The sequence below is a fragment of the Macrosteles quadrilineatus genome, unplaced genomic scaffold (assembly GCF_028750875.1).
Source record: "Macrosteles quadrilineatus isolate MER2022 unplaced genomic scaffold, UCM_ALF_1.0 Scaffold_2__2_contigs__length_208266976, whole genome shotgun sequence".
In the NCBI taxonomy this organism is placed as follows: domain Eukaryota; kingdom Metazoa; phylum Arthropoda; class Insecta; order Hemiptera; family Cicadellidae; genus Macrosteles; species Macrosteles quadrilineatus.
This window is the reverse complement of record NW_026542595.1, coordinates 65,372,393-65,938,033: the sequence shown is the minus strand read 5'-3', so window position 1 is coordinate 65,938,033 and position 565,641 is coordinate 65,372,393. Positions and strand designations below refer to the sequence as shown.

Here is a 565,641-nt window from a genome sequence, read left to right as displayed (position 1 = left end):
CCGAATTGTCTGGACATATTTTGTGGACTTGTTCTCTGGGCTAAGACAAACATAAAACACCATATAAGTATGGGTCTAAAGTGCCTAGATTTCTGTCTTTTGGTCTGTTTGTGATTTTTATAAATTATTTTATATCTTGGGCATTTTTCAAGATAGAGTTTTAAAACTTTGTATTAATGTGTAGTTTTGTAAGTAAAAAGAACTGTGAAAATTTCGTTCTAATATCTCAAGACGTTTCAATATGGTGGCTATTTAAAATCTGTAATGCAAAATTTCATGAAAACCGTAAATATTAAGAAAATTTGTTACTTTACCAAAAGGATAGAGAATTTTAATACGAATCAAATGAGACCTTGTCTGTTAAAATTGGATAAAAATAACCGAGTTACCAGTTTTTTTCTGCATTCGGTTACGCAATTTAGTAGGACCACCATACTTGAGAACATGGTAGTCCTATTAAATTGCGTGACCAAATGTAGAAAAAACTCATAACTCAGTTATTTTTCATGAAACGGCTTGAGATATTGGAACAAAATTTTCACAGTTCTTTTTAATTTTAGAACTACACATTCATACCAAATTTTTAATCTCTATCTTGAAAGATGCCCAAGATATAAAATAATTTCTAAAAATCACAAACAGACCGACAGACTATAGGCACTTTGACCCATACTTATATGGTATTTTATGTTTGTCTTAGCCCAGGGAACAAGTCCACAAAATATGTCCAGACAATTCGGAAACACCCTGTATAAAGCACAATGATCAAGGTCAGCTGGGTCCAGTTTTGAACCATCACAAAGCTACAAACTTTTCTCAGGATTGAAATAGAGACCTATGTCAGTACAGCTATGGCCACATGGGCGTTTTTTCACACGGTGAATACTAGCTTATTTTCATGCTGCTTGAATTCCAGCTGTTGTAGGCCACACGTGCGTTTTTTTCACACGGTAAAATGTAGCTTATTTTCAAACCAGGTGAAGTCTAGGAGCGGCAACCCGCACTGGATTGCTGAATTCACGTGATAATGTTGTATATCTTCCTTATCGCCGGAATACTAACCTTGTTTTTGAGTATCAAGTGGTCCTGGCAATTTTAAATCAAGATAAATATGATTTTTTTCAGAATCGCGTAAAATATTTTTGGGTCTAGCCAATTACACAGTACACGTTTTATCCTAAACATACGTCGACCTTACTGGACCACTTAATAATTTGTTACTAAAAGGAAAGAAATGTTGTTGGACAAAAGAATGTGAAGAAACATTTATGTTGAGCAATTTTTTAGTCATATTCAATGATTTGTTGAAAATCTTGTTAGAAATTTGTTTTAAATAGGTATATCATAGATAAATTTATTTTATATTTAATTTTTCTATACTAAATGTAAATAATTAAATGAAAGGTTAACGAAATACAATAATTTTTGTTCATCATTCATGTTTCTTGTTCACTAGTCAAAAACAAGGTTAGTATTCCGGCGATAAGGAAGATATACAACATTATCACGTGAATTCAGCAATCCAGTGCGGGTTGCCGCTCCTAGACTTCACCTGGTTTGAAAATAAGATACATTTTACCGTGTGAAAAAAACGCACGTGTGAACAAGAAACATGAATGATGAACAAAAATTATTGTATTTCGTTAACCTTTCATTTAATTATTTACATTTAGTATAGAAAAATTAAATATAAAATAGATTTATCTATGATATACCTATTTAAAACAAATTTCTAACAAGATTTTCAACAAATCATTGAATATGACTAAAAAATTGCTCAACATAAATGTTTCTTCACATTCTTTGGTCCAACAAAATTTCTTTCCTTTTAGTAACAAATTATTAAGTGGTCCAGTAAGGTCGACGTATGTTTAGGATAAAACGTGTACTGTGTAATTGGCTGGACCCAAAAATATTTTACGCGATTCTGGAAAAAATCATATTTATCTTGATTTAAAATTGCCAGGACCACTTGAGCAACGCTGCGTATTGCTTCCACTCGTGTGGCCAGGGACAGAGCGTGAAAACGTTCTTCAAAAATGTTCCCCAGTCCATTCTTCTGCGTACCCGCGGCGGGCGATTTTGAAGACGCATCTGCGTGAAAACACACTCCGTGTGGCATACCTCATTACATTTAATCCTGCTCATATTTTTTACATTTTTTCACGCTGCATTCTTGCGTGAAAAAACGCCCGTGTGGCCGTAGCCTAACAAAGCCACAATGAAAAAAAACTTCAACCATCCAAATTTTCATTATTTTTCCAAACAGCCATGGGTTGATTTTGATTGTGGTAGCACAAAGGAGAATTTATCAGAAAATTTAATCCTTCCTTTGGCTTCTCTGTCTATATTTTGCATTGTCATAAAATTTATAAATTTAGTTTTTTGTAAATTCATCATCAAGTTGTCAAGGTTGTTAAGATAATTCCCTAAACTTTCCAATTCTATATAAACGAACATTTCTGTTTGCTCAATTGAGTTGGATGATATGACCAAATTCGAGTCATCAGCATACAGACATAGTGTTGAATTTTGATTATATATTAAAGAATATGTGCTTAATATATTTTTTCACTTCCAAAGTAAAATGCATAGCAGAACTGGCAAATATTATTCATCTCACCAAGTGAATGTGTATCTAGATGGGTATCTGTTAGATCAGACCTCTCTTTTTCTTCTCTCCTCATACACATAAGATATCTTATTATTAATAATTGTCTCCTCCCGTTTTCAATATTTCTTCTTTGAACTTGAGGCATTTTCCGTTCTTCCAACAAAACTGATTAACTGTTTAATTTGGTCTTAACCTACTGAATATTAAAACATCAATATTTACTCCCAAAAAGCTAAAAGGTTTCTTTTTATAAACAGCTGGTTTTTGTTTTTAAATTTGTTCTATGTATTTCTTATGGGGAAAACCCGACCTTTGAGAGGGTCTCGCGCCCTTAAGAGTAGACATTTTAAAGTTCTAAAACCTTATTGCAAAACTACATATTGAGACGAATCTTTTGACACCTTAAACGTTAAAATTGGTCCACAAATAAGGGAGGAGTTGCGTTAACAAAATACGGCTTCACGTATTATATATATAGATATAGATTTCATTCCACATAGATAGCACAAAAAAAGTAGGAGCCCTAATATTGAGCCTTGCGGAACTCCAAAATCTATTGGCTTATATCTTAGATAAAACATACTCCCTTAGTATATTTCCTTATGGAACATCTGAAGCCAATTTTACTGATAGTTCTGTCCGGTGTACTGTAGAGTCGTGTTTTGTTTTCAATTCGTGGCTGCACTTTACTTTAGGTCCTACACTCATTTGAATGAAAATATTGATTATTCGATTGTTTCTTTCTAGTAGTAAAGTAAAGTGCAGCCCATTCGTTTCTTGCTATTTCAGTAATCTAAAACCTCATTTAGCAAAATAAAACTATCTAATCATAAACAATAACTTGTCCACTAGCTATATAACTAAACAGTGAGGCACGATCATGAGAAACTAACTCTAAAATAATAGAAACAAATTGTAAACAAAACAGGACTCTATTGCTTTATTATTTTTTCCACCTCCCTTTCATCAGGACCAAATCAGTTAAAATTTTGGCTCTATACGCGTACTATTTGTATCACAAAAACCAGCATTAAAATTTACATCAACAGGGCTGTCCCTACTTCTTAAATCTCTAACAGTGTTCACTAAATGGTGATTAAATATTTCAGCAATTTTGTTAGGATCTGAAACAATTCCAAAATCAACTTTTAGAGTGTTATTGAGAGTCTTCCTCTTGTTTTCCCCAACTTCAGAGTTTATAATATTCCAAACTGTTGTTTAAATATAAGTAGCTTTAGACAATTTTTCTTAGAAATATTTATTATTATTTTGACGAAGCTCACGTTTATGTTTGTTCTTTTCCTGTTCCAAAAGTAATTTTAAACTTTTGTTTTTTCCCTACTGTATTCTTTTGATAAATATATGATGTAACTACGTTTATCTTCCAATTCTGAAATTACCCAAGTACATTTTCTTTTTTCTTTTTTGTGATTAACAATTAATCTAGGGAAAGCTAGATTAAAATAATAATTAATAATATAGTATGTTGTAAAATGCATCGTATTTTGATTCAACATTAGCATCGTTAACATCCGTCCATGTTTCCTTTGAAAGTAAGTTTGAGAAAGGAGAAAATTTGCGCATTTCTTGTTTGATGGATTGATTAATGTTTTTATAGAGTGATTGAACTTTAGTTTTAACATTTGCCTATCATGATCAGACAGAAAAGTTATCAGACCTTCTACCGGAGGTTTTTATATTTTTTACTAAAAAGTGATCAATACATGTTTTTGAACTTTCCGTTACTCTGGTTGGGAAATCAACGAGGTACCTGATAATATTATAACTTTTTGGTGTTTCTTTTAATAATCTCTACGTTTACTTTCATTTTTCAAAACGTCAATATTTAAATCACCAGCAACCATTAATTTATCACATTAATTGCTGAAGTAATCAAGTAAAACGCCTAATCTATCTGTTAAAATAGCTGCATCAGAGTTACGTGATCTATAGACCTATGATGATAATTTTTTGTTTATTAACCTTCCAAGTGCAAGCACAAAATTCAAACTGCATTTGTTCTAGAAATGAATTAGATAAGGAATCTGGCACGGTCACCTTCCGCAACTCAAACCCTTCTTTTGCTAGAATAATGACCCCTCTCTTGGATTTTCCCCCCCTTGAAAAAAATTAGATTATAAACAGATCACTGAATCAAATAAAGTTTTATGCCTTGTAACTTTTTACTAAGTATTGTAGCTCTATCTACATTAGTTTTAGCGAATTTCCATATAGGGAATAAGCTATTACCGTAGTACTCATGGTAAGACCTGGACCCGGGACCGATTTACTTTTTCGTTTTGAGGTCCCTAGAGGCCAAAAACACCATCCGTTCAAATTCATATATATTTATATATATACTAGCTGGCCCGACAGACGTCGTCCTGTCCTAAACTTAATGTGGTTTTATGTGAAATAATTGTTCATTTTCAAGATCCTGGTTGAAGTTCGTTCGCTACGCTCACTCACCTTTAGGTTGGAGCTCGTTAACTCGAGCACAAATCATCAGATTTTTTATGAAATTTAGTACAAACGTGTAAACCTATGTTTATTCTAACGAGTTCGCGAACCAGCATGATCGAACTATGGGAAGAGGGGTTTATGGGGGGTTTTATGGGGTAAAAATTGGGTTTTCCCATTTTTGACCGTAAAGACATAAAATTTAGCAACTTCTTTCCAAACCAGTTTGTAGAGGTTAAAAAAACAAATGATTTAGTATATTGAAGCGTTATTATGCACCTAATGGATACGGAGAAAATTAAAAAAATTGTAAATTTAAAATTCCCATGTTATTCTTATGAAGAAAATTGTAAACTGTTGTAGTTTGCTTGTATATGAGCATATTTTGATCAAATTTGGAAAATGTATTCATTTCATACTAAACTATTAAAATTTTACAAAAAAACATTTGTTTGCCACCCTCCCTGTTGCAGCAAACCTAAGAACTCGTTAAACTAATGCTATTTAAATAGGGAAGGAATAAATGCAATATTTTTAAGGAGACATTTTAGTGTAAATCCAATCAGGCAAATGGAAATTCGCTTAGTCTGCAGGTTTGCTGCTGCTGGGGTATTATTTTAAATATTTATTTTGACTTTATTACCACCCTGTATATATTAATAGGCAAGCATGTTTCCTTAAAACCTTTTTTCTCAGCTTGTGTGCATTGCACAGAAAATCTACGCATACTGTTAGAAAGATATTGTCCTGCAGATGTGCAGAATCCCTTTATAAATTTAAATACTCTAAAAAATAAGCACAAAAATTAATTTAAAATTTAAAAAAAACTAGCTGTTACCCACGGGCTCCACCCCGTTTTACTACATTAGTATTAATAAAACTATTGATTGGTTAAGTTAAGATGAAATAAACAAAACAGAATACGGTAATGGTAATGCAAACAAATAATAACAGCTGAGGTATTTTTAACATTAGGTAAATGGAAAGTTCCCTTTGGAAAGCAATTACAACCTTATAGGGCAGTTTATAAAATAATGAATAATTTTGCGCAAGGTTTCTCGTATAAACAAGTATATAGTTTATGGGGTGTGACTTGTAGTTTTCTCAAAAGTTCATGGGTACTTTTGACTTTATATATAGACTAGCTGTACCCGGGGGCTTTGCCCCGTTTTACTTCATAAGTGAGCTCGTTCGCATGGCTCAATCATGTCCTGGTTGAAGTTCGTTCGCTACGCTCACTCAGCTGTACCCGCGGGCTTTGCCACGTTTTACTTCATAAGTGAGCTCGTTCGCATGGCTCAATCACGTCATGGTTGAAGTTCGTTCGCTACGCTCACTCACCTTTAGGTTGGAGCTCGTTCGCTGCGCTCACTTGCCTTCAGGTTAGCTCGTTCGCTACGCTAACTCGCTTCCAGGATGAAGTTCGTTCGCTACGCTCACTCACCTTTTGGTTGCAAATTAGCTGTTGTCATAGGTTTAAAAAAAATAATAGTGCTGCACCCTGTTGGTAATCCTTGTAAGTTTTTAATGCTTTTGCATATCATAGAATCAACTTTTTAGTTGAAACAGCTGACTAAATTATTTAATTTCCTTTTAATATGAATACTCATAAGGTTAACATGGGGAACTATAGAGCCACTGGGGCGGAGCCCGAAAGGATTTTTGAGATAAGAATATGCCTATATGTTAATCGGGAATGTGAGCTATCATCATGCCAAATTTCAGCAAAATCCGTCCAGTGGTTAATGCGTTCACTTGTCACAAACATACATCCAAACTTTCTCATTTATAATATTAGTAGGATTAGTAGGATTAACATGGGCCTTATGGGTCATGCGGGTTGTGAAATGAACAGAAAATCAAAACAAATGCAAGACATTCCAATCACATGTTTTATTTATAGCGTGGGTTCAAAATAAAGAAGTCTGTACACTAAATATTTTTGGTCAAGTTTTCGACCACTGGACGACCAGTTCGTAATAAAATGTAAAATAATGTCAGGGGAAATTACTGAAGCCTAGGCCTATTTTTAATAGTAGCCTATTTCTTTTTCATAAACTTATTAAGTTCCAAAATGGTTCCGTTTTTTATTACAAATGTATATCGCTTGTGCTTAATATTCAGGGATAGAATTAAACGGTGAATATATGTTTATATAAACATGTATTAATTAGTAACAGTGGCACATGAACAGTAGGTTGGGCCCTTCCAGGGGGTTTGTGGGGTATGGAATACCCCCCAGCGCCAAGGGGGGTCTGGGGGTCCTCCCCCGGAGATTTGTAAACTTTAGTAGGCCTACATAAATTAGATGTGTTTTTTATCATTTGAGGCACCTGATTAGAAGTTGGGTTGGTTAAATAATTGTACGTTATTTTCTACTATTAATTATCTTTTACTATTTAAATCATGTCAAGAACTGTATTTTTATTAATAACTCACAATTCTGAAGATGCAGTAGGCCTACCGTTGAAATAGGCCTAACACCATTTGAACCACGAACACAAACACACTTCACAATAACATCATAATTACACCTTTAAATTTATGATCACTAAAACCGTAATATGGCTACTCTAATAAATCTGTACGATTAATATTACAAAACTAACCATGAGTGTTAACTTATTATTTCATAAAATATTGCAACTACAACCTGTTTGCCGGTTGGTGTACAATATACACTGCGGGATGTAAACAAAGCTACTCTAGCGCTCAGCACTCCCAGCAAAATATTGAGAATCAACGTCCAGTGGGCCAGTGCAAATACCAATGCATTGTTCCCTGATAGTCAAGCGCCGCCGGCTGGCATTGCGTTGTCCATTACGTTCTTATGGTGGCTAGAAGGGCCCGAAATCCGTGGCCCTCCAATGTGTTACGAGATGATTGCATTGTATTTCAACAAAAGTTATGGCCCGTTAAGTTCAAGATTAATTTATGTCACAGTTTATTCAATAATATCAACCAAATAACCTATTAAGTATTTTAAAATATACTTTACTGTTTATTTTGGGTAGGCCCTGCCCACTTGGCCCTTATGGAAGCGCCGCCACTGATTAGTAATACAATCTAAAACTTTGTAAGCGGCATTTCGTGCTTAAAATGAATTTATTGAACTGGTTCCATTTTCATTGCTTTTTGGCGAAATGTTGCACGTTTTGCTGCTAGCAGCAATACCCGCAGTTGGACCAGGGTGGGGATGAGTTGCGGCGTTGCCACATTGAAGACCACGGGGCTTTACACTAGAGACGGCTATGCCTCGAGTCAAAAAGAGTCACTTTAGGCCCTAGTATTAATAATTTTTCACTACTTTTTAATGATACCGTTGTTAATATTTAAATTGTATTTTAAACAACACACATTAATAGGGAGTTACTAAATTAGTAAAAAAGAAGTGTTTGCAATGATATTTTCTTTTTTTTCTTTTCTGCATCATTTCATGTTTTGCAATATAATGTTCCATTACGAAATAAGTGGAAAATCTTAATATCACAGTACATCTATTTTATCATATTATTCAAGATATGATAGGTTATCATCATAGGTTCATGAGAATATTGTCATACATGTTTTCAATCATTGGACAAATTTTCTATAGTGTAATACAATACCAGTGCAGAAGGGCACGTTTCCCATATGAGCCGTGTCCATATTTTGTTAAAATAATAGTGGTTACCTACAGCAACTGGATCAAAATTTTAATATTTTTTATGCAGAAATAATATGTGCATGATTTAGAAAGTCAAAAGGATGAAAAATTGCAATTTACTGCAGAGTTTTCAGAGAGGTTCCTTCGATGTTTTCATTCAGCTTAGTGAAAACAAAATATATATATATACCGGTATGCAAATAAAAGAGCTTGAACTCAAGAGAGCCTTTGAATGTTATTAGACTAACAATACCCCCGCCGCAGCAAACCTGCAGACTAAGCGAATTTCCATTTCCCTGAATGGATTTACACTAAAATGTCTCCTTAAAAATATCACATTTATTCCCTATTTAAATAGAATCAGTTTAAAACATACTTAGGTTTGCTGCAACAGGGAGGGTAAAAGTGTTTTTTATGTAAAATGTTAATAGTTAGTAAGAAATAAAAACATTTTCCAAATTTGGGCAAAATATGTTAATAAACAAGCAAACTACAACAGTTTACTTATTCTCCATAAGAATAACATGGGAATTTTAAATTTACAATTTTTTTGAATTTTCTCCGTAACCATTAGGCGCATTATAACGCTTCAGTATACTAAATTATTTGTTTTTTTAAGCTCTACAAAATAGTTTAGAAAGAAATTGCAAAATTTTATGTTTTTTGGGTCGAAAATGGGAAAAACCCATTTTTACCCCATAAAAGGCCCCATTAACCCCCGTTCCCATGGTCCGATCATGCTGGTTCGCGAACTCGTTCGTATAAATGTAGGTTTACACGTTTGTACCAAATTTCATCAAAATCGGATGGTTTTTGCTCGAGTTATCGCGCTAACGGACACATATATAAATATATATATATATGAATTTGAACGGATGGTGTTTTTGGCCTCTAGGGACCTCAAAACGAAAAAAAAATCGGTCCCGGGTCCAGGTCTTACCATGAGTACTACGGTAATAGCTTATTCCCTATATGGGAAATTCGCTAAAAAGGGCTGTGCATGTTTAATAGCGCTACTCTGCAACAAAACCCATTTAATTTATCTCAAAAAAATATTCTCAAAGTGCACCGATCAGCAACCTAAATAAATCAAATCAAACCTAAATAAATAACCTAAATAAATATGGTACTATGTAACTTACCCAGACAGTTCTTCTTGTACAATCACCGCTGCTCTTTTGTTATTCGTCAGATTGAAATATTTGAATGCAAATTGCGTTCGCTGTTACGGTGCCGCGCCTGTTAGAATGTCTGCCGCACTGAACATGTTAACAACAATGCATGTAAACGTCACTATTTTTGAAACATCAAATTTACAGTGTTTGCTTTTTAGAAATGCAGCATTGCTTTTTCATTTCCATTATTTGTTGCCAATGAAGCCGCACGACCATATGAACAAGGCCTCTAACAGTTCAAGAATAAAAGCCAGTTTCACTACAAGTATATTTCAATACACCAAACATTCAGAAGAGACATTATATTGACAAAATTATGTAATCGATAAGGCTTAGACAACTGACATATAGAAGGAATTCCAGCTTTCCAGCTTTAACAGTTACCCCACGACCAATTTCTCAAAACTATGTTAGAGGGGTATTCATTGGCACAGAAGTACGGTATGATGACCGAGACGTGATGAAGGAATAGAAACCCCATTTAGTGAGTCGGTGGCTCAGTTGGTAGCGTCGCGGACTTCGGGCCCAAGGCACACAAGGCAGCGATGTTGTGGGTTCGGATCCTGGTCAATGCCACTAAAATTTATCAGCAGTTCACTTTTGTACTGTACCGGCTCACTCCTTGCTTTGCTGTAAACGATCGACGCACGGGCGCTTAGTCTATGTGGACGGGCAAATGCAAGGTTAAAAGAGGAAAAAAAAGAAAACTTACACAGCTTAAGGGTAGACCTCCCTTTGAAGTAAGAACTTGCCTTTTAAAAAAACAGACACTTTTCCTCAAATAAAAACATAGATTTAATCTGCATAACACTGATGAAATCGCGGAAGTGTTTACTACAAAAGATCCACCAATACAATTTTAATAATTCTATACTAAGGTTCTTCCAAAAGAAGAGAAACCAGTTAACAAAGTAATAATAACTCCGATGACTACCGAATGGGAAAAATTTTATTCATTGGATGATCAAACATATTTTGAAACTAACACAATAGTGCCAATCATTTTTGTTTTTATACAATGCCCATTAAACATTGCAAAATTTGTATAATTTCCCTCTATTTATTGCAGTTATATAAATTAGCGTAAGCCTTGAAAGTAACCGTCGATTTCGACGGTTTCACGTAGTAATTTTAGAATCCATATAATAATTGATGGTTTGTAGGCCTACATACATGCAACAAAAATTTTTAAAGTGTACATATATAAAAGTGATGGAAAAGATATTTTTTTAAAGCAAAAATTGTAAAATGCTAATCAAAAGTTATTCCACCTGAAAGCACCACATTCATACCTAAACAAACTTCTATGTTCCAAGCTGCTTTTTACGGGAATAACTCAAGTTCAAGGCAGTGATTTTAAGACAAAATCTGTATACAAAAGATTTTAGTTACAAAATTCTTATTTACAAATACTATAATACATGGTAGGTTTACATTTTGTCAATGATTTCACACATAAGTCTGTCCAATGGGTTGCAACCGTCACTGGAAGTCTCGTCTTGACTGCTTGTGTCCATAGTCTCCATCGCCTCAACTGGAACTGTCAGCTTAGAGTCTAGCTCAGACGTGTCAGGTAGACTCATCAGGGCCTGCTGCAGAATGTCTTTCACCTACAAATCAAATCAGTCAGCAGTTATTATATCAGTTGTTTGTTCTAATCTACCCTCACTTTGTTATGGGGGTAGCTGTGCAATCTTTAGGTTGAAAAAGGTATTCAACTGCAGATAAAGGCAGTATGGATGTTTGTCAAATTTTGGCAGGCTCATATACAGGGTGTCACAAAAAAGTGTGATGGGCTATACAGGACCTAATTCTACATGCAAAAATAAGTCAAAAATGAAGAATAGAATTTTTTGGATTTCGGCTTAGTTTAGCCGTAATCCGCCATTTTGTTTTTTGGGGAAAATATTTATTATTTCAAAATCCCTTTGAGATATTTTTACGAAACTTAGCAAAATTGTTTACACTATAGTAAGTAACATTTATAAAAAAAAATATTATTATAACTTTCCAAATTTAAAAATGGCGGCCGTTTGAATTTTTTAATGCCAAATTTCATGAAAACCGGTACCTAAATCAAAATTTTGTAAGACACAAAAGTTTTAGTATTTTTTATGACAAATCCAACAAAACAAAAATGAATAAAATCGGTTCATAAATAAAGAAGCTGTATTTATTTTAGTAATTTAGACTGAAATTACTTAATACGTTACATAAACTATTACATTACATTTAATACATTTTAATATTAATAATTTCAGTCTAAATTACTAAAATAAACACAGCTTCTTTATTTATGAACCGATTTTATTCATTTTTGTTTTGTTGGATTTGTCATAAAAAATACTAAAACTTTTGTGTCTTACAAAATTTTGATTTAGGTACCGGTTTTCATGAAATTTGTCATTAAAAAATTCAAACGGCCGCCATTTTGAAATTTGGAAAGTTAAAATAATAATTTTTTTTATAAATGTTACTTACTATAGTGTAAACAATTTTGCTAAGTTTCGTAAAAATATCTGAAAGGGATTTTGAAATAATAAATATTTTCCCCAAAAAACAAAATGGCGGATTACGGCTAAACTAAGCCGAAATCCAAAAAATTTTATTCTTCATTTTTGACTTATTTTTGCATGTATAATTAGGTCCTGTATAGCCCATCACACTTTTTTGTGACACCCTGTAGAAATGCTTACAGGGATGGGTTTGCTCACTGTAACCTGCCTAGATACATTTAGGATGTAGAACTGTATGGCAGAGACAATTAAAAAACTCAACAAATATAGAAGTGTGAAGTTTGAGCTTATGCCGGTACAGATAGTTATCGCAATTCTCAAAAAACTACCTGATAACATTACACAAGCTGAAACGGAAAATAAATCCAAATCTCAACATAAACCACTTAACTCTGATAGTAACTCACTAAGGTTTGGTCTACACTATCCTTTTCATCGCATCCGTCAAAAACGGACGTGTTTCAACGGGAACGTTATTGAGCGTGCACATCATCCTCCACCAGTGATCCCATACATCAATCTTGGTCGTGATGTAACAGAGAGTAGACGTGGCAAGCTGTTTAGTTAATTTTTTTCATAAACAACTTTTGTTATACTTTAAAGTTTGTTTTTGAAGTTTGCAGCCATGCTGTCTAAGATAAAACTTGTGTGTGTAATGGAAGCAAGTTGTTTACTTTTTACTAAGAACAAACCACAGAATATTGAGTGAATCACATAATATTTGTCCTGTGTACTTCTATCGGAATATTCTTCGGCTTGCTTATCCCACAATGATAGCTGGCCGTGAACATTTTCAATGAATTTGTCCACATCAAACATTTTAAGTGGCACAGTAAGATGTGGGCCCGAGACAAATTTATTTTTTCATTTTGATGTCTCCAGAGGCCAAAACCACTACCGTATTTGTTCTAATTGTTATATTATGTATGTACAGTATAACTTTACACAATTATTAAGTGGGTTTTAAAAATATTCTGGGAAAATTTCAGCTCCCTAACCCTTGTAGAAACAAAATGGTGGCATATTGAAAAAGAATAGACTAGGCCTACTTCTAATGAAACATTAAAAATGTTTTGTTTGTAAAATATTGTTATATCGTCACATTCTGGGGAAATAAAGCTTTTTAATCAGGAAACTAGAATGTGGTGAAAACCCTAAAAGTAGAGCCCACAATTAATTATTCAAACTGTAATTCATCCACAGCGACACACTGATAACAGAGCACAAATGAATCGTAAGCTCTTACAAAGAAATTCTGCGGGATTCAAAGGAGTTCCTCTTCAATTGATTGTTTCAGTTCCAAATCATTATTGAAACTATGAGTAGGCTATAAACTTGTTCCTTCAAGTAACCCCATAAAAAAGTAACACACAGTTAAGGCTGCAACAAATCAGACAATAGGCAGCATTTCCAGCATTTATAATAACAATTATACATATACAACAATTGGTGTTTTTGGCCTCTGGGGACATAAAAATGAAAAAGCAAATTGGTCCCGGGCCTAAATCTTACTGTGTCACCTACGGTAATAGCTACTTAAAAAACTCTATAGGGAAATTCGGATGGAATCTAACAGCCGACTTAAATTCAATATTTTTAATGTGATTGAAAACAAACCTTTAATTGAGCATAACCCTTAGGACAGGGTTTATCAAAAAACTGATATTTTCTGGAGAAGTTTCACATCAAGACCTAGACTATGCTATTAATATTTTACAATACCCTCCCCCCGCAGCAAACCTGCCGACTAAGCGAATTTCCATTTGCCTGAATTGATTTCATTTTCAATTAAATTTATTTAATTAACATTAGGTTTTATGAGTACCTAGGCTTGCTGCTACAGGGAGGGTAAAAAAGTGTGTTTTTTAGTAAAATATTAAATAACTTGGTATAAAATAAATAAATTTACCAAGTTTGATCAAAATATATCCATAATCAAGCAAACTACAACATTTTACAATATTCTCCATAAGAATAACATGGGAATTTTAAAATAACAATTTTTTGAATTTTCTCCGTAACCAATAATTGTACAAAAACACTTTAAAATACTAAATTATTTGTTTTTTTTAAGCTCTTTGAAAAGGTCTGGAGGTAAATTGGGAAATTTTGTGTTTAAAGGATCAAAAATTAGAAAACCCGATTTTTACCCCATAAAACCCCTCGTAAAACCCCTTCCCATGGTCCGATCATGCTGGTTCGCGAACTCATTCAAGTTTATCCCGACTTACACTTACCTTAAAACCAAATCAAACTCGGACAAAAATTACTCTAAAGTTATCGTGTTCACGGACACACACACATATATATATATATAAACACTAGTGGCTTGTAGGGACATAAGTCCCTAAAAAGCTCAATAATATAAAACAAATTATTCTAGTATTTAAACAAACTAAGAAATACATCTATGTGTCAGAATAGATGTCCCTGTACACCATATCTTTTGTGTAAAAAACAGTTTGTTGTTTGTCTTTGTTTGCCTTTGTTGATGTTATTTTCAACAAATCATTCAAATCACTTAAAAGGTTTAACTCTGCTAAAGGCAGCAAACATATAATTGTTTGTGAATAAAGTCTGGTTTAGCTTTGGTCTTGTGGTTAATGGTGATAAAAAGACTTCCCTGATTGGAATTTTGTAAATTGTCTTAGTCAAATATGAAAAGGCAAATACAGGTGTGTTGAGGTAAGCTTAATAGTTCTGAACCAAACCTGCTAAATTAACATCCCTACCCAGTTAATATTTCTAAGTTTATACTCCTTTTGTTGAGGTTTAACAACATTAGTGTAAAGTAAAGGCATCCTATTGACTAAACTTAACCCTCTATTTTTCTGATCAACATTAAAAAAAAAACTACAATTAGTGTAAGTTTATGTGGTGGTATTCCTCTTAAAGGTGCGATTGACGTTACATATTCTATCAAATTAGGCCTTATCATCGGCTGATTCTTAACTTTTTTGTGAGCAACTGACAGTACCTGTTTAAAATCTCCAAACAATATTGTTTTTCCTCCCATTGGAACTTTTCATAGTACGGTACTTACTTAATTAACAAATATATTTTTCCTGTATGAACCTATACCACCTTTATTCCCAGGTTATCTTCTAAGAGTAGCCATTGAGGCTATTCCACATTGATTAAACACTACAATAAATCTCAAATTTAAAATAAAGAAAGTGTAGAATAAATCTAGAACATCTGTTTTAAAATAAAAACAAAGCATAAGTTAATTTAATCATAGACTAACCAACACAAGTAGACTTCTCATCCCATTGTAATTTTTGAAGCACGTTTTTCGTGTCTAGTTCATGTACGTGACACAAAGGCGCTAGTGTCAACGAAACTTTGTTTCCATTATTTTTGGGTTAATTTCTTGATTTGTGCTTTACTGTTTGGTTATATAACTAGGGGACAAGTTATTGTTTATGATTAGATCGTATTATTTGGTTAAACGAGGTTTTAAATGGCTGTAATAACGGGAAACAAATTGTAAACAAAACACGACCTCTACATAAACCGTACAGACAACTAACAATAAAATTGTCTTCAGCTGTTCCATTAGGATGAGAAATCTACTAAGGGAGTATGTTTTATCTATGATTTAATCTTGAATCGTTAATAATTATTTAGTCAATGTGGTTATTTCATGTTAGTACATTGCAGAATTGACTGGCAAATAAGTAATCAAAATGTTAATATTGCATACTATACTGGCTTAATGATAAATCACGGATCAGCTGTATTGAAGTAAACAACAATCTGCAGTAAATGGCTTCTAATGCTATTCTTATGGAGAACATTTTACGTTATATCTCGTTTTCTGGTAACTTTACGGGAATTCTGCTATTTTTCCCGAGTCCCTGGGGTCAAGACCTTTAATTTAAGACCCCTCCCACTTTTCTGCGACTTACCAGACGTCCACTATTTTCTGGTAAAAACTTGGTCTTACAGAATTATATATAAGGATATATAAAAATTTGAACGAATTGTGTTTTTGTCCTCTGGGGACATCAAAATGAAAAAGTAAATCGGTCCCGGGCCTAGGTCTTACCATGCCACCTACGGTAATAGCTACTTCCCTATAGGGAAATTAGCTAAAAAACACACTTTGTTATCTTCCCTGTAGCAGCAAGCCTAGCTACATTAAACTTAATTTTACTTAAATATAGATTTAAGTGAAAATCAAATCAGGCAAATCCGGAAATTCGCTTAGGTAGCTATAGGTTTGCTGTGTCAGGATATTTACTCAATATGGATGTTTTTGTTGCAAAATGGATAAAAAGTTATTATATTTTGGAATTGACTATAACCGGTACAAAATTTACCTTGTTCAGATGTTTTTCAAAACGTAAAGCAGTTTCAATCCTTTGCCTCTTTTGCAATTCCAGCATAACCCTCAATGTTTCCCTCGCCTGGTGTGGTCTGAACTCATTTAATAGATGATGAATATGGATGAACAAAAGTGTCAGATCTTCCACTTTGGCAGTTCGATGTGGAGAGTCAGGGCAACGTACTAGAAGATCTAGCAGATCAAGGAAGTTGACAAACAATGAATGGTTCAGCTTACGAAGTTCCCTTTTTCTGTCATAATGTTGAGGGTAGAGACGTTTGAATCCCTAAAATGTATAATTAAATATATAGAAGATGGTTGAATACAGCTTAAATACTGTTGTCCTAGTTAAAAGTTTACCAAATTTAAAAAAAGTTGTAACACCTTAACTCTCTCTCCCCTTTGACTTCTAACAGCCTTGAAATCCCCACAACAAATTGTCTGGGTAGCTGAGTGGTTATATGTAGTACTACTTGTCTTCAAATCTGAAGGTCTGTTACCATATCCAGATGCAATTTGTAATTTAGCAATCAATTAATCTACCTGGCTAAAGATTGACGTTAGATAGTAGGCCTAATAAGACCCTAATTAAATGTGGAAGCACCTGGATCAAGAGCAAATCACTAAGTTGCATTAACATGTACCCTACCTAATTTGGTATGGAATATGGATCAGCATCGATAGTCGATGTTTTCGAAACATCTATATTTTTCTATACCGTACGGTAAGTTAATCGTTGTTTTTATATCGATGTTCGATTTTTTTTTACATCAATGGTAAGTAGGTAGGTAGATAACAGGAATATGTTTTTTGTTAAACTTCAATTTTTGCCCAGGTAGGCTAGGCTATTGAAATTTCAATGTTTTCCATGACTGAATTGTATTAGGCCTAACATAACTTAACTTAGTTTTAGGTCAATTAGCCTAGCTGTTGCAGTACAGAGAGCAGACGGAAAACTTAAAAAAACCATTGATGTAAGTTAAGTTATTTAGCCCCGGAAACATGAATGTTTTAGGACGATGTTATCAGTACCGTACATCGATGGTTGCCATATGTTACCTTCGATGGTTGACCTATCGATGCTTATCCCTAGAGTTTACTGTAACTTACACCTTAAAGTAAGTTAATATGAAGACAAACATTACTAGAGCTAGGCTAGGAACCAGTTAATTGTGGCCCCAGTTTAGGCTCACCTGTGATTCCAGTGGTCTGATAATGGCATCGTCAGCATTGTATGTGTTACCAAACATTTTATACGTATCGTGAATAGGGAGAGGAGGCTTTGGTGCCCTTCCTCTTTTGATATTTTCATCTGTATATAAATTGATATATTGCATTGGAGGAAGAGGCAGAGAGCTAACTGTGTTTTGCGCCCCTTCGGGTGGTGTTGGTAAGGGATTGCTCATGTTGAAATCAAAAAGGCTGGTTTCAGTTTAGCACCTAAATTAATTAGGGATGTTTCAAATTCACTAAGTCAGATCAGAGGTAGGTAGGCCTAGACATGAAATCAATACATAACCTAAAGAGAACTCCGAACCGCAACCGAACAGTCAGTTAGCCTGTAGTACATTAAAAAAATCACCTAATCACCATCACACCACATCCACAACACAAGATACAAGAACATACAATAACAATAACACAGAAGACACAAGAAGAGGAGACACAAGCACACAGCACAAGTCACAACAAACTCAACATTCAACAAAGATAAAGTAAAAAAACCTCTTCTCTTCTAATTATTCTTCTTCTTTTTCTTCTTCTTCTATTCTTGTTTACTTAAAAAAGCTGGCTTGGTCAAGTGGCCATGTAGCCACATTATTTTGCCTTAAAATACGACTGTTCTATCATTCACGGTTCTATACATTCTTCCCGGGCTTTCTTGACATGCTGGTTAAGTAAATGCTTTTTCTTTTTAAAACGTTTTTATTAGCTCGCTTTCTTGTCCGGTACAAATTTTGCGATCGATTTTATACTAAGTTCCCGATGAGCTAGGGACTTGAAACTTGAAACATTAGCTCACAAATGGATGACAATGCAATGTTATTTAATTTAATTTTCATATTTGCCTTGGGCTACGCCCCATGGGCTTGTTTTTATTAACTCGCTTTCTTGCAAATTTTGATACTTCCCGATGAGCTAGAGACTTGAAACTTGAAACATAGCTCACAAATGGACGACAATGCAATATTATATCATTTAATTTTCATATTTCCTTTGGGCTACGCCCCATGGGCTTCCACATTTTCCATGTTTACATTTTGAAAGAATGTAAACATATCAATTAATTTAAGTCAGCTGTAAATACTTAAATTTGACAGTTCGAAGAGCAGAGCAGGTTCTGCTCCAGATATATTCTAAAAATAAAAATATAAAACAAGCATTTTAAAGTAAAGATAAAACATCTGCTTAGAGATAATAAGGTTTTGGTTATTAATTAACAGGCCATATAAAATATATTTAACATATTTACACATTAAAGACTAAAAAGTTGAAAATAATTTATAAATAAAAAACTTTTTTAAAACAAAACGTTTTTAAACGCACTAAAAAGTAGAAAATAATTTATAAATACGTTGAGAGTATAAATACTTGTAAGATTTAAAACGAAAAACGATGGGTGCATGCAATTAATTGATAATATTACATTAGTTCAATAGGTAAAGGTAATTGTAAATTATCTAATGCATGCACCCCACGTTTTTCGTTTTAAATCTTACAAGTATTTATACTCTCAACATATTTATAAATTATTTTCAACTTTTTAGTGCATTTAAAAACGTTTTGTTTTAAAAAGTTTTTTATTTATAAATTATTTCTTATAGGCTGAGTTTACCGATGTTTTTGATAAGTTGATTTAAATAAAGTTTTGTTAGTAAATATTATAGTAGTTTTGTTGTAAATATTTGAAAGTATTAACTGAGAATAATAAGTATTATTGTTAGGTTGTCGGTTACTCATCACTAAAATAAATTAATCACAATTTACTAAAAATTGTCGAGGTATATTTCAAGTTTACATCAAAACTCATCTTCAGCCTCTAGTAACAACATATCAAGTAAATAAACTATGATTTATAATGTTTGTTTATAAATTAATTAACATATGTTTGAATTATTTTAAAATTAAGTTAGTAGGAAAAAAAAATATATTTATAATATAACTAGCTGAACCCGCGGGCTTCGCCCCGTTTAACTTCATAAGTATTCGCATGGCTCATTTACGTCCTGGTTGAAGTTCGTTCGCTACGCTCACTCACCTTTAGGTTGGAGCTCGTTCGCTGCGCTCACTTGCCTTCAGGTTAGCTCGTTCGCTACGCTAACTCGCCTCCAGGTTGAAGTTCGTTCGCTACGCTCACTCACCTTTTGGTTAGAAATTAGCTGTTGTCATAAATTAAAAAAATAATAGTGCTGCACCCTGTTGGTAATCCTTGTAACTTTTATGCTATTGAACATCATAGAACAGAACCACTGTACCCGCGGGCTTCGCCCCGTTTAACTTCATAAGTATTCGCATGGCTCATTCACGTCCTGGTTGAAGTTCGTTCGCTACGCTCACTCACCTTTAGGTTGGTTAGTAGGAAAAATTAAGTTAGTAGGAAAAAAAAATATATTTATAATATAATATATATAATTTTTTTTCCTACTAACTTAATTTTAAAATAATTCAAACATATGTTAATTAATTTATAAACAAACATTATAAATCATAGTTTATTTACTTGATATGTTGTTAATAATAAGTATTTCAGTTCTTCATTATTCCATTATTAACATTATTAACTCCTGTGTAGTTGGTTTGTTTCTTGTCATCATTATGTTCAATTTCTTCTTGTGTGTGTTTGTGTTTGTATATATATATATATAAAGTGTATTGGGGTTAAGGAGTCGATTATATAGCATTGATGGATCATTTAATATTGATTGGGCCTTAACAACCGAGGTTAATTACTTAAAGTTGGTTGCGGTCAGACGGTGTCCAGTTTTAATCACTTGTTTGATTATTTTAAGTTTACATTTCATCTCCTTAGATTTTAATTAAAAAAAGTAATGTTAACCATAGCTTGCTATTTTTTCCATTAGGAGCATTTGGTTTAGACAGTTGGTGGTGATTTCCAATTTTCTTTCTTTATTTTTGCATAAAGGCATTGTCTCATCCAACAAAAACCTCATACGCCAAGTAAAGAACGATAAGAAACAAGAATAACCCCGCTGCAGAAAACCTAAGCGAATTTCCATTTAACCTAGATTCATAAAAAAATATTCCCCTAAAGTTGTAAGATTTATTTCCTTTTACAATAACATTAATTTTAATTAACAATTCGGTTTGCTGCTACATGGAAGGCAATGAGGCGTATGCGCATGTAAGACGCAGCAAACTACTTGTCTTATGGAGTTTCGTATAAGAGGTTTCCAAAGCTTGCTTCAATTGCGCGCACATTAAATACGCACGCAAAAAAAACTGCGTATTTGACTGACTGCTTTCAGAGCAAAGTCGAATCTGAGCTCAACTGCGTAACAGAAATTTCTTGTGCAATGGAGTCGGAAGTAAATGTGGTCCAGAAGGCGAAATTCTCCAACAACAACGAAAAATATTGATTGAATTTGTCTCTTCTAATGGCATTATGGAAGTACGTTGTTCATACAATTAAAACTTTTATTGTTCATTCGTTGAGTAGTGTTAATTTCCCCATTAATGTGTAATTTTAATATTTAATTCCCTTGTTACATGTTCCCTACAATTAATTTGTCCACACAATATATTTTCTTATTGTTGTAATTTGTAAATAAACCTAATTTTGACAAATGTTCACTTCAAGTCAGCACAACACCAACTCCCTAATATAAGAACACCAATTTTAAAGTAATAAGCCTATATTAATTATTGTCAACTCATCAGTAGCCTAGGCTAGAAGCACATTCCCCATTTTATTGTAATGCCATTGTAAATCCCCTTTTGATTATAACAGAAGTTTACATATTTGTCCTTCAAATACATATATTGTTATATTGTAAAAGGTATTTTCATCTACTCGGTAATAAGAGAGAGTAAATTAAGATTTATTGTTTACATTTCAAACTAACATGTTGGCTTTAATACTACAGTTAAAACATCCGTTTAGGGCCAAATACAGTTCCTAATCATAGGACCTGGATAAAAGCCGCAGCGCATCTAGGCTATACGCGTCTAGGAAACCATAACCTAGGCGCCTAGACGCGTAATAGATGTGCTGCGGTTTAGATGCGCTGCTGCTTTTTGGGGCCTGTTTCATAAAGGTTACAGGCCCTTAATACAGGTAACATACCTGTATTACAAGTAAAAGTTACAAAATTGAGTTTCATGAAGAGTTTTCCCTCAAAAATAATTTACAAACGACTCTCCTGTATTACAAATAAATAATAGAGGACATCTTCGGTGTAGTACCTCATAAAGAGAAACTCCTGTAATACAGGACCTGTAAATTGGGGAATATTTTAGCAATCTCTAAACCATCATAAAAGTTTTACAAGTGGGCCTCTAGCAAGTAGTGATACATTGAAAAGTGAAATTCGTAGTAAGATAACACAAAATGGATTAATCTAGTAGTTCTAGTGAAGAGGACGATACTGTTACTATTCGGAGGCCAAGACTAAGGGAAGAATTATATTAAAACTTAAAAAATTACCTAGCCTACAACACTAAATTATTTTTGGTCAGATTTTTATGTACCCCAATTTGGAATGAATTTTAAAAGAGGAATAAACGTGATTAAGTCCGTGAATCAGCAAGATTGGGTAATGGAAACGGGGTTATAAAGTTTAAAGCTTTTTTTTAAAAAAATGGGGGTTTTCAAATTTGTACTTAAAATACATGGAAATTCCCAATTTTTATTGCACCCATCATGTAAAGCTTAAAAAGACAAACAATTTTGTTGCTAAACATTGTTTTACAATTATTGAAAACCGGTATATTTAAAATCCCAGCGCTTGTTTACACTATATTTTGATCAAATTTGGCAAGTGTATTTATTTCATCCTATACTATTAGCTTATTATTATATTATCTCTAGCTCTGTACACATCCAGACACACACACACACACACACACGCACACACACGCACACACACACCCACACACACACAGATATCACTTCGAAAGCCACTTTTTTGGGTCCAGGGGACCCAAAACGACTATATCCACTCAAAACTCAAACTCGAAAATTTTGACGAAAACAATACTTTCTCCATATACTATGGTATAGGGGGAGAAAGTAATACCAGTAACAGCTGTGAGTTTAAATACAGCAACTTTTATGAAACAGTGGTCTCAGGGGCCTGTTATTCAAAAACCATGTAATACAGTGCCTGTATTACAGGACTTTTAAATTTAAATTTACAATCCTGTATAATTATGTTTCATGAAAATAATTTTCGTCTCGTAAATAACCTGTACTATTTACCTGTATTATAAATTCCTGTATTTTAACACACAGCTGTTACTGGTATATTTTTATGGTTTTGGTGCTATGTATGGTTGTCAATAGGAATTTAATGTTACTGCCTTTGATTGTATGTGAGTTGTTCTAAAATTCAGTTATAGCTAAATGTAGAGAAAAATACCACCGGCACAGCAAACCAGTAGATCATAGGAATATCGATTAGTGTGATTGGACTTTTACGGAAATATAAGCCATACCCTCTGTAAAGGTCGTAAAAGTCCAATCACACTAGTCAATTACGGTTTATGGAAGTATTTCAAGTATTTCAATAAACAAGTCATATTTAATACCTATTCAAGTAACATTAGAGTACAATGAGGAATTATGTTTTGCTGCTGCATGAAAAGGAAAAGTGTTTTCTTAATATAATAGAATTGGTGAAATAAAAAAAAATACATTTGCCAGATTTTATCAAAATATAGGATAAACAAGCACTGGGATTTTTAATACACCGTTTTCAGTAATTGTAAAACAATATTAATTATACAAAATGGTTTGTCTTTTTAAGCTTTACATGATGGTAGCAATAAAGATTTAAAATTTCTATGTAATTTGGGTATAACTTTTAAAACCAACATTTTTCGAAAAAGTTTTAAACTTTATAACCCCGTTTCCATGACCCATCTTTTTGGTTCGCAAACTCAATCACGATTATTCCTTTTTTAAACTCATTCTAAATTGGGATACATCAAAATTTGACAAAAAATAATTTAATGTTATAAGGCTATGTCATTTTTTATACCTAATTATAATTCTTTCCACAATGCCTTTTCCTACAAATAATAACAATATCGTCCTCTTCACTAGTTTGCATTTCACTTTCACACACACATGTATGTCACCATGTACCCTGCTATCGCATATGTCGCATAGCCGTGAGATCTTCCCTGGATGTTCCCTGTCATTTACAATTAGTGGCCCATGTGGTTTATCTGGCGAACACTAATTGTCACTAATGATATGTTGCAGCCAATAATTATTGGCACGGATCAGTTCCGGATACTGCACGACACTGTATCTACATCCTGTTGTGGCCAACTTCCGGTTGGTGACACTCAATTCTTTCCCCTTTCGAGTGTCGTAATTTGGAACCAACTATTATTATTAAAGAGGGGTTCATTTTATTTTGTGAGATAATCGTTATGCAAGGTATTTAGAACACCGCGTCGCGATCGAACATAAAATTGTATTGAAAAACTGTACTTCAGGATTTACAATGGTATGATTAGTCTACTTCAAGTATTCAAAGTCATTGGCTAAACCGTAAAAATTAATTACTTACTGCTGAGTTTAATAAATAATGTTTATATTGATCATCTTCAATGTGAAGGTTGCTCATTCGATTCCGAAGAGGATATATTCTGGACCTAGATGCCATTAGTATTTGGGCCACTACTTAATAATTCTATCTGACGAAAGTTCAACATACAGTTGAAAAATTACCAATTAGTTTAAGATTTTGTGGAGGAGAACCAGACAACTATTTTTTCCGGGCAGAAGCTGCTAAATGCGTGCGGCAGTTGTTAGAATGATACTGTTCTGTTACTGTTAGATACTGTTCAATGAAATGGCGACCATACATAGTAGGCATTTTAAGCCTAGTATGAATGGATATGAGTGTAGGATGAGTGGCGTGATCTTTTAGTCTTGTTAGTGTCTAAGGCCGACATTCCTTAGAATAAACAGCTGTTAATTAATAGCCCATACAGCTAATGGCAACTAAGGGACCTACAGTTTATAGTGGAATCTGAACCAAATCTTTCCTTGGTATATACGAATTGGTCTGATTATCAGGATAGATAGTACTGCGGATAGTCGTAGTACTCGCTTGTAAACTCACCTTAAAATATTCATTTTAGGCTAGGCCTACTCTACAAATGTAAAGTTAATAAGTTAACAAAGATAAGATATGGATTACAAAATGTGTTTTATTTAAACAAATGAACAATTAACATGCAATGAGAAAAGGCTTGACGTTACAATGAAAGGATTGACAATGGTGTATGGGGTTGAAATTAAATTGAAATAAAAAATAAATTTGAATAATAACTTAAAGGTTCAAATAATTTAGATGTGACATCTCTCAGGGTAGGGTGTCGTGCTGGCTTGAATGTTGATAATTAATAGTGTCCAAATAGGCCTAATTAAAGTGTTAAATTTACACAATCTCAACAATGGAAAATCTAATTTTTGGTGTTGTCCAAAAGGTAAGTCCAATTAGTACAAAATTTAAAAGAGTTTAAAGAAAAGGTTATACTTAATTTTGAAGATAATGATTGAGTTGAGTCCTCTTGAGGTTTAGGCTAAAAAAAACTGTGATATAACTTGAAACTGGTCTTCTTGATGAATGAATTTGATTTAGGTAAAATTTTGAGTCCTTCTTCTAACAATTTCAACTTCTCAATGGCTTCCTTCTCTCAATTTCAATGTTCACATCACTGATTGTTGAACACATGGGATCACTTTCACTGCTTCTTAAATTTTGATTCCTTAAGGACTAATTTTGAAATGATATTATAAGAAATTTTGATGTATTGCAATTCTCTTACATATTTAATAAATAATTAGGTTGTGGGCGTTGTAAAAAAAAAAAAAAATATAGGCTATGAAATGAATATTATTAATGATTAATTGAACATATTAATGAAATTATATAAATTAGGAAAATGAATATTAGGACAGTCTTTCTGAGGAGTGATTATTAGGTGTATGAATAGAAGTTAACATTAAAAAAAAATTAATACTAAATAATGAATGAAATGAAATGAAATATTACACGCTCGTGCGGACGTTAATCCACACCAGGGAGTATCGCATCCACAGTGCATGCCTATAAATATCCACAATTCGTGACCTCCTAGTAGTTGGATTACAGGACGACGCCACCCGTCCCGTTGATGCAGTGTAGTTTACATTCGTGTTGTTTAAGAGTTAGAGAGGGTCTATTGTAACATTTCAAGTCCAAATGGCAATGGCGCGGAAGATCACAAATAACAATTGAAAAAGTAACTAACTAAGTGACAATGGAAAGGGTAGTCTTACGACATTAGGCTATGGGCGTTTTCTTTCAACCATTACTTCAACTTGCCCACTATAAAATAAAACATAGTTCTTCGAGACCAAGCTTTGCTCGTGGAAAATCATTAGTGGATTCTGAGAGCAACCTTTGGTCAATATCATTTATAAAAAAAACTTCTTTTGCTGTCTATTTCCAATCCTTCGAGTATATAATACGTGAAGGCGATTTCAACGAAACACTACTCCTCTGTTAATAATGGACGGATTTTTACAAACGATGTGTCAAAATTAAGTATTTTTGTGTAGACCCCCTTTCACCAATTTCTGCAATAAAAGTCCTCGGGCTTTGCCCCACAGGCCATCAAAATCCCAATGTATTTCTTATGAAGAAAAGATTACGTTTACTTAAACTTGTAATAATTACAGCTGTTGGTAGTAAATACATGATACAAACAAGAGCGTTCGTTTTTAGTTTGGACTAGCTGTGTGCCCGTTCTACGCACGGGGATCTTATAATATTCAGTCGAAACCTTCTTATATTAAGAACAGCAGTTGGTTTGCATATTTTCAGATATGTTGGCAAAACTATTATATATAAAAATTCACAAATACAGTATCTGACAGTTTCAAGCCAAAACAAACGCAATTAAATGTCACCCGGATCGTGTTGGTCCATATGTTAAATACAATGATTAAACTAAAATGTGCTTTTTATATATCTATGAGGCATATCCCTGAGGTAGGCCTGTAATTGAAAGTTACTTTCCACAATGGTAAAAGTATTTAAAGTACTACCTGAACCTCGCCATTTAACACTTTATTCCGGTTGAAATTTTTATCATCAAAAAAATTATGCTCAAGGATGCTCTTGTCCTTTCCGTGAAACACTGAGAAATAAGGACATTAATGCGTCACTAACAGACATATACACAAAAATACAGAATTTAATTAGGGAATTTGCTATGCTTTAAGCATACCTAACAAAGTACATACCTACCTATACTTAAAATAAGTATTTATGAAATCTTGCTACGCACCATAAAGCTTTCTATAGACTTTCATAAACTTAGGCCTACAAAATTCCTTTGGCTATTAAGTTAGCCCACATTGAACTTGAAGTCATTTCTTTCTTAATAAAGATAATTCCTAATTTGTGTTTTATTTCTGTTTAATAAGGTAAGTTTTTATCTTAATCTTATAATATGAATTATTTTAAGAATAAATAGATTTGATAGGTTACAATGTAAAATTTATTAATGAAATACAAATATAAGTTATTGGTTGAATTAGCTACAGGGTAAGTTAACAATGATGGTAAATTTTCAAAATGGTGGGGTTCCAAAGTGGATGAAAAGATTCTCTAGGCTTAGGCCTATATTGGGTTGGTTTCTTCTTAAGTACTGATTAATATTCAAATAGATGACCTCTTAATCTCAGGGAGGGGTGGTCGTGCCGGTTCGAATGATATATTAGGCTTCTTTAAAATGTAGATAATTTAATTTAGTTATTGTTCTGAAATAAGTTAAGCTAGGTTCATGATGCTATTAATATAATAATGTTAATGTCCAAAGAAAGATTCCAAATGGTTTCACTGAATTTAATGTAATAAAATAGAATTTGAAGATTAAATTTTGAATAAAAGTTCAATTTGAAATATGTATATATCTTGATGAGTTGAGTTAATTTGGCCTAGTAGGCTATGCTGATTAAATGTCCAATGAAGATTAAATTTGTCCTTAGTTAAATAAGATGGATGATGGTTACCAAATTTGGAGTGTCTGTCTTCTTATAAATTGGTACTCTTCAATGCACTTGTCCAATACTTTTGGATGATAAGAAATTTAAATTTTAGGTTTTACTTTGGGATTATGAATTTTAGTTTAAATTAAATACAATTTCCAATAGAATGATGTTCACACTGTGAAGAGTTGGCAGGATCTGGGGAGAGGCAATGGTAGAAGCTCAGGAAGTCCATGTCCATTGTTGAAGTGATGTACAGCTGGTTAATTTACATGAATGACACTTGCCCCAGTAATTTTGATTTTCTTTGGATAATTTTGAAAAATGATACTATATTTAAGATGTTATTACTATATTGCAATTTTCTTACAATTATATATTATTCTAAATAAATGATTATTGTTGGTTTTTGATGAGTACAGGATAGGTATGGAGAGAATTTGCATAAATATTATATTGTAACATAAAATAGGATGATGTTTCTGTGGGGTGATGGGATATTATATAACATTGAACAAAATTGGATAAAATAACACATTAACAAGGAGGAACATATTAAATAACTGATAACACATTATCGGGGGCATTAACAGACATTATGGGAGAAAATATACAAAATAAAAGAGAAATTAATGTTAATGATGAATGAATGACATGTAATATTACAAATTATCCCCACAGAAATCTGTATGCTATGAAATGAAATACAGATTTCGACAAAATATGAAATGGAATTATGAATCATTAATATGAATGATACTTAAAGATAGGTATGAATAACATTAAATGATTGATTTTCTGGATGATAGAACATTGGGTGATAATACAACAAAATTATAATCTAAGTTATGTGTAGGACAATAACATTAAAATGGGAAAATAGAATAGAGTGTTCATGGCCTGGCATGGGAAGAAAGGGATATTATAGCTGTTGTTCCATACTGTTCAATATCAAATAACTTTATTGTTTCTTTGTTATTAAGGAGATCACAGTTTATTAGTAAGTGAGTATTGTCTATAAACTTTATCACCTGGGTATTAGTTTATGGAAAACACAATTTAAGGGGTCACGCACTCGCGATTAAGGTCCATGGCACAATTTGGTTAGAGATGATGATGCACAAAAGTCTATTGATAGTTGAAACACATGATGAATTTTATTGATATAGAATGTCTTCAAAGGTAGGGTCATCATTATCTATCTCGTCGATCACAGCTTCTATTGCTCGGGTTGGTTCCAAATATTTCTTGAGGGTTGATATATGGTAGGGGCCGTATAAAACATCTTCATCTTCTTTAGTCACGTGGAATGTGGATTTTCCTAAGATTTTCTTTATAATAAAAGGTCCTTCGTATATTTCGAATAATTTTGCTGTCTCGCCATATATAGCTCTTGAGAGGTGGTGAGATCGGATTAAAACTTTATCATTAATCTTGAGGGTTTGAGGTTTTCGATTTTCATTTAATTTGGATGATCGTTTCAAGCGTTTTTCTTCAAGTCTTTGTCTTGCTAGGAGTAACTTTTGTTCAATGGGAGTATCACTATTGAAGGTGTTTTTAGCTAAATAGTTGTCCCAAAATCGTTGATCTTTGATTCCTAACTGAAGTTCATTAGGTGTATATCCTGTGGATTCATGATAGAGCTCGTTTAAGCAAGCATTTATATCTGGAATGAATTTTGCCCATTTTGTATGTTGGCAAGAACAATAGTTTCGCAAACACCTTTTAATTTCCCTTATTGGTCTTTCAGCGAGATTGTAGCATGGGTGATAAACAGGGCTGAAAATTAGCTCAATATTATGTTCTTCCATTCGTCTGATCCATTCTTCACTTTTGAATTGAGTTCCATTGTCTGATTGTATCCTTTTTGGGTATCCATATGTAGGAAAATGCAAAGTGAAAAGTTTATTTAAAATTATCTTTGTTGTCGCTCGTTGAATGGGGTACAGCTTTATAAATTTTGTGAAAATATCTATGACAATTAGGATATATTTTACATTTGATACACTGGTTGGTAGAGGTCCAATAATGTCTACGGCAACTTGATCATTCTTGCCAGTACAACGCACACCTTTTGCTGTGGCCATCAGCGGACAGTTGCTAATCTTACACCTTTGACATGTATCGCATGTAGAAATAAGTTTCCTAATTATTCTGTTCATGTTTCGGAAAATAAAGGTTTCTTGAAGTAGTTGAAAACATTTCTTGGCTCCACAATGTAAGTAGAATAGGTGACATCCCCACACAAGTTTTTCAATCATACAATTTGGTAATGCGATGAGCCATTTATTCTTCAGTCGTTGGTAGAGGGTATCTTGATGTAATCGAAAATTGGCTGATAGTTTTATTCCAATTTCGGATTCTGGTTGAAGTTCTAAAGTGTTAATAATGTGTTGGAGTTTAGGATCTCTTCTTTGGAGTAGGGGAAGGTCTCGTAAAGCGTCTTTTAGATTTTGATCTGGTATTTTGTCTATATAATGAATGGTTAATTCAATGGGGTGGTTGTATGAGATTGCTGGTTTATCGATGGAAATTCGACTAAGAGTATTAGCAGTTATGTTGTCAGTGCCTTTGCAATGTATGATTTTGAAGTTATATTCTTGGAGAATTAATATCCAGCGAGCTAGTCGATTATTTAGTAAGCGACAACTCTTAAGGAAAGTTAGGGCATGGTTATCGGTGATTATTGTTAGATTTGTTCCAAGGACGATATATCTAGCTTTTTGGAGACAGTAGATTATAGCAAGCAATTCTTTCTCAGTGGTGGTGTATCTTTGTTCTGCCGGTTGTAGTGTTCGCGACATGAACATAATTGCAGCCTTATCGCCATTTTCTCTTAACTGATATAGGTGACCACCGATTGCGTAGTCAGATGCATCTGTTTGGAGGTAGAATTCTTTAGTGGGGTCTGGATGGATTAAAGTGTTGGTTTGTAGGAAAAGTTGTTTGATTTTTGAAAATGTTTTATCATCATCTTCTGTCCAAATGAATTTATTTTTCTTAGAGGTTAATCTCATTAAAGGTTGTGTTGTAGCAGAAAATTTGTCAATGAATTTGTTGTATGTACTGCCGGGATTCTTCGGTTAAGGGAATCTGCCAGTATGAAGCTGTTAAGTCAATGCTACTTATAAATTTAGCACTTTTACACTTGCCCAAAATTTCGTTTACGCTTCGATTGCATTCGAAATCGGGAGTTATTATTTCATTTGCCCTGCGTGCATCGAGGCACAATCTAATCTCACCAGTCTTTTTGACGACAGGTATTATTGGATTAATAAAGGTACTTTTGCTTCTCTCTATCACATTTAATGCTTCCATCCGATCAATTTCCTTTTGAACTTGGTCTTGATATTGCTGCGGGACAGGGTACGAAGTAGTTTTAAAAATCTTAGGGTTTTCTACACGTAACTCATGTGTATACTTGTTGCATACTCCTGGCTGATCAGAAAAGATATGCTGATATTTATTTAATAAACTGCTTAATGTTTCACGTTCTTCTGCGGTTATGTACGTATTTGTTGCTAGGGAATTCTCTATTTCTTCTTGGGTTAATGTTTCATCTTCGATTGGATCTGTTTTTCTATTTTTGAAGTTATTTATTGTGCTATTAAATTTATTATATATTGGATCATCGTGATATACATCAAACGTTTCATCATTAAAATATTCATTATTTGGCCTATGGCTATCATTAATTATTAAGTGACATATTTGTCCCTCTTGGTTGCACATACAAAACTTCAAAGTAACATTGTGATTATTTATCTGCATATCTATTTCATTTGTGTTGAAATTCAGATCCATTTTAAGATTAGACAAAACATCTACTCCTAGTATTATAGGTTTTATTAGATTTGGTACAATAAGATATTCCAATGGCAAGGTGTGTTCTGCAATTGTGGTGGGAACGTAAATAATTCGAGAGACTCTTTTGGATCGCTCATTTGTAGCAGTTTTGATTACTGTGTTATTAACTGGAAATTCTTCAAATGGTGAAATTTTGGATTTGTTTTCACTGAACCAGGATTCTGATATACAAGTTATTGATGAACCAGTGTCGACTAATGCGTTTACTCTAATATTATTAAGTTTGATGCTAATTTCTGGGCAACTTATTTGAGTGAAATTTAGAGATTGATTATTTTCTGAATCATTTTCTAATAAGAAGTTCTTATCACACATTATACTTTGGGATTGAAGATGATTTATTTCATTACCGAGACTTTCATAAATAGGCGCTGTAATTTTAGAGTTAACTAATGATAATTGACCCTCTCGGTTGTCGCTTACAGCGCCGAACCGTTTTCCTGTATATTTGGTGCAGGATGAGTCTGTGGCTCGTAACTGTGTGATGATTGGTTATTTGGAGGAGCACTTGGCACGTAGTTATTTTGTCTCATTACTGCGCAAAGCTGAGCTTGTTCTTGGGTTGGGTGGTTTCTGTAGGTCCGTTGGTTGTTGTCACCGTTACGAGGAGGATATTTGTCTCGTTGATATGGTTTGTTTTCATGGTTTCGGTCGTAAGTAGGATGATTGTGGTTAGGACGGTAATTTTGATGGTTTGGATAACTTCTGTGTTGGTGATTGTTGTTGTATGAATTGTTGTGATATGAAGGTATCTTGGGTTGGTACGCTCTCTGATTTTCGTAGCGGCCATTTTGAGGATAATTAATTAATTAATTAATTAATTAATTAATTAATTATTAATTATTTTAAGATGGGGACGCCACTATGTGCGTATTTTAACCCAAATATGAGTGAAGGATGAGTGTAGGATGAGTGGCGCGATCTTGTAGTCTTGTTAGTGACTAAGGCCGACATGTTCCTTAGACACAGCTGTTAATTAATAGCCCATACAGCTAATGGCAACTAAGGGACCTACAGTTTATAGTGGAATCCGAACCACATTTTTCCTTGTAATTTACGAATTGGTCTAATTATCAGGATAGTACTGCGGATAGTCGTAGTACTCACTAGTGCGGACGTTAATCCACACCAGTGAGCATCGCATCCACAGTGCATCCCTATAAATATCCACAATTCGTGACCTCCTAGTAGCTGGATTACAGGACGACGCCACCCGTCCCAGTCTTGGGTTGTGTGCAAATGTTGCCACTGAACTGTCCAGTAAACAAAGTCTAAATGTTTCCCACTTATAGGTGTGTGGTTGTTGATTTGGAGTTGTCGGTCGGTTGTTGGATGAGCTGTTGTGATTCTGGTTGTTGGTGCGTGTCTTCTTTGGTCCGTCTTTGAGGTCTTCACGTTGTAGAAGTCTTTCTAATGCACGTACGGTGGTGATGTTTTGTACATTGATGCAGTCTTGTACGATGGAGTCAAATATCTCTGCCATCAGTGTCACGATTTCTTCTTCGGTTAGGCAAGGGCTCATAGATTGGAGTGAAATTACACGTTCTGTAAGGTATTCGCTGCGGCTGAGGGTACCATTTGACCGATATTTTTCTGATTCAATTTTGGCTCTTAAGCTGCGTTGTACTTCTCTTGACCAGTATTTAGCTTCGAATTCGTTGGAAAATTGTTCCCAGGAACTTAAGTCGGTCTTAACAAGTTGTAGCCATCTTGAGGCGGGACCTTCGAATGAAGTTTCTAGCAGGTCTTTGAGATATTCAATCGGGTCATAATTGCTGTTTCGCTCAAGTCCTCTGTCGTAATATCTTTTCAATTTATTAAGATATTCTTTTGGGTTGCCACTTCGGCCGTTGAATTTTGGTATTTGTCGGTCTTTCTCTTCATTTCCATTGCATATAATTTTGATTGGGCCTTGGAATTTTTCAAATGTTTTGCTCTGTTTGAGGGTTTCCACTTCTTGTTCACATTTAGTCAGATTTTGATTTAAACTTTGGATTTCAGCTTGCTGAGATTCTAAAGTTTTGTTTTGGATGGTGAGTTTTGGGAGAATTTCGTTTTGTATGATGGTCAAATTAGCTTTAGAATTCTGTTCGGATTCTTGCCTGGTTCGTTGAGAAAGTTCTTCAATTTTTTGGTCAAAATTCTGTTCATGCATTACCAATTGTGTTTTGACAGCAGATAGGATGTCATTTTGTCTCTGTTGATTTTTATTATCAGATATTAATTGTTGTTGTGTAAGATTATCAATGACGAATTGTCTCATTTGATCTTGTGATTCATCAATTTTTTGTGTGAGTTTTTCATTAAGTTTAATGATTTCCTCAGCTTGTGTTGTCTGAGTGATCTTAATTGAGTTTATTTCGATCTGGAATTTATTTTGACTTTCACGATTTTCTGAAATTTGAGTTTCTAGCGCGTTTCTGCAAGCTTGAATTTCTAGGCTATTAGCATCAATTTTATCATTGAAGCTTTGAGTGAGTTCAACTTTTAATTCATTGAGTTTGCTGTTGATTTTACTGTTAATTTCGGCATGGGATTCGTTAATTTTGCTGTCAATTTTAGCATGGGATTCGTTAATTTTACTGTCAATTTTAGCATGAGATTCGTCAATTTTGTTGCTCAATTTAGTGTCTAGTTTAGTCATGAGGGCAATTAAAGTATTAATATCTGATGGTGCAATTAGTGTTGATGTGACAGTTGCTGTTGCACCGACAGTTGCACTAGGGTTGTTCTGTTGCCGTGTTGATAGGTCTGGGTGACGTTCGTCGGCGTCGGCTATATTCGGTAACGATCGGCTGTGTTCGGGTGCGGGTGTCTGAGTTATTGATCCGCTAATGTGACCTTGGCTATCACCTGGCAGTTGGGAAACATTTAGACTTTGTTTACTGGACAGTTCAGTGGCAACATTTGCAAACAGACTTGTAGGAATGGGAATACTAGTGTCTGATTGGTCCATGGACTCGTTGCTTTCATCCTCTGTGTGTTGTGATGTTTGCTGTGGATGTGTTTTTTGTTCTGTGTGTTTTGTTGTGTGCGTGTGATGTCATCACGATGGCGACCTTCTTCTTCAATCTCGCTCTCGCTGTCAGTGTTGTTGTAGTCGTAGTCGTAATTTGGGTTTAGGTTAGAATTTTTACGGTTGGGTCTTAAATTATAACCTTTCTCGGCCATGATTAATTATTGTGCGAATTGTGCGTGATTAATTAGTGTTTTGTATAACGGTTTTGTATTGTTATTGGGGTTGGGAATATTAATTACGGGACGTACAATAGGCTGAGTTCTTACAATCTAGTACAACTTAAGGTTAACTTAGCCTAAATCGAAAATTGCAATATTTTATGACTACCGTAATATATCATTCGAAAGCCGACACGTTGGGTCGCCAAATTTGCTACGCACCATAAAGCTTTCTATAGACTTTCATAAACTTAGGCCTACAAAATTCCTTTGGCTATTAAGTTAGCCCACATTGAACTTGAAGTCATTTCTTTCTTAATAAAGATAATTCCTAATTTGTGTTTTATTTCTGTTTAATAAGGTAAGTTTTTATCTTAATCTTATAATATGAATTATTTTAAGAATAAATAGATTTGATAAGTTACAATATAAAATTTATTAATGAAATACAAATATAAGTTATTGGTTGAATTAGCTACAGGGTAAGTTAACAATGATGGTAAATTTTCAAAATGGTGGGGTTCCAAAGTGGATGAAAAGATTCTCTAGGCTTAGGCCTATATTGGGTTGGTTTCTTCTTAAGTACTGATTAATATTCAAATAGATGACCTCTTAATCTCAGGGAGGGGTGGTCGTGCCGGTTCGAATGATATATTAGGCTTCTTTAAAATGTAGATAATTTAATTTAGTTATTGTTCTGAAATAAGTTAAGCTAGGTTCATCGGTTCATGATGCTATTAATATAATAATGTTAATGTCCAAAGAAAGATTCCAAATGGTTTCACTGAATTTAATGAAATAAAATAGAATTTGAAGATTAAATTTTGAATAAAAGTTCAATTTGAAATATGTATATATCTTGATGAGTTGAGTTAATTTGGCCTAGTAGGCTATGCTGATTAAATGTCCAATGAAGATTAAATTTGTCCTTAGTTAAATAAGATGGATGATGGTTACCAAATTTGGAGTGTCTGTCTTCTTATAAATTGGTACTCTTCAATGCACTTGTCCAATACTTTTGGATGATGAGAAATTTAAATTTTAGGTTTTACTTTGGGATTATGAATTTTAGTTTAAATTAAACACAATTTCCAATAGAATGCAGGCCCACTTTTATAAACGGGCAGACTGGGCATATGCCCAGGGGCGCCGGTGGTTGGGGGGCGCCCGAGGGGTGCCCTGAACCCCCGCCCGCACTAGGAAAAATAGGGTTTTATCAGCCGGGATTTTAAAAATAAAATGGGCGATTTCAACTTCTAGTTAAGTGATTTTCCCTTATTTGCAAAAGTAAATAAATACAACAAAATTGAAAATACTCGACCTTTAGGTTATACCTCGTGTAGTCAGGGAAAAGCAGGCAGCAGTGTGAACCGGGTGCACTCACTACACTATCAGAGGCAGGGAGGCCTGCATGGTGGAAGGAAAATACATAGGTGTGCTATTCCCATCATATGCTGACGTCACTCAGATTGCAAACACTATTTTACCATTTAGAAAAATTGTAAAACAATAACAATCAAATCAAAACAAATACTCATATGGCAATACATCAGCTGATTTTTTGTTTTTGGATGACGTCTGCAAATTACGGGAATAGCATGTAGGCCAGCTGTAGTCTTCAGGCCTACAGTTGACGTGCCCCTCCTCTCCCTCACAGTCCCACCCCCATCCCCACAAGTCACAACTACCAACTACCGCGCGGCGCCAGTCCAGTACAGTAACTCCTCTCTCACTCTCAGTTGTCCGTGTGTTCGTGTTGTGCCTGCTGCACAGTCGTCAAATCAGTCACAACACAACCTAAACTGTGACAGTCACTATAGTCAGTGTTGACACTCACACTGCAGTTAGTGAACCAGTAATAAATAAATAGAGAAGTGTTGATACAATTAAGTAGGCCTATAAACAGTGAAAAATGCATAAAAAACCTAGTGCAGCCGAGAGCCGCAAGCGGTTGGCTCAAAGATAACAATCTCAAGAAGCAGTTTTAAAGGAAGTGAAATGTATTAACCAGTATTTCCATTGATACGGATTTGAAAAGTCCCTCCCGAAACAAAACTGGTAAAAAAACACGCTAATGTATAAATATATATATGCATAGGCCTATAGTAGAACCATGGAAAAAACATACACTCCTTAGTGGAATCTCGTTCAGTACGTGTGTAATACAATGAACTGCACACTGTACTGTACTGAACAGTAATCAAATCACTGCGTAGTGCATTAAGCTATTGGCGCAGGGCAAGAGGCATTCGCATAGCAACTACTGTCAAGTTCTTTGCACTCGCCCCAATTCAATCGATTACCACTTACCATCTTTTTTGTATATTTACCGTCTTGTGAGGAACAGTATAAGCGTAAATATATATATCTTTTAAGTGTTATAAGACGTTTCTCTTATTTACTTTCCGTAACCCCCAACCCACCTGCAGTTAATTTTGGCGAACTGATCAGTCAACCCCCCTTCCCTCTTCACCTCCCTACACTGCTGTGGTAAAAAACCTTTATAGTTATATATATATATATATATATAAGAGGGGCGCTACTTTTGGGTTTGCCCAGGGCGCCACTGACCCTTAACGCGGCCCTGATAGAATGATGTTCACACTGTGAAGAGTTGGCAGGATCTGGGGAGAGGCAATGGTAGAAGCTCAGGAAGTCCATGTCCATTGTTGAAGTGATGTACAGCTGGTTAATTTACATGAATGACACTTGCCACAGTAATTTTGATTTTCTTTGGATAATTTTGAAAAATGATACTATTGTTACAAGTCAGGAGCCCCGCGCAACAATAGCCAGGCGCCGTCTCTAAAGGGTTGTTTGTTTACACGGTTCTCCGAACGCGCCAGTGATAGACATTAGACCCATGTCAACGGACTACGTCAATAGGGGGTTTGACATCTCCAGAAGCTTCCACGGCGATCTGTAAACACCTTTGTCTAGCCTACGAGTAGTCTCTAGAATGTTCTACGGAAAGCTTATATAAGGGACCGTCTTCCGGCACACGGCAGTTGAGTTGAGTTGAGCCTTCCGAGAATCGTCGCGGCAAGCGCCCGTCGGTGTTAGTGACCAGTGCTAGTGCTAGTGGCAGTGACAGTGTAGTGACAGTGTAGTGACAGTGTTGTAACAGAAGTAGTGATAAATCCTGTAGAGGCTAGCTGTAAGTAGAAACGTTGTAAATTAGAATAGGCATTAGCTAGGTTTAGATAGGGTTAGTTAGGTGTTAGGTAATTGTAATATCTGTAAATATAGAATAGTTAGTGTAAATAAATAGTTATTATAAAATCGCCAAGTTTTATTATGAAGAACCTGCTAAGCCCGCAACAATTGGTGTCAGAAAGCGGCATTATTTTGGCGATTTTATTTGTAAAAAAGAATTAAGGATTTTGTTAGATATTAGTAAGATTCAAGGTCTTTGTTACATATTAGTAATTTGTGTCGTAAATTTGTTTACAAAGGATAAAATCATTTATTGTAAAATTGTTGTAATTGTTTTGCATAAAAAATGGCTTTCAAAGGTGTAAAACTTGATGAATTAAAAGTAGCTGATCTTAGGAGAGAATTAGAAGAACGAGATCTAGATACTAGTGGAACTAAATCAGCCCTTCAGGCACGCCTTAAACAAGCTTTAATTGATGCAGGTGAAGACCTAGATAACATTTTATTTGAAACATCTGATTTCAATAAAATGCTTAAAAACTTAGAGTCAAAAATGTCTGAAAATACTAAAACACTAGAATCAAAAATGTCAGAAAATAGCAAAACATTAGAATCAAAAATGTCAGAAAATAACAAAAACTTAGAAGCTAGCATTGAGTCAAAGATGTCAGAAAATAACAAAAACTTAGAAACTAGCATTGAGACAAAAATGTCAAATGTAGAATCAAAAATGCTGAACAAATTAGGTGAATATTCTAGCAAAGTTGATAGTTTAGAAAGTAGGATAAATGAAATCGATGAGAAAGTTAACTGTATAGAAAAGAGTCTAGAAGATAGGTTAGTTGATAAGCTTAGGCAGGAGATGGCTGCATCGGGGAGCTTCACACCTTCGTCATTGGCTAGCACTGACGAACTTCGGCAGGATAACGCCCCAGATACGATCTCCAAGCCAGCGTCCACCATTGCTGCCGTTGCCCCTCAGAACATCGTTCCTCACTTCGACGGCAAAACTCCCTGGGAGGACTACATGCTTCTCTTCGATACAGCGGCTATGGTCCATGGGTGGACCGAGGAAACAAAGGCTTCGACGCTGTGTCTTGCACTACGGGGCGATGCGTTAGCTGTTCTGCATGCTATGCCAATGGCGGAGCGGAAGAATTTCGCTGAACTAGTGAAGAAGATTGGACATGCGCTTCGGGCATCGACACATGGACCAGCTTTACCGATCTCAATTGCGGAACCGGATCCAGAAACCCAGCGAGTCACTTCAGGAGTTTGAAGCCGACATTGCTCGCCTGGTGAGAAACGCCTATCCATCGGTCACGGATGATGTCTACGAGAGTTTGGCGGTGGATAAATTCCTAGACGGTCTACGTGAACCTGAGACTCAACAGGCAGTGAAGCTCGCCAGACCAAAGACCCTGAGTGACGCACTGACACAGGCACTGGAGTTCGAGGCTGTACGGCAGTCGGTGAGAGGTCAGGCCCGAGTCCGTGTGGCAGACGCAGAACCTACATCTCCACTCGACATCGAGGAGCTGGTGAAACGAGTTCTGGAGGCGCTAAAAACACGTCGCCGGCAGATACGCTGTTGGAGCTGTGGACAGATGGGACATCCCCGGAGTAAATGTCCTTCGACTACATCAGAACCGAAGCAGGAAAACTAAGGAGGGTTGATGGAAAGGGGCAACCGTCAGCCCGCAATTTGACAGCCCCGAGGAATAGTGTAAAAGTTGCTTCACTGGGAAGTCAGTCAAGCAGTTTCTACATCGACGGAAAGGTGAACGGTCGTCTCCAAAGCTGTCTTCTGGATACCGGGGCGACTATGACAATTCTGAATCCGAACACTGTGTCAACAGAAGATATTTCACCAACATCATGGTCTTTGCGTACAGCTACAGGTCAGCTGGCTCAGGTCTACGGGCAAACGGTTGCTACCTTCCACATCGGCGGCTGCGTATTTAAACATTGCGCACTAGTTGCCGACATAGACGAGGACGTGATTTTGGGAACTGATATAATGGTGAAGTACGGATTGAAATTAGACATGTCAAGAGGATTAGTGACTCTCGGAGACGAAGATGTCATACTTCGGCGTGGAAAAGATATCTCTGCACGCGTACTTCTACTAGAGGACACAACGCTACCAGCGCGCAGCCAGGTCATCGTTCAAGCTATTGTCGAGGGAGATTGGACTAGTGGGCAAAGTGTTCTGCTGGAGCCAGCAAGTGACAGTGAATTCCAGCTTGGTCGTGGTGTCTTTGTCGCCAGATCCTTATTTAATTTAGGACACGTAAATCCGGTGCGACTGATGAACTTGAATGGTTTTCCTGTGACGATAAAAAGAGGAGTGGTGATCGGAACGTGTGCGGCTGTTAACTCAGTGGTACGACAACTAAAATCATGTCCGCCATCCCCAAATGGATTACCGAAGGAGCTAGAAGATTTCGTGGAGAGCACCTGTCAGGAGCTGACGCATCAACAAAGTGCAAAAATAAAGGACTTTATTACTAGATGGCAAGATGTATTTGAGTACGGAAGTGGCCCTAGAGGAAGGACGAATATAGTACAACACAAGATAGACACCGGAGATGCAAAACCCATACGTCAGGCCCCTAGACGACTCCCACTGGCAAAACGTGACGAAGCCGAGAGAATCATAAAGGAGATGGAAGCGGATGGTGTCATCGAGCCTTCTAGCAGCCCTTGGGTGTCACCTGTGGTACTAGTGAAAAAGAAAGACGGCTCAACAAGATTTTGCGTAGACTACCGTCTTCTCAACAATGTCACCAAGAAAGACAGCTACCCTCTACCCAGGATTGATGACACACTCGACACTCTGGGAGGATGTCAGATATTCTCAACCTTAGACCTCAGAAGTGGCTACTGGCAGGTCGGGCTCGCTCCTGAGGACAAGGAGAAGACAGCGTTCTCTATTGGGACAGGACTTTGGCAATTCACTGTGCTTCCTTTTGGACTTTGCAATGCCCCTGCTACTTTTGAAAGGCTCATGGAGAACGTCCTCAGGGGATTGTCATGGGAAACATGCCTGGTATACTTGGATGACATTATCGTCCTAGGCAAATCCTTCGAAGACCACCTGAAGAACCTGGAGAATGTCTTTATGCGACTGCGGATGGCTAATCTCAAGTTAAACCCCAAGAAGTGCAACTTGTTCCGCAAACAGGTTAATTACCTCGGCCATGTTGTATCAGACAAAGGAGTATCTGTGGATCCGGAGAAGATCAGAGCTATCACTGATTGGCCAATACCTCAGGATAAACACCAAGTTAGGAGCTTCCTTGGGCTGTGCGCTTACTACAGAAGATTTGTAAAAGGATTTGCTAATATTGCCAAACCACTAACTAAATTGACCGAAGACAAGAGAACCTTTGTTTGGGACAACGACTGTGAGAAATCTTTTGAAGAGCTGAAGGCCAAATTATGCAGCGCACCCATATTGAGCTATCCACGACCAGACGCAAAATTCGTACTAGACACGGATGCCAGCAATACCGCCATTGGAGGAGTCCTTTCTCAACTTCAGGATGGAGAAGAACATGTGATCGGATACTTCAGTAAGGTACTGTCAGCACCTGAGCGAAATTACTGTGTCACCAGGAGGGAGCTTCTGGCAGTGGTGAAGTCCATAGAACACTTTCACAAGTATTTGTATGGAAGAAGGTTTCTCTTGAGAACGGACCATGCCGCACTGATATGGCTTCTAAGATTCAAGTCTCCAGAAGGGCAGGTTGCTAGATGGTTGGAAAGGTTACAGGAGTATGACTTCGAATCAGTCCATCGTGCGGGACCGAGCCACAGGAATGCGGATGCACTTTCAAGAAGACCATGTGGAGACACCTGCATGCACTGCACACGCAAGGAAGACAAAAGTGCATCGGTTCATCGCGTGACCACCATTGACGATGAATGGGACAAGAAGAAGCTGTCAGAGGACCAGAAGGAAGACCCAGACCTAAGACACGTTATGCAGTGGAAGATGGATAATAAAGGACGACCATCGTGGCAGGATGTTGCTCCATTGTCTAAGAACGTCAAGACCTACTGGGCGCAGTGGAACTCGATTTTAATGGAAGAAGGAGTTTTGAAGCGAGTCGTCGAATCGGAGGAAGGGGGGCACCGAAAACTCCAAATAATAATTCCAAGGAAGAGGGTTCCTGAAGTGCTAAGGGAAGTGCACGATGGAATTTCTGGAGGCCATCTAGGGGTACATCGTACACTGGTTAAAGTAAGGGAGCGCTTCTACTGGGCTAATCAGAAAGATGACGTCATAGACTGGTGCAGAAGATGTGTGACCTGCGCAGCATCAAATGGCCCTGTCAACAAACGGAAAGCCCCAATGAGGAAATATAACGTAGGTGCCCCATTCGAGCGCATTGCCATTGACGTTGCAGGACCGTTCCCCATGTCCGATGCTGGAAAAAGATTTATTTTGGTTGCAATGGATTACTTCAGCAAATGGGTAGAGGCCTATGCATTGCCTAACCAGGAAGCGGTAACAGTTGCAGATATATTAATCAAAGAACTGGTTAGCCGATTTGGCGTCCCGCTCGAACTTCATTCTGACCAAGGAAGAAATTTTGAGTCAGTGGTATTCTCTAGAATGTGTGAAGTTCTTGGTATCCGGAAGACTCGAACAACACCTCTTCATCCACAGTCAGATGGCATGGTAGAACGCATGAACAGGACGATGGGAAGATATCTGTCAAAGGTTGTCTCCGAACATCAGCGGGACTGGGACCAATACCTGCACCTGTTCCTACTTGCTTATAGGAGTTCTGTCAACGAAACCACCGGCCAAACTCCAGCCAACGTAGTTTTCGGGCGAGAGCTACGTCTTCCATGCGATCTGCAGTATGGATTGAAGCCGGATGAATGTGTGGTTGGCGAGGACTACGTATCGGATCTGCGGAAGAGGATGGACGAGATACATGAGAAAGTTCGTCGCAACATATCTGGAGCAAGTGACAGGATGAAGGAGAGGTACGACGTGAAGGCCGAGAAAGGAGGGTTCACACCTGGTGATCTCGTGTGGCTACATAATCCCCGAAGGCGTCGTGGTTATTCACCTAAACTCCAGAACTCATGGGAAGGACCGTATGAAGTTATTTCCCGTTTAAATGACGTCATCTACAGGATTAAGAAACAACCAAATGGCAAACCAAAAATAGTTCATTTTAACAGGCTTGCACCCTACAAAGGAGATCACGGCCAACAAGTTCGGAACCTCTCAACCGAGCCAAGAGACGTCGTGCCTGAGAGACATGGAAATGAGGGACTGAGGTTGTTATACAAGGACCTCTTCACCTTGCCAGTGAAATATGCCTTGGCACACTGCGTAGCAGAAGACCTGAGAGCGTCGCGAGGTATAGCCACAGTCTTCAGGAAAAAGTTTGGAGGGACCGAAGATCTTGAGCGGCAGAGCCCCACCATTGGCACGACTCTTCACCTGAAGCGCAACGGCCAGCATTTGTTCTACCTCGTTACGAAGGAAACGTCAAGTAAGAAGCCCTCCTACGAATCGTTGAAGAAAAGCCTGCAAGACCTGCGAGACAAGCTTCTTCGGATTGGAATCAAAAAGCTTGCTATTCCCAGGCTGGGATGTGGTTATGACGGACTGGAATGGAGGATTGTGAGAAATATGGTGCAGGAACTTTTTAAGGACACTGGCATCGAAATTGTGGTCTGCGTATACAACCCATGGGGAACCTCCGGTGGACCAGAAGATCGCAAGCTTCAGGGGAAATCTGTTCTGGGACAGAACAGTCTTAAGGAGGGGGTAGTGTTACAAGTCAGGAGCCCCGCGCAACAATAGCCAGGCGCCGTCTCTAAAGGGTTGTTTGTTTACACGGTTCTCCGAACGCGCCAGTGATAGACATTAGACCCATGTCAACGGACTACGTCAATAGGGGGTTTGACATCTCCAGAAGCTTCCACGGCGATCTGTAAACACCTTTGTCTAGCCTACGAGTAGTCTCTAGAATGTTCTACGGAAAGCTTATATAAGGGACCGTCTTCCGGCACACGGCAGTTGAGTTGAGTTGAGCCTTCCGAGAATCGTCGCGGCAAGCGCCCGTCGGTGTTAGTGACCAGTGCTAGTGCTAGTGGCAGTGACAGTGTAGTGACAGTGTAGTGACACTAGTGACAGTGTAGTGACAGTGTTGTAACAGAAGTAGTGATAAATCCTGTAGAGGCTAGCTGTAAGTAGAAACGTTGTAAATTAGAATAGGCATTAGCTAGGTTTAGATAGGGTTAGTTAGGTGTTAGGTAATTGTAATATCTGTAAATATAGAATAGTTAGTGTAAATAAATAGTTATTATAAAATCGCCAAGTTTTATTATGAAGAACCTGCTAAGCCCGCAACACTATATTTAAGATGTTATTACTATATTGCAATTTTCTTACAATTATATATTATTCTAAATAAATGATTATTGTTGGTTTTTGATGAGTACAGGATAGGTATGGAGAGAATTTGCATAAATATTATATTGTAACATAAAATAGGATGATGTTTCTGTGGGGTGATGGGATATTATATAACATTGAACAAAATTGGATAAAATAACACATTAACAAGGAGGAACATATTAAATAACTGATAACACATTATCAGGGGCATTAACAGACATTATGGGAGAAAATATACAAAATAAAAGAGAAATTAATGTTAATGATGAATGAATGACATGTAAAATTACAATCTTTATTAATGTAATCAAATTTCATCATAACAATTTATGTTTAGTTACTTATGTTTATGTTTATGCTTAGTTCAAAGATGACCCGAAAAGCTGTCGAAACGACGGCTTACTATATGAAATGAAGTCCTATAGACGATTTAGATTGGTAATTTATAATACGTACCCAAGATATGGGCTATGAGCCTTTTGGCTGTAAGGTCCAGCTATTGCATCACAAACGGTGAGTAGGAACAGAAAGTGACACAGTCATTGGAAAAGCGAGTTTATCATCATCCGTAAACCTATATTACAATCACCCACTGCAGTTGTGATTTTTTACTTTACACAACCACCATCGAAGCACCATTAATGAGTGGAAACCTTGTTTGTAAGCTATTGGCGACGATCATTAAGTGTCACAGCCCTATACAACACTGATTCAAGGCCTTCTTTCTGGTTATCAAAACTCAAGAACAATTTTATACACAAAGAATCTCTGGTTCCTGACCTGGTTTTTGATGCCTAGTTATTTAATTTCATTTACGGTTACACTTTATTATTCCACTTACGTTAATTAAATCCGTTATGTAAGAAAAACGTTTTTTAATCTCACTTGGATGGGATTTGCCTTCAAAACGTGATCGGAAATGGTTGCGGTATTTGTAAACAAAATTTGTAAACATATCAGTGACAGCTAGAAAAAATAATCTTGATCCGAACAGCTGTTCGTTATTTCATAGATCATTATGTGATAAAAATTGGACGAAAACTTGACAAAAATCGCACAAAACGGCATTTTTGAACGTCCATAGTTTTATTTACTAAGTAGTGTATTTTAGTATATTTTAATGGCTAAAGACACTCTCGCCAATCCAGTGAATACATTAAAATTACTTGGATCATGATAGGTACTCTCGTTTTCCTGGAGAAGATTGCGTAAAATGCCATCTTGAGTGTTACAGAAAGACAGACAGACAGAAATTTAGATGAGACTTGTTTCGGCTTCTTTAATGTATAAAACGTAAAAATAACCTAAAAATTTCTGATTCTGAGCAATGTGCAGACAAAACTCTAATTTTATTTATATAGATTACTCTGAGAGTATTCTTAGATCAATGTCATTATGTAACCAAATATTCTTTGAAGTTATTTAAAATCTGTTAAAAAAGCAATATATTGCCAATATATTGCAATACATTGTTGACTATGTTTGTGTAAGAAACATTTATAATTCTCTATACGTTTAGTTATTACAGTAGAACCTTGATAACAAGACTTTCATTGGGATTATTAAACAAGACTTGTTATCGAGGTTGACATCTTATCGAGGTTTGCTAAAACGTATTGTGATTAGGGGTAAAATAAATTCTAGGGGATTTAAAAATTACACTTGTTATTAAGGGTGAGTTGTTATCGAGGGTCTTGTTATCGAGGAACACCCCTAATAATCAGCCATATAAATATCTCACTAATATTATAAATGTGAAGGTTTGTGTGTTTGTTTGTTTGTGTGTTTGACGTTCAATCACGCATAAACCACTGGACGGATTGTGCTGAAATTTGGCATGATGATATTATTATTTTATTATTATATTATAATTTGGCCCCAGTTTTTTAGAAATTAAGTGTTAACTAGTACGGACGTTAATCCACACCAGGGAGCATCGCATCCACAGTGCATCCCTATAAATATCCACAATTCGTGACCTCCCAGTAGCTGGATTACAGGACGACGCCACCCGTCCCAGTCATAGGCCTATACGATATGCATTTTAAATCCGATAATTTAACAATAAAACAGCAATTCTGCAATTTTTACGATGTGAAAAGCGTTGAAGTGAGATTTGCAGCCGATTATTTACACAGACGCACACTGATTATAAGTAGCCTACAGTAGAGAGAGTAATAGTCAATTGAGAAGTGTATAGACCTAGTCAACGATACCACCTTCCATAGCATACCTGCCTCTTCCATAATTATTATCACCACAATACAACTACTATACACAATTTCCAGTAGGTCTGAATATAAACGACCTAAAATAAAACGATAATATCCAATAAAATTCACAGTACACATAAATCGTCACACCTATCCTTTATATCAATTTCACTGCATTAATTGCTAAATAAATAAGTGTAAACAAAGAAAATTAAAAACAATAACAGTTTGTTTTGAAACAGCTGTTTGGTTCAAATACGATTCATTTGAAGAAAAAAAGAACTCACGATTACTAAAAGAACTGGTCACATGTAGCAGGAATATAAAAAGTAAACACGCTAGTAAAGCTAATGACGTAATTGTCAATGTTTAAAATCCATGCCGTTATCAGTTCTATCCTTAATAATTACCCACCCTCATTGAATAAGTGTACATCGTAATTTCCCATATTAGTTAATTTAAACTACAATATATTCATAGTTGAAATAAAAGTGATATTTTCACGTTTGGGGGCGCTGATATGGTCCCCAAACGTAACCACACTGAACACGATTTCATAAAAGGATGGTTTGGCTAATTGCAGTATCCTAGGTCAATGTTGACGTTGTGTTCAATCTTTGTATAAAACTCGGCTGAGGTTGTGGTGGTAATTTAAAATCGTGATTCCTGATTATTCTTGATCTTCTTTTTATGACATCAATATTTCCGGGCCTAATCCAAACAAAGTTAAAGCAGACAAACATTAATTGTAAACAAAAAGCTACCATGAAGAATTAAAACATGTAAACATTGTAATTTTTCTATTCTTTCCTCGAAAAGTGGAATAGTAAAATAATTTGTATTTATCCTTTTTTATTAAGACTCGTGTACAGAGCCTCGATTTGTACTGTGGTTTAATTAATTTTGGTCTAAACTATTTTAAACTGTGGTCTAATTATCTCTACTAATCTTACTTATTTCCTATAATCAATGACAAAATAAGAGTAAATAAAATAACCTCATAGTTCCATAGTTTATATTTAACCAGCTGTTAGTTAAAACAAATAATATTGCTCTAAATCAAATCGAAGATTACAAAGATTGCTTTAAAAAAATAATTTGAACATCCTAGTATTTTACTATGTATAATTAAATTAATCTGTCATCCTCTTACAGAAGAATTGAACATATCAATGATTTGCATTACACATAGTATAAATAAGTCAACCCTAAGTATGTCTTTACATTTTTATCCAAATGCTGAATTTGTGACACAAAAGCTGAATGTTTACAGCTGTTATGTTAAGTAAATTATTTTATGCCAAAAGCTAGTTTAGAATCTTAGCGTCGGCTGCTAGACTTTAAAAAAATTAAAACTTAATTTCTAAAAAACTGGGACCCTAAACTAAAATTATGGCTTCGACATTCCCTAGTTCTCAAAATTATCTTTCTTTCAACACAAAAATCATGAAAATCCGTCGAGTGGTTGATTCAGAATCGTGAAATAAAAAAACACTGTTTCGTTTTAATATTATAGATTTTGAAAAAGTCTAGCAGCCGACGCTAACATTCTACTCTAGCTTTTGGTATAATACCATTTGCATAACGTAACAGCTGTAAAAATTCAGCGTTTTCGACACAAATTCAGCATTTGGATGAAAATGAAATAACATACGTAGAATTTACTTAAGTATACTATGTGTAATAATATAATCATTGATACGTTAATTTATTCGGTAAGAGGATGAGAGTTTATTTAAATATACATATTAAAATACTAGATGTTCTAATTTATTTTTTGAGCAGTCTTTAAAATATTTAGTTTGTTTTAGTGCAATATAGTTTGTTATAACTAACAGCTGGTTGAATAAAAAATATTCTATAGAACTATGAGGTTAGTTTATTTACTCTGTGATTTTACTATGCTTGAATTAGTAATAGGCACAATATATACAGTTTTAATGGACTACTCGATTCCCGTACGTAGGATGGGCCAACAGCTCGTTCATATTTAAAGGGAATTAAAGAATTTAGTCAGCTGTTTCAACTAAAAAAGTTGGTTCTATGATATGGAAAAGCATTAAAAAGTTATCAGATTTACCAACAGGGTGCAGCACTATATTTATTTTGCATTTATGAAAACAGCTAATTTGAACCAAGCAGCAATAAAAAACTGTGACTCGCAATGAGAACTGTCAAAGTAGGATTGTTTACAGTTATGTTTATGTTTTTCATTTCATGAATAATTTGTGATATTCTGCGAATTGTTGATAATTTATTTTTCTCTATTGTTTAGGTGAAGTGGTAGAACATTATGGCTATGGTAGATGTGTAATACTATAGAATACTGTAAATTTAAAGAAGCAAATTTTATCAAACTGTGTCCTCCCTTATTGCAAACGCAAAGCTTGAGTATAACTGCAATACGCATTTTATACTTATATTCCAACCCCGGGACGGGTACTCTGCTAGTCTAATAATATACTACACTTGATAAGTAAAACAATATTTAAAAGGTCATTAGACCCTTTTAAATCTATTCTTAATGCAAAGGTAAAGCCTTTTCTAGTTTTAAAAGTTAAAGTTTGTAAAGTTCTAATTTTGAATACCAGGGCCACTTTAATAAATGAGCATGCAAGAGATTTTATTTAAATTTATTGGGAGCGCAAAAATAGGTGGTCCAGATACCAAGTCTAACGTTTTATTTCCACTTCAGATTGGCTCATCTTAATCAATTAATTAAATTATTTCGGGACGGAAGCGCGCGCCTGCCTGCTCTATAATCTAAACACATGGGTGTAACACAGATTGCCTCGTTCGTATTGAAGGCGCCCAAAAATGTCTAAAAGGACCCTAGCTAGCTGTTGTGTTGAACCAAATCAATTGAAGCGATAGGCACTAGGTGTCGCCGGAATTTTGTCCCACTGGGCAAAGCTGACGTCACTATGACGTAGTAGCCTAAGCACTCTAATGTTTGTCCGCGGGTGGAATTTTAGCCCCACGGATTTAGAAGTGTAATAAAAATAGACAGAGCGTGATAAATTAGATTAGCAATAATAACCAGAATTTTACCCCCTATCCAAATAAGTAGTGTTTAGGCAACTGTAGATGTACGGCCCGGAATTTTACCCCCAGATTTTTACCCCCCGGAATTTTGCCCCCTGGCCAGATATAGAAACTATTAAGAATAATTAAGTAGCCTATCTTAATTTATTGAGCGGAGCGAGCGAAGCGAGCGAAGCTCTTATACGTCGACTTTTATGCATTTCGTAATACGCAAACTCCTCCTAGACGGCTGAATCAATCGTTTTCAAATTTTGCATGGTGATAAAGACCATATCGGTGAGTGCCAACATCTATATAGCGTTAAAAAAGTCTCTCAGGAATCCGTAGAAAAATGAAACTGAAAATCACATTTTTTTAACATTAGTCTTATGGGTTGCTAGGTAACCATGTTGGCTGAATTAAATAACAAGTAAAAAGTAAACAAAAGATTTGAAGTTTTAGCATGTGCTCATAATAAGCCAACTACCCACAGTATACTAGGAAATTACAAATACAGTACAAAAGGAAAAACATCACTTGTTAATATTGAGCAAAGATTATACTTAAGATTACTCGATACATTGTAGTCAAGGGTAGCAGTGCGAAGTCTAGGATCTGTTTATGACGAATACATTAAGGTATCTGCAATCCTAAAATGCTATGGGAAGGGAAGGAAACAGGTCCGTGACGTAGGAAGTAGTGTAGGCAATCATAAAATGCTATGGGAATAGAGGGAAACAGGTCCGTGACGTAGGAAGTGATGAAGGAAGTAGTAAATGCGAGCAGTCCGGAGTGTGGGGACTGTTTATGACGATAAGATTAGGGTATCTGCAATCCTAAAATGCTATGGGAAGGGAGGAAAACAGGTCCGCGACGTAGGAAGTGGGGAAGGAAGTAGTCAAGGCGAGTAGTCCGGAGTGCGGGAACTGTTTATGACGATTAGAATAAGGTATCTGCAATCTTTAAGTGCAATAGGAAGGGAGGGAAAAAGGTCCGCGACGTAGGAAGTGGTGAAGGAAGTAGTCAAGGCGAGCTGTCAGGAGTGAGGGAACTGTTTATGGCGATTAGATAAGGGTATGGGCAATCCTAAAATGCTATGGGAAGGGAGGGAAACAGGTCCGTGACGTAAGAAGTGGTGAAGGAAGTAGTCAAGGCGAGCTGTCTGGAGCGTGGGAACTGTTTATGATGATTAGATTAAGGTATTTGCAATCCTAAAATGCTATGGAAAGGGAGGAAAATAGGTCCGCGACGTAGGAAGTGGTGAAGGAAGTAGTCTAGGCGAGTTGTGCGGAGTGTTGGAAATGTTTATGACAATTAGATTAAGGTATCAGCAAACCTAAAATGCTACGGGAAGGGAGGAAAACAGGTCCGCGACGTAGGAAGTGATGAAGGGAGTAGTCAAGGTGAGCTGTTCGGAGTGTGGGGACTGTTTATGACGATTAGATTAAGGTATTTGCAATTCTAAAATGCTATGGAAAGGGAGGAAAATAGGTCCGCGACGTAGGAAGTGGTGAAGGAAGTAGTCTAGGCGAGTTGTCCGGAGTGTTTGAAATGTTTATGACAATTAGATTATGGTATCAGCAAACCTAAAATGCTACGGGAAGGGAGGAAAACAGGTCCGCAACGTAGGAAGTGATGAAGGAAGTAGTCAAGGTGAGCTGTCCGGAGTGTGGGAACTGTTTATGACGATTAGATTAAGGTATTTGCAATCCTAATGCTATGGGAAGGGAGGAAAACAGGTCCGCGACGCAGGAAGTGGTGAAGGAAGTAGTCAAGGCGAGTAGTCCGGAGTGCGGGAACTGTTTATGACGATTAGAATAAGGTATCTGCAATCTTTAAGTGCAATAGGAAGGGAGGGAAACAGGTCCGCGACGTAGGAAGTGATGAAGGAAGTAGTAAATGCGAGCAGTCCGGAGTGTGGGGACTGTTTATGACGATAAGATTAGGGTATCTGCAATCCTAAAATGCTATGGGAAGGGAGGAAAACAGGTCCGCGACGTAGGAAGTGGTGAAGGAAGTAGTATAGGCAATCATAAAATGCTATGGGAATAGAGGGAAACAGGTCCGTGACGTAGGAAGTGATGAAGGAAGTAGTAAATGCGAGCAGTCCGGAGTGTGGGGACTGTTTATGACGATAAGATTAGGGTATCTGCAATCCTAAAATGCTATGGGAAGGGAGGAAAACAGGTCCGCGACGTAGGAAGTGGTGAAGGAAGTAGTCAAGGCGAGTAGTCCGGAGTGCGGGAACTGTTTATGACGATTAGAATAAGGTATCTGCAATTTTTAAGTGCAATAGGAAGGGAGGGAAACAGGTCCGCGACGTAGGAAGTGGTGAAGGAAGTAGTCAAGGCGAGCTGTCAGGAGTGAGGGAACTGTTTATGGCGATTAGATAAGGGTATGGGCAATCCTAAAATGCTATGGGAAGGGAGGGAAACAGGTCCGTGACGTAAGAAGTGGTGAAGGAAGTAGTCTAGGCGAGTTGTGCGGAGTGTTGGAAATGTTTATGACAATTAGATTAAGGTATCAGCAAACCTAAAATGCTACGGGAAGGGAGGAAAACAGGTCCGCGACGTAGGAAGTGATGAAGGGAGTAGTCAAGGTGAGCTGTCCGGAGTGTGGGGACTGTTTATGACGATTAGATTAAGGTATTTGCAATTCTAAAATGCTATGGAAAGGGAGGAAAATAGGTCCGCGACGTAGGAAGTGGTGAAGGAAGTAGTCTAGGCGAGTTGTCCGGAGTGTTTGAAATGTTTATGACAATTAGATTATGGTATCAGCAAACCTAAAATGCTACGGGAAGGGAGGAAAACAGGTCCGCAACGTAGGAAGTGATGAAGGAAGTAGTCAAGGTGAGCTGTCCGGAGTGTGGGAACTGTTTATGACGATTAGATTAAGGTATTTGCAATCCTAATGCTATGGGAAGGGAGGAAAACAGGTCCGCGACGTAGGAAGTGGTGAAGGAAGTGGTGAAGGAAGTAGTCAAGGCGAGTAGTCCGGAGTGCGGGAACTGTTTATGACGATTAGAATAAGGTATCTGCAATCTTTAAGTGCAATAGGAAGGGAGGGAAACAGGTCCGCGACGTAGGAAGTGATGAAGGAAGTAGTAAATGCGAGCAGTCCGGAGTGTGGGGACTGTTTATGACGATAAGATTAGGGTATCTGCAATCCTAAAATGCTATGGGAAGGGAGGAAAACAGGTCCGCGACGTAGGAAGTGGTGAAGGAAGTAGTATAGGCAATCATAAAATGCTATGGGAATAGAGGGAAACAGGTCCGTGACGTAGGAAGTGATGAAGGAAGTAGTAAATGCGAGCAGTCCGGAGTGTGGGGACTGTTTATGACGATAAGATTAGGGTATCTGCAATCCTAAAATGCTATGGGAAGGGAGGAAAACAGGTCCGCGACGTAGGAAGTGGTGAAGGAAGTAGTCAAGGCGAGTAGTCCGGAGTGCGGGAACTGTTTATGACGATTAGAATAAGGTATCTGCAATTTTTAAGTGCAATAGGAAGGGAGGGAAACAGGTCCGCGACGTAGGAAGTGGTGAAGGAAGTAGTCAAGGCGAGCTGTCAGGAGTGAGGGAACTGTTTATGGCGATTAGATAAGGGTATGGGCAATCCTAAAATGCTATGGGAAGGGAGGGAAACAGGTCCGTGACGTAAGAAGTGGTGAAGGAAGTAGTCAAGGCGAGCTGTCTGGAGCGTGGGAACTGTTTATGATGATTAGATTAAGGTATTTGCAATCCTAAAATGCTATGGAAAGGGAGGAAAATAGGTCCGCGACGTAGGAAGTGGTGAAGGAAGTAGTCTAGGCGAGTTGTGCGGAGTGTTGTAAATGTTTATGACAATTAGATTAAGGTATCAGCAAACCTAAAATGCTACGGGAAGGGATGAAAACAGGTCCGCGACGTAGGAAGTGGTGAAGGAAGTAGTCAAGGCGAGCTGTCAGGAGTGAGGGAACTGTTTATGGCGATTAGATAAGGGTATGGGCAATCCTAAAATGCTATGGGAAGGGAGGGAAACAGGTCCGTGACGTAAGAAGTGGTGAAGGAAGTAGTCAAGGCGAGCTGTCTGGAGCGTGGGAACTGTTTATGACGATTAGATTAAGGTATTTGCAATTCTAAAATGCTATGGAAAGGGAGGAAAATAGGTCTGCGACGTAGGAAGTGGTGAAGGAAGTAGTCTAGGCGAGTTGTCCGGAGTGTTTGAAATGTTTATGACAATTAGATTATGGTATCAGCAAACCTAAAATGCTACGGGAAGGGAGGAAAACAGGTCCGCAACGTAGGAAGTGATGAAGGAAGTAGTCAAGGTGAGCTGTCCGGAGTGTGGGAACTGTTTATGACGATTAGATTAAGGTATTTGCAATCCTAATGCTATGGGAAGGGAGGAAAACAGGTCCGCGACGTAGGAAGTGGTGAAGGAAGTAGTCAAGGCGAGTAGTCCGGAGTGTGGGAACTGTTTATGGCGATTAGATTAAGGTATCTGCAATCTTTAAATGCAATGGAATGGAGGAAAACAGATCCATGACGTAGGAAATTGTGTAGGATGTAGATGTGTGGATTTATGCATCTCCAATACTACGGTGCTTTCAGAGTGAACTAATGATTTTCCCCGAGCAAAGCTCGGTCCCCAGGTACTATAATCAAATGACGACACTAGCTTGAGGTTCGTGACGTATGAAGAGGTTAAGGAAGTAGTAAAGGTGAACAGTCTGGAGTATGGAAACTGTTTATGACGATTAGATTAAGGTCACAACGTTCCTAAAATGCTACGGAAAGGGAGGGAAACAGGTCCGCGATGTGGGAAGTGGCGAAGGAAGTAGTAAAGGCGAGCTGTTCGGAGTGTGGGATCTGTTTATGACGATTAGATTCAGGTATCTGCAATCTTAAAATGCTATGGGAAGAGAGGGAAACAGATCCGCGACGTAGAAACAGGTGAAAGAAGTAGTAAGGTGAGCAGTGTGGAGTGTGGGAACTGGAAACCGTTTGTAGCAGTTTTAATGTATCTGCAATGCTGAAATGCTATGAGAAGGGATGGAAGCATGCCCAAGACATAGGAAATTGTGAAAGAAGTAGTAAAGTCTAGCAGTACGGACAGTGGGGATGTTTGTTGCAATTAGATTAACGTATCTAAAATACTAAAATGCTATGGAAAGCGATGAATACAGGTCCACGACGTAAGTGGTGAAGGAAGTAGTAAAAGCTGGCAGTGCAGAGTGGGGGAACCGTTTGAGCAGATGGATAAATGAATTTGTAATACTTAAATGCTATGAGAAAGGAAGGAAATAGGCCAATGACGTAGTAAATGGTGAAGGAAGTAGTAAGGCTAACAGCGCAGAGTGTGGGAACTGTCTTTGGCAATTAAATTAATGTATCTGCAATCCTAAAATGCTATGGGAAGAGAGGGAAACAGGTCCACGACGTAGGGTGTGGTGAAGGAAGTAGTAAAGGTGAGCAGTGTTGAGTTTGGGAATGGATTAATGTATCTGCAATGCTAAAATGCTACGGGAAGAGACTGTAGACTGTGAATGATTACGAAGCACAAATCGATACATATTTTCGATACATGCAATCGTTTACAATCGAAATTTACAACTGAGTTGACAACAGCTGATTTTTACTCCATAGAGGCTAAAAACGATTTTTACTCCCTAAATATTAAAAATGCTACTTTAGACCCGCAGCGCATGCATGAAAAAATACTGTTTTTACTGCAGTAAGACAAAAACAATATAATATGAACCCTTGATGACTCCGCTCAATTTTGTGGATGCCTCTGCGAACGCCACCTAGTATGTAATCTCAACTAAGTAAACAGGTTTCGCTGTTTATAATTTTGATATTCGGGATTTGGGTTTTGGGCCATTTATTAGTTAATATGTATAATAAACTAAGTTTCTCATTTAAATGATAATTGGGTTAACAATTCTTAAAAGATTTATCATACCACGGTGCAAAACATTTTATTTAGTTTCTGTTGTACAATAACACAATATACCTTTTTGTTTCTTAAGACACAAACGATTAGCTATTTATGGATTGTACTGAGGAAGGTAATGACACCCTCCTTGGGTGCAAGGACACCCAAATGTTTGTATACAAACCAACAGTTGGCCTCAAAAATCGAATCCCGAAACTCGAATATCAAAATTAAAATTCAAACCCTGTTTGATTAGTTAAGGTTACAAATAAATTAAATAAAATGTTTTCTATTAATTTAAAACTGAAAGAAGAAAATTAGTCACTCTCACTTATTTCCATATCTGGCCACAAGGGTAAAATTCCGGGGGTAAAAATCCGGGGGGTAAAATTCCGGCCCGTACACTCTAGGTTTTAGCGAATTTCCCATATAGGGAATAAGCTATTACCGTAGTACTCATGGTAAGACCTGGACGCGGGACCGATTTTTTTTTAGTTTTGAGGTCCCTAGAGGCCAAAAACACCATCCGTTCAAATTCATATATATATATATTTATTTATATATTTATATATATTTTGTTATTGTATACATCAATGAGGGCTACTTTAAATGTTACTAAGCAAATCAAAATACCACAGTACCCTAAAAACATTTTATTTTATATTACTTACATGTTTCGGACATTAATGCCATGATCACAGTATAGTTTATAACCTATTAGTTTCTTTTATTTTAAAATTGTAGTTATTATAATTATAATTATAATTATAATTATAATTATTTAGTTATATACTATACTGTGATCATGGCATTAATGTCCGAAACATGTAAGTAATATAAAATAAAATGTTTTTAGGGTACTGTAGTATTTTGATTTGCTTAGTAATTTATATATATATATATGTGTGTGTGTGTCCGTCAGCACGATAACTCGAGCAAAAATGATCCGATTTGGATGAAATTTGGTACAAACGTGTAAACGTACGTTTATTCGAACGAGTTCGCGATCCAGCATGATCGGACCATGGGAACGGGGGTTTTCGGGGGGTTTTATGGGGTAAAAATAGGTTTTTCCTATTTTTGACCCAAAAAACAAAAAAATTAGCAATTTCTTTCCAAACCATTTTGTAGAGCTTAAAAAAACAAATAATTTAGTATATTGAAGCGTTATTATGCGCCTAATAGTTACGGAGAAAATTCCAAAAAATTGTAAATTTAAAATTCCCATGTTATTCTTATGGAGAATAAGTAAACTGTTGTAGTTTGCTTGTTTGTGAACATATTTTGATCAAATTTGGAAAATGTTTTTATTTCTCACTACCTATTCACATTTTACAAAAAAAAAGTTTTACCCTCCCTGATGCAGCAAACCTAAGTACTTGTTAAACTAATTCTATTTAAATCAAGAATAAATGTTATATTTTTAAGTAGACATTTCAGTGTAAATCCAATCAGTCAAATGGAAATTCGCTTAGTCTGCAGGTTTGCTGCGGCGGGGGTATTTATAATTTGATGTGTTCTGATTAAATTCACAACCATGAAAATATAGCTTTAAATCCACCTTAAATCCAACGAACTGATGTTGTGCAACTCAAAAGTTCGCGGCCGGAATTTTACCCCTTGGTTTTTGACGTCAGTTTTGCCAGGAGGTAAAATTCAGGGGGATAAAAATCCGCTACCCCGGCGCTAGTGCCTGCTTATTCCGGCCTAGAGTACAATGATCAAATCTGAAGCTAAATCTCTCAAAGATCCCAACCAGCGAGCACAGAATAAAAATAGAGAGGACATCCGTGCGCGGCGGTGAAGCCAAATTTCCGCGGGTTTGACCGAATCCGGAGTGGGGGGAGCGATGAGTCACCCTAGTACCGAGCGTCTTGAGCGCTGTCACGAGGCTCCGCTAGACAACATTTAGTCGGTTGTTGACATTGCATTCAGCAGAGCTGTAGTGTTTAATCAGTTGAAAATGGTAAATATCACTGAAGTAATCATTTCAAAGGTTTTAAGCCGTTGCATCGGCCTACCCATATTCATATCAGATCATTACAACGATCAAGAATTTGAACAAAACCATCTGATCTTACTGCTGAAATCAATTTGCAGGAAGTATGTGAACATCAGACTTCATCATTACAGTAAAATATTCAATGATAAAGTTCATTCCTCCCGAGTCAGGCACCACCTAACCAAAGTTGTGACATTTCTAGGCCAATAAGGGTAGAATTGTAAAACCACCGACACTCAATATATGAACTTATAATATTGAACTATATTTACTTGTGAAATACAAGCTTAGAACTAAAGCCTGTTTATTTCTCCACACAATAAATCATCTACAATCATTACCTGAAGAGAAAAAGTGCCAGTAAGTACAAAAATATTTATGTAGGTTAATTAGATAAGTGTTTCATTACTCGAATCTTAGGGCAGCAGTGAGTGACGAGACACGGTCGCAGTGACAGCGTGCAGTGCCCGAGTCGCGCCGCCGCGCGCCGTAGGACGGATTTTACTGCCTCTTCAACCTAATTTATTTCCTTTACCAGCCATCACAGAATTCTCAGAAAAATATATGTTAAGGTTCAACTAATGCTCTCAAACTTTGCCGCAGACGAAACTTTCCTGACCAAAAAATAAAAAACTTACTCGATTACTAATAATTTCATGTTTTCACAAAATAATTAATAATTTCTTTCAGTTTTATCAATTAATAAAAACAAAATAGGATATATATAATATTTTAAAGCTTACTATCATTGAGCAGTACTAATAAATTTTCCCTGTTCCAAGTTTGGTAATTTTAGGACTACTGTAAGTGCGTCTAATCATCGAGTATCATAAAAAGGGTTTTTGACGCTGTTTTACTCGGTCACGGCGAGTTGACCGAATCCGGAGCGGGGGAACTTGGCGTCACTGCCTATAATGTTATTTAAATACGCATGGCCCCTCTATTTTTATTCTGTGCTCGCTGATCCCAACGACGTGACACGACGTTTGAAATTAGCTGTGTCCATTTTGCTGCAAAAAACCCCCTGCTCTATTTGAAGATTTATTACTGAGGAAGTTTGAAGTAAGAAATATATTATTGACCACTTAAAGGATTTTGTTTTACTTTAGTCCAGTCGATATAATGAAAAATAGTAGGGGTAACTGGAAAGTATTTCGAAGTTGGTGGAATTTGGACATGTTGTCTGGGGTTACTGGTACTCTGGGATGTATATCCTGAGTTTCCAACCTCTAGTACCTTGTGCTAACATTAGGAAGGGCCACAGACTAAAAATTTTCGGCATTTTTTATGTTTTTTATTATATGTTGCAAATTAAGTACATTTTGTGTACCATTGTGCATTACAAAGTTGTAGAGCATAAAATTTGCTAAATTTCGGTTGGGAAAACAATTTTCTAGACTCAATTCAACTGGGATACGGCCTAGCAAAGTTTGGCTTTTATATGTAATCAAATTGTTGGCCTACAACTACCGCCATAACCATTTAGTTACTATATTTGCCATTTTAATAACTCATTAATAACAACATCTTGGAATACCTATTACACCACCCCCCCCCCATCCTAATGCACTTACCAAACAATTTCGGTGGAAATTTGATCAAAATTGGTCCAGAAGTTTTCATTAAATCTCTGCAATTATATAGACACATATTATGTAAAAACTATTTGGGCGAAAGAAATTCCAAAATTTAAATTTAAAAAGTAATCTTGAACTTCTGAACTTCTATAAACGGAGATCAACGTAGTTTAAAATGAAGAATTGCTAACCATTAACCAATAATTACCCCCGCCACAGCAAACCTGCAGACTAAGCGAATTTATATTTATTGTACCGAGTTTAGGAAAGATGGGGACAAGGAAAGTTAGGGACAAATAGGGGTTCCTGGACCTGGCTAGATTTTCACTAAAATATTGCCTTGAAATTGTTACATTTATTTCCTATTTATATAACATAATGAGTACTTTTACCCCATAAAACCCTTCATAAACCCGATCTCATAGCCCGATCATGCTAGTTCGCGAACTCGTTCGAATAAATATGTTTACACGTTTATACCAAATTTCATCAAAATCGGATATTTTTTGCTTTAGTTATCGAGGTAACGGATGGAGTTATATATTAACGGATGGTGTTTGGCCTCTGGGGACCACAAAACGAGAAGTAAATCTGTCCTGGGTCCAGGTTTACCACGAGACCTACGGTAATTGCTTATTTCCTATTTGCGAAATTCTCTAAAACCATAAAATGGTAAATAAAAAATCAATAAAAACTCTTTCTTCTACTGAGTCTAGATTGCGCACGTTTCCGTGACCCAGGTTATCTTTTCCACTGCTATTATATAAAGTATATTGATTGAATAAATATTATTTTAAATTTACATTTTGGGATTTCTTCTGTCCAAAACGGTTTTTACATAATATGTGTATGTATATTTGCAGAGATTAAATGAAAACTTCTAGACCAATTTTGATCAAATTTCCACAGAAGTTTTTTGGTGAGTGCATGAAGAGGGATGGGGGTGGTAATAGGTATTCCAAGATGTTCATATTGATGAGTTATTAAAATAACTACATGGCAAAGATAGTAATAATTTGTAATAATAAATAGTTATAGGGCCGAAACCTTCAGTTTTCAACCATCCCGTATGGAAATTAAAAATCGCTAAGTCAATATTTTGTTTACATTTTTGGTAAAATGTCCACAAAACATACAGGGTGAGTTTTAATTGTCCCCCCCCCACCTTTTTTCTACATTTTTTCAAATATCAATCCCAGACCACTTCCAAACATTTGGGTGGTAAGTACTTCATTTTGACAAGGTGGTCATTTCCGGCCGCCATATTGGATGCAAAATATTTTTTTCAAATGTAAAGGTGGGGTTGTGACCCATTATTTCGAACTAGATTTTTACACTGATTACAATGCTGCAAACCGTTTTTAGAAATCTTGATTCATTCTAAAGTTATGAGGCCTTTTTAAAACTTTATTTTTGCCCATTTTAACATTGTGCATTTACAAACTAAGACCATAATCTCAAAATAGTGCTAGATAAAGATTAGTTTACACTACCAGTTATTGAAAACCTATTTTCACTTATTTATGACTGATGTATTTTTTTCGGCCGCCATCTTGGATCCGCCATTTTGAAATGGGATAAATTATTTTTAATATGAAGGGTGTGTTGTGACCTATCATTTTGAACTACTTTTTTAAGCTAAACTCAATGCCGCAATCCATTTTTTGTTATCAAGTTTTATTTATGAAACATTGCAATATTTTTGTTAAAAATGTTAATATTTCAAAATCAAAATATGAAAATGAAAAATGGACCATGGAATTGAGTTCAGCTTAAAAAAGTATTCCGAAATGATGGGTCACAACACCCCTTTTATATTTAAAATAATTTATCACATTTCAAAATGGCGGATCCAAGATGGCGGTCGAAAAAAAACATCATTTATAACCAAGTGGAAATAGGTTGGCAATGACTGGTAGTGTACCATACTTATCTTTATCTAGCACTATTTTGAGATTATGGTCTTAGTTTGTACAAGCACAATGTTAAAATGGGCTAAAAATAAAATTTTAAAAAGGCCTCATAACTTTAGAATGAATCAAGATTTCTAAAAACGGTTTGCGGCATTGTAATCAGGGTAAAGATCTACTTCGAAATAATGGGTCACAACCCCACCTTTACATTTGAAAAAAATATTTTGCAAAGTAAATATTTAAAGTAAAATATTAAAAGTCCGTAATATAGGTTCAAATAATTTGTCAAGATGGGTACCATTTTAGGCAAGGTTTCTATGTTTAGATTTTATTAGACACGATAAGAGGAGATATTTCTACATAAATATTTGATATGTTTGGAATAATATAATAAAATGTAGCCAAAAGTGGTAAAAAAGGCAGACACCGGACAATAGATATGAGATAGTTCAATAAGAAAAAATTTAAGAATTGCTGTGATAAAAGGATTTTCCACTGATTTTGTTGTGGAATGTTATATTGCAAAACATTACATGATAAAGAAGAAAAACAATTTTAAAATCAGAAAATGACATTGCAAATACTTATTTGTAGCCCAGTCAAATTAATGTAATCAAAAAACAAAAAATGGTATAGTTTTGCAAATTGGCTTAAAATGTCACTTAAGGCTTCTACTTTATCATACTAAAAGTCCCCTAACGTGAGAGTTAAGCTTTCGCCGCCATCTTGGATTTTAGGTACAATTTTCTGGTTTTTCTAAATTTTCTTATAAAGTATTAATATTTTATATACCACATGCAATTACAAACTTAAAGTATACAAAATTTACTTCAAAAATTGTATTTACAGTTTTCTTGTAACTCCAATCGTTTCAGAGAAATATGAACTTAAATATGTAATTTTATTAATTTTTAGGTACAATTTTTTTGTTTCTCTTAATTATCTCAAAAACTATTAATATTTTACATAGCATATATAATTGCAAAGTTGAAGTTCACACATTTTTCTACAAAATTGTGTTTATTACTGTTTTGTAACTCTATCCGTTTTAGAGATATATGCACATTAATATGATAATTTAATTTGTTTGTCATTTCACCCTGTACGTGGGCTATTAAATAGTATATGGAAACTTTCTGTTATAATAGAATTCACCCTCTGATTAAAGTTTTGAGAATATTAGTTATAAACATTATTGTATATAAATAGTTTTAGGGTTGGTTGAACATAATCATTATTATTACTATTTATAGTACTTTATAGTACTTTATTACTATCGTTATAAAGTACTATTTAATTTTAGCTGTTGGAAGTTAACAAACTTGTTGAAAACCATTAATTATGGTTTTTTTTTAAATAATTTAATCATTTGTTAGTTATCATCTGTCATTTAGTCTCTTGTCTTGTTTAAGATGTATATTTACACTGAAATTATATGCAAACAAGAGGTTCTACCCGTGAATTCCATGGGTGTACAATTCAGAAGCCTCCATTTAATTGATTTTACCCTTATATTTCATTTAAAGGGTCCAAGTTCGAGAAATTCTCATCAGAATGTTAAAAGCAGCGGGACCGTCATACCTTACGTCCTGAGGTTGCTGAGGTGGGTACGGTTGTACCGGTCTCTTTTACAAAGACCTGTTTTAAATCCACGACAACCTCTTGGAAGACTCTTTATTTGATTAATGGTGTTAACCATTAAAAAAAAAAATATATTGTATCACTTTAATAATCTTGGAAATCGGCCTGTGGGGCAGAGCCCAAAGAGAGTTCGTTTATACCATTATTTTTTTGGCAAATCAACACACTCTGAGCTTCATTTTGATATGCCATATTTAATGCCTATATTTTTAATGCCTATATTTTTAATGCCTATATTTTTATTTGATGTAAGGCCTTAACCATTTACATAGAATTGGATTGTATAACTTTAATAATATAATAGATTACCTATTTTCGAAAAATTTGAAATAAGTAAATCATTGAAATGTGATATTTGTGATCAATGTACAGTGGACGGCGAGAGTTATATTAAAGTTGGTGCGAAAGGTTTGGCAGGTTTGGTAAAAGCAAGCGAAGAAAGGAAAGATTATATGTCTATACATACTGCCTTAAAACATTTATCAGACCAGCGTCTATTTCAGCAGCCAAAACCGTGGATAGTACACTTGACTTCCTCATAAAGATACCTCGAGCACAACCCTGCAAAAAAGTGCTTATATTGTTGTAGTTTAATTAGTTGGTTCATTAGTAGTGATACTTAGAGGATGAAAAAGGAGCCTTTAAAGAAGAGACGCAAAGTTAATATAGTAGAGGCAATATAGGGGTTTAACATCACTTTAGGCACGTTTTCCCCATAAGAATAACATGGTGAGCTTTTTTTGACCACTTTTTTTAAAAATCCAGCTCTCGGCCTATACAAGCCTATATAAATGTTCAATACCATTGTATAACACTATTAAAATTTCAAATCCACATCCATTCTCAAAATCGAGCGAGGTTTGCACGCGAACTCGGGCATGCTCCCAGCTCATGGCGCGCTCCCTTGGACATCCTTAGTGGAAATCCATGAATTCTGGCTACTTGGGAACCCAAGCCATTTGACATATAATAAATCACCTTTTCTCCTAATAACATTTTCTATCAAATACATGTCTTTATATTTGGTCTTTAACAATTCCTCTGTATAGAAGCCTCCCCTGATTATATTACCATTTTCATCTTTCAAGATATAAGTCACAGGCTTTGTATTCTTTACCTCTGCTATTGTAAATAGCTCCCCTGTCCAATTCGGGGTATATCCTTTACTAAAAACATGTTTATACTTGGAAATTCTCACACTATCACCTACCTTATATCTTGGCTTTTTAACTTGCACTACTTTAGAAGACAACCTCTCATGCACATATTTACTGTTCTTAATATTCACTTGGTTAGGCTTCATTCCTATAGATCTATGCACCTTATTATTATATTTTCGAATTAACTTTGGAAGTAAATCCAACCATTTATAACTCCCCTGAGCACTAAATTCCCTATATAACCAATTCTTTAAAGTTCTCTGAAACCTCTCCACAATTGCAGCCTTAGTTGTAGAAAATGTGTGATAGTGATTAATATTTAATCGTTTCATTAGTTTGCTAAAATATTGATTAAAAAATTCTTTTCCATTGTCAGATTGAATGTTTTTAACCCCCTTTGGTAGAATGGTTTTAATGGCTTCTGTAACCACTAACCCTGTCTTATTCTTTAGTGGAGCAGCAAAAGCTTTTTTAGAAAATGTATCTATTAAAGTTAAAATATATTTATTACCAGAATTCTCTCTAGCATAGTTTTGCATATCAATTAAATCTATTTGTACAGTTTCGTTTATACCCAATACTTTAAAAGACCTTCTAATGAAATTCTTTCTTGCAGGCTTATGAAGTTCGTATGCAATTTCATTCATTTTTTATAACATCACTCTTTCCTTGTACTGTAAATATATTACCATTAGCCCCAATCAATAGATTTTCTTCCATTCTTTTAAATACATAGTTTTCTGGTATATATGGTCTATTATCTATATACTTAAATCCACTCAAAGATGTGGGGTCAGCAACTAATAAATCAGGATTGTATTCCATCAAATTAAATTTTCTTCCTGCATATACAAATTTTGATCCATCATAATACATAGCTTGTGACATTAAACAAATATCATCTAAATATTCCCCCATTGGCAGATTTCTTATATATTGTTTTTTGGCATCCCAACATTTTTCTTTTTTATCAAAAGTTATAGTCTGTTCTTTTGTAACACAGTCAGTGTCATCAACGGCAGGTTTAAAACGTACTAACCTTTTATTATCAAAATCCCAATAGCCTGCTTCCATTTTTGGAACTTGTGAAACATTCACAGCATCCTTACTATCTGTACCTTCTATCAAATTGCTAAGTTTCTGTTTCTTAGCATTCCAAACACCATTCTCTGATTCTAAAAATTCATAATTATTATCGTCTTGTACAAATTTACCATCTTCTTTTCGTATTAAAGTCTGTTGTAAAGTGGGCACATCATCTAAACTTTCACCCTTTTCCACATTAGTAATTTTCCGTTTCTTAGCATTCCAAACACCATTTTCTGATTCTAAAAATTCAAAATTATTATTGTCTTGTACAAATGTACCACCATCTTTACGTATTAAAGTCTGTTGTAAAGTGGTCACATCATCTAAACTTTCACCCTTTTCCACATTAGTAATTTTCTGTTTTTTAGCATTCCAATTTTTATTCTTAGATTCTAAAAACTCATATTTAGTTTTACCTTGTAAAAATACATCACCTTTTCTAGTTAATGTCTGACCCAAAGTTGATACATCATCTACAAACTCCCCATCTTTAACATTACCAATTTTACGGTTTAAACAATTCCAACTATCGTCTTGTAAATTTAAAGTAGGTTCATTACTAGCCCTGGGTTCTGCAGGCTTATTATATGGATTATATAAACGATAAAATTTATCTATAAACATATTTTTATTTAATAAATAATTCCACTTTCTCTCAATTCCTCAATAATGGAATCTATTTCATTATCCACTCCTGAGTTACCGGCTTGGCGACTTAGCCAAAGAAGTCTTAACCTATCTACAAGCTCATTAGGATCATCCCAATAAATATAGTCTATTTTATTACCAGTCACTTGTCTCAAACCTTCACCAACAGATTTAAAAAGAGGTTTAATTATATTAAGATATTTAGTATGTCTATTACTTGAAATTGGTGCACCATCTTTGTAACTCTTTAAATGTCCATTTGTAGCTTCCAAAATGTCTTTATAATTTTGCAAATCAGCCTGAGTATAATCCTCAGGTTCTTTTAAAGTTAACAACTGCCACAAGCCTTTTGTCCCCTTGTAGGTTTTATTTGCAACTGTAACATCATCATTGGCAATATCAACTTCCTTATTTCCAATAAAAAATTTATTTGCTTCTCGTCTAATACCATATGTAGTGTCTGTCATACTACTTTTACTGAGGTAATTTCCTAAATAGTCTGATGCTAAAAGACCAAAATCTAATTTCTGTGGAGTGGATGTAATATGTGGTTGTAATCTTGGTATCATTGATATTCTAGATGGAGTCATTGGGAGTATCTCCATTTGAGGCCTCTCTGTTTTACCAATAGATGTGATTTTCTTTAATTCTTGTAATGGCTCCATTAAAGGTTGGAATGTTTGGAACCTCTCTTCAGCCTCTAGAAACTTGCCACGTTTTAAAGCTCTATATTTCTCTCGTATTTGATTTGCAGAGTCAACTAATTCTTGTTGAATGTTTTTCATCTTTTATTTACATTTTATTTATCTCATTTGACAAAGGATTGTACTAAAACACTTTATCATGTATTATCAAACAATATGCAGATGTATTTGCTGGCACATTTTCTGCAGTTTCAATCTCTAATTTAATATCAACAATTCCTTCCTTCACTGTTTCGTTCTGTCTAGAACAATCTATTACAATTAGTGGATATTTCTTCATAAACTCAGCCCTACTAATCATAGGATCTGGGATAGTATTATAGTAAGTCTCTCTAAACCTCATAAACATCTCATAAGCTTTAGAGACATCTCCATTTTCAAAGTCGAGATTCAAATCACTATAAGGATAATATTCAGAGTTTAGAAATACTTTGAGATTTTTTAATTTACAGTGATCAAATTCATCAGTTCTTTTTCGTGCACTATTATCCCTAGCTGTTTGGAAACCAAATATAATATACCTAGGCTTCTCCAAACTTGAAGACGTCTTTACTGACCATGTATGTCTTGTGGTATTGGGATATGATGGAAGTTCATGCAACTCTAAACTTCTAAATGCAATTTGCAAATTTTTATTTTGCAATAACATCTTTTGTAATTGTAACTTCTCTCCATCTGATGGTATCACATGTGGCATGACCCATTGAATTGAGTTAAGTGTAATTTTGGAAATCGTATCAGCAGTGCCACTGGCTGGAGCACTAGTGGTTGTTAATATACAATTCAAATCATTTTTGGATCTTTTCAACACCAATTCTTGTTTGACATTTACTAATACCTTATTAAAATCCTCGAATACACCCATTAACAGTTCTAATGGTAAACAAGTACTAAACTTACCACCTTTATGGAACTCTTTTAAATTTGTGTCAGAATCAAATGCCACATTTGACAATTTAGTTGTTTTATTGTAAGAGCTCAATATTTTCATAAGACTAGAAATTCCAGGTTTCTTACAATGTCTATTTCTTTACCTGCGACTTCGTATCTAATTTCATCAAATAAGAACGCAAATGCATTATTTATAAAATGACCTTTATCATGATTCTCAATTTCTCCCTTAATATACAGATAACTTCTACATGGGAGAGTTAGCAAGTCTTGATTATTAATACATATTCGAATTTCATCAGAATTATTTATTGCCAAAGTGTTGTGGGGAACATAGGAGTGATTTGTAATTTTAACCACACTATCGTCGAATTGGGATTTCCCTGTAACGTCTAGAAAATCTTCCATTTTTATTAATAGAAAATTTTAACTTTAGTCCTATTGATTTTAGGAACCTAGCATTTTGTACACTTACAGATAAATTCTTATAAATTCTCATATCTTTTTTATATGACAAGTAATTGTAGTTTCTTCTCCGTTAAAGTCAATTGCCTTGTCGTGTTGATCGGCAAATGTAATACTGACAACATCTAAACTTCTCTTATTTACAGGAAAATATATAATATTTCTTGGAACTTCAATAATTTTGTAGCCAGGAGGAGCTTCTGGATAAAAGCTATGTATGGTGTGTGATTTGTTGCCGTTTAAATAGGACCCATTTGCAATATTACATTTTACTCTAATCACATTTACATTATTAATGTTTATTTTATTTGTAGATTCAAACTGAACACCAGGAGTAGATACACCTTTAAATCCCAACTAAACAGACCCTAAACATGGTTTTGTAAAATCAAACACATGGCTAGAAAGTAATGTCGCTTTCATAGTTTTATTATTAGCTGTAAGGAAAAAGTCTGGGATTTGCTTTTGAATTTCCTTTGCAAGCTCAACCACCTCATATGTTCCTTCAGAAATTTCTATTGTAACTGGAGCATTGTGATCATAATAGAAAACATCATCACCTTCTCCAATGGTTAATTTGTTGCCTTTAAGTTGATTTAATTTTGGAATAAGCCCTTTGAATAAAAGTTTGGATTTAGTATTAATTAATGCGTCTCCATTTTTATCTATTATAACTTTAAGTTTACCATTTAATAACTGGTTTAAATCATCAACTGAGATCTCTCCCTTTGGCAATGTTTTTTTCTCTACTTTGTAATATGTTAAAGTATTTAAAGGTTTTTTAACATTAAATATAGAATTATAACTTTGAAAATCTACTAATCCAATTACATAATCATCATTTAATTCTATGGGAGGAAAGAACACTGACTTAAGCTCTGGCTCTGTACCCGAAAATGTTATAGTAAATGAATCCATTTTTATAAACAAAAATTTTTTATGAATGATAAGCATAAAATTCCACAAATAGAACTATTTAAATCTTGTATTTGATCAGTTGTATAGAATATTTTATATCCCTCAAAATATTTAATTACTTCTTTTGGAGGTTGGATTCCAAATGGGTCAAAATAAATTACAATATCTTTATTTTTACGATATGCTGTCCAATGTGTGCCAGATGAACTGTCTAAATTAACTATTCCGCACTCTTTTACTCTTGGTTTTAGATTTTTTAACTCGTTTTTTAGGTACACCCCTCTGAAGTGAGGCACGTCTTTTGTGGCCTCTAACAGCTGGTAGTTGTCCATCTTTTTTATTAAATTTTAATCCCATTCCCATTTTTGCTTTTGCCTTCATCAAATTTGTTACGGCATAAGCAGCAGCTTTTTCAGCGAGATTTGCATCCTTGGCCGTAACTCTAGTCCAAGCTAAGTCTGCTAATCTCATGTCTGCTTTGTTCCGAGAAGCGGTATCAGGATTATTCATGTAGAATATGTCATGCTCTTTACAATAAGAGTCTAGTTTATTTTTTGGAGGTACATTTTTGGCTAGATTCTCACGAATATTTGTTCCAGGTCCACAGTACCGATATGATGGTATGTGAAGTGGGAATGGAAGGTTATTTATAAGAGTATTCAATAACCCTCGACCCCTGTAAGGCTTTAGGAATAAACCTTTGCCCTTTTTACATGTTTTCTTAATGACATTTTTTACCATTTTTATTATATAAAAAATGTCTTTTATTCAACAAAAACACAAATTTAAAATAGTACATACTAAGGAAAATAGACCAAAGAAGTTGGGTCTATATCCTACCAATATTCGATGTGTTATTTGTGGTCCAAGTGGAAGTGGGAAGACGGTTGTAATTTATAATTTAATTGTAAGAAAGGAAGGATTAAAATTTGCAAACTTATATTTAATATCTAAATCTTTAGAACAAGAAAAATATAAAAAAATAATTGACATATTTAATTTGTGTGATGAAGTGAAATTACACACGTTTACTGACTGTGAAATCACACCAAATGATGTAAAATCACAGTCAGTTGTTGTATTTGATGACATAAATAGTCCAAATATTACACAATTTTTTTCAATGGGTCGACATAAAAATATTAACTGTTTTTACTTGTGTCAATCTTACAGCAAAGTACACAAACATTTACGTGATAATGTAAACTTCCTAATATTATTCAAACAAGATGATTTAAATTTAAAACATGTATATCACAATCATGTTGGTAATGACTTTTCATTTGACCAATTTAAAAATCTCTGTCATCAATGTTGGGATAAAACTAAATATGGCTTTTTTGTAATAGACAAAGAAAGGTCAAAGAATAATGGTAAATATAGATTTATGTTTGACCAATTCTATCAAGAGGATGGTAAGGGTAAATAAATAAAAGACTTTTATCTATGAAAGTTTTTTAACATTTGCATTTATTTTATATCTACACATACAATTTATGTTTGATCAATTTTATAATGACCAAGAGCAAGAGTATTGATGCCATCTTCCAGAATAAACCTCTTGTCATCGTCAAATGATAGTACTTTCTTGTTCATGGTCAAGGTTTGAAGATGACGATTTGTAGATTTAATTCTCGTCACATTCTCGTAGTAATCTTGCCCAGTTGCAAGACAGTTCAAATAATGTTGATGTCTGAGGAGATGTTTTACTGTAGCACCATCAGCTCCCTTAGCTTTCTTCACCTCTAAAGCTTGTTTGTCTTCTTCATATAACCATTTTAGAGGAATGTAAGAATATAACTTTGGTCTTAAACCACAATATTCATACATAATATGACCATCTAATTCGTCATTAAACTTGCCAGTAACTTTTTTATTTTTATCAGAGTATAAGAAATGGTCTTTACTATACCCAGAGGTATCAAAATAGTGCAAGTCACATTCTATTTCCTTGTAAAAGTCCTCTGTAACTATAGAATACATTAAAGAATCTGTATCTGTCATAAGAAATTTTTTGTTCTTAAATTTTGACATATAATTATAGTGGAAATCGTACATCATTACTTTACTAATATCCAAAATTGTCATTCCTAAATATATTGGTTTATTAAACTTTACAACTAATTTATTTAAATGTATAGCATGTAAATTGTTATCGAACTTTTTGCTACAGTCAAACCTTGGATTAGTGACATATTTTGTTAATAGTGACTCATCCTTGAGATATATATCACGAAACTTGCGTTGATTCATAATTGTTCGACCAAAGAGACTATTATTTAACAATTTGTAAAAGTCTTTTTCAAAATCATTTTTAGCACTTTTTCGTTTTTCAATATTAAAATTAATATAGGGTGCAAGCCATTTAGATTGTCTAAATTTTAAAATTCTATGGTAATTTGTAACAGTCAAACCCAATTCCTCATATTTTTGTAATGCTTTATAATGTAAAATATATTTAGTTTTGTCATTTAAATTAGGTATTAATTTGCCATTCATTTTCTCTGGTGCTAATGGATAGTCATTATGTAAATCATGTAAGCTTTTATCATATTTTAAATCAACTTCTAAAATGTATCCAAACTCATCATTTTGATTATATTTGTAGTCTATCTCATTAGTCCAACGGAATTCATCCACAGGCAGTGGCTCACACACAGCTGTGGAGTATAGCGAGTTACAATCTAAATATATTAAATACACACTCTCTTGATTGGGATCATAATGTTCGCCCATATATCTATTATTGGCTTTAGCGTAACGTGTAGAAATCATACTGACTCCTCCTCTGATTGCACTTTCTATGAACAAATGCATGTCAATATCTTGAAATAATTGTAATTTTATACCAGTCATTCTAAGACAGGCCTCCCATGTTAGTCCTGGAAGTGAATACATGTGTACGAGGTCAAGTTTATAATCCTTTAAACACAGGTCTCTAAATGTCTCAAACACATCAGCCAACATCAATACATCTGTTTTAAGATATAAATCATGATATTCTTGTAAATTGTTTATATTAAAATGGGTCCAGACATGTTTTGCATGTTCATATTCGATGGGGGAGATATGTTCTTTAGTTAGAGTACTATAGAATGCTTCAATGGGGGGTAGAGATTCTGCAAACTTATCTGGTCCCGTCATATATTCATAGGGAAATACGCCTTTACGTTGTAATAGTGGATTGTCTATGAATCTAAATGTATTTAAATTGGAAGCTAATTTGTATAATGGAAGGGACAGAAAGTTATAGGAATCCAAAAATACTAAATCATCAACTGAAAATGAAATGTACTTTTCCATATCCTTGGCTATGCAATTTAATGTACGATTATATTTTCCCAAGTGTTGCATTATTAAATGACCATCATAATTTTTTAAGTTATGGAAGAATACTGGGATTTTCTTTGTTACTTTATAGTTTAAATTACAATCATTGTGCGCAGCTCCACGATATTGGCCATTGGAATGACAATGATCTCTCACCCTATCAAAATATAGGGGCTTTTCACAAATGTGACAATGCATTGAGTTTTGGAAAGATACCTCTTGCTCAGGAGTCATTACAAGAGGAATATATATCGCCATTTGACTTTTAATAAAATCATAGGTCTCAAACAACCTTTTGAAAAACACATCCATAACATTTGCACCACTATATAACTCTTCAGAAATAATCTTAGAATCTCTCACTACAACAAATGCAAATCCAGATGGAGTATGGTTGTTTGAGTTTATAAAGCACTCAAAATCTGCATAAATTACAAAAGGGGCTTTAAGTTGATATTTATAATTTTTAAATTGTAAAGTATCTTGTTTAGACATTTCCACTCGTTGGGCATCAAAGTTTTTACAATATGTTATATGACGCTCCAATTTATCACTAGTGTAAAAATGTTGCAAACACAACTTGCAAAAATGCTTCTTACAATTGTATTTTGTAGAGTGGAACATTAACTTATTAAAATCACGAATTAAACAGTAATGTGATTTACGACCTTCTTGTAATAATAATAAATCTACGTGAGTATTACTATTCAGTTTAGTTGTTCTTAATGGATATATACATTTATCATCTTCAACCCCAAATACATTAACACTTATATTATTTTGTCTTTCAAATTTATCAATATCAGATATTTTCATAGGATACTTTATGTTTGTGATATTCAGCTGACCTATGTAGGGTGCATAGCTGGAGACTCTATTAGCATTTTCATTAGAGTTCCTTGGATATAAAGCTGCTAATACCGACCAAAGAAAGCATCTATTGTCAGAATTCTTTATATTTAAAACAGCATGTTTCGATTTAATACTCTCTGGTGTGGGAATATATGACTTTGGAGTTAAGGGCTTATACTTGTAAACGTGCAACTGCCAATACTTAGTATGGTCATATATCCATCCACTACCTTGGGCTTGGTATTTGTGCATAGATGCATCAATCTTTAAAAGTGCATTTTCAATTTGAGGCTTTAAATCTCTCCTCTCAATAGTTAAGGTGGTAAGGCTTCTAAAATCTGCAATACATTCTTTTTCATTAACTAATTGCCCATTTTGATCCATTGAATATTTTATAAATTTAATTCTCCTTACTAAAGTCCATTTTATTGGCAGAGGACAAGACTGAAGAGTATTTTTAAGTTCAGTTCTAATCGATTCACCAACAAATTCAATCATTGTATATGGACAATTATTGCAAGAATTGACATGTCTTTTAAAATGACCAACCACATTTTTCTTACAAAAATTACAATGCTTATGACTTTGTAATATATGCGATTTTAGAACCACATTATCATCACAGATTAAATCACATACCTTGCACAGTTTCACCTTCATTTGATGTACTAGCTTGTAGTGGCGGACCAAATTGCTCTTCTTGGACAGCGAGGCGGAGCAGTGTTGACAGGTCAGCATCACGCTCGAGAATGAAATATCACCCGGATAACACTTCTATATATAGGCTCGTCCCCGGTGACGTCACCACCTGAGGATTCCCCAGTCTCGTGACCGCTTCACTTGGCCCTTGTGACATTGCCCGTAAAACTGTCTAAAAACGCTTATATCTCGAAAACGGCTTGAGATACGGCAAAACGGTTGAAATTCTGGCAAACGTAGTGGGTGTCAACTTTTGATTATAAACAATATTACAACATAAAAAAATCAAAAAATAAGAAAAAAATTTAACATTATTTTATATGGGTACAAATAAAATTTACCATGGAAAATCGTCTAAGTCCGTAAAACTATCTAAAAACGCTTATATCTCGAAAACGGCTTGAGATACGGCAAAACGGTTGAAATTCTGGTAAACGTAGTGGGTGTCAACTTTTGATTATAAACAATATTACAACATAAAAAAATCAAAAAGTAAGAAAAAAATTTAACATTATTTTATATGGGTACAAATAAAATTTACCATGAAAAATCGTCTAAGTCCGTAAAACTATCTAAAAACGCTTATATCTCGAAAACGGCTTGAGATACGGCAAAACGGTTGAAATTCTGGCAAACGTAGTGGGTGTCAACTTTTGATTATAAACAATATTACAACATAAAAAAATCAAAAAGTAAGAAAAAAATTTAACATTATTTTATATGGGTACAAATAAAATTTACCATGAAAAATCGTCTAAGTCCGTAAAACTATCTAAAAACGCTTATATCTCGAAAACGGCTTGAGATACGGCAAAACGGTTGAAATTCTGGCAAACGTAGTGGGTGTCAACTTTTGATTATAAACAATATTACAACATAAAAAAATCAAAAAGTAAGAAAAAAATTTAACATTATTTTATATGGGTAGCATGCATTTTATATGGAGGAGCGCGCACGAGTTCGCGTGCAAACCTCGCACGATTTTGTGAATGGATGTGGATTTGAAATAGTAGTAGTGTTATACAATGGTATTGAACATTTATACAAGGCTTGTATAGGCCGAGAGCTGGATTTTTAAAAAAGTGGTCAAAAAAAGCTCACCATGTTATTCTTATGGGGAAAACGTGCCTAAAGTGATGTTAAACCCCTATATTGCCTCTACTTAATATGGTACGGAACTTGGATATGAAAGATTAAAGTGCAAGAAACAGCTTAGAATATGAATAAAAATGGGGGGACGAAGTACATCTACGTATCAAATGTGTCAGACTTAATAATCGGGATTGCTATTCGACCTTTTTTGATGCTCGAATTTTAAAATCGCAAAAAAGAGAACGACCTGAGGGAGACGACATTAATGGTGCTGTTGAAGAAATAAGTAAATTGATTGTGTTTAAATGGACGATGATTGTCAGTTTGCTATGGAAGAGTTGATAAAGGAAATCACTGGATCCACTGTTGATAAGCGTACGATAAAAAGTAAAGTGAAAATACCCCCGCTGCAGCAAACCTGCAGACTAAGCGAATTTCCATTTGCCTGATTGGATTTACACTAAAATGTCTCTTTAAAAATATCACATTTATTCCCTATTTAAATCAAATCAGTTTAACACAGGCTTAGGTTTGCTGCAACAGGGAGGGTTAAAGTGTTTTTTTATGTAAAACGTTAATAGTTAGTAAGAAATAAAAACATTTTCCAAATTTGGGCAAAATATGTTAATAAATAAGCAAACTACAACAGTTTACTTATCCTCCATAAGAATAACATAGGAATTTTAAATTTACAATTTTTTTGAATTTTCTCCGTAACCATTAGGCGCATTATAACGCTTCAATATACTAATTTATTTGTTTTTTTAAGCTCTACAAAATAGTTTGGAAAGAAATTGCAAAAATTTAAGTTTTTTGGGTCAAAATGGGAAAAACCCATTTTTACCCCATAAAAGCCCCCATAAACCCCCGTTTCCATGGTCCGATCATGCTGGTTCGCGAACTCGTTCGAATAAACGTAGGTTTACACGTTTGTACCAAATTTCATCAAAATCGGATCATTTTTGCTCGAGTTATCACGCTAACGGACACATATATATATATAAATATATATATATATATATATATATATATATATGAATTTGAACGGATGCTATTTTTGGCCTCTAGGGACCTCAAAACGAAAAAAAAATCGGTCCCGGGTCCAGGTCTTACCATGAGTACCTACTACGGTAATAGCTTATTCCCTATATGGGAAATTCGCTAAAATATGGTGAATCGACTTAAGAGCGGAATTCATGAACGTTCCTTAACCTATTCCTTGTTCCTTACCTTAACAAAGGAACAAGGAATAAGGAGTAAGGAATAAGGTGCGAAACGAAATTCACAAACACCCCTTCTTTTCACCCTTTGTCGAGGAATAGGTTTAAGGATCCCTTACACGACTAATCAGTGGTGGTACTTTTACAGAGTAAAATTACACAATATCATACATAAAGCTAATGATCAAAATTTAAAAATTACTAAAAAATCATTATATTTTAATGTTTATTGCTTGATAAGTACAATCACCTTTATTATTCTTTTGATTAATTGTTATAAATCGGCGAAACTAAGAAATATGTAATGTTATAAAAGGGAGTGAGAATCCTCAACAGTTGGTATTACATTTCGCGGTTTTCGTTAATGAATTTAGCCGTTGGTTCATTGTTGGATTGAGTTCAAACGCTTGAAAAGTTAAGAAGTGATAATGGAAGGTTTCACTATTTCTAATGATAGAAAGAGATTTTCGGATAAAGAAAAGTTGTTTTTGGTTCATCAAATAAATAAGTACAGCAGGGTGATTGAGTCGAAAGAAAGTAATGGGCCAAAAATTCAAGAGAAGCGGAAGATTTGGCAGGTTATCCAACAGGAGTTCAACGCAGAGCCAGACCACACTGAGGTAGGTTCTAACTAAGTATAGGCCTATTATTTAAGTTTTTAATCAATATAATTATCAATGCAAACGGTACTAATGTAATTATAGTTCTTACAATTAATGCAGGCTACAGTATTGAAAAGTAGGCCTATAGAAATACTCATTTAATTGGTGAACATAATAAACTTACGCTACATCAAACCAAACAGAAAGAATTTAATATGTACTAGCCTAGGCTAGGATACTAAATATATAAAATGCAGCAGGCCTACGCTAATGTTTGGCCTTATACAATAGACCTATAATAAAATGTTACTCAACTAAGTTAAAAATGTGGTAAGTTTACAGCATATTGTGTAACAGCAGTCATAATACAAATGGCTTAGTTAGGCCTATCTCTTATGTTCCAGATCTGATTTTGGAACATAAAAACCAGATCAAGCTAGATCTGGGTTAAGTTAAACTTATAACTCAAAGAAAACTATTTTAATAAAACAAAAAAGAATATAAGATGTTTTAACATTGAAACCTAATGAACTATGCATTTAAAAAGTAAAAAAAATTAAAAAGTGGAAAAATCCGCATCAAAAAATAAACTGCCCGAACGGGATTTGAACCCGGGGCTCCAGCACTGAAGGCGGATAACTTGGCCACTAGACCGCGGCCGCTCGCTACAAGCGCTCGTAACAAAAGCCATTAAGAATTAGAGAAGCTGTTGGTCTTTAATGTAAAACCTCATTGCCCAAAAGTTTTTTTGCTCGGTCGAACTTTTACCAAATAATAATGAAATTCGACTGACTGCAACAGTTCCAACAGATTCAAACCCATTTAAATCATTTATTAATCTCATAGGCCTATCTATCAATTAAGTGGGAAATTGGAATATTTAAGAAAGTGTGAAGAGAGGTTCACCAGTTAATTAAGTTTAACAATTAAAAAAGTAAGCTATAGGCTAGTTAGGCCTACACCCAAAAACGTTATCGTAGGCTAAGTACTTAAATACTTTTCACTGAAATGGTCTTTTATTTTACATTATGCTTAACAAATACCGTAGATGGCAACCATACAACACAAAAACAACATTGATTGTAAAAGGCCTACCATAACAACACCCTACAAACTATACAAATTGAAACCAATTTTTTTTTTAAATAATGTGTTAAGTTAGCTAACATATTTTGCATTTTCTGTACCAATGGTTGCTACCTTTTTAGGCTTAGATTTTATAAGAATAAAGTGTCCCTTTATGACAAAAACACGGTTAAATAATTCTTCAATATCCAATTATTTGTGACAGAAGGTGAGATGATTATGATTAGGCTACATTTGATGTTTTAGGTCATTTGGCTGAAATCTAAACATCAGGGTTAATATAAGAATAAGTGCAAAATCTCAATCACCAGTTCAGTTCAATAATTGGAAATTTATTTAATTCATGTAAATAACTTAAGCTAACAACATACATATTATGTTGAATACCATTTAACAGTGTGGATATCAGACTTAACAGTGTGAATATCATAAAACAGTGTGGATAAATAGTCTAATGTTTGAAGATTATGTTCTAGTGTAAATCTTATATGATGATTATGTAGAAATAAACTAATTGCTTTGGGCCAATAAGCTGTGTGCTTTAGTTAGCTTTACATTTAAAAAATACTGTAATTTAGAGTTCTATTCTATAGAGATTTTAATTACATTATTGGGTTTCACAGAAGACTATACAGCAGTTGCAGAAATGTTGGGACAATATAAAGACCAGTAGGAAGAAGAAGTTGGCAAAGGAAAGGCAGGCCAAAATGGGAACAGGTGGGGGTCCTCCTACAAAATTTGAAGATGACCCAGAAATCGATGCCATCCTTCAAAATTCAACTGCCATTGACATCCCAAATGTGTATGACAGTGACACCTCCATGTTGGAGTCAACCAAAGAACAAGGTATGATTTAATAGCGCTTCAGTGTTTAATGCCCCTTTCTTATTGATATAGGCCTACTTAAACAAAACTTCTCATACTATTATAAAATAATGCTACAAATTTTAAATTGAAGGTAAGTTTTAATACATTCTTGGGGACTTTGTTTATACTCTAGCCATTTTTACTCCATAATGCTGAGTAACTTTTCAAAAGTCAGAGAACATGCATTGGTGATAATATCCATATGCCTAATGCCTTATTAATATTTTCTACAAATAACTATGGACATGGGACATAAAAAATATTTCTTTATGTAAATTGTATTAAACAAGGAAACACTAACTGAAGGTAACATTTGCGAACAAAAGGAAGGGTAATATCCAGGAATGAAAAGTGAGTACTGTACATAGCAAAGATCTCATTCTGAAGTTTTTAGCAAATGTTTGTCTTGTTGTTCAGTACCTAGGGAATGACTGCATCCTACCAAAACTATGATTGCAAGCTGGTAAATCAGTGTGTTGGTGCATGGCCTATTCTGAGAACTTTATCAACCACTTAAAACATTTTCAATAATACTATGAGACTAAAAGCCATACCATATATATATGGTATTTTTTTTACATAAAGCCTCCTTACAAAAGCTACTATGAGACTATTTGTTAATTATTTGTTGCAGAATTTTTCAATATGACCTTCATCGGAGTGAGCCAAGATGGGGAAAGTTCTGCTGTACCAGAAATTTCAATTAGGTCTACACCCCCACAGTTGACAATGACACCTGCTTGTTCAACCCATGATCAAAGAACACTAACTAAAGAAAATGAAAGAAGTAGGCAAACATTATTTGTTTAATTTTTCAGTAGCACCAAATATCAATGTATAAATATTATTAGTTATGAAAGATCTATGAAATTTGTTGGTGAATAAGTAAATAGAGATATCTTTGAAGCTCAGAAACATTTACACAACTACAGTGATGAAAATTTTAAGTCTAAGATGAAATTGGTACTAATATTTTTCTTAAGTCAGGCAGCAAGAGTTTTTAGAGTTCCGGAAATATTAACATTGTGATCTCTCTTATTCCTATCAAACAATTAACAATCCTAAAGTCTGTTAAAATCATTAGGTCATCAAGAACAGCATTTCTTTTCAGAAATTGACTACATATCCAAATAATACTTCCTTACATTTATTGAAAGAAAATATGTGAAAGTAATAATCATAATTTTTGTCTCATTAATATTTTTAGGGAATGATGGAGTATGTGGGAAAAAACGGAAGCTGCTCGGAACTGCCAGGCAGGCTGCAATCAACATCGAGCTGGAGGAGAGGGTAAAGAAGTTGAGTAAGATGGCAGAGCATGAAGAGGAGTTGCACCAAATAAGATTAGAGGAGGCCAGAACAAAATTAAAGATACAGCAACAGATATTGGAAACAGCAAAAATTGAAACTGAGGCTGCAAGAATGAAAAAACAATATGAAGAGGAAATTTTAAAAATTAAATTAAAATGTGCATGTGAACATTGAACTTGTAATCCCCAGTTATTTGATATACTATTAGTATTTTTAAATGCCTTTTTCCTCATGGTACAGTAGTTGTCTCATGTTTGTAATAGCTTGGCTACTTATCCGTTTCTCTTAACTTTTTGGCCCATTAGTTTCTTTCGACTCAATCACCCTGCTGTACTTATTTATTTGATGTACCAAAAACAACTTTTCTTTATCTGAAAAAGATCTGAATTTAGTACTTTAATATTTGTAAATACAATACTATTTTTTTTTATAAAATAATAAACTGTTATTTTTTGGATGTTTGTTAAACCTCATTAAAAACTGCATGTAGTTTCCTAACTTAATTGGTTCAATGAAACCATATATTTCAATGGTGGTTGTTAAGACATAACACATGAACAGATCCATAATACAATTGTATTCTATATTATAATATTATTATAATTCAAGGATATGGTAAACTTTGAACCATTATGGACAACTTTAAACCTGGAAGAATCAAACGTAAGAGATTACTATACAAAAGACATTTTTTTATAAAATGACCACTTTTACAGCTTTACAACTTTTCCTTTAAGGGTTTAGTTTGATCATTTACTTACAATAACTGATATGGCAATCATATATGGTGATTGATCACCAGATAATTGATAATTTCAATTAAATTGTTTACCGAGGAAATACAGATAAACATATAAGGTAATAAATAGTATATTAATTAAAGGATGATAACAAAATCATGTATTTTACAAAATGTTGACAAAAAGGACTGTTCTGGAGTCAATGTCTATTACTCCTCATTGCGCCTATTTGAGAAATGGCGGTGGATGAACAGCTCTTTAATTAAACGGCCTCTCTCATTATCCCGAACTCTTTCTTCGACATCAACAACAAAATTTTGCCAGTTGTTGGGAATCAGTTGTACATCTTCGTTCCCAAAATCTCTTGGGTCCCACTGCCTCCCAATGTTGTGGAGCACAATGCAGGCAGCTATGATTCTTGTTGTTGTCTCAAGCTTGTTCCTCAACTCGTATAACATACATGGAAAGCGCCTCTTAAGTACCCCAATGGTTCTTTCTACTGTATTTCTAGTAGAAATTTGAGCCCTGAAATCAAATCAATTTATTCTTTAGATAATTACAATGTAGGATTAACAAAAAAAGATAACTTAAAGCTAGCATTATATACAACAATCTTGGTACTTGCCAGTTTAGCAAAAGCCAAACATTTTATCTACTAGTTTAATCCAACATAACTACTTTCACATCAGTAGATTTGGTAGTAAAAAGTATAATATTTCATCATGTTTAGTAGTTTGGTTTATTATAGTAAAAGTTTTTAATATAGTGGCCTCCAGACAACAAGTATGTTCTAAGTGGCATATTTTTACTTTACAATCATCAATAATGAGTGTAAAAACTACTTGACATTAAAAAGTAAAATTGTGGATCTATTGACCTGTTGTATCTTTGTTCAGCAGCAGTTTGAGGGTCCAAAACAGGAGTGTACATGTATTTTGTTTGGGCATAACCACTGTCCCCTAGAAGAAAGGAGTTCTTCAGGTCGCCCCGGGGATTTTCAAAACGCCACCTAAATGAAGAAGCAGGATATTAATTTTCTAGATTAGTGTGTAAATTTCAGTACAATACAAATATAATTAAACAAAACTGACAGTCTGTGATTTCTTCTGTTTTATTAGCTTAATTGAATCAAAAGGGCACGAAGAAACCTGCAGATTAATACAAAATAATCGTTTCCAGATTACTAACAAATATTCATAAATATCCTCCATATTATTATTTTTGTATAGCGGTTAAGGGGGTATTATGCCTACGACCACTAATTGATCTATTGTTAAAACAGGGAGGAAAAGGATTCACAAAATTATAGGAGAGGTAGGAGTTGTATGATATGTCGGAATCTCTTACTTTTGAGATAGGTACTCTTACTGAGATACTACAAAACTTTCTACTTAAGCTTTGATTTAGAAGCGGGTTACTTATTTTAAATACTTACTTATGACTTACATAACGCATAAAAAGTAAAAACTATTAATCTTATCTGACAGTTTGTTGGTAACTGTAAAAAAAAATGCTATTAATATTGTGAATACCGGTAATTAAAATTCTATACCTAAGGCTGCTGTTGCTGAATATCCTCGAGTCATGTGTTGACCCAGGCCAGCGAATCACTGCATCAAAGATCTGCAGCTGCGGGCCAGCGACGAGTTGCACATTGATGGACATGAATCCTTTTCTATTTCTATATACCTCTGCATTCTGGCCACCTGGACTTATAATTGGAATCTGAGTTCCATCAACACAACCCAGTACATTTGGAAATCCAGCTATTCCTAAAAAATCAGCTTTGACCAGATTTTTCTGAGCCTCATTTCTTGGGAAATGCACCAGTCTGGGGATATTTCTAGCCAAAAGTTCTGACACCTCTTGAACTATTCTACTAACAGTTGGCTGGCTTATGTTAACAAGATCTCCGCAAACAGTCTGGAAAAATGTTAACATATGACAATCTTTAAAGGTGTGAAATATTTTATCATATTAATAACTTATGTTACTACCTAAGTTACATTACTTTGATATATTTATTTTTACGCTTAAGAAGGCTATATGCTAGTAAATGTCCTTTTTCACGCTATGAAAAAATGGCAAAAATTCCAGGTTGTGGCTGGCTGTTGGTTACATAAAATATAGGCATGAGTTAAAGAAAGCATTGATATATACACGCCTATCTGCTATAATAGAATTCAAGTAACATGTATGCTAGCCTACATAATACTTGTAGCATGTTACACAATGAGAATGGTATTCTTCAACATGAATTCCTACCTATGCATGGACTATTTTGTTTTTGCCATTTAAAAAAAGATATTTTATCATTTTTAACGTCAATATTGACGTGACTTAGCATACTGAATGTATTGAATAGTCTAACATAGATTTAGTATCATTAGTTAATTTGTGTAGCTCACATTTTATTGTCATGCATTTAAATGACACGATTAGCTTAATATAGGCTATAATAATATTAAAATGCATAAATGTAGACCTAATAGACCTTTGAGAGCATTACATATATGGTACCGGTAAATAGGTAGGGCTAGGATGCTTTAAGTTAGTCTAAGTAACTAGAGAAATTTCTTTAGATAACTATATAATTCCAAAACTATTAGGCCTATTAAAAACCAGTGAATTAAAACTTAAATTAGTAAACCTAGCATAAACTCATTTACCTCAAATTTAACATTCAAGCCTAGTTATGATAAAATTGTTAAAATGTAGGCTAATAAACTTATAATGGCTTACCTGATAGCTACCAGTGGCATAAAATCTTAATGCAGTGGCGACTTTTATTTCTGGAGAAATAGGCAATCCCCTGTTTGTAGCGTTCTGCCTATTTCCATAAATTAGGGGAATAATTTTCTCCCTAACGACCTGTTTTGTAAATCTAAACCTATTTATAAATTCATTGTCATCATACACTTCAAAAGGATTCGTAGGGATGTGATCGTTTGGCCTATGTGCCCGATTTTCAAAAAGGTCATCGTCAATGTGGTCCATGAATTCAATAAAATCATCTTCTAAAATATTTTCATCCATTGTAGAATCGACGTGTGTATAAAGAATATAAATAATTTGTATAATAAATAAATAAATAAAATAACACAAGTATCAACAAATAATTTAACTATCCGATCTACTCAAAATACGCCGGGTCAACGGGAAAAAGTGTCAATGCTGTTTAATCAAAATAAACAAACATAACCTACAAATCACAGCTTTGTAAGGTTATAGGGACGTTCATACCTTCCTTATTATTCTAAGGAGTAAGGAATCATCAATTAAGGAAAATTTATTCGTTAAAGGAGTTAGGAGCGTTTGTGAATTTGAACAAGCAACAATACTTAAGGAATTCCTTCAATCAAGGAGGCCTTGAATAAGGAACGGAAGTAGGAACGTTCCTGAATACCAGTAAGGAGAAAGGTAAGGAATAAGGAACAAGGAATAGGTTAAGGAACGTTCATGAATTCCGCCCTAATAGGCCTAAACACCCACATGCCCCCATCCGTTCCATGAATGACTAAAATGCAAGATATTTCCTTGAAACTTGTTTCTATCTTACAAACTTCTATACACATAATTTATTTGAAAAGTATTGAATTACAATTGAAATTATGCTGACTAGTTCTATCAGACTAATTTTTATTTGAACTGCTCCAATATTAGTTATAATTGGTTTACTAAACGTTAACACTAAATATATCTATATCTATAAAAGAGGAAGGATGTATGTATATACAATATGGACTCCAAAACCGCTTGGCAGATTGTAATGAAACATATTAAGCATTATACAAGGAAGGTTTGTGTGTAGTTTGGTGCAGATCCGTCCAAACGGCTTCGCAACTAGTGGCTCTGCAGTTTCCCATGTTGACCTTATTATGAGTACTCATATTTAAATATAATTAAACAATATTAACAGCTTTTTAAACTTAACAATTTGATTCTGTGATACTGAATAACATTACAAAGTTAGAAGGTTTGCCAACAGGGTGCAACACTATTAATTGTTTAAATTTATGACAACAGCTCATTTGAACTAAGCAACGTACAACAAAAGCTGTGATGAGAAGGTAGGATATCAAAGTAGGATTCTTTTACAGTTATATACCTATATATTTTTTCAAATTTAATAATATTGTTTGGATTTGTGCGAATAAGGCGTTTAATTTGTTAAGTGCATAATTCATTAACTTATTGACTTTCCAAATCTATTGTGTTTGTATGGTTTATTTACACAAAAATAATGTTTGGGAAACGGATTAGCCGGTCAATACTTTTAGTGGATTACTAAACTTTTAAAAACTACATAAAACAGATTTTTAGAACGTTATAATTATTCTCTTAGTGTTCTCTTCCCGTTGCGAAGCGCCGTTATGACGGCTAGTAAAATTATAAAAAGAAAGGTTTGACAAACGTTATATAAATTGTTAAATTAAAGTAAATTGTTTAGAACCACAAATTGCATCATAATTGTGATTTATTAAAGGGACACGGTAAAAGTATCAAAGTATGCAATGATTATAATTTGTAACTTATAACAGAAAGTTTCTATATAATATTTAATAGCCCATATAGAGGGTACAATAATAAACAAATTAAATTATTATATTCATGTACATATATCTCTAAAACGGATAGAGTTACAAAACAGTAATAAACACAATTTTGTAGAAAAATGTGTGAACTTCAACTTTGCAATTATATATGCTATGTAAAATATTAATAATTTTTGAGATAATTAAGAGAAACAAAAAAATTGTACCTAAAAATTAATAAAATTACATATTTAAGTTCATATTTCTCTGAAACGATTGGAGTTACAAGAAAACTGTAAATACAATTTTTGAAGTAAATTTTGTGTACTTTAAGTTTGTAATTGCATGTGGTATATAAAATATTAATACTTTATAAGAAAATTTAGAAAAACCAGAAAATTGTACCTAAAATCCAAGATAGCGGCGAAAGCTCAACTCTCACGTTAGGGGACTTTTAGTACGATAAAGTAGAAGCCTTAACTAACATTTTAAGCCAATTTGCAAAACTATACCATTTTTTGTTTTTCTTTACGAATTTTAAAGCTAATTTGACTGGGCTATTTGGTAGAATTCAGTAACTTCCAATAAATATGTGTTGTTTGAAATACAATTTAAAAATTAACAGCTGTTTCATTAAAAAGTATTATTCACATGGCCAAAATGTAAACAACTTTGTGGAGGGATCTTTAAAGGCTTCTGGGGAAGAGTCCTAAGGGATTTTGCTTAATTTTTATTTTGATAACTCATCTACAGACCAAGACCTTTCTTTGGACACCTCTACCAAGTTTCTACGCCCAGCCGTTCTCTCAAATTAGTGGGGACAAAGTTTCCAATTAAATATTTAAATTCCCCCATGTTAATCTTATGGGAGAAACTTCAACTTTGATGGCCTGTGGGGCAAAGCCTGAGGATTTTTATTACAGGAATTGGTGAAAGGGGGCGTCTACACAAAAAATACTTTACTTTGACACGTCGTTTGTAAAAATCTGTCCATTATTAACGGAGGAGTAGTGTTTTGTAGAAATCGCCTTCACGTATTATATATAAGGACTAGGGGAAACCCGTCGAAATCGACGGTTACTTTCAAGGCTTACGTTAATTCATCTAACTGCGATAAATTGGGTGAAATATACATATTTTGAGCATTTAGCATTGTTTAAAGGGTAGTAAGTGTGAAAACAATTATGATTTTAATTGCGTTAGTTGCCAAATTTGGTTGATCATTCAATGATTAAAATATTTCCCATACCGTACGTCATTTGACTCATCGGAGTTATTATTAGTATGTTATATGATATCCCTTCCTTTGGAAGAACCTTTAAATAGTATTAAAATCGTATTGGTGGGTCTTTTGTAGTTAAACACTTCTGTGATTTCATCAGTGTAATATGATTTTATTTGAAGTAAAATATTTTTTGGGAAGAAATGTTCTAACTTCAAAGGGAGGTATATCCGTTACAGTGTAAGTTTGATTTTTCCTTCGTCACGTCGCGTCAGTTCATATCGTACTTCTGTGCCAATGAATGAACCCTCTAGCATAGTTATGAGAAATTTATTGTGGGGTTACTGTTAAAGCTGGAATTCCTTGACATGGGGGATGTCAGTTAGTTGTCTCAGCCTTATCAATAACATAAAGTTGTCAATATAATCTCTCTACGGAATGATAGGTGTAGTGGAATACTTGAAGTGAAGTTGGCTTTTATTCTTAAACTGTTAGGGACCTCCTAGTTTATATGGTCTTGCGGCTTCATTGGCAACAAATAATGCAAATGACATAGCAATGGGACATTTCCAAAAAGAAAAAATACTGTAAATTGGCTGTTGCGTATATATTGACGTTTACATATTGTAAATCAGCGTATCTTATAAAGGATTATGAGGTCTAGTTTAAAAGGAATATGACCTTTCTGTCATGACAGTAACTGCTAAAATAGTATTTTCTCTTTGTACCATATTTTACAGCCAAAATGTCGTGTTATTTTCAACAATGTTACCAACCCAGTGCGCCAAAGTCCGTAATATAGGCAGGTGCAAATAATTTGTCAAGATGGGTCCAATTTAACTGTAGGCAATGTTTCTATGTTTGGATTTTATTAGACACGATAAGAGCAGATATTTCTACATGAATATTTGATATGTGTAGAATAATATGATAAAATTTAGGCAAAAGTGGTGAAAAAGGCAGACACCAACCCGTACAATAGATATAAGATAGTTCAATAAGAAATAATTTAAGAATTTCTGTTATCAAAGGATTTTCCACTGATTTCGTAATAGAACGTTATATTGCAAAACATGACATGATAAAGAGGAAAATTAATTTTAAAATCAGAAAATAACATTGCAAATACTTATTTGGTACAATTCAGTAACCCAATAAATATGTGTGGTTTGAAATACAATTTAAAAATGAACAGCTGTTTTATTAAAAAGTATTATTCACATGGCCAAAATGTAAACAACTCTGTGGAGGGATCTTTAAAGGCTTCTGGGGCAGAGCCCTAAGGGATTTTGCTTAGTTTTTCTTTTGATATCTCATCTACAGACCAAGACCTTTCTTTGGACACCTCTACCAAGTTTCTACGCCCAGCCGTTCTCTCAAATTAGTGGGGACAAAGTTTCCAATTAAATATTTAAATTCCCCCATGTTAATCTTATGGGAGAAACTTCAACTTTGATGGCCTGTGGGGCAAAGCCTGAGGATTTTTATTACAGGAATTGGTGAAAGGGGGCGTCTACACAAAAAATACTTTACTTTGACACGTCGTTTGTAAAAATCTGTCCATTATTAACGGAGGAGTAGTGTTTTGTAGAAATCGCCTTCACGTATTATATATAAGGACTAGGGGAAACCCGTCGAAATCGACGGTTACTTTCAAGGCTTACGTTAATTCATCTAACTGCGATAAATTGGGTGAAATATACATATTTTGAGCATTTAGCATTGTTTAAAGGGTAGTAAGTGTGAAAACAATTATGATTTTAATTGCGTTAGTTGCCAAATTTGGTTGATCATTCAATGATTAAAATATTTCCCATACCGTACGTCATTTGACTCATCGGAGTTATTATTAGTATGTTATATGATATCCCTTCCTTTGGAAGAACCTTTAAATAGTATTAAAATCGTATTGGTGGGTCTTTTGTAGTTAAACACTTCTGTGATTTCATCAGTGTAATATGATTTTATTTGAAGTAAAATATTTTTTGGGAAGAAATGTTCTAACTTCAAAGGGAGGTATATCCGTTACAGTGTAAGTTTGATTTTTCCTTCGTCACGTCGCGTCAGTTCATATCGTACTTCTGTGCCAATGAATGAACCCTCTAGCATAGTTATGAGAAATTTATTGTGGGGTTACTGTTAAAGCTGGAATTCCTTGACATGGGGGATGTCAGTTAGTTGTCTCAGCCTTATCAATAACATAAAGTTGTCAATATAATCTCTCTACGGAATGATAGGTGTAGTGGAATACTTGAAGTGAAGTTGGCTTTTATTCTTAAACTGTTAGGGACCTCCTAGTTTATATGGTCTTGCGGCTTCATTGGCAACAAATAATGCAAATGACATAGCAATGGGACATTTCCAAAAAGAAAAAATACTGTAAATTGGCTGTTGCGTATATATTGACGTTTACATATTGTAAATCAGCGTATCTTATAAAGGATTATGAGGTCTAGTTTAAAAGGAATATGACCTTTCTGTCATGACAGTAACTGCTAAAATAGTATTTTCTCTTTGTACCATATTTTACAGCCAAAATGTCGTGTTATTTTCAATAATGTTACCAACCCAGTGCGCCAAAGTCCGTAATATAGGCAGGTGCCAATAATTTGTCAAGATGGGTCCAATTTAACTGTAGGCAATGTTTCTATGTTTGGATTTTATTAGACACGATAAGAGCAGATATTTCTACATGAATATTTGATATGTGTAGAATAATATGATAAAATTTAGGCAAAAGTGGTGAAAAAGGCAGACACCAACCCGTACAATAGATATAAGATAGTTCAATAAGAAATAATTTAAGAATTTCTGTTATCAAAGGATTTTCCACTGATTTCGTAATAGAACGTTATATTGCAAAACATGACATGATAAAGAGGAAAATTAATTTTAAAATCAGAAAATAACATTGCAAATACTTATTTGGTACAATTCAGTAACCCAATAAATATGTGTGGTTTGAAATACAATTTAAAAATGAACAGCTGTTTTATTAAAAAGTATTATTCACATGGCCAAAATGTAAACAACTCTGTGGAGGGATCTTTAAAGGCTTCTGGGGCAGAGCCCTAAGGGATTTTGCTTAGTTTTTCTTTTGATATCTCATCTACAGACCAAGACCTTTCTTTGGACACCTCTACCAAGTTTCTACGCCCAGCCGTTCTCTCAAATTAGTGGGGACAAAGTTTCCAATTAAATATTTAAATTCCCCCATGTTAATCTTATGGGAGAAACTTCAACTTTGATGGCCTGTGGGGCAAAGCCTGAGGATTTTTATTACAGGAATTGGTGAAAGGGGGCGTCTACACAAAAAATACTTTACTTTGACACGTCGTTTGTAAAAATCTGTCCATTATTAACGGAGGAGTAGTGTTTTGTAGAAATCGCCTTCACGTATTATATATAAGGATTCTCATTACCAAACGAAACGTACAACATCTTCCCCTGCTTGTACAAACTGGCGTTTTTCAACCCCGGCTAATTCCTCCACCCCCTCTTCTTAAGAAACTTCCGTCGTCGTGGACATTGTGTTGGGGAATGGAGGGGAAGTACAATACAATGTCCGGGGCGTAACTCACCCCGTAGTCGGCGAGGGCAGTTCTGTATTTTGATTCAATGTAGCGGGGTAGGGCCCAGGTGGCAGGGGGGGCAGGTGGCCCCGTCAATGTGAAGGGGGGGGGGTATAAAGATTATGCTGATAACAGTAATGTCAGACTTATGGAATTGCTTTGGTTGGTGATGGCTATGATTTCAACTGTTATGGAAAGTGATACATAACAAATTAAATTCAGTTGACAATATTGCAAATAATTGTCAAAGGTACAGTTTGTATATTAATCTATGATTGACTGGTTGTGTCGTGAAATATATTTACTATGTCAACATCTTTTATTCATTCGCAAAATTAGCTGTTCTTGCACCAACTTTTAGAGCTATGTCACTGATAGTGTTTAAAACACGTCTACGGAAGGCAACCGAAGTAAATTAACAGTTTAGAACTTATTTTACCTCCACACACTTTATATAGTACAAACTGCTGTACCCGTTGTACTTCCAACGACTTCCAACGGGAAGAATTCTCAGTGTCATAATCATTGCCATTTATGATGATTTTTTATTTATAGAATAAAATAATCTATTATAAACTTTTACATAATCCTACCACATAGTTCTGTAAAATATATTTAATTTCTTTGGATCAGCCGTCTCAAATTGTGAAATTGTGAATAATGTTCCTTAAACAAGTGAATAGGTAACGTTCCTAGGTATTTGGACCATCTTTGTGATTAATTTTGGCTATATTGGTTTAGTATTTAATCGTGACAGCCACCCAGACAGACACCACCTCAATTTAAAATAGTATAGATAAGTTCATTAGTCTTTGTTGTAAAGTTAAATAACAACATTTAAAAAGTGAAAATATATAATAGTTTGAGAATCCAAACAACTTCCTTAGTTGTTTAATGATTATAACTATTTTTCATAGACTACTGTGTTATTGTAGTGGATTTTACACGAATAACCAAGGGCATAGACAAAAGCAAAACAATATTTTGGGTTTTCTGATTTATTTAATTAAACCAAGTAAAGTATCTAGAACTAGTATAAACGATTTACATAGGTACAACTATATACATCACCTATGCACATTGGCAATTAATGGATTTGAAAAGGAAATATTTAGATTGTAAAATTCACTTAATTGATCTCGACTAGACAATCTACTGAGTAAAACTAAAACGCTAAATAAACAAAAACACTGTATATAAATGAGGTATAAATGCTGGTATCACAAAACCGCTACCAGATCGCTAAGTTCTACTGATCTTAAGCACTATCACTACTAAATGGCAGTTGCGATACACCAACTTAAGTCTTCATTGAGATCAACTAGTATTTTCCGTAAGTAATCTAAAAGTTAAAATAACAAAATTAAAAGATTGTCTGTGGAAGTTAAAATAATTGCAGCGATGTATTAATAAGTATTTATCTAAACTATTTGACAAGTTTAAACTATTACAAAACTGATAACGTTTTTAGTATAGTTTGTTCAAATTAAAAAGAATTCGGGCATTAAAAATCGAGTATAATAATTCAATTGTGCAAAAATGCAACTGCATAGCGTAAAACTAAAACACATAAACAAGAGAAAGCATAATAACTCTTAAAATACAATACTTCATTGAGATCATAACAATAACAAAATTACATTCTTAATAAATAAAACTTAAATATAAAAACTAACCAAATTATTTGGTTTTTTCATTTGGTTTGAATAAATGTAACAAACATGTGTAACTAAAACGAAAACTAATAATATATGTTACAACCATTGAAAGTATACAAAGGAGGGCCAGATTATCAAAACCTGATTACAAAAAATGGTAATTTCTAAATCCATTGCGGTTATCAAAACCGATTAAAAATGTCATAGTAGTGATTGATTGAATTCATGGGTAATGTCAATATCTTGTATAGCATAAATATAAAGACAATTCTTTAAAAACATCAGATAATATCTATGTTGATAACAGTATGTTGATAATAATCTATGTTGATATATCATATCCACAGGTCTAACATCTCAACTAGAACAGTTAGCCGATGCAATATCAAAAAACGCGGAGAAAGGCACCTGTTAAAAGTTATAGGCACATAATGGCAAACAAGTTAACTTAAAAACATTCACTGTATAAAATGTATAAAATCTAAATAAAGTATGGACAGTTTATATCACTCTGTACCAAAATGTCATAAAACTACAAGTCACTTAAAACTTGTATTTGATTGATTGTTTTTAAGCAATATTGTATAATATGGAGAGGCGAATCATGGCATTGAATTGAATATAAAGCAGTCATTGTATAAAAGTCAGCTCCATTATTGCAATTGTTAAATTACCCTGTACATAAAGGTCAAACATAGCTATAACAAGTCAATTTTAATATTCATGTTTGCGTTAAAAACATTATTCTGTAATTTGCATATACGTCTATTTCATAGACTACCGCTTTCTTCCTACATTACACATACAAAGACAACATTTAATTTAGATTATCTAAAAAAATAACTGATATAGTTCATATGATTGTGGTATAACATGTTTTATGTTATAAATCATGTTTCAAAGATGTCGTGTTTGATACTCAATATTGAAAGACTACTAATTATGATTTTTAACTTTTATGATTATTTAAATTATTTAATGTTTATCATTATTTCAATAAATTACGCGATCCTTTGCCAAGAATGGCTGCAGACGTTACAAAGACAAATAATTTATTTATTTTAAAATGTGTTTTTTAGATCCCACAACATTGAAACTCTAATCAGATTGTGAACCCTCCGGAGCGTGTCTTCAGAAGAATATATAGTCGACGTCTGTTGGGGTGGTGACGTCGGTGTCGTGGTCGTGGGGGTGGGCAGATTTGGGGGCGGCGAGAGCGGGGCTTGGCGGAGACCTGGGGGTGGCAAACGCGACCTCGTGCATCAGCGTCTCTATGTGGGAAGCGGTGCGGGTGACGTCTTCGGGGCAGCAGCGGGTGAGAGCACAGATGGAGGCGACGGAGGCTTCAGGCACCTTGAGACCACGAGCAGCAGCCAACAGACATCCAGAGGCGATCAGAGAGGGTGGCGTGCGGAACAGGTACGGCTCTGGAACAGGGACAAAACAGTTACAACTACAACTGTGGAGATGGAACAGGTACAAGTAGAACTACAGAGAATATACCATATTGTCTGTGTAGTAGTTAACAAGAGAACATAAGTCAGACGTGGAACAGGTACGGATCTGGGACAGCGATACAAACTGTTACAACTACAACATGTGGAACAATAACGGGGACTCTGTGGAACAAGACAAAGGGTTACAGCATAAGCTCTTTACATGGAACAGTTACAGCTTTGGACACGACAACTAAGGACTGCAACTGAAACGCTTGAGATGGAAAAGGTAAAGGTATGGAACAGAACAACAAAAAGTTCTAACTAAAACTCTGAAAATGGAACTTCAACAAGAGGAAACTTCAACAATAGGAAATAAAAGTCTCAACTAACTATGACTTTGAACATACTAACTGGTACGCTATGAAACAGAGCGAGAAGTCTCTTCATATTTACAGATAGGTCGAGTATTATTCACTTCTTCTCTGTACCTGATATTTTATGATTCCGGCAGCGGAACGACGAGCAAGCACAGATTACGGTATGCTCTCATACCAACTTGGCATTATCTCTATGTTAATATCAGTGGAATGCAACAAGTATTTTTGCTTAAAACCAATTTAAAAAAAGCAAATACAGATTACGGTAAACTATCAGATGAACTATTCATTACCTCTAAGTTAGTGTCAATGCAACGCAAAAAGTAATTTAGCGGTTCAAAATATACGAGTAATATCAATTCCTATATTGCCAAACTCAAAATTAATACCGTACTTTGCTGAGCTACAGTTTATTATGGTCATTTATAAACCACAACTTAATAAGTAAGAGGAAGCATGCGCCGCAGAATAAAGGAATTAATGAAGAAATGTACTGAAATAGTATTAATTTTTGTCCATGTGTGGTCTACATAGCAACGTAGGGATGAAGGGACAGATGAAGAGGGGTGAGTCAGTCAGTTCAAGATTGTATGTCAAAGTTAACAGCTGTCTTTAACATTACTTACATATCCATAACCTTATTGTTCTTTTGTAAAATTAGGATTAAACATGACAAATTAGGCCACGGTAGTTTTGTAAAGTAGTTTGAGTATCGTACAATACTTTACTGATCCTAAAGGCGGCATTAGAAGGACACTGTCATTGAAGTGAATTTGGCCAAATTGCTAAATTGAGCCAATTTGAACGTATGGTGGGCTACATCAATTAATTTTTAGCTCGAGATTCCGACATTTGAGTCATGGCCATTACATCCACATGAATGACACAGACTAAGACAATGTTAATTATTATGAGATCTGCGCGCCTGGCTTTTGTAACGCAATATGACTACCAGCATGTGCTGCGGTTTTAGCATATGTTAGATTTGAAGGCTCCACGATGAATAATTGAACAAATTGGTTTTTGTAAAGTACTGTACGTGCACGTCACACACTTAAAAATGTGCTGCCGTGTTAGGTATAACGGCAAAAACCGTGCGATAATTAACTTTTTAACAAATATAAATAGTTTATTTATTCGATGCAGACTCGATACCCTGAATAGCTTCGTATTAAATTATAAGGAACCTTGTACTGATCAACTGATGTTATAATTAATTGTACTGTCCACCTAGTTATGGTTCTACGAGTCTAAACGACCAAACCTTTGCCAGCGACGCCCACACGTTATTTTGAATCTCATGTGAATACAGCAAGACGATCTGTGACTTTGTTACTGACTAGAGATCAGCTGTTTCCAGCGGTTATTAGGAGCAAAGGACAGCCAGGTCCTTTTATAAACCACTCAAAAAGCTACTGACCTTTCAACAGGATTCGACCAGCGTCCAACAACCCTGTGGTTACTACATGAGCACAATAACAAATTATTTTAATTACCCAGCTCCAAGTACTGTAAAAAAAGTATATTCCCTGAAGGATAAATTTCTTTTCAACCAGTAAATATACTGTAGCAAATAAGGTGTTATAATCTCAACAGGGACCTGCACTTACGTGAGATAGGTCTTTAACCCTTTAATCCCACTTCAACAAAAATACGACACTTCCTGGAGAATTTGATATCCATTTCCGTCCCCAACAGTTGGGCTCCGACACCCTTTCGGCGGAGATTTCAGTTCCAAAAACTGGTCTCGGACCTGGGCAGGTAGAAACTCCGGCTACCTGTCCCTTTAAACTTTAAATGCCATTGTGGGTGTGGACGGAGCTTTGTTCGCGGGAAACGCTTTACGTAAACCCGCCCGACGAGGAGAAAAAAATCGTATTTTGTGACATCATCAATCTTATCTCTGTGGATGACTCTTAGGTCTTCGGCTTCGGGCTTTCAGATTTAAATGGACCGTAGAATGAAGTATCGCGGATAAAGGTACAAATGCGAAACGTCCTGCATTGTACAGTTTGACAATCTTTTGCTATCTACAAGACAATTGTTATTTAATGTTAATTTGATATTTTCTATGACATGATTTTACGATTTACGATGTGATTATTTTATGCTCCTTTTGATATGGGATTGATAAATGTACACTGTTTTCAAGAAAAGTGAGTGTATTTGTATTTTAGTAGTTTATACTGTCTTTAGAAAGTTGAATTGGTATTGTAACTGAATTGCGTAGCAAAATATATTAACAACATGACTATAACATATTTTACAACATTATCACACAACAAACAACATTATCAAATCACAATTGCATATCACAGAATAAAAGTAACAAATATAAAAAATAATATGAATCGTGTGGTTGTTAAATTTGAGATTATAAATCATTGGGCAATTGACCTATGGCAAAAAGATAAATTACTATCAAATGTTTGGTATAAATTAATCAAGTATTAATTTACAAACACATTTCCACATTTTAACTGTTTATAATCCATCAGTTGTCTCCAACTCCCTGCAAGCTGGGTCACATTAGGTTAGGTTGGTTATTCCTTAAAATGTACATCTCCAATTTATACATATATAAAAATAACCAATTCAACCTAACTCTATTAACTTGCAATCAAAGGGGTTGGTGAGATCACGAATTTTGAGCAATAACTGCACATATTTGTACTTAACAAAAAAAGCGTCCATATTTAGAAAATTGCGCAAACAAGCCTCATACTGAAAAGGCTAAATAAAACCTTCCCTTTAGGTTTTGGGATTTTGGAGAACATTAAAATCCTCCCTGAGAGAACTGGGGCAAAAAGCGGAGCTCAGAAAAAGCCGTTCGATTGTGTCTCGAGGAGTCGGTCCATTCAGCTCTCAACCTTGAGTAACGGAGCACCTGCGCGCGGTCTGGGCATTTAAAAATGGCCGCCACTACTACTACTCATATACTCCTACGAGCGTCTTATCAGCTGGTCCCCTTATCAGATAACAGTTCTCACGGACTGGTCGTGATGGCTCTGAGTTTATCTGACAAGTTCTCGTGGTCGAAGCGAGCTAATAGTACATAACTGTAACTGTGAGACCGATAAATTAAAACACAGGACTTCTTTCACACGGTGTTTTTACTCTCGGTAGAATTATATTGTGGACGAATAATTATGTAGTTATTTATGGTGGTGCGAGAATCATACGGCTCATTTTTATGTCAGTAGTTCAACAATAATTATAAGTTTCGAATCAGCAGTTCTGCGAACACTCAATTACTTTATGAAAATGCATGTTTGATTATTTCGCAATCAAAAGAAACATTACACAGTTCTGTGGGTTTAAGTAGATAATTCGTGAGTACTGTTTTCAGCTGTGTTTTAACAGCCACAATAAAGATGTGATTTTTCAGTTCTCAAAATCTGAAGTAATAACGATGCATTAGCCTCGAGTTTCAAGGATTTCGTGTGGGTAGCAAATTGTACCATCGTATTCTTAAGAAATTTGATTGTAAAACTTTAGAGAATATGGCCCATTGTTTGGCTTTATCACTGATTCGTAAAAAAATTGTTTAATTGTAATTATATGCAATACAATGCAAGTTACAAAAGGGCATAACAAAATGTTACTAATGTAACATATAATTTATTCCGAATTGTATTTTAATCCAAATGAAGCACCGGCTCTCAACTTTAGGCAAACTTGGAAAATAAAGAAATACCTGTTCGACCAACATGCGGGCAGCAACCAGCACGCGACACGTAAAAGACTATAGCAGTTTCAAGGTTATAAACTGCAGATGTCTATAATAGTGGCTCTATTATAGAGAGTGACTGTAGTACGCTGTCCCCTCCACCAACACTAGCAGCTGACGCTTAACACCTGGCTGACGTCACAGGCGTAGCCACTGCCATCACCATACTGGTTATCAATATTTTATTGATGAAACTTTCTTCAATTGTGCATTTTATAAAAAAATATAATCATACGAGTATTTTTCATGTATTTTTTTACATTTGTCATAATTAATCATCTGAGAGGTATTTTATATTACGTTCATTTACGGTTTACGTAGAGTGCGATTAGGTGTTAACTATTACTACGTATTTCACAATCGTAGCTATTTTTATAATAAAATTCTATAATTATTGCATGTTTTTACTGTTAAAACCAAAAAAGTATAGTGGCCTTGTATTTACCATGAAGTAAAGGAAACCCTTATTTAGTAAACTACATCGTATTAAAACGTAAACGGACGTGTGTTTCAAACAAACACAAGAGTTCTCTTGAAATATCCTAAGTGTGATATTTTATTTAAACAAATAACAAGGGATTTTCGTCAAATTTGTGTAACAATACAGTATTTAAAGTTTAGTGCATTCAAATGTATTGCACACACAATGATTGTCATTAGTAGACTATTCCAACTTTTGAAAATTCAGATGACTAATTGTGTATAATAAAACATATAATAATACTTCCAGCGATTACATAGAAATCCACAACGGCCACACAAACGTAATCTCGAAAAACTTACAAATAATTTTAAAATGTGTAACAAAACTGTCCCCTTGGATAAAGTTATAATCCCCATGCGTCAGGATAAAATATATTTTTTTGTTTCCAGGCAAGGTAAAAAGTGGGACATTGACGTGATAGCGGCCCCTATACTACATTGTGCTAGAGGGGGGGGGGGGCAGGTGGCCGCGCAGCTTGCCATGATTTCATCCAACACCTGGCCAGATTTAAAGGGCTGTGCCCCCCCCCCCCCGTCCGAGCAGTCAATATTGTCTCTCCACTCTACTATATATATCACATCCCGGATATCTGAGCACAAGGCAATGGCGATATCACAGCGACAGCCGGACCCAGAAATGCACGAGTAGATTAGGGACCCATAGTACTACTGCGCCAAGTTTTAAAATAATAACAAATCATTTAAAGAAGATTTTAAGAGTTTTGTTTCTGTATCTGTTGAATATTAACGCGATGTTCGTATTATTGTCGTCAATGAAAATGGTATTGTAGTAACAATGCGTTAAGTTAAAGTCAGAGAAACACACCGTTAATAGCATGGTAGTGTTATAGTCGGAATAATATGCTAACAAACAGTCTATCTTTATGTTCTACGGTAATAAATAGGTAAAAATATAAAATTATATTTTTTATGGCACGAGTGAAAGTTTTGCATGGGAAGTTTCATCCTTTTGGGGGCGATGAACAGGAACGTTCTGTGTAATTGCAGGGCAAACAAGGGACAGGCTGCATGGGAAACAAAACACAACAAGTAGGCATCATACAACAAGGCGGATAGCGTCCACAGGACGAGAATACTTTTTTCAATAAGGCGATTTTCACAAGTGTGCAAAGCTATTAAAGGATTGTTTGAATTTACAAAAGTGAAACAGATTGTATGGAAATATATAAAAAATAAAATAAAAGATCAAACAAAACGGTCAAGATTACGCCGACGCTAGGCGCATTATTTCAATGACAAATCGAAGTTGTAGCTTAGGCTTGGGTTTGTTGAACTTCTATACTACTCAGTGCATACGACAAAATTATAATAGCACATTGGTTCAAAGGCGATTCCAACCACAATACTCATAGAACCATGTTGCCGGTGTATATTAAATGTACAAGTAAAACACAAAGTGCATACTTTTGGTTAATTTTAATTTAATGTATAAGAAAATAGTAAAAACATTGACTGTTCCTATTTCTGTATTTATGGATCAACGGAATAAATACACTTGCACTTGACTCTTGCATTCAAGTACGTTTTACTGCTATGTTGCCAACTATACGTGTTTCTCTTATTTTAGGATTAATTTTACAGATTTCTCAATTTGTTGGTTGTAATACCAGGATTCAGGCAATATTTATTTACATATAAATAGATATTTTTTGTAGGTAAAATAGCTTCAGTTGGTCAGAACTCAGAACAGCAACAAAAAAGTTGTAAACATTAAACAGGTCTTCTCGTGTACTGGTTTATACGTACTTTTTAGTTGTCTTCAGCTGATCCTGAAGGAGATGTTCAACCTATGGTGACATGTTGTTTATAGTATGCCAAATATAAGAAGATCTTGTCTAGTAATGTCACTTGTCCCCGCGTTACACATGTCCTCCTCCTCCAAGCTGCCGATGGCGATGCTGATTATGCAGCCCGCCAGGAGTCTGGGGCTCGGATAATTCGGCAGTCACGGTTTCCGAAACTCGTAAACAACGGTGTTTACAACCCCTTCCGAGTTTTGAATCTCCTAATTAAATTACACCGACTATATCGGCCACCTTCGGCTGACAACTATTGGCCTATTGACGCTTGATTGGCCTATAAGGGTTAATAAGACGGCCTAACTACAAGGTGTTCCTAAATGACAAGTCGGTCCGAGTTTATGAAGATTTATTCGTTTTTCATTCTATGAGGGAATGATTGTAAAATATAAATTGCTTGATTAATTTGGAATGAATTGGTCAATCTTCTCTGATAAAAACTCGACAAGATGTTGTGTGTTTCGGCTTATTTAGTTTGGATTCTTAATAGGTCCTAAATTGTTAACAGGTTTGTCGTACTGGCTAAGTCCAACATACTAAAAGATAATTCTTATATTACGATTGTAAAGAGATAGAAAACAAATTTCAGTAAAGCGTGATTTATTGTATTTTTTATACTAAGTCAGCTGTAAGACAATAATAATAATTATTATTTTTTTTAATTGATATTCCATTCATTACTTAAAAAGATAAAAGGTAATATAATCCTGTAAGAAAAGGAGTATAATTTGTATTCTTCCTAAAATTATCATATGATAGACGATAAAACAGGAATGTTCCGCTGCAGACCCACAACGTAGAGAGAGAGAGGTGGATAGAATGTAGAGTGTATGCACTTGTATGTGCAGGTGCGGCCGATGTAAGTACATGTGTACCCAGGGTCTGCTTGTTATCAGTCTCAAGTGGCCTAATGACAACGTTATCAATCAGTCAAGGCCACACACATTTACGTTCCCACACTCAAACGTCGGGATATCTGTGAGTGTATGAACTATTTGTGTGTAAAACATAATTTATACCCTCGAAATAGAAAAAGAATTACAACAAGAAGGCTTTGGTCTGATGGTACGAGGGTGATTATCAAAATGCATTTACCGAAGCATTAGCTCGATAAGCCAGATTGCTAGCTGGGGACCTCTCGTCCGCACTACGACACCACTGGTGGCCATCGTGACCACTCATTTGCTTCGGTTACCACTCATAAGTGCCGCAACAGAACCTCACTGTAATAAGACTGTCGCCCTCGATTGTGTATTTTGGAAGAAAATATATCACAAGATGAAAAATGTTTCATGAGATTGTACAACATAACATGCATTAATCCTTACAAGCAGCGTAGGTTTTAGTTGCAATTTTCAATGATGATAGTATTAGGATAATCAACTGTCATAATGTTTATAGATCAAAAAGTAAGTTTTATATATAATGACATTTAAAAAGGGGGGGTTTTAATTCGTGTAATTATTGCAAAACAAATTTGTATTCCTTCTGAGAAAAGTATAACTAAAGGGCAAAATGATTACCATTTTTCTACCCTCATAAGAGTAAACTATCCTTGTTAGGGATACCATCAAAATAAAAAGTTTTTTTTATATCTCTCAGCACATTTTGCTCTGATGTTGGTACTTGGTTTGCGTTTGCCAGATGTCGAGAAAGGGAGTCCTAAGAAGAAAAATTATCCTTGTACTAAAAACCCAGTTTTATTTTAGTTTTTCACATATTTTACTTAAAAAATACTACGGGGTTGCCAAGGATAACAATGGACCGCCAACCCCAGTTGAACGTTACCGTTGGTACATGTAAATCGGCCACACCCTAGCCTAGGCCGTTACGTGATACCATCAGGTGCACGACCGTGAACTTGGCGGAGCTACAACCTACCTCCTACTGTACAGCGACTACGGCCACCTGCCGTGGCATGGACTTCAATTAGTCATAATAGAAGCGACATACGGTGGCCAAGACGCTCATCTATATACATAGCATGTGCTTGATGCGTATACCAGTAGTCCTCTCCCACTCGATAAAGACTACTCATCACAAATACACTTTCCACAGAACTTGAATCTAACCAGAAAATATGTGTTTGTTTTTAAAGGTGTTAAGGAATTCATTAAAGATCCCCTATTCGATTGGAAAGACTAAGTCTCAAAATTTAGGAAGAGGAATCGACAGGGGAGTAAAACTGGATCGTTCGAATTTCCACACTCGCTAACTTTGTAAATGGCTCTCGTAAATGTGATGTGCCGGTAAAAAAAATTGGCCTATAATAAGATATGTAGCTCAAATACACAAAATATTTCGTATACTTTTGTTGCAAAAGTCATTGTTCACTTTTATTGTTATGATTTTGGTAAGCCGGATTCATCATTGCAATTAATCAATTTTTCGACTGTGTCCTCTTGGTAACAGTTATTGCTTCATATCAGCGCAAACAATGCTAAAGCGCGTTTCTCCTTTAAACAAAAGATATTTTGTGACAAAGCACATTTAACGATAATTTAATGGATCTAATTATCCTTAAGTAATAAATAACTCATCCATTTTGTTCTGAATGGTGTTCATTCAATCTATTGTTTGACGCCAAAGCTTAATGAGCCCTCCTCCTAAGAAGAAGATTTTGTCAAATCAAATGTAATTTATTCCATGAAACAAAAATTACAAAACAATAATTCTAAAAAATAATGGATCTTACCCACATAGGCAAAGCCTGTGCGTGAGGAACGAGTTAAAATCAGTCCATATTCTACAATCTACAACACCGTTATAATAATTATTACTCTACATACTAATTACATATTTACAAAAGGAGAAAAACTATTTTACTAGGAGTAGGCCTATATAAAATGACGTTTAGTGCTGGTTCTCTTCTTGAAATACATACTTATTAGCTTTTCGTGTTAACTGTTGCTGGATAAAAAATACAGGAAGGAGCGCTCCTATAAATATCTAGTTTTACCCTTAGTTACAGAAGAAAGTGATAGGAGTGAAAGCGGCGTATGTCGAAGGTGGTGGGGTGGGGGGTTGCCCTTGAATAAACATGTAAGTGACAGGTGGGGGTGGCATGTGGTCGGTACCCCCTCCTAATTATTTCCCTTATCCTCGGATCTTAAGGTCAGGCACCTTAAGGCGCGTGCCGCTGCCGCTGCTAGTGCCTTGACCCTCACCAACTGTTGCGGAAGATCCTCCCCCGCACCCCCCCCCCTCACCACCTTGATACATAACTACACGTAACTACGAGTAGCGTGAGGATGTGGTAAGTCAACGGTTAAACCCAACTGTAAGACAATGTCAATGTCAGTTCATCAGTAAGTAACGGATTAATCTTTTTCTCAAAAGTCGTTAAAAAACTATTCTAACATTGTCAATGCCATCTCGGATTAATAAAACAAACTCCAAGTTTTGCTAAGCAGTAACAATAAAGATATTTAAAATCTTTACGTAACTGACTGTTACGTTTAAGTGGGGTTATCAACGGAAGAAAATGTCTATGTCAGTTCGGCTTCAAGTATTTCAAATCTTGCTAAATATTTACTGTACAAGTAAAAGTTGTTTAGGATACTTACTACAGTATTTGGAAGTGGTTAAGTTGTTAAGCGTTCTAAAGCAAGACATTGTAAATGTCGATTTTGATATAAGGTATAACAAAGTAAAAGTTGTTTAGGCTACTTATACTACAGTATTTGGAAGTGGTTAAGTTGTTAAGCGTTCTAATGCAAGACATTGTCAATGTCGATTTTGATATAAGGTATAACAAAAATACAAAGTTTTCTCAAAAGCTGCTCAACAACATTCAAATGTGTTAAGATAGTGACTAAGCCTAAACAAACTATCATTAGATCCTAAACTTTTTTGACAGTAGACTCCATTGCAACGGTTATCATGTATATGACTTTGCAATTACTCAAGATATTTTTCACCTGTTTAAAGATACTTTCAAATACCCTAGGATATTAAGAAGTTAAATCAATTACCATAATTTCATAAAAATGGTATTCAATTATTAATGTTCCAGCTGTTCTCCAACGTATCAAAGACATCTAGAAGAATTTAACAAAAAAATAGCCATTAGACAAACCTTTTACATAAAGAAATAGCTGATTAACTTGTCCCAAGGAAGGACATAAAAGATAAGAAAGAAGTATCGAAAAAGGGTCACCCGATACGTCCCAATAAATTCCACTAACGGAGCCAAAGTGATAAAAACGAGGCGGAACGACGTTGCAAATTGGATACAGTATCGAGAATCGCGGGCGAAATTCAAATGTGAAATTAATTACGAGTCCATTAAAAAGACACAAATATCGGTGGCAACATTTGTTACGGAGTCGGCTAATATATTGGCGGAGTTATCGCCAATTAGAGGCAGGTCTGCACCCTGAGGATATCTGATAGGAACTGGAGGATACCGGGAACTGCACCTGGAGCTTGGCGCGAGAGAAACAGAGGATACCAACACTCAGGGAGTGCGAGAAACAGAGGATAACAACACTCAGGGGGTTGAAGAAGAGTGCACCGGCATACGGTAAAAAAAAAACATAACATGATATGTAAAGAGCAAAAAACCGTGGATACGGAAAATGCTACAATATCTAGGGAGCGGGAGAAACATGGGATGCAGTAGTATATGTCTCTTTTGCAGAAAGCGTCAGTCGCTAGAAAGCTTTAACACTACCATACCAACAAAGGGCTCAAACTTTTGGTAGTTACCTTAGTCATTACTAAGTAACTAACTACAGAGCTAGTACCTCATAACTGTTCATAACTCCATGGGCGAGTATTAAATAGTAACAAAGACCATGATCAACTCTGCTTTCGTGCTACGTTTTTGAAGTTTTGAAAAAAATGCTCACAAAATAGTTCTTTACAAGAGTAAGAAAGTTGCGAGAATATGAAATTATGCAAGACCATGACCAATCCACGAATACTGAAATTAATCAGCCATTCGTTATCTGAGGCGAGCGAAACCCGCTATAATGCTCCACATCCTCTCGCATATAAAACAGGCTCATCCCATAAACTGCGGACGTCCTAATCCGCGGCGTATACTTCCGGAGGTCAGGATTACAAATGGCGATCAGCTGATCTACTGGACCACGGGAAGAGGTTCGCGGGTTGGCGGCAGCAGGAGGTCCGTCGTAAAGTACACAAGTTACTTTCTTTGGAGAAACACATTAGTAACCTGGTCAACACTTGATGTCCTTTACCACGAATTACATACACCTTATAGATTCATCATTCTTATGGATCAGCTTGAGATCATGTTTTTCTTCCGGTTCATGTCGACGGCTTGTATTTTTTACGGTTTGCTTGTTCGAAGAATTTCAAAACTATTTAACCCAAATATCGTATTCATAAACCATTGCTTGTTTCATGACATTATTACAAAAGAGTAAAACGTTTTAAGTCTGCGCTTTTCTTTAACTGGAGGTTAGTTTATAAATTAACCCTTCTATTTAGTCAATGCAATTTCAAACCTAATGCAACTAGGAATGACATCAAGATTTACTAATACAGTACCTCGGGATTTCTTTTCAAGTATGCACTGTACTTGTCAATCTTTACCTCTAGCCGTAGTTTAACTCATGGGCACGCAAGACAAACATTATAGTGTAGCATACATTATACTTGTTTATTTTATTACATTTTGGTTAAAAAAATGTAAGAAAAAGTTAAAAGTTAGTTAAGTAAGGTAAAAGTTATATTAAACTTAGCCTACTAATAAAAAAAGTATTATGAAAATTTATCATCGAAGAAATAAAAGAATGCTAAAATATTCACATTTTAGTTTCAAAATTATTCACGCAAAGAAAAATGTAGGCTGTAATCGTTATTTAATACATGTCAAAATTAAAGTGAGGACCCCGACCCCAATGTGAACGACGCGACGTTGATGTCGGCCACGCCCGCTGCGGTGTTGATCTCCGTAACCTCCCGTGTTCGCTAAATGTCACTTTTCTCCCATAGTATTAAATAAGTCGTTGATGTAAAATATCGGCCATCAAAGTCATTTGGCACTCCGCCTATCTCGTGCCTTTTGATAACAACGTCGTCGCTAGCAGGTGCCTGAGGAACCCCACCGTCTTTGACAGATTCTCCAGCTGCCAGCTACAGAACCTCTCCCTCCGATAGTCTAATCTCCAATCATAATTCAGAGTATCCCTTCTTATTAATTATATTGCCAATTCTATCGCATCCGGCGCTGACAAAACTCCCTAATTAAAATGTTGATTTTATACGTATTCCCCGAATCGAGACGGCGTATAATTATTGCATCCAGAATCCCATGTGAATTCGCGCCCCTCATTATCATATTAATTCAGAGTTAAATTAAAGTTGTCACGCGGTAATTCTGGACAAACTTCATCACCGAAATGAGATCGGATGTGATAGACCCGACCCCAAATTTGGGCGGGCATCTGCACTCGTGGACGCGAATTTCCTCTTTTCTGGTTGATTTGACGAAGGAGACCCCCCGTGGACCTGTTTTTATAGCTTATTAATTGTATAACATAAACATTTCAGAGGGACAACCTGAATATACAGCCTGCATGTCGGACAATTTACCTGTAATGAATATTCTTGGGGAACGTTAATTTATATGCAACATGCAGTGCAAACGAAACTTCAAGTACCTATCGGGATGCAATTTCATGATTAAGTGTAGGCAAATAAGCAGAGAAAGTTACACACACGTAATATAAACACCCTGGTGTTTCCTAACCACCAGGGTGTTAGGTGCAACGCCAAACAGTGGAATATACTAGTTTTATTCACACTGTAGTCACATTGGTTTTATTTTACAAGCAATCCTCTATGAAAATTGAACATCACTATCATTGCGTTCGATATCACATTATTTTACTTGGCAGCTTCATAAGTACAAACGCTGAGAATCACGGATCATATCAGTAGCTCTAGTCAATATTGAACTTCAGAAACAAGATCTATCTAGCAACAGCTGGCGCGTGGAGGAGATTTAAATGGCTGAGGGATCAGAGATGAGAATGGTTTCCTGGATTGTGTAATCAACAAACAGTAGCTGTAGATGTGAGATCTCGTAATCCCAAATGTGTTTGCCCGGTTGGGCAAGTTGGGCATCAGCCGTGGATTTTTAGCGCGGCTTATCTGCCCATAAATCTGTCTTGGGGAACAAACAGTGCAGCAGCAGCAATGGTGCAACCTTCCTTCTCCCGATGCACTTGCTCTCCTATGAAGTATCCTTGACTATCTCTCTAACTGAGAGGGCCTATCGGTTACATTTCTGTTTATTGAGGTGTGTATTAACTTAAACCAAAAGGTTATGATTATTACAGAAGTAGTTTTATGTTAAAATAAACACGCCTGATCTTGAAAACCCGGATAGTTCCTGTCCAAGCCAAATGTCAAATGCTTTACCTTTATATAGGCCCCTACCTATTTATTTAGAACTTTAATTTCTATTCTTTATCTAGTGCTCTTTACTTCCTTCTTTATGTAATACGCATACTTTCAATTTTTATCTAATGCTTATACGTTCCTCATTTATCTAATGCTCTTGCTTACCTTACTCACCTAACGCTTTAGTTCTGTATCTAATTCTCCTGTTTTTATTCTTTATTATAAGCCCATAATTCCCTTTTCATGTTCCTGATTTCTTCCTTGATCGAATGCTCTTGCTTGCCTTATGTTCTTGCTTCAGTTCTAAAATTGCGTTTCTCCTTACCAAAACCTATATTGGTTTACAGGTTCCAACAGAGAAGCCGATTTCACTAAGATTTACTAAGAATATTATTGAAAGTTTGAATAAAGTGATGTGATTTCAATCTTTTGATAACATTTGCATCTTGAAATGCTTTGTGTCTTTAGCTCATTATTAGAGACTTGAACATTAATGTAGAGTTTAAGTTAAATAATACACATGAGTTTGATCTCAAAACCTCAGTACCAATGTTGCTTTATACAATATTTGTTTTGCTACCTCAAACTAGTTATACAAAGCCATATTCCCAGACATCAGAGCTGGCTGTGCACTGTGCAGACTCGTTTATCCATTTCACAATCCAGTAGCTGCACCGGTCACAGCAGACGTGTGAACCTGGCTGGTGTCTGCGATATCGGGGGCAAGTTTTATGATCGGAAGGGGAGAAGACGCGATTCCGTTGTGTCTGTAGTCTAGACGTCGGGGTCGGAGGCTGTACAAAAGAATAATTTGGCGAGCGAGCTGTACTTCCTAGCCGCTGGCTCCCCAGGCAAGGGTCTTGATTGCAACACCAGTCTGGCTGGCTGCAGAAAAACACTGCAAGTGCAGATCTAGAAACGGACTTTTCCAAACAGCCGTTCGTGATGAATCAGTTTGACAATTTTTTTTTCTTGTTTGACTTTTCTTTAAAGAATTAAAAAAAAACGCAAGGATGAGTCTGAACTTTTGAGCTAAAAGTTTAGATACGTTTGATTAAAAGAAAACGTCAAAGTTAAACTAAACTAAACTTAAATCTTACAGTTTATAAGTGGTTCAAATTTTAACCCAAACATGAAGGAACGATTTGGTGAAAATATTTTTTCTGGGAAGAATAGTGATTATACATCTCGCATTTAAAATGTAATCTTGCTGGTACCATCCAAAGTGGAAAGTTCCCTCACAAAATCCGGAAAATGCCAATGGTGTTCCAACACACGCAAAATAAAAATAAAGTTTCCTAAAGTAATAATTCTTCTTCTGGCGGTTTTTAGAGCAGAATATTAAATGAAATATTGCTGATGCAGTATGTACGTTGTAGATCTGATTAAAAACAAACCTCCTGATTTAGATCCACCATTTTTCATATTACCAACATTTTCGCTTTTAATGTAAATCCTCTGATCCAAATCTGTCATAAAGTCGTGGCTTGCAGCCCCAAGGGGTGAAAGAATTCGTTAAAGCGCCCTTTTATTTATCTTGGCCAGACAAACGATCGCCTCAGAATTTCGTTACGGACTCCGCGTGAACCAGAATAATTTCCACCCCGCTGGCGAGCCCAAGATCAACGAACCCAGGGTGATTTCCTCCAAAATGAGGGGCTCGGGCCCAGGTGGAGCGGCCCCTCTTATATTTGACGCCATCTTGGCTGGCGTAGTCAGCTCGAGAAGGGGCGAAGAAATAAAGGCCTAGGATTCAATCATACCTATTGTAGTGAATCCATTGTAGTTCAGACGCACAAACACTATGCTAATAATTTCGGGCTCCTTTCCCTTTCTCGATGTGGTGAGAAGCTCGGAGTGTCAAAAGTTAGGTAACTCAGACTCAGGCAGGTGTTTCATATTTATGCGGTTTTGGAAAAAATAGGTCGGAACTGTTGTTGCAGCTGACTTTCGGGAGGTGAACAAGACTTGAAGAGGTAACAGACTTTTGCATCACGTTATGTATAGGACGGTAATGCACCTAGTGTCACTGGTTGTATTGAGGGAATGCAAATCGATTTTGAAACGCTCTCTCTATTACTGTAATCCCGAGCACACAGCATCCGACAAGATTACCTTTTTTGCTAGGAAGCTCACATCATTCTTGAGAATCGAAAAGCAGTGTGCTTCACTTATTTATATCCGTGACTTTAACTCAACAAACCTATTTAGTTCTCATAGGGTCGGGCGGTCTCTGTTACAAAAGCAAAGCACATAGTTATTAAAATCAGCGCTTGTAGCTCATTATTAATCAAAAACAACAATTTGTGAAACATCTTACGGGTGTCCCTGAAGGGAGGCAAGGTTGGAGCATTGGCCACCGTTGCGGAGCAGAGCTGTCCGTTATCAGGTGACAACAGCCGTCACATCGTAACGTGGATGAAGAGGTGACATATCATTAAACCGATTGTTTTTTGTAGAAGAGATGGGTAAAACATATTTTAAATACATTGCGTTATCAACAACTAATTGCGTATAAAATTATGAGTACAAATTCAAATTGTCAACACATGTCAATCTAGTGGCGCATTGCATTTTTCTTTTGACGAAGAACAATAATTGAGAAGTATAAACATATAAGAAGACTTGTATAAAGTTAATGATATTATCTACAGTTAATTGTGAATATAGAATTTGTGTGGAGTAAATTGGGATAACTTAAGTAGATAGGTCAAAAACAATCTGTTTCTTTAACCAAATCAGAACCATCCGAGTTCCAATAATCGACATCTGTTTCAAATCACCAAATAGTATAAAGATAAATATTCTATTGTCTATCAAAAGACTGTTTTGTATACGAATATTTAACATGGGTCATTGATATTGTGTTCATATGTTCAATAACAGTTGACTATATAAACCGAGTGTAACAGATCGATTATAAGACCTGAGGTAAGCACTGTAACCACTCAGATACCCCCACTCAGAGCTGTGTAATCTACTACATAGTCTTCAATATGTAACAAGTAAACAAATTCAAAAATTTCCTAAAACAAATTTAGTTACAGTATATGAAATTTCGCTCTCAACTGACGTTTGCAAATATAACAGCTCAACATTGAGTCTGTCGCTCATCAACAGATTACGTAGTCAAAAGTCGCTTTGTTATAAGAAAAGCCCCTCGCGATCACTAGACGATATAAGGGCGATCGCCACGTGCTGAATGCCTTAACTCCAACAACAGTAGTCTTGTCCGTTGGCTTTGCCGTAAAAACGGTATTTAATTCGTTGTCTGGGGTACTTCCTCGGCATATGGCGTTCTCCGCCACGCGCCGGCGTACTACCTGCGCCAGATGGTTGCGTATTGTAATGCGCAGACGTCTTCAGACTTTAACATCGCCTCCTTTGTGTCCGCGAGATCTATGCCTGCCGCAGATTCTGCGCCATTTAAGAAGTTCCCTTCCACATCTGCCTAGATTGTAAGATATATAGCTTGTGACCTTTTGTCAAGGTTTGATTCGCCCGGAGGTGACGATAGGGCCAGCTGGAGTTTGTTCTCCGGATTTGCTCTGGGGTATATAAAGAAGGATGGGATCAGGAAAAGTAGAAGGGTTAGGAGATTGACAATAGAAAGTGGTCTTCGATGTGTATTTCATACATATCTCATTATGCATACTACGAGCTAGAAATCATATTTTGAATTATCCACTTTTCAAACACTCTCTTGGAAATTTTTACTGTTTTAAGTAGTTTTGTCTGACATTCAACCTAAAAGGAAGGCATCTTCTATGCCTTCCCCAAAGTAATTTTCCAGGGTTATTGAGGATCAGCAAAGGCCGTGTGCTTGCAATTTTGCAATATTGGAATTTTATAAGTGTTTATATTTTTTCAGGGAGCTCTCAAAAATCATAGTTTGGTTACTAATCACCGACACCAATATAATAATAATTATATTATAGGCTACGTCTACTGTTATTATTCGTAAATCGAAATGTGAAATTATAAGTAAGTATCGTTCATTTCTTCTTGTTCTTTCTCTTTTCTACCAGTTGTTCATTTTTAGGAATTCTGCTTTTCTTCCTTCACCTTTGGTTCCGACCCTCCAACAAACTAGCTGTGTCTCTAATTTATTTTCCATGTTTGCTATAAAAGGGTTGTCTCAAAAATCTATCCAACCAGTCGGGTCCCTGGGACGTGAACGAGATTTTCTATCCCTAAATTACTCAACACCTCGACCGCTAATGCCTGCTTCCAAGGGTGCGCATTACTCATAGACGCTGCACCTTTTCTGGACCTCCGCGGGTCATCCCCCCAAAACGGCCCTTTGAGGTCATTAACGGCCCATTCCCGCGCGGGACGATCCTTAGTCATTTGCATCAAGTGCCATTTGAATGACACAGGGCCACCTCGTTCATCAGTGAGTGTCCCAGGACGGGACGTTCCCATGGAGATTTGTCTATGACACTCACCCTCCGTCGATGAAAAGATCGGGAACGTTGCAACGTCAAAAAAACTCGTTGTTGATTTAATGTGGTTTTCATATTTCGTGATTCTTGATTAAGTTAAATTCACCGCGAAGTAGTATCACAAAATTGAAGTGTATTTCACAAAGTTACTGCTGGATTTTCGATCTTTATTCAATTTTATCAACTACGAGAGTTATTAAATTTAACCATGTATAGCCATTTATTTAATAAATATAAACACATACTCACACACGGATCACCTTTCTATTAAAAATAGTTCCATCCAATATAGTTTACAAATAACGTTAATTGTGCTGAATTAAAAGAAAGAACCAACATACTCCATTTTATGGTTCAGCTGGAGTCAATTTTAGGAATAATCCGTCCGGTAACGTTTGAGTTCATCTTTTAAACTTTAAAGAGAGAAACATTTAGTCGATAAGGCTCATTGAAGTAATACACACGCCAAAACCAGCTTTAAATGATCCAATACAAGATGGTAGACTACCTTCGGTATCCACAGTCAGTGTTGTAAACCGTCCGATTAAAAGAAACCAAACGGCAAAGCCTACACCGAAACGTCCGATCCATGAGTTGGTGTGTATGTTGGAAGGTGTTCTCGTGAATCGTCCATAAAGAGTTGTTAATTTATTCAGCAATGATAAATTGCCATTTAAATATCGCGAAATGATTAATCACCGAGTTAAGAGTCGACTGACCGTAGCCAATGTAAAGCCTGGAGTTCACAGTTACTAATGGTCATCTGAAGGATTCGTCTCGCCAGAGACCTCAGTGACTGCAAGATTGCTAAACGATATCTCCAAAAAAACTTGTCAATACATCTAAAAAGGGGACGTCCGTTAATTTTTGCCCAAGGGCGTGTGATTAATATAAGATGACATGAGGCTTAAGGGTTGTGGGGCGGGGGTGTACCGTTAGCTGTCACGGGCCTGTGTGTTATAGGGGTTGTACTCTGAGGGTCCGGCGGCGCCTTGGGGTCATCTAGGTGTCTTGTTCTATTACTCGTGTTTCGGTTTGTAACACCCCTCGAAGGGTCTAGTTTGGCCAACGGTCCCGTGTAAAATATTCATTTTTTAACGCCTCGGTGTCAGATGTCGCCGTTTCGCAACGGGACGGATGCGTGTGGGAGGCGTTGTTTTGTCAAACAACAAGACACGAGTTCGTTACATGAAGGGGTGGTAGGCCAGGGGGCGTTGGTAATCTCAATAAATACAGCAAACAGGTGATACAGTTTGGTTTTTTGTTGTTAATTCCTCTCTCTCGCACTACACGCAGTGAGTAAATCCAACATAACGATATATGGAAGTATTTTTGCCAATGTGTAATGTATTGTTATTTAGGTCTTTAATAGTGAAATCAGAGTACTGGATACTACAACTTTAAATAACATAACTAAATACATATACAGTATATGATAATATTTTTAAGTATTTGTCGTTTTGAGCATCTTAGAACTATCATATATCCAACTGATTCTAAGATGTCATCCATTAATTGCAACAAACTTTCATGAAATAGCTTAGTATCAGACCACTGCAGTATCTAGTTTCAAACTCCTTTCTCCAACCCTCTCTTATCATGTGTAAATGCATGTTTATGTCGAGCATATTATTCCATTAGTCCATTAAAAATAGTGACCTGATTGCTGAAAATTGCTGATTGCTAGCAATTTGATATATTTTCAAATATAAAAAAACTCAATACTGTACTTGATCGATTATTTTTATGTCTTTTTAAAGACGAAAATGACTTGCTGACGATCATGTCTAATATAGGGATTAATGATTCAGATGATAATTACGATCCGTTGGTTTCATAGCAGTTGAGGCGGGTGAGGAGGTCTAGTGATGGACCAACGTCAGTTCTGGAGGTCCGGGTTATCACCAATCGCTGTCACAATGCCACGAAGCACAAAGCTCTCTTCCTTTGTAACTACCTCCACTTACATACGATAGTTAAATTGCATATTTTTCTCAATAAAACCTCTATCTTTAAGTAATTTTTTGTATAAAGAAATCTTGTTTCCCTCTCGAGATAGCATCTCACCCCATATCCATAACCCCTACAAGATCCTGCATGTTATACCGGTAATGTTGCTAACATCTCGAGCCGTTTACAAAGCATATCAATGCCTGCAAAGCGGCTTATATCGGAGGCGAAATTATGAAAAGGGTGGGAGTTATGGGGCAAGGGTTGTCCAGCTGGACAAGGGTCAACTCTTGTTTCTGAGGATTACCATCGCATTTCCGATCACACAACCCGATGTGAGTTGAGCGGGCGGGAGAGATTATCTTGTCCTACTCGATTTAAGGGTCCGGATTATACTAAAAAATGTGTCACGCACTTTCAAAGGACCCGACCAGTTTTTGACAAACTGGCACAAAAGGTACACTAAAGTCTGTGTAATGGATATAACCGGTGAGGCTTTTTTAGAAAGAGCAATTTAGTGCGGCGGAAATTTAAGGGAGAGTTTAAGGTAGATTTTTTTATCCTGGCCGTTTTTAAATTGCAGCATGAATTACCAAACCTTGGTAGGAACGACTTTTTTGATTGCCGTAAAGAAATTCTTTATTGTAACCATACAGGTAAAGATTGCATTGATTTGAATAAGTTAATAATATAGCACTGATGATGGTTTCAATCCTGGTTTTTTATTGCAGCATGACATAAAAAGATACTGTAGAGCTTGAAAAGAAAGATTTTTTCTAATAGCCATGTTAAAAAGTATTCGTATAACCCAACAGATATCATTTAAATAAATTAGTAATAACTTAGTTAGAATATAGCAAGGAAACGTTGCAACAATAGCAACGCAGTAACAGTTGTTTTTTACTCCGCTCGAGCATAAAAAGTAAAAGGTAGCATCAAAAACAGCCAAGAGAATTAGACAAGAAAAGCATATCAGCATGTAAAACTAAAAACATTAAAAATGAAAAAGCAACCGGTAGCAAGTGGTAATTTAGTTTATGACTTCCTTGTCAAAAATGATTCGAGTCATGCAACAATTAGGGTACAATGAGACCGTAAAACAAGGGCACAGGGGCAGCTGGTTCCGTTGTCATTCTGTCGCGGGGTGGAAGTAGGGCTCGGGTTCTAATGTGGCAATTGTACATAATACAATATCTGTTTAAAATATATATTCTTTATTATAAGGATACTGCGGTTTATGTGTGCCTGCGCATTTGTTTCAGGTGAACGAATAAACTTCTATCAACTCTTGGACTACTTGGGGAAGAGACGCGTCGTTGAACTGGCGAAAATATAGCAAGTAACTGGAGTTGGAATTGTACACAGAGGTTAATGACTTAATTATATACCAGAAATTATATAATACTATTTCTTTGGTGAAGACCAACCTCTAAATCAGTAAAAAACAGAAAATCGCTCTGTTGATCACTAATGGAATCAATCAATTACCGAATTAGGCGTGATTACATCGTCCAAGACAAATTTCCAATTAGAGGCTCCATCATGCGACTTGATACATAATTTTCGGATGAATATCTTAAGTAATGACACTCGCGTATCTAGGATCATCCCTCAGCTGCCGCGATACGCAGAGGGTTGGTTCCTATCCTATCTCTCAACTAATTGGTCGAATCATCGGAGGGAGGAAGTCGAACATCTCTTGGGGGTTCATCTTTCCTGTTAGTTTTCCGCCTTAATTGGTCAATTCTTTCTACTTAGAAGCCGGAAGCTGGGGTCTGCACCCAGACTCAGTATCTAAATGGAGATCAGAATTATGGCTTTTCTTATTTGTAAACAAACTTCCATTTTTACTCAAACCCGCCGACTTAATTGGAAAGGTTAAGGAGGTGATAATGTTTAGTTTCGACCATCCTGACTAGTTTGACAGAGCGGTAGATAATGATACAGGTTTCATGAATATCTGTAGCTTCTATTGGCTGATCTGTAATCTTGAATGATCATTTAATTTGTAATACTCTCTTCCAAGCCGACACACCGGGCTGCTAAGTGGAAGGCACGAATGTGAGGCGAAAAGTGGCATAGGTAAAGGTAAAGAAGAGTTAGATTGCTGCCACTGAGTGGAATCAGCTGATTCGTTAAGATAATTTAATTACCAAATACTTAATAACGAGATATTCTCGAATATTCATCTTTGGTTTGGATGGTACAACGACTAACAATTTACAATCTTTAATATGTTAATTTCTTTCTAGGATGTTCCATAGAGCTTTAGGGTCTTTGTCTAAAAATAGTGAATACCTCACAGACTTGCAACTGTTGACTAAGACATACACTAACTAAAAAACATTAAATTGTATTCAAGAACAACACTTAGTACGCAAAATAGAATGTTTGACATTTTATCATCGATCATACGAAATAGTGTTGTAGAACTTGTGAAACACGTAAACCCAGCTATTTGTGAAAACTAAAACATATATTATGACAGTGTGAATTTTTCCAAGATATTGGTTACACGATTGCAGAATCAGAAGCAGTTTTGAGGCTCAAGCCAATCACAATATTGTGACTTTTCACCAATCTAGTCCAACAAGTATTTCTCGCCGCTCACGCTTTGTACACTTTGCCGGAGTTTTTGAGTTTTTACCTGGGGGGTAGAGATCATGTTTATTCAGCTTAGCGTCTAGGGGGATACAATGTTTTTTGGGGTGTTTTAGAAGGGAAGATTTTTCATTCCGTATACAATAGCAATGCGAGGGGAGGTTGCTGGTTTCGCCATAGTATAACAATGTTTTCTAGGGGCCGGGCACCGCCAACCCCCCCCCCCCCCACAATTGTTTACTGAAGGACTAACCTTCGAGAGCTAAGCTCGCCTGGCTGCTGCTATTCTGTAATTACTTGACGATTGCGACCGAGAAGTCTTTGGTACTTGTGCACGACAGCATAAAACCGCAACCCCTTTCGCACTCAATGAAGTAAGCAAGGGTATTAATCAACTTTTCAATGCCAGTTCTACAAAGTTTTGAAAAACTATAGTAATCTTGGGAATGACTGTATCATCGATTTGACTTTTATTCCAGATCGTATTTGTTAATTATCTACTGATTCTTTCTCCCGTATTTCAAGTATACTTTTTTATTTACAAGGACAGATTACTGGAATCTGTTGTATAAAAACAAACTAAATGTTTATGTTAGGTTGGTATACAAACATTTGTTATCCAGGGCAAATTCACTTTGTAGGAATAGTGTTGAAAAATAGTAAAATCTATAAATACATAAAATTAAAACCATTATTAGCTCATTCAGCTTCAGGACAAAAGTCTATATATACAACTAGCCTAGCACTCAATTTCAATTTTCGCGAGCCAGGCGCCTGCGCAATAACCGCGCATGATCAGCTGATGTGCGTTATGGCGCGTGAAATGACTACACTCCCCCGTAATAGACAGATTTGACAGCACGCGTCACCCTTGATAATTAGAATAACTGAGCATGTGCGCGCACCCCCTCATATCGCAATGTGGACAGATGTTGTAACTCAATAGCTTTGTGGCAATTGTGACTAAAAATTACTTTGGTAGAATATGTAATGGTTTCCACACATACGTGCATTTGATATGATTTAAGAATTTGGACTTTGTAGAATGACAACGGCTCGCACAGAAAAGACCATCAATGTCCCACTACGTCCAAAACGTTACTAAGAAAATCGTTGTAAAGGCTAAAGTAAGGAATCTATTAACGCTCAAGTCTCGTAATGTCCACACTATAGAACGTAACAAACACTCAGATTGAATCATTCGCAAACTAATAAAAGTCAGAATAGTATCTAAATTCTTGATTTTAGGAGATTTTCTCTAAGTACCTACAAGAGTACAGTGTCTCATCATGGACCACGTATGTGGGCTGCGGGGCTATTACAAATTCGTATCAATAAAACAATATTGATTTCGTACTTATAACATAAAATACTTGTATTTTGTTTGGTACATTACATACTTTCTTATCAATGAGAATATTGAGAATCCCGCTACTTGTGCGCGCGGCAGCTGGGCCTAGGCAGCTGTACTCTAGTTGGGGCGAACACAACAGAACATCGGACCGTGACTCTGACCTTGGACAGGGATCTTAATTGAACCCATTATTGGCATCGAAAAAAAGTCAATATGACATTACGTCAGCCAAGTTCATCCAAAAGATCGAAAAATCAATAACTGATGTAGTTTGTGTAATAAATATTGACAACAAATAAGTGTTTTCCATTTGATTTAAAATATTAATAACAAAGATTTTATGCCATCGTATCAGCCAATTCATCACTCAGTCCCCAAAATTGAGAAACTGATGTGATTTGATGTAGTAGAGATTGTTGTAAAAATATGAGTCCAAGCTTGGCGTACAGGTAAACTCCTGTAGTGTAGGGAGGTATCCCCATTTAAGCCCTTTGCCACGTCAGGGAAACCAACAATCTTCATTGAGGGAACGAAGGATAAAATTCAGCGAGGTACAAAGTGAGCGAGAGAACTGTTTGTAAACGCATCGTAAATTTAGAATTTTGCTAGCCAGAATATGCCAAAATCAAAATTGACAGAATTTGGCAAATCGACAGGATTATATTGTTAAAACTGTTCAATATTTCATTTAACAAATTCAATCTCAACGTATAATCCACATCGTCAAACCTTTTTGGCGATAAGTATACATTAATTTGAAGCTTTAACTATTCCCTTAGGAAAAATTACATATTTGCACAACAGATTTTATCCTACGCAAATTGCGAGCAGATTATAAACAAACAAAGTGGTTTTGCCCTAATAAATAATTCACGACCCGTATGAGTCGATGACTTCGCAGAGTCAAAAGAAGTTTTCCTTTACGCGTACAGGTTGTCCAGAGGCTTTGACCGCAGCCCTCATACTTCAGCAGCAGATGTCAAAGTAGAAGGAAGTTCCCGCATGTCCAGGGACGTTCACCCGCAGAAGGACCCAAGGTCAAGACAGGTGGAGAGTATGGTGTATGGACTTTAATGTGGTACAAGGTACAAGGTACAAGTGCTCTAACCCTTCAGGCACTAGCGAAGAAAGCGTATGTCTAATTGTTATGCGATAGGAAGGAATAGATAATGGTTTTACTTGGGGAAGTAGCGGAAGGATAGTTAATGGGTTTTATATGGTGCAAAAGAAAAGGTAAAGGTCGTTTGTTATTACTGTAACTATCCAACTGATAAAGGTTATTTTATTTTGCAAGTTCACAAAATTAGCTTGGGGTAATTAACAAGCATTTCATTATTGACCAAATAAAATAAGTCCGAGTCGTTTTCTCGTCCTCAGTTACATAACTATAGTGCGATAAAAATACTTGATGGTTTTACTTTATCTTTGCATTAAATCTAATCGTGTTAATCTTAAGCTTTTCATTATGTAAAAAAATACTTATTACTTAGTTTGCACAGCTAAAGAGGGCTCCTCTACTAGATTTCTCGAAACTTCTCTTTAGCCTATTTAAAAAAAATATTTCCCACGAAACTACATGGGTACTTGGGCGTGTTGTAAATGTGTATATAAATACATACATGGTGTGTTTGCAGTTTCTTTACGTAGAAACATTTAAGCAAACTTTGAGTAAGAACCGGCGACTGTCGATCATTGCTGAGGAAACCCTTCTCAGATGTCGCATGCTCGACCCCTCACCGGATTGTCGGAAACTGCCCAGACCAAAAGGAACGTTTTAAAGTTTTAACCTATTTCTTTACTCACCTAGATAGCAGAGGTCCACCAGAGTCTTGGCGTGACGTCGCACCAACGGGTATTGGTCTCTGGACCACGTGATCCTCTCCATGACGTGGTCCACGAGGTCGTACCCAGTGACTGCCGAGAGGTCCCAACGGAGATGGGCGAGGAGCACCACCTCGAATTGCTGCAAGACAAGAGAACCCACGGTTAGTGTTGTGACGTGTGCAATGTCAGATGTTGAGAATTTGGGATTAGTGAGAATATGGACTCTTGGAATTACAGGAATGAAACGAGGATTATAGAAGGTAAAGAATTTGAGACAATTTTCTACAAATTTGAACAATTTAACATTGGCTTGGAAACTGGTGTCTTAATGTTCTATTTAAAATATGAATTTCGAAACACAAGAGGTAATAGACCTACATGGTGGATTCAGCAACTCAAATAGTCTGACCCTGAACTTCCCACCAAGGGGTTTGTACGAGTAATCAAAATCACATTAACCTAATGTTATAGCCATGTGAACTACATTGCTTCACTCGAGCTATCAAAAGAACTAGAATAGAAAGGGAACATTTTAAAAGTTCCTCCCCCATAAGCTGGCCCCGCGGCCTAGACTCGGCCACTCGTGGTAATTGTCAGATAAAGAACTTGCGGCCCTCTTGACTCGCTCTCACTACCCCAAACTATTTGCCTAAGGCGCTAATGACGAATTTCGAAACCCTTTCAGCATCTCCTAGATCCGAGATATGATGCAATCGGGGTGCAAAAACTAATGTTAGTTCGAAGGGTTCGTGTTGTCGAACAGGAAATGAATAGGTAAGTCATTTCAAAAGAGACGGACGGGGTTGCGCCAAAGTGGGTGGGGGTGGAACTAATAGTCCAATAGCCGCTTCCCACCCGGCTCGGCATCAATCTATCCTAGACAACCGTGCATTAGCTGCAAACTAGCCTCCGACAAAACATCCACAATGTTAATTACCACTTTCACACATACATTACCACCCTCACTCTTCCTCACTTATCGTTCTGCTCGGATCTGCATGTCCGTGGCAGCGAGATGATGTCAGCAGTGATACAACAGGACCAGTCAATCAAGACTAACATCATACGAGAATGAGCCAATCAGTCGTAATCTACGGGATATATAACTAAACGTCATATTTATCTTGTCCGTTGATTAACTCTTTGATAAAGTCATCTGATCTTGAGGATTCCAAAACCAAATGCACTTTTGTACTTAAAAACTACTCTATACTGGTATAGCCTGATCGTTTCAACCTAAAAACTAAGGACTTTCTGTATTTCTGAAGCAGCTAATACTACATAACAAGTGGTTTACTGTCGACTTGGTGGTCCGTGGCCTAGCAAAGTATGTTTGACATTATCTATTGATTGCCACGGCGAGTGTTGGAGTGACTGGGAACCGTGGATCCATCATATCATGATCTCGGGTTAAGGCCACATCTGTCTCAATCAGACGAGGTTTGGAGGAAATGCCACATTCGACAATTGCGGATGACTCACCACAGCCGACGTTCGCACGGTCATCTCTCAAGGCCGTCTGCTGCTCTACTGCTCTTCCCATTCATTCTCGTCTGGGCTACTCACTCTGCTATATTTAGACCGAACCCTGGTCAGAATCCGTTAGCAGTTCCAATACAAATCAAGTTGGGTTAGAGTTAGGTTAGGTTTTCACCATCATTTTAAGTTAATCTTTTCCAAAACTATCCATATTAATTTCCCATTCCAAAAATATATACGTATAAAATGAAATAATTGTAACCTGACTCAATTTACATTTAGAGGAGTCAGGAGTTACCAACGGATTTCAACCCCGTGGGTTTCCTGACGAATTTGCAACTCAAAAATAAATAAAAGCGAAAGCAAAATAAAACGTGTTGCAATGTGAGTAAACAGTTTGTACGTTTCATTAAAAATTTTAATCAGCTTAGAAAGTTTGTATCAACAAATACATAGTATATTGGGATATAAATTTACTTATATATTGAAATACTTGTTTACGATCCTTGAAGTAGACCTAACTTACAGTAAACTACACAGCTTATTAAATTGTACAGTACCTTTAAATATAGGCATACGTTTTTAAATATCGTCTTTCTTTAAATGCCTTGTTTAATTTATATACCAACCGTGTAAAATAGTTGAATTTAACGATTAAAAAAGGAAAAGGATTTGCATTTTCTCAAAAACTCGTGTCAGCAACCGCACTGCAAAAAAAAATAATTCTGTTATAACAGAATTCAAAAATTATGATTTAGGTAAATGAAGCAAGTTTTATAAGTGTTCATACAACCACCAAGGTCATTTTTTATTTCGTATAATCAAATAATTTAAGCGTCTTAAATCAAAATGTTATGCTTTGTTCAAGAGAATAATGCAAACCTTATAAACATTCAAGAAATATTTGAAGTTTTATATACGCAATGACAATACGCTACAAAAACTAAAGAACAAGGAATGATTCCAAAACCAAACAAAAAACACCCCAAAACCTTTTTCAACGTGACCGTTCATTACTTATCATATTCAAATCAGCTGAGCAGTTATTTAGTTTTTGCGATTGTAGCGCCTGGAATAATTACCCTCCTGCATAATGTGGTGCCGACCCTTTGTCAACGTTTGTTTCACAACCTAGGGTTCCATTTGTCACAATTCGTTTGTTTCATTTCAACTTTATGTGTTTCATACGCATGTTTTACGACATGGTCAAAGTGAATTGATTATACAGGTTTAGTATCGTAAAGTGAACTGGGTAAATAGATATTAAGTATTTAAGAAAACAAATTAAATAGATATCACACGTATTTGTGTAAGAGTTATCTCATTTCCGAGATTTTTCAAAGGGAATCTAATGGGATATCCGAAATAACAACTGGAAAAACAATTAAACAGGGTTCACTTCATCCATCAATAAAGACAGTATCGGTTTCTACATATGTCTAAATTGAGCCCGAAATATTAATTACCTAAAAATGTCAATGAAGTGGTCGTAGTCGTAGGTTACCGTCTCACAATTCGTCAAACTGTGAATTTCCAACGCTCGCGCTGGCGCCAAGTACTTAGTGGACACAAACAACAAACGGAACTTTAGCCTTAACCATTCATTCTGTTTGGATGAAAGATTTCAAAGAATATAATCATTGTTTGGTAGTAAACAAAGAAAATCCATCATTGCAACAATATTGTCTACTTTAAATTTGCATCGGTGCCGTTGCATTACAAACAATAATGATTTTGATCGCTTAGAAATGTAGGATCGAGTTATAAGCAGCAGACCACAATAATACCACTCAATATTTTTGTAATTGATCATAAATAACACGGGTTTCCTTTTCCAAAATTTAGTAATTGATCATTTTTTATGTTTCGGTAAAAGATTACTACGATTAATTTGGTAGAGATTAACAAGTCGCCGATTAACAATGGCAAAGAGAGAACGATTTGTCTTCGACACTATTGAGGTAAGTAATGAAAATGAGTGTAAGCTACACAGACACAAGCCAAGGGACCTCGAAGTTCTCCAAAGTAGCAAAGGAGTGAGTAGGTAATATAGATTGAAGGGCTGTCAAGAATACTCTCCGTGAAATTTGCCATATGAGGAGTCCAGAATTCGCATGGAAGATGAAGGTAGCGAGGGCCTATCTGAAGAACTGCCAAAGACACTAGAGTTTGTCTCCAAGGCAGCTGAAGTGGAAGGTGACAGGAAGGATTATGGGATGATAGCAGTAAGGAGGCCAGGGGTCCCAGCGCCACGCTCTACTGAGGTGGGAGGAAGTCAACCGTGGACTTAACACAAGGAACAACTGCGTTTCCCTGTTACGCTCACTGGCTGGGAAACGGAGTCATCTGCGGCGTTTGCGTAGAGACCGAAGAGTCGATGCGTAGTTCTATGACACCATAAGAACAATTTACAGTAGGTACTGTTTTCGCATTTGTTAAAATTTTCATTAAGATTGTGTTTAGATCCTTAGAATAAGAGTTCCCTATTTGCGAATAGACAAAAATCATATATTACACGATCAAAATTCAAAAACCTGAATGATTTTACCAAACGCAAGAGCCATAGTTTTATGGGTTACGAGAACAAACTACCAAGACAGAATAAAATAATCTCTAATGGAAAGCAACAAAATGTAAACAAGGGGTGAGCGACAAAGCTCAATTGGATACAGGCTGCCTTCCATTGATACGGATCGGACGCACGACCCACATATGGGTAAACAATTACTACCCTGATCACTCGCTGAAGCTTCTGAGTCACAAAACTAGTGTAACAGAGACCAATCACTGAAGCAGAGTCTGGTAGAAGGCGCAGTTTTACGGTAGTCTCACACGGACGAAATAACTGTCGATCGGACTAGCATATTGGTAATTTAATCGATTATACATTCTCAAGATAGGCTCGGAATAACACTCTGGTTCATTGAAGGTGTTGTTTTGGGTCTAGAAGGGCTAGTAACACTAGAGTAACACCTTTAGTAGTTCACACTGGTCACTGACCAAATAATTTTCAATCCGGGTCTTACAAACTGTCATTTAACAGACTGCAAAGTCTCAAAAATTTATAGTGCTCAAGTTCACTCAATAAGGCTCTAGTTATTTGCGGGGGGGGGGGGGGGGGGGGGGTAGCAATAACCGGCAAGAACTCGAGTAGTTCATGAATCAAATAATAATTGTCAGTCTGGGCCTAACAAAGTAGACACTTTAGACTACACAGTAGGCTATGCAATGGCAAAAAAGGTTAACACTCCAGTTGCACAAGGTCTAGGCCAGGTCCAGACTTAGGGGTAGCAGCTGTAGTGGTCCACATTGGCCAAATAAGTGTCAGTCTGGGTCCAACCATTGACACAGTAAGTGGCAATTAAATAACCTGTAGTCTCAAAAAGGTGGAGCACTCGAGCTTGCTCAAGGTCAACAATACAAGGGTTGAGTTGTTCACGCCTTTGGAACGATTTACTTTCAAAGGGTTGCCAATGAGACACATTAGCACTATAGTTCAATTTGCCTTTCAATTCAGATTGTCTCAAGAGTTGTAATATACACTACATGGAGATTTATTCTATTATTTTATGAAACGTTTCAAACAAGAACCAACTTTTAGAGAAAAGCACTGTTAATAAAGTTTAGGTGCATGTCATGTGATATTTCAACGGCCGATGTGGCAATTTTAAATATGCCGTGAGCAGTGGAATGTGTCGTTGAAGCAGAACTGGCTGAACCCGAGTGCTGACTGACACTTGGATCAGCTGATCATCTGTTTAGCAGTCAGCTGATCGACGTCAGACATCACTCATTGTTCTAGTTGAGACATTAAAATAGCAAACGATACGTCTTGTCTTCCGTTCATACTGCGCAGTTGTTAACTAGCTGATTGTTGAGAGTTGAGGGCAATGGTTTAGTTTTGGGCAAACTCTATCCTAACAACATTTATAAAAACACACAGACAGGCAGTACATATTTTTGTTTGTCCTACATTTTAAATATATTGTTATAATGAATAAGGTTAGCGATTACATTAATTTAACTACTGAACATTTATTCAAACCAAGAGTTTTTATGAAAGCTTCAAAAGGTTTAGTGAGTTTAAAATAAAGGTGACAGGAAGGATGATGGGATGATAGCAGTAAGGAGGCCAGGGGTCCCAGCGCCTAACATTGTAAAAGATTGTAAACATTCATGAGATAGTCCAGAATTACAAATTCTGTAAATCATAAGTTTGTATTAAAATCTAAATTCAACATAAACCCCTTTTAGCGAATTTCCATATAATGAAGTAGCTACTTCAAATTGCGGTTATTTTTAATTTGAGTGGCAACAAAACCTAACTATTTTGTCACAATGACACCACAGGAAGTAATACAATATTTTACGTTAACGACGAATATTATGTAATGAGACTTGTGAATTATATTTCTTTATCTGGGAATAGTAAAGCATGTCTGGCGGTTGTCAGGTTTAAGACCATGCCAACGTTATTAAGTGACTTAAGTGATTATTTTAGGGTCATCTTTCCTTCACTTAGCTTGATATACGATTTCTTCATCAAGGGGCTAGTTAAAAGCAATCAGTCCCCTCGGATTACTTAATTTTTGTTTGCCCTTAATCGCACCACACGGAGCTACCCTTCCAATTACATTTTATTTGAGTTACAGTACTTGACCATAACCTATTTTGTTGAATGTTAATTGATCGATATAATCTAAATATTTATTTTAAAAATCATAAGAGAAGCATTAATGTACTACAGAACATAGTAGGTTAAAATCAATCTCAATTAATTGGTTTGATTTACATTTGATCAGCTGAGTTCTGAGTGGCAATAATAACAGTTCTTCAATTATTGCTAACTTTTACATTTAACTGTATCTAAAAGTAAACTAGTCAAAAATGTTAACCGTGAAAAGTAAAGTGAACATGGGTTTTCTTTTAGTTTCCATAGAGACTAACCAATATATTCTTCTAGGGAAGCTTCTACATTACGTTGGGAACACAACTTGACTTATTTGTTTATATTATTGAAGGGTGGTTTTAGAATTGAGACAAATGCCTCGTGTAGCTTTGTTACCAGTACAGGCGGTTTCTTTTGTCATACAATGTAAGCAACTAACCAAAAAGCTACGCCTTTTTCAAGATTTAACCGGTGACATCATAACTACGAACGAAAGTTAATTATACAGTACCTCAGAGTAATAAAACAAAATTTTTGTTTTATAAATAAAACAAAAATAAAAAAATAATTAATAAAACAAAAATTTTGTTTTATTACTCTGAGACAGTACTGACTGTAAAGAGTGGTGCGTCTAAACCTGCAGACTTTGCAGACTACTTTTATAACTCAAAAGAGACTATGGACTTGATGCACGTTGGTTCATTATAGATAATAGATTGATATTCCGTTCAGCTACTCTTGGATAAACTTGTCAATTTATACATAACTCCTGCAGATGGTCGAACGTATTGCTTAATCCTATAAAAGCTGTTGGCTACCAAAAAAAGAACAATACAAGAAAAAGACGTCGCGAGGCGCTGCAGCTGTTTCCCTACAATCGCGAGTAACCCCTCAAATCAGGGGACGGGCGACAGTCCCTAACTTCCCGTCGCATGCTAATCAGAAACTCAGGGGCTCGTGGTTAACGTTCGAGATACGCGGGTCGAGGTCGAAGAGGTCGGGGTCAAAACGCGCGGGAATCTACCTCGGGAAGGTAAAAAAACGCAGATAAGATAAGAAAAAACCCGGGAGATTGGCCCTCGACTCAACGTCGTTCAAAACGAGATCAGAGCTTGAAGGGTTGACAGCGATTCGGACCAATTTGGCACCTGCCATGAGCGAATGAGTGACAACCGTGCAGATGGCAATAAAAGGGTTTACGGGATGTAAACAAAGGGGCGAATCTTGGATAAACAAGTTTTGGATTGAGATGACCAAAACTGGCTACAGTATTCATTGTGGCCCAAAAACCTCTCTTTAGGCATTATTGTATCCATTATTCCAATATATAGAAACAGAAGTCTTTCCCAGGACGTTCCCTAGAAGCAGAAACACTCTACGCATATCGGAGATGTGTTACCAATTTAAAAATACAAACACATCGAATTTTTACGTCATTACTAACCGTAATTTCGTTTTACATTTTCAAGTGGGTTAACCTAGGCCTAATTTATACTGTAAATTTCATATTTTGAATTATACAATTAATATTAATGTTATTACTGTTGGCATTTGATTGACGAAATTTAACAGTTTTGGTTTGATCGGGTGGCGCGACCCGCGACCCGCGTTGGTTCTTACAGCACCTGTATTCTAGGAATTGGCATATTCATTGATGGTCGAGGTTGTGGCTTTCCAGGATATACATTTGTCAGACTCACGCAAAATAAACCGTCGACTATACTTCATACAGTGTACGGTGCGAAATGTCAGAACCCACGATGAATTTTGGTGCTAATTCCACAGTTTTTTTCCGATGCCGACTTTTTGATTAATTGTGTGAGGTCTAGCTATAACTATATATAGCTAGTTATAGACATGTTAATTTGGAATCCTAGTCATTAAGAATACAAGAACAGGAACAAGATAAAGGAATGTATTAAAAAATATAGCAAAAAATAAACATAAAAGCTATTAAAAATAACATACTGTCATTACTCCTAGAGCACAATACTGACTGAACTCTTTGATTCCCCCTACCCACCACATGAGTAGCCTACTCTTTAATTCCCCCTACCCACCACATGAGTACTCTTTAATTCCCCCTACCCACCACATGAGTACTCTTTAATTCCCCTACCCACCACATGAGTAGCCTACTCTTTAATTCCCCCTACCCACCACATGAGTACTCTTTAATTCCCCTACCCACCACATGAGTACTCTTTAATTTCCCTACCCACCACATGAGTACTCTTTAATTCCCCCTACCCACCACATGAGTACTCTTTAATTCCCCCTACCCACCACATGAGTACTCTTTAATTCCCCTACCCACCACATGAGTAGCCTACTCTTTAATTCCCCCTACCCACCACATGAGTACTCTTTAATTCCCCCTACCCACCACATGAGTACTCTTTAATTCCCCTACCCACCACATGAGTAGCCTACTCTTTAATTCCCCCTACCCACCACATGAGTACTCTTTAATTCCCCCTACCCACCACATAAGTACTCTTTAATTTCCCTACCTACCACATGAGTTCTCTTTAATTAAAGGCGGAACAGTAGGTGAAATAAAACACTAATCTTGAGCACAGCAAATTGAGTTAGAAAAATCTGCTACTGTATGTCGCAAATCGGAGAGGGTACAAGTTTGATGCACTTTGCTTACTGAATACTTAAAAGCTGATTCAATCAGTTATCAGCTGATGCGCTTCCTGCCTGTGTAATCTGATAAGGGCCAATGCCCATCAAATCATTTCACTAGTACCAATAAATATCTTTGTGATGCATTATATGCAATCGATATGGATTTCGATCCAAGATTACTAACTACACACACTTTAACTTATCAGTGCGATTAAAGTGTATTATAGCGTTAATATACATAATTATTAGCTTTACCTGGAATACTGTACTACTAAATCTACTACTGTAATACTATATTTGTAATACAATTGACTCCCTCTTATCCGGACACCTTTTAACCGGTCATCTCGGCGTAAATGACATCTCTTTACAGACAATTCTTATCAGCACATAGGTTTAACCGGAGTGGATCGGCAGGAAGTGAGCGGTACTAAAACGACTGTTCTCGTGGGAAAGATTAGAGACCAGGGATCACGTGCCTCTAAATACAATCTTCAGTATCCAATAGTCAATGATACAATGCTCTCCTATATTTAAGTCAAATACTGTATACAATATGCATTTAAACGGTCCGTTTTAACGAGTTTTTGGGGACGTCTGTTTAACCGGAAAACCCGTATATCCGGACGAGTCCGGATAAGAGTGAGTCTATTGTAGAGGATTGTAAAAAACTTCATTCCAATGATTACACTAGACTTATGTTACGTATTAGCTAGATTTCAATGACTCCACTATGGAGTAGATAATTTATTCGTTCACCTTTTGACAATATAGTATTATTTCAAATTTACTGTGTGGCAGCACAAAATAGGTAGTTAAAAAATAGTCTCCTCTGCTCCTATAAGTAATAGAGAGAGACTTTGTGGATATTTAAGGTCACGAATTGTGGAAATTTATAGACATGCGCTATGGATGCGATACTCCCTGGTGTGGATTAACGTCCGCACTAGTGAGTACTACGACTATTTACACATCCTCATCCTGATAATTTGACCAATTCTTTAATTACAAGGCAAAAAAGTGGTTCGTATTCCACTTATACTGTAGGTCCCTTAGTTCTGTGTTTAAGGATCATGTCGGCTTTAGTCACTAACAAGACTACAAGATCGCTCATCATACACTCATCCTTCACTCATGCTTGGCTTAAAATACCACATTCATATGGTCGCCATTTCGGAATAAAGTATTAAAGGACCTCAAACCTTAAAGGCCAGGATCTGGATCTAAGGCAAAATCCCAAATATTCTATAAATATATAATGCAATCCTGAGTAAAGTTAACTTTCTGCGCAATACAAACTTAATTGGTGCAGTGGTGGTAGAAAGATAGGCTACAGAATAAATGGCGAGACACTAAACTCAATATTAGTTTCTCACCATTTACTCGGTGGATAGACATAATTCAATCCAACAATATTATTCTTTGTCAACAAAAAACGAACTGCCAATGGTAACTGAAAGTTTTCAAACTTAAACTTACACTAGTTTTCAATCCATTTATCCATGCATTCCGGTGTTACTACAGTAGTCTATGGACAATGTGGAGGGACGTTATAACCAGCCTATTAGTGCTTAGGGCACTCATTGTGTGCTAACATACAAGACGGACGAGTCAGGATTTGAACTTGGCCTTCATTTCCGGGTCAACTTAGGTATAGCCTGATTCTACTCGGTCGCGAAGCCAAACGGAAAATGTCAAACGAGTTAGAACTGAAGTTCTGCTATTTCCAAAACAACCCACTTTATGTGAGCACATCACGGCGTTGTCTTCACCGAATTTGTAGCGTGCCACTGTGTGATGTCCTACAAAATAACCAGGAGTTTCGTAGATATCTATAGTACTGCTTCAACTCGTACTACATGGATTTTGTGGTGTAACTTTCATCTTAGGTCCTCTTCTTACGGATGAAATGTTTTCTGTTCGTTGTTTTGAATGCATTGTACCAGATTTTTAACTGATTGCCAGTAACACGTGTCCACATGGAACTATATAATACACACTGCACAGCGATGATCGAAAAGTATAAGTGGGAATCAGCAAAAACACTGATGTAGAACTCAGGTTTTAAAATGTTGACATTTCTCTAGGTTCTTGTCCTGAATTGTTTTCCAACTTCAAGCTAGGTCTATATTATAGAAGGAATCGCGGTATTGTTACATGGATAAAATCCATTAGTGATTGGCGGGATTTGAACCCGCGACCTCGAGGAACGATGTCCCACGCTCTACCACTAGGCCAGCTCGCTCACCTGTCTACTACACTACTGTTACGGATAAATACAAACTTCCTACTACAGTAACAGTTATCATTAAACCACGGCCAATCTCTCACCGACCCTTCTCCTTGGCCAACAGAACCACCGAAGCTTGAAATATGTGCTCCACCTTGTATTACAATGTTAGACCCCTAGATGAACGAAGAGACTAATTCTACTTACATATAGATTATGAACCCCGTCTGACTTTTTATTATTCTCTCTATGGTGACTATAAGTGGGTCTATAATCAATGCTAAAAAAATGTTTAGTTGGGTGGTTTTGGGTTTTGGTCGAGGCTCAAACTCGGTAAAAGACTGAAAATAACTCTTTCTTAGCCACAGTGGGGCGACAAAAGACACGGAAGGATACATCAGTTCCGCCAGACCCCGTATCATCTTAGCATCGGATAATCAAAAGACACACGCCAAGACACCAACCTTAGTTCCGACCACCGACCACATTGTGGTCCACTTCCGCCGCTCCGACACACCAAATCACTTCCGGTAGATTAACAGCAAACATACACAAGTGAACTTGATGACGTAATAACACTGACCCTAGAGGATGTGTACGATATGTACAGCCTTGGTGTTCACCCGATTGTATAGTCAAATCAAGTATTTATTGTACTTGTACTGCAATTGATGATAAAAGTAATCAGGACCTAAGTAACCCATTTCAAACTTAAGAAGCACAAATTTGATTTGAGAAAAGAATGGTACTGACGCGAAGTCAGTGTGAAATAGTGTATGACATTCCAAAACTTCTGGAGGTGACATGATATATAAAGCATAACATTTTAATATAAATAGTTGACAAATTTTAAATTTCGCTCCGAAATCATAAGCCTTTTCATAAACGTACAATACAGTATCTACAGTATCCACTAATGGGGTTTGTAATACCTTTTAAAAATGTAATCCCGAAACTAAGTTATTCAACCGAACGCCAAAACATTATGAGACATTAAATAACCACTTTTGTGTCTGTGAGATATTGGTAGGAAGTTGTAAATCAAAGTTATCAACGCCACTATCAGCTCCGGAATAGCACAGAACCCCGAAACATAGCGGGAAAAAGAGGTGTGTGCGTCAATTGCGAAGGATGTAATGTTTTAATGTTTAAAATATATCTGATTTTTTACGTTTACGCAGTTATTCCATAACAAAAATTCATTTTGATTTGCCCCACAATAGGATAGATTATTGAACGCGATTCAAAAATTGTACATTTCATATAACATCGGATATGAGATGCGGAAACAGTTGGTATATCAAATACATGCATATGTATATTCATACATTGCTCATCATTTAAGAAAATCCAACGTATCAGACTAGTCTATCCTTTCTATAATCGTGGCTGTAAAGGGATCAGGCTTTGATGTAAGGGAGGTAATCACTTGTGGCCAGAGGAGACTAAAGTTGAATAATGCACAGTAACAGAATTCAGGTAACACATTCATATTGGAATCCGCTTTTTTAATTTAAGATCATAAATCAGAGATATTTCTAAAAAAGAAACACTAAAAGTGCAAGAATTACTCATAACTGTATAAAATATTTAAAAATTAGCAATCAATAAAAAAAAATCAACTTGTACCTATTAAACAGTGTGATTACGTTTGCATGGTTGCTGAAACACTAAAACCTTAAGCATACAAAGGTAAATATGCAGACTGACCCTGATTTGGTCGGAAGAGACGCTGTAGTCGGTGTAGTGTTCCAACTTGTGTACAGAGAGCGCATGACATTGGCGAACCTTGGAGGCAACCAGGAGACATACACAGGCGACCATCTGTAGCTGAGTCTTGTCCACCCGAACCTCACACAGGAAGCGGTCCAGGAGGTTGACAGCGATGCTAAACACCTGAGACTCACATCTCTCCTCCTCACACACCTGTAGACACAAGTACATGAGGTAACTCCCAGTCACACAGTACAAGACTACAGTGATCGTCTGTAGATGTACCTCACACAGGAAGCGGTCCAGGAGGTTGACAGCGATGCTAAACACCTGAGACTCACATCTCTCCTCCTCACACACCTGTAGACACAAGTAAATGAGGTAACTCCCAGTCACACAGGGCATGACTACTGCACAGAGAAGTACAGCAATATAAATTAGAAAAGTAATGTAAATATTATAGATGAACCACACGCAGGAAGCGGTCTTGGATGTGTAGCTTTCCACCTTGTTACACGGGAGTATAAGGGATACATCGATGGTATAAGGTAGGTTGATTGGGACTATTGGGAGTCCAATAGGTCTCAGTTGACGTAGAACATGAACATGGGCAATCTCCAGTGTCTAGGCTACTACGTAGCAGGTTATCAAAACATAGTCAAGCAGTCTGGCGAATTGTCACCTAGTTCGTGTGTTACTGAATATTTTGGCGTAAAAATTGGGTTTCTAAATAGTACTTCCTGTGATTAAATTTGTTAAAAAACTGCACCAATACTTTTTCGATCTTCAGCAGAATATGACTTCAATAGAACGTCCATGAACGATGAAAATGGTATCAATCCGTTTCCGAATCTTGTTGCTTAACACAATTATATAGATTATCAACCATGAGTAGGTATTTACAGCATTTTAAATACTATTTATCGGTACTAATTCGAAGCCCCTAACGAAAAAGTGCATATTTTGTATAATTTTTGGTACAGTGGAACCTCGGTGACAAGACTCTCGATAAAGTATCAAATTACAACCCCTTTGAATTTGTTTTACCTCTAATCACATGTTATTGCAAACATCGATCAGAAGTAAACCTTGATGGGTGGTGATATTAATCGCCATAAGAGTCTTGTTATCGAGGTTCTACTGGTTATAACACAGTAACCTCTTTTGATCGATAAACTACATGTTACTTTGATGTAAGGAATAACAATCATTACTTACTTACTCAGTCGTGTAACCACATCCCATAATTTACATTTCATAAATATTATTTGTACTTAAGCATTGAAAGACGTATTAAGTTGTTTTTACGTTGTATTTGAGGCTATTATACGCATGGGGCGGATTTTACTGCGCGAGGAGTGTGGAACCATTTCTTTATCAATACATCAATCTACGTGTTATCTAATCACCACCCTACACAACTCCTTCCCCTCGACCTATTCACCCCATTACGTTTATAACCTCTAAACATATTTAAGACATTGGAGATCTCTGCGATTAATAATAAATATTAGTAAACGAAACTAATACGACAAACTAAATTATTTTTCGATAAAAGCGATGGCCCACTTTCAAAATCCTATCAAATACTGGCAAATTATGATACTAGCAAATTAAAAAAATACAGTACAAAGGGGAAAACGTCAGTTGTAACTATTGAGCAAAGATTCCACTGAAGATTACTCGATATTATACTCCCATATAATAGGGGAAAATAGTTCCAAACAAATACTGATTATTTTACTTCGCCCTTTCCCACCAAAACCTCAATCCGCGAAGTACTAAGGCAATTTATTCTTTGCAAACTTTAGGTTTAAAGCGAAATAAACATTGAAATCTAATATATAAAATTCTCGTGTCACAGTGTTTGTCTGCAAACTCCTCCGGAACGACTTCACCGATCGTTATGCAATTTGGTGTGTAAATTCTGTAGGTATGCGAATCGGACGTAAACTATTTCCCGTTTCGAAATTCTTAAAAGGGCTCCGCCCCAGTGGCTCTGGAGTTTCCCATGTTAACCTTATGAGAAATGGAATTAATGAATCTTAACAGCTGTTTCAATTAAACAAGTTGGTTCTGTTCTATGATGTTCAATAGCATTAAAGTTACAAGGATTACCAACAGGGTGCAGCACTATTATTTCTTTTACATTTATGACAACGGCTAATTTGCAACCAAAAGGTGAGTGAGCGTAGCGAACGAACTTCAACCTGGAGGCGAGTGAGCGTAGCGAACGAGCTAACCTGAAGGCAAGTGAGCGCAGCGAACGAGCTCCAACCTAAAGGTGAGTGAGCGTAGCGAACGAGCTCCAACCCAAAGGTGAGTGAGCGTAGCGAACGAACTTCAACCAGGACGTGATTGAGCGATGCGAACGAGATCATCTTGAAAATTAAACGTAACGGTACTTTCTTTCCATCGGTCTGTCTTAGGGGAAACCTATAACTTAGGCGATACGAAGTTCGCCGGGTCAGCTAGTATATTATATATTTTATTTTATGTATATTTGAATTAAAACAAACATTTTCAATCAGATGTTTTAATTAAAAAACTGTCACTACATTTATCTAATGACAGACTTTTCTAAATGAGCAAATTTTTGCATTTACTTTATGTAGTGTTAATAAAGATGTTATTTTGTTATAAAATATGTTAATGAGTGTTTCGTGTTGGTTACGTTTGAGTGCACTGGCGTTAACTCAATGAGTCACTTTTATTAAAGGTTAGGCTACATTTTACAATGTTTACGCAGTCTTTTTTGTATTGTAGGCTATATAATATGGTGAGCTGAATTACATTTTTTTTTTACATTAGCAAATTATGAATTACATTAGCAACATTAGTCTTAATAATCTTAATAATAGAAATATACGCTTGAATAGGACATATTTTTCTTCAGTAATCCATCATACGATAGTATTTTTAAAAGTCTGCTCATGCTGAAGTTTTACTTTTTTTTAAGAAAGATTAAGTTTAGTAGGAAGAAATAAATCACACTCCTTACATACATAAAATAATTGTATTTTTATGATCAAATGTAAATAACACTTTTAAAAGAAAGATCATATATGTGTATCCTATTTTTTTATTGCCAACGTTTATATTACATGCGGTAATTGATGACCGCTGAATAATAAAATTAACCAATAACATGTCCTAAAACATAACAAAACAACGTTCACTATATTAACTAAAAAATATTGAGGGTTGAAGTCATAATGGTTTAGGCACTATTTAAATAAATAAGTGTACTGACATCGGCCGATGAATTATTTTACGCAGCGTCAGATTACCGAGAGTGACGGACTATCAAGTGCCGAATTATCGAGCGCTAATTGATAATTGTATTGGTGAGGTTCATACATGAAACAATTTACGCAAATCGCAACAAATAAAGATTTTGGATTGCAAGATAATACCGGATAGTACTGAGGAGGTGAGTCATCTTTTGATAGTTCTTACTCTCAGTAAGGATTCATTTTTATTAATATGACTCAGGAACGCACATACGCAACAAGTAACTATAACTTATTTCCTCAAATGTGACATACTAAGGAGAACCATCTACTAGACAACAATTGGGGGGGGGGGGATCTTAAAATAATTATTACATCCACACACAACACACTTCTGTCATTGATTGACACAACCTTGGTAACACTATAAAATCCTATCCTAACAATAAAAACATACATATTGTATAAGTTTAAGGTGATATTGTTTTTAAACTGTATTATCTGTCTAATATAATGTTTCTTAGTATTTAATCAAAATCGGAAATGATTTTACTATTCAGAATGTTAAAATTCATTATCCTAACTAATATTAACATATTTTATTATTATTATTCATTCAAATTAAACTTTTTGTTAAAATAAACGTAATACATTAACTGTTTGATTGAAGGAAACAAATATGCAAGTTGGCACAGTGTGAGTACAATAATGAGAATGAACAAAGTTGATAAACTGATAAACACAGAGACATGAACGAATAATGACAACAATTTCTGTAAGAAGAATAACAAAACAAAATAACAAACTAAACAGGGGACAAACAAACAAATTAACAACAATATATTCATGCTAAGGTAAAAGTACAGTGTTAACAATAATAAACTGTGCAAAAGAGGAAAAAAGGAGACATGAAAGTAAAAATAGTTTATGAGAACAGAAATTATAATTTGAAGATACTGTATAACAATTTGTGATGGTGGAGATTTTGGCTAGGTGATATTACATTAAAAGCAATTTAGGGTGATAATGCAAGAGTGCAAGACATTAATATTAATTAGTTATAAAAACATATCAGACATGTTTATGTATTGGATTAACTTTAAGATAGTTTGGGGTTGTGCATGCATTACTTATGTATATCCAGCATGACGATCTGTTGATGTAATTTTCGGCTAATGTTTAACTCTCACCTCCATCATCCATGTAGCGACCACCTTCCTCATGAACGGTAGAAGCCCAGTCTGTACCGTGGCGAAGTAGTTGCACCTCGGGATGTACCGCGACTCCTCCGTTAGGAGATTGTCCAGAACACGACGATCAGAGAATATCGTAGGGTCCAAGTCAGCCACAGACTCACTTACTGATCCTATCCTCTCTGCACACAATAGATCGGCCATCTCAACACGTACACGAACACGCACACACGTGTAGTCCGACACGTTGGAGAGACTGGTACAAGTTCACTGCAGTAACAGCTCAGCTGGTATGACGGACGAGGAACGACGAGGGAGACCCGTGCGCGATGCCGGGAACGGGGACACGCAGCGATCCTGGCGGTGGACCTAGCAACCACGTGTCGTCTGCAATCCTTTACATCACCTGGTTAGGCAGGCAGCTGCTATCGCCATGGGGGAATGTACTATACATTTGACAATGTGTGTAAGCACTGTCAATATATTTCTTCCTGCACATACAGCTGAAATGAATTTTACACTAGCAACTAAATAACTATAAAAGGGGATAATACATTGTAAAATAAATTTAGTTTTTGCCATTCTATGACAATGAAAGCTCTCACAATAATATAATTCAATTGTTCAGTTTAAATAAATGAATGTTTGGAAAATGAAATTTTAATTGAAAAGATATTTTTAAGTATTGTTTAATTAAGGGGCGTAATCAATTGTGTGGTTTCAATAATAATACATTGAAAATAAAACTTGTATTCAAAAAAAGATATAGAAGCGAAAGTAACTTGATTCTATTTTATAGCAAATCAAACTCTCAATGAAAAATGTATGTAAAGAAGAAGTGTGAAATAAAATCAAAAACTAATTTAACTCATTCAATTACAGAACAAAACATAACACTATTTGTTTACATAACAAAATAAACATAAAACAATGTGATCAGCTGTTTCCAATATATTACATCTTTCCCTCCCCATCGTATACCGCACCTACTCCTTCGCAGTTGATTAAAATGTTTTCTTTTTAGCACACAACCGCACATGACTTCATAAGAGTAGAAGCCATCGCGTTTGACTATTGTTCCTGCTATCCAACCAGAGTTATTCTCATTTTTAACCCATACTTCTTCCCCTTCACTGAATACTAATGTTCTTAAAGTTTTCTTTTGAGTTGAATTTTGTTGTTCTCTCAAAGTTTTCAGATCTAACTGTTGTCTTAGGTTTTGTTTCATGTTGTCCAACAATGTTGGCATTCTTCGGCCAAGAAACAACTATGGACTCGTCCTGTGGTTTTTGTGGGGCATGTCTGTAACTGAACAACACATTTTGCATTGCCAATGAAGAATCACGAATTTATTGTTTTGTTGTTCTGTATTTCCTTTCCAATGTGCCTATTTTATTTTAAATTTGGAATTAAATTTGTGTTTTCATTATGGTCTATCCTCAGTGAAAATTAATAGCATCTAAAACTATAACGTATAACAACCTAGTGCGCTTTAAAAAAATTAAATTTTGCTGTAAAATATCTATTCGAACAATATTGCGAAAGGAAACTTATACTTTAGGCTACTGTAGATATTGGAGTCTCTTGGCACAGACAAGAGAAGTGTTTAATACCCAAACATTTACTTTACTTTTTCCCGCAATTATGGTTTGGCAATCCATACGGAACGGGTTTTACATTAAGAAAACAAAAATAGATTTTTGTGAGATTTTGAAAAAATAACGAAGATATAGCTTATAACAGAATGGGGGAGATCCCTGTATTATATATTTTATTTATTCGAGCTAGTATTAATGTATTACTTTGAACATTCTGTTGTACCACTATAGTACCAATGAAATACAAAAATATACAAGATAGAGGCAATTTTTTGCGGGAATTAAAAAAAATCGACTTGACTATGGCAAAAGACGACAGGGAAGTCGAAGGAAAACTAGAACAATAGAGAGATTTGTTCACCAATACAATAAAAAGCAATGTACCTGGCACTGCCAGCCACTAGGTAGATTAGGGCTACTGACCGGACGGACATCCAACCCCGTCAAACCTTTGTTGAGTTCACAGTAACAAGAGGTCAGATTCCTCTGTGGAATTTAGGCCAAATCGTAAGCATATAGCGTAGAGAATAGAAAGCGTCGCAGAAGCTTAATGAGCTTCTAACTGGCCGAATATGGGGATGAAAAATATCATAATGTAAACAAATTAAATGCATACCCTGTGTGCTTAACCAACCCGCCCTTCTGGTCGCCATAGAATCTTTGGGAATCGATCTATATCTATATTGTGACTGTAAACGTTTTCATTCACACATACCTAAGGGGTTTTGTTGGAATCGACTTTAATGCAAACTTTCTTCCATCATCACGCAATAACAACTGATATTTATACAAATAGTGGGAAGGTTTGCGAAGAAAGAAAATTGAGTAAATCCCATCCTTATATATAATTCTGTAAGACAACATTTTTACCAGAAAATTGTGGACGTCTGGTAAGTCACAGAAAAGTGGGAGGGGTCTTAAAGGTCTTTTTTTTTGGGGGGGGGGGGGGGGTATTAGTCTTGACCCCAGGGACTCAGGAAAAATAACAGAATTCCCATAAAGTTACCAGAAAACGAGATATAACGTAAAATGTTCTCCATAAGTATACCATTAGAAGCCATTTTGCTGCTGATTTTTAATTACTTCAATACAGCTGATCGTGATTTATCATCATCGATCTCTATTATTACTAGAGATCGATGTTTATCATCAAGCCAGTACGCAATGTTAACATATTGGTTTACTTATTTGCCAGTCAATTCTGCAATGTACCATATAAAACCAAGGACAAAGTTATCTATAATAATTAAGACTTTTTAATTACGTTATAGAATGTGGAAATACATTATTTTACTGTGAACCTTTTCAAATTTGTGTATTTTTAACGTTTATTATGAAATAACCACCTTGACTAAATAATTAACGATTCAATATTAAATGAAAAGCTTCTGCTTTGTTTTTTATTTCAAAACATACCGGTATGTTCTAGATTCTTTAATTTTAATTATTGTAGTGTTTAATCAATATCTATATATTAATTTGAAACTGTTTTTCTTTGTGACAGCTAATTTGAGAGAACGGCTGAGCGTAGAAACTCGGTAGAGGTGTCTAAAGAGAGGTCCTGGTCTGTAGATGAGCCATCAAAAGAGAAACATGGAGAATTCCCTTGGGGCTCTGCCCCAGTGGCCTTTAAATTCCCATCCCATGTTATTCTTATGGAGGAAAAACGGGGTTTTGTCACAGCTAATTACAGAGAACGGCAGGGCGTAGAAACTTGGTAGTGGTCTCTAAAGAAAGGTCTTAGTTTGTAGGTGAGCCATCAAAAGAGAAACAAGGTAAATTCCCTTGGGGCTATGCCCCAGAGGCCTTTAAAGTCCCCTCTTCAGATTTGTTTACACTACGACCATATGCATACATTTACACTACTTTTGAATGAAACAGCTGTTAATATTTAAATTTGGATTTACTAAATTTGTTAAAATGAAGTATTTGCAATGGTTTTTTCTGATTTTAAAATCGATTTTCTTCTGAATCGTGCCATGTTTTGCAATATAATGTTCTATTACCAAATCAGTGGAAAATCCTAATATCACAGTAACTCTTAAAATTATTTCTTATGGAGTTATCTATTGTATGGGTTGGTTTCTGACTTTCTTCTTGGAGATTGCACGTAGACGATATTCTTTGGCGTATTGCATCTATAGTAGACGATACTTGGTGTAATTTTAGCGAATTTCCCTATAGGGAAGTAGCTATTACCGTAGGTGGCACGGTAAGACCTAGACCCGGGACCGATTTACTTTTTCATTTTGATGTCCCCAGAGGCCAAAAACACCATTCGTTCAAATTTTTATATATGTATATATATATATATATATATATAGACTTATATATATATATATATACGTCCGTGAACGCGATAACTTGAGTAATTTTTGTCCGATTTTGATGAAATTTGGTTTAAAGGTGTAAAGCGGGATAAACTTGAATGAGTTCGCGAACCAGCACGATCGGACCATGGGAACGGGGCTTTACGGGGGGTTTTATGGGGTAAAAATTGGTTTTTCTCACTTTTGACCCTCAAAACACAAAATTTTCCGATTTCTCTTTAGACCTTTTTAAAGAGCTTAAAAAAACAAATAATTTAGTATATAAAAGTATTTTTGTTCAATTATTAGTAACGGAGAAAATTTAAAAAATTGTAAATTTAAAATTCCCATGTTATTCTTATTTAGAATATTGTCAAATGGTGTAGTTTGCTTGTTTATGGATATATTTTGATCAAACTTGGCAAATTTATTTATTTTGTACTAAGCTATCAATATTTTACTCAAAAACACACTTTATTAGTTTCCTTGTAGCAGCAAACCTAGGTACTCGTTAAACCTAATGTTATTAAAATATATTTAACTGAAAATCAATTCAGACATATTGAAATTCGCTTAGTCGGCAGGTTTGCTGCGGCGGGGGTATTTAAAATTACAATGGAAAAGAGTGAGAAAACTGGACAATTTGATATACTAAAAATAAAACTAAATAAACACTGTGCTACATTTCTTGAGCAATAATTAAAAGAGCCGATTCGCAAACAATGGAAACAGGAAAGTTTTAACACAACCAAGTACAGTAGAAGAAATAGAAATAATGTTCTTTTTTTTTCATTTATAATCGTTATTATAGACAACCTAATGCGGCTATGAGTGGGGAAAATTTGTTGAAAACACTAAAAAACAAGGTCAGCTTTTGAAAAAAGATAAGATATTTACAAAAAATGTTGATTATATCTAACTGCTGTGTACATCTTGAGCATTTCCATAATCTTTGAGTAGACTCTTATAAAGTCATGGAAAATTATGACTGTTATTCGTTTTAAAATAACGCCTGTAATGCTTCGCAATTGCTCGAATTCGAGCAACAGGTACACTAGTTTTGTATGAAGTGGAATAACCTCAACGGCTACTGTTGGAAAATAACCTGCGAATACGATGGAATAGGTTCGTTCGTACAGGATATATATATATATTTGTTAATTAAATAAGTACTATGGGGGTAGTGGATTTTTATCCCCCTGGAATTTTATCCCCTGGGCAAACGTGACGTCACATACCAGGGGTTAAAATTCCGGCCGCGAACTTTTGAGTTTCGCGACATCAGCTCAATGGATTAAACGCGGAATTAAACATATATTTTCACAGTTGTGAATTTAATCAGAACACATCAAATTATAAAAACCTAAAGTGTACGGCCCGGACTTTTACCCCCGGAATTTTACCCCCTGGCCAGATATTTTAATTAGTGAGAATGATCAATTATCTTCATTCTGTTTTAATTTAATAGTAAACATTTTATTATTAAGTAGCCTATCTTAATTTATTTGTAACATCAAATAATCGAACAGGTTTTTGATTTTAATTTTGAGATTCGAGTATCAGGGTTCGATCTTTGAAGCCAACTGTTGATTAATATGACGTATAAACAAACATCAAAATGTTAATTGATTCGAAGATTTCTTTAACGATTTATTATACAACCGTGGTAAAACAATGTTTTTCGTTTGTATTGTAACAATAACAAAATATGCCTTATTGTTTCTTTACGAAGAAATGTTCACCCAATTACCATTTAAATGAGCTAATCAGTTTATTTTACATACTTATTAACCAACAGTTGGCCCCAAACGCAAATCCCGAACATCAAAATTAAACAGCGAATTCTGTTTACTTAGTTGAGATTACAAAATGAATAAATAAAGATAGGCGACTAAATAATGAAATGTTTACAAATGATTAAAAACATAAATAAGAAAATCAATCATTCAATTTCTAAAATTGGCCAGGGGGTAAAATTCCGGTTTTTATCGCTAATCTAATTAATCACGCTCTGGCTATTTTCATTAGACTTCCAAATCCGCGGGGGTAAAATTCCGGCCGCGAACAAACTTTTGGCCGCTCAGCTTACTACGTCATAGTGACGTCAGCTTTGCCCAGGGGGCAAAATTCCAGGGGGATAAAATTCCGGCGACCCGTACTATGACAAGTTCCAATGGGAGGAAAAACAATATTGTTTGAGATTTTAAACAGGTACTGTCTGTTGCTCGCTAAAGATTTAAGAATCAGCCGACGGTTAGGCCTAATTTGATAGAATATATAAAGTCAATCGCACCTTTAAGAGGAATACAACCACATAAACTTGCACTACTTGTAGTTTTTTTTTTATGCTGATCAGAAAAATCTAGGGTTAAGTTTAGTCAATGGGATGTCGTTACTTTACACTAACGTTGTTAAACCTTAACAAAAGGAGTATAAACTTAAAAATAATAACTGTCAAGGGATGCCAATTTGGCCAAGAACTAAGCTTAGCTTACCTCAACACACCTTTATTTGCCTTTTGATATTTGACGAAGACAGTTTCCAAAATCCCAATAAGGGAAGTCTTTTTTTATCACCATTTTAACCAAAAGACCAAGTGGTTAATGGTTTATAAACTACCTTTATAAACCAGTATTTATTCACAAACAATTATATGTTTGCTGCCTTTAGCAGAGTTAAACCTTTGTTTCCCTTGTCTGTGGTTAAACCTACGTAGTGATTCGAATGATTTATTGAAAGTAATATCAACAAAGACAAACAACAAACGGTTTTTACACAAAAGATATGGCGTACAGGGATATCTATTCTGACACATAGATAATATATTTCTTATTTTGTTTAAATATTAGAATAATTTGTTTTAAATTATTTAGCTTTTTAGGGACTTATGTCTCTATAAGCCACTAGTACGGTTTAAAACTATCTACACCGAAACTATCCCACCAAAGACGTTAACTTTTTGTCAAAGATTTCGGTTTCTGAGAATTTATAATTTTATGATCAGTAGCCAACTATTTTTCGATTAGTAAACCTTTATTCGATTTTTTTCATTATGAGCAAGTTTGGTTGGTTTGGTTAGGCTAAGATAGTTTAATTTTATAATTAAAAAAAAAATTAAAAAATTGAATTTTAGGCATTTGTAATTTTATTTTATGAACAGAACTATTTTTTTCTATTTTTTTTTATAAGTAAACCTTTATTTGATTTTTCATTATCAGCAAGTTTGGTTAGTTTGGTTAGGTTATGACAGTTAAATTGAATTTAAATTTAACATACAATCGATACGTTTTGACAGCGACGGTGGTAGAGCTAACAATTTGGGAGGGCTGGAACTGCACTCACGGTCAGTCCCTGGTCCTAATCCAACTACGGAACTGCACTCACGGTCACTTTGAGCCTTTCTGGGGGTACCGGAACTGCACTCACGGTCAGTTTTTAATTAGCCTATATCACATTGTGCAACAACATGATTGAATTGATTAAAACTTATTAAATTAGTTAAAATATATTGAAAAGTTTTGATTTAATTAATCTAAACGTCAAAAAAATAAACTTACTACTGACATTGTAAAAAATACGATAACATGATAGGCTATATTCTTATTATAACGAAGCTTCTTTTGTAAAGGTTAGGTTAGGTTAGGTTAGGTTAGTTATTGTTGTATTTATTGTTGTATTTATTGTTGTATTTATTGGGACAGACACTAAAACGTGTATTAAATAAAGTATTGGATAAAGTAAGACAGAGGACGGAATAAACAGATGACTAAGGGGCTAGCGAAGCGTTCAGCCGTGAAAGACCGATTTTTGACCGTGAGTGCAGTTCCATATGGCTTAGGCCGTGTCGTGCCATCTCGGACAAGTGCTATCTCGGCCAAGTGCTATCTCGGCCAAATTCTCGGAACTAAGGGTGGTGAGTTAATCCCCTACCGCCGACTAGTGCTATCTTATCCAAAAACTGTTCATTGATAGTCTTATATATTTTATTAAGTCAGTTCAACAATGTAATGTACAACAATAATGTAAATTAACGCTGTTGGCAAATAGGACTAAACAATAAAAACTACACAATGTGTAAAACTGAAACAACCATAAAATTCAGCATGAAATCTATAAACACAAACGAAGTCTGGAAATGCAAAATGCGGCATTTCGGCCTTGTCAATTTATTTACATATTTTAAACGATTACATAATATTTACATATTTACAAAATGATATTAACTATGTACAATATAGCCACATATGCTTTGTCATCATGTTTTCCGTGTCTTGTTTAATCCATTTTGATAAAGTAAGATACATTCCTCAAAAACTTTTTAACGTCCCCAGAAACCTCAAACTGCTATGTAGCAGCTCTTTCCTATGCGCGTGTCTATCAAAAATATACTTATTTCTCTTTACTCCTTCTAAATTCAAGCCCACTCTTGTCTTATGGTGTAATATTTGTATCACTCACTTTACGCACCTGTTTCTATAGTTACTAAGTATTTAGTCCGCTGTTTTCTGAAATTTTAAAATTTAGTTACTTTTTCATTTAAGTTCAATTCAATTCAATTCAATATCATCTTTATTCTGTTTCTTGTAACATTTACAAAGAATAGAGTCACACATAAGGTAAATATAACATAAGGTCATATAACATAAGGTAAAATAATATAAAATAGTTTCATACTACGTCACATGTAACTGAGTTTCCCACATCATACAGTATTTACAATATATACATAGAAGAAACCTTTAAATAAAAATTATGTTTAAGATACAAAATAAACATTAGTTACAAAAACTACAAGAGGATAGAGACAGAGAGAGAGAGAGTTAAAAAATCATATATTTACAAGAAAAATAAAGTTGCTATGAGATAAAGTCTTGGAGAGAGTAAAAAGCAGATTTAATTAGATATTCTTTAAGTAATTTTAACAACCTTTTATGGTTTTTCTCTGATTTAATATTTTGAGGGAGGTTATGAAAACATAAATTGCCCATGTAAGTGGTTTTCTTTTTAAAAAATTCCAATTTGTGTTGTTCAACTAAACGATGAGCTCTTGTGTTATACGAATGGGTTGTGTTGCCAATTGAAATTTTATTGTTGAGTAGTGTAAATTTTATTGTTTCATAAATGTATAAGCCGATAACTGTAAATATTTTTAAATCCTTGAAAATATGTTTCACTGAAACTTTTCGTTTCAGATGAAACATTATTCTCAATGCACGTTTTTGTTGAATGAGAATTTTGTCCATGTTCTTTATTGTTGTCGATCCATATATACTAATACCGTAGGCAATATGAGAATGAATTAGGGCGAAGTAAATAGATTTCATGGTTTTTAGATTACACCAGTGGACCATTTTCCTTAAAGCATGTATGCCACTAGATGTTTTATTTATAACATGTTCAATATGGTTGTCCCATGATAAATGTTCGTCTATAATTAGACCCAAGAATTTAGTTTCATTTACATGGTTCAAGATTTCATTTTCAATGAAAATTGTTGGACTTGTCCCATTTCTCGCTCTCTTAGTTGAAAATGACACAAAATTTGATTTAGTAGAATTTAAAAGAAGATTTTTACTATTTAAAAAGTCTTTTATTAAAGATAAGCCAATCAAAGATGACATTTCAACATTTTCTACTGTGTTAGCAGAAACAATTACATTAGTGTCGTCCGCATAAAGACACACTTTACTATTTCTGTCCCATGTCAATTCAGGTAAACCCTTCAGGTAACATAGAAACAGTAAAGGGCCCAAAATAGATCCCTGGGGGACACCGTACCGCACTGGTAATGGACGAGAGGCAAATTTTTCCTTATACAAATATCTTGAATGATCTTTAAAATATTCTATTTCTACAAATTGTTTTCTCTGTAAGAGGTATGAGCGAAACCATGCCAGTTCGGTAGATTTTACACCAAGATAGCTAAGGACTTCAATTAATTTGCAGTGCTCAACACTGTCAAACGCCCGGGACAAGTCCAAGAAAATACCTACAACTTTTTCACCCCTATCAATAGATTCGATGATGGATTCAACAAATTCAATACCGGCTGTTATTGTTGATTTGTTTGGCCTGAAACCATGTTGTTGGTTATCCAATAACATGTTTGATTCAAGATAATTTGACAGTTGATCAAAGACAACTTTCTCAAGAATTTTAGAAAAAACTGAAAGGAGTGATACAGGCCTATAGCATTTGACATCTTCTGGATCGCCTTTTTTGAAGATTGGGATCACCCTGGCAGTTTTGAATTGTTCAGGGAATACACCTGTTGATATAGATTGATTGACTATGTGTGTTAAAGGTGTACAGATGAATGGCAATGCTGCCTTGATGATTGATATCGGAATTTCATCATTACCTGATGAAGGTTTATTTACAAATGATAATACAGTTTTTTTTATATCTCTCTCCGAAACTGTAACAAATTTAAATGTTGTATTAAACTGAGTCATAAAATGATTTTTTGCAGGAGACACTGTGGTAATTCTAGGAACTATAAGACTTTCTACAGCATTGACAAAAAATTCATTAAAAGTTTCACAAACATTTACAGGATCTGTCAAAAATTTACCTTCATAAAACAATTTTATGTTTACATTTGACTTTGATAATTTACCTACTTCAGTGTTAATTAAGTTCCAGGTAGTTTTCACCTTATTTCTAGAGTTCATAATTTTTTCCTCAAAGTATGTTTTTTTATTGTTGATAATCTCTCTCTGTAGTTCTTTTTTCTTTTCCTTAATCTGTATCTTAATGTTATTGTCTTTAAGCATTCTGAATTGAGATTCCAAATCAACTATTTCAGATTGTTTTAATTTTATCACATCATTAATCCACTTCTTTGGTTTACAAAAATTTTCTGTTACATAAAGTTTAGGATAATTTACCTCAAAATGATACTTAAATATGTTACAAAATACATTATACTTCATCTCAACAATAGACTGGAAAATCTGAGACCAGGACTCAGAACTTATACCTCTAAGAAAAAGTTCTGTATTTTTTTCATTAAATTTTCTCACTTGTTTTCTTATTGGCTTTGGCTTTTTGTGGTCAGTGATTCTCAGTTTCATCAATTGACCATCATGGTCTGAGATGTGCGTAATTAACCCGGTTACTTGTAAATTGTGAAGATCTATATTTGTAATAAAATTGTCAATTGCAGTTTTTGAATGTTCTGTTACTCGGGTCGGAAAGTCAACTGTATGTCTCATTCCATATATTGTTAAAATATTAATAAATTTATTGTATTTATCATCTTTCTTCAAAACATCTATGTTAAAGTCACCAGCAATTATAATTTTTTTAAATTTTTTACACAGTATGTTTAAGAGAGTTTCCAGATTATCAAAAAATTGGTCCAAGTTCAAGTAGTTAGGAGACCTATAAATACATCCAAACAAAAAAGTAAAGTTGTGAGTACTGATCTCAGACAAACAATATTCAAACTCTTTTTCCATTAAAAGTGATTGAGTAGAAGGTAAATCAATACATTTGTGATTTATATTTTTGTGGGTTAGGATTATTACACCACCACCTCGCCCCAATCTTCTAGAGAAGTAGGATGCTGTTGTGTAATTACATATGTTAAGTAATTCTATTTCCTCTTTTGTCATCTTATGCTCACTGAGTGCAATAATATCTGGATTTATTTCGTTAAGAACAATTTCCAGAAGATCAAGGCGAGATGGTAAGTGTTGTACATTATGGTGCAGAATAGAAAGAGGTGCAATTATCTTGGTGGAGGTGACAAAGGAATCTGTGAGTTTAAAGGTCGGGTTGATTTGGGCTCTCTCTGTGATGCGGGATTTGGGATATTTAAAATGGATGTTGGGTTGGAGGCTGCTAGAAACTGGGGCACATTCACACTGCTCTGCTTTTCCACTGAACACTTCACCACCTCACTAAACTGCAGATGACCAGGAACCAGCACAGGTGTTGGGGAGTCAGCAGCAGCAGGCGTCAGTGGCAGGGTAGAGGTAGTGGTGCTGGATGAGACATCAGTGTTCGGTGTAGCATTCGAGGGCTGCTGTGGATTTCTTGTCATCTCAGGTATTACAGGCTGTTCACAGGTGTCAGGTTGAACTGCTGGAGAAGCCACTTCATGGCTGCTTCTATCAATAGTTTTTTTTCAGCTCCTCTAAAAATTCAGATTGTGAGAGTCCACGCCATAATTTCCGCTGAGCAGCTGGTTGGTCATACGACACCACACATATTGTAGCATTTGTAATTTTGTGCAGTTTTGTAATGTTTTTTACAAAGTGATTAATAGGTATTAAGTCTCGAACACAACCCATGGCAGAACATATTAGAGTATTCAGTTTTTTTGTTTTGAAATTTTCAATTAGCTGTTCAAAAGCCTCATCATAAGTTGATTCAGTTGGCTTTCCTTTGTATTCTTCTTTTGTAACTAGACCGTACACTGTAGCACCACTTGGTTCAGTCTGGCATATTAATCTTGTGTTGATGTAGTCTGTCTGTTTTGGCCGACCAAATATCTTTCGAAATACGACTGCTACCCCAGCAGACATATGTTTGTGGTGTTGGAGGTCACTCGAAATGGTGTGAGCAAATGCTGTAGTAGGGCTCTTTTTGTTTGCATTAATTACATCCCACATGCTAGCTTCAATGACATTAATCTTGTTTTTTAAAATTTTTGTTTGTAGTTTGCCTTGTCTTGAAATTACACTCCTCATATGTACATCACTGACTTGAATTTGGTTGCCAACACCATGAAATGATTCATTACTCTGTGATCCAAAAATGGTATTGAGGATATTGATGGTAGTGTATGCCAGTTCAGACTTTCCTCTCCGATTAATATGTAGCCCACTAAAATGGAATTTTTGAAGATGTGAGAGATCGACCACGTAAACATTATTGATCCGGGCAGCCAACTCTCTGATGTAGTTATTCACTCTTAACAGCTTTAGATATCTTGTCTCATTCATAGTACGGGGGTCAAACCATTCAGGAATTGTTGTCACTAGCAGAGGTTTTTCTTTACTCAGAGCCTTAATTTCTTCCTCCCAAGACTGATAGATGTACTTCAGATCATCATTTAATAAATCGTTTGTACCAGCCATAATTAAGACAACATCTGCACTGCTGCTCTTAGATGCTGTCGTTACATAGCTGAGAGGAGCGTTTGCCATAACACGACCTTCACAGTTCACTTTGTTGTTACTAGCAGCAGTAATATTGTGGACAACTTCCCTTCCTTGGCTATCAGAAAACAGTGCTAGCTTTATTTCTTTGCCAGTGTACCCCAAGTATCTCGACTTAAACGACTTCGACAAGCGTACTACTTTCCGCTGACCTATAGTGCTCCCCGACAACTTAGTACTCCTGCAAGTGCTAGACGATTGATAACCTCCATTTCTCTCGCCGCTGTTGTTCTTCTCTTGATCTAAAACTTCAAAGCGGTTTTGTGTCGGAAACTGGAACCCATCTGGAGACTTTGGTAGCTGATTTTCTTTCATTAACTTTGTTTTCCTACGGTCTTGGACACTTGACCAAGAGTTTTGATCTTGTCTCTTGAATCTTCTTTGCTGGTTCTTGGTTTTGTGTTGTGGTCTCATACTATCTGCAGCTGAATTATTCATACATATTTCTTTGTTCCTCAACTTTTTAGCTTCTTTTTCACCTTCATCTTTGTATGCCAAAAACAACTTCTTGATGGTCTCCACTCCAATAGCCTTGTATTGGTCATTATATGTCAGGTAAGCTAGTGTAGCTCGTTTCATGATACAGTCATATTCTGTTATTTTTCCCATATTTAGAAAGGATTTTTCATCAAATACCTTGTTTTTATCATTCAAAATATTATTTATTAACCTCTCAGCATATAGAATTACATAAGTACCACAGTCAAAATTATTTCTCTGTTGTGGACAGGATATTGTTCTGAAAATAGCGTCTTTAGTTGGGCTTAGAATATCTTTCAATTTCGAGTAGATCAGTTTAGCATGGCAGAGATTGTAGTTCTCTATTGGGTCCAAACAGAAAAAGGTTGCCTCAGTGTTGCTGTAGATGAGTAAACTCCAGTGGGATCCATTGTTATTGGTTTCATCTGCATTATTAACAGGAATTATAATGAAAGATTTGTTAATGAGATCCAATGATTTCACCAAAGACTCTGTGTACTCCAGATCCTTTGAGTATTTGATTGTTTGACATACTGCTGGTGTAATAAAACTGACATTTTTGATAAATTTATTTTCCATCAATATATCAAAGTAAAGTTTTATACTGTCATCTAGAATCCAACCATTTCCAAGAAGCGACATACATGGTTCTAACTTTGCATCAGTAGGATTGTCCTTTCCTTTGATTTCATTTTTTTTGGGCACAATAATCCTTTTCTAAGAGTTTTTCTGTGGCTTGATTAGGATGATCATCTGCAGGTGAGGCTGTCATGAGTTCACATTGTACCGAGCAATCTATCCTTTGAAGAGCATAGTTTGGAATAGGGAATATCTCTTTTGTAAACTCCATCAGCCGGGTGTCAGACTCGATAGAGTGGTCAAGTACACGTTGGAGACGGTTTTCAAGAGTCAAATTATGTTCCTTTAGCCGTTTATTTTCTTCTTCAAGATATAAGTATGAGGGAAGTATCATTTCTTCTGAGTTAAAAGATAAATTTGAAGACGATTCCAAAGAGGAGGGGGAAGGGTGGTCAGGGGTTTGTGGTGTGGAAACCTCAGAAATACTATGTGTATCCTCTGAGTCCTCTGATGACTGGGAGGAAGACTGTTTATTTGTTACCTTTGGAGATAGCATTGATCTCATAGTAACAGGGTGAGGTCCAGTATGTTTTTCATTAGTTGTTGTTATGATAGATCTGGTCGAATCTGTCTTTATTACTGCTTTACAATTTCTACCAAGACAGCGCCATGTTACTTCTCCACTCTTAGCTACATAATTCTCTCTATACTTATAATTATTGTAGATAATATTGGGTTTTCCATTTTTAGTTTGCTCAATTTTAAATTCCATATTTATTTTATGTAAATCTTTACTTATTCAAAGTAAAATATTCAAACATGGGTTGCCAATTTTAGCTAATAGTAACAGCTCCTTCAAAATACGAAAGGCAATCTCAATGCAATTATGAGTATTAATGAGAGTATAAATTAAATCAATGGTTATTTTAGAGAACAGAACAGCTTCATAGCAACTAAAAATGACAGGCACTCTGTTTGTTTGCAGACCAATTTGAAACTGTCAGTGCTTGCAGACGACTTTATGTCAGAAACAGGATCTAACATAACACTATTCTTGGACCCAAAAACCTTTTCAGTTTGTAGCTATTAGTTGGTAATTTAAATAATAATTGAGATAAAAGATGAGAAATTTCTAACAGTGTATTAATAAAAGTGTTCCATGCAACATTAAAACTTGATGATTGACCAATTAAGTGCAGACAAAAAATCCAGCATGCATAACCTAGTTATTGCATATTCGGGAGTATTTACTGTTTATACTGAATAAAAAATCAAATGAATTAGTAGAATAGGTTCTTAAACTCACACTTTGATAATTGATTTATATTGGTAGCTTTGATAACAGGAATAAACTCATTTAAAACCATAAAACTTGAACTCACTAATCAAACAGTCCACACCACTTGTAAGCCAGCAGACAAAAAAAGTTCTTATTTCTTTTTAACTATCAAAGCTATATGAATGATATTTTTACAACAGATTGTTTATACTAAAGCAGATATTTGTGCATGGATATCGTAATAGGTTTAATAGCAGTTCATGAAAAAAACAAAAAAAAAATTATATAGTAGTTTAAAAAAGGATTTAAATACGATGAAGCCATAATTTAGAACATTACTAGCTGTAACCCGCGGGCTTTGCCCCGTTTAACTTCTTAATTTTCAAGATTATCTCGTTCGCATGGCTCAATCACGTCCTGGTTGAAGTTTGTTCGCTACGCTCACTCACCTTTAGGTTGGAGCTCGTTCGCTACGCTCACTCACCTTTAGGTTGGAGCTCGTTCGCTACGCTCACCCACCTTTAGGTTGGAGCTCGTTCGCTGCGCTCACTTGCCTTCAGGTTAGCTCGTTCGCTACGCTAACTCGCCTCCAGGTTGAAGTTCGTTCGCTACGCTCACTCACCTTTTGGTTGCAAATTAGCTGTTGTCATAAATGTAAAAGAAATAATAGTGCTGCACCCTGTTGGTAATCCTTGTAACTTTAATGCTATTGAACATCATAGAACAGAACCAACTTGTTTAATTGAAACAGCTGTTAAGATTCAATAATTCCATTTCTCATAAGGTTAACATGGGAAACTCCAGAGCCACTGGGGCGGAGCCCGAAAGGATTTTTGAAATAAGAATATGCCTATATGTTAATCGGGAATGTGAGCTATCATCATGCCAAATTTCAGCCCAATCCGACCAGTATTTTTCGAGTTTACTTTTCCCATACATACACACATACAGCAACCACCTCTTTTTTATAATAGTATAGATAGATGAGTATGCAGAAAAAGTTAGTACTTTACTTGCTCTTTTAAACGAGATATCAAACAAAAAAATTGGTTCAGCAGTTAAAAAGTAATACTGTAAAATATTTTTAAACCCATATTTTTCCCAAAAAAAGCTCAAAAGACTTCAAAGAGTATGTAAAAATATTTTTTCGCTTACACAGCGGTTAATCTCTTCTAAGACTAAATAAACTCAAAAAAAGTATATGTGATAATTTTTAAAAGGATTTTGTTTTAATCACTAGTTTCAGTAGCATTATATACCCTCCTTTAAAAAATCTGAACTAATAGTTTCAGCAAGAAACAAAATTCAAAATAATACTTGAAAATTCTAAGAGCAAATTAGTAGATACTACAAAATCTATCATTTGTGAGATACTGTGTAACCGTTGTGAGATAAAGGAAGTTGGACAAACACAAAGAAATGTAAAATTAGATCCAAAGAAGACATCTCGCTTGAGTGGGGTATTAAAAGTTAGTGCAATTTAAATTTTTGTTTTCAATTAAATCATAAATGCTAGTCACATTATTTTTAACCACAAATCAGCACCTTTTCTAAACCGATCCAGGATGATCATAACAATTCAAATCCCCATCAGAAATTAAAATTAGAAAATTTAACAAATTGAGTGGTCAAATTATTGAACTGGGGCAGTTTATTTAATATGCCAGTGATTGGCTGGACATGTCTCATCAATTTCGCTGAAGAAGAACATGACTATGTAAAATGAGCTAACGTAATTGTTATATTTGGTCATTTTAATTATAACACTGTATATTCTCCCCTGTCCTATTAAAAAACGTTCAGGAAACAGCCTAATCAGGCTATTATGTTGTATAAGAGACTCTTCGACCTGATAACTCTGTAACTGGAAATCGTAGATCGCTCACTCAAAACTGTTTTTATTCCTCTTTCTCAGACGAACAAAATGAGCCTTCGCATAATGCTCAAAGTCTTATGGTTCAATTTATGCAAATTGTAATAGGACGCGGAATTTCTAGGAACAACCTAGAAAGATTCAAAATTGAAGACATATCGTCTTCAAAATTGGCCAAGATAGCACCAATTAGTGTGTTTGATCAACTGTAAATATGCACTGGCCGAGATAGCACTCATTTCTTAGGAAATTAGGCTTTGGCCGAGATAGCACTTGGCCGAGATGGCACTTCATCGGCTTAGGCGGACTACCCTTCCAACCCTTGTAAATTCCTTTGACCGTGAGTGCAGTTCGTTGTCAGCCAACAATTTGCCTCGAACACTTCGGCTATGCACGGTATGATGCGGAAGCGTTCGACACCAACCTATTAAGAGGATTACAGCCTCGGTCATGTGCCTACACCCCAAATGTTTATGGTGTCAGTTAGCACGGTTAACTAGAGCAAAAATGGTTCGATTTCGATGAAATTTGGTGTAAACGCGTAACCCTACATCTATTCGAACGAGTTCGCGAATCAGATGGATCAGGCTATGGGAACAGGGCTTTATGGGGCGTTTTATGAGATAATAATGGAATTTTGTTGTGAGTCTAAAGTAGCATTTTACTCCCTAGGGATCAAAAATCCTTTTTAGTCCACAGGTAGTACAAGTCAGCACGGTTGTAAGCAAACGCATACGTATAGAAATTATGTATCAATTGATTTTATTGGTTGTAGCTTATTGATGTATTCCTGTCAATATACGAAGTATTTGAGTCACTTAATAACTACTGCTTGTTTGCATTAGTAAAATTAAAATAAATTAGCATCCATTAAATGTAATGTTATTTAAATATCTTTAAGTGAAAATCAAATCAGGCAAATGGAAATACACTTTAAATGAAGATTTGCTGCTGCGTGGGTATTTTGATAAAAATGTTAAGCATTAGCTGGTCCATATTGTTGGGATGTATATTTCAGTATCCAATGGTCAATACCAATATCCATTAGAATAACAACAACGCATAAATAGCAAACATTAAGATGCACAATGCCTATTCTGGTCAGAAACAGTCAAGTAGTTGATAAAATTGAAAAAATGGCTGCTTCTGTCAATGGAATTAATTTACTTGTTAACTAAAATAGAAACTCAATTTCAAACTTTTTTTAAGACAAAGATTCTCAAAGGTTGCTTAAATAATACATGTATAAAAATACGCATCATCTATATTCGTAAGTTGAAACAAGAGCAATAACGTCTAATGAAGTCATATTTAGAGGTACTAACCGCCCATCAAGTGAGGGTCTACTGTAGCCCTTCTAATTGATTTATATCGCCGCTTGTTTTTATCTTGGGTAGACATCCTCATTACTCAAAACCATGTAAACAATGGAGACCGTGAACGCGATATCTCGATCTATTGTGGCATTTATGAGCATGGTTGGATTAACCTTAAACAAGTTCGCAAACCAGCACAATCGGATAATAAAACGGATCTTATGTTTTTTTTTCATTTTTCTAAAAGTAGGCCTAACCATGTTAAACAATGTAGTATACCTGATTGTTGTTCTGCGGCGTTCCGTGTCTGATTTAATACAGAAAATTGTATACCATGTTAACTTTTCGAAAATAAGTAAGTTGTAGTATGTTTTTTTTATGGAAACTAGAGGTCGTCCAGTGGTCGATAACTTGACCAAAAATATGTAATGTACAGAAATCTCTATTTTCGCCCCACTCTAGAAACAAAACATGTGATTGAAATTCCTCCAATTTGTTTTGATTTTCTGTTTATATTTCGTTGTTATTTCGTCAACAGCATGGCAACCCATAAGGTCTATGTTAATATTTTTTAAATTTTAAATTATTTTTTTTGTTGTTATTTTCAGCCTATTAATTTATAAACGGATTCTGCACATCCACAGTAAAACTTCTTTCAAGAAACATGTTTGCCTATTAATAGATAAATATGTTCATAATATTTCACAAATATATTGATTTCATACACAGTAAGCTATTGAGTGTGTTTAAGCTAAAACACACTTTATTACCTTATCTATAGCAGCAAACCTAATTATTCGTAAACGTAATGCTACTTTTAACATGGAATGAAAATATCTGAAAATAAGTTTATGGGAATTGTTGAATAAAAATCATGAAAACAAAGACACATGAAAAGAAAGATTCACTTAAATTCTGCAGGTTTTCTACCGCGGGGGTACATTTGTATAAACATCAAAATTTACTTTAAACAAAAGCTAAATGTTTACGCCCGAGTCATAACATAACATAGAAAGGTTTACTTCTCAATTAGTAGTTTATTTATATTCTACTGTCAACATCTGTTTTATAGTTAGGCCTAACTAGCTGTTGTACCCGTGCTTCGCAACGGAGAGGACACTGAAGCATAAAAAATCTTGATTTCTGTTCGATAAAATAGTTACACATTCCTCTTCGGTTTCAGGAACATAACTCAACTGAAACTCTTACTTTGAAAAATATCTTTCTTTAAGGCTAACTTATAAGGCTACCTAGTAAGAATTATATGAGGCGCTGATGCATATCCATGGTATCTCCAGGCGTTTTTTCATTTTTTTGAAATTTTGATTCTTAATTGGGATTTTCCCATAAAAACCCATAAAAAACCGGAAAAATCGGATTTTCTCAAAAATGGCCCGAACGGTTTTGATAAAAATTTAGTATGTTGTAGCCCTTTAAATTCTGAACAAAATGGTACAAATCCCATTTCTGTAAAAATTCGGGTTCAAAAGTTATTGTAAATTATGTTTTTCCCATAAAAACCCCATAAAACAAAAAAAATAGGATTTTAGAAAAAAATCCGGTTTTGATGTAACATAGTATGTTTTGATCCTTATAATTTTGATTTTTAATGGGGATTTTCCCATAAAACCCCATAAGATAACGGAAAAATAGGATTTTCCCAAAAATGGCCCACGACGATTTTGATAAAAATTTAGTATGTTATAGTCTGTCAACTTTATATTCTGAACAAAATTGTACAAATCCCATTTCTGTAAATATTACGGTTCAAAAGTTATTGTAAATGATGTTATTTTCCCATAAAATAACGGAAAAATCGGATTTTTCCAAAAATGGCTCGAACGGTTTTGATAAAAATTTAGTATGTTACAGTCCTTTAAATTCTGAAGAAAATTTTACAAATCCCATTTCCGTATATATTCACCGCTTACACATGATAAAGGTTGTTGACAAACTTATGGGAGAAAGTATGTGTCAGAATGCTGATACCGTTTATTATTGTTATGTTTTGAAGAATTTACCTAACCTAGCTTTTGTTTGTATATGAACGTTACTGTTAGAAGATGAGTGAAATGGATAATGAAAAATATTGTTCTTAACCTCCTTTATGTTGACGGGTCAGGCAACATCTTGTACGTTACACGTTACGCAAGAGCGTGTTTACATAATTTAGGTAAAAACGCTCTAACTACACTTGTAAGTTAAATAGCTATAACTGAAATGGCAACCCCACAAAGTAGGTATTAGGATGAGTGGCACTGAGTGTAGGAATTCTGCATGCTAAATCTGCTAAGCAAGTAGAATTGGAAGGAAAACGTCAGGCAAAGTTACATTTAAATCCTAAGACCATCGCAGTAATCAAGGTGTTCCATAAGAAAATTCCTGCCATAATGAGAATTGATGTCTTTCAGGACAATATCGAGCTCATTCATAAAATAATGGAATATTTTTATGAAAATAAGTAAAGCTATAATTTAAAGCTTAGATATAAATCCTGTAATTAGACCCTGTACACATGGGAGCGTTGCAACGCGCATCAGTAGGGGTTTTTTGCCGCCCCTGCGACAGTGAGCGTGAGGAGCGTGTGAGCGTGTGACGTCACACGACGCCACCCCCGCCCCCGGCACCGCCCCACCCCCACCCCGACGCCACCCCCGACGCCGCCCCACCCCCGGCGCCACCCCCCACCCCCGTCGCTAACCCCTACCACCCTCGGGCAGGTTCAAGGTCATCCTTTGTTGTCTGGAACCACCCTACGCATCGTGGGAGGTCTCCAAGCCAACCCTCCCTACACCATCACTCACTGTCAGCCGCAGCTGCTCCCCAACACCTGCGCTCCAAGCGGCCCCCCGCTCCTCCCTTGTATTCTTTGTTCTCAATATAGCGCACACTTATTTACCACCAATAGGGTGTTAGCTTATTTTGACCAATCAGAGAGCAGTATTTCACATATTTCAAATATTTTAACCGTTTTACCTGCCAGACTGTTTGAACGACTAACATCGTGGGAGGTCTCCAAGCCTACCCTCCCTACACCATCACTCACTGTCAGCCGCAGCTGCTCCCCAACACCTGCGCTCCAAGCGGCCCCCCGCTCCTCCCTTGTATTCTTTGTTCTCAATATAGCGCACACTTATTTACCACCAATAGGATGTTAGCTTATTTTGACCAATCAGAGAGCAGTATTTCACATATTTCAAATATTTTAACCGTTTTACTTTCCAGACTGTTTGAACGACTAACATCGTGGGAGGTCTCCAAGCCAACCCTCCCTACACCATCACTCACTGTCAGCCGCAGCTGCTCCCCAACACCTGCTCTCCAAGCGGCCCCCGCTCATCCCTTGTATTCTTTGTTCTCCGCATAGCGCACACTTATTTACCACCAATAGGATGTTAGCTTATTTTGACCAATCAGAGAGCAGTATTTCACATATTTCAAATATTTTAACCGTTTTACCTACCAGACTGTTTGAACGACCAACCCAACTGAAAAAGTGGTAGGAATAGTGATGTAATAGACTAACTATGAAAACTATGAAACTATGAAACTATGAAAATAGCGTACATATGACACAAAATTGTAAGAAAAGTGTATGTTTTTCAAGTCCAATAGTTACTGTATTTTATTTTGCGGACTATGAAGACAGAAGATGCTACTCACTTTTAGATAGTATTCGTTTTAAACTGAGAATAGAACAGACTGAAACATTATTACGTAAACCTATTCTGCTAAGGTTACAACATATAATAGAGTGTCAAAATGTAAACCACGAGTTATGTTTTGAAAAATTATTAAAATATTTTGTTGGCACACCTGCAGTGGCTTGCTCACCTCAACCCTAACTCATTGCACATCACGTCAGTCACAGTGGAGCAGCCGAACAGTGTGAATATGAATCCCTCTTGCAGCATTGACGAATACATTCAATCATTTATGCAAGAGATAGACGGTATGACGGACAACGCAGTTCAACAGACTCCAATCACAAACAGTACTAGTGGTAGTAGTAGTAGTAGTAGTATGAAGAAAAGGAAGAGTTCCCCGGCTAAGACCAAGGTGGAAAAGTCAGGATGGGTACCGAAGCCGCCAGCGGATTGTCCCATAGTATCATGGATGGATAAAGGTAATATGTATGCAGTGCAAAATCCAGCAAACAAAGGAAGTGTTTTATTGAAAATGGAAGTGTATGAAGGTGTCGACATGAAGTTCATGTGCGGTTTATATTTGGACAAAGACAAAGCAGTGCAAGAAAGTGTTAATGAAGCAATTGAAAAGATCGAAAACATGTGGGTTGATAAAACAACTGGTGCTCCGAAACTCACGGGATTAACTCAAACTGTTACACCATGCAAAAGTGGCGAGCTAGATGTAAAACCGAAGAAACGTGTGGTACGTAAAAAGCAATAGACATGTTTATATGAATTAATGAACACATGTGCCCATAAACTATCCACATGTGACAACCGACTCTTTTTCTAGATATTTGTAAACACGTGTGTTAAAACAGCTGCGCTCATTATTAATCCCCCCCACTCTCCCACCAACTAAAATGGCCGCTGATCAGAATAAAAAGCCCCAGTCTGTCTGAGACAAACATCAGTCTGCTCCAGTGCATCAACGACTCGCCACTAGCACCAGCACTATTAGCTTCTACACTATGAGCAACATTGTTGAGACATACAACGTGATGACCACTGAACAGGCTACACCGATGGACCTGAAGACCTCACTCAACACCTGCAAGAACAACTCCCCGACGTACACCAGAATTACCGACTTGATTGCTGAGATTCCATACGTAATAACGATGATGGAGAGAGTAGTTACACCATTTGGCGAGACGGTCATTGTCATCCTGGAGGGTCAAGCGGGAGATGACTACTACCTGCGAGTTTATCTGCCGAGACGCTTCAATGACGTGGTGAGCAATTCGGACATCGATCGCTACAACAACGGCTTTGGAGACCGCCTTCGCTTGGTAAAACACGCAGCCAGGCCCGGCACCTCCTTCACACCGTTGGAATTTTTGTAAATATTGTAAAGCAAGAAACATCAAGACGTAAAAAAATGTATATATTCTTAAAATAACCAATGTAGATTTTGATAGTTTTCGTAAGTAATAAATATTTCATTTATTTGCAAACATAAATACTTGACTAAAATGATTGACTTATACCCGAAGGTAATACTATAGTTAATGTAATGAGTGATTGGTATCAGTAGTTAGTATGACTTTGAAGTGGTTACACCCATTCTCCGCCATTGTGGCGGGGCCTTCAGGTAGTGGTAAATCAGTGTTTGTCTCAAGGTTTATTGGTAATATTTCAGAAATGTGTGACACATCATTCTCTAGCATATACTGGCATTATGGTAGTGGTGGAGGAGGAGTTGGTAATTCATCAAACTCAAAAATAAAATACATTGAAGGTTTACCAAACATGGAAGACTTTGACGGTAATCAACCGATACTTGTGGTAATAGATGATATGATGCGAGAAACAAACAACATAGTGGTTGATCTATTTACAAAAGGTTGTCATCATAGGAATATAAGTGTGTTTTTTATAACTCAAAATATTTTCCACCAAGGACGTGGCCAGAGAGACATATCACTAAATGCGCATTACTTAGTTTGTTTTAAGAATCCTAGAGATAGGGTGCAGATAAAGTGTTTAGCTAGACAAATCCATCCAGAAAATTCAAAGTTTATCGAGGAGGCGTATGCCGATGCAACAAGTAGACCACATGGCTACCTATTGATAGATCTGAAGCAATCAACACCTGACGATATGCGAATACAGAGTAATATATTTCCAGATGATGATAACCATTTTGTGTACGTACCGAAACAAAATGGGAAAACAAAATAATTTAGTCGTCATCATGTCGTGCTTGAGGAAGGACAGAGCGCTACTCAAAGTGTTAATACATGCTACTCCAAAAGAGCGCAAAGGGCTATTAAAAGTGTGTGACTTGAGTACTATTCGTACAGTTTGTGAATGTATTTACAATGTGTTACGAGGTAACGTTCCTCTATCAGAGAAGACAAAACAAAAATTGCGAAGACATAAGACTACTCTTCGTCGAATTGTAAAACGAGGTGAATGTTGGAATAAAAAACGCAAATATTTAGTACAAAAAGGAGGTGGAATTATTATTCCATTATTATTAAGTACTGTGTTACAAGCAGTTGTACAATCAGCTTTGAATAACTAAAATTGTATTAACCAAGTGACTTCTACGTTTACACACATATAGAGATTTGTCATTCTATTCTGAGACACCGTGCGTGAAGTTACACAGAGCACACGACAATGGAGCATGCACGAAGAATGGTCATTGTTCCACAAGAGTTAATTGAACGGTTAAAATCGTCTGCTAATCAACCGCAACTTTCAACTGAACGTTCATACAAAAGTTTGGATGATGAAATGGAAGAGATAATGAATAATAAAAAACTCAATGATAGTGATAAATGGAAGTTGTACAGTCAAGTTTTACAACGTTTTTTAAACGTAGCGTCAAGTAATCGTGAACCAGTTAGTATCCCCATCGTGAACACTAGACTAGACGATCAGATTAACGAGGTGGGTGAAAGAGACAGGCAGCATGGGCAACAAGAACCTAACCAGCGACGTATTTACCCCGGTCAAATAGAGGAAATTGTTGAAACTTTTTCAAAGACTTATAAGGATAGCGCACGAAACTTATTGCGCTTCATAACACGCGACGACAGTTTGATTAGCTGGAATGATAATTTTGAAGTGATTATACAGGGTAACAAAATACCAGGATCCAATTTAGTGGACGTGACACATGCAATAGTACGAGTTCGAGCAGCACATTCATTACCACCAGGATGGAACGAAATGTTGAGAGCATTGAAACTGATGAATGTCCCTAAAGAATATATACATAACAAACAAGCGTTGGACTATTTAATGTTTGATGAGGCAACAGACGAATCAGTATATGACTCGGTAGAAGAAACAATGGATGAACCTGATGATGGGGCAAGAGGAGGAGGAGGAGGAGTAGGAGGAGCCACGGTATCAGTTACAGGACGAAGAAGATATTTATTACCAGATCGTTTACAGTCGGCATATGTGAGGCGAGTGGGTCACGCTCCGTATCCACAGAGGCAAGTGGCTGATCACCGTGCAGTGAGAAGAGAGGTGCTTGAAGATTCGATTGTGCAGTCACTCAACAATTGGGAACCGTACGAACCGTAAACAATGGAACAGTTGTATTATAATCCAAACGATCCTGCCTCATATGGCGGCGTAGCTCCGTTAGTACGAGGCGCGAGAGAGAAAAATATTTCCAAACGTAAAATAGTTGATTGGTTACAAACACAAGACACTTATACTTTGCATAAACCAGTCCGTAAACGATTTAAACGCAATCCGTATATGGTGTTTCGACCATATGAACTATGGCAAGCGGATTTAAACGATATGCGAGGATTGAGCAAATACAATGATGGTTTTAACTACTTGCTGTCAGTGATTGATGTGTTTAGTAAGCGTCTTTATGTTAGGCCGTTAAAGAAGAAGGAAGGTGCTGATGTGGCTACCGCTTTTGAGGATATTTTCAAGGAATCTATAAAAACACCAACGTGCTTACAAACCGACAAAGGGAGTGAATTCACAGGTAGAAAGACCGTACGATTGTTTCAAAAATATAAAATAAAATATGTCACCACACAAAATCCAGACATCAAAGGCAGCGTGATCGAAAGAGTAAATCGGACTTTGAAGACTCGTATGTGGCGATACTTGACTCATAAAAACACTTATCGTTATATCAATGTGTTGGAAAAACTGGTGAATGCGTACAACAACAGTGTGCACAGGAGTTTGGGCAATAGATTACGTCCTGTAGATGTGGACGGTGGGGACAAACATGTCATCTACAATGTATTAAAACATATGTTTAAAAAGATACCACGACGAGTGAAACCAAAACTAAAAGTAGGCGATACAGTTCGAATAGCCAGGGAGAAAGGGAGATTTAGCAAAGGTTATGAGACAAACTGGAGTAAAGAAGTGTTTTCGATACATCGAGTGAATTTGTTTATGCCGCTACCTTTGTACACACTTACCGATCTCAATGGTGAAGAATTGAATGGACAGTTTTATGAAGAGGAAATACAAAAAGTCACATTACCCGGCAATCACTTGTTTAAGATTGATAAAATAATAGAGACCAAAGGTCGAGGACACAGTAAGCGATACCTAGTGAAGTGGGAAGGTTACGGAGACGAGTTTAACTCTTGGGTAGCTGCGCACGATATACAACATGTCTAACATCAGTCAATTTTTCATGACATTGCCCAGCAATAGTTCTATGAAATATTTCCCACAAAATACAGTGACCAGTTATACCACACACTTGTCCAAACACATCCAATTAGACGGCAAGTGGGAATTGGCTTTGGTGGACATTCACTATCCTTGTTCATTTGTGGTGAATGGAAACAATGTTGATGATGAAACAATACGATTTCAGTATGATAGTTTATTAGCAAGATCAACGATCCGTGATACAGAACATTTCGCTATTAAAATAACAGGCGGATACTATAGGAATCTTGATGATCTATTGAATACAATCAACAAACATGAAGACATCCACGATTATATGGAATTTTCATATGACACGGGAATCAACAGAGTTAAACTCAGGATCATGAACGAAAACGTGTCGAATGTGAGTCTGAGTGAAAAACTATCACAGCAGTTGGGTTTTGATTATGATGAGAAAAATATATTGAAACCAAATATTACCGAACTGATTGGTTCTAAAGCACCAAACCTCGCACTGGGTATTCCAGCACACATTTATGTGTATTGCGACTTAATAGAGCCACAATTTATCGGCGATACTACAGCGCCATTATTGAATATTGTCAACGTCAATATAGACACGTACAAGTACGGATCGTACAATTCAGTGTCATTCACAAGTCCGCACTATGTACCCGTTATGAAATCCACATTTGAAACAGTGGAAATCGACCTGAGGGATCACACAGGGAAAAAACTGCCATTCATGTTTGGAACGTCGTACGTGAAACTTCATTTTAGGAGAGTGCAGCAGCAACAGCAGCAATAATGATAATCAATCTGAATGATCCCTATTTGGCATACTACCGACGGCAACAATTACAACAGACTGGCGGTGCTATTGATCGAGTATTTCACGGTGCACCATATCAGCGAGGACATGGAATCGGTAGTTTTCTGGGCGGTATGATTCGCACCATCGCTCCGCTGATCAAGTCCGGAGCAAAATCGGTAGGACAAGAAGCGTTAAGATCCGGTGTTGGATTCCTAACCGATCTGGCAGGTGGTAAAATTACAGATCCAAAAACAGCCGCCAACTTACGACTTAGAGAGTTTACTGGATCGTTGAAACGTAAAGCTGACGAACAGATGGAACGTATGATGCTTGGTGGCGGCGGTGGCATTAGCGCGAAAAGACAACGCGTAACGCGTAAGAGTAACGCGAAACGCGCAACGCGAAAGGCTTCCGCGAAACGCGCAATGCACGGCCGTGGCAGAAAGCCTGTTACACCACAGTCGTTGGCTAAACTTCTTAGAGTGCGGACGTCTGCATCAAGAAGAGGAGGAGTGAAACACAAGAGACTAGTAGGGAGACGACAACAACGACAACGACGAGGAGGAGTAGAGTCAAGGAAGAAGGTGACTTCGCCGAAGAAGCGTACTTATCGCAGTGAAAATTTAAAGTCTATTGATATTTTTAGTTAGTTAAAGAAGAAGGAGTAAAATGTCGTTTCTACATCAAAAATCATGTGAGTGTGTCAAGACCGAGCTGGATTTATTCTCCTTACCACCTACGCAGACGAGTATTGAAAGCGGCAAATGGGTCCAGTACAAACCAATATCCACATTGACCGATGATGCGCCAATAGAGTTTGTAGTTCCGGGCAATGGTGATGAATATACTGACCTTTCACAAACAATGATACAATTGACCGCGTCTATTGTTAAATCTAATGGAACTGCGGTCACTACTGACGAAGAGGCGAAAACAGTTGGGCCGGTCAACAACTGGTTACACTCACTATTTAGTCAAGTGGATATGTTTATGAATCAAAAACTTGTTACGCCCCAAAACAACACATATGCATATCGAGCTTACGTTGAAACGCTAATGAACTATGGATACGATGCTAGAAAATCACATCTAACATGCAGTCTTTGGTACACGGACGATGGTATTGACATGAACGATTGCGCGGAAGAAAATGAAGGACTCAAAGCGAGACGGGAGCTAACAAATAAAAGCCGTGAGATTGATATGCTCGGACATTTGCATGTGGATATTTGCAATCAGAATAAGTTCATGCTAAATGGCGTAGAGTTGAGATTTAAATTTATTCGATCAAAAGATGCGTTCTCCATTATGGCCAGCGCTGGTGAATTCAAGGTACATATTGTCGATATTAGTCTCTGGATTCGAAGATGCAAAATAAGTCCCACCGCACTGTTGGCGCACAGTAAAACACTCCAGACTGGTACGGCAAAATATCCAATCACACGAGTGGAGCTGAAAACATTCACACTACCCTCTGGAATACGTAACAAGACTTTGGACAATATGTTTCTCGGCCAAGTGCCGAAACGCATCATAGTGGGAATGGTTACGAATGCCGCATACAATGGAGATTTTAAAAAGAATCCCTACAACTTCGAACATTTTAAAACAAACTTCTTTTGTCTATATGTTGACGGAGAACAAGTTCCATCAAAACCATTACAGCCCCACTTTGAAAAATCAAAGGATAAATATGTTATGGCATATCATTCGATGTTCTCCGGTTCTGGTGTACATTTTAGCGATGCCGGCACCGTTATCAGTAGGGAAGACTTTGGACAAGGATACTGTCTGATGGCATTCGACCTAACTCCAGACTTATCTGCAAGTGACACAACACATTGGAATCTGGTGCGTAACGGTAGTGTTCGAATGGAACTCGGATTCGACGACGCGCTTCCCGAAACTGTCAACTGTTTGGTTTATGCCGAGTTTGACAATGTCATCGAGATTGATCGACAACGCAATGTAATTGTGGACTTTGGCGGTTAATCGATCAGTCTTCTATAAACATTCGTTTGAGATGGACCGTTTACGCAGAGCATTCAAGAAATTGAATATATCATCACCCATCATTGTGGACATTCAATGTTTCAAGGACAACCAAAATGAATACACACTGAAGGAAGTTTGCGTCTTGGAAGCTGACACCGGCGTTCTACTTATGCATCATATTGCTAAACCACCTTACGATCGATCAGAGTTGTCAGATGAAAAATTGCGGGAAAGCTACTGGCTCACAAAACACTGCCACGGACTACGATGGGAGTTCGGTGATATTCCGTACTATGAACTTTTTAACAAATTGACTGATTGTATATCAAGAAGACCGACGGTTTACGTCAAGGGATTTGAGAAGAAAGAATATTTAAAGCGTCATCATGTGATGGACTTTGTTACTACCAACGTAATCGATATTGGTGCAATTGGTTGCGAATCAATCACTTCAATCAATAATTTAATGTCAACAAACGTTTTGCGATGTCGCAATCACAAGTCTATAAACAGTCGATGTGCGCTCACCAACTGTGTCGCAATACGTGGGTGGTTACATCTGACAACAAAGTTGGATGAATGTGTAAATACCAGTGGAGATGCGAGATCCTACTACTGCTCTTGTTTTAGCACATCTACTAGTACAACTACTACTGCTGCTGCCGCTGCCTCTGCCGCTACTATTGGTTATGATACTGTAGAATGAACACAGTGCAGATAGAAAGGCATCTATCCAAACTACCTGTGAGCAATGTGGGAGTTTACGCTGCTGACCGAATCCCACAACACATCTCTCCATCCACCGCCATGATTGTCAACACTGATCCGCACAACGAAGGGGGTACACATTGGGTTTCATTCTATTTGAATAGAAATGGAATAATTGAATACTTTGACAGCTATGGCCAGCCACCATACTTACCGACCTACCAGGGATTCCTGAAACGTAACGCCAAGTGTCGCTACATCTACAATGATCACCGCCTCCAAAGTGACGACTCTTCTGTCTGCGCTCACTACTGTCTGGTGTACCTGTATCTTCGTACCACTCACCACAATATGAAGATGGTGGACTTTGTTCACCTTTTTGACAACACATCGACTGCTCAAAATGATGCAATCATAAAAAAAGTCTTTACTCAATTGTACTTAAACAAAAAATGATTTGCAAAAGTAACAATATTCTTTTATAATGAAGAATATATCCCTCTGTACTGAGAGTGTATGATTTATTTCAAATAAAAAGCTTTCAATTATAAAATCAGGCTTTCATAATTTATACTTACCTATACCTATATTTTTAAGTTACCTTATTATTTTTACAAGTGAAAAATTACAAATTTAGTTTTATTCAAAAGAGGTTGATGGGATAAAATATAACGCACAAGTCATACAAAATGTGTCTGGTTTATTAACAGAAACAAACAAAAGAAAACAAACAAAGACTAGAATCATAACTAAAATATTCAATCAATTAATCAATCAAATTTATTCAGAAATATAAACATTATATACATTACTTACGGCAAATATTCTGAGATTATGTTTCTGCAAAGAATAGTTTGAGTTCAGGGACCAAGTCGTAAACTTTAAATGAAAATATTATACAACAAAAATTTAAATGATATCACTTTTACATTGAGTTGTAACATAAATCTGAATGCTATTAACTATATTATTATAATATGATAATCTTTAGAGTGTCTATTCACTGTTTATTGTTTTATCACACACATAAACGCCCTATAACCATCACACTCATGCGACTCGTTACCTATACAATTTAATTTTCGTCCAACTCCATCGGAGCTGGTAAAAATGGTGCTGCGGGTAATGGTGGTGCTCTGGGGGGTATAGCATAATGCCCCCATGGTAGTGTAGAAATTCCATCCTCTGGCATGACGTATCGCTTATCATCAAACGGTGCCAGAGATCGTTTCCTCACCACGACTGTGTACATAATATGATGCCTACTTTGGAAGCGCTGATTGTCTGTGCTCTTACAAGTTTTGTTATAGAGACAGTCCAAGTAGTCATCAACAGTCAATTTATTTTTAACAACATCGCGATTAACACCCTTTGCCCTCTTGACAGGTGGTTGCGCACCAATATCGTCAATATCATCTCCGTTACCTACAGAGCAAGAACTCTTACCGAAAACAAAACAATATAGTTTAGCCATCAACCCTATGAACATATTGATAGTGACTCCTCCTGCTTCGTCCTTAAACTTTCCCAGGACTCTTGCGTTGCTTCCGTCATAGCAGATGTGATTGTTGGGGTAGTTGCTAGTGTCAAAGTCATCGAGGTGTTCTATCATGTTGCGGTAGACGTTTCTGGTACGGATAGCATAAATAATCCCATCAGTGTCAATATACGTCATTCGTATTCTATTCAATCCGTATCGTTCTACCATGTCGTAGTGAAAACCGTACATCCATCTTTTACTATGGTCCAGAATAGACATTCCTGCATATACTGGCTTATTTAGTACAATTCGCACTTTTCCCATTTGAAGCAGGGCTAGGCTCTCGTTATACCAAACTCTGTCATTGAAATTTGCCTTGGCCACATACTTTGTGTAAATTTTGTGGGAGGCTACCAGTTTGAGATTTTGATGTTTCCTCACATTCTGGAGACTCATGCCGTAGACAGCGTTTACCATCAGCTTAAACATCTCAACTTCAAATTTATTGCTGGCACGCTGTCTGAGTTCAGTATTCAGTGTCACGTACGGTTTTAACCACGGCGACTGTTTGAATCGGAGTGCTCTGTGGATATGACAAAGACGTAGTCCATTTTCCATAGCTTGTTGGAGGTAACGATAATGGATCACATATTCTTCCTTATCCGTTAGTGTGGCCATAAGTTTATTGGATCTTCCCGCACCGCTGTTGGTGATGTCATCCGATGAATATGGTAATTGATAAATTGGTGCCTTTCGCACCTCGGGACAGAATGGTAAGTCACGGTGCTTATCATGAATGGCATGATCCCTCGGGTACTCCAGATCCACTTCCAGCACATAACCATACTCACCATCCGATGGAATTTCTGCAATGTTCAAGTCATCGCATTCCGCACGTGATAGCCACTCAAACTGGGCGTAAGGTAATGGCTGAGACATTGCCCATCCATACAAGTTATTGGCGTCATAGTACATTAAAAATGTATCATCATCATTCTCTTCATTATCTGCTTCACTTGTTGATGCACACTGACCGTTTCGATCACCTATTTTATTTTCCATTCTGGTAAACTTGTTGTTTGCGGTGACGTGTCTAGTGACGCATTGGGTTAGTCCACCTCGAATACCCTTTTCAAAAAATAAATACTGATCTACATCTTGAAGAGTATCAAGTATCACGCCGGTCTTGAATAACATGACGTCCCACGCATATGAAGGTAATGTTAAATAATGTGCTGGGTCCAAGCCGTAGTGTGTTAGACACATCTCCCTGAACCCCTCAAACACATCTGCCAACAGTAGTACGTCTGTTTGTAAGTAGATGTCAGCATATTGTCCGAGGGTTGTGCAGTTGAACTTGGTCCAGACACGCTGAGCGTGCACATAATCATCATCTGTCACATTATTCCCAAAAACCTGTTTTGGCGGTAAGACTTCTTCGTTCAGCACCTCCTGGGATGTAATGTGCTCATAAGGGAAAATGCCTTTCCTACGTAGCATGTCAAACTCTTCTTGATCCGGGTAGCGAGCTCTTGTTATGCTCATTTTATCAGCTGGAAGAATTGATGCCAATATTGCTAGTGATTTTGACATCAGTCGGTATGAATCGACAAACTGTAGTTTGATGCTTTTCCTCCGACCTGCTCCCGGATGTTTGAATCGCTTAGAAAAGGTAATGTATTTTTCCTCGGTGTTGGCGAGCACATCAATATCACCTTTATCCACTGCGAGCTCTCTGACAATAAAGTGTGCATCATAGTTAGATAGGTTATGCAGGTACATGTTCACTTTTTCTTGCTCCTTATATCGGAGGTTACAAAACCGATGTGCCGCTCCTCGGAACCTGTACGGTGGTGAATGTTGATGATCCCTCACCTTATTGTCTTCATCAGCAGGGCCAAACTCTTTTTTGCAGATATGACATACTGTGGACTGTTGATATATTACCTGCTCTTGTGGTGTTAACTGTGGGGGATCATTTGGTATCCTATGCCCATAGAGGATGTCACCAATCTTCCGCACGTCATCCCGTACAGAGTTGATGAAGTGATTAGCGGCATCTTCACCTCGGTACAGTCGCAGCTTGGAGAACGTAGTGCAGGCTGGGTCGTCATCATCTGCGTCACCATCGTTGACATCCCTCTGATCGTCATGAATGTAATAAGCATATGCGTACGGTGTATGGATATTCCTGACATTATTAGGCGCATTTGCATTTCGCTGACCCCCTCCTACTATTCTATTACCTGCTGGGTCCCAAGCAGGCGGTGCTATAGTCGGTGTAGGTTCGATAGGTTGGTCAGCTTCGTGTGGTACAAGTGCGCACTCAAAGTCTGCGTATATCGTAAAACGACTACGCTGAGTTCGCTCATAATTTTTAAATTTAATTTCCTTTTCTTCTGCAATGTCAGTTCTCAGTGGTGTGTGTTTTGAGCAGTAGCGTTTATGTTCTTCTAATCGCTCCGCCCCTCTGAGCCCTAATTTAGTCGGTTGGTTGTCAAAATATGCAAAACAGCGTTTACATATAAAAATCCTATGTTCACGACGAGTCAACTGACTAGTTACCAACCGCTCAAAATCCTTAATAAATGCAAAATGCGTTGTGCTTTGATTTGTCAGGAATAGCAAGTCAAAGTGATTAACCAATTCTTGGTCGACGACACGGAGTGGATATACAAATGTTGTGTCTTCAATCCTACCATTGGTCTTATTCTTCTTCTTCTTACTGTCCAAACCGTACACATTTACGCTAACGCCGGGGTTGTTGCGCTCAAATGTGCGGATCTGATCTAATTTTGTTGGAAATTCAATATTATTAAAATTTAAATTTGCTGTTGCACGAACCTCCGCAGTGAACATATTTGGACGAAGTTGTTTGCGGGAATGATTGTCTATAAATTTGGATAAAATGGCATATTCAAAACACCTTTCGTCCGCATCGTTCAACACATTAAGTACTGCTTTTTTGGCGGCTATTTCCTGTGGCAGAGGGATGTAGGAGCTGCCTCTGAGAGGATTATAAACATTAACTCTCACTTCCATAGTCATAACCCTAACAAAGCTCCATCCCGAGCCTCGTAGCTCGCATGTCTCCTTTTCCAACAGAAGTTTTAGAATAAACTCCCTACATATTTCATCAACATCTGATGTTTGGAGCAGGACTACGTTGCAAGTTTTAAATACTCGCCTACACGTTTCACCGTGAATATTAACAAATTCACATTCAATCCAGAGATTTACCTTAAGGGCATGAATGATGGCTAACAAATTGCGCATGAGTGTGATTACCTGATCACGCACATTGTTGAGGAACTCTTGAAGTGTGATGGCTTCATCCACAGGTTCGATCAGACGGTATGTCTTTAACCGCCCGCGGAATGCAGTCTCGACTTCTGCGAAGCCCTCTGGTGCCAGGTCGGATGAAATGATTGGCGCTTCATCGTCATCTCCTTCTCCGGATGACGACGTTGACGTGGCTGGGGAAGGTGGAGGTTGTAGTCCACTGAAGCCTGGTAGTGCTGAGGTGAGCTTGACTGGATGACAGCGGCGATATCGGGTATGACATTGTAGATTATCTTTCCTCGAGAACGTCTTCCCACATGTCTCGCACATGAATAGTCCTGAAAAAACATTAGTACACATATTACACAGACGGATAAATATAAATAATTATTTTACAAGTTTGTTTTTACCTAATTTCTGTTACGGTTTCAGAATCATATTTAGCTGTATTATATTAATGATATATATTAATAATCTTTATTTCACTTGGTTTTTAGGTAAAAAAAAAAAATTAGTAGAGTTTAGGATTTTTAAATATTTTTAATGGATATAATTTAGTTTGTTTTAAGAAACAAAATATATAAGTGCAACAACTGCTAAAAGTAGTTTGTTGGTTTATTTTTGAATAATGTAATTACCTGTTAGTAAATATCAAAGACAAGGATAGTAAACAAAAGAAGAACAATACATACCTGCTGGACGGATCTCCTCACGTTGAACTGTTGGTTGTAGTGGTGATGTATATGGGGCTGATGATGGTCCTGGTATGGGTTCAGGCAATGGCTCTACTCTAGGCGCAGGTAGAGGGCATGCTACTGCCGGCGTTGGAGCGTGAACAGTGCGTTGGTGACGTAGGAGGTTGCTCCGTCGATTGAATGCACGATCACAGTCGGGACAATTATGCAAATCGTTGACGTTTCTATGAACTGTCCTGACGTGCTCAACAGCATGCTGTTTCAGCCTGAAGCTGCTGCCGCAAATGGCGCACACGTATGGTCGTTCTAGGACATTCTCCATAATCTGAATCATCGAAATGTGATTAGTGTACTGACTAAATAATCTATTTCCCACTACTATTGCACACAAATATTTTTCTGTTAGTACAACAGATAATTTTAATATGTGATGGAATATCTGTTTGTACACTACTAATACACCGAATGTAAATAAAAATCATTTAAATATAACAACCACTTTAAAAACTAAATTTGATACATAGTACGTAATATATACTAATGCACAAAAATTTAAATATAATAATTACATTAAATACTTTATTTGTTAATTATAATATGTGATGAAGTGTCTGTTTCCGCACTACTAACTTACAAAATTGAAACGTAGTAATCACTTTGAATACTATCGTTGATAATTATAATGCGTGATAAAATGTCTGTTTCCACACTACTAATGTACACAATGTAAATGTACAATCACTTTCAATAATATATTTTTAATATTTAATGTGACGGGTGGGAATGTCCCATTTCATCACTACTAATGCATGAAATTTAAATGTAGTAATCACTTTAAATACTATCTTTGATAATTAGTTGTATGAAATACTATTGTTTCCCACTACTACTTCACAAAACTAAAATGATTATTTTTATAAATATAATAATAAAATGCTTACTTTTATCAATACTATTAAACGTAGATTGAAATATGATATTTAATAATCTTAGTTCACTTCTAATAATGGTTTACACTTATAATGAAAAGAAAAATTGTTATTTAATAATAAAATACTTACAATTATTATTGTGGTGATCCAATGATGACACAAAGCGCAAACTCGTGATGGATAAATTACTCAATTTAATAGAGTCACGAATACGTCTAATCACTGTGGTAGCTGGGAGCAGACTGGTTAGAGATCGACGGGGGAGCGTGAGACGAGCGACTTGTTGCTATGCGGAGAACAAAACTGCTCTCTGATTGGTCAAAATAAGCTAACATCCTATTGGTGGTAAATAAGTGTGCGCTATGGGGAGAACAAAGAATACAAGGGAGGAGCGGGGGCCGCTTGGAGTGCAGGTGTTGGGGAGCAGCTGCGGCTGACAGTGAGTGATGGTGTAGGGAGGGTTGGCTTGGAGACCTCCCACAATGCGTAGGGTGGTTCCAGACAACAAAGGATGACCTTGAACCTGCCCGAGGGTGGTAGGGGTTAGCGACGGGGGTGGGGGGTGGCGCCGGGGGTGGGGCGGCGTCGGGGGTGGCGTCGGGGTGGGGGTGGGGCGGTGTCGGGGGCGGGGGTGGCGTCGTGTGACGTCACACGCTCACACGCTCCTCACGCTCACTGTCGCAGGGGCGGCAAAAAACCCCTACTCGCATCCTAGAAACACAGCATAACAATGCTCTAACAAGGTGCTGAACAGACTTAAACTTTCGTTAAATGAAGCAATGAGCATGCTTTAGTAATTAAAATGCTTACGTTCATATCCTCGATTAGGTTACAAAGCAAAACAAACATACAAGCTAAACGTTCTTGTAAAATTGGATGTCCCAAGTGTTCTTAGGGAATTTCACCCGTCACGGTTACCCGGGACCGCTTTACTTTTTCATATTGATGTCCACAAAGGCCAAAAATTCATTTAATATGTTATAATTCAAAATTATATTATTAAAGTGATACAACTAAATTTTATGTAAACGGTTAAGGCCATTTACCAAATAAAAATACAGGCATATGGCACATCAAAGTGAAGCTTGGAGTGTGTAGATTTGCCGAAAAGTATTGATATGGACGAATTTCCTAAGGGCTCTGCCCCACAGGCTGATTTACACAGGGCTGCACCTGGCATGCTTCTAATGTTTACATGATTTAATTTAATTTAGTTAATGAAACAGCTGGTCAGTACAATGAATTAGTGTTTGTTTATTTACTCGAATTAGATGTTTGTGACTCTTTATGTCACTGAGCTATAATTCTAATTTTAAGCTATAATTTTAGCTCAGTGCTTTATGTAGATTGAGGAGGGTTATGTTTGGTTTTAAAGTGAGGTTGTATACATTTTGTAAAGTATTGCTCAAAGTTTTATTTTTTTAATGTATATAGTAATCTACATTTGAAGAAGCTTGAATAAAATTATTAAAGAAAATGGTAAAACATGTCATTCATAAAGCATCAATATGAAGCAATAATTGGTGCTATTGCTACACTAAGGTATGTTGTCATATTCTTAGGGATCTATAACAACAAAAGTAGGGGTTTGAAAGTAAGTAGGTTTACGCTTTTAAATCAGCTTATATTTTTTTAAATCATAGAGTTGCTGAATGTATTTTAAAACACACATCAGCACCACTTTAATAGTTCTCTAGGTCACATGTTCTTCCCGTTGCAAAGCACGGGTATAGCAGCTTGTATTAAATTAAACTGCAACGGGGTATGACTAATTATTGACCAGTTGGGTCGAGTTTCTACAGCGCCTTCAGTTCACCTCATTACAGTTCGGCGATACAAAGGCATCACTACACCTGCAGGCGCTACCTCAAATCTGTTTGTCCTTTATGGACTCCGAAACCGCTCGACAGATTGTAATGAAACTTTCAGGCATTGGCATTATTAAGCATTATTCAATGATGGTTTGTGTGAAGCTTGGTGCAGATCCGTCAAAAGGGCTCCGCCCCAGTGGCTCTGGAGTTTCCCCTGTTAACTTTATGAGTAGCCTACTCATATTTAAATGGAATTAAAGAATCTTAACAGCTGGTTCAACTAAACAATTTGATTCTGTGATGTTCAATAGCATTAAAAAGTCAATTGGTTTACCAACAGGGTGCAGCCCTATTTTTAAATATATGACAACAGCTAATTTGCAACCAAAAGGTGAGTGAGCGTAGCGAACGAACTACAACCTGAAGGCGAATTAGCGTAGCGAACGAGCTAACCCTGAAGGCAAGTGAGCGCAGTGAACAAGCTCCTGAGACGAACTTCAACCAGGACGTGATTGAGCTATGCGAGGTATTTTTAACATTAGGTACCTTAAAACGGGGTAACTTGAGACAATTTGCAGATGTTTTTTTTTTACATTTTTTTGCATACCTGGGGCCCATTTCATAATAAAGTACAAACTAATATTATTAGTAAATCAGCTGATCGCCCAATGGAAATCTAATGGAAATTACAAGTTACAAGTTGTAACTTGTAACTTGTAGTTTATTATGAAATGGGCCCCAGATGAGTTATTGGGAGTTTCCTTAGTGTGAACACGTCATGAAAGTTGATCCCTTAACTACTGCATATTAAGACATATTGTTATATTCAAGGTAAGATACTTTATTTATTTATTTATTTTGAGTTACAGATGTTCAAAAATTATAGGCTGTTTTAACTTACCTTGTAGACCAATTCTCTATCTCGTATATACGTCAGACATACCTGAAAATCAAAATTTATTTTTATCTACATTTGCAGACGACACAGCACTCCTAACATCCCATGAAGACCGACCCATTTTTAGCTTCTCAAACACTACAAATTGGCCTAAACAGTCTTTCCACGTGGCTACAAAAATGGAGAATCAAAGTGAACGAAAGCAAGTCTGCACACATAACATTCACCACCAGAACAGCTAACTGTCCCCCAGTCCACTTAAACAACGTACTTCTGCCTCACCACAATGAAGTAAAATATTTGGGCATCCACCTCGACAGAAAACTTACCTGGCGAAGCCATATTTGGAACAAACGGCAACATCTAAATTCAAAGTTTCGACAAATGGTCTGGCTCATGAATAAAAATTCAAAACTGTCAAATGGAAAATAAATTATTGCTTTACAAGGTTGTCCTCAAACCAATTTGGACATATGGAATTTCTTTGTGGGGAACAGCTTCAAAATCAAACTTGGATATATTACAAAGATTTCAGTCAAAATTACTAAGAACCATCCTGAAAGCCCCTTGGTATGTATCCAACGTCACCATTCACAATGATTGCAAAATTCCATTTGATACTGAAGAAGTTACGAGCTGCAGTAAAAAATATATCTCAAAGCTTGAGTATCATCCGAAGCATTTGGCCCTCAACCTCCTAGACAACAGTCAACATGTCTACAGACTAAAAAGAGAAAATGTTTTAGACCTTCCGACTCGATTTGTACAGCAGCTCTGAAATTTTTTTTTTTTTTTTTTTTTTTTTTTTTTTTTTTTTTTTTTTGTTAGTGCTAAAGCTGTTAATAATGCCATCATATTTACTTATTGTTTAATGGAAACCAGATTGTAAATAAAACTATGTTATTTTTTTGTATGTTGTATGTTTTTTTTTAAACTATGTAAAAAAAGTCTATTATTAGGAATTCAATGATTGTTATTATAGTTGGCACAGAACGTAGAGAGACACCTCCTCAGGTAGAACGGGCCGTCCTAATCAGTCCTAATCCTCTGTTTACATACCCCTAGGGTTACGTGGCGCGAGCACCGAGTGGCCCGAGCGCCGGGTGGCGCGAGCGCCGCGCGGACTACCTGCTACGTTGTGACAGATTTGACAGCGCTAATCAAGTATAGTGTACACTTATAATCATCAAATTATCCATGTTGTAGATAAATTGTATCCGTATATGCGAGCTTTTTAAAACCTTTTTTAAAACTTTGTGTTTTTAGAGCGTTCTTATACCTAATTATAATAGCATAATCGTTTGCTATTAACCTAACCTAACCTAACCTAACCAAACCTAACATAACAGCTAGCTCTCCGAACTAGGACATGTGCCGCGGGGAACCCGAAGTGACCACCACGCGGAGTTAGGATAAGCCCTACCACAGAGGCTCGTGTTAACCTCGTCACTTCTGCTTCATTGAGCGGCCCCTTACAAGATTTATGGCTTCGGCGCTCGCACCACTAATTTAGCCGCGGCGCTCGCGCCACCCGGCGCTCGAAGCACGACACCACCCCTAGCCTTCGTTCGTGGCGTTCACCCCTGACTGCCGGAATTCCAAGAAAATCTGTGTCTCACTATAATTTGCAATCAATTGATACATTAGACCTGCATAAACGAATGACAGCTCATTTTTTCGTCTTACTTAGACAAATAACTTACTTACCTACTTACCTAACCTCAAAAGCTGAGTTGTCAATAATAATCTTCTCACTAAGCTATTGCCAACCTAAAATTTATAAAAAATAAAATACCCTGTTCTGTCCTTGGTGGGGTAACTTGAGACGTCATACTATAAAAAGTGTATATTACAATATAATAGCTTAGTTTGATTATTTTCAGGTCAAGTTATGGTGCGTAAGCGTAACCAGAAGAGGGCTGTAGGCTGACGCAAATATAAAGATTTTACACCAGATCAACTTGAGAAGGCTTTGAAGGATGTAAATGGAGGCCTATCTTAGCGAAAAGCTGAAGAAGTATGGCATACCACGATGCTCTATTAATAGGGCCATAACAGGTAAAAACTCAAGTAAAGTTGGCAGACAGTTTGTACTGAATGAAAACGATCAAGCCACTTTAGTTGAATGCTTAAGTAAAGCAGGTGATTGGGGCTTTCCACTCATATTGTATGATGTCAGGCTGATTGTGAAATCTTTCCTTGATCGTTCTGGAAAAAGGGAAGTCCGTTTCAAAGACAACCTGCCGGGCCGTGAATTTGCCATTTCGTTTTTGAAGAGGCATCGTGACAAATTGAGCCAAAAATGTGCCAAAACATAAAAAGGACACGAGCCAAATTTGATCACGACATCATAAATAACTATTTTGATGAGCTAAACCAGTCAATGGAGGGTGTAACTCCCGAATTAGTCATAAATTATGATGAAACAAATATGACTGATGATCCTGACCTGAAAAAGGTGGTTGTTAGAAGAGGATGTCGTCACCCTGAACGCATCATTGACTCAACAAAATCAAGCACGTCCGTCATGTTTGCTGCGACCGGAGATGGCAAACTTTTACCTCCGTACATAACCTATAAGGCGGAAAATCTGTACAACACCTGAACAGAGCATGGCCCAAAAGGGGCTATATACAATAGAAGTAAGAGTGGATGGTTTACATCTGAAATTTTTGAAGACTGGTTTGCCAGAGTTGCTCTACCTTACTTTTTTAAGTTTGACAAAAACAAACCAAAACTCATGATTGGAGATAATCTTTCTAGCCATATTTCTCCAGAAATTGTAAAATCATGCAATGATCATAACATAAGATTTGTCCTTCTTCCTCCGAACAATACTGGCAAAACTCAGCCATTAGATGTTGCCTTCTTCCACCCGTTGAAAATAAAGTAGCGTCAAACTTTGGAAGACTGGAAAACCATACATCGAGAAGTTGTACCTAAAGACACATTTCCTAGATTATTAAACGAATGTCTCGTTGAAATGGGTGACGACAAAATTTCTAAAAACGTCACTAGTGGTTTTAAAGGATCTGGCTTGATTCCTTTAGATCGAGAACAAGTGTTAAAGAGACTTCCACAAAGGACTCCAGTCTCTGAAAGCCAAGCCGCCAACCAAGACAATTCCATGATTTGGATTGCTACATTTCAAGAATATTTAGAAGGAAGCAGAAAACAAGAAACTGCTGGCCTAAGGAAAGCAAAGAAGAAACTGAGTGTTCCAGCTGGTAAAGGAATCTGTGAGTGAAGATGTCCCTGAATTTACAGATGCTGGTGCCATCTCAAAACAGAAGGGAAAGAAGAGGAAACTGAATGAAAATCCTTCTGAAGCTGTAAATAGACCTTCTACTTCGAAGAGGAAGCAACATAGAAATGTTGTTAGTGAAGAGAGTGAAGAAGAAATTTGGAGTGATGCAGATTTATGTGAGGACAGTTCAAATGATGACTTCGCGATGACTTTAGAAGAAAAATTCTCAACGCCAGCTGTTCTGATGTCGAGGAAGAAGAAAATAATATAAAGAAGAAAGAAGAGATAAACATTGAAACACTTCAGCCCAAACTTCAGGAAATAAACAAGCAAGTTGTGTCTTTTATAATTATAAGCTACGAAGGCAAGTTTTACCCTGGGGTGATTGAACGATTTGACGAAGAAGGTGCTACAGTCAGTGCTATGAAGCGGACTCTCAAGGATAACTGGAAATGGCCGGGAAAAAAGGACGAACTTGACCATCGTTGGGAAGATATTTTTGGTGGTATTTACCCCCCTAAAATGCTCAATAAGAGGGGGTTTTTTCTGTGCCAGAATTGAACAAAATTTACTAAGTTATGTCTGATATTGTGAAAGAAAATTGTTTCCTCTTTTCTAAATACTTTTTTTTTAAGTTTGTAAGTTCATATGTGTATTCCTTTGTTTTCCTAGATATTTTATTATGTCTCAAGTTATCATTGCATTATCTAATTTGAGACAACTGTTGTTTTAACATCCGTGTCTCAAGTTACTCCATTTAAGTAGTGGCAATATATGGGTCCTATGACACTTTGAGCGTTTTTTCCCATAAGAATAACATGGGGATCATTTTTTGGCCACCAATTCCAAAAATCCTGATCTTTGCCTACACATCCCTATATAATTGTCAAACTGTATTCCTCACTTATTTTCTATATGTAATAATGCTATTTATTGAACCAGGAGAACGAGCAACCCATCAACTGTCCCATAGTATAGTAGTGTAAAAACGCTATTCACTGGAGCAGCAGCAGGAGCAACCCCAAATTGTACCATAGCACCCCACCATGTGTACACGATATTTTACGTTTCATCTGTTTTGGTTGTAATGTATATTTTATGTACACACGCTATTCATTGAACCAGGAGCAGGTGCAACCCACCAACTGTCCTATAGTATAGTAGTGTAATAACGCTATTCACTGCATGAGGACGAGCAACCCCCAATTGTACCATAGCACCCCACCATGTGTACAGGATATTTTACTCGATTGTTTTGGTTTTAATATATATTTGATGGAGCAGGAGCAACACCGTATACTGTTTATAGTTTAGGATATATATTGAATTTCAATAATCAGTTTGTCGCCGCCGTTTTTTGAGGTGCGGGGTTTTTGGGCCAACTCCCCCCCCCTCCCCCCTCACCACTCCCCTCTGCCCCATGCCTAATTGCTAGTACATCTACCATTCCCCTTTCCAGTTGATATATTATATTTCTATTTCAAATCGATACCCATTCACATGTATGTGCGTGGTTTGCACACGAACTCGGCTCATGGCGCGGGCGCGCTCCCTTGGACATCCTTTGCGGAAACCCATGAATTCTGGCTACATGGGAACCCAAGCCATTTGACATACAATAAATTACCCTTTCTCCTAATTACCTTTTCTACTAAATACATGTCTTTATACTTGGTCTTTAACAACTCCTCTGTATAGAATCCTCCTCTGATTATATTACCATTTTCATCTTTCAAGATATAAGTCACAGGCTTTGTATTCTTTACTTCTGCTATTGTAAATAGTTCCCCTGTCCAATTCGGAGTATAACCTTTACTAAAAACATGTTTATAGTTGGAAATCCTTACGCTATCACCTACCTTATATCTTGGCTTTTTAACTTGCACTACTTTAGAAGTCAACCTCTCATGCACATATTTACTATTCTTAATATTCACTTGGTTAGGCTTCATACCTATAGATCTATGTACCTTATTATTATATTTTCGAATTAACTTTGGAAGTAAATCCAACCATTTATAACTCCCCTGAACACTAAATTCCCTAAATAACCAATTCTTTAAAGTTCTCTGAAACCTCTCCACAATTGCAGCCTTAGTTGTAGAAAAAGTGTGATAGTGATTAATATTTAATGTTTTCATAAGTTTGCTAAAATATTGATAAAAAAATTCTTTTCCATTGTCAGATTGAATGTTTTTAACCCCCTTTGGTAGAATGGTTTTAATGGCTTCTGTAACCACCAACCCTGTCTTATTCTTTAGCGGAGCAGCATAAGCTTTTTTAGAAAATGTATCTATTAAAGTTAAAATATATTTATTGCCAGAATTCTCTCTAGCATAGTTTTGCATATCAATTAAATATATTTGTATGGTTTCATTTATACCTAATACTTTAAAAGACCTTCTAATGAAATTCTTTCTTGCAGGCTTATGAAGTTCGTATGCAATTTCATTCATTTTTTATAACATCACTCTTTCCTTGTACTATAAATATATTACCATTAGCCCCAATCAATAGATTATCTTCCATTCTTTTAAATACATAGTTTTCTGGTATATATGGTCTATTATCTATATACTTAAATCCGCTCAAAGATGTAGGGTCGGCAACTAATAAATCAGGATTGTATTCCATCAAATGAAATTTTCTTCCTGCATATACAAATTTTGATCCATCATAATACATAGCTTGTGACTTTAAACAAATATCATCTAAATATTCCCCCATTGGTAGATTTCTTATATATTGTTTTTTGGCATCCCAACATTTTTCTTTTTTATCAAAAGTTATAGTCTGTTCTTTTGTAACACAGTCAGTGTCATCAATGGCAGGTTTAACACGTACTAACCTTTTATTATTAAAATCCCAATAGGCTGCTTCCATTTTTGGAACTTGTGAAACATTCACAGCATCTTTACTATCTGTACCTTCCATCAAATCGCTAAGTTTCTATTTCTTAGCATTCCAAACACCATTCTCAGATTCTAAAAATTCATAATTATTATCATCTTGTACAAATTTACCATCTTCTTTTCGTATTAAAGTCTGTTGTCAAGTGGGCACATCATTTAAACTTTCACCCTTTTCCACATTAGTAATTTTCCGTTTCTTAGCATTCCAAACACCATTTTCTGATTCTAAAAATTCATAATTATTATTGTCTTGTACAAATGTACCACCCTCTTTACGTATTAAAGTCTGTTGTAAAGTGGGCACATCATCTAAACTTTCACCCTTTTCCACATTAGTAATTTTCTGTTTTTTAGCATTCCAATTTTTATTCTTAGATTCTAAAAAATCATATTTAGTTTTACCTTGTAAAAAGACATCACCTTTTCTAGTTAATGTCTGTCCCAAAGTGGATACATCATCTACAAACTCCCCATCTTTAACATTACCAATTTTACGGTTTAAACAATTCCAACTATCGTCTTTTAAATTTAAAGTAGGTTCACTACTAGCCCTGGGTTCTGCAGGCTTATTATATGGATTATATAAACGATAAAATTTATCTATAAACATATTTTTATTTAATAAATAATACCACTTTCTCTCAATTCCTCAATAATGGAATCTATTTCATTATCCACTCCTGAGTTACCGGCTTGGCGACTTAGCCAAAGAAGTCTTAACCTATCTACAAGCTCATTAGGATCATCCCTATAAATATAGTCTATTTTATTACCAGTCAATTGTCTCAAACCTTCACCAACAGATTTAAAAAGAGGTTTAATTATATTAAGATATTTAGTATGTCTATTACTTGAAATTGGTGCACCATCTTTGTAACTCTTTAAATGTCCATTTGTAGCTTCCAAAATGTCTTTATAATTTTGCAAATCAGCCGGAGTATAGTTCTCAGGTTCTTTTAACGTTAACAATTCCCATAAACCTTTTGTTCCCTTGTAAGTTTTATTTGCAACTGTAACATCATCATTGGCAATATCAACTTCCTTATTTCCAATAAAAAATTTATTTGCTTCTCGTCTAATACCATATGTAGTGTCTGTCATACTACTTTTACTGAGGTAATTTCCTAAATTAGTCTAGTAAAATTATGATTTGACCTGGGCAAAATTGCTTTATAAGCCATTGAAGTGGTATTCGACTCAACAAATGTTACTTTACAACATATCCAAAATCCGACAAAATCCGACCATGGGAAAGTGTCTAAAAGTAAACTTTAAAATGGCGGCTATTTTTCTTAAGAGCCATTTATTTTAAAACAACAATAGTCAGATAAATATGGGATATGGCCTTAAAACAATGCAAGAAAACATTGTACGGTTTTATTTGGTATAGTGTTAGGTGCGCAGAGTGACGTACTAAAAGTTGCCAAAAATCGGTCTACAGGAAACCCCCTCTAATGACGATTAAAAATGGCAGTTATCCCCAACATTGGACACATTAAAAAATATATCACATGCATTTTCATGCATATTTTTTAGATATTCACTCATTTGTTATTTTGTTATTTATTATTTGAGATTACCACCGATATTTATTGTGTGGCTAGTCCTTTAATATGATAGGGAACACATTTTGGCCGCCATCTTGGATCTGCCATATTGGTTCCGCCATATTGGATATAAATATATATTTTTAAACGTAATGATAGTGTTGTGACACATCATTATAAATTAGATTTTCACGCTGATTTCAATGCTAAAATCAGTTTTAAAATATATTTTTTCGTTTTGAAGATATATTCAAACGAAAATTCTCCCTTATCCATTTCTTATGGACGTTACGTAGTTTGAACATTTTTTAAGATAATTTTTCTTATATCTCAAGTTTTTACTAACGCTTCTTAAAATATTCGGTGGTAATAGTGTTTTCATTTGATCTATTGATCATTAAAATCGGACGTGTTATAGACGAGCTACAAACCCTAATACAATATTAAATTTAACTTTAAAAAAAATATTTTTTATTAAAAGATGTATATCTTGGGTTGCTAATATGTCACCAAGTTCTTTCTTGTCTCAAATTACTCAGTGGATGTTTAGCCTTAATTTTATGTATCACTTAATAAAATCCGACAAATTTAAAATGAGTCATGAATCTTTATTTAACAGTAAATTATTTATTTTAAGAAAATTGTCTTTAGTTTATGGCATTCATCCCCAATTCTAATAACTCCCAATAAGTAATCCATAGCTAAAACAAAAGTCAATAATGTTACTATGTATTTAAGACCGTAAAGATTTTTGGAAGTTATTTAGAATTGGGGATATATGTCTGAAACTAAAGACAAATTTTGAAAAACAAATAATCTACTGTTAAATAAAGATTCGTGACTCAATTAAAATTCATCAGATTTTAATAAAATTTTAATAAAATTAAAGCCAAAGATTCACTGAGTAATTTGAGACCAGAATGAACTTGGTGACATATTAACAACCCGAGATATACAACTTTAAATAAAAATGTATATCTAAAAAGTTAAATTTAATATTTTTTATAGGGTTCGTAGCTCGTTTCTGAATCATCCGATTTTAATGATCAATAGCTCAAATGTAAACCCTTTCATCATAGAATATTTTAAGGCTAGAACAAACTGCAAGCGTTAGTAAAATCTGGAGATATAAGAAAAATTATCTAAAAAAATGTTCAAATTACGAAACGTCCATAAGAAATGTATGGGGGTACGACTTTTTGTTTTGTAGTCTTTTTGCATTGCCTATTTTGATATGTTTGATGTTTCATACTATAGTATTCATGTTTACTGTTTCATATATTAGTTATTTTTCACATATTTGTTCAAACGTCTGCGAATAATGTCCTTCTTGGTGCAAAAACTCGTACTGCTGTACAGTATCTGAAATACCGCCAACCCTAGAGTTATTATTGAAACTGGTCCATTCTTCTTTTATAACCCATTACGCAACTGTGGATGTAAACATAATGGCCTGTTTTGTTCTGCTTTATGAGGGGAGTACCAGATCAATGAATGTAAGAACATTGAAACGAAATGATAACAGTTATTTAAATGAATAGTTTTTCCAAGAAAACCTATTAAATTTAGTTCTTTTTAAGTAACTATGGAAACTAAAATGTACATACAAATATGCCCTTGTCATTTTAATAAAGTCTATTCTTGTAAATATTTGATATTTCAACATCCAATCTGATATTTCATTTATGTATATGTGCTTTCCGTCATCCCATACCGCCAAAAGTCCTAAAACAAATATCACAAAAATATGAAATTTTGCCGCCATTTTGAATTTGATTTTTTAGTAATTTCCCATGGTTTGGATTTTGTCGGATTTTGGATATGTTATAAAGCATTATTTTCTGTGTTGAATACCACTTCAATCACTTGTAAAGCAATTTTGCCCAGGTTTAAGGGTAATTTGTCGTATTTTTCCTGGACTAAATAGTCTGATGCTAAAAGACCAAAATCTAATTTCTGTGGAGTGGATGTAATATGTGGTTGTAATCTTGGTATCATTGATATTCTAGATGGAGTCATTGGGAGTATCTCCATTTGAGGCCTCTCTGTTTTACCAATAGATGTGATTTTCTTTAATTCTTGTAATGGCTCTATTAAAGGTTGGAATGTTTGGAACCTCTCTTCAGCCTCTAGAAACTTGCCACGTTTTAAAGCTCTATATTTCTCTCGTATTTGATTTGCAGAGTCAACCAATTCTTGTTGAATGTTTTTCATCTTTTATTTGCCTTTTATTTGCATTTTATTTATCTCATTTGACAAAGGATTGTACTCAAACACTTTATCATGTATTATCAAACAATATGCAGATGTATTTGCTGGTAGATTTTCTGCAGTTTCAATCTCTAATTTAATATCAACAATTCCTTCCTTCACTGTTTCGTTCTGTCTAGAACAGTCTATTACAATTAGTGGATATTTCTTCATAAACTCAGCCCTACTAATCATAGGATCTGGGATAGTATTATAGTAAGTCTCTCTAACTCATAAACATCTCATAAGCTTTAGAGACATCTCCATTTTCAAAGTCGAGATTTAAATCACTATAAGGATAATATTCAGAGTTTAAAAATACTTTGAGATTTTTAATTTACAGTGATCAAATTCATCAGTTCTTTTTCGTGCACTATTATCCCTAGCTGTTTGGAAACCAAATATAATATACCTAGGCTTCTCCAAACTTGAAGACGTCTTTACTGACCATGTATGTCTTGTGGTATTGGGATATGATGGAAGTTCATGCAGCTCTAAGCTTCTAAATGCAATTTGCAAATTTTTATTTTGCAATAACATCTTTTGTAATTGTAACTTCTCTCCATCTGATGGTATCACATGTGGCATCACCCATTGAATTGAGTTAAGTGTAATTTTAGGAATCAAATCAGCAGTGCCACTGGCTGGAGCACTAGCGGTTGTTAATATACAATTCAAATCATTTTTGGATCTTTTCAACACCAATTCTTGTTTGACATTTACTAATACCTTATTAAAATCCTCGAATACACCCATTAACAGCTCTAATGGCAAACATGTACAAAACTTGCCACCTTTATGGAACTCTTTTAAATTCGTGTCAGAATCAAATGCTACATTTGTCAATTTAGTTGTTTTATTGTAAGAGCTCAATATTTTCATAAGACTAGAAATTCCTGGGTTTCTTACAATGTCTATTTCTTTACCTGCAACTTCGTATCTAATTTCATCAAATAAGAACGCAAATGCATTATTTATAAAATGACCTTTATCATGATTTTCAATTTCTCCCTTAATATATAGATAACTCCTACATGGTAGAGTTAGCAAATCTTGATTATTAATACATATTCGAATTTCATCAGAATTATTTATTGCTAAAGTGTTGTGGGGAACATAAGAGTGATTTGTATTTTTAACCACACTATCGTCGAATTGGGATTTCCCTGTAACGTCTAGAAAATCTTCCATTTTTATAATAGAAAATTTTAACTTTAGTCCTATTGACTTTAGGAACCTAGCATTTTGCACACTTATAGATAAATTCTTATAAATTCTCATATCTTTTTTATATGACAAGTAATTGTAGTTTCTTCTCCGTTAAAGTCAATTGCCTTGTCGTGCTGATCGGCAAATGTAATACTGACAACATCTAAACTTCTCTTATTTACAGGAAAATATATAATATTTCTTGGAACTTCAATAATTTTGTAGCCAGGAGGAGCTTCTGGATAAAAGCTATGTATGGTGTGTGATTTGTTGCCATTTAAATAGGACCCGTTTGCAATATTACATTTTACTCTAATCACATTTACATTATTAATGTTTATTTTATTTGTAGATTCAAACTGAACACCAGGAGTAGAAACACCTTTAAATCCCAATAAAACAGACCCTAAACATGGTTTTGTAAAATCAAACACGTGGCTAGAAAGTAGTGTCGCTTTCATAGTTTTATTATTAGCTGTAAGGAAAAAGTCTGGGATTTGCTTTTGAATTTCCTTTGCAAGCTCAACCACCTCATATGTTACTTCAGAAATTTCTATTGTAACTGGAGCATTGTGGTCATAATAGAAAACATCATCACCTTCTCTAATGGTTAATTTGTTGCCTTTAAGTTGATTTAATTTTGGAATAAGCCCTTTGAATAAAAGTTTCGATTTAGTATTAATTAATGCTTCTCCATTTTTATCTATTATAACTTTAAGTTTACCATTTAATAACTGGTTTAAATCATCAACTGAAATCTCTCCTTTTGGTAATGTTATTTTATCTACTTTGTAATATGTTAAAGTATTTAGAGGTTTTTTTAACATTAAATATAGAGTTATAACTTTGAAAATCTACTAATCCAATTACATAATCATCATTTAATTCTATGGGAGGAAAGAACACTGACTTTAGCTCTGGCTCTGTCCCCGAAAATGTTATAGTAAATGAATCCATTTTTATAAAGAAATATTTTTTATGAATGATAAACGTTAAATTCCACAAATAGAACTATTTAAATCTTGTATTTGATCGGTTGTATAGTAGATTTTATATCCCTCAAAATATTTAATTACTTCTTTTGGAGGTTGGATTCCAAATGGGTCAAAATAAATTACAATATCTTTATTTCTACGATATGCTGTCCAATGTGTGCCAGATAAACTGTCTAAATTAACTATTCCGCACTCTTTTACTCTTGGTGTTAGATTTTTTAGCTCGCTTTTTAGGTACACTCCCCTGAAGTGAGGCACGTCTTTTGCGGCCTCTAGCAGCTGGTAGTTGTCCATCTTTTTTATTAAATTTTAATCCCATTCCCATTTTTGCTTTTGCCTTCATCAAATTTGTCACTGCATAAGCAGCAGCTTTTCAGCAAGACTTGCATCATTGGCTGTAACTCTAGTCCAAGCTAAGTCTGCTAATCTCATGTCTGCTTTGTTCCGAGCAGCAGTATCGGGATTATTCATGTAGAATATGTCATGCTCTTTACAATAAGAGTCTAGTTTATTTTTTGGAGGTACATTTTTAGCTAGATTCTCACGTATATTCGTTCCAGGTCCACAGTACCGATATGATGGTATGTGAAGTGGGAATGGAAGGTTATTTATAAGAGTATTCAATAACCCTCGACCCCTGTAAGGCTTTAGGAATAAACCTTTGCCCTTTTTACATGTTTTCTTATTAACATTTTTACCATTTTTATTATATAAAAAATGTCTTTTATTCAACAAAAACACAAATTTAAAATAGTACATACTAAGGAAAATATACCAAAGAAGTTGGGTCTATTTCCTACCAATATTCGATGTGTTATTTGCGGTCCAAGTGGAAGTGGGAAGACGGTTGTAATTTATAACTTAATTGTAAGAAAGTAAGGATTAAAATTTGCAAACTTATATTTAATATCTAAATCTTTAGAACAAGAAAAATATAAAAAAATAATTGAAATATTTAGTTTGTGTGATGAAGTGAAATTACACACATTTACTGACTGTGAAATCACACCAAATGATGTAAAATCACAGTCAGTTATTGTATTTGATGACATAAATAGTCCAAATATTACACAATTTTTCTCAATGGGTCGACATAAAAATATTAACTGTTTTTACTTGTGTCAATCTTACAGCAAAGTACACAAACATTTACGTGATAATGTAAATTTCCTAATATTATTTAAACAAGATGATTTAAATTTAAAACACGTATATCACAATCATGTTGGTAATGACTTTTCATTTGACCAATTTAAAAATCTCTGTCATCAATGTTGGGATAAAACTAAATACGGCTTTTTTGTAATAGACAAAGAAAGGTCAAAGAATAATGGCAAATATAGATTTATGTTTGACCAATTCTATCAAGAGGATGGTAAGGGTAAATAAATGAAAGACTGGAGTTTTTTAACATTTGCATTTATTATATATCTACACATACAATTTATGTTTAAATCAATTTTATAATGACCAAGAGCAAGAGTGTTGATCCCATCTTCCAGAATAAACCTCTTGTCATCGTCAAAGGATAGTACTTTCTTGTGCATGGTTAAGGTTTGAAGATGATGGTTTGTAGATTTAATTCTCGTCACATTCTCATAGTAATCTTGCCCAGTTGCAAGACAGTTCAAATAATGATGATGTCTAAGGAGATGTTTAACTGTCGCACCATCAGCTCCTTTAGCTTTCTTCACCTCTAAAGCTTGCTTGTCTTCTTCACCATTTTAGAGGAATATAAGAATATAATTTTGGTCTTAAACCACAATATTCATACATAATATGACCATCTAATTCGTCTTTAAACTTGCCAGTGACTTTTTTATTTTTATCAGAATATAAGAAATAGTCTTTACTATATCCAGACGTATCAAAATAGTGCAAGTCACATTCTATTTCCTTGTAAAAGTCCTCTGTAACTATAGCATACATTAAAGAATCAGTGTCTGTCATTAGAAATCTTTTGTTCTTAAATTTTGACATATAATTATAGTGGAAATCATACATTATTACTTTACTTATATCCAAAATTATCATGCCTAAATATATTGGTTTATTAAACTTTACAACTAATTTATTTAAATGTATAGCATGTAAATTGTTATCGAACTTTTTGCTACAGTCAAACCTTGGATTAGTGACATATTTTGTTAATAGTGACTCATCCTTGAGATATATATCACGAAAATTTCGTTGATTCATAATTGTTCGACCAAAGAGACTATTATTTAACAATTTGTAAAAGTCTTTTTCGAAATCATTTTTAGCCCATTTTCGTTTTTCAATATTAAAATTAATATAGGGCGCAAGCCATTTTGATTGTCTAAATTTTAAAATTCTGTGGTATTTTGTAACAATCAAACCCAATTCCTCATATTTTTGTAATGCTTTATAATGTAAAATATATTTAGTTTTGTCATTTAAATTTGGTATTAATTTGCCATTCATTTTCTCAGGTGCTAATGGATAGTCATTATGTAAATCATGTAAGCTTTTATCATATTTTAAATCAACTTCTAAAATGTATCCAAACTCATCATTTTGATTATATTTGTAGTCTATCTCATTCGTCCAACAAAATCCATCCATGGGGGGCTCGCACATCGCTGTGGAGTATAGCGAGTTACAATCTAAATATATTAAATAGACACTCTCTTGATTGGGGTCATAGTGTTCGCCCATATATTTATTATTGGCTTTAGCGTAACGTGTGGAAATCATACTGACTCCTCCTCTAATCGCACTTTCTATAAACAAATGCATGTCAATATCTTTAAACAATTGTAATTTTATACCAGTCATTCTAAGACAGGCCTCCCATGTTAATCCAGGAAGTGAATACATATGTACGGGGTCAAGTTTGTAATCCTTCAAACACAGGTCTCTAAATGTCTCAAAAACATCAGCCAGTAGCAATACATCTGTTTTAAGATATAAATCATGATATTCTTGTAAATTATTTATATTAAAATGGGTCCAGACATTTTTAGCATGTTCATATTCAATGGGAGAGATATGTTCTTTAGTTAGAGTGCTGTAAAATGCTTCAATTGGCGGTAGAGACTCTGCAAACTTATCTGGTCCAGTCATATATTCATAGGGATATACACCTTTACGTTGTAGTAGTGGATTGTCTATGAATCTAAATGTGTTTAAATTGGAAGCCAATTTATATAATGGAAGGGACAGAAAGTTGTATGAATCTAAAAATACTAAATCATCAACAGAGAATGATATATATTTTTCCATATCTTTAGCTATGCAATTTAATTTATGATCATTAAACTTTCCCAAGTGTTGCATTATTAAATGTCCATCGTAATTTTTCAAGTTATGGAAGAATACTGGGATTTTCTTTGTTACTTTATAGTTTAAATTACAATCATTGTGTGCAGCTCCACGGTATTGGCCAGATGAATGACAGTGATCACGTACCCTATCAAAATATAGGGGCTTTTCACAAATATGACAATGTTTTGAGTTTTGGAAAGATGTCTCTTGCTCAGGAGTCATTACAAGGGGAATATATATCGCCATTTGACTTTTAATAAAATCATAAGTCTCAAATAATCTTTCGAAAAATACATCCATAACATTTGCACCACTATATAACTCTTCAGAAATAATCTTAGAATCTTTTACTACAACAAATGCAAATCCAGATGGAGTATGGTTGTTAGAGTTTATAAAGCACTCAAAATCAGCATAAATTACAAATGGGGCTTTAAGTTGATATTTATAATTTTTAAATTGTAATGTATCCAGTTTAGACATTTCCACTCGTTGGGCATCACAGTTTTTACAATATATTGTGTGACGTTCCAATTTATCATTAGTGTAAAAATGTTGCAAACACAACTTGCAAAAATGTTTCTTATTGTTATCTTTTGTAGAGTGGAACATTAACTTATCAAAATCACGAATTAAACAGTAATGTGATTTACGACCTTCTTGTAGTAATAATAAATCGATGTGAGTATTACTACTATTTAGTTTGGTTGTTCTTAATGGATATATACATTTATTATCTTCAACCCCAAATACATTAACACTTATATTATTTTGTATTTCGAATTTATCTATATCAGATATTTTCACGGGATACATTATATTTGTCATATTCAACTGACCTATGTAGGGTGCATAGCTAGAGACTCTTTTAACATTTTGATTTGTATTATTCATTGGATGTAATGCTGCTAATATTGACCAAAGGAAGCATTTATTGTCAACATTTATTTATGTTTAAAACTGCTTTTGCAAATTTAATACTTTCTGGTGTGGGGATGTATGACTTTGGAGTTAGGGGCTTATACTTGTAAACATGCAACTGCAAATATTTAGTATGGTCATATATCCATCCACTACCTTGGGCTTGATATTTATGCATGGATGCATCAATCTTTAAAAGAGCATTGTCAATTTGAGGCTTTAAATCTCTCTTCTCAATAGTTAAGTTAGTAAGGCTTCTAAAATCCGCAATACATTCTTTCTCATTTACTAATTTTCCATTTTGATCCATTGAATATTTTATAAATTTGATTCTCCTTACCAAAGTCCATTTTATCGGCAGAGGACAAGACTTGAAAGTATTTTCAAGGTCAGCTCTAATCGATTCACCATCAAACTTAATCATTGTATAAGGACAATTATTGTTGCAAGAATTAATATGTCTTTTAAAATGACCAACAACATTTTTCTTACAAAAATTACAACTCTTGTGTCTTTGTAATATATGGGATTTTAGAGCAATGTGACTATCACATATAAAATTACAAACTTTGCACAGTTTCACCTTCATTTGATGTATTACCTTGTAGTGACGAATCAGATTGCTCTTGTTGGAGAGCAACACGGAACAGTGTTGACATGACGGCTTCATGTTTGTTTAGGAATGAGGTCTGGGGTCGATGCCACCTCTATATATAGACTTTTTGGAAAATTTCAAAATTTTTAAAATTTATAAACTTTTAGAAATTTAAAAAATATTTACATACATTTTAAACAATTTAACTATAAATTACTTCAACAAGAGGTTATCCATCCAGGACATAATCAAGAGCTGCCACTAGACATGAGAAGAGTGACCATGAGTCAGGAGTATGCTCACACCATGAGCCGAGTTCACATGATTTTGAGAATGGGTGTGGATTTGTAATAGAAATATAATATATCAACTGGAAAGGGGAATGGTAGATGTACTGGGAATTAGACGTGTGGCGGGGGAGTTGGCCCAAAAACCTCGATGCCCAAAAAACGGCAGCGACAACCTGATTATTGAAATTCAATAAATATCTTAAACGGTGTTGCTCCTGCTCCATCAAATATATATTAAAACCAAAACAATCGAGTAAAATATCCTGTACACATGGTGGGGTGCTATGGTACAATTTGGGGTTGCTCGTCCTCATGCAGTGAATAGCGTTTTTACACTACTATACTATAGGACAGTTGATGGGTTGCACCTGCTCCTGGTTCAATGAATAGCGTGTGTACATAAAATATACATTACAACCAAAACAGATGAAACGTAAAATATCGTGTACACATGGTGGGGTGCTATGGTACAATTTGGGGTTGCTCCTGCTGCTGCTCCAGTGAATAGCGTTTTTACACTACTATACTATGGGACAGTTGATGGGTTGCTCGTTCTCCTGGTTCAATAAATAGCATTATTACATATAGAAAATAAGTGAAGGAATACAGTTTGACAATTATATAGGGATGTGTAGGCAAAGATCAGGATTTTTGGAATTGGTGGCCAAAAAATGATCCCCATGTTATTCTTATGGGAAAAAACGCTCAAAGTGTCATAGGACCCGTATATTGCCACTACTCATTTATATGGGTAACTTGAGACACTAATAAAAATAAATAAATAAATAAAATTTCTATATTTACACGAATTATTAAATGTAGAAACCATAGTAACCAGGGTATCTAATATTTTTTTCTAGTTTTTGCAGATTTCCCTATAAAATTATTTGGTAGGGGTTTCTTTTAAGTTGAAAAATGTCTCAAGTTACCCCGTTTTACTCGGTATATGGAAAGTTCCCTATAGAAAGGAATTACGGCCTTAAAGGGCAATTTATGAAATACCGGTAATGGATAGTTTTGCACAAGGTTTCTTGTCATGACGAACATTTGAAGTATATGGTTTATGGGGGTGTGACTTTTAGTTTTCTCGAAAGTTCATAGGTACTATTGGATTTATACAGGGTGATCAACTCAAGGAGGCCACCATTGGGATATCGGAAACGGTAAGAATTAGAGAAAACTTTAAATGGGGGACATTCCTTTATTTTTTGAGGCAGTTAAATATATGATTTTATTTTTTCGAAATTCAGCCACCATTTTCCAAAATGGCAGCCAACTTTAAAATTTCTTATGGAACGCCCTATATTATCATGTTTTCGGATAGAACAGGCAATTTAAAAACTTTTTTATTCTTGACATTTTTTCGATAAACCCACTCGTTTAGGAGTTACAGCCTATGGAAAAATGACTTCCGGTGTACATTTTACATCATGTAGGTAGCTCCTAAACAAGTAGGTTTATAGCGAAAATGCAAAAAGTAAATAAGTCAAATAAGTCTTAAAATTGCATCCACATTCCAAAAAGACCATAAAATTCGTTAAAACTATTAATTCTATTATTTACAAAATGGCGGCCATTTTCCAAAATGGTGGCAAACTTGAAAAGTGGAAAACTGGGTATTTTATGGTATTTATGGAATGTGGATGCAATATTAAGAATTCGACTTATTTGCTCTTCGCATTTTCGCTACAAACCTACTTGTTTAGGAGCTACATGATGTAAAATGTACACCGGAAGTCATTTTTCCATAGGCTGTAACTCCTAAACGAGTGGGTTTATCGAAAAAATGTCAAGAATAAAAAAGTTTTTAAATTGCCTGTTCTATCCGAAAACATGATAATATAGGGTGTTCCATAGAAATTTCAAAGTTGGCCGCCATTTTGGAAAATGGTGGCTGAATTTCGAAAAAATAAAATCATATATTTAACTGCCTCAAAAAATAAAGGAATGTCCCCCATTTAAAGTTTTCTCTAATTCTTACTGTTTCCGATATCCCAATGGTGGCCTCCTTGAGTTGATCACCCTGTATATGGATTTGTCATTAAAACAAAGAAAAATGAAAGAGTACTCTTAAACTTAACTACAAAATAATAATATGTTCTGTATAAAGTGTACATACCACTCCTATGTTTCAGCTAAAGAAAAAATTGTAAAATTATAACAAACCCCAAACAGCCCACAAAACACTTGGAGATCCTATCCTATACTCTTATATGAGCGATGCTTGTATGTATGCTTGCACAAAGATCTCAAAAACAATTTCGACGATTTCCTTCATATGTTGTGAATAATTTACAGTCTGGTCTAAAAATAAGTTTACTGCAGTTAAAACTGCCAACAAAAATCGAATTACTTAAATAATTAAATTGAAAGTATTTAAAATTGGCCTTGTGGGTTGCCAATGCCAAGTAACCATGTTGGTAGTACAAAATAACCAGGAAAAAGTAAACAAAAAGACTTGTTGTAACCATCGATCTCTATTATTACTATAATAGAGATCGATGGTTGTAACATGTGTTTATAACAAGCCGTGCTCAGTATACTATTGATTTTAATACAGTATTGAAATTATGGTTATCACTAGCTGGAACTGTTTGAAAAAAGTTATGATGACCAACCCAGATGGTTTAAACTTAAAAATGTAAAAGCAGGTCTCCGAAAAGGCTTAAAATGACATCTCCAGGAATATTTTTTTGGGTAGGCCTGACAAGGATCAAGAAAGAGTTTGATCAGGGGACGAGAGGTTTGAAGGGCTTTTCCTGCTAAAGGGGGGAATTTTCACATCTAAATGAAATGCAAAATGATTAGATTGAATGCTTTCCCTTTATTTACATAGAATTATGTCTATCATACTAATATTATAAATGTGAAAGTTTGTGTGTTTGTATGTTTGTTTGAAGTTCAAACACACTTTAACTACTGGACGGATTGGGCTGAAATTTGACATGATGATAGCTCACATTCCCGATTATCATATAGGCCTATTCTTATCTCAAAAATCCTTTCAGACTCCACCCCGGTGGCTCTGTTGTTCCCCATGCTAACCTTATGATTATTCTAATTTAAAAGGAATTAAAGAATTTAGTCAGCTGTTTCAACTATTTATGTTAGTTCTATGGTATGGAATAGCATTAAAAAGCTATAAGGTTTACCAACAGGGTGTAGCACTATTGTTTTTTACATTTATGACACCAGATAATTTGAACTAAGCAGCAACAAAAAATGTGATATGCATTGAGAACTGTCAAAGTAGGATTATTTACAATTATGTTTATGTGTTTAATTAATTTTTTTTTACAAGTATTTATTTACAATCTATTCTATACTAGAACAATAAGTAAATTTAATAACAATTTTAACATGGGTTAGTTACACTCCATTAAGTGCACTAACATACAAAAACTTTTAAAAAGTTTAACTAAAAACGATTTGGAACGTCTATTGGATTAGGTAACTCTTTTGAGCCTAATGTAGCTTCACTATTGTCGAGGAGGTTAACTGCCAGGAAATTTGGATGGATTTCTAATTTTCTTTGGTATTTTTCACTTAGTTTTTTTATTTGTTCTTTAACATAGGGTAATTTTGTATCTTGATGAATTACTTTATTTGTGACAAACCAAGGTGCTTGTAAAATTTTTCTCAGTGTTTTCGATTGAAACCTTTGAACTATTTCTATGTTTGAGTTGGAAGTGGTTCCCCAGAGTTGGATACCGTAGGTCCAAATAGGTTTCAATATAATTTTGTATAAAAGTAATTTATTTTCAACAGATAATTTTGAATTTCGACCAATGAGCCAATTTTGTTTGTTTGTTTTTAAATTTAAATGAAGTCGTTTGTTCCAAATGTGTGAATGCCATGTAAGCCGTCTGTCGAGATGCATACCAAGGTACTTAACTTCGTTGGATTGTGGAAGCATGACATTATTCAATGTTACTGGGGGACAAGTTCTTGTAGACATAGTAAATGTAACTTGAACGGATTTTGTTTCATTTACTTTAATTTTCCAATTCTGTAGCCACTGAGACAAATCGTATAATGCAGCCTGAAGGTTTGATGATGCCAGAATAGGATCCTGATTTGATGATAAAAAAGCAGTGTCGTCTGCAAATGTTGCAACCATAATACCCTGAGTACTTGGAAGGTCATAAGTGAACAAAATATACAAAATAGGTCCAAGAACATTGCCTTGTGGTACACCTGATTCAATTTCATGCACATCTGTAAACACTATATCTTGATATTTAATTTGAAAAAAGCTTTTGGACAAATACGATTTCAACACTCCATAGTATGTATGGGGCAGCAAAGTTTTAATTTTGAACAATAATCCTGTGTGCCAGACTTTATCAAACGCTACGTCCAAAAAAGCAGATGAACAAAAACGTTTATTTTCAAGATCTTCCTTGATTACATTCACTATTCTATGCACTTGCTCAATGACTTCGGCGGAATCCAAACTGATGGGAAGGCAACAATTCTTTTTCATCAATTATAATTTGGAGTCTTTTTAAAAAAGTTTTTCAAAAACTTTAGAAACCACAGGAAGAAGAGATATAGGCCGATACGAGGATGCTTGATTTAAAGGTTTACCAGGTTTCGGAATAACAACAATTTGTGAATCCTTCCACTGTATTGGGAAGTATTCAAGGCGTAAAACTGCATTGAAAAGTACAGTAAGGAAAACTATTCCTTTTCTAGGAAGCTCTTTCAACACTTTACCTGTTATCAGACTGGTTTTGCCCGCACATAAATCAGTAGTTTTGACTGTCTATGCCTATCAGTGGTTGATTTTGTTGTACTCTTGTTAATAGGCAATTTGGTTGTTCTTGGTACTGTATTGAGGTTGAAATTTATATAGAGCTTATTAGTTTGGTCAAGCTTTAAGATGTTTTCAGATGTTGTAAACTAGCTGTTCTGAATCATATTCCGTTTTAATTGACCACTCGATTACCGTACGTAGGACAGGCCAACAGCTCGTTCTAATATAAAAGGAACTAGCTGTTTGCCCGTTCTACGTACGGGAATCTAGTAGTAAGTTAAAACCTTATATTCAGAACAGGAGTTGGTTTGCATATTTAGTGTGCATTTTTCCAGATATGATGGCAAAACTATAACTGTTTAGGAATACATATAAACCTTCTCAAATACAATATCTGACAGTTTCAAAGCCAAAACGAATGCTTCGCAATTAAATGTCACCCGATCGTGTTAGTCCATATTTTATATCAAACGATGAAAGGAATTGCTTTACAGTATAGATCTATGAGGCATAGCCCTAAGGTAGGCCTGTAATTTAAAGTTACTTTCCACACTGGTTAAAAGTAGTTAAAACACTACCTCAACCTCACTACTGCACACTTTATTCGGGTTGAAATTTTTATTAACAATGGTGCTCTTGTCTTTTCCACGAAAAATAAGGACATTAATGCATTACCAATAGACATACACACACAAATACAGAATTGAGTCCACACAACATTTTTGAGTCCAGACAGAAAACGCTAAAAATTATACAGTAAGACATCAATTAAATTTAATAAGCAATAAGGTGCAGTGTTTATAAATAAATAGTGAAAATAGTGATGTGTTTGTATGTAAAAATTATTCTTACTGCTACCACCGGTTCTAAGGTAGCAGTACCAAAAACCAACGTTTACATTTGAGAAAAGAACTGTAGTACTTACGACTAATTCAAACTGTCCTTCTAATCAAACTGTATTATAGGTGTTAATTAATCTGTTGGCAAATATACAAATAAATAAATACTCAGGCCACAAAACATGTAACATGTAACGTTAACAACGTAAAGCTTTGAAAACTTACTATGGTTTGCTTAAAAAAAACTTTCACTTGATGTGGTGCAGTACAGAAGTTATTAATCTTCTTTGGTTTTAAATTTTTTTTAAGTTTTCGAAAATCAAAGTTATTTCCCATTAGTAGCATTATTTGTAAGCAGCTTTTAATGTTAACATATTAATGGCAGTTTGAAGAAACCACCTTTATCCAAACAAAGGTTTCTTATTTAAAAGATTACGTAATCTCTAAACGATAATCGGTACATATATCTAGCAAACATTCGGAGGAAATGTGACAAAAAACGCACAAATATGGGGTTTTGTACGTTTGTAGTTTTACTTCCTAAGTAGGAAAAGTACCGATATCGTTGTCGAAATGTAAGTAAGTAGAAAGCAAAAGTGACACATTGGAAAAACGAGTTTAGCTACATCTGTTAAGTTAAACCTCCGTTACGGTACGATCACAGCGAAATCAGAAAGATCTTCCAAGATCGCAGCAACATCCACGATCACCCACTGCAGTTGTGATTTTTTACTTTGCACTTTACACAACTGTCCTTCAAGCACCGTCAATGAGTGGAAACCTTTGTAAGCTATGGTATTGGTGACGATGATTAAAAAAATGTAAGTTTCCTTGCACTGATACAACACTGATTTACGGTATTTTCCCCGGTTATCAAAACTCAAGAACAATCATTGCACTTGCGATTAATTAAACCGGTTAAGTAAGGCACAACGTTTTTAATCTCACTTGGTTTGGATGTGCTGACTAAACTTGATCGGAAATGGTTGCAGTATTTGTAAACAACTTTTAATGTAAACATATCAGTGACAGCTAGAAGTGAGAACTAATCCAAACAGCTGATCGTTGTTTCATAAAATGTAATAGTAAACATTGGGAGAAAATGTGACAAAAATCGAACAAAATTGGGTTTTTGGTGGTTCGTTATTTCGTTTTCAAAGAAGCGAGGCCATGTTTTTATAGCCAAAGACACTCTCACCAATCCAGTTAATACAGAAAAATTATTAGAACCTTGATTGGTTCTCTAGTTTTCTAGGAGTAAGCCGCGTAAAATGACATTTTGGCGTTACAGACGCAACCACAGAATGGACAAACAGACAGACAAACAGACAGAAATTGAGATAAGACTCGTTTCGGCTTTCTTAGGCTATGAAACGTAAAAATAACCAAAAACTGCATGATTCTAAGCAATGTACAGACAAAACTGTAATTTTATTTATATAGATTAAAGAATTTAGTCAGCTGTTTCAACTATATATGTTGGTTCTATCTATGGTATGGAATAGCATTAAAAAGCTGTAAGGTTTACCAACAGGGTGTAGCACTATTATTTTTTACATTTATGACAATAGATAATTTGAACTAAGCAGCAACAAAAAAAAGTGATATGCAATGATAGTCAAAGTAGGATTATTTACAGTTATGTTTATGTGTTTAATTAAATGAATGATTTGTTTGTTTGATAGTTTATTTTTTCAATGGTTTAGGCGCAGTGTTAGAACATTATGGCTATGGTACATGTGTTATACTATAGCATACCGTAAATTTAAAGAACCAATTTTTACCAAACTGTGTCCTCCCCCTGGAGCCACCCCTGGACATCTCTGTGTTTTTTACTCCCCATCACTACGAAACAACATGTAGCCATTCTAATTACTCAAAGATTTATCTCTATACAAATGTTGTCTTCACTTAAAATTGTAGGTAAAAATAATTATGGAGCTTGATGGTAATGGTCAATAACAATATAATATGAACCCTGATGACTCCGCTCAATTTTGTAGATGCCTCTGCAAACGCCACCTAGTTACAAAATACAGTATCTCTAGTTACAAAGGGAAAAAACATCAGTTGTTACTATTGAGCAAAGATGAAAGATTACACTGAAGATTCCTCGGGTACAATGAAAATAAACTATACCGAGCCATGGCTCAGTCCCCATGTACTGGATATAGAATTGTAAAAGAATTAATAGTACCGTAAGTATATCCATAGTACGATTTTGTTTACACTATCAATACAATCATCCCTGGCATCCCGTTTTAACATTTTTATTGTTAAGTTTGAGTATCATATTATATTTTTGCTAATCCTTTTTACTTTCTCCCCCTATACCATAGTATATGGAGAAAGTATTGTTTTCGTCAAAATTTTCGAGTTTGAGTTTTGAGTGGATATATTCGTTTTGGGTCCCCCTGGACCCAAAAAAGTGGTTTTCGAAGTGATGTCTGTGTGTGTGTGTGTGTGTGTGTGTGTGTGTGTGTGTGTGTGTGTGTGTGTGTGTCTGTGTGTCTGGATGTGTACAGAGCTAGAGACTACACCTGTAGTCCAATTTCGATGAAATTTGGTATGTAGGTTCTAATCCATGGTATCTCCAGGAGTTTTTTTCATTTTTTTGAAATTTTGATTTTTAATGGGGAATTTCCCATAAAAACCCATAAAAAACCGGAAAAATCGAATTTTCTCAAAAATGGCCCGAACGATTTTGATAAAAATTTAGTATGTTGTAGCCCTTTAAATTCTGAACAAAATGGTACAAATCCCATTTCTCTAAAAATTACGGTTCAAAAGTTATGGTAAATTATGTTATTTTCCCATAAAAACCCCATAAAATAACGAAAAATAGGATTAAAAAAAACCCGCTTTTTATTTAACATAGTATGTAATGGTCCTTACAACATTCATAGTTTTTTCAATTTTTTAGAAATTTTGATTTTTAATGGGGGTTTTCCCATAAAGCCCCATAAAATAACGAAAAAATAGGATTTTGCCAAAAACGGCCCGAACGATTTTGATAAACATTTTGTATGTCATTGTCCTTTATATTCTGAACAAAATGGTACAAATCCCATTTCTGTAAAAATTACCGGTCAAAAGTTATTGTAGATTATGTTATTTTCCCATAAAACCCCCATAAAATAACGGGAAAATCGGATTTTCACAAAAATGGCCCGAACGATTTTGATAAAAATTTTGTATGTTATAATCCTTTAAATTATGATCAAAATTGTACTAATCCCATTTCCGTATATTTACTCTCACCGCTTACACGTGATAAAGGCTGTTGACAAACTTATGGGAGAAAGTATGTGTCAGAATGCTGATACCGTTTATTTGATAATTGGTGAAGCATGTTCACTAGTTCTATTATTAGTTTCAAACGAATTCAAGACAAACACGCACAGTAGTTGAGTATTGTCCTTCAGGGTTTTAGTAATTCTTACCCATATCCATAGGACTATTACTTTCCCTCCCCCTATACAATAGTATACGGAGAAAGTATTGTTTTCGTTAAAATTGTCTAGTTTGAGTGGATCTCAAACTAGTTTCATCTAAGCCCAAAAAGTGGCTTTAGAAGTGATGTCTAGTCTGTTTGTGTCTATATGTGTGGATGTGTACAGGCTATAGACAACATCTGTGGTCCGATTGTGATGAACTAATCCATGGTATCTCCAGGCGTTTTTTTTTCAGTTTTTTTATTTTTAATTGTGATTTTCCCATAAAACAATAGAAAATTCAGATTAAAAAAAAAACTTGTTTTGATTGATGTTATTTTTTTAATGATAGCTTCTAAATTGTATCCCCGTGAATTCAAGGGTAGAACCTCTTGTAAATGTTTCATTTACCTGGTTACAATCAAAACAATCCTGGGTAGTTTTGATTATAATGGGTATGTTGTACATCTAGTCATGTATTAAACGTGTTGTGAAACACAGGTTATGAAAGAAATTGGATAGGTCTCATAGGCTATGAGTTAAAATTTCTCCAATAGGCGTACCTACAGGTGAAGTTCCTGAGAGATCTATACTTTTTTGTTTGCCATTCAGTTAAGGTTAGCTCCAGTATTATTACATCAATCTGAGACTCTAGCACAGAAATCCTACACTTCGCTGGACCAGCCGCATTTTATCATTAACACTATTCAAACAGTAGTCAGAATCTTAAGAATCTGGCCTCAATCCATCTACAATGACAGTAATCTAGATTGTGAACACAATTGCGATTCATCAACTAGGAAGAAAATAAAAATTCCAAATGTTCACAAATTGATCAATATGAATATTTATTTCACTCATTGTACAGAATCAACAAACATACTCTTGTTTCACAAATCGTATTGTCATAAGTTACAGATAGGACACATTTATTATTGTATTAAACATATATAATGGATAACCTAATAGTCAAATCTTAGAAAAAACCTACAGTTTGATGACTAGGGAGGCACACAAATCTTTTTGGAAAGTTTACACATAACGTGAGTGGATAATAATCCTGGTTAAAATAATTATAGGATTTATATTTAGAAATTGTCAAAAATATAAATCAAAGCAAAGTTTTAACAAAGCACCACACAAAGCAAAAACTACATTTTTTAAAGTAGAACTTATTCATTTTTGAGACAAAAGATTAGTAAGCCTGTACACAAAGAAGATAAGGTGCATTAAAAGAGAAATTTGATTGAGCCTGTTTTTAGCTGCTTTGATTTGCAATTAAAAAAAGTATTTTGAATGTCAGGCAGTGATTGTGTTTTGACACCTCTAAAACATTCCTACATATTTCTAATTTAAAACAATCAGTTCACTTAATGGAACAGAACAACTGAAATTCCTGTGAATAAAAGTGGAATGTAATCCATTGTGAATAATTAATTCAATAATCATGTACTCTTACATTGCATTACTTCTACTGCATAATTACTGGGAATTACACTAGTCTGTTTGCATACAAGATTTAGTATAAATTAAATTATAAACCAAAGCTATAATGAACGTTAGAAGAAATATTTAGTGCAATCAAAATAAAAAGCATAACCACATCTAAAAATAACAAATATAGCAAAATAACACATAACAAAGGTTTTGTGTAAAACCAGGCTGCAGTACACATAAGTAAGTAACCAATATAAATTAAGTAACAATAATGTATCTAAAACTAATTTAATAAGTAAATGTAAATATATTTACACTTTTTATTGATTGTTACATTTACTCTACCTTAAAAAATACATTTGGTTTTAGTGTAACCCCCTTACAGAGTAAAACAAGGTAACAAATAATGTTCTAGAATCATATCTGTTTATGTCTTGATCAACATCCTAGACCTAATCAATACAGTATCAACATTTGGTAAGGGATAAGAGGGAAAATGTGATGAAAAAGGTACAGTGACTGTAAAAATGTCATGTAAACTTAAGACCAGAAACACTTTTGTGAAAAAGTAAATTTAATATTGTTCCCTGCCATGAACTGAACAGAGTAAGTTTTATATGGGGCTGAAAAACATTAGAAAATTGAAAATGGGCCTACTTTGGGTAAGAAACTTGGATGTGGAAGGAATCTGACAGTTCCTAATATGGCACTGTTAACACATTATTTAAGGAATCACAAACATTTCACAAAATTACTTCTTATGACTACTTTGGTTCCCTTGGGATTATTGTTATAAGACATGGAAGCCAAGTGGACAGTGGTTACCATCAAACCCCAAGATTTGTTAACAGCTCAAGCCTGAGTAGGGTTGCTACAAGAAAATAACCCTCTGGACAGTAACATTTCTTGGAAGGAAAAATATCTTCTAATATTTGCAGGTGTCAATGGAAGTTATTAAATATTATATTACTTTAGTTAGAACAAATTCACAATGGGTGTAAAATTTGTGGCATAATTCAGACTAGATTTTATGTATTTGCTTATAATATAATTGGAAAGCCTGATCTCCTTTCTACCTTCTCCCACTTTTGACAGGTTTACACTCAGGTTTTAGCTCAGCAAAAAATGGCAACCTTACTCCTGACAATGATAAACTCTGAAGCTTTCGTTACTAGGTTATGAATTAATAATACTTTCTAGGGTGAGTGCACCATGACCGTTTAAGCTTGAGTTTCTACTTGAATCTAACATGGGAAAATAGGATAAAACACTACAATGTAGAGAATAGTTTAAACGTCTAGCCTGTATTCTCCTGCACCTCCCAATAATAAAACATAATGTATTATGTTTAAAAAGAGGGTTGAAAAATACAATTTGTAGAGTGCCGGACATAGGTGGTCGAATTCTGATTATAGTGTGGCTACATTTTGTAATCTGTCAAAAAACTTAAGTTTTTAAAAAAATGTAAAGAAATTTTTCCAAATCTAGTTTATGGCCAAAATGGTCATTTACTGTTTCAGTCACCCTATCAACAGGTTAACATTAGATAGTAACAAAACCCATATGTGGATAGTTCCTTACAACTAATCAATGTACAAAATACTTCTGGCAAACACGTAGTGCACAAACCACTTTCTCTTGACACAAAAGCATACAAAAACCACAATAGAAATAGACTGTATATACTGTAACCTCTTTAGTCTCTTTACAACTAAAGCTTTAAAACAATTTAGGATTTATAAATACAGTATTCATATTTAACTATAAATATATATAGACCATCCAGTATTTTTATTATTGTCAAACACACAAATCCATTAAATGCTAATAAAATAATTTGAGGTATAAATAAATAACTTTTAATAATACAGGCAATATCACACATCACTAAGTACAAATTTTTACTACTAAGAAATCTATAAGAACAATAAAATCTTAATTTATTGTTTTCAATAGGAAAGAACCATCTGTACTGAATTAATCTGGAATAAATATTTTTAGGACTCTTTAATATTATTGTTGACTTTTTTTCTTTCTAAAATATCAGTACAATAGTCAATGGTACAACTGTCAAACCGATTCAAATAATTAAACACACACAATTTAATAAATAATACATGTGGGATATTAAGTAATATAAGTATTCTAAAATTTATTAAGTAGATGTAATACAATCAAAATACATTTTGATGAAACTAATTAAGTAGGTAATAAATTAAAAGGTAACATGAATAAGTTGTTAATATTTTAAAGCTTATCATTTGGTTATACTTTTCAGTGGCTGCCCTAGAGATTGCAGGGCCCAAGGCGAAGCACAATAGCGGGCCTATCTTCATAGCTTACATACAGCTGTACATACCCAGGCACCGCCTTGTTCGCCTTTATGTAGGGCTGTCTTTGTTACTTTTAGTCACTAATCAGGAACAACGGACCAAAACATAGGCGTAACTAGGGTCTAATATTGTAAGAGGAGAATGAGTGGCTTCAGCTACACTACCCCCCAAAGATTGGACACCTCCGTACGCTTACACCTTGGGCCAGTACTTATGGAAAGAGCTGTATTTTCAGGTAGTGTGTGAGGGGATGTGCCAAATTAATCTGATGAATTGTAAGATTTATGGCTCCCAATCAGGATGCAAAATGTCCTGCTGTCTGTTTTAAGTTTTAGGAAAGATTGTTGTATACATTTAAAAAAATAGTAAATACAAACATTTTAATAAAATACATCCCTTTTTTAATGTTGGTATAGAGCTCATTTCATTATTGTCACAAAACAAGTTTAAATTGTAATATTATTTCTGTTCAGATTCAAAACTACAAGAAAATATGTACTAGTGAAACCTATGCCAAAGTCAGTTTGAAGGATAAACAATACATTTGTTTATTTTAATATCTATCTGCTTACTAAATAGTAAAACGAGTAAAAAAAAAGTATACTTTCAAACAAGGATACTTTTAGCAACTATATACAAAATACATTATATGACTAGACTATAATCGATTGCACATGTATTTTAACAATAATATTTTTATAAAATAGCTTTGTTAGGGGCAGTTATATAACACATAACAAACGTTTCTGCAATATTTTCACCCCTTCTTGCACTGTATAAAACAAAGCTGATATCTGAAAACTTCACATTAACGCTAAGCCAAATCCTTAATAAGCATTCATCTCTGAAAACACAAAAATCAACATGATTCCAATAAAGAATCCAACTAGTACCTATGAATTATTGTCTAGTTTACATAACATATCATAAATACAAAAGTTACCAACCAAAACTTTATTCTCTATTCAATATCTCTATCTCATCTATTCAAACTGCTGAAAATGTTTTTAAAAGGTAGAATTTTTATTCAGTGAGGCTATATTGAAATTTTACTACAATATTATACTGAACTGCCATTAAATAGGTAATACAGTATTCAATAAAAAATCCAAAAAGTCAATAAAAACAATAAAAATGCTGTGATAAGATATTTAATTTAGACAAACTGTACTGTAGAGTCTCAATACTTTTTTGTTTCCTCCATTTTTCGCAATAGTTTTTTGTTTTATTCGGAGCGCAATCAATAGAAATATATTGGTTAATTTTAATCGCGTAAAAGTAGAATCCTCCACACTCTCGTTTCCCACTCATGACTCATTACTGCCACTGCTTGCATTACGTCGCTACAGTGGCGGCGTTATATCTGGAGCTACGACAACGGTTATAATTTGAACAGCAGCCGCTGACTCGGGGTGGGGAGGTTGTTCAGCGCACGTGGTACATTGTACTATCCGTTTTGTACTACTCCGTATGTCTATCCACTTATTTGGTTCAAACAATCATTGACTGTTTCAACATCTAAGCTTAACGCTATTCATAGTTTTCAAGATTGTACTTTGTTGTGTTACAGTTTATATCAGTGTTGAGTGCTGAAAGTAATAATAAAGCCTCCCATCATGTAACCAAAAGATACATAGACCAAAGAATTTATTACCAATGTTTTACATTTCAAGTCATCTAGGCGGAAAACGGAACGGTAACCATTCCACTTCAAAAGTGTCAGGAAAGAGCAGCCAGGGCTACGGGCACATTAATAAGTACAGTAAAACAAGTGAACCAGGCGTACCATTGACTTTGGATGCTGCAAATAGTCATTCCATTTATGTGAACCAAATATATTATTAACATTGGATACTACAAGTATTTAATCTCATTTACGAGAAACAGATGTAGGCCTACCATTAAGTTTAGAAAAGTATTGGATTAATATGCTAGCTCCGCTCAATAATGCAAGCAGACAACTGCATTTTACATCTAGTTTTAATTTTTCAGTCCGCACTCCAATTTTTTATTCGTTAAGAAAATGATTTGGTGCCTTATTATACCTTATACAAACAAGGGAATTAGTAAGATGTATTTTTCCACAGTGAATTCGGCATTTAATTTGTAATTGTTTACATTAAAAAAATATAGTAAGGACTATTGTCACTTTTTACTTGAAAACAGTATATTATTTCACTTTCAATATTTTAAATTAAAATATATTAACATGTAATAACAGTTTTGGTGATCGTCACCACACTCGTCAGTCGCATCACTCAGACTACGTTGTCTATAGAGGTGGCTGTGTCTGACCAGCGCTGTGATGTGCGCAATACCTCGGGTGAATGGTGTGGGGGGAAGGTGTGAGTGGGGCTATGTTTATCATATGGGTAGGACAATGTCACACGCCTACCATTGAATGAGCGGGTGAGCTTACTCCTCCTAGTAATGAAGTAGGCCACAGCTCAAGATATAACTGTGACGACTTTACTTGTTCCGCCTTATCTTTTTTTATATTTAAATTTTTATGTAATTTTTGTATTACTCACAAAAAATGTCAGTTTCTTTTGTTCAATCTGGTGAGAAACATATCAGTTGGCTAGTGAAAACTGGAAGTGGCCATGAGGATTTTTACATAACCCCTCCAATGACGAACTGCTCTGCAGAACGATTGTTTTTAGCTCTTAAGCGGATTAAGTCAATAGGTCAACACTTAAACAAAGTAAACTAAACCATTTAATGACCATGTACATAAAGTGATGTATCCCTAAAAATACTTTGATGATGAAGTTGTCAAAAAAAGAAGGAAAAATAGTCATGTAAAAGTGTTGAGTGTTTAGAGTAGTAAATGTTTGTAGTTACATCTTACTAATATTATAAATGTGAAAGTTTGTGTGTTTGTTTGTTTATTTGTTTGTTTGTTTTAAGTTCAATCACGCTTTAACTACTGGACGGATTGGGCTGAAATTTAGCATGATGATAGCTTACTTTCCCGATTAACATATAGGCATATTCTTATCTCAAAAATCCTTTCGGGCTCCGCCCCAGTGGCTCTTTAGCTCCCCATATTAACCTTATGAGTATTCATATTTAATGGGAATTAAAGAATTTAGTCAGCTGTGTTTCAACTAAAAAGTTGGTTCTATGATATGCAAAAGCATTAAAAAGTTATAAGATTTACCAACAGGGTGCAGCACTACTGTTTTTTTGCATTTATGAAACAGCTAATTTGAATTAAGCACTACGCAATGAGAACTGTCAAAGTAGGATTGTTTACAGGCATGTTTATGTTTTTAATTTCATGAATGATTTGTAATATTTTGTGGTTTTTTAATAATTAATTTTTCTCTAAAATGAAAGGAGAAGTGGTGAATTCTAACTTTTTTATAACTAAACTTGTATAACTTTTAAAACTTAACCTTGAAAATATAAATGTGTATGTAAGTAAAAGTTAAACTTTTTGTATTTAATGTAAGGTTTACGTTTTGACTTTACTACGCAGGTAATTTTATTAACAACCAAAAGTAAACACAATATAACTAGCCTTATCGTTGTTATATTGCGAATGACAGGGCACAACTACCTCGCAAGCCCTTACATACTAACCGCGGGCATGAGCTATTTGGCTATGATACCCAGGGGATTAGGAACCTTCTCGGACCTCGACTCACCCTTCAGACCCGCTCGTCAGAGTGGCCGTTGATAAAAAGTTTACCTACCTACTGTCACAGTCCCACATATCTGTAACTTTTATTTTAAGTTAAAACAAATTGTTCTTTGTATATTTGAGTTCTACCCTACATGAAATTCCAAAAATAATAGGGTTCAAACACAATGTAGATACTTAATATCTACGATCTGAAAGTCAGACAAAGCTCTTGACGATACAGAGTAATTGTAATACTTTCAGATCGTAGATATTAAGTATCCACATTGTGTTTGGGCTCATTATTTTTGGAATTTCATGTAGAACTCAAAATTTATTTTAACTAAAAAAAAAAAAAGTTACAGTTCTGTGGGTGAGCCACTGTTTGTCTCCGGCCAGCCCGACGAGCAGGTCGAGAGGGTGAGTTGAGTTCCGAGAAGGTCCTTCAACGCTGGATATCATAGCCAAACGGACGGACTATAAGCAATGTGATTTGAGGCATGCAAAATGGTGTCTACTTCCAGTATCCAAAGTTGATGAAGTGACTAAGTGAGGGGTATTAGAATGTTATGGAGGTATGAGGTGTTGATGAACTGTAAGGTATGCAGCACAACAATCAAGTGCAAGTGTCTGAAGCCTTCTGAATACAAGACAGGGGCCTGCAGGGGGCGTTGGGCCTGCTTTGGTGCAGTCATACCACACAATTATCAATTGTCTGTAGGGAGGGTCAGATAACCGAAGATTGGATGATCGAGACTCTAATGTACAAGATATTTTTAAATTCAGTAAAGCTTAATGTTTTACAAAATATCTTTTGGAATGGTACTTTTAATCTTAGATTTGTGTTACCTTTGTGGAAGCCCTAAGAAGTTGCATACTTAGATTTTTTAGGCAAAAATTGAATTATAATATGACACATTAGAAAAATCCATTATTTGGTGGTAAGAACAAAATTAATAACTTTAAATACTGTGGTTTGAAATACTGTTGTGACATTTTTTTTCAACAAACTATAAGACTATAAAAGAGATTACTCAAGCAGTGATAAAAATAACTCAAGTAACAATAATGAATATTATGAATTTTAACAACAATACAAAAATAACCTTACTCATCTAAATTTTAAAACACAAATTTTGTAAAAACTGTATAGACTATTAGGCCTAACTCTGTTGACTTTGGTTTGGCACAGGAGGAAAAAGCCCAACACCCTTTACAATATTTGGGCTTGATCAAACATTACTGTTGGATGTACCAATTTATGGTATATATTTGAATTAAAAAGTATTTTTAGCATGTAGGATTATTAATTGAGTGATGACATTATGAGACCATTGCACTACAGTAATGTAATAGCTACTGCCGGTATTGGTTTATGTTATTGTCTTGCTTAGTAGGCTACTGTGTTTTGATTAGTACCTGAAACTTGTTTCGGTGTAACACTTGAGTGTATTGATTTAAACTAAATGTTAACTCTAATTTTAACAGTATTAAATCTAAGTAAAAACAATAGTTTTCAAATGTGTCGTTCTGTTTTGTCATAATAGTTTTGAAATTCAGTAAAAACTCTTAAATAAGGAGAAAAGGCATCGATGCATTCAAGCATAACTGGACATAAACATTTACTAAAACTGTCAGCTGGTACAAACATGTAAGCAAGTAATTCAGCATTAATCTATGTTGTTAGAATGGCTGTTAAACTCACAATATTGATCACAGTTTGGTAAAGGTGAAAAGTATTTTTAAGAATTTGACTTTGAATTAACATTTAAGATTCATAACTTTTTTTTAAGTCTTAAGATAAAACCAATGAAAATAGCCAAGAGAAAAGTAATCAGATATAGACATGGAATTAATAGAAAACTAATATGATGCATAAATTGTGTGATAAGAAGTTCAATTTAAATATTGATGAAATAGTCAACTTTAATTTTGTCTCTAATATGATAATTTGGATGTTCAAAAAGTTTCTACTACGTTTAGGATAAAAAAAAGTAAATAATATTAAGTTTTAGTTAATGAAGATTAAAAGTATCTAGAGGAGATTGATAATCAATTAAAGGAAAATGCGGTTTTATCTACAACAAAATCAAATTAAAATAAATTTAAATATGCATTGAAATCTATCATTGGCTTTTTAATACACCAGCTAGTTAAAAATCGAAGATGTGACGAAGCATCACTTGGTGATGACAAAACACACCTAGTTTAGGCCTTTAGGTTATAGTTGACATACTACTAAACTTTAACAGGAGCAATGCTGTATATTTCAGATTGTTTCACATCAGAACATCGATAATCAGCATTTGTAGGGAATAAATGCCATTTGGTATCATCAGAGCTCGTAGTCAGCGAAGGCTTTTCTTCTATGTCTTCAGTGATGATCAACCTATCATCGTCTTCATCATCCTCATATTCATTGCTGTCCATTGGTTCCTCTTTGAGAGGATCTACTTCAACTTTGACCTCTTCATTATTATTTTCATTTTCAACATAGTTTTGTATCTCTACGATTTCAGGTTTGACCACTGTCTCTTTGGGTTTACAAGGGTGTACTTTTGACTGATGCTTCTGTAATAGAAAGTTGCGAGTAAAGGTGGCATGACAAGTTTTGCACTTGAAAGGTCTTTCTCCCGTGTGGACTAAAATGTGACGTTTCAAATCTGTGGACCACCCGAAAACTTTGGTACATAGGTGACAAGCATACTTCTTCTTACCAGAAGAAATAACAGCAGGTTCTGGAGAAACCAGACCTTTAGGTTTCGGAGCCAACTTCCTAAATCCTTCAGATTTCCTTTCGATTTTCTTTGGTGAAGGCTGTTTTCGACTAGCTATTTTTTTTGGATTGGTATTTACTGACTTCTTGTCATTTTCTTCCATGGTAATCATACAATACTTAAGAGGACTGTAGTCGTCTGAAGCTTTAGTATCGGGTGTACTGTTGGAGATATCACATTCGTCTTCTTCTTGCTTAATGCTAACATTGGTATCGTTGTTGGTAGTTAAATTACTTACACAATTTTCCAGTCGTTTTTGCAAATCAAACTTGGCTAGTTTGCAGGGCTGAGGTGACACAGACTCCCGCGACTCGCTGCTGTCTGAGGCTGACAATGTCTGACTACACTCAGAACTTGACTCCCCTTGACTAGTCCTCACTTCATCCTTTTTCTTATTTTTACTCCTGCTGGCAAATGTCTCTTTGAATCTGGATTTGCGCTCTTGTAGAACATGTTCAGCAAAGTGTTGAAGAAGTTTGGTTGCAGAGGTAAAAGTAGAATCGCAATCACAACACTTCAAACTTAGATCTGTAAAGAGATGACAAATGAATTAAACCCCCAATTGAATTGAATTTATTCATTTAGGTCTATTCATGATAAACAAATAAAAAATCTACAATGTTTTTTAAACAAAAACAGTTTGAAAACATTATCTGACCTAAGAGTCTGAGTTCTGAACACTGATCATACTGCCGATAGACATGTAAGGGTTATACTTTAAATAATACTGAAATTATTGCTAATGCTATTGCAATGCATTGGATTACATTTTCTCTACACTGATAACTTGGAAGCACTTGGAGTAGAGCACTTGTAGAGCACTTGGAAGAATGCAAATTTGAGAACCTTTTTTTCCATGGAAACTTTAAATGGATCAGGAGTTCTTGCAAAGAACTGAATTAAGGGATCTGACCACTCCTACTGGTTAACGTTAACCAAATGTAATTTTTCTCAAAACCATGTAAAATAAGTCATAGTTTTTTTATGCTTGAAGGAAATCCTTTTTAGTAGAGATATTTTAGAGTAACATAGGCCTCACTAAATGATTTTATTTTTATTTATTTTCTATACAGTAGACTCCCTCTTATCCGGACTCCTCGGGACCGAGGCCAGTCCAGATAACAGTTTTTCCGGTTAAACCAATGTCCCCAAAAAACTCGTTAAAACGCACCGTTTGAATGCATGCTGTTAGCTTATACAGTATTTGACTTAAATTTAGGAGAGCATTGTATTTAGACACTGGTTTTAAATCATTCACATGAGAACAGTAGTTTCAGTACCGTTCACTTCCTGCCGATCTAGAACGGTTAAACTGATGTGCTGATAACAATTTCCCGGTTAATCCTTTCAGTGCTATGAAACGATATATCGTTTGTTTTAAAAAATCTCTAAGGGATATAGAGAGGAAGGTTATTTTAACAAAAATTAGCAAAACGGCCATTGGTGACCTGCATGTTCATAGGATACACTAACAACCACTTAGCTAAAAGATTTGCCCAATCCGATGATTTCGAGGTGTATGTCTAAACCAAGGATTATGAACACCTCAATATGCCCCAGTGGTTGTAGTATATCGCTACAAACACACAGGTCACCAACTATTTGCCACACAGGACGGGAATCGAACCCAAGCAGACGAATGCCACTGGCCAAGTGACACACGCCCTAGCCTTCTCGGCTATCTGTGCTTGAAGACTGAGGAGTCAAAACCGTTATTTAAGCTGACGCCACCGATTGCGAACAGATAGCGCTACAGATGGTTGTTCAATGCGTTACTAGGTAGCAGCACTAGTTAGTCACGGACTATTTAGATGATATTTTTCAGTTGAAACACAACAGTGATCATAAATGTGTTTCTAAAACTTTGCTGCAAAACATTATTTTCCCTAGAATGGCTATATTACAATAACCTCGTCCAACTAAATCAAAGTTAAATTCAATATCACATTGTAAACTATATGTCTTTTGATTTTATGAGTTTCTGGTTTCAAACAATGCTATCAGAACATAAAAATTTATAGGAAAACCAAATTACAACAAAAACTAAGTTTTATTTAATGTTTACTACAAATACCGGGATTAATCTTTGTTATATATTTTTTTATTGTCTTGTTATTCAAAATTAGCCTAATTAATAAAATAGTGACAACATTACGGTTAAAATTCAACAACAGGTAATGGAATTGAAAGGAAAACAAAAAAGCCTTACGAAATACAAATTATTGGCCTAGCACTGAAAGGGTTAAAGAGCTGTAATTTTTGCCGAGTGTAGTCCGGTTAAACTAAACTTAAAAATATTTTTTAGGTTGACTAACATTGGAAAATTTCAAAAATATTTCTCTATTACTGCTTGAGAAATGTGGTATGTAAGTAAAAAAACTGTTGGGAAAATCAATGAATATATTACTAAGGTGAGCCCTGCTTGGTTGTGGTGGAGCCCTAAAATGCTGTGTAATGTTTCAGTCAGTAATTTTTATTGCGATAGTTTATTCTTATCCACACTAATAATGAGTTAGATAATTTTAAATAGAGAAGATTCTAATCCAAAACATAACGCAAAAAAACTAAAACCAAATTTTTAAATATTTTTTGTTACCACTCCACTTAAAGAGCATAGGCTTGTTTCCAATAATTAAGGAGAAACTACAAAGCAAATATGCATAATTGGACAGGATTTAATGTTCTACCTCTTGTATCACAGTATGCTAGGTGTGAAGAGCCAAAATAGTGACAGTTTGTAATGATGACCATCCTCATCCTAAACAGACCTGAGATATGTCGTGGAAGTATATGTAACTCTCCCCACAAGAACAAAAACGGGTAAACTGGTAATGTAAATTCATTATAATAGCTTCAGGCAATAACTGGTTAAAGATCTTGTTTATTTTTTTATTGAGGTGCGCAAGCAGCTCGATTATTGAGCCAAGGCAAGATTGGCATAACAGCTCGAAAAATAGAGCACTTAGTCAGATAACCAAGCTCGGCTTAATTTTTACTTGATCGTGATATTATCGCTATCACAGTATGTGTTTGTAAAAAATACACACCTTTGCGACAACAATACAAAGTTCCGTGGACCGTGATCGCAGGACGTGGGAGATGACGATGCTGTCTACTCGACCATGGGCAGTGCCTGGGATTTTTTAAGTGATTACAGGAGACAACAAAAATGTTTCTGTGATTGCAAAAGATATTCAGAATATTGCCATGATCGCAGGAGGGAATAATGAGGTTTTGCAGATTGTGTGTGATGTTTACAATTTGCTGTGATTGTGGAAGACAACAATGATGTCCACAAGACCACAAGAGATTTCCAGAATTTGGCTGTGATTGGAGTAAACAATTGTGATATTTGGTGATCACAAAAGATGTATGTACGATTTGGCCAGAACAGAAGACGAACAGAAGGCGATTTGATAACAGAAGACAATGATACTACCGCAACTGCGGGATATGAGCACAACATTATTATGATGACGGATTATAGCCATGATTTTATCTGATTGTCAGGCTGCTCTCAAAGCTCTTGACTCAAATTAAGTCAACTCAAAACTTGTCTGGGAGTGTTTCAACACCCTCTGCAGACTTGCATCACGGAACTCTGTAACTCTCGGCTGGGTCCCAGGCCATGTAGGCATTGGCGGCAACGAGAGTGAGGACAAGCTGGCAAAAAAAGCCTGTTGTAGTCACCTGTTTTGTAGCTATGCTAAGTATAAACGTTTTGTGACAATAAAGATTGATTTGATTTTGAACATAAATAACAAGACCATCGTACACATGTCACCCTTGATAATAAAATGTGTTTTCAAATTCCCACTTGAATTTTATTTCTCCCCAATCATGTATTACTGTAAACCTTGATAACAAGTGTTATTTAATAATCTCCATAAGAGTCTTGTTATCAAGGTTCTACTGTATTAGATGTTTTATGATATGTTTATATTATTAATTAATATGTTTATGCCTCCATTACAGCAGCTCAAATAGAAGTTTCCCAGAAACATAAAAAATATATTTAACTTTGCCATAGTCTATTTTGCTTTTTGAAAGAAGATTTGTGACTAAGTTAATAATATATACTAGGTGGTAGCATTGTTACTTTCAATGCTTACGCTTAATTCATCTAACTGCGATAAATTGAGTGAAATCATACATATTTTGAGCATTTAGCATTATTTAAAGAGTAATAATTGTAAAAACAATATATTAATTGCGTTAGTTACCAAAAAGAGTTGATCATTCAATGAATAAAATATTTCCCATACTGTACGTCATCGGAGTTGTTAGTATGCTATCTAGTATCTCTTCCTTTGGAAGGACCTTTAATTAGTATTAAAATCATATTGGTGGATCTTTTGTAGCTACACACTTCCGTGATTTCATCAGTGTAATGCAGATTGGTCTATGATTTTATTGAAGAATATCTGTTTGTTGGAAAGACTCGTTCTAACTTCAAGGGGAGGTATATCCGTTACAGTGTAAGTTTGATTTTTCCCTTGTCACGTCACGTCAGTTCATATCGTACTTATGTGCCAATGAATAACCCTCTAGCACAGTTTTGATAAATTGGTTATGGGGTTACTGTTAAGGCTGGAATTCCTTGACATGGGGGATGTCAGTTAGTTGTTTCAGCCTTATCAGTTGCATAAAGTTGGCAATATAATCTCTCTACGGAATGTTAGGTATAGTGGAATATACTTGAAGTGAAGTTGGCTTTTATTCTTGAACTGTTAGTGGCCTCCTCATTTATATGGTCGTGCAGCTTCATTGGCAACAAATAATGCGAATGACATAGTAATGTGGCATTTCAGAAAAACAAAAAATAATGTAAATTGGCTGTTACGTAAGTATTGACGTTTACATGCGTTGTTAATAAACGTATCATATAAAGGATGATGTGATCTAGTTTAAAAGGAAAATGACCTTTCTGTCATGACAGTAGCTGCTTAAATAGTATTTACTCATTGGGCCATTTTAACAGCCAAAATGTCTTGTCATTTTCAATAATGTTACCAACCCAGTGGGCCACGGTCGGTAATATAGGCCACTGCAAATAATTTGTCAATAAAGGTATTATTTTAGGCAAGGTTTCTGTGTTTGGATGTTTTTAGAAACGGTAAGAGTACAATCAAATATTCTGCAGATGAACTTTCTGTTGGAGAAATATAAGCCGAATTATAAATGTCACGATGCGAGTTTGAGCATTTTGTAACAATATTATATGGGTAAGTTACATAGATTTTTTAGACTGCTGCTCAGTGCACTTTAAAAGAATATATATTTTAGAGATAAATTAAATGGTTTTTGTTGCATAGTAGCGCTAGTAAACATGCACAACCCATTTCGTTAGTCTAATGACATTCAAAGGCTCTCTAAGAGTTTAGATTCTTATTTGTTTACATATCTATATTATGCTTTCACTAAGCTGAATGAATACATAAAAGTAACCTCTCTAAAAAGTCTGCAGTATATTGCAGTTTTCCAGCTTAAATTTCTAAATTATGCACATATTTCTACATAAATAATGTAAAACGTTTTGTCCAGTTTCTGTAAACCACTAATAATTTAACAAAATATGGACTCGGCTCAAATGGGCATCGTGCCCTTCTGCACATGTATTATTTTGTATTCTATTACACAATCGAAGATTTTTCCAACGATTGAAAGCATGTATGACAATAACCTCACGATCCTATGATCATCTGTCTTGAATGATATAGGCAAAAGTGGTATAAAATGCAGACACAACCCGTTCAATAGTTATACGATAATTCAATAAAAAATCATTTCAAAAGTTGCTGTTATAATAAGATTTATCACCGATTTCATTCCGTAATGGAACGTTACATTACAAAACATGATATGATACAGAAGAAAATCTATTTTAAAATCAGAAAATAACATTGCAAATACTTCTTTTGGACTATTTAGTAACTCCCAATAGATGTGTGTTGTTTAAAATACAATTTTAAAATTAACAGCTGTTTCATTAAAAAGTATTATCCACATGGCCAAAATGTAAACAAATCTGTGGAGGGATCTTTAAAGGCTTCTGGGGCAGAGCCCTAAGCGAATTTACTTCATTTTTCTTTTGATAACTCATCTACAGACCAAGACCTTTCTTTGGACACCTCTACCAAGTTTTTACGCCCAGCCGTTCTCTCAAATTAGTGGAGACAAAGTTTCCAATTAAATATTTAGATTCGGTCCAAAAATGAGAGAGGAGTTCTGTTCACAAAAATCGGCTTAGCGTATTATATATATAGATATGTATATATATATATATATATATTAATAAACTTAATATATGGCCCTATATCACATTCTGAAAACATCTTGGCTCGATAAAAAATCTCAGGTTCTCACACCTTTAATAGTTTGTACCTGAACATCATACTTTTACATGACAAATTGTGTGTCCATTAACCTCTGCTAACTATTTACCCACATAAGCTACCAAACAGTCAATCTGAAATTATGGATCTCTAGGACAATATAATCAAGACCAGTGGGAACTTACCTGAGAACTAATAAATAGGTTAATTACTTGCCTGAGTAATTCTGCATTAGTGAGAAAGCTACTTTTGATACGTGTGGGCGCAACAGGAGTCAATTCTGAAACGATAAATTACCTACATTTTTCTTTTTAAGTGTATATAAAAATTCACACTCAACACAGTTGCACTTTTTTGTTACATTCCTAATGTTATCTTTAGTTAGCTTATAGGTGATGGAGGAACAGGATGCAATATATCCCTAAGTTTACTTTAAGTGTCTGTCCCAATCACTACATTGAAGTAATGTAATTTTATTTTTATCTTCAGAAATAATGTTATTAATAATACATCCACCACACATCTATATACAACTTTCCACATACAATACATCTTAATACCGTAGGCCTACATATTTCCATATACTGTAAAGGGTCAGATCAATGCTGAGTTAATTATTTGAATGTTTTGAGAGGTATTTTAAGGTAGGTAGGTACTCGTGGTGTACTCACATCCATTGTCGCCAAACGCCAAACTGTTCTGCATGTTAAAAGAACCAATCTTATTCATTAAAACGTGACAGGGTTTTTTTATTTCAAGATTCTAAATCAACCGCTCGACTGATATTCATGATTTCTGTGTTGAAAGAAAGATAATTTTGAAAGGAAGGTAATGTTTGAAGGCATAACCATTGATTATTAACTTTAGTTTAGAGTTTCAGTTTCTTTAAAAAAATTTAGTTAAACAAATATTTAATCACCTTCTAACCAGGCGGCGGGATCTAAATGGCATCGCATCTTTGAGACTGCAAGGCTCGATGATTGCACTGCAGAGTCAGGGGAAGTACCTGGGAGTGGTATTGGACCAACAGCTGCAATGGTGACCACAACTCCAAAAGGTCATTGACTGAGATGACCACTCATGGCATATAGCCGAATGGTGGGAGGGACCTGGGGGCTCAAGGCGGGGCTCATGCACTGGCTGTTTGTCACTAACAAGACTACAAGATCGCGCCACTCATCCTAAACTCATATTGAGTTAAAATACGCACATAGTGGCATCCCCAACTAAATTAATAATTGATAATTGACTCGCTTGCCTCATCATCACAGGCCCAATTAGCAGCTGTCCAGGAGCCACGTGGGACTGACTTCTCAAATTTAACTCCAATTGACTTTCATGTTAAGGTCACTGAGACGAAGACTGCCTACAGACTCCAGTGTGAAAACCTTTGGTTGGATGCTGGAGGATACCGAGGTCACTCTCAGATACCTTCGGACCACATGCCGATTGGATTCTTCTTTGCCAGGCCATTCACCATCCTTCTTCCATCCAGGGATGAGTAGGTGTCGGGAGGGAATCCTCTTCCACATGGTGACCTTGAATAGTATACTGATGGTTCAAAGGAAAGAAGTGGGACGTGGACTGGAATTCACAGAGAGCAGAATGGGGTGGACTTATGTCTTCCCATGGGAACACATCCAACTGTGTTCCAGGCAAAAATAACTCCGATAATGGAGTGTGCCAGGGAGAACCCGAGGCTGGGCTTCAGGGACATGAACATTTCCGTTTTCACAGACAGCCAGGATGCCCTCAAGGCGCTCGCCTCCTGCGAATTCAAGTCTAAGGTGGACTGCCTCACTGCAGTATGAGCACTTGGCAGGCAACACAGTACCTAACACTCTTTTGGGTTTCTGGACATTCAGGAATAGAAGAGAACAAGATGGTGGCTGACAAGTTAGCAAACATTTTGTCTGCCTCAGATTTTGTGGGAAGCTCAGCCTTTCTGTGGAATTTATCATGGGTATGCATGTCACTAAGTCGTGTCATGGGCTCAGGAGGAACACATTGAAAGATGAATTAGGCTTCAACATTTTAAGGTAAGCGAGCTCACTTTCTCTTCTCCCCTTCCCAGATGGTCGCCTCTAATGCTCTACGATTAGACACGAGGCAACACACACACAGAACAGAAATCAGAAACGTTTTATTGTCCTTCAACATTTACAATAAATGCAATAGACAAAAGTCAAGAAAATTCAGCTATTACATAAACAGCATATTTTTAGGCAAAACAAAACAAGCCTAAAAACAAGTCATAATAGGCTATACTAATATATATGCTTACAAATAAAAAGAAGAATGTGGAAATGTGAGGACATTAAAAGTTAACTTCGTCAACCTTAAAATATTCTTTTATGTCATAAAAAGGATTTAAAAGTAACCAATCCTGAGTTCTTTTTTTAAATGACTTAAGGTCCAATTCTTTGGCATTGATGGTAAGCTTATTAAATAATCTTAATGAGGTAACATGGTAACTATTTTTACATTTACTTAACCTACGATAAGGCACGTCTATTAGGAACTGATTACGTGTATTGTGTGAACGGATATTAAACCTATAAACAACAGGTTTAAGGAACACATCACAGGAATGGTCACAGGCCATGGCTCCCTGAAAATGCACCTACATCACTTGAGGATCTATTATGGAGACACTGCGTGTAAGAAATGTGGGCAGTACGAGGAGACAGCAGATCATCTACTCTATAACTGCACAGCTCTAAACGAGGTAAGGGACAATGAACACTCTTGGAACAATGACACAGGGTAGACACCTTCCCCAGGAGCAGCTCATAGATAAGATGCAGCAGTTTATCAAGCTACTCAGGTTTGACGAGGTCTGATGCGCCAAGTTGAGAGCACAAAACGCCCATCTGCGGCTGACGTGCATCAGGACATGGTCCGCCCCTTCTAAATCAATCAATCAAAGCCATCTGGGAAGTTTCATCAATTTAAGCTATGTGAATGTGTTGGGAAGTTTACAAAAGTTATTGAAGCTGAAATCAGGAAGAATACAAACTCCTATATTGGGGTCTCATTAGATCACTCTCTAAAAGTGCCACCTACCCAAATCATGCAAAAGTGGAGGGTCCTCAAGAAATGTGTGAAGTCTTTACCAATCACTTCTCTTTGGTCTATGCTCCGCCACAGAAAACATACTACTATAACACAGAATGCCAACCGCATGGTAAAAAGCATTTTAAAAGTGTTTTGAGAGAGCTTTGCCTGTCAATTGGTAGGCAGCGCCACCAGCGTTGCTATGCTGAGTGCATGGCAACGCTGGTGGCGCTGCCTACGATTTGGCGGGCAAAGCTCTCTCAAAACACCTAATGCTTTTTACCATGCAGTTCGCATTCTGGGTTATAGTAGTATGTTTTCTGTGGCTCCGCCTAATAGTACAATACCCCAGGGCCGGAACAAGGGGGGGGCAGAGGGGGCGGTTGCCCCGGGCGGCAGGGTTGAGGGGCGGCAAATTTCTGGTTGCAGAAAATTTGTTTAATACAGTTTGTAAAAGTTTTTAATGAGCCGAACGTCATAAGGAACGTCAATTAAGTAATTTCAAAACTGCATAACGTAATAAACAAACAATAATTTTACAATAGAAATCAATATAAATTGCAACGGAGTAGAAAACACTGAGAGCCCTAATAGCATAGTTAGTACACAGCAAAGTTTGTTTACAATTTCAGCTGATCGCCATCCCAGTCAAGGCGCCATGCCGCCCTGCCTCACTGCCGTGGTTCGTTATATAGAGGTTAGGTTTGCAGGAATTTCGCTAAGTCGAGGTTCAGAACCAGCGTCGATCAATATAGGTCGGGACTTGACCTCATTAAAATACAGTACAATAAAAGTAGCATGGGCTACAATACTTTACAGTACAGTGTTTACATTGTACAGTAGAACCTAAATTATCCGGCATAATAAAGGGGAGGGATCTTGAATATTGCGCAATCATGACAATGGCATTGACCTTGGTACAGGTTAAAAACTATAAGTTTAAAATCACAGCTAGTTCTAACCCTCCTAAAACCTACCCAAACACTGTATTGCGTAGTCATAAATTATGTAAAGAACAAAACAAAACAGTAGAAAGTTTTGTAAGCTACTGCTCGCGATAGGCCGGTAGGCTACTTACAGTACAATACTGATTTATCACAACAGAGGAATGTCAATAATAATCATTAACTATAGCATTGGTGTTGCTAATGCTAGTTGAAACAAATCATATTGAAAACAATAAATTATTAGATAAGTCATTATAAAAGTGTATAATCATAGCCAACTTAAGGATAGTAAAAATACTCGTAAAAGGAATGTTAAAATAGCGATGTTGTTATTCTTTCTCTTTGGTTTTGTTTTTATATTCTTTCTTAGGTTTTTCTTTATCAAAAAAATTTTACAATTCACCATAGTTATCCCATATCGCCCAATCACAGCATACTAAACATTACGTCGTCATCAGTCCTCAGTGAATGAAATCAGTTCTCAGTTGCAGTTGCAACATATAGCGCGCGCAGAGACAGCAGACAAAGATGTAAAACGGAGCAGACGAATGTTAGCGCAAGCGATGACGTGACCTTTCCATTTCATTTGACAAAGTAACAGATTTTCCCAAAACAATAATTGGGTGGGGGATTTGTTATATCGAGGGAAAGACGTAGACAATTCGTTATGCAGAGGTTAAATTCGCAATGTAGAGGTTCTGACAATGATAAATTTGTTATATTGAGGTGTCTTATTTTAGCCGAAATCACGAAAAATTCGTTAAATCAAGGTCGTTGTTATAGTTTGTTCGTTATGTAGAGGTAAAATATACATTGTGTCTTATGGAGAGTTCTAGGGGATTAAAAAAAATTCGTTATATCAAGGAATTCGTTATATCTACCTATTCCACTTTACCTATTCCATTTTTGTTTAATTTGTGAGGGATTTTTTGTTGTGGGTGAAGGGGGGGAGGGGCGGCAAATTTTAGTTTGCCCCCACTCAAAAATTGTCTAGATCCGGCCCTGCAATACCCAACTACGTTTTCCATTCTAATCCCAATGTAGGCCTACCTACCTGTGTAGCATAATGTAGTTGACGTTGAATTTGAGAGTAAAAATCAATTTTTATCCCTCATGATCCTATAGGCCTAGTCTAAGTTAATGCTGGTTTGCAAACTCTTCGAATGAACATAGGTTAACATGTTTGTACCAAATTTCATCAAAATTGGATGATTTTTGCTGGAGTTACCATGCTAATGGACACATAAGTTGTACATAGGCCTAGGTCTATTATAATAAATTTACAGTAGGCCTATGAATTGAACGGATGGTGTTTTTGGCCTCTGGGGACATCAAAACGAAAAAGTAAATCGGTCCCGGTTCCAGGTCTTACCACAAGATCGTACGGTAATAGCCGTAGGTAGTTACTTATGTAAACAAAAACATACTTAATACTTAGGTCCTTTACATAATCTTAGGCCTACTTTTTTTGGCGACCATACCATACCAAGTTGTCTTTTAGGACAAACCTTAAGTTGAAGATGAAAAGCATAAAATTACTTAGGCCTAAGTTTAGCATACTTTAGAAAAAGTTACCTAAACTTAGCTTATGCCTAGGCCTACGGTATATATATCTAGCCTACTAAGGCAGATAAATATGTCGTGCCTAACAACCAAGTATGGTCGTTTAAGATCCGTAGAACAAGCATAATTTAGCTTTAAATCTGAGTAGGCAATAATAAAGTTTACCTTCATATTCCTATGTTGTTAAATGCTGAACACAATATTGTCATCCTGCCATGAAGTAAACCATCACAGAAGTACTATAGCCTTCTGACATTGACTCGCCTATTCAATGAAAAAGACTAATAACTGAGACAGAACTGAAAGTGCTAAGCGCTAGCTCTGCTCTAGCCTAGTTAGTAAGAAAATTATAAGATGGTGATAGCATTGGAGATTTGATACAGATAAACCGAACCGAATGAACTGAGTAAAACATTAAAACAATAATAGTTAGTACGAACAACCAGTAACCAGAACCGTCTGCCTGAACAGTGTTGCCAGTTGCCATTTCCATAAGCTCAAATTAATAATGTTTTCTTTTCGAATTCCGATTACTATAATATAGTATAGTATATACTATATCATAGATTATAGTATATATTATATACTAGAATATAGTACCATAGATTAAACATACTCCATTAGGGAGTATCGATGCTAGTACGTAGATGACGCACTATGAAACAGTTGGGTTATTTTTTTGTTTTTGGACGGACTGACTGTTCTTTTATCCGAGCTGTAATTTTGCATTGCTTTGACTATTTACATAAGATGTGGAATGGAAAGCGAATGAGGACCTCTCATCGGGAATTTTAGATTGAGTTATATGTATATAGGCCTATATTTGAATTCCTTATTAAATTCCGAATCGCTTGGTACCACTGAGCTATAATTCTAACTGGAGGTAGTAGGTACTGTCTTGGCAGAAGTCTGTCAAAAAGTTGTGTTGCTAGCCTAGTGGTTAGCGTCTCGGACTTCGGTGCCGGAGAGACGGTTCATCTCAATCCCCGGCACATCCATGGTGGAAGTGGGCACATCCACTAAACATTTATTCTCTCGTACAGCGAGCACTCTCGTAACTCTCTTGTAAAATGCCACTGGCGTAAAAGAAAAAGAAAGTGTGTCGCTGTGATTTTGTTAGGTTGGTACTACAGAAAACATACTGCTATAGTAAGTAGTGATGCGACTATCGACTAGTTTGCCCTATCGACTAGTGACTAGTCGACTACTTTCAAACATCGATTAGTCTAGTCGAACAAACTAGTCGACTAGTTTCCCCCACCAAATCATATAACTTAAACAATGTTTTTCATGTTATGACAGGTTGTTACTTGATTGCCAGCAGCCTTTGCATTCGCACTCCGCAGTTGCGTTTAATACAGGACCTAAGCTAAACATTATTTTTGTTTATAAGTCGCTACATCGCGTGTTACTATTTAAGTTTTTTTAGTTTTTTATTAATAAAAATTTTACGTGTTAGAGTGTGAGTGTGTGATGTATGATTAATTTGCATGTAAAATGGCTCCAAAACGGTCAATAGTGTGGGAACATTTTGATAGACTTGACAAAGAAACTGTCTTGTGTAAATTATGCAGGAAAAAGCTAAAATGTGTTAACAACACCAGCAATATGCGCTTACACTTAAGGAGCAAGCACCCTACTTCGTTGTGTGTTGAAAGTTTTGGCGTTTCTCCGGAAGAAAGAAATGTGGACGACCCTGCAGAGGTTATGCCATCTACATCAACCGCTGGGGCTGGTACGAGTGCATCTAACTTTGACAACTCGCAAACCACCGGTAAGAGTACTTCTACTACTGACATACACACCACTGACCTATCCAGCGTCAATTGTCCGCCCAAAAAACGTTGTAGACAGCTGAAATTAACTACAAGAACCATGACTTTTACAGATCAAGAAAAGCGTTCTATTGATAGGGCTCTTGTAAAAATGGTAGGGAAAGACCTGCAACCTCTATCTGTTGTAGAGAACGTAGGCTTTAGGGAATACACGGAAAAACTTCAGCCAAACTATACATTACCATCACGAAAGACCCTAACCAACAAACTAATCCCAGAAATTTGCGATGAAATTACTCAGAAAATTACAAATATGTTGAACCAAACTGAAAATGTCGGGATAACGACAGACATATGGTCATCGGACTCTAACAAGTCATATTTAACTGTCACATGTCATTTCATTTATAACAGCGAAATAGAAAATGTTGTTCTTGATACTAAAGAACTCCCCGGCAGTCATACAGCAGATGCCATAGCAGCAGGCGTCCAGAGCATTTTGGATGCATGGAATATTTCACAAAAGGTAACAGCCATTATCACTGACAATGGGTCAAACGTAAAAAAGGCTGTTATAGACATCTTAAAAAAGACCCATATACCTTGTGTCGGACACACATTAAATCTGTGTGTTACAGATGCGATCGAATCAAATGATGGTTTCAAAGAGTCACTGAAGAAGTGCAAAAAAATTGTAGCTTACTTCAAAAGTAGCAATTTGGCAGCAGACAAATTGAAAGAAGTACAGACCCAAATGAACTTAACTACTCTAAAAGTCAAACAAGAAGTTAGCACTAGATGGAATTCTAGCTACATAATGATCGAAAGGTTATTAGAAATAAGAGAACCTTTATCTGTAGCTATGTCGTATTTGCCTAATGCTCCAGAACCACTTGATGCATCTGAATGGCTACACCTCAAAGAATGTGTTAGCGTTCTAGAACCTCTTCATACAATGACTGAAGAAATGTCCGGAGAGAAATACCCTACTTTGTCTATGGTGATACCCTTGTTAAGGAGTATTCAGCATGCCCTGAGATGTACTGAGACTAACACTGATGTAGGGGTATATTTGAAAACCAAACTTATTGAAGTTATTTCGAGAAGATTTAGTGGGTGGGAAACAAATAAACTTACAGCCAAAGCAACTTTTCTAGACCCTCGCTTCATGAAGGCTGCATTTGGACTTGCAGAAAATGCTAAGAAAGTAGAAGAATATGTCATCGACGAACTCGAGTACTTAAAAAAGAAATCCCAGCATATCAACGACGACAATGAAGAGGATTTAAATGCCCAAGGAAACCCCCTTCCCTCTAATGTCAGCTGCATGGATAAAAAAGACCTAGCTAGAAAAAAACTTTGGGAGTGGGTTGATGCTAGGGTGGAAGAAAAAAAGAAAACATCCACGTCTTCTGTCACAGCAAGTAGTGTTCTTGTCGTAAGACACTATTTAGAGTTGCCACAGCCAGAAAGATGGAAGAGCCCTCTTGCCTTTTGTGTAAAGCACAAGGAAATACTTCCAGAAATCCACAAACTACAAACAAAATATTTGTGTTTACCGGCAACATCGGTCCCATCTGAAAGGCTTTTTTCTATTGCTGGCTTAGTCACAAACGACCGTAGAAACAGACTAGATCCTAAAAACCTCAACAATATTTTATTCTTGCACTCCAACATGAAATGAAGATTTGGACATCTAATAAGTGCTGAAGTTATCTCTAAAGTGTTGTATTGTCTATCTTAGTAGCGTACGTTCTCTTTCCCAACCCTCATTGACCGACGAATATATTCGATTCGATTTTTTTGTGTCAAGTTTATATGTAATTGTCTCTCTTAAGTTGTATAACAGTATCTCTTCCCTTCCCTTATTATTATTTGCTGAAGTTACAAACTTGTTGTTCTCTTTTAGTATTGTTTTGTGTCTCATTTACTTATATTCATCTTTGACGAATATATTTTACTTTTGGTTTCAAGTTTATATTAAATTTAATTATTGTATCTCTTAAAAGTATTGCATTGTATCTTTCATCTTTTTATTATGTGATGAAGTATCATATTATTTCATAAGTATTGAATTGTCTCACTTAAGTTGTCTCTTAGTTTTTACAGTATCGTCTATTTCAGCACTTATATCCTCTTTGACAAATATATTTTGCGTTTGTGTAAAAGTTGATATTTACTTGTAATGATTTTTATGGTTAAAAAATTGTTTTTTTTTTCAGGCTACTGATATTTATAAAAATAAAATGTTTGCTCTGCTCAATTGTTTTTAACATCTCCTATTCAATACAGTAGATTTACTTAATCAATACCACGATTATATTTGTATACATTTCTAAAGTATGTTAAAACAGTTGAGATGAAGTTAGCCTTTTCAAATGGCTATAATTTACAACTGTGTTTTGGTCAAATTATCAGTCTTAAGATGTATTTTAATTAAATAACAGAAGGAATAAAATATCCAACAGTCTATTTACGCCAGAAGCATACTGTGAACTTTTATAAGATATAAATAAATAGAACTACGGCATTTATTAGTCTTGCAATATTTATTACAACACATACTAGAAACAACTACAGTAAATAATCTAATGGAGAATCGACTAGTCGCAATATTTTTATGCCCCTTAATTAGTTCTTACTTTTAATACCGACTAGTTTACTAGTAAATTTCAAAGAATAGTCGATAAGATAAAGATTGACAGGGAGCCGAGTAAGCGTACGCCTTGTTGCCTTCACTACCTACTATTCGACTAGTCAACTAAAAATATCGATTAGTCGACTACTTGGACAACTAGTCGGTTAAACGACTAGTCGACTACCACATCACTAATAGTAAGTTAGTATGTATTCTGTGGTTGGTACTGCAGTGAGAATGGAATCGTAGAATTAGAAATAACATTGCAACCTACTCCTCTTTTCTAATGGATTTCATAAATATAAATTTACTTAAAATAGATAATCAAAATTCCAATAAAGTTATAATAAGATGTATTTAGGTTCTATAGCTTTATTACAACAATCTCATGGGGCTAAGACGGTTAAATTATATTTTGGTCTAGGTTTTTATAGATGGGCAAGGTTACAATTTGGAGAGCAATTATCTTAATCTAGGGGTTGGTTCGTGCCGGGTATGAAATTCTGATAGGCTAATTTACTTAATTTATAGGTAGACTACTAATGTAGGCTAAATAATATGAAATAATAATAGTGTCAAAAATTTAGGCTATAGGTTCTTAGTTTGAAACAATCACTTAAAATCTAGTCTATTCACAATGGTGTGATGGTGGTTGGAAATTAATGGTGATTTTTAAATGTCTATTGAATTTGATACAACCAATTTGTATTGAACACTTATCTTCTTTCTTGATTTCTCTTTATAGTCGATATTTCTATATGATCTGAATGTTAATTTTATAGACTTTTGAATATTTAATCACTGGAGACTTGGCTCCCACATCCATTTCCATCTAACTTATATCTTCCACCACAAGCACATTTTCTTCATTTGTTTTAGCTTTTCTTCCAACAATGCTACTTCACACCTGGACACTGGACAGTACATAGGAAATATTTCCTACCTACACACCATTTAATTTTAGAATATTATTTTTGAATACAGTGTTTTCTTCAGGTCCGTGAAGTTGGCGTACCTATATTAGCGTATCCACTTTTGTTCATACCAATCGTTAGTTCATCTTTAGTTCTCGATAGTTCCCAATTTTTTTCGTTAGTTCTCAACAAATAAAAAAAGTTATAGCCGATAATAAGTGGGTACGCTAACTTCACACCTCCGGTTTCTAGCACGCACCGTTTTCCGATGAGAAATATTTACATCTATATATCAATCGTTAGTTCTCAAAAAATAAAAAAGTTACGAGGCATACAAAGTGGGTACGCTAACTTCACAATTATAGAATTTCCAGCGGCCACAGTTTTCTAATTAAAAATGCTCATATCTATACACCAATCGTTAGTTCTCGATAGTTCTCCAATATTTACCGTAAAATAAAAAAGTTATGAGGCATACAAAGTGGGTACGCTAACTTCACAATTAACTTATAGAATTTCCAGCAAGCACAGTTTCCTAAATAAAAATGCTCATATCTATATACCAATCGTTAGTTCTTCGTTAGTTCTCGATAGTTCTCTAATATTTACGTTAGTTTTCGAAAAATAAAAAAGTTAGGAGGCATACAAAGTGGGTACGCTAACTTCACAATTATAGAATTTCCAGCGGGCACAGTTTTCTGAATAAAATTGCTTATATCTATATACCAATCGTTAGTTCTTCGTTATTTCTTGTTAGTTCCTCAATATTATTGCTATTTATAAAAAATAAAAAGGCAATAAGGTCTTAAACGTGGTTATGCCAACTTCACACCCAAAGCATTTCTAGCGTGCACCGTTGTCTGACTAAATTAATTTCAAGTTCTTGATAGCTCTCCGACTTATTTTGTAAGCTCTAAAAATTTAAAAAAAGTTGCAGCTGATAATAAATGAGGACGCTAATTTCACACCTACAGAAATTCTAGCGTGCAACTGCATCTGACGATAAATTCTTTTTATTATTATTTTTGATTTGCTATGCTGTTATTGTTATGTTTTCCACTCGTTTTGTTGTTTGCCGCTGTCATTTTTGCCCACTTGTTGCCGTTTCTCTTTTTCATTGGCATATTAACTAATTCATTTTCTTCTTTTTCAGTAAACCATTGTATAACTAGGCTAGTATTAAGCAAGCATTCTATGTTATTTCATATATAATTGTACCAAATTTTAAAATGGAGCTGTCCGTTGGAATGTAAAATAAAATAAATACCAATTGATACTTCTCGATAGTTCTCCAGGATTTTCGTTAGTTCTAACGAATAAAACAAAGTAGTTATGGCTAATAAAGTGGTTTCATTAATGATTCTTCAGATTTCTAGCACGCACCTTCATTAGACGAAAAATGCTTACAGTATACAGTACTACTATACAACTATATAAATATTGTCTTCAGCTAATCCATAAGGAATAGATATATATTATGGGAGTATGTTTTATTTATGGTTGTAGGTTGTAGGCAGTTCACGTTTTTCTAAAAACAAATGTAAAAACATATTTGTTTTTGTTTTTCTTAACAATGGTAGGGTAAATGTGTAATTTAAACGTAAATGCCTTGAACTATGGATCTAGTAAAGTGAGACCCTTGACTATTGATTAAAAGAGAAAAAAAAACACAAGATACTTTATTCATAAATATTTCAGAGTACATGATGGCATTCAGAACTATTAGTCATACATTAGCCTTATAAACCAATATTTATTTAAATGAACTAAAAAACTGAAAGAATCGTTAAAACTGTACCTATAGCGCTTTGGTCATTATAAATCTTTTTTTATTTCCTTTAAAAACTTTTATAACTCTTTGCATCTGTAATATTTTGGAAGGATATTTATAATATTTTATCCAGAAAACAATGGGATAGGCTATTTATTTGGAATTGCTGTTTAGAACTATTAGTTTGAACATTTTTCTGATACAATCAATATGAATGTAGTAGAATTGAACGACCAGCTACAGACATTGTGTGTTGATTGTACATTACTTAACCCATGTTTGCCATTTAAAACGCACCCTATGGATATGAGCATTTTTATTCAGAAAACTGTGCCTGCTGGATATTCTATAATTGTAAAGTTAGCTTATCCACTTTGTATGCCTCGTAACTTTTTTATTTTTAGAGAACTAACGTAAATATTGGAGAACTATCGACAACTAACGAAGAACTAACGATTGATATATAGATGTAAACATTTCTCATCGGAAAACGGTGCGTGCTAGAAACCGGAGGTGTGAAGTTAACGTACCCACTTATTTTTGGCTATAGCTTTTTTATTTTTTGAGAACTAACGAAAAAAAAATGGGAACTATCGAGAACTAACGATGAACTAACGATTGGTATGAACAAAAGTGGATACGCTAATATGGGTACGCCAACTTCACGGACCTCTGCCACTTTTTTCTTCTTCACTGATTTATATTTAATTAAATTTAAATATTTTTTTTGAAAATACAGTAATTAATAAATATTGAAATTAATTTAGTTACAATTCACATTTTAATACATTCATGTTTTATCTCAACATATGGCTTCTTCTCATGGGTTTTGCTTATTGAAATTATGTTTATAGTCCAGGAAATAAAGCTAACAAAATCATCAAATTAGGAAATAATTAAAGCCAGATTTTTTATTCCATTGTTACCTTCTTTAGGCATAAAAAGCAAATACATCAAGTTCCCCATTGATGGTGTGTGCGGATTTGCCAATCTGCTGGTTAAATTAAAATAAATATAAAATGATTTTAAAAATCTGGATAATAAATTTGTATTCTTTCTTACTAGTAGACTAATTCAATGAAAAAGTTATAAAACAGGTTAATCATAAATTATTGCATGAATACTTCTAATACAGTGTGTAAACCTAACATAGGCCTAGCACACACAGAATAAGTTCGCAATGTAGGCTAGTTCTTAACTTAATCTCTAATTTTAGTTTTTTTTCGCAGGAGGCCTCTCATAATTCATTTCATTATACAGATTGTTTCACCGGAACCCTGACTAACTTCAGGAAATGGTTCATGGGGTCAAAACTGAAAAAATGTCCTATAAGCATATGGCCTAAGCTCACTCGTTTTCTAGTTATACGTAAAATGTAAATTTTTTTTTTAGGTTTTTAGTCTATCTGTAGAACATTTTGCCACATTAGAACATTAGAAAAAAATACAAGATATGTTGATAAAACTTGCATTGATAGATAGAATATTAAATTTCAAAGAGATTTCATTACTATTTTGTGCAACCATGTTGGTTGTGGCTGATAAAAACAAGTTTAAAAATAAAATATTTTCAAAAAATTTTGATTAAAAGTTATTTTTTGTTTTTGACAGCTCTCCAATCATTCAAGCTTTTGGCTTGCAACTTTAACAAAAATTGTAGAGTTTAACGGAGAACAAGGAACTTTCCGCTTTCCCAGCGCCAGGGTGTCTACCAACCGGGAAATCCGGGAAAACCGGGAATTGTACTTAATTTTTTACTGGCCATGAAATGTACGGGAATTGTCCTTAAATGCCAGACTATGTCCTTAAATTTTTAATGGGCCATAATTTTATCGCTAGTTGGTTAGGAGCACATAAAAGGTTTATCAGATGTTTGTTTACATTTTCATAATTTATTACTAGAGTAATAAAAACCCTAATAAAAACCAAATATGCAATAAAAACCCCAGCATTCTCAAACCCATTAATATTTTATCACGACAATCAAGTGTCAAATCAAGTACGTCCAAGAACTGTTGATTCAGTAGTAGTTTAGCTCATAAAAGCTGTATCACTTTTATTCCCTTACAACATTTATTTATTACTAGGGTAATCATTATTAGATCCCAAACATATTTTATCATGGAAATAATAGTTTTATAATGGTTGTTAAATTTCACTTCTTACTTGTACTTCAATTTGCCGCTGGCCATTGCCTAGGGCCATAAAACTGTTTATGGTTTCATATAAAACATGTAACTATAATCTTAAACATAACTAAATTAAACCCTTTTTTTATGGATATTTTATCTTTCAATTGACAAAACCAAAAGCATCATTGTTTGCATTACATTTTTATCACTACGTAGGCCTACTTGGTTTCAAATGATGTCATAGCATTTTCTGTATCTTTGTACATTGTTGGCAGTCAGGTTTCAATGTTTTTTATTTCCCATATTTATTTATTGAGTTGTATGCTTTAAGCAATCTAAATCTTATTAACTATTATTAACTATCTTTTTATCTTATTATCTTATTGTAGTGACTTTGCTGTATAACCTCATAGTTTGTTTCTCAGTTTATATAGGCCCTCTTAAATAATTAGGCCTAGGCCTGGGTATTTTGATTCTTTGAAAGTGCTGTAAAATATACTAAGAAAATGTAATTGAGCCTAAGATAAAGTAATGATTGCTATGTGTCGATATTAACTTTGCAGATGAAAAGACAATAATCTTACTCTGTGCTTACTGGTACCGATTTGTACCTAGAACCGAGTTACAATATATTCATTATGCATTAAAGATTTTTTTTTTTCAAAAGTAGTCGAGGACCTAACGTTGTGCCAGGGCGAATAATGCCAAATTAATCCACCTGCATCGGATAAGCTATGTTATGATGTTTCCGTGACCGATGGAGATATTTAGGATTTTGTCGCTATTGCAGGAGACATTGATTGCGTTTTTCTGTTAAACTATAAAAGCTGTACCTAAAGTATATGTTTGTTTACTTCAATAAGTTTCTATTTTGAAATTTAATTCTTGTCTATTATATTTTACTTTTCTCTCTGGAACAACCACGAAGAACAAGATTAATACAGTTTGACAAATCAGGAATATTATTCTGTAATCACACCAACAAAGGTCCTTAAATGTACGGGAATTGTCCATGAATTTTTTATCCAGAATGTAGTAGACATCCTGCAGCGCACTCGGGCAAGCCGCATCCTATATACTTCCTTATTGAGACATGGCACCGAATATTTATTTGATATCAAATAGCTATCAAATTTTTGACATTTGAATATCAAATTGATATTCACGGACATTCATTTGATATCAAATAAACGTTCAATTTAGGTTCAAACGTCACTCAATTTTACATCAAATTAATATTCAAATTGAATCTATATAAATAAAATTAGAGTTTTGTCTGTACATTGCTCAGAATCATACATTTTTAGGTTATTTTTATGTTTTATACATTAAAGAAGCCGAAACAAGTCTCATCTAAATTTCTGTCTGTCTGACACACTCAAGATGGCATTTTACGCAATCTTCTCCAGGAAAACGAGAGTACCTATCAAGACCCAAGTCATTTTAATGTATTCACTGGATTGGCAAGAGTGTCTTTAGCCATTAAAATATGGTCTCACTACTTTGTAATTAAAATTACGGCCGTTCAAAAATGCAGTTTTGTGCGATTTTTGTCAAGTTTTCTTCTATGAAACAACGAACAGCTGTTCGGATCAAGATTATTTTTTCTAGCTGTCACTGAAATGTTTACAAATGTTGTTTACAAACACCACAACCATTTCCGATCACGTTTTGAAGGCAAATTCCATCCAAGTGAGATTAAAAACGTTTTTATTACATAAAGGATTTAATTAATCGCAAGTGGAATAATATAGTGTAACCGTAAATTAAATAACTAGGCATCATCCAGGTCAGGAACCAGAAATATGTGTATAAAATTGTTTTGGAGTTTGATAACCAGAAAGAAGACATTGAATCAAGATTGAATCAGTGTTCTATACGGCTGGGAAACATTTACTAATGACCGTCGCCAATAGCTTAGAAACAATGTTCCACTCATTGACGGCTCTTCAATGGCGGTTGTGTAAAATGTAAAGCAAAAAATTACAACTGCAGTGGGTGATTGTAACAGAGGTTTACGGATGATGCTGAACTCGATTTTCCAATGTGTCACTTTCTGTTCCTACCATTGACTATATAAAGTCAATAGTTCCTACTCACCGTGTGATGCAATCGCTGGACCATACAGCCAATAGGCCCATAGCCCTTCTCTTGGGTACATGTGGTACGTATGCTTAGGTACTTAATAAATAAAATTATAAACGTCCAAAAACCCAACGTTGTGTGATTTTTGTCACATTTCCTTATAATGTTAATACGAGATACCAGCAACCATTGTTTAGAGAATACGTAATCTATTAAATAACAGAAAGTTATGTTGTATAAGGTTTTTTTTTTCAAACTGACACCGATAAGTTTACATTAAGAGTTGTGTACAAATAAAGCAATTAATAGGAAATAACTTTGATTGCCGATAACTTTTTACGAGAAAATCCAAAACCAAGAGATCAATAACCTTGATTAACGCATATAATTGGTCGGCTGTACTACAGTTCTTAACTGTAAACGTTGGTTTTTGGTACGGTACTGGTTCTTTTCCTTTTAACCTTTAGTAGCAGCAAGAATCATTTTTACGTACCAACACATCACAGTAATTTACAAATTAGTTATCGTTGGTGTTGCACCTTATTTATTACAGGCGTAGGCCTATTCAATTTAATTGATGTCTTAACTGTATAATTTTTGCTTTTTCTGTCTGGATTCCAAAATGTCATGCTAAGAAAACTATAACGCATTTTAGTAAAACATTTATTCAGCAAACCATCATGAATTGTTCAAACACTTTGAACGTTGTTTATGTACCTATCAATAGTTCGTGGCCTATTTTGGTAATTTTTATTACAAATTACCAATCTAAATTGTCTATAGTAGGCCTACTGTACTTCATTTCATATAGCAAACCGATTCAGATAGCATTTCGACAGAATTTCGAGTCATCTCCGGTCCAAGCAAATATAAATTGTTATGATCAAATTTTATGGCATTAACAAAGATTTCAAGTACTAATTTTATATGTACCTTTTTATGCTTAAAGCGTAGCAGATTCCCTAATTAAGTTCGGTATTTTTGTGTGTATGTATGATGGTAACGCATTAATGTCCTTGTTTCTCAATGTTTCACGGAAAGGACAAGAGCGCCTTGATAATGAAAATGTCAACCCGAATAAAGTGTTAAATTAAGAGGTTGAGGTAGTACCTTAAATACTTTTAACCATTATGTTATAGTCCTTTAAATTCTGAACAAAATTGTACAAATCCCATTTCCGTATATTTACTCTCACCGCTTACACATGATAAAGGTTGTTGACAAACTTATGGGAGAAAGTATGTGTCAGAATGCTGATACCGTTTATTTAGTTTAATCATTGGATATAACATATGGACCCAGGGGTGCCCACAGGGGGGTTTGATGTCGCAAAATGCGACATCAGAATTTTATTTGGGGGGGATTTTATGATTTTGGGGGGATTCAAGCCAGTGGTTGGTTAAAAGCACATAAAAGATTAATCAGATAATTTTTACGACCTCCTTAATTTATTACTGGGGTAATTATGCAATCAAAATCCCGTTTGACATTTTATCTTGATTAATAAATCATTTTATAATTGCTATAAAATATATAGATACTTTTATGTGGATTTCCACTTTCTGACTCGTATCATGTTTGACAGTGAGAACAACTCCATGCCAACTGCTGTCAAAGGATTATGGTTGCTTATTAAATTGTATCTGCGATTTGAGTTTGTTTTTACCTTTCATTATGAACTCATTCTCAAATAGTCTCATTGCCTTGAGAACCTATTGATGGTTTTTTAGGTTTGTTTATTATAATATATTCTTGATTCATATAAAAAACCAGTATTATGATAATGATAATCATTTTGTTTTTTTTTATAACATGAACAACAACATGAAAGCTTGTGATAATATTTTGGCTCTCCCAAATAATTATGCCTGGGTCATTTATTCATTGGAAGAAATTGACATACAGTACTGTGACAATTTAATTAAGGTTTTTGATAGGCTATATGTTTACGTGAACTTCAAGAACTGAAACACATGATTCTGGATTAATTAAATTGTATTTGTTATTGTCTTTTCTTGAATCTAGAAAGAGCTTCAAACAAATTTTACTGGTTTTACTTAGAATAGATATATAATTATTTTTTACGCCACACTACACTATTTTGACGAACTTCCCATGCAAGGATTTAGTCCAGAAAACAGCTGTTTGTCCTTAATCAAATGGGGTTTCATACAGTACTACTGTACTGTAATGAGTTTTGCCGGACACCAATCAGCTGATTATACTTAACCTCTCTTAGAGGTTATGACTAGTGATTTTTAGTCCTTTAGTTGGTGGTAATATAGGGATTTGAACGGATTTAGTAGTATGGCGTAAACTATCGTACGTCACTCGTCCAAAATGTGTTGGCCGGACTCGTATAAAAAAAACCCACTACTCGACTTCGTCTTGCACGGGATTCAGGACTAGTAACGTAATATACTATTTTACCACACACTATGATGTTTTTAACTGTTTTACATATAGGTACATTAATTCAATTGGTGGTTGAAAGTTACGTTTTGCAGGGCATGCCAGCTGTCATCGTCATTTGGGGATCGAGCAGGTTTTTCATCCCTAGGGCCGCAAAATCAGCTGCCCGTTTTAAATACACAATCAGTATCCATAGCATTGCAATAGAGTTGTTTTATTGTCACCGCTGCCTAGCAACTATTTATTATTATTTTTGCTGATTCCAGAAATTATTTATCCACATGACCTTAAAGTTGTAGTTTTGTTGACTATATCAGTGTGCAGTGCATTATCATTGAGGTGAATTAGTGGTACCTAATAGGGTATAGTGTGGGGTGGTGAATAATAACGTTCGTACCACGGACTGAAATGGTTTTGCAGTTCTCGATCGTTTTTAAGTCCTCGACCTCGTATTGAACTTAAAAACTACCTCGAACCAGCAAAACCTCGTTTTGGCCCTAGGCACGAAATATACTAGGCCTAGTAATATTTTTGAGACTGAATATTTTACACTTATTTAAAAAGGACCAAACTCAGAAGTGGATCAAAGGGCAATTTAGAAAATATCTCAAACTTTTTGACTTAACTTCAAGTACTTTCTCCCCTACAATTTAATATGGTAAAAGAATTGCTTATGTAAAAACCCTGATCCCAAAAAAGTGTTTTTCGAAGTGATGTGTGTGTCTGTCTGTATGTGTGTATGTATGGTACAGAGCTACAGACCACGCCTGTGGTCCGAGTCCGATTTTGATGAAATTTGGTATTTTAGGTACCAATCCATGGTCTCTCCAGATGTTTTTTTTTTCATTTTGGATTTTTAATAGTGATATTCCATAAAACCCTATAAAATAATGGATGAATAAAATTTTCTCAGAATTGGCCCGAACGATTTTGATTAAAAATTAACATGTTTTACACTTTGACTATGACAAAAATTGTATAAACCCTCTATGCCGTAAAAAATATGGTTCAAAAGTTATTGCAACTTTTGTGATTTTCCCTTTTAAAACCTATTAACTCATGGAAAATCGGATTTAAAAAAAACTACATGGCCAATTTTGATTCAAACTGTGTGCATGTTAAAAATCCAACTCATTTAAATTAAAACTAAACTAACAAATAGTTTGCTACTAGAGTTTTAAAGGAAAATTGTCCATTTAAATTGGGTTAAAAGTTTGATTCAAACGCTTAAATTCCCATAAATTTAAAGAAGTGTCGGGGGCACCCCTTCCCTCCCCGCATTATAAACATTACTATGGGTTAGCCCCCAGACTTTCCGGCATGGGTTAAACAACGAATTTGGGGGGGGGGGATTCTGCGACGTGAGCTTTGGGGGGGATGGGCACCCCTGTATGGACCAACAAGATCCGGGTGACATTTAATTGCGAAGCATTAGTTTTGGCTTGAAACTGTCAGATACTGTATTTGCGAAGGAATAGTTTTGTCAGCATATCTGAAAGTATGCAAACCAACTGCTGTGCTTTATATAAGAAGGTTTTAACTGACTATGATAAGATCCCCGTGCGTAGAACGGGCACTCAAATAAAAATAATGTCTGATTTGACATTCATAAATTTATTGGTAAATATGATAAAGAGAATATGATTGAATTTACATTCACATTTTAAATATGATGGTGATAAATATTGGTATAACATTTTTGACATTCGAATATTAAATTGATATTCACGAACATTCACTTGATATCAAATAAATGGTCAATTTAGGTTCAACCTCATTAAATAAATATTGAATTGAATATCAAATAAGTGTCTCTCAAATTTCATGGTGATTAAAATAATAGCAGTTCAGACCTCTACACTGTTCTTACCAAAACTGAGATCGTGATATTCATAAAAAAACGGATTGACACCATCGTGCCGTTGAGGGTAGGGGCCGTCGAAGTCCAGACCGTTCGTTCTGCCAAGTACCTTGGGATTATGGTGGACAGCAAGCTTAGCTGGCGGGATCAGATTTTCCGTACGGCGGACAAGGCCACTAGGGTGGTCTCCTCTCTGAGCCGGTTGATGGCCAATGTCGGAGGCCCTCGGTCCAGCCGTAGAAGGCTGTTAATGTCTTCTGTCCAGTCCGTACTCTTGTACGGTGCTGAGGTGTGGGCAGACGCTCTAAATAAGAAGGTATACAGGATGCAACTCGCCCGAGTGCAGCGTCAGGCAGCACTAAGAGTTGCATCCGCCTACCGAACAGTGTCCGAACCCGCCGTCCTGGTGGTTGCTGGAGTCATCCCCGTCAAACTTTTGGCGGCGGAGAGAAAAGCAATTTATCAGCGCCGTGGGGAGGACCAGGCACGAACAGAGGAACGCACCCGCACCTACCAGCTGTGGCAGGAGAGCTGGGAACAGGAGACTCGGAGACGCTGGACCAGGCGACTGATACAGCAAGTCCAAACTTGGGTTAATCGGCGGTGCGGAGTGGTGGACTTCTACCTCACCCAATTTCTGACGGGTCACGGCTTTTTCCGGTCGTACCTGTTCAGGATGGGCAAAGCCGTGTCACCCGATTGCATATACTGCCCAGGCATTCCAGATGATGTGGAACATACCTTTTACCACTGCCAGCGTTGGGAAAGGCCCCGCCTGGAGGCTCAACAGTTAGTAGGACTGCTGTCAGTGGACACGGTCATACCGATGATGACGGAGGGTGAGGACAATTGGACCTGTGTGTCACATTACATCCAGGGTATTCTCCGCTCCAAGAAGCTCGACCTTGACCGGGATGCGGTGTAGGTCATAAAGTATCTGAATGCCAAAAACGGTGAGAGCCCTGAGGGCTTAGGTCACATGTTGGCCTGACTTAAAGTAATGTGACAAACAATTCCAGGTCTGTGTCCAACAGAGTACAGGGGGTTTTTAGTGAGTAGTCTGTGATAGATTCAGGAGTCTCACACTACGGGCTGGCTACCTGTGTGCGTAAAAGCATTTTCCCTCCTCTCCCTAAAAAAAAAAAAAAAAACTGTTTTTATCTTGATTTGACTTATACTCTGAAGTTATAGGTAGTTTGTTAGAGTTCTTGGGTTACCCAAAAATGTAAGTATATATAAAGTATTATGTATATTTCTTATTTGACAGAACATTTTTAATTGACCATTCTTTCATCTATATTATCAAAAATATCCTTAAATGTAAATTTGGTTGGATTCAAAGTGTATTTAAAAATATTTTGACAAGAGGAGTAAATTTTCAGTTCTCATTGCATATCACAGTTTTTTGTTGCTGCTTAATTCAAATTAGCTGTTTTCATAAATGTAAAAAATATAGTGCTGCTGTTGGTAAATCTTATAACTTTTTAATGCTTTTGCATATCATAGAACCAACTTTTTAAGTCAGCTGACTAAATTGTTTAACTACGTGGCGTTCGCAGAGGCATCCACAAAATTGAGCGGAGTCATCAAGGGTTTATATTATATTGTTTTGGTCATACTGCAGTAATACCAGTCGTTTTTAATGCATGCGTTGCGGGTCTAAAGTAGCATTTTTACTCTTTAGGAAGTAAAAATAGTTTTTATCCTCTATGGAGTAAAAATCAGCTGTTGTCAACTCAGTTGTATATTACTATTATAAACGATTGCATGTATCGAAATATGTATAGATTCGTGCTTCGTAATTATTTTAACCTACAGTCTACAGTCTCTTTCCATAGCGTTTCAGCATTGCAGATACATTAATCCATTCCCACACTCAACACGCTCACCTTAACTACTTCCTTCACCACCCCCTACGTCGTGGACCTATTTCCCTCTCTTCCCATAGCATTTTAGGACTGCAGATACATTAATTTAATTGCCAAAGCCAGTTCCCACACTTTGCACTGCAAGCCTTACTACTTCCTTCACCATTTCCTACGTCATCTACTTGTTTCCTTCCCTTCTCATAGCATTTTTGGATTAAAGATACATCAATCTAACTGCCATAGACGGTTTTCACACTATGCTCATACTTTACTACTTTCTAAGCCATTTCCTACATCGTGGACCTGTTTTCATCACTTTCCATAGCAATTTAGTATTTTAGATACGTAAATCTCATTGCTACAAACATTCCCTACACTCCGCACTGCTAGCCTTTACTACTTCTTTCACCATTTTCTATGTCGTGGGGATGCTTCCATCCCTTCTCATAGCATTTCAGCATTGCATATACATTAATCTAATTGCTACAAACGGTTTCCAGTTCCCACACTCCACACTGCTCACCTTACTACTTCCTTCACCTCTTCTTACGTCCCGGACATGTTTCCCTCTCTTCCCATAGAATTTTAAGATTGTAGATACCTTAATCTAATCGTCATAAAAAGATCCCACTCTCCGGACAGCTTACCTTGACTACTTCCTTCACCACTTCATACGTCTCGGACCTTTTCTATCCCTTCCCATAGCATTTTAGGATTGCAGATCCCTTAATCTAATCGTCATAAACAGTTCCCACGCTCCAGACTGCTCGCATTTACTACTTCCTTCACCACTTCCTAAGTCACGGACCTGATTACCTCCCTTCCCATAGCATATTAGGATTGCAGATACCTTGATCTAATCGTCATAAACAGTTCCCACACTCCGGACAGCTTGCCTTGACTACTTCCTTCATCGTGGACCTGTTTTCCTCCCTTCCCACAGCATTTTATGATTGCAGATACCTTAATCTAATCGTCATAAACAGTTCCCACACTCCGGACAGCTCGCCTTGACTACTTCCTTCATCACTTCCTACGTCGCGGACCCGTTTTCCTCCCTTCCCATAGCATTTTATGATTGCAAATACCTTAATTTAATCGTCATAAACAGTTTCCAGACTCCGGGCTGCTCGCCTTTACTACTTCCTTCACCACTTCCTACGTCGCGGACCTGTTTCCTGTTAAGGATTGCAGATACATTAATCTAATCGTCATAAACAGTTCCAACACTCCGGACTGCTCGCCTTGACTACTTCCTTCACCACTTCCTACGTCACGGACCTGTTTTCCTCCCTTCCCATAGCATCTTAGGATTGCAAATACCTTAATATAATGGTTATAAGCAGATCCCACACTCCGGACAGCTCGCCTTGACTACTTCCTTCATCACTTCCTACGTCGCGGACCCGTTTTCCTCCCTTCCCTTATAATTTTTGGAATGCAGATACCTAAATCTAATCGTCATAAACAGTTTCCACACTCCAGACTGCTCACCTTTAGTAATTCCTTTAGCACTTCCTACATCACGGACCTCAAGCTAGTGTCGTCATTTGATTATATTTATGATTCATACCGTTTCTGTTCTAATATCTGTGGAATAATGCTATCAGCTATTTCTTTGTCTACTGCATTCAAAAGTCAACAGCTGATCATATGTCTTTGTTTATGTGTCAAATACTGCTTCCATAAGGATTATATTGCAACTTTGAGACCCAGTGGGGCGGATTCCTACGAGTTATTTTTAACGCCATATAGATGTTGGCACTCACCGATATGGTCTTTATCACCATCCAAAATTTGAAAACGATTGATTCAGCCGTCTAGGAGGAGTTTGCGTATTACGAAATGCATAAAAGTCAACGTATAAGAGCTTCGCTCGCTCCGCTCAATCATACTAATATTATAAAAAATGTTAAAGTTTGTGTGTTTGTTTGTTTGTTTGAAGTTCAATCACGCATTAACTACTGGTCGGATTGTGTTGAAATTTGGTATGATGATAGCTCACATTCCCGATTAACATATAGACATATTCTTACCTCAAAAATCCTTTCGGGCTCTGGCCCAGCGGCTCTAGAGTTTCCCATGTTAACCTTATGAGTGTTCATATTTAAAAGGAATTAAATAATTTTGTCAGCTGTTTCAACTACACAATTTATTATATTATTAAAGTGATACAATCAAATTTTATGTAAACGGTTAAGGCCATTTACCAAATAAAAATGTAGGCATTGATTGATTGATTGATTGATTCTGTAGGGGCGGACCTTGTCCTGTTGCACGTCAGCCACTGATGGGCTTTTTGCGCTCCCCACATGGTACTTCAGAGTCCGTCAAACCTGAGTTGCTTAATGAACTCCAGCATCCTGTCAATGAGCTCCTCCTGAGGAAGGTGTCTGCCCCTTGTCATTGCACCAAGAGTACTGTCCCTTACCTCATTCAGAGCTGTGCAGTCGTAGAGTAGGTGATCAGCAGTCTCCTCAGATTGCCCACATTTCCTACACGCAGTGTCACCATTGTGGATCCTCAAGCGATGCAGGTGTAATTTCAGAAAGCCATGTCCAGTGACCATTCCTGTGATCTGTCTGAGTCGCCTCCTGTCCAAGCGTAGGGCATTGGAGGCGACCGTCTGGGAAGGGGAGAAGAGGGTGAGCTTACTTACCCTATGGTGCTGAAGCCTAACCCATCTTTTCCTGTGTTCCTCCTGAGCCCATGCCATGACTGAGTGACATGCATGCCCACGAGAGATTCCACAGAAAGGCTGTGGTCCCACGAAGTCTGAGGCTGACGCAACATTTGCTAGCCTGTCAGCCACCTCATTCCCTTCTATCCCTGAGTGCCCAGGAACCCAACAGAGCGTTACCTTGTTGCGCCTGCCCAGGTCACATACCGCAGAAAGGCAGTCCCAGACCACCTTAGAATTGAATTCATAGGAGTCAAGCGCTTTGAGCGCAGCCTGGCTGTCTGTAAAAATGGAAATGTTGATGTCCCTGAAGCCTAGCCTCAGGTTTTCCCTAGCACATACCATAATCGCAGTCATTTCGGCCTGGAACACAGTTGGGTGAGTGCCCATAGGAAGACAAATGTCCACCCCGTTCTGCACTCCATGAATTCCAGCCCCAGTCCCACTTCTTACCTTAGAACCATCAGTATACCATTCAAGGTCGCCTTGTGGAAGAGGATTCCCACCGGACATCCACTCATCCCTGGACGGAAGGAGGACAGTGAATGGAAGAATCGAGTCGGCATGTGATCCGAGGGCATGTCCATTACCTCCCTTCTTACCTGCTGAGTGATCCGAGAGTGACCTCGGGATCCTCCAACATCCAACCAAAGGTTTTCACACTGGAGTCTGTAGGCAGTCCTCCTCGCAGTGACCTTGACATACAGGTCAATCGGAGTGAGGTTGAGAAGGCAGTCCAGTGAGGCTCCCGGACAGCTGCTCATTGCGCCCGTGATGATGAGACAGGCGAGTCTTTGGACGGCAGCCAGATCTCTCACCGCCAACACTGAGTCCATCTTGGGCCACCACACGAGTGAGCCGTATGTCATGGCGGGCCTTACCACGGAGACAAATAGCCAGTGCATGAGCGCCGGCTTGAGCCCCCAGGTTCCTCCCACCATCCGTCTGCAGGCCATGAGTGACCACTTACCTCGATCAATGACCTTTTGGAGTTGTGGCCCCCATTGCAGCTTTCGGTCCAATACCACCCCCAGGTACTTTACCTGATTCTGCATTTCAAGCACTGTGTCTTGTAGTCTCAGAGGTCCTATGCCATTTAGATCGCGCCTCCTCGTGAAGGGGATAACCGCCACTTTGGAGGGGTTGATAGAAAGGCCTACCTCTGTGCACCATTGTCCAACTGACCTCAAGGCTGTGTTCATGAGGTCGGAGACCGTGTTATTGAATTTACCCATAACTAGTATCACAATGTCGTCCGCGTATCCTTGAACGAATACACCACTATCACTGAGAGATCTAATTAAGTCGTCCACAACAAGGTTCCAGAGAAGAGGAGAGAGTACACCCCCCTGTGGACACCCACGTGTGGTCCTGGCCTCCAGAACCTCATTGTGAGGAGAGAGTCTTACCTTCCTCCTCTTAAGTAGAGACTCTACCCACCTGCACACCACCTCATGGAATCCACGAGCTGTGGCAGCATTGATGACAGCCTGGGTTTCAGTGTTGTCAAAGGCGCCCTGGATGTCAAGGAACGCCCCAAGGGCAATCTCCTTGAACTCAAACGCCTTGTCGATTCTGCTTACCAGGTGATGTAGGGCAGAGTCACAGGATCTTCCTGGGGTATAGGCGTGCTGGTTTCTATGTAGGGGATTGACTCTGAGGACTGTGTCCCCCACATACCTCAGCACCAGTTTCTCTAGGGTCTTCAACAGGAATGAGGACAGAGAGATGGGACGGAAGGACTTGGGATCCGTGTAACTTGCCTTACCAGGTTTTGGGATGAAAACCACCCTTGAGATGCTCCAGGCCGGGGGAATGTGTCCCAGGGCCAAGCTGGCCCTGAACAACTTACTCATTGCCGGAAGTAATATATCGATACCTTGCTGGAGACAGACAGGTCTTACCTCATCAGGTCCAGGTGATTTGTATGGGATGAGTGACCCTATGGCCCATCTCACACGACTGTGTGTCACAATGTGGCACGCAACCCTCCACCGAGTGTTGTTTGCCCTTGCGACAGCTTGATCCTCATCCTCCGGCACCAATGGCTCGCTTGGGATGATGCAGCCAGGGAAGTGGGTGGCCGCCATAAGCTTTAGCACTTCCTTAGGTTCATACAGCATATCTCCCCCAGGCTCCTTGAGGGGGCCTAGCTTGGAGGAGTTGTCCTTTGTTAAGACAGTGTATATCCTAGATGTATCTCTAACACTTTCTAGCTTGCTACAGAAATGTTTCCAGGAGAGCCTTTTGGCCCTCCTTACAGCCATATTATATTGGGTTAGCAATCTATGGTAGCCATCCCAATTATTTGTCCTCTTCGCCCACCTGAACTGAGACCTGACTCTCTTTTTCAGGCTGGCGAGCTCTGTGGTCCACCAACTCACTTTTCCCTGCTTCCTCACCGTTAGCGGGCAGCTCTCGTCAAAGGACGTGACAATGGCCTCGCCTAAGCTCCCAGAGGCAAGGTCTAGCGTGTTGGTGTCTCTGACCCAAGGGAACTGTGTGTCAAAGCATTCAATGCGCTCTTTAAGAGTTGATCTGTACATATCCCGATCTGCCTTTCTGGGATTCCTGAACTCAATCTTTTCCAAGGAAAAGTAACCAATGTTGAACATGATATGTCTGTGGTCAGAGAGGGAAGGTTCCTGAGATACCCTCCAATCCAGAATTCTGTGACTGATCCCCACGTTGGTTATAGTAAGATCTATTACAGATTCCCCAACCCTGCTATGAAAAGTTGGTTCTGAACCGACATTAGCAATCATTAGACCATTAGAGGCTAAGTATTCAAGAAGTGCCTTACCTCTTGCGTTATTATCCCTACACCCCCAAGCAGTGTTGTGGGAGTTGGAGTCACAGCCCAGCACGAGGTCGTCGCCGGTCCTGGCCGAGTGCTCGACCAGCTTCCTGACTTCCTCTTGCGGAGGCTGCGTGGGCTCATCTTGCGGCATATATACTGAAGCAAGTAGAAGACGCCGTCCGGACTCCCTGCATTTGGTCTCTACCGTCGTGATGTCTCTGGAACAAAATTCCAGAACCGGCACACAAATGGTGTCATTACTAGTCCAAATGCAGGTTCTAGGATTCCGGACCTGAGCCGAGAATACCTGGCCCCTAGAGACCCCCATTCCCGTTATATTGCCGTCTCTAACCCAGGGTTCCTGGATAAGGGCAAAGTCAAAAGCCCCACCCGCTGTTCTCGCACAGAGTACCGCAGTGGCAGCTTTACTGTGCTGTAGGTTCGCCTGCAGTATTCGGATCGTCATCAGGAGCACCTGAAAGAACCTTGAGCTGAACCCTTGTTATACCCAAGAAAATCCTCCAGCCCCTGTCCCTCAGGAACTTGGCACTCCCGCAGTCAATTGCCAGAACCAGAGTTTGGTGTTCCGCCTCTCGCTTGCAACTGACCACTCTCCAGTCTCTGGTTGACAGTCCAGGATTCAGCTTCTGGACAAACTCAAAGATTTCTTTAGGATATTTCCTGGCCAGGATCCAGTCGGTATGGAGAAGGACCTTGGTGGTACGCAGGAGATCTTTATGATCCCCCACAATCACACTCGGCCCCCCCACGCCCACCGGACCCAGACCAACAGCCACCTCCTTGAGCCAATCTCTGGTCTCCTCGTTTCCGCACAAGACTGCGAGGGCACCTTTGTCCTTGTAGGTTTTCAGGATCTGCTGAGGAGTGGCGGCCATAATAACCATCTCAAACAGTTTCTCCTGTAACAAGCAAAATTGTTCATCAGTGAACCTATCGTCAGGATAGTTCTCCGGAACAATCGCCATCTTCCAGCCCGAAAGTTGGTCCTTGAAGGTCAAGTCCTTGCTGGCATCGCCCTCTGCAGTGCTCCTTGGCGGCGGGGGTGGGACATCCCACCTTCTCGGCCGCTTTGGGGTCTGCTGAGTCTGATGCTGCTGCGGTGGACCTGAAACTCTACGCATAGGAGAAATACCAGAGCCCTCTCCTCCAGCAGGACTAGGAGTTTCAGCCTGCCTTTTCCTCTTGGGCTTGTTGACAAACCCTTTGGATTTTTTGTACTCAGCTTTTGAAAGCCAAGTGCCCTCAGCCTCCTTCCTTGCCCTGACCTGTGTCCTCCACACACTAGGAGGTAAAGATGGCCGTTGTCTTCTCTCCTGTTCTGGAACAGTTGCACATGCCTGGGTCTTTACGCTCAGATCCGGTGTTACCACCTCAGAGGTAGAGCCCAGGGTTAGATTTGAATGGGCGCTTGAGTCAGCCACACTACCCGCCAAAGCCCTGTGTGCTTCCTCAAGCATTTGAACGTCGTCGATACCAAGATTTTGTGGAGATCTAGCAATGAGGGAGCTCCTGGCAAAAGCCTCTTTGCCCCTCTCCACCTTCGTCTCTGAAACATTGTCTGATAATTTGCCCTCCCCAGAATCCATGGGCAAGCCCTCCAAGATGGAGGGGTGGAATTCACGCCTAGGCGCTGACCCACCTGGGGTAGTTTCCGTAGTTTGATTAGCAGACATCATAGCTTCTGAAACAATACCAGGTTAGCAGTTTGAAGACCGTACCGTGTTCCATACACTCCGCTCATCAATACCTACTCCAGCACCGCTGCACACATACCAGAACTGGAGGGCAGTGCAGCAGCCTTACCGTGATCCATTCACTCCGCCTGCTGCTCAATTGACACTGAGCCCGGACCGGTGTCCATCACCTCGGCCTCAGGTCATACTAGTGTCGCTGCTCCCCGACCCTAGGGCAGACATTCACTCTGCCACCATAGATCCGCTGCCTTTAGTGATAACAGTGGCACCCCATGTAGGCTGTGACTAAAGGACACAGTACAGATTAACTGACTCACAGCGGTCTTGAGGGAAGGGTGCCACAAGGGCCCACATCCCCCCTGAGGGGCTTACGCTTACATCTCGCCACCAAAAATGTAGGCATATGGCACATCAAAATGAAGCTTAGAGTGTGTAGATTTGCCGAAAAGTATTGATATGGACGAATTTCCAAAAGGGCTCTGCCCCACAGGCTGATTTCAAAAGGGCTGCTCCTGGCATGCTTCCAATGTTTACATGATTTAATTTAATTTAGTTAATGAAACAGCTGGTCAGTACAATGAACTGGCGTTTGTTTATTTACTCGAATAAGATGTTTGTGACGCTTTATGTAGATTGAGATGGGTTATGTTTGGTTTTAAAGTGAGGTTGTATACATTTTGTAAAGTATTGCTCAAAGTTCCATTTTTTTATTTATATGGTAATCTACATTTTAAGAAGCTTGGATAAAATTGAAGAAAATGGTAAAACATGTCATTCATAAAGCATCAATATGAAGCAATAATTGATGCTATTGCTACACTAAGGTACCGGTATGTTGTCATATTCTTAGGGATCTCTATTAACATCAAAAGTAGAGGTTTGAAAGTAAGTAGGTTTACGCTTTTAAATCAGCTTATATTTTCAAACTAAATCATTTTTGCTGCATGTATTTTAAAACACACATCAGCACCGCTTTAATAGCTCTCTGGGTCACATGTTCTTCCCGTTGCAGAGCACGGGTATAGCAGCTTCTATGATATTCAATAGCATTAAAAGGTTATACGGTTTACCAACAGGGTGCAGCACCATTAGTTCTTCATACATTTATGACAACAGATAATTTGAACCAAGCAGCAACAAAAACCTGAGTGTGAGAACTTTACTTCTTTCTATTGTTTAGGTGAAGGTGAAGTGGTAGAACATTATATGGCTATGGTAGATGTTCTGTATACTATAGTATACGGTAGATTATAGTAAACCAAATGTGTCCTCTCTCATTGCAAATGCAAAGCACGAGTATTTAACTACAATAAGCATTGTATACCAACCCGTACGAAGGACGGGTACTCAGCTAGTTCCCTTTAAATATGAATATTCTCATAAGGTTAACATGTTGAACTACAGAGCCACTGGGGCGGAGCCCGAAAGGATTTTTGATATAAGAATATGCCTATATGTTAATCGGGAATGTGAGCTATCATCATGCCAAATTTCAGCCCAATCCGTCCAGTAGTTAATGTGTGATTGAACTTCAAACAAACACACAAACTTTCACATTTATTAGTAAGATGAGCAAAAAACAAATTTAATTTATTTCTCTCTTAGAGAAATTCTGACAACCTGTAATGAAAGAAGTGATGTCAAACTTCTGGGTTTCACTTTAGACAACCACCTCACTTAGAAACCTCATGTCTGTAATCTGTGTAAAAAAACTATCAAGAATTGTGTACCTAATAAGAAGGCTTAAGCAATCAGTAAGCTCTGATACACTGCTAGTTGTCTACTATGGACTATTTCATGCTACTTTCAGCTACAGTCTGGTATTCGACTGTAGGGACATTCATGCCATGCAAAAAAGGTTTTCAGATGGCAAAAGAAGGCGGTAAGACTCCTTGACAACTTAAGAGATCGTAAATCATGTAAAACTAGTTTTCAGAATAACTTATATTGGAGATATTGGCAATAAATAATAAAATATATATAACTAAATTTATAAGTTCGACAAGGCAAATATATAATAATTTTATTTTATTCACTAGCTCTTTCAGAAACTATGTTTCCATCTTCAGGCACTGGTACAGAAAGTAAATATTTACTTAATAATAAATTAATTTTAAACAAAGTTAAAACAGATGTTGTAAAGAACATTAGAAAAATATATAGCCTTACTAGGTGGCGTTCGCAGAGGCATCCACAAAATTGAGCGGAGTCATCAAGGGTTCATATTATATTGCTTTTGTCATACTGCAGTAAAAACAGTAGTTTTCTAATGCATGCGTTGCGGGTCCAAATGGTCTAAAGTAGCATTATTGGCAAACCTCAAAAACAAACTTATACTTTAAATTTGATTACAAAAAGAATTTTAAAATGTTTCCTTTGTTAAATGTTATTGGAAGGGATTATTAAGTTTTGTTATTCATTAAAAAGTCCATTGTAGCATTGTAGACACTTTTAGATGCAGAGCAAACTTTTCTTTACAAAAAAAGAGGTTATAGCAAATTTGCAGTATATTGCTGCATAAAAAGGTAAAATCCGTGATCGCAGCACACAAGTGTAACGTAAAGCTCATGAAATTGTTAATAAAATGTATCATTAAATAATTGTGAACTGTGAATTTCAGAAACTTTCATACGTATCCACTGTTCGCACGGACTTTTTGAACTTCTTACATAGTGGTTTTTAAGTTTCACCTCCAGTTGTGAATCTATAATTTTACTTGTATAATAAGCTAAAATATTTCTTTTACGTCTTATTAAATGGCAAATTTGACGTCGATGAAGAGGATTTTCATCGAAGCTAGACCCAGACCAACGTTTTAACGAATTTCCCATATAGGGAATAAGTTATTACCGTAGGTATTATGGTAAGACCTGGACCCACTGATTTAATTTTCCGTTTTTATATCCCAAAGGCCGAAAACACCATCCGTTCGAATTCATATATATGTTTGATATAAGTATATATATATATATATATATGTATGTCCGTTAGCACGATAATTCGAGCAAAAATAAATTTGGTATGAGCGTTAAACTTTCATTTATTCGAACGAGTTCACGAACCAGCACGATCGGACCATGAAAACTGGGGTTTATGGTGAAAAAAATTGAGTTTTCCCAACTTTGACCCTAAAAGCATAAATTTTTGCAATTTCTTTTGAAAGCAATTTGTAGAGCTTAAAGATAAATAATTTAGTATATCGAAGTGTTATTATGCGCCATAATAGTTACAGAAAAAATGCCAAAAAATTTTAATTTTATAATTCCCTTCCATGTTATTCGTATAGAGAATAAGTAAATTGTCGTAATTTCCTGTAAAAGGAGTGTATTTTGATTAAATTTGGAAACGCATTTATTTTACACTTAACTATTGACATTTCACAAAAACACTTACTACCCTGCCTCTTGCAGCAAACCTATGTGTACTCATTAAACTAATGCTATTCAAATAGGGAATAATTAGTATATTTTGAAAGAGATATTTTACTGGTAATGTAATCAGGCAATTAGAAGTTCGCTTAGTCTGCACTTTAGCTGCGGCGGGGGTATTATTGTAATAACAGCAGCAAAATTTTTGGAAGCTTCAACACACGTCCAAGCAAATGTGCTGTAGCCTTTGTTTTGGTATAAACTTTACCAAAACAACCACCACCATATTAGGAGTGGCCACTGCGCGGAGTTGGACTTGACACTAAAAGTGACCACCGCGCGGAGTTGGGCTGAACCCTTCGGGGGCCATAAAACTTTTCCTCGGATTAAATTTGACCACTGCGCGGAGTTGGGCAATCCCCGTGAATTCAGTTCCAGTTTGGAACAGGTTTCAGTGCCAAATGTAAACAGTGAAATTACTACATTCTTCTGCACAATCTGTTTTTATAATAAACCATGTGTTTTATGTAAACATATGTTATATTTGTAATTGATTTTGATTTTAATATTTATTGATTTTAATAATTGCAACCATAACTGTTACACACGCCACTCACACTTATTTCAATATCCACACCATAGACTTTCTCTGTATGAAAATAGTCCAAATTACATGGCAATCAAAATTTTTAACAAGCTATCAAAAACCATATGCAAAAATTCATCAAAAAATACCTTCAAAACCTTACATAAATTATTATTGGAAAAATCTTACTATTAGTCAGGTTGGGTAGCAGGAAAATATTTCAGTTCTGGCAGACAGGCTGCAATTTTAGGTGGTTATAGTATACAAGTTTCTGAACCTAAAACCGCCCAGACCCCAATTTTTAAGGACCTCGGTCGTCCGTAATGACGTCATCAAAATGGCAGCCGTAAGAGGATGCTGGGTCCCCATGAATTGGCTATAACGACCGAATGCCTGAACCGATTTTCATGAAATTTGGCACACAAGTGCTTGAATACATTATGTCGGCCTAGGTTGAAAATGGTCAAGTTTCATCAAGTCATTTCAAAATGGCGGCCATTCAAAACTAAAAAAATTATGAGGAAAATAATTGTGAATTGTTTTATACAGGGTGAGTTTTAAATGAGTTCCCCCCTACTTTTTTATACTTTTCTTAAGATATCAACTCCGAACCACGTCAGATAATTGTAGAGTAGCGATTACTTCATTTCGACTAGTTTTTATTTTATCCGTTTTTTGTTATCAAGCTTTCTTGATAAAATATAACAATTATTTTTATTTAAAATGTCAATATTTCAAAAACCAAACATGACAATGAAAAACGGATTGCGGCATTGAATTCAACATAAAAAAGTAGTTCAAAATGATGGGTCACAACACCACCTTCATATTTAAAATAATTTATCACATTTCAAAATGGCGGATCCAAGATGGCGGCTGAAAAAAATACATCCGTCATAACCGAGTTAAAATAGGTCAACAATGAATGGTGGTGTCCACTTATCTTTATCTAGCACTATTTTGAGATTATGGCCTTAGTTTGTAATTGCACAATATTATAATGGACTAAAAATAAAGTTATAAAAAGTGTTCATAACTTTAGAATGGATCAACATTTTTTAAAACGGATTGCAGCATCGTATTCAGCGTAAAGGTTTTGTTTGAAACGGTGGGTCACAACCCTATCTTTAAATTTGAAAAAATAACTTTGCTTCCAAAATGGTGGATCCAAGATGGCGGCCAAAAATGTAAACCCAGTCAAAAGAAGTTCTTGCTACTCTACAATGATCTGACATGGTTCAAAGTTGATATCAAGAAATGTATAAAAAAGTAGGGGGGGGGAACTCTTTTAAAACTCTCCCTGTATAAAACAATTCACAATTATTTTTCTCATAATTTTTTATAGTTTTGATCAGCCGCCATTTTGAAATGACTTGATGAAACTTGACCATTTTCAACCCAGGCCGAGATAATGTATTCAAGCACTTGTGTGCCAAATTTCATGAAAATCGGTTCAGGCATTCGGTCGTTATGGCCAATTCATGGGGACCTTCCTGGTCATGTGAGAAATCTGGAAAGAAAGAACTTCCAAACCGTAATATTAGACTGGCTAATTGAAAATCCTTTTTTCAAATTTAAAGAGTTTTTTGAAACTGTATTTAGTTAAGTAGCCTAAGTTTTCCTCTAAACAACCTGTTTGCTGTTTTTGCATAGTGCATGCATTTTGATGAACTGTATTTGTTTTGCTTTGTATCTTTTTGTGCATGGTCTTGAACATATTTTTTTTTCACATGGTTGGTTTTGATCGATTTTTGGTTGGTTTGATTTTTAACTCATGATATTTATTTTTATTTTATGCTTGTACATTGACATAGCCTGTAACAATGTTGTTGTTGATTGGCCAAATAAATTCATTGTATTCATTGTATTATTCATTGTATTCATTGTATTCATTGTACCCAGCATCCTCTTACGGCCGCCATTTTGATGACGTCATTACGGACGACCGAGGTCCTTAAAAATTGGGGTCTGGGTGGTTTTAGGTTCAGAAACTTGTATACTATAACCACCTAAAATTGCAGCCTGTCTGCCAGAACTGAAATATTCTGCCACTATATATGCGGCTATACCACCACTATATTGCTATATTGACCCCACTATATAGCATTGAAGAATTTTTCTGGATAATTTTGAAGGGTAAGTTGTGGCATGGTTTAAGAAAGAGTCCTTATTATTTTTATTTTATTTATTTATTATTATTATTATTTTTGCTGTAGTAGAATTATATACAGGACAAAGCCTATATCCTGTCCTGATACAGACCAGACTGGTATTTCGTCATGTAGTTTGAGCTTAGTTTTAAGAATTGACATATATTTTTTTCTTTTTGTACAAATGAATGAAATGAAATGCTTTAGTTAGTTTACAGTACTATTATTACATTTTTAAAGTTTGAATAATTGTAATTAGTTATATAAAATATATCAGTGTAGTATTAGTTTTATAAATATTAACAAAACTCCTATCTATGTACATTGTACTCCAAAAGATGTTATGAGTTAATAAATAATTTGAATTTGAATTTGAATTTGAAATGTGCAAGTCACTGGAACCAATGCAACAGTTCATAAATTTATATATAATTAAATAATATACTAGGTGGCATTCGCAGAGGCATCCACAAAATTGAGCGGAGTCATCAAGGGTTCATATTATATCGTTTTTGTCATACTGCAGTAAAAACAGTTGTTTTTTATGCATGCGTTGCGGGTCTAAAGTAGCATTTTTACTCTTTAGGAAGTAAAAATCGTTTTTAGCATCTATGGAGTAAAAATCAGCTGTTGTCAACTCTGTTGTAAATTTATATTGTAAAAGATTGCATGTATCGAAATATGTATCGATTCGTGATTTGTAATCATTTTAACCTACAGTCTACAGTCTCTTCCCATAGCGTTTTAGCATTGCAGATACATTAATCCATTCGCACACTCAAAACTGCTCACCTTTACTGGAACTGCTTCACCACCCCCTACGTCATGGACCTGTTTCCCTCTCTTCCCATAGCATTTTAGGATTGCAGATACATTAATGTAATTGCCTAAGACAGTTCCCACACTCTGCACTGCAAGCCTTACTACTTCCTTCACCATTTCCTACGTCGTGGGGCCTGTTTCTTTCCCTTCTCATAGCATTTAAGTATTAGATACATTTACCTAACTGCCCAAACGGTTACCCCACTCTGCACTGCCAGCCTTTACTACTTCCTTCACCACTTCCTACGTCGTGGGGCCTGTTTCCTTCCCTTCTCATAGCATTTTAGGATTAAAGATACATTAATCTAACTGCCACTGACGGTTCTCACACTATGCTCATACTTCACTACCGGTAGGCCTACTTACTAAGCCACTTCCTACATCGTGGACCTATTTTCATCACTTTCCATAACATTTTAGTATTTTAGATATGTTAATCTAATTGCCACAAACATTCCCCACACTCCGCACTGCTAGCCTTTACTACTTCTTCACAATTTTCTATGTCGTGGGGATGCTTCAATCCCTTCTCATAGCATTTCAGCATTGCAGATATATTAATCTAACTGCTACAAACGGTTTCCAGTTCCCACACTCCACACTGTTCACCTTACTACTTCCTTCACCTCTTCTTACCTAGCTGACCTGTTTCCCTCTCTTCCCATAGAGTTTTAAGATTGTAGATACCTTAATCTAATCGTCATAAACAGTGCCCACACTCCGGACAGCTCGCCTTGACTATTTCCTTCACAACTTCCTACGTCTCGGACCTGTTTCCCTCCCTTCCCCTAGCATTTTAGGACTGCAGATCCCTTAATCTAATCGTCATAAACAGTTCCCACACTCCGGACAGCTCGCCTTTACTATTCTTCCTTCACCACTTCCTATACGTCGCGGACCTGTTTCCTTCCCTTCCAATAGCATTTTAGGATTGCAGATACCTTAATCTAATCAAACAGTTCCCACACTCCGGACAGCTCGCCTTGACTACTTCCTTCACCACTTCCTACGTCGCGGACCCGTTTTCCTCCCATCCCATAGAGTTTTAGGAATTCAGATACCTAAATCTAATCGTCATAAACAGTTTCCTTTCAACAACAGTCTTTTTTCAACAGTTACCTTTACTACTTCCTTCACCACTTCCTACGTCACGGACCTCAAGCTAGTGTCGTCATTTCATTGTATTTATGATTCACTAGTTGACCTGCCCGTGCTTCGCTACGGGGTGAGAAAGCAGAAAAGAATAGATTGGTTTTACTTTAAGATACTATAATATACTGTACTATAAGGAATAGTTACAAAACACTAACCAGGAAACGTATAGACAAAGGCTCGATCGTACTTATTGATTATTTAAATGAATATCTATTAATGTATTATAGTACCATCATTTTATATAGTGTATATCATTTAAAATATATGCAAAAGTATAACTCATTGACCACATGGCACCAAGAAACAATTCTCCTTGTAAACAAATTAAATTAAATAGCAGAACAGCATTTCTAAAAACAGCTGGAGTTTCATAACAATATTTGTTTCCCATGTTAATCTTATGGAGAAATACGAACTTTAAAGGGCCCCAGGGCCTCATTCTCTAATTATTTCCCTATAAAAAAAGTTTCCTGCACAACTTCACGTTACACTCTTTCCAATGACACCAAAAACATGTCAATCGGTTCAGTAGTTTCGGAGGAGTAATTGTCACAAAAAATCTGTTTGCGTATTAAATAAGTACGAGAGGTCGTCCAGTGGTCGAAACTCGACCAAAAATATGTAATGTAAACTTACTCACTTCTTTATTTTCACCCCACACTGTATAAATAAAACATGTGATTGGAGTTTCTTCCATTTGTTTTGATTTTCTGTTTATATTTCGTTGTTATTTCGTCACCACCATGGCAACGCATAAGATCCATGTTAATTTTTTCAAATTTTTAAACACATTTTTTGTGCTTATCTTTGAGCCTATTTAAATTTATAAAGGGATTCTGCACACCTACAGGAAAATAGCTTTCTAACGGTATGCGTAGATTTACCCCACGATGCACACGAGCTGAGAAAAAAGGTTTTAAAGAAACATGCTTGCCTATTAATATATAGAGATAGATACCGTTTCTGTTCTAATATCTGTGGAATAATGCTATCAGCTATTTCTTTATCTAGACCTACTGCATTCAAAAGTCAACAGCTGATCATATGTCTTTGTTTATGTGTCAAATACTGTTTCCATAAGGATTACATTGAAACTTTGAGACCCAGTGGGGCGGATTCCTGAAAGACTTTTTTAACGCCATGTAGATGTTGGCACTACCGATATGGCTCGCTGATATGCTCTCTATCACCATGCAAAATTTGAAAACGATTGATTCAGCTGTCTAGGAGGAGTTTGCGTATTACGAAATGCATAAGAGTCGACGTATAAGAGCTTCGCTCGCTCCGCTCAAAAATTATTATTAGAAAAAAATTATCTTTTGAATTTTGTATATATTACAGTGTGTTTCTTGATGTAATTATTTTCAGTAATTCCGAGTTTATAATTGGGCCATCTTCATTGTTTAACAAATAATTTTGATCTGTTTTTTCTATAAAATAAGATTCCCACGCATTAAGATGTTGAGGTTTTATAATTTGTTTTAAATGTTCAAGGTGGTAATTATGTCGACCTCCAGTCAACGCTCTAAAAATTATTAATTTTTTTTTCAATCTGTTCGTTTTTTAGTGCTGATTCCAAAAATGATATTCATTTTTTGCGGAAACGTCCCGTTTTTCCCATTTTCCGGGAAAATCTCTTTTTTTGCCTAAAACCTATGTTGTGGGTACTCAAATTGTGCGGAATTTCCTCCTGAACAAGAATATGTTTTGAATATTTTTATTACGATCGGACCACTATTAAGTAAAATATCACCGGAAAAGCGGCCGCTGCCTACTTACTGCCGCATAGCGCTAGCATTGCGAATGACTCTAAGCCATTGTAGAATGCGGGCTTTATTTTGGGTTAGGATTGGTTAGGTTAGGTTAGGTAAGTTTAGTTTAGGTTAAGTTTGGTTAGGTTAGGTTAGGTTAAGTTTGGATAGGTTAAGTTAGTTTAGGTTAAGTTAGTTAAGGTTAGGTTAAGTTTGGTTAGGTTAGGTTAAGTTTGGTTAGGTTAGGTTAAGTTTGGTTAGGTTAGGTTAGGTTAAGTTTGGTTAGGTTAGGTTAAGTTTGGTTAGGTTAGGTTAGTTTATCAATAACATGAGTTTTGTAAGTAGATGAACCTAAAATTGTAAAATGCGGGCTTTATTTAAGGTTAGGTTTGGTAAGGTTAGGTTAGGTTGAGTTAGGTTAGGTTAGTTTAGGTTAGGTTAAGTTTGGTTAGGTTAGGTTAGGTTAAGTTTGGTTAGGTTAGGTTGGTTTACTTACAATACTCATGTTATTGATAACCTAACCTAACCAATCTTAACCTAAATTAAAGCTCGCATTCCACAATTTAAGGTTCGTTTACATACAATACTCATGTTATTGATAAACTAACCTAACCTAACCAAACCCACCCTAACCTAACCTAACCAAACTTAACCTATCCTAACCAAACTTACTTAAACTAACTTGACCTAACCTAACCTAACCAAACTTAACCTAACCTAACCTAACCAAACTTAACCTAACCTAAACTAACCTAAACTAAACTAAACTAAACTAACCTAACCAATCCTAACCCAAAATAAAGCCCGCATCCTACAATGGCTTAGAGTCATTCGCAATGCTAGTGCTATGTGTCAGTAAGTAGCCAGCGGCCGCTTTTCCGGTGATATTTTACTTAATACAGTAGTAAAAACAAGATTTTTCCCGTTTTTCCCATTTTCCGGGAAAACGGGACGTTTCCGCAAAAAATGAATATCATTTTTGGAATCAGCACTAAAAAACGAACAGATTGAAAAAAATTTATAATTTTTAGAGCGTTGGTGCAAAAACTTTTTTTTTTTTAACAAGTAGGAACTTATTTACAATCTATTCTATACTAGAATAATAAGGAAATTTAATAACCATTTTAACATGGGTTAGTTACACTCCATCAAGTGCACTAACATACAAAAACTTTTAAAAAGTTCAACTAAAAACGTGCCTGAATAAGAACTGATTATTTGGTTTCAAAAATCAAAACGAATTGATTTGATTTCATTCCGCATTAGATCAAGTATAAACAGTTGTTTGCTCTTCTCACTCAGTCCTCACTCCTCACTCAGTACGGACCCGTCCAGTTACCAGTTCAGACCACGCCATAGTCGCCATATTACCATTACCTTCAATGCCGCTCAATATTATCCTTAGATTCGTAATCCTAACCTTCGTTTTACGGCCACTACGGCAACTTGGGAATCTCTCCGACAAAAACTGATTGCATTTTTGGATTCAGCGTTAAAAGTACTGTAAGTTGACATATAAAAATTACATAATATCTCAATGTAAATACAGTAAATATTTGCCAAAAATGTTATGTGTCTATCTTTTTTATGTGTCTTGCACAAAGGTGGTAAACATCGATGGTTGACCTATCCTATCGATGCTCATACCTACTTCCATCTTCCATATATTTTTTTATTTATTTATTAATTTCAACGGATACTTTACAAAATATTATGTATTTTAAGCACATGAACAGAATGAAAAGCTAACCATTGCATTGGAAATAACTTGACAAGAGAATTTACATAATTACATAACAATCGAACAAAACAGCATTGCAAAAACAAAACAAGACAGCAACCAGCAACGTAACAACTATAACAGATGACAACATAACAAAGTATTGTACAGAAATATTTAATATTAATTTTGATTTCAGAAAAAGCATGTAGATTTTGAAAGTACAACAACAAATATCTCATCTCCTCAATATTTAAATTTCAATTTGGAATTTAAATTCTAAATTGGAATTTATTTTAAATTCCACTTTAAAATCCAATTTACGTGTATCTAGCCACCTACAGTAAAGTATTAATAGTCAAAGGTGTTACACACACATCACAAACGTCAACCAACAACATAAACGTAAACAAACATACGATACGATGATTCCGTACCGATTCGACTTCTGTAATAGAAAGAAAGATCGCAGTCGCAGAGTCTCGATAGATCGATCTCGATCTAATCTAAGTTAATCGTATCTCGTCCGAGAATCGTAATTGTAGTGAACCCTCCATGGATCCTCACTGCAGTACCAACATAACAAAATCACAGTGGCACGCTTTTGCCCTGACAGTGCTACGCTACTGCTACATCCAGCTCCAGTTCAGTGACAATCACAACCAACTAACTAAATATTCAATATTCTTTGTGGGAGTTTATTCCATTTAGGTTCATCGAAAAGAAATTTTAATTTTAAAATCTCACTTTACAGTTTTTTACCTCCTCAATACAAATGCAATATTACTATTCACCGCTGCTGATTATTATTGAAGATATCACCGTTCAAATAACACAAGACAGGACGGATGCCATTTACAAGTGGAATGAACTGTGTGTTTTCACTATTCCAAAAAACATATACTGTGTAAATTAATCTTACAATTAATTGGACACCTTGGTCTTTTTCAAGAATAGAATCCTAAGTAAAGTTCCTCCAAAAAATAAACCGTATTAGTGTAATCTTTAAATAATAATTTGATTTATTATATATTTTGCTGTTAGCGAATTTCCCTATATGGAAGTAGCCAACCTATATAACCGTAGGTGGCACGTTAAGACCTGGACCCGGGACCAATATAATCTTTATTTTGATGTCACAAGAGACTAAAAACACTATTCGTTAAAATTTGTAATTCGATTTTAATTAAATTTGACTTAAAGATGTAGAACGTGATTAAATTGAATGAGTTCGCGAACTAGTATGATCGGACTTTGAGAACGAGGTTTTAAGGAGTAAGAATTGGGGTTTTTAATTTTTGACCCATAAAACATAAAATTTCCCAATTCCTCTATAAACCATTTTAAAGAGCTTTAAAACAATTAATTTAGCACTTTGGAGTGTTTTTTACGGTTATTGGTTACGGAGGAAATTCAAACAAAACTGTAGGTTAGTTGCGGTGATAGTATTTTACAATAATAAATCAAACACTCACCTTACACATTCTATTAAATGTTAATATTTATTTACCATTCGTTGTAATAGAAAATATTGAAACCCCCGTTCAACACTAATCACCTTTAGTTTGTGTAAGTACAATAATAAAAATATGAATATATAACATATAAAAAATATGACCATAATATCATGTTTAGCTATTAAATTATAATTTAGCTAGACAAATCTCCTAATTGTTGTGGAGTAAATATAAACTTAAAGAATAATTAATTTTCATTTACCGGAGAAATTTTGTTGACTTAAATAGTCACGTGGCTGTAAGGTTGGCATCGGCACGTTTGGTGTTCGCGTATAGGCGTTAACGAAACGGAAGCCATATTGTATGATTGTATAGAGTGGAGACTACACACGGAGGTAAGTAAAGTGTTTTACACTAAACGTAATGTTATTAAAGTATTTTAATATATTTAGGAATATAATCATATGACCCTGGTTTAAGCAAATAGTGTTAATTAGATTCCTCCAAACAATGTTAAGCTTATCCAGGTAAGTTATGAAGAAAACTGAAACTTCTAGTGACCACGCTGCGAAACTAGGAGATTTACCAAGTCCCGTGCACGTTGGATTCAAAAGAGCCAAGATTATGTTATGCTTTTTAGTTGTTGCTTATTTTGTAGCATCTAAAATCAAAACAACAAGTTAGCCTACCAAGGTTTTAATTAATAGTTAAGTTGAATATGAGTTAAGTTATAAGTTATCTACGTAATGATTAATTTATTATCTTACGATCTTAGTTTACCGACCTTGTTAAAGCAAAATGGCTGCTTGTTAAAGTAATATGGAGTAGAGCGGAGTGTTGATACACTACAGTTGTTAACTTATGATTTTTATTTAAAATTTATGATTAGCCTAGGGTATATTTATCATAATACTGTATTGTCAAATTTACATTTTATTTAGGCCTACATTGATTTAAGTGTAAGTGTAAAAGGTATAACTTGACAAGTTGTTTTAATAATAGCTTAGGCTAATGTAGGCTACATTACCTGGAATGAATACTGTGATGAGAAATTGAGTAAACCCTATCCTCGAGTAGGCCAACTTCACTAGTGAAGTACTGATGTACTAAGATACACGCAAGTAACATCTTAGTAGGCCTACATAGCCTGTTGTATAGATAGGCTACCTAGATTATTCTACAATAGGCTTTATATAACTGTGCACAATCATCTAAGTTTAACGTATTAATAGTCAAACCTTTAAAAAAAACTTTAAAAATTGATAAAAACCAAAAACACTTTTGTTAGATAACTTGGCTAGAACAAATGTAGGTCACTAAGTCTTTAAGGAAAAACTAGACCTAGCCTATCCTTTGGTTATTGACTTAAGTTACTTAACAGCTTACATTTTTGATATGGTTTAACTTTAATTTTGATTTGATCTTGAAACTCTTGTTTCTTGCAATTTAACATAAGTCTAGGAAAATCTGTTTTCAAGTAACTTAACATGTTCTGAGCATCATCCCCAATGCACTATTTTGTTCCTAATCTTTCACTTAGCTAAGTCAATTGGACGTAAGTTTACCATAGGCTAACTTAAGTTGGTTGTTGAACATATCTTAGCCTAACTTTTCTTTTAAGTAACTTAAAAATAAGTTAATAAGTGCCTGAAAAGACAAGTAGGCCTATGTAAATTAAATTTATATTTTAATTGTTGTTAGGCCTATCTTAACTTAAGTTAAGTTACTTTGTTTTTAAACTTTACACAAGTAAGTAGTACAAGTCTAGATAAGAATTACCAAAAGATGACAGTAGGTTATAAGGCTCTCTTGCCATATAACAATTCATATTGATTCTGTTATAAGTTAGTTAATTATTTAATCTTCTTGGATTCAGTTTTGTTGAATCATTTGGTTACTAAAGATTATGATACAATTGATAACAATAAGTTGATTTACTATTTATCTGATTTCTCATCATTTATTGATAATAATCAAAATCAAATGATGTGTCAATGTACTTACTAATGTACAAAAAGCTGACAGTGAAATTCTTCCCGCTAGCCAAAAGCTCAATGTCATTTGTTCCAAAACCTGGCAGACATATTTGACCTTATATTAAGAAGGTATTTATATAGTATGGGGAAAAATGTAAAGTTAGATGGGTTTTATGGGAAATGGGCATTTCACAAGATCAATTAAATTTACAAAAAATAGGCTAGGCAAGGAGACGTTTACTCTTGTTGTCTGCCGGCTTTTTCTGATAGTTTAGACCTAACTTACTAGAACATAAGATTCTCTGCCAATTCTTTTATAAAAAGATCATTGACCGTCAAGTTCACTGATGAGAGCTGGTCTTGGAATGTTGCTAAGTTTTGCTGATTGAACATGAGACAGCTCGCTTGTGAATTTCCCTTTAGGGATATAGCTATTACTATTATAAGTGGCAGGGTAAGACCTAGTTCCAGGACCGATTTACTTTTTCATTTTGATAACCCCAGAGGACAAAAACACTGTTCGTTCAAATTTGAATTTGAATTTCTCTCTAGACCTTTTTAAAGAGCTTAAAAACAAATAATATATTATATCAAAATGTTTCAATTCAGTTATATTGGTAATGGTAACGGAGAATATTAACAATTTTCATTGTGGTGTGAGTAGCCTCCGGATTGCAAATAATAACTAGATAGTGGTTTAAATACCTTATTCTTGCAATCTGATTGTAATATAAGGATTGTAACAATTGGATTGCCAGGATAAGGTACGATATTTAAACCACTACCTATCTAAAATTAAAAAGTTTGATAATTTAAAATTCCCATGTTATTCTTATGGAGAATATTGTAAAATGTTGTAGTTTGCTTGTTTATGGATATAGCCTATTTTCATCAAACTTTGCAAATATACTTATAATTTAAGTATATTTAAACTAAGTTACTATCAAGGTACTTTATTAGTTTCCTTGTAGCAGCAAAACTAGTTACTCCCAATGTTATTTAAATAGATTTAACTGAAATTAAATTCAGAGAAATAGAAATTTGCTTAGAAGGCAGGATTGCTGCGGCGGGGGTATTTTCTTACGCCAACGCTAGTGGCATTTTTACAAAAGTCAATGTACGATTTACTGAAGTAACACTTTCAGGGAAAGCGGTCCAAACCTATGGGCGTTGTGGTTTTGTTAATGTGCTGGGAATCAAATCTGTCCCGGTTTGCATTAAATTCTATTGAAATGTCAACCAATACCTTAACCTACAGTTAAAAAAAAACACATCTGTGCTTAAAGCTGACACCCCCTGTCAGCTGAAGAAACAACAGTCATATGGTGTTGCTGAGCCACCATAGAAAAATCCAAACCAGCAAACTACAACAATATTCTTATTCTCCATAAGAATAACATAGGAATTTTAAATGTCATATTAATTTAAATATATCTCAATAATCATTAGAGATAGGGCAAATATTGTCTCAAGAAAAAATATTTATAATTTTGTGTTCTTTAACCTTTGTATTAACAAAATCTCTGCATTTCCAACGGTTTTTGAAATATGGTCAAAAAAGTGAAAATCAGCACAGCATGCACGAATGTTGATTTTAAATATGTTGTTACTGGGTACTAGTACTAAGCATTTGCAAAGTTCCACCATTGATTTAGGGAATTATTCCCAGGTAAACAGTTATTTTTCCCTAAAATGACTGGGATTTAAAGGTTTATTTGATTTTATGTGGCCTCCTAGCACCTGATTTGCCCTTACTAGGGGCATAATCCCAAATGTTTATTTTTGATTTGATTTGATTTTTTTATTAATTTATATATGTGGCAAACAGCCAGCTATATAATAATTACATCAAAGCAAAATCTATAGATAAACCTAAAAGTACCCTTGAACTTTTGAGAAAACTACAAGTCACACCCCCATAAACCATATACCGTACTTAAAATGTTCGTCATGACGAGATACTTTGCGCAAAACTATCCATTATTTCATAAATTGTCCTTTAAGGTCATAATTCCTTTCTAAAGGGAACTTTCCATATATCTAATGTTTAAAAATATACCTCAGTTGTACTTATTTGTTTGTATTACTGTATTCTGTTTTGTTTATTTCAGCTTAACTTAACCAATCAATAATTTTATAAATACTTATGAAGTCAAACGGGGTGAAGCCAGTGGGTAACAGCTAGTTTACATTAATGTAAAATGGTGTTTACTGTAGAGAAAGAATCTGTACTAAAGATATGTTGTTTTTTTCAGAAAGGAAAGTACAATTCATAAAAATACATCTATACAATATATATATAATTCTACCAAATGAAGGTAAGTTAGGAGACTATACTTGTTAGAATGTAATTAGATAGGATCTATTTGTGTGATGTATCTGGTTGGACATAAGTTACCTGTTGAAACTTGCATGAAATTCAACTTAGCAACAGGCCCAAGGTCCGTGAAGTTGGCGTACCCATATTAGCGGATCCACTTTTGATCATACCAATCGTTAGTTCATCGTTAGTTCTCGATAGTTCCCAATTTTTTTCGTTAGTTCTCCAAAAATAAAAAAGTTATAGCCGATAATAAGTGGGTAAGCTAACTTCACAATTCCGGGTTCTAGAGCGCGCCGTTTTCTGATGAGAAATGTTTACATCTATATATCAATCGTTAGTTCTTCGTTAGTCCTCGATAGTTCCCAAATTTTTTCGTTAGTTCTCAAAAAATAAAAAAGTTACGAGGCATAAAAAGTGGGTACGCTAACTTCACAACTATACAATTTCCAGCGGGCAGTTTTCTGACTATAAATGCTTATATCTATACACCAATTGTTAGTTCTTCGTTAGTTCTCGATAGTTCTCTAATATTCACGTTATTTCTCAAAAAATAAAAAAGTTACGAAGCATAAAAAGTGGGTACGCCAACTTCACAATTATAGAATTTCCAGCGGGCACAGTTTTCTAAATTAAAATGCTTATATCCATATACCAATCGTTAGTTCTCGATAGTTCTCCAATATTTACGTTAGCTCTCAAAAAATTAAAAAGTTACGAGGCATACAAAGTGGGTACGCTAACTGCACAATTATACAATTTTCAGTGGGCACCGTCTTCTGACTATAAATGCCTATATCTATATATCAATCGTTAGTTCCTCGTTAGTTCTCGATAGTTCTCCAATATTTACGTTAGTTCTCAAAAAATAAAAAAGTTATGAAGCATAAAAAGTGGGTACGCCAACTTCACAATTATACAATTTTCAGTGGGCACCGTTTTCTGACTATAAATGCTTATATCTATATACCAATCGTTAGTTCTTCCTTAGTTCTCGATAGTTCTCTAATATTTACGTTAGTTCTCAAAAAATAAAAAAGTTACGAGGCATAATAAGTGGGTACGCTAACTTCACAATTATAGAATTTCCAGCGGGCACCGTTTTCTGACTAAAAATGCTTATAGCTATTATACCAATCGTTAGTTCTTTGTTAGTTCTCGATAGTTCTCCAATATTTACGTTAGTTCTCAAAAAATAAAAAAAAGTTACTAGGCATACAAAGTGAGTACGCTGACTTCACAATTATAAAATTTCCAGCGGGCACCGTTTTCTGATTAAAAACGCTTATATCTATATAACAATTTTTAGTTCTTTGTTATTTCTTGATAGTTCCTCAATATTATTGCTAGTTCTTAAAAAATAAAAAGGCAATAAGGTCTTAAACGTGGTTATGCCAACCTCACACCCAAATCATTCCTAGCATGCACCCTTGTCTGACTAATAGTGCCTATATCTTAATATTAATCGTAAGTGCTTGATAGCTCACCGATTTTTTTTGTTAGTTTTTAAAAATTACAAAAATTGCACCTGATGAGTTGAAGCTGAATGAGGACGCTAATTTCACACCTACAGAAATTCTAGCGTGCAACTGCATCTGACGAAAAATTCTTTTTATTATTATTTTTTATTTGCTATGCTGTTATTGTTATGTTTTCCACTCGTTTTGTTGCTTGCCGCTGTCATTTTTGCCATCTGTTTGCCGTTTCTCCTTTTCGTTTTCCTTATTAACTAATTCATTTACATTGTTTTCAGTAAACTATTGCATAACTAGACAAGTAGTAAGCAAGTATTCTATGTTATTTCATGTATAATTGTACCAAATATTAAAATTGAGCTATCCTTTGGAATGTAAAATAAAATGAAATAAAATAAATACTAATCGTTACTTCTAGATAGTTCTCCAGGATTTTCGTTAGTTCTAATGAATAAAACAAAGTTATGGCTGATAAAGTGGTTATATTAATGATATTTCCGATTTCTAGCGCGGTTTTCTTCTTTCATATGAAGAAAAACGCCTATATCTATTTACCAGTCGTTATCTCTGCTCGATAGTTATAAATTTTTTTGTCACTTTTAAAAAAATTAAAAAAATAGACGTATAGCCAATAATGAATACATAAACTAATTTAACACTTCTGATTTCCAGTGCGCACCTTCATTCGACGAAAAATGCTTACAGTATACTACTATACAAAATAAATAGATTAGAGTGATTTTCAACTTTTAAGCCGTGTCAAACGCCATTTCAAGTTCTTACGTCAATAAAATAAGCTGTCTCCAGACATTCGTTACTCCCAAAACACGACATATTTGCCGTTCGACGACCTAGCTGTCTTGCTATTCGCCGATTAACGAGTAAAACATCTACACACATGTGTTGTTTCCCCAAAAACTGTTCCTTTCGGGAATTGCAAAAATATTCGTTCACTTTGATGTGTGCAAAAATACCGGCAATGAATGGAAAACACGATCACGAGCATTTGCTGTCATACTTCTTGCGAGCGTAGGTACAGTCTGGAGCCGGCTATAGGCATGGAACTTGAATAAAACCCCCTTTTTGCAAATCATTAAATTAAATTTTAATTAATTATTTTATTATAACAAATTTATCATAAGATAAAAATATTTATTCTAGATATATATTAATAATTTAACACATTTATTTTTAAACGTATTTCTAAACTGTTTAAGAACGATGCTGTGAATGTTTGAAAGAATAGTTGAGTGTACATTTTTGAGAACTATCTAGAGCTAACGAAGAACTAAAGATTGGTATATAGATATAGGCATTTATAGTCAGAAAACTGTGTCCACTGGAAATTCTATAGTTGTGAAGTTAGAGTGCCCACTTTGTATTCCTTATAATCTTTTTGTTTTTAGAGATCTAACATAAATATTATAAAACTATCGAGAACTAACGAAGAACTAACGATTGTTATATAGTGCAAGTCCCATGCCTCACTTTAAATTTAAGTTTCCTGAAATATATACAATATATTTCCCCTAGAATATAAGTTTCCCCTTTCTTACAATAGATATAAGCATTTTTATTCAGAAACTGTGCCCGCTGGAAATTCTATAATTGTGAAGTTAGCATACCTACTTTGTATGCCTCGTAACTTTTTTTTTTTTGAGAACTAATGTAAATATTGGAGAACTATCGAGAACTGACGAAGAACTAACAATTGGTATATAGATATAAGCATTTTTATTCAGAAAACTGTGCCCGCTGGAAATTGTATAATTGTGAAGTTGGCGTACCCACTTTTTATGCTTCGTAACTTTTTAATTTTTTGAGAGCTAACGTAAATATTGGAGAACTATCGAGAACTAACGAAGAACTAACGATTGGTGTATAGATATAAGCATTTATAGTCAGAAAACGGTGCCCGCTGGAAATTGTATAATTGTGAAGTTAGCGTACCCACTTTGTATGCCTCGTAACTTTTTTATTTTTTGAGAACTAACGTAAATATTGGAGAACTATCGAGAACTAACGAAGAACCAACGATTGGTATATAGATATAAGCATTTTTATTCAGAAACTGTGGTCGCTGGAAATTCTATAATTGTGAAGTTGGCGTACCCACTTTGTACGCCTCGTAACTTTTTTATTTTTTGAGAACTAACGTAAATATTGGAGAACTATCGAGAACTAACAAAGAACTAACGATTAGTATATAGATATAGGCATTTATGGTCAAAAAACCGTGCCCGCTGGAAATTGTACATTTGAAGTTAGCGTACCCACTTTGTATGCCTCGTAACTTTTTTTTTTTTAGAACTAACGTAAATATTGGAGAACTATCGAGAACTAACGAAGAACTAACGATTGGTGTATAGATATAAGCATTTATAGTCAGAAAACTGTGCCCGCTGGAAATTGTAAGGTTGTGAAGTTAGAGTACCCACTTTGTATGCCTCGTAACTTTTTTATTTTTTGAGAACTAACAAAAATATTTGGGAACTATCGAGGACTAACAAAGAACTAATGATTGATATATAGATGTAAACATTTCTCATCAGAAAATGGCGCGCGCTAGAACCCGGAAGTTCGAAGTTAGCGTACCCACTTATTATCGGCTATAACTTTTTTATTTTTTGAGAACTAACGAAAAAAATTGGGAACTATCGAGAACTAACGATGAACTAACGATTGGTATGATCAAAAGTGGATACTCTAATATAGGTACGCCAACTTCACGGACCTACAGGCCCAAGTTGAGGGAGTAGACTTAAAACATTTTGTCTGAAACTTACCTGTTTGGTTACTCAAATAGGTACCGTTAAGTAGGCCCTAAGTAAGATACTAAGTAGGCCTATATGTTTTGTACTTTACTTATGTCGTTATGCCACATATTCCATTGGAGTAAAACTAGAGGCTATTTGTAACCCCCCCCCCCCCGCAGCAAACATGCAGACTAAGCGAATTTCCATTTTCCTGATTGGATTTACTCTAAAATATCTCCTTAAAAATATCACATTTATTCCCTATTTAAATAGCACTGGTTTAACGAGTACTTAGGTTTGCTGTAACAGGGAGGATAAAAAAGTGTGTTTTGTGTGTTGAATGTTAATAGCTGAACATAGAATAAATTCATATTCCAAAATCGATCAACTGTTACTACTGTAACAATTACAACTGTTTACTTATTCTCCATAATAACATGAAAATTTTTAATTTAAAAATTTGTGGAATTTTCTCCGTAACTATTACGCGCATAATAATGCTAATGCTTCAATATATTAAAATATTTATTTTTTTAAGCCCTACTAAACGGTTTGGAAACAAATTGCAAAATTTTATGTTTTTTGGGTCAAAATAGGAAAAACTAATTTTTACACCATAAAAACCTCCATAAACCCCTGTTCCCATAGTCCGATCATGCTGGGTTCGCGAACTTGTTAGAATATATGTAGCCAGAGGTGCCCACCCCCCCCCCCCCAAACCCAGAGGCGCAATCCCCCCCCAAGCCAAAGGAGTAGTTCCCCCCCAATTTTTGCTGCCGTCTATTTAACCCCCACCCCAATTTATCTGACAATTTTCCTTTTACCTCATAAAACGAGCATTTCAAGTTTTTAATAAACTTGAGGTAAAGAAAACAAACTTGCTGATAATCAAAATTAAATGTTGAATAGGAAACGTCATTTAACAATGCATCATTATCTAACTAATGGACGAAAGGAAGTTTTTCAATTTTAAAATTCAGAATCTGTATTGTCAGCCAACATGTGCTCAGTATTGCAATAGACAACGTCTTCAAAACGTTCAACAATTTACTCGGTGAATTACTCTACTCCAACACAGTACTATAACTGTACAAGTACAATATATTAGGGGGCGTTAACTTTTACAGGGCTTAAGAATTCAAACCACTTTAAGTGCATTAATAATACTTTGGTAAAAAGTATCTTGTTTCAAAATTATGGGCAGAGTCACGAAATAAGACAGACTTGTTGCTCGCCACTCCCAGGCTGTCTTCTACAAAAATCGCCTGGCAAAATACCCACAATACCTTAATTGCCACTAGTACAAAATGTTTTCGTGACGAAGTAATCTTATAATTCATTTTGATAGCCCCAGGATTGCCTTTTGTGACTCATAATGGTAGAAACGCATCTAGTCAGACAATCCTTAATAATATACGAACCGTACGGTAGTGTCAAACTTTATTGGCGTGAATTGATATTCCTATCTGTAATCGTTTCGTGTTTTGTGTTAAATGTTTGTAACGTATTCTGACGACACCTCCAGAAGTGGATTTTTTTGTAAGCCTGATGAATGGTAGATTTAAAGAACCACTAAAACATGTGTAGCAAGTAAAATTCAACACTATACTAGTATATTAAGGATTTTCTGACAAGGTGCGTTTTTACCATTCTTAGAAGCAATCTTAATTACGAATGGCAAAATGTTGGTGTTGATAGTGAGCTACTTAGAAACACTTTTTCGGGCTGCTTATACAAAATTATACATTCATTATGACAGCTAGCAAAAAAATACCCCCCCTCAAAATCCCCTCAATAAGTCCCCCCCCAAATATTCCTGTGGCGCGTACCCCCCCTCCCCCGTCTGGGCACCCCAATATGTAGGTTTACACAAAATTTAATCAAAATCGCATAATTTTTGCTCGAGTTATCGTGATAACGGACACATTATATATACCTATAAGATATACAGTATATATATATTTATATGAATTTGAACGGATGGTGTTTTTGGCCTCTAGGGACCTCAAAACAAAAAAGTAAATCGGTCCCGGGTCCAGGTCTTACCATGAGTACTGTAGTACTACGGTAATAGCTTATTCCATGTGTGGGAAATTCGCTAAAACTGAAGTACCGGTACTTAAATACATTTTAAAAATAATTTCTCTGTTTTTTCACATTTTTTCTACTTATTTCAACACATTTTTTGCATTTTATTACAACACTAAACAGAATGTGAGCACAGCTGAACCCTGAACATTAGGTAGGCTAACTTACTGAGAGTAAAGATTTTTGTTAATTGAGAGTAAGGCCACCGAGAGAAATCCAGGGCCCCTGTGCAATTTGCTACTTGCGCCCTAACCCCCTCCCCCATTACTACTAGAGTAATATTCATTTATTTTAGAAGTAAATTCAATAATGTCACATTTAGAAAATCCAAAATCAAATATAAATAGAACAAGCTTTTTTTTGTCTATCATAAATAATTATAACGTCAGTGGTGTTTGTGATGTTTTTGACTGGGGATGTTAATCTAAACCTTGGACCTGTTAATTCACAAGGTAGGTAATAATTTTTCCAGCCCAAAAACAAAAAATTTAATGGGTCCAGTTTGACACTAAGGCCGGCCACACACAGAACTAAGTGGGGCGGGGCGTGACAAGGCACGACGAGACGCCTGACTTGCCCTGTACTGCTGCTGTCACACACAGAATGAGGCGGGGCACGTCAAGTAAAAAGGTTAGCCCCCATAAACCTGAAAATTAATAAAGGTTTTTTTTATTTCTGAGCCTTAAGCCGATTTAGCCAACTTTTAAATTTGACTTTATACTTGGGAGCAGAATAGAAAACTAAATTCAAACAGTCATACCTCCATAGGAGTGATTTTTGAAACCCTTAAGATATGAACGTTGGCCCTCTCTTTCCTCAGTTATCAATACCAAGATAAATTATTAGTTATTCAACCACTGTAGTAATCAGTGGCATAACAGAAGGACCCTCAGGGCCCGCAATGCGGGGGGTCCCGGGAGCTGAGGGGGCCCGCGAACTGGTGAGCGAGAAACGGTGAGCAGAGAGGCCTGTGAGACGGAGTGAGGCCGAAAAATTGGAGTTCATTCTTATTTATTATCAATCATTCAATAATTGTATTGAACAAGTAATAACATTGATGTTATTAATAATATGTTGTTATAAGTTATTGTTTTATTTTGTTAGGCCTCTTCAGTGATAACGAACTAGTGTTATAACGTCAAACGTGGGTCTTTGTTTATTATGCAATCTTACTTTCTTCACCGAGAAATATGATTTCGTACACTGCTTATATAATCAAATCAAATATAGACTAGAGTTTGTCCAATGGTCAACCACTCTACCAAAAATATGTAATGTACAGACTTATATATTTTCCCCACACTGTAAATAAAACATGTGATTATAATTTATTCCATATATATTTCACAGTGTTGGGAAGTAGCGCGCTACAAGTTGCGACGCTAGAATAGCAGGCCACTTTTTTTGTCGCGTTAGCTGTAGCTACACTACTTTTAAGATTTTGTAGCCTTAGCTGTAGCTAGCTACATTTTTAAAGTAGTTGTAGCGAAATTTTAGCTACTTTTCTCGCTACTTTACATTGATTGAGATAGTGATTTTTATCATAACCTTACGTGAAACAACCTCTTTCAAATCAAACTTAGATTTTCAAGAAAATTAGGCCTACTTTCTTGGCTTCATACAGCTGGTCGCAGCCGTTTCATTACCTATTACAAGGTTGCGTGGACATGGAGGCTATTATCTGAGTGTTATCCACATTTTTTGCTCCCATTTCCTTAATTTGCTACTCTATGATTACTAACTGTCAGATAAAATAAAATCACTAGATGCAGACGACGTTAAAACGTTACCGGTGACAAGAGAAGCTATTATTGAATGCTTGCAAGTGATTGAGAGGGAAATTAGTAATCAATTTAGTTTCTTTATTTTATAGTACTAGATAGTTTTAACTTGGGTTTTAATGGAAACCTAAACCTTAAAATAATGAGAAAGCTGGTCTATCAACCTTTGCTTCAGCTGTTGATTGTGGTTAACCCTCCGAGTGTTATTTGTCGATGCATCGACACATAACACACTTTGTGTAGTGTTTTGTGTCGATGCATCGACTCACAAACACTGTTTACGGCGAAGGCTCTATGACTGACAAAATCGGATTGAACCGGATCGAGTTAGGTATCGTTTTATGTGACAGATTCAGAGCTTTCTCCGGAGGTCTGTTTCTAAGTGCTTTTCATTTTAGTTTCGAAAATATTGTAGCAGACAGCTTACGTGCGTATTTGTAAACAGCTTGGTTAACCTCGCACCGATGACTGATGTGTTTTATTACGTTTATCATTGTTTTAGTGTTAAAAATCAAAAGTAGTGATATACATGGTGCATTATAAGAAGATTTAAGTGATTTTGAAGGGCTGGTTAATGATCCTGAAGAAGTAGGTAGTGATATTGATGTAAATTATCAGCCAGATTCCTAGCTATGGTTAGGCTATGCATTCTTAGCTAAACGCTATGTAGGTACTGAAATCTGTTTTTTGCCCATAACTTATTTATTTGAAAATCTACTTCCTTATATTATTATATATTTGTAATCCTCATAAAATTTAGAACAAAGTGGCTATTTTCAAATATTTATAGGCCTATAATTTTTACAATTTCATTGAGCGCGAACTTATTTTTCTTTTTGAAAATTTTCCAAAATATTTTTTTGTACCTAAAATTTTTTTTTGAAACAAATGTTCCTTATGTTTTATGTATAATATGGAAGCCCATGATTTTCCAAACAAAATGGTATATTGAACAGAATAATTAACATTGTTTTCAAGCTTCTCAGATCCGTTTTAATAAAACCTTGCAAATGAGCAAAAAATAGGCAGACATTAAGGCCAAAACAAGGGACACTCGGAGGGTTAATCATCACAAAGCCCCTTGGCTGGATTACGAAGATTTTTCAAAGGTTTACTAAATTAACGAAGAGGAAATTACCTTATGAGATTAAAGATATGCCTAAGACTACATAATAACTGTAAAGAAAAAATCTCCATAAATTACATTGAAAAAATAACATAGTTTGCTTCTGCTAACAGCTCTTGTCAAGGACTATTCCTAGGCTATGCCATTGGATTAATACAAATACAAGGTTCAATTAATAGGAACATGTCTGTTTAGTCCTTGTAAGAACAAAACACCAATCCTACTATAGCCAACTTGTTACATAGCCAAGTAGGCCTACATGTTATGTTTACTTTACAATTTTCAACATGTTTTAAAATTAAAAAGCCGATTTTAGGACAAGTTGCGGAATACTTTTTTCTGCTCCAACGTTTGTTGAAGCTCAATTTGCCCTATGCATGATGACAAAGGACAATTTCTTAACATTGAAAAGTGTTATTCATAGAACAAGTAACTTATCACTATGGTTAAAAGTTATAGCAATGTTGTTTTTAACATTAAAAAATAAAGGAAGGCAATACACTCCAATTTCAGTAGGCTAGGCCTGTTTTTAATAGGTTGATTTAAGACATTTTTAAATGAATGTACATTAAAGCACAGAAAATATACTACTATAACCCAGAATGCCAACCGCATGTAAAAAGCATTAAGTGTTTTGAGAGAGCTTTGCCTGTCAATTCGTAGGCAGCGCCACCAGCGTTGCCATGCACTCAGCATAGCAACGCTGGTGGTGCTGCCTACGAATTGACAGGCAAAGCTCTCTCAAAACACTTAATGCTTTTTACCATGCGGTTGGAATTCTTGGTTATAGTAGTATGTTTTCTGTGATTAAAGAAATAAAATGAGCTTTTAAAATATAGTTTTGGTTGTATGTCCTTTGAACTTAGTTTAAAAATAATGCAATACTTAAAATATTACTCAATATGATGGAACACCCTACTATTTTGGTTGTGTTGTTATAATGTAACACAAGTGTTTATATAGTCAATGAGGCTACTGGTGCTACCGCTGATGGCTTATGCATGTGTACGTTAGTAGCTAGCAGACAATTTGCCAAATAGGAACATGAAATAAGCTGTTCCCCGTCCTCACTGTCGCGGTTGCTCGCCTAGCTGTCAACAGCTTACTGTTGTAAAAATTGGATGAGGCGACAGTAACTTTTTCTAGTACGCTTCTGCTGTATACACTGCTGTATCTGCTGTATCATGATATCTGCCAATTCAATTTTGTCCTAAAAAATGTATACACATCTCTAAGATTTGTTGCCAACAGACAAGCAATTCAAATTAAAAAAAAAACTATTGTTTATCATCCCTGCAAAACTGCTAATAATTCATGTTCAAATTTTCATCAGAATTCCGTTAGTTTAAATCAACAATCACATAAGACCAATAGATGGAGCACGCCTATCTAACTAACATACAAGCAGTTGAAGCCAGGTCCGCCATCTTAGTGCAGGTTAGAAGTGGTAGATGCCAATGAAAACGGCACCAAAACTCATGTCCAGCTTCAAAATAACTTGACATTTAGCCTATTTAGACTAAATGTAAATCGTTGAAACTTCGTATGAAAGATGTCAATTAGTCTAGGACACTATTGATTCTAATTAAAAGCTTAAAAGTTTATATTTTCAATTTTAAATCTTGAAATGAAGTCGGTACTTTTAAATGAGTTTTAAAATATGACATAAAAAAGTTCGTCGGCTGCTACTGTTTTAATTTTTTTTGTCAGGTTAGTTAAAAACGGTGGATTTTGTGGCTAAAGAGCTCAATTTCTTGGATCATATTTTTTTTTAAATTTATAAAGGAGAGTTGTATAAAGAGTTTCAGAAACCATCTTGTGACTTTGAAAATACATTGTAAACCAAACGCCAAACCTTTAATACGATATAGATACATATATTATAAATTAATTTGTAGCTTTTGAGAATTTTTCTTTCGCCCAAAAAGTTTTTGTTAAGTTTATGTAAACTAACTTATTGTAAGATACGGTAAACGCTAGAAAACAAATTAAAAGCATATTTTAAAGGTCATTGTTCAACCGTCATTAATTGTTACATACCAACCTAGGGCCTATTGGTGACATTGGGCAGGTGGAAGTCTAAATTTAGTTCATTACAATTACGTCAATGACCTTGAGCTCTGCTAGTAAGATGCCATGGTATGGTGGCGTGTCGGGGAGAAGGGTAAAGGGGATTAATTATTGTTCATGCTTACTCATTCGCTCTTACCCACAAACAAACTTATTTCAAGCCTAAAATGAAGAATGTAGATCTAACTTCTATATTTGTTTGTAAAACGTCAGTCTTAGAGGCAAGATGCCTGCGCGGTTCATCACTAGTCACTGTCTTTACTACTTTTTTTAGTAAGCCTATGTGTCGATTATGTATCTTGTAAATGTAAAATCAAGATGACGTTGTTCAAACTAAGATATAAGTTTAGACTTCCTTGTGTGACCAAAATAGTCGCCTATAGAGCAACAGAAGAATCTGCCATTTCTTATAAAATTAGTTTTATCGACATTTGCAGACAGTTCTATATAATTGTTGTTAACCCTTAGAGTGCTAGGCGAGAAATAAAAGTAACGCTCAAAAAATGCCGATGATTTTTCCCGAAGGTCGCGCTAAAAATGCCAAGCGCGATCTGGCGATTTTTAGGTTAAAATTTTGTAAAAATCGAATTTTCGATATTTCGACCAACGAAAATCGATGTATTGCATCTAGTAACTTTCGACTCAATGTTAATATATGGGTTAAAAGAATCCGAGTATCCATTCGGTTGTTATGACAACTGTTCGATCATTACGAAACGTCCGGTCAGCCGGACGTTGGCACTTTTGGCTCGTTCTAAAAACGTCCGGTCGGCCGGACGTCGGCACTTTTGGCTCGTTTTAAAAACGTCCGGTTCCCCGGACGTTGGCACTCAAAGGGTTAAGGAAACCCAAAATCTATTGGCAATCATAAATTAATATGATTTGAATTTTTTGCCTCCTACAAATGAAATACCATGTGCATATTGGTCCTCTGGTCCTGTTAATACAATTTTGTGAAGGGTTTCTTTTATAGCTTAAAACTATATCATTGCACAAGCATTTTCAATTTTCAAGGACTCTCTGCAGTTTTGCGTACTCTTGCAACTAGTAATTCAAGAATCAGTTTGATGACCGATTAAAAATAATGTGTTGATACGTTATAAAAATTCAACTGTTAAATATCATAGTTTTTGAGGGTGGGACTGGAAATTTAGACTATATTAAAGATTTAAAGTTATAAGAACGAAGGAAGTAGAAAGAGAAAAAAAGATTTTGTTCAAAAGTTAGCTGGTTCTATTGTTAAAAAGTAAAAATTTTTGAAAAAAGTAACAGCTTTAACATCAACAGAACCCATGCCCACAATCAAGTACAAATTTTTGAAAAAATTAACCAGCTTTACAATCAACAGAACCCATGCCCACAATCACCCGAAACACTGAAGTGATGCAGAAAAGAATTCGGAAGAAAAATGCTGTGAATGCATTCTTTATAAAGGATGGTAATAGTACAATGACACCTGGAAAAAACAAACAATAACTAGAAACAAGGTAAAAAAACAGATTAGATACTTAAGTAATACATTGAAACACCTACACAAGAAATTTTTGAGTGAGAACCCAGAGTTTGACATATCTTACTCATTGTTTTATAAATATAAGCCTTTTTGGGTTAAAGAACCTTATTACTCAAATAGAGACACTTGCCTCTGCAAAACACACAAAAAATTTTAACTATTGATAAAAAAACTAAAGTCTTTGAACATAATAAGTGAAAACTCATCCATGGATGTTGTGCAGGCTATGACTTGTAATTACACAAAAACCACAGAACACAGAAATGCCTGGAAAGGAAATGTCAAAATTGTTCCAACAAAGTGATTACATTCAAAGAACATGATCCAATGGAAGGCACATGTTTAACAAAATGGGTTACCAAAAAAGTTTCTTGCGACCAGATCGTAGGAGTCCTCCCATCTCCGCAACTGGTTACGCAAGGAAACTGCATTTTTTATAAGTTTAGGCAGAACATTTGTCTGTAAAGTGTAATGATTAGGCCTATCAGTTTATCAGTTACAAGTTTTATTAAAATGATATCAACACTTTGACATGATTTGTGTTATTTAAAGCCTCCTTAACCATTTGATCAATTCCGTCCTAGTAGTGTCCATTCCGTCCCACATATTCAAATAATATTTAAAAATATGGTTAAAATAATTGGTTTAAATAATATGGTTGATCATTAACAAAATCACATATTTGTCTGTGTATTTTTGACTTGATTAGGTAATTCATTAATAGTAAATTCACAGTTAAGCTTTTTTGGTAAAATATCATATCGATAGGTGCGTTTTCGGAGGAAGCAACCTCTTATTATTCTTTTTTATTCGGCCTATAATTTTTTTTTAACACCAAAGAAACATGTCTAGTTCATAGTTAGTGAATTTTTACATTTTACATGAAAAATAACATCTAAAATCAACAAATTTACATGTTTGATGTATCCTCCGTTACAAAGTTGTATCCTCCATTCAAACTAATTTAAAAAACACATTATATTGAAAAAAATAATAGTTAAAGTATGTGACCATAACTTTATTTGTATTTAAAAAAATATTCTGTACAATGTAGCAAAAAACCATTTTTTTAAATTATTATTTTAAAAAATAAATTTTTTTTTAAAGTAGGGATTTTTAAAGAACCGTCCAAAAAAGCACCCATTTTGGAATATTCGCCATTTTGGCTAGGGGTGAGATATTCACCTCGGATTTGCGTCATTGTGTTTCTTTTGACAAACCCTTAAAAATGAGGGGTCAATCAATAGGGGTTTCTGTTTGAAAAAAAGTCACCCCCTACCCTGTTAGGGGGGTTAAAAAATATTATTGATGCAAAAAATTGCGGAACCTTTGTTAACAATTATTGCCACAAACAGAATATTTCTATCTATTTCGGTTTTAAAAATACAGATTTGTTTCAATACTTAACCAGCTGTTGGCCCATCCTACGTACGGGAATCGAGTAGTCAATTAAAACTGAATATGATTCAGAACAGCTAGTTTACAATCTGGTGGCTGATTCACACACACACTGGTTTTGAGTACTACATACCACCTTCCATTACATACTATCACTTACCATACCTTATTTTACCTCCGTGGCCACTGAAACCTCTAAAAGGATCCTGATCTCCCGTTCTCTTCTATCCCCTGCCTTTTCTAATGAAGGTACCAGTCTGAAGATGTCTTTCATTTCTTGGTCTTCCAAGTGGTCGTCTACCTTGTAGTACTCCTTGGAATACACTTTTAAAATTTGACGTATCTTCTCTCCTCCACGCAAAGCCTGCCCAGCCCATCTGAGCCTTTTGGCCTACTTTTGGAATGTGCCCCTTTATAAAGTTTCTGAATCATACAGTACTACTGGGATAGTTATGGTATGTTATGGATCGATTTTGGTTTCTACTGAAACCATGCAGGTCATTGGGCAGTTTTCTAGAGACCTACTACACCAGTTGACATTTTCATTACGAATAAAATTGGTATGCCGTCATACACATATTCGAACAGCAAGGAAAAGATGTATCAACATAATCCACTTATATCTTAAACGATTAAGCAAAAATTTCATGACATCAACTTATACTTTCACAAATTGCATTTATGACAAAACTTGAATATAATTTTGAGATGTTAAGTTCGAAATTACATATCTCCTGATAACGCAGATCTTTTACGGTAGGAAAAAACTACATTTTAAGGTGAAATAGTATGTAGGCAAACGATCAGTATTTTTGTAAACAAACAACTTGTAACATAAACATTTCAATGACAGTTAGAAACCAGCTGTTAGTTCAACCAGCGCTGCAACGAAATTAAATTGCTAGCGTCAGCTGCTAGACTTTTGAAAATTAAACCTAATTTCAAAAGAACTGAAACCCTAAACTAAAATTAGGGCTTCGACATTCCCTAGTTTTTAAAATTATCTTTCTTTCAACACAAAAATCATGAAAATCTGTCAAGTGGTTGATTCAGAATCGTGAAATAAAAAAACCCTGTCACGTTATATAAGATTTACACACTGTATAAAAAATCCAATGTATGTTTGTTTGTTTGTTTGTCCTTTATGTACCCCGAAACTGCTCGACAGATTGTAATGAAACTTTCAAACATTATTAAGCATTTAAGGATGGTTTGTGTGAAGTTTGGTGCAGATCCGTCAAAAGGGCTTCGCCCTGGTAGTTTCCTATGTTAACCTTATGAGTACTCATATTTAAATCGAATTAAAGAATCTTAACAGCTAGTTCAACTAAACAATTTGATTCTGTGATGTTCAATAGCATTAAAAAGTTAATAGGTTTACCAACAGGGTGCAGCACTATTATTTTTTAAAATTCATGACAACAGCTAATTTGTAACCAAAAGGTGAGTGAGCGTAGTGAACGAACTTAAACCTGGAGGTGAGTTAGTGTAGCAAACGAGCTCCTACCCAAAGGTGAGTAAGCATAGCAAAAGAACTTCAACCAGGACGCGATTGAGCCATGCGAACGAGCTCATCTTGAAAATGAACAAGCATTGACATAAAACCACATTAGGACAGGACGACGTCTGTCGGGCCAGCTAGTATTAAATTCAGCAATTGGAAATTTGCTTAGTCGGCAGGTTTGCTGCGGCGGGGGTATTTTATTTACAGCGTGGGGTGAAAATAAAGAAGTTTTCAAAATACATACTTTTGGTCGAGTTTTCGACCACGGGCCAGTTCTAATATTATAATCACCTTATCAAACTAAATCAAGGCTAAATTCAATATTACATTGTAAACTATATGTTTTTCGATTTTATGAGATTTTGGTTTCAAACTATAAAAAAAACTTGGAAATTTACAACAAAAACAGTTTTATTCAATGTTTACTACATGAATCCGGACTTTTTTGTTATATATTTGTTATTGTCTTACTATTTCAAACTAGCCTAATTAATAAAATAGTGACAACAATACAATAACAAGTAATGGAATTTAAAGACATACAAAAAAGTCTTACTAAATACGAATTATTGGCCTAACACTGAAAGGGTTAAATATGGTGAATAAATATGTCTTATTTATTGAAATATTTTAGTAAAAATTTAATTAGACAAGTTAAAATTCGCTTAGTCTGCATGTTTGCTGCGGCGGGGGTATTTTGGGTTCAAGCAGACATCAAACGTCCCAAACGGATAAATATCTTAAACTTGGTCATTTTTATGAAACCAATACTTTCTTCAAAGGGGGAGAAAGTATAAAATACTTTACAAAGACTATTGAAGATGAACATCATTCTTAATTTAACAACTATTAAAAAAAAAAATATGTTCATAAAATTATGTTTCATTTCTTCAAATACGAATAATTTTTGGAGAGGAGTGCGGATGTTCATATTTTACATTCATATGAACATTACATTACATTCATGTTTGTTAGTATGTATTGTTGGGATACTACTTCTTAGTAGTAAGGGGCCCCGCTATGAATGTTTGCACTGCGCTTAGCACTACCTAAAGCCAGCTCTTCCATCTTATTAATAAACATAAACTCCACAGTTCCATCACATGTACTGTATTGTTAAAAGTTGTTAAACTCCTTTTTTTGGTTGTGTCATAACAGTTACTTCTCCTCTGAAGAAACCTATTTTAAATCAACCTTTAATTATGCATATTTTCTTTCAGAACAACTCTGAAGACCATCAAAGGAAACTTTAAAAAAATAATCAGGAACCCACTTGATATTCTTCTGACATGTTATGGAATATTCTTCTTACATTGAATTATTAGAAGACAAAACACCTGAATTGAGTTGCTCTCTTGTAGAAATAAAAGAAAATGTCTGCCCAAAAAACACGAACCCATGTAACTACAAGTTATCCATCAATGATATAAATAACTATGATAACTTGAATGACAAATTCTTTGGATTTGATACACCCTCAAAAAGTAAATTGAATGATATTAAAAGTTTAATAGAGAAGATTGAGGGGGAAATAATTTATGATGTATTAGAAAAAGATGTTATAGATGGTATAGAGTTTTTATCCTTTGCATCAGAGCAAGAGCTCACGGATTACACAAATACTCAAATGCAAGATTTTCGTGCAAATGCCTCTGATGACGGTTTAGAAATCCTTGATGATGGAACATTTTCCAATATAAGTTCCAACCATGCAATAGTTCCAACCAAAACTCAAGATATTACACGGATCAAAGGATGGAGAAACAAACATTTTGCCGGTATAAATATTATCGAGGACTCAAGAAATTCGTTTAGAAATGATGATGATGGTTTCGGTGATGACATAGAGATGAAAGTTCAAGATGAAAGTTCGGAAGAAGTAGAATCAGTTGGTTATGAAGCTTCAATTGCATCTAAAAACGATTTTGAAGGTGATCCAACAACAGATGTTGATCTGTTTAGGCGAATAGATTCACCTGTCATTGAAGACTCTAATGCTGTTGATAATGCCGAGGTTTTCAACTTAAACAAATCTCCAAAAAGATTAACCAATGACTTGGGCAGTTCTTCAAGCAAAATATCTGTTCCAAGTAATGTTTTAGACTTCTCATTTGACAACCTCGGTATTAGAGAAACGTTAACACCTGATAAAACGTCAAACATAACAGAAAATTATAATCTAGGATTAGCAAAAAAAGGTACACATTTTATTTTGCCACTGACTTCTCAAGACAGACAACCGTTTTCTCTAGAAAGTAAGTCAGTTTACCAACCAAGGGTTAAAACCGACTTTATTGATATGATTGCAAGAAAAGTGAATGCTGACTTCTCTCATGAAGAAAAAACATTACCTTCTGTATCTCTTAATAAAGTAGAAAAAGAGATAAGATGGCGTGTTTCTAAGGAAAAACTCCTCTCAGGAAACATATATGATATCGAGCTTTCAACTAATATTGATCATAATCCACCAGATTGTGACCTGGCACAATACAGCGATTCTAAAGAAGTGTTTGCACCTGGAACCTCTAAAAGTGAATTTCCAAAAAAGGGTTCCATCATTAATTGTACAGATGTAAAGCTAAGTAATCCCAATATTTCGGCATTCCAAAGTACTACTCTAGATCAGTACACAACTAATCTTGGAAAACTTCACATTGATTTTCCAATTCCTAATTTGCAAGCTGCTGATAACGTTACTCATGAAGAAATTATTTTGCCTGTCCTAGGAAGTACAGTCACAGTTCAAGAAAGACTAAAACCTAAACAGGTCGATAAAATTAGAGCCAAAACAGTTGCTGAAAAGAGAAAGCTGTTGACTGAACTATCTTTCAATCAACGTTCCAAAAGGCAACAAAAGGTTTCATTTAAAATTAGGGCAAAAAATGAAATTACTGATACTAAACAGATAAAACCTTTAAGAGAAGAAATTAAAAAACACAAACGAGATAAAAAGTTTAGTGAGCAACGCCAACCTCTTTCTAAAAAATCGGGAACTTCCAAATCATTGTTTGACACACAAGGTGTTATAACATATGGTAAAGAGAAGCCATTAAAATCTGTATTTCGCAAACGTTTGATAGCATACCAAAAATCATTGTTGCCATCTGATTTTGAAATCGGCAACAGCTTACCAAGTAGTTCCAAAATTGGTATGATTCTGAACATAGGAATGTCTAGACCATTATTTAGAGAAACCAGTGACAATGTTAAAAGGTTTGCATTAGATGGAGAAGGAAATATAACAAAGGAATACGCCTTATTTTCTGCATGTGCTGTACAAGACCCTCAATCCCAGTTTACTGTTAAACGTATCTTAGTTCCTGTGGTTGATAAAACTTTACAAGAAATAATGTCTACTTCAAAAAACACCAGACAAATTCCTGAAAATACAACGATATCAAATAAAAATGGGAATGGAAACCCCCTGTTGGATATAAACCTTTTGGGTACAACTGTAGAACTGTCTGAAGAAACAAAAGCCGTTGGAATACAACATGAAACAAATAATGATGTGTTGGAGATTGTCAATAATATGATCAGGTATGTTGATCACAAAGAGCTATTTGAAAATGTCTGTTACAATTATGACCCTGATGTCCCAGCATCTTATGAACAAAAATGTGTTGAATCACCCTCTCTGGAAACAAGTCACAAAAGGAAAAAAACTAGGCTGCAAATACAAATTGAAAAACTCGGAGGAACTTTCATTTCTGTTCAAGGAGAAGAAGGGAATGAAGAAAACCTGGACATGTTGGAAAAAGAGAAAAATTGTGTTAAAGATTCTTGCACTATGGGCTGTGTTTGTCCTTATAGGACAATGAGAGTTGAACATTGTGGGAAAGAGAGCTGTATGTTTTCCTGTCAATGTCCCTCTTTTTCAAGAAAACAAGGGTTGGAAATAAAATCTAAAACATGGCTTCTTCCTGAAGTTTTAAGACATCATAATCTCTCTCAATCAAAACTCGCTCCTGTAGAAAGAGAATATCATCAAACAGTTATAATGTCAAAGGACAAAAGAATAACTATCGAAACCAAGCACAATAAAAGAAAAAGAAAACTACCTTCAAAGTACAAAGATGAAATACTTTTTGACTTCAGAAAAGACATAGACGATGATACTTTCATAGTAGGTGGTGTAAACGAAAAAGAAACCAAGCAAAACTGTAATGAATACAAAGAATTACCAAAAAGCCCAAAAAAGCACCTTTCAAGACCAGTTATTCAATCTCTGGACTCATTTTTGAAGGAATCCACTTTTGCATGTAAAAGTGCATTTAAGTTGAGCTATGTGCAAATTGAAAGCAGTCAAATTATAAATCAAATGGCTGTAGATGGCAAACTATCCCCTACTGCTCTTCAATACAACAAGATTTACAATCATTTAAAAAAAAGTAACTATGCTGAGCCAAAATCCAGAAATGTTGCTAGAAAAAAGACAGGATACTCCATCAAACAACACTTTAATGTTCAGGACTTCTGTTCAAGAACTTATGGGGTTGCTGAAGATTATGTTTTAAGAAATCATTTGGGAAAAATTAGAACAAAGAACTTCATGCTATATCCTTCTTATCAAGAAAAGTCTTTTTCACTTTTTACTCAACCTACATTAGATAATAACGAGAGAATCGTGAAGGAAGACCTTGTGGAAAACACGTCAGCAGATTTTGAAACTGAAAATGAAATTGAGGAAAAGAACCCGAACGAAGAAGAGCGGGGTCTACAGATCGAATTTGTGCATTCGATACCACCACATTTATTTGAGGAGCAGGAACAGAGTGTTGAGATGGAGAAGACTGATGGATCTAGTCCAATATGTGAGATAGTGCCATCTAAGTTGCCTAACAGCATCCTCAATTGTGTTAATGACATGGAAAACAATACCGTTATTGGTAGACAAGATCAGTTTTTTTACACTGCACTACCAAAGACTGAAAATGAATGTAAGTGGTGGGTTGTTGAGTTGGACTATACCAAGTTTACAGATTTAATTTACTACTCAGAAAAAAGAGCATTATCAGTTGCACACATCAAAAAAGCCATATTTGATTCACAATTCACAAATACAACAATTAAAATTGTCTTAAAGAATTCTGGAAGCAGTTTTAAAGATATATTTGGAGCCTACTTTGTAGGAGGATTCCACCATCTCATATTTTTTGGACCATATGAACTGTCTGAAGCACATGGAATTACAGCAATAAGACATATAGATGAAGAATTTTTTCAGGTACCATTCATAAGTAAAAACTCCAAGAGTGAGCCTTTTAAACCATTAGGTGTAAACACGTCCCCGATGAATGAAGAAAATAGTCAATCCGTTTTGAATGCAGTTAATGCAGTTTGGTTGTACAGCACAAGTAATAAGGGAACAATGAAAAATACCGTTGAAAGTAGAAGTGTTCAAAAAACAATTTTCAATGTAACGACAGATAATAATAAAAACTATGGTTTGCCAGAAAGAGACATTCCAACAAATGAAAGTGAAAATTACATGGACAGAACAGATGATGGTGACATGGTCAGAGGGTTTGAGGACGATATAACTATAGAACAGGACCCTTTAAAAATTGAACCTTTGGACTATTTTGAAGAAAGTATACCATATAGTTCAAATGGTGAAAATTGTACAGATACTTATAGCAAGGAAAATGACGATTGTTACATGCATGCCACCAAAAACTTTCACAATGGAAGTACTGATATTATAAGAACCGAAAGTGAATCTGTTGAAGTTTTAGAAAACCCTGTTGAAGTCCCAAGTAAAACTCAAGCTATTTCATCAACTAGTAGGCCTAAACTTTCTTTTTGGGGAAAAGTGGCTAAAATGAAAACTTCGCCATTTAATAAAAGTAAAACTTCTCCTGTCACAAATAAAAGAATACAAAATACATCATTAACAGCAAAAGAAAAACATCAAAAGCAAGATTTGAATATGAATGCTGAACCCCTTATTTCATTACGGAAAAGGATTGAAAGTTTAAAAAATATTCAAGAGGCAGCTGTCTCTAAAAATATAAAATCGAAGGAAGAATTTGGCGCTGATAATACATCTGATATGTATATTGACAATACATCTCTGTGTGATGGGGATGTGAACATTGAAAGTCTTGAAGAGACAAGCAGTTCTCTGCCAGCAACATCGCCTACCCCTATGTTAAAGAGAAGAAGGATTACCCATAAACCCCCAAAACAAGCTCCAATTTTTAAAGAGGTAAGAGTTAGATTTTGTACACAATTTAGACTTATTTTTTTGCTTTTAATCAATAACAGATTAATGTTTAAATCAATAGTGTAAAAATTAGTTTTATAACATGTTAGGCAATTAGGACACGACGGTGCAACTGCGCAGGTGATTAAGAAATTAGTAAGCGGATTAATTTTGGGACCCGGGTGGGATGGTCGTGCTGGGCATGTTTACCCTAAAGCCGATTATGCACGGTTGATCGCACCTTGAATTGTGCTGTAGGACTTTTAGTCACTCTTGGTCAGTATTGGTTAAACATTGAAATTTATTGTATAAGGCAACATTTACCTAAGTGTATTACATTTTATTTTTTATTTAATTTCTAAATTAAATTCCCCAAATTTTAACACAAAATTAGATATAACGTAAAATGTTCTCAATAAGAATAGCATTAGAAGCCGTCCTGCTATCTGACGTGACATTTTTGCGGAACAATATTGCACAGTCTGTAGACTACCCTCGACGAAGCCACATGTGCAGCACGACCAATTAGTTCAGGTAATCCCTAAATTCTGAGAACAACATGCGCAGCTCAACATCACCCGGCAATTAATTATTTTGGGTATTAATCTAACTTTGGGGTATAATATCTATTTGTTTTCAAGAAAAAAAAATGTTTAATTTAACCAATATTTTTCTTTGGTGTTCTATTTTTAAAGGGAGGGCCTATTCCAGTGGTTGGAGATCGGGACTTCAGTCAAGGAGGCCCTGGTTTCCCAAACATAAAAAAATCTTTATTGGTTGTAAAAATACAAAGGTATCATTGACATATCATAAGATGCAGTGTAACTGCCAGGTCATACAAGTTTTCTTTTAAAATATCTAAAATGTAATAAAATTGAAAAGATAATAAAATATGTATATGTACAAGATAGGTTAAAAAAATACAATCACAAATATAAACTAAAACTGCAAAAAAAATCCAAGAATACAAAAACTGGACATCTTCACAACTAAAAAAATCGGCTAATCTATAAAAGTGTCTTAACAACTACAAGTAAAGGTTATTCTTGAGATCTCTTAATGGCCTATTTGCAATTTGTGTTTATGTGATAATACTTACTTATAACTTTTTTTTATAATGAGTGTCACCGGTATAAGGATATGGGGATGTTTCCTCAACATGTTTATTTAGTAACTCGGAAAAATTTGTACACATCCATGTAAAAACTATGACTATTTTCAGCCAACCCAGAGTGCACTACCTATGGGCCTGGTTCAGAAAGAAATCACCAACGGCCCTTGTCCTGAGAAGGCTCTGCTGTGTCTGACCCCCGGCATCGGGTATATCCCCGTCATCCAGTTTGATCCAAGAGGTGGCCATATAGTGATTGAAGATCCTTCCAACCCCAAATTGGAGCACCATTTCCAAAAGAAAAGTCTAGCAATCAAGTGGCTCAACCAGTGAGTACCTTTCAATGAGGATTAGTTATTTGTGCAACTAGGTCTAGTAAGCAAAAGGCTAGAGAATAATTTTATAGAGTTTAAAAAAAATACACGTTGATCACAAATAGCACATTAAAATTTTCCACAGTTTTTAGAATGTTACAACTGAAAGATTATGATGTGCTCAACAAACATACTTACAACACTGAATTTATGATGTTTAAGTAAACTACCTATCCAACCTATGATCACTGTCAGCTATTTGTTTGTTTTATTTGAATGATGTTATTAACTTTTATAATAACATATATAAACTTTTATATAAATATATTTTTTATATACACATATATAGATTTTCACAATACATATATATATATATATATATAGACTACATCTGTGGACGCGACTTGAGTCATTTTTGTCCGATTTTCATGAAATTTGGCTTGAAGGTGTAGGGCGGGTTTAATTTGAATGAGTTTGCGAACCAGCATGATCGGACCATGGGAATGGGTCTTGTGGGGGGTTTTATGGGGTAAAAATTGGGTCTCAAAAATGTTTAACCCTCAAAACATACAATTTGCCAATTTCTCTCTAAACTATTTTAAGAGCTTAAAAAACAAATAATTTAGTATATTGACGTGTCCTTTAACGGTTATTAGTAAGGAGTAAAAATGTTTTATTTAAAATCCCCTTGTAATTCTTATAGAGAATAAGTAAACTATTGTAGTTTGATTGTTTATGGATATATTTTGATCAAACTTTGCAAATTTATTAATCTATATCTAAAAGACGAAGTATGTATGTATATACCCTATGGACTCCAAAACCACTCAACATACTTTAATGAAACTTTCAGGCTTTATTAAGCTTTATACAAGGATGGTTTGTGTCAAGTTTGGTGCAGACCCGTCCAAACGGCTCCGCCCCAGTGGCTCTGGAGTTTCCCATGTTAACCTTATGAGTACTAATATTTAAATGGAATTAAAGATTCTAACAGCTGTTTCAACTAAACAATTTGATTCTGTGATGTTTAATAGCATTAAACAGTTAACACTATTAAATTTTAAATTTCACTAAAAACTATCTACATACAGCAAATCTATGGAACACAATCATTATTCTCTTTAGCGTTCTATTCAATCACCTTATTACTGTTGCGAAGCACGGGTATGACTGCTATTATTATACTGAAATATTTGTTAAAAACACACTTTATTACCCTCCCTGTAGCAACAAACCTAGATGATTGTTTACATAATGTTAATTAAATAGATTTTATTGAAATTCTATTCAGGTGAATGGAAATTTACTTAGTCTGCAGGTTTGTTGCGGCGGGGTTTTTTTAATATTTAAATAGATTTTCCACTCGCTTTTTAAAGAGATTTCGTACAGGCATAGATTGTCCGTAAGCTATTTTGTTTGTTTTGTTTGAATACATCCTTTATATGTATTTTATTACTTATTGTTTTGATCAATCGAAAGCCTGCAATTACCTTGTACTGTATTACAAAACGTACTCTTGTTATACAAAATTAATCTAAACTTTCATTCTTTCAACAGCCATATTGACATCACTCCTTTTAAAAGACAGTAAGTGGTTTGCAAACGCTGTCTTTATCTACTTTTTAAAAATAATCCCAAACTTCTGACCGTTAAGGTTCACTACCATAACAATAAAACTGGTTGTAGGTCTGTATTAAATCTGTTTCTAACAACTAACACATAATCTCACTGACATCTTATTTCTAGGAATAGGAATTGCTGTTTTACATTCTTATTCCGGTTCGAATACATTTTTGAATGCTTATTCCAGAAACTATTTGATAGTTTAAAATATTCTATACCCAATAATCAATAGTTTAAATTAATCAATAGTCCCATCACTAGCTAGGGGGCTAGTACGGGCCTGCTCGGGGGAGCGAGCTGATCTAGTGGTTAGAGCACGGGACTTCGGTCCAAGAGGTCCTGGGTTCAAATCCCGCCTAATCACCAATGGATTTTATCAAAGTGATAATGCCGCAACTCCTAGGTCTAGCCTGAAGTAATGTGAAAAACAATCCCAGGCTCGTGCCTAGCGTCCTAGGACAAAAAAAGTACGGGCCTGCATACCAATTCTTTTAGGCAAATCTACATACTGTAAGCTTCATTTTCATGTGCCATATGCCTATATTTTTATTTGATAAAAGGCCTTACGATAACCAATAATTTGACTGTAGCACATTAAAACTATAATAGATATTTATATATAGATTTACCATAAATACTTATGGCTGTTATCGAGTGAAAATGGTTCATACTGCTTATGTGTTTCAGATTTTTTAAGAACCTATTTGTCTTTGATCCTCCTGAGTTTGAAATGCAGTGGTTGATAATGCAGGGTTCCATCATTCGTAAACTCTTGCCTTTAAATAGAGATATATTCAAATTCAACAATAGGTCTTTGGTGAGTATTAACCTGTGCAATTGTTCTATTTTATAGGTAGTAACTAGTATTTCCTCAATAAAAATCATTTTTTTTGACGTATTTCACATACAAGCAGTTAAATGAACGAGAGGCCCTACATTTCTAGTTAATTAATGTTTTACAAATATTAATGAGTTTTTATATGTTACCGGTAAATGTTTGAACAATGATCTAACCGGTTAGGAAATTCCCCATATAAGGAATAGTCCAATACCGTAAGTCTTATGGCAAGACCTGGACCCGGGACCAATTATTTTTTACATTCTCCCCCTATACCAGTATATGGAGAAAGTATTGTTTTCGTCAAAAGTCTCATGGCAAGATCTGTGTGTCTGGGTGTGTACAGAGCTAGGGACTACACCTGTGGTCCGATTTAAATTAAATTTGCTGTGTAGGTTTTAATCCATGATATCTCCAGGCGTTTTTTCATTTTTTAGACATTTTGATTTTTAATGTAGATTTTCCCATTAACACCCATAAAATAACAGAAAAATCAGATTTTCTAAAAAATGGCCCGAACGATTTTGATCAAAGTTAAGTATGTTGTAGCCCTTCTGAACAAAATGGTATAACTCCCATTCCTGTAAAAATTACGGTTCAAAAGTTATTGTAAATTATTTTATTTTCCCATAAAAACCCCTATAAAATAACAAAAAATAGGATTTTAGAAAAAAAGGTGGTTTTGATTTATCTTATTATGTTACGGTCATTAAAATTTTGAAAGTTTTTTAAATTTTTTGAAATTTTTATTTTTAATGGGGATTTTTACCATAAAACCCCATAAAATAACGGAAAAATCTGATTTTCTCAAAAAGGGCCTAAACGATTTTCTTTAAAATCTAGTATGTTACAGTCCTTTAAATTATGAACAAAATGGTTCAAATCCCATTTCCGTAAAAATTACGGTTTAAAAGTTATTGTAACTCATGTTATTTTCCCATAAAATACCTAACAAAAAAATCTGATTTTTCGAGAATAGCTGGTTTTTATCAAAATTAATATGGTATGGTCCTTATATTCTAAAAAATAGTACAACACCCCCATTGCTGTAACAATTACGGTTCAAAAGTTATTGCAACTTTTGTGTTTTTTAACTATAAAATATCATATTTACTCTCACCGCTAACCCATGATAAAGGTTGTTGACGAGCTTATGGGAGAAAGTATGTGTCAGAATTCTTATTCCGTTTATTTTGTTTTGATGTCCCCAGAGGCCAAAAACATCATTCATTAAAATTCATATACACATAGCCTATAATAAGATTCAACATTAAAAACTAAGTAGGCCTACTTTTTTTGTATAAAATTATTTATTAATATGCGGCACTAAGGCCATTTTCAAAGTAAAAAAGTCAAATTCAAATATGACTAAAAATATATTATACTATAACATTTCTAACTTGTTACATTATTGTATCTTCCTTCATTGATTCATTTACATACTATAATGATATAATTTTTGACCCTTAAAACACAAATCTCTAAAAACCATTATGCAGAGCTTTAAAAAACCAAATTATTTAGTATGTTGAAGTTTTTGTGTGCGTTATTACTTTTGAAGGTAATGCACTAACTTGTAAATTTTAAATGCCCACGTTATTTTTATTGAGAATAAGGAAACTGTTATTTGTAGTTTGCTTGTTTATGGATATATTTTGATAAAACCAAATTTATTTATTCTACTTAGCTATTATCATTTTACTAAAACACACACTACCCCTCCCCCCACCATAGCAGCAAACCTAACTACTCGTTAAACCTAATGGTATCCAAACAGGGAATAAATCGGCCATGTTTAAGGAAATATTTAAGTAAAAATCCTATCAGACAAATATAAATTTGCTTAATTTGCAGGTTTGCTGAGGCTGGATATTTTTGTTATTTGATTTTTTAGTAAATTATGATATCTGATCACAGACCATAAGGCCTACTGGCCTCCAAATGAAGCAAATCAGTGGGGCTAATCAGGTTGATTTGGAACATCAAGCATTGTCATCTCCAGAGAAAAAAATAATAGGTCGTAGCACATTGATCAGAAGGAATCGGCAAGCCTGCCTAGAATCTGTGCATCACAACAAAATGAAAAAATTACTTGAGTGTGACGAACAATTGGATAACATGATAGAGAATCCTAACCGGTCAGGGAACCATCATCTGAACCAAGTAAGTTGCATAGAGTTAGAGTTTTAAAGTTTAAATTATTAGCGATGTATACAGAAATATATTGAGAAGTAATATGTCCATTAACACATTGCCTACCGGCCGTCACACTCAGCTGTATGAGGGACGTTGTGAGACCTGGTAGTAAGGGGGTTAACATGTTGCCTACTGGCTGTCACAATCAGCTGTATGAGGGACATTGTGAGACCTGGTAGTAAGGGGGTTAACATGTTGCCTACTGGCTGTCACAATCAGCTGTATGAGGGACGTTGTGAGACCTGGTAGTAAGGGGGTTAACATGTTGCCTACTGGCTGTCACAATCAGCTGTATGAGGGACGTTGTGAGACCTGGTAGTAAGGGGGTTAACATGTTGCCTACTGGCTGTCACAATCAGCTGTATGAGGGACGTTGTGAGACCTGGTAGTAAGGGGGTTAACATGTTGCCCACTGGCTGTCACAATCAGCTGTATGAGGGACGTTGTGAGACCTGGTAGTAAGGGGGTTAACATGTTGCCTACTGGCTGTCACAATCAGCTGTATGAGGGACGTTGTGAGACCTGGTAGTAAGGGGGTTAACATGTTGCCTACTGGCTGTCACAATCAGCTGTATGAGGGACGTTGTGAGACCTGGTAGTAAGGGGGTTAACATGTTGCCTACTGGCTGTCACAATCAGCTGTATGAGGGACGTTGTGAGACCTGGTAGTAAGGGGGTTAACATGTTGCCTACTGGCTGTCACAATCAGCTGTATGAGGGACGTTGTGAGACCTGGTAGTAAGGGGGTTAACATGTTGCCTACTTACTGGCTGTCACAATCAGCTGTATGAGGGACGTTGTGAGACCTGGAATAAGAGTAGTGATGGTTGGCGTCAAGAGAGGAATTGAGCTACATTAGGTCAAAAGCTCACTTTACAGTGTATGTGGTTGACATCTACGTGCTCTTAGAGTGCACCCGCCTACTATACATAAGAGATGACCAAAGCAGTATGCGAGTGAATGTAAATTTGAATATTGTAGATTAATTTTATATTTTTAACATCATAATATTTTTATATTTCTATAATCAGTCATATAAATTATTTTAGATTGACTCTTTGATTAAGGTCTTGCTGTTTATGTTTTTTGTTTATTTTTGTAATACAAGTTTCAGTTTTTGCTCGATGTTGAGCAACGGGTTATCTAGTGTTATTTAAATTGGGAATAAATATGTCTTATTCATGGAAATATTTTAGTATTAGTGTAATCAGACAAGTTGAAATTCGCTTAGTCTGCAGGTTTGCTGCGGCGGGGGTATTTGATCTTAACATAAATATAGTTTGGAGTTACGTTATAATTTGCACAGTGATTCAGAGAGAAAACAACCTAAATATGAAAATCTGTTTTGCCCAGATCATATGTAACTAATTATCATGTTATTTGTTCTCAGATCGCAGGACCTAGTGGCCTCCAAAAGAAGCAGAATGATGATCAGAGTGATCTGGATTACCAAGAGACGTCTATATCTAAAAGAAGAAGAAGAAATGGTCGCAAATCAAGAATACTCAAGAAAATGCACGAAAACAAATCCTTGATGCATAACGAAATGGAGAAATTGCGACGGTCTGAATTGGCTGAACTAATGAATAATTTGGGAATGTTGGTTTATCCGACAGATTCCCCCATAAAAGTTGCCAAAGTCGGTGTATTGAACCAAGTAAGTTGCGCATTAGTTAGAGTTACAAAAAATGCATGTATAGCTATGGATTCAGTTAATCTCAGCTGGCTTGCCTTTATTATACTTGCTTGTCTTTCATTATTATAACATAGATATAAAGAAAAAATGCTGCTAATTTAAAACCTGAGTAAAGCACGGGTCACACTAGGCTGCTCACCAGCTGCTGGTGATCAGCGGCTGGCACCAGCACCACCAAGCAGCGGCTTTTGCATGGGTCACACTAGGATGCTTGTCAGCCACCGCGTAACGAATACTTAAGTGATTGTTGAGGATGTGTGAGAAACAACAGCTGTGAGGTTTTGCAACAACTTACTGTAAGCTGCTTCTTTGATGTTCCTACCTTGAAGAAATGTCCCACAAGCAAGCATAGTTTTGGAATAAATTTAAGGAATCAATAACCTGCTTCCCCGACCACTTAAGCTCAGTCATTTCTACGCTAAAAATTACTACTTTTAATCGCCTAGTTTACCAGGCCTTGGATACAAATACCCCTGCCACAACATACCTACAAACTAAGCAAATTTCCATTTGCCTCAATTGATTTAAAATTAAATCTATTAAATAACTTTAGGATAAACGAGTATCTAGGTTTGCTGACCTAATTGAACGAATGCACGGAACTGCCGCTGAGTTGTAATGACTGAATGAATACTTTTTCTTACAGTCACCCGACAAAGTTGGCTTCCTTGTACTGTTTATAGTACAGAAAGCTTCTAATTGCTGCATATTTATACTTTGTTGTACGGTTTATACTCTGGCGCACATCAGGATTCCAACGAAACAACACAAAACAGCGTGGTCAATCTGTGTACGCTTGAAAATAGGTTGGCAACACTATAATAATACTATGACCAGCTGATTGACTATTATAACTACGATTTAACCTGTCATTTCGTGTTTATAGTTGATGTTCTCTTTTCGGTATTTCTGAACTTTCTGGACTATTCTTTTAAACGTTTTTAAAACATTCCTACGATCTTAATAAACAAGAAAATACCTTTAAAGCATTTTTTTAGGTGCGGAAACCACTGCAAATTACAAAAATATACGGAACTATTTTCTCAAGTCGCGGAGCACATTGCTTGTCGAGGAAAAAATAGTGGAGTGATACGGACCTGAGACTACTTTCTCTAGGGCACATATTTGTGTTGCCAGCTGAACCTAAAAACGTGTTGTATAGTGTTTGAAAGACTAATTATTTATATGCTTTGTAGTGACTGTAGGAAAAATATAATGTGTAACACGAGTGCAAAAGGCCTTTTCCTGCACTCAAAATCATTTCGAGATCATTTCCTAAATGTTGCTCTCGTGTGCAGCAAAGTGCCACTTTGCTCATTAGTTACACAAATAACAATTTAAAACGACTCGATGATATCCGCACGTAGCTCAGGCGACCACTGCTCTATGACTACAAAGAATTGAATTGTGTAGGCTTTCCAATGAGCCTACTCCTACCACCCTCAGATGACCTGGTACTGAACAGTGTGCAGCAGAAAATATATTGTTTTTTTTTGCCGCACCCTGTTTTATCAATTTGTGTTAATTGTTATTGTTTACTTCTAGTTGTACTAATTAAATACTTTTACTTAAACTATTCTATTGGGGTAAATTCTTATTTTTATGGGTTTTATAGTCTACATTTTAACTATTATACTTTGCAACATAACTAAAGTTTATATATTTTTCAGGCTAAACTGATATGCATGGCTCAAAAAAACATTGAAGAACAATTGCTGAAAGAAGTTAAGGCGTTAAAGAAAATGAGAGACACTCTAAATCAAAAGTTGAAAAATATATTTGCAGGTAAAAACTGTTCTATTGTCTTAATTAGTCTAAAATTTTATAAATGAAGTCTTAAGTGCGCTGGTTGAGTAAGAATCAATAGGAACATTTAAAAATTTGCAAGTTTGTCAGACCAATTCAGCCAATCAACAAATAAACAATTTGTCCATACTACTCTGGTTTAATGGGCTTTCCGTCCACAAATTTAGTCTGGAAACCAGCTGTTTGCCTCCTGCTTAATCAAATGGTATTTCATTACTGGGGTAGTGAAATTGTACCTCAGCCAGATTAGTGATGTCACAATGACGTCTCATTTTCTCAACTAAATCGCTGTGTACAGGTCTGTATTGTAACTCCTCATGAAACTTTGATATTGGTATGTACAAATGGTCTGATAAAACCAGCATCTAAAATACCCCCGCCGCAGCAAACCTGCTGCAGACTATGTCAGCTGTTTCAACTACACAAGATGGTCTAAATATTCAATAGAATTATAAAGTTATAAGGCTTAAAAACAGGGTGCAGCACTATTTTTTTTAAATTTATGACAACAGCTAATTTGAACCAAGCAGCAACAAAAAGCTGTGATACACAATAAGAACTTGACTTTTTCTATTGTTTAGATGCAGTGGTAGAAAATTATAGCTTTGGTAGATGTGTTTTACTATAGTATACCGTGAATTAAAAGAACCAACTTTTATTAAACCGTGTCCTCTACCATTGCAAACGCAAAGCACGAGTATAACTGCAATAATAATTTTATACTTATACACAAAATGGAAACATTTTAATCTTTACATATATTGTCAAGGAAATTAAACAAATTCGTACACAAGTTTTTTCATAGAAATTTGGAAAATTTTTTTTATTTGCCTAATTTTCTTGACAATAAGTTAACTTATGTGACAATTCTAACTACTGTAGGCTATCCATATTTCCTTTATTGTCCATATTCAAGATTAATTTTAACTACCTATCTTAACTAGGCCTACAGGATTTTTAATAGAGATGCTAGTTTTATCCCTTCAAGTAGCCTAAGTATAACATATTGTAAATACTAGCTGTTGTACCCGTGCTTTGCAACGGGAAGAGGACACAAAATAGAAACATTTTAATCTTTACATCTGTTGCATATAATATTTACACATCCGCCAACGCTTTTAGAAACAAAATTGAACTTTTATGGCCTTAATAGAAATGTTTTAAGTTATGACTTTTAAATCTGGTAAGTAGTGGATACCACCATTTTGGTTTTGATTAATTTTAAATCTTGTGTAGGCTGATATGAGAAAAACTTACCAAATTTTTGAATAAAACTTTCACATACATGATTTACCTTCATCTCCCTTAGTTACATATCTTTTTTATTTATTTTTGACATTTTCAATTTTAATTTTGAAGTTGCAAAAATACTAATTATTAAATTTAAATGAATTTTTTTTTTAATTTCACTCTTCATATTAAATCACCAAATCCTTCCTTCTTCACTCACAATAAATCATAAGCAAAACTATGTCAGCTGTTAAAAACTTTGAAATATTTCATGTTGTTTCTTGTCTCAGGATTACTGTTTTAGATTATAAAAGGTATAATGTTACCTGGATCTGCCAAAGTAATCCAAATGCTGTCTAACGACTACGCGTTTCGAAGCAGTATAAGCTTCATCTTCAGGTCGTCAAGAACACATTTCACTCATGAGAGGTCGTCAAATAAATATAATTTTTACACATACATGGACGGAGAATAGTTACTGTAGGCCTACGAACCGCGTGCGCGCACTTAGACAGGTTTGTCATGACTGCGGCGGTGAGCGTTGGTCCCGTGAACTTTGTCCCTTGCCGGTCAGCTGTTCCTGGTTAGCTATTACAGTATCATACAATGCGTTTGACTGGAAATTTAGTTTGTCATTTAATAGATCATAACTATGGCTTTTTGTTGCTTTGTATATTTCGTACTCTTCTATGGCGTTCATGAAGCTTCCTTTTGTGCAAAAATGTAGGGGTGTCATATTTGTTTCAAAATTTGTATAGTTATGATTTTCATTAATGAGATGGGCTGCATAATTGGATTTTAAATGATTTTTTGCTTTTGGAAGGTGTTCTTTGAATCTGGTTTTGAAAGCACGGCCGGTTTGTCCTATATAAAAACTATTGCAATCATCACAGGATAATCTGTAAACTCCAGTTTTTTCACCTGTTTCTAGACTATTACTGGACGAAGGATTAAGTAATCGTTGTAGTTTGTTCGAAGTTCTAAACGCTACCCCGATGTTCTTCTTTTTTAGTTCGTGTTTCAGTATATTCGGCAGCCTTGTACCGGCAGTAAGTGTGAATAGTCCTTTAGGTTGGTTCAGTAGTTTTTGCACCTATTAGTAATACACATGCAGACAGACACCATTCGATTTTTATATAATAGTAATAGTATACAGTATAAGTCCGTGAAATTTGGGGAAAGCAAAGTGAAAGCTCTGGCGGTTTTCCGAGTTTGCGCCATTTAATTTCTCTTGATTTATCCATTAAAGTGAGGGGTCATACGTGGGGTTTTACGTATGAAAATTTGGGGCTGCCCCCAAAATACCCCATTTTGGGGGCCGGGGAAAAGTTGTCTCATTGATGAAAAGTGCAGTTTTTTATGTTGTAAAAATGTGCCGAGTTAGGTTTTCCTACTGAAACGCATTACAAAGTTAACTAGGGGTGTCCAGACTTTTGCCTAACCCTATATAAAGTATAATACTTATAATGATAATGATATTACAAACTGGGGCCATATTTTTTAAATGGTTGAGAGTTGAATCAGTCGTTAACACTCAACTCGACCAACAACAGGATTTGGTATTTGTGAAATTTAACAGTTGAGATGTGAGCTGGTAGTCACGAGTTAAGTGAATCGTTTGGAAATGAAAGCGGCAAAACTGCACAAAATACAGAGGACATAATTTTTTTGAACGAATCAAAGTGCAGAGTGACTTGCGAGCTTCGAGCTAACCTCTCACACTAATTCTGGATCCTTTTCTAAGCTAATCTCGATCTGTCATATTTTGAGAAACTGAAGTTAACTGTCAGCTTGGTCCGTATAGATTAAGGTTATGTCTCAAACCTTAGTTATTGCAAAAGTACCTTGTTTTAGTATTTGAAATAAAATTAACTATGGAGGCTTGTTTTAGGCTCATTATAGGTATACCCGTATAATAAATTATTTGCTTTTTTTGTCAAATACGGACGAATAACCTTATTTTAGTTCTCTTCATCATTTCGGTTAAAAGTAACATGTTACTTTTAATTGTGTTTGTGTTTAAGTCAAAGCTTTAATGGATATTTGCTGTTGCACTGAAAGCATACCGTAACTTAAATAAATTTTATCCCTTTACGAGGTGAATTGGTATTGAAACAAATTATGATGTTTCTCTTTACCACAATCTTTAATAAATCATGATAACAATTATCTTATTATAAGTTTAATTAACTAGTAGGCCTAGTCTATTTCAGAGTATTGCAAACACCCCAACAAGGATACAACCCTTGATTTTATAGTCTAGTTTTGACACATTAAATGTAATTTGTAAATACAATTTATTGTACAGAAAAACAAACAGAATAAAGTATCGGAAACTATGACAACAAATACATAACCTCTAATAGCAGTATGTAAACAAAGCAATTACAATATGGCGTCGACTCGAAAAGATCAATTTTTGTCGAGAGAGGAAAAAAAAAGTACAGTCAACCGTCCACTCAACAGCTCGATAGGTGGCGAGTAGTTTTGGCTGGAAAAGTCAACTACTGTCAATCGTTTGAAAATTAAGAAACGATTGGAAAGTGAGTCACTCAACAGTCAACCATTTCAAAAATAGAGTCCCTGGTGAAATTGTAATTAATGAGAGTACTAGTGTACATGTTGCTCGAATTCGAGCAATTGCAAAGTATTACAGGAGTTATTTCAAAACAAATAACAGTCATATTTACAATGAGTTTAAAAGAGTCAACTCAAACATTACCGGTGTGTAGCTCAGACCATGTTTATCTTCGTTATTGATAAACCTAAAGCATTACGGCCGGTTTTCTCCTTCCCAAAATGCCTCGCTGTACAGGCAACACAGGTCATTGATAGAGGGCCAATTGAGAACGAAAAGTCGTTTTGGGGTAGTGTTAGGGCGCATTTGTAACCTAATAGTTGAGATTGTCCAGGGTCAGGTGCTGACTGTGATGAGTTAAGCCTATTATGCACCACTGTTCTGTAGCTGCGGTCGTTGTCATGATTAAGCCTACTGTCTATGTTTCGTTGTCGTCACGTCGGAGGCATTTTAAAGAAAAAAACAACAAATAAACAAGTTATAGCTACACAAAACAAAGATAAATGCACAGATTTAAGTTACAATCATACTAACACGATCCGTCATAGCGACACAAAACAACGGTAAATACACAAATTTAAGATACAACCATACTAACACGATCCGTCTTGGGGGTTATGTTCACCCAAACTCAAATAGTATAAATGTACTCAATGCGTTTCATTGAATTGAAAAATAAATAACAGCAATTAAATTATACAGCTGATCAAAATGTAAACAATTATGTTCTTCATAAGGATAACATGGGAACTTTCAAAGCCACTGGGGCAGAGCCTAAGGAACTTTTTCAAAAATGTAAGGCCAGTTTGCAAATCTACGCGACACGCTCTTTCGAATGGGACGTCAATGGATAAAATCGGTTGAGAAATGGCGGAGGAGTTCAACCGACAATGTTTCATGTAGCGTATTAATGATATAGATTCTAATGTATATTCACTTGAAAAATATTAGAACAGATTATTTGAAAATTTTTCTAACATTAAATTTAGTTTTTGTTTCCTAATGATAATGATTTTTTGTAGATATTTGGGATCCTGAAGAAAAGAAGAAAGCTCTTGGGATCTGCAAGTACATACGATGTAAAGAATACACAGTTCAGTAAGTGTGTTTGAAACATTTAAACAAATCTAAATAATTGTATTCCTATACATTTTGTACAGAGAGAATATACTTGGAAATAATTTATAAAAAACTTCTTTAAAACAAAACGTTTTTAAACGCACTAAAAAGTAGAAAATAAATTATAAATATGTTATAAATACTTGTTATATTTAAAACGAAAAACGTGGGGTGCATGCAATAGATAATTTACAATTACCTTTACCTATTGAACTAATGTATTATTATCAATTAATTGCATGCACCCAACGTTTTTCGTTTTAAATCTTACAAGTATTTATACTCTCAACATATTTATAAATTATTTTCTACTTTCTAGTGTGTTTAAAAACGTTTTGTTTTAAAAACAGTTTTTTATTTATAAATTATTTTCAACTTTTTAGTCTTAAATGTGTAATTACAGCTGACTTAAATTAATTGATATGTTTACATTCTTTCAAAATGTAAACATGGAAAATGTGGAAGCCCATGGGGCGTATCCCGTCGGAAATATGAAAATTAAATGATATAATATTGCATTGTCATCCATTTGTGAGCTATGTTACAAATTTCAAGTCCCTAGCTCATCGGAACCTTTGTTTAAGATTGATATAAAAATTTGTAGGAAAGCTACTAGCGAGCTAATAAAAACAAGCCCATGGGGCGTAGCCCAAGGGAAATATGAAAATTAAATGATATAATATTGCATTGTCATCCATTTGTGAACTATGTTTCAAGTCTCTGGCTCATCGGGAACTTAGTATAAAATCGATTTCAAAATTTGTACCGGACAAGAAAGCGAGCTAATAAAAACGTTTTAAAAAGATACAAAAATACAGTATTTTTTTTTTTTTATTTGAGAGATATGCCTTGCGACTTGGAAGGAATTACTGCTGTCACACTCTCCTGAAACCACTAAAAGACATTTATTTAATTGAAAACATAAAATATCATAAAAAAACTGACATGCTAATCTGCAAATATTAATTTTATTTTAGTTATTTTATAAAAAACCTAAACATCTTACACACAATTTTTACTTTCTCCCCCTATACCATAGTATATGGAGAAAGTATTGTTTTCGTCAAAATTTTCGAGTTTGAGTTTTGAGTGGATATATTCGTTTTGGGTCCCCCTGGACCCAAAAAAGTGGTTTTCGAAGTGATGTCTGTGTGTGTGTGTGTGTGTGTGTCTGTGTGTCTGTGTGTCTGTGTGTCTGTGTGTCTGGATGTGTACAGAGCTAGAGACTACACCTGTGGTCCGATTTCGATGAAATTTGGTATGTAGGTTCTAATCCATGGTATCTCCAGGCGTTTTTTTCATTTTTTTGAAATTTTGATTTTTAATGGGGATTTTCCCATAAAACCCCATAAAAAACCGGAAAAATCAGATTTTCTCAAAAATGGCCCGAACGATTTTGATTAAAATTTAGTATGTTGTAGCCCTTTAAATTCTGAACAAAATGGTACAAATCCCATTTCTGTAAAAATTACGGTTCAAAAGTTATGGTAAATTATGTTATTTTCCCATAAAAACCACATAAAATAACGAAAAATAGGATTTTAGACAAAAATCCAGTTTTGATTTAACATAGTAGGTTATGGTCCTTACAATTTTGATAGTTTTTTTTTTATTTTTTAGAAATTTTGATTTTAAATGGGGATTTTCCCATAAAACCCCATAAAATAACGGAAAAATAGAATTTTCCCAAAAATGGCCCGAACGATTTTGATAAAAATTTAGTATGTTATAGTCCTTTATATTCTAATCAAAATGGTACAAATCCCTTTTCTGTAAAAATTACGGTTCAAAAGTTATTGTAAATTATGTTATTTCCCCATAAAAACCCCATAAAATAACGGAAAATCGGATTTCCCAAAATTGGCTCGAACATCTTTGATAAAAATTTAGTATGTTATAGTCCTTTAAATTCTGATCAAAATTGTACAAATCCCATTTCCGTATATTTACTCTCACCGTTTACACATGATAAAGGTTGTTGACAAACTTATGGGAGAAAGTATGTGTCAGAATGCTGATACCGTTTATTTATTACAAAATAGTAACAGACCTGCTAATTTTTGTTAATTAAGAGAACTGGTAGGTATTCAGTAATGTTTGTAATTAACAGCCCAATATTTAATCTTACCAATACGGTACCTATAATGGGCTTGATTTATTTAGGTAAAATTTGAAAATTAATAAAATAGTCGGTTAACCACTGACTATTCAGGGTGAAAATGGCAATATATTTGAAATAAAAACAATGTTTAGTAGTGCACTTATGGCAATTTTTTCTAAGCAAATATATTTTGAAAAAATCTCATTTTGTCCGTTATTGCCTACCTGAGAGGGTATGTAAACCTAAATTGGTGCTATTTTTGTCACTAATACTTAGTAGTTTAACACATACAATTTTTTAACACTAACTTCGTTCCACCCTGTATATAACTTTTAATTGACTGACTTTTAGGGACAAGAATGAAAAATATCTGTCCGACATGAAAATAAGAGAAATCGAACATACAAAAACTCTTCCTGGCAATTCCAAATATATGCATCAAATTTTCAAAGAAAAATATTGGAATCAAGGTTCAAGGTAAGCTATTTATGTTACAGTAGAGGCTATATAATCCGGTACGTTCTGGTTCTAGACTTTGGCGGTGTCGGATTGTTGAGAATGCCAGATTACTAAAACAGCCGCTACTATGAGACTTACTGAAAATACTACTAAATATATTGAGTCAAAAGGAAAAAGTTGGCTTGCCGGCCAGCTATTTTCCCAGTTTTATTGTGCTTTCTATAATTTTAGTATATTTAAAATGGTAAAATTAAAGCCCCCAAACCGATGTTTGTGGAACACTTAAAATTTCCATTAAAGAAATTACAATTACGGTTTGTTCACTCGGTGCTTGTAAGCTCACGGGGACACTCTAGGGGAACGTAACTTTCCGCAGTGTGAGGGTAACGTCTGGGCGCACTCCATTAGCCAATCCCTGTCTCTGAGCCCGAAAGGTATGGTTATCTAGAGTGTGGGGGGTTCTCCCTGGAACTCAATTGAGTTAAGGGTGTCCGCCACCTTTGGTGGATAGGTTCATCCGGGTGGGTCCCACTTCTAAACCTGTCTCCTTTTGGGAAACCCTGATGGCCTGGCAGTGATGTTGGGCTAGATGGGCAAACGAAGTAGATCGGGTGTTGGGATCAAGCCCGCCAGGGGTATCTGGGGATCTATCGCCCTGGTTATCTCTGGTTTCCCAGCAATGGGATGGCCTCGATCGGGTTAGTGGTGCAAATAGGGGGTTGGTCCCCTTCCTCCTGGCTTTGATGGCGGGTCTTGGCCTGTCAGGGATTGGATAGGTCCCGAGTGTTGCTTGCACTAAATGTGTCAGGGCACTCCATTGCGATTCTTCAGGGTTTCGTACCAGGTGGATTCTAGGTGGAGTGACGCTTAAACAAGTAGCCGGTATCCCTGGTTAGGATTGAGGGGAAACCCTCTCTCCGAAGTGTTGCTTCGGCAGCCGGTGAGCCTGATGACCTTAAGTTATCCTCCCATGATGTGCCAAAAGTTGGTGCATGTGCTTCGGCCTACATCATGGGGCCCGGGTATGTTAAATTATAGGTACCGGGTTTGAAATCAGAGGGTTTTCTGGCTCTTACGATAAAACGAATCGAATCGGAACACTTAAAATGTTTAAAATATCATGTAAAAAGGTTGTTCTGACCTTTAGGCTGGACAGATGAAACTACCGGATTAGCAAGCTTTTACTGTACTGCTGTGATTTAACTAATATAAATAAAAAAATTAACAGGTAAAACACTTAAGTAGAAAAAATCCTTCTTATATTTTGGACGTCAACTTACCTCTTTGTTTGTTTTGAATTGCTTCCCTAAGGTTGAGCAAAGTTTGACCATGCGGCTCTGAGCTAATTATTGCACCATGTTAAGGATAATCAATCAGAAGCACATCAGGCCTGTCCCAAAACCTGTTACCATTATGTTTGACGTGGTTTGTGAGCATTTTTTCTGTTTTTGGGGGAAAATTTGTTTGCCTCTATTCACAATAATTTGGTATTTTTCACACATGTTTTGTCACTAGTTACGATCCAATCCAATTAAGAACCACCCATAATGGCTAAGATGCCTCCATTTGCTCGTTTTCGTGGTAGGCTAAAAGCATTTCAGCACCCATTGTGCACCAAATCTGTGGTAACCAAAGTAATTAAAGTGACAATTTTAATAAACATTCTTCACAAATCTTTTCATCAACTTAAGCAAGAAGTTCATCAATGATTCACCAGCATCCTCTCTTCTCTTTGTCATAAATCAAATTTAAATAATCAAATCACATGAAATTTCTTTTACGCCACACTACATTATTTTGACGAACTTCCTACGCAAGTATTTAGTCCAGAAAACAGCTGTTTGCAACCAGCTTATTCAAATGGGGTTTCATTGCGTACTACTGTGCTGCAATGAGTTTTACCGGACACCAATCAGCTGATTGTACTGTATTTAGTATTTAGGTGGCAATGAGTGGTTATAAACAAAAACATAACCTCTCAATAACTAGTGATTTTAGTCCTTTAGTTGGTGGAAATATATAAGGATTTGTACAGATTTAGTAGTATGGCGTAAACTATCGTACGTCACTCGTCCAAAATGTGTGTACCGGACTCGTATGGTAATCCCGTACTCGACTTCGTCTCGCACAGGAACGACCACACTCGTCCGGTAAACACTTATTTTCAGGACTAGTAACGTAATATACTATTACCAAAATGAAATGAATGAATGATCATTTTTGCCCAATCTTAAACTATAAAACTTATTCATAAAATGTCACATTTGTTTTAATTTGTATAAATCTAAATTATTATTTTGCTTGAAAATTGTGGAGTGATCCAGCTTTTTAGCCATCGAGTAAACTCTCCAAAAATAATAGTAATAAGTGAAAATATTTAACAATACATTATATTTATATTAAACAGGTGCAAAATATAGTTCAGACCAAGTATCTTGAGCCAAATAGTATTAATTAATAATTGGTGACATTTTGATGTGTAAGTTTATGTTTTTATTGTGTTCGAGGTTTAACCCTCCCAGTGTTACTTGACGAAAATTCGGCAAGCACCACACTTTGTATAGTGTTACTTGCCGATTTTTCGACAAGCAGACATCGTTTACGGCAAAGGCTCTATAACTGACTGAATCGGATTGAACTGGATCGAGTTAGGTATCGTTCTTTCCGTTACATTCTAAGCTGTCTCCAGATGTCTGTCTCTAAGCGCTATTCATTTTAGTTCTGAAAATATTGTAGCAGACAGCTGACGTGCGTGTATTTGTAAACAGCTAGGTTCCCCCGGACCGATGACTGATGTGTTTTATTACGTTTATCATTGTTTTAGTGTTAAAAATCAAAAGTAGTGATATACGTGGTGCATTATAAGAAGATTTAAGTGGTTTTGAAGTGCTGGTTGATGATCCTGAAGAAGTAGGTAGTGATATTGATGTAAATTATCAGCCAGATTCCTAGCTATGGTTAGGCTATGCATTCTTAGCTAAACGCTATGTACTGAAATCAGTTTTTTGCCCATAACTTATTTATTTGCAAATATACTTCCTTATATTATTATATATTTGTAATCCTCATAAAATTTAGAACAAAGTGGCTATTTTCAAATATTTATAGGCCTATAATTTATACAATTTCATTAGGCGCAAACTTATTTTTTTTTTTGAAAATTTTCGAAGTTATATTTTTTTTACCTAAAAAATTTTTTTTTTTTTGAAAAAATGTTCCTTATGTTTTATATATAATATTGAAGCCCATGATTTTCCAAACAAAATGGTATATAGAACATTAGAATTAACATTGTTTTAAGCTTCTCAGATCCGTTTTAATAAAACCTTGCAAATGCGCCAAAAATAGGTGGACATTAAGGCCTAAACTATGGACACTTGGAGGGTTAACATAATTTATATTTTCTACTGTGCAACCTATGATCTCTAACAATTGAGTATCGTGAACAATTGAGTATAAGAGAACTGTCTCTCTTATTATACCTACTATTTCTTGGAATTGATGTAAATATAAAAACTACTTTCACCATCCAGAGTTACTCTAGTATAAAAATTGAAAAAAAGTGTTTGATACCCAGGAGACTTTTTAAAAACATTACTATTGATCAGTGGCGGCACCTCCATAATGGCAGGTGGGGCCAAGCCCCACCAATAATTCTAAAAAAGGGAAAAATAGTTTATTAAAATAAAATAAAACACTAAATTAACTTTAACAGTGTGCGAGTCAGTGAACCTGAAGGCATTATAGATGCGCACTGAGTAACGAGCGGGCAGGTCTGATCTCAACTATCCCTTGGTGATACCATTGCGTAAATGCAGGTTCATGTGACACAAAGGTTCCTGTACCCAAACGGCCAATACGAGAGTAATGTCACAATAGCGTCTCTAGGGCTACGCTCGGCGGGGATAGCCAATAGGAGAACACTGTCTCTAGACTCACTCACTCAGTCCAGCGGAGCAAGTCATATATCATGGTTCCCGGCGGCCAGTGTCGTCAGTTCATTTCAGTGTTCAGTGCTGTCACTGTCATTCAGTCTGATTCACGCGTAGTGCAGCCGTGATAACGACTTCTGCTGTTCCGTGTATGTTGTGTTAGTCTCTAGTGTAGTAGTATTACGATATATGACTTTTTTAATAAGTACCACTATTATTTTGAAGAAAAGCTAATTTTAATAATGTAGACAGTTCTCCGGTAAGCACGGCATCCAGCATTAGCCCATCCAATTATATTAACCACGCACAGCCACTGCTATTGATGTCACCAGCCACTATTACTCTTGGGTATTTTTTGAAAATAATATCAAGTAGCCTACACCATTTAATGATTCAAACAAAATCAAACATCTCAAATTGAATACCTGGTTTTCTATATATATTATATACTCTAACTAATTAAAAAAAACACACCTGTAGGCCTATATATTAGCGTTGACTTAAACAGCATTCTAAGTATATATCTACCAATAGATCCTCAACTGCAGGTATCATTATCTATTACTTTTTATGGCCAGACTATTCCAAGGCAAGAACTGTGACCTCTCCAAAATATGATTTTCTACAATAATAGTTTTATATTTTTAGATTTGCAATAGTGCCATGTTGGATTTCATTTGGATTTAATTTGTGTTTGCTTATGACAACAAGGACAGATTTGATTTCTTGTCAAATAATTTCTAATGATTAAGTTCAACATGAGAAGTGCTGAATAACAGTGAAGAATTTTAATTTTATGTGAACTTATAACTTAGTGTTCAGTAAAGAGAAGGAATTGTTATTCTTGCCGGCTAAGTTTTCTGGTAACAAGATTATTCCAACTTGTTCCTAAACTATCCATACTAACCTACAGGCCATCATCACAGTTGTCAATGAGCAGCAGTAGTGGAAGTTGTAGTGGAAGTATGAACAGTATAGACACAACTTCACCTGAAGTCAACAAACAGCACAAGCCTTCTGTCAATAAGAAGCCGACAGAAGGTGTGTTGGTCAAGTCCAAACTGCGCTCCATTGCTGCCTCCAGACCACATCTCAAGATATTCCCAGCTTCTTCAGACCCTGGAGAAGTACCGGTAATTGACCTTATTGATGATAATGGTGAGTAACAACAAAAAATGTGTTTACATTTTCCTACTCAGTTTAAACAAATACACATTCTCTATTGAAGCAAAGAAAAAGTTGGTTTATATTAGAAATGGGTGGATCCAAGAAAATGTTGGTACCGGATCCGGGTCTTAAAAAATTAGGATCCGAAGATCCGGATTTAAATCCAGACACACACTGTCATAAGGGAGGGTTAAAAAAGGTAATTAACAGAATGCCAATTTAAATCATACTGTTTAAAATTAAATTGGTAATGTTTAAAGGTTAACATTTCTTATATATAGAGAAATCTCCTGTTGAGCCCATAATCCCTAATTTTTTGGGGACACTAAAACTTTTCAAAATCTTAAAATGAAACTATGTGCTAAGTTTGCACGACCACCAAAAGGGTGTCTGTGTATATTTTACTATAGTTCTATCTTGAGTATGCTATATCGTGGTTTGTGCATGCAGCATCCAATTTATTTATGCCTGGATCACCTCTTGTTAATCTTTTAAATTCGTTCCAGGTCCACAGTACTGATAGCCGGGTCGGTGAAGTTCTACAGATAAAATACCCTTTGTCTGTGTACAAGAAGACTATACTGTATTCTAACATATTAGATGGGGGAGTCTTGACTTTTTATTCACCCTGTATGTTCACAGAACATCTTTTACACAGATACAGGGTATTTTACCTGTAGAATTTCACATACCCGGCTATCAGTACTGTGGACCTGGAACGAATTTAAGGAATCACAGTAAGCAAAAATAATACAACCCAAAACTTGTCTTTTGCTAGAAAAGAAACCCCCTACCTATATAACCAGTGCACATTGGTGATAATTTCATCAATGTAAATAAGACCTCAAAAACATATATAGGCCCCTACATAACCGTTTTTTTTACCAGGGGCAATTTACCGAGTAGGCACGTGCCTAGGGCACGAGGCAATTGGCTTTTATGGGGTGCACCAAAAAGTTTATAAGGAAAATAAATAAATGGTGGTTGTATTTGCATGCGATCTCGGTTAACTTCTGATAATCCCTCGCGGCCATGTAGACATCGTAATCGTCTCCCGCAATTGCAGCAAATTCTACAGTAGAGTCCCGTTAGTCCGAAATGGTTGGGACCGGGCCCATTTCGGATTACCGAATATTTCGGATTAAACGTTTTTTTTATTTTTTTTTTATTTTGAAAAAAAAAATTAAATTTTTTTTATTTTTGAAATTTTTTTCGTCTTAGGACGCAGGCACGAGCCCGGGATTGTTTTTCACATTACTTAAGGCTAGACCTAGTGGCTGCAGCATTATCACTTACAGTAATAACATCTATTTGTGATTTGGCGGACGAATATGAAAATTGTTACAGTAATAATAAAAATGGTGAAATATTTACTAAAATACTCTACAAGAAAATCTATCTCGCCCGGCCGCTACAGAATACGTTGACAAGGTACAGCTAACTGTGTTAAAAATTTAATAAAAAAAACTTAAAAAAACTAAAAAAACTTAAAAAATTTTAAAAAAACTTAAAAAATCAAAAAATTTAAAAAAATTTCAAAAAATTTTTTAAAATTTTAATCTTTTTATAAAAACAATTTAAAAAATATATTTTATTTGGTTTCGGATTAAGCGGACTTTCGGATTACCGAAGTTCGGATTATTGGGACTCCACTGTATTTTCCGCAGTCGTGTGGACATAAGTGTATGTATAGTAATCGCCTCCCGCGACTACGGCAAAATGGTAATCATCTCCCGCGGTCATAATGGAGATCATGCCACGAATGAGGCAAAATTCTTATCTTTTCCCGCGACCATGTGGACATTATCATCGTCATGCGCGATCCTGGCATAATTCTGATCATCCCTCGTGGATGTAATTAATTGATTGATTTGAATTCTTGATGTTTCCCGTCTTCCGTGATCGCGGCAATATTCTGATCATCCCTCGCGGCTCTGTAAGATATCATCATCGTCTTCTGCGATCGCGAAAAATTCTGATCATATAGACATATTACTTTCTCCCGCGGTCACAGAAACGTTACTGTTGTCATGCGCAATCGCAGTATATTGACAACTCCAGGTAGAAATACAAAATTTGCGCATAATTCCCGGTTATAAAACTCATGCATGATTGCTGGATTTCCCGGTTGATGGACACCCTCTTATATATATTGAAAAGGGGTGCTACTATTAGTTTTGCCTTGGGTGCGGACAGGGTCAAAAACGGGTCTGCTTTTTACCTGTTCCACAGTTCATTCTATCAGGTTTATTGGCGCCCCCCCCAAACACACAATGAATGATGTGTAGGAGAAATGAGTGATTAGGGTAGTGGTAGTCGAGGGTAGGGGAGGGGCGACACATCAACATGTGCATATTTGAGGTCCTTGTCTCTGTGTACAGAGTGACACTGCGACATTGCAATATTGATTTATATTAAGATAATTAAGTTGGGATAGGGTTTTATTATTACTTAGACTATTATTACCAAACTAAAAGTAGGCTAGTATACAAGCAAATCCAGCTACTCCATTTTTATAAAATATATTTAATTTGGGAAAATGTTGCAAATACATAAAGTGATTGGTGTGAAATAATATGTATTTGTTCACTAAATGCATACAACATATTTTTTTTAAATTCAGTTACACATAATTTTCCTAAACACGCATGTACATCTAACTTAATTTTTTCAAATTTGTTGTATTACTTTTGCCGTGGCACCCGCGCACCCTCCAAGGTGCCACTTCCACAGCGCCCCCCTGGCCGCAGTGCCCGGGGCGGTCTCCCCACCTAGGTGACGGCCGTGCATTCCATTAACATTAATTTACATAATAACCAGGTTTAGTTATAACTGTTGGAAGCGTTAGAACAGGGTCTCCCATAACTTGTCTTAAGTGGTATTTCATGCTTTTCACAGTGCTCTCCCACAAACCGCCATGGTGAAGAGCAGCAGAGACTGCTTTCAAAGGATACTTCTGATTTTCCCTGAGCTAGGATCAGTCCCATTAATGTTCCCATGTAAAAAAAGGGCCAAGCAGAGAGAAAACTTAACTGTTTTGAGTTCTTATTGGAAATATCTACTTAAAATTGACCACATTTTATAAAAAATAATAAACACTATAACTTTTTTTTTATCATACATTACTCAAACCTCATAATTTTGTGTAGGTAAATAAACGTTTCTCATTATTTTGGGGATAAAGGATTTGTTTTAATTGTGAATTAACTATTCCTTGTTAAGATTGTATTGTTTTTTTTTTTTTTTTTTACACTGCCCAAATTACAAGTACTGTGAGACAAATAAACGACAAATCAAGCTAATATTTTGGTATCCATGTATTCATTACTTTATTGCCAATCATTGATACAAGTCGTTTTTAGTGTTTTTGCAAATTTATTGTGAATAAGACTCAACATTGTGTTTTGTACATTAAAAGTAAATCATTGGTTTAATGCCAAGAAAGTGTTAAAATAAAGTTTCAAGATGTAATTTCAGTACCTAAAAAAAAACTATTCATAAATCTGTCAAGAATAAAGGAAAACTAGATCTCTAGAAAACAAAATTTTTTTACGAAACCAATACTTTCTCCATATACTATCTAGGCCTATAGGGAAAGAAAGTAAAAATGTAGAACTACAATACACTATCTGTGGCATTTGTGACACCACGTTATATACACTAACAAACAATACACTAACACCATGTTGTGTCTTATTAACAATACATTCTCAATAACACAAAACCTCACATAAACGTACGCAAAAATGCATATTAGCTGATTGGCAATGAAGTCAAGAAAACCTGGATAACATCATCTGAGCTTGTTTTGTTGTTGAGAAGTCTCACTGTAGTTGTAATTTTTTGGGTTGTGTTTAGAAAAAAAAACACCCTGTATAACATTAGAATATATGTAATAACCTTAAATTGTAAATTTTGTGCCAATGTTCGACTGTGAAACATATCAGGCTTCAGTTTTAAGATATGACTTTTGGCATTTAAATGGTTTAACTAATGTAGTTTGAAAATCTTTATTTTACAGACAATGAAGAGGAAACTATTGTCCTTGAATCAGAAGAAGAAGAAGTTATTTGGCTTCCCCCGACAAAAGAGCAGTCTGAAAATTCAGATGATGATATCGAAATACTATCATCAAACTTTAAGCCAAAGAGACCTATGTTAATATTTCCTAAACCAAAAAGGAATCCTCAGCGGCGGTCTCTTCTACAAAAACGCACAAGTTTATTGAACGAAGAAACTTCAGCGACTACTTCTAGTTCTCCTTGTGAGGCACAAAGTCCAGCCCCTGTGGCCTTGGTCCTGTCACCGGCCGTTATGGAGCAACATCGACTGGCAAATGAAACAGAATTTGTTGCAGTTGACGAGTGTGATTACGAACCGTTGTTTAGTGAGTTCAAAAGTGGCTGTAGCAGAACAGATCCTGTCCCTGAGAAGTATCTTTCCAATCGTAGACTGGCCAGCAAACAGTTTATTCCGATCCAACAAACTTCCCTTTCCAAACCAATCAGCCTAATACCTTCACTACAACTCAGCAACACAAGTACTGCCCCTAAACCAGTTCCAATACAGCCTAAACCGATTCCAATAAAGAAATTGGCTACCCTACTTTCTCCTGGCGGTTTAACAAGTTTAAAACCTAGGGGAGAAGTTCTAGTGACACAACGAGGAACACGCATTCAACTCTCAAAGATGCCCAAACCCGTACCTCATGTGACTCCGTTAAGTGCAACACCGGTAACAATAACTGGAACGAGTAGTGTGAGTGCCTGTGAAACAGCATCCTCAGATACAACAGAGTTAATAACTCTGCACCACCCTTCTCTCGAGGGAGTGAGTCAAACAAGAGCTGCCAGGTTTGAAAACTTGAACAGTGTACAGTTGGTTATGCCCTCCCCATTGTTAAAATGTGGCCCAAAAATGTGGAAACCTAAAGATGACGGTATCCCGCCCCAAGGGATCAAAGTTATGTACCCTAAAAGAAAGTAAAATATTTGTTGTTACCTACAATGAATCCGATAGGGATTTTACTACGGGCTGTGATTTTAGTTTATGTTCCTTAAGGATAATATAGGCCTTTAATTCATACTTCAGTGTAAAAGTATTTCAAGCAGCCTTTTGCTCAATTGTGTTTTGGGTACTAATCTTATATGTGTCAAGCATATGTTATTTAAGACTTTATGTGAAGAATCCATAGTTTTTAAGTATAGGAACAAGCAAAAAACTTGTTTCTCACGATACAACTTCAAATGATTTTTTATGAATATGACATTTAAATTCATAACTAATGTGCTACAATTCTATAACGTTTTGATGATTTTGTAAGAATTCAAACTTGTGGTTCTTCTTCTTTATTTAAAACAATTAGGTAAACATAATATGTAACATTTGATATAGATAAAACTTTAGTTTGATAAAATTATCTCTTTTGAAGCTACTTTACTTTAGTTTTTAACAAAAGTGCCTTTTTTATGAACTTTGTGGTCATTGTATCAGATTGATATTACAAATTATTTAGTTAATTTATACCAAATACAGATTAAATAATTTTTCTTATGCCTTTGACAAATGATGATACTGGTATATTTGCGAACATGGGAAATTTTTTTAAAAATAATTCTACACCATACAATATTTCCATGTTTTCACTGTATTTAACAACTGTAATGCTTAATTTAATCTTTGACACATTTTTATATATACAGGGTGACCCGTGAGTATACTACGGTCAAACTTGAATAAATGGTTTCAGTTCAGAAAGATTGAATATTAGCTGAAATATTACGATTTTTAGTTAAATGTAAGGAGAATAAGGTGAAACCTGACTAACCCATGCTGCCATTTTGAGTTGGGCCAAGTTCATTTTTACTTTCTCTCCTATACAGTATAATTGAGAGAAAGTATTGTTTTCAAACAAAAGTTGAGTTTTAGGTCCCCTTGAGCCCAACACAGTGGTTTTCAAAGTGAATTCTATGTGTGTGTGGATGTGTACACAGATCACACCTATGATCCAAGAATCCACGGTATCTCCAGGCGTTTTATTTTTATTTTATTTTAATGGCAATTTTCCTATAAAATAAAATAAAAATTGGATTTTTTTATAAAACGCTCCAAACGATTTTGATTTAAAGTAGTATGTAATTCCAAAAACAACCCCATTGCTGTACAAATTACAGTTCAAAATACCAAGGAAATAATAAAAACATGTTTCATTGTATCTCTATTTTCTATGATAATAGTTGCTATGATAATTATGCTGAGTTTGCTCAATTTGATGGTTAATGTTTTTTTGTCCATATTATTGCAGAAAACCGCTGTGTGCTGTATCTTGCTGTTTGTGTATGTTACCAACCCATACAGTATTTATATTTATTTAACTTGAGAAAAAAAATATACAAAAAATTTGAAATTTTACTTATAAAAGGTAAAACTGGTTTAACATGAATAGGTCAATAATCATACATAGCATGGTCTAATTCGTATGAATTTCCACTTTCCACTAAAGGTAGTAAGTAAAGATTATGTTAAAATATTATTTATTCATCAAGTGTTTTGAGGTATATTAATTTTAGGATTACTTTATGGTTACTTTGTACTGTGTTTACAAAATAGTTTAGTGAGTTAAGCTCCTTGCTAATTTAATTTATTTTACTTTCATTTTGCACAGTACTGTTAGATACACAAAGAAATTAAGTTTTTGAACATCTCATCCCTGTGACTTTATTATGGAACGAGCATTTTATTATTTTTATCCACAGATAAGTTTAGTTTGATGTATGAAGAATGTACATATACCATTATATATTATACTTTTTTACACTTGTAAAACCTCTTTCTTTATTTATCAATTCCTCAACTGTTCAGTTAAACATATTTGATTTGGCTGCTCCAGTTGTTCCAGATTCGTTGCATCAGATTCTTATCTCTATTAGCTCTAGATCTGGCAAATACTGAAATCCTGTGGTGGCAGAGATTTTTTGTGCACTTGGTACTTGTAACTTACTTTATGCTGTAAAACATTTATTCCTGAATAAAAGTAAATACATATATACATTGTTTCAGTAATGAGTGTAGCATATCTGTCAATATTAATACACTACATGAAACTTTGTGAACAATAAGGCTTTTTTGTTTTAAGATTTAACCCCACTTATTATATACCAAAATGTTCGTCTAAATGTGTAGATTTGCAAACTGATGTTACATTTTAGAAAAAGTCCCTTGGGCTCTGCCCCAGTAACTTTTAAAGTTCCCACGTTATCCTTATGAAGAACATATTTGTTTACATTATGATCAGCTGGATCATTTAATTGCTGTTAATATTTTGGTTGCAATTTAAGGAAATGTTAGCTACAAAGATTTACTGACTTATTGAAATGAAATATTTACTATTTGAATTTGGGTTGACGTAAATATTACAATGGAAAAAAGCGAGAAGGCCTGGCCAATTCATATAATAAAAAGAAAACTGAATTAACACTGTGCTGCATTTATTGAGCAATCATTGAAAAGCTGATTTGCAAACCATGGAAACATAGGAAAGTCATAGAACACCTCCAAGTAGAAGAAATAGAAGTAATGGTTTTTTAACACTTTTAATCATTATTGCGGACAACCTAATGCGGCTATGAGTGGGAAATATTTGTAGAAAACACAAAAACACAATCAGCTTTTGAAAAATTATAACATATTTACAAGAATGTTTAGTATATCGATCTGTTATGTACATCGTGAGTATTTCCATAATCTTTGAGTCGACTTTTCTAAAGTCATCGTAAATCATTACTGTTATTCTTTTTAAAATAACACCTCTAATACTTCGCATTTGCTCGAATTCGATCAAAAGGTGGCTGGTCGGCGATCGCTTTGGGCCTCCCGGCTCAAGGGGGCCTCCAAAGACCAAAAAAATCAAGTGAACAACATTTTTTTTATTGTGAAAAATTATTTTGTTTTACAGTGACGTAGTCTTGCAAAAACAATTTTTAATAAACAATAACCTATTTTTTATCAAATTAAAGTTAGGTAGCCCCTAAGTACAGTGATAGTCACTCGGTACTAGAGGATGAGGATAGTCACTGATCTCACCACGCCGCACCGTTCGAATCAGCTCTGCGGTAGTGACGCAACAACACTGCGCCCTGTCTAGACTCAATCAGACAGATTTTTAGCGCTTGTACATAGTAGTTAGTTGTTGTTGAGATTAGTAGTTTTAGTTGTAGTAGTTAGTAGTGATGGAACAACTGATTGGAAAAAACAATAGTCAGTTGTTTTTAAAACCAGTCATTTTTTCAGTCAAATGAAAAACCGAGTGAATTCCACTATAACAACAACTGGTGGCATTCAATCGGCGCAGTGGTTTCAGTAGTTTCAGTCATTGCAAATACAGCTATCTATTGTGATTAATACTTGTTCTGAATGATCACTGGCCATGATCATTATGAGATCAAATATGAATTTAGGAGCTCCTTCCCATGTGAACGCAACATTATTTACTATGCTGTCATGACTTTGTATCAGGGTTTTGAAGGCATTAAATAAATCCCATCAGCTGAAATATTAACACAGTGAGCAACAGCCTATGCCTAGCTGGACTTTGTCCACTCCTATTCCCTACCCCCTGCCAGACAGGAAATTTGCATCCGGACATGTCACAATTACAACTATGAGCAAATCTGACCTTTTCTACAAGGCAACTCCATGCAGTGAGGATGTTTTAAGTAATACAGCAGTGACGTAGCCAGGGGGGGGGTCCTGGGGGTCTGGACACCCCCTTCCGGTCTTAAATATAATATTTTTTTGTTAAATTAAATGTAAAATTATATAATCATATATCATTGACGTTGGGGTTGATTATTTTCAATGCCAAGAGAGCTAAAAAAGACCGTTTTAGGGCCTATATTTTTAAAAATTTTCCCGGATCCCCCTTTTTACCTGGGGCCCCCGGTCGGTCGACCCCCCCTATTTTGAAATCCTGGCTACGTCACTGAATACAGTATAGCTTTAAGCCATTTTGAAGAGTTTGCAGTTAGAAGACCAGTGTCCAGCCTTGTTAGACCAGGCCCTGGTGGGAGTTGAGTATGCAAAATTATTCGGACGCACTTTCCCTTTTGATTGTTGTTAAGGACACTTTGGACAGTAAGAAAACGCATGTTGCCACGATCAACGTTGGTCGAATACCAATATGGCTGCCTTCCAAGAAGAAATATTCTTCAAAAGTCTATATTACACTTAACTTGCAATCTAGTTTTATAAAGTGATAAATTAGATTTTAATAAAGATTTTACTTTTAAAACAGATTAAATGTACGTTGAGGTGATTATATTTGAGTTTTTACTGACCAAATATGTCTGAAATCACGATTAAATGTTATTATACAATTTATAATACACAGTTTAACCATAATGTCATATAATATACAGGGTGTTTTTAAAAGAATGCCGGGATTTCAAACGGTTGTTGCTCGGGGACTATTCAAGATAATTAAAGGAATTAAACGTCAAATTGAAGGGAAAGAATAAAGTTTTTTCTCATTCTTTCATACAATTCCGGTCGCCGGAATTCTACCCCCGGATATTTACCCCCATGAAAAAACACCTACGTCATTTTGACGTCACGAGGTGCGGGGCCGATACACAGTCGAGAAACAGCCCGCGACTGGAAATCTACCCCCGGACATCTACCCCCGTACATCTACCCTCAGACATCTACCCCCGGACATCTACCCCTGGACATCTACCCCCGGAAATCTACCCCCGGTCATCTACCCCCGGAAATCTACCCCCGTGGTCAGCTACGCTACGTATCGGCCAAGATGCATTGTTGTAATTGATTTCATTAATTGGTTTATGTAAATAAACGGCTCTTCGGTTATTCATTAGCTTCTTATATCCAGTATAAAGCATGGGATATGTCGTTGTCATGTTTAAAATTATCTATCAATAAGCTATCAAAAAGGCTTCTGTCAATGGTGTTCATTCGTCTGTAAAATCATACTGCAGTGATGGTGGGGTTACATTGTGCAATCTTAGCCCCACTAATAAAGATGAAATAAAAAAGATAATCCTTTCTCTAAAGAACAAAATTTCAGTAGGCTGGGACGAAATCCCAATTAAATTGATCAAATCTGCTGCTGACATTATCTCCGAACCCTTATCTCTTATTATAAATCAGTGTTTAAAGAATGGTGTTTTTCCGGATCAACTGAAGTACTCCCAAATTTCTCCCGTTTTTAAGAAAGGTTCAAAATCAGATATTAATAACTACCGTCCAGTATCAGTATTAAGTAATTTTTCTAAAATATTTGAAAAAGTAATAAGCTATAGACTAGTTAATTATTTTGAAAGTAATAATTTATTTTACAATAAACAATTTGGTTTCCGAAAAAACTTAAGCACAGTTTCTGCTCTTACTCAGTTTGTTAATGAGATTGCAGAGGCCTTGGACAGGTCTCAGGCCACAGCAGGTGTTTTCTGTGACCTGTCTAAGGCTTTTGATTGTGTGGATCACTCACTCCTGTTGCTAAAACTTATTGATTATGGGATTGGGGGAAGTTGCTTTTCTTTAATACAATCTTACCTTTCTGAAAGAAAACAAAGAACTTTAATTTTAGAAGATAACAACAAACATTATTCACCATGGGAAATTATATCCACAGGTGTTCCCCAAGGCTCAGTATTGGGCCCACTTTTTTTTCTTATTTACATTAATGATCTTCCAAAAGCTATTAATAAAGAACTAATTCTTTTTGCCGATGACACTACTGCTTTGATCAAAAATAATAATACAGCTGAAATGTTTTCTTCTCTGCAAAGTGTGGTAAAGGACATGGAGCAATGGTTTTTAGAAAATGGGTTAAAACTTAATGTTGAAAAAACAAATATTATTAAATTTTCTACTAGACACAAAAATATGGAAAACTGTTCCTTTAATTTAGTTGAAGCTCATAAATTCTTAGGGGTTTACGTGGATGACGCAGTTAAATGGGATTCACATTTGAATTATTTACGTAACAAAATTAGGTCGATATCATCTTTATTCATACATTTAAGGGACTGTGTTTCTATTGAGACACTTAAAGTAGTTTATCATGCTTATGTGGAGTCAGTGTTAAGATATGGCATAATTTTATGGGGCCAAGCTACTGGTATTAAAACTTTATTCAGGTTACAAAAACGTATTATTCGTATTATTACCAACTCTCATTCACGCAGTTCTTGTAAGAAACATTTTCAAAATTTAAGAATTCATACATTAACGGGGTTGTATATTCTAGAATTATTAAATTACATACATTCAGTTAAAAATGAGCTACCAGAAACAATACATTTTAATCACAGGTATGAAACCCGAAATGAAAATATATTTAGACTCCCCAGACACCGTTTGACCCTATATGAAAAATCTCCATTGTACGCTGGGCTGAGATTGTACAATGTGCTTCCGCCATGCTATAAGTCATTAAGCAAAACCAAATTTAAAGATACAATAGATAATTTTCTTATTGACAAGGCTTTTTACTTAATTGAAGATTTTTACAGAACTACAATTTAGAATTTTTTTTTTTTTTTAGTGTTTAATTTTAAGTTAAAAGTTTTAATGTTAAATATTTTATGTATGAATTTAATTTTGACAATGCACCTATTCTAAATGTTATGACATGTATGGAATGTTTTGTGCAAATAAAGTCTATGTCTATGTCTATGTCTATGTCTGTAACAGTCCATTTTCACCCGACCTACTTCGTCGATTTTTACGATTGAGTTGTCATTTTAAAGCTTAAGACCCATTGTAGCACATTCTTATATTCAGAGAATGTATAACGCTTAATATATATATATATATATATATATATATATATATCCTTGCATTTGCCCGTCCCGATAGACTACAGATCTGTGCGTGGAACGTATCCAGCAAATCAAGGGGTGAGCCGGTACAGTGCGAAGGTGAACTGTACTGATAAGTTTTTGTGGCAGTGACCAGGATCCGAACCCACGACATCACTGCCTTGGGCTCGAAGTCTGTGACGCTACCAACTGAGCCACCGACTCACCTTTAATAAGTCCTAACGTAATTGGGAAATTCTGCCTTAATGCAAAACTTGTCAACTTATGTCCATAAATAAGTGTTCAAAATATCCATTCATAAGAATAACATAGAGGAAGTGAATATGCAGGTTTCCTGCCAATAAAATGTTGAATGAAGCTTTTTAAGGTAGTATACAGAATATCTTATCTAGATAAAGTAACATGCCAAGCAGTAACATGCGCAATACCAGTAACACGCCATCTTTGCACAACATAAACCCCCTCAACAAGAAGAAAAATCGACTGAGGATTTGTCTTACACATCTCAATCGGTGACTAAAGTCACATGTACACACAAATCTGACTCTGAAGCCTTACTCTCTTCTAATGACTTTCCAGTCTTAACTAAAAGGGAAAATGGAGGGTTCCCTGTCGGAGCAATCCTGCGCAAGCCTGAGGAAACTGTTGAAGAGTTTTTTTAATAGTCACTTTGAATTCTATTCTAGTCTTATGAAGCTAAGAACTCCGTGTAATACTGAAGATGTCATACCCAAGGAAGTCTCTCCCGAAAACTCAGAAACTGTACCTGGAAATGAAAATATGGGTTGTTTAAATCCTCAACCAAATCAGATTTCAAGCTCACCACAATCAGAAGAACCTGAAGCTCATGTTTTTTTAGACCAAGTAAAGAAACACAATTGGAAGATTCAACATCGAAGAATCTTTGTAAATCGTTTAATGAAAAAACTAAAAGCATAAAAATCCTTCATCAAAACACAGATAGAATCAAGAACAAAATTGAACGTTTAAACCATATTCTTCAGTCCATAAATCCTGACTTCTTGGTAAGAACAGAGCATGGCCAGTCCAAAGAAGAAATAAAAAACACAAGACTCATAAATTTTGAACTGATTGCAGCATTTGGAAGAGATTTTACCATCAAAGGTGGTGTTGCAATATACAAGAACATCAATCTTCAAAACGAAACTCATAGTCTGGAGATAGAAGAAAACAGCATTCCTCTCATTTGTGAGGTAGCTGCTGTAAAAATAAATTTAAGTAACAAGAGAAGTCTTAACTTGATTGGAGTGTATCGACCACCTTCAAGCTGTGTGAATAACATGAGACAAGCACTTTCTGTCCTCGAAGAGATATTTCGCTCGACTGCTACAAGTGATGCATCTTTCCTCATGATGGGGGACATTAACATCGATAATTTGGAGCCCTCAACAAGAAAGACCAGGTTTGATGAACTTCTCGCCTCCTTCGATATAAGAAGAGTACCTCTACCTGCAACAAGGATAGCTATCTCTGGCAACAACAGATCAGCAACCTCTATCGATGCTGTTTGCACAAACCTTAACCCTGAGGAAACTGACGTCCTAATTATATGCTGGAATTTCTGACCACACTGCTCAGCTGTGCAGTCTTAAACTGCCTGTGAACAGGGCTAATTCAATCAACTCAACTAGAAGACATCTAAACATCAATAACCTTCTTCAGCTGAAGCAAATCTTATCTCTTCAGTCATGGGAAGACATACTGAGTAGTGATGATGTTAATGAAGCCTACAACCGGTTTATTAAAACAACTATTCTAGCACTTGATTCAGCCTGTCCGCGGAAGAGGACGAGAAGACCTAGAAGTTCACGGAAGATTGTCTACGATGCAGAGACCATGGAGATGAAGAGGGAGTATCTGGCGGCCTATGACATTTTCCTGTTGACCAATGATTTGGCAGAAAAACAAAGAGCAAGCTACTTCAAAAGATTATATGATCTGAGGCTGAAAGAAATTCGTCGTGTTCATAGCACCACACACATAATAACCGCTGACAACAAATCCAAAGCAGTTTGGGATATCATCAACAGTGAACGGAAGTTGAAGAAATCATCAACTACATCATGTGTCCCTTTATCAGTGGATGGAGTTGATGTGAATGACCCGTCACAAGTAGCTGATTATTTTAATACATATTTTACAACAATTGCTGATGAAACGCTGAAGCTAAATCCACCAATAACTCTTGTAACAGCACATATTGATCAACATAGGAATGTCATTGAGCTTAAAAAGCTAGCTGTTGTAACAGAACCTGAAATAAGAAAGATCATCTACTCACTCAAAACAAAAACATCTTCAGGTCTTGATGATATATCGACAAAGGCTGTCAAGTTTTGTTCAGAAGAACTCATCAAGCCTCTTCTTCATATCACCAACCTATCGCTTTGCCATGGTGTGTTTCCACAAAAAATGAAAGTCGCTAAGGTCATGCCATTACATAAGAGAGGAAAAAAAGATGACATGAGAAACTACAGACCTATCTCATTGCTCCCCACCTTTTCAAAGATTATTGAAAAGGTGGTTTTGGCACAGCTTCTTCAACATCTTGAAGTCAACAAGCTTCTCACAGAGAACCAACATGGTTTTGTGAAGGGGAGGTCAACTATTACAGCTTTAGTTGATTTTGTGGAAACATTAACGGATCGAATTGAAGAAGGCAGCAATGTAACAGCTATCTTTCTGGATCTAAGCAAAGCATTTGATTGCTTAGTTCATGATCTTGTTTTGTCTAAACTCTCATCACTCGGAATACAGGATGTTGCTCTTCAATGGTTTTCCAGCTATTTAAAAGATAGATTCCAAATTGTAGAAATCCAGCACATTACCAATAAGGAAATTTCTCGCACTAGATCTAGCCAGCAACCTGTTTCAAGAGGTGTTCCCCAAGGCTCGGTGCTTGGTCCTGTGATTTTTATCCTTTTTACAAACGACCTACCAATGCAAATCACACCTTACGGACTATCTTTTATGTACGCAGATGACACCGTAATTCTTTCTGCTGATAAATCGCTTGATAGTTTGGAAGTGAATTCTTTTATAGCCCTAAACTGTGCCCTTGAATACTGTCATAATAATGACCTTGTTTTCAACGAAGCCAAAACTAAACAGCTAATGTTTGGAAGTCAAAGAGAGGACATTGTGGGGTTGCCCAATATTCATAAGCACAATTCTACATCACATCTTGGTGTAGTGATTGACGAAGGTCTTACTTGGCGAGAACATGTGGACTCACTCTGTCAAAGACTAAACAGCGCCATCTTTGCTATCAGAAGGATTGTAGCAATAGGTACCCCAGAGGCTGTGACGGTTGCATACCATGCGCTATTCGAGAGCAGTATGACATATGGAATTGTTCTTTGGGGTGGCTCTTCAGTCAGCAATCTCGAAAGGGTATTAATTCTACAAAAGGAAGCTCTTCGAACCATGAATGGACTACAAATAAGAGATAGCTGCAGAAGAGTTTTTTCGGAGAGCAAAATCTTGACAGTGGTGTCGATGTTTGTTTATGAAACCGTACTGCTGTCAATGAGGAAAGGTCTACCTAAAAATTCCGATGTTCATAGACACAACACAAGGTTTGCTAAGAACTATAACCTACCCTATCACCGCAAACAACTTTTTGAAAGAAAACCCTCATACCTAGGAGCGAAGCTTTATAACGCACTGCCGGAGGAGCTCAAGAATTACTCCAAAGCTGAAAAAATGAAGCCCCATTTGAAAACTTGGTTGTCTTCTCGGCCTTTTTACACCGTTGAAGAATTTTTAAATTGGAAAGACTTTGATTTGAATGACTTTTAACTGTTACAATAATTGCTTTGTTATTGTACTGAAATCTATTTGTTTAATTGTTGACGCCATTTCAAATCTTGATGATTTTGTAATAAAGTTGTTCTCTCTCTCTCTCTCTCTCTCTCTCTCATGCCGAGTTTAATTCAGATGTGTCAAGAAATAACTATATTTATGACATTTTATTGATTACCAATAGGACGAATAAAATTGGTACACCGTAAAGTGTTTACCTCTCAATACCTCAGTAACGAACGATCATAGAGCAATAAATCAAACTACTTATTTTTTTGGAGCTAAATCAGAAGCTGCAATGACAAAAAAATATAAAAAAATAACTATATTACAAATATTTAAAGACCTATATAAAAATATAAAACACACCCCCTCTTCTAATAGTCCGATATGGCTGGTTTTGGTTTCTGATTTGGTAGATTTTCCCAATGACCTCCTTGAAAGAAACAGATAGTCTTGAGAGGAAACGTCACTCTTTATCATTTCGCTAACTATTTGAAGGGTTGAAACTATTTGAACATCTGCGCTGCCTCTCGGGAAAAGGCCTCCTTTATGACGTCTTCCACCATATCGCGTACAAGTTTTAATTATGTTCCATACTGATCATTTTCTCTTTATCATTAGGTAGAACCCCCAGCTGTCATTCTGAAGGATTCTTATTTGAATGTTTGAGAATATTCTCTGAAGAAATGTGATTAAAATTAATTAGTCCATTTAGTAATGAGTGGAGCGAAGCGAAGCTCTTTGGGAACGACTTCAATGTAAACTTTCGAACTCATTAACACAATAACGGCGGAACATATTTTAGCCAAACTTACTTAAGTCAAATGTTTGGAAGGTTTAGACGAAACAAACTTAAATTTATAATAGTGCCTATACAGGGTGAATTTTAAATGAGTTCCCCCCCTACTTTTTTCTACATTTCTAAAGATATCATCTCCGGACCACGTCAGATCATTGTTGAGTAGTAAGAACTTCATTTTGACTGGGTATACATTTTTGGCCGCCATCTTGGATCCGCCATATTGGATACAAAAATTTTTTTTCAAATGTAAAGGTAGGGTTGTGACCCTTTATTTCAAACTAGAATTTTACGCTGATTACAATGCCGCAATTAGATTTTAAAAATCTTGATCCGTTCTAAAGTTATGAGGACTTTTTATAACTTTATTTTTAGCGCATTTTAACATTGTGCATTTACAAACTAAGACCATAATCTCAAAATAGTGCTAGATAAAGATAAGTATACACCACCATTCATTGTCGACATAATTTCACTTGGTTATGACGGATGTAGTTTTTTCAGCCGCCATCTTGGATCCGCCATTTTGAAATGAGATCAATTAATTTAAATATGAAGGTGGTGTTGTGACCCATCATTTTGAGCTACTTTTTTATGCTGAACTCAATGCCGCAATCCGTTTTTCATTTGCATCTTTGGTTTTTGAAATATTGAAATTTTAAATAAGAGTATTTTAATATTTCATCAAGACAGCTTGATAACAAAAAACGGATTGCGGCATTGAGTCCAGTATAAAAAAGTAGTTCAAAATGATAGGTCGCAACACCACCTTCATATTTAAATTAATTGATCTCATTTCAAAATGGCGGATCCAAGATGGCGGCTGAAAAAACTACATCCGTCATAACCAAGTGAAATTATGTCGACGATGAATGGTGGTGTATCCTTATCTTTATCTAGCACTATTTTGAGATTATGGTCTTAGTTTGTAAATGCACAATGTTAAAATGCGCTAAAAATAAAGTTATAAAAAGTCCTCATAACTTTAGAACGGATCAAGATTTTTAAAATCTAATTGCGGCATTGTAATTAGCGTAAAATTCTAGTTTGAAATAAAGGGTCTCAACCCTACCTTTACATTTGAAAAAAAATTTTTGTATCCAATATGGCGGATCCAAGATGGCGGCCAAAAATGTATACCCAGTCAAAATGAAGTTCTTACTACTCAACAATGATCTGACGTGGTCCGGAGATGATATCTTTAGAAATGTAGAAAAAAGTAGGGGGGGAACTCATTTAAAATTCACCCTGTATAATTAAAAGTAACCCTAAGTTTTTTTTTTATTTTAACATTGTACTTATGGGTTGCCCTGGTGCTTACATAATAACGACGTAAATGTAAACAAAACAGAGAATCAAAGCACATGTTAAAATCAAGCCACGACCTAAACACAGTACAAAGAGAAAAAAATTCGAATGATGACTACTAGTCATCGATCTCTATTACTACAGAGATCGATGTCACTAGTTAACATTTAAGTCGCAATTTGGAAACGACCACTGATCGAATAGGTACAGTATTTTACATATTTGATTTACGTAGCTAAATAAGGTTATAACAAATAACATTTATCTTATGTTATTGGGAATAAAACAACTACAAGATTCTGCAGTTTTAAAAAACTAGGTATTCTGAAATCACTATATTTTTTCTAAATAAATATGCTATTATGAATATGCTTTCTTATTATTATTTACTTTTAAATATTTTTGATGATATCATCGTTTTGGTGACACACCTGTTGTGTTGTTTGTTGTGTTGGCAACGACTTGGGGTATATTATTGCCCAAGAAGAGTAAAGTATTTTTTGAGTTTTCGTTTTACAAAAAAAATTGTTTTTCGCATAATAAGCTAATGAATAACCGAAGAGCCGTTAATTTACATAAACCAATTAATGAAATCAATTACAACAATGCATCTTGGCCGATACGTAGCGTAGCTGACCACGGGGGTAGATTTCCGGGGGTAGATGTCCGGGGGTAGATTTCCAGTCGCGGGCTGTTTCTCGATCGTGTATAGGCCCCGCCCCTCGTGACGTCAAAATGACGTAGGCCTTTTTTTCATGGGGGTAAATATCCGGGGGTAGAAATCCGCTACCCCTACAATTCAGATTGATTTAATAAAATTAAGATTTTCATAAATCTTATTTGAGCGTAAAACTGACAAAGTCCTTACGCTTAGGGCGATCTGATGTCTTAACTGAATCTTTTTCAGCACAAAAACTCTATCTTTTATAGATAACATCATAAAGTGACCAATTTAGGTTTGTTAAACTGAAGACTTCGTCGGGAAATCGATTCTTTCGGGCTTCTGATGCAGAATTGTCGGATTTCTTTGACTATGTCTTGACTGGAGGCTTGTTTTTAGCTGGCCAGGTGAATGTCTTTTCAAAACACTTCGGTGCCACGTAACTCATTAAACCAGCTTCAAGTTGCTTTATCATCAAATAGATTTAAATTGAGTTTAATTTAGCGACAGATACAAACTCTGCGAGCTACAGATTACATTTTGTGCCTTCTGTTGCGCCGTAAACGTCGTACTGGCGATTGGCGTCAAGCATATGAGTCACAATAGCGGCCTATCACCCCGCACCTGTTTTACGCATACCAAGGTCAAAGTTTCCTCCCTTGCTACACGGCAAACAAAACTTTAGCTTCAATTTGACATATAAAACGTTTAGTTACCTTGAATGGTATGCAAGCAATTACCATTTAAAATCCCGGCATTCTTTTAAAAACACCCTGTATTACGACTTTCAAGGGGTAAAATGGGTATATTAAAACATAAAGGTAAAAGCTTTCCGTAGCTATCAAAGACAATATAGTAGGGAAGGGTAGCAGACAAATATTTCAGTTCTGGCGGGGAACATGCAACTTGAGGTGGTTAAGGTATACAAGTTCCTGGACGTAAAACCGCCCAGACCCCAATTTTTAAGAATTTCGGTCGTCCGCGATAACGTCATCAAGATGGCGGCTGTAAGAGGATGCTGGGTCACCATGAATTGGTTATAACACCAACACCCAAATTCCTGAACCGATTTTAATGCAATTTTGCATACAAGTGCTTCAATACATCATCTCGGCCCAGCTTGACAATGGTCGAGTTTGATCAAGTTGTTTCAAAATGGCGGTAGTTAATAACTCAAATAATGAAAATGTTTCAGTGTTTTGTGTTCTCAACTCCCTCCAGAGATCTGCAGAAACGCACTCATTTTCCTTGCAATCATAGGTTATCATGGCATGTCTGCATTTTATGGAATAGGCAAAATACCCCCATTACAGCAAACCTGCAGTCTAAGTAAGTTTCCATTTACCTGATACTAAGTTGCTAAATAAAAAATAACTAAAATGCCATGGGAAGGGAGGAAAACAGGTGGGTGTTCGGAGTGTGGGATCTATTTACAAACACACACCATCTCATTTTTATATATTAGTATAGATTTTAAGAAAATGATAGCTGTATTAAATACTAACAATTTTCAATAGTACAGCTAGATGTGATAAGCTATTTGAATATTATGGGAATAACTCAAACGCAGGTGAAAGGTCAGTTCTCACTGTAAACAGACATCAGCTGATAAGAAAGTTGTGCCGATTCTGCTGAGGCATGTTTCAAACTCCAACAGGTTGTCTTGAGTTTGTAGTGGTTATCTCTTGTATTATAAAAATTTCACTTAGTAATTTACAAACTAGACACCTATAAAGGAATAAACTTCTTACCTTAATGCTTATTACCTTACTACTGATGAACAGGGAATAGGGGGATTTTCCTATTAGGGCAGAAGACAAATTCATTTATTTGTATAAAATTGTATGTATTTAATGTTATGATACTCTACATTTATCACTTGTTGATTAGCCGTTTGGCAAATAATCTATACACAGTTTTTAATTATAATGTACAATAAATGGCTAGAGGAGAGGGTCAATTAGCAGGGAACATAATTAATAAACATATATATCAAGTTGAGATTACAAACTGTATTTTTAATAAACCAAATATAGTTGGACTGAGGTAATTTCTAAAACCTAGTCTTCATTTAGGATCATCTTCAAATGGTCCAAAATCGTTTGGTCCAACGTTTATATTGCCATTCGTTTGGTCCAAAATCGTTTGGTCCAACAGTTAAAAACTCGTTCATTTGGTACAAAATCGTTTTATCTAATTTCTTTGGTCCAAAATCGTTTGGTCCAACAGTTAAAAACTCGTTCGTTTGGTCCAAAATCGTTTTATTTAACACTTTAATACGAGTTTGTTTGGTCCAAAAGTATAAACTATTGCGTCCCTCACATTGAAGGCATTCAAAAATCCGCCGTTGTATACAATAATAATATTAATACTGTAAAATTTTTGCTTTAAACATGGCGACTTTCTATGTTTTATTTATTCACTTATTAATCACTATTAATACACTGTTATAGCAAAGTCACTCAAAGCAAAGTCAATGTTTATCCACAAATCTAGGGAATTAAAACGCGTTGTTTTAAGATTGACTGGGGATAAAAAGTAAACAGGACACAAGCACGTTATATATAAATAAATATATGTTTATATGTACGTGTATATAAATGCAAACATATCAATTATTTAGAAACATAACACAAAATAACAAATAGGCCTCGGAAGGCAGGCGGTTTGGTTGACGACGTGACGGCGGTTATTTGAACGCCTTCAATGTAAGGGACGCAATAGTTCATACTGTTGGACCAAACGAACTCATATTAGAGTGTTGGACCAAACAAACTGTTTTACAACTGGTGGACCAAACGATTTGGACCAAATGAAATACTCTCCAACTGGATGATAAATTGATTTTGGACCAAATGAACTGTTTTACAAGTGTTGGACCAAACGATTTTGGACCAAATGAACTGTTTTACAAGTGTTGGACCAAACAAACTGTTTTACAACTGTTGGACCAAACGATTTTGGACCAAATGAAATACTCCCTTCATTTATTGACAAAAACATTTTATAAATAAAAAATGTAATATTAGCAAGGTTTATAAAGATTCTAAAAATTAATCTCCTACTAAAAAAAATTGTATTTGGTCTATGAAGGCAATGGATACACTGACAGGAGTGAACAAGATTTTCTAAAATGTTTAAAGCAATTATTGACTTGACTATCGACAATGCAAGGTGGGTTGGCTTTAGTCTGTGTAAAATAAGTTGTGATAGTAAAAGTGTTCCCTAAGTATTGTTTCATCAAATCTGAATGATGTGAGAATATATACTACTGCCACAGCAAGCTCTTCAAAATAGTTAAGAGAGAAATTGTAAAGTTAGAAGTTTTGATGGTCAAAAATGAGAAAACCCAATTTTTACCCCATAAAGCCCCCCATTAGCCACGTTCCCTTATAGTCTGATGAAAGTAAAGTAATTTTCCTCCAAAACATTTTTTCTTTGCCTGGACTAAGCATTTTACTATTTACCTTTATCTTGCTCCATTCATGATTATTTCATGGGGACCCTCATTTCATGGGGACCCACTCTCTGTAAAGGTGTATAGTCAATGATATGACCCATTTGAAAATTTTCAACAAGTTTGGTAACACTATGGTTTTTGATTGTACACAGTTATTCATCTACTGGCACCTTCTGAATTTAATCTACTTAAATAATGAAAGTAAATAAGGTATGTATTGTGTTATTCACAAACCCTATTTTGTTAGACATTTTAAATTCTCTTTTTGCTTACAGTTTAAATCTTTAATAACAACAAAATTGTGCATTTCTTATAGCTTGTATTTTGCTGGTTAAAGCAAAATATTACTGGTCTAACTTAAATCTAAGATCAGCTATTGTTTAGACTACATCGCTTAAATTGTTCATTGGCTCTAATCATTGACTATTGAATAGTCAAAACTCTAATTTACTAGTTAATGTCCACGATTTAAAATACTAAACTATAATCTATTCCAAATACTACCATGGTAAACAGTACATAACTTTAACTTAGTAGCTTGAATAACATTTGAACAACTTAAAGAAAACACACACCTTCTTTACACACACACTTTCTTTAAAGATAAAGAATATGACTAACTTTTTCATAAATATTTTAAAATATTAGAAAAAAGAAAAGAAAGCTATGTGGCTATATTAACAAAACTCCAGTAACCAATTTTGCAAAACTCAAAATATGAAAACTTTGGCCACTCCTAGAGTCAATATAGGTAACACAAATAGGAAATAGGTATGTTGTGATACCCATCAAGGATGATACAGCTAACATGGATCCCGTAAGCCGTGTTTACACGAAGCCAGTTAAAGGGCAGCAGGTAACTTGGAAATAAACTAGAGTAACCTCCCCGCAACCTGCCTGCTCTACTGGCATCGTGTAAACAAGGCTTTAGCCTAACCTAAGTTTCAAGATATTCATCTGTTCAAATGTAAACAAACATTTTCTCCATAAGAATAACGTGGGGACTTTGAAGGCCCCTGGAGCAGAGCCTTCCTGATGAAATTTCAAAGTTTTTTTTCATGGCAAATCTACAGGCCACGACCTATCCAGGAAATGTACTAAAATCAATTAATTGCTTTTTTTTAAGCAGTAGATTTCGATAACTCAAATTTCACGTTGAAATAAATACCTTAAACATGGTCATCGAATGCGTGCGTGACAGCTTCAAAACAATTATCACAAAATTCATGTTAGCCTATTAAATATAAAGATTTTTGCAATTTATGTATAAACCATTTTGTGGGACCTAAAAAAATAATTTAGTGCACTGAAGCGTTCTTGTGCACTCGTGAGAACATCAAAAAAATGAAAAAGTAAATCAGTCCCAGGCCTAGGTCTTGCCGTTATGTTATACTGTACCTAGAATGACAGGCCATGCTGCAGCGCGGGCAGCGCAACACTACATCACAGTGGTGGATAGTTGTACTAAAATCTTACCATTAAAATCTGACAAACAGCCAGCTTATTTACCTAAAACATATGGGATATTGCAGTGCCTCTATCAACAATAACAAATCTAACCACTAAGTGTGTTGTCATGGATCCTGCAGCATGGCCTGTTTTTATAGTGGGGCCTTGATATACTTATAAATATAAATAAATAAATATAATTATAATCCGCTAACATTTCACTAGTTATAATCTTTCTTGTTGCAGTTACAAAAAAATACCCCTGACGCAGCAAACCTGTAGACTTAGCAAATTTCCATTTGCCTGATTGCATTTACACTAAAATGTCTCCTTAAAAATATCACATTTTTATTCCCTATAGCATTAGTTTAACAAGTACTTAGGTATACTGCAACAAGGAGGATAAAAAAGTATTTTTTGTTGTAAAATTGTGTAATACCAGTACCACTGTTGTAAACTATAGGAATACTGTAGTTTAGTAAGAGATGAATGTATTTTCCAAATTTGATCAAAATATGTTCATAAACAAGCAAACTACAACACTTATTCTCCAATAGAATAACATGGGAATTTTAAATTTACAATTCTTTGGAATTTTCTCTGTATAACCATTAGGCACATAATAAAGCTTCAATATACTTAATTTTTTTTTTAAGCTCTACAAAATGGTTTGGAAAGAAATTGTAAAATTTTGTGTTTTCATGGTCAAAAATGGGAAAACCTATTTTTACCCCATAAACCCCCATTCCCATAGGTCCGATCATGCTGGTATGCGAACTCATTCGAATAAATGAAGGTTTACACGTTTGTACCAAATTTTATCAAAATTCAAAATCGGATAATTTTTCTTGAGTTATGGATACACACACACACACACACACATAGGCCTAAATGAATTTGAACGGATGGTGTTTTTGGCCTCTAGGGACCTCAAAACAAAAAAGTAAATCGGTCCCAGGTCCAGGCCTCACCTACTACGGTAATAGCTTATTCCCTTTATGGGAAATTAGCTAAAGTAAAATAAACAGGAAAAAAATCAGAATGTATGGATGTATTTGAGTGACAATCCAATTAGTGAAGAAAAACTCGTTTAGTTTGCAGATTGACTGTGGCACGAGTATTTAATGTAGGATTTTATTTACTTTGTAAGATACATATTAATCTTATAAATATTCTATTTCAACCATTATCACAGCCAAATAAAAAATAAAATTTTTTATTCAAAATTACAATTCTCAGTAGCTACCACCTTTAATATTTCCAAAATAAATATATATAGGAAAGTGTTGGAAATGTACTAAAATCAATTAATTGCTTTTTTGAAGCAGTAGATTTCCAAGAACTCAAATTTAACGTTGAAATAAATAACCACCAAAACGATATGATCAATAATAAAACTTCAACAATGGTTTTTCCTATACAATTATTCTAATTTAGCATGCTTTTAAAGCATTCTATGAAAGACTTCAAAGTTGACTATTCAACAATGTTTCATAATATTATAGCATCTAAAGTATCTATTTGCTCTCTCTGTATATAATACTTTATCTAAGAATAAACCTACTGGTATTTACAAGTTAATACATACATGGGATACATTAATATCGTTTTTAATTCAGGAGCCATCCATATATGAACTTTTTGTTCCTTAAATTTTATCATGAAACATATACACTAAAGCAAGACAAACCTGACAAATATTGTAAAAATAAAACATCTGATGCTTGGAGCACAAAGAATATCACTGTATGGGTACTCTTTACTCTAAATATTAATAATTATTCTTAATATTCCTGATCTGTACTAGGCTGTGACATCAGTTTTGCTCAGGGGGTGAAATTCCAGGGGAAGTAAATTCCACTACCCCGATAATTTTAGCAAAAGTGGCCTATTTTGAAGAAATTGGGCATTCAAATGTAGGGTTGGTTTAGCTTTTTTTAAGAAGAAGCAAGATTAGGCCATAGAATAGACTATAGAGTTTTATGGGGGGATTAATTGTCCAAAATTGGTTTACCCTAGAAACATAATAATCCTCAATTTTTAGTAGAGTCATCGCATAGAGTTCATAACACAAACAATTTATTAAGTACCCTACTGTTTAAGACATTTAGTTACTGACATTTTCAAGTTAATACTGACATAAACCCGCAACAAATAGCAGCCAGAAGTACCTGTCCTTCTATTGACCAAACTAGCAAAAAGTATTAAACTAAGTTCCTCATTATGACTATGCCAGTTTTTTCATAATAAAATTACTGACCTCATGTTTCATGTACAATGACTACATTCATACCACCAATTACAATATGTTGTACTGTAAATTTATAAAGATATCATATCTCGATTTCTTTAGTTTGGCCAGAGCTTGAGGTAACTATGTACTTTCTAGGACATAGTCATTGTACCTATAGTGTTTTCTATCTTACAACGTCTATTATGTTGAATGGTCCTGAATCAATTACATCTTAAACCTTAACATCTGATTGTTCAGCAAGTAAATGCACAGTTTGTGTCTTTATTAAAGTACTAAATCTAAATATTATTTTAGATGTATCTAAGGCATTTAAAATCGTTTGTTTTGATTGAAATATAAAGTATTTACAGCACAGAAAAATATTAAAAACAGTTTCCTGCATTTAATCTATTTACAAAATTGGTTTTATATTAAATCGTTTAAAATCATCTAAAATAGTTTATTTGTAAAATAGGTATTTAAAATATTATTGCTAATTCTAATATAGATTATGAAGCTTATTGCTACGTCTTATCTATATTCTTTGTTCCCATTATCACACAAACTCGTAGATGCATGGCTGTACAGTTAGAGCGGAGGAGGGGAGCTCTTCCTCCCTATGTTGTTGAGACTGACAGGCTGCTGACTTTCTACGTTCTGGTATCATAGAATGCCTTCTAGACTTATCAATAATTCTCTTCTGGCGATAGAAGAAGTTACTCATTTCGGAATTATAGCCAACATTTTTAACTGTTTTATCAGCCGACGCATTCTCTAGACTCAACCTGCGTATTTTTGTAGCAAATTCTGAGAGCGATTCTATTGCAGCTTCGTAATCATAATTTTGAGTATGATGACTGTTTAAAAGGTTGCAGGATCGAGACATTCTTCTTCCTTCCGCGTCCTGCCTTTTATATCTGTGACTCCAGGATTTTTCGTAAATCGAAGTCATAGTTCTACTCTTGTATTTTCTTAGGTTGGATTTATATTTGTAATTGATTTCAGTGACTGGCACTTGTAATTTACTATTGTGCTCTCTAACTGCTACTTCACTTACTACTATACCTCTACCGTTACTTATATTATTTGTCAGAGGTGGGGTTTTGCGCTCATTGCTGAATGAATGGAGTGTTTCATTATTGCTCTCCAGGGCGGTCAGGATCTCGTTGTACAGGCCGCAAGCCGAGACACAATTGTCGTTCTCCGTACAGTCGTTGCGCGACTCGTCCGGAGCACAGAGCGGTGAAGATAAATAATCCAGAGAAGATGTAGTTGAAGTATTGGAGTAATTGACATTGAAGACACTTGTAGAAGGGGCATCATTGTATGCTATAGTGGAGCGAAGGGGAGCGGGGGCGGATGGGGCTGAAGTCTCTATAACACTGGCGGGGCGCACGGTTGACAGCAGGCTGATGACAGACATGCTCGGTCTACGTGAGAACGAACATGACATGGCACGTCTGCGAGACCGCCATTGGACATCCCACGGTTCACCTTCCTGCAACAAAGCATTCAGTTGAATACATTCAATAAAATTATAGTAAAATTATTCTTCAAAATATTTCAAAATGATTCCACACTTAAAATAGCCTAGTAACTTAAGTTAAAAATCAAGGCCAACAAAGACATGAAAAATGTACAGCTGATTTTTTGCATGATGGTAGTGTATGATAGGAAGGGTGTTTTCTGAAAGTTCCCTGAATTTCCCCCACCCCTTGCTTCCCCTTGAACCCCCCCCCCTCCCCCTTGAACCCTCCCTCCCCCAAAACACCAGGTTGAAAGTGTAGTGTTTTACTAAATCACCTATAACTTTTGATGTAAAAGAGCTATGAGCATAATTGTTATTTTCTTTGAACTCCCCGTTAAATTTACTTTAATAAAATAACCTTACTTGTAGCATTATCTCTATTTGGTGGGGTTTTATATGTGATATCAAATAAATATTATTTTATTGAAAACGTGAAGTTGTAGATTAGGTCAAACGTCGGTTTTGCAGTAGGTAGTACGTCAATGTAACAAAACGTTAAACGTTTTACCTATTTTATGAGCTTTCCAAAAATGTCCACTATGGAGCGGTGGAGCTGAATGATCAGCTGTTGCGAGACTGGTGTGGAACACCCCTCGTACCATTCATTGGACGCGCCCGCGAAGGCCGCACGCACGATAGGGCTTTCTGCTATACTAACATCCATCACCGGCACACGTGCTGTCGTGCTCAGTTTCAGTCTCATTCTGTTATAATATCCTAGATTGATGTTTATACGCATCTCATACGTTTTGATTTCCACCGTGCAGTGCCAATGCACGCCGTGCTTGCACGGTGACACTTGCACGTTTCGTCAGTTTTTGGCAGGGTTGTAAGTGCAATAATGTGTATTTTATGGCAATGAAACGGCGAGTATGCCAGTGTGCGTGAGTAATAAGCTGTTCGCTGGGCGCCGCTTCGCCGCTTCTCTCTCTCTCTCTCATCCCCTTTCCCACTCACTTGACCCCTCTCCCACTCCCCTCCGCTGTGCAGCGCTCCAAGCTTTTATAAAATAAAATTGTTGACCCTAAAAACACAACATTTTCAATTTCTTTCCAGACTAATTTGTAGAACTTAAAAAATTAATAATTTTGTATATTGAAGCATTGTTGTATGCCTAACGGTTACGGAGATAATTTAAAAACTTTAAATTTAAAATTCCCATGTTATTCTTATGGAGAATAAATATACTGTTGTAGTTTGCTTGTTTATGGATATATTTTCATCAAATTTGGCAATTTTGTTTATTTCATACTAAGCTATCAACATTTTAAATAAAAACACACCTCAATACCTTCCCTAAAATTTTGTAATGCCTGCCATTTTGGCTAGGGGTGAGATATCCACCTCGGGTTTGCTTCATTGTGTTTCTTTTGACAAATAGGGGTTTCACTCAATAGGGGTTGCTATTAGAAAAAAATGAGTCACCCCCTACCCCCTACCATGTTACCCCTAATTACAAAATATTTTTGATGTAAAAAATTGCGAAACCTTTGTTAACAATTATTACCACAAACAAAATATTTCTATCTATTTCGGTTTTAAAAATACAGATTTGTTTCAATACTTAATTTACACACTGTATAATAAATCAATAGATACCGTAGTTATACATATACAGGGTTAGTAAAAAGTGTGGAGACCCCCTGTTATTTTTTTAACGGTCCATACTAGAAAAACTAAACTCGGCTCACCTTTATGGCATGATATAAAGTACTTTTTGGGCATAACCGCCATTTAGTGTACATCCCCAAAATGGGGGATTTTGAGGGAAACTCAAAGATTTCAAATGCAAAGACCCATCGAGTGACCCTTCATTTTGAAGGTCCTTGTAAATGAAAACCAACAACGCAACTATCTCAATCCAGTAAAAAATGGCAGCCAATTTAAATTCTCAGTAGTTAAATTTAACTTACAACTTTCCAAGTCTGGAGACCCTCTGTAAATTTTGTAACGGCTCACACTAGGAATACTAAACTCTACACACCTTTTATGAATGTTATGAAGTACTTTTTAAGCCTAAAAGCCACTTGGTTCCCAAACCCAAAATGGGGTATTTCGGGGGAAACTCAAACATTTTAAATGTTAAGCCCCATCGATTGAAGGTCCTGGTAAAAGAAAACTATCAACGCAAATTAGAGGTCTCTATCTTAACACAGTAAAATATGGCAGCCAATTTAATATAAAATTGCAAGTTATTTCTGATTTCTAAAGATATCAATCAGCTTCCATTGTTTACTGGATTGAGATGGAAACCTCTAGGTTGCGTTGTTAGTTTTTTTTACCAGGACCTTCAAAATGAGGTGTCACTCGATGGGGATTATCATTTAAAACTTTTGAGTTTCCCCCAAAATCCCCCATTTTGGGTTTGAGAACCAAGTGGCTATTAGGCTTAAAAAGTACTTCATAACATGCCATAAAGGTGGGTAGAGTTAAGTTTTCCTAGTGTGAGCCGTTAATTTACAGAGGGTCTCCAGACTTGGAAAGTTGTAAGTTAAATTTTACTACTGAGAATTTAAATTGGCTGCCATTTTTTACTGGATTGAGATAGAGACCTCTAGTTGCGTTGTTGGTTTTCTTTTACAAGGACCTTCACAATGAAGGGTCACTCGATGGGTCATTCCATTTTAAATTTTTGAGCTTCCTACAAAATCCCCCATTTTGGGGATGTACACCAAGTGGCGGTTATGCCCAAAAAGTACTTCATAACATGCCATAAAGGTGTGCCGAGTTTAGTTTTAGCGAATTTCCCATATAGGGAATAAGCTATTACTGTAGTACTCATGGTAAGACCTGGACGCGGGACCGATTTTTTTTTTTCATTTTGAGGTCCCCAGAGGCCAAAAACACCATCCGTTCAAATTCATATATATATATATATTTATATATTTATATATATATATATATATGTGTCCGTTAGCACGATAACTCGAGCAAAAATGATCCGATTTTGATGAAACTTGGTACAAACGTGTAAACCTACGTTTATTCAAACGAGTTCACGATCCAGCATGATCGGACCATGGGAACGGGGGTTTACGGGGGGATTTATGGGGTAAAAATAGGTTTTTCCCATTTTTGACCCAAAAAACATAAAATTTAGCAATTTCTTTCCAAACCATTTTTTTTTGTAGAGCTTAAAAAAAAAAAAAAACAAATGGGGGTAATGGGTGCTCTGGGAGTGGTAGTACCTTTTGCGCCGTTCCGACCACACCTTGTATGCAGGGTGGGTTCGGCAGACTGGTCCACACCAGGCATCAACTCTCACTTGTTAGCTACGGAGAGCTACCCCTGCCACTGGGTGTTGGTCCACCTACAGAACCAAGTGAGGAGGGTGCTTCCCAATCAAGGGAAGTCCTTTGAGTTGTAATCTGGCCGGTGCACACGCACGTCCCAGGGAGTAAGCTGAGTCATGACATCAGACAGCTGAGGCAACTCACAAGGCAGGCTTGGAGGCCAAGGAGGCAGCCCCTCCACCAAGCTATGGGTGCGATAGAGGCCAATAACCTGTTCACTCGAGAAAAAATTATTACGGAAACCTTAAGGAACAGCCGGACGGGAGATTTGGTAAAGACCTTTGGCCTGAAATGGATAACGAGAATCGGATTTTGGAATGTGAGGACATTATATCAAACTGGGAAACTAAAACAAGCTGTAGCGGAGATGAAAAAGTACAGACTAGAAATAATGGGTATGAGTGAGGTACGTTGGAATCAGTTTGGAGAAATAAACGCTGATTTAAATACAACTTTCTTATACTCGGGGAAACCGAACGAAGAGGATGACCATAGAAATGGGGTTGGACTCCTGTTGAGCAACACTGCAAAAAAGGGCCTAATGGAATGGAAACCCATTTCTGACAGAATAATAGTGGCAAGGTTTAGTTCAAAAGTAAAGAAATGTATCCATTATACAATGTTATGCACCAACAGATCTAGCTGAAGAGAACGAAAAAGACCAATTCTATACAGAACTTCAAGAAGTTTTAAGAGGTGTAAACAAGAGAGATATTTTGATTGTTATGGGGGACTTGAATGCAAAAACTGGAAGTGACAATGTTGGATTGGAACAGGTTATGGGGAAACATGGAATTGGAGTGAGAAATGATAATGGTGAAAGGCTCGTAGACCTCTGTGCTAGGAACGATTTAGTTATTGGAGGCACAATATTTCCCCATAAAAACTGTCACAAGGTATCATGGGTTTCTCCTAATTACATTACAGAAAATCAAATCGACCATTTTGCCATTGGAAGAAAGTGGAGGAAATCTCTACTTGATGTCAGGAACAAACGTGGAGCTGACATAGGAAGTGACCATCATTTGATGATTGCGAATATCCGACTAAAAATTGCTGCCTCAGTCAAAGCAGCTGAAAGAACATCAAGAAAATTTGACACCCTAAAGCTAAGAGGGACACAGCACAAGGAAAACTTCATGGTCGAGCTGCAAAATAGATTTGAAGCTTTAGGCTCTATGGATGACTCAAGTATAGAAGAACATTGGCTTGGTATAACAAACACGTATACGAATACTTTAAATGATGTTTTAGGCTTAAAGAAGGCAGGGAAGAAAGATTGGATGTCTGAGGACACGTGGAAAAAAGTGGAAGACAGAAGAGAAGTTAAGAATAAGATAAACTCTTGCAAGACCAGAGGACAAAAGAGGGATATGAAGATACTCTATAAGGAAGCAGATGTAAAAGTGAAGAGAAGTGCAAGGACTGACAAACGGAAATGGATGAGCGAGCTGGCGGAGAAGGCTGAAGAGGCATCTAGGAAAGGAGATATGAAAGAACTATATAACATAACAAAAAAGTTGTCCAAGAGAAAAATTAATGTTGGTAGACCAGTAAAGGATAAGGAAGGTAAACTTTTAACAAGTGATCATGAGCAGATGAAGAGATGGCATGAGTTCTTCAGTGGACTATTTGAGACATTGGAGGATGATGGAAATGTTGAAGGTGACCTGGTGGGAAACATAGAAGGAGAAGAAGAAGAAAACATAAATATAAATCCCCCAACGGAAGATGAGATCAAACAAGCGATAAAAGAAACAAAAAACTGGAAAGCTCCGGGATGTGACAACATTGCTCCAGAGGTTATAAAGGCAGCACCAGATATAGCAGCAAAAGTTTTAAAACCACTGTTTGAAAGAATCTGGATTGAAGAGATTATGCCCCCCAAGACTGGAAAGTGGGACTTCTTTGTAAATTACCTAAGAAAGGGGACTTAACAAGGTGCGAGAACTGGAGAGGTATATCCTTGCTATCAATCGTTGGTAAAATGTTTTCAAGAATAGTATTGAATAGAATCAAGGATGTAGTAGATGGGAAATTAAAAAAAGAACAGGCTGGCTTCAGAAGAAATCGCTCATGCATTGACCAGATCAACACAATAAGAATAATAATCGAACAAATGAATGAATACAGTGTTGGTATATATCTGGTTTTTATAGACTTTATGAAAGCCTTCGACTCTATTAAAAGGGACCAAATCTGGAGAGGATTGACAAGATTAGGAATCCCTGGAAAAATAATTAACCTAATCAAAGAAATGTACAAGAACTACAGTTGTAAAATTATACACAATGGACATTTAAGCAACCCGATAGAGGTAAAGCTAGGGGTGAGGCAAGGTTGTGTCTTGTCACCAACCCTCTTCCTGGTTGTGTTGGACCAGGTGTTGAGGAACATAAGTAGGAGAGAAGCAAAGGGTATTTCCTGGGGTCTACAGCAGAAGCTTGAAGAACTTGCATTTGCAGATGACATCTGTTTCTTAGCCCACAAATTCAAAGATATGGAAGGAAAACTTGCAGATCTTGAAAAAGAAGAGAAAGCTACAGGGTTGAAAGTCAATGTCCAAAAGACAAAATCAATGAGGATCAATCCAGTAAATAACAATATGTTTAAAATGGCTGGAGAAGAGATAGAGGAAGTGGATTCTTTTACATATTTAGGGAGTGTGTTGACAAAAAATGGAGGGGCAGATGATGATGTAGTGGCCCGAATCAAGAAGGCAAATGCTACATTTGTTCAACTATACCCAGTTTGGAGAGCTAGGGAAGTATCAACCAGAACAAAGTTAAGAATATTTAACACCAACGTAAAGTCAGTTTTACTTTATGGATGTGAAACGTGGAAAGTTTCTCTAGCAATCACAAACAAGCTACAGGTATTCGTGAACCGGTGCTTAAGAAGAATCTTAAGAATCTATTGGCCAGAAGTAATCTCTAATAAAGATTTGTGGACAGCCACCAAAGAGGATCCCATAGAGATACAAATTAAAAAACGGAAATGGCAATGGATAGGACACACTCTGCGCAAAGATCAAGACGCCGTAGAAAAACAGGCCTTGAGCTGGAATCCCCAGGGACAGAGGAGGAGAGGAAGACCGAGAAAAACATGGAGAAGAACAATTGAAGCCGAAATCAGAGAGGCGGGTAAGAGCTGGAGAGAAGTTAAGGCATTGGCTGCTAATCGTGTCCGTTGGCGCTGTTTCGTAGAGGCCCTATGCTCCGCCAAGGAGTGACAGGAAATAAGTCAAGTAAGTCAAGTCAAAAAAACAAATAATTTAGTATATTGAAGCGTTATTATGCGCCTAATGGTTACGGAGAAAATTCCAAAAAATTGTATATTTAAAATGCCCATGTTATTCTTATGGAGAATAAGTAAATTGTTGTAGTTTGCTTGTTTATGAACATATTTTGATCAAATTTGGAAAATGTTTTTATTTCTTACTAACTATTAACGTTTTACGAAAAAAAAAAACAGTTTTACCCTCCCTGATGCAGCAAACCTAAGTACTAGTTTAACTAATTCTATTTAAATAGAGAATAAATGTTATATTTTTAAGTAGACATTTCAGTGTAAATCCAATCAGTCAAATGGAAATTCGCTTAGTCTGCAGGTTTGCTGCGGCGGGGGGTATTTCTAGTATGGGCCGTTAAAAAAATAACAGGGGGTCTCCACACTTTTTACTAACCCTGTATATTAAATCTTACTTGTACATTGACATTTATTTATCAATTAACTTTCAAGGGAGGGTAAATAAAATTTGTGGTAAAATCAGCAAGCTTAATACTTAAATGGAAGATATTAAGCTATAATATTTGAGATTTCATAGGTGCTGTTAGCACAATTAATAGTCAGTGGACAGTGTGAGTAGCCAGCGGTTGCAGTGGCAGAGTGTTGAGCGCAGCGATAAGCGAGCATTTGTTGTTGTGTACCGTGGCTGCCTCGAACCAGTCCAACCACTAACTAATCCCCTCCACGGAGGCGGTGTCGCTTCCCCTCACGCGCCAGGCCGAGGAGCGCGCCAAGCGGCAGTCGGTCGAACTGTAATGCGATTTTGCCGTGCAGGTAGGGCGGACCCTTAAAGATATACAGTGAAGCTATTACACAAATAGCTGTTATCCTGTGCATGTGGAAGCTGAGGTGCTCGTGGGTACAGAACGTCGAGTGGGTTCGAGACCCGTCCCGGCCAAAAAATTTTATTTCGTTTTATTTTCAAAATAAGTTTTTATTAACTATTTAATCAATTTACTCAACTCATATTTATGCTTTGCATACAAAATCTTTATAATTTTGTGTTTTTTATGTTTATGCCCAATGGGATGGTTGGCCCTTCCGCAAAAATTGGTTGGTTGGCCAACCTTAAGACTGAGTGCCAAAACATACCGTTGGCCAACGATCGACAGAAACGTTGGGCCAACGATTTGCCAACGATTTTTGCTACTTGGGTCATTTTGTAATTTCTAGTATACTGTGGGTAGATGCCTTTATGAACACATGTTTCAACTTACAAGTCTTTTGTTTAATTTTTCCTTGTTATTCAATTCAACCAAACATAGTTACTTAGCAACCCATAAGACTAATGTTAAAAAAATGTGACTTTCAGTTTCATTTTTCTACGTAATTAGATTTTTTTTGGCAGTTGTAACTGTAGTAAACTCGTTTTTAGGCCAAAAATAAACAATTTACAACATTGGCATGTATAATTGTAACTGTGTCTTTATTTCTGTACAGAGAAAATTATTTCCACACTTATAAGTTATAAATTGGACTCTTAAACAAGTTTAGTTAAATATTTAATTATAATAAATAGCTCTAACTGAACTTCTGTATAGGCCTAGCAGTCTAGGCATTAGGCCTACGCATCGTAATCGTAACTGTACAAGCCTAACCAATTAGCCTATTTACACACCTTAGTTAAAGTGGACTTCTATAAAAGCCTAAATAGGTAATAATTTATTTATTGTAGTCGCAACTAGACTTTAGTGTGCAAGCCTAGCAAATCACTGTATTTATAGGATAGGCCACCGTTAAAAATATTTGAAAATACTGAATTCCTGCTTCAGAAATACAGTTTCTATAATTTTCAATATGAATACTCTCTTTTTCTGTTTATAAACTAATATTTACCACAAAACTAATAGCAATAACAACAATCAAAAGAAATAATCTGCTTGGAATAGTTCAGTAAGGCCGCCAGAAATTATGCGATTCAATGTTATATTAACCAACGCTTAATGGTATTCATCGGACTCCTTTTCTTTTGTACTGTCTTTTGTAAATAGGCCATATGTGCATGTGCAAGCTGAGGTGCCCAGATGGCCGTGGGCACAATTTTTATTTCAGCTACAGTTTTTTAATACAGACAAAATGAGAGCATTCTATTGGCTGAGGGAACACCATTACCACAACGATACGGCTTGGAGCCATCGGCCTCGGTTGTTTAGTGGATAGCGTGCCGGGCTGAGAATCTGATGATACCAGGTTCGAATCCCATCGATGGCATAAACTTTTTGTCTAAGATTTTTGCATTATCAGCAAGTTTGGTTAGTTCTGTTAGGTTATGACAGTTTAATTTTATAATTACAACCTTATAAAATTGAATTTGAGGCATTTATAGTTTTATTTTATGAACAGAACTATTTTTTCAATTGGTAAACCTTCATTCAGTTTTTTCATTATCAGCAAGTTTGGTTAGTTAGGTTAGGTTATAACATTTTAATTTTATAATTAAAAAATTAATTTAAAATTTTTTTATTTCTAATTTTTAAACTCTCATTTTGTCCGTATTAAAAAACTGCAGCTGAAATAAAAATTGTGCTGCCCATGGGTACACAATGTTGAGTCACCTACGCTACGATTCTTTGTTTACATCTACGTTGTTATCTCGTAACCATCATGGCAACCCATAAGACTCATGTTAAACATTGCAAATTTTATGTCAAACAAAAAGTGTACAGGTATTATCAAATCGAAATTTGTTTGTTTCGAAAAATATTTCTCGAAATACCCCTGGTGAGTTTGGATTCAATATGTTCAGCCGTTAATGAGTTAATTGATTACATAGTTTGCATAAGGTCCAGTCTCAAAGAGCTTCGCTCACTCCACTCAATTAGCAACTGTAAATACCCCAGGAATATGTGCTCAAATTTAGAACAAAAACATAGAAAACCCAAAAAATGAGACTGGGTAAAAAAGCTAACAACCAAAAAAGGCAGATGTAAGTATAATTTTGATTCAATAATACTAGTGGAACCCCGTCGAAATCGACGGTTAATCTTGAGGTTTTATGCAAATTCAGCTAACTGCGTTGGATAGAGTGAAGTCATTAAAATCTTAGTTATATGAAGGGAGGATAAGCAATAATAAGTATGACGATTGTGTTCCCTAAAAAACGTCATTGATGAATTCGTTTTACACAATATTTCCAACTTTCTTTTTATCAGCTTTAGGTTGCCCAAAAGGTTTTTTAGGAGTCTTTTTATTGTTTGTTCATGAGTTTGTTTCATACCAAAGCCACTTTCACTACCTATATGGGAGAATGAGTTCATAATATTAGTCTATCATGTTACGGAAATAGTGAATATTTATTACTAACCACTAATTCCATCTGCTTTAGGAAAATCATTCAGATTGTATCCGGATTTATAAGTAAATCTTCATCTTTTTTTTGATAAAAATATCTGATTCTCCAGAAAGCAGTAACATTCTTACTTCGATCTCAGCAATTTTAAATCCTTCTACTGCCACATCGACCCATGTATTTAATCATCCTGTTCTAACTTGATAATTCATTAACTTATGGGGTAGTTTTGCCTTGGCCATATAGATCACATGAAGCTGTGCATGTATTTCGTGGATTGGAATGAACCATAATTGTAGGAAATTTTATCACAAATCTTGAACATTTGCGGAACCAAATCCATAACCTAGTCCAGCATTGGTAACAAACTATGCAAATGCGATGAGATGTGATGGCACTGTTGTGTTTCCGAATGTTTTGTATGTAGTGAGGTTTAGATGCGTTGTTCAACCTAGCTACATGTGTACATCAAAGTAAAAACTGTGTACACTTTTTTTTTAATACCTGAATTGACATTAGTTCACCTACTTTACCAAAACCATAGACTCCGTAGTTAGTCTATTCCAAAACTTGAACACAGCTCTCATCCTCAACGTACTCATCTATGACACAATTTTCAACCCGATTATCAAAAACTGTTATACCAATAAATGAATCTCAGGTGTTCTTTCTTGAATTTAAAAATAAATGGTGATTGAATGTAGGAAAAAAAGGCAAGTGCCAACCTTACACTATGTATAAGCTAACCCGATAAGGAATAGTTATATGTTACTTTGAAATTGATAAGTCACACTTATTTCATAATTTAAAATTTTCTAAGAGCAATAAAGCATAGATTTTTGAACAAAACATTTCAAACGTATCATAAATTCATCATTTTGTTGAAACTATAAAAAACTTGCCATGCAGTGGAGAATCCATTTAAAATCATAAATAATAATGTAAACATTTAATTTTGACAGTTTCAGTAGACCTTTGAATACAATTTTAATATTAACAGCTGGTTCATTAAAAGTAGTGTAAAATTATCCATATGGTCAAAATGTAAACAAAATTGCAGAGTGAACTTTAAAGGCCTTTGGGGCGGAGCCCCAAGGAAATTTGCATCGTTTCTCTTTTGAGGGCTCACCTACAGACCAAAACCTTTCTTTAGACACCCCTACCAAATTTCTACGCCCAGCCATTCTCTCAAATTAGCTGTGACAAAAACCTCGTTTTCCTCCATAAGAATAACATGGGATGGGAATTTAAAGGCCACTGGGGCAGAGCCCCGAGGGAATTCTCCATGTTTCTCTTTTGATGGCTCATCTACAGACCAGGACCTTTCTTTAGACACCTCTACCGAGTTTCTACGCCCAGCCGTTCTCTCAAAATAGCTGTCACAAAGAAAAACAGTTTCAAATTAATATATAGATTATGAACAAGCCAATATTTACAAAAGAACAAAAATAATTGCCTAAAAGAAAAATAAAACAATATAATACAAATGAAACATAAATTACTGCCTTAAAAACCAACTCTTGTCGTGTTATGCCTAACTGGTTATTGGTTTTTAAAACCTCAATATCCGTTTAAATTATAATTAACCTTTGCTGAAGGACAAGTTTTATTTATTTCTAAAAGACTGTTTTCTCTGTTTTTGTTTTCTGCTACCGAGAAGACGACATGTGATGTGGACGAGGTCCCGCGTCGGTTGGAGACTTCCGAGAATCGACAACCACCACGTGCGAAGAACTGCTTCCTGCAATCAATGCTGCGTCCTGGAATTGCTTCAAGAAGGTTAAGGACAGGCAAAGTGGGGAGGAACATGAGGAGAAGATCAGGCACAAGATGATTCCTGACCAAAACTAACAAAAGGTAAGAGATGAAGAGAAGGCTGAAGAAATGGAAGACATTTTCAGACAGCTGAGAAGTTGGAAGATAGTGCAACAGACACGGCCGCCTTTAACTCCAGGCCGCGGCCTTCGAACTGGCAACGTCGCAAGTGGTGTTGTAACAGCTGATTTTTTTGGAAGCAACTAAGGTATTTGTGTATTTACGAAAGATTGATTACTGGACTATGATAATATTGACTCCGCTTAAAAATGTACAGATATAGATTTTAATTCATATTGTTTCAATTTTCAATTCTGTATGTTTTATTTTCAATATTTTAATAAATTTATGTTCATAAATTAAAAATTAAATCAATAAAGTGCGAATTAATGAGCTGATGTCACCTGTCTGCCATGTTATCTTATGGGACGTCTGTCACTGAACAACACCACTTGCGATGTTGCCAATTCTACTAGGCCGCGGCCTGTAGTTAAAGGCGGCCGTGGCAACAGATCAACCAATCTGAGAGAAATGAGAAAGGTAGTGGGAGAAGAAGGAAAAAAACTTTCACAGAGAAATACACAAGTCCGAAGAAAAAGAAGAATAAGACCGAGTGTAAAAACGGTCTAGATTAAAGATTTTTCAAATCAATATTGAAGGTTCTAGGGGGGGATAATTGTCGTGTTATGTCTAACTGGTTATTGGTTTTTAAAACTTCAATATCCATTTAAATTATAATTAACCTTTGCTGAAGGACTCTGGTTTTATTTACCTATTTCTAAAAGACTGTTTTGTCTTGGTATTTAAATTTATAGTCATATGTTGAATTGTTTGAAATGTAAATAAAGTTTAGTTTGTTGTTTTGTTTTGCATTGAAAACAAGCTGATTTCTATTCTGTTAAAATTTATCTAGATTTTGTCATTTCTGTTAATTCTACCGAAATCGTCCGTGATATCACTATTAATCGAGGATTGCGTATCAGTGACGACAAAACTCTACACTGTTTGACAAAAACATTATAGGTCTAATTATTCACACACATCAGTGTTGGCTAATGTTTTTCGTTATTTAGTACTTGTTTGTAACATTATGAAGATGGTCGATTAATACCTAATTGATAGAATATTGTGTTAAAAAAAAAAATAACTAAACTGCATGTTGTGAATAACTGAACCTTTTTAGAAAATAAGGCTTTAATAAACTTAAATTCTTACATAGCTGGAAAGGTAAACAAATCTCTAATACAAACAAGTAAATAAATACTTCAGCTGATTACTAGAGACAGGAATTCATAACATTCTCCCCCTCAAAATTTAAACAATGTAATCAGCGAGGTAACTTGGTGGTTTTCTTGATCTTTTCGGCCTTTCTATAGGTTGGTTTTCTTCAGAGTCTTGTTCAGGAATGAAGTTTGGTTGATTATCATCATTTGGATAATCATCATGGTCTTGAATATCAAATGGAGTGACATTCTGTTCTGGGTTCACATTTGGTTCTGGATTGATGTTCGGCTCTGGAATGACATGTGGTTGTGATTCATCTGTCACCAGTTGAGGATTATCTTTTAGCGTTGGAAGGCCTTGGTTTTCTAGTAGACTTACATCCCCCCTTGGAGATAGGTGCTTGAGGGATACAGTTGACTTTCTTCCATCATTGTGTTTAACCAAGGCATAATGAGGATTAGCATCCAACAGCTCGACTTCCTCAACTAAAGGATCAAATTTTGATGGTCGAACATATCTTTTTAAGAATATCGGTCCTGGTTTCATGAGCCAAGCTGGTAGTGAGGTGCCATTGAGGGATCGCCGAGGATGAATGAAAAACCTTTCATGTGGTGTACTGTTAGTCGAAGTGCACAAAAGAGATCTTATGGAGTGCAATGCATCATTGAGTACAACTTCCCATTGTTCTCCCTTTAGTGACCTGGACTTCAGAGCTAACAAGATTGCTTTCCACAATGTTCCATTGAACTTTTCAACTTGGCCATTTCCTGCTGGATTATATGGAGTTGTTTGACTGGTGGCTATTCCTCTTTCATGAAGGTAGTCTCTGAGTTCTTTTGAAAGAAAAGATGTCCCTCTGTCTGAATGAATGTAGTTTGGCATTCCAAATATTGAAAATAGATTTTCTAAACAGCGAACTACTGTGTTTGAGGACATATCACTGCATGGATATGCAAAAGGGAAGCGTGAATATTCATCGATTATTGTCAATAGATATCGATTTCGTGTGCAAGATGGCAAAGGACCCTTAAAATCTACATTAAGTCGCTCAAAAGGTTTTGTGGCCTTGATAAGGTGAGCATTTGTAGTTTTATAAAAACGAGGTTTAATCTCTGCACACATTGGGCATTTGTTTGTCATTGTTTTAACATCCTCAACCGAGTAAGGAAGGTTTTTACTTTTTACCCAGTGGTACATCCTAGTGATTCCAGGGTGGCAAAGTGACTGGTGAAGTGCAAAAAGCTTGTCATCACAATTTATGTTTGTGACAGCTCCACAAACGCGTGAAAATGCATCTGCGGTAACGTTTTCTTTACCTGGTCTGTACTGTATGTCAAAAGAATAAGGTGACAACTCAAGACGCCATCTAGTGATTTTCTCATTCTTTATTTTACTAGTATGCCGACTGTTGAACACAAACGACAAAGCCTGCTGATCGGTGATTAATAGAAAATGTCGCCCAATGAGGAAATGTCTCCACTTCTTTAGAGATTCGACTATGGCTAGGGCTTCCTTCTCAATAGACGAATGACGTTTTTCACAATCTGTCAATGTTTTTGAAAAGAAAGCGACAGGTCTACCCTTTTGACTTAACGTGGCAGCGATAGCGAAGTCTGATGCATCTGTTTCCACAACTAATGGAGAATTATCATCAATCACGGTGAGTATTGATTTTCCTATGTCTTGTTTAATTTCCTGAAAAGCCAAAGCTGGCAAAGATGAGGACAATATAGGAAAAGATTTGCAATCAATCAGAGGCCGAATCTTGTTTGAGAACTTAGGAACCCACTTTGAGTAGTGAGAAAATATTCCTAATGCACGTTTTAATTGAGATGCATTAACTGGCAATGGTAAATCTAACAAGGATTTCAGACGATCTGGATCTGCTTGCATAGACTGGTAGCGAATTTGATATCCTAAGATTGATATTATGTCTTGAGAAAATTTGCTCTTCTCATTGTTTAGAGTAATATTATATTTCTTAGCTACCTTTAAGAATTTATTCAGCCTTTCATCATGTTCTGACTGAGTTTTTCCGGCTACGGTTATGTCATCAATGAAAGCCCACACCCCTTCTAGTTTTTCAGTGGAAATAATCTTATCAATCGTGTGCTGAAAAGCAGACACACCATTTGTTATACCAAATGGAACCCTACAGAACTGATAAAGTTTTCCTGCTGCCTCAAATGCTGTGAAGCATTTTTCATGTTCCGATATTGGTATTTGATGGTAAGCCTCCTTTAAATCTATAGTACTGAATACTTTATTTTCTGCTATTTTACTAGCTATGTTTTCAATATTAGGCAAGGGGTAGGCATCTAATAGGGTAAACTTATTTATAGTTTGACTATAATCTATTACTAATCGCTTTTTATGAGTTGAGCTTTTGGTAACAAGCACTTGTGCACGCCAGGGAGATGAACTTTCTTCAATTATACCACTTTGAAGGAGTTTTTGCACTTCAGTGTTGATGAACTTTTCATCATCATTAGAATACCTACGAGACTTAGTTGCAATGGGCTTACAGTCAGGTGATAGATTATGAAAAAGGCGTGGTGGTTCTACAGAAGCACAGGCAACATTACAAATGGACAGAGGTAACTTATCTCCTCCAAAATCTAGGTTCACTGAAGAATGCAGTTTCATTAAATCATGACCAACCAATATGTCAGTGCACAGATTGTCAATAACAAACAGTTGTACTCTCTCATAGTTATGGTCAGAGAACTCTAAGTTCACAGAAACATAACCTTTGATAGGTGACTTAAGGTTAGTGGAAGCCATAGATACCTGTTTCCGTTCTGGAATTACATGAAAACCATTTTCAATTACCACAGCTCGGTTTATAAAACTATCGGTACTTCCAGTATCAACCAAAACTTCAACAGGAATTTTATTCGCATAACCCCGCACAACTGCTTTTGACAGTCCATTGGAGGCAGCTGCACATGAAAGTGTGGTTACTACCAAAGAAGAGGCATTAAAGGTCTTGCCTTGAGCTTTCATCAACCTGCATACCTTCACAAAATGTCCCCTTTTCTTACAACCAGAGCAAGTAGCATCTTTGGCAGGACAGTCGTTTCGAGTAAAATGACGCCGGCCACCGCAGTAGAAACACTTCTGTTTAAAGTTTTTCGCTACAGCTGCTGAAGTAGAAGACTCTTCTGGATCTATATTTTCATCCAGTTGATCTGGTAGTGTTGACGAAGTGTTGCAGTATGTAACTTCAATTTGGTTTGGAGATCTATATGCTTCACAGCTCTTCTGTGCAGACTCAAGTGAACGTGAAATGTCCTCAGCTTCTTTTAATGTCAAGGACGGTTTTTCTAGTAGTCTTTGTCGAATTTGGGGGTTCATAATTCCACTTATAAAGGCATCTCTAACGGCTTCATCTCGATAAGTATTTCCATCTATGGCACGAAAATTGCAATCCTTACTTAGAAGTTTAAGCTCTTGTAGATACTTGTCTATGTTTTCTTCTTTCTTCTGCTTGCGGTTTGCTAGCATGTGTCGAGCATAAATTTCATTCTTCTTAGGATTATAAATAGTTTGCAAAATTTCAACTGCTGACTTAAACGTGGAACATTCAGAAATATACTCGTAGACATTGTAAGAAAGAAAATTAATCAACACGTTAAGTTTCCTCTCTTCAGTAACTTCTGAGTCAGATATGAAATTTTCAAGTGTCCTGAACCAATGTTTGAATGCTCTACTTGCAGAAGGGTTTTCAGGATTAATATCAAACCTGTCTGGTTTTAAAAGTCTTTCCATTTTGATTTTGATTATTTAATTATCTTGATAAGTTTAAGTTTATTAAATTTGTTGTGAATAACTGAACCTTTTTAGAAAATAAGGCTTTAATAAACTTAAATTCTTACATAGCTGGAAAGGTAAACAAATCTCTAATACAAACAAGTAAATAAATACTTCAGCTGATTACTAGAGACAGGAATTCATAACACTGCAACATCACTGTAAAGAAAGTGACGAAAGACTGACTGAAACCAACTGACGGACAATGTAAGTACCAGGAGATGGAGCTTTACTCGGATTGAATTGAACACTAAATATTTATGTTATTTAGCTAAGTAAATTAAAGATATTTATTAATGTACGGTAATCAATATGAACGAATTTTAGATGACACATTTTAACTTAATACGCCTTTATAAATTCATAGATATAAAATAGCCTAACTGTATCAGCTGTGTTTATTAACTGCAGCTACAAAATGGTATTGACAATAACATGGGCACTTTAAAGGGCTTTAGGGCAGAAACTGGATTTTCTCCGCCTTGTGACCAAGTCCAATCGATTTCTCGTGACCAAATACCCCATAGTAAACAAAAAAATTAAAAATCCTTTGACAAAAATAGAAGTTTGTCCGTACCCTCGCTTGTTTTAGAATATAGGATATACGTAGTATGTTTCTAAACATTCTAGGAAGAGAGAATCAGAAAACGAATACCCCCTATACTTACACTGGATTCCTGTACTAACGAGTATGTATATCAACGAGGGAAACTGGAGGGATAAATACTTTGCTACCTGGCAGAACCCGCGTGGTGGTTCAAGTGTTTTACAACCCTGCTAAACTGACCCTTATAATCCCTTATAATGATCGTGGCGGTTCAAGTATCTCAGGACGGTCATAAAAATCGTGGCGGTTCAATAACAGCCAAAATAAGAATTGGAACGGTCCAAGAATCCTTGAGGAACCAAATATTGTGCCTGCCTTATCTGTACATATTTTGCTTCTCAGTATATCTAACACTGACATTCTGTTGCCTTTCTTCCAAATAAGACCTCATCCAGTTCAATTATTTACCATAAATACCATAATTATTAAGCTTATTTATTAAGGTAGAATGGTGAACATTATCAAAGGCTTTAGACATGTCTAAAAAAGCACCAATAATAGGCTACAGTTGTCTTCATCAAAATTCTCTAAAATATCTTCAATAAGAGATATCAATGCTGTTATGGTGGACTTATCTTTTCTATAAAACCATGTTGATCTTGGTCTTGCATATTATTTTTTTTTAATAACTTACAACTGATAAAGCATACTTTTTTCAAAAAGTTTAGAGTGATGGTTGTATACTTTATACTTTATACTTTATACTTTCTTATGAAATGGCGACCATACAATAGCTAACGGCCTATAATTCGAGGCAAAAGAATTATGTAGGACATTTTTAATTGAGTAGGATGAATACCAGTTATTAGGGACCGGATGAGTTGATTACATGTACCAACGGCTTTAACAGAACTGATTTTGCTTCTTTTTAAAATTTTGATTGGTATTTAATCATATCCTGATGACCACTTTGGTTTCAACAAATCAATCAATTTATTAAGTATCTGCTCATCTGTTATTCTGCAGTTGAACTTGGTTTTTGAATATTGTGAATTTGTAGTAGGATAGTAAGTAGATATTAAAATACTCTCTGTGCTGGGGGTATTTTAATATCTACTTACTTTTTGAGTTTTTCTATGTTGTTTTATTAAAGAATAGGTAGTCATTAATTTTTAATTAAAATTCTATTATTTGCAATATTTAAATAAAGAAATATATAAATTGTAGGTCACCTACCTAGTATCATATATAAAACATACTCCCTTAGTTTACTTACTTTAGTTGGTGTTGCTTAGTCTATGCTAGTATCTTTAAAAAAAATGATCATTTTAACTTACAAGAGATTTCCTCTTGCGCAATTCGCGAAGAAGATGAGAAAATTCAGCTCTGAGACGATGCAGTTTCTCAGTTTCTTGAGAAGTCTCGCTGTGAGATCGGCTAAGTCTCTCAACCTCCCCCTGTACCATGGTCAGTCTGCTAGCCAGCTAGACACAACATACACACAAGATTAATAAGATAACTTGATAGTAGTGGTTTGGATGGAGTATGATGAGTTGGTGCAAGAGGAATTATGCCTCTTTTATGCAAGTCCGGGAATTTTTTTACATTGGATCAAATGGGACCATTTATCTACGACGGAATCACCGCCGCATTTTGGATTTTCATCTGGGGCAGGTGGAGGACTTACGCTCCGTCGAGTTTTGGCATTCCGTATGGGCATTTTTAAAAATAAGATCAAATGGAACCCTTTTATGCCACAGTGTTTTCCGTTAGACGGAATCCAGCGCTGCCATCCTACCCCACACGCTCTGTCATCCACAGTATCAAAATCGCCTAATCATTGTAAATATATGATCATGTTAAAAGATCGAAGGGTACAAATAAAGAAGTAATGTAATTGAAAAAAAACTTATATGGCAAGCCTAATTAAGTTTAGATTTTAGCGAATTTCTTATATAAAGAATAAGCTATTACCGTAGGTCTCATGGTAAGACCTGGACCCGGAACCCATTTACTTTTTCGATTTAATGTCCCTAGCACTCAGCTGAGGCCAAATTCACCATCCGTTCAAATTAATATATATATATATATATACCTATATATATATATTTTTTGAGCGGAGTGAAGCAAAGCTTTTTGGGATCAACTTCAAAGCAAATTTTCTAACACATTAACTCAATAGCTGAACATATGATAGAGGAACTCATAAAGTTTTTTTCAACATGATTTGCATGTATCAGCTGATCCATTGTTGTCGCTCAAAGCTTTAAACTTCAAAACATAGCCTACAGTAAGGCAGATGTCTTTTCTTTTATACTATACTATAAACATTTAACTATAAAAACATCTTCCTTGTAGCAGAAAACCTAAGTACTTGTTAAACTAATGTTATTTAAATTGGGGAATAAATGTGTCTTTTCATAGAGATATTTAAGGGAAAATCCAAACAGGCAATTGGAAATTCACTTAGTCTGCAGGTTTTCTGCGGAAGGGGTATTGTTTAAATCCTCGGAATAACACAATAATTTTGCAGCACACTATATAAGTTTGCGAAAGCCCGATCCACCTTACAACAACGTTGATTCACCGGGTGTGTACAGCCCACCTCCTTCCATATTGTCTTCACACATAAATAGGTAAAACCAATAAACAAGGGTCCATAACAGCCATAACATCCCAATGGTAACTGATGATGGGCATGAATTAAGTTGTCATCAGCACCTGCACCCCCCCCCCCCCTGCTTAAAACAGGCCTAAGATTCCGCCTGACGATTTTAGCCGACCGAAAACTACGTGCATAAAAGAGGCTTAAGGTAGTCCGAAGACTAAAGAGACCCAGAGGATTTAAGTGAATCTCTCACCCAACTGTGCACTAAGCCCTTTCATGCCTATAACCCGACTTACCTGTTGCTACTTTTGTTTCGATGGCTTACATACTAGGCCTTAGTCTGCAAAACTGTTGTTAATTTTTTATTTTAGCTAACTTCCCCAGGTAGGTAGCTATTACCGTAGGTGGCACGGTAAGACCTAAACCAAAAACCGATTTACATTTTCATTTCTGTTTGCCCAGAGGCCAAAAACACTACTTGTACAAAATTTTTATCCCTGTGTTGTACATGTACGTCCATAAACACAAAAGCTTGTAATTTTGGTCCGATTTTGAAAAAAAAATTTGGCATGAATGTTTAGGGTGGGATAAATTTGAATGAGTTCTCAAACCACCAAGATTGAGTCATGGGAAAACGGGCAGACTACAGGCAGACTAAGCGAATTTCCATTTGCCTTATTGGATTTTCACATATCTCTTTGAAAAATGGGGTTTTGACATTTTTCAAAAATTCAAAATGTTCCTGATAAAAATATTATATAGTTCGGCCGCTTAGAAAACGACCTGCGCGCTAATGCTAAACCAATGCTGGAGGAGGTCGTTTTCTAAGCGGCAGACCTATAGTGATAAAGTTAGATCACTATAGAAACAAGTCAATCAACTTTTTACAATTTGAATTCTTGAAAATCTGCATATTAATTTTATAGTAGTTTTTATTGAAATCCCTCGTTAAGTTAAATAAGTTAAGTTAAGTTATAGCTATTTAGTAGTGATTCAAAGCATGGGTAAGAAGATGGAAAATTCTGCTGTAATGGTCATAGAAGCTATCAGACATTTACGATCACAAAGAGGATTTTCAGCTAAGGACTTTATTTGAGCGGAGCGAGCGAAGCTCTTATACGTCGACTCTTATGCATTTCGTAATACGCAAACTCCTCCTAAACGGCTGAATCAATCGTTTTCAAATTTTGCATGGTGATAAAGACCATATCTGTGAGTGCCAACATCTATATGGCGTTAAAAAAGTCTCTCAGGAATCCGCCCCACTGGGTCTCAAAGTTTCAATGTAATCCTTATGGAAGCAGTATTTGACACATAAACAAAGACATATGATCAGCTGTTGACTTTTGAATGCAGTAAAAAAAGAAATAGCTGATAGCATTATTCCACAGATATTAGAACAGAAACGGTATGGATCATAAATGTAATCAAATGACAAAACTAGCTTGAGGTCTGTGACGTAGGAAGTGGTGAAGGAAGTAGTAAAGGTGAGCAGTCTGGGGTGTGGAAACTGTTTATGACAATTAGATTTAGGTATCTACATTCCTAAAATTCTATGGGAAGGGAGGAAAACAGGGCCGCGACGTAGGATGTGGTGAAGGAAGTAGTCAAGGCGAGCTGTCCGGATTGTGGAAACTGTTTATGACGATTAGATTAAGGTATCTACAATCCTAAAATGCTATGGGAAGGGAGGAAAACAGGTCCGTGATGTAGAAAGTGGTGAAGGAAGTAGTCAAGGCAAGCTGTCCGGGAGTGGGATCTGTTTATGACAATTAGATTGAGGGATCTGCAATCCTAAAATGCTATGGAAAGGGAGGAAAACAGGTCCGTGATGTAGGAAGTGGTGAAGGAAGTAGTAAAGACGAGTTGTTCGGAGTGCGGGATCTGTTTATGACATGTAGATTAAGGTATTTGCAATCTAATAATGCTAAGTGAAGGGAGGTAAACAGGTCCGTGACACAGGAAGTGGTGAAGGAAGTATTAAAGGCGAGCAGTCCGGATTGTGGAAACTTTTTATGACGATTAGATTAAGGTATCTGAAATCTTAAAATGCTATAGGAAGGGAGGGAAACATGTCCATGACGTATGAAGTTGTGAAGGAAGTAGTAAATGCGAGCAGTCCGGAGTGTGGGAACTGTTAATGACGATTAGATTAAGGTATCTACATAGTCTACAATCCTAAAATGCTTTGGGAAGGGAGGGAATCAGGTCCGAGACGTAGAAAGTGGTGAAGGAAGTAGTCAAGGCGAGCTGTCCGGAGTGTGGGAACTGTTTATGACGATTATATTAAGGTATCTACAATCTTAAAATTCTATGGGAAGAGAGGGAAACAGGTCCGCGACGTAAGAAGAGATGAAGGAAGTAGTAAGGTGAGCAGTGTGGAGTGTGGGAACTGGAAACCGTTTGTAGCAGTTAGATTAATGTATCTGCAATCCTGAAATGCTATGAGAAGGGATGGAAGCATGCCCACGACATAGAAAATTGTGTAAGAAGTAGTAAAGGCTAGCAGTGCGGAGTGTGGGGAATGTTTGTGGCAATTAGATTAACGTATCAAAAATACTAAAATGCTATGGAAAGTGATGAAAACAAGTCCACGATGTAGGGAGCGGCTTAGGAAGTAGTAAAGTATGAATATATTGTGAGAACCGTCTGTGGCAGTTAGCTTAGTAAATCTTTAATCCTAAAATCCTATGAGAAGGGAAGGAAATAGGCCCCATGACGTAGGAAGTGGTGAAGGAAGTATTAAAGGCTGGCAGTGCAGAGTGAGGGAACCATTTGGGCAGTTAGATAAATGTATCTAATATACTTAAATGCTATGAGAAGGGAAGGAAACAGGTCTATGACGTAGGAAACGGTGAAGGAAGTAGTGAGGCTTGCAGTGCAGTCTGGGAACTGTCATTGGCAATTACATTAATGTATCTGCAATCCTAAAATGCTATGGGAAGAGAGGGAAACAGGTCCACGACGTAGGGGGTGGCGAAGGAAGTAGTAAAGGTGAGCAGTGTTGAGTGTGGGAATGGATTTATGTATCTACAATGTTAAAATGCTATGGGAAGAGACTGTAGGTTAAAATGATTACGAAGCACGAATCAATACATATTTTCAATACATGCAATCGTTTACAATAGAAATTCACAACTGAGTTGACAACAGCTGATTTTTACTCCATAGAAGCTAAAATTACTCCTGAAAGAGTAAAAATGCCACTTTAGACCCGCAACGCATTCATTAAAAACAACTGTTTTTACTGAAGTATGAAAAAAAAAAAAAAATATGAGCCCTATATGACTCCGCTCAATTTTGTGGATGCCTCTGCGAACGCCACCTAGTTAACTATATAGGTGAAAAACATGGGCTTACTGAACGAAAAGTGAAATGTATTGTTACAGCTGTGCAGAGAGGACTTGACTTTAGTAGTCTACGTGAAGACAAAGGAAAAGTTCGCAATCAAGGTGGCTGCGACCAAACCTGCTTCTAACACAAACCAAAAGGACAGTGATAATGAAGAATGTGGATGTGGAAAATCCCACAGGATGAGGTTTAGGAGTAGAAAGAGTAAAATGAGCTTGTGCAAGGGGAAAGGATCCAGTAGGAGGATTCACATTAGCCATAGTAGAAGGAGGAGGATGAGATCTGGAACTAGAAAACGCCTTTGCAAACCTCGGGCGGGGCTTTAGAAAAATAAAAGGAAGGGAGAGCAGAAGAATAAGAAGAAGTCACAGTACGAGAAGGAGGTTTAGCAAGATAAGAAAAAGTTTGTGCAAACGGAGAAGTTCTAGTAGGAGTAGGAGCAAGAGTAACAGACACTCGATGAAATCAAGAAGAAGAAGAGCAAAGTGTAGATGCTAAAAGTGCACACTTGAAGATTATCCTGTGATAAATCATAAATATATGGTTCATGAGTTTTATATCTACTTTTGTCTAGTTCTAACCTCTCTGACAGGTGATCGAGTGACATCAGGGAATCGATACAACATGGCTTCTGTCTTGGCCTCACCCGGCACTCGTCTGTTCTTCAGCAGAGAGTACATTAGTTCCACCTGCACATTAGAGTCATAAAGTACCTACTATAAAAACAGACATTACTAATTGGGTAAAATTAGCAAATATCTATATAAATAAAATTAGAGTTTTGTCTGTAGGCCTACATTGCTCAAAATCATAAACTTTTAGGTTATTTTTATGTTTTATACATTAAAGAAACCGAAACAAGTCTCATCTAAATTTATGTTTGTCTTCCTGTCTGTCACAGCCCAAGAGCCATTTTACGCGGCCTTCTCCTAAAAAATGAGAGTACCTATCAAGCTCCAAATCATTTTAATGTATTCACTGGATTAGCGAGATTGTCTTTAGCCATTAAAATATGACGTCACTACTTTGTAAATAAAATGACGGACGTTTAAAAACCCAATTTTGTGAGATTTTTTTTAAGTTTTCTCCCAATGTATCCCATATTTATCTATGAAATAACGAGCAGCTGTTCTAATCAAGATTATTTCTTCTAGCTGTCACTGATATGTTTACATTGAATGCTGTTTACAAATACCGCAACCAATTCCAATCACGTTTTGAAAGCAAATCCAAACCAAGTAAGATTAAAAAGTTTTTCGTTACATAACGGATTTAATTCATTGCAAGTGCAATAATTTGTAGGGTAACCGTAAATAAAGATAGAGATTCTTTGTGTATAAAATTGTTCTTGAGTTTTGATAACCGGGAAAAAGACCTTGAATCTGTGTTGTATATGGCTGGGAAACTTAAATTTTTTAAATGAGCGTTTTCAGTCGAGACTCGGCACACGACTGACGCGCGTCTACATGTCCATAGTAAAAATAAAAGTAGGCCTAAAATGTGTATTTATGTTTTATTCGTCATGTGTATAAGTGTACAGTTCATGTATGTGTTTCAAAAACTCCAAGACACACCTAATGGGGAAGCTCAAGACCTTATATTAGGACTGATGGCGATTTAATCTCCTGTAATAGGATACATTAGGATCGACCGGCGGACACAGGTAATTTTCCTTTTTTTTGATTGTCATACCGATCCGGAACATCGACAAACAACATAAAATGAAGTTTTGTATAATAGTTTGGCCAGCATATCTGAAAATATGCAAACCAACTGCTGTTCTTTATACGGGGTGACCCAAAAAAAAGGGACAATTTTAGAATGTTATTACTCAGCTGTTATAAAGGCTAGATAGTTCATTGTTGTGGCAAATGAATGTTTATTTGATGCCATTTGGTGTATCGTTACTATGGATCATCAATGGTTGCCGCAATATCGTGTCTTTGTCATCAAGACTTTTTTCAAGAGTAATTTGTCTTATCATTTCTACTCAACGTCAATTTTGTGTTCACTTCAACTTTGGCCGTAATGGTGCAACCCCAAACCAAATAAACTACTCAAAGATGGGTTAACAATGTCCTAAACACGGCTTTTGTACTCAAAATTAAACATATGAAAATTTAAATTTCAATGCAATGTTTTGCAAACGGTTGGCTTTGGACGCTCGACGCAGCACACTCGCGCGAACCATTTCAATGTTTTCCGGCGTTCGAACAGTCCGAGGTATCCCACAAGGCTTGACTTTGAGTGCAGAAGCCGTGTTCTGGAAATTACTTACTCAACTTTGAATAGTTTTTCGGTTTGGGGTTGCACTATTACGGCCAATGTTGTAGTGAAAACAAAATTGACGTTGAGTAGAAATGAAAGTCAAATTATTCTTCAAAAAAGTCTCTATGACAAAGGCACGATGTTGCGGTAACCATTGATGATCTATGGTAACTATACACTAAATGGCATCAAATAAATAACTTTCTTTTGCCGCATCAATGTACTCTCCAGCCTTTATAACAGCTGAGTAATAACATTTTAAAATTGTTCCTGTTTTTTTGGTCCACCCTTTATAAGGTTTCAACTGAACACTATAAGATCAAAATTCATGTTTTCGGCCCCTGGACTATATTGTTAAGACAATAATAGGTTTTTTACATACCTCTGTCAAATAGTCCAAAAATGGTATTGCTCAACAGCTTACATGTTTCGTTGCGAAGACAACATTATCAAAGTTTTTGACGAGTTGCAAGCTTTGATAATGTTGTCTTCGCAACGAAACATGTAAGCTGTTGAGCAATACCATTTTTGGACTATTTGACTGAGGTATGTAAAAAACCTATTATTGACTATAAGATCCTCGTGCGTAGAACGGGTACACAGCTAGTCATTCATAAATAACTTTTAGCTACATACAACAGTTTTTAATTTTGTATGAAGCTTTTTTCTTTTCTGAACTTATCTTAAATAAATAAATATTTCTCTATTGTCACAAAACCTTTTGAACGTGTAGCATAGCTAAAAAACAGGTTACATTTTCAAATTATGTAATAATAACATTAAAAAGTAAATATAAATATGAATAGCTTAAATGAAAGATAATTGTAATAATTATTATAAACCATCCAAAATGTCTTAGAATAGAAATAAAATTACAATATAAAAGCCGATTAAGTGAAAAGTTAAAGATTATACAGAATTGAGCTGCCCATTAAAAATTCATTAATGCTATCAAATCCATTTAAAATAAATTATTTCTTACAAAATTCTTTCTATAATTTTGTAACGTCATTGTATAGCCTACAAATTATTGTTGGCGAACCTTTGACCCGCCAAGGGGAAAAGGACCTTATCTTCCCAACCAAAATTTTACAGTACAACAAGTTTTAGACATTTAGGTCAAAAATCCACATTTTATGATTTTTATTGTTTCTTACTCTATGTATGTTTCCAAACAATATGTTGTCCATCATACACTTGCATTTAATGTGAAACATGGTTAAATTAATTTTTTTGTAAACCCTTACATGGTATAGAAAAGGGACCTTATTTTCCTCAATGCTATTTATATGGTTGGCAGTGACGTAGCCAGGGGGGTCCTGGGGTCTGGACCCCCCCTTCCGGTCATAAATATAATATTATTTGTTAAATTAAATGTAAAATTATATAATCATACTGTATTGACGTTGGGGTTGATTATTTTTGAATGCCAAGAGAGCTCAAAAAGACGGTTTAAGGGCCTATATTTAAAAAAAATTCCCGGACCCCCTTTTACCTGGGGGGGGTTATGGAATACCCCTCAGACCACCCGGTCGGTCGACCCCCCCTATTTTGAAATCCTGGCTACGTCACTTTGGTTGGAAATTAAGGTCCCTTTTCTTTGTGTGTCGTATTACATAGAATTATTAGTGAAACACTTCAGAAGCAGCTGTTTTGGCTTCCAGCTAACTTCTTATCTTATCTTATTAACTCTCTTTCCCTTATCTTATCTAGTTTGAGACTTTCAACTTGCTTTGTTGAAAAAGACAACTTTCAGCTTGAATATAGTTAATGTTGAAACAACAGTGTATACAACTTTAATAACAATACATTTTAAGCTTTGATTTTGCCCAGTAAGTGCTTGTTCCCTTTCATTCACAACAGCGAGGTCCAATCTATTTTCATAACTCCCTACAAAGTAGGTGTTTTGGAGTAATATTAATGAATGATCGGTCAAAACAACTTTTTAATCCCTGAAGCTATTCAAGTTTCAAAAGGTGCAAATGCTATAGTAAGCTTTCTTGATTATTACTTAGAACAGCACAGTTTAGGAGAAAAACATCTAACACTAGGCCTACAAGCAGATAATTTTGTGTCAGCCAAAGTCGACGACGCGACGTGAACGTCATAGCTCCTGGCCCAAGTGAAGTTTCACTCCCGAAAAAGCGTACCAAAAGGGCAAAAAAATAATATAAAGAGTACATTAAGCTAAACCTAATATGTTTCATATTAATTTAGATTGATTGTAATCAGTTTCCTATCTGATAAGACTACAGAATTAAGATTCACTTTGCTTTTTTAAATGTATGTAGTAATACACTTTGTCTTAAAAATTATTTTTCTTACCTACCCCTATCCATTAAACTTAGTTTGTACTAAAATTGCACACAATTTTCTTAAATATAATGGTAGATTTATATTCTCCTTTAAATTTCTGACAAAATTATACGTCAAACATGGCCAATAGTAGGTATAGTCACAAAGATATTTTTGTTCCAAAAATTGGAAACTTTGGAACGCGATATCGTAAAATTAGTAGTTTAAAAAATTTTGAGTTCAAACATTTATAACTCGGCCATTTTTAAGATATCTTGAAAATTCTTTCAGTAATGTGTTTGGATTTTAATGTAGGTTAACGATATACTAATAACTCAATTTCGAAAAAATGGAAGTTGAGTTCCCTATTTACTTATATATAAAGTAAAGAAAAATGGCCGACACTAAACTTTTTACTGTGAAAGTGCTCCTCATATTAGTGCAGTTATTAGTAGGTAAACCCAACAAAATACTTACTAAATACTCACCACCACAACCTCAACAGCAACTGTAAGTGTTACAAATATAATATAAGACAAATACAAGAGCTAAAGCAAGAATCCATTGATAAATTAAAAACACAGAGTTGACCTACTTTAAAAGGCAGCTACACATGAAGCTCGTATCCAATTTCAAGAATATACCACTGTGAGAGCAACTGAAGCACACACCTCTACATAAATTACGAATACTGTAGTTTAATTAATTAAGTCAGACAAACAGCTCATCTACAGTAATAATACTAAGAAAACAAACAGTTGACTGTGACGTCACAAATAATGCCAACACATGAGTGACTAAACACGTCACTGTTATCCAACACCATCAAGACAACCTCACCACAGGTGCTACACCATATGTGACAAAGCCAGCTGACCCAGACACCGTGTCAGCAGTGCCTACGCTACGACAACACCTTTCAGCTGACTGCAGTACAAATAACACTGTATTGTTTCTATCTGACTGACAAGGAGTTGATTACCCATAAATCAAACACATTTATACTCAAAATTTGACCTTTTTTATTTTATATGAAAATGACCACCATCTACTGACCTAAGCAGCCTGCCAAAGCTTTAATAAAAAACAGTATTTCTATCAATCAGACTGTTAGATAGTTAAATGTATAGGGTGTCCCACGAAGGGGTTTAAACGTTTGATTTCATATTACGCGCCCATTCATGCACCGAACTTTTTGAAACTTTACACAGTTTACAAAGTAGGTTCTAAAAATATTCTGGAAAAATTTAAACTCCCTAACCTTAGTAGAAACAAAATGGCGGCATATTGAAAAACGTTACTTTAAAAACATTAAAAAAGGTATTTTTTGTTTTATAAAATATTTTTATTGTTGCTTTCCAGGGCAATATGACTTTTAAATAAAAAAAAAAAACTAGAACACAGCCTAATGGAAAACTAAAAATAAATCAAATAACTAATAAATAATAATAATAAATACATAACTAATAATAAATAATGAAAGTAGTTTTATAGAAAGCACATTGGTAAATTTGTCAATATGCCACCATTTTGTTTCTACTAAGGTTAGGGAGTTGAAATTTTTCCAGAATATTTTTAGAACCTACTTTGTAAACTGTGTAATGTTTAAGAAAGTTCGGTGCATGAATGGGCACGTAATATGAAATTTAAAACGTTTAAACCCCTTCGTGGGACACCCCGTATAAGTAATTAATACATCAGCTGATTTATTATTATTAAGTTTGTTAGTAAATATTCTGCTTAGCTTGATGTGTTTAAGAATTCAATAAAATGGTTCTTTTATATTTTGAATATCATTTAGTGTAATTCTACATTGGCGACGATGAGTAAACGAACCAAAAGAAGAAATAGTTATTTCAATGAAGAAGATAAGTATGAAACTAAAGAAGACGCATTACAATCAAAGATAGAGAAGTTCAAATGTCAAAGCTATGATGAGTCTAGTAGGTGGGATGATTATAAAGCACATTTTCTATTGTTATGCAAGGTAAAAGGATTGGGAGAAGATTCTCAGAGAGCAGAGGATGCTCGAAGGTATCTTTTGCTTGCCTATGTGGGTCCTGCACCATTAAGAAAAGTTTCAAACTTTCTGCTGCCTTTAAAAGTACATCAGGCTACGTGGGCAGAACTAGTTAATGGTTTCAGGTCAGTATACAAAGCTAGTAAAACTATATTTTCAGCTAGAATGGAATTTGAAAAAAGTATCAGAGAAAATAGTGAAAGTCTTTCAGAATTTGTAATACGTTTGAAAAATTTAGCAGATTTTTGTAAGTATGAGAACAAGTTTGATGAAAGAATAAGAGATAGATTTGCTGGAGGTATAAATTTTCCAGAGTTTGAAGTAGAAATTAGACAACGATGGCCTGATGGGGTAAAAGAAAATGGTGACAAGTTAACATCTGAAGATGTTTTTGAACTGGCCACTTCAATGGAAAGAGCTTTTCATGAGATATTCAAGAATAATGATAAAGAGTTGGAAGTATCACAAGTAAGAAGAAACAATAAGGAGTTTAAAAGAGAAGTGAAATACAATGAAAAGACAAATCATCCATGTAGTAGATGTGGAACAAAGCATGAATTTGGTAAATGTACAGCCTATCAACAAAAGTGTTTGAATTGTAAAAAAATAGGACATTTTGCAAAGGTATGTCGACAAAAACGAGTGAATAATTTGCATTAAAAGTCAGGAGATGAAGAATCTGAATCGGACTCACATGACATGAGGATAAACGATGTTAAAAAGGAAAGAAGACATATTTGTAAAGCACGTATTCATTTAAAGTTAAATAAGGTAGCTACAAACATGGAATTTGACTCTGGAGCTTGGGCCTCAATGATAGGTAAGCCTCTTTGGGAGGAAATTGGTTCACCAAGACTTGATAAGACTAATTCAAAATACGTGGCATATGGAAACAATATTTTAGATATACTTGGTGAATGTTATGTCAATGTTTCAGTAGGTGATGAGACACGTAGATTAAAAGTAGCAGTAGTAAATGGAAATGAGAAACCACTGTTTGGTTTACCATGGATATTAGCCTTTAATATGAACCTCCCTCCTGATGTTACTATTAGTAAAGTAAAATGTAAGCAGAATCATAATCAATATAAGATGGATGAATTTTCATTTTCATTTTTCATGTGAGGGTTAAGGAAGTACTAAAAGAATTTGAAGATGTGTTCTCTGAAGGGCATGGGAAAATCAAGGGTTATAAAGCACAAATTCACGTTCGAGAAGATGCCAACCCTCAACATTTTTCAGCGCGCAGGGTTCCGTTTCCCTTGAAAAAACAAATCGAGAATGAACTTACAAGACTTGTAAATGAGGATATCATTGAAGAGGTAGATCCTGCTGCTACACCTATTCCCTGGGCTACCCCAACAGTTAATGTAGAGAAGAATGATGGTTCAATAAGAATTTGTGGAGATTTCCGAGTCACTTTGAATCAAAATTTGGTCCCAGAAAATGCAATTATTCCAACATTTGAGGAACTAACAAACAAAGTTGCAGGCGGACAAGAGTTTTCCAAGATAGACCTACGAGATGCATACCTACAAATGGAGGTTGCAGAAGAACACCGAAAGTATTTAGTAATAGCAACGCATAGTGGTTACTATAAATACAAACGTTTACCTTTTGGGATATCATCTAGTCCAGGTAATTTCCAAAGATATATGGAAAGACTCTTAGCTGGGATACCACAGGTTGGAGTTCTTCTGTACGATATTATAATAACTGGAAGGAATAAGAACGAGCATTTACGAAATTTGAGAGAGGTTTTGAAACGAATGAAAGAAGCTGGTATAAAAGCAAAGTCTAGTAAATGCAAATTTTTTGAAGAGTCAGTGACTTACTTGGGACATACAATCGACCGGAATGGAATACATCCTACTGAAGAAAAAATAAAAGCATTCGAGAAGCACGGTCACCTACTAATGTCAAGGAACTCCGATCATTTTTAGGTTCTATTAACTACTATGAACGATCCATTCCGGGGCTTCATGCCATTTGCAGTGATCTCCATAAGCTGACTGGGACTAAATCACAATGGAAATGGTCCGAACAAGAAGAGGGGACATTTAAAAGAGTAAAAGAAATTCTATCAAGTAAAGATACAGTAGTGCCATACGAAGAAATGAGACCATTGGTAATGGTCTGTGATGCATCAGAAAATGGATTGGGAAGTGTACTAATGCACAGATATGAAGATGGACTAGAAAGACCAATTGCTTTTGCCAGTCGTACACTATTGCCCGCTGAAAAACAATATTCAAATATCGACAGAGAAGCGCTAGCTATTATGTTTGGACTCAGGAAATTTCATCAATATGTATATGGTCGGAAGTTTACTTTAGTAACCGACCACAAACCTCTACAACGGATATTTGGAAATATGCGAGATCTCCCAAAAGTTGTAAATAGCCGTTTAGTGAGGTGGGCTCTCCAGTTGAATCAATACAACTATGACATAGAGTACAGAAAAGGAGAAGATAATGTGTGTGCTGATGTTCTATCAAGACTTCTGATTGAAGAAGATCAACCTGAGGAGGCTCACATTGGTTTTTTGAATGTTGATAAGGTTAACTCTATCATGTCTTATGACCTCTTGAAACAAAATTCATTTACAGATAAAGCAATTAAAATGGCAAAAAACTTTGTATTGAGAAATACATGGCCCCCCGTTGTTCCTGAAATGTTGAAGTCATACAAACAGAGGAAAGATGAATTGAGTGTTGAAGATGACATATTATTGTGGTTTGGAAGAATTGTAGTTCCAGAATGCATGAGAACTGATGTTCTAAAGATATTGCACACAGGACATCCTGGTATTGTATCAATGAGGTCTGTAGCACGACACTATGTATGGTGGCCCAACATGGATAAAGATATCGAAGTTTATATCAAGAGGTGCACATCTTGTCAAGAGAATCGAGATAATGTGGAAGAAGTACCATTATATCCTTGGAATGTACCTGATAGAGTTTGGGAAAGGGTACACATTGATCTGGCAGGGCCAGTCAACGGATCTATGTGGTTGGTAGGTATTGATGCTTTGTCAAAGTGGGCAGAAGTGGACTGTCTCAAGACAACAAACTCTTCAACAATCATTCAACGATTGAGATCTTGGTTTAGTCGATATGGAATACCAAGTGAAATTGTGACAGACAATGGACCTCAATTTGTATCAAAGGAAATGGAAAAATTTTTTGAGAAAAATTCTATCAACCATATAAAAACAACTCCTTACCATCCTAAAAGTAATGGACTTGTGGAAAGACTAATTCGTACTTTGAAAAGACGGTTCTACACAACAAAGCAGGATGTTGGAGATGGAATGCTAGCTCTTCAAAATGTTCTTTTTAGCTACAGAAACTCGCCTCAGAAAACAACTGGTAGGGCTCCGGAAGAATTGTTTCTCGGTCGTAGACTACCAACAATTTTTGACAATATGAAACCTAATCTTAGGAAAAAGATGGAGATGAAGCTTTGGAAAGAACAAGGGAGGGACAACAAAAAAGTTCGAACTTTTGAAGAAGGAGAAGATGTGTGGATTAAGAATGAACATGGGAATGGTTGGTCAGCTGGAATAGTGAAAAATAAAAATGGACTGTACTCATATGATGTACTTTGTGGAGGTGTTATAAAAAGGAAACATGCGGACCAGATGAGACAAAGAATAGGAGCTGTTGAATCTGTGTAAAAAGAAAGAGGGGAAAAATGTTAGATAGTTAAATGTATAAGTAATTAATACATCAGCTGATTTATTATTATTAAGTTTGTTAGTAAATATTCTGCTTAGCTTGATGTGTTTAAGAATTCAATAAAATGGTTCTTTTATATTTTGAATATCATTTAGTGTAACATTGGAATAAAAAACAGTATTTCTATCAATCAGACCACCATCTACTGACAGAAGCGACCAGCCAAAGCTTGCCTAAAAAACTGTCCAATTTTTACTACACAATATTTTCAATTTTCAACAGAAGCAAACAGCCAAAGCTTGCCTAAAAAACTGTTTTCACAATATTTTTAATCTTCAACAGAAGCAACCAGCCAAAGCTTGCCTAAAAAACTGCCCCATTTTTTATCACACAATATATTCAATTTTCAACAGAAGCAACCAGCCAAAGCTTGCCTAAAAAACTGTCCAATTTTTATCACAAAATTTTCTCAATTTTCAACAGAAGCAGCCAGCCAAAGCTTGCCTAAAAAACTGCCCAATTTTTAGGCGCTGTCCAGAAAAACCAAACTATGTCTAAGACTCCATGTGGTGCATGTGACCTTGGAGTCAAGTACTCAGCAATAGTTTGCACAGGTCCTTGCAGAAAGTGGTTCCATTCTAAATGTACTAGAATGTCAACAAGTAATTTCAGAAAAATCATTAAAGCTGGTTACAAATCATGGAGCTGCAAAGAATGTAAACTTCAAAGGGACTCAATACGTTTTCTGCCTACATGCACAACCCCCTTAATCGATCAAAAGATTGAAACAACCTCTGAATGTCAAGTCAAAACCAGCTCAGAAGACCTTCAAGCAAAAATAAAACAATTTCAAGCTCAAGAACAGGAAGACTTAGAGACATCCCTAACTTTAGCTGCCGAAGTTGGTAATGTCCTACTTACAGAAAACAATAAGTTAAAACAAGACCTACATGATTTGACTATAGAAAATACTAAACTAACCCATCAGATTTTCAACAAAAATAATTCTCTTGAAATGAGTTATGAAGCAAAAATCGAGGAACTAGAACATGAGAAGGAATCTTTATTAAATCAAATAACATTGATAACACAAACCTTAAATGAAGCTGAGCAACAGCTAATCAAAGAGAGACAACTCAGAGCTGAACTAACAACAATGTTTGAAGATCAAGACAAGGACAAAGATCAAGTAATTTGTAATCTAGAAAAAGAAATAAAGAACCTACAACAAACTATTAAGAACCCAACAAAATATAATGTTTCTGGAAATCATCAAGCAAAAAACACTTTAACATTCAAAAACTCCGAATCTCAAACCCATAGCTCTGAGCTCCCAACACAAAACAGCTCATTGTCCCTGCTACTTGAGCTAGCGAAGCTGAAGACCTGGCAAGAAGAAACAGAAAACACTTTAACAGCAATTAAAAGTAAAATATTTCAGCAAGAGAATGCTAAGAATACAAACTTCCCCAGTGATACACAACCCACACCGTCTTGTGAAAGCCCGAAAACCGATGCAAACGGAAGAATAAGGAAACAGCTAAGGGTAATGAATAGGAATATTTTTAGTGTGTCACTCCAGATGAAAAAAAGTAAAGAAAAGGACATAAACATAAACAATACAAAATCGAAATTAAATACTCTCCAGAACAGTTTAAAGTCTACTCCTTGCCCCAAGTCCACTCAATGTGCACAACAAGAATCTCCCATCATTGATAAACTTCCTGCTAACAGACAGACATTTAAAGTACAAAAAGGACCTCCCTGTAACGCTAAAAAACTACAACCAAATGAATCACTTGAAGACTTTTTAAACCAACACATGGAGTACATAAATGGGATCTCACACCATAATCTACCACAATGTAAACAACATAACCAATCAATACTGAAAGACTCAAATCAGACCCTAAACCATTTTTTAGGTGTGAAGAAACAAACAGACGACAAAACATAGAATCAACTTCCCCCCTGAATGACAACAACCAAAACACAAACCCCAAAGCACAAAGAAGAGATAATCAGGGACATTTAGTTATTACACAAAATAAAACAACCTCCATCACAATTTTTCACCAAAATGTTCAAGGTCTTAGGAAAAAGATTGAAAGAATAAATCATCTAATGAGTGAACTCAAACCCACTATCTTGGTGATTACTGAACATTGACTCAGCTCAGATATGTTATTACTCACTAAGATTAGTGGGTACAACCTAGTCACATATTCCTGCAGGGAAGAGCATAGAATGGGAGGAGTTGCAATCTATATCCAGGAAACTGCTGCTATCAAGGCAGAAGAAATAGAAATCTCTAACCAAAGTTTAGAGTTAGTTTTTGAAGCAGCATTAGTGAAAATAAGGATAAAGAACAAAAACTGCTACTTACTTGGTATGTATAGACTACCAGGGGGACAAGCTAGGTTATCCATTGACATCCTATCAGAAGTTCTGGAGTCACTTCAAGCTGACACCAAGACCATTGTATTAATGGGCGATATCAATATAGACAGGCTAACTGAAAATGCCAGTAGTAACTATCTTGAAGAGGAACTGTCAACTTTTGGAGTTAGAAGACTACCACTCCCAGCGACAAGAATCACTAACCATTCAAGAACCTCTATAGACTGTATCTGTACGAACACACATGATAATGCTATAGATTTCGCTATAATTAACGCTGGAATAGCAGATCACACAGGCCAAACATGTACCCTCAAAATACAGAGTGAAGTTACTGCTAAAACGGATATGTCACAAAAAAGAATTTTTTCAAGAAAAAACCTGGATAGCATGAAAGACGAACTCTCCAAAGAAAACTGGATAAAGGTGCACAATACCCCTGATGCTGAAGAGGCATACTCTGCATTCCAAAGGACTGTAAGGCTCATACTGGACCATGCCTGCCCTATCAAAAAAATAAGAGCTAAGCAGAAAGGACAGAAAATTAAGGTTCAGTATGATGAAGAAGTCAAAATACTAAAAGAAGATTTTCTAGATGCCTTACACCGATACGAGCTTACCGGAAATGTAAATGATAAAACAACAATGTCGGAAAAAAAGAAAACATATGATTTAAAGCTCAGGTCCCTCAAGCGACAAGCCACTGCAGAATACATCACAAGTGCTGATAATAAATCCAAAGCTGTCTGGGAGATCATCAACAAAGAAAAACAATGTAAACAGAAGGAAGAACCAAATCTGCAGCTGGAAATAGAGGGAAAAATATTAGATAACCCTACTGACATTGCTGAACACCTAAACCAATATTTTGCAGAAATAGCAGACTCCACTTTAGAGAAAAACAGAAGCCAATTCAAAAACAAAAAAATTACACATCCACTATTTCTACCACAAAACAATGTCCAGCCACTAATTTTAACTCCTACAACCATTAAAGAAGTCTTAGCAACAATAGCCTCACTAAAATCAAAGCTGTCATGTGGAGTAGATGAAGTGCCATCAAAAGTTGTAAAACACTGTGCCGAACAACTGGCAGCCCCACTTGTCAGCATAATAAACAAATCTTTTAGCCTTGGACAATTTCCCTCCGCCCTAAAAATAGCAAAAATATACCCAAAGCACAAAAAAGGCTCACGCACTAAACAAGAAAACTACCGCCCTATCTCATTAATATCAACCTTTTCAAAAGTAATAGAAAAGGTCGCTCTGTCAAGAATGCTGAGTCACTTGGAAAGCAATGATCTAATCACTAAAAACCAACATGGTTTTCTCAAAGGGAGGTCCACCACCACAGCTCTAACTAGTTTAATCGAACAAATCATTGACCATCTAGAAGCACGCAGATATGTATCAACAGTCTTACTTGACTACAGCAAAGCTTTTGACTGCCTGGGCCATAATCTCATCCTAAGCAAACTCACAGCCCTAGGAATAGAGGGAATGGCCAAAGACTGGGTGGCAAGCTATTTGAAAAGACGTACACAAATTGTCGAAATCCAGCAAAACACAAATGGGAGAAAATCTGTACATAGGTCCACACAACTTTCGATTAACAGGGGAGTGCCCCAGGGCTCAGTCATGGGCCCATTTTTGTTCATCCTTTTCACCAATGATTTTCCAGATTTTATTAGGAATGACAATTGTGAAACAATAATGTACGCTGATGACACAACTCTTCTATTTATGCATGACTTACCACAAGAATTACACTCCAACATCTTATCCTCAACAGACAAAGCACTGCAGTACTGCCTTCAAAATGACCTGGCCATTAATCCATAAAAAACAACCCAGTTAAACTTCAGCCGAAAACATGAACAAATCCAAGAAATTCCTGAAATAACCGTTGAAAAAAACTCAAAACTGCTGGGCCTAACAATTGATGAAGACCTCTCCTGGAACGACCACATACACAACCTGACCAAAAAACTTGCATCTGGTGTCCATGTAATAAAGAGGATGAAATGGATAGGAGGTCTGGAAACAGCTAAGACAGCATACTATGCTGTAATAGAATCGCATATAAGGTATTGCTTAATATCTTGGGGAGGAACATCAGAAGCAAACCTCAACAAAGTGTTGGTACTCCAGAAAAAAGCTGTCAGGGCACTCTCCGGCCTTGAGCGCTTAGACAGCTGCAGGGAAGCATTTAAATCCCTTAAGCTCCTAACAGTGACAGCACTCTACATCCATGGAGTTGTCCTGTACACAAAAAAACTTAACCTTCCCAGAAATGAGAATTTTCACTCCTACCACACCAGAAAAGCAGCCGACTACAACCTTCCGATCCACCACACTACACAATACAGCAGAAAACCCTCTTATATTGGCCGAAAAATCATCAACTCTCTTCCAAACAACCTCAAGAATGCAACAGGAAACCAATTCAAACAGCAACTCTGGGACTGGCTTGTGGACCGACCGGTGTACTCCCTTAAGGAATTTTTTGACCAATTATGAACTTTCAACACAAAAGAAAATGTAAACTGTTAAAACAATCTAAATGTTAAACATTCTGAATCTTTCTGACGCCATTGTATTTCTTAAAGAAATCACAAATAAAGAAAATTGTCTATTGTCTATTGTCTATTGTCTATTGTCTATTGTCTACTTACTTGGCGGTCACTATAGTAGTTCTAAAAAAAGTGCCCTAATTGGCATTTTTATTTCAATAATTGAAGTTTCCAGTTTAGGTACTTATCCCTTCCTCTACTAGTTGCTTCATTATTATTTGTTATGTTTTTGTTTTTAATTTATTTATTTTTTTATTTTATATTAACTCCCTACTTAACTCAACTTACAAAATATTGTCTAAGATTTTATTGAACAGAATAAAACCGTATGCAGAAGAATTCATTGAAGACCATCAAGCTGGTTTCATCAGCGGACGCTCAACAACGGATCAAATTTTTGTGATTAGAGAGATAATATCAAAGTATTGGGAATATAATAAAGAGTGTTATATCCTGTTCATTGACTTTGTAAAAGCTTATGATACCATAAAAAGACCCAAACTCTGGGAAACAATGCAGAAAATTGGAATTCCCGACAAACTGATAAATTTGACAAAGATGTGTGTTGAAGGTTCCAAAAGTAAAGTTAAGATAGAAAATGAATACTCAGAAACCTTCCAAACCCATTCAGGGGTTAGACAAGGGGATGGACTGTCACCAATTCTTTTCAATATTGCAATAGAAGAAACCTTAAAAAGCACTAAACATATCGAAGCTGGAATAAACTTCGGATCTATAGTAAACACACTTGCTTTTGCGGATGATGTTGCATTAGTTGCAGAATCAAAAGAGGACCTAGGTAAGCTTACTGAGATTATTATAAGGGAAGCAAATAAGATTGGACTTAAAATAAGTGAAGAGAAGTCAAAATATCTGAAAGTCGGAAGAACCCAAACTGAAGGAGCTGAACCTTTTAGGGTCAATAACCATAATTTTGAAAGAGTAAACGAATTTAAATACCTCGGAGTCTCAGTTAACTGGAATAATGAAAGAGGAACAGAAATAGAAAAGAGACTGATTGCAGCAACCAAATGTTTCTGGGGCGTATCAAAAATATTTAGTTCAAAAATACTATCCAAAAACACAAAATTAAGAATCTATAAAACTTTAATTCAACCAGTGCTTTTATATGGTTCGGAAACCTGGACATTAACTAAAAATCATGAAAACAAACTTATAATTTTTGAGAACAAAATTTTGAGGAAGATTTTCGGACCTATAAATGAAGAAGGTATGTGGCGAATAAGAAAAAACCGAGAGCTCCGAGAACTGTACAAAGAACCGGACATTGTAGCCATAGTGAAGAGTAGACGACTGAGATGGGCAGGCCATGTAGAAAGAAGGGAAGAAGAAAGTATGCTTAAGAAGATCGCCAATGGACAACCACGAGGCACTCGCCCGCTAGGAAGACCGAAGTTGAGATGGAGAGACCAAGTCCAGAAGGACCTACGCAGAGTGGGGGCATCTCTTGACATGGCGGCAGATCGGCAGAAGTGGAGGCAACTTGTTGGCGAGGCCAAAAACCTTCTTAGGTTTGAGTGGCCAAGGAGGTAAGGTAAGGTAATATTAAAATAAAGTTTGTTTTGTGAGATTTTTATGTAAATTCCTGGGCTATTTCTCCAAGACTGTTATGGGCAAACTGCAATGTAATGTGAGCCATATTGATTGGTCCAGTGATTTGTTGTTTACCTGAGCCTGTAGATGGTTGAGGATCATGTCACCAGCTGGTTGGAGACTGCTGTCCGTAGCAACGGCTACAAACACCTGGTCTGCGTAGGTGAGCACTGACACTGCAACACTGAGCCCAGTCTGTGCAGGCAGCAGAGAGTAGACGCTGCGTAGCGGACAGCCTCCGACCAGCACAGCAGCGGATGGACCGATCAGCGAACTAAACTGCAGACTTGCCTGCAAACCAATCAATCAATTAAAAAATTCTTTAACCAAATAATACATGTAGGCCTAATATATGAATTGCGTTATCCATAATTAGAAAAACAATATACAGGGTGTTTCAGTAAAGCGTAGCGGGCTATGCAGATTCAGATTCTACATGCAAAAATAAGTCGAAAATGAAGAATAACTTTTTTTCGATTTCGGCTTAGTTTGGCCGTAATCCGCCATTTTGTATTTTTTTTTTAATAGTTAATTACTCAAAAACCCTTGGAGATATGTTTATGAAACTTGGTATAAACTTTAAGTCTACAGGTACAAACATTCTCTGAAAATATCTTTGATCAGGCTCATCAAATTTCAAAATGGCGGCCATTTAAATTTTTTTAAGTAAACTTCAATGAAAAGCGGCCATTACAAAAAAAAGTTTTAAATGGTTGCCATTTTGAAACTAGATGAGCCTGATCGAAGATATTTTTGGAGAATGTTTATACCTGTAGACTTAAAGTTTATACCAAGTTTCATAAAAATATCTCTAAGGGTTTTTGAGTAATTAATTATTTTCAAAAAAATACAAAATGGCGGATTACGACCAAACTAAGCCGAAATCGAAAAAAAGTTATTCTTCATTTTCGACTTATTTTTGCATGTAGAATCTGAATCTGCATAGCCCGCTACGCTTTACTGAAACACCCTGTATAGGCTATTTGAACATTTTTGTATCACTAAAAAACATAATACCCCCACTGCAGCAAACCTGCAGACTTAGTGAATTTCCATTTGCCTGATTGGGTTTAAACTAAAATGTCTCCTTAAAAATATCAAGGATTACCAACAGGGTGCAGCACTATTATTTTTTTTATATTTATGACAACAGCTAATTTGCAACCAAAAGGTCAGTGAGCGTAGCGAGCGAACTTCAACCTGGAGGCGATTTAGCGTAGCGAACGAGCTAACCTGAAGGCAAGTGAGCGCTGCGAACAAGCTCCAACCTTAAGGAGAGTGAGCGTAGCGAACAAACTTCAACCAGGACGTGATTGAGCCATGCGAACAAGCTCACTTATGAGGTAAAACGGGGCAAAGCCCGCGGGTGCAGCTAGTATATATATACTAGGGGAAACCCGTCGAAATCGACGGTTACTTTCAAGGCTTACGTTAATTCATCTAACTGCGATGAATTGGGTGAAATATACATATTTTGAGCATTTAACATTGTTCAAAGAGTAAGTGTAAAAACAATAACAATATTGTGTTAGTTGCCAAATTTGGTTGTTCATTCAATGATTAAAATATTTCCTATCCTGTAAGTCATCGGAGTTGTTATTAATATGTTATATGGTATCTCTTCCTTTGGTAGAACCTTTAAATAGTATTTAAATCGTATTGGTGGATCTTTTGTAGCTAAACACTTCCGTGATTTCATCAGTGTTTGAGAAAAAATATATGTTTGTTGAGAAGACACGTTCTAACTTCAAAGGGAGGTATATCCGTTACAGTGTAAGTTTGTTTTTCCTTCGTCACGTCGCGTCAGTTCATATCGTACTTCTGTGCCAATGAATGAACCCTCTAGCATAGTTTTGAGAAATTGACTGTGGGGTTACTGATAAAGCTGGAATTCCTTGACATGGGGGATGTCAGTTAGTTGTCTCGGCCTCGGCCTTATCAATAACATAAAGTTGTCAATATAATCTCTCTACGGAATGTTAGGTGTAGTGGAATACATGAAGTAAAGTTGGCTTTTATTCTTGAACTGTTAGGGGCCTCCTAGTTCATATGATCTTGGCGGCTTCATTGGCAATAAATAATGCAAATGACATAGCAATTGAACATTTCCAAAAAGCAAAAATACTGTAAAATGGCTGTTACGTATATATTGACGTTTACATATTGTTAATCAACGTATATGATAAATACTTTAATCCTTTAATACGTTTTTTTTATGGCGACCATTCATAGTAGGTAAGCCAAGTATGAATGGAGTTGAGTGTAGGAAGAGTGGCGCGATCTTGAAGTCTTGTTAGTTACTAAGGCCGACATTCCTTAGATACAGCTGTTAATTAATAGCCCATACAGCGAATGGCAACCAAGGGATCTACAGTTTATAGTTGAATTGGAACCAAATTTTTTTGCATTTGTATTTATGAATTGGTATAATTATCAGGATAGCACTGCGGGTAGTCGTAGTACTCACTCGTGCGGACGTTAATCCACACCAGGGAGTATCGCATCCACAGTGCATTCCTATAAATATCCACAATTCGTGACCTCCTAGTGGCTGGATTACAGGACGACGCCACCCGTCCCAGTCAAAGGATTATGTGATCTAGTTTAAAAGGAATATGACCTTTCTGTCATGACAGTAGCTGCTTAAATAGTATTTTCTCTTTTACCATATTTTACAGCCAAAATGTTGTGTTATTTTCAATAATGTTACTAATTCAGTGCGCCAAAGTCCGTAATATAGGCAGGTGCAAATTATTTGTCAAGATAGGTACCATTTTAGGCAATGTTTCTAAGTTTGGATTTTATTAGACACAATAAGAGCAGATATTTCTACATAAATATTTGATATTTTGTAGAATAATATGATAAAATGTAGGCAAAAGTGGCGAAAAAGGCACATACCAACCCGTACAATAGATATAAGATAGTTCAATAAGATATAATTTAAGAATTGCTGTGGTAAAAGGATTTTCCACTGATTTCGTAATGGAACGTTATATTGCAAAACATGGCATGATAAAGAAGAAAATCAATTTTAAAATCATAAAATAACATTGCAAATACTTATTTGGTAGAATTCAACTCCCAATAAATATGTGTTGTTTGAAATACAATTTAAAAATGAACAGCTGTTTCATTAAAAAGTATTATTCTCATGGCCAAAATGTAAACAACTCTGTGGAGGGATCTTTAAAGGCTTCTGGGACAGAGTCCTAAGGGATTTTGCTTAGTTTTTCTTTTCATAACTCATCTACAGACCAAGACCTTTCTTTGGACACCTCTACCAAGTTTCTACGCCCAACCGTTCTCTCAAATTAGTGGGGACAAGGTTTCCAATCAAATATTTAGATTCCCCCATGTTAATCTTATGGGAGAAACTCCAACTTTGATGGCCTGTGGGGCAAAACCCGAGGATTTTTACTACATGAATTGGTGAAAAGGGGTGTCTACACAAAAAATATTTTATTTTGACACGTCGTTTGTAAAAATCCGTCCATTATTAACGGAGGAGTAGTGTTTTCAAGAAATCGCCTTCACGTATTATATATAAGGATATATATATATATATATATATATATCGATATATACAAATTTGAACGAATGGTGTTTTTGACCTCTGGGGACATCAAAATGAAAAAGTAAATCGGTCTCGGGCTTAGGTCTTACCATGAGACCTACGGTAATAGCTACTTCCCAATAGGGAAATTCACTAAAAACATAAAAACTTTTAAATAGGATGATAAAAAGTGTGGCAATAAAAACACACATATAAAGCACTGTAAAAACATTTTAATTTTTTCGAATTTTATAAGGCAGTCAAATCAGATAAACAAAACGTGCTAAACGATAAGCTTTCATTTGCTTCTAACTTTATTTACAACACAACAATATAAATAATGGAAAGGGAGAGGGAGAAGAATGATACCCACAAACAACCTGTTACTGATAAGACGCACCGACCATAGTGCCCGGTAGTCTAGACGTAAACTCCCGCCGGTCATGTCGTTAAAGCTAGGCGTAGGGCTAGGTGTTACGTGTTTTTAAATGTTTTAAATGTATGTAAATTATTTGTGAACTTTGACGACCTTCGGAAGAAGTGATAATGTCCTTGAAAAACCTGAAGATGGCTACGTTATGAGCCGAACGTAGTTGTTACACAACCACTTGGGATTGTCGACATTACAGGTATTTAAACCACTTTAATTTAAACACTTTAATACGGTACATGATATATGATATCGATTCTCACTTTTTTGTAGGAAATATCAATCAATAAAAAGTTGTTTATTTTTCAAAAACAGAAATCTAAAATTTCAAGAATATGTTACCTTCTGCTCAGTGAAGGCAGAAAGTATACTGCGGGCAGAGTGAGCCGGAAGTACAGTCATGAGTGCAGCAGTGGCGAGGTAGACAATCAAGGCATCACTGGACTGTCGGAGTGTGCGTAAGGCTCTACGAGTGCTCCACAGTCTTGGCACCGCCCCCTCCACACCCACCGGCAATGACACTACCACCGGAGCCATTTGATTGCCCAGGCGAGAGTCTGTACGCAGGTCCACGGGCAGTACTACCTGGAAAATTGTAAAAAGAATTCTAGTGTTCTTACATTTTTAATATCTAAATAATGAGTATTACAACTCATCAAATAAAGTTACGTAGCGATTTAAGTACTCAGATTTTTATTATTGATGGGACAATAATTCCTAGGATCTGTAAGCTGTACCCTTATTTTTACCTTTGTGTAGGGAGAAAATTGGGTGTTGTAGCAAATTTCCCATACAGGGAATAAGCTATTACCGAAGGTCTCATGAGTATAGGTCTCAGTATAGGTCAGTATAGTTCTCATGATAAGATCCATACTGCGGACCGATTTTTGTTTGTTTTAATCTCCCCGGATTCCACAAACACCATCCATTGAAATTCATATTTATGTATATAAAACATGGTTTGCAAGACGAAGGGGCTTATTGTACTTAACCCCTTCAGACAGACTATGTATGTAGCGAATCAACTAATTTAGTATATTGAAGCATTGTTGTTTGCCTAACTGTTACTGAGCAAATTCCGAAAAATGTTTTTATTAAAAACTCCTTTGTTATTTAAATACTTTACTTTAAATACTTTTTTATGAAATGGTGACCATTCATAGTAGGTATTTTAAGCCAAGTATGAATGGAGATGAGTGTAGGATGAATGGCGCGATCTTGTAGTCTTGTTAGTGACTAAGGCTGACATTCCTTAGACACAGCTGTTAATTAATAGCCCATACAGCTAATGGCAACTAAGGGACCTACCGTTTATAGTGGAATCCGAACCACATTTTTTGCCTTGGTATATACGAATTGGTCTAATTATCAAGATACCACTGCGGGTATATAGTCGTAGTACCCATTTGTGCGGACGTTAATCCACATATTCTTTTGGAGAACAAATAAACTGTTGTATCTTGCTGGGTTATAGAAAAATTTTAATCAATTTTGGAAAATTAGTTTATTTGATACTAAGCTATCAACATGATTCTTAATTTTGGCATGTTTTAATCAAGTCATGTTAAATAATCATGTTTTAAAGTTTTTGGAATTATTGAATATGTAGTGAATGAGAGTTTGTGAATGAATGACAAACTAATTCATCGACGTGAATAAAACCTCAACTAACAGTGCTCATGGAACACTTGTGACCTTCAGTGCTTTTATAAGTGACCGGCGTCCCATAAATTGATGACGTCACTACCTGCTAGGTTTATGTTTTTTTTTTTTTTTTTTTATTGAATAAGTATTCGTTATTCAATATGAATTTCATAACAAAATAATCAAGTCTGTATACAAAGTTTTTTATTTTATTTGCACTTAAGGTGGTTACAAATCTTCATAAAAATTTGTTGAGAGGAATGCAAATAATGCTAAATTGTAAATGTTTTTCAAAGTGAATTCTGCTGGAACAAAGTGTTGGTTTACTATTCCCTGATTTCTTTTAAGTACGCCCTTTGTCACTAACCCTAAGATCAGGAGGCTGTCGCACTCCGCAGCTCTGCAGCAATATACGCAGCGCCCCAGCCAGCGCAGACAGCAGCACACAGTTGACTGTTGACCTGGTGACCTGCTTGACCCTGGTGACCTTGGCTAGTGTAATATCAGCTGACCAGCTTACAGACATCTGCCCTGACCAGCTAGCACGCTGAGTCAACAGGTTACAGTCTCGTGCTGACAGCAGCAGCCACAGGAACACTGTCAGCGGACCCAGCACGCAGGACCTCAGCACCTTGCAGTAGAACCCCACTGACTGATCTGACCTACTCTGAACACAAAACAATAGTTTCATACCCTATGGTCAACACCATAATTGAGAGTTGGGACAGATCTGAAGGACGTCTGTGTGATACTAAGAAATGTCAGTTGTTGTTTTTTATGGTAACGGAACTGGAAACAGCTCTCTTTGATCATTGGACTTTTAATAAATGGTCCTAGATCAAGAGACAGCAAGACAGCTGACCTTAGTTGGCTATAGAGGCATCTCACTAAACTTATTTTGGGATTAGATACGCCTTAGTATCGTTCCGCTCTTTTTAAAGTGGTTAAGTGAAGTGATATCTCCTCTTTCATTTATGATTGTTTGTTGAGTAAAACATAGTACACAAGAGGAGTAAAAAAATAACTCTCGTTGGTAATTACAACTTTATTAAAGAAATCATCCTCGTTTTTAGCAAATTTCCCATATAGGAAATTACTTATTATTGACCCTGGTGACCTTGGCTAGTGTAATATCAGCTGACCAGCTTACAGACATCTGCCCTGACCAGCTAGCACGCTGAGTCAACAGGTTACAGTCTCGTGCTGACAGCAGCAGCCACAGGATAAGGTTATATAAGGTTACATATGGTAAGACCTAAATCCCAGACCAAATTAATTTTTTGTTTTGATGTATACCTAGAAGTCAAAACACCATCATCCATTCAAATTAATATATTTGTTTATGAAGTAAGTCCGTTTGTACGATCATTTGAGAGTAAAAATGATCCGATTTTGATTGAGTTTGGTACAAATGTTTAAATCTGCGTCAATTAAAAAAAGTTCGCGAACCAGCATGAACAAACTATGGGAACCCTACATATTGTTTACATATTGTTTAATGATGTAAAAATGGGTTTTCCCATTTTCGACTCCCAAACATAAAATTTTGCAATTTCTTTCTAGAGCATTTTAAAAGAAACTAATAACTAAGCCCAGGGCCGTATTTAGAATCTATGAGTCCTCTGGTGGCTCATAATCACTAACTGTTTTATGTTTTTAGGGTTTCAAGGTCAAAACCGGGCAATACCTTTAATAGAAGAAAAAAGTATTCATCTTGATTGATTACCTGTCAAGGAACACCATCAATTGCTTCATTTGCATTATTATTGTTGTTTATTTTATGAGTTTAACCCTTCCCGGACGGGTGACGGATATATCCGCCTAAGTCTTTGGCGATAAAGGGCGGGTGACGGATATATCCGCTTATGGTTTTTGATGTTCTGGACGGGAAGCAGATATATCCGCCTTCTCTTCAGACCGACTAGCAGGTGCTTGAACAGTAACCAGATGTTTCGCGGTACCAAGGCGCCACTTTCCTGCTCTCTCCATGGCTGCGCACTCTCCCGTTCCTCACCCTCTCCCCTCGCACCACCCACCTCTCCTACGCTCCCCCCTCGACGTTTTGCGCTCAATACCACGTTGTCTTTATTTATTGTTTACATATTGTTCTTTATTTATTGCCTAATGTTGTTGTCATGGTCATATCTTCAAAGACAGGTGGCGGATATATCCGCTGCTTTTCTACTCATCCGCGGACGGATAGCGGATACATCCGCATATTTAATAACGAGTAAAAAAAATATTTTGACAGTATGAAGTGTTCTATTGTGTTTATTTTAGATATACTTGTATAACAAAATACAAATAGGGAAAATTAATTTTTATTTTTCCCATAATTTTTTCCTGTCCTATAGGCCTATCACGATTTCGCCCGTCCGGGAAGGGTTAATATTGGTTGCCAACCAATTTTTAAGTGAAGTGGAGAGCAGAATCTCAACCAACAAGTAAATTACCTGGCTAGTTGTAGGCTCATACGAGGCAACACTAAATAGACAGGCCGTGAAGCTCCTCTGGCATGACGTCATCAAAGGCAATGGCAATGACGTAATGTTATGTTTAGCATATTACCGTAGGTGGCACGGTAAGACCTAGACCCGGGACCAATTTACTTTTTCATTTTGATGTCCCCAGAGGCCAAAAACACCATTCGTTCAAATTTTTATATATGTATATATATATATATATATATATATATATATATATATATATATTTACGTCCGTGAACGTGATAACTTGAGTAATTTTTGTCCGATTTTGATGAAATTTGGTTTAAAGGTGTAAAGCGGGATAAACTTGAATGAGTTGGCGAACCAGCATGATCGGACCATGGAAATGGGGCTTTACGGGGGGTTTTATGGGGTAAAAATTGGTTTTTCTCACTTTTGACCCTCAAATACAAAATTTCCCAATTTCTCTTTAGACCTTTTTAAAAGAGCTTAAAAAACAAAACAAATAATTTAGTATATTAAAGTATTTTTGTTCGGTTACTCGTTAAACCTAATGTTGTTTAAATATATCAATTCAGAAAAATGGAAATTTGCTTAGTTGCCAGGTATGCTGCGGCGGGTTATATTTTTGTTTTCCAAGAAAAGATTAAAACAAGCAGCTGATCACAAACGGCAAACATTTACGTTATTGATGTCACCTATAATGACGTGATGCTAGAGGAGCATTACAGCCTGTTTATTTAGTGTTGCATTGACTCATACCAGGGGAGGGAGCGCCACCTTCGTGTCAGCCAGACAGTGACATAGCATGGAGATGAGCGCCGGCCCGTCAGCCACTGACTGGTGCACACGCAGAACCGTCGTAGTGCCTTGCCTCCCACTAGCCTGCAACACGTGCAGCTCCCACGGAGGCTTTTCTGTCGACAACCCTTCGTTGAGCAACTGCGAGACATACACTTGGAGCTGCAAACAACAATGATTTTATAATATCACAAATTTTTACTTTTGAGATCTTATTTGATATTATGATTGTGAAAAAGACTGGTTAACATCCTTTGACAATGAATTTCATAATCTCTGGTCAAAAAACAGCAATAATTGTTGCTTGTTAAAACAGTTTGCACAGTGAGCAGGTGCAACTTCTGGAAATTCAAGTGAGGACTGAGGACAGGTTAAAACCAATAAAGTGAATATAGAACTTCAAACTCAGTTGACATTTGTGTTAATTTTTAAGTCAGTGAATGTCTGAACAATTGTTTTTTTTAAGCACCAGGTAGGACAGCACAACTACAAAAACCCAGATGAAGCAGCAAGATTTGACCTTAGAGAGATTTAGACATGACTTTGTATATCCTATAATCTAAAACAAGCGTGTATACGGGTAAACTTTTTTCGTCCGAGGATATTAGATTTTTTTGTTTTAAATGGGGTATTTGACCATGAAAAGTCGATTGGAGTTGGTCACAAGGCTGGGAAAAATCTGGTTTCGGTCATACAGCCCTTGAAAGAGTCCATGTTGTCAATACCTTTATGTACCTCAGGCCCACTCTTATAAACGGGCTGACTGGGCATATACCCAGGGGCGCTGAAGGTTTGTGGGTGCTCACCGGGTGCCCCTCAACCATCGCCTGCCTGCACTTATGAAAACATGGGGGCACTGCTTTTGGGTTTGCCCAGGGCTCTACTGACCCTTAACGCGACCCTGATGTAGCTCTAGTTAACAAAAACAGCTGATACAGGCTATTTTTAATGTCATAAATTTGGTTTAACGTGAAAACAAAAACAACTGTATTGTTTAGTTTGGACTTAACGTTTTCATTAAGAATAGTTAGGCTATATTTAGTTTGGTTTATTAGGTACATATCACTATCAGTGTTAAATGTTTTCAAGGTTAATCTTTTAAGGAATGAACCGCAGTAGACCTCCGAAGCAAAAATGTATACATAAACTGCAAGGGGGAGGGAGAGTAGTTACAATCACGTCAGGAAACAAACTTTACCACTTCGTCTAGAACCGACCCAGTTCCAACCAGCTCATACATCTCACCAAAAGTCTCAAAACCTCGTCCAAGTCAATTCCTTAGAAGATAAGATAACCCTGATAACCACATTGGAGAGCACCAGCTCTTCCATTTCATTTGGATCTGAAGTTATTATTGCCGAATTAAAAGTCTGGGAAAAGGGTTCTTTTATTTAACACTAGCTGGCCCGACAGACGTCGTCCTGTCCTAATGTGGTTTTATGTTAAATGCTCGTTCATTTTCAAGATGAGCTCGTTCGCATGCCTCAATCACGTCTTGGTTTAAGTTCGTTTGCTACGCTCACTCATCTTTAGGTTGGAGCTCGTTTGCTGCGCTCACTTGCCTTCAGGTTAGCTTGTTTACTACGCTAACTCACCTCCAGGTTGCAAATTAGCTGTTGTCATAAATTAAAAAAAATAATAGTGCTGCACCCTGTTGGTAAATCTATTAAATTTTTAATGCTATTTAACATCACAGAATCAAATTCTTTAGTTGAACCAGCTGTTAAGATTCTTTAATTCCATTTAAAAATGAGTATTCATAAGGTTAACATGGGAAACTCCAGAGCCACTGGGGCGGAGTCCTTTTAACGGATCTGCACCATCCTTGAATAATGCTTAATAATACCTGAAAGTTTCATTACAATCTGTCGAGCGGTTTCGTAGTCCATAAAGGACAAACAAACAAACAAACATACAAACAAACATACATTGGATTTTATATATATAGATTATGTTGGTTCTACAATTTAGTAGAAAGCCTCAATCCCCCCAATCCCTCAAATGAGTCTAGAGTCCTCCATGATATTGAATTGGTTAAAAAGGTGTCAAGTTTTTTTCTTGATAACAGTTATTTTGATGGGTTGAAGTGCATTCGTGTGGGCAAGTCTTCGGAAAACAATGATCACCCCACAAAAGTTATTTTTAAGGATGCTGCTCAGGACAGGCACTTGTGCTCCAAGTTGTGCTCCATTTTCAAGTGAAACCGTCAAAAATAAGTATTGCGACCTACCTTTGGTCGATGTGACAAGGGATCATACACAAAATTAGCGAGCGCATCTAAAGGCACTTCGGTATGAGATAAATGAAAGAGTGAAAAAAGGGGAGAAAGTCTTGATTATCAAGTACAGAAATGGTGTCCCCACCTTATTTAAGACCAGCCAAAAAACGCCTAAACATCCACGGTAACACTCAAAACACCCTTTTGTATTTTCAAAATCTAAATGGCCTTAGAACCAAACTTGAAGAATTGAAGTTAACCGCGAATACTTGGTTTTAATATTATCTGTCTGTGTAGACAGACTAATTTGCATGACGCTATCTCATCTCCTGAACTTAAACCTCACAACTACATCTACAGCAAGATAGGTCCATAGCTACAAATGATAAGCAATCTGGTGGAGGACGTCTGATAGCTGTTGAAAACAAATTTTCTTTTTGGTGGCTTTGTACTTCTATCTCATCTGTTGAATGTGTTTTTGTTTGTGTGAAGATTTTTGCAAGATCTTACCTAATTTGTTCTGCTTACATTTACGCCAAATGCAAATATTCTGGCTTACGAGGAATTTTCTTTGACAGTTCAAGAGATACTTTCTAACCACTTCTTTGAAGGATTAATCATCACTGGTGATTTCAACCAACCCACAACAGAATGGACTTTGCTTGAAGGGTCGTTTGTGAATAAATCGTCTCAAGTGTTGATTGACCTTGCTTCAACTTTCAATCTCAACCAACTTAATACCACATGTAACAAACGAGGTGTTACTCTTGATTTGATATTTTCATCTTTATCATTCTGTACTGTTGAGCAGGCTCTTGATATTCTTATCCCCCAGAAGGAAGACCATCCTGCACTATCAATGGCTATAACTATCCAAGACCAGGCCTTATCTACTGCTATCCAATTCATCCTTGACACTAAACGCTGCGACCATTTGATGGTATACGAATCCCTTTTTAAGCTCTCGTATCCTACGACCAATATAGAGTCTGTACGTACCCCCTCCCCCAAGGCCAAAGTCACCAACTGGATAATGGATAGTTCTGTTGTATCCGCCGTGTAACCCGCGTCGGTTTGTCCCATGTTAAATGTGGCCGGCCTATCATATGATATGTTTGTAATTTGTGTTTTAAATAATAAACTTTATGTGTTAACTTGTACCTAAAACTAGTCATCCATAGACTAAAATAAGACTGAAGACGGACCAAGGTACGTAACCTGCTGTTTCAACTAAAAAAGTTTTTCTATGATATGCAAAAGTATTAAAAGTTATAAGATTTATCAACAGGGTGCAGCAGTATTTTTTTTTTATTTATAAAAACACCTAATTTGAACCAAACAGCAACAAAAAACCGTGTTATGCAATGAGAACTGTCAAAGTCGTATTGTTTACACTTATGTTTATGTTTTTAATTTCATGATTAATTTGTGATATTTTGCGAATCTTTAGTAATTTATTTTTCTCTAATATGGTAGATGGTATTACCATAGCCATAGATTATTTATGGCATACTATTGTACCTATAACATATTAAATTAAAAGAAGGAAATTTTATCAAACTGTGCCCTCCCCCATTGTAAACGCAAAGCTTGAGTATAAATGCAATAAGCATTTTATACTTATATGCCAATCCCGTACCAAGGACGGATACTCTGCTAGTTGTTAATAATTTCAACTGTACAAAAAAGGAGGACAAGAAATACAAGTTGCCATGTCAGTTAAAACTCTTAACACCTTTTTTTAAGAATAAAAAACTTAGGCTATCTATCGGAGAGCTGCCCCAAGAAATGAATTTTACTAACTTAATTTAAAACTCATGATGTCATTTTTATATTTGAATCTGGAATTATTGTCAATTTATTATAATAACTAAATACCTATTTGATGTTATTAAACAGAGAAAATACGAATCAGAAAAAAATCACAAATCTAGGAGAAGACTCGATGTTTATTATTATACTTAGGTTCACCTCACAATGGGACACAACAAAGGCAGCGGAACCAACACGACAACCTCGGTGATTAATTGATGCTGTCACCTGCGGTGCATCACACGACGAGATGTGGAAACTTAAATGAAGTAAACTCAGCTCATTAATGTAAACTTTCTTTAACTTCATAATATTAATGTGAGTGTTGTTAAACATAACAGGGTCTGTAAACATGGTAAAATACTGCCAAGAACATTTGCAAAGAAGTATATTTGTTCATAATTAACATCATGAGTTGTACAATAGTCTGATATATTAAACAGAACTCATGACCTCCCTCTCAAAAGCAACAGTTTTTGGTAATACACTCAAATATTGTTATTTTTAGTTAGAATAAATGGCTAGAAGATATAAAGTCATACATTTCTTGTTGTTGACTAGGGATATTCTAAGCGTTATTAAATAACCAAATTAACTATTGTAAACTCTTTAGGAACAGTCATCCAAATTAAATTGTATGACAGTTTGGATATTGAAATCCAACATTCCTATTTTTTTTTAAATCCACAGAATACTACAATGCATTTTGATACTACTACTACCATAGACTAACCAACACAAGTAGACTTCTCATCCCATTGTAAATTTTTAAGCATGTTTTTCGTGTCTAGTTCATGTACGTGACACATGGGCGCTAGTGTCGACGAAACTTTGTTTCTATTATTTTAGGGTTAATTTCTTGATTTGTGCTTTACTGTTTGGTTATATAACTAGGGGACGAGTTATTGTTTATGATTAGATCGTATTATTTGGCCAAACGAGGTTTTAAATGGCTGTAATAACGGGAAACAAATTGTAAACAAAACACGACCTCTACATAAACCGTACAGAACTAACAATAAAATTGTCTTCAGCTGTTCCATAAGGATGAGAAATCTACTAAGGGAGTATGTTTTATCTATGCTACTACTCATCTTCATTTACTTTAAGGCACTCACTTCCTCTATTTTATGGCCAGACCATTTATAAAGCTAATTGGATGTTATAAACCTTTGAGTTGCCGAGTCACTGACCTGTACATCAGTAGGCAGACATGGTCCATAGAACACGTGTTTGTCAATGTCAAAGTGTGGGTCTGGCAGCCAGCAGTGACCAGCACCAGCTGTGAGGGGCAGCTTGTGAAGGCGATGTGTCAGACGAGGGTAGGCTGGTAGCACCCGCGCCAACAGCAACTGCTGTAGAACTCCTAGCTCCACTCTGTTGTCAAACACCAGCACAGCGTGCAGCACAGAGCAGCGCCAGGCAGCCCCCAGCCACCGACAGTCATTACCTCGCATAGACTCTGCACCTCCACCACTGCCTACACTCTCTGCTGTTAGACAAACAAATATAACACTCATGAGTTACACATACCAGCGTGCAGCAGTGAGCAGCGCCAGGCAGCCCCCAGCCACCGACAGTCATTACCTCGCATAGACTCTGCACCTCCACCACTGCCTACACTCTCTGCTGTTAGACAAACAAATATAACACTCATGAGTTACACATACCAGCGTGCAGCAGTGAGCAGCGCCAGGCAGCCCCCAGCCACCGACAGTCATTACCTCGCATAGACTCTGCACCTCCACCACTGCCTACACTCTCTGCTGTTAGACAAACAAATATAACACTCATGAGTTACACATACCAGCGTGCAGCAGTGAGCAGCGCCAGGCAGCCCCCAGCCACCGACAGTCATTACCTCGCATATAGTCTAGTTGCCAAAAGGCATTTTTCACCCAAACCTGGAAGTAAGGTCCACCCGATGTTTTTTGGTGTTTTCTGTTTCTTTAAGACCTACATAATTAAAATCTGCCGGGTGCCACTTTGTCACCCTTGAGCAAATTGAAATATTCAAAATGGCGGCCAAGATGGCTTAAAACTGTATATTTGCTGTATATTTCCCTATAGAAGAGACAGGATAATAATTTTAGTGTCAAATTTATGTTTTAAGGGTCAGAGAATACCAATAATTGATTATCTTAGTAATAAAATACCCCCGCCGCAGCAAACCTGCCGACTAAGCGAATTTCCAGTTGCCTGAATTGATTTTCAATTAAATGTATGTAATTAACATTAATTTTTATGAGTACATAGGCTTGCTGCTACAGGGAGGGTAAAAAAGTGTGTTTTTTAGTGAAATATTAATAACTTAGTATAAAATAAATAAATTTACCAAGTTTGATCAAAATATATCCATAAACAAGCAGACTACAACATTTTCCAATATTCCCCATAAGAATAACATGTGAATTTTAAAATAACAATTATTTGAATTTTCTTCGTAACTAATAATGGTACAAAAACACTTTGATATACTAAATTATTTGTTTTTTCAAGCTTTTTAAGAAGGTCTGAAGATAAATTGGAAAATTTTGCGTTTAGAGGGTCAAAAAGTAGAAAAACCAATTTTTACCCCATAAAACCCCGCTTAAAACCCCGTTCCCATGGTCCGATCATGCTGGTTCGCGAACTCATTCAAGTTTATCCCGCCTTACACCTTCAAACCAAATTTCATCAAAATTGTATAAAAATTAATCAAGTTATCGTGTTCACGGACACATATATGTAATTGTCTATTATGAAAAATTGAATTTTGGTATGTTTCAAAACCCCTACTTTTTCAGGTGTTCTCATGCTCGGATTTTGTCAGATTTTTTTTATACATTGCCCTATATGTATGAATTTATGATTCCAAAATATGTCTTAAATGTTCTCAAAGCAATTTTTCCCACCTCAAAGTGTATTTCAATCGGACTAGATGTAGTGGTGCAGCACGGCTAGCGTTCCAAGTTGAAGACTAATAACAATATATCCCATAATATATCTTCAAAGCAATATACAAACTGATATGAGGTTGATAATTGTTCAAAATGTTATGCAGATTCTTTTAAGAGCCACAAAATACGAATGTTCTTATCACCTGAGTTTGTATTTGCAAACATTTAAAGGTTAAAAAAAAAAAAATCTTCGAAATTTGGTATTGTTTCTATTTAAAGCTGTCTCTTTTAAATAAATCAATATTGAAATGGTATAAAGTTATTATTATATTAAAGTAAACTTGATGAGGAAGCTATTAAGACAAACCGCAGATTGTTAAGACGATTAGTTGTCAAATTATTGATGTTTTACTAAAAGCTTACATAAATCCAATATGGTGGAAGTTTTTTCAAAAATGGCGGCTTTCCGCCACTTGGATTTTTCTTGATTTTTAGTATAATATTCTTGACACCTTTGTTGACAAAATCCCATATATTTTGGAATATATGGGGAAGAATATGGGGAATAAATATATTCTATTTCTTTTACCTTAAGTTTGATGTTGGACCGTATTTTGACTAGCCTAAAGAACAGTGTTTTTTTCTTAATTCAAGAAAACTATAATTTAAAAAGCAGTTGATAAAGTCATTCACTGTTCCTGAAGAAGGATAATGCACTGTCCACAGTACAGCACAAGCATCAATTAGGAGAACTGCTTGTAAGTTAACTGATTTGATGACTGTGTTCTGTTTGAATGTTGCACTTATCCTCAGAAACCATAGATTTATATTGTTTTAAGTCAAGTAAATACTTGAAAACATTGTTGATAAGGTAACTTGACAACAAATTAATGTGGAAATTATTAAAAACTTATATTGATTTTACTTTGGGTAATTTTCCAATTAAAACATCAAACTAGGCACAAAATGATTATCCTGTCTCTTCTATAGGGAAAGATACAGCAGATATACAGGGTTAGTAAAAAGTGTGGAGACCCCCTGTTATTTTTTAATGGCCCATACTAGAAAAACTAAACTCGGCACACCTTTATGACATGTTATGAAGTACTTTTTGGGCATAACCGTCACTTGGTGTAAATCCCCAAAATGGGGGATTTTGGGGTAAACTCAAAAATTTCAAACACAAAGACCCATCATGTGACCCCTCATTTTGAAGGTCCTGGTAAAAGAAAACTAACAACGCAAACTAGAGGTTTCTATCTCAATCCAGTAAAAAATGGAAGCTGATTGAAATCATCGGAAATAACTTGCAATTTTATATTCAATTGGCTGCCATATTTTACTGTGCTAAGATAGAGACCTATAGTTTGCGTTGTTAGTTTTCTTTTATTATGACCTTCAAAATGAGGGGTCACTCGATTGGGCTTATTATTTAAAATTTTTGAGTTTCCCCCAAAACCCCCCATTTTGGGATTGGGAACCTATAAGAATTTCAATTGGCTGCCATTTTTTACTGAACTGAGATAGAGACCTCTAATTTGCGTTGTTGGGTTTCTTTTACCAGGACCTTTAAAATGAGGGGTCACTCGATGGGTCTTTGTATTTGAAATTTTTGAGTTTTCCCCAAAATCCCCATTTTGGGGATGAACACCAAGTGGCGGTTATGCCCAAAAAGTACTTCATAACATGCCATAATGGTGTGCCGAGTTTAGTTATTCTAGTATAGGCCGTTAAAAAAAATAACAGCGGGTCTCCACACTTTTTACTAACCCTATATAGTTTTTAAGTCATCTTGGCCGCCATCTTGAATATCTCAATTTGCTCAAGGGTGACAAAGTGGCACCCTGCCTATTTTAATTATGTAGGTCTTGAAGAAACAGAAACCAGTAAAAAACATCGGGTGGACCTTACTTCCAGGTTTTTTGACCTGCAACCAGACTAATAGACTCTGCACCTCCACCACTGCCTACACTCTCTGCTGTTAGACAAACAAATATAACACTCATGAGTTACACATACCAGCGTGCAGCAGTGAGCAGCGCCAGACAGCCCCTAGCCACCGACAGTCATTACCTCGGATAGACTCTGCACCCCCACCACCGCCTACACTCTCTGCTGTTAGAAAAACAAATATAACACTCATGAGTTACATACCAGACTTACTGAGACAGGAACATCCTACCCTCAGGAACCTTCGTTCTACAGTCTATCCTGGGATTATTTTTTAAACTGTATACGTATTCATAGGTAGGGAGCCATGCGCAATCTGGTTTAGTACAAAGAAAAAGGATACAGAGGAAACATTCAATGGTTCACTTGAGTGGTGTCTACCACTAGTGCTGGTGCCTAGGGCAATGACCCCCTTGTCCTGACGTACAGTAGGCTACTACAACACTCACTGTGGAGGAAGACCCTGTGCCCTGTGCAATAGGAATTTACACACAGTGCTAGTAATTCAGGCTCTTCCTTGCTCGTCACAAGTATATTTCCGCCCCAACATACCAGAGCAGAAACGCACGTCGTCCCATTCCCATAAGCATGTGTCCCCTGTACCTTACTTCTCTGTGTTAAGCATTAAAAATTCACTGCTGTTGTTATTTTTAAAAGGGTAACAACAATAATTGGTTTGACTGAATACCTGCTTCTGTCAATTAATTATTGATGACTATGCAACTTTTCATGAAGTTATTTTGTGACATTTCATATTTGAGGATGTTGATTGCTTATTCAGAAGGTGGTTGTTTAAACTATGTAAACTTATGTGATACTGAGGCATATGAAGAACACGAAAGAAAAAAATCAAAGTAGTGAGTTACACCACCTGTAAAAACAATGAAATGATCATATTAAATTTAGTATTGGGGGGACTTGCCACGTAAAAAAAAAACTGTTTGAAAAGGCTGCAACCTTTGATGTTTTGGGGGCCGAAAATGGGGAAAACCAATTTATACACATCCTTAAAACCCTGTTTCCATAGTTTGGCCACACGCACACTTAAAAAAACACTAAGCCCCTAATAATTTTTTTTACTAGGTATTGAAATATATATAAAACATTAGTTTTGTGTATACAGGGTGAGTTTTAATTGTCCCCCCCCCCAACTTTTTTCTACATTTTTTCAAATATCAATCCCAGACCACTTCCAAACATTGTTGGGTAGTAAGTACTTCATTTTGACAAGGTGGTCATTTCCGGCCGCCATCTTGGATCCGCCATATTGGATACAAAATTTTTTTTTTCAAATATAAAGGTGGGGTTGTGACCCATTATTTCAAACTAGATTTTTACATTGATTACAATGCCGCAAACTGTTTAAAAAAATCTTGATTCATTCTAAAGTTATGAGGGTTTTTAAAACTTTATTTTTAGCCCATTTTAACATTGTGCATTTACAAACTAAGACCATAATCTCAAAATAGTGCCAGATAAAGATAAGTATACACTACCAGTAATTGTCAACCTATTTTCACTTGGTTATGACTGATGTATTTTTTTCGGCCGCCATCTTGGATCCGCCATTTTGAAATGTGATAAATTATTTTAAATATGAAGGGGGTGTTGTGACCCATCATATCGAACTACTTTTTTAAGCTAAACTCAATGCCGCAATCCGTTTTTTGTTATCAAGTTTTATTTATGAAATATTGCAATTTTTTTGTAAAAAATGTCAAAATTTAAAAATCAAAAAATGAAAATGAAAAACGGATGATGGAATTAAGTTCAGCTTAAAAAAGTAGTTAGAAATGATGGGTCACAACACCCCCTTTATATTTAAAATAATTTATCACATTTCAAAATGGCGGATCCAAGATGGCGGCCGAAAAAGATATATCAGTCATAACCAAGTGACAATAGGTCGACAATTACTGGTAGTGGATACTTATCTTTATCTAGCACTATTTTGAGATTATGGTCTTAGTTTGTAAATGCACAATGTTAAAATGGGCTAAAAATAAAGTTTTAAAAACCCTCATAACTTTAGAATGAATCAAGATGTTTAAAAACAGTTTGCGGCATTGTAATCAGGGTAAAAATCTAATTCCAAATAATGGGTCACAACCCCACCTTTATATTTGAAAAAAAATTGTGTATCCAATATGGCGGATCCAAGATGGCGGCCGGAAATGACCACCTTGTCAAAATGAAGTACTTACTACCCAACAATGTTTGGAAGTGGTCTGGGATTGATATTTGAAAAAATGTAGAAAAAAGTTGGGGGGGGGGACAATTAAAACTCACCCTGTATAAGTTACTAGCTGTTTGACTCACTCTTCGCTCGGGAAAATCTTTCTAAAATAAACTCATCACATTCGAAATATAGCTGTTAAAATTGAGATTCATCATAGATCAATTAATTATCTACCTACCAATAAAAGGTATATTTGTAATATCACTTTGAAATATGGCAATACAACGATTGGTGGTGCAACAGGACAGGGAGATGGGGAGGGCAATGCCAAGATTTATACAGCAATTTGTTTGTTTACCTAATTGTTAAAAAATATTTGTCTAAAGTTAAAAAATCATTTTTCAAAGTTAAAAACTATTACAATGATAAAAAATAAAAATACATGTGAAAATATAGTGTTAGTTAAGGTGTATTTATGAAGTATATTGTGTTTAGGATGTTGAACTTAAAACATATCTCGTATTCCGATTAAAAGAGTAAAATGACTTTTTAGTGTTCACTGCATTATTAATTTGTGAGCGAATCCCAGTCATTGAGAGACGCGCAGAGTCGTGTTGCCGTCTGGCCGATGGTAACGCACAGTGGTTGCTACAGTATGGCTTTTTCTGATCATCCCGTCACTGTGTCTGTAACTTTGTCCGTCTCCATTAGGCTACTTCATTGCCTATATGAATTTATATTGGCGCACAGACTAAAGATACTCTGTTCATTTAGTCAATAATTGTAATGAATGAGGTTTCATTGGTTGTCTTGGCGCTGCAACTTAAATGGAATTTTGTAAACTGAACTTCCCACTACTGCCCAAACACAACCCATCGGCTTTACCTTTCTATTTTAAAGCATTAAATTGATCACAAACATTGGCCATGATGCCATGGTCACTTTGAACCAACAGCCTAACAGTTCAGATAATCTATTCACGTGTTGAACTGTATGTTGTTGGCTTAACACGTTTGCGGCGGCCAGGGCCGCGTTAAGGGTCGGTGGAGCCCTGGGCAATCCCAAAAGCAGTGCCCCCTTTTTTCCTAGTGCGGGCAGGCGGTGGTTGTGGGGCACCCAGTGGGCGCCCCCAAACCTCCGGCGCCCCTGGGCATATGCCCAGTCTGCCCGTTTATAAAAGTGGGCCTGGCGGCGGCATGGGAGCGATGGCTCCCATACGGAACCCTAATGCCATCCTGGTGGGTGCGATCGCTCCCAAGCTGCAATGCAGTACGAAATGATTTATTTTTAATCCAGGATTAGAGCTAGAAACTTGAAACCTCGCATAGCACTGCTCAATAGTATACTGTATTTTGTTGTGGTGTAGGTTGGTAGTGAATTTCCCCGTAAAATCCCCGTCTGGCAATCTCAAAAATCTACTTTTTGTCCCGTCTTTTTCCCTCCATTTGGCAATACAATTCCAATGGGACTGCTGTCCGTGGGTGTTTAGCGAACTATGTCGACTCTCGTTGTAAAGCAGAACATCCTCGCACGTTATTTGCAATTCGTCACACCAAAATTGGAAAGCCAATCACACGCGGCAATTGGGTTTGTTCGACGCTGAGGGCTGCGCTGCACTGGGGATACGCCCGCCATTTGAAGTGCCGCTGCGAACGTGTTAAGATTTCCTTGCTTGTAATGGTTGGTAAGGACATAGCTGTACCCTGTATCGCTGTGAGTCTATATAATCTCAGTCTTAGAAAGTTGTTCAATACATGGTCTACAGCTCGTTGACAGGCGTAGTTGATACAATCGTAGAGATACCTGCTATAGATTTAATGTTGTTTACATCAAGTAGGCAAGAACATTTTACCGGATAAGGAGGCGTCCAAATGCCAAAAAGGCGAAGGTACTTTGTCCATCATATAAATTTAATTAAAGATCCATTATTTTTAAATAAAGAAACGAGGAGATTACACAGACTAAACAGATAAAAGGTGTAACACAAAAATAAAGTACTGAAGCCAAAATATAATTAATAAAAATAAACTTAATATCAAATAGAAGTAATGAAAACCATAGTAGCCAAGGACACACCACTTTACAAGTTTATGTTTTTACATAACAGAACCTAGAAAATTTCAATCTCAATAAAAAATACCCCCGCCGCAGCAAACCTGCAGACTAAGTGAGTTTCCATTTGCCTGATTGGATTTACACTAAAATGTCTCCTTAACACATTCACTGCTAATGATATGTAATACTTTTATAAATGGCTAAAAAACATAAACATTAACATGATCATGTTAATTGAGTGACAATATATCTTTAATTAAATAAATTTTATACTATAAATTGTGGATTAAAATATATTATGTAATTATATACATCATGTATTATATATCTGCTAATATACTTATGACGCACAAGTGCGTCATTAGCAGTGAACGTGTTAAAAATATCACAATAATTCCCTATTCAAATAACATTAGTTTAACGAGTACTTAGGTTTGCTGCAACAGGGAGGGTAAAAAGGTGTTTTTTGTAAAATGTTAATAGTTTAGTATGAAATGAATGCATTTTCCAAATTTGATCAAAATATGATCATAAACAAGCAAACTACAACAGTTAACTTATTCTCCATAAGAATAACATAGGAATTTTAAATTTACAGTTTTTTGGAATTTTCTCCGTAACCATTAGGCGCATAATAACGCTTCACTGTACGAAATTAATTGTTTTTTTTTCAAGCTCTACAAAATGGTTTGGAAAGGAAATGCTAAATTTTGAGTTTTTAGGGTCAAAAATGGGAAAAACACAATTTTGCCAGATAAAACCCCCCATAAACCCCTGTTCCCATAGTCCGATCATGCTGGTTCGCGAACTCGTTCGAATAAACGTGGGTTTACACGTTTGTACCAAATTTCATCAAAATCCGATCATTTTTGCTCAAGTTATCATGCTAACGGACACATATAGAAATAAATATACATATACAGTATATACAGGTGGTCATAGATTATTGTAAACATTTTAAGATGAAATAAATAAAAACCAAGCAACATAGAAACATGGAAATTGGTTCATTAAATAGCAAATTTAAAACAGTTTTATACAGTACCTAACTACAAAAAAATAATTATAAAAATGTCAGCAATTATGAAAAGTTGTTATAAAAACACAGTCAAAATCACCTAAACTGTTATTGTAAGTTATGTTCTTTTGAGATGAGGACCCTTTAGACTATATGTTGGACACTTCCCAGTCGTTCAAACTGACTGTACCACCATTTTATAAAATTTTTACACTTGGAATTACGGCTATACTCTAAACAAAACCTTCTTCGAACAGTTATTGCAAATTTACTTTCATTAAACCAAAGACTTTGCTTTTTATTGAACCCTAGTAAAATTGTTACTTTTAAGTCAGTTTAAGGTTTGATTCATCAAATATCATACACAGCTGGTGTAAAAAGGTCCATTGTTGGTTTTGTTATGCTAACTATGCCATGCTATCCATGCTGTATAATATGCCACAACACGAGTTATTGAGGAAAAAACTTACACAAACTGTTTGAGTGATTTTTGCACATTTTTTATAACCACTTTTATAATTATTGACATTCATGTAATTATTGTTGTGCAGTTACTGTATAAAACTATTTTAAATTTGCCATTCAATAAAACGATTCCCAAGTTTCTAAGTTGCTTGTTATTGGTTTATGTAATCTTAAAATGTGTCCAAAAATTTAGGACAACCCTGTATATGTATGTGAAAATATCGTGTTAGTTAAGTATATTTATGAAGTATATTGTTTTTAGGGTGTTGAACTTATAACATCTCTCGTATTCCGATTAAGAGAGTAAAATGACTTTAACAGAAAGTCTTCTAAATTGATTGTGGAGCCGGGATTAAGAGGACAACCAAAATTACACAAACCAAATATTCCAATCAGACCAATTGTGAATTATCAGAATGCTCCAGCATACAAAATGTGCAAGTACTTCAACGAGACAATTAACGAATCCATATCAAACAATACAGATTATACTGTGAAAAATTCATTAGATTTAGTAACAAAAATTAAAGATATTGAAATACCAGAGGAGGCGATTTTTATCTCATTTGACATAACAAACATGTATACAAACATCAAAATAAAAGAAACTTTCAATATCCTTGAAAATAATTTATTACAAAATGATTTGCTAACAAAATTTAAAATTGACAACATAATAAAACTAACAAAACCGTCACAGAGCAAAACTACTTCAAATATGAATCCAAATATTACAGACAAATCGATGGCTTCGCCATGGGATCGCCACTATCTGGTCTACTAGCTAATATATATTTAAACAACATGGAAGATACCAAAATCTTAAACGACTGCAATCCACACAAAAATGAGATTATATATTGGTATAGGTACGTAGATGACGTTATTTGTCTTTTCAAAGGGAATGAAATTACATGTAATCAGTTCTTAAATTACTTAAACACAATATCGAACCAAATAAAATTTACAATAGAAATACAAACATATAGTATCAACTTTTTAGACTTGACAATTACAAGAAATAATTCAAAACATTCATTCAAAATTTATAGAAAAGAAACCCAAACAGACCTCGTTATACCGATAAATTCCAACGCCCCATGGCAACACAAAATGGCAAGTTTTAATTCACTGATACACAGAATGCTCCAAATTCCAATGACTAAACAAGACTATGAAACCGAAAAATCAATCATAGAAAACACAGCAAAAGCCAATAGCTGTAACCCTAATTTATTAAACAAGAAAATCTACAAAAAAAAAAAAAAAAACTCAAGAATGAAGAAGAAAAACAGAAAAAAGACTTTATATATCTTGAATTCAGTACCTCGATTGATAAACCATTGAGGAAAACATTTGACAAGTCAAAATTCAAAATTAGTTATATGACAAGAAATAACTCCTTCAGATTAATACAACAAATGTCCAACAATAATCGGCAACCAATGAATAAATATGAAAAATCAGGAATATACCAAATCAATTGCAAAGATTGTTCTAAATTTTATATCGGACAAACAGGGAGATCAATTTCTTGCCGATTCAAAGAACACATTCAATCAGTAAAATCCAACAACATGACAACTCAAAAATCAATGTACGCGGAACACATTTTATCACATAACCATATGGAAAAATTGAAGACAGTGTCAACATTTTAGAATATGAAGAAAAAGGAGAAAGGATGAATGTAAAAGAAGAATTACATATACATCTAGCAAGAAGAAAAAACGAAAGCAGCATCCTTAACATAATGGAAACACAAAATTTAAACCCAATTTATGGATAAGATCCAAGAACCATTGGTATAACGATATTCTTAATTATATAATTTTCCAAGTCAAGATAGATTTAGTTTGGGAGCTGGGCAAAATGTAACACAGAGAAGCCTGAAGCCTTTGCTCAATACTTTGAGAATGTGTTCAAACCAAATGCGGCAGTAAACAACGAGGAAGAGATACTTGAATATTTGGATACTCCGCTACAACTCGACTTCCCATTGCAGAAGTTCAAACCATCAGAACTAAATGCAATCATCACCAACAATCATCATTCTGACAAGGCTCCTGGTTACGACCTCATAACTGGTAAAATACTTAAAGAGCTTCCACGAAAAGGAATAATGTTTTTGACTATTTTATTTAATACAAAGTTAAAACTTGAATATGTACCAGATCATTTCATAAAAGAGCACAATTGATAGTCATTCCGAAACCTGGGAAGCCTCTTGACCAGGTAAGTTTATACCAACCCATATGCCTTTTACTAGTAATTTCTAAGTTATTTGAAAAACTTCTTCTGAAAAGGATACAAGACCTAATTGGCAAAGATGTGATTCCTGCACATCAGTTTGGTTTCAGACGGAAACACAGTACCATAGAACAGGTTCACCGAGTTGTTGATGTGATACATCAATGTATGGAGAATAAAAAGTTTTGCTCAGCTGCCTTCTTGGATGTTAGCCAGGCATTCAATAAGGTGTGGCATGTTAGCTTGTTATATAAAGTGAAAATGTTTTTATACCCCATTCAATTTATACCATTTTAAAATCCTACCTTCAAAACAGGACTTTCCAAATTAAATATCAAGATGTCCTCACTGACCTACGTCCAATTGAATTTGGGATTTCTCAAGGAAGTGTCCTCGGGCCGTTTTTGTATATTCTCTACACAGCAGACCTTCCAGAAAATGAGTTGGTAGAAATTGCTACATTTGCGAATGATACTGCAATTTTGTCTGTTCATTGTGATCCATTTCAAGCTTCTCTAAATTTACAGCAAAATCTGAACATAATTACCCTACTGATTGGTTTAAAACATGGAGGTTCAAAATTAAAGAAACTAAATCTGTCTACATTTCTTTTACTCTAAATCGAAATTCTTGTCCTCCTGTCACAATAAACAACACTGAACTTCCCGAAGTAACTGAGGTTAAATACTTAGGTATTTAGATAGGAAGTTAACTTGGAAAACACACATTTGGAGAAAATGGCAACTACTAAATTTAAAATCTAATCAGTTAACTTGGCTCATCGGAAGAAAATCAAAACTTAGTCTAGAAAATAAATTATTGCTATATAAAACTATATTGAAACCAATATGGACATATGGAGTGCAACTATGGGGCTCGGCGAGTACTTCTAATATTGAAATTATTCAAAGATACCAATCGACAATGCTGAGGAAGATAACAAATGCACCTTGGTATGTCACCAATAGAACACTACATCAAGACCTTAAAATGCCTACAGTTAAGGAAGAAATCATGGCCTTAAGTGAACGATATATTACGAAATTGGAATCTCATCAAAATCATTTAGCATTAAACTTATTAAACAATACGGATTATTTACAGACTTAAGAGGCCATCAATTCTGGACCTGCCCTTCAGATTTTTGTAAAGTTTTTTATTGAATAATTTGTTGTTAACAGTGCTTAACAGCTATTTTTATGGCCAAAAGTTAACTTGTTGTATTACATAGCATTTAACTTACTTATTGTTCAATATATTATAGAACAGATTGTAAAGTAAACAAATAAAAAAAAGACCTTAGTGTTGAAATGCATCAGTCATTAAAAATAATTTAAAAAAGGGTACTATGGTGTATTATTTATTATGTATATATATATATATAAATGTAATATATATTTAATATTTATAATATATATTAAAAGTATAAACATATATATGAATTTCAACGGATGGTGTTTTTGGTCTCTAGGGACCTCAAAACGAAAAAGTAAATCGGTCCCGGGTCCAGGTCTTACCATGAGGACTACGGTAATAGCTTATTCCCTATATGGGAAATTTGCTAATAAACAAAAACAAACATTTTGAGACATACCTATGTTACAAAATAAAAATTTTCTAACAGATGGTATATGATAAACAAATAATGGTAAACATTGAATGCCCATAAGGATAACATTGACTTGTAGAGCGCATCCCTTTTCCTTTTGTAAAATCCTATACTCTAATACGAGCAATGTTTGCTTGTATGTATGCTTGCTTGCTTGCTTGCTTGCTTGCAGAAAGATCTCGAAAACGGCTCCGACGATTTTCTTCAAATCTTGTAAATAGTTTATTTTTGGCCTAAAAACAAGTTTCATGCAGTTAGAACTGCCAACAAAAATCTAATTACGTAGAAAAACGAAACTGAAAGTCACATTTTTTTAACATTAGTCTTAAGGGGTTGCTAAGTAACCATGTTGGTTGAATTAAATAACAAGGAAAAGGTAAACAAAAGACTTGAAGTTGTAGCACGTGTTCATAATAAACCAACTACCCACAGTATACTAGCAAATTACAAATACAGTACAAAAGGAAAAACATCACTTGTTAATATTAAACAAAGATTATACCAAAGATTGATTATACTTAAGATTACTCGAGACATTGTAGTCAAGGGTAGCAGTGCGAAGTCTAGGATCTGTTTATGACAAATACATTAAGGTATCTGCAATCCTAAAATGCTATGGGAAGGGAAGGAAACAGGTCCGTAACGTAGGAAGTAGTGAAGGAAGTAGTAAAGGCAATCATAAAATGCTATGGGAATAGAGGGAAACAGGTCCGTGACGTAGGAAGTGATGAAGGAAGTAGTAAATGCGAGCAGTCCGGAGTGTGGGGACTGTTTATGACGATAAGGTTAGGGTATCTGCAATCCTAAAATGCTATGGGAAGGGAGGGAAACAGGTCCGTGACGTAGGAATTGGTGAAGGAAGTAGTCAAGGCGAGCTGTCCGGAGTGTGGGAACTGTTTATGACGATTAGATAAGGGTATGGGCTATCCTAAAATGCTATGGGAAGGGAGGGAAACAGGTCCGCGACGTAGGAAGTGGTGACGGAAGTGTGGTAACTACTATAACTATAAAGACAACATGGCGACATCTAGTTACACACCTTGCTAGACTTGAAGTGACGATCATCAAGACGGAAAACTCCTTGACCGATCGGCAGCCAATCAGGGAGCTCCACGCCGATGTAGGCAGTGCAGCCACCCAGTAACTTAATCTGTTTCCGGTTACTAATAATCTAATATGGTCCTATTGCTACTATATTACAGGAAGTAGTCAAGGCGAGTTGTCCGGAGTGTGGGAACTGTTTATGACGATTAGATTAAGGTATCTGCAATCTTTAAATGCAATGGGAAGGGAGGGAAACAGGTCCGCGACGTAGGATGTGGTGAAGGAAGTAGTCAAGGCGAGCTGTCCGGAGTGTGGGAACTGTTTATGACGATTAGATTAATGTATCTGCAATCTTTAAATGCAATGGGAAGGGAGGGAAACATGTTTGCGACGTAGGAAGTGGTGAAGGAAGTAGTAAAGGCGATTAGTATGGAGTGTGGGAACTGTTTATGACGATTAGATTAACGTATCTGCAATTCTGAAATGCTATGGGAAGGGAGAAATACCCCCGCCGCAGCAAACCTGCAGCTAAGCGAATTTCCATTAACCTGATTGGATTTACACTAAAATGCCTCCATAAAAATAGCACATTTATTTCCTATTTAAATAGAATTAGTTTAACGAGTACTTAGGTTTGCTGCTACAGGGAGGGTAAAAAAGATTTTTTTTATAAAATGATAATAGTTTAGTAAGAAATCAAAGTATTTTCCAAAATCGATCAAAATATGTTCATAAACAAGCAAACTACAACAATTAACTTATTCTCCATAAGAATAACATGGGAATTTTAAAATTACAATTATTTTGAATTTTCTCCGTAACAATTAGGCGCATAGTAACGCTTACTAAATTATTTATATACTAAATTATTTGTTTTTTTAAGCTCTACAAAATGGTTTAAAAAGAAATTGTGAAATTTTGTGTTTTTAGGGTCAAAAATGGGAAAAACCTATTTTTACCCCATAAAACCCCCCATAAACCCCCGTTCCCATAGTCCGACCATGCTGGTTCGCGAACTCATTCAAGTTTATCCCGCCTTACACCTTCAAACCAAATTTGATCAAAATCGGACAAAAACTACTCAAGTTATCGTGCGGATGGACACATATATATATATATATATACTAGCTGACCCGGCGAACTTCGTATCGCCTAAGTTATAGGTTTCCCCTAAGACAGACCGATGGAAAGAAAGTACCGTTACGTTTAATTTTCAAAGATGATCTCGTTCGCATCGCTCAATCACGTCCTGGTTGAAGTTCGTTCGCTACGCTCACTCACCTTTGGGTTGGAGCTCGTTCGCTACGCTCACTCACCTTTAGGTTGGAGCTCGTTCGCTGCGCTCACTTGCCTTCAGGTTAGCTCGTTCGCTACGCTAACTCACCTCCAGGTTGAAGTTCGACCGCTACGCTCACTCACCTTTGGGTTGGAGCTCATTCGCTACGCTCACTCACCTTTAGGTTGGAGCTCGTTCGCTGCGCTCACTTGCCTTCAGGTTAGCTCGTTCGCTACGCTAACTCGCCTCCAGGTTGAAGTTCGTTCGCATCGCTCAATCACGTCCTGGTTGAAGTTCGTTCGCTACGCTCACTCACCTTTGGGTTGGAGCTCGTTCGCTACGCTCACTCACCTTTAGGTTGGAGCTCGTTCGCTGCGCTCACTTGCCTTCAGGTTAGCTCGTTCGCTACGCTAACTCGCCTCCAGGTTGAAGTTCGTTCGCTACGCTCACTCACCTTTGGGTTGGAGCTCGTTCGCTACGCTCACTCACCTTTAGGTTGGAGCTCGTTCGCTGCGCTCACTTGCCTTCAGGTTAGCTCGTTCGCTACGCTAACTCGCCTCCAGGTTGAAGTTCGTTCGCTACGCTCACTCACCTTTTGGTTGCAAATTAGCTGTTGTCATAAATGTAAAAGAAATAATAGTGCTGCACCCTGTTGGTAATCCTTGTAACTTTAATGCTATTGAACATCATAGAACAGAACCAACTTGTTTAATTGAAACAGCTGTCAAGATTCATTAATTCCATTTCTCATAAGGTTAACATGGGAAACTCCAGAGCCACTGGGGTGGAGCCCTTTTAAGAATTTCGAAACGGGAAATAGTTTACGTCCGATTCGCATACCTACAGAATTTACACACCAAATTTCATAACGATCGGTGAAGTCGTTCCGGAGGAGTTTGCAGACAAACACTGTGACACGAGAATTTTATATATTAGATATATATATATATATATATATATATATATCTCTATATATAGATATATAAAAATTTGAACGAATGGTGTTTTTGGCCTCTGGGGACATCAAAATGAACAAGTAAATCGGTCCCGGGCTTAGGTCTTACCATGAGACCTACGGTAATAGCTACTTCCCTATAGGGAAATTCGCTAAAACAGGTCCGCTACGTTGGAAGTGGTGAAGGAAGTAGTCAAGGCGAGCTGTCCGGAGTGTGGGAACTGTTAATAACGATTAGATTAAGGTATCTACAATCTTAAAGTGCTATGGGAATGGAGGGAAACAGGTCCATGACGTAGGAAATGGTGTAGGACGTTGTAAAGGCGAGCCGTGTGGAGTTTGGGAACAGATTTATGTATCTCCGATACTAAGACTGCTTTCAGAGTGAACTAATGATTTTCTCCGAGCAAAGCTCGGTCCCCAGGTACTCATTATGAAAATTGTTTAACTTTCCTATTTTTTACCTGAATAATGAGTAGGGCCTATACCAAATTTAAGCCTTCTAGCTAGTCTGGAAGTTGGAAAATTTCTAACGAATCAGTATGGTGACGCCTTTTACTATTATATGTTTAGATAATATATAATATATTTATGTATTTGAACAAATGGTGTTTTTGGTCTCTAAGACATGAAAACAAATGTAAATCAGTCCCTAGTTTGGTCTAACCATGAGATCTAATAATAATAGGTGTAAATTACAGGGGGTATGGCGTAATAGAGAATTCCCTATAAGAAAATGTTCTAATAACTAAGCTCATTTAATATTTAAGTAAAAAAGACAGGCCGTTACCAGCAGAGATGAGGGGGCGGCGACGGTTCCAATACAGGAGCAGCAGTAGCCACCTAGCTGCCAGGGTGACAGGGAGCAGCACAGAGAGTACCAGCAGCACAGGAAGTCCTACCAGCAGCGCCACTAGTGCCCCCAGCGCTGACCCCAGCAATGACCAGACAGGGCTCTCATCTAGCGGGTGGCGCAGGCGACGCAGAGGCGCACTCCGCATGTACAGAGCCTGGCCTTCCCCGCTAGCCATCTGTAATGACCACATGAAGATGTTCACTTATGGTACGGTAAGGATTCTCTAGATAATTTTCATGAATCTATAAGTATAAAAGAGGATGTAGTTTTGTATATTTGGCAGAGATAAACTCAGACACCACTGTACCGATGGCCATGAAACTTGGTACATACGTGTAGAATTTCATGGAATAAGTTTATACACCACCATCAATTTCGCGATAACTTTCAGAGCTTAGCCCTGGGACCACCTTAAAGGTACCCATGACAGGGATTTTGAAAGAATATTTTAAAAAGAATCCAAGAATATAATTGACAGATGTTTTAAATAAACCAAAAAGTTGGGTTTTATGATGTTTAATAGCATAAATAAGTTACAAGGTTTACCAACAGATTGCAGCACTATAATTTTGTTTTGTTTTCCCTGTTGAAAAGCATGGTACCCAGCTGTACCGAATAAAACCGGGTAACTTCATAAACACATTGCAAATTTCCTATTCTAAGGGTTTTTTTTTAGTTCTAGCTGTTAACACTAGCAAACCTAATAGAGCAAGAGCCCATGACAGCCAGACCTTCGTTATTTTGTAGAAGCTGAAAGTTTCTCAGCACATGCTCCCAATTCAGTTAAGAAAGATCAACGACTATGAAATTTGGATCTTTGTTTCTTAGGCAAAAAAAGGTAACAAAAGTCTGAAATTTACAAATAACCTTCGTTGTTGTATGAAGCTTGGTTCTTTCACATTTTCTTCGGAGGAATGTTAGAAATCATTTCCCCCATTTTTTCCCACACACTTTGTGCGGTTTAAACCCTCTACCAGACACTCTTAAACTTAGGAATAACGAAGATTAATTTTTGTCATTAATAAAAGATGAAATTGATATATGTTACTTGGGGAGCTATCAAAAGACATTTCCTCAAAAGCCAGACACTTTCGTTGGTTTATTCATCTTGCCAGACACTTTTAAGTTTGCCGTGATGGGCTTGGCTTAACTTTTACATGCAAACAGACCAAACAGTGAATTCAGTTCCAGTTTGGAACAGGTTTCTGTGCCAAATGTAAACAATGAAATTACTACATTCTTCTGCACAATCTGTTTTTATAATAAACCATGTGTTTTATGTAAACATATGTTATATTTGTAATTGATTTTGATTTTAATATTTTTATTGATTTTAATTGCAACGCCACTCACACTTATTTCAATATCCACACCATAGACTTTCTCTGTATGAAAATAGTCCAAATTACATGGCAATCAAAATTTTTAACAAGCTATCAAAAACCATATGCAAAAATTCATCAAAAAATACCTTCAAAACCTTACATAAATTATTATTGGAAATATCTTACTATAGCATTGAAGAATTTTTTCAGGATAATTTTGAAGGGTAAGTTGTGGCATGGTTTAAGAAAGAGTCCTTATTATTTTTATTTTATTTATTTATTATTTTTTTTGGCTGTAGTAGAATTATATACAGGACAAAGCCTATATCCTGTCCTGATACAGACCACTGGTATTTCGTCATGTAGTTTGAGCTTAGTTTTAAGACTTGACAGATATTTTTTCTTTTCGTACTAAGAATGAAATGAAATGCTTTAGTTAGTTTACAGTATTACTATTACATTTTTAAAGTTTGAATAATTGTAATTAGTTATATAAAATATATCAGTGTAGTATTAGTTTTATAGATATTGACAAAACTCCTATCTATGTAGGCCTACATTGTACTCCAAAAGATGTTATGAGTTAATAAATTTGAATTTGAATTTGAATTTGAAATGTGCAAGTCACTGGAACCCATGCAACAGTTCATAAATTTATATATAATTAAATAATATACTAGGTGGCGTTCACAGAGGCATCCACAAAATTGAGCGGAGTCATCAAGGGTTCATATTATATCGTTTTTGTCATACTGCAGTAAAAACAGTCGTTTTTTATGCATGCGTTGCGGGTCTAAAGTAGCATTTTTACTCTTTAGAAAGTAAAAATCGTTTTTAGCATCTATGGAGTAAAAATCAGCTGCTGTCAACTCTGTTGTAAATTTATATCGTAAAAGATTGCATGTTTTGAAATATGTATCGATTCGTGATTCATAATCATTTTAACCTACAGTCTACAGTCTCTTCCCATAGCATTTTAGCATTGCAGATACATTAATCCATTCGCACACTCAAAACTGCTCACCTTTACTACTTCCTTCACCACCCCCTACGTCGTGGACCTGTTTCCCTCTCTTCCCATAGCATTTTAGGATTGCAGATACATTAATGTAATTGCCTAAGACAGTTACCACACTGCACTGCAAGCCTTACTACTTCCTTCACCATTTCCTACGTCGTGTGGCCTGTTTCCTTCCCTTCTCATAGCATTTAAGTATTAGATACATATTTATCTAACTGCCCAAACGGTTACCCCACTCTGCACTGCCAGCCTTTACTACTTCCTTCACCACTTCCTACGTCGTAGGGCCGGTTTCCTTCCCTTCTCATAGCATTTTAGGATTAAAGATACATTAACCTAACTGCCACAGACGGTTCTCACACTATGCTCATACTTTACTACCGGTACTTACTAAGCCACTTCCTACATCGTGGACCTGTTTTCATCACTTTCCATAGCATTTTAGTATTTTAGATACGTTAATCTAATTGACACAAACATTCCCCACACTCCGCACTGCTAGCCTTTACTACTTCTTCACCATTTTCTATGTCGTGGGGATGCTTCAATCCCTTCTCATAGCATTTCAGCATTGCAGATATATTAATCTAACTGCTACAAACGGTTTCCAGTTCCCACACTCCACACTGTTCACCTTACTACTTTCTTCACCTCTTCTTACCTCGCGGACCTGTTTCCCTCTCTTCCCATAGAGTTTAAAGATTGTAGATACCTTAATCTAATTAATCGTCATAAACAGTGCCCACACTCCGGACAGCTCCCCTTGACTATTTCCTTCACAACTTCCTACGTCTCAGACCTGTTTCCCTCCCTTCCCCTAGCATTTTAGGATTGCAGATCCCTTAATCTAATCGTCATAAACAGTTCCCACACTCCGGACAGCTCGCCTTTACTACTCTTCCTTCACCACTTCCTATACGTCGCGGACCTGTTTTCTTCCCTTCCAATAGCATTTTAGGATTGCAGATACCTTAATCTAATCAAACAGTTCCCACCCTCCGGACAGCTCGCCTTGACTACTTCCTTCACCACGTCCTAAGTCGTTTTCCTCCCAGATACCTAAATCTAATCGTCATAAACAGTTTCCTTTCAACAACAGTTTTTTTTCAACAGTTACCTTTACTACTTCCTTCACCACTTCCTACGTCATGGACCTCAAGCTAGTGTCGTCATTTGATTATATTTATGATCCATACCGTTTCTGTTCTAATATCTGTGGAATAATGCTATCAGCTATTTCTTTATCTACTGCATTCAAAAGTCAACCGCTGATCATATGTCTTTGTTTATGTGTCAAATACTGCTTCCATAAGGATAACATCTCTTAACCCTCCCATATCCTTGTCTAGTAGCCAACTTAATACATACCTATCTCATCTATACAATTATTCATAAGTATCCTACTATTTGGGTAATTACTGTATACAGAACCAAATAAATTCATTATTTGTACAATTTGAATATGTTTTATTCATTGAATATGAATATGTATCACTCTCCTCTGATATATTTTTATATTCCCTACACTCCTCTTAATTTGTTCACTTATATCATGAATCCTATTCTCAGATGTACTTCACTCACCCCTTACATTTGTCCAATTTATTACACTCATCCAAATTGTTTCCTAAATCTCTTTGCTTCTCTCATTATAAGTATGAAGTACCTGGGGACCGAGCTTTGCTCGGGGAAAATAATTCCCCCACTCTGCGATTCCCCCTTTACTACTTCCTTCACCATTTCCTTCCCTTCTCATAGCATTTAAGTATTACAGATACATTAATCTAACTGCCACAAACGGTTCCCACACTCTGCGATGCTAAACTTTACTACTTCCTACGTCGTGGACCTGTTGTTATCTCTTTCCATAGCATTTTAGTATTTTAAATACATTAATCTAATTGCCACACACATTTCCCTCACTCCGCACTGCTAAAAAGCATTTAATACTTCTTTCACCATTTCCTATGTCTTGGACATTTTTCCATCCCCTCTCATAGCATTTCAGTATTTCAATTTCAGATACATAAATCTAGCTGTTACAATTGGTTTCCAGTTCCCAGACTCAACACTGCTCGCCTTTACTACTTCATTCACCTCTTCCTACGTCGCGGACCTGTTTCCCTCCCTTCCCATTGCATTTTAAGATTGCAGATACCTTAATCTAATCCTCATAAACAGTTCCCACACACCGGACTGCTCGCCTTGACTACTTCCTTCACCACTTCCTACGTCGTGGACCTCTGTTTTCCTCCCTTTCCATAGCATTTTAGGATTGTATATACCTTAATCTAATTGTCGTAAACAGTTGCCACACTCCGGACCGCTCACCTTACTATTTCCCTCACCACTTCCTACGTTGCAGACCTCTGTTTCCCTCCCTTCCCATAGCATTTTAGGATTGTATATACCTTAATCTAATCGTCATAAACAGTTCCCATACTCGGGACCGCTCACCTTTACCACTTCCTACGTCACGGACCTGTCTCCTTACCTTCCCATAGCATTTTAGAACTGCAGATATTTTAATCTAATCGTCATAAACAGTTCCCGCACTCAGGATAGCTCGCATTGACTACTTCCTTCACCACTTCCTACGTCGCGGACCTGTTTCCTTACCTTTCCATAGCATTTTAGGATTGCAGATACCTTACTATCCTTATGGAACAGCTGAAGCCACTTATATTGTTAGTTCTGTCTGGTTTTCTGTAGATGTCGTGTTTTGTTTTCAATCTATTACTTATTTAATACGCAAGCAGGTTTTTTGTGACAATTACTCCTCCGAAACTACTGAACCGATTGACATGTTTTTGGTGTCATGGAAAGAGGGTAACATGAAGTTGTGCAGGAAACTTTCATTTTAGGGAAATAATGAGAGATTGAGGCCCTGGAGCCCTTTAAAGTTTCGTATTTCTCCATAAGGATAACATGGGAGATAATTTTTATTTACAGAAACATATGTTTGTTACTTGAAAATAGTCAAAGTCTACTACATAATAATTTCTGTGTATTATGACTCTTAATGTATATCTACTACATTTCAATCGAGGATTGTGTGCCTTAAAGTTTACCCATAATGGATCTTACTACTTTATTTTAATGCTGGGAATAGTAAAATTTAGTGGAGGATAAGTTACCATGATTTAGAAAACTTTACTATAATAATTTGTGTATTTAAATCACAAATCTTTGACATTATTAATTCATTTGAAACTAAACAGCTGATCGACAAATCAAACAAATCATCTACTTCATGTGAATAATGTTATTACACAAACATAGTTTTTTTTTTAACCAATATCTTGAATCTTTTTCATTTGTGGGTGTATTTTGAGTTTGCAGTTATGAAAGCACCAAGCCAAGTATTTTATCTAATTTTCTTTACAAACTAACAGTATTAATGAATTACTACTAGGCTAGGAATATTAGGAATATAAGTGACAGTTAGAGGAAAGTTTAGGTACAGTCCTAATCATCACTTTTCTTTATGTTTTTTGGGTCGCTGAACACGAATATGAGGTTTGCTGACAGATATTTTGCCCGGAACATTGGTTATTTTGTGAAAAACCTTAAAATTTGGGCACTTTTTTTGGTTTTTCGGGCAAATCTCGGTAAGTATGGGTTTTTGAGAATATCCTGCTTTGTAAAATTAAAGATGACAAAATTTACTACAAGTTTCCTATATAATGTTTGTTTCTACGACGAACCGTTTCGCCACTAGAGCACACTAAAAAAGGCCAGAAGTACAAAAAATTAAAAACATTGCTAAATGCTGCCGTTTTACATTACGTTTCCATGGAAACAACCCATGTTACGATAATTTTAACTATTTATTCATGATAACAAACTGAAACACACTTAAAAATACCCCCGCCGCAGCAAACCTGCAGACTAAGCGAATTTCCATTTCCCTGATTGGATTTACACTAAAATGTCTCCTTAGAAATATCACATTTATTCCCTATTTAAATAAAAGTTTAACGAGTACTTAGGTTTGCTGCAACAGGGAGGGTAAAAAGGTGTTTTTGTAAAATGTAATAATTTAGTATGAAATGAATGCATTTTCCAAATTTGATCAAAATATGATCATAAACAAGCTAACTACAACAGTTTACTTAGTCTCCATAAGAATAACATGGGCATTTTAAATATTTACAGATTTTTGGAATTTTCTCCGTAAACGTTAGGCACGCGCGTTAACAACGCTTTAATATACTAAACTATTTGTTTTTGTAAGCTCTACAAAATGGTATGGAAAGAAAGTTTATAGGGTCAAAAATAGGAAAAACCAATTTTCACCCCATAAAACCCCACATAAATCCCTGTTCCCATAGGTCGATCATGCTGGTTCGCAAACTTGTTCGAATAGACGTAGGTTTACACGTTTGTCCCAATTTTTATCAAAATCGGATGATTTTTGCTCGAGTTCTCGAGTTACGGAGAAAATTCCAAAAATCTGTAAATTTAAAATGCCCATGTTATTCTTATGGAGACTAAGTAAACTGTTGTAGTTAGCTTGTTTATGATCATATTTTGATCAAATTTGGAAAATGCATTCATTTCATACTAAATTATTACATTTTACAAAAAACACCTTTTTACCCTCCCTGTTGCAGCAAACCTAAGTTAAACTTTTATTTAAATAGGGAATAAATGTGATATTTATAAGGAGACATTTTAGTGTAAATCCAATCAGGGAAATGGAAATTCGCTTAGTCTGCAGGTTTGCTTCGGCGGGGGTATTTTTAAGTGTGCTTCAGTTTGTTATCATGAATAAATAGTTAAAATTATCGTAACATGGGTTGTTTCCATGGAAACGTAATGTAAAACGGCAGCATTTAGCAATGTTTTTAATTTTTTGTACTTCTGGCCTTTTTTAGTGTGCTCTAGTGGCGAAACGGTTCGTCGTAGAAACAAACATTATATAGGAAACTTGTAGTAAATTTTGTCATCTTTAATTTCATAAAGCAGGATTTTCTCAAAAACCCATACTTACGGAGATTTGCCTGAAAAACCAAAAAAAGTGCCCAAATTTTAAGGTTTTTCACAAAATAACCAATGTTCCGGGCAAAATATCTGTCAGCAAACCTCATATTCGTGTTCAGCGACCCAAAAAACATAAAGAAAAGTGATTATTAGGACTGTACCTAAACTTTCTGCTAACTTTCCTAATATGCCTAGACTATACATGAACTTGACAAGTCAGGTAATTAATTGTCAGTATACGAAGGGGAAGAATAGTGGGTCCTTGAAAACAGACGAAGGCGGAGACACCCATCTAGAAAATCCAACTAAGTGTTTAAATATAGAGGTCAGTGGATTGCCAAGACACAGATTAGACTAATAAAAGGGGGCAGTGGTTTTATTGATGAGGAATATCGATACATCAAAAAGGGCCTCAATAATGGCACAAGGCTTCATGTGATCAGAATGGTTAACAACGTAATAGAATGTAAAGTCTTAACTGGAACAAGTGAGTTGGGACATATTTTGATTTCGATGATAAAAATTAACCGTCTGAAACAAACTTACCTTTTAAAATGGAAAGATGCTAATTTCTGTTACCTTTGGCATTTGCAGCGCTATATTATGTGTTGTTTTAAGTAAGGCTACATCTTTTAATCGGATATGCATATTCGTTACGGAAATCTCTGACCAGGGTAATCTTCCTGAAGGTAACTTTAAGGCTAAAATCGTAGTATTCATGGAAGTGCTTTTGTGATAAAAATATAGTTTTTTAGTGTTTATCTTTAAAAGTGTGTTTTCTTCAAGCAGCATTTTTATGACCCTCAAAATATGCTACATAGGCCTATTTGTTTGATATGATCAAATGTTTTGTTAAATGTGTTTTAAAACCCATGTAGCACAGATGGTTGGGCCAACGTTGGCCAACAGTGGGACAGTTGGTCGATGGTTGGTTGGAGCTTCCACAACCAACCAACCGTTGTCCAACTGTATATCTCGTAGTTGGGCCAACCAATTTTTACAACTGTGGACCAACATTGGTTCATTGTTAATGAAATACATTAATATGCATTGTTGGGTATCATACATCAAGCCAACCGTTGTCCAACCGTTTTTCACTCCGTTGGACCAACAAAAGATACTTTTGTTGGACCAACGATGGTCCATAGTTGAGTTTACATGACTTTCATTCTCTGGGTCTAGCTTTCACAACATAATTATAATAAAATATCTGGTTTTACAATACCTTTATAAGTTCCAAAAGTTTTTGAAACTGATAAAGGTATTGTAAAACCAGATATTTTATATATTACAGTTCCGGGGCTACAACAATGAATTTTAATAATTATAATAATGCAAATATTTTTTAAATTAATATTCTTTAACTTATTTGCAACAATTTAAGGGGAAAGAGTAATTAATCATATAACAGTCAATTATAATAGCATTAATAATCTAACGGTAATTAATTAATCTATATTCAAATACCAGTATCCTCTCTAACTCCAAAAAAAAAAAAATAACTACTTATGATGCCTTAACAGATTAACAGAATCATATTATACTGTGTAGTATCAAAAATGTTTGAAGTATTGCGACCATTGCAACTGTCGGCTACTCTTTCACCACTTGAAAACTCTCTGTATCAACAATCACAGATAGCTCAGTGGTAAGGTAAGAGGCTCATAAGTCGAAGGACCCGGGTTCGAGACCCGTCTGGGCCAGAAAATTTTGTTCCAGCTTTTTTCAAAATTTGTTTTTATGAACTATTTAATCAATTTACTCAACTAATAATTATGCTTTTCGTACTAAATCTTTATTATTTTGTGTGAAATAGTTTTGGTTGGGCCATTGTTGGACAAAGGTTGGCTGGAAAACAGTTTAAAGAGGTGACATTTCTACCGTTGGCCAACTGTGTGGCTCCACAATTTACCAACGTTGGCCCAACCATCTGTGCTACATGGGAAATCTTTAAAAAATTACTACACTACAACCTTGCTCGCTGCCTATAACATACTTGAACTTGAACACTTATTAATTTACTAAATATAATACATATACAGCTAGAACATGGCTGGACTGCTTCCCTTCCAAGGCTTCATTATTACTGTATTTAATTTTTGACGTCGAGGCAATATATTGGTTGTGTTGCTAGCCTAGTGGTTAGCGTCTCGGACTTCGGTGCGGGAGGGACGGGTTCAATCCCCGGCACATCCACTAAACATTTATCTCGTATAACTCTCTCGTGAAATGCCACTGGCGTTGAAAAAAAAAAAAAAAAAAAAAAAAAAATATATATAGGCCTAATACGATGAATTTGTTTTCTAAATTCATATTTGTTATTTTGCGGGGCATTGAGCCGCACAGGTTCACTAGTTTGTTTATATTATTTTAGGGTTAGTTTCTCATTATTTGTGTCTGACTGTTTGGTTATATAGCCAACGATAGTAATATAGTAATATAGTACGGTAATATAGTGAACGAGTTATCGTTTATGATTAAATAGTATTATTTGGTTAAACGAGGTTTTAAATTACTGAAATAACAAGAAACAAATTGTAAACAAAGCACGACATCTACAGAAAACCGGACAGAACTAACAATAAAATTGGCTTCAGCTGTTCCATAAGGATGGGAAATCTACCTTAATCTAATCGTCATAACAGATTCCATACTCCGCACTGCTAAGTTAGCCTTTACTACAATGTATCGAGTAAGCTTCAGTATAATCATTGCTCAATAGTAACAAGTGATGTTTTTGCTTTTGTACTGTATTTTGTAATTTCTAGTATACTGTGGGTAGATGCCTTTATGAATACATATGTTACAACTTACAAGTCTTTTGTTTACTTTTTCCTTGTTATTTAATTCAACCAACATGGTTACTTAGCAACCCATAAGACTAATGTTAAAAAAATGTGACTTTCAGTTTTAATTTTTCTATGTAATTAGATTTTTGTTGGCAGTTCTAACTGCAGTAAACTCGTTTTTAGGCCAAAAATAAACTATTTACAACATTTAAAGAAAATCGTCGGAGCCATTTTCGAGATCTTGGTACAAGCAAGCAAGCATACATACATACATACAAGCAAACATTGCTCGTATTAGAGTATAGGATATATTATATTCTTATCAATATGGGAGTGCCCATGAACATACGTATTTTATCTGGCACTCAGAGGCACTCACATATTGCTAAGTTTATAGATGGTATATGGTGTTACAGTTTAGTAGTACTGATTTGATGTTAGTTACAATAATATGTTTTACATAAAATCATAAATTATTTGTTGATCCGTTCGGCCGAATGTTTGGATCTGTTTTCAAGAGCAAGTAAAGTACAAAGCTATCAATATTGTTTTACATCCAACACCTGTTGCTCTTGGGTGTTTTACTGGACATTCGCCAATTTTATATTCAACAGATTGTCATGAATCATTTTTATGCGGAAAATTCATGTTCTAACACAGTATTGCTATGCAAATTTCTCTTCAGTCCTTGTATTAAATGTGTTATTATCTGAAAATTTAATGTACCTAAATTTAATATAATATACAACAAATTTCTCTTTAACCCTATGAGTGCCAACGTCCGGGGAACCGGACGTTTTTAAAACGAGCCAAAAGTGCCGACGTCCGGCCGAAAGGACGTTTTTAGAACGAGCCAAAAGTGCCAACGTCCGGCTGACCGGACGTTTCGTAATGATCGAACAGTTACAACCGAATGGATACTCGGATTCTTTTAACCCATATATTAACATTGAGTCGAAAGTTACTAGATGCGATACATCGATTTTCGTTGGTCGAAATATCGAAAATTCGATTTTTACGAAATTTTAACCTAAAAATCGCCAGATCGCGCTCGGCATTTTTAGCGCGACCTTCGGGAAAAATCATCGGCATTTTTTGAGCGTTACTTTTATTTCTCGCCTGGCACTCTAAGGGTTAAAACTGGATGAACAGGACTAAACTTAGCATATTGAAAACGTAAAATTGAAATAGCTATATATCAGGCTCATTTTAAAAATTAAATTGACCATCTATATATTAATAGGCAAGCATTTTTCTTTAAACCCCTTTTCTCAGCTCATGTACATCGTTGGAAAAATCTACACATACTGTTAGAAAGATATTTGACCGTAGATTTGCAGAATCCCTGTATAAACTAAAATAGGTTCAAACATTTGAACAAAAATGAATTTAAAAATGAAAAAAATACATAGTCTTAATGGTTGCAATGCTGGTGACGAAATAACAACAAAATATAAAACAGAAAACCAAAACAAATGGAAGAAATTCCAGTCACATGTTTTATTTACATCTTGGGGTGAAAATAGAGACATAGACATAGACATATTTTATTCATGAATCAGGTACAAATGATACAATGCATATCTCAATCGTCAAATACATTATATGGAGTAGTCTAGTAGCTATTAAAACAAAACAAAAAATAATTAGTTAAGTCTATTTTATTCTAAAGAAGATTTAAACAAATAAATAATAATGCTATGTTTAATGAGATCAGGCAGACAGGAATTCTTCGATACTATAAATCTCGCCTTCCATCAAATAAGTTTTAAGCTGTTTCCCAAAACCTTTAGAACCAAACCTTGAACTGCACTGCTTTACTTCTTCAGGAAGCTTATTATAGAAGAAGGACCCCTAAAAATTTGCATTTTTTCAGAGAGGGTCAGACGATGACATGGAGTACGAAGATCTCCTCCATGCATAGTGGGGTATCTATGACTTTGACCAACCGATGGAATATCCTTCAGATGATTTACTGCAGACATTATTGCTCTGTATATGAATATAGAAGGCTTAAAATGTTGTTCTCCCGGAAGACCCCTCTGCACGAATGGAGTGGTGGTAAGCAATTGAGGATACGCACTGCCCTTTTTTGGACGGAAAATACCTTATCAGCATGGAAAGAACAAACCCAGACTTCAATACCATAAGTCATGACTGAGAAAAAACAACCATAGTAGACTTCAACTAACATTTTCCAGTTAAGAAGAGGTTGCAGCGTCCTAAGTGCATGGCAGATGCGGTTACACACATGATTGGACCATGACAATTTTATCCACAATTATACCTAAAAATTTCACAAAAGAGCACTCTTCTGTCTCGAAATTATTCATCGAGACGGATACAGGGATTACAGGGACGGAGAAATTTGCACAATACCTTTTTTTGGTCGAGTTTTCGATCACGAGGCGACCACTAGTAATCTTTAATATTTGTCGTCATACTGCTTATGGTGTTATGTTGCTTTTTAGCCTCCGTAGTTTCAGTTTGTGTTGAAGATTACTTCATAGTCAGTTTCAGCCAGAAAAGAAACGGTATTATTTTAAGTTAAAAAAGATAATTAATTGGGTTTTCTTATTGGAAATAATGCTAAGAACCACAATAACTACAGTACGTAAAAGTTAAAATACTCCCATAGAGACAAATACCTATCATATACAAGGAAACTGCCTATTTATAATAGACTTGTATGATTATTCTTACTCTATTAGAATCCTCATTCTATTTTAAAATAATAATATAATATCCTAATGATGAAAGATCAAAAGTTTGATTTAACAAACTGAAAATTAGAAATTCAAAATAATGTGAGCTAATTAAATGCCAACAGCAAAGCGCTGGTGACAAATTGAAACCTCTGTAAGTGAGGTAGGAGGTTGGGGGGTTGAGTGGTATAGACTAATAGTCCAGCTTGTCACATGCTGAAACTTTGCCAAACAAACCCCCACTCCTCCAGGATTGTATATTTTTACTTTAATGAGATGGACACTTTTTAAAGCCAGTTTCTTTTTAAGCTCCAAAATAAAATAATTCGTAGTAACTTCGTAGTAATTCGATGCGATCACGAAAAACTATGACGATGTCACTGTGACCGCGGGAGACTATGATGGTTTCAACACAATCTCGAGACAGTTTTTGGATTTTTCCGCAATCATGGCTTCTGCTTCTTTAATAACGATTCTTATCACTATGGTTTTACATTTTTAAATTATTTCTGTAAGAGATTCGGATAATCGGTGATCAGGATGGTTGGAGTTCGGATAATTGAAGTTCTCCTATAGTAAAAAGCAAAACCAAATACTTATATTTATAATTAAAATTATAGGAAATTGTTTCAAATGTGCTATAAATCAGAGGTTTCATGCAACAATATATCATTTCATAGTATTTTTCATACCCAAAATAAAGTAAAAAATACCTTAAATAAATTAATTTACGTTAATTTTTCATGATCCCACTTTGATACATAAACCTACATCCATGCAATGTCCAAATGCATAAAACCACGAATGCTAGAAAAATACCGGTATGGATCATAAACATAAACAAATGAGTTTTGAATTTTAATTTTTTCCAAATTATTAATAGTTTTTGCTACTTTGCCCAACATAAGAAAATAATTTTTGCAAATATTATTAATGCTTTGTATTTTCCTTGGTTTACTTTCGGTTTTACTCATACATGTTTTTTCGTGACTTTACTCCTTGACCCCCAAAACTTAGTCAAAATTTAATAGGTTTCATTAGTTTTACGAGGTAATAATAGACTCTTTACCTATTCTATATGCACAAGGTTATTAAAACTATACACAGTTTACTGTATTAGAGCTAACACCAAGGTATGAATATAATAAGGACCATTTAAAAATTCCCCCCCCCCTCCCCAAGTCCCCCTTAAATCTATCCTATAGCCACCACAGATTCATCGGTCTAAATCACGTTTACCCACTTCTAGATTAGCTGGAGATCTGTTTCTTTTTCAATATTGTAGGTGTGGTGCCCTTTTCGAAAAGTTACATTTTACAATGATAACCCCCCCCCCCCCCCCACGAAATATACGATCCCCACCCAATGTTATTCCTACAGGTGCATCGGTCTAAATCACGTTTACCCACTTAGCTAAAGATCTGAAATTTGGCTCGATTGTAGGTCTTGCGCCCTGTCCCCCGTGGCTCATTTATACTTACCCCCAACCAAAAAATCGGCTAGGGAGCCTGGGGTCGGAGCCCCCAGCGAGCCAAAGGCGAGTTTGCTAGTATACTGTGGATGGTTTGTTATAAACACATGTTACAATTCCTTTGATTACATTTTCCTTGTTATTTTGTTCAACAAAAATAGTTACTTAGCGACCCATAAGGCCAATGTTTTTTTTTTAACATTTTCAAATGAGTTGTTTAGCGAAATACGAATTTTCCTGAGGTAGTGGCTTTTACCATAGATAAAACATACTTACTTATCACGTTTTTTAGGGTTATGAGTCCCTGATTCCAAAATGTAAAAATCCTTCCGCTGGATTTCGAGATTTAAATACAGACAGACATACACACAATCAGACAGACATACAAACAGACATAGCTTGTATTAGAATATAGGATAGGATAATAGTGATAAATATGGTAATATTCTTATGTGTAATGATACTATAAATACATGGTTCAACAGAATTTAATCCATCCTGGAATGTTAACACTCAATTTATCTTCAGTAACAGAATAAGTTAGCTACTGGACAACTTGTTTGCTAGGCGAGTTTATGACTCCACTTAAATGTTAATGCAACACATAAACAACTGAATGAACTCTTGTTGAAACTTTACCCATCTGCTTCAGCTAACAGCATTATACGAGTAGTAAAAGCATTAGTTAAGTTTATGAATACTGTAATACAACTTTGTATGCCCAAAGGCCAGGTAAGTAAAAAATAAATTACCGTTGTGGGAGGAGCTCTCCAGGTCCGTGAAGTTGGCGTACCCATATTAGCGTATCCACTTTTGATCATACCAATCGTTAGTTCATCGTTAGTTCTCGATAGTTCCCAAATTTTTTCGTTAGTTCTCAAAAAATAAAAAAGTTATAGCCGATTATAAGTGGGTACGCTAACTTCACACTTCCGGGTTCTAGCACGCGCCGTTTTCTGAGGAGAAATGTTTACATCTATATACCAATCGTTAGTTCTTCGTTAGTCCTCGATAGTTCCCAAATTTTTTCGTTAGTTCTCAAAAAATAAAAAAGTTATGAGGCATACAAAGTGGGTACGCTAACTTCACAATTGTACAATTTCCAGCGGGAACAGTTTTTTTACTATAAATGCCTATATCTATATACCAATCGTTAGTTCTTCGTTAGTTCTCGATAGTTCTCCAAAATTAACGTTAGTTCTCAAAAAATAAAAAAGTTACGAAGCATAAATGTGGGTACGCCAACTTCACAGTTATAGAATTTCCAGCGGGCACAGTTTTTTACTATAAATGACTATATCTATATACCAATCGTTAGTTCTTCGTTAGTTCTCGATAGTTCTCCAATATTTACGTTAGTTCTCAAAAAATAAAAAAGTTAAGAGGCATACAAAGTGGGTACGCCAACTTCACAATTATAGAATTTCCAGCGGGCACAGTTTTTTTACTATAAATACCTATATCTATATACCAATCGTTAGTTCTTCGTTAGTTCTCGATAGTTCTCCAAAATTAAAGTTAGTTCTCAAAAAATAAAAAAGTTACGAAGCATAAAAAGTGGGTACGCCAACTTCACAGTTATGGAATTTCCAGCGGGCACAGTTTTTTTACTATAAATGCCTATATCTATATACCAATCGTTAGTTCTTCGTTAGTTCTCGATAGTTCTCCAAAATTAACGTTAGTTCTCAAAAAATAAAAAAGTTACGAAGCATAAAAAGTGGGTACGCCAACTTCACAGTTATAGAATTTCCAGCGGGCACAGTTTTTTTACTATAAATGCCTATATCTATATACCAATCGTTAGTTCTTCGTTAGTTCTCGATAGTTCTCCAATATTTACGTTAGTTCTCAAAAAATAAAAAAGTTAAGAGGCATACAAAGTGGGTACGCACACTTCACAATTATAGAATTTCCAGCGGGCACAGTTTTTTTACTATATATACCTATATCTATATACCAATCGTTAGTTCTTCGTTAGTTCTCGATAGTTCTCCAAAATTATCGTTAGTTCTCAAAAAATAAAAAAGTTATGAGGCATACAAAGTGGGTACGCTAACTTCACAATTGTACAATTTCCAGCGGGAACAGTTTTTTTACTATAAATGCCTATATCTATATACCAATCATTAGTTCTTCGTTAGTTCTCGATAGTTCTCCAAAATTAACGTTAGTTCTCAAAAAATAAAAAAGTTACGAAGCATAAAAAGTGGGTACGCCAACTTCACAGTTATAGAATTTCCAGCGGGCACAGTTTTTTTACTATAAATGCCTATATCTATATACCAATCGTTAGTTCTTCGTTAGTTCTCGATAGTTCTCCAATATTTACGTTAGTTCTCAAAAAATAAAAAAGTTAAGAGGCATACAAAGTGGGTACGCACACTTCACAATTATAGAATTTCCAACGGGCACAGTTTTTTTTACTATATATACCTATATCTATATACCAATCGTTAGTTCTTCGTTAGTTCTCGATAGTTCTCCAATATTTACGTTAGTTCTCAAAAAATAAAAAAGTTAAGAGGCATACAAAGTGGGTACGCACACTTCACAATTATAGAATTTCCAACGGGCACAGTTTTTTTACTGTATATATCTATATCTATATACCAATCATTAGTTCTTCGTTAGTTCTCGATAGTTCTCCAAAATTAACGTTAGTTCTCAAAAAATAAAAAAGTTACGAAGCATAAAAAGTGGGTACGCCAACTTCACAGTTATAGAATTTCCAGCGGGCACAGTTTTTTTACTATAAATGCCTATATCTATATACCAATCGTTAGTTCTTCGTTAGTTCTCGATAGTTCTCCAATATTTACGTTAGTTCTCAAAAAATAAAAAAGTTAAGAGGCATACAAAGTGGGTACGCACACTTCACAATTATAGAATTTCCAGCGGGCACAGTTTTTTTACTATATATACCTATATCTATATACCAATCGTTAGTTCTTCGTTAGTTCTCGATAGTTCTCCAAAATTATCGTTAGTTCTCAAAAAATAAAAAAGTTATGAGGCATACAAAGTGGGTACGCTAACTTCACAATTGTACAATTTCCAGCGGGAACAGTTTTTTTACTATAAATGCCTATATCTATATACCAATCATTAGTTCTTCGTTAGTTCTCGATAGTTCTCCAAAATTAACGTTAGTTCTCAAAAAATAAAAAAGTTACGAAGCATAAATGTGGGTACGCCAACTTCACAGTTATAGAATTTCCAGCGGGCACAGTTTTTTACTATAAATGACTATATCTATATACCAATCGTTAGTTCTTCGTTAGTTCTCGATAGTTCTCCAATATTTACGTTAGTTCTCAAAAAATAAAAAAGTTAAGAGGCATACAAAGTGGGTACGCCAACTTCACAATTATAGAATTTCCAGCGGGCACAGTTTTTTTACTATAAATACCTATATCTATATACCAATCGTTAGTTCTTCGTTAGTTCTCGATAGTTCTCCAAAATTAAAGTTAGTTCTCAAAAATTAAAAAAGTTACGAAGCATAAAAAGTGGGTACGCCAACTTCACAGTTATGGAATTTCCAGCGGGCACAGTTTTTTTACTATAAATGCCTATATCTATATACCAATTGTTAGTTCTTCGTTAGTTCTCGATAGTTCTCCAAAATTAACGTTAGTTCTCAAAAAATAAAAAAGTTACGAAGCATAAAAAGTGGGTACGCCAACTTCACAGTTATAGAATTTCCAGCGGGCACAGTTTTTTTACTATAAATGCCTATATCTATATACCAATCGTTAGTTCTTCGTTAGTTCTCGATAGTTCTCCAATATTTACGTTAGTTCTCAAAAAATAAAAAAGTTAAGAGGCATACAAAGTGGGTACGCACACTTCACAATTATAGAATTTCCAGCGGGCACAGTTTTTTTACTATATATACCTATATCTATATACCAATCGTTAGTTCTTCGTTAGTTCTCGATAGTTCTCCAAAATTAAAGTTAGTTCTCAAAAAATAAAAAAGTTACGAAGCATAAAAAGTGGGTACGCCAACTTCACAGTTATGGAATTTCCAGCGGGCACAGTTTTTTTACTATAAATGCCATATCTATATACCAATCGTTAGTTCTTCGTTAGTTCTCGATTGTTCTCCAATATTAACGTTAGTTCTCAAAAAATAAAAAAGTTAAGAGGCATACAAAGTGGGTACGCTAACTTCACAATTGTACAATTTCCAGCGGGAACAGTTTTTTTACTATAAATACCTATATCTATATACCAATCGTTAGTTCTTCGTTAGTTCTCGATAGTTCTCCAATATTTACGTTAGTTCTCAAAAAATAAAAAAGTTACGAAGCATAAAAAGTGGGTACGCCAACTTCACAACTATAGAATTTCCAGCGGGCACTGTTTACTGACTATAAATGCCTGTATCTATATACCAATCATTAGTTCTTCGTTAGTTCTCGATAGTTCTCCAATATTTACGTTAGTTCTCAAAAAATAAAAAAGTTACGAGGCATACAAAGTGGGTACGCTAACTTCACAATTATACAATTTCCAGCGGGCACCTTTTTCTGACTATAAATACCTATATCTATATACCAATCGTTAGGTCTTCGTTAGTTCTCGATAGTTCTCCAATATTTACGTTAGTTCTCAAAAAAATAAAAAAGTTACGAGGCGTACAAAGTGAGTACGCTGACTTCATATTTATAAAATTTCCTGCGGGCACCGTTTTCTGACTAAAAACGCTTATATCTATTTACCAATTTTTAGTTCTTCGTTATGTCGTGTTAGTTCCCCAATATTATTACTAGTTCTTAAAAAATAAAAAGGCAATAAGGTCTTAAACGTGGTTATGCCAACCTCAAACCCAAATCATTCCTAGCGTGCACCCTTGTCTGACTAAAAGTGCCTATATCTTAATATTAATCGTAAGATGGGCTCACTCATTTATTTTGTTAGTTCTAAAAAAATTAAATAAATATACGTATAGCCAATAATCAATAGATAAACTTATTTAATGCTTCTGATTTCCAGGGCGCACCTTCATTCAACGAAAAATGCTTACAGTATACTACTATACAACTAAATAAATATTGTCTCGACCCCGCCATACCCAATACGCCATGCTAGTAATGTGTTGTACACATTTATTCCATCCACTACTCCAGTCTCCAGTTTGTTCAAGTCCGTATGACCTTCCAGTCTCGATCCGTGCAACTGTCACTCGTAACGTGTTACGTTTAATGATGTAATTTGATAATACTAATACCGAACACAAACAAATACAAACAATACAAACGATTAGTTTAATTAACCAAACAGAAGTTCTTTGATCGTACATATTTTATCTGCTTAATCCAATTCAAATAATCACTGCTTATAAATTACTTTATACCATTTTACTTAGCAGACTCTGGTTTTCATTTTGATGGATAGTTTATTTTGTTTCCATGATGGACTTTTTATAAAATGCACTTTTTCACACAACTAAGTAGGTATAAATATGATTTCATTGCTTATCTAAAACCAATTTTTGGAAGCGTTGTCTTTTTTGGATGTTCTAATTAACTGAACATATTCAACTGTTAATCATTTTGATAACGTAATCAAAATTATCACTCCTAAAAAATAATCTAACCGAGTGACACCTGCAACTACTATTGCGGATATCACAGATAAGCGCTATCCTGGAACTGATAAGCAATCCTTTCTCTTCGAGAGAATCATAATGTGATAGTTATTCTAATGTCAGTGTTACTTTGATTTTCATTGTGTGAAGATGAATCAAATTACAATGCATGGAACTAAAAATTGGTATATAGATTTAAGCGTTTTTAGTCGGAAAACGGTGCCCGCTGGAAATTTTATAATTTTGAAGTCAGCGTACTCACTTTGTATGCCTCGTAACTTTTTTATTTTTTTTAGAACTAACGTAAATATTGGAGAACTATCGAGAACTAACAAAGAACTAACGATTGGTATATAGATGTAAGCATTTTTATTTAAAAAAAACTGTGCCCGCTGGAAATTCTATAATTATGAAGTTGGCGTACCCACTTTTTATGCTTCGTAACTTTTTTATTTTTTGAGAACTAACTTTAATTTTGGAGAACTATCGAGAACTAACGAGGAACTAACGATTGGTATATAGATATAGGCATTTATAGCAAAAAAACTGTGCCCGCTGGAAATTCCATAACTGTGAAGTTGGCGTACCCACTTTTTATGCTTCGTAACTTTTTTATTTTTTGAGAACTAACTTTAATTTTGGAGAACTATCGAGAACTAACGAAGAACTAACGATTGGTATATAGATATAGGTATTTATAGTAAAAAAACTGTGCCCGCTGGAAATTCTATAATTGTGAAGTTGGCGTACCCACTTTGTATGCCTCTTAACTTTTTTATTTTTTGAGAACTAACGTAAATATTGGAGAACTATCGAGAACTAACGAAGAACTAACGATTGGTATATAGATATAGTCATTTATAGTAAAAAACTGTGCCCGCTGGAAATTCTATAACTGTGAAGTTGGCGTACCCACTTTTTATGCTTCGTAACTTTTTTATTTTTTGAGAACTAACGTTAATTTTGGAGAACTATCGAGAACTAACGAAGAACTAACGATTGGTATATAGATATAGGTATTTATAGTAAAAAAACTGTTCCCGCTGGAAATTGTACAATTGTGAAGTTAGCGTACCCACTTTGTATGCCTCATAACTTTTTTATTTTTTGAGAACTAACGAAAAAATTTGGGAACTATCGAGGACTAACGAAGAACTAACGATTGGTATATAGATGTAAACATTTCTCCTCAGAAAACGGCGCGTGCTAGAACCCGGAAGTGTGAAGTTAGCGTACCCACTTATAATCGGCTATAACTTTTTTATTTTTTGAGAACTAACGAAAAAATTTGGGAACTATCGAGAACTAACGATGAACTAACGATTGGTATGATCAAAAGTGGATACGCTAATATGGGTACGCCAACTTCACGGACCTGAGCTCTCCAATACAGGGATGATTCTCTTTGCCTAAGAGACCTTTATACTGGATATAAATTATGGCACTTGACGTTTATAATCTTGATTTTGTTAGAGAGTATATAAATTTATATTCTTGTCATAGTACATACTCCAATCTTTAGGCTATCAAGCGTCTATGTAACTTAGGCCTATATGACTTTTTCTTCTTCCAAGAATGAAAGTATTATTCTTCCTATGTCCGGAGTCGGTTGTGAGGTTAGGTAATGTCCTCGTTACTGCATGTGTGCTGTTGTGTAGTAACTAATAATAGACAATAAAATGTTCCATATCCACACCATTGCGCGTTATTTAATAACCCTAACAGTGGTTATGGACCCAGAGGCCGTTTGTGGATATGGAAATTAATAACTGGAACATTGCGATATCAGTTTGTTCACGGGTTCGCGAGTAACGATTGATCCTAACCTACACATAGGTTGTGCCGTGTGCGACTACGTGAGACTTTTGTTCATAGTTCTGAAGACAGTACCGACAAAAAATGAGTGCTTCTTCAGGTCTACCTATTGTTGAAAAACTACAGGGGAGGGAAAACTTCTCAACTTGGAAATTTGCAATGAAGGCCTATCTCGTACATGATGACCTTTGGGATGTCATAGAGGAAACCCCACCGGACCCGATCAGTGACAACTGGAAGAAAAAAGACAAGAAAGCCCATTCAAGAATTGTTTTATTTGTGGATAAGATTAATTATTCTCACATCAGAGACACTAGAACGGCTGCAGAAGCTTGGAACGCCCTGGAAAAGGCCTTTGAGGATTCTGGCTTAACAAGGAAAGTTGGCCTACTAAAAACCTTAGTCACAACCACGCTTGAAAAATGTAAGTCTATTGATGATTATTGTGATAGAATCATAACTGAATCTGCTCTTTATGCCAATAAACAGTTTAGGTCTAATAAGTCGACACCGCTAAAATGTTTTAGGTGCAATAAGCCTAACCATCTAGCTAAGAATTGCCCTCAATCAAATGGTAATCACTTTGGGCTTATCAATGAGTGGTGTAACTTCCTTTGATCACCTAACCACATTCCGATGCCTGCAGGACACTTGGTTTTATGCTAGATGTGTAATGTTACTTCGCATGGCTCAATCACGTCCTGGTTGAAGTTCGTTCGCTACGCTCACTCACCTTTAGGTTGGAGCTCGTTCGCTACGCTCACTTGCCTTCAGGTTAAGTAAATTATAATTCAGTATGGGTTTGGTATAATTATCATTATAAAGTGAGTATAGAGCGTTTGAAATGAGAAGCTCCGTGAAAGGATGAACGTGTCCCATTATAACTCTAGTTTATCCTAACAAGCTAATCCGTAGACATGTTTTGTCAATTATTGGTCCACAACGTTTATTGACGGAACAATTTTGCAGTGTTAATAGGAGCACAGTTACACAATTTTTGGCAAAAATCCTAAGAACTACTTTGAAATGGTTTAATCGAGCAATTGGAAATACTTTGCAGTTTATCATTGTATTTCTAAGCATTGTAGGTACAGTATTAGTAGTTTTCTATCTTGATATTTAGTCAGTATTAGTACAGTAAATTGTAAATAAACTTGTTTTATTGATAACATTGGAATAGTTAGTAGCCTATGGTAATCTATACTGAATGGCAAACTATTTCACATGTTTATTTATAACACTATTATTTAAAATGGAGTCGCGGAGCTAGCCAATAGAACATTAGTTGAAAAAGCTCTAACAATGTTGTTTGATGCAAACCTGCCTAAAATATATTGGGCTGAGGCTATTTCTTCAGCTGTGTATTTAACAAACCGCTCGCCTTCAGCAATCCTTGGAGATAGAACACCTTATGAGATATGGCATGGGAGAAAGCCCAGTCTAGCTCACCTGAGAGTATTTGGATGCAAAGCCATGGTACAGATACCAAAAACGCAAAGAAAGAAATGGGACCCAAAGTCACTAAAATTTATTTTTGTAGGCTATTGTGCATCAACAAAGGGATATCGACTTCTCGACCCTAAGACAAACAAGATTACAATCTCTAGGGATGTAATATTTTTGGAAAACCAAAAAGAAGAGGATTCCGAGACCAGTCAAAAGTTAAATAAGCAAGTTCAGGAGAACGTAAACCTTTCAGCACAAATCGAGTCAAGTGAAGATGGACCTGAAGAGAACGAACATCATCCAGAAGATAATCTCCCAAATGAAGATAAAGATACTGATGATGAAGATTTCCTTGGTTTTGAAAATGAAGACGTATCAAGAGAAGCACCACGACGATCTGCTAGACATAAGAAACCGAAAACTTGGCCTGATCATGTAATATACTACAGTGAAAAGAATGATGATACAGAAATCACCATAGAAGAAGCCCTAAGTGGTGAAAGATCAAAACAGTGGCAACAAAGTATTGACAAAGAAATACACTCCTTGATAAAAAACAAAACCTTTGAAGAAACTAGCCTACCTATAGGTGTAAAACCATTGAAAACTAAATGGGTACTAAAAATTAAGCCCGCATGTGAAAACCAAGAAGAAACTCTCAAGGCGAGACTGGTAATCAAAGGATGTAGCCAGATAAAAGGGATAAATTACGAAGAAACGTTCTCACCTGTGGTGAAATATTCATCCATACGATACCTCATATCCTTGGCAGCCAAAGAAGATTTGGAGATAGATCACATGGATGTGACAACAGCGTACTTGTACGGAGACCTTCATGAAGACGTCGATCGCTACTTCAAAGGATGGAAACGTTTGGAAATTGAAGAAAGCCGTCTACGGATTGAAGCAAGCTGGAAGAAATTGGAACAGAAAAATAGACGAAGTGCTATCTGGATTGAACTTTACGAGATCTCAAGCTGACCCGTGTGTTTACTATTCAAGACAAGGAAATAACCTACAAGTTATTGCTCTATATGTCGATGACATGCTGTTCTTCTCGAACAACAAGAAATCCATGGAAAAGACGAAAAGTACTCTCAAGACTCACTTCGATACGAAAGACCCTGGACCTGTCAACCATTGTCTCGGCATGACCATCACTCGAAACAGAAAAGGTGGAAAAATTTGGATCTCTCAAGAAGACTACACCAAGAAAGTGCTACAGAGATTCGGTATGAGCGAAGCGAAGCCAGTAACTACTCCACTTGATCCAGGCTTGGACTTCACGACAGTAAGTGACAAAGAGACGGACATGGTGAGTGTTCCATACCAAGAAGCTATCGGTAGTTTACTGTATTTGTCACAAATAACAAGACCAGACATTTCTTTTGCTACCAACTTATTAAGTAGATTCAATAACTCTTACAGTAAGGTACACTTGTTAGCAGTTAAAAGAATTTTTAGGTACTTAAAAGGGTCTGTTAATTTTAAATTGGAATTTTCAAGGGAAGAGAATAAACATGTAATAGCCTATTGTGATGCAGATTGGGGAAACAAAATAAATGAAAGATATTCTGTTACAGGTTGTTTGTTAAAATGTTCTGGTAGTCTAATATCTTGGTTCAGCAAAAACAGAGAACAGTAGCATTGTCCACTTGTGAGGCAGAGTATATGGCATTGTCATTTACAGTTAAAGAATTGTTATGGTTAAGACAGTTAATCTCAGAAATTGATCCAAAAAATGCTCTGAACCCATTTGATGTATATTGTGACAACAAAGGTGCTATTCAGTTGACAAAGAATTTTGTAACTAATGCTAGATCAAAGCACATAGATATTAGGTATCATTTTTTGAGACAACATGTAGAATCAGGGGTTGTTTGTATTAAGTATCTACCTTCTGAAGAAATGTTAGCAGATGTTCTGACCAAGCCCCTAACAAAAGTTAAACATGAGAGTTGTGTACAACATTTTGGAATTGTTAGGCATAGTTAGTTTAGGGCCTAACATATTCTTTTCTAAAATGCATAGACCTAGCAAAAAAGGAAATATGTTTGGGGGCCTAGTAATTTTTTCTGTGTGTTTTACATATTTTGTTATGTTTATTTTACTGAATATAAATTTAAGGGGTGGTGTTAGAGAGGATAAATTTATATTCTTGTCATATAGTACATGCTCCAATCTTTAGGCTATCAAGCGTCTATGTAACTTAGGCCTATATGACTTCTTCTTCTTCTAAGAATGAAAGTATTATTCTTCCTATGTCCAGAGTCGGTTCTGAGGTTGTGATAGCCTCAGTTTCAAGCAATTGTGAAGCATTACAGGAAACTCAAAGATTATGGAAATACTCACGATCTACACAACAGTTAGATATAATCAAAATCTTTTGTAAATATCTTATCTTTTTTCAAAAAGCTGATCTTGGTTTTTTAGTGTTTTTAGTGTAAAAAAAACATCATTTCTATTTCTTCTACTTGGTTGTGTTCTATGACTTTTTCTATGTTTCCATTGTTTGCAAATCGGTTATTTCAATGATTGCTCAAGAAATGTAGTACAGTGTTAATTCAGTTTTATTTTTAGCCTATATCAAATTGTCCAGGATTTCTCGCTCTTTTCCATTGTAATAATTACACCAACCCAAGTTTCGTCTACAGATGCAATATGCCAAAGAATATCACCTACGTACAATCTCCAAAAAAAGGCAGAAACCAACCCATACAATAGATACAAGTTAGATACAACTCCATAAGAAATAATTTTAAAAGTTACTGAGATATTAGGATTTTCCACTGATTTGGTAATAGAACATTATATTGCAAAACATGACACGATGCAGAAGAAAATCCATTTTAAAATCAGAAAAACCCATTGCAAATACTGTACTTCATTTTGACTAATTCAATAAATTACAATTTAAATATCAACAGCTGTTTCATTAAAAAGTAGTGTAGAATTATGCATATGGTCGTAATGTAAACAAATCTGAAGAGGCAACTTTAAAGGCTTCTGGGGCAGAGCCCCAAGGGAATTTACCTCGTTCCTCTTTTGATGGCTCATCTACAGACCAAGACCTTTCTTTAGAGACCCCTACCAAGTTTTTACGCCCAGCCGCTCTCTCAAATTAGCTGTGACAAAAACCCCGTTTTCCTCCATAAGAATAACATGGGATGGGAATCCAAAGGCCACTGGGGCAGAGCCCCAAGGGAATTCACCATGTTTCTCGTTTGATGGCTCATCTACAGACCAAGACCTTTCTTTAGACACCTCTACCGAGTCTCTACGCCCAGCCGTTCTCTCAAAATAGCCGTGACAAAGAAAAACAGTTTCAAATTAATATATAGATACCTATAAGGTTAACATGGGAAACTCCAGAGCCACTGGGGCGGAACCTGAAAGGAGTTTTGAGATAACAATATGCCTATATGCTAACCGGGAATGACATCACCCAAAATTTCAGCCCAATCCGAGTATGTTTCGCGTTTACTTGTTACAAACATCCATGACCATACATACATCCAAACTTTCTCATTTATAATATTAGTAGTTACAACTTTTTATAGTAGTTTCTTTAATATTTAAGCTTATAACAGCTGATGTTAGTGTTGCTAATGATTTATTGTAAGTGAAGATGGAAGGATTTCTGATTTAATTTTAAGCACGTTGGCGTAAAAATGTGTTCATTTAAATTTAATAACTAATAGTTTTGAATCTTAAAGATTGAAATTTAAAATGTCAAAAGTAAAGAAAAAATATATGTAAGTAAGGGAGATGGAGGTAAATCATGTAAGTGAAAAAAGATTTTTCTCATATCAGCCTACACAAGGTTTAAAATTAATCAAACCGGAAATGGTGGTTTCTACTTCTTGCCAGATTCAAAAGCCATAAACGTTTTTATAAGGCCATAAAGGTAGAATTTTGGTTCTAAAAGCGTTGGCGGATGTGTAACTATTTTTTACAACAGATGTTTCCATTTCGCGTCCTCTTATCGTTGCAAAGCACGGGTAAAAAGCTGGTAAATTGCAAACAATGGAAACATAGAAAAAGTCATAGAACACAACCAAGTAGAAGAAATAGAAATTATGTTTTTTTTACACTAAAAACACTAAAAAACCAAGATCAGCTTTTTGAAAAAAGATAAGATATTTACAAAAGATTTTGATTATATCTAACTGTTGTGTAGATCGTGAGTATTTCCATAATCTTTGAGTTTCCTGTAATGCTTCACAATTGCTTGAAACTGAGGCTATCACAACCTCAGAACCGACTCTGGACATAGGAAGAATAATACTTTCATTCTTAGAAGAAGAAGAAGTCATATAGGCCTAAGTTACATAGACGCTTGATAGCCTAAAGATTGGAGCATGTACTATATGACAAGAATATAAATTTATCCTCTCTAACACCACCCCTTAAATTTATATTCAGTAAAATAAACATAACAAAATATGTAAAACACACAGAAAAAATTACTAGGCCCCCAAACATATTTCCTTTTTTGCTAGGTCTATGCATTTTAGAAAAGAATATGTTAGGCCCTAAACTAACTATGCCTAACAATTCCAAAATGTTGTACACAACTCTCATGTTTAACTTTTGTTAGGGGCTTGGTCAGAACATCTGCTAACATTTCTTCAGAAGGTAGATACTTAATACAAACAACCCCTGATTCTACATGTTGTCTCAAAAAATGATACCTAATATCTATGTGCTTTGATCTAGCATTAGTTACAAAATTCTTTGTCAACTGAATAGCACCTTTGTTGTCACAATATACATCAAATGGGTTCAGAGCATTTTTTGGATCAATTTCTGAGATTAACTGTCTTAACCATAACAATTCTTTAACTGTAAATGACAATGCCATATACTCTGCCTCACAAGTGGACAATGCTACTGTTCTCTGTTTTTGCTGAACCAAGATATTAGACTACCAGAACATTTTAACAAACAACCTGTAACAGAATATCTTTCATTTATTTTGTTTCCCCAATCTGCATCACAATAGGCTATTACATGTTTATTCTCTTCCCTTGAAAATTCCAATTTAAAATTAACAGACCCTTTTAAGTACCTAAAAATTCTTTTAACTGCTAACAAGTGTACCTTACTGTAAGAGTTATTGAATCTACTTAATAAGTTGGTAGCAAAAGAAATGTCTGGTCTTGTTATTTGTGACAAATACAGTAAACTACCGATAGCTTCTTGGTATGGAACACTCACCATGTCCGTCTCTTTGTCACTTACTGTCGTGAAGTCCAAGCCTGGATCAAGTGGAGTAGTTACTGGCTTCGCTTCGCTCATACCGAATCTCTGTAGCACTTTCTTGGTGTAGTCTTCTTGAGAGATCCAAATTTTTCCACCTTTTCTGTTTCGAGTGATGGTCATGCCGAGACAATGGTTGACAGGTCCAGGGTCTTTCATATCGAAGTGAGTCTTGAGAGTACTTTTCGTCTTTTCCATGGATTTCTTGTTGTTCGAGAAGAACAGCATGTCATCGACATATAGAGCAATAACTTGTAGGTTATTTCCTTGTCTTGAATAGTAAACACACGGGTCAGCTTGAGATCTCGTAAAGTTCAATCCAGATAGCACTTCGTCTATTTTTCTGTTCCAATTTCTTCCAGCTTGCTTCAATCCGTAGACGGCTTTCTTCAATTTCCAAACGTTTCCATCCTTTGAAGTAGCGATCTCTGTGGGTGGTATGACATAGACGTCTTCATGAAGGTCTCCGTACAAGTACGCTGTTGTCACATCCATGTGATCTATCTCCAAATCTTCTTTGGTTGCCAAGGATATGAGGTATCGTATGGATGAATATTTCACCACAGGTGAGAACGTTTCTTCGTAATTTATCCCTTTTATCTGGCTACATCCTTTGATTACCAGTCTCGCCTTGAGAGTTTCTTCTTGGTTTTCACATGCGGGCTTAATTTTTAGTACCCATTTAGTTTTCAATGGTTTTACACCTATAGGTAGGCTAGTTTCTTCAAAGGTTTTGTTTTTTATCAAGGAGTGTATTTCTTTGTCAATACTTTGTTGCCACTGTTTTGATCTTTCACCACTTAGGGCTTCTTCTATGGTGATTTCTGTATCATCATTCTTTTCACTGTAGTATATTACATGATCAGGCCAAGTTTTCGGTTTCTTATGTCTAGCAGATCGTCGTGGTGCTTCTCTTGATACGTCTTCATTTTCAAAACCAAGGAAATCTTCATCATCAGTATCTTTATCTTCATTTGGGAGATTATCTTCTGGATGATGTTCGTTCTCTTCAGGTCCATCTTCACTTGACTCGATTTGTGCTGAAAGGTTTACGTTCTCCTGAACTTGCTTATTTAACTTTTGACTGGTCTCAGAATCCTCTTCTTTTTGGTTTTCCAAAAATATTACATCCCTAGAGATTGTAATCTTGTTTGTCTTAGGGTCGAGAAGTCGATATCCCTTTGTTGATGCACAATAGCCTACAAAAATAAATTTTAGTGACTTTGGGTCCCATTTCTTTCTTTGCGTTTTTGGTATCTGTACCATGGCTTTGCATCCAAATACTCTCAGGTGAGCTAGACTGGGCTTTCTCCCATGCCATATCTCATAAGGTGTTCTATCTCCAAGGATTGCTGAAGGCGAGCGGTTTGTTAAATACACAGCTGAAGAAATAGCCTCAGCCCAATATATTTTAGGCAGGTTTGCATCAAACAACATTGTTAGAGCTTTTTCAACTAATGTTCTATTGGCTCGCTCCGCGACTCCATTTTAAATAATAGTGTTATAAATAAACATGTGAAATAGTTTGCCATTCAGTATAGATTACCATAGGCTACTAACTATTCCAATGTTATCAATAAAACAAGTTTATTTACAATTTACTGTACTAATACTGACTAAATATCAAGATAGAAAACTACTAATACTGTACCTACAATGCTTAGAAATACAATGATAAACTGCAAAGTATTTCCAATTGCTCGATTAAACCATTTCAAAGTAGTTCTTAGGATTTTTGCCAAAAATTGTGTAACTGTGCTCCTATTAACACTGCAAAATTGTTCCGTCAATAAACGTTGTGGACCAATAATTGACAAAACATGTCTACGGATTAGCTTGTTAGGATAAACTAGAGTTATAATGGGACACGTTCATCCTTTCACGGAGCTTCTCATTTCAAACGCTCTATACTCACTTTATAATGATAATTATACCAAACCCATACTGAATTATAATTTACTTAACCTGAAGGCAAGTGAGCGTAGCGAACGAGCTCCAACCTAAAGGTGAGTGAGCGTAGCGAACGAACTTCAACCAGGACGTGATTGAGCCATGCGAAGTAACATTACACATCTAGCATAAAACCAAGTGTCCTGCAGGCATCGGAATGTGGTTAGGTGATCAAAGGAAGTTACACCACTCATTGATAAGCCCAAAGTGATTCGATTGCGTCCAGTTCAGTCTCTCTTTACACCCGTTCATTCAATTTTTCTTTCTATTTTTTGACTCGTTTTACATTACTCCATGAATATTTATATTGCATGACTGATTTACTTATTCGCAAAACCCCTTGTAGCAACAACACTTTAACACATTGCTAATAGTTAACGAGTTCATCCGTAGATGTCCGTAAATGTTTCCTGTTATATGAAATAATGAGTTTATTCCTTCAAAACAAATAAATACAAAATAATACAATTACTTGGAACTACGTTGCCACATTATCCAGTAATCGTGGCAAACGTAAAACAAAAAAATTAAACAATTTTATTTACAACTGAGTCCAGTCTCTTCACTTGAAAAATACAAGTTGCCGCTCTCTCTTATATGGTTATATACTTTCTATAGACAGTATATATATACCCACATAACAGGCAAAATAATTCAAGACACACATTCTCGAAGATAAACTCGGATTTTAACTTGAAGATATCGAATTTTTAAAATTTAGCCTCAACATAAAGGTCGGAATTATAAGTTGTAGTTTTTAGTTGCTGAAAGAATAATACGTAAAAATTACCCGAAATTGTTTATACACTACGTAGATTCTGAATTTGATCCAAACAGGGATATCTTCGGTTTCATATGAGCTCTCAAGAATATTGAAGAAGTCTATAGCGTATAATTGATTGAATGGGACATCCCCTTGAATGACATTTAGTTGACCTCAAGGTGATAACATTGAACATCTCAGCTGAATACCCTTGCGAAAAGCTTTTCCGCGTCGATTTATCCAATATACCAAACACATATTAGTGCTTAGTGGATGTGTTGTTATACTGCCTGACAAATTAAATCGGATAAAAACAATTTTCTAAAATGTTATAAAAATAAAGAAGAAATCATAGATCGTAGAATTATAATTCGGTGGAACAGACTGCGAACCGTACTCAAGAGCAAAACCCTAATTTGCAGAAATGTACCATTTAAAATGTTTAAATGGGTTTTAAATCACAATACGAGTTTTCCTGTGAAAGTGACTTTTATTCATAGATCTTTTTAGCTAAAACAGCCTCTATAATAATTAAATTTCAGCAAAGGTGGATCTTGAGATAAATTATACCTTTTACTATTTAAAAAAATAATTATTATTTACTACATACATTTATTACAATTATTATTTAAATACATACATTTATTTTCTTATTATTTACATAATTTGACCGACATAATAATAAACTGTTAGAGCTATTGATAATGCCTGAGGCTTTAGCTATATAAGACAAGTTGGTTATTATTGTCGCCCTACAAATGTGCGTGGATTGGGAACTTAGCTTTGACGTTATCCACTAAATCTCTATTTTGGTATTGTACAATGAAATCAAACTAAAGTACAATGACAACTAATGTGTGAAAAGGTTAAGTTTGCGTAACGTAGGCTTTTTTAAGAAAGGGGCGTCATCTGACATTTGGGCTACAAAAAGAAATAAGACGCAACATCTCAAACAGTGGATCAAGTTTTTATTTCAGAGTTTAAGTTTATGGGGGTTCAACAGATTGGAATACAGACTCTTGTATTTTTAATTATGTTACAAGTGAACTAGGAAGAGCAAGCACCAGAAATGGCTAATACTTAAAATACCCCCGCCGCAGCAAACCTGCCGACTAAGCGAATTTCCATTTGTCTGAATTGATTTTCAGTTAAATATATTTTAAAAACATTAGGTTTAACGAGTACCTAGGTTTGCTGCTACAAGAAAACTAATAAAGTGTGTTTTTGAGTAAAATATTGATAGCTTAGTACAATATAAATAAATTTGCCAAGTTTGATCAAAATATATCCATAAACAAGCAAACTACAACAATATTGACAATATTTACAATATTCTCCATAAGAATAACATAGGAATTTTAAATTTAAATTTTTTTTAATTTTCTCCATTACTAATAAACCAAACAAAAATACTTTTATATACTAAATTATTTGTTTTTTTAAGTTCTTTAAAAAGGTCTAAAGAGAAATCGGGAAATTTTGTGTTTTGAGGGTCAAAAAAAGATAAAAACCAATTTTTCCCATAAAACCCCCCGTAAAGCCCCGTTCCCATGGTCCGATCATGCTGGTTCGCGAACTCATTCAAGTCTATCCCGCTTTACACCTTTAAACCAAATTTCATCAAAATCAGACCAAAATTACTCAAGTTATCGCGTTCACGGACGTATATATACATATATACAAATTTGAACAAATTGTGTTTTTGGCCTCTGGGGACATCAAAATGAAAAAGTAAATCGGTCCCGGGTCTAGGTCTTACCGTGCCACCTACGGTAATAGCTACTTCCCTATAGGGAAATTCGCTAAAAAAATGTTGCATGCAAATTCGTGGAGTTTGTAGAGTGCACTTTCTTTAAATAAAAATATTAGAATGGTATCTGCTATCAACTTCTGATACCAGTAGGAAGAATCATAGTAAAATATATAATCAACGAGGAAACCAGCAGAGCAGATAATCAATCTAATATTAAAGAGCAACATTAATCTAAGCTTGTTAAGCTGGTAATAAATTATCGCCCCAGGTGTTTTCTGGAGCCGATTTATCAGTTGATAAATTATATTTCTACCTACTATCTTGAGAGGGAAAGATTTGATAGAACGAGTCTTAGGACGAGAGAGCTTTTTCTGCATTGCAGAGCTAATTACACTAAATGAAATCCATATTTAAATTATAACTTAAGCTTGCAACATCGATGTCTAATTACTTTGAATCTTGCATCTCACATTTGTGTATCGTAAAATTTCACTGTGAATGAGATTTCCAGTCTTTTAAACTTGAAGACAAAATCTAAGTTGTTTTTTTTTAAATCAAGGTGTAAAAAATTTAATAACTAAAATAACACTTTTAATTTCAAATAAAATATTGTTAACTGAAAGAAACCGGATACAATAAAAGTTCAGGAATTTTCATTATAAGTTAGGAAATAATAAAATAACAAAGTAAGGGTGCGTAAGTTTACGATGTAACGTGAAAAGAAAATTTCCAATCTTCAACTAAAACAACTCTTCAAAATTAAATCTTCACCAATATTTTACCAATTTTTATTTTAAAATCGATTGTAACAAAAATAATAACCAGTTCTTTATGAAGAACTCTTCAAAGTTCCGATGCAATTATGTCTTTAGTCAACACCAATTATGAAAATGGACAATCTTATTATTAACCCCATAATCAAATTATCTTACTATCATTGGTTCCATTTTTTATACTTCCTTATCCGTGTTCTGATTTCAATATCCCATTTGTTAGTCTCCTTGTATTTTATTGTGATTGGGTCCAAAATGAATTAGCATATTATTTTGTTAAACCATCAATTCTTAAATCATATGAACGTAGTTAATTTAGTTTGAAACATTTTAACTGTAGAGTTGTAAATAGGGCGGAAAAGGCGGATCAGTGTTTAAAAAGTTTAGAAATTTTACCATACATCACTTTGTGTACATTTTTAGACAACAAAATGCTTAAGAGAACACAATAACCAATATAAATACCTTTACTTTAGTTTGTATCATTTAGCCTTTCAAATGTAGTTTGGTAACACAAACCGCACTCGCACATTCAGCACAACATAGAGAGATTTGTAGTTAATTGATTGTACCCTTCATGAGAACCAACCATCTTACAACTTTGCTGATCTCTCATTTGTTTGTAAAATGTTAGTATTAAATCCTATTTTGTTCTACGATATTAATAAATAACATGTAAAAACTATACACCAATCAAGCTATGTCACTTAAATCTATTTTGTAGGCAAGCAGAAAATAAATGCAAATATATGTTTTGAACCCTAAACTTTTGATACTACAGTATTTTAATTAAAATACTTCGTGTTTTATTGTGAATCATTTTCTCTAAATACTATCGCACAATAGTATATTTCTTGACTACGGCCTAAAGTGACTTTACGACCCGAGCTCAAAGTTTACGGAAAATGAGTAAAACCACGGACCGAACGGGTTTTGCAGCTCTCAATCGTTTTAAATTCTCGACTTCATATCGAACTTAAAAAAAAATATCTTGAGCATGCGAAACCTCATTTTCGGCTCTAGGTACGAAATATACTATTTCGTCATCAAGTACCAGCTAACGTGTTGCCATTTTGGGGGTGTTTTAGACTTAAAAAACTAAAAATGTTTTTGAACTCATTAAGCTTCGTCATCATTCGGCATTCGTCTGTTGTTTGCGGAATTATCACTTAAATACAATCCATTGGTGATTCGGCGGAATATAACACCTGCAACCTCTGGGACTGAGGACCCACGCTCAAACAATTTCGGCACACTAATGAAATATAGTATTTTCTAGATACTTAACATCATTCGTTACCATAACTAAATTGAAAAGTCGAGTTGGATAGTGATAATAATACATAATTATAACATAACTGGTTAGCGTGATGCTAATTATTTAAAAAGTTAGGTATTTTTTAACTCTTCCTAACTGTATTTTTTTTTAACTGATATTTTTAAAACACTCTGTGGAATATCTTTTTGTTCATGGAAAAAAGGTTCTCATGCAAAATTAAATATAAAAAATAACCGGTCTTCTATCTCTTTTAGATTTTTGGTGTTTTTAGCCATCGGCTCTAAAAATATAAACAATTTCCTTATTTTTTTTAAAAGAGTATAAAATTTACCTGTTATTTGATAAAAAAGTTATTTTATAATTATACGAACAAGAAAGTATAATCATGATAAAACAATAGAATTGTATTTCTACGTGGAGAGCCAGACATAAAAACAGCGGTGAAAGGAGAGAAAAACACTTTTCTGTTTCGGGTGTTTTCATTTATTCACCCAACCGTTCAACAGGCAAAGTCTTTTTGTTACGTTTATTTTACAGTTATGTTTTAATCTACAATTTACGATGTTATAGTTCTCTTACACTCCTAAGCTACTATAAAAATGTCAAGCTAGTTTGGCTTTTGTCAGAATTTTCTCATTATGTCAAATTTACGGTTTTTTAATCGGTGCTGAAAAATGTTTTTCACCACTTTATGATGTTTTTTGTATTGCATACGTTAATTGGTGGCTGAAAGTTACGTTTTGCTGGCCATGCCAGCTGTCATCGTAATCTGGGGACCAAGCAGGTTTTTACAGCCCGGGGCCGCAAAATCAGCTGTCCGCTTACTTACTGAAAACATGAATGCATTTTAAATACACAATCAAAATCCATATAATGTGTTATTGTCACCGTTGCCTATTTATTTTTATTTTTGCTGATTCCTCAAATTATTTCTTCACACAACCTTAAAGTTGTAGTTGTGTTGACTATCAATGTGCATTATTATTTTAGTGGTGAATAGTGGTAATAGGGTATAGTGTGGTGAAAAATAGCGTTATTGCCACGGACCGAAATGGTTTTGCAGCTCTCGATCGATTTAAGTTCGAGACGAGCAAAACCTCATTTTCGGCCCTAGGTAAGAAATATACTATTGGTTTATGGTCAATTATTTTTAGCAAACACTTGTTTGCATAGTTTCGAAAATTTAAAATCCTTGAGGTCAAATCTTTAAACATTCATCCTAATAATATGTTTTAATCGGTACAACAAATCATGGAAAGTTATGAACATAATGTAAAAGAAATAATGCCATTAAAATAGAGTTGTTTTAATTTTACTAAAAACCTTAATCTTAATAAAAATAAATTGTTAAATCAAATAGTATTTAATGAACTTTCTATATTAATAAAAATGAATATGTGAATCCTACCTCTTTTACTACACAAAAGTAAACGTTACACTTTCCCATGAAACTAAAAAGGATAGAGTAATGACAAAAGTGGATTCATTTTCATTAATTAAATTTATTATTGAAACGGAGGCGTGTGTGAGCTCCACCCTTTATTAAATATAACAAAGTAAAATGTTGCTAGTATGTTAAGATGGAGCAGAAAATAGAATATTATATTAGGGCATGCATGCGAAATAGTTTTTTTGTATAACACACCAAAAGTACGGAACTAGACTCTGTGAAGTAATATTCGATGTTTTAGAACTTTTTGGTACAGACGTTCTAAAACAGCCTGGTATTTTAGGCGACCGAATAAGTTATCTGAATCAGATAATTTGTTCAATTGAAAACAAACAGTGACTTCGTAGATCCACGCATGGTAGTTTGACTTTTTGAATACAGAGTCGAAAATGTATTTAATTCTATACGCTGTGTTTTTGTAATATTTCCCAGAATTCAGAGTTTTCCCCAAACAAACTGAGATAGAACGAGTTCAACTGATATTCAGCTGCATGAGAATCAGCTGTTTGCATAACTACAAGGCCACGATAGGTTTGCGTGTTTACTTACCCCAGATTAATGTATTTATTTTTAACAAATTCTAAAAATAGAATCATGTTTTTGTGTTTTTCGTCATTTTAATTTCATGATGAAGAATAATAATAGCAGACTAAGCAAATTACCATTTCCCTGGTCATATTTCCACTAAAGTATCCCCTTGAAAATGTAAAATATATTCCCTATTTAAAAACATAGGTATGCTGCTGAACAGGGAAGGAAATAGAGTATATTTTTTTTGAAATATTAGTGTTTTAGTATGAAATTGATAGATTTTCTAAATTTTATCAAAATGTGTTCATAAAAATTCAAACCAATACAGTTTATTTACTATCCATTAGAGCAACATGGGAAGTGTAGAACATAGATTAATTTTGTTCCAAGCAAATAAAGCTCCTTGCTTGAGACACCAGGTATTAAAGAAATTAATATTTATCGTATAGTATTATTACAGTTTTATAAAAACAAGCTTTTATATTCCGAGATTGCATACCTTTTCTATGAAATATATCACTGTCAAATTAATATGATTCAGTTAGTCTATGATTGACTCAGAAATGGTGATAGTACAATAATATTTTGGATGGTCTAAAAATACATAAAGAAATATTTTTCTACTTCTTTGTTGTGTAAATCAATAGTTTGATACTTATAATTCATGGTAATAGTTTCAGTCACGAAACGTATGATTTAATCCATGAAACTCTTATAATTCGGGTAAACCTAATTTGTACAATGACAAATTGGGACATTAACATACAATTATCGTTTGGTTACAGCATAAATTATATGTATAGGGTGTTTCATACAAGCACATGTATTGAAAGCAGCCTTTATGTTAAAACATCTATATTTAATACATGTGGGGCTAAAGTAGTTCTTTTTTTATCGCTAAGGCAAATACCTCCGTCGCAGCAAAGCTTCAGCCTAAACGAATTTCTATTAGTCTGGCTAGGTCTTTACTAACATATAACCTAAAACTTGTCAGATTTATTTCATGCTTAAAAAACATTCGATTTCATAAATACCTAGGTTTGCTGCTACAGGGAAGGAAAACGTGTTTTTATATGTCAATAGTATAGTAGAGTGAACCACAGCGAACTCAGAAGAGTTCCAGTTACGGCAAGTGTTTGAGGAAGACAACTCAACTACGAAAACATTCCTTGCCAATAAAACCAATATGACTATAAGTTAAAATATTTATCGAAAAGTGTTTTTTTAACTCTGGAGGCATCAAAATAAAAAAAGTTTCAGCTTCTTCCCTATAGGGAAATTTGCTATAAAGTATAAATTTGAAATTATTAAACTCAATTTTAGCAATTTTAGCTTAAATATTTATTGCAGATTAATACTAAACTAGTTAACAGCCCGTGCTCCGCCACGGGAATATGGTCAGCAATAAAAGACATAATAATTAACAAATACTGTTTATCTTCGTATTTCATTTAGGGGCTGCTTAATCTTTTACATGAAATAGAACTAACAGATAGTTGGCCTGTTTTAACTATTTTATGTTAATAATACCGATATATTAGTTTAACCTTAACCAAATGAATGTTTTACATTAATTTGAGTTTCGTATTTGAAATATTAATAGTATACAAATTGTGCAATGCTATAACCTAATAATCTACTTATGCTATGAAGATACTTTTTTCATGTATATTCCTATATTTGTTGTTTTTTTGTTCAATACATTTGTTGTACGGAATATAGATACTTACATGTAAATAACGCATCACCAGCTGGTCGCATTTCACGAATCTTTGACCCATTTCGTTAGTAACAGCTGTAGTTACGTCGCATATATAAAGTTGGGCAAATTGGCATACTTTGTCTAATTTTATAGGGCATTAACGGTCCAATCCGATGGTAAAAGAAGTCCCAGATCTTAAAATTATATAGACTACCTGAAAGATATTGATTCAAGTGAGACTTAGAACTCGCCATTTCAAATGCAGAGTTGTATGATCTTATATTATTCAAATAGCTTTTTTTTGTTTCTTTTGATCCTTATTACTTTATTTATAGTCGCTGTAGCCCCGTTGATAAGATTTTCCATCAACTTAAAATGTTGATAAGGAGCTAATTTTATCTTTCCCTTGTGACAACATAAGGTGAATATACTTGTGTCCCTGTTAGTCTGTTCTGGCTCGAAATTCATAGATTTGCAGTAGTGACAAATCCAATTTAACGACCCAATTTAAAAAAGTCGGTGTTTTTTTGTAGGGACTTCCTGAGCACATTTAACACCATCACTGCTCTTCACTTTTTTAGTTCGATGGTTCTCTACGTGTTTTTTCGTTCTGTATGTCTCTTTACGCCCGGTTAATTATCTTTTCTTTTTCCTTTTGTACTTTTCACACCCTAGGGTTAATGATAAAGTTTCATAACGCTGTAATGACCCCGAGTCAACATTGCCATTAAACATCAATTCGCATACTTCTTCGCCAGAACCGAATTCGTGAGCCACAGTGCTCAAGCAACTTCCCTGTGTACTCGAAACAAATAGTTAGGGTATAGTTCACTGATAAATTGTAGTTCCACGTATCCCAGCGTACTCGCCGTCTCGATAAGGTAAAATTTGGTACTACTGAACGTCAAACACTGATCTTGAGTAAGATTGATCACCTAAGACAAATTGTTTGTATGTTTCTCACTCATTAGCAATCATCTGTACAACTTGTAAGCGGATTTCCCTATGATTGTTCTGGTGGCTATAGGGAATAAATTACAGTATATTGAACAAAACAATAAGTTTCCTTCCTCTACTATGGGTATTATTTCACATTCCATACTCAAACTTAAACCACTTTCCTTCATATCACTTCACAGGAAAACTAAAACCTTTCAAAAATACAAAATGTTCACCAAAACATACAAATAATGTTCAAATACATTTATAAATAATACATTGTGGTATAAAAAGAACAAATACACTTTTCCTTGATCAAAATCATGTGTTTATAAACAGGAACTCCTAGATTAATAATAACATACTGAAAGTGAGGTTATAAAAATAATAACAAATGTCTGACAAACATTAAACAGCTGACAAATAATTTATAAACTGTGTATTATATTCATCAATAAGAGTTGTATTGACCCGACCTTTGGAGGGCTGTAGGTCGTAGTCCTTAGAAAAAACGTAAATTCTAAGGAAGTTCGGCAAATCTACACACTATCCCCTTTAATTTGACACATAGATCTTGTGGATCGGTCCAGTAATTACTGAGAAAACAGTGTTACAACTGTGTATTAAATATATAGATTACATATATTTATTTATAACATAATAAATCAATTATAACATTCCAAACAGTTAAATAAATTGGTAACAGGTTTTATATTATAAAAATTAGAACGAATGAGCTTTTTCGAGCCATACTTAAAAATCAGTTACCGGTATCTATATATATAATTCCGTAAGTCAAATTTTTGTAAAGAAATTGTGAGTGACTGGATGGCCGTAGAAGGATAGGAGGGGTCTTATTTTAAAGGTCTTGACGTGAATTTTGAGGGAAAACTATTCATTTTTCTTATTTTTTTACCATAAATTCGCAACAGAATAAAACTGTTCCCATTAAAACAACATGGGGTTTAATTTTTTTACATCTTTTGAAATTAAAACAGCTGTGCCACAGATTTGAAAACAGTGATCAATACACGCATTTGGTTTAATTTTAGCCAGTCAACTATGAAATGTATACTATAATAAAACTGAAATATTGAAGATTAGTCGGAAAATTCTTTGTTTATATTTAAATCATATACTCAAGTTTCATTTTTTCATGCTTTTACGTTACTGTCGTGTTAAAGGAATAAACGACATAGAATAAATATTCTGTATAAATAATCAAAGAGTCTAAATTAAATCTAACTTCTGTTTTGTTTTTATTTTTAAATCATATGTTCAAGTTTATTTTAAATGATGTTGTTTTCTTTACATTTCTACACATTTTAAGGTTAAGGTTGTGTAAATATATACAACTAAAATAACCTATAAATGTTATTGGTTCTAAAATGGTGTATTTGCATTCCTTCGTAAGTAAATTTTTTTAGTGCAATGAATATACAACGTAGAGTAATCATATTCGATCATACTTTTATAAAATCACCAGGGATTCAAGATGTTTTGGTATGTAGGCTGCTGGATATATATTCTTTTCATTATAAGTACTGTAATTAATATGAACGCCAGGGGAATACCACAAAGGCGGGGAACTGTTCATAGGAATGACAGTGCGCGTAGGAGAGCAAGAGTAGATAATGACGAACTTAATCAAGATATGTTACAACCCCTTTTAGGAGACCCATGGTAGACGAAAGAAATGTAAAGATCCATGATGCAGGATTACTGGACCAAGAGTGCATTCAATGTAGTGCTCTTCATTTTAGAGAAGAACTAACGAATAATCATTTTATGACATGTTGCCATAACGGACTTATTAACCTTCCTCAGTCAAAAACTAATGTAGAACTTAAAAGTTTGTTTGAAGAGAGCCCACAACTGTATAAATTCATTCGACAATGCAACAGTGCGATGGCTTTTGCTTATTTTTCAGCCAGTAAGAAAGATATTCCAGGAAAAGGACCATACTGTTTCAAAATTCAAGGACAGATTTATCGTTCAATCTCAGATTTGCTGCCTCAACATGATGAAGACCCCGTGTATGGCCAATTGTACATTATTGACACATCAACAGCAACAGAAATTCGGAAATTCTATTAGAAAATCCATTTGCACAAATTTACAAAAGAGCTTCGGAAGAAATGGTTGTACAAGGTGACAGTGAATTAGAACTTAGGATTGTAGACAGGATAAATATGGATCGTCGTAGGTATAATAAGCCTACTGCAGATGAAATTGCAGGCGTCTTCAATTCATCAGAAGGCGAACCTCCAATGAATTTTTAAAATTCCAAACAGGGAAGCTTTTATTTATCCTCATTAACCACAAGACCAAAGCTACCTTAGTAAACCAGTATTTATTCACAAACAATTATATGTTTGCTGCCTTTTCATGTTAAACCACTGGAGTGATTCAAATTATTTATTGAAAATTACATCAACAAAAGCAAACAAAGAAGAACAACAAACTGGTTTTACACAAAAGATATGGTGTAGGGATGCCTATTCTGACACATAGATAATGTTATTCTGAGTTTGTTTAAATACCGGTACAGTATTGCAAAAAGTTGTTTTACATTTGAGATTTTTAGGGACTTATGTCCCTACAAGCCACTAGTATAAATAATTTATAAACAGAAATATTGTTTTTTTTTCACCTTTAAAAGTTATCAGTCTAAATTTCATTTATATTGTTTACCTACTATTATGTATATCAACAAAAGCTTTTACTGAGATCCTCAAGTAGTATCATTGACTATTGGATGTAATGTACAGTATACCTATTTTTGATGTTTAAAGAAGTTAGTATCATTTCACCAAACCATTAAGAAGTTGAACTGTAACTCCCGAAATATTTTTATTAACCTGTCTAAAATCCATATAGTGGTCTCAAACGCGGGTCTTGGCAAAACAGTAAACAAGAATTTTTTTAACTACGTCTTGAACTATTTTCCTCGGCCAAATCAGCGGATATTGTCCTCGATTCTAGGTTCTTTTGCAGAATAAAAAGAACTATGTAGGTTATGCACTAAAAGTATTGAAACCAGCCATTTTTGCATCATCACGATGAAGTACGGTACACAATACCGAAACACCCAGTAAAATGTACAATAGTATTTAGCATTGGATAAAAGCTAACCCAAACAACCACAAGGGGAATGAGAGGTCAGATTGGGCTATCGATTAGTGGCTTTGGGGACGAGAGGCTAATCCTAAGCCTTATTGACAGTAATTAGATTTGTGGTCGTAATTAATTAATTATTTGACATTTCAAAAGCACGAATAAATATTTTAGAAAACAAATAGGCTATATGATATTTGCAAAAAACACCTTATTGCATCATCTAAATTGGAACTCATAAAGAAATCAGTAATTGGAAGTTATTGCGGTTAAAATTTAAATATTTTACTGTGTCGTTTGATTTCGGCCAGTTACGCAGGTCGTAACATGCCTCGATATGAGTCATTCTATTATTTGACTTGATGATGAAGACCAGTGTGACTGAAATCAATAGCCATTAATGGTATATTACGTTACTAGTCCTGAAAATAAGTGTTTGCCGGACGAGTGTGGTCGTCCCCGTGTGAGACGAAGTCGAGTACGGGATTACCATACGAGTCCGGTAATCACATTTTGGACGAGTGACGTACGATAGTTTACGCCATAGTACTAAATCTGTACAAATCCTTATATGTGTATTACCACCAACTAAAGGACTAAAAATCACTAGTCATAACCTCTAAGAGGGGTTATGTTTTTTTTTATAACTACTCATGTCCACCCAAATGCAGTATAATCAGCTGATTGGTGTCCGGTAAAACTCATTACAGTACATTAGTACGCAATGAAACCCCATTTGATTAAGCTGGCGGCAAACAGCTGTTTTCTGGACTAAATCCTTGCGTTGGAAGTTCGTCAAAATAGTGTAGTGTTGCGTAATAATATATTTCGTACCTAGGGTCGAAAATGAGGTTTTGCCGGCTCGAGATAGTTCGAGACGAATTCGAGACCGTCCACTAATAAAGGGGATTTACAAATTATTGATCTTCCAGTTATAAGCTTAACTAAACATATCAAACTACACTTATTAATTATTTGCATAGCTTGTTCGTTTGTGTTTCTTCAACTTTGAAAGTTAGTTAAGTTTCAGCCAAGTTTCTAGACGAAGGCAACGTAATGTTGCTGTATCAGGCAAGGCTGAGCATACCTCGTTACTGATAATGTCTCTGGACTATATTAACCTTTAACTAGTACCTGGCAAACCTATTATTGTCATAAAGCCTACTTGGATTCCAAATCCAATCATAAAAAGCATTTCCCATGGGTAAAAAATAAAAATAAAAACTACTGTACTCAATTTTGTATTGTTTTAATACCAGGAAAATCATGGTACAGTAATTTGGCAGCTCCAGGTCAAAGCATAATCAACAACAACACTAGTCAAATTAAAATTTTAACATTACATTTTTTTATCTGGACCATGCAAAAGACAGTGCCAACATCCGACAAAAACTTTGTTATGTGTAATTGATCAAAAAAGTATTACCTGAAATGATTTGAATCTTAGACTTATCAGTACAAATTTGGTAATACAGTACTGGGTATAAGCAACCCTACATAATTGTAATTACTTTAAACCATTTACTTTAAGTAATGGATGAAATACTTTTACAGTTATTTCCACCTTTACGTCTTAGTTTGATTAAACTAGACTCGTTTTGCACTCCAGAGACTAGAGTAGACTGATTGCTACAAGATAGTTGTGTCGCAATGAGAACTACCCTAACCTCTAGGGTTGGCTGATAATAGTAACTGGCTACTGCTGTTCTGTTACACTGGGAATTACGAGGTAGATTGACTAAGTGGTACAAGCTACTTCTGTATTACGGGAATTAAATTTCACCAGAATAGACGGCTCATAGTACAAACAGGCTCTGTTGCAGTAGTAAATCCGTACAAGGATGAGCTCTTATTGGCACAAACTATATATGCCACATTGATAACTACTACTACATAGTTCAGGATAGATTGATACCAGAAAGCCTGTTGTAAAACAAAAATGAGACGAAAATAGTCCTGTTTGTACCTGTTGGTTCAGATTCTATGGGGACTACGAGATATTTGATATCAAACACCATGAATGAATTGGGTGTTATACTTGAGGTGCAAACGGGAGGGAGACGCAAAACAGAATAATGCGGTTATTTAGATCTGCTGTGTGAAATAACTCATTTAGATTATTTGTTTTATGAAACTTTATTCTACTAAGAAGTAGTGTACAGTAATAAAATAATGTTATTTAAACTCTAGTTAGGGGTTTAAAGTTCCTGGGCAAACTGTGATGGCGATGCTTGTTTAATGTACGTAATATTGTAACTTTATAGTTTAGTCTGGAAAGGTAGACTCATTCAAAAGAGTAGATGTGAACCCTCTTGCTCTTAAACCAAACCCCTACTTATTTTTTAAGTCAAGAGATCCAAAAGTATCTAACAACATACTATAGTGTAAAATATTGAAATCAATCACTTGATATGATAATTCATTAGATGAAGATGTTTCACTCTGATTCTTAAATTTTAGTCAAGCCTCATTACCTACAGATAATTACAATACATTCGCAGAAAACTATAAGCAAAATTCTACAACACTTTTAGGCCTTCTTAATCTATTATCTATATACAGGGTGTAAATTAAGTCTGGCACACATTTTTTATCTTTTTTTCTATAGTAGATAGAAGAAATCAATTTGCGGGAATGATTAATAACAAATGTTAGGCACTTTTTACAAATTTTGAAAATAAAAATTCCCTTAAGGGCAAGGGGGGGTTAGGGGTAACTAAAAATTTTCAAATGACAACCCCCATCTTGTGACCCCTCATTTTAAAGGTCATTGGAAGACAAATCCAAAGATGTGTCTAAAAAAATTTTTTTTGCACCCTATCCAAGATGGCGGTTTAAAATGTACTTAGGGTTGAATGGGTAAATTAGGTATGGCACACATTTCTTATCTTTTTTACTCTTTGTAGATAGAAGGAATTAATTTGCGGGACTGAGTAAGAACAAATGTTTGGCACTTTTTCATAATTTTGAAAAAAAATCCCCTTAAGGGTAAGGTGGGGGTCGGGGGTAACTAAAAATTTTCAAATGACAACCACCATCTTGTGACCACTCATTTTCAAGGTATTTGGAAGACAAATTTAACGATGTGTCTGAAAAAAATGTTTTTGCATCCTGTCCAAGATGGCTGCTTTAAATGTGCTTGGGGTTAAACGGGTGGGGTCTGGAACACAATTTTATCTTTTTTGCCATTAATAGATAGAACTTATCCACTCGTGGGACTGAGCCAAAATTAGGCACTTTTTTATTTATTTTAAAAAATCCCCTAAGGGTAAGGGGATGGGGTAACTAAAAATTTTCAAATGACAACCCCCATCTTTTTTTTTTTAGGGTGAGGAGGGAAAATGCTTTTACGCACACAGGTAGCCAGCCTGTAGTGTGAGACTCCTGAAAATTATCAGACTACTCACTAAAAAACCCCCTCTACTCTGTCGGACACAGACCTGGAATTGTTTGTCACATTACTTCAAGTCAGGCCAACATGTGACCTAAGCCCACAAGGCTCGCACCGTTTCTGGCATTATTTATTTTTTTACCTACACCGCATCCCGGTCGAGGTCAAGCTTCTTGGCACGGAGAACACCCTGGATGTAAAGTGACACACAGGTCCAATTGTCCTCACCCTCCATCATCATCGGTATGACTGTGTCCACCGACAGCAGTCCTACGAACTGTTGAGCCTCTAGGCGGGGCCTTTCCCAATGCTGGCAGTGGAAGAAAGTGTGTTCCACGTCATCGGGAATGCCTGGGCAGTATATGCAATCGGGTGACACGGCTTTGCCCATCCTGAACAGGTACGACCGGAAAAAGCCGTGAAGAAATTGGGTGAGGTAGAAGTTCACCTCTCCGCACCACCGATTAACCCAAGGTTGGACCTGTTGTATCAGTCGCCTGGTCCAGAGCCCCCTTGTCTCCTGTTCCCAGCTCTCCTGCCACAGCTGGAAGGTCCGGGTGCGCTCCTCAATTCTTGCCTGGTCCTCCCCACGGCGCTGATAAATTGCCTTCCTCTCCGCCGCCAAAAGTTTGACGGGGATGACTCCAGCAACCACCAGGACGGCGGGTTCGGACACTGTTCGATAGGCAGATGCTACCCTTAGTGCTGCCTGACGCTGCACTCGGGCGAGCCGCATCCTATATATCTATTGAGAGCGTCTGCCCAGACTTCCGCACCGTACAGGAGCACGGACTGGACCGCAGACATCAACAGCCTTCTGCGGCTGGACCGCGGACCTCCGACATTGGCCATTAACCGACTAAGGGAAGAAACCATTTTAGCGGCCTTGTCCGCCGTACGGGTGATCTGGTCTCGCCAGCTGAGCTTGCTGTCCACCATGACCCCAAGGTACTTTGCGGCACGAGTGGTTTGGACTTCAACGTTCCCCACCATCAAAGGCACGATGGTGTCAATCCTCTTTTTAGTCAGAATCACAATCTCAGTTTTGCTCAGAGCGAGCGAGAGACCATGTTCTGCCATCCATGCGTTAATGGTTCGCATGACTCGATTTAGTTTCAGCTGGGCAAGCTCAATGCTACGCGCAGCTATTAAAGCCGCAACGTCATCTGCATACCCAACTAGGACAGTTTCCTCAGGCATCTCGGATCTCAAGAGGCTGTCGTAGGCGACGTTCCAGAGGTCCGGGCCCAGAATGGATCCTTGAGCAGCACCAGAAGTTACATCCATCGTCCTGGAGCCTTCTCTAGTGTCGTAAATGATGAGGCGGTACCGGAGGTAGTCCTCTATCATGCGCATGAGGTATGCCGGGACGTGGAAAGTGTTCTCCAGTGCGTCCAGCATATCGCACCACCTCGCGGAATTAAATGCGTTTCGCACATCAAGTGTTACAAGCAGCACAACCCGACGAGAATAGTTGTTAAACTCCTCAGCTCTCATTACGGCTCGCTTTACCTCCTCAATAGCGTCAACCGTTGACCGTCCCTTCCTGAAGCCGTACTGACGAGGGGATAGGTTTCCTGCAGCAACCACGGCTGAATTCAGTCGGAAACGGATCAACTTTTCCAAGACTTTCCCAGCAGTGTCCAACATACAGAGAGGTCTGTAAGAGGAGGGTAGGTCTGGGTTTCCTTTTCCCTTCCCCACGAGCACAAGCCTAGCTGTTTTCCAGCAGAAGGGAAACTTCCCCTCGGCCAGACAGGCATTGTACGTGCTCAAAAGGATTTGTGGATTTATTGAAAAGACTTTCTTCAGGGCCTCACCAGGTACCCCATCAGGTCCAGGAGCCTTGTTGTTCTTCAGGGATAGAACGGCCGCCTCCAACTCCTCGAGACTGAAAAGCGGTACGTCGTCCACCCTTCCGAACTCCCACAATGGGCGCAGTGTGTGAGTCGGGAAAAGGGACTTTACAATCCTCTCCATAGAGGCCCCGTCCATAACGGAAGGTGGAGAGCGGGTGCCAAGCTTCTTGGTTACTATCTTGTAACCCAGGCCCCACGGATCGGAATCGACATCGTCCCTTAATTTCTCCCAGCAACTGCGTTTGCTCCGGTTAATGGCCCGGCGAAGAGACTTCCTAGCCACCTTGTAAGCGTCAGACTTAAGACGTCTATCTTCAGGTTCTCTGGCCCTGGTAGCAAGACGTCTGGCTCTCAATGCTGCCCGTCGCAGTTATGCGATCTCGGTTGTCCACCAGTACACAGGTCGCTTATCGCACCGGGATCTCCTGCAAGGCATTGACTCTTCGCAGGCCGAGACTATCAGCCTCATCAATGATGTAACTGATGTCTCTGCGTGAGCCACGCCAGATGCAGCAGGTACCACTGGCTCTCCCCGTAGTATGACTTCGGTGAATTTGGCCACGTCCAGCTTTTTGGTGTTCCACCGAACGGGCACCTGCCGAGACACGGTAGCTTGTCTCTGATGACTATCCATGACATCAAAAATGATGTACTGGTGGTCACTGGCCGTATAGTCCTCTAGGACTCTCCAGGCTCGTATCCTCGGCAAGAGGGACTCAGATGCAAGCGTGATGTCTGGGATCGTTCCCCTCATTCCGGGACGCTGGAAAGTTGGCGTGTTGCCCTCGTTTATGACAACAAGTCCAGCCCTGGCAGCAAAGTCCAGGATGTACTTCCCCCGGGAATTAGTGAGAGTCATTCCCCACTCGACAGCCCTAGCATTGAAATCCCCCGCCACGACAACGTGCCCGGTGGTATCGCGCACGCTCTCTTCCAGGCGGTCTATCTTTCCTCGAAAGTCACGGATAGCCTCGTTGGGGGTGAGGTATACACTAAAGTAAGTGACATCCCCGCACCGGACCCAAACGAATCCTCGGCCCTTCGCGTGACTTCTCACCTGCACCTTAGCTGTATTACGAACCCAGAACGCAGCAGTACCAAGTGTATCGGGAAACCAAAGAGATGGGTCCCTGTCCCGGTACTGGTACTGTTCGCTGACCAAGAGCGCGTCAACACCGTGTTCGAGGGCAAGCTGACTGAGAAGCGCGTCAGCCGTCCTGGATCGATCTACATTGCACTGGAGGATCCTTATCTTCGTGGTTGGGCTTTCGCTTGTTGTAGTGCGCCTTTAAATGCACTGCACTGCCCAGACCCAGCTATATGTTTAGCGTTTTTATCATTGAGGCCTTTCTCCTTACAGAGGAAACAGGTCTCAACTTTACAGTCCCTACGAGTGTGACCCACCTCCCCGCATCGAAGGCAGTTCTTGCCTCGGTCGGGCCCTTCGCAGTTTCGGGAGGAATGGCCGAAATCAAGGCATTTAAAACACCTCGTTACTTCCACCCTCCGTCTCAACCTGCAATTAACCCATCCAACCCTCAAATGCTGGAGTGCCAAAACCTTACTGGCGTTTGCGTCTGCCATTTCGGCGACCGCCATCCGCTGTTGACTCCGGTTTGGTTTCGTGAGCCACACCCTCAGACTAGCCGTTTGTCCGGCAAGCTCGGGGACAGCTTTTTTTAGGGCATCAATGACGTCATCCTCCGTTGACACACAATCCATATCCCGAACCTCGACGGACGTCTTGGGTTCGAGAGCACGAACGGTGCCCTGACCTTCCACAGCTGCCTTTAGTTCGGCAGCAAAGGCGGCTTTATCTTTAGACTTACCCAGTTCGAGGAGGACGTCCCCGTCCCGGGTTTGTCTAATCGACCGTACAACCGTGTCGGTTTGCTCTGGCTTAGCCTTGGCCTTGATAACACCCAAGACTTCGGCGAATGATCTTCCCTCCAAAGGCTTGACCAAAATTGCCTCAGTCCTGGGCTTTTTGGGCCGCGACTTTTTAGCGAGTGCCGAGCCAGGCACAGCTTGGGCCACGCCGGTCGTCTGCGCCCTCACTGCCACATATGTCTTGGAGCCGACTTCCGCGTGCCTCAATTTCCTCTTCTCCTTTTTCGTAAGGCGCTTTTCCCACACAGTCCCAGATGGTGTTTCTACGACTGACCCCTTTCGGTAGCTACCCTCAATGGGTGTCGCAGGTTGCTGTGGCTGTTGAGGTTTCGCTGGAGCGGCAACTACGTCAGAGAAGGACCTAGAAGTCTGGGTCGCCTTGACCTTGACTTTAGGCTTTGCTGTATGAACAACCTCTTCTCTTTTTGGAGGGCTTTCTGATGTAGGCCTCCTGCGTTTCTTGGAAGGTCGCGCATTGTCGTCAGGTAGGGACACCACCTTCTCGGCGATCCTTTCCATGGCCGCCTTGCTCACCAGCCGGCAGGCGAAGACAAAACCAAGGTCGTCCTCGAGCTTAGCCATACCATTTTTAACCACTTGGTTAACTCCTCTCTGCGTCTTAAAGGTTTTAAGCATTGCCTTTATGGTCTGCTCCATGTTTCGAAGCCGGTTTTCAATGTCATTTTCTGCGTCGAGATATTGCTGACGCAGAAGTACCATTCCCGACACTTCCAAATCTAACGCTGATGTTAGGGATTCCTCCGGCATCCCTTCGCCAGACTTAGGGGGTGGTCCACCGTTTCCTTCTCCACTTGTCAAGGGAGATCCCAAAGTCAAGTCCTTTGTACACCTGAAAGATGCAGGTGGAGGGGACGTCTTCACGCCTTTCAATGTTGGCGATCTCTGGACCTTGGAGCTTCGTCCAAAAGGGTCTCGCTCTACTTCCGACTTCTTTTCTTGCTCATTCGAGCTACTTATCAAAGATGTGTTCAGGGTATTTGTTATAAAAGCCATCTTGTGTTTACCAGCGCATCGTGCGGCAAGGGGCGGCCCGGAATAGTCAGGAACGGGTATACCCTCGAGGACAGCGCCCCTACCCCAGTTCCCCGAGGCCCAACCTCCGTTTTCCCATCACCGGATACCTGACGTGCCAGGGGTCACCCGTCACAATGTAGAGCCCGACCTCTACATCCATGCCGCACTCCCTGACCAAGGACCGAAGTGGCTGGCTTCTCACGACTCACTGAGAATACCCATCGGCAGTGCAGAGCACACATCAACCCCTGCAAACACAACAGGGGCACTCCCAAGGACTCCCAGTGAGAGCGTCACCCCCATCTTGTGACCCCTCATTTTAAAGGTATTTGGAAGACAAATTTAACGATGTGTCTGAAAATGTTTTTTTTTTGCATCCTGTCTAATATGGTGGCTTAAAATGTACTTAGCGTTGAACGGGTGAATTTTTATTTTCAAAATTTGTAAAAAGTGCCTAACATTTGTTATTTATCATTCCCGCAAATTGATTTCTTCTATCTACTATAGAAAAAAAAGATAAAAAATGTGTGCCAGACTTAATTTACACCCTGTATTAATAGGCAAGCATGTTTCCTTAAAACCTTTTTTCTCAGCTCGATGATGCATACTGTTAGAAAGATATTTTCCAGTAGATGTGCAGAATCCCTTTATAAATTAAAATAGGCTAAAAAGCACAAAAAATGTATTAAACATTTTCAAAAAATTAACATGGGCCTTATGCGTTACCATGATGGTGACGAAATAAGTAGTATAAACAGAAAATCGAAACAAATTGAAGGGATTCCAATCACATGTTTTATTTACAGGGTAGGGTGAAAATAGAGAAGCCTGTACATTATATATATGTGGTCGAGTTTTCGACCAATGGACGATCTCTAGTATTATTAAAGCGATACAGTCAAAAATCTTGTCATCGTTTAAGGCCAGATAAAAATATAGGCAAATGTCACATCAAAATGACGCTTAGAATTTGTACATTTGCCGAAAAGTGTTGGTTTGAACAAGCTTTCTAGCTCTGACCCACAGGTTAATTTCCAAAGGGTTATCGGCTTTTCCTTAAATCAAGTACATCGAAGTTTACCATATTTAATTTTGATGGTGGTTTTAATATAATAAGGGCCATTTTTGTGTTTATTCCCGTAATTTGCGTGTACGCTGCAATGAGGCTCAACCCATTTTCGCACTTTACCCTCACTCATTGTATTAGGGCCGTAACCTTCAGTCATTTGGTGATGAATGTCGGCATCGGATATGTTTCTCGTCTTTGATTGAACCTAACCATAACTCACAAATTTTCACAGTGTAGATAAAGCACAAACAAGGAATTGTTAAACAGCTGGTTTATATGATAACTCTGTATGTCATTCTCATGACAACTGCCTATGTCCGTCTGTGGCAACGTCTGTGGTATATTGGATCTATTCCTGCAACACCTCAGCTCAATTGGTCCAGCAGTAGTTTTCAAGTGCAGTAAAAGACTGCGTGACAGACTCTCCAATATCCAAGCTTTTACATTTGCAAATGAGACGTAAGATTTGAGTAAATATACATACGGTATCTCTTACCTTCATTATTATTGTATCTAACTAATAATTCATTCTTAACCGACTATTTAGTAATAATAATAGACGGATTAAAAAAGGAAGTTAATAAGTTAATTCAAACCGATTTTTATTAGCACAATGATTGATTTTAAATGAGGTAATCAGCACCAATTACAACTTTAAATCAGTTACAAACAATTCAATATCTAAAGTGAATATATAAAGTGTTCAAGGGTGAAATATTCTATCTGTCATGGTTGTAGGGTTGTAGCTACGTAGGTCAGCTGGCCACACAGAACGGTTCAATACTGTGCTCAGGTATGCCCCACTGTCGGGCCACGTTCTGTAGTAAATCTCTGCTTGTCTTTTATGTGGTTTCATTAATTATGTATAAATGCTATACTTAATGATAAAACAAAATTTAATAAAATGTGTTGCGCAGTATATTTATCTATATACCTATACAGTGTGGTTGAAAAGTCCCGGAACGGTGTAATATATTTTTTACCATTATAGATAAGGCAATGAAAGTTTGTATATCAATAAAAACATAAATGTCCACTATTTTAAGCTGTTATCACTTTTTTACCCCTTGAGGAGCCAGACAACTCTTAAATTTAGGTCTGATCAACATAGGTCTATTTCGGTATCAAATTGCAGGTCTTAGTAAGTGAAACACTTTGCCGCAAACACGAATACAAACGGACAACTGAATCAAAAATGACCGCTGATCAAAGATTAATTGAGTTTTTAATGCTATTATACGCTACCTCAACTACCTGAAAATAGGTCAAGTTCTTGTTTCATTAACAATTTATATTTTAAGCAATAAAATTTTTTATTTCATCCATAAATTTAATTATTTACTCCACTTCACTATATTTTATTATGACTGCATCGAACTAAAACTTAATTTCCCTAAGGGCCGTTTTTCCCAAATCTAGTTTAACTTAATTTCAGAACATTTAAACGGAAGTTTAAACCAAGAATGGCTTTCCCCGCTTTTTTATCGTAAAAGTTTAGTTTAACCTGGTTTATATTTGTAAGGAAACAAGTTGGCACCACTGATCGGGCATTTCGTCTGAAGTATTAACTGATTAGCTCCACTTTGGCATTATACATAATTTATTTTCTTGTATTTCGGTTGTTTTATTTAGATTTTGTAACCGTCACTATTTGTCGACAGTATAAATATCACTAATAATTTATAAGCTTTTCTTGTTTTTTTTAGTTCAAACTTGTACTTTACGCATAAAGTACCTGCAATAATTATAGTCATGAGAAAATAAAATGTTGTGAAAGGCAAATTAAAGTTTGTGGATAAAAACTTAAGAACCTATCCTTTGTAATGCCAAACGTTGCGTAGACTGTAAGTTATTACAGTTAATTGTTGAGAAATGTATTACACTCCAGCACGGTACTTGACCTCATTTCATCAGGAAATTGCCAAAGCTATAAATGATTAAGCATTCTGAAAGCAAGTTATACAGCTAAATTTGTATTGTTTCATAACATTTCATGATCATAAATCATACCCAAGACACATTTGTTGGTATTACTAATTGCTTTTAAAATATATGACAACAAATTAAGTTAATGTAAGACTAAATTACTTACGTAATTCCCGCCACAGCTCAATAAAAATTAAGTTAGGGCCTATCTTATTTTCTTAAACTAAAAGCAAACCTTTTGATTTTAGGTATTCATCATTAGACTCGTTCGATCAATAGGCCTATTGTAGTTGTTAATTATTTACACATAATAACAGGTTAGTGGTTATAGACGTGAGTATTTACTTTATAAACCTATATACTATTATGTTTATGTAACGTAAGAGTGTTACACACAGACAGAAAAACAGACATAAATAGAGATAAGACTTGTTTCTGCTTCTTTAATGTATAAAACGTAAAAATAACCTAAAAATATATAATTCTGATCAATGTACAGACAAAACTCTAATTTTATTTATAAAGATATCCAGAATTCCCGTTGAATTTATTTTAGGTTATGTTAAACAAACGTCAATCAAGGATATTTGCCATTGCCAAACATAAAAAAGTCAGCTAATCAAAGTCAAGTTATTATTCTTCTCTCTTAGTTTAAACCATAACCCGGAGGGTAAACTTAAACCTAGTTTAAACGGAGAAACTTTTTTGGGGAAAGTGAATCCATGTGAATCTGAGGTTTTAAACCGCGATCACAGTTAAACTTGATTTGGGGAAAGCGGTAAGAAGTGTGAACTTGATGATAAGATGTTAAGCGCAAACTGGACAGCAAAGCTTTTCACCGAGGTTAGCACTTTACTATTGACGAATATAATTTTTGTACAACGTAAATTTACGCCTTGATTACAAAGTGGAAACCTTTAATTCAAATAAGAATAAAGCTAGATCAGATGGTAGGAGACGGATACAATTATTACAAATAAAGATAGTGTCAAATCATTATTATATCTTATATACATTTTAAACACTTCAACGAGTTGATATCGTCAATATTAAACTGGAGTATTTTTAAATATTGTCAAATCCAATTGTCCAAAGACAATGAGACTACAAAAAATAAGGTAATAGTAACAGGAGGAAAATTCTATTCTCATGATATAGGCTACATATCATTCAAATTACTGTCACACATTCTGTGGCCCAAATGTACTCATTGAATGTAGATGCTGCGAGATACGGGAAGTTGCACAACTGAAACTTATTCTACAGGAAATTCGGCTTTGGAAATCGCAAAAAATGTTCAGAAAATGGTAATTGGCACTGATAAATCATTGCGTTCATGAAATGGGAAGTCGTATACTGAACATATGTATACTGAACTGAGATTATGAGCAAAGAATATGTGGAAAATAACATTCTTGCCATCAAAAACAGTTTTATTAGAAAATTGCCCTAATGGAGCCCGTTTATTAAACATGATGTTAATTTACCTCGTTTTCTGCAAGAGAGTGGTGATGAATTATTTATTCGTCCAACTGTGCACGCCATGTATATTGTATATAGTCCTGTTTTCTTTACTTGAATAATTAAATTACACATAGTCTAACAGTCGAAACGATTTTTCTGTAAACGGTGATATCAAAAATGTGTACTGATCAACAACTTAAGGTTTATATACTTATATGCTATATTAGTTTAATCCTAAACGTCTTATATTTCCTAAACTAGAATTGATAGTATTCTGATTATAAATCATGCACAACTAGTTATAAACATAACATTTAATTACAAAGCTATTTATTTTTTTTTTAATTTTGGAGATTAAGTTAATATTTTAAATCATAACAAGAAAGGATTTACCAATTTTATATCAAATTTAAGGCATGAGGTAATTTAAGCAAATTTAAGTGTATGAGTATTTCCATTCAAGGTTTTAAAACATTCATACACAAACTTATGGTATAAACTGTGCATTGCAGTATTAGTTTATATAAATTCCCAAATATTAATTATAAAATTTGTCTTACTGTTCCAGGCCATTAATGATCAGACATGTAGAAGTGCCTCAGTACCTAAAACAAATGAATTCCACATTAACAAATTAATAATATTGAAAACTGCGAATAGTTTAAAAAGTCACAATCTTCATTCTCGTTCTTACAACAGCTGGCTAAAATTAATAACAAAAATTAGTTTAAAGTTTAAAAAATTGTATACGCAAAATACATTTGAACATACAAAATACCAAATTGTCTTAATATTTTAGTAACACCCAGAAGTCCATGTTATATATTCTACCTTGAATTTTCTTGATTTAAATAGTAAACAACATTACATCTCCATGATAACATCTCTTGGGATAACAGCAAACTATGTCAGGTTATCCAATATAATATAAATTTTAGAGCACTAACTACACAAAATAATGTTCAGTTGTTTTCAAACGGCTTTAACTGCACTTCAGTAAATGCAATAGTTTTCTTTCAAATATTCAACTATAAAAACCCGTTTTACCTATCTTTTGATACGAAGGAATTGAAGTAAGCGCTCTACACTTATACTGCATACTTGATTCTAAATATTTAAATTTAGGTTTGGTAAAGAATATCAATTTTATATGCTTTAATTTTCTCCACGATTCATCTAAAAACAGATTTTGGTTTTAGTATCAAATTTAAATATTTTGTCCATAAAAGGTTGTGTATAGTATTTATTTTGAGTGAATTATAAAGTTATAAACAATATCGTTCAAATATAATATTGACTTCGGACTACCTGAGCTGAAAATCGCATTTATCAGAGATAAAACACGTTAAAGGGTTTAGAGACAGTGTGTTATCTATTACCCCTCCACCCCCCGTGTTCTCTCACCCTCAATACTTCCTGGGGTTGACCTACATCTAGCATTGCAGATAAATACAGTGAATCCCACAGGAATATAGAGACGTACCTGAGCTATGGAAATGAAAGCTTGATTCGTTTAGAAATTAATTTTTATGATGTAATCCAAACGCAGAAATAACACAAATGGAATATTCAGCTTTACAAAAAGATTGTTGTTTCTGATTCACCAATTAATTGTTCTTTTCAACCCAGCTGTGTCTTCCGTTCTCCAAACATCTTCTCGAAGCTGTGAAGAATAGTTACAACCGTAATCGGTTTAGAATCGTTGGTGTTATTTTTGGAATTCCATTATCTCAGTTGGGTCGTAGAGTTCACATATTTCTTAGTTATATATTTTTCAGACGTTATTGGAATTAGTACATCTAGTCACTACAAAAAAATGTTCAACCTATAAATACATTTTTATGTATTTATACCCTATTAGAATTGATTTTGTTAATAAAAAGTTTTATTTACAGTGACTGGTAGTTTTTAAACTTGCATGTGTAAATTATTCTGGAAAACATTTATACAAAAGTTTTAACCCACAAATAAAAACAAAATATTTTATCCATATTTTCTTTCTGTATTTTAAATATTTTATCAATGAATTCTGAAATCTTAAATTGAGACAATCAGACAATAGATTATAAAAAAGACTCAAGAGATTACTAGCCTTACTCCCACCCAAGGAAGAATAATTAAGAAATCAATCCGAAATGAACCAAGGAAACTGCTTCTCTTTATATTTAATACTTTCTCATTAAATGGCGACCATACAAAGTTATTTATCTGCAACTTAAATGTTCAAAATGTTAATGAATGTCACAAAAGGCGAAAACGATAAGCAGATGTAAGCATACTCATTGGGATGAAAATTAAAATAAAACGGATTGTGTGTTACGATGTTTGGATAAATTAATTTTGGTATCAAACTTATTAAATTTATTTGAAACGCAGTTTAATTGCATACATAATATATAAACTATTGTAATTACATTATTGTTTGCACAATAATTGATCAATATTGGATATTGATTAATATTGGAAGTATACGTCCAATCCTTTGTAAAATATAAAGACTGCTTTGATATATTTCATGTGGGTCTTACAAAAAATTTTTCTCTTCCACCAGTAAGTAGTAAGTAGCACTAGTAAGTTATGAAGTTAGTGAATTGCTAGGAAATAGTTTTAAATATAAAAAAACTCCTTAAGCCAAAGACACGCCCTAATACTGCCTTCATAACCACAAAATAGTTATACAGAATAAAATAGGGAGTAAAGAACATCTATAATTTTATTTTCAAGCCATATGAAAGTAATGTAATAAAACACGTGGATGTTCAACATTTATGGGTTGATGATCATCATGTTGAATTGTGTCAACATAATCCCGAAACACGGACTGTTTGAGTAGACGGGTTCAATGAGAATAACCTCAGGTAGGTAAATGGAATGGGTTATTCAGCATAAATCTTATTAATGAATAATTCAAATAGTTGCTGAGCAAGTTCAGTACGACGTATATAACGAAATATTACGTTAATTCAGTACCTTGAAGTAACGAACCCTGACGTAAACTCCACTGCAGTGGCGTGTGCTTTATATAGTACATAATGTGATTATCCGAATCGTAATCTGAAACCTTTTAGCCATACTACGGATGTGTTAAAAATTGACGTTATTTTGGATTGATATGAATGTTACAATTTTAAAGTAGTATGTAGTATGTTTTGGTAAAACCAAAAAACAAAAACAAAAACTGAACAAAAGCAATAATTATCTGATAGTATCAAATCCTTATGACAATATTTTACCTTTCTTCCAATGGAATATGAACTACACAGGTTTATTTTTACCAGCATTAAGTTAATCCTTGGCAAAAGTTCATAAATAGAAGGAAAGCGAGCTGGTCTAGTAGTAGAGCGTGAGACTTCAGTCCCCGAGGTCCTGGGTTCAAATCACACTAATCACCAATAGATTTTATCTAAGTGATAATGCCACGACCCCCTCTAGACTTAACCTTAAAAAAGTTGAAACCAGTTCTTGGCTAGAAAATTAAGCCCATAAAAGATAAAAAACATGGATATAGGTCCGATAAGAATAAATTAATCTGGGGTTCAAAAATTAATTACGCGACTGTGGTTATGAGGTAATATCAAACGTTTTTTTCTGAATAAATTGTCAGGTAATGAAGTATTTTTTGGCACAGGACCGAAGGTAGTGATTTTTGGTATCATCTAAAAAAGGCTATTATCTAATTACAATCCAAAAATTAGTGGTGCAATCAGTGATAGTATATCAGCTAACTATACTCTGTTGACATAATTTAGGCAGTTTGTGGGGAAGTTTTCGCACTACATCATTTTGCTTAATGTCTACAGCCTTTGCATGTCATTTTCACTCCTTTTTACAATGAAGCTGCTATAATATTTTGCTTAAAAGACCTAAGCAAAGCTGTATTAAAAAGGTAATTAAGAGTTTTAATAATTTAAATTTTGAAAGTATTAACATCGATATTTTAAGGTATTATAGACGAATTTGTAGCAAAACAATCATGCTATTTTCTTTGTTACTTAATGCGTCTGACTTATATCATTTTCAATATTTGTCAATGGCTATTGTGAATGTAAAATACTTTATTACAACATAAGTAATATCAGTGTCTTTATTATTTATGGTAATCTGAGGTCACTTTATAAACTAAAACAAGATCTCAACACCTACAACACCATTACGTTAAGCACGGGTCACACTAGGCTGGCATCAGCGGCGAATTGAAAGAAGCCGCGACTGTCAGCTTAATGTGACCACAAAATTCGCAGCTGACACTGAGCTGACTCAGCCTGGATTGGTGAACCGGTGATGCTTGTGCCAGCTGCTGATCACCAGCGGCTGGCGTACAGCCTAGTGTGACCCGTGCTTTTGATAATCTTGTATGCGTGTTGCTCGCTGTGCCTTATCACAGAAACACGCTGTTTAATAATTACAAATTACAGAACCATAACACTGAATCAAACTGAGGCCCGACGAAAAAGGTACCTTCATGAATTGACAAACTCGTTTTTAATTTTGTGACAGACATTTGTCATGTTTTGAATTATTTTAATTCCAAATATTTATTTAACACTATTACCTACACTTATTCATATTCACATATTCATGTCACTTATTCATAACATAAGTGGCATTACAACGGATTATAGAATAGTGTAGTCCCTTAATTTGTTTGATCAATAATTATGGTAGTATAATTATTACAGTATTTTTAACAAACAAAATGTTGTTAACATCAGATTCCTTAAATTAGATTGAAGCTAGGGTCACGAAGTGTGTGTCAGCGTTGATATAGCTAGCTTGGCTGGACGTTAGCTAAAGAAGTATCTATAATCCATGGTTGAAGTTTGTCCAACAGGTATGCTGTTACACAATATAACGAACACTAACCAGTTACCCAGAGCTGTAGAGATTGGCAGTCATGCCTATAAGACAGGTGGCATTTAAGATATCAACTGTTATCGTATTCAACCAACATCACCTACTCCCCTCCCCCAAACACACTCACACCAACACACACAAACACATGCAGTCTAATTTAACCCTCGGTATATTTAACCTGTCCTTAATGTAAACGTATTCTAAATAAAAAGAAAGATTTAGATAAGCTAAGCTCTAGTTGCATAAATTAATTATTGCATAAAAATTTTGATAACAAGTTTTTTAAACACGATTTCTATGAAACTACTAAATAATGAATTGTGATCAAATCTAAAGGATTTTCGTGGCTGGTGTTGGGCGCTTGATAAGAAAAGTTTTTGAGTAAATCAGATAGGGCTCCACTTGGTTATTTAAAGGTTCCTTATTATTATTATAAGACTTGAGTAGCTGATAACATAAACAAACGCTCGTGTATTTTTTATTTGCAACTACATGTATTATAGTAATTTTATTTTTATAACAATTTCATGCTGACTATTCATGTAGACTATGCTTACATTCTAATAATTTACAGGTTTTCGTGGGCGACCTTTATTCATAATTACTTAAAAACATGCCCAAACTATTTATTTGGTATGTAATTGCACTATTACACTCCATAGATGTGCCTAATCAGGATTTGAAGAAGATCTACCCAATTAATGTTCATCACCATGATTGAGATGGCCACGCACCAGCGTCTTCAACCAATAAGCGACTTGTTGTTAAAATATCGTTAGTTAATAGTAATCGTTATTGCATTCGGAAGTGTCAAGTCACAAATGCGGCGAAACACGCAATATAGATTTGCCATCGCATAATGTGAAGGCTCGATTAGTTTCAGATATTAAGTTAGTTTAAGCCTACTCATTGTAAAACTAGTTGTTTGGATCTCCTTTTTACACTTAGACACTGACTATAGCACACCTAGTATCATGCATATACGTAAAATAATACTTCATGCTTCAATATATAATGATTCACTCAATAATATTATCTTTTTATTTTGTACTGCATTTTAGTTTTAGTCTTAAGTTACATTAGTATATTCTTTTATCATCCTGTATTTTATAATTTAAAAACAACAATTTCCTTGTGATAGCAATCTTGTTTGGTTACCATTTTGATATTTAACCGTACAGTATTTATGTGAAATTTATATTACTTGGAAAAAATACAAACTAATAATATACCTAATAAACTAATATAATATAACTCGACAGTTTTGTTTGACAATTGACAGTAGACTTGGCGTGATGCCGGGCACGGAAACTGAAGTTCATTAGAATAAACATGTCCCTAGACCTCACCGCGATCTGACGTATGGACTTGATAGAAAATGTACGAGGTTATTTGTTTACCTCAACTGTACGTCACAAGCTGGTACATGCGGTGATCAAAACAAAGAGGGGAGCCAAGGTCTAAGTGATATGGGCTTCATGCGGGGACTGTGATTATATGCTCGCCTGGTCTCAAACCAGCAATGAGTGCGAGTAAACTTCTCAATATCGTCAAATTTTCACCCTGTGTTGAAATTAAATTAAGTTCATGACAATCGTAGAAAAACAAAACAATCAAGATGGTTCTGGCATTAAAACTAAAATAAATAAAACAAGGTACTCTTCTTGTTTGTACAGGCAGGCCTGGGTTAGAGTAGGTTTTAAAGCATGGTTGAATTTTAAAATGCAGGTTTTTGATGGAGTTGGGAAAGAAATTGTATGCCTACATTTTAAGACCTTGGTACTCAAAACTGTTTTGGGTGGCTGTATACATATGCCTTATTGTGGAAAGATTATCTTTAGTGCAATAGTTGTGCACACCAGATATTAAGTGAGAATTATTTTCTTTTAAATACGCTCTGCCCCAGTGACCATGTTATCCTTATGAAGGAACGATTTGTTTACATTTGATCTGTGTTTAAACTACTAAATGACAGCATAAATGTGTTCAGAGTATGAGTGTCAAACAAATCATTATTTTCAACCGAGTTGTATATGATACAAGCTCTGTTGTACACGTGCTTTGCAACGGGAAGAGGGCATGAAATATGAACATTTTGATCTTTACATCTTTTGTATAAAATAGTTACACATCCGCAAACTCTTTTAGAAATAAAAATAATATATTTTATTTATTTGGTCCAGCTCTCTGAAATTGTGAAATAAGCAATCAATATTAACTTCTGAAAACCTCACTTCACAAATTTAAAAAGTCAAAGGGGCAAACCCCACGGTCAGTATCAAAGTGTGAAAAGTCCTATGTCCATCCTTGGTGTGGTAGCTATAATTTTGTAAACTTTAAGCTCAGTCAGTTCAATAGTTTCTACATAGTAATAGGCATACAGACGGACACCATTAGATTTATATATATATATTTTAAGGAATGGCACATGCATTCTTTCTTTATAATTATTACTTACAATAAGTACTCAAGAGAGAAGATTAGAAGTTCTGAAAAAGTACAATTCCGTCCATCCCTACATAAAGGCTAATAATGATGTCAAATCATGAATCATGCAAATGCAGATGAGTATGTTGCTGTGTAATGGGAGTTCACGTAAATGGCGGATTTGTAAAGTATTATTGGTTCTAGTAAACTTTATAACGCTTTTAATTTGAATTATTTTAACAGCTGCTCGTTCAGTTGAATGTTCAACACAGTCAGATTGTAAACAAGAAGCAAACAAAACTATTTATGAAAATAAATTTGAAATAGGCAACTTTTATTGATGATTTTAATCCAATTGTGGTATGTAAATCACTATTCATAATACTAAATAAAAGCAACAAATTTAGTTGATTGTAAATAAGTAATTTATTTACCCAATAACTGTCTCAGACATAGTCTTTGAAATGTAAAAGGACATTGCATTTTTCTTTTTGCATCGGAATCCAGCCCTATTAAAATGCAAAGTTTGCGCACGAGTCCCCTCGGTAAACATATTAACATAGAAATAAATCATGGTTTTGAACTTAACGACCTTGGTATCTATTTATATTTATGTCATGGATATTTTGATATAGCTTAAATAAATGATAAAACTATTCGAAATTACTAAAATAAGGTGAAGGTACCTCTAGAACAATGGATTTAAATATTCGAAATTGATCTGAATACATTTAAAACATTCAGAAGGGTTCATATTGGTTTTACAGTGGAGTAGATAAGTTGAAAGTTGGTGAGATTATGTGTTATCGACCAACCCCTCCCCTCTACCCCCTCAGGTACATAAACAACTGTTTTAACTCTGATTCAGTAAGTCTATAACCATTACAGGCATTTTTCTTTGAAAGACCAGTCGTTGCAAAAAACTCTAAACAATGTTTTACTATGTTAGATCACACTAACCTATTAGTTATCGATAATATTAATGTTTTATTTATGCTTTATGTCAAATTCCAACATTAATACAACGATCACACTTCCGTCGACAAAGTACATTGCATTATAAACGTCAATACATAATGTTTGTGAAAAAAATCCATGTTAAAGGTTACATTTTGTTACATTAGAGTTTTATGATAAAATTAAATGACGTTTTTTTTACTTAGTTGCCTGAGATAAATAAGTTTTGTGTCAGTTTAGTAATTAGTAATTAGTTTTTTTTTTTTAATTGACACTTATTATATATTTTTGTATTTTGCATAAATTAAAACGTTTTCTTGAACTTTTATTTAGTTTCAACTAGGTCGCAAAACATGGGCATGTGTTAAGTTGTATAAAACATAAAGAAGGCAAAAGAAGTGATACAGTCAGCCAATTTAAATTACTGTAAAACTTTAGGCTGTTGAAAGAGTAAATAGGATAAACAAAGGAAAATGACCAACTATAACATGTATTTCTACTTTAACCTTTAACCTTTAATATTTTACCTTTAACTAATCCAATAATAAATTCTTTAAATAAATTATACTGTAGGTTCAATATTGTAGTATTAAATATTGTTATCCTCTGATAATCTGTATTGATTGTAGTTCGAGGTCAGTGATATCAGTCAGTGCTTGTTTGAGGCTAACACTCGACGAGGGAGAGGTCGACAAACAATATTACTCGACGAGAACCTCTTGAACCGGGGGAGGCTCTGATCGTGGTCAGCTTTGAAACGTCTAAAGCTTGTGTTTTGCGACAGAAATTTTTAAATAGAAAGGATATGAAGCTTTTTACTACATGAACTTTTTCACTATACGATAATTTTTACACCTCACCGATACATAAATATGCAAACCTTCAAAGATTGTGCAAGAACACAAAACGTCTGGGGTCCAAGCTTTGCACGTTAAAATATTTAACTTCACTCAAAATGCATTATTATTTTTATAAATATTTAGAGCCAGGTTCTTCCAAATTTCCTTGATACATACATAATGCGTTTTGAAATCAGAATTCTTTAAAATCTTTTAACAATGAAATACAATCAATAAAACAAAGTTTTACTAGTTATTGTAACAGGAGTCAATTTTTTATTTGCCCCCCAGAGTACTCTTGTTATTTCTACAAGTAAAATTAATTTTGCTAGGTATAAAACGAAAAACCTAAGCTGGTATTTTTGTTATTTGGTCCTAGTTGTAATATGTGTAATGTAAGGTGAGTTCTTTAGTAATTTGTTGTTTATTGTAGGGCGTTTTTGCACTGTTAACAATAAGTAGTAACCGTTCATATTGAAGTTAAGAAATAGACATTTGTAGTACATAAAATTAAAGAACCTGGTAGTGATTTGTTGTGTAAAATTGTTGTAACAGCTTCGAACATTTTGAAGAAAATTTTCAGGAAATAGGTCATTAAGAGGTCATTCTGTACCTCTTTGAGGCATTCATTTACCACGTCGTGTGGATTGTAGAGGTCAGCTAAGCATATTGTATTGCAGTCCGCAGAGGTAATACATCCGTGTAGTAGGCAGAAGCTGTTTGTTTGAGATAGTTATCTTACACAAGGAGGGTAGGTTCAATATCCGGTGAGACAGCTGCTTTGTGCTACCAAACGCATACATATTGAATTTCAAGTATACTTCTGTTCACACTTCATCCTAAACAATTAATGTGTTTCTCTACGTTTACTACCAATGAAATATATTAGAGTTGTATTTATATGATTTGATTGATTATATGACACCCTGTAGGTGAACAAATTTTAATTTGAAATATATCCAAAGAATAAGAGGAAGAACATCATTCAATATGATGACTTAACGACTAGCAAATAAGATGACAATGCTAAACAAATATAATTATTGAATACCGTCACCTATGGACAGAGAATTTGTTGCATGGGACACAATAGAATCACTACTACATTACTTTGGTGTTGTTGTTTCTTTTATATGATCTTACAGTACAAAATCTCAGTAGTAAATCATGTACAGTAAACAAAGTTTCATAATAAAAATCGAACGATTTTTGAGCCAATAAACATAACTCTAAACAGACACACTGAAATTGTTATTATATTAATCAATAGGATATTGAACAAGACAGCAAAAAACCGTAATAATTTATATGGGATATAATTAATTATATTTAACACTGTAAGATATAAACGGTTATTTTAAAACAGCCTTTAGAGAGTAAAAACGTTTGTTAGTAGCTCTCATCTACTTGCTCTGCTGGAAGTTTCTGCTTGAAAAACTTTAACATTTCTTCTCTCAGATCGTTCTTGCTCTCGGTTGGGTTTCTTCTTGTTTACACTTAACTTTCAAGATTTGCATATATTTTTTCAATCTTAATGTAACGAATTGTAAGAATCTTGCTCTAAATAATGCTTTTTAACCCCTTAAACTGGATAAGCAGTAATAACATATGTATTGCTTATTCTAACATAAACTAAAACAAAGAGATAAGATTGAATAATTTTGCGTTTTTACACTTTTACGCCCAAGCCTTGAGCTATTTACAACAAATGCTAGGTACTTGCGTTTATTGATTGGTTATTGCACTTACAGTATTGTACGACCCCCCAAACTCATAGCTTCTTACTTAGGTACAAAATTCGAACTTTTGATATCAGGTTGATAAGATTTCTTGCTGTGTGAGTATATGGCCCTATGAAAATAAAATACTTAATTTCCAATTCCTCAATAAATCCTTTACAAAACTCCAGTTCTAGCTGACATTCGAGCCTCTACACGTATTACTGAACACCCAAGATCTTTTTTATTTTACTATCTAATGTAAAACAGCCTATTACTATACTGTGCCTATAGAACGGGCTTATAGCACTTTTAACATATGCAACTATTTAAAAATTGAGGGGTAAATACCAATTCCGTGAAGATTAAGGAAAACCCTTTGAATAATTGACTCTTTATAAGCTGTTGCAATATTTATATCATGTTATTTTACAATGGCAGTTCGTTAAATGAATCTTATTCTCAGCTAAAGAGTAGTTTATCAAATTATTTTCTCCTCGACATCCAAGTACCTCCCGAGGATGTTTGCTTTGTAGCCCGACGTTGTTTGTCTTGGTCCTCTCTCCTCAGTCCTCCCTTTGTCCGTGCAAACCCCCACCCACAGACACACACACACATACACACACACGCACCACAGGCTTTACACAGCATCGACTAGTTCCTAAATTAATCATAACATTACACAGTTAAGCGTTGGTGGCAGTTTGTTAATCAAATTCATTGATTTATGTATACTGCTATTGTTCTATAGCATATGGCCCATCCATAGCAAGGGTTACTGAAAGTTAATGAGTACATAGTTCAATGCCCATAAAGTATGTTGAGTATGTCAAAGTATGTTGAGCTCGTCATAAAGTTTTTAAAATACTACAATAGTCATATCGTGTTATTTTTGTTCTTTGATACGTTGATTTGTTATTTTTGTTATATGATTTGAGTATTTTCAAAATCAAATTAAATATAAACAAAACATAAATGACGTATTAAAATGTCTATTTTGCGGTTCTGTGTTTATGTAGCTGTACGGTATCACCTAGTTAAAAAGATGTTACTCGCACTGAAGCTGTCGTCTGACGATGTGATTCTCAAAGCGTCATGAGTTGTAGTGATCGTATCATGTCAACTTAGAAAAGTGTCAGTGGAACACTGTCATGTAGCCTACTCCTCAAACACGACGTCTCCCCGGCATAAAAATGTTTATGACAAATGAAATTGGGTTAGAAATATGTTTGTTACCAACATAACAAATAGATTTTTCCTCACTAAACATAAGGATGTTTGAAAGGAGAACAAATCTTTTTATGTTTAAGGTGATTATTTCAGTGGAAATCCGTCAAGCAAAAGGGAAATTTGCTTACTCTGCAGGTTTGATGCTGTGATAAATTTAATCTGTAGTACAGGACATTTCATATCCTGCTTTGCTATAACGAAGAGCACAGTATATAAACAACATTTGTATAAATTGGATATAGAGGGGTCTAGAATTGTACAATGTAATCTGGTAGGATTACAAGCCTGGGGGGTCTGTCGCACTGTAGCCCATAGTATCTTGGCTTGATTTATAGAGGGGAAAACATTTTATTTGACTTTTTCTTTCTATTAAAGATTAATTTTTATTTTTGAAAGGAGAACAAATCTTTTTATGTTTAAGGTGATTATTTTAGTGAAAATCCGTCAAGCAAATGGAAATTTGCTTACTCTGCAGGTTTGATGCTGTGTGGGTATTTATCCGCTATTTATAGAACTAACTTATCCGCACTTTGATTTACTGTTAAATATGTATGCTTACTTCACGATAATAGAATATGTAAACTTGAACAGTATGCTTAAAAGAAATCTACATATATAAATATGTTTTAAATTCTTTAGCTCTTATTAAATAAAATATTTAATCATTGTAAAATGTAAAAAATTGGACTAACAGATTTAACACCAATAATGAACTTTTCAGTTTGTATAAAAACATACTATTACACTGAGGAACAAATTTTATTATTGCAGTAAAAGTTAATACTGCACTACTTATTAGAATAATTTACCTAACCCGCCATGTTAAACTTCCCTATCCCAAGCGTGATGTATACAACTTCCTTACTTCTCGAGTGATGTAAAGTTGAAAAAAACTCACTCGGTGTGGTAATGAAACCCATTTAAATAACATTGAGTGCTTAACTTAAAAAATATACCTCTATGGAGCCAACGACGTTCAACGCTAGAAATCAGCTGTGCGCTTGAATGTTATTGTTATGCTTTTAAGTATTTTCCTAACCTAGCTTTTGTTTGTAAAAGAACGTTACTGTTAGACGATGAGAGAAATGGATAATGAAAAATATCGTACGTAACCCCATGTATATAGTCGGGTCAGGTAAAATCTTGTACGTTACACGTTACGCAAGAGCGTGTTTACATCTCTTAGGTGAATTATGCAACTCGCTTGCGCTCGTTGCACAACATTCACCTGCGTGATGTAAAAACGCTCTTACTACACTTGTAATGTAAATAGCTATTACAAAATTAAGTGTATTTATAGTATTTTTATGTTTCCACTAATGATCAACAGGTATCTTAAATGTGATATATAGTAGATATAAATTTAATCAATGCTTTATATCTTAATTATGTTTTTATAACATAAATACACAAAATCAGTAAATAATGACACTGTAATGCAATAAGTGAATACCTTATTTAATAGGATTAAGCATTTTTTTTTATAGAAGTTTTACTTTATGTTATTGGTAAAATAAACACGAATTACAGTGGACACACCTAATAACTATGCATGATAAGGTATTAAAAAATAATTACACTTATTTTCCTTTGTTAAGCTAATTTTAAAATAAACTATGATATTGAGATAAGCTTGTTTTAAGATGAACACCTCAAGGTCTATGAGAAAGTATATTATTTATCCAATTGACAACAATCGAGATAAGCTATCTATATCGTGATGTTTTTAGTGACAACTGGCTATTGTTAGAATATAGGTTACACCTAACTTTGGAATATCTTTTGTAGAACGCCAAAACATAACAAACACACACACACACAAACACACACACTCGGCACGGATACTGTGTTGTACAGCCGTTTTTGATTGTGTGTTTTCGAGGACACTGAATTAAAAAAAATAATTAAGTTGAACATTATAAATAAATATATCGTTCCAAAGCTAATATTCTTCTCAACAATGGACTCGTAGGAACAACAATTCCACTGCGATCCGTTGGGTCCCATTTTTCCTTTCTCTGTTCAATAATTCACCTTCTCGTTGGAACCGTTGCTATTTACTTAGATTTACTTTGCTACTTGATTTATGTCTCTAATTTCACCACGATTCATACATTAACTGAAGTACTCACTTTATATTGAATGTATGATAATTAAGGGCAGATGGAATAATTGGTTTTGAATTAGTTAAGGATTAAGTTTGGATTTACAATAAAGCCTTAGTTTATATGTATATGAGAACTTATTTTGTATTTATACTAATTAATATTCATTACGTTATCGATTTTTGTTCTTAGTTTTATAAAATAATCATGTTTTCATTTTAGTGTTAGTTATGTTACTTAAATAAAATCCTATCACATGCGTAGTTATTTCCCTACTAAAATATTTAATTTTGTTAACCGAGCAATTAATTAGTAAGAATAGTAGTATTCTTTATTACTAGAGCCTTGAAATGTCGATAATTTTCTTAATTTCATTTTGAATACATGACAAGTAGTTAAAAATAAAACAAACGCCAACCAAAAGCTGCATACTACTAATCAAATAACCAGTGGCATTCAGGAGTCAGTACCTTCTGCTTAATTACTTGGAGGAGGATTAAACAAACTCACTGTCTACAAATTGTAATTTACCAATGAATTCTGAAGATAGATTTGAGTTTATGGTGGTGTAAACATTAATTTTAGTCAATATGAAGCATTATGTTCACTGGATCGTTGAGATATTGGGGCCAGATCAAATATTCCCTCGACACTCAATCACTCTGCCAATATTATCCAGTTGGACGAAATTGATGTATGAGTAGGCTTGTGAAATATCCTTTGATCAAATAGCACCGCAATTGTCATACCTTTGGTTTAAAAGGTAATATTTAGTTTTTCAAAATAACTACTTTATTCAAATTTTTACTTAAAATTGTTTATAACATTTTAAACAAAAATTAATCATACTGTCTTTAGAAAATTAAAATTTACTGAATAGTTTGAAATAAATGGTAGATAACTCATCATTGTTTTTGTTTATATTTAAATTGACAATTTAAGGTGAAGTTTTGTCTTATAATGTAAAGTCTGTTTTGGTGTTTATTTTTTATGTTTAAATGCACTTTACCAAATTTAAACATTTGTTAACTTTTTTTTGTCCGCTACTGCTTGCTCAACAGTTAGGCGTTCACTATAAAATTGGTATTAAGATATCAGAGACACAATTAGTTCACGTAGACAATCGTAACCAAACAGGAAATACAATTAAATTATACCTCTAACTTTACTGCAGGATTCTTCTTTATCCTGAAACTGTGGAAACTTTAACAAGGAAACAGAGTTCAAGATTAAGTTTCTGTGTTTACATTCAAATATTACAATTAGCTAAATTACATTTAAAAACTTATTTTATTTTGAGAATTTAATCCACATAATTGATCTTGGAGTACTTTTTAAAATAAGTAATATATTTAATCTTTAGTACAGGACATTAAATATCCTGCTTTGCTACACGGAATAAATAGCACAGTATGTAACAAAATTTTTATAAAGTGGATATAGAGGGGTCTAGAATTGTACAATGTAATCTGGTAGGATTACAAGCCTACAAGTCTGTCGCACTGTAGCTTGATTTACAGAGGGAAATCTATTTATTTTGACTTTTTATTTCTATTAAGGGTTAATTTATTTCACTATAGGCTTGAGTAATGATAGATAAATCAATATACGAGTAGATTCTCATATCACATGATATTATAAAACAAAACAATCAGTAACGCTTAAATACGGGGTGGCTCTAAACTGCACAGATATCTCTTGGGATATGATTCTATAACTGAAAATAAGATAAACTTCATATAGGCCTACACTTAGGCCTGGAAACACTTCGTCAGCAAATTTATATCCAATCAAATATCTTGCTCGGAATTAAATACATTATAATGAATGACAGTTTCCTGGAACTTTGGGTACGTACATAGAGAGCTTAGTTATAGTTATTGTGTGGTATTTGGTTTTTCATGTGATTCTGATTTGAGAAGTGATGTAAAATATCACCGCTTTAGCAAACCTGCAGACGAAGCGAATTTTCATTTGCCTGATTGGATTTTCACTAAAATAACTTCTCAAAAAATGTTATATTTGTTTGCTACTTCAATAACATTAAACTAAATAAACATAACTATATAAACGAGGTAGTAAAATGTTTGGTTGTTAGTAGTCTGAGCCTATAGTATTAAATAAATACATTTTCCAAATTCGATCAAACTATGGTCATAAACAAGCAAACTACAAAAGTTAACTTTTTCTCCATAAGAATAACGTGGGAATTAAGAATGTACATATGTATGTAATATAATAAGTTTCTTTGTTTCTAAGCTTTAAAAGTTGGTTTGAAAAAAAAAAAACTGTAAAACCACCATTTTTACCCTATGTAGCCACCAATAAACGCCCGTTCCCGTAGTTGCGTCTCCAACTTAATTGTTAATAATAATAAAACGTTGGCGTGGTAAAAAAATAAACCTGTACTTATTAGAAAATAGCTCACTGTTAAAATTTATTATTATTGAGCTCAATAAAAACTTAAAACTAATGCAATAAAGAGACCCTCCTGCCAATCCTTGATAGGTCGAAGCATCAAACTTTATTCTATTTCGAGTCTTAAGAGCTTTGCGCCTCATTATCATCTCAAAAGTTTTAAATATTTTCATTCGTCAGTTTGAAAAAAATCTTAGAACTTAATTTTACTTATTTGCTAAAACATCTACTAGTCTTAAAAATGTTCATTTTCTGAAATTTTGGTTATGTCTGTTGTTATATTATTGTGTGCATATTTATATTTCACTGTATTAGGCCTATTCAGAAGACAGACTTCTTGGTGATAAACCCATCACTGCAGAAGCATCACCTATAGATAATTTGAAATACTAGTTTCGAGGCATGTTTGAAGCTACAAAATGTGCCCTTAATGTCATGCTGGTCGACATAAGCTCTTGACATAATGAACGTCGTTTACATCGTCAGCAAAATTGAGCAACCTCTCTCAGAATAGGTTAATGTATTCAACCTGCCATTCCCACCCTGAGAAGGGCTATACACTACTATTAATGTTTAATATACGTCACAGTATATCAACACGAGCTATTGTTGCTTCATTAAGGTGAATCTATGATGAAATCTCTTTACTGTATAGTTAATAAAGTCCTATATTTACAAGCCGCTAAGATATTTGCACTAAGCCTTGGTTTATAGTGCAATATATGTCAATAACATAGCTCTACGGGTATTTACTTAAATACGCCAATAAGGAGCATTACCGGTATTTGGTTGGTAAACTACGAATCTACGGGAAATTGCCTTGGAAATCGAATTCACTGTAATGTGTGTATGTATATATAGCTCTATTCAGACAACAGATTTCTAGATAAAAATTTCAGTTTGACATTCACATTAAGTTTTACAATCACTTTCTTTTCAATGGTCATTGGCCATTTAGGTTGTTAGTAGATTAAGGAGTGCAGAGCATTAGTGATTATGTATAGCCTACATGTAATATTTAAAGCTCTCTGGCCCCATATAACACTCCCCTAGGCTTAATCCCCCACACAAACCTTATTTGAACCATGTTGCAGTTGATTTGTAACAGCTCTAGAAAATACTACTATTTAATTTTATGTATATTTTAAGCTTTGTCATAAAACAAACTAATAAAATATGTTTAATAGATTTTTAACTGATGATATAAATATTTTCAATAACAACAATATTGTAAATATTTTTATCCTTATATGTTTATTGTATTGTTTATCTCGTCAACTCTCTTTGAGGTTATGAGTAGTGATTTTTAGTCCTTTAGCCGGTGGGTATATATATGAATTTGTTATTGTTAAGTCAGCTTAGTGTATTATGGCATAAAATATCGTACGTCACTCGTTCAATATGTGTTTACTGGACTCGTATGAAATCCCGCACTCGACTTCGTCTCGCATGGGAACAACCACACTCGTCCGGTAAACATTTTTTAGGACCAGTAACAATATACTATTCATACAGCATATCGACTGAACAGAAATGTGCTTTAAATTATATATATTATAATATTGTTGCGTATATGTATGTTTAATGGTTCTCTTTATATAAATATCTTAAAATATACAGTACAATTAATCCCCCACAATCCTTCATCGTACGCCTCAAATACATTTGAACCATGATGCAGTTTATTTATTAGAGCCCTTGAATAAATACGAGTGTACATTTACACTGAAACCTAGTGATTTGTCAGCTTTCTTTGTTTTTAAAACTAAACATTTTTTACCCTTATAATCTATAAGTGTTATTGACAGTTTAAAGTTATTAACTGTTTAAAATAAATCGCTGACAACTCATCGTTGCTATTTATTTATGTTTTAATATATTCTTTTTATTAACAAAAAAATGCATTTCAAAGGTTGCAGTTATCACGAGAAAATAATGACGAGATATATTTCTTACTGATGTCGTGTGTTCAGCCCATTTGACAAGGTTCTTTGATATATTATTCATCAGTTATGACAATGAACGCTTCTGTTCTCAATAGGCATTGTTATTTGACTGTCATTAATCTTCTGTTTGTCTCGATTCATATTTCCAATGTCTAATTCACTTAGCACATTAAGCTCTGAACTTTCTCTATTCTTGTTCATTTTAATATATACGCTCTGTATAAGTAATTTCGATTTTCAAATTTGTTTATAATATATTACATTAAACGTTTCCCAAAAACTTCCAATATACTTGGACAAAGGTGTTTAATCGTAATAAAAACACAATTGGACCATGACTGGACACAAAATAATAACAACGATAGGGTTATTATAATAATTTTATAATCTGGACTATTTTCTTCGGCCAAATCAGTCAACAAATTGAAAGGTCTGTACATAAAATTTTCTCAACTCCAGTTGATTCAGTTTCACCTACTATTCAGTATTTCTTTGATAGAATAGTTTGATAGAAAGAACTACTTTAACCTCGCAAGGTATGTCTTGAAAACAATAAATTTCGCTGCCACAAAACTAAAAATACTGAACCCTCTAGTCTCTACGTAGGGTTTTACACCTACTAGGTAGAATAATACTATAAAATAATTTTCCATTAAAATAACTGGTCCATGGTCCAGGAAAGTAATATAAATATAATCTTAATCCATAATATTCAGAGGCTGTATTCTTACACAAAGTTTGTTGTTGAACTTTTTCCTTATGTCTACTAAATATTCAAATTAATTTAAAATAATAATATTTTTTTGAAATGCCTGAATGTGCATGGATGAGATAAAACGACAGGAATGGTGACGTCATCAAATTTCAAACAAGACCTCCTACCACCTCCCTCTAACCCACAACTGAAACCACATCCCTTCCCAACATTAAGCTATTGTTCGGCTAACAAAACCTCCCATGCATCTCTGTTTTCAGTTAATTCGCAAAGAAATAGCCTAGTAAATTATGAAAAGATTTGAATACAAAATAGTTTAACACAAATAATGTAAACTGACAGTTTTAAAAACAACCTAGAGCATTGTTGTACTGTACAGCATGTAGCGCAAAATGTAAAATTCCGATAGAAAATTGATTTAAGGAGTAGGAGGTATGTTAGCCCTGTTTTGCTTCTCATTCAGAAGACAATCTGACCTCTCATAAGAGGATTTTGAACTCTAATGCTGAATTTATACATTTGGTCGACCATTTAAACTCACCACCGAGATGATACTGTACAACTGTTATGCAAAATTTAACTTATTATTTCTATAATTCTTAGTTAGTCCAACCAATTAATGCTCCTTTTTGGGGTATTTCAGTAAATAGCAGTAGAGCGTATGTTATTGACATAGATATTTTCACTATGTAAACCAAGTCTGAGTGAAAACATCTTAGCAGCCTGTAAATATGGGGCGTTATTAACTATACAGTAAAGAGATTTCTTCAGTGTTTCACCTTAATGAAGTAACAATGGCTCGTGTTGATATACTGTGACGTATATTAAACATTAATATTGCAGAGGTACTGTATAGTGTAGTGTATAGCCCTTCTCAGGGTGGGAATGGCAGGTTGAATACATTAACCTATTCTGTGAGAGGTTGCTCAATTTTGCTGACGATGTAAACGACGTTCATTATGTCAAGAGCATCAACCAGCTTGACATTTTGTACTTGAACATTTTGTAACTTGACAGCAATTTGTTTAAGTCTTACGATTCTTTCCAATTAAAGTTGTTCTCATGTAATTTCTAACAAACACTACACATTTACAGCTGTACACTTAAAAAAAAAGAGATCGCCAAACTAAAATCTAGTCAAATACAATTAAAATACGCTAAATCTGCCAACAGTCTGTGTATTTAATACTAATTTGAATTTGATTACAGCTTCTGTAGTGAAGGATAATTATAATCGTACAGGTAACGTTATACAAGGTGACTAAAAAGTAACGTGTACCCAACCCTTGACTGTTTAACCATTGGAGATATATGAAATCAGTTGGCGGCAACCTTCTTAGATATGAGGGGCTAAAATGATGATGAGTAGTTATGACAATCTTTCCCTCAGGAGGGTAGAGGGGGTAGGGGGGAGTTCAACGTTTTTAAGGGGAAGTATTAGTCGACGTTGGTATAATATTACAGGCCTTTACGAAACTATACAATAATATACACAAAGAAAACAAAAGCCGGACCACTAATAACAAAATAGCACCCTAAAACGATTCGTCCAATTAACGATGTGGGTCGCTAAAAAGTACTTTTGCACTCCAACTTGACATTTTTACGATTTAAGATATTTGAAATCAGTTTGTGGCAACCATCATAGATACGAGTGGCTACAATTATGACGGTTGTTTTTTTTTTAAATGTTGCCCTTCAGTAGGGTGTAGCTCCAAACTTTCATATAGCTATAGTATAGTTAACATTCATATCATTTTACAGTCTTGACAAAACATAACAATTAACATAAATAAAATAGAAATCGGACCACTAATAACAAAAATAGCAGCTAAAAATGTTTTAGACGCTGGTTATTAAGAGTAATTTTTAGCCATTTTAAACGAAAATCGACTATACTTCTCATTTAAATATTTTGAGCTACATCCTACCCTACCCCCACTATCCGGAAGGGTATTTTGTTAACTAACCTTATTTTATCTCTCATATCTAAGAATAACGCCGTAAACTGATTTTTAAAATAGTGAAAAAGTTAAGTTGGGGGGGATGCAAGCTACTTTTCAGTCTCCCTGTAAAATACTAATATACTCTACATCAGAAATAATAAAACCACAAAGTAAAAATGTAAGAAAAAGCTAATTTTTATTATAGAATGTTTTCTTTCTTTAAATGTCGAGAAACCTATTCAGTTGACCAATACTTGAAGAAAATTAAACTATTATACAGATTAGTAGAGATTTTTCCCGCAATAAGGAAAATATAATAAAAGTAAAAAGATCAGGTCAAATTGAAAACTGATCACCCCAAGGCTTTAGCCTTATCCGCAAGTCTTGTAGCGTGATCGGCCTTTGTAACCGTAACAAAACCACCAGTAGAATCAATTCATGCTTCTACCTACATTTTATATTATAATTTAGCCTACTTTTTTAAAGGTTTATGAAAAGGTAACTGTTAAGATTGACGGAATGTTACTAAATCAATAAAGGTGAGTTTGTTATTGCAAATGACAGAGAAGTTAGAAAACATCTAGTGGAGTTGACACTAACTAATGACCTTTAGGGTTTTAACCCTCAAAGATTGTTTGGATACAGGAATCTAAAACTAAATGCACCAAAAATAACGTTTCTTTCTTTTACTTAAAATGTGTAACCTATGATGCCTCAGACAGGCCAATCCTTCCAAAATTAAATTAGCTAAAATGCAATTCCAACCCGTGCTCTTTGTGGGTTAGGTTACTCAATTTTTCAACTATAAAACTATCAACAGTTGAACTGGAGTTAATATTTTAGTCAATATTCCTGGATATTTAGCCGGCACACAAGTTGGACACACTACTTCAAACACTATTTCCGAGGGACGTAAAACTTTTTTGGTTTTACGTATTACAAATTTACATAAGTAACCAAATATACTTGAGAAACACTTATTTTATTTTATCATAATCCATACTTTGGAATAAAACCCTAAGTTTTCTTTGGAGTTCAGAATGTGACGTATCGTACCTCACTTCTAAGATACGATAAGTAAAGAGATGCTTGATCGTCAACATCGGTATTGTAAATCGATAAAACACTTCAGAGAAGTAAACACAACTCTCGGTCAGTCAAGCATAATGTTTTTGTTAGAAAAGGGAGTCTATAACTAGTTTGATAAATTTATTTAATTTTTCGTTTGTAGAGTTAGTGTCAAACAAAATTACTAGTTGTAAGTGAAACGTTTCCGTGTAAATCAAGCCAAGTGACGTCACAGTGTCGCTCTGGTCTGTAATCCACCAGATTACTTTGTACAATTTGAGACCCTTCTGTATAAACAATCCCTTGGCTCATACATACTGATGTCTGGGGTTGATTTGTCAATGAATGGCAGTATATATGTCTACGGCATAGTGATTAACATTACTAAATTTAGACAATATTCTAGGCTTATTAGTAGTATGCCTAGATTTTAAAATTTATTTTCCTAAAGAAAATACTTAAGTAAAAAATACGAATTTTGTGACAAAAATACTTTCAAACTGTAGTGAAACTCGTGTTAAATATCACATAAGTGTAACCGAATCAGATACTTTATCTTGTAATTGATTTGCCAATTATTCGAATGAAACTTCTGTGTCTAGGTTAAACGCACGGTGCTTCAACCGGCGAATGTTCGGTGCTTTAGGCAACTTATGTTGATTCGACGTATCTTTGGTAGCAATAATTTATAAGGTTGTGGCCACCACCAAATGAATGACAAAAAGAATGGCAAAAATAATTGAAAAAGCTTATTTTGGAAATGTTTAAGAGTCTGAAATTAGTTATGAATTAGTTAAAATCTAGAGATCTCAAACGAATAGCTTTTTAGTACAGAGAAAAATAAAAATTCCAAAGGATACGGCCTCTCAAAAGAAAACCCCCCATCTCTCCCATGTTTGTGTACATTTATCATTTCAAACCCATGTCCTAAATGTGCAAACATCTTGAAATTCTTATTGACTTAATTAGATTATACTAAATTTAGACGACACCAGCACACCATAATGCGTATTTCACGACGAAGAGTGCGATTTCAATTAATGAATCAGAAGATAGCTATGTTTCCAAAAAGTGTAATGCTTATGTCAGCTGACTTCCATTTGGTTATGGATACGAAACGAATATTATTGAATTTTTTATCATTTTTTTTAAAGGTAAAGAATTCAAAGGTCTAAGGCTGGACAGAGATAATCGTAAAGCGATTGGCCTCACAAATGACAACGGGCATTAGGGATGAAACTGATAATCTCTCGGACACATTCGGTGCGGTATCTTTATCTGTCCAATCTATTTTAAATTTCCAAGAATGTACAACACATGAATAGCTTACAGTTTTTTTTTCATAATGCATTTTAGAAAAGCTATTTTAATCAGAGTGGTTAAACAATTTATTTTCCCTACAGTCATCCGATAAAGTGGGCTTCCTTGCACTGATTATAGTACAGAAACCTGCTAATTGCTTCATTTACTTACTTTGCCGCACAGTTTTTACTTTGTCGAACACCAGTATTACAACCAAACAACAAAAAACTGCGTGCTATTAGTATGCACGTAATCCGTACACGCTTGAAAATAAGTTGGCAACACTTAAAGATATTACGACTACGATCAGTTAGCTGGTGCAGCGTTTCCCGTTTCGTTCAATGGTTGGATTTAACCAAACCTAAATACGTGTTGGTGTTGTACAGTGTTTGAAATATTAATTATTTAAATGATTTATAGTAACTGTAGGAAAATTATAATGTGTTACACGAGTGCAAACTGCCATTGCTGCACTCGAGAAACTTCCCACACTTCGCCCATTTGTTACACAAATAACTATTGTAAAGATAGCATTGTAATTTCAGCGTGAAAAGTTAATAAAACTAACTAATATTATAAATAAATACACCATTAAATTCGAAAAAAAATTAAGGATCATATGTATAAATGACAAGACATTTCGGTTAGTGAATGCAAACAAAATACAGTTAATATTCTGCAACGGTCATTAGTAAAAAACCAAACTATTAAGAAATCAAGAGGACTCAAAGCATTGTTAATGCTCGAACCTGTCACTGCAAATTACAAGCACCTACTTAGCGTACATTAGAGACGATGCGTATTTTTGGAAATCAAAGAGTTCATTTTACAGCAGTTATTTATGTTTATGTTTAATTAATAGGGCAATAAAATGTTACAGTTTATAAAGAGTGACTAAACTATTGAACAAACTAATATTATTGAGGTTTTGTGTAACTATGAAAATCCAACTCCAACATGTTTTGTACTTGTATTGTTTACTGAAAATACGCTTGGAGGAATTAAGCCAGCTTAATGTTATCTGTTGACAATGAAGTTTTTAGTATATAAAATTGCAATTTTACTTAACTATGACGAGGTGTTAGCCCGTCCTACGTACGGGAGTAGTCGGTTAAAACTGTGTAGGCCTATAATTCAGAACATCTAGTTTACACGTATAAAGACAAATTTTATTGCAGCCTACAATAGAAAGAGTCTATTGAGAAGTGTATAGGCCTAGTCAATGATATCACCTTCAATCGCATACCTGCCTCTTCTATAATCAATATCACCACAATACTCATACTATACACAATTTCCAGTTGGTCTGAATTGAAATTTTTCTCAAATAAAACGAAAACATCCAATAAAATTCACAGTACACATAATTATAACGTTGGTGTCCTAACATCATTAAAGGAATCGTCCACAAACATCCTTTATGTCAATTTCACTGCATCAATTGCTAAAAAATAGTGTAAGCAAAGAAAAGTAAACACAACAACATATTAGTTTGTTTTGTAAACAGCTGAGTCAATAATAAAATAATATTCATTCGAACAAAAGAACTGGTCACATGTTGAAGGAATTTAAAAAGGAAAAACGCCAGTAAAGCTAGTGACGTACAATTAATTAATTGTCTATGTTTATTATCCATTCCGTTATCAGTTCTAATATCCTTGATAACTAAACCACCCTCATTGAATCAATGTTCATCGTAATTCCCCATATTCATTTATTTAAACTATAAAATATTCAGCGCCTCCAAACGTAACCACAACGTTACACACGCCAAACAACTTTTTTGATTTCATAAAAGGATGTTTAGTCTAATTGCAGTATCCTAGGTCAATGATGACGTTGTGTTCAATCTATGTCATTCATTTGTATATCTTTGGATAAAACCCGTCTGAGGTTGTGGTGGTAATTTAAAATCGTATTCCTGAGGATTCTTGATCTCCATCTTTATGACATCAATATTTCCGGGCCTAATCCAAACAAAGTTCAAGCATTCAAAAACATTGATTGTAAACAAAAGCTGCCAAGATGAATTAAAACATGTAAAAATTGTGATTCTCCTACCCTTTCCAAAAAAGTTGAGCAGTAAAATAATTTGCATATCTTTTTTTAACTCGTGTACAGAGCCTCGACTTGTACACATCGATGGTGTTACTTATCTCGGTGGTCTACTAATCTTACTTATTTCCTATAATCAATGACAAAATCAGAGTAAATAACCTCATAGTTCTATAGGGCATTTTTATAATTAACCAGCTGTTGGTTAAAACAAATTATGTTGCTCTAAAACAAACCGAAGATTACAAAGATTACTTAAAAAAAAATTTGAACATCCTAGTATTTTACTATATATATTTAAATAATCCGTCATCCTCTTATCGAAGGATTGAACGTATCAATGATTAGCATTACACATAGTATAAATAAGTCAACCCTTAGTATACCTTTTAATTTGATCCAAAAGCTGAATTTGTGTTACAAAACGCTGAATGTTTACAGCTGTTATGTTAAGCAAATTATATTATACCAAAAGCTAGTTTAGAATCTTAGCGACGGCTGCTAGACTTTTCAAAAATTAAAAGTTAATTTCTAAATAACTGGGACCCTAAACTAAAATTATGGCTTCGACATTCCCTAGTTCTCAAAATTATCTTTCTTTTAACACAAAAATCATGAAAATCCGTCGAGTGGTTGATTCAGAATCGTGAAATAAAAAAACACTGTTTCGTTTTAATATTATAGATAAGATTCAATTGTGGTGCCATTATAGTAAGGCTTAAAATACTCGTAACATATTTTAAATTCAAAATAAAATATTATTTACATGAAGAATCTTTATGTAATTCTACTTGTATTAGTTACCAATTCAACTTTTTCTGCAACTGTAGTCAATAGTAGGCTATCTTTGATAGTTTATCATATTTGTCTTGTTTTAGAATGACTCACATTTTATATTTACGTTTTAAGATGATATTTTGTAAGTATTATCCATCCATCATGTTAGGGAATACAATTCTATTACTATGTACTTGTGATTTATAGTTTTTAAGAGTTAGTTGAATGACCTTAAACATTTAAAAATAGAATCCACGATACACAAATGTTTTATGTTCCATGTTTCGTAAATCTCTTTTGAAAGTTAACGAAGTAAACCCCTGCAGGCATATAGAGTAAATTAATATTAAATATGTGACTTTCTTAACGTCTATATAATATATAAAGCTAACACGGATTACGAACCTTTTAGAAAACCGCGAGCCGCGCACCTATCAACCTCATACTTGAATGAAAGTTTTAATGTGAAACTTTCCCTGAAAAATATCAGTTGTTCAATAAACCTTCTCCTAAGGGCACAAACCTCAATCAAAGGGCTCTATCCAAGAAATCACATCCAAAATAATTAAGACGCATCAGCTGTTACATTTGTTTTTATTTACAGATTATTTACTTTTCCCTAAGTAAAAAACCTCAATAAGGGTTTAATTTTGATTCTCATAATGGAGGTTTACAATACGATAAAGTATTTAGTTTTTCCTGCAGTTTCCTGTCAATGTGGGCTTTCTCGCACTGATTATATCACACTAAGTAGCTAATTGCTGCATTTACTTACTTTTGCCACACTCAAATATTTCCACATCTAGAGACCCACATTATTCTCTTAAGTATTCTTGTCCCGTTGCGAAGCACGGACAGAAAAACTAGTTTCTATATATTTCAATCAATAGTCCGAGGTTTCTCGCGAATTGGAGCTGAGTAAAGAAATGATAAAAATATGGTTTGTAAATCTTTAAAACACGAGTACAAAGAGCTAGCTATTACATTATCCATTTCCATTGAGACTTGTCAAAGTCTTTACAATTGGCGTGGATGTCTGCCAATATCAATGATTGGAACTAAACACCGTTCTTTATCACTTGACAAATTCTGACTTTAAACCACTTTACGTCAGCTCGATCATTATTTGCTGAGTGGAGTCAAACAGCATTGGATATGCGCTTGCTCAAAGAAACTGTACTGGCTCTAGCACACACATTAAGCGTGTATGAACAAAGTTGTGTATAGTGAACAGCTTTGATTGGTTTCTGATGTGACAGCCTTAATCAATTTGGGTATTGTATATTGTCAAATGATTTGTGAGGTCAAATGATTAATCGATGAATGCGGAAAGCTTTTGTATGACAAAAACGTTGACATTTATTTTGTAATGATGTTTGAGCTAGTTATCATTATCATTCGGTATACCTCACTATAGCCAGAAACGGTGCGAGCCCTGTGGGATTAGGTCATATGTTGGCCTGACTTGAAGTAATGTGACTAACATTCCAGGTCTGTGTCCAACAGAGTAGATGGGGGTTTTTAGTGAGTAGTCTGTGATAAATTCAGGAGTCTCACACTACAGGCTGGCTACCTGTGTGCGTAAAAGCATTTATTTATTTATTCATATCAACGGATACACCATTTACAAAATATATGTGTTTTAAGCACAAGAGCAGAATGAAAAGATAAAAATAACAATATAAGTTACATAATGACCATGAAACAAAGCAGTATTGCAACAAAAAATAATAACAACAAGACAACAACGCAACAACAATAACAGATAATAACATTATCTGCAGCGGAGATACAGCAGAGGAGCATTTTCCCTCCTCTCCCTTAAAAAAACCTCACTATAGCTACATCTATTAGTCATCTGCATGTTCAAAGAAATTTCCCTTTAGGTAAATAGCTATTACTACACCTATATCCGGAACCAATTTAATTTTTTATTTTGATGCCCATAGAGACCAAAAACAATTAAATTTGTATATAAGTTTGTGTCCGTGAACGCGATAAACCGAGTCAATTTGGCTTGAAGGTCAGGATAAACTTGAATGCGTTTGCGAAAGATAAGGTTATAAGAAACCGGGTGTTATAAGGTTTTAAATTTTGTTATTGGCTTATTCAATTTTTTTCTTTGAAAATATCCAATTATCATTATTGCCATCGTGTAGGTGGAGTATAAAATCAAATAAAAATTTGTATATTGAAGGGTTGTTGCGCTTAGGTTACGGATACTATTAAAAAAATCTTTAGGCCTACATTTTAATACCCAAGGTTATTAGTATGGAATAAAAGAAAACCTTTGTAGTTTGATTTCTTAATGATATATTTTAAATAGATTTGAAGTATCACACAAATAAACACTGTACTATTGACATATTACAAAAGTAACTCACTTTTTCCTTCCCTGCAGCAACAAGCTGCAGTACTCGTTAGTCGTTAAACCTAATGTTAATTAAATAGGGGATAAATCTGACGTATTCAAGGACATATTTTAGTTATTATCATTATCATTATGAGATGAGTACGCCACCTAGGTACTTAAACCTAACTATGAGTGCAGAATGTTGTGAGATGGTCTGTAAGGGTTAAACCCCAATCAAACAAATAGAAAGTAGCTTATTCTGCAGGTTTGCTGCAGCGGGGGTGTTATAATGTACACTTACTTTGGTTATAATACCAGAGAACAAGCAATAGCTCTGTAAACTTGCTATAAGTAGCTAATCAGGTATCAGTAAAGTATTTTTGAAGTGGGCGAGTGGGCCAGATGAAAGGAAAACATAACAAATTTAGAATTGTCATCAGCTATGGGTAATGAATCTACGAAATAGTGCTAACACTCTTTAGATAAAGTATAAATAAAGAGCGATATTTATATACTATTCTTTCTAGTCAAGTAGGAGTAAACACATAGATCTGAAGGTGATTTAATAAATAAAAATCATGTTTGTATCGGTAGACATTTAAAACCTTAAAACGTTATTTATGTCATAACTATTGTGTAATTGTGTATTGGTTTAATATTACTGCACGAGTAGTTGAAAACTACACTTTTTGTTAGGTTATGTTGTCAGGACGAATTAAAAAAAAACTCTTTTAATGTTCGTAGTTAACTATCTTCTATCGCAGTCTCTCCTCCACACCTCTGAAATGTTCTGCCTCATTTCTGCTCCATTCTTTGTAATCGCACTCTTTGTCATCTTTAACGCCTTTTGTCACGACCTTTTAACATTTCAGGTGCTCCTTTTAAGGTATAAAAGGGTTCCTTCAAAATTAAAAAGGTTGTTTTTCTGTGTGAGGGGAGAGTATGTTTCGTAGATCATTATCCATGCAACTTTATCTACATCAATGCATATAAAGTAAAATTGTGTCGCTATTGCTTTCGTCAATAAAAAGATTTAGCTGGCCATATTTTCTTTTAATTTGTTGCAGCCTTTTAAGTTTTATTCCGAATTTATTAGGTTCCATAAGAAATAAATATTATTTGAAAAACCTTTGTAGATTAAACATAAACTAGGTAACCTGTTCCTTGAAATCGAGTTACTTTAAAACTGATCTAATTGAATAATATTTTTATTTACAGTTAACTATAATTGTTAGTGTGTGAAGGGTCAGCTGTTTAGTCACAATTCACATTTAAAACCATTATAGAGAAAGTTGATCATTATCACTGCATCTTTGATAGCGAACTCTAGAAAGAAATTATTTGCGAGGAGGGGGGCGAAGCCTTAAGACCAATTGACTATTAGGACAGGACTAAAAAGGGATGTCACGAAGAAAAAAATTATTTTATAGATACTCTTTCTGACAATATTTGTGCCCTCTGTTGTCCTGTGGTCCTACGCTTTACATCTATATTGGCCATGTTCAAATCGCACCAATCACCAAGGGATTTTATTTAAATGATAATGCTGCAACCTCGAGGCCTCAGAATAAGTTTATGTAAAACCCAAAGGCTCTAGCCTAGTAAAATATATATTGAACAGCTGTAGCCATTTTCTTTCAATCAAAGGGGTTATTGAAAGCGCCTCTCGTACAGTGTGCTACGATTGAAGTTCTTGTTTCTCTTCGAGTTTATACTATGATTGATGGGGGATTAAAGATGATACAATTTACAACGAGTTGCAATTTCAGATAGATCTGGGTGAATAGAAGTATTGTGTGACGACGAAAACGCCTTTATACAACAGTCTGTCAGTGGCTATTTGCATACCTCGTGTAAATGTCTGGTAAAACTTGTAAATATTTCAACAAAAGAAATATCTACTTTATCGTAGTGAATCCATGTTCAAATCTGTGAGTGATTCCAGTGTAATATAAAACAAACAATAAAGATACCACATAACTAGTGTCGTGCGTGTCACGGTGGGACACGACACGTCTGCCTTGCGTGCTAGGTGCTATCTATATTGTCATCTACTAATGTGGGTGCTAAAACAGTTGCCTGCTCTGATACAAATCGTTCTATGCCATTTGTGAAAACAAATATTTGTTAAATTCCCATGAAACAATTGTTTGGTTGGATTTATAATACGCTTTCACGCCAGGGTTCCTGAGAGCAGATGTGTGAAGGGTGAGTGAGGTTATATCTGTGTCTATGGTAAGCTAACTCAAAAGCTAGGGCCATAAAAACTCCTATGATCACGGACAGCTGGGTCCTGTCAAAGTAGTCAAATTGTACCATACGGCTAGTGATACAGTAGTAGTTCATTTAGCTGATTATTTTTACACCCAACACAATTCACAGTTGCAAAATAGCATTGATGGATAATTTATTTACCATTTAATTACCACTCTGTCATAGTGCCTTCCGTAACAGAGATTCGTACCGGAGTTCGAACAAATAAAATTATTTGTAAGCTTTTGTAAAAAACAGCTAATATAATTAATTTTGGACTGATTAAATAAACACACAAGATTTCTTGGTTGCCGATAGAATTGTTTGTATTATAATAATTCAGTTGTGTCGCTAATCGATTAATTAATTGTTACTGATTGACACCTATAGCATTATATAGTGTTCGTGCTGGGTACTATACCTGAGTTGTTTCAGTGAGCATACAACCAGCTGATCTTGGTCTGTAACAAAGCAAAGAGTTTCGACCAATCAACCACAACCCTTCCCTCGTATTCGCCTTAAATTTTTCACTCAAGTGTGTCAGAGTCGTATAAATTTAATCTCATGTAACTTGAACGGATTTACCACTTACAACTAATTTATTTTTTTACTTGTAGCTTTCATCACAACTGAATGTGAACCCGATCTCTTGTAAAATAATATAGCCAGTTTACTATTTATTTTAGAGTATTGCATATTTTATAGTACAAATAGCATCGATATAATATAGAGTATACGTACACTACTTGGTTTCTAAAAGAATATTCTATTTGATTATTTTTTATAGATGTGTGGTGGCATTGTCTAGCTAATAGACAGATAAACAAACAATAAAATAATATTTTTAAACATTTTGGTTTCCTTATATTAGGCCTATCGTTGCCGTGGATACTATTGAATATGTATTCTTCTCCTCCGTCTCCCCCTAATCCTTTCAAAGTCCGTGGAGGGAACGGGAAGAGGAATTGATATTTTACGGTCTGTCACTTTAGACATCGCTATCAGTTTCTGAGTCTAGAAAATGTTTTGCCCACCAAACTGTCAACAACAAGCAATCGCCATCACCGTTGCAATTCTATTTTCAAAACTTACACTTACTGTACTCTTTACATGTATTAGAGGTGCTTTGTTTTCTTCTAGACCACAACATTTTATTTCGTGTTCACTTAAATATTAATGAAATACTTTTCACTAACATCATTTCACTGGACAATTTTGAATACCTCTACATTTTTTGAGATTTTAAAACCCTTACAACGTTGTTATTGTATTGTAATTACATTTAAATTTGTTAAAACCCTCTTGGATATATTTGATACTTTTATTAATGTATTAACAACTTGAAAAACTAAGTAGACAGGTATAAAAAGAAATGTTTAAAGCTCTTGTTAAAAGTTTGAGCGCTCCACAAGCGAGATAATCTAGAAGGCAGAGTGACGTCATGAAATTTCAAAGCTTCCTCTTCCCTTCCCAACAGCTCCCACAACTAAGACCACATCCTTTCCCATCATCACGTTTTAATATACAATACAATAGCACAAACTTTCTGCTGTCAACATGACAGATTTCAGAGTTTTCAGAAATTTTAGCGCAAGACAAAAATATAGTCGAATCGGTTATACCACAAATTGCTTGGATAATTCATCCAAAAAAGTAAGCCATCTCTACTGTCTTCAAACGTAAGAGTCATCCTTTTTACCGTATACATTTCAGTCGAATATCGAGAATGTAGAGTGGTGTGAATATATTCTGGATTACCGTGGCATGGTGGTATGTATAAAGTATTCTGATTCAGATGTTAGAGGGGTTTTATAATCCTGGTTTAGCTTCTCATGCATATGCTAAACAATCTGACCCCTGGCCAAGGGCGTTTTAAGTCCTGGTCAGGATGTATAGTGTAATTTTATTTGGGCTTGTCGAAAAACGTTAATATTTGCAACGCAAATTTGTTTCCACGTTTAAGGAAAACAAATTTGCTCTCCATAAGACAGGAAAAATTAAGACATCACGTGGAAGGCCAACTGTTGTACTTAATTAAGTGTAAAAAGGGAAATAGTCTTTAGCTTAAATATAACAGAGCTTGTTTAAGTGGTAACATACCAAATAGAATTGTACTACAGTACTCCTTTAAACTAAATGTTATATAACTTACATTACTACAGACCGTAACGAACTAAAACTTTTCTGTTAAAGGACAGAAGTAGACTGACGAATGATAGTTAACATTCTTAACTATCATTCGTCAGTCTACTTCTGTAAAATGTACAAATGTAGCAGTCATTCACTGCTAATAAAATTAAATTGTTCTGAAATAGTCCTAGTATAAACATATATCTGTTGTTTGATAAGTTGACTTTGTATGGTACATTTTATAAGTTAAACGTTTAAAAAGTTAACTACATCAATAGCCAAATTTCAAATTTGTTTCTTAAAGAAGCATTTATATACTTTAATACAACGCTAGAAATTGATAGGATGGATAGTTTATCCAAATGCATATGTGGCAGAATGATAGGAAGACTAAAACACTTCAAGCGAAGAGATAAGTACCACCTGACTTCAGGTGGCTGTTAAAAAGTTTCAGTCAGAATCTATATTGATAGTTGGAAACTAAGGTGTAGAGTTCATTTTACACACATAAACGCTAGAATATTGAGCTCGCGTTAGCATATGTTTAGTAATTGGATGGTATACTTTTTCCCCCAAACTATTCAACATTCATATTTATAAGTTAAATGATTAAAAAAAAAAAAACAACTTGGAATGCAATACGTAGAGCATTTTCAATATAACTTAAATAAAAATTACAATCTAATTTAAATTAAACCTATTTAACTCTACTAGAGTATACGATTACAGTATTGTCAATATGCTTGGATCTCAATTAACAGCATATTAAATATTTTAGAAGTCACCAGCAACTGCGAACTTCAAAATTGTATAATGATAATCACGAATATTCTTGAAAAAACGTTCAGCATTACAAACATTTGTTATTCTAACTAGTTCAGAGATTTTTCTTAAGGTGTCATTACAAAAAACATGATCATTACATAGACACACGCCTGTTAATGAATTGTTTTCGTTGTTATTTCACTTTTCCTGTTACTGAATTCTACTTGTTACTGTATTTATGTTCATTATTTGTTCTGCTCGGCCTTTGGTCATATCGTGAGCCGGGATAAGCCTAGATGAAACTTAAAGAGAATGTGGTTGAAAAAATTTATAAATATACAACCTTGTCAGATGTAAACACTAAAACAGTTGAGGTGAAAAAACAGACAGTAGCGCGTGAGTTACGTTTGAGATACTGTTATTTCTACAGGCAGCTCGACACCAACGTTTACGATCACTAATCACGCCACTCACTAGAAGTGTGTCTTACCACGCTGAAGTATCCTCTATCAAGTAACAATTACGTTTTATAAACACAGATCGAGACTACACAAGTCATATCAATCAGCATAGTTCCTGAATTTGTTGTCTGTTTCAACGCTCATCTTTTGTTGATGTTATAAATAGTTTTAACAGTATGGGCACTTGGTGGTCATGCGCCACTAACTAAGTAACTGTACGTATTAAGCACCATGTACAAGTGTTGATGAGAAACTAAAATTTTTTCGTGAAAATTCCAGGCGGTCATCAGACATTTACGACTGACAAGGCCGCGACTGGTCTAGTGTTTAGAGTGTGGTTCAAATTCCACCAGAGTGGGAAACAGTTTGCTGGGTGATAATGTGATGTTCTGATGGTTCGGATCCCTTATTCAACTGCAGGCCCATCCATCAATCAAAAACAAGAGACAAGCATACGTGACGAAGTATTCCACTTCTCTTTTGGGCGCTCTTACACAAAATACCATTATTCGGGGCGTTTAAGGCAATCCAAATTACAAGTACCTTAAGTCACTATTTTGATATTCATTTTTATCTCTTTATTGCTAAACAACTATATGCATTGCTGCATAGTTTTTTTTCTATGAGTTTTAGTTTTATTGGGATTTTATTGGGTTTTCGTAGGCTCAAAGAGTATGTATAGTAAATTTAAAGTAAATCATTTATACCAAGAAAAGTTTGAAATTAGTTTCCCAGGTGTGATTCCGGTACCTAAAGAATCAACTATGCATAGAATAGTCAAAAGTTTGAGAAACCCGGAATTGTAGAACATCAATAAAATGTAAGCCTATAACTTCACTACATACTCTATTTGAGCTAGCAAAAACACATTGTTGAGTCCTATTTACAATAAATCTATATAATTAATACGCTACATGAAACTTTGTCGGTTGAACTCCTCCGCCATTTCTTAACCGATTTTATCCATTGACGTCTCATTGGAAAGAGCGTGTCGCGTAGATTTGCAAACTGGCCTTACATTTTTGAAAAAATCCCTTGGGCTCTGCCCCAGTGGCTTTGAAAGTTCCCATGTTATCCTTATGGAGAACATAATTGTTTACATTTTGATCAGCTGTATAATTTAATTGCTGTTATTTATTTTTCAATTCAATGAAACGCATTGAGTACATTTATTTACTATTTGAGTTTGTGTAAACATAACCCCCAAGACGGATCGTGTTAGTATGGTTGTATCTTAAATCTATGTATTTATCGTTGTTTTGTGTAGCTATAATTTGTTTATTTGTTGTTTTTCTTTTAAATGCCCCCGACGCGACGACAACGAAACATAGACAGGAGGCGTAACCGTGATAACGACCGCAGCTACAGAACAGTGGCGCGTAATAGGCTTAACTCATCACAGTCAGCACCTGACCCTGGACAATCTCAACTATTAAGTTACAAATGCGCCCTAACACTACCCCAAAACGACTTTTCGTTCTCAATTGGCCCTCAATGACCTGTGTTGCCTGTACAGCGAGGCATTTTGAGAAGGAGAAAACCGGCTGGAATGCTTTAGGTTTATCAATAACGAAGATAAACATGGTCTGAGTTACACTCCGGTAATCTTTGAGTTGACTCTTTTAAACTCATTGTAAATATGACTGTTATTCGTTTTGAATTAACTCCTGTAATACTTTCCAATTGCTCGAATTCGAGCAACATGTACACTAGTTAGTAATAACACTAAACCTCATAGATATATATGCAACAATGCATATTAGCTGATCGGCCACGAAGTAAAGAAAACAAAGATACACACATATGAGCTTGTTTTGTCGATAATAGTTATCTCACAGTAGTTGTAGTTACTGTATTTCGGTTGCGTAAAAAACGATACATATAATAAATCTATGAGGAGGGTTTTAACAACCCTTAAGGTTAGTCGTTAAAAATGTCATCGTCTTTAATTTCTTTTGACATTTTTAGTTCTAATACCAAAATATTTAATTTGGAGTAACAATATGGTTTATTAGACACATATGTTATTTACTTATTTCGTGCAGTTTAAACATTTCCAAGTGTAATTTTATTGTAATATCAACAAATGTACACTTGTTAGTATGTACATAATACGTAATGGTACAATGAAGTATTCACTTAGGACCAATATATCGGTTTTATATGAAATAACTATTTGCTTGTCCCAACAACACCAACGTTGCAACAAAACATGAATGTCCCTTGAGACTATTCAATGGAGAGGTCTCATTCCACAAAGTTCAACAACGAATCGAGTATTCTATTGTTTTGAATGTGGCTAAATCCACATATTCTGGTTTCATTTTATATACATTTATATATATAAAAAAAAAAATAATAATAAAAAAAAAACAAAAAAAAAATAAATAATAATAATAAAAATAAAAATAGCTGTTTTCTTAAAGAATTATACAAAAGGATCAGAAAATGGTGCATTAAATCTACTAGTGCCACGTTGGTATTCCGTATAATTTTTTTATAACATGTTGAATCTTTAGAGGATAGCAATTAATTCATTTATTGTACAAAAGTTATATTGTTTATTCCTAATTATTCTTACACCAATAATATATACTACATACTTATTAATGTAATGAGTGGACATGAAATGGTTGTAGGTTATTTTTGTTTAATATAATATTAATTCTTTATGATTAACTATGTTGTTAAATAATTACACAAGTTCAGATTATTTAATTATGCCTAACCTGTATCATGACATAAAGTGCCAGACAACAGAGTTATATTAAAATAAGTAGGCCTACATATTCAACCGTTTTATGTTATATTGAAAATGTATGTAGTTTCAAATGTTTGTAAACGTGTTGTTAATTCATTAATTTAAGAAAATTAACCTTATTTTGATCAAAAGCGTTAATGCGAAACAATTTGCTTAGTGCATCATTCAGACGAGATAAAATCAAGTATTTGGTAAATTTCCATTAATTACACAAAATTCGTAAATTTTCTAAACAGTTATGTAAGCTTTAAAAATTTATACGATGTGATAACACACATATTAAAGCTTTTTGCAGTCTATTACCAGTATCCTTAAATTTTGTACATATAAATCAAATATTTGAAAAAGACAGTGTGTATTCAAAAACAGTTACAGTTTTGCCCATGGTAATAATGAAGTTAAGTTTATTTGAAAACCGTAACTGAACTATAAGCTCAAGGTATATTGTTTCGTCTCGATATAACCGTTGGCATCGTCTCCTTTGCTTTATCAACATGAACTCCAAGTTGAAGCAGGTAAGGTTAGACAGGAACGTTTCATCATGAAAGCTGGGAAGCCAAAGTTGCGATTATCGGAGTTTCAAACAGCCTTAGGTGAATCCGTTGCTTACTCAAAGCCTAACAGACAACATTTTGGTTTCAAAAACATAAAAACTTATAGATTTAACAAACTCCTTTTATTTATTCAAAAGTTTACGGACAACTATAAGATCCGCTTATGTTCTGTTGAAAGCATCCCTCTCCTCTTATTGATAAATTTAACTAAATATAAACCGAACATACAAACAGGATGATTGTAAACTATTTAAATATATAATATATACTGTTATAACCAAAGAATACAACGTAAAATTGTGCCAAAACTGAGAGAGAAAAGTTTAGTCAACAACAAGCACTCAAGCGTTGACCGATATGAATACAAAACTGAACAACGGTTCGGATTTTATAACGGGATGAGAAGTCTACTTGCAGTATCCAAAGTCAACGTGGATGTCAATGTTAACTTAAATTAGCATACCATTAAATGCAATAATATATTATGTTAAATTATATAATAAAGCTTTCTTGATCACTTATGAAATACAATTCCTACTCAACATCTCAGGTGTATGTAACAAGTTGTAAAGTCATTTATTGCAAGCGCGACATGCAATCCTGCATATTCATCCATACCATGACATACAAGTTTGTTATTTACATATTGGAGAGGATTCCATGAATAAACAGTTATTTTGTCAACCACTCCTGATGCTTTGCACAACACGAATAATAAACGAATTACTACAGAATATTTGTAATTTACAATTACAATTTGTAATTTAATAAATGACGTACGGTCATGCAACGTGCGTCTTCTCTTCGACAAGATCTACGTATATCTCACCTATAACAGATAAAACGAAGTTATTAGTATAAAGCTCTCTGTATATAAATACAAATTACGTTAAGTGTAATAATTTTGAAAGAATCTTAATATGATAATCATTCAAAAATTGCATACAATATTATATTTCATCACTTGGGCGTTTCAAGACCGATGCGAAGCCGACGGTTGAATAGTGGATTAAAGGTAATTTTGCGGGAAATTAGCAAGTGTTGAAATTAAACTTTATCCAGTACAATGAACTATATGTTATGCCTTTCAAAACGACTTCCAGCTTTTTTCAATTCTACTAATGTAAATAAGCTACTGTATAGTAAGTGATCCAATCATTTCGTCTATTACGATTGTGTTAGTGTACATTATACCATAGATCTGTCAAACAATTATTGCCAAGAACGCCACAATGCCCACAATAAGCTTAAACCTTACCTAATGAATTTATCGATAAATAATTTCGATCCATTCAATTGCTTACAATGGAATTTAAAACAACAACTGCTACAACAACTGACTTTAACTCCCTAAGGAAACAAAATGCTACTTTAGACCCGGAACGCATGAATTAAAAACGGCTGTTTTTGCTGCATACGACGACAAAACTTTTCTCGTGTACATTAATACGCTAATATGCAGGTAAAGATACTTATTTTAATTTTAAGCTCATAATTACAACATAAATCTAATGACCAGGTTGTAGGTACTATTTCAACAATAAGGATAAAATATAAACAAAACTGCATGTATCACCACAAAAAAATTAAAGTTTATAAGCTGTTTCATTCTGGACGGATTTTTTCATGAACACCAAGGAAGCAAATTGGGACAATTTAATAATGTACTTTATAAATCAGACCTACCTTTTTTCTCAAGGTTCTAAGTTCCAGTATACTAAAGAGAAACAACCAAAAATTAATGTCACACACAACAGTTAGAGTGTAGTTTTTGTTTATTTAAATTGGTTTTCTCGTTTATTGAATGTAAGAGAATATGTCTTAATGCATAGTATACCTTAGTATATCTGGAGTGTACCCCGCAGTGAGCCAAAGGCGAGTATCTTAATATACTATGCATGTTTAATGACGAAAGATGACATAATTGTGCAGCATTTTATTGCAGCATGTAGGTCGAGCAAGCAACGTGCTCTTGCCTTAATAAACGCCAGTTTACGTCGTCAGCGGAGGTAAACCACTCTCACGTAGTAGGTTAATATATTCTACCTGTCAACCTAGTACAGCGTGTCTAAAATGGTGTCAAACGGAGCGTAACGCAAATATAGATTTATGAATGTAGCATGAAATGACTTAGCATGAAATGACGGTACACTGTGTACGATATTTATGAGCTCTTGGTAATTTATCGTCATTCGTACGATATGTTTATGTCAAATAAAAGGGATTGTTTAATGGGCATAGAAAGAAATCTCTCTAAAGAGTAACGGGAGCAGTGAGACTTTCTCAAGTAAGTTGATTAAAATAAATTTAGTGTGCCTTAAAGTTTATAAATATATGTAACTTTATCCATACAGTACTTCGAAGCGTGATGCATGATGAAGACGCAGAATACAATAACGCGATTCTTTGAACAAACTGTAAAATAATTATTAAACATTTGTAATCGAATATAGAAATGAAACTCAATTTTATAACTTATTTTCTTAAATTACCATTGGTTTATCCTTGCAATTTACTGGAATCGGGGGAAATTAATAACACCATGATTTGGTCTCAGTCAGCAAATACTGTGTTAAGATTTTGGATTTGTCAAGGTCATCATGGAGATTGGAGACTGATATTTCCTAAAGCTCAACCTCAAAACTTTGGTCATTTACTGGGTGTAGCCCAAGGACATCATAGGGGTCCGAATAAGCACATGGGTTGTTCGGATCCATGATCTACCCTTGTAAAATGGAAGCTAACTACATTTGATTACGTTTACTGTGTGATATGCAGTCGCTCTAGAGTCAAGAGTCAAGAGTATTTATTCCGTTGATCTATAACAATACAGAAATAGGAACAGTCAAATATTCTTACTAAATGCTAATACCTTAAATTTAAATTAACTAAAAACTATGTACTTAAAACTTAACATTAACCTCTGACATTTCAAATTCATCAAACGAATAAAAAGGGTTTTCAACCAGCCAATTTTTTATAGTTGTTTTAAAGTGATTAAATGAGATGAGTTTTGCAGTTTGGGGGAGCCTATTAAAAAACCTAACACAGTTGGCTTTGACTGCCCTAGGTGGCAGTGTAGAAACATGTTCTGTTTAATTTACGATACTGTCCTTGAGCTTGTGTTGTTTATTGCCACCGTGAACGCAGGCTCTGAGGAAATTTGTTTCGTTTGAAGCATATGAACTTAACCAATTATTGGCAAATGTGGGAACTGGGAACCTAACTGTAAAATCATAATTCGATCCACCCAGCATTCATACCAGTATGTTTACTTATCAGTTTGAGTAGTTTTGTAAGCAAATTATAGTTGAACTCTGGAACCGAAGTCCTGGACTCAACCACCATGACAGCTCGCTCCCTATACCATCTATGACCATCTATATTTAGTACCGAGAAAAATATAACTCAGAGCTTATTTTAATACGTACTATGGGAGCCGTGTTCAAATTGCGCATGGTTAAAGCTTGTTTCCGAGGTAAAATAATCCAATGCAGTACACTTTTACTTTTCAAAGATTATATTTTTTAGACAATTATTAGGTTAATAAAACTACTAATGTATAATAAATTAATTTTGTAGATTTTATGCCTAGCCCAAAAAGAACCTATCTCAATCAGGTTACAATTAAATGTGGTTTATTTAAAATCCACTTTCATTAACAGTTTTGTCTCATATTTAACATCTGTCTGTGGTTAAAAATTCAACTGGAGGATCAGCTGTTAAATTTTGATTCCCATTCAAACAGTTTTAAAGAAAGTTGGTCGGCGTCACTGGATATTTGAAAGTGAACCCAAGAAATAAATAAATACCCCCGCCGCAGCAAACCTGCAGATTAAGCGAATTTCCATTTGCCTGATTGGATTTAGACTAAAATGTCTCCTTAAAAATATCACATTTATTCCCTATTTAAATAGAATCAGTTTAACACATACTTAGGTTTGCTGCAACAGGAAGGGTAAAAGTTTTTTTTTATGTAAAATGTTAATAGTTAGCAAGAATAAAAACATTTTCCAAATTTGGGCAAAATATGTTAATAAACAAGCACACTACAACGGTTTACTTATTCTCCATAAGAATAACATGGAAATTTTAAATTAACAATTTTTTCGAATTTTCTCCGTAACCATTAGGCGCATTATAACGCTTCAATATACTAAATTATTTGTTTTTTTAAGCTCTAAAAAATTGTTTGGAAAGAAATTTCAAAATTTTATGTTTTTTGGGTCAAAAATAGGAAAAACCCATTTTTACCCCATAAAAGCCCCCATAAACCCCTGTTCCCATGGTCCGATCATGCTGGTTCGAGAACTCGTTCGAATAAACGCAGGTTTACACGTTTGTACCAAATTTCATCAAAATCGGATCATTTTTGCTCGAGTTATCGCGCTAACGGACACATATATATATATATAAATATATATAAATATATATATATATATATATATATATATATATATGAATTTGAACGGATGGTGTTTTTGGCCTCTAGGGACCTCAAAACGAAAAAAAAAATCGGTCCAGGGTCCAGGTCTTACCATCAGTACTACGGTAATAGCTTATTCCCTATATGGGAAATTCGCTAAAACAAGTTAATAAATGCCCAAGGAAATTACCTTTTTGTTAGCATTTGTCACTCCACCAGATAATAAGCTTTAAAATGGCACATCAATTGTAAGAATCTGTTAAGTATGACGGTTACCAATGGTAACCAATGGTGGACGGTGGTAATGTGATGTAACAGATAAAGCGTTTACTGTATGAAGTATTTAGATATAGATAACTAGTTATTAGCTGCAGAGGTGTAAATATAAAGGGAAATTTGGCAAACACTGGCACATTGTTTGCTAAAACTTCTCACGCATAATTTTAGAACCTGAAATCTAAATCCTATAATGAAGTTTCATGCTTTAAAATAAATAAAATATAGGTAGGTCAGTCTTGAACTTAAAATAGTGGTTTATAGAATAAAGTTCAAACAAAGTTTCGAACTAACCCATGCTTTGAATACATTTTTAATATAACCTTAAATATATTTTTGTCTATAAAACTTTAAGATTATCCAAGGATTAACCAACTTAAGAACTCCAGTTAAAGTATTAACCAAAGACAATGCTTATAATCAGGTTGTTGTATATTCAAGGGAAGCCAACGTACAAGTTCTGTTGATTACTAATTCCTTCCTAGTTTACTTTGCTTTAGGATTCTTTAATCCTGTCTTTCTAAAAAGCGTTCAACAGAAAAAGTCACTAGAATTATTAGCGGAACTCCGATTTCAAACCCTGTTCTGCTTTTCTGCAATACAGCCCATCCTAAAATCAAACTCAAAGACTTGTTACAAAAGTACAACATTATAATGACAATCATTCAAGCACTTGTACATTAATTTCATAAAAAAACTTTAAATACCACCGTTGCTGCTTTACTTGAATTTGACTCCCAAGACGAGTGGAATTTCTCCTAGAAGTCTTTGTCAGGGTACAAAGTGTTTTATTTTCTTTTACATTTGATCTACGAGAGGAGCTGCAAACACATTCGGTAGTCAGACTAGTAGTCACTACTTTATTGCTATCCCACTAAGATGGTACTACATGTTATACGAAATTTTTATAAAACACTAGAAATCATGAGTTAAAAGTGGTGCTTCAAATTGGTTTCAAAATTATGGATGAAACAGGATTAATACTAAATTTTTTAAAACCAAAATTAGGAATAAATGTCATTATGAGGTAGTTTGACAAATACTGGTATAGTCAGTTCAGTAGTTCTATGAGATTTCAAATATCCACCCTGAACATATGAAACAACTACAGCTGAAATCAAAGCCAATTACAGAATTAACCTTGTTGGCTCTAAACCCGTTGTCTGTGTTTGTTAAAAGTTGTCCATCCAGTTATAACTTCAATCCGATTTGGGAAAACTCCACAATTTATGTCCAGAAAGTTGGATTTGCTTTTGAAATTAGTTTGTTTGCTTTGGACATTTGTTGCAGAGTCGTAGTCTTTATCGTATATTTTAGAATAAAAGACATTAATTTAATATATATTGTTTAGGACTACACATTTTTAGTCAGTTAAATATAAATATATCAAATTTACAACAAAACTGTCTAACATTTTAAGCTGTTGTAGTTTTGAACTGAGTTTGTTTTTTAGAAACAGAGATATTATATGAGCAATGGAACTCGCCCCAGGCCCCCTAGCTGTTAGTCATCATTAGTAGATTAGAGTCTATCCCCAGTCCCCCATTGTGGGGTTATGACTTATTAGATTACTTACAAGTCCTTGGCAAGATGATGTGAATAGATTATAGTAGATATTCATGTATATATGATGTAAATAGATTATAGTAGATATTCATGACGTATATATTTATGAAAATAGATTAAGTAATGTTTGTTTCCCTGTCAGTTAGCCACAAACTGTATGGCATATCCAGTTCCGCCACGAGGAGGCCAGGAAACGTTGGAACCATATTTACAATTACTTACAAATGTACAAATTAGTAAACTTTTGTATAAGATGAGTAGATTGATTAGTATGTCGATTGATAAGTGAATAAGTTGATAATAGTAAAGTATCATATGAATTAAATAGATTATAGTAGATATTCATGTATATATTTATGAAAATAGATCAAGTAATGTTTGTTTCCCTGTCGGTTAGCCATAAAATTTATGGCATATCCAGTTCCGCCACGAGGAGGCCAGGAAACGTCGGAACCATATTTACAATTATTTACAAATGTACAAGTTAGTAAACTTTACTAACTACTTTATACAACAACGGGGACTTTTGATAAGGCAGGCCCCCTATCGTACTGCCGATGTTGTCAAGTCACAACGGGGAGTTTTGATTAAGCAGATCCCCTAGCCTACTGCTAATGTCAAATCAGGTTTAGAGAAGGAGATCGCCATACACGATGTTCTTTGCGTATGCGATTCCATCTCGGACACGTTCGGGGTGTACGAGAACAACAATATGGTCTGGATGTCTGACCCTACTGAGCAAGACGTACAGTTGCCCGTGCGTGAAGCAATCGGTCCGTAAATCAACACCGACTGAATCTATTGTCTGACCTTGGCTCTTGTGTCCGGTCATGCAATAGGCCAACATCAGTGGGAACTGACGTCGACGAACACGTAACGGCGAACCCTCGACAAACGCAAAAGTAAAGGTAATCCGGGGAATTCCGATAGGTTGCGTCTGTCCGGGAAGTCTCACTGTAATCAGGCGGTTGGTGATGCCGATTACGATGACTTTAGTGCCGTTGACGAGTCCTTCAGCGATGTTGAGGTTCCTCATAATGAGGCAAACAGAGCCGATCTTCAGCCGCAGAACATGGTCTGGTACGCCCTTGCCAGTAGCCGTGTTCAGGAGTTGAACGTCGACATCCAGGCCATCGTCGTTCTCTCTGTCGACTGTGTCGGCGCTCCTCAGCTCGAACAGATGACCGTCGAGGGAGTTCAAGATGTGGTCGTTGATCTCCTTGACGTTCACTATCAGAGTCGAGAGAATTGCGCGTCGCGAACACATATCAGAGTCGAGTAGGACGTTTGCGGGAAAGACGGAATCAACCAAATCAGTCAAAGACGTCACTTGTCTAATCCCGAGCAGCGGAATTAGACTTTGTTCGTTCCGTCCCTCCAAGAAAGTGGTCGAACTGACAGTTCCGTTGCCTACCCTAAGAAGGCATTCGGAATAGGCTGTGGAACTACTAGTCCGATGAGCTGTTATCAGGGCAAAAATTTTGAAATGCTGCCACAGATGGGAAGCCCGAAGTGAGACACAAACAATGTCAGTTGGAGTACGAGCGTTTACAACGACAGGCGCGATCTGGCGAAAGTCGCCACAACAGAGGAATATTTTACCACCGAATAGCTCACTGGAACGCATGAGGTCTCGCAGGGATCTGTCAAGAACCTCGAAAACGAACCGATGTGCCATCGGGGCCTCATCAAAGACAATGAGCCTTGCGGCCCTGATGAGCTCTGCTCGCTGGGAGCCGTTGGTGATGTTCCAAAAGCCGGTGCCGTCACCGAAGTCGAGTGGCAACCGGGACATGCTGTGAGCTGTAGTAACAGGCATGTTACCCGCGGCGATCCCAGAGCTAGCGACTGCCAGTGCAACCTGACGACAACCTCTCACGTATGCGAGAATGACACGAATCAGAGTGGTCTTCCCATAGCCTCCCGGACCGTCAAGAAAAATGATTTTCGATGACGTTCCGCTGGCAGGGGCATTGAGAGCGGAGGTAACATACTCAAATACACGGTTTTGGTCTTCAGAGAGCTTTGGCACCCACTCCTCCACAAACGCTCTCTGTTGATTTTCACCGTGTAAGAGCAGTTCTCTGCCCAACTCCGTCGTGTCGTCATGTACGTTGGGGAGGCCGTGATCTGCGACGCAAGAACCCTGGCGACGGAGACTCCGATCAATATCGATGAGACCTAGCTTGTAGGCCAGTTCAACATCGAGAGGATTACGCTCTATGTGGTCCTCGCAGATGGAATCACGGAAAGCATCCCACAGGAGAGCTGCAGGAGCCCCCATGTTGCAGAGGATCACAAAGAAAGAACGAAGTCTCGGGCCAGTCATGAAAGTGGCGGCCTCGCGCAGCGCGTGGTGGTATTCCTGTTCATCTTGCACCAAGCCGAGATGCCGCGCGACCTCTTGAAAAGTGCGGCAGTTCGGCCCACCGCGGGACAGGAGGTCGGCATAACCACGGCAAGATACAGTCATAAGCAGGATACGCAGGTAATACTGTTCTGTCCTGCTCGGAGAGACCCAAAACAGTCTGCACACCTTCTCCCCACGCTGTCGGGCAGTGATAAAATGGATGCCGTCTGGGTGCTCGTATTGACATGAACCACAAACGTTTCATAGAAACCCTGATATGTCACGTCGTCAAACAGTGAAATACGAGGCCGGTCAAAGTAGATGGTGAGTTTGGAGCTGTTCCTAGCGGCTGCCGCTGCCAGTTGGCCAGGTCTGAATAGGACGGACTGCTTGCCCTCCAGATGGACGGGAAGACATTCAACCGTCGGTTCAGATTCTGAGACAGGAAAGTTAACAAACGCCAGCACGCGTCACTGGCACCCACCATTCTCATCGTCACGTAATGTTGTACCTCATCCTCTTGCTTACTGAAGGGAGTAACCGTGACGTTCTGGAGAGATCCTCCCTTCATAAGATATTTGAAGAGGTACTTAATCACGCGGCGAGTAGACGCCAGCTCCAAATTGATGTGGGCCTCGTATTTCAACATCAGTGCGGAACATAATGTTCTTATTGCGTGATACAATTGTCCCCCGATTGGTGTAATCTCGCTTGTACTGGACGAATCCCCTCTCGTCGACGTGGGTGGTTTCACAGCAGGGCTTGGGAAAGTATTTGGTGCAGTAACCCTTTGCAGAGTCCCAACAGAGAAAGTCAGTCCTATGATCATTACCACATGGACCGTGGATCATGTGTTTGAGGACCAACTTCCTCAGTCGGCCTCCGGCCTCTTCTTCCGAGGGAATATCCGCGCGGATGATGGAGTCAATTTCGGACGCCTGAACTGGTCCGTCACCGTCAATCTTGAATACAATGTGGGCGTGAGGAAGGCCCCTCATTTGCATCTCGATGACGTAGACGATATAGACAGAGCGTCCAAACATTGCTCCGCTGCGCAGGTCTCGGAGAAGTTCCAGAAGTTTGATCCTAAAAACTCTGCAAGCAGTGCTAGGGTCACTGCGAGTACCTCCACGAGGGCAAGCTTTCTTGTTTTCCTCCCAAGTCGCGTTGTACGTAAACGTCAAAAAGAAAGTGGGGGAACCCAGGCACGATACGATTGCCATAGCGTCTTCGTATTTTACTTTCATGTACCTGGGCCCCCCGGTGAACGAACTTGGGAGGTAGACTTTTCCTGCCTGCACCCCACCCTCGCCTTGGACGGTTTCATCACGAGCGATGTCGTTCAAGACCTGCTGTGCATTCCGAATCTCGTCAACCGGCCCCACCCGCAAGGCACTGTCGGTGTTCTTCAGCTGCGTAAACTTAATATAACGCAGTTTCTCCTCCTCGTACCTCGCGAACATCTCAACCTGCCAAGGTTGTGAGAGACGGCCTAGGTGAGAGAAGCGAGGTTCAGAAAGTAGGAGGCACCGCGAGTACTTAAATTGAGTCAGTTTGGCACCCTTGTTATCAAGGCGACCAACGTGCCATCCCACAGTGCCTTGCGGGTAGAGTAGGGGATATTGGAAAGGTTCCATTAGGGGGTGTAAAAGATCAATAAATGTAGGTCTATCGGAACCGGATTTCCATATTGTCGGTCTCCGGGGCTCAGTGTCGTTTCATCATTGCTGAGCACGGCGTGCACTTCGACGCCTGTTTGCCGATCACCGAGAACAGGGCCATGGGTAGACCTGCTTGTTACTTCAAAAGCCAAGTGAGCTGATACGGAAGGCTCGTTGCTCAATCGACGGTAATGCTCAATGTAAGGATTTTCCCTAGACAGGAAATCAGCAATACCGTCGATGATCTCGGCATCAAGCGATCTACCCATCGCAATGTTACGGCGCTCTTCGCCATCGTCAATATACAGGCGGGACCGATTCACAAACTGAACGTTCCCAGAACGAGTGGTGAACTTTTGTCCTGGGGCGTCCAGATTGTAGACCTGGTGGTACATTCTTCCCTCGATCTTGAAAAAAGAAAGACCACTGGGATGACGATACCCGCCTGACACTTCGAGCGCGCAGAAAGCAAACAGGTCGTTGTACGCACGGGCTCTTTCCAAGAAGTGACGATTGGAGTAGAATAGTTCTTGTAGAGGAGGAAGTTCGAGAACATTGAATGCTCCCTCCCCGCAGCACCATTGCTTTCTGTTCTTCTCCTCCTCAAAGAGCCGTGCTTGGCAATGACAACATCTGTAAATGTCGTCCACCCAGAGACTGATTTTCTTCAATTTAAAAGGGTCTACTGTGGCTAATAATTCCTCACTCCAAACAGACATTGGGCCGTTTTTAATTACGGACCGGGCAAGTGAAGCAGGCATATGGTGGAGTTCAGAAAGCTTAGGATTTCGCAGTCGAAAAATTTGAACTCTTTCCGATGCAGCACCGGGATGACGCAGGTCGTACTCCCTAACAGCCTGACGGTTTACATCAGGGTGAGTTTGGCTGTAACGCCCAACAGCCGCTCTGTTAACTTCAGGATGGTTTTGAGAGTACTGACTTTTTATCTGCCTGATAAGATCAGGGTGCGTCTCCCTATACCTTTTATTTGCCGCTTCCACTTGCTCTTTCCGGGTCGTGTCTAGATATTTCGGACGTCCGCGTTTAACTTTTTTCGGTCTGCCAGGACCTTTGGATTTCTTAACAACTACTTCAGAGTCAGACTCTGATAGTAATTGTGTCAAATCATTGTCTGGACATTCAATCGTGTGGACAGTTTGATTAAAGGAAAATTTCAGTTTTGTAACGGAGTACTGTCCACCGACGAACGCAGAATTCACCAATAAAAGGGAGGCCAGAGAATGAAAATTATCACACAAAAACAGCCTAGCCTTATTATTGCCCTCATCAATGTCTCGACGAAGGCTTTCGTTCACCGCGTGAGAATCAAAGAGGTAGAGCCGCCCTTGGTAACGCCAAAAAGCGACTGCTACCAATTGACCCGTGAACACAAAGCCGCCATCAACAGAGTCGCCGGGCATGGCCGTTTCCAACATAAATGATAAAGAAGTGGTCACATCGTCCAATTCGGCGTAGGAACGAGGATACAATCCATCACCAACATTGGAAATTTCCTCTATGGTTACATGATGGTCTGCAACCACGAAGTTCGTGGCAAGGGTCCTCGGGAAACAGATACCTATGTATGACGTTATGCTCACGGCGAGATTGCGTATACAAACGGTCGCCGGCCATGAGTATCTCGTCAATGGCATTGGTACTGAATCCACCGCAGAACACTTGCCAGGCGAGTGCACAGGCTGAATTAGCCATGCACTGAGCATTGTTGCTGTCGGTGAATCTAAGATCTCCCCGATGGAAAGACCCAACAGCAACGCAAGTAGAAGCCATGCTTCAAGCCGATTTGGGTCATTCTCCACTAAACGCAAAAAACTAAGTATCCCTGTGAAAAAAAAAATTGTATAGAAGACTTTGATTTTCATATTTACAAAATATCTTTAATTAAATTTGTTTTATAGCATACATATGCTATTTTTTCAATAATTTGAAAAATTATCATAGATTTCTTGTTCACAGACTATGACAAGTCATGTCCGTGGACTGTCACCTACCATGTTTCTAACAGTTAGCAAGTGAATAAAAAATAAAAAAAGATGTTTTTTTCTTATGGAAATAATTATATTGCAATAATTAACTGTTAGTAATCGTCTCACCCCCTTAAATTTATTTTTAATTAAATAATTTTTATCAAAATTTCTTTAAAACTCTTGTCACTAAAATTGTCATCATGTCTGTGGACAATTGAATTTTAGTCTCTAAATGACTTTTCTAGTAGTGGAACTTGACTAATGCAGTACTTGTACAAGAAGAGGGATAGCCATCTTGGATATATTCAGTTCTTTGAGTTGTGCTGTGAAGAAATTTGTGTTGTTTTGCTTGTTGTTGTGAGAAAAGGAGGCAACGTTAAGATCATCTCATCAGATCTGTGGTCAGTATTACTGTAAACACAATTGTACTGTTATTGTGTTTTTATTTTTGTACTATCCTATTACAGGTGTTCAAACCAAAACAGTCATTTTATTAAGATAACCTAAAAGGTTTTGGGTGTAGACAATCATTCTCATGCTTGGCATCATTTCCGTGGACATCATGTCCGTGGACTACGATGTCCACGGACATGATGAAAATGTCCACGGACATTATTTTAAAAGGAAAGTCAATAAATAATAACATTTTAACTTTTTTTATGTAGGTTCCCTTAATTATTTATCACCCAAACATATATTAATGCCAGAAAGTTTAAATTACACATTTAATTTCTGTCACAATTTATAGAATAACTTAAAAGAAATTTTATTACAATTTTTACAAAGAAAATTTAACTAGGCCTACTTAAGCCAATTTGGTTGCCTTAACTTAGTCATTAATTACACTTAGTACACAATTTATATTTTATGTTTATTAATATTTTAAAATACAAAATTAACTGAATGTTCAAAACTTAAATTCAAAGTATAAGTTGGAGGAAAAGTGACATTGTAATAAACTGTTTCATGATTAAAACATGAAAGATTAAAAAATTTCAACATGAATATTAATTTGAAAGCAAAATTGTCTACAATTTTACCCTCTAGGTATTTTTTTTATTTTTTTTCAGGCTTTGACAGTCAAAATGCCAGGCAAAAAGAAAAAGAAAAATTCAGACGCATACTTATTAAAACGGAAAGAGCAAAAGAGGTTGAGCATGCAACGTGCAAGGGAAAAATTAAAAACTGATCCAGACAAATATGAAGAAGAGAAGAAGAAAGATAGGGATAGGAAAAAAAGGAGTAGAAAAAGTATTCATGAAATGACAGAAAGAGAACAGAGAAAAGTTAGAAAAGGCTGGAAGAAATGTTCCCAGACTTACCGGGAACGGTTGAAAAAAAATAAAGAAATAGAGGAAGAACTTTTGAATAACACGCCACCTAACAGCCCAATGCCTATTTTAAATGTTTCAAATGAAGTTGAGGTATCAACATCAAGGGTTGACAGTGGTAAAAAGAAGAGGAGAAAAAACAGAGAAAAAATGAAAAAAGAAATGAAATCTCTAACTGATGAAAATAAAAAGCTCTTAAGGAAATTGGCAAAATACAAACAGAGGCTAAATAGATTGAAAAAAGCCAAAGTATTGGACCTAACGCCCAGGAAGAAAATTGAAAAACTATTGAACGGACAAAAGTGTTCTAATGAAGTAAAAAAACAGCTTTTATTTTCTGAAGTCTTGCAAATGCAAGTTAAAAGTAATTTTGCCAAAGAAAGAAAACTCAGCCATAAAAGGCTAATGGTAAAATCTCTCAGTGGGAAAATTGTTAAAAAATACAAGCTGTCCCATAAAGTAGCATCCTTAACTTCCTGGAGGACTCAGATCAGTGGTCAAGAATGGACCGCTGGAGTTCATTTAGTAAGAAAAAGAGACTTATTAAAAAAAGTCAAACTACGCCAGGATGTATTGACATTCCTGGAAGATGATGAAAACAGCAGGCAATGCCCTGGAAAAAAAGATACGATAACAAGGTCAAAAACTAAAAAGCAGAAAAGGGAGTTGAACGACTCACTAAAAAACTTGTATACAAAATTTATATCATGCTATGAGGAACATAACAAAATAAGCTATTCTCATTTCTGCCGATTAAGGCCGTTTTGGATTGTCATTCCTCACTGCAGGTCAAGGGAAACTTGTCTCTGCAAAATCCATACTAACATGAGCCTTATTGTTTCAAAAATGAACACGCTAAAGATGATCAGAGAAAGAACGCCTGAAGACCTAATAAAGAACATTACTTGTGAAAATGAATATTTAAAGGAGAAATGTTTGGAGAAAAAATGCATGGAGTGTAAGGGAAACAAGGTAGCAATTTTAGATTACAATGAAGAGGACAGTGTCACTTTATATCAATGGGTTGACAAGAAAGTTGAAGTGCAGATGAAAGGCAGAAAAAAGATTTGCAAGAAAACAACAAAGGAAGAAATAACTTGTTCTAAGAAAAAACTGAAAATTTTGTTTCAAAGCATGTTTGATAAATTTGTTCAGCATGTTAATAACATAATTCATCAACACCATGCTGTCAGACAAATAAAGAAGACCTTAAAAGAAAATGAAGCTTTCTTGCATATGGATTTCTCAGAGAATTATAATTGCAAATTTGGCCAAGAGATCCAGTCATTTCACTTTGGAGGAAGCAGAGATCAAGTTTCAATGCACACCTCTGTACTGTATTACCATGGCATAAATGGAACTGTCAGCCAGACTCTGTGCACATTATCTGAAAACAGAAGACATGATTCTGTCGCCATTTGTGGCCACCTAGTACCTATTTTCACGGAGATAAAAAAGTATGTTCCGAATCTGGAAAAAGTTCATTTTTTGAGTGATGGCCCGACCAATCAGTACAGGAACAGGAAGATGTTTGTTTTAGCTGCTAAATTTATAGCGAGAGAACTAAATGTAGAGACATTGCATTGGCACTTCTCCGAGGCCAACCATGGGAAAGGTGCCCCAGATGGGGTTGGTGGGGTCCTTAAGCGAACTGCAGACTGTGTTGTAGCTCGGGGTAAAGACATTCCCAGTATTGATGCTTTGATACGAGTGCTAGAACAAAACTGTAAAGGAGTTCATCTCTTCAAAGTAGATACTGAAGATATCTTGAAATTAGATACAGAATTCCATGGTTTAGAACTACCAAAATTTAAGGGGATTTTGAAAGTCCACGAAATAGCCTGGAGTAGAAAAATGAAAGATGAAATCTCAGCTAGACGACTCTCTTGTCTTCTATGTGAAGCCAATCAAGAATGCGACCACTATGAGATTGGGAAGATAATGATTCAAACCCCCAAATGTATCCTTTGGAAATTAGTATATACATATAGGATTTTACTGTTTCAATTTACCTGTTAGGGGCCTAAATGTTTTACTGTCTACTTTTTCATATAAATTACTGTTCGATTAACTACCTTTACAACTGTTCCAATTTATTTGTTTTCTGTATTTTGTTTTGGTTTTTCCTACTATTGTTTAAGACACACTCAGTTTTTATCCAAGCATATTAAAGTAGCATGATTATTTGAATGTTTTCCTTAACCAGTTTTTCAGGTGATAAAAACCATGATGGAGAAGGAGGTGATGACAATGTCTGCACTCTACCTGCTAAGTGTATCCTTTTTAATTTGTTTTGTTGGATTTTTATTTTGCTAATTTATTACTTTTCTCAAAGGAACAGATGAATAATTTTACAAGTTACAACAGTTTCATTGAGCTATTAGAAGGCTTGTACTTATAAATATATTTAAAGAAAGATCTTTGAAAAATGGTATCTGAATGAGGTTCTCTAGAATACATAATTCTGTGATTCTCATCCCCCTGTGATAACCTCAAAATTTACTGCTAAAGGTCTATCCCTCAGCTCCATGGACATCAGCTCCATGGACTCCATGGTCAATTTAATGACCACGGAGCTGAGTAAATGTCCACGGAGCTGAGGGTTTTAGCTTTTCATATATAAACTATGGGTTTTTTGGTGTAATTTACATTGATTTAAATAAGTTACCTACGAGACTTCAGTTATTATTTATAAAATTTTTAAATACAACAACTTATTTACTTTCCAAATACAAAAACGCATTGATTTTCCTTCACTGTTTTACAGCTAAGAAACAGAAGACATTCCGGAAGAAAAAGCCAATATACTCTGCCATATACAGTGATTCGGATTCTGATCCAGATAACCCTCCAGAGCTCAATGTGAAAACCAATGACTTTGTTGTCGTTAAAGTGTTCGGGAAAAAAACCTTGAACTTCTATGCAGGTTGTGTCACAAAATGTTTCAATAACGGGGGTTACCAGATAAGATTCATGCGAAGGTGCACTGACACTAAAAACAAATTCTTTTTTTCCAGTGAGCCTGAAGCATCAGTTACCAAAGATGAGGTTGTTGCTACTTTGGAGCAACCAGATTTAATAAATTCTAGAGGCCTGTACGTTTTCAAACAATTGCCTGAGAATTACAAGTTATTAGGTTAGCTTTCAAGTAGTAGGCCTATTTAGCTGAAGCTTCTTGAATTTTATATCCTGTTATAAAGACTTGTTACCTATGTATGTAGTTTCAGTAAACATTAAATGAGTTCTTAATTTATTGCTTAGTTTTGATTTAGCCTCCCAAATGATGAATGTTTTATAAATTACATAAACTTGAGTACGCCAATTTAAACAGATTTGTTGCGCTTCCCTGCTTTAATGATTTTAATGACGAAGCACCTAAAAAGAATTTAAAAACATTGTTTGTAAGCATTAGATAATAAACTTTTAACATTACATAAAAATACTAAGAATATCAACACTTTTACCCAATTGAAGAGCAAACGCATGTTTACGTCTCTACTCCGTGGACATGTCACAACTCCGTGGAAACAATAAAAAAAAAATATATTTTTTTCTTTTAAATAAGTAGAAAAGCTTGTGTTTCAAAATGCCTAGGCCAGGGTTACCTAGTGAGATTTATGAAAAGGTGTACTGACACCAAAAACAAATTCGTCTTTTCAACCGAGCCAGAGGCTTGTGTCAGTAATGATGAAGTATTATCTATTTTGAAAGAGCCTTCTTTGTTAAACTCCAGAGGGTTGTATGTATTTGAAAACCTACCCCAACAATATAAATTGTTGAACTAAATCATTAATAGTTTGTTTCTGTACTCATTAAGCTTACACTTGACGGAATAGTTTTATTTTCCTGATGCTGTGGTTGTCCCAGTAGAGTTCTTAAATATGTTCTTACTTATTCTTCAAATTTTATAAACATAAGAGCCTTTACTTTTACAAAGTATTTCTTTTACTTTCAATAAATGTGTAATTATTTTAATTGTGTGTATAGTTTTATTAATTTTCCTAAAACATCAGGTCCGTGGACATTGCGGTCATGTCCGTGGACACTTATAAATAAAAACATTAATTTAAGCAAAAAATGGACAAGTATCATCTGGGTGAGCTATATGGTCTAAATAATGAATATTAGTTGAACACAAACTGATTACTAAAAATTAAAAAATTAAAATTTTATAATTTTGTTTTTTGCCTTGTCGAATTCGACGTTTTGTGGAGAATGACCCATTTGATAAAATAATAATAATATGTATCGCAAAAAGGCTAAAAGCACAAGTCCAATAAGGATTCAGTAATGATTAACTTTAACAGGTATAGTCAAATTTGGTAGCGAAAATAAGAGCGAGAACCAACTCATTATAGTGCATTACCGACTTGTGCGTACTGCTTTACCAAAAATCCGCCATAAATTTTTTTTGGGTTAAACGTTTTTTAATTTGTATTAAGACATTCTTCTTTAAATGTTAGGAGCATAAAAAGTAGAACTTTATGTCCAAAAAGTAGTTTTAAAATTTAAAAACACGTAAAAAAATCCAAATTTTGAAATTAAACCTAAGTTTTGGGGGTCAAGGAGTAAAGTTACGAAAAAACATTAAATTAGTAAAACTTAAAGTAAACCAAAGTAAATACAAAGCATTAATAATATTTGCATAAATAATTTACTTAGGTTGGGAAAAGTTGGTGAATATTTGATACAAACAATAGTTATTTGCTCTATAAATTTATTGTATTGTCATTAGAGTTTTTACTATTAGCTGTATTCTTGTTATGGAATATGATTACATTAAATGTTAGTCATATTAGCTATTTAGTTGTTAACAGTTATATTTCTTTTCCTCCAAGAATTCTATGCTTTATATAACCAGTTGAGGTGTTCTAAACGACACCTAAACGAAACCTCATTTTTCATAATAAACAAAATAGAAAACTTCTTTCATAAGCATAACATTGCAACTCAAAGCGCTCTTGAAAGAATCTCTCCTCAATGGTCATAGATTGTTAAATTACGAAGGTGTTTGAATTATTTTAACTAGAGGTCTTCCAGTGGTCAAAAACTTGACCAAAAATATGTAATATAGAGACCTCTCTATCTTCACTCTACTCTATCTTCATTGTTATTTCGTCACCAGCATGGCAACCCATAAGACCCATGTTAATTTTTTTAACATTTTAAATTCATTTTTTCGCTTATTTTTGTCTATTTTAATTTATAAAGGGATCCTGCACATCTACATGAAAATATCTTTCCAACAGTATGCGTAGATTTTCCCTGCGATGCACACGAGGTGAGAAAAAAGGTTTTAAAGAAACATGCTTACCTTTTAATATAGACTTGCTTATTACATAGATATATATTTATATTGACATAAAAGTGTACGAATATTTAAACGTTTGTAATCCATTTAAAGTGATACTGAAGTAGAGTAAGCATGAACATTAAGGCAGCGTTTAAAAGTTTAAACTATCGCTGAAACGACTTTCAACGCCACTTGGGCTTAACGCTTTAGTAGCACGCTCATATCTAAGTAGTAAGAACTTACACCACTGAAATTATGAGGGTGTTTAGCATAGTATGATAACAAATATGCATTCAAATGATTTTCATCTGCGTTAGTTCATTGTATGAATTATTTCTTATTCTATTATTAGGTAGCTAGCAAGACAGTAAATCTAGGACCTCTTGACGGAGCAAGGTAACGTAAACAATTTTAGGTTAACGTGTTATAATTTTTACTGAATTTCCCGGATAGGGAAGAAGCTATGCCGTATGTGGCACGATAAGACCCGTGGCCTATTTTCTTTTTTATTTATTGTCCCCGGAGGCCCAAACCCCTTATCCTATGCGATAGTTTACAATGTCTATAAATATGCGTGAACTCGATAACTCGATCGTAGTCGAATGCAATAAATTGTAGTCCGATGATGAATCTTAGAAGAAACATGTAGGGCTAAATGCATTTGGATGAGTCCATAAACCAGCAAGCTTGGGTCATAGGAACGGTGTGTCGTGGGGTTTTGAATTGTTTAAAAACAATAGGGGTTTCTACGAACATCTTTGAATCCATACCGGCACGTAATAAATCTAAATTGTCCTCATAATTTTGATTATTTGGATTGAAAAGCCACAAGAGGAAGTAAAACTATAAACAAATGTAGTAAATTATAAACGAGGCTCATTTAGCTATGCTTCTTTTGGGTAAAAAATGTCTTTGCTCATCTTTATACCGGAAGCGATATTTCTACTTCAGAATACAAACCACATAGTTAACAGATTCCGTGTCCATAATAAACAAAGTACACTGCAAACCCCCATTTGTTAATCATTCGACAAAGTCTGATAATGATCATATACTAACACGAAAACATAGGCTACATAAGAAAACCAAACTAAAAATACGTTGAAAATGTGTTATAATAAATAGTTGAATGTAGAATATTGTTTATACTGAGATTTGTTGTTCATTAAAAATAAAACAACCACTGAAGCTACAATACCAATATTGGAAACAAACATAACGACAACTGTTGTGTAATTTGTGTATTTCATTTGGGTTTCCAATTGTCCTGAACGAGTTCGGTGAAACAAAGCAAGCATTATTCTCATTACTTTTTCATAATACCATGGATAATATTTGTTTTTTTTTCATTACACGTCTAAACTATTTCAGAGAGTGAATGATCTTTGCTCTTTTTCATAACGGAGTATAAAAATGTATCAACATCTGTTGACACTAAGCTATTTATGTTTAATCAAACATTTGTTGAGAAAGTAATTCTTTTTCGGGAAACACAAATCATTAAACACAGTAATATGCAGATTTTCAATAAATGTAGATTTAGTTGTAAGACTAAAATTAAAATAGAGTTAACAAGTAATAACTGTCCAATAAAAATTTAAAAACTAACGTATTAAAAGTTGTAATACGATTACGTAGACAGTAATAATGTTTGGGTTAGTATGCTTGTAAATTTATATCACTTCATAATTCATAATTATTAAGTTATCATACTAAACTTACGTGACATACTAAATATGACTTTGAAATCAACGGGGAGAAAGCAACTAATTGAAGTAATTAAAAGTTAATTTATTGTTTTTACCATATTAATGTAAACTGACCATAAAACTAAAGGTTTTATCATATCTTAACCCTTAAAGTTTTAAGGAGCTTGGCAAACTCATTTATTTCAATGTTAAGTCGTAAGCGTTCAAAATTCAACCAAAACTAAATTTGTTTTATTTCTTTAGCAGAGAACCCAAGAGCTTACTAAGCAAATGTCAATCATATTGAACCGACATTTAAATGTTTAAATTACTTAAACATTTAAATTACTTTGTACAATCAACTGCTTGAAATAATAAATACAAAATGTTACTGAAATTCGCATAGCCTGCAGATCTTGATCTTGACTTAGGTGTTTTTAGCATGGTATAAAAAAAAATGATTATCTAAAAAGCATTTAGTAAGTACATTATTATATGGTCGTGACAAAACGAGCAACGTGATATTTGAAATTACACAAATTATGTTATACTAGTACAAAATTACAAACTCTTTAAATTTACAACCATCTCTACAAGTCTTATTCTATGAAATAAAAGTATTTTTTGTACTGTTAAAAGTTTGTAATGACAGATTCACCAGCCAATAGCAATACAGTATCAGCGTGGCGTGATTGGGAACTATTGTGGCGGAACATTGGCAAACCTGCTGGCACCGGAAGTCGGTCTATGGCCGGAAACATCGATCATAATGTAATAGTCCGCAGAACACATCCATACAACTCTAAACCAAATATTACTCAAATTATTTTATTTTTTACATTCAAAGTATAAGTTTCAAAATGTAGTTGAAAACAACCTATTATAATGGTGTAAAATTCAATTACATTTTCAATTAAATTACGTATTCAGTTAATTGTTTTAATAAATTAATAAATTAGTGCCAGTAATCTTAAGACCTTTTTTTTAGCTAGATCGTCAAAGTTGTATCAAATATCTAGCCTACTGCTTAACACCTTAAAAGTGGGATGTTTTGAAAAATTAGCGTTATGGTTGATACAAATTAGTAGACATGGGGATTTCAAGAAATGATTTTTGGCTAAAACTTATGTTAACGTTCAAAAAAGAAATGCATTTAACTCTTTATAAAATAAAATGTATTTTGTAAACGGCAAAGCTGCTTAAAATATACATTATTATCCCGTCTGGTTGGATGGTGCGTGGCATGACGCAGGTTGGTTGTTTGTACGTGGATGGATGTTGTACGGGAAATGCCTTTATCCTGATAGCACTGAATTAATGTACATCAGCAGGGATGATGGAAAATCAATAACAAACAAACACATTGCTGGCGCAGACTGTGATAATCTGATTAGTGTACTGTAAAACTAACAGTAGTAGTATAGCATAAACCTCGTACAACTAAACCTAAGTAGGTTCGTAGTATGAAGCTTCTGTTTACACAGAAAATACGTGGTTTGTCCGTAAATTAAGTTCTCGGGCATCCGTAGCAGGCAAGCGAGCTATTTGAGACCAACGTCGAGTTACCTCGGTCACTACTATTCTAGCCTTCTTTTCCTTCAATTAGAGGGTTAGTCTCTGAATAGCATTTGAAAACGTTGAAACCAAGTTGACGCTCCCGCCAATCGTGTTCTGTGATTAGATTTCTGTGGTCTCAGTCGTTTAAAGGTCGATTCGCCCATATCAGTTACGACACGTCACAGTTGAGACATATCAGGGACCTCACAGTCAACCAAAAAATTCTTTAATGGACTTTATATTGCGTTATCTACACTCATCAGGTGCAGGTCAGTCAGTCCATAGACAAATAGAATCTAATTGTCTATGGTCAGTCGCTCTGTCGGCGTCCGTCAGTCAATTTCAGATTTCTTTCCACCGATATTTTTGTTCGGACACCTGACGGATGTATTTGAGGTTAGAAAATAGTGTTTTTTATTTAAATGAGTTTTGTTAATATTTTGAGTACTGTTTGTAAAAATCAACAGGATAGGCGATGAAAATTTGATAGAATATACGGTTTGAATTTGAAATGTTTGACTGTAACATCACCGTTACGAAAGACTGAGAAACCAACTGATGGAACGTTGACTGAGGAATTGTGGATGCAACTGAGACTAAACTGTGACTGGACTGATATGTGTGAATCGACCTCGCCAGATGTCGGACGTAAAGACAGTTAGTTTTAGAGCGTATAAAATGCGTGTTACGTTCACATACGATATTCAGACATAATATATTGTCTAAGGTGAAGTGAGTTCGGAGGTGGTCTTTAACATTTGCACGATGTATTCCAAAGAGTAAGCAGGCCAAGTGCTGTTGTTCATTACTCTCGTTTAATGCATTGACCAAAGTAAGAATATTTTTGCAAGCTGATCGCGATGTCACTGAAATTTTCAATTTTATTTCCCTAAATGATAGAAATCGTCAACTAGCCAGTGTTATCAATTATTCTGCTCGACTATAGCCTACAACAGTTGTATGGATTTCAACTGGTCACTAATACTAAATGTCAATTTGGGTTCGGACGATTTGTCCAATCAGACGATTAAACACAGACTGAATTGACCACCTGGGGACAACGTGTCAAAATGATTTCCACATCATAGGCTGTCACACACAGACAGTTGGATGAATGGTTATATACAAACATGTAGTTCAACATAATACCAGGAATCAAACACCCTTTTATTATATGTATTTTAGAAGGGTATATAGGTGCATTTTTACATCTAACATAACTGTTTATTTTTTACTTTTAAATACTGATCGGGAGTATATTGGTTTAGCTAAATGTAATTGTACATATTACATAATTCAATAGGTTATTAAGTGTAAAGGGGTGTTTTTTTTTTTGTTTTTTTTATGAAATTACTACTCATATAGTAAGGAAAAAACTTTAGAGCTACAAGTTATTGAAAGTGAATGAACACGATTGTGTATCACATTCTTTGAAACATCATATTTGGAAAGCGTCTCATAGTATTTTATGAAACAATTTCTTTTGATTTAGCCAATTTTCCATATCGGTAACAAGCTATTACCGTAGGTCTCATTAAGACTTAGCAGTGAGACTGATTTACTTTATCATTTTGAGATTCCCAGAGGCCAAAAACACCATCCGTTCAAATTCATAAATATATACGTAAGTGACTGTTAGCACGGTAACTCAAGAATATATTGTGATCAAAATGTGGTTAATTTTATTTTATACCGAGCTATTAATATTTCACTAAAAACACACTTTATCACTTCCCAAATTGCAGCATACGTAAATACTTCTTAAAACTACATAATTCTATTTAAATAGGGATTAAATTCGACAACTCTAAGGAATTTAATCAGGCAAAAAGAAATTTGCTTAGTCTGCAGTTCTGTAGTTCTGCTGGTGGGGGCATTTTTCTGTAGTATATTTTTTTTACTTTGCACTAAACTTTCAAATAATATAAAAACTGATCACATAGGCAAAGAATAAACAAAATGTAGCTATCTTGGCCTGGAGTTGAACGCTGCAAACTATGGTATTGCAAAATGTATGAAAATATCTTATAAATTATAGTAATACAGTTGTGTGTAATTGTTTTTACAACTTTGTAAAACATAACACGGCTTACTAGCTATTACAAGCTAGACATGATACTACATGTCTAGCTTGTCATTTCTATAAGTATAATGACCAGACTTAGAATATTATGCACACAATTAAATATCTTGAAGTGTTAAGTAAACATTTAACGGTTTTAGTAAATTGGTTTTTATTTTAAATTGGTTTGTATATTTATTTTTCGCACAACATTCTAGTCGTACGAGTGAACTATCGGTTCTCTAAACTCTAGAAACAATTCCTATAATTTACAACACAGACGTCCAACTTACGTGCGGATGTTCTGTAACTCACCTGCAAAATAGAAAACTTTATATTAATATATAGTGTATAATATTGCATAAACAGCATAGAAATTGTTTTGACACTATGGATAATTGATTAAAACCCAGAGCCTTTTATTTGCATATGCAAATAGTGCCAACTATTTGCCAAGTACTAATAGCTACAACACGTTCCAAAATACTCCAGTCATATTCATGTTGTCCTTGAGCTCATTATAATATTCATTTATATTATTATATATTATTATTTATATATCATTAATATTCATTCATTTTCATTTGGTGATGGACGGATTGTAGCAGCTAGTTAGAATATGCAGCAAGCAGGTTAAGTAGCAAACGTGCTCTTGACTTAATAAAAGTCGTTTACGTCGTCAGCAACGTTAAAATCTTCTCACACAATAGGTTAATATATTCATCCTGTCAGCGTTACACGGAAAATGTAATATATTATGTTTGTAGAGAAAAATTAATTGTTTATATGGATATTGAATATCGTAAATTTTTATCACTTCAAAAAGTAGGGTACGCACTTTACGTAATGTATATTTTTAATATAGGATTATGATAAAAAAAAAACACTATTATTGGTGGTTACTCTGATTTAACTATCGTAATTCAAGACAACAATTGACATAAGACAAATACTCTAATTTGGTAATATTTTATATAGTACAGTAATTAACACACTCATTTTAAATATTCAACTCTGAAAGAGTCTAATGATAACCGGTGTGACTGGTAGAAATATACAGTATAGCTATTGTCTATATCTATCCATCTACCATACATATCGCCTCGTAAAGGCTCACAGCACAATTTTTAGTATAATAATCTAATAATTTTGTAATAACGTTTCTTATCATATCCGTATAGTCAAAATATTTTCAAAACTTCAATACAACTGTGATAAGAAAAATATTTAAGATTCAAAATATTAGTTTATATTAGTGATGATCAGATATTGTGAAGTTAGCGGAGGAAAGTTATGAGGCGTGGACAGCAATAACGTTCAGTTCCTGTGAAGTTATGATCCAATATGGCGGTGGCCTGTGATATGAAACATTGTTGCATTAACTAACTGAAACCACAAGCGTTCAGAAGTGCATCACTAACACCTAAAAAAACTTTGCTCTTCTCTTTCACATGCTTGTATTTTTGGATGCTGAAAACTATCAAATAAGCATTTACAAATTGAGATGGAATGTACTTGTTTTGAAACTTTATTTTACAAATAAGTTACATCAGTGTGCTCTGGCAGTACCTTAAATCATTGACTAAATCAAATATATCGATTTTCACTGGCTATATAACTCATACACGGGAAAGGGAGGTCAAGCTATATCCATTACCTAGTCATTTTTAAACAGGTATACTAGTAAATTAATTACTGAGCAATAATTGGGTCTAGAAATATTTTCAACAATTTTAAATCATTTTTTGGAGCTCCACAATATCCAACTCTGAACTACAGTAACTACAAGTAAAAATTTGATCGACCTCTTGCAGGCGACAGGTCGTGCATGTAGTGTGATTAGCCTTCTTCATGTTATGAGTGTGAACAGCTCACAGAAATCCATTAAAGATAAGGTAAATTGAGATATCAGATAGCTAAACGCATAGATTAACCTTTCCCATCCTCATGAATCAGTAACTATGTATATTGCAACAATGTATTAATTACGTCTCAAAATGTATCTTGCATTGAAACATTAACAAAATCATGCTTTGCAATAGTATGCTATCTTTTTGAAACTAGGCCTAAATCATTACAATAAAAAACTTAGATAAGTGTACATACTAATGCACGTTGTAGAAAAGTTACTAAACTTACAAATAACGATTACGATAGTTTATATTTTACTAAATAATGAAAAAACCAAGCCTAATGTTAGACAACTGCGGTAATTTCATCCTCACCTATCATATAAGTTGCTTTAGATAGAAAGATGAGGTGTATTAAAACATCAACCTTGTTAATGCAGAGGTCGTCATTGCTTTTTAAAAGTTGAGATGTGTTGGTGTTGGAAGTTATAACTTCAACTCGATTTTATACCTCCTCCACAATGTATGTCCTGAAAAAAAGATTGCCTTCTGAAAATCAGATTTTAAAATCGGATGTCTACCACTCTCTATAGGCAAAGATTTTATATAGGTAAGTAGCCTATTTGAGTAAAGTACTCTACTTCAAATCCCTCTAAGCAACAAAGCCCGTTAACCGGTTATACCGTTCCCTAAATTAAAGTTCATAGACAACTCAGACTATTTCTAGAACATAAGAAAACATATTCTAGGGTTTGATATTCAACAATGATATATTATCCGATTCTTAATTGAAACAAAGACCAGTATAAAACAACGTAACAATGATGTCAGCATTTAAAAGTTAGAACTGTAGCAGATATAACCGTTAAGCGGTACTTGGGTTTTACACCACTGAAACACGCTCGCCTAAGTGTTAAGAGACATGCAGTATAACAGTAATGTGGGGGAACGTTGCAAATGCTTTTAACATTTGCTGAACATTTAGGGTAATTACTGTGTTGATTTTTTACTATGTTGAATCAAGGTTTGTATACCAAGACCTTTTATTGTGGATAGGTACATTTAGTCCCACAGACCATATGAACGGTTCTATCCTGAGAAAGAGAGAGAGCTTTTTGATGGTTCGAGGCTAGACCATGATTTCCTATACCATTAGGCTATGATCAAACTTCCCTTATAGGAAAGAAGCCGATGGTGACATGGTAAGGCCTAAACGAGAGACTAATTTACTTTTTTGTTTTTACATCCCCAGTGGCCAAAACGCGATATAAAATGTACACACAATATATGCATTTGAATGAATAGTTCTTTTGGCTTCTTGGGGCATCAAAATAAAAAGTTAATTGAATGCTGATCTTAATGAGTTACAAAGATCACTTCTTATAAGGCATTTTACTTAATTCTACGTTCATCCTTCACTCATTTTTCGCTTAAAATATTCACTTACGTGGCGTCCCCCGAACTAAAAATATAAAAATATGAAAATGTATTCACAACACAAATGTTTGGAATGTTCATTTTATTTGGAATAAATATTGTTGCAGTAGATGAAAACCGTCAGATAAGGGATGTTGTAGTAAGTTGCGTGAGTTAGATCACAATTTTAGACGAGGATACGAAAGGTCCCTAGAATAACACGCAATGAGATTGGCGTATTGAATTACTAACTTAATTTAGTACAGTACTTCGATTACTTCCTTCACTTGGTACTGAGGTTTATTTTGGTAGGTTTTAAGCGAAGCTTGAATATAATTTGTAAGCTAACTATAAATTATGCCAATTAATAAACTGCTACAATACACCGATGAAAATTTCGTAGTCCGGATAGAAGTATTTAAACAGTAAATTAAAAGTTGAATCAAGGTCCCTAGATGAGTTAAAGGTTAAAGATTGTTAAATTAGTTAATAGTTAAAGATGTATTGGTTTTTCATAAATATTTGTATAGGATATATATATAATTACACGTTCCAAAATACTCCAGTCATATTCATGTTGTCCTTGAGCTCATTATAATATTCATTTATATTATTATATATTATTATTTATATATCATTAATATTCATTCATTTTCATTTGGTGATGGACGGATTGTAGCAGCTAGTTAGAATATGCAGCAAGCAGGTTAAGTAGCAAACGTGCTCTTGACTTAATAAAAGTCGTTTACGTCGTCAGCAACGTTAAAATCTTCTCACACAATAGGTTAATATATTCATCCTGTCAGCGTTACACGGAAAATGTAATATATTATGTTTGTAGAGAAAAATTAATTGTTTATATGGATATTGAATATCGTAAATTTTTATCACTTCAAAAAGTAGGGTACGCACTTTACGTAATGTATATTTTTAATATAGGATTATGATAAAAAAAAAACACTATTATTGGTGGTTACTCTGATTTAACTATCGTAATTCAAGACAACAATTGACATAAGACAAATACTCTAATTTGGTAATATTTTATATAGTACAGTAATTAACACACTCATTTTAAATATTCAACTCTGAAAGAGTCTAATGATAACCGGTGTGACTGGTAGAAATATACAGTATAGCTATTGTCTATATCTATCCATCTACCATACATATCACCTCGTAAAGGCTCACAGCACAATTTTTAGTATAATAATCTAATAATTTTGTAATAACGTTTCTTATCATATCCGTATAGTCAAAATATTTTCAAAACTTCAATACAACTGTGATAAGAAAAATATTTAAGATTCAAAATATTAGTTTATATTAGTGATGATCAGATATTGTGAAGTTAGCGGAGGAAAGTTATGAGGCGTGGACAGCAATAACGTTCAGTTCCTGTGAAGTTATGATCCAATATGGCGGTGGCCTGTGATATGAAACATTGTTGCATTAACTAACTGAAACCACAAGCGTTCAGAAGTGCATCACTAACACCTAAAAAAACTTTGCTCTTCTCTTTCACATGCTTGTATTTTTGGATGCTGAAAACTATCAAATAAGCATTTACAAATTGAGATGGAATGTACTTGTTTTGAAACTTTATTTTACAAATAAGTTACATCAGTGTGCTCTGGCAGTACCTTAAATCATTGACTAAATCAAATATATCGATTTTCACTGGCTATATAACTCATACACGGGAAAGGGAGGTCAAGCTATATCCATTACCTAGTCATTTTTAAACAGGTATACTAGTAAATTAATTACTGAGCAATAATTGGGTCTAGAAATATTTTCAACAATTTTAAATCATTTTTTGGAGCTCCACAATATCCAACTCTGAACTACAGTAACTACAAGTAAAAATTTGATCGACCTCTTGCAGGCGACAGGTCGTGCATGTAGTGTGATTAGCCTTCTTCATGTTATGAGTGTGAACAGCTCACAGAAATCCATTAAAGATAAGGTAAATTGAGATATCAGATAGCTAAACGCATAGATTAACCTTTCCCATCCTCATGAATCAGTAACTATGTATATTGCAACAATGTATTAATTACGTCTCAAAATGTATCTTGCATTGAAACATTAACAAAATCATGCTTTGCAATAGTATGCTATCTTTTTGAAACTAGGCCTAAATCATTACAATAAAAAACTTAGATAAGTGTACATACTAATGCACGTTGTAGAAAAGTTACTAAACTTACAAATAACGATTACGATAGTTTATATTTTACTAAATAATGAAAAAACCAAGCCTAATGTTAGACAACTGCGGTAATTTCATCCTCACCTATCATATAAGTTGCTTTAGATAGAAAGATGAGGTGTATTAAAACATCAACCTTGTTAATGCAGAGGTCGTCATTGCTTTTTAAAAGTTGAGATGTGTTGGTGTTGGAAGTTATAACTTCAACTCGATTTTATACCTCCTCCACAATGTATGTCCTGAAAAAAAGATTGCCTTCTGAAAATCAGATTTTAAAATCGGATGTCTACCACTCTCTATAGGCAAAGATTTTATATAGGTAAGTAGCCTATTTGAGTAAAGTACTCTACTTCAAATCCCTCTAAGCAACAAAGCCCGTTAACCGGTTATACCGTTCCCTAAATTAAAGTTCATAGACAACTCAGACTATTTCTAGAACATAAGAAAACATATTCTAGGGTTTGATATTCAACAATGATATATTATCCGATTCTTAATTGAAACAAAGACCAGTATAAAACAACGTAACAATGATGTCAGCATTTAAAAGTTAGAACTGTAGCAGATATAACCGTTAAGCGGTACTTGGGTTTTACACCACTGAAACACGCTCGCCTAAGTGTTAAGAGACATGCAGTATAACAGTAATGTGGGGGAACGTTGCAAATGCTTTTAACATTTGCTGAACATTTAGGGTAATTACTGTGTTGATTTTTTACTATGTTGAATCAAGGTTTGTATACCAAGACCTTTTATTGTGGATAGGTACATTTAGTCCCACAGACCATATGAACGGTTCTATCCTGAGAAAGAGAGAGAGCTTTTTGATGGTTCGAGGCTAGACCATGATTTCCTATACCATTAGGCTATGATCAAACTTCCCTTATAGGAAAGAAGCCGATGGTGACATGGTAAGGCCTAAACGAGAGACTAATTTACTTTTTTGTTTTTACATCCCCAGTGGCCAAAACGCGATATAAAATGTACACACAATATATGCATTTGAATGAATAGTTCTTTTGGCTTCTTGGGGCATCAAAATAAAAAGTTAATTGAATGCTGATCTTAATGAGTTACAAAGATCACTTCTTATAAGGCATTTTACTTAATTCTACGTTCATCCTTCACTCATTTTTCGCTTAAAATATTCACTTACGTGGCGTCCCCCGAACTAAAAATATAAAAATATGAAAATGTATTCACAACACAAATGTTTGGAATGTTCATTTTATTTGGAATAAATATTGTTGCAGTAGATGAAAACCGTCAGATAAGGGATGTTGTAGTAAGTTGCGTGAGTTAGATCACAATTTTAGACGAGGATACGAAAGGTCCCTAGAATAACACGCAATGAGATTGGCGTATTGAATTACTAACTTAATTTAGTACAGTACTTCGATTACTTCCTTCACTTGGTACTGAGGTTTATTTTGGTAGGTTTTAAGCGAAGCTTGAATATAATTTGTAAGCTAACTATAAATTATGCCAATTAATAAACTGCTACAATACACCGATGAAAATTTCGTAGTCCGGATAGAAGTATTTAAACAGTAAATTAAAAGTTGAATCAAGGTCCCTAGATGAGTTAAAGGTTAAAGATTGTTAAATTAGTTAATAGTTAAAGATGTATTGGTTTTTCATAAATATTTGTATAGGATATATATATATATATATATATATATATATATGGGATATATATATTCCCATTTAAAAGTAAATAAAAATAATTTAAAAGTAAAGTATTGAAGTATTAATAACATTATCCATGAAAGTTAAAAGTGATGATGGGCTCTATTATTACAAATCTGAAACTCTACGGATCCGTCTGTGGCTTGAATATGACTAACAGAACACATTTTATATGTATTTTATATGTATGTATGGGATATATATATATATATATATATATATATATATATATATATGTATATGTATGTATGTATATTAATACAATTAAGTATTGCAAGAACGAAAATTCCAAACAAACAATATTGTCAACAGTAAAAATATATGATCATAGACAAGCGGTTCCATAATGCATCAAAGTTTTTACTGTCAATTTGCTGAGATATAGCTGAATGTAAAACCTACTGGGGCTTCTATAGAGCGTCGTGATTGTAACATCCAGGCGGAAATTTTATTATTTTAATTTTTAATGATGAGCGATTTTCAGTAAAACGCATTGCAGTTTCAAAATTTGTACGTAAAATGTTGAAAATAGGATGTAAGTCATCCTAGTTTTGCAAGTAATGTATTTCAGTGTTAATTTCACTCACTAGCGATGAGAAGTGAGAACCACTAAACGTGTCACACAACAGAAATCGTTATTGTGTGTAGTTAATGAGCAAACGTGCCTTTGGCTGCGATCTCTGCACAGAAGTGACCAATGGCCTGGGAGAGGTTAATGGTGCATTGTTGACGAGATCACTGTAGTCACCTTATTGTTCAATATTTACAATTGTTCTTACACAATTCATAGTTTAAATTTATCTGCATTCAACTTCAGCTTTTTAAGATTAAATCGAATAGTCAATAGATGATGTTAACTCTAAGTGATCCTCCAATTTAAAGTTGTTAAACCAACAATATAAAAGACAATCTTAACCGGCCCAGCAAATAGGTTTATATAAGTATAGATCAAACATGTTTTATCTATGATATAAGTCACATAGTTATTAAATAACAACAAGGAACTAACTTGTACAAGATGTAAACTGTAGGTCCCTTAGTCGCCATTAGCTGTATGGGCTATTAATTAACAGCTGTGTCTAAGGAATGTGCCGGACTTAGTCACTAACAGGAGTACAAGATTGCACCACTCATCCTACACTCATCTCCATTCACACTTGGCTTAAAATACCTACATTCGTATGGTCGCAATTTAAAAGTAAAGTATTGAAGTATTAATAACATTATCCATGAAAGTTAAAAGTGATGATGGGCTCTATTATTACAAATCTGAAACTCTACGGATCCGTCTGTGGCTTGAATATGACTAACAGAACACATTTTAACATGTTATCAATACTAAATATTAAATTTGAATCTCCAAACAAGATCTTTGATAAAAAAAAACATTATTGCACTCTTGGCCATTGTGCATCTTTTGGCTCAACAAAACAAAAATTAGCTCGACATCGTCGGTGAAGTATTATCAAATAAATATATTAGGAACTACAGTTTAATTGCAATGCTTGACCATTATAGTTATAAATTTGTTCATACAAGAATGTCTAAGACCTGACGTCTCACTAATGCTGAATGATCAAAGGCAGTTAAATGTCCGAACTGCTTTATAACCATCGTGATCTGTTTTAGATTGTGGAATAGCAGTGCATCGGATCAAGTACTGCAGATACCTTAACTGAATGCAGAGTTTTGTCAAAATCGAGCCAGCTCTTCGACCCAGTGGTCAAATAAAATCTTATAATTTTACATTACATATTTTACTAATACATATATTTTTGTTCCTTATCTTTTTTTCAGATTGTTTCCAAGTGGATTCAATCTCAAACCCGGATCCCACTTGCCACTAAGCTATCAATTATATTTATATCTAAAAGGCCTACGTTATATCATAAACTGTTTCTACCGTCCCTTTACGAAAACGTGTCAAATTCTTTGTGTGTTGAAAAACACACAATAATGTTGTTATATTCACGTTTTAATATTAAGACAGTCTACAGTGATCATAAATCGACGTTTAGGGATATTGCAGTTTTTATCAATAATCTTAAAAAAAATACTCATGAAATAAATAAATTATACTCATGAAAATGGATTTGTCTGTCTGAAACGCAAAACAATTCTCGGTTATTTCATGGTGGACTTGATGTTTGTCAACAACTCAAAATTGTGTTTACGGACGAAGTGAAATTCTTCCACGTAGCGTGAAATTGTCTCCAGCTCGTTCGACTCTTGCACATAATTTATGTTACACTTCGTTCCACAAATACATATTTTACTAGTTAATTTTGACAGTTTGGTATATCTGCAAACATTATCGAAGTGCAATTATTGAAGAATGGTCCAGGAAAACATATCACTCAAAACGTAGATATTTTTAATGTCAAAAAATTTATGTTACACTTTGTTCCACAAATACATATTTTACTAGTTAATTTTGACAGTTTGGTATATCTGCAAACATTATCGAAGTGCAATTATTGAAGAATGGTCCAGGAAAACATATCACTCAAAACGTAGATATTTTTAATGTCAAAAATGAAATAATAAATCATTAAATTGTGCTATTTTACTTTATGTAGGCCTACTCAATTTTTATTTAGCTAACATTCATTGCTATATGATAATGCTATTTGCTATATGAGATATGTTTCAGTATGGATAAATATCAATAAATGAGTTTTTATGTATAATGAAATAGGCAATGCCATGCAAAGATAAACAAATTAACTGCAACAATAACTATACGTCACTTCATTACTCGAAACTTTTCAATTGATTTAGTGAGAAAATGTACAACCATAGATAAAACATACTCCCACAATTGATACGACTAAAGTAGGCCTATAATAAAACAAACACTACTTTAGCCCCAAAACTCAAAATAGCAGATTTACTGTAACCAGTAAAATGAAAGATTTTTATAACTCAATCTGCGTAATCTCTACTATAATTTACGTCAAGAACAGGTGTTACGTGTTTGAACAGGTTAGTTAAAGTGTTCATCCTTTGATTAGTGGCCAGGTACAACAAACAAGCAGCCGACTTCATGCTGTTTGTTTATATATTTTTGTTTATTGTAAACCGTTGATTGATTAGATTTTATGCTCGCTTAGTGAAAATTATATAGAAATAGCCACGAAATAGCTCATCCGTTTTTTCATAGGTAAATAGAGTCTTTCGTGATTGACAACGTAACGAGCTATGAACTCGGAATTAAAACCGCCTTTTTTAAATCTACTGTAGTTTTACAGATAATTTTATTTGATTAGTTTTAGTTAGTGGCAAGAAGTGGGTATTCTGTATAACTTAAAAGGGATTTCTTATTGATGCATTGGAAAAAAGTAAGCTCAAAACAGTAACTTAGAAAGCCCCGTGGCCGATCCCTACAGTATTTCGAGATCGAGAACAAGGCAGAATCTTTTCCAGGTATAAGCGATTTTCCAAAGTTTACAGCAAATTGTAAAAGATGTACAAAAAGTTTATTCTTTTACATATGTTATGTTACTAACATGCCGGTTAACATGATATGTATATTTACTTTAGGATGCTATACATAGCAGAAACTAACATTTTGTATGTGGATTCTCACTATGGTATAGGTTTTTTGAACGATATATAACATTCCTGACAGTTCCACCTGAACAATTGCAGAATCAGTGAGGCATGATTGGGAACTATTGTGTGCAATATTGGTACCGGAAGTCGGTGTATGGCCGGAAACTTCGATGACAATGTGACCGGACACATCCGTAAAAATGTGAATCCTAATTTTACCTTTAGTCACTATTTTTAGGGTTGTTATTAGCTATACTTCGAATGCATGTTGCTTAATCAGCTGTTGAGCTATTATTTTAAAGTTAAAGATCAAATGGAGGGGATAGATTTCTTCCCCTAAAACCACCTAATACGAAGGTACAATAAATAAAACATACTGTAAAACAAATTGTCTAGTGAATATTCTTTTCTAAATAAACTTTCTCCATAAGGATGTATATTATTTATAAACTACTGATTTATGTCTACTATTCCAAATTAGTAGGGTGATTAAATCCATCCCCTACCACACCACTTTAATTTACACCCGCTCCCGCAAAGGAACAATATAAAGTCCAGTTAGCAACCACATGTGACGAGATTTGCATCCAATCCATTAAGCTTGTTAGGTGTGTAAAAATATTTTTTACTTAAATAAGTCAAGTCTAAAACTGATCTTGTTAGTTACTTTCAACATAAAAAGTACTAAGATATCCAGTAAGATGCATTACTTTACACCAGCCATTTTAGAATATTAGGTTTAGACATTCAGTCTATCTAAATAACACGGTTTTTATAATCTAAAACACTAAAACGAATTTTTCAATAATACTATGAACGGTTTACAAGGAGCCTGAAGGAAATATCATAGGATGGTAAAGGTAGAGCAGAACATTACATCTTGTTGTGTGTTGTTTACAACCCGATGTAAACAAGTTCATCCTAGCCAAAATAGTGGCGGTTTAAATTTATGAATTCAAGCTTAAGCATGTTTTTATGATTTTTGAAGTAAGGAACTTACTTCAAAAATCATAAAAACATGCTTAAGCTTGAATTCATAAATTTAAACCGCCACTATTTTGGCTAGGATGAACTTGTTTACATCGGGTTGTAAACAACACACAACAAGATGTAATGTTCTGCTCTACCTTTACCATCCTATGATATTTCCTTCAGTAAATGTGTATCTACTATATACACCTTCAATATTAACCCTATATTAATAGGGTTAATATTTAGAGTTTAGGGGAGAATTTACTAATACTTACAAACTAACATTAAAGAGTAAATAAATAATATATCTTGTCTACCAGAGTCGTTGAGAATGATGATCAATGAAACACGAGACAGTGTGAATTGTCATTGAATATTTTTTTCAGACAAAGACAAGAAAGACAAAAGGAACAAAATAAATATGAATATAAAAAATTACAAATAATTGAATTTTGAATAAGATCATGTAATTAAAAGCAGATCAAAGGAAAAATAGACAAATCGATCAAATTTCGTCTATGCTCTCACTAGGTGTATTTTTTCGTCAACATAACAATTATGTAACATTATCCATTATCATCGCTGCAGCTTTTGCCACAAACTTGACACTAAACTCCATCAAAGAGGTTTTTGGGAACAAAACACGGATCAAAGATTCATTACCTTCCAGACTGAAAGCTCTGTCACGCATCACGCATCACGCTCGTTGTATGGACGTGGACGGAATATTGTACTTTATTGAATACGGACTACATTCTGGTAGAACTGTATGTCTGCAGAGATTACAAAAAATGTACACAAAAGCTATGATAGTGTACTGAAATGATAAGAACATAAATTGGGAGTTTTTTATTAGTCAATTGCTTATATAAGTATCGCGTGCTTGCAAATGAACATTCCCAAGTTCAGTATCATGTTACAAACTAGTAACTACCATCTAAATGCATGTAGTCTGCTAAAGTCTTAGTATTCTTTACTGGACACTTCCACTCTACCCGTAATACAGGGTGTCCCGGAACTCTCTACCAAAATTTTAGGGCATTGTTGCTGAATAAGAAACATATCTAAATATCATATTTAAATTGTCCTTAGTTACTCACACGGCCGCTTCTAGCATGCGTTGCAACTAACCTTCAGCGTTCACGTATCACTAAAGCTGCCATATCTCAGTTAATATTCGTCAAATCTTAAAAAATAAGATGTCTATCGATTTGTAATAAAATCGCATTAAAAGGTCATGCTTGTAAAAGTTCAGTAAAATCAACGGTCTTTGAGTTATTTTTATTTAAGAAACAAAGCTTTAAACGGCCGCCATTTTGTGTTATGAATAGGTATGACAAATGTTCATATTCTTTGGTAGTTTTGTCTACTTGTCATAAATGTTTGTGCAAAGTTTCCATGTAGTATTTTTAACCATACTTTAAAATAAAATTAACAAGTTAAAAAACAAAATGATCCTGGAAGGACTTTAAGAACTTTGTCATTCTATAGGTTTCTTATCCTTGCTTTATGATTTCGTTATTTTAAAATTCATATTCATGAATAAGAATATTCACCTAAAGAGCTGTAACACTAACTACAAATTACAAATAGAAACAATACCCTTATAGAATGCAAATCGTTTGTGAAGTTTAAAGGACCCTAATGAAGAGTTGTTGGTTGGAGAAGAATTTAATGGGTTTGGGAATTGGAACGTGTGGAATTTTCATTTACGGTTGTGCACAAAGAAAGAGAGCTTTGCTGCAAGAAATCGCCTCTAAACTAAATTGGACGTTGTAAATTAAACTTTATCAATCAGAAATCTTCTTTTTTCTCTCGCAATAGCTTACAGTGCATTGTGCGTTGGAACTATTTGAACTTAAGAGTTGTTGTCTGTGGCGTTACAAGAATCTATAAGTTATTCTAATTTACAGTTATTGTAATCAACATTGATCTTTTGAACTCCAATTACCAAAACATACTTGGAACAAAATAAAACAATAACATCATCTGTAGTACTTGTCAATGACGTTATGTATTGTAAGTTCATTCACATTTATGTAAAATACTAGGTAGCTGCTTGCTTGATAATCATTGATTATACAAACCTTTGCCACAATATTGTGTTGTGTAAAAATTTCCTCTGGTTTTATTTTATCAGCTGTTTGGCTTATTCGTGTAAGGCTCTCGAACAATAACTAATTTCAAAAGCCTCAAATTGTTTCGTGTAAAGAGGTAAAGCCCGATGACATATAAACGCCGGGCTCATGATAATATAGTGTAAAATGTCACCCCATTAGACTAAGTTGTATTTTTGTTCTCTTTGAACAAAGGTAAACACAAACCGACATTGAATTTAAATACTTTAATACTTTTAATATTGAAGTAGTGACAATACGAAGGTAGGTATTTTAAGCCAAGTATGAATGGAGATGAGTGTAGGATGAGTGGCGCGGTTTTAACCACTTAATGTGTATATTTTTGTTACAATTTCCCTTTGTAATTCAGAGAGCTCAGCTGTGGCTCTTTTGAGCATGTGTTGTGTGAACGATGGCAGTTGGTCAGTGGAAGCAACCAATCGTCAATAATCATACGAGAATAACTCAGCGTAAACTGTGGCAAACATACAGCATGCTTGTCTAATCAGTTTCTGACTTGGTATTGTTTAAAGTTAATCAGCTGCTTGAGACTATGTGCATTATATCGTCATTACTATAGTATAATAGCATGGTAGTATCATACTATAGTACTAAAGTAGTTTGTAGACACCAGTGCAGACATTCCATGTATATACTGATCACCTGTAGCATATTTTTCTTTTTTTCGAAACTAAACCAGAGAGAATACTCTGCTGTAAAACCGTTGTGTTGTTCAATAAATGGTTAATGTGCAACTGTTTTTGTTTCTTTAGTCGATGCTATGAACTACAGAACGGGTTAAATTAACACTTAATATTAGAGGTTCTGTATCAGTGAATCAGCTGTTTGCAATGTTGCTTGTTGATATTTTATTTGCATTAACTAAACAGACATTGATTATCAGATGCAAGTGCAGACATTCCATGATAACGGATAAGTTTGACCCATTTTGTCCTTTTTTAATAGAGGATAGTTTGATTGAGCCTCTCAAAAAGTAAACAGCTGTTAAACATCCTTGATACCGCGATACTGTGTGTGATATTTGAAGATACGTACGTGTATGTATAATAAAATCCTAGTAATTAATTAAACCCCTATATTACTTACGTGCGTTATGTCTTTTTGTTTCTTTAGAAAATCAAATGGAATGAAAGAGAATTTATAATACCATCAAGCCCTGCGGTGTTGCCAATTGCCAATATTTTCGTCCTGTTGTTCCAGATAAATTTAAATTGGGAGAGAGGGGCTATTGTGAACACAATATTCCCTCTCTGCTCTGCTCGGTCCTCCCCTCAAATCCTCTCTCTCGAGCTAGAGCTGGTACACTTACAGATCAGCTCATGTATAGAGAGGCACTTACATTCCATATCTCGATGATAAAGTAGGAAATGATATTATGTCGATGGATTCACAGGTTTAACCTACTTATCCTATTTAACAATTTTGATTTTACAGTGTTTTACATTCTTGCTTTTTATTGCTCGGGCAAACGAAGTTACAACGTTACTTATTAGTACTTATTGATGGATTAGCCTGCAGGTTTGCTGCGGCGGGGGTATTTTAAAAATGGTATTAGTGTAGACTACCCAACGTTTATTCATGGTATTAGCTAAAGATCGGCTGGTTTTAGTCTGTGACAAAGCTACTGTACATGACACATCCATCACTCCACTCTACAAACATCCTTCATTTTGGGTTAAAAACATGACAACTTCTGCATCCATCCTAATTGGTAAAAATGTTGGTTAAACAACTGTATTATTAGGTTTGTATATTTGGTAATTGCTATCAGTCAATGGTTTTACTAAGAAATAAAAGTATGTGATACAATGTTTGAATTTTTAACATAGAAAATAGAGAGTTGATTAGTATTTGATAAAAATTCTAATAGAACACCAATGATTTTAATAGGTTTCAACTATCTGTTTACTTATTACCACTACCAGTTTACAGCGGGGACAGTTTATGTTCAAACTGTGTGGTAACCACAGGTAAACAAACGGTTCAAGTCCGTGCCAAGAATATAGTTGCAGAGAGTGAAGCAACCCAACCAACGTAGAACGGATATAATACGGAAGTTATATTGACATGCTATTACGCAATAGAGAAACATAACAAATTATCTGATTAAGAGTCACCTAATATGGCAAATTACGGTACCCACGCTGAGAACTATAGTTTTTTTTTATGTCGACTGGCTAGCTTTGGTAAATGACCATGAACCCAATCGTCACTATATTTTCTTCGAAAGATTTTATTAATTATGTATAACACATTTCTTCTCACTTTACATAAAGCAAAATCATCACTGGACCAAATAAGATACTATTAGCAACTGTTCCACCTTCGTTTACTACTAATTGAATAGATCTGCAAATTTTAATAAAATGCTACTTCAACCCGGCAGGCAAAGAGATACGCTATGTTTGAATATGCAAATTGAAAATGCATATTCACCTTAAATTAAAAAAATAACAACGGTTAAAAACGTACAAGTTTTATTTGTGATTGCTTTTAATGGTTTGTAGTTCATTAATAGCATCATTTTGTTACATTCGTATATTCATGCTATTTGACATGTAATTTTATTTAATGTATGCAAAATTCCATTAATGATTTTCAAAATTATTGAGCAGAGCGAAGCGAAGCTCTTTAGAATCGACTTCAATGCAAACTTTCTAACACGTTATCTCAATAACGGCTGAAAATATTTTAGCCAAACTTACCAAGATTGTTTTGTCAAAAGTTTTGGAAGGTTTAGACGAAACCAATTTCAATTTTTGATAATATAATTTAAAAGTAACTCAACGTTTTTAATTTTTAACATTGGCGTTATATTATTTGTTGCTTTATTGAAAACCATGAAAAATGATCGCTCCGCTCAACTGGCTTTCATTGCTATGAAAGCAATCCTAGTACTTGTAACAATTATGTGTGGAATAACCCGTAAATCAATTCACTCAGCCTAAATTTTTTACTTTTTCCATTCTCAGTATAACTGCCCATTCAATATCGTCCCAAAGTTGTATAAGGAGCATTACAACATTGGTTAGTTACTTACTAGAAAATATATTTATTTTACAATCTCTATGAAGAATAAGAAAGTTACGATGATTGCACTTTTATATTCGTTGACATTTCTCAAATGCTATCAATATCAAACGATTACGCAGGTTGTGAAAATACTAAAAAAAAATTAAAAATAAAATACCGTTACATCATGACTTGGTCATCGGTTATGTATGTTACAGGGGGTGTTTCGGCATTTCCGTTACTAAGCACGATTAACGATATAAACAACTGAGTTTTAGTTTTTTGCATCAATAATATAGTTATTTGTGTAACTAGTGGTGAAAGTGGCACTTTGCTGCACACGAGAGCAATGTTTACGCACGAGCCGCAGGCGAGTGCGGAATGATCTCGAGTGCAGCAAAGGCCTTTTTCACTCGTGTTACACATTATATTTTTCCTACAGTCACTATAAAGCATATAAATAATTAGTCTTTCAAACACTATACAACACGTTTTTAGGTTCAGCTGGCAACACAAATGGTGCCTAGAGAAAGTAGTACCCGCGGTCCGTATCACTCCGCTATTTTTCCTCGGCAAGAAATGTGCTCCGCGTTTTGAGAATACAGTTCCGTATGTTTTTGTAATTTGAAGTGGTATCCTCGCCTAAAAAAAAATGCTTTAAAGGTATTTTCTTGTTTATTAAGATCGTAGGAATGTTTTAAAAACGTTTAAAAGAAAAGTCCAGAAAGTTCAGAAATACCGAAACTATAAACACGAAATGACAGGTTAAATCGTAGTTATAATAGTCAATCAGCTGCTCATAGTATTATTATATTTAAGTGTTGCCAACCTATTTCCAAGCGTACACGGATTACGTGCATAATAGAACCACGCTGTTTTGTGTTGTTTCGTTGGAATCCTGATGTGCGGCAAAGTATAAACCGTACGACAAAGTATAAACCGTACGGCAAAGTATAAATATGCAGCAATTAGCGGCTTTCTGTACTATAAACAGTACAAGGAAGCCCACTTTGTCGGGTGACTGTAGGAAAATAGTATTTTCACAATGAATTGTATATTATTTGTACGTCATGTTATTTAAGCAGTCATTAATAAATGTGGTGATGGGTCGTAAATTCTATATGCCCATGAATGATTTTTACTAATGCAAATATTTATATCCAGTCGAAAAACAGATAAATCAGTTTGATATGAAAAAAATCTGTTGATGTCAAAAACTGTGAAATAATTTCATAACTTTAAACTACAAAATGTCAAATACTCATACTGCAAACCGTATCTTGGAAGTTTTCAACCCATATGTAAACAAAGAGATCAGGCCCAGGTGTATGGTCTTGTACAGATATTGGATATTGTTGTCTTCGTAAACACGGAGCATGAGGAAAGAAGCGCGCTTTATTTTCACTGCCAAGTTTCAGACTTCATTTGCTTTTTTGTATTTTTAAATTAAAGCGGCAACGCGGCAACACTGCACGCTATACAGATGCAATCAACAGTAGCATTCTGAACCAATCACAGTGCAGAGTGACATCTCGCTCTACATTCTGGATCCTTATCTCAGCTAATCTGCCATATTTAGAGAAACTGCGGTAAACCGCCGGCTACGTCCGTAGAAATTGAGGTTATGACTTCATCTTTGTGATTGCAAACGTGCTTTGTGTAAGTATTCAAAACAAAATTAATTATGGAGGCTCGTTTCAGGTATAGCCTACCAGAAAAATAAATTATTAACTTTCTTCGTCCCTTAAGTACAAATCACTTTTTTTAGTTCCCTTCATTAGTTTGTTTCATGTTATTTTAATTGTGTTTATAACTTAAGTTTTAACGGAGACTTTCCAGTGTACTTAAGGCATACCGTAATTTAAATAAATTGTATCCCTTTATCAGGTGAATTATGGTATTGAAACTTACAATGAGGTTTCTCTTTACCACAACCGTCCACTCAACAGCTCAGTATGTTACAGTAATGCAAACAAATTTAATTACATATTATCGTTTTTATTCATTGCAAGTTTCTATATCCTTGTTGAAAACTAAAAATTCACGTTTGGACACCAAGAGTACTAATATATATAATGATTACGTAGTACCTTTGACTATTCAACGGTAGTGCAGAAGCTCAAACACGCAGCACATAAAATGTCATAAGGATTACTAAAACGTGTTTTCAAACAATAATTCAACTACGATAATCCTACAGATACTGGAAAATTTGTAAAAAGCGACAAAATTTCACATAATTCGCTGATCAAATTGAAATGTGCCATTTACAAGTAAAGAACATATTATAGGGTATGTGACATGTTGTTAAACAACATGCAAGCTCTCTATACAATAGTTGCATCGCAGTGTCTTAATTAGATTTAGTTTCTCGACAATTCTGTAGACGTCTGAGCCTAGTTAATGATCTCTCCTCAGCCACACACTTGTAGCGCGAGAAGAGGGCTGAATAATTAAAAAGCTTTGTCCAAATGCCTCGTTATAAAACACAGTTCATCAAATTTTTTTAAATAAAATACTCAATTTACAAATGTTTATGTAACCACATCAACAAACCAACACCAATATTGTATGGTTCGTCCCTTTATTATATGCAACGTCAGACATCTTCATATAATAAGCAAAGTGACAGAAAGAGGTCATGTGGAGGAAAATGTCCGTATTGACTTGATTTTTATATTCATATTCAATATTAACAATCGAATTGGCCACTTATTTTCGCTAAGGTTTCGGAAACTTCTTTGGCTGACTAGAAATGTGTTAAAATACCTTATGCCTTTTTACATGTGTTAAAATACCAAAAACGTCATAAGTGGATAATTAACCACATTATTTCTGAAAGAGAATTGTGAAAATACAAATCTCAGTCAAATGTTACAACCTTGATATGATAGTATTTGAAATGTATTCTAAATTTATCGAGTTGAAGGAAAGGTTATTTCTCTACAATCAATGTTTATTTAGTTAAACAAATCAAGTTACAGAACTGTACGAACATGTTTTGCTAGTAGTTCGAGTCAGATTATCAAGTGTCGGATGATCGAATGAGTCGAGCTTTTGATTCTAGAGGATCAAATGTAACAGAATAGTGCAGAATGTGTCCCAAACCAATGTACAGCTTATTTTAAACTTAATATTGCGGTAAAGAAATACAGCAATTATTAATAAAACAGTCTTTTACCATGAAAGTAATATACTGTCGAGGTAATATACGTACATAAATCATGTAACATGCATACTTCCTGCAAACCAGAGAGGACAACCGGAAATGTCCAATACAACCGGATGTATCGATCATACGTAACATTATAACCTGTCTGGCAAACAGTAGAGTGGTACTTTCACACATTCTCTCTCGCTCTCTCTCTCCCTCTATCTTGTTTTGCACCATCCATTTTTATCAGAGCAAGTAATCTTCTCATCCCATTGAAATTTTAAAATTAAATGCTTAAGGAAAAAAGTTAACTATTATGTTTGCTTTTTTATAGATACTCAAAGTTTGGCAAATAACAAATGACAAAATATTATTTAATTGCACTATCAACTTATGTTGTACGACTAAATTTACGGTTCTACTGTACACCTGGGTCGTCGGAAATCTTAATTTGTGTAGATTTTTAAATAATTTATTAAAATTTGTTTTTGTTATGATTTATGGTAAAAAACGATAAAAACATGGTTTCCATAGATTGAAAACGGGGTTTTCACATTATTTGGAGGCCCCTTATTGAGCCTTTATTGAGTATTTTCAAGAAATGCATAATCTCAATCTATAGGAAATGTCTTTAAGAGTATCACCTTCCACCTCGGTCGATTTCCTTACCATTTAAAAGTTATTTGCAAATAGCTAAGCGACCTCCAAATTTATAGTGGTTAGAAAATACTGAATTATCGTATATATACTTTTGTCAAACCTTACAACTCTACGGATAATGGAACAATTTTATTAATTAAAATGTTATGTAAAACTCGATTGCAAATAATCGTTCCTTTGACATTGATATTCTAAACACATTAAATAGTATACCTGCTGTTTATTTAGTTGCTGAGAAGCCGATCTTAAAAACATCAATAAACGGTATCAGCATTCTGACACATACTTTCTCCCATAAGTTTGTCAAAAACCTTTTTCATATGTAAGTGGTGAGAGTAAATATACGCAAATGGGATTTGTATAATTTTGTTCACAATTTAAAGGACTATAACATGCTAAATTTTTATCAAAATCGTTTGGGCCATTTTTGTGAAAATCCGATTTTTCTGTTATTTTATGGGGGTTTTATGGGAAAATGACATAATTTACAATAACTTTTGAACCGTAATTTTTACAGAAATGGGATTTGTACCATTTTGTTCAGAATATAAAGGACTATAACATACTAATTTTTTATCAAAATCGTTCGGGCCATTTTTGGGAAAATCATTTTTCCGTTATTTTATAGGGTTTTATGGGAATATCCCCATTAAAAAAAATTTCTAAAAAATTAAAAAAAAACTATCAAAACTGTAAAGACTATAACATACTATGTTAAATCAAAACCGGATTTTTTCAAAAATCCTATTTTTTGTTATTTTATGGGGTTTTATGGGAAAATAACATATTTGACCATAACTTTTGAACCGTAATTTTTACAGATATGGGATTTGTACCATTTTATTCAGAATTTAAAGGGCTACAACATACTCAATTTTTATCAAAATCGTTCGGGCCATTTTCGAGAAAATCCGATTTTTCCGGTTTTTTATGGGTTTTTATGGGAAAATCCCCATTAAAAATAAAAATTTCAAAAAAAGGAAAAAAACGCCTGGAGGTACCATGGATTAGAACCTACATACCAAATTTCATCGAAATCGGACCACAGGTGTGGTCTCTAGCTCTGTACACATCCAGACACACAGACAAACACACACACACACACACACACACACACACACACACACAGACATCACTTCGAAAACCACTTTTTTGGGTCCAGGGGGACCCAAAACGAATATATCCACTCAAAACTCAAACTCGAAAATTTTGACGAAAACAATACTTTCTCCATATACTATGGTATAGGGGGAGAAAGTAACAAGTAGAGTACATCTTGGTTTTTAAATTGATTTAACAATAAAATTACAAAAAAATGTTTTGCAGTTAAACTAAACACCAATTAATTTTCAAGCCACAAAACAATCCAAATATTTTCATTTCAATTAAATAAATACGACCGGCTGTTCTTTAATAGTAAAATTCAAAAATATTCGTCTGTTCAAATGTAAACAAATCTTTTCTGGATAACATAAGAACTTTAGAGGCCACTGGAGCAGAGCCCTGATGGAATTTCTTCAAAATGCTTCATATTGCACACCTAAAGCCTAATTTGAATCTTCATGCCAATTCCTGAGTTCTTATAGTTAGTACTTTTTGAGATACAGTGATCGGTGAGTCAGTATTTGACTTTCAATATATCAATATCAATTAGTTAAGATGGGGACGCCACTATGTGCGTATTTTAACCCAAATATGAGTGAAGGATGAGTGTAGGATGAGTGGCGCTTTTATAAGTATAGATAGATGTACAAATGGATGAAACTTAACACTGGCCCACTAATTAATAAAATTGTTCCATTATATCTGTAGAGTTAGTTGTAAGGTTTGACAAAAGTATCTATACGGTAATTCAGTATTTTCTAACCACTATAAATTTGGAGGTCGCTTAGCTATTTGCAAATAACTTTTAAATGGTAAGGAAATCGACCGAGGTGGAAGGTGATACTCTTAAAGACATTTCCTATAGATTGAGATTATGCATTTCTTGAAAATACTCAATAAAGGCCGCTATAAGTGGCCTCCAAATAAAAATGATATAAAAGATGTCCTATCCTGTTAAGGCGTTGAAAAATATTTTTTATGTAAAAAATTACGGAACCTTTGTTAACAACCAACGCCACAAACAGAATATTTCTATCTATTTATGTTAAAAAAATACAGATTTGTTTCAAGACTTAATTTACACACTGTATTATATGTGTGTCCGTTAGCACGATAACTCGAGCAAAAATGATCCAATTTAGATTAAATTTGGTACAAACGTGTAAACCTACATTAATTTAAACGAGTTTGCGAACCAGCATGATCGGACCATGGGAACTGGGATTTATGGGGGATTTTATGGGTTAAAATTGGGTTTTCCAATTTTTGGCCCTTAAACATAAATTTTGCAATTTATTTTGAAACCATTTTGTAGAGCTAAAACAAACAAACAATTTAGTACATTGAAGCGTTGTTATGCACCTAAAAGTTATGGAGAAAATTCCAAAAAATTGTAAATTTAAAATTCCCATGTTATTCTTATGGAGAATAAGTAAACTTGTAGTTTGCTTGTTTCTGAACATATTTTGATCAAATTTGGAAAATGCATTTTCATACTAAACTATTTAAAACATTAGACTAAAAGCACCTTTTTACCCTCCCTGTCGCAGCAAACCTAAGTTCTCTTTAAACTAAGGCTATTTAAATAGGGAATAAATGTGATATTTGAGATATTTTAGTGTAAATCCAAAATATAAATTCGCTTAATCTGCAGATTTGCTGCGGTGGGGGTATTTTTCTTTTTTTCTGTGGTTTTTAAATTTCTTTATGTTAGTCCGACAACAATGATACGACTGTTTAAAATTTGACAAATCACTCAAATTACCGTTACAGCTCAAATTTGCCATTACTCAAATGTGATTTGAGTCAGCATGCACAGCAGCAGTGTAAGAAAAAATATGTAATTAAGTTCACAATTGACCTATTATTTGATTACAGTTTATATTCTCGTTATTTCGCCGTGCTGCGTAAGAATACAAAAGAGATACATCGTTCACATTGCTGTCTATAATTTGAAGGCGCACCGATGCTATAGAGTAGACTGGTGTAATGTGGGTCATTTCATACCTAGTCTATACTTTTCCAGTTCGCCAATTATATCGTATTAAAAACTTCCAAGGTTTAGTTATTTGTAAAGTCTCACTCGCCAAAATTAAACAAGAAATATCTTCAGGTAAGATTTACTGTTTATTTAATGGTAGTAAACTTCAATGCATGTTGCTTCATAATAGGCCACAACGGTTATTTTATTTTAATTATTTCTACAGCTAATCATAGGCAATTGCAGATGTTAGATGTTCTGACATACTATTCATTGTTGCAAAAGTTAAGTTGATATTACTACCGTGGATAGAGAGCATACACACGTTACTCATAGAGTATTGGATTAAATGTAAAACTGTTAAAGGATTCATAAGAAGAGATTTATAAATGCAGTACCAAAATACATGGTTATACAGTATTATAATATAACCATAATCATACATATTATGTTTACAATATCGTGTTTTATGATTAAAAATAATTGCACAATTTCCCTCTGAGATTACATAAATCTCACTTCACCTCGGCTGGTCTGATGGCTTTGTTGTATGTAAACCAACCGAACATGCGGGTCGCTCCTTGGTAACAGGCTTGCCAGAGACAGTATACTGAAACCTGCCCTCTACAGTATACTTTACAGTATACTGTATCCTCAATTTATATTGTACTTTATACTGTAATTGTATTAAAATTAGTTTTGACCATTCATCTAAACGTTTAACAATCCCAAACTCTTAGTTTTAATTGATTTTATAAAAGGTTTCAATAATTATTCTACTTAGCTTTTGATAGTGTCACTCGCAACAGGTGGAGTATGGATGTAACACATAAACAAACCAATTGTTGTGAAATATAGCTTTGTCACGCATTATAGCATATTTGTACTGTATTTTCTATAGGAAGATTAACTAAGTTACATAGTTTGCTTAAATTTGCACTCGATTCTTCCGTGTGCACGCCAAAAAGCCCGTCCTACGAAGTTATACCAAGCGCGTGTAGACGGAAGAATCGAGTGCGAATCTACCCGATTTGTTCAGCGCCGCGCGGAGTTCGGAACTGGGACGGGTGGTGTCGTCCTGTCCAACTACTAGAGGTCACGAATTGTGGATATTTATAGGCATGCACTGTGAATGCGATACTCCCTGGTGTGGATTAACGTCTGCACGAGTGAGTAGGCTACTGCGACTATCCGCAGTACTATCCTGATAATAGGACCAATTCGTATATACCTACCAAGCCAAAATGTGGTTCGGATCCCACTATAAACTGTAGGTCTCTTAGTTGCTATTAGCTGTATGGGCTATTAATTAACAGCTGTGTCTAAGGAATGTCGGCCTTAGTCACTAACAAGACTACAAGATCGCGCCACTCATCCTACACTCATCTCCATTCATACTTGGCTCAAAATACCTAATTCGTATGGTCGCAATTTAATAAGAAAGAAATAAAGTATTCGCCTGAGATAGTCTCTTCAAGAAATTACATAGAACACAAGGAAACGCACAAAATCACGTTCTAATATAACATACTCCCTTGTAGACGTGACACCCCTTTTAATCAGCTAAAAATCCTATCAATCCTTTGTATTAAAAAAAACTTTAATGTATAATTTTTTATAGGAAGAAATGTTGTTTTTTTTTACCACATAAAACAAACCATTAAAACAGTTTAAATGATTTTAACAAATATATATTTTTATTATTTTGTAGCCTTTTGCCTAGTCATTGATATTAGGGCAAAAGAATAAAGCACGTAGTGTAAAATCAACCCTAATTTAAGAGGGAAACGTACAGTTGACATAAAGGTACTCATACGTAGTCAACCATCACTGTGTCCAACCTGAGACCTCATATCTACAACAGAAGTTAGAAGCCGAAGGCACTATGATATCGCCATTTGGCTGAAACCTTCTCAAGCACACCTGTATACTGTAAAAAGTTTTTTTCAATTTGTCGTATTGATTGGATGGGTGGTTTAGTTGGCCTACTGTAATGTAACGCATACGAGACATACATTTGACTTATTATCAGGATAGTACTGCGGATAGTCGTAGTACTCACTAGTGCGGACGTTAATCCACACCATGGAGTGTCGCATCATATCTAATATGAGTGCAGAACGGCGTGAAATGATCTGTGTAGCTTTGGTGAGTGAAATTAGCTGTTCCCTTGGCCAGTATCATGATCAACGACACGTGGGTCCAGTTTCGAATAATTGAAAAGTTACTGAGTTTTCTTGAGACGAAACGATTACCTTCTGCGTGTTAGACAAGCATTGTAGGCTACCCTTTTCTAGTAACCCACCTATCTAGAATGAAGACAAACCAATAAGGGCTTTTATCTTCTATCTATTATCTACAGTTAGATATTGTTGTCGTGACAATAAATAAAGCGATCGCCTAACATATTGTACAAATGTTTAACAGTTAAACAAATGTTGTATGAAGTATATTTTAACAGTAAAGAATTTTCTTAGCTTTACATAATTAAGTCTTGAAGCCATAACTTATCCGAACATTGTGAAAGCTTTATGTAGTTGAGATAAAGTTGACTCTTCAAACCCAGTGACGACAGATACATAAATACAGAGGTTGCAACTTTTAAGACCTACGCAAATAACTTGTTAACTAGACGGAAAGCACGCCTATATAAACTTTCATAATTCTGAACTTTGTTATGGTAGTGAATAACGATACTCATAATGGGGAGAATTCTGTAAACTGTTATTTGGATTTATATAATATTTATTTTAAATATTTACGTACCGGTACCTTTTATAAATAAGTTGGGGCTTTCATCTGTCTTTTGATAGCAAAAGCCAGGAAATGACGCATTGGATTTCAATATTTACTAAGTGAGTTGATCATACTATGCACTTATTGCGTACTTTCCATAGTTATGTTTTGTAAATAGGGTATAGGTCATAATGCATTCATTATGTAATTTGCATTGCGATAAGCTGTACGATTATAGTAACAATATCTTTTCTATTTTTTCGCTTTTTTACCTAAAAGAAAATTACATTTTAGTTACCCACTCGTCCATCCGCTGGATCGTAAGCTTTATGACACAAATGACACATCAATCATAAAAATTGGTTAAGTAACACGGCTGAAAAGTGGTTACAGATTGATCAACTAACCCTGCAACACTCTGCAGGTAGGCATATATTTATGTCATGCAGACATGTATGTTACAGTATGTCTGAGAACCCGTATTTAGTTACGTTTTTTGATCGAATTTAGCAGGCCTATAGGATGAAAGAAATTCCATTTGATCAAAATATATCCATAAACAAGCATACTACGACCTTTTCTTTATAAGAATGCCATGTATTTATTGTCTACTAAATCTTTAATTGTAAAGCAATGCTTCAATGCACAAAACTGTTGTTTTAAACTGTACTCTCTACTCGATCTATGTAATGAAAATTGGGCATTTCTAGGTTTTACAAGTAAGTTAAACCATTTGTTTTAACAAAGGATTGAGGTTACAATCGGGGATGTTGTATAATAATGCAATTGATCGCAGGATTTGCTAAATCACTCAATCTTAATCAATTTATTAAGACAGAGATGTACTTGGTGTCCGTATTTTAAAATGAGAATGAATGTCAAATGAGTGTGGAATGGAAGGTATGGCATGTGGGATGTTTAACTGACATAGACCTGTTTTTACTTAGGACATGAACATTAAAAAACAACGGTTAAGAATAAATCAGTCCATTGTCGAGATTATATACTCATACACTAGGAAATTTAAATTATCAACCATTAACAGCAATTTCCACGTTGGGAGTTTCCAATCTGACTTTGAGTACAGAGCGAGGTAGACTTACAAGAACAGGAAAACATCTCGGAAGTAACCATACACCTCTGTAATAACAATGGTAAATGTATAGATACTTCTTAAAAAGACGAGATGATTTTGTGACTGAAATACCTACTGAATACTTTCTCAGTTTTCTTGAGATCGTTCTTAGTGTTTGGGCACAGTCATTGACTTTGGATATTCCAAGCAGACAATTCTTCCTAGAGTGAAATCTGGAGCATTTTCGATGCACGTTTCATTCCTGGCTCAGCCTGAGAGTGTGATGATGACTTTATAACAAGCAATCGTTCATTCATAGAACATTTTGGTGGGTTGAAATAGTTTTAAAATTGGAAAATAACAAGAAATTAGAAAGATCTGACAAAAAACACTCTACATACAGAAATGACAAAAATACCTTAAAATTGGTGAGCTATTCCATAAGCTTGGTAAATATTCTTGGAAAAAGTGTGTTTAATCTAAATCGGATGGTCGGATACTAAAACGACTTTTGTTGCATTTTTTAGTACAACTCAAGTAGACTACCTATTATTGTTGACGTGCTAGGCCTATTAATTGTGCCCTACTAACAGGTAAGTAGATCTAACAAATCTATATATACACATTCCCTTGATTGACTAGACATGTTTGTCCTATGAGAAGTTATCAGAAGCAGGCTATAGCATACGTTGGCTGAAATGTAGTAATTTTGACTATGGATAACAGTGTAATTAACTTTCCCTAAAAACAAATCCCATCAGTCAATGTGTGTGTTGTTTGTACAATCGTCGGTTTCGGTTTTACGGCGCATTTTATTAGCGTACGTAACAGAAATAGTTTTTAATCTTTCAGTAAAACCATAGATAAAACAAGGGAGTACGTTTTATCTATGGTAAAGCTGAATGACTAACATTTTAAAGCTAAAATATACAATTTTTTAAATTTTTTTGAAGATAAAATTTTTAGCCAATCGCACTTAGCATGGTTTGCTATAGATTTTCAAAATAGATAACTTATATTATTTATGCAGGATTACAATGAGGCAATAATGACACAGTTAACGATTAAATCATAATAGAACACACTAGAATTATACGAATTTCAAGCATCAATTATTTTAAATGTTTATTTTCCCCCAGAATAATAAGCCAATATTTCTATAAACCAATATAAAATTAATTGTAGTCTAAACGCTTTCATACAATTCCCCTTAAAATATTTGAACAAATCTGTATAAGTAGGCACGTTGGCTGAAATGCAGTAATTTTGAGTATGGGTAACAGTGTAATTTAAACTTTCAATAAAACAGACCCCATCGGATACTCAAACAGCTTGTGTTGAATTTTTTAGTACAACTCAGGTAGTACTTATTATTGTTGACGTGCTAGGCGCTAGGCCTATTAATTGTGACCTACTAACAGGTAAGTAGGTCTAACAAATCTATGCCTACACATTCCCTTGGCACTAGACATGTTTGTCTTATCACTATCAGTCAGCAGTCAGCTGATGTGTGTGTGTTGTTTGTGTGCACGTGTGTGCGAGTACGAGAGTTGTACTAACCTGTATTGCGTGTAGCCGCACTCCGCGAGCCCGGCACCCACTCTGCCTCACTCACACTCGCATCACATCGATCAGCGCACGCGCAAGCGCGCTCACTCGCTCACAATCCGATTGTTTTAATTAGCCAAACCTATTCTCTTCCTGACCTTTCGTCGCGAGCCTATGCCAACGTAGCCTACTTCGCCCAGGATCGATCCCGTCAATCCCGTCCTCACTGGGGCAATCTTCGTATAGTGTTTACGCTCTAACCCCGATCCAGTGATTTGTTTGTCAATCAAACCCCGTCAGTTGCCCTGAACTGATTAAGGTGCAAGTTAGGTTAGGTCAAATTATGTGTGTATGGATTATTAACTATATATAGCATAGATGAAACAAAACATACCCCTTTAGTAGATGTCTTACCCTTATTGAACAGCTGAAGCCAATTTTATTGTTAGTTCTGTCTGGTGCAATGCAAGGGTCGTGTGTTGTTTACAATTTGTTTCTTGTTATTTCAGTCATTTAACATCTCGTTTATCCAAATAAAACGATCTAATCATAAACAATAACTCGTCCTCTAGTTCTATACCCAAACAGTAAAGCACAAATCATGAAATTAACTGTAAAATAATGGAAACAAAATTTCGTCTATACTAGCGATCAGTGTGAACATGGACTAAACACAACGGTAGCTTAATTTCCAATGGGATGAGATGTGTACGATATATTTTATGCACTCTCTCACCTAAGAGCAGGATCGGATTCTAGATCTTGAGAAGTTGTGAAAACTTGCATTTTTCTAATCGTGATGGAAAGTAAGCAATATTCCCTCAAACATTAAAACTAATCATCACCAAAATTTAACTTAGAAATATACGAGACCTCTCCCCGTGGTCGAAAACTCAACCAAAAGTAAATATAGTAAAACTTCTTGAAAATAGTTTCAACCCACGCTGCAAATAAAACATGTGAATGGAATTTCTTTAATTTATTTTGATTTTCAGTTTATATTTTGTTATTTTGTCACCAACATGGCAAATTAATTTTGTTATTTTGTCACCAACATGGCAAATTAATTTGTGTTATTTTTGTTTAATTTAAAATTCATTTGTTGTGCATATTTTTGAGCCTATTTAAATTTATAAATGGATTACTGCACATCAACAGGAAAATATCTTTCATCTGGTAGGCCTACCAACCGCGTGTAATTCGGTCCGGTAGTATAATCATGCTAGCTGTCATAAGTTTTGCAAAAGTTTATTAGCATACAAGATTAAGTTACGATAGTTAGTTCTCTTCCATGTGTGTTTAAATAGAAAATATATTTTTTATTTTGAACGTAATGAAAATGTAACCCAAATACATGTAAATATAAATAAATGTAATGCATATGATGATCCAGACTATGTGGTGGAAACTTTTGAAAACAATTTCGATGATTATATAACTTGACTTTTAATATGATTTCGCATTGGTTTTCATAAGGACAGTCATGCAATGAACTTTTACTAACACATTTTTTGCAATTTAATCATTAACAGTTTACGCCAACACGGTTTAGGATTAAGCTAAAATATCTACACAGTCGTAAGCAAAATTGTATAGACACAAAAACACTTAAAATCTTAAGCTCACTTATTGAAAGTAATGTTTTGGAATATAGTTGAAACAACTCGAAAGAAAAAAAAGGAATAAAAAAGCCTTTATTTATGCAGGCATTATTCTAAAATGTGTTAATCTTATGAAGAATAAGTCAACTGATATAGTTTGCTTTTTTATATTTTGATCAAACTTGGCAAATTTATTTATTTTATACTAAGGGGCTATTTTTGTTCTAAAACACACTTTATAACCATCCCTTTAGCAGTAAACTTATTTGTTAAATTTAATAATACGTTTAATTGAAATCCAATCAGACAAATTAACCTGCTTAGTCTGCAGATTTGCTATGACAGGGGTATTTTATTTTATTGAGACCATGAGACCTATGTTAATAGCTTTTTCCCTATATGGGAAATTTGCTAAAAAGTGGTTGAAGACGCATTACATTATTTTAGCACCAAGAATTAAGAAGTTAATCCTAATGTTATTTTCATAATAATTGTATTAGGTACTTATTTTTTACTATGTCTAAATATTTTTGAACAAAATCTATAGAGATCTAATCACTCATAAAAACATAATTCACAATATTATAATTTTGTCTTCCATCTAGAGTTGAGTGTTTAGCTAATACTGAAAATACATTTATCAACTAATAGGCGTTTTATTTCGCACAAGTTAGGTGATGTTTTTGGCACATCGGATATTTGGTCTAGAGCCAGAAATCATTGAACAAACACAGGGGGATCTAATTTATTCAGGACTCTTAAACAACCGTCGTCCACTTAACAACAAATTCTCGTTATGGCCGTTTGTTAATTCCATTAGCTTCTCACTGAATTATTAATCCAATCCATTACTTGGGTTTTATCTGGGACAATGAACTGCTATTGTATGTAGGGATATATTTATTAAAACTGACGAAATTGGAATTAGTGTGTTGTTATTATCAGAGACAATAACTACCATTTATTATCATCATTTAGGTACTTCATATTTCCATTATATCCAAGTTCAATGTGTACATTCATTACTTGTCTAAAGTTTAGTCAATCAGCTGAAATATAGTATATTTCATCACTAAGGCGTAAAGTGACTGTTTTCGACCTGAGCTTGAGTTTCGCGACCGGGGCGAAGCCAAGGTTGGAAAATGTACGAGGTTTGTAATATGCCCGTGTGTAATTCAACTATACTGTAATTTCGCCATATTGCACCATTATTTAATTTGAGCAAACTGAGTTAGAAAACGAATATAATACTTTTCATATAAAAAGTAAGCCTTCAAAACTACCTCAAACTTGCCTTCAATTTTGCTAATACCTCAGAGTTATTATTACTCTGAGCTAATACTTTTATACTTTATTCTGAAAAGACGACAAGACGAATATAGTTATTTTGAGCCAAGTAGAATGGTGATGAGTAGCGCGATCTTGTAGTCTTGTTAGTGACTAAAGCGACGGTCAATTCACACCGCAACCGCAGCGTAACCGCGGCTCCAACCGCTGCCATGTGTACGGTCCTAGGCGGCCGCCGCTGCGGCCACCGCGGCGGCTGCCGCCCTCATGTGTACAGGGCCTAAGGCCGACATGTTCCTCAAGACATAGACTAGACACAGGTTTTAATTAATTGCCCATACAGGCAATGGCAACTAAGGGATCTGCAGTTTATAGTGGAATCCGAACCACCTTATCTTTGCCTTATAATTAACAATTTGGTCTAATTATAAGGAACTGTGAATCGTCGTAGTAATAAATAAATATACTAATGCAAACAAGCAGCTCTTTAGTAAGTGGTTCAATCATTTCGTCTATTAATTTTGTATTAATGTACAGTATTCAATCGATGAACTATTGGCATGGATTCAACAATAAGCTACAACCGATTAATTCAATCAAGATTACACAATTTTGATTCGTGCTATTACTTACAATCGAAGATTACAACTGTATTTATAACAGCTGAACTTTACTCCCTAGTGAGTAAAAGAGTTACTTTGAACCAGCAACGCTAAATTAAAAACTGCTATTTTTGGTTCAGTGTGAGGAAAAATATTTTCAAGTATGGCCGAGACTCTGGGTATGGTGTAATTGTAACAGAACACGATACACACGTGCAACCCGTACATAACATGACACATAGAACTCTCGAAGCAAACATACTAATCGCACAAAATAACACTGACTGGAAAATTTCACTTTTACGACATTCCAGCCGGTCACTGCTGCCCCAAATACAACTGATTAAGAAACTACACCAAAAATATCAATTATAAATTTTACATCATTATTTCAAAAACCCCTAAATTTTTGTTAATTTATCAGAACTTCAGAAACTTAAGCCAATTCTACAGCTTATGAAAAGGTAACGGAATCTAAAATGTTGTAAAAGTTTACACAATCTTTGTGCCTCCAGTCCATCCGGAGGCTTACCCGCAGTTACTTTGAGTGACGCAACTCAGGAAATAAACTCGCAGCACTCGCTACGATACTCAACGTTGTTGTTCACCCACAAAACATAGAAAGAGTACAACAAACAAAACGTAAAGTAGACTGGAACAGTGTTAATAGCTTAGTATTACACATTTACACCATTACACCCTAATTTGGAACAAATATTTTATACACTCCGACTTTTGAAACCCTTAAAGCCTACGTTACCTGCTCCCCCAGCTGAACACTGTCCAACAACTCACTACCCAACAGCTACAAACAAAACTGACTCCCAAATCAAACAATGCATAAAAATGAGCTAGAGCTCTTAACAGAACAAAATTAAAAACTAAACTTGAATGAATAAAAAAAAATCATCGCAGTCTTTCAGAAACTAAAACCAGTCTCTCAGCAAATGTTAGTTTTAAAGATATATTGAGGTGTTTAAAAACTAAAAAATTTAGGTACATGTCCTCTCTGGGTAAAAGCGTTACTGTATTTAGGTTTTCCTCGCGGCCCTTAGCAATTCTTGCTCCAGAGTGAAGCAGACATTTTGCAGAGTGAACAAGGCACATAAAAGTTCCACACAGGCTAAACGGTACGTAATTGATTTATTTATTCATCTTTAGGTACCTATTGATTTTTTTATTCACATATACTAAAACAATACTATAGATAAAACATACCGGTACTAGTCTATGACAATACTTTATGCCTAAAGAAACAATTACTTAACACAAAATATTGTGCAACGAATTGGGTCGTTTAACTATTAACATCTATTATACTATACATCCTACACTCATCTCCATTCATACTTGGCTTAAAATACCTACTATGTATGGTCGTCATTTCATTGAACAGTATTAACAGAACAGTACCGGTACATCGTATGATCTTGTTATAAAATAATAATATATCAAGACGTGTATTTTATGACTGTATTTGTAGCTAGATGATGGATGTTCTACCAATCATCCAAGCATACGTGTTTTGCGTATATATATTATCAACGCTCAGCGTCGCAAAATTGTGACGTACAGTGGTATGCTATTATGTTATAAAACATTACTATAAATAATAAAAACAATGGCCTGTTGAAGTATAAGGATGGTCTTAATGAAAAGATTTACATTGCGGAACTCTACAATCGGTTTAATTGGCTCCATTGTGAATCTAGCCTCTCTCTTGCTCGGGATAATTAAGTTTGGCAAGTCTCCATAGTTCGATCTTGCCAAAACTCGAACAAACTGACTCGTATATACTTAACCTACACAACAGCAATAGGCTGTGGACGAGTGTGCGCGTGTTGTGTTCTAATTTCGTACCAGTATCCTATTTTAGATTTATCAATGGGTTTTATTTATACTCTAGTAATGTTTTAAATTTAAAACTTGTTACAGCAATTCCTTTCACTATAGTTTCAAAACATTATGACTGACCATACGTTCACTACTGAAAATTAGTCTTAGCACATAAGCATCGAATTTGAATATTGGACTGGAAGTAAGTTGGTAGAATATAAGAAAGAGAACCCACTTTGGGTTTTTCCCAAAAGGATAACATGGGGAGCTTTTTAGCCACTTTTTAAAAATATGGCTTCTTGCCTATACATCCCCATATAAATGTCCTATACTATTGTCCAAATCCATAAACATTTCAAATCCACACCCACACCCATACCCTCACGCAAATATATTTTCAAATCACGCGAGATTTGCACGAGAACTCGGACGCGCTCCCGACCCGTAGGCACTGCCGCGGGCTTGCTTCTCGTCCCCAGCGGGTGTAGGATATAGCTATCTGCGTCCTACTCCGCTAATGTGGGCTCTTATGGGAATATCCGTCTCAAAATCCCGGAGCCGTTCCCCCACCACTCTACCGTTCATACGTGGTAAGATAAGTAATTAACGATTAATCAAGACACTAATCAACGATTAACATCATAAAAATTGCTAATTGGGATACTTATGTTCGTCCTACTCCGGAGTGTATATGGGCTCTTTATATCCCTCAAAATCCGGTAGTCGACATAGTAGTGTAAAAACTACTAGGTATTCACTGAGTCAGGAGGAGCAACACCAAATTGTCCCATAGCACCCTACCATGTGTACAGTTTAGGCAACATCCTTTGCAGAAATCCATGAGTTCTGGCTAATTAGGAACCCAAGCCACTTGACATACAATACATTTTCCTTCCTCCTAATCACCTTCTCTACCAAACACTTGGTCTTTAACAACTGTTCTGTATAGAACCCTCCCTTGATTATTTTGCCATTTTCATTTTATAAGTCACTTCAAAATATAAGTCACTGGCTTTGTTTTTTTAACTCCTTCTATTGTAAATAGTTCCCCTACAAAATTTGGGGTTTATCCTTAACTAAACACACGTTTATACTTAGAAATCCTTATGACATCACCCACCTGATATCTCGGCTTTTTAACTTGCACTTTAGAAGTCAAACTCTCATGCACATATTTACTATTCTTAACACTCACTTGGTTAGGCTTCATTCCTATGCATTTTACCTATGCATTTTTTATTTATTTTTTTGCTATTTTTTATTTTACCTATGCACCTTTATTATTATATTTTCTATTTTAATTTGGAAGTAAATCCAGCCATTTATAAATCCCCTGAGCACTAAATTCTCTATATAACCAATTATTAAAAGCTCTCTGGACCTTTCCACAATGGCAGCCTTAGTTGTAGAAAAAGTGTGATAGTGATCAATATTTAACTTTTTCATTAGTTTGGTGAAATTTTCATTAAAAATTATTTTCCATTGTCAGATTAAATTTCTTAACCCACTTTGGTAGAATGGTTTTAATGGCTTCTGTAACCACCAACCCTGTCTTATTCTTTAGAGGAGCAGCATAGGCCTGTTTAGAAAATGTATACATTAAAGTTCAAATATATTTATTACCAGAATTCTCTCTACCATAGTTTTGCATGTCAATTACATACTGTATATCTGTACGGTTTAGTTTAAACCCAATACTTTAAAAGACCTTCAATCAAAATTATTTGTTGCAGGGTTATGAAGTTCGTATGCAATTTTATTCATGTTTTATCCTTAATAACATCAGTACTTCTATGAACTACAAACATTGTACCAGTAGCACCTACTAATAGATTATCTTCTTTTCTTTTAAATACATAGTTTTCTGGCATATAAGGCCTATTATCTATATACTTAAATCAACTCAAAGATTTGGGATCAAATTAAATACTATTTTCGCTACACTACTGTGAAATGACCTGTTTTCGTAACATGTTCAGGGTCTGACTTAGGGGAGGTACGAATGAGGCATTTAGTTCAAAATTCCTCCGTGAACAGCGCTGTAGTAGAGAGCACTTTGGCAATGAAGGTTTACTAATCGCAAAAATAGTTCTGTTCATAAAATAAAATTATAAATGTCTCAAATTCAATTTTATTATTTTTTAATTATAAAACTAAACTATCATAACCTAACCGAACTAACCAAACTTGCTGATAAAGAAATAATATAACAAAAGTTTAGTAGTCGGAAAAATAATTCTGTTTATTAAATAAAACTAGAATTTGCTCAATTAAAATTTTATAATGACTTAATAATAAAATTAAACTGTAATAACCGAACCAAACCAACCAAACTTGCTGATAATAAAAAAATCTTGGACAAAAAGTTAATGCTACCAGCAGGATTCGAACCCGGGTCCTACAGTATATGAGCCCGGCACGCTAACCATTAGACCACCGAGGCCGATGGCTACTGATCGTTTTGTTACGGTAATGGCGTTCCCTCAGCTAATAAGAAGCCCACAGCTGTCATCGTAGCCTCTTCTATACCTCCCCTGAGTAAATACCACATATGTTCATCACCTGCGAAAACTCATCATTACGTTGTTTACTACGGCAAAAGAATGTTTACTATGCAAAAGTGATGTTTACTATCTTTTTGGATTTTTCCGACGTAAACAAACAAATATTTGTTATTGTTTTATCAACTGTTAAATCTCGCACTTCAAACATGGTCTCAAATATGTAATGACTCACTTTCTACTCAAAAATCATGTTTTCGGCCCCTGGACTATTTTGTTAAGACAATAATAGGTTTTTTACATACCTCAGTCAAATAGTCCAAAAATGGTATTGCTCAACAGCTTACATGTTTCGTTACGAAGACAACATTATCAAAGCTTGCAACTCGCCAAAAACACATTTAAAACACGAACACGAACACAGAAAACATTAATATGGTACGAATACACGATTGACATTTAGATAGCGCTATCATAATACTGATTTGGTCCGGCGCGGCGCGGGGCTGGTAGCAGACTGGAGGTCTACGTCACATCGTCTCCTCTACTGTTATCACTGATGTTATCAGATCTTCGATCAGCTGTTCCTGAGTTTAATATTGTGTTAAAAATCGAGTGAGACTGGAACTGTAATTTTTCGTTAAGGATGTGGTCCTTACACTGTTCGTCATTATAAATTCTATAAATCTCGAACTCCTCCAAGGTGTCAAGTTTTCTACCTTTCCCACAGACATGTAGAATTTTTAAACCATCGTCAATACTACTCATTGAGTGATTTGAATCAACCAGGTGTTGTGCAAAGGCTGTTTTTTGTTTGACCATTTTTGGAGTTGGCCTGTGTTCTCTGTAGCGGGTTTCAAATGCCCGACCCGTCTGGCCTATATATTTGCATGGGCAATCTGGGCAACTGATCTGGTAAACACCGGTGTTGTTTACTTTGTTGCTGGACCCTTTATTATGCAAAATGTTCCTAGTGCGGTTGGTGGTTCGGAACGTTAAGTCGATGCCTTGCCTATTTAGTTCTTTTTTAAGGCTGTTTTCTACAGAGTGGCTGTACTCCACACAAACATATTTTTTGTTCTCAATCTTATCTGGTTTAATATCTTGTTTTCTTTTGTTCTTATAGTTGCTAATTAATCTGTCTACCAAATCGTGTTTGTACCCATTGGCTGATGCGGTATACTTTATTAATGAGCATTCTTTGTTATAATTATCGGGGCTTAATGGAACAGTTAACATTCTGTGGATCATGGAGTTGTAGGCTGCTATTTTTTGCGAAAACGGGTGGTAAGAAGTGGAGTGAATTGTTTGAGCTGAAGTGGTTGGTTTTCTGTAAATACTATAATCAAATTTGCTGTTATTCTTCGTGACTGTGAGGACTAGAAAATTTATTCTATTGTTTGACTCTGTTTCTAAAGTAAACTTTAATTTGGGTGCGATGTTATTCAGATAGTTGAGTAGGAGGTTTAATTGCCTATTGTTGCCATCGAATAAAACAATGGTGTCATCCACATATCTGAAGTACATGCATGGACCAAATCAGTATTATGATAGTGCTATCTAAATGTCAATCGTGTATTCGTACCATATTAATGTTTTCTGTGTTCGTGTTCGTGTTTTAAATGGGTTTTTGACGAGTTGCAAGCTTTGATAATGTTGTCTTCGCAACGAAACATGTAAGCTGTTGAGCAATACCATTTTTGGACTATTTGACTGAGGTATGTAAAAAACCTATTATTGTCACTTTCTACGCTTGTTATGAAAATATACTATTTCTGAATGTCTGAATTTGTTTCTTCTGAATCAAAATACATAGCTTGTGACGTTAGACAGATGTCAGCCAAATTTTCCCCCTTTGGTAGATTCCTTAAAATTTGTTTTTCGGAATCCCAACAGGTTTCTTCTTTATCAAACATCATTATGTTTTTCTTACCCTTTGTTAATACTTGGCCAACCACTGCTGCATCTGTTGGCAACACACCTTCTTTTGCATCTATTATTTGTTTGCTGTTGACATTATACTTATTATCCTTTAATAGCTTTGACTATCAACAGCCAATGGTTATGGTATGTTCTTTTGGAACACAATCAGTCACACCAATAGTAGCTTTAACACGTACTAACCTTTTATTATTAAAATCCCAATAGCGTGCTTCCATTTTTGGAACTTGTGAAACGTTCACAGCATCTACACTATCTGTACCTGCCAACAAACTACTAATTTTACGCTTTTTTAATTCCAAACACCATTATCTGATTCTAAAAATTAATAATTCTTATTATCTTGTACAAAGGTACCATCTTTTCTTATTAAAGTCAGTTGTAAAGTGGGCACATATAATCTAAACTTTCACCCCTTTTCACATTAGTATTTTTAGCGAATTTCCCATATAGGGAATAAGCTATTACCGTAGTACTCATGGTAAGACCTGGACGTGGGACCGATTTTTTTTTCGTTTTGAGGTCCCTAGAGGCCAAAAACACCATCCGTTCAAATTCATATATATATATATATATATATATATATATATATATTTATATATATATATATATATATATATATATATTTATATCTAATATATAAAATTCTCGTGTCACAGTGTTTGTCTGCAAACTCCTCCGGAACGACTTCACCGATCGTTATGAAATTTGGTGTGTAAATTCTGTAGGTATGCGAATCGGACGTAAACTATTTCCCGTTTCGAAATTCTTAAAAGGGCTCCGCCCCAGTGGCTCTGGAGTTTCCCATGTTAACCTTATGAGAAATGGAATTAATGAATCTTAACAGCTGTTATAATTAAACAAGTTGGTTCTGTTCTATGATGTTCAATAGCATTAAAGTTACAAGGATTACCAACAGGGTGCAGCACTATTATTTCTTTT

General features: G+C 35.4%; 10 protein-coding genes across 13 annotated transcripts; 3 read left to right on the top strand and 7 right to left on the bottom strand.

Annotated features, from left to right (window-relative positions):
• Positions 1 to 11,275: 11,275 nt before the first annotated feature.
• On the bottom strand, positions 11,276 to 18,439 carry LOC128986430 (mediator of RNA polymerase II transcription subunit 7). The gene is made up of 3 exons (XM_054406799.1): positions 17,935 to 18,439; positions 16,737 to 17,027; positions 11,276 to 11,505 (listed from the first exon to the last, which is right to left on the bottom strand). Exons 1-3 carry the CDS (start codon positions 18,145 to 18,147, stop codon positions 11,326 to 11,328), a joined length of 684 nt encoding a protein of 227 aa, XP_054262774.1. The 5' UTR covers positions 18,148 to 18,439; the 3' UTR covers positions 11,276 to 11,325.
• A 13,824-nt stretch (positions 18,440 to 32,263) lies between these two features.
• LOC128984352 (putative uncharacterized protein DDB_G0279653) lies at positions 32,264 to 35,015 on the bottom strand. The gene is made up of 3 exons (XM_054403660.1): positions 34,764 to 35,015; positions 33,131 to 34,209; positions 32,264 to 32,549 (listed from the first exon to the last, which is right to left on the bottom strand). The coding sequence occupies exons 1-3, from the start codon at positions 35,013 to 35,015 to the stop codon at positions 32,264 to 32,266; spliced, it is 1,617 nt and encodes a 538-aa protein (XP_054259635.1).
• Positions 35,016 to 80,780: 45,765 nt separating this feature from the next.
• Positions 80,781 to 83,607, bottom strand: LOC128984350 (putative nuclease HARBI1). The gene is made up of 4 exons (XM_054403659.1): positions 83,314 to 83,607; positions 82,124 to 82,494; positions 81,449 to 81,580; positions 80,781 to 81,096 (listed from the first exon to the last, which is right to left on the bottom strand). The coding sequence occupies exons 1-4, from the start codon at positions 83,605 to 83,607 to the stop codon at positions 80,781 to 80,783; spliced, it is 1,113 nt and encodes a 370-aa protein (XP_054259634.1).
• Positions 83,608 to 90,892: 7,285 nt separating this feature from the next.
• Positions 90,893 to 136,385, bottom strand: LOC128986496 (G1/S-specific cyclin-D3-like). 2 transcript variants are annotated; one of them, XR_008490130.1, is made up of 5 exons: positions 136,110 to 136,385; positions 131,684 to 131,899; positions 118,941 to 119,100; positions 91,748 to 92,985; positions 90,893 to 91,699 (listed from the first exon to the last, which is right to left on the bottom strand). XR_008490130.1 is itself a non-coding variant. In XM_054406898.1 (4 exons), the coding sequence occupies exons 1-4, from the start codon at positions 136,314 to 136,316 to the stop codon at positions 92,690 to 92,692; spliced, it is 879 nt and encodes a 292-aa protein (XP_054262873.1). In that variant the 5' UTR covers positions 136,317 to 136,385; the 3' UTR covers positions 90,893 to 92,689. The 2 variants fall into 2 exon arrangements, 1 of the variants encoding a protein (XP_054262873.1); XM_054406898.1 differs by having other exon boundaries at positions 90,893 to 92,985.
• A 28,513-nt stretch (positions 136,386 to 164,898) lies between these two features.
• Positions 164,899 to 165,834, top strand: LOC128984349 (uncharacterized protein F54H12.2-like). Its single transcript, XM_054403658.1, has one exon. It carries the CDS (start codon positions 164,899 to 164,901, stop codon positions 165,832 to 165,834), a length of 936 nt encoding a protein of 311 aa, XP_054259633.1.
• A 36,918-nt stretch (positions 165,835 to 202,752) lies between these two features.
• Positions 202,753 to 224,461, bottom strand: LOC128985529 (zinc finger protein 732-like). The gene is made up of 3 exons (XM_054405115.1): positions 224,172 to 224,461; positions 218,656 to 218,719; positions 202,753 to 212,632 (listed from the first exon to the last, which is right to left on the bottom strand). Exons 2-3 carry the CDS (start codon positions 218,669 to 218,671, stop codon positions 211,566 to 211,568), a joined length of 1,083 nt encoding a protein of 360 aa, XP_054261090.1. The 5' UTR covers positions 218,672 to 218,719; positions 224,172 to 224,461; the 3' UTR covers positions 202,753 to 211,565.
• Positions 224,462 to 262,002: 37,541 nt separating this feature from the next.
• LOC128985912 (uncharacterized) lies at positions 262,003 to 316,831 on the top strand. Of its 2 annotated transcripts, XM_054405896.1 has the most exons (12): positions 262,003 to 262,060; positions 265,897 to 265,959; positions 282,893 to 287,883; positions 289,103 to 289,320; positions 291,616 to 291,745; positions 293,684 to 293,929; positions 295,353 to 295,619; positions 297,329 to 297,443; positions 302,295 to 302,370; positions 304,844 to 304,969; positions 309,797 to 310,041; positions 314,072 to 316,831. In XM_054405896.1, the coding sequence occupies exons 3-12, from the start codon at positions 282,967 to 282,969 to the stop codon at positions 315,034 to 315,036; spliced, it is 7,305 nt and encodes a 2,434-aa protein (XP_054261871.1). In that variant the 5' UTR covers positions 262,003 to 262,060; positions 265,897 to 265,959; positions 282,893 to 282,966; the 3' UTR covers positions 315,037 to 316,831. The 2 variants fall into 2 exon arrangements, with proteins under 2 accessions (XP_054261871.1, XP_054261872.1); XM_054405897.1 differs by lacking the exons at positions 262,003 to 262,060; positions 265,897 to 265,959 and adding an exon at positions 278,568 to 278,744.
• Positions 316,832 to 322,490: 5,659 nt separating this feature from the next.
• LOC128984348 (uncharacterized) lies at positions 322,491 to 325,715 on the top strand. Its single transcript, XM_054403657.1, has 3 exons — positions 322,491 to 322,677; positions 322,992 to 323,419; positions 323,601 to 325,715. Exons 1-3 carry the CDS (start codon positions 322,491 to 322,493, stop codon positions 325,713 to 325,715), a joined length of 2,730 nt encoding a protein of 909 aa, XP_054259632.1.
• A 4,628-nt stretch (positions 325,716 to 330,343) lies between these two features.
• On the bottom strand, positions 330,344 to 391,856 carry LOC128985387 (uncharacterized). Of its 2 annotated transcripts, none has more exons than XM_054404836.1 (8): positions 391,342 to 391,856; positions 386,080 to 386,280; positions 383,238 to 383,537; positions 381,569 to 381,811; positions 377,316 to 377,531; positions 360,969 to 361,076; positions 355,766 to 355,912; positions 330,344 to 337,129 (listed from the first exon to the last, which is right to left on the bottom strand). In XM_054404836.1, the coding sequence occupies exons 1-8, from the start codon at positions 391,666 to 391,668 to the stop codon at positions 336,188 to 336,190; spliced, it is 2,484 nt and encodes an 827-aa protein (XP_054260811.1). In that variant the 5' UTR covers positions 391,669 to 391,856; the 3' UTR covers positions 330,344 to 336,187. The 2 variants fall into 2 exon arrangements, with proteins under 2 accessions (XP_054260811.1, XP_054260812.1); XM_054404837.1 differs by having other exon boundaries at positions 383,238 to 383,532; positions 391,342 to 391,486.
• LOC128984347 (uncharacterized) lies at positions 391,802 to 554,971 on the bottom strand. The gene is made up of 3 exons (XM_054403656.1): positions 554,944 to 554,971; positions 408,619 to 408,859; positions 391,802 to 391,914 (listed from the first exon to the last, which is right to left on the bottom strand). Exons 2-3 carry the CDS (start codon positions 408,857 to 408,859, stop codon positions 391,802 to 391,804), a joined length of 354 nt encoding a protein of 117 aa, XP_054259631.1. The 5' UTR covers positions 554,944 to 554,971.
• Between the last annotated feature and the right edge of the window lie 10,670 nt (positions 554,972 to 565,641).

Bases quoted from the DNA above. Each gene is read 5' to 3' on its own strand.
- LOC128985912 (XM_054405896.1), top strand. From the start codon at position 282,967: ATGGAATATTCTTCTTACATTGAATTATTAGAAGACAAAACACCTGAA. The intron at 287,884-289,102 runs GTAAGAGTTAGA...GACTATTTTCAG, and splicing joins AAGCTCCAATTTTTAAAGAG to CCAACCCAGAGTGCACTACC. The intron at 295,620-297,328 runs GTAAGTTGCGCA...TATATTTTTCAG, and splicing joins AAGTCGGTGTATTGAACCAA to GCTAAACTGATATGCATGGC.
- LOC128984349 (XM_054403658.1), top strand. From the start codon at position 164,899: ATGAACTATGGATACGATGCTAGAAAATCACATCTAACATGCAGTCTT.
- LOC128986430 (XM_054406799.1), bottom strand. From the start codon at position 18,147: ATGAGCAATCCCTTACCAACACCACCCGAAGGGGCGCAAAACACAGTT. The intron at 17,028-17,934 runs GTGAGCCTAAAC...TATACATTTTAG, and splicing joins TCAGACCACTGGAATCACAG to GGATTCAAACGTCTCTACCC. The intron at 11,506-16,736 runs GTAAATTTTGTA...TTTGATTTGTAG, and splicing joins TTGAAAAACATCTGAACAAG to GTGAAAGACATTCTGCAGCA.
- LOC128984350 (XM_054403659.1), bottom strand. From the start codon at position 83,607: ATGGATGAAAATATTTTAGAAGATGATTTTATTGAATTCATGGACCAC. The intron at 82,495-83,313 runs GTAAGCCATTAT...ACATTTTTCCAG, and splicing joins ATGCCACTGGTAGCTATCAG to ACTGTTTGCGGAGATCTTGT. The intron at 81,581-82,123 runs GTATAGAATTTT...TTCTTCATTTAG, and splicing joins TTCAGCAACAGCAGCCTTAG to GTGGCGTTTTGAAAATCCCC.
- LOC128984352 (XM_054403660.1), bottom strand. From the start codon at position 35,015: ATGGCCGAGAAAGGTTATAATTTAAGACCCAACCGTAAAAATTCTAAC. The intron at 34,210-34,763 runs GTCTGTTTGCAA...AATAAATTCCAG, and splicing joins TAGTATTCCCATTCCTACAA to ATCGAAATAAACTCAATTAA. The intron at 32,550-33,130 runs GTGGGAAACATT...TCACCAACACAG, and splicing joins CAACAACCACACACCTATAA to AAGTTATCCAAACCATCAAA.
- LOC128985387 (XM_054404836.1), bottom strand. From the start codon at position 391,668: ATGAGTGTTATATTTGTTTGTCTAACAGCAGAGAGTGTAGGCAGTGGT. The intron at 377,532-381,568 runs GTAACATATTCT...ATTGGTTTGCAG, and splicing joins CTGCCTTCACTGAGCAGAAG to GCAAGTCTGCAGTTTAGTTC. The intron at 337,130-355,765 runs GTAAGTTAAAAT...GCTTTGTTGCAG, and splicing joins TGCGCAAGAGGAAATCTCTT to GAAGGTGAACCGTGGGATGT.
- LOC128984348 (XM_054403657.1), top strand. From the start codon at position 322,491: ATGGAGGGTTCCCTGTCGGAGCAATCCTGCGCAAGCCTGAGGAAACTG. The intron at 322,678-322,991 runs GTTGTTTAAATC...AACTGATTGCAG, and splicing joins ACCTGGAAATGAAAATATGG to CATTTGGAAGAGATTTTACC. The intron at 323,420-323,600 runs GTTTGCACAAAC...TTATCTCTTCAG, and splicing joins CAGCAACCTCTATCGATGCT to TCATGGGAAGACATACTGAG.
- LOC128986496 (XM_054406898.1), bottom strand. From the start codon at position 136,316: ATGGCCGATCTATTGTGTGCAGAGAGGATAGGATCAGTAAGTGAGTCT. The intron at 119,101-131,683 runs GTCAGTCTGCAT...CTTGTCTTGCAG, and splicing joins TCTCTTCCGACCAAATCAGG to CAATTCGAGGTGGTGCTCCT. The intron at 92,986-118,940 runs GTGAGTAAAGAA...TCCCTGTTCCAG, and splicing joins GGTGGACCTCTGCTATCTAG to AGCCGTACCTGTTCCGCACG.
- LOC128984347 (XM_054403656.1), bottom strand. From the start codon at position 408,859: ATGGCTAGCGGGGAAGGCCAGGCTCTGTACATGCGGAGTGCGCCTCTG. The intron at 391,915-408,618 runs GTAACGGCCTGT...TTTGTCTAACAG, and splicing joins CCGCCCCCTCATCTCTGCTG to CAGAGAGTGTAGGCAGTGGT.